The sequence below is a fragment of the Ranitomeya imitator genome, chromosome 8 (assembly GCF_032444005.1).
Source record: "Ranitomeya imitator isolate aRanImi1 chromosome 8, aRanImi1.pri, whole genome shotgun sequence".
Lineage (NCBI taxonomy): Eukaryota > Metazoa > Chordata > Amphibia > Anura > Dendrobatidae > Ranitomeya > Ranitomeya imitator.
This window is the reverse complement of record NC_091289.1, coordinates 136,194,495-136,771,210: the sequence shown is the minus strand read 5'-3', so window position 1 is coordinate 136,771,210 and position 576,716 is coordinate 136,194,495. Positions and strand designations below refer to the sequence as shown.

The 576,716-nt window shown below is 43.7% G+C and overlaps 2 protein-coding genes and 1 pseudogene across 4 annotated transcripts; all 3 read left to right on the top strand.

The window, feature by feature from the left end:
* Positions 1–5,725: 5,725 nt before the first annotated feature.
* Positions 5,726–14,804, top strand: S1PR1 (sphingosine-1-phosphate receptor 1). Its single transcript, XM_069737390.1, has 2 exons — positions 5,726–5,915; positions 10,235–14,804. The coding sequence occupies exon 2, from the start codon at positions 10,307–10,309 to the stop codon at positions 11,429–11,431; it is 1,125 nt and encodes a 374-aa protein (XP_069593491.1). The 5' UTR covers positions 5,726–5,915; positions 10,235–10,306; the 3' UTR covers positions 11,432–14,804.
* A 32,375-nt stretch (positions 14,805–47,179) lies between these two features.
* LOC138647972 (malate dehydrogenase, cytoplasmic pseudogene) lies at positions 47,180–48,087 on the top strand (annotated as a pseudogene).
* A 181,290-nt stretch (positions 48,088–229,377) lies between these two features.
* Positions 229,378–466,926, top strand: VAV3 (vav guanine nucleotide exchange factor 3). Of its 3 annotated transcripts, XM_069737387.1 has the most exons (28): positions 229,378–230,589; positions 315,465–315,581; positions 341,553–341,611; positions 345,061–345,126; positions 352,686–352,797; positions 356,123–356,215; positions 358,536–358,604; positions 360,414–360,517; positions 364,311–364,410; positions 366,308–366,403; positions 370,898–370,966; positions 376,287–376,373; positions 382,040–382,125; positions 382,401–382,533; positions 383,768–383,877; positions 393,307–393,408; positions 398,867–398,958; positions 401,311–401,333; positions 412,215–412,257; positions 432,726–432,862; positions 434,581–434,646; positions 439,389–439,426; positions 440,989–441,105; positions 442,937–443,024; positions 448,425–448,554; positions 455,656–455,739; positions 458,466–458,617; positions 462,956–463,129. In XM_069737387.1, exons 1-28 carry the CDS (start codon positions 230,386–230,388, stop codon positions 462,995–462,997), a joined length of 2,619 nt encoding a protein of 872 aa, XP_069593488.1. In that variant the 5' UTR covers positions 229,378–230,385; the 3' UTR covers positions 462,998–463,129. The 3 variants fall into 3 exon arrangements, with proteins under 3 accessions (XP_069593488.1, XP_069593489.1, XP_069593490.1); XM_069737388.1 differs by lacking the exon at positions 455,656–455,739 and having other exon boundaries at positions 462,956–466,926; XM_069737389.1 differs by lacking the exon at positions 455,656–455,739 and having other exon boundaries at positions 439,392–439,426.
* Positions 466,927–576,716: the final 109,790 nt, after the last annotated feature.

Here is a 576,716-nt window from a genome sequence, read left to right as displayed (position 1 = left end):
GATGTGCAGGAGCCATGCACATGGTCAGCTGGGCCCAGTACTGAGGCTTATTCTTGGCCAAAGGTGTAGCATCAATTCCTCTCAACGGAATAGGACACCGCAAAGGCTCCAAGAAAAATCCACAACGTTTAGCATAATCCAAATCCATCAGATTCAGGGCAGCGCCTGAATCCACAAACGCCATGACAGAATACGATGACAAAGAGCACATTAAGGTAATGGACAAAAGGAATTTGGACTGTACAGTACCAATAACGGCAGAGCTATCGAACCGCCTAGTGCGTTTAGGACAATTAGAAATAGCATGAGTAGAATCACCACAATAGAAACACAGTCTGTTCAGACGTCTGTGTTCTTGCCGTTCTACTTTAGTAATAGTCCTGTCGCACTGCATAGGCTCAGGTTTACTCTCAGGCAGTACCGCCAGATGGTGCACAGATTTACGCTCGCGCAAGCGACGACCGATCTGAATGGCCAAGGACATAGACTCATTCAAACCAGCAGGCATAGGAAATCCCACCATTACATTCTTAAGAGCTTCAGAGAGACCCTTTCTGAACAAAGCCGCTAGTGCAGATTCATTCCACAGAGTGAGTACTGACCATTTCCTAAATTTCTGACAATATACTTCTACATCATCCTGACCCTGGCATAAAGCCAGCAGATTTTTCTCAGCCTGATCCACTGAATTAGGCTCATCGTAAAGCAATCCGAGCGCCAGGAAAAATGCATCAACATTACTCAATGCAGAATCTCCTGGTGCAAGAGAAAACGCCCAGTCCTGTGGGTCGCCGCGCAAAAAAGAAATAATAATCAAAACCTGTTGAATAGGATTACCAGAAGAATGAGGTTTCAAGGCCAAAAATAGCTTACAATTATTTCTGAAGCTCAGGAACTTAGTTCTGTCACCAAAAAACAAATCAGGAATCGGAATTCTTGGTTCTAGCATCGATTTCTGATCAATAGTATCTTGAATCTTTTGTACATTTACAACGAGATTATCCATTGAGGAGCACAGAGCCTGAATATCCATGTCCACAGCTGTGTCCTGAAGCACTCTAATGTCTAGGGGAAAAAAAAGACTGAAGACAGAGCTAAGAAAAAAAAAATGATGTCAGGATTTCTTTTTTCCCTCTATTGGGAATCATTGGTCTGGCTCCTTGTACTGTTATGGCTGGCAATCAGGCAACACAGCGTGCAGTAATCAGCGCACATACAGAGATCTGGCAATAACCAAAAACAATAGGACGAGCTCTGAGACGTGGAATCTCTGTAGACTGCAGTACCTGATCTATCCTCACACAACTATAAGCAGCAGTGGATTGCGCCTAACAACTACCTATGCAACTCGGCACTGCCTGAGGAGCTGACTAGCCTGAAGATAGAAATACAAGCCTGACTTACCTCAGAGAAATACCCCAAAGGAATAGGCAGCCCCCCACATATAATGACTGTTAGCAAGATGAAAAGACAAACGTAGGAATGAAATAGATTCAGCAAAGTGAGGCCCGATATTCTAGACAGAGCGAGGATAGCAAAGAGAACTATGCAGTCTACAAAAAACCCTAAAACGAAAACCACGCAAAGGGGCAAAAAGACCCACCGTGCCGAACTAACAGCACGGCGGTGCACCCCTCTGCTTCTCAGAGCTTCCAGCAAAAGACAATAGCAAGCTGGACAGAAAAAAACAGAAAACAAACTAGAAGCACTTATCTAGCAGAGCAGCAGGCCCAAGGAAAGATGCAGTAGCTCAGATCCAACACTGGAACATTGACAAGGAGCAAGGAAGACAGACTCAGGTGGAGCTAAATAGCAAGGCAGCCAACGAGCTCACCAAAACACCTGAGGGAGGAAGCCCAGAGACTGCAATACCACTTGTGACCACAGAAGTGAACTCAGCCACAGAATTCACAACAGGGGACACAGTGTGAGAGGACAATGTGAAAAGGGGGGCTGGTATGGAAAGGAGAGGTCAGTGTGAAGAGCATGTACCATAAAAGGGACAGTGTGGGGGTCATAATTTGTGCAGACAATATAGTGAGGGGCAATTATTCATTCAGAGCATTATAATGACACTTGTATCTTTAAGGGCATCATGTGGAGATTTTCTGCAAAAGAGCGGAGAAGATGGAGGTCTGCAGAGACGGCTGTGGATGAGAAAACTCATCATGGGATCTGGACAAGATGAAGAAAAGGAGAACGACTCCAGAGGCAACGTCATCTATAAGGTACCTGGATGTAAATGTTATTTGTGATATTGACTAACTCATGTTTTTATTTATGTTAGGAGCATAGGGAATGCCCAGATTTGTGATGAGTCTGCAGTCATTCTTTGTGACTGCAGACTTCTGACTTCTCACAGTGCGCCCTGCATGCTGTCAGGATTGTCTCGTGCTGGCGATTATACATACGTACGGTCACGTGCTGACTAGATATGTGTGGCCCCAGTCAATGAAGGGCACGTCTAGTTGGAATATGGCCAGAGGTATACAAATCGCATGCTTGTGCTGACATGAGTGTCCACTGGCAAGAGAGAATCCTAAAAGTGTCCAGTACATGCGTTGTGAGGATTCAGAAGCTGCGATGCCAGGATTCAGCTCTGCAGGTTCCAGTAGTCGTCACATGGACACTTCACTCATATGCGACTTTCATACTTGTCCTGTGACATCGAGCTTCTCTTCTGCTTCTCTCAGTTTTCGCTGAATATTGAGAGCATTAGGGAGAGCGGCTCGTCGGTACATGACTAAGTGTGCAAATCACTTATGTCCTGGGGGGGGGGGGGGGCAAAATGAATTCTTTCCCCGGGTGCCAGAAACCCTAGATACGCCTCTGGGCAGGACTGTAGGCAGAGTCTTATCTTCCTGCTCTAAGCCACAGAAACCAAGGAAAGACCTGCCCACAGGCCGCCCCGAAGCACAAACATGTTCCCCATCATAGAGACTGAGAGAGAGACAGATTATTTGTGCTTCGGGTGGCCTGGGGGCAGGTCTTTCCTTGGTTTCTCTGGCTTAAGGCCCCGTCACACATAGCGAGATCGCTAGCGAGATCGCTGCTGAGTCACAAGTTTTGAGCCATTTTTTGATCGTTGAGGTCCCGCTGACATCGCTGAATCGGCGTGTGTGACGCCGATTCAGCGATATCTTCACTGGTAACCAGGGTAAACATCGGGTTACTAAGCAGGGCCGCGCTTAGTAACCCGATGTTTACCCTGGTTACCATCCTAAAAGTAAAAAAACAAACAGTACATACTTACCTACCGCTGTCTGTCCCCGGCGCTGTGCTCTGCTCTCCTCCTGTACTGGCTGTGAGCGTCGGTCAGCCGGAAAGCAGAGCGGTGACGTCAACGCTCTGCTTTCCGGCCGCTGTGCTCACACAGACAGTACAGGAGGAGTGCAGAGCACAGCGCCGGGGACAGACAGCGGTAGGTAAGTATGTACTGTTTGTTTTTTTACTTTTAGGATGGTAACCAGGGTAAACATCGGGTTACTAAGCGCGGCCCTGCGCTTAGTTACCCGATGTTTACCCTGGTTACCGGCATCGTTGGTCGCTGGAGAGCGGTCTGTGTGACAGCTCTCCAGCGACCAAACAGCGACACTGCAGCGATCCGGATCGTTGTCGGTATCGCTGCAGCGTCGCTATGTGTGACGGGGCCTTTAGACCAGGAAGATAAGACTCTGCCTACAGTCCCACCCCGCAACACTGGCATCTTATTAACTGAAAACTTCTAACACTGATTACACAAGAACAACAAGACTGATTTCTAGTTTCTAACAGGCTCGCTTTAAATTGGGTCTGTTAACCTTTGGGTAATTTGTTAGTACACACCAGTAAAATCACACTGAATCATGCAGATTTTGTTGTGGTAATGCGGTTTCTCCGCAACTCCACGTGCACACGTTCAATATTTGGTGAGTTTTTTACCTCAGTAATTGTAAGCCAAACCCAGGAGTGGGTGTTAAATTCAGAAGTGGTGACGTGTTTCTGTTAGGCCACCTTCACATGTTCAGTATTTGGTCAGTATTTTACATCAATATTTGTAGCCAAAACCAGGAGTAGCATACAAAAAATATGTAGTCAGCTTCCCAAGCCTTCAATCCGACTTCCCAAAGTCAGCCAACGCCTTGCACGGATCTGGTGGAGTAGCCAAATGATGCACAGCAGAAAGAAAAAGAAAAAAAATCCAGCAATGGGCGTGGGTGAACTAAAAAATAACTTTTATTCCTTATCGTTAAAAAATCATTCCAAGAATATCCTTTGTCGGGCACATAGCTTCATATGAACAGATCAACGCGATTCGACGTTAGTCTTTTTCAAGATCATGAAAAAGACTAACGTCGAAAAGTGTTGATCTGTTCATATGAAGCTATGTGCCCGACAAAGGATATTCTTGGAATGATTTTTTAACAATAAGGAATAAAAGTTATTTTTTCATTCACCTACACCCATTGCTGGATTCTGCTGTGCAAAACCAGGAATGGTTGAAAAATACAAAAGTGGTGACGTGTTTCTATTATACTTTTCATCTGATTGTTTCTCTCCTGGTTTTGGCTTAAGGCCCCTTCACATTAAGCGACGCTGCAGCGATACCGACAACGATCCGGATCACTGCAGCGTCGCTGTTTGGTCGCTGGAGAGCTGTCACACAGACAGCTCTCCAGCGACCAACGATGCCGGTAACCAGGGTAAACATCGGGTAACTAAGCGCAGGGCCGCGCTTAGTAACCCGATGTTTACCCTGGTTACCATCCTAAAAGTAAAAAAAAACAAACACTACATACTTACCTACAGCCGTCTGTCCTCCAGCGCTGTGCTCTGCTCTCCTCCTGTACTGTCTGTGAGCACAGCGGCCGGAAAGCAGAGCGTTGACGTCACCGCTCTGCTTTCCGGCTGACCGACGCTCACAGCCAGTGCAGGAGGAGTGCAGAGCACAGCGCTGGAGGACAGACGGCTGTAGGTAAGTATGTAGTGTTTGTTTTTTTTTACTTTTAGGATGGTAACCAGGGTAAACATCGGGTTACTAAGCGCGGCCCTGCGCTTAGTTACCCGATGTTTACCCTGGTTACCAGTGAAGACATCGCTGAATCGGTGTCACACACGCCGATCCAGCGATGTCAGCAGGAGTCCAGCGACGAAATAAAGTTCTGGACTTTATTCAGCGACCAACGATCTCCCAGCAGGGGCCTGATCGTTGGTCGCTGTCACACATAACGGTTTCATTAACGATATCGTTGCTACGTCACAAAAAGCAACGATATCGTTAACAATATCGTTATGTGTGAAGGTACCTTTACAGATACTGAGGTAAAATACTGAGCAAATACTGAACGTGTGAACATGGCCTTTATACCTTTGCTCTGATTGTTCTTCTCCTCATTTTGGGTTACAGATACAGAGGTAATAAACTCACCAAATACTGAACGTGTACATAAGGTAAATAATCTGCAGGAAGGGTCAGATTACATCTCAGATTTTCTCTGCAGTGTTGGTGAGATTATTTCAGGTTACATCCACATTGTTGGTTCTGTGATACCCAGTGGATTTTTCTATTCATGTGGGCAACCCTTTATAGGGCTTCACTTGTAACTCCACATCATAATCTCAGTAGATCTGCAGAACACTCTGCTTATGTAGTTTCCTTGGTAAGAGCTGTGATAGCATCCTGAGAGGAGGAGCTGGTGGGTGGAGAAGTGGAGAAGTCTACAGTGTAGAGATATACATAACCCTCACAGCTCTGAGGACACTTGTATGGGGACACCACTGAGCAGGAATGAATGCAGATATGAGGTTTCTTCGCGAAGTGAAGGATTTGTCATTTCTGGAATAATTTATCCACATGGGAAGATATTCAAAAAGTTTATTGTCCCGGAGAAGGGAAGTCTGCGGACTGCAAGCCAGAAGTTCACTCTCACACAAAGGTATGGTGTATGGCGGCGACTCTACATACCACTAATCCTAATGGTAGCAGCGCAGTGTATCGTAGCACAGTGATTAGATATGTGGTGGATACAATCAGATATTGCATGATGTACTGTATAATGCAGGCGCCACTTGATAGATTATGTTGGACACAGAACTGAAATGATGTGGCGTTTTTATGTGACGTTAATCACTTTTATGATAAAAGTAATATAGGAGTTATAAGTTTATTGGCTAACCAGAAAAAATGGATTTTCACGATGTGTCTATATTTTATGCTACCACTGACAGTTTTCCCATGGGAATAGCTAGCCTTGCACTGGGTCTTGCAGTATCTTCAATGACTACTGCCCTAGTATTAATAAAAAAATGCTCCGATCCATTACGTTGATTGCCATTTGTCACGAGCCATGATTTTGGAAACATGGAATGAGAATTCAAAGCATCAGAGGGGATATATGATATACGTGATCAGACATAAAATACAGCAATTAATTGATTTGATCAGACAGGTGATGTCTACAGAAATACACATTAATTTGCTTAGAAAGTGCTACCTCTCCTTCAGTCAGTCTCCAGACTTAGGGTACCGTCACACAGTGGCATTTTGATCGCTACGACGGCACGATTCATGACGCTCCAGCATCGTAACAATATCGCTCCAGCGTCGTAGACTGCTGTCACACATTGCAATGTACGACGCTGGAGCGATAATTTCATGACGTATGTGCGATGTAGAAGCCGTTGGTTACTATGCGCACATCGTATACAATATCGTGCACACCATTGTTACACCATGCGATCATGCCGCCACAGTGGGACATTAGACGACGAAAGAAAGTTTCAAACGATCTGCTACGACGTACGATTCTCAGCGGGGTCCCTGATCGCAGGAGCGTGTCAGACACAGCGAGATCGCTGGAACGTCACGGATATATCGCTGGAATGTCACAAATCGTGCCGTCGCGGTCGTAGCGATCAAAATGCCACTGTGTGACGGTACCCTTAGATCCAAAATAGCAATGACAATAAAATAATCATATTCAGGAGTTTTACACTAATCTGTCTGCTGGGGGGCACTGTACCCATACAGGGGTCTGCAGTGTATTTGGATCCCCTGAAGTCTTGCTGGATTATTTGGCATTTTGGGTGCACACTTGCTCTTATCTGCACCTATGTAAACGCATATAGCTGCAACTATTTGTACTTAAGCTAATGGCTCCTTTGATTAACAACAAAACTAATTACCTTCAGTGAATGAGGCTCCTAGACAGAAGGGAAAACTTATGTTAACTACTTTCAGAATCTCAAATACTGCCCTGTAATTAATTTATAAGTTTCGGGATGGCAAATCCTTGAAACTCATTGTGCTTATAGCCTTATTCATGATTTATAAGAACCTATTGCTTTGATCGTACACTATAAAGATCAATGTATTTGGTCCGTCATGTCCATACTGCATAGTCCTCGATGCTTCATTGCTAAAAGAAATGTCCAAAATTAATTAGTATAGCGTGTTATAATAAAAGGGATACCATTGACATTCAGCGTGTCAAAGGCTTCTGTATAGCACTAGCCTATAATACAGCGTTGTACACAGTGTTCTCACATCAGAACTGTCACTCTCCCATCATTATCCAGGTGAATATGGGGGAAGGGGTAACATACTCCCACCAGTCTAGTATTGAATCACTTACTATACTACCCAAACATATGTATTGTAATTTAGTTAAAACATTGATTTATTTCTAGTTTGTGCTTTGACTTTCTAGTTGTTTTTCCAATTTTACTGTAATCAGTCATAAGATTTTAAGTGTTTTAAACATAAAACATTATGGCTTTAATTTTTCTTTTTACTTTGTATATCTATCAATGTTATTGACCTAGCCTTATCCCTAGCTATAACCCTAACCCATAGATTGTCTCTAACCCCATCCTTAGCCAAAGCCCTAACCCTTAGATTATCTCTAACCCTCTAACCCCATCCTTAGCCAAAGCCCTAACCCTTAGATTATCTCTAACCCCATCCTTAGCCAAAGCCCTAACCCTTAGATTATCTCTAACCCCATCCTTAGCCAAAGCCCTAACCCTTAGATTATCTCTAACCCTATCCTGAGCCAAAGCCCTAACCCTTAGATTATCTCTAACCCTATCCTGAGCCAAAGCCCTAACCCTTAGATTATCTCTAACCCCATCCTTAGCCAAAGCCTTAACCCTTAGATTATCTCTAACCCTATCCTGAGCCAAAGCCCTAACCCTTAGATTATCTCTAACCCTATCCTGAGCCAAAGCCCTAACCCTTAGATTATCTCTAACCCTATCCTGAGCCAAAGCCCTAACCCCTTAGATTATCTGTAACCCTATCCCTAGCCATAGCCCTAACCCTTACATGATCTCTAACCCTATTCCTAGCTAAAGCCCTAACCCTTAGATTATCTCTAACCCTATCCCTATCCCTAACCCTTAGCTTACCTTTTAATCTTATCCCTAGCCATAACCCTAACCCTTAGATTATCTCTAATCCTGTCCCTAACCCAATCCTTAGCCCTTGAAAATTTTGTACCCCTTCCTGCCACATCACATCCTCTAATCAAGAATTCTTGTGCTTCTTTGTAAAGAAAAGTGGCATGAACTTGGGTTTGAAAAGGCATGTTACCCACATAAATATCCCTGACACATTTTCCCCATCAGCTCTTTAAGAAACTCCCCATGTTCTGTCACATCTGGTCACCGTACACAGCTTCCCCTGGATGCTGAACAACATGTACTTTTATCCGATTCCCTTCATTTCCTTTCTTCCAGCTCAATGTTAGCCAAGATTTATCATAAGTTCCGCAAAAAAGAGGAGCTTACCCCACAGAGAGCAGAAGCTTTCTTTAGAGCGGAGTGACATCATACAGATTTCTACTACTTCTGGACAGCTGCTATATAGAGGACAGTCCGCATCTAATGCAGGGTTTATTGCGTGCCCTGCGGAGCGGAGCTTATAATTTGGCACAAATGACTGGTGTACTGCATCGATATAGGTGTTTTTGCCATAAAAAAACCCCCAAAAACAAAAGAAATAGCTAAGACTAAGTTAACATCTGTGTTCAGGAATTCCCTTTATTTAAACAAATGTAATTAATGTCCATGATGGACTTGTTGTGTAACTGATGTAAATGGGAGCAGAGGGACCCCACTGATTATTTTGGGGTCGGTCTGGCTTCCGTTGGGTGCTTCTGGTTAGAATGGCAATAAAAATTCTGTATGATGCTTTTTATTCTTCAGATCTAATCTAACCTGGGACCTGTTAATTAATGGGACAATGGGGCTCCCTGCTTCTGTTTGCATCAGCTATGGCACAGATCTGCTTTGGACGTAAATCCCATTTGGCCCTGTTCACACTCCTTTATGTTGGGCGCCTATGACTCTACAGGGCTTCTGTCTGAATCCTGCCAAAAAACTTAATTCAGACACAACCTCTGATCAAGGCACAGAGTGCAATCACACAACCTGAGTTCAAGTGTACTCTGTGCTTTTTTTCCAGTGATGTTTGTCCTTTCAGACAAGCAAAAAAATGTAGTAGACTATACTCTGGTGCCTGTCTGAAAGCATGAGTACCATAGGAAAAAAGCACAAAGGGAGTAAATTTGTGTCCTCTTTGGCTCCTTCAGTCATTCCATCTGAATCCTGTTTTTCAGCGATACAGACAGAACTCCCGGTAGAGTCATAGGCGCACTGCAAAATCACAGTGTAAACAGGGCCATAGGAAAAAAAAACAGAATTCTTTACAGATCCATCATTTGACAGACCCAATTTGTGCCAGATTGACCCCTTAGACCTATAATGGGGTCGGTCAGGTTTCCAGTAGGTCAAATTTCCAGTAGGTCTGGTTTCCAGTAGGTATATGTCTTTTCACTAGAAAAAGAAGCAAATGTGAGTAGAGCCGATGAATAATGTCCTATCGATGGTCCGTAGGTACACCTGCATTAGCTTTCAGTAAGTACATCCAGCTCTGGTATATCGATATTACATATGGAAGCTGCATCTTTGTGGTTGAAAGTTGGGTTGGTTAAACCATAACGTGTCCCGGGTTCATCTGGAGAAACTGTCATTCTGTTTTCTAGCTTCATGCAACATATTTTTTCCTATGGGAATCTGCTTAATGTTCTGGTCATATATATTTAGGGGGAGAAATTATTCCAAATTTGTAGATCTCACTTTACCATTAGATGTTTATTAGATGACAATTTGGTAGCCGTAGGCATCATAGTAGTAAAAATCACCAGATAACCAAGAACATTGACCCTAACATGTTGTTATGATTTTTTTTCAGGAAAAGTTCAGAAGTGCCTAATTTAAGAAGCATTAGCGCCATCTAGTGTTGTATTGAACAATTCCAGCAGCCATGACTCCCACCGAGCATTCTCATAAGAAGAGCCTTTACTACAGCCATGAGACGATTGTAACCCATTACAATTATACAGGGAAGTATAAGACTAACTCCACCAATGATCTGAAGCCGACCTCCATCATCTTCATCATTATCTGCTGCTTCATTGTACTGGAGAATGTCCTGGTGCTTCTTACTATCTGGAGAACCAAGAAGTTTCATCGACCCATGTATTACTTCATTGGTAACCTGGCGCTCTCTGACTTACTAGCTGGGGCGGCGTACACGGCCAACATTCTCCTTTCTGGATCCAATACATACAGGTTAACACCAGTCCAATGGTTTATTCGGGAAGGGAGTATGTTTGTGGCTCTCTCTGCCTCAGTCTTCAGCCTCTTGGCGATTGCTATCGAGCGTTGTATTACCATGTTAAAAATGAAGCTCCACAATGGCAGCAAAAGCTCCAGGTCATTCCTTCTGATTAGTGGCTGCTGGTTGCTGTCGTTGTGTCTCGGAGGACTTCCGCTCATGGGATGGAACTGTATGGATAACATGAACCTTTGCTCCACCGTGCTCCCCTTATACCATAAACATTACATCCTATTTTGCACCAGCATTTTCAGCATTTTATTGTTATCCATTGTTGTTCTATATGCCAGGATTTACTTCTTGGTAAGAACGAGGAGCAGAAGTTTGACCTTCAGAAGAAACTGTGCAAGGACGAGCAGGAGTTCGGAAAAATCTATGGCCTTGCTTAAAACAGTCATCATTGTCCTAAGTGCGTTCATTGTATGCTGGTCGCCGCTCTTCATTTTTCTCCTACTGGATGTCGGCTGTGATGTCAGGGCCTGCCAGGTTCTGTTCAAGGCCGAGTACTTTCTGGCTCTCGCAGTTCTTAATTCAGCCACTAACCCCATCATCTACACCTTGACCAACAGGGAGATGAGGCGTGCCTTCCTTAAAATGGCATGTTGTTGCCACTGCCCCATTCTGAATCCAGAAATAAAAGTTAAGAGACCCATCATCACAGGGATGGAGTTCAGTAGGAGCAAGTCGGACAACTCTTCGCACCCTCAGAAAGATGAGATGGAATACCATGGGACCATCATGTCTTCAGGAAACGTGACGTCATCATCCTAGGACATGGGTCACAGACTGGGATTACATATGTTTTTATATGAAGGGAAATTCATCTGGATAATGCCGAGTGTGCACTGAGCCCAGCACGATAACATAGAACTGGGTGGAAAGGAGTGGACATTTCAATGGAAGGATGAGGAGCATGTAAGCTGCACAGACATTGGTAGGATGAGGTCTAACCTCACGTATCATGCGGATTCTTTGCTCCATGAACAGTGTGCATTTGGGATCTAACATCACTTACCCTCTTAATATAGAACCAGGCTCCACAAGAGAAAATGGGGCAGGAGGTTACCTGTCTCCTATGTAACTGTCCTCTATGGCGGAGTCCAATTGTTGTTCTTTGTAACAAAGTCTGTGAATGGTGCAGATGATCTATGAACTAGAGAAAGTCATTACACTACATGCATGCTCGGTCCGAACTCTGGGTCACGTGATGGTATACAGATAGAGCAGAGCTGAGTTTACCACTAATCTGAGGTTTTACATGAAGCCACTATTAGACATGCTGCATAGCCTTAAAAGATCATTCAGCGTTATCGAATGCACAAGCAATGCAACCCCAAAAAGTGTCAAATGACAGATTCAGCTCTGTTACATCAGTGTACAAAAATCAGCAGGGTCGGATGAGGCTGAGCTCTTACACTTTTTTTAGCCTTTTCTAATATTAAATGATTAAAATGTTGCAATCTCTAATTTTTCCTATTTTTTCTCCAGTTTTTCTTTTTCTTTTAGTCGCACTGCTCCACTGAATATTCAGATATTATTTGTTTTTGAATCCATCACAAGGATCCAGAGATATGGGCCTTTTTATTTAGTGCTGATCTTTATGGTCTTTGCAAAGGGGGCGTGGCTCATAGGATTCCATAGGGGCGTGGCTCGCAGGATTCCTTGGGGGCGTGGCTCATTGGATTCCATAGGGGCGTGGCTCGCAGGATTCCTTGGGGGCGTGGCTCATAGGATTCCATGGGGGCGTGGCTCGCAGGATTCCTTGGGGGCATGTCTTTAGGCTGCTCTGCATAATTACCCTGTGAGCCACGCCTTCCTGATAAAGATTATAAAAATTAGCACTAAATTAAAAAAACCATATCTCTGGAACCATATGGCAGATTTAGAAAAACTAAAAAAACAGCCTACTCAGGGGAGCAGACAGAATAAATTATAGAAAAAATGACCACTTTTGATCTGGGGACTGGTCCTCCTTAAAGGGAATAAGTCTTCTCCAACTGTGTCCTGGGTTAGTCCAGATGGTCCTATGTGCCTTGTAAAGCCGTAGTGCTGTCGTCTGCAGTTGTACAATAACATACAGGCTTCATGTCAGATTCATTAGGGCAGGTTAAAGGTTTTTAGACAATCCTTCACATACTAGATAAGATCACATTTCATTTAGTCTATATAAAGAGGACCTGTCACTTTCCAGAAATATATTTTCCTGGTGTAAATGCCGCTGTTCTCCTAAATCTAGTGTTATCTAAACTTGTTCCAGCATCTCTCGATTCCTGCAATATTGGCCCATCATCCCTGTGTATAAGCATAGATTTTTTTAGCCAACTGGGAATGGTCCTATAAGAGTTGAGTTCCCACCCACTTGGCTAAAAAAAAACTATATTTTCATATATGGAAGATAGAGCCATTTTCAGGAATGAAGAGGTACAGTAACTAAAGAAAAGTAATGCCAGATTCAGGAGAATAGCGGGATTTACACCAAGTAAAATAATATGAATTTATGGCAAGTGACAGGTCCTCTTTAACTCTTGATAAAATATATGGACTTGTCACCACCTTGTGAATGTACCTTAGGAACATGGAGGTTGTAAGACCCCCTGCACCACATGTCTGAGAAGTGGCGTCATGTAAACGGAGCCTTATTCCCCATAGTCAGTCGATGGGGGGCACGTGTCCTAGGGACCTTCATAGCTCCTAATGGATATTACATCTGTCCAGAAGTATATGTCTCAAGACATCTGGTACACGGCATGTTAAAGGTGCCATCGTCTGTCTTCTCTATTAAATCCATAACTTATTATAAATGCATTCAGAATTTTTTTATCCTAAAATACAATCAACAATCCATGATGATTCATTTAATCCTTTCATTGGGTTGTAGACCAGTAGAAGAAAGTGGCTGAGTTATTGCTTTAAATAGCGCCACTCTTGTCTACAGGCTGTGGTTGGTATTGCAATTTCATGATCTTAATTGTATGGGTCAGGACTTCAGTACTAGATGCAGACCCTGCGTAGGAATGGAGCTCTTTCTAGGAAAAACATATCCTTTTTTTTTCTAATTCCATGCAACCTCTTTAGCCGCCCGCTGGAGCTTCAGTGCATCAGATATTGGGGAGTTGTTGGGTTTCAGAAATGGAGCTACATAAAATGACTGAACTCCAAGCTGCTGATTATTTAAAACACAATTTCTTTAATATCTAGTGCAAAATGTTGCTTCCGAAATTTGAGCCATAGATCAAACAGATGAGAAAAGTAAGCACTTATTTCTTAGTAGCGTCACTTGTGAGCATCCTGGAGAGAAGGTGACAGATAGGGGTGCACTAATCTGTGACTATTGGGCTGCCCAACCTCTAAAAGACATGGCGCTTGTATCTCACCAGACTGGGTGACTCTTCTCCGACAAGCTGTAATACTGCAACATAAAATTGTTTTTCTAATGTAATGGTTAATAGGGTTGTCCGGGATTTAATGAAACGTCTTCTAGTAGGGAATGTGCTTAAATAAAAAAAATACAAAAATACCAATACTTACCTATTAAGACCTCTGCTGGCCTCACGTTGCCGGTTCGTAGGTCCCCCCTAGTCTTCGCTTACTTTGTGGCCGCGTCATACATGCACTTGATTACTGCTGACTGACCCCGGCAGAGATACCTGCATGAACGCCATGAGGCTTCTAAAGCCAGTGATTGGCTGCAGCGGTCACATGGATGTATGGGCATGCCATTGGTCAGGAAGGCAAGCAAAGACTCACAGGGATCCCTGAAGTTGCTGGAGTAGTGGGAATAAGGTTTTTTGGGTCATATTCTCTACTGTCAGCATTTTTTTAAATCCTTGACAAACCCTTTTAACGCAAAGTAGTTTTAATCTTTCCATTTGGGAAGCCTTCTTCTCAGATGATACAAAAAGCTGCGTTGTTCTAAATGCAAGTTATTCACAGGTGGTCTTAATGCGCCATTTGTAATACTTATTATTGTGTTCTTATTTAGTATTTTTTTACCGGTGCAATTACACAGACATTTTTGTTTGTTTTTGTGTTTTTTTTTTTTTTTTTTTTACATAGTATTTAAAAAACCTGACTCTTCTTGTTGGATTTGCACATAGAAATACTGTATTATAAACCTGTAATAAAACTGATAATTTTGTAATTACCTTTGCGTGATCCGTTCTAATTTGTGAATGATGTCGCAGGCAAAGTCATTCTGGCCGTTTCCAAATATGGTTGGAATGAAGGATCCGGGACATTGTGAGGATCCAGGAAATACCATCTGCGAAAGAATGGCCAGACAGGAAATCCCAAGAGAGCGGAGAGTGTATTCACAGAGTTCTCAGGCAGGGGCTGAAGTGCAGCACACATGTGATTTATAGGTCACACCAATGAATGCCTGGAAAAAAGATCATTGAAAAACATTGGCCTCTTCAGTAATTTTCCATAGTGACATCCTTACCAGGCCGGCAACCCAAGGAAAAACCGGAGCAGACGCCTTATAGTTCTACATAATATAACTCATTGAGGTACTTTGTACTCGGGGACATTTTTGGCGGCCATCATTTTCAAGCATTTTTTTTTAATTTTCTATTTTTTTAGCAACATATTTTCCCATGTGGAAAAATTCCATATCTATAGCATGCTCAAAAATACATTAGAAATTGCACCAACATTAAAAAGTCACCAAAAAGTTTGCGTTTTATAATTTGCCATAGGCTGCTAGCTAACATTGGGCCGCACTGCACAAAGGACTGCATTTTTCCTAAAGGCACCCAAAATGTTATGTTTACAAAGAGCTGGAATCATCTTTAAGATTTTGTATATAAAAATCCTCCAGAGGGTTTTGACCCTGGGATTGAAACACTTGTAGAAGTCAAATTAGTTCTCATGTGGGTGAGCAATAAAGGGGTTGTCCAGGTTTTTCACAAAAGTCAGCACACATCTACTTGGAATGTGGCTGTGAGTATAGATATAGCAAACTTATGGTCACATGTCCGCTTGCTTTTGCTGCTGGCACCGCAAAATCCTTACAGTGTACGCTGTGATAAAATTGGACAACTCTTTTTAGCTCTTAATGACATATTATAGCGCCATGGAATAAATGGAGCTATAATAATAAATAATAATATGATGATGTACTGGGTACGTATTATGATGGTTCCCTAACTTTGATGTGGACTCGCAAGCTAAGCCCACATCTTTGCCGGCAGATGATGGCTGTGATAATCAGCCATCATATGCCTCTAACAGCTGCAGATGGAACAGAGCTGAGCCCGCAGCTGTTAATCTGTATAATGCGCCCGCTATTCCATACGCCCATTGTTCCTCCTGTGATGTGATCGCAGAGCTCTAATGGGTGACAATGATGGCCAGGAGTCTGCTGAAGACACTTGTGCCTGTCATGATGGTACTCCTGTGCTGTGAAAGCCAGCCAATGTTGCGGCATTACTGTGTGTAGCACAAGCTATCGGATGATCACAGGTTCAAGCCCGCTCAAGGGACTAACAAATACAGTGAAAATTTGAAAAAATGTTTTGTTCTTTTTCTTTAAATATAAAAGGTGATATCATCCCACTATCCTCCATTAAAAATTAAGAAATAATAATAAAAAACACATAACATGAAGAAAAAAATCAAAACGCCAGAATTGGGGGGAGGGGGTTTAGTTGCAACTAGACAAAAAATATCATACAAGGCAATGAAAACATCATATCTACCCCAGAATGAATCAATAAAAAGATCACCTTGGGGTACAATAAAACACACAGCTCTATGTCCCGAAAAATGAAGTGTTACGACTTTCAGAAAATGGTGACACAAGCACATTTTTTTTCAAATTTTTTTTTTCACCACTTAAATAAAACAAAAACAATGTCACGTGAAAAGTGCAGTAGAATACACTAGTTATTTACCTGAATAAAAGGTTAACCGTTGGGGTGATCGCAGAATAAGGGTACGTTACCATCAGACCTATCCACTGCAGAGTTTAAACAGCAGAAAATAACACACGTCCGAATCTCCTCGCAAAATGTAATTCGGGCTTATGTGCTGACAGGGCCATAACTTATAATGGTGCTGAAAGAGTGAACGTACGCTCTGACGTGCATCATTTTCAGGCGTACACGCCTATTGGAGGCAGACATTCAAATGACTGTCAAATATTTGGCACCTAATGAGTTAACTTTCGTTAATCTAAGTGGGTGTTATTAGATATTTTTCATCGGGGGCGTGTACTTCTCTTCTCTGTATGTCCCTGACCAATCATAAGCAGACAACAACATAGAGGTGCACAAGAACCTGTCATTGGGGTCTCATGATCTGAGTTGACCACTGGTCATGCCAGCCGGAGTGTGCAGTCTAAATAAGCACTGAAAATAAGCATTGAAGAACTTTTGCTTGATTTGAGATCTTCAACCAGTTTTTGTAATGACTGGAGGATAACAATTTATAAGCTGAATCCATAGAAGAGGGGAAAGTTTAGCTACTTTAATGATGAATGCATTCTTTAGAAAATATAATAAAAGACTTTCACATTTGTATGAATGTCTTACACAGGGAAAACAAAATTCTGGAAAAAAGGTTTTTCTTTGTAAAGTTTTCTATAAGATTATTTATTCCCCTAAAACTCTGCAGTCAGATTTTTACATAATGTTTTTTTCTGGTGGTAAAAATTACAAATAGTTTTTTTTTGGGGGGGTTTCACATAGACTTTTTGTATAGGGCTCGAAGAACCCCTGAAATATGCAAGTTACATTTAACATCCTAAAAAAACTACAACAAACATTTGTACAAAGCAATCAAAATACTTTTAAAATAAATTGTTGTGTTTTATTAACGGGTATATCTGGGACTTTACAAAAAAAAAAAAAGTACCTAAGCACTAACAGGCAGGTAATTGGAACTTACTTGCCTGTGTACACAGACCGCTCCTGCACACCCCTGTTTGGGGTCTTCAGCTTACTGCACCATTGAATAAGCCAAGGACCCTCTGCCGATAGAGCTCAGTGAAATGCTGTATCCTGATCAATATGATGCTGAATAGAGTAAGATTATGATTTCTATAATGGTGTAAATATATCTATTACTAATAATGAACAGTAATCATAAAAAATCCTTCTGGCAACAAGATTTAAATGATTCCCTTTATTATTATTATTATTATTATTATTATTATAAGTGATGCACAATAAATACTGAGAATTTTTTTTGCTGTGGGAAAATGGTATCAGCAAAATGGAAAGAGGTCACAACCCGTTACTTCCTATAGGAAATTCCAAATATTCCTGTTAGACAAAGGTCTGGAAACGAGGAGGATGCTGAAGGGCAGTTTAAATCCTCAGGAAGAAATGACTTCATCTCACTTAGACATGCCCTGATAGGGTGTGAGACCATCAGTACTAATTAGTAATTGCCTCATGCCTGCTCCCATCTTACTGTAGGTTTCAGATATTCTTCCTATTATAGCATTTAATATAATGACTGGGTTTGAAGCCTGTGTGATTAGTGTTCCAGACTTCCATTGGTCAAAGCAATCCATTTGTAGCACCACAAACTTATAGATGTGACCAAACTTAAAGGGAACCTGTCACCGCCCACCCCCCATGCGTTTTTAACTAAAAGAGCCACCTTGTGCAGCACTAATGCTGCATTCTGCCAAGGTGGCTCTTTTAGTTGGGGTCCTTGCCAACACTGAACTATTCGTTTTTATAATTTGCCCCTCATACCTGTAGTTTGTCCGGGGGGGAAAAGACATACCCCCGGACACAAACGCCTCCCAGCCATCACTCAGGCCCTCCGTGCGCCGGGCACCGCCTCCACTTCCTTCATTAACGTCCCCGATGCCTGCATTGTAAGTTTTTTTTTCAGGCATGCGCAGTCTGTGCTGCCCTTCGACTCCTAACACATGATGGAAACTTTCCCCACCGGACAAACTACAGGTATGAGGGGCAAATTATAAAAACGAATAGTTTAGCGTTGGCAGCAGGGACCCCAACTAAAAGAGCCATCTTGGCAGAATGCAGCATTAGAGGTGCACAAGGTGGCTCTTTTATTTAAAAACAACTGCGGGAGGGGGGGGGTGACAGGTTCCTCTGAAAGGTTACCTGTCATTCCCCCAAACGGTATAAACCTACACATAAAGCGTTAATCATCAGTTTAATAGCATTACTATGCTGCCCGGCTGTCTTACTGAAAGACTGGCTACTGGGAGACAATAAACTTTTTTCCTCCAGGGAGCAGCCCTGCGTACACCATGTTAAAGATATGTACGCATGAAGATCTATGCGGAACATACGCTGCGCACAGATACGCTAATGTGAACTCGGCCTTACTGTCCTTTGTCATATAGGTGCATCATGGCGATCGTGCAGGGCACAGGAGCTGTAAATGCATGGTCACAACCAGGAGCACGGCTTAAGTGATAGACGAGCCCAGGCTGTCACAGCACGGAGCGATGCCCGCACCTCCCCAGGCTGTTTAACACCCTAAATTCCACAATCAATTGTGATTGCACCATTTAGGAGGCTGGGAGAGGGAAGGGGCTCCCCCTCCCGCACAATTGGCACCCCCGTTACAAGGGGCAGACACTGACAGCTTGGGGTCCCTGGGCAAGAAATATGTCCGGGCCCCCTCCCTGCCTAGCATGCTGTTTATGATGAGGACAATCTGGCCATGGGACCTCCCAAGCCTTGGGCTCTGAGCAACAGGCCAGATTGCCCTCATTATCACTGCCCTGCAAGCAGGGGCATACATAGAGTTCACAGGGCACCATAGCAAAACTTCTATTTGGGTCCCCACACCTCTAAAATATATATACAAATGCTTCTCACTAAATTAGAATATCATCAAAAAGTTAATTTATTCCAGTTCTTCAATACAAAAAGTGAAACTCATATTATATAGAGTAATTACAGAGTGATTTATGTAGTGTTTATTTCTGTTAATGTTGATGATTATGGCTTACAGACAATGAAAACCCAAAAGTTATTGACTCAACATCTGTCCTGTGTCCTTGTGTGTACCACATTGAGCATGGAGAAAAGAAAGAAGACCAAAGAACTGTCTGAGGACTTGAGAAACCAAATTGTGAGGAAGCATGAGCAATCTCAAGGCTACAAGTCCATCTCCAAAGACCTGAATGTTCCTGTGTCTACCGTGCGCAGTGTCATCAAGAAGTTTAAAGCCCATGGCACTGAGGCTAACCTCCCTAGATGTGGACGGAAAATAAAAATTGACAAGAGATTTCAACGCAAGATTGTGCAGATGTTGGATAAAGAACCTCGACTAACATCCAAACAAGTTCAAGCTGCCCTGCAGTCCGAGGGTACAAGAGTGTCAACCCGTACTATCCGTCGGCGTCTGAATGAAAAGGGACTGTATGGTAGGAGACCCAGGAGGACCCCACTTCTTACCCCGAGACATAAAAAAGCCAGGCTGGAGTTTGCCAAAACTTACCTGAAAAAGCCTAAAACGTTTTGGAAGAATATTCTCTGGTCAGATGAGACAAAAATAGGGCTTTTTGGGCAAAGTCATCAACATAGAGTTTACAAGAGAAAAAAAGAGGCATTCAAAGAAAAGAACATGGTCCCTACAGTCAAACATGGTGGAGGTTCCCTGATGTTTTGGGGTTGCTTTGCTGCCTCTGGCACTGGACTGCTTGACCGTGTGCATGGCATTATGAAGTCTGAAGACTACCAACAAATTTTGCAGCATAATGTAGGGCCCAGTGTGAGAAAGATGGGTCTCCCTCAGAGGTCATGGGTCTTCCAGCAGGACAATGACCCAAAACACACTTCAAAAAGCACTAGAAAATGGTTTGAGAGAAAGCACTGGAGACTTCTAAGGTGGCCAGCAATGAGTCCAGACCTGAATGCCATAGAACACCTGTGGAGTGTTCTAAAAATGGCAGTTTGGAGAAGGCACCCTTCAAATATCAGGGACCTGGAGCAGTTTGCCAAAGAAGAATGGTCTAAAATTCCAGAAGAGCATTGTAAGAAACTCATTTACTCGGTTACCGGAAGCGGTTGGTCGCAGTTAGTTTGGCTACAGGTTGTGCAACCAAGTATTAGGCTGAGGGTGCCAATACTTTTGTCTGGCCCATTTTTGGAGTTTTGTGTGAAATGATCAATGTTTTGCTTTTTCATTCTCTTTTGTGTTTTTTCATTTAATACAAATTAAATGAAGATAATAATACCAAAGAATTTGTGTTTGCAATCATTTTCAGGAAGAAACTGAGTATTATCTGACAGAATTGCAGGGGTGTCAATACTTTTGGCCATGACTGTAATTTTGCCACACAAAACTGGGAAAACGTATTGACTTGAGTATAAGCTGGGTATGCATTGTCCCCTTATCCCTATCCTTGTCTGCATGGCTCACCACCCCCATCCTTGTCTGCATGGCTCCCCATCACTATCCTTCTTTGCATGGCTCCCCATCTCTGTCCTTGTCTGCATGGCTCCCCATCCCTGTCTTTGTCTGCAGGTCTCCCCAACCTTCTCCTTGTATGCATGGCTCCCCATCCCTGTCCTTGTCTGCATGGCTCCCCATCCCTCTCCTTGTATGCATGCCTCCCCATCCCTGTCCTTGTATGCATGGTTCCTCATCCCTTTAAAAAAAAGCAACGACATCCTACTTACCTTCCCTGCGCGCCCTCGCTGAATCTTGTACCGGTGCCAACAGCTCTTCCGGACGAGCGATCACGTGTCCCCACTCATTAAGGTAATGAATATTCACCTCTCTATGGGAGTGGAGAGGTGAATATTCATTACCTTAATGAGCGGGCACCCGTGATAGCCCAGCTGCTGCTAGAAGTGGGCGGCTGCAGCTGTAACTGTGCGCGTTATAAGAGAAATTAATATTCACTGCCAATGCAGTGAATATTCATTTCTCTTTAGCAGTGGGCACAGGCTTTAGCCGCAGCTGCTGACTCCTGCCTCCTGTAACCCACTGCTCTGCCGCTTGTCCTCCCCCGCCTTCTACTGGGACAATGACTCATGTATAAGCTGAGGGTGGCCTTTTCAGCACAAAAAAAATCTGCTGAAAACTTGGCTTATACACGAGTATATATGGTAGATCACTCTGTTTGTAATGACTCTATATAATATACTAGCTGAAGAGCCCGGCGTTGCCTGGGCATAGTAAATATCTGTGGTTAGTTATAGCACCTCACTTCTCTTATTTTCCCATCACGCCTCTCATTTTCCCCCTCACATCTCTCATTTTCTCCCTTACACCTCTCATTTTCCCCCTCACTCCTCTCATTTTCCCCCTCACTCCTCTCATTCCCCCCTAGACACTTGTCATTTCAACCTCACATCTGTCATTTTCCGATCACTCCACTATTTTCCCTCACTCCTCTCATTTTGCACTCACACCTTTTCATTTTCACCTCACACCCCTCATTTTCACCTCACACCTCTCATTTTCCCCTCAGTATATACATGTTTGTCATCTCCCTTATATATAGTATACACCTGTATGTCATCTCCTGTATATAGTATATACCTGTATGTCATCTCCCCTGTAAATAGTATATACCTGCTGTATGTCATCTCCTCCTGTTTATTGTATATACCTGTGTCATCTCCTTCTGTATATAGTATATTCCTGTATGTCATCTCTTCTGTATATACTATAGACCTGTATGTCATCTCCTCCTATATATAGTATATACCTGTATGTCATCTCCTGTATATAGTATATATCTGTATGTCATCTTCCCTGTATATAGTATATACCTGCTGTATGTCATCTCCTCCTCTATATACCTATGTGTCATGTGTCATCTCCTCTTTTGTATAGTATATACATGTATGTCATCTCCTCCTGTATATAGTATATAGTATATACGTGTGTTATCTCCTGTATATAGTATATACCTGTAAGTCATCTCCTGTATATAGTATATACCTGTGTGTCATCTGCTCCTGTATATAGCATATAGCTGTGTGTCATCTCCTCCTGTATATAGTATGTACCTGTATGTCATCTCCTCCTGTATATAGTATATATCTGTGTCATCTCCTCCTGTATATAGTATATACCTGTGTGTCATCTGCTCCTGTATATAGTATATATCTGTGTGTCATCTCCTCCTGTATATAGTACATATATATGTGTCATCTCCCCTGTATATAGTATATACCTGTGTGTCATCTCCTCCTGTATACAGTATATACCTGTGTGTCATCTCCTACTGTATATAGTATATATCTGTGTGTCATCTCCCCTGTATATAGTATATACCTGTATGTCATCTCCTCCTGTATATAGTATGTACCTGTATGTCATCTCCTCCTGTATATAGTATATACCTGTGTGTCATCTCCCCTGTATATAGTATATACCTGTGTGTCATCTCCCCTGTATATAGTATATACCTGTGTGGCATCTCCCCTGTAAAGAGTATGTACCTGTATGTCATCTCCCCTGTATATAGTATATACCAGTGTGTCATCTCCTCCTGTATATAGTATATACCTGTGTGTCATCTCCCCTGTAAAGAGTATGTACCTGTATGTCATCTCCCCTGTATATAGTATATACCTGTGTGTCATCTCCCCTGTAAAGAGTATGTACCTGTATGTCATCTCCCCTGTATATAGTATATACCAGTGTGTCATCTCCTCCTGTATATAGTATATACCTGTGTGTCATCTCCCCTGTATATAGTATATACAGTGGGGCAAAAAAGTGTTTAGTCAGTCAGCAATAGTGCAAGTTCCACCACTTAAAAAGATGAGAGGCGTCTGTAATTTACATCATAGGTAGACCTCAACTATGGGAGACAAACTGAGAAAAAAAAAATCCAGAAAATCACATTGTCTGTTTTTTTAACAATTTATTTGCATATTATGGTGGAAAATAAGTATTTGGTCAGAAACAAAATTTCATCTCAATACTTTGTAATATATCCTTTGTTGGCAATGACAGAGGTCAAACGTTTTCTGTAAGTCTTCACAAGGTTGCCACACACTGTTGTTGGTATGTTGGCCCATTCCTCCATGCAGATCTCCTCTAGAGCAGTGATGTTTTTGGCTTTTCCCTTGGCAACACGGACTTTCAACTCCCTCCAAAGGTTTTCTATAGGGTTGAGATCTGGAGACTGGCTAGGCCACTCCAGGACCTTGAAATGCTTCTTACGAAGCCACTCCTTCGTTGCCCTGGCGGTGTGCTTTGGATCATTGTCATGTTGAAAGACCCAGCCACGTTTCATCTTCAATGTCCTTGCTGATGGAAGGAGGTTTGCACTCAAAATCTCACGATACATGGCCCCATTCATTCTTTCATGTACCCGGATCAGTCGTCCTGGCCCCTTTGCAGAGAAACAGCCCCAAAGCATGATGTTTCCACCACCATGCTTTACAGTAGGTATGGTGTTTGATGGATGCAACTCAGTATTCTTTTTCCTCCAAACACGACAAGTTGTGTTTCTACCAAACAGTTCCAGTTTGGTTTCATCAGACCATAGGACATTCTCCCAAAACTCCTCTGGATCATCCAAATGCTCTCTAGCAAACTTCAGACGGGCCCGGACATGTACTGGCTTAAGCAGTGGGACACGTCTGGCACTGCAGGATCTGAGTCCATGGTGGCGTAGTGTGTTACTTATGGTAGGCCTTGTTACATTGGTTCCAGCTCTCTGCAGTTCATTCACTAGGTCCCCCCGCGTGGTTCTGGGATTTTTGCTCACCGTTCTTGTGATCATTCTGACCCCACGGGGTGGGATTTTGCGTGGAGCCCCAGATCGAGGGAGATTATCAGTGGTCTTGTATGTCTTCCATTTTCTAATTATTGCTCCCACTGTTGATTTCTTCACTCCAAGCTGGTTGGCTATTGCAGATTCAGTCTTCCCAGCCTGGTGCAGGGCTACAATTTTGTTTCTGGTGTCCTTTGACAGCTCTTTGGTCTTCACCATAGTGGAGTTTGGAGTCAGACTGTTTGAGGGTGTGCACAGGTGTCTTTTTATACTGATAACAAGTTTAAACAGGTGCCATTCCTACAGGTAATGAGTGGAGGATAGAGGAGACTCTTAAAGAAGAAGTTACAGGTCTGTGAGAGCCAGAAATCTTGATTGTTTGTTTCTGACCAAATACTTATTTTCCACCATAATATGCAAATAAAATGTTAAAAAAACAGACAATGTGATTTTCTGGATTTTTTTTTCTCAGTTTGTCTCCCATAGTTGAGGTCTACCTATGATGTAAATTACAGACACCTCTCATCTTTTTAAGTGGTGGAACTTGCACTATTGCTGACTGACTAAATACTTTTTTGCCCCACTGTATGTGTGTGTCATCTCCTCCTGTATATAGTATATACCTGTATGTCATCTCGAGATAAGAGGAGAAATGATCCAGCTGAAGGCGGAGGTGGTAAGATTTCATAGTTGAAACACGTTGATCCTCCTTACTGGTGTGCCAGGTGTTTGCTATGCAAAGACTTTTTTAAAGAACGGTTTATCGCTTCAGTTGTCTAATAAAGTCTCACAAAGTTTGAACCACCTCCGCCTTCAGCTGGATCATTTCTCCTCTTATCTCCATTTGCTGTGGGCGCTCACCCCTATCCGTGCTGGGCGTTGGCAGGTCTGGGGATTCCTTCTAAGACCGGTAAGCTGACTACATTTTTTTTTCCTTTTGTATGTCATCTCCTCCTGTATATAGTATATACCTGTGTGTCATCTCCCCTGTATATAGTATATATCTGTATGCCATCTCATCCTGTATTACACCGCGTTCACACGTTATTTGCTCAATATTTTTGCCTCAGTATTTGTAAGCTAAATTGGCAGCCTGATAAATCCCCAGCCAACAGAAAGCCCTCCCCCTGGCAGTATATATTAGCTCACACATACACATAATAGACAGGTCATGTGACTGACAGCTGCCATATTTCCTATATGGTACATTTGTTGCTCTTGTAGTTTGTCTGCTTATTAATCAGATTTTTATTTTTGAAGGATAATACACAGTGTGTGTTTTAGGGCGAGTTTCATGTGTAAAGTTGTGTGTGTTGAGTTGCGTGTGGCGACATGCATGTAGCGACTTTTGTGAGATGAGTTTTGCGTGGCGATATGTATGTAGCAACTTTTTGTGTCGAGCTGCATGTGACAGGTTAGTGTAGCAAGTTGTGTGCAGCAAGTTTTGCGCATGGCGAGTTTTGCGCGTGGCGAGTTTTATGTGTGGTGCATTTTGAGTATGTGCAAGTTTTGTGTGAGGCAACTTTTGCATGTGTTGCAACTTTTGTGCATGTGGCAATTTTTCCGTGTATGCAAGTTTTGCGTGTGGCGAGGTTTCCATGAGGTGAGTTTTGCACGTGTGGCGAGTTTTGCGTGAGCCTAGTTTTGCATGTGGCGAGTTTTGCGCGTGGCGAGTTTTGAGCGGCGACTTTTGTGTTTCGACTTTTATGTGGCGAGGTTGGTGTATGTCTGGTGAAATGTGTGCTGAGGGTGATATGTGTTCAAGCATGTGGTAGTGTGTGGCGTATTTTGTGTGTGTTTTCATATCCCCGTGTGTGGTGAGTATCCCATGTCGGGGTCCCACATTAGCAACTGTACGGTATATACTCTTTGGCGCCATCGCTCTCACTCTTTAAGTCCCCCTTGTTCACATCTGGCAGCTGTCAATTTGCCTCCAACACTTTTCCTTTCACTTTTTCCCCATTATGTAGATAGGGTCAAAATTGTTTGGTGAATTGGAACGCACGGGATTAAAATTTCGCCTCACAATATAGCCTATGACGCTCTCGGGGTCCAGACGTGTGACTGTGCAAAATTTTGTGGCTGTAGCTGCGACGGTGAAGATACCAATCCCGGACATACATACACACATACACACACACACACACACACACACACACACACACACACACACACACACACACACACAGATACACATTCAGCTTTATATATTAAATGAGATTCACTTTTTGTATTGAAGAGCTGAAGTAAATTAACTTTTTGATGATATTCTAATTTAGAAAGAAGCTCTGGTATTTATATATTTTTTTTACCTGATTCTGCTGAGCCCAACCATGTATGCATTATATTAAGTTATATGTCTGTTATCTGATAGGGCTATTCCCCAAATACATAAAGTTATCCCCAATCATGATGATAAGGGATAATTTACTGACTTTTGAGGGACTGACCACTGGGACCCCCAGCAATCCTCAGAACAGGACTCTGCAGCTCAGTCATGAATGGATTGGAGGCACATGCTTGACTTCTGCTCTATTCATTATCTATCGAACTGATGGAAATAGCCGAGTGCAATGCTCAGCAGCTCTATAGATAATGAAGAGAGCAGAGGCCAAGCATGCACAACTCTGCTCTATTCAGGACAAGACTACAGAGCTCTGTTTTCAGTATCTCAGGAGGGGGGGTTGGGTGGCAGTAGTTGGATCCTATGGATTGATGATAACTTAATTATCTGGTGAATAATCCTTTAAAGAAACTGGTTGATTTCCTATTCTTAAATTACAGAATCATAAATGAGCCAAAAGCAAATATGTTCACATATACATTCAAACGCGCACACACACACACACACACGCACACGCACACGCACACGCACACGCACACGCACACACATATATACACACAGTACACATGCATTCTTACACACATAGTCACTAGATTAACCTGAGGCATAAAATGATAATGTTGCCAAAAAATGTTTTATTATAAATAAGACCAATCATACAAAACCGACGTTTTGGCCCTGTTGGCCTTTATCACGTTATCTACAACAGAAGAAGTTAACAATCAAAAACATAATCATAAATAATATACAATTGGTCATACATATAGCAGAAAAAAAGTAGAAATCGTATAATCCAGAGATCAATGATGATATAACATTCATAATTCAATCCAAATCTGATGGGAGTCTTCCATAAACAAATGGGAAATGATATATACTGCAGAAAATAAGTAAACAAAGAACATAATTATAGGCAGGTGATTAGCCGGTAACAAAACTAGATACAAAAATATAATATAATCCCTTGAGGACCAAAACATCATATCAAATATAGCTTCACGGTCACAAAGTAATGAAAAGGGTCAATGTCGACTCTAAGTCGTCCTCAGTATAAAGAGCAGATAATATAAGCTCAAAATCAACCTGATCACAGAGTGCTCAAAGTAACCCAAACGCAATAAAGGGTGATTACCTGTAAGATAGGCCGTACTTGCATGCTGTAAACAAGAAAGACAGATAAAAGTTACCATGTGTGATGGTAAAGGCTAATTGCTCCAGTGCATATATAAGGAGAAAGGGACATACCTGTGGAAAGATGAAGTATGCGTGCAGGAATAAACCGCTGTAATGGCGTGGTGCAGCTAAATCTATTTATATAGTCCGAGTCTACTCAGACCCGGAAGTGTTGCCACGTGGCTGAACTAACTAAGAGCGCATGCGCCACACCCTGTGAAGGAGAGTGCGCATTGTGTATATACACACACATACTACACATAGATAAACACACATTCATAAACAATTACATACACACAGACGCACACATACAAACAGATACACATGCATAAATACATACACACCCATGCATGAACACATACGCACACATACACACACACATACACACACCTGTATGAACACATACACACACACACACATACACACACACACGTTTAAACACACGCATACATACACAGACACACAGAGCCGGCTACATTTCCCGGGCAAATGCGTCTCAGTGGGCTCTTTTAATACATGTGTCATGTCGGACGCTATTCACACTAGGGCGCCTGACAGACAGCAGTAATTCAGCATTCATACACTATGCGCTCAGTGGCGCCGGCTAGATTTTATCTAGGTTGTTCGGGGTTAATCTAGCTGGTACTCGGATTGGAGGCTGGGTCACGCCCACGGCCTTTAAATAGTTCTTCTGAACTTTGGGCGTCGCCGATTATAGCTTGTGTCTTGTACCTGGTGATCTCGGTTCGGAGTGGTGGTCTTGGAGTAGAAATATCATATCTGGTGGTGTATGATCCTTTGTCATATTTCTCCTTCCTATTTGTGGTTTGTTTTGCCCTGTGCACATTATAGTGTTTTCCTCAGTGTGTTTGCGGCGTGGTGCGTTTTTGGTTTTCCCTGTCTGTGCTTTCTGTAGGGGTTGGTGTGAGGAATTATCACTGGGTAGAGGGTGGAGGTTTCAGATTAGTACTGAAACAGGAATCAGGGTCAGGCCTGGCGGCCCTGACAAGCACACCATCAGTGTAATCTCTGGGAGAGGCACAGACAGGGTTTCCCTAGTCTGAGGGATATCGCAGGGGCCCGGGTTATTACCTTTGCCTACCTAGGCTCCCCGTGACAACATGCCACGATTCTTGATGCACAGAATCGGCAGAGAAATATAGGTATAGTACAATGCCAAAGGTTTAACTTACTCCTTACATTACAAGAGTGATAACTATGGTAAATTCTACAATACCATACAGCAGAGGGGATTCAGGTGATTGTGAGTCCACAGGTAATCACAATCCATCAACAAGAAGAAAATAAAGTCGTCTAGTTGTGGTATAACATGAGAAACAGCATAATCAATAGAATGCTGTAGATTTGTTTATTCTGCCTCGCAAAGATCGCAGAAAGGCTTGGCTCACATTTATCCTGCGCTCTACGTTGAGAGCTTACACTTGAGCTTTCGTGTAATTCTCTGGAAAATATGATTCAGAAGAAACACCTAGCAGCACATTCTCCATAATGAGGCAGATGGAAAAACTTTGGATGCTGTCTGACCTATGAACCGTCTGTGTCCATCTTTTTAGGCATCTTTTTAGTGGTGCACATCAGCGCCATCGGTCACACTTTTGTGCTGGAAAAACTGGACACCGATAAACAGGGCCAAACGGAATCCGGAGTAACTCCGCTTGCCTCATTAGTGAATGTCTCCATCAGGAGTTTAATCTGCATCACTTGTTTAAGACATTTAGATGGAAACCCTGATTTATCCTGAAACCCTGATGAAATTCTGTGTTCAGCTCAGAGCACAGAATAAATGTGAATTAATCCAAAATATTCTGTACCCCCAAATGCCACCAATAAAACCTTCAATTCAGCCCACAAAAAACAAACTACCACTCGGGTCCATTACCTGTTAACAGAAATATGCGAGATGTCCAAGCTATTGGTAGCACAATGGCTCTGGAAAACTGACATGGCTCCCACCAAAAGGAATCTAACGAAATCTGTGCTCCTAAATCAAAATGCCCTCCTTCCTTCTGAGCCCCACAATGTGCCTGAACTGCAATTAGCATCCATAGGTTTGACATTGACGTAGTGAAGAGAGCCCACTTAAATTACGGGTACGTTGCCCCAGAAGCACAAGCTGGGCACAATGTATTAGGCACTACAATGTACTGGGCACAATAATGCATATTGGCAATCTTCACTCAGCAACTTCCACTGCTTGTTTGTTTCTGGAAAACACCCGTAAAAATTGTCACAACACCCATAGATGAATTCACATGTGTACATTCCAATAAGGGGTTACTTGAGGGGGGTCCACTGTTTAAACCATACATACCAAATGCCTAATCCACCAAAGCCAACATCTCCTGCAACAAAAATTAAATAAACCACAATATGCCTCACCTGTCATCCGAGAAGATAATCCATAATGTTCCACGACGATCCTGATCAGTGATGTGACTGATCTCAAAGACAGCCGGCGATACACTGACAGGAGGTAATCGCTCCCGCAGTGTATCACTGTGCTGCCATGAGAGAGTTCACCGGAGTTCATCAGCTGATCAGCTCCGGTGATCTCTCTTACGGCTCCACTGCTGCATGGGAAAGTTCTCACACAGCAGTGACGTGAGAGCACCGGAGCTGATGAACTCTGGAGAACTCTGAGGGAGTGTACTTCCCTGTCTGACAAATACCAGGAAGTGAGTCCATTTTCTAACTTCACTAACCTCCTCCCTCTGTGGGCTAGCCTCAAACATTAATTATATCTTATCCTATATTAGTATATACTAAGGCTGTTGTCCTTATCTTATATCCTATCCCGCTGCTAAGTCACATAACTATATTAACAGTACTCATACTATTCCATATTATAGTTACAACACAAGCTAAAACCACAGTACAGAGTTCACATTTCAAATGACACTATATCTATATAAACGCATGTGTGACGCCCCAGGGTCCTGGTTGTCACAGTGGCATTGCTTTCCTCACAGGGAGAGTGATGTCACGCTTGGAAGCAATGGAGGATTCTTTTTAACAGGTAATTAGCACATACAACACCATTCTGACTTCAGGCCAGAAGGGGGAGCTCTACACCCAACTTCAGGGGAGCTGCTCTCTGTGGTCAGGAGGAGGACTTAGTTGATAGGCAGTTGCTAAGCAGTTGGGAAGTTTTTAGACAGTTGGTGCCAGACAGCAGACTAGAGCAGTCTGAGGCAGAAGGACGTGTGAGGGGCCGTACAGCCTGAGGTGCTGTAGCTCCTAGATAGCGAGATACAGAAGGAAGAACAGCTTTTAGCTAATGTGCCGGAGAGCGAAGCACAGGAGGGTGACAACAGGGGAGAATACCTGTGACTGGGCTACATCCCTGATTGAGTGCAGACACTAGTAGCCGGAAGACCAAGGCTTTTGTGGGACTCTAAGACACATAGCAGAAACCAGCAGCACAGCTGGATTATACATCACCTGTTCGCCCTAACACCCAGGAGACACAGTGACACATAGAGCCCGGGTCATGATAGAGACCCTGTAAAAAGGCTTGAGTCACCTGTCATACGGGTTTGTGTCCCAGTTCAACAAAGGACAGAGATAACTGAGAGGACCTTGCTACAAAGCCATAGGCAGTAAGGGACTATAACAACACAGGGCTAGAAGGAAGGCTTTTAACTCCACCTGATAAAACTGGACTCTGAACTCGCTTCCAAGCCGGCTGGACCCTGCCTGTACCTGTGATCTGGTGCCCTGGACTGTGGCTACCTGCTACCATCAGTAAACCAGGTAAAAAGACTGCACAACTGTGTCCTTCGTTCTTTATTGCACCACTCACTATCCTCCATCTATTCATCGGGAGCCCTGGGGACCTACTTCACCTGTAGGAAGTTATACCATCCAGCTGCCATAACATCACCCCAGAGGACCCCTTTAAGCAGCGTCGGTCCAAACTGACCGAATACCACAGGTGGCCAATATGAACTTTATTCAATTTCCCCTTTTATATGGGCGCCCAGGGCCACGGACCGGGTCGCCGCCGTAACACATCCCTTTAAGTAATGGACCCGGTACCGGGTGCCCCGCTGCACTGGCGGGTGGCTCACATTACATTACTTACATTATGCAATTGTTGTCTTCAGGGACAGGAACAAGGCAATACAGTCCACACACTTATAGTGACACGTTGTCCTATCCAAGGACTCCATTATGGTGGAAGGACACTTTGCCTCTTCAGTCACTTCAAGGTCGCACTTTTTCCTTGTCCCTTAATCTCCTTTGCTGTAGTTTACCCAAATGGCAGCACTGCTCACAGACACTTCCTACTTTATCATGAACCTGTCCCTATCTGCCTAACTAGAGGAAGTGGTCTCTTTCCTTAACACTAAGCCCTTCCCACTATGGGCTAGTCCCAATCATTAACTCCTAACTTATCCTAATGTCATGATCTATCTACAGGCACTAACTTATCCCACCTATCTTATATTCGAAGCCCTAACTTATGACTTATCCTAGCTTGAGTTTTAGAACACACGCTGTGTTCGAAAAGCGTTCAGTAGTCACCACCACCCTTTCTTGAACTAGTCCAATATGTCCTTGCAGCATTTTGTTTTAAATATGGAACACAAATAAAGTTTTTCTTTGATTTTATTGGATGAAGCTGGATTTCCGTTTTCTTCACAAGTGATGACTTATCCTATGCTTACCCTACACTGCACTCTGCCCTACTAACATTAGTTACACACTATATAGGCAAACATATTACACTTCACATGTCACAATATATACAATGACACAAGACATAATAAACACTACAACGCGATTGGTGTCTTCAGGGGTAGAAATGGGACAGTCTAGTCCACACGCACTAAAGTCCCACCCCAGCTCTTCTCATTTTTGTGAAGCTGGGAGAAGCTGGTGTGAAAAAAAACCATCAAGTTTTTGTAAAACTCACTAAATTTTTGCATCTTTTTGTAGAACTTTTACACCAAAATTCTGGCAAAATTGCTTTGATGAATCGGGGCCCATATATTTTGGGTTTAGAGACAAGTACATATCTATAGTACTATAGACAGACCATCCTTTTTTCTGTGAGGATGGTCTAATCCTATAGTCACCACTACAATCAAACTACTGGGACCTATGTCATGCAGTGAGGAGGAATAGGGGACTAAGGACGCCTATTTTACTGATTAATGGGGTCCAAGCTGTGAGTTCCTCATCACTCATGTATTATTATCTTTGCTATGGATGGGTTAATGGTTTATTATCTTTACTTCTATGATTCACTTTATACTTACTTTTTTCCCGTAAATTGGGTTAAATAAGAGACAAGAATTGGGTTAAATAAGAGACAAGTGAGTCTTGTGGGCATACACTTACGTTGTCTCAGATCACAGGCTGAATATGACATTTCCTGCATGTGGCACAATGCGAATCATTACTTGTGATGGTGACACTGCCTCAGTCGGTAACTTCCTTCCCATTCTTTACACATTATGACATTGCAAAAGCTTCTACTGAGTCCCATAGATAGACAGGTTACCAGCCTTCTGATGTAGGGCATGGTAATAGGAGTAGTCTGCTGGCCTGATTAGCTGCAGGGTTGGTTATTTATACGACCACAAAGACCCACAGAGCCAGAGTCAAATGAGGACAAGCAAGCCAGCAATAAACGGAGAACACAGACTTTTGCACCTACACATAATTAAAAAAACAAACAAGAAAATGCATTTTTTAAATAAAATATCCACTAAACACAAGAAATTGGTTATAGTTGTCCAATTCCTGTTCAAGAAAGGATAATAGAAAATCCTAAATTCTTAAAGGGGTTGTCCACTACTGACCAACCTCAGCTTGATAATTCTGGACCCTAGTTAAAATACTCCCCTCCCAGATGGTGATGTGCTTGTAGTGTCACATGCAGGCTGCAGCCAGTGAATGGCCCCAAGTCAGCCCCTACCATTTCATCAGAGTGCTGGCATGAGGTGCAAATGCAGGAGGTGAGTATGCATTATTTTAATTATGATCCTGAATTGGCAAAGCAGCATTTGAACAGTTATGGACAACCCCCTTTAAGAAGGACACCTTTAGCAGTTTTCCCAAATACATGTGACTTTGGCTGCAAAATATTTCTACAATAGGTTTTCATTGAAAATGTTGGACTAGTTGACCAGTGAAATCCATATGAGAGCTCATCTGACAGCAACGCTTGTAACTGATCTCTCCACTCATAAACAATCATATAAACTGATTCATGACCCAAATGACAGCCTCCATTTGGGTATAAATCAGCTTAGAAAATAGTTCAGGTGAAGTGTGATAAGTGTTAAAGATCATGCAGCCTGAAACATATCAGACAGATTCACTGTTCCTCATTCTGCAGCCAGATATGTACAGTGATACACTAAGGCTGTAGAAACACTTCCTAATTTTTAAGAAAAACATTTTTAGTTAAACATTTCCTATTTATTAATCAAGTCATATGGTAAAATACCTACTAGTAAAAAACAATGCATTTATGCTGCAAAAAAACGCCCATAAAGATCCATCTTTAACCCATTCCTACCATAATATGAATAATGACTCTATAGAACACCTGTCCCCTTCTGTAGAGATCATTGAAAGCACGTTTCACCATTCAGTGGTGCAATTTGAATTTCTTGGGCCCCAATGCAAAATAGCCAACTTCTATTGGTAGTTAGTCCTGTTTTTCTCATATTCGCAATGGAACCTCCCCTCCCTCCCCTCTCATACTCAGCAATGGCACTTCCTCTACCTCCCCTCTCATATTCAGCAATGGGACCTCCCCACCCTCCCTTCTCATATTCGACAATGGGACCTCCCCTTCCTCCCTCCCCTCTCATACTCAGCAATGGCACTTCCTCTACCTCCCCTCTCATATTCAGCAATGGGACCTCCCCACCCTCCCTTCTCATATTCGACAATGGGACCTCCCCTTCCTCCCCTCTCATATTCAGCAATGGGACCTCCCCTCCCTCCCCTCTCATATTCAGCAATGGGACCTCCCCTCCCTCCCATCTCATATTCGACAATGGGACCTCCCCTCCCTCCCCTCTCATATTCGACAATGGGACCTCCCCTCCCTCCCCTCCGATATTCGACAATGGGACCTCCTCTCAATCCCATCTCATATTCGTCAATGGGACCTCCCCTCAATCCCATCTCATATTCAACAATGGGACCTCTCCTCCCTCCCTTCCGATATTCGACAATGGGACCTCCCCACCCTCCCTTCTCATATTCGACAATGGGACCTCCCCTCCCTCCCCTCTCATATTCAGCAATGGGACCTCCCCTCCCTCCCCTCTCATATTCAGCAATGGGACCTCCCCTCCCTCCCATTTCATATTCGACAATGGAACCTCCCCTCCCTCCCCTCTCATATTCGACAATGGGACCTTCCCTCCCTCCCCTCCGATATTTGACAATGGGACCTCCTCTCAATCCCATCTCATATTCGTCAATGGGACCTCCCCTCAATCCCATCTCATATTCAACAATGGGACCTCCCCTCCCTGCCCTCTCATATTCGACAATGGGAGCTCTCCTCCCTCCCTTCCGATATTCGACAATGGGACCTCCCCTCCCTCCCTTCTCATATTCGTCAATGGGACCTCCCTTCCCTCCCCTCCGATATTCGACAATGGGACATCCCCTCAATCCCATCTCATATTCAACAATGGGACCTCCCCTCCCCTCTCATATTCGACAATAGGACCTCCCCTCCCTCCCCTCTCATATTCGACAATGGGACCTCCCCTCCCTAACCTCTCATATTCGACAATGGGACCTCCCCTCCCTCCCCTCTCATATTCGACAATGGGACCTCCCCTCCCTCCACTCTCATATTCGGCAATGGGACCTCCCCTCCCTAACCTCTCATATTCAACAATGGGACCTCCCCTCCCCTCTCATATTCGACAATGGGACCTCCCCTCCCTCCCCTCTCATATTCGACAATGGGACCTCCCCTCCCTAACCTCTCATATTCAACAATGGGACCTCCCCTCCCTCCCCTCTCATATTCGACAATGGGACCTCCCCTCCCTCCCCTCTCATATTTGGCAATGGGACCTCCCCTCCCTCACCTCTCATATTCGACAATGGGACCTCCCCTCCCTCCCCACTCATATTCGACAATGGGACCTCCCCTCCCCTCTCATATTCGGCAATGGGACCTCGCCTCCCTCCCATCTCATATTCAGCAATGGGACCTCCCTCCTCCTTAGGTTCCCAGCCCAGATGCAACTACAGTCTCTGCACCTACTATAGGTACATCCCAGACACCACACCAGCTGACACCCGCATAGCACTTGGTGATCTTCCATGGAGCTTCTCACTTGTAGAAACCCCTTCAAGAGGATCCAGACACACTGTTCTTGTGCTCATGTCTCTTCCAGAGACAGTTTGGAACTCAGTACTGTTGGCACAGAAGTTAGGCAATTTTTTTCCAAACTTTTTTCAATTGAAAGGCATTGCAGACATTCACATTACACCATCAGCATCTAAAACCTCTCATTTCTCTATCCCTCAAGTTTTTTTTAATCTTTATAACTAATTTGTTAGACTATACAGGAAAAAATGAACTATTGATCTTATAACATATCTATTTATTCTAAAATTCACCAGTTTATATGTACACAACCAGCAATAAAAGAAAGGAATGTCCAGCTTCACCGAATCCGTAAAAAAGAGTTTTCTTTATTCACAAACTTTAAACGTGGAGGATACAGACTTCAGCACGAACCATATGGGTAAGAATCTCAACGCGTTTCTGGAGACTAAGCTCCCTTAATCATTTACGGATTTGGTGAAGCTGGACATTCCTTTCTTTTTTTGACTTTATACGCCTGGACACAGCGGGTCCGTGCTCCCGAAGATTGGTTTATGCATCACGGCTGAGCTGGCTTATTTTCTTCTTTCACAACCATCAATGCTTCATCGCTGTGCTGATCAGATTGCCTACAAATTCTCTTCATTCCTTTGCAATTCTCTTCATGATATTCAGTGTTATTTTGGAACTGAGCCTTAATTTCTGTAATCTGGTGTGCTGTGAGATCTGTTGTGATAAAATGTCTCCATTTTTTTTTTAACAAAAGTGATATTTAAAGGTACCTTCACACATAACAATATCGTTAAGGATATCGTTGCAACGTCACGCTTTTTTGTGACGTAGCAACGATCCCGCTAACGATATCTTTATGTGTGACAGCGACCAACGATCAGGCCCTTGCTGGGAGATCGTTGGTCGTTGGGGAATGATCAGGACCTTTTTTTGGTCGCTGATCACCCCGCTGTCATCGCTAGATCGGCGTGTGTGATGCCGATCTAGCGATGTGTTCACCTGTAACCAGGGTAAACATCGGGTTACTAAGCGCAGGGCCGCGCTTAGTAACCCGATATTTACCCTGGTTACCATTGTAAAAGTATGACGTCACCGCTGTGCTCTGCTTTACGGCCGGCACTGACAGTCAGTGGAGGGAAGCTCTTGGCAGCAGCGCGTGCATTAGCAGCGCTCCTGCCGAAAGCAGTTTTAACCCTGTGGACGCTGGGGGACGTGACAGACATCGGAATGTGAGTATGTACTGGTTTTTTTTTTACTTTTACAATGGTAACCAGGGTAAATATCGGGTTCCTAAGCGCGGCCCTGCACTTAGTAACCCGATGTTTACCCTGGTTACCCGGGGACTTCGGCATCGTTGAAGACAGTTTCAACGATGCCGAAATCTTTTCCCGGATCGTTGGTCGCTGGAGAGAGCTGTCTGTGTGACAGCTCCCCAGCGACCACACAACGACTTACCAACGATCACGGCCAGGTCGTATCGCTGGTTGTGATCGTTGGTAAATCGTTTAGTGTAACGGTACCTTTAGCCTCTTTATTGTCTTTCTGTTTCAAGCCTATCTACAAGCGTATGTGACTACCTACCTCACAGGGGAACAGCTACCTAATAGAGCCGACAGTGGTCATGCAGTCAGAATAGCACACACAAAACTCCTCGCCAGTATTCTAGGGGCTTATTTCAGTCAAACCCTGAATCCACATACACAAACTCCTCACCGGAGGTGCCGGTATTCTAGGGGCTTATATCAGCCGACCCTGACCACATGCAAGCATGACCACACTGGCGCTGAGCTCATAACTTAGGTTAATACTAGCACATGGCCGTGCGGCCATGCAAACCTTTTATAGCTGCAGCAACTTCAGGACCTTCCTAGGGGACAAATGGGCGCTGCTATATTACCTGAGCATGTGACCCTCGACCTCCAATGAGAGGTCTTACCCTGGGCATGCTCAGAAGGGGAAAAGCAGGACTTAGTCCCAGAGACATCTGCTCGCCGCTGACCAGTACTGGCTACAATGGCTGAACCTGGAAAGGCAGCAGTAACCATCCACACCGTATCAGGCTGAGGCAGACGCTGGCGCTGACATCTCTGCTGAGCAGGCTCCACTGCGGCTGGAGAACAATGGGAGACCGCAGCGGAGATGGTTTGAGATTCCCCCTGTGCAGAGGCGGGAACTCGACCCCTAACACAAACAGAGAAAAAAGGCAAATTAGACATCATTTTACACAAAACCCCGAAAATGAACTCGACAAAATTGTTGGCACCTTTCCATAATTGTGGGTAAACAACTTTGTTTAAAGCATGTGATGCTCAATCAAACTCACCTGTATCAAGTAACAAGTGTGGGCAATATGAAAATTACACCTGAAACCAGATAAAAGAGGAGAAGTTGACTCAATTTTTGCATTGTGTGTGTGTGCTACACTAAGCATGGAGAACAGAAAAAGTATAGGAGAAGAGAAGTATCTGAGCACTTAAAAACCAAAATCATTGAACAATATCAACAACCTCAAGGTTACAAGTCCATATCCAGAGAACTTGTTCGTTTGTTCATGGTGCACCACATAACCAAGAAATTTACAATCTATGACACTATAGCTAATCTCCCTGAATGTGGAGAGCAGAAAGGTTTCTAGTCCGGATAGTTTGGATGGTGAATAAGCAGTCCCAATCAAGTTCCCAACAATTTCAAGCTGTCCTGCAGGCTCAGTGTGCATCAGTGTCAGGGCAAACTGTCCGTCGTTATTTGAATGAAATGAGGAGGATCCCACTGCTGACACACAGACATAAAAAACTAGATTGCAGCTCACCAAGATGTACATGAGTAAGCCAAAATCATTCTGGGAAAGCGTCTTGGGAACAGATGAGATTAAAGTATAGCTTTTTTTGTAAAACACATCATTCTACTGTTTATCAAAAATGGAATGAGGCCTACAAGAACACAGTTCCTACAGTCAAATATGGCGGAGGTTCAAAGATGTTTTGGGTTGTTTTGATGACTTTGGCACTGGGAGTTGTGACTATGTGCAAGGCTTAGTAAAATCTGAATATTACCAAAGAATTTTGGGTCACAATGTAGTGCCCAGTTTCAGAAAGCTGAATTTGCATTCTAGGTCATGGGTCTTCCAACAGGACAATGACCCTAAACATACTTCAAGAAGCACCCAAAAATGGATGGAAACAAAGCGCTGGAGAGTTCTGAAGTGGCCATCAATGAATCCCGATATAAAACCAATTGAATACCTGTGGAGAAATCTTAAAATTGTTGTTGGGGGAAGGCTTCCTTTAAATATGAGAGACCTGAAGCACTTTGAAAAAGAAGAGGGGTCCAAAATTCCAGTTGAGAGGTGTAAGAAGCTGTTGATGGTTATAGGAAGCAATTGATTGCAGTTATTTATTCCAAAGGGTGTGGAACCAAATATTAAGTTGAGGGTGCCAACAAATTTGCCTGGCCCGTTTTTGCAAATTAGTGTTAAATTATGCCTAATTTGCTTTTCTTTTCTCAGTTTTTTTTATGTTGTTCCAATACACAGAAAGGAAATGGGTATAACAAAACATGTGTAATTGCAATATTTTTTCTGGGAGAAATACTTCATTTTCTGGAACAATGTCAATGTTGTAAACACTTTCGGCCATGACTGAATCAGTTAATAAAAGGCATAATTTATGGGCCCCAAACGCCACTTCAAAATCTACTGCACAAAAGGACCCCCATGTATGATGGGTCTTTAATTGTAGTGGTTATCTCACAGAGCCAAATGGAGCTTTTGGTCCCCTAAACTCCAGGACATGGGGGCTACTTCAACCCCTGCACATACTATAGAAAAGTCCTTGGTCTGACTCCCTGGTCTGACTCCATCTTCTACCAATAATGTACCTACCCACTGCTGCCCAATCTTCAAAACTAGCAGAAGTGGGCCTTGATGTGCACAATACACTTTCTCAGTATGGAGGATGTATAGGAGTGGGACTGCATTGGCCATCTGCCCCACCAGGTAGATTCCTGTTAGAATTCAGCATTACCTATAGTAGTTGTATGCCTGCATTGGTTTCATGGCTGCTGGTCCTTTAATTTCTCTTCATAGTCACTGTGTGCATTCGTTTTTGCATTCACTACACCATGGCCGTGTACACATAGCTGAACTAAGTGCCAGCATCAGGAAGATGTTCTTTGTGGGTCCTGTGTTACTTGAATAAGCTCATGCAAGAAACAGGCAGACTTCTTACTGCGATGCTTATCTCCAGGCTCTGGGTAAGTTACGAGGATGGGGCCATGTGATGCATATACACTAGCCTCTGTGTTTCCTATTTGATGTTTATAAAACAGCATTGATGTCTCCATTGTGATATACAGCTCTGGCAAAAATTAAGAGACCACTGCACAGTTTAATAAAAACCAGCTTCTCTACATGTCTGACAGCCATTCCATTCCAGTGTCAGTTGAATTCCAACCAGAGGACACCTCATTCTACTTAATGTGTTTCAGATTAGGTGATCACCTGAACTAAATCTTATTTAACAAAGGAAAGTATAAAAAAACCCTGCTGTGGTGTTCACAATCCTCTTGCAATAGGACAAGCTGGATGGCAAAACAAGTGCTAGTAATATCCCAAAAGTAATAGCAATGAAAAATAACTTTTAACCATGCCAAAGGAGTTAAAAAGAAAAGTTTTGATTGAGGAAAGGAAGGGCTCAATTCTGGCTTTACTAGCAGAGGGACACTGAGCGTCATGTTACCTCCATCCTTAAAAATTCTAAGTCTCCAGTCTATTACAACAAGGTCAAGCAGGACATTGGGGACAACAAAGCTACAGACCGGCAGATGGCGAAAACGACTCTCCACTGACCGGGATGACAGTCATCTAATTCGAATGTCACTCAGCAACCACAGGATGACACCAAGTGACCTTCAAAAAGAATGGCAGCTGGGGTGAAGTGCACGGCAAGAACAGTTAATAACAGACTCCTAGTGGCAGGACTCAAGTCATATAAAGCTAGAAAAAATCCTTTCATCAATGAGAAGCAAAGGAGAGCCAGGCTGAAGTTTGCCAAAGACCATAAGGATTGGACCATAGAGGTCTGGAGTAAGGTAATCTCTAATGAGTCTAATTTTCAGAAGAAGCTGCACGCGAAACGTGCGTCGGGGACCCACACTACCAGACTAGGTCGTATACCCTTTGCATACTCTTACTATTGTGAACTGATCTCCTACTTTCACTTGTGATGACCTTTACTAATGTTATATTAAGAGCTGCTTTTGCCCTATGAATTTGTTTTGACTGCGATTAATGTGCAATATATACAGATAGGTCCATATATATTTGGACAGAGACAACATTTTTCTAATTTTGGTTATAGACATTACCACAATGAATTTTAAACAAAACAATTCAGATGCAGTTGAAGTTCAGACTTTCAGCTTTCATTTGAGGGTATCCACATTAAAATTGGATGAAGGGTTTAGGAGTTTCAGCTCCTTACCATGTGCCACCCTGTTTTTAAAGGGACCAAAAGTAATTGGACAATTGACTCCAAGGCTATTTCATGGACAGGTGTGGGCAATCCCTTCGTTATGTCATTCACAATTTAGCAGATAAAAGGCCTGGAGTTGATTTGAGGTGTGGTGCATGCATTTGGAAGGTTTTGCTGTGAAGCAAACATGTGGTCAAAGGAGCTCTCCATGCAGGTGAAACAAGCCATCCTTAAGCTGCGAAAACAGAAAAAACCCATCAGAGAAATTGCTGCAATAATAGGAGTGGCAAAATCTACAGTTTGGTACATTCTGAGAAAGAAAGAAAGCTCTGGTGAACTCATCAATGCAAAAAGACCTGGGCGCCCACAGAAGACAACAGTGGTGGATGATCGCAGAATAATCTTCATGGTGAAGAGAAACCCCTTCACAACAGCCAACCAAGTGACCAACACTCTCCAGGAGGTCGGCGTATCAATATCCAAATCTACCATAAAGAGAAGACGGCATGAAAGTAAATACAGAGGGTTCACTGCACGGTGCAAGCAGTTCGTAAGCATCAAGAATAAGAAGGCTAGACTGGACTTTGCTCAAAAAACATCTAAAAAAGCCAGCACAGTTCTGGAAGAACATTCTTTGGACAGATGAAACCAACATGAACCTCTACCAGAATGATGGAAAGAGAAAAGTATGGCGAAGGCGTGGTACAGCTCATGATCCAAAGCATACCACATCATCTGTAGAACACGGTGGAGGCAGTGTGATGGCTTGGGCATGCATGGCTGCCAGTGGCACTGGGTCACTTGTGTTTATTGATGATGTGACACAGGACAGAAGCAGCCGAATGAATTCTGAGGTATTCAGAGCCATACTGTGTGTTCAGATCCAGCCAAATACAGCCAAACTGATTGGTCGTCATTTCATACTACAGATGGACAATGACCCAAAACATAAAGCCAAAGCAACCCAGGAGTTTATTAAAGCAAAGAAGTGGAATATTCTTGAATAGCCAAGTCAGTCACCTGATCTCAACCCAATTGAGCATGCATTTCACTTGTTAAAGACTAAACTTCAGACAGAAAGGCCCACGAACAAACAGCAACCGAAAACCACCGCAGTGAAGGCCTGGCAGAGCTTCAAAAAGGATGAAACACAGCATCTGGTGATGTCTATAAGTTCAAGACTTCAGGCAGTCATTGCCAAGAAAGGGTTTTCAATCCAAGTACTAAAAATGAACATTTTATTTAAAATTATTGAATCTGTCCAATTACTTTTGGTCCCTTTAAAAACAGGGTGGCACATGTTAAAGAGCTGAAACTCCTAAACCCTTCATCCAAATTTAATGTGGATACCCTCAAATGAAAGCTGAAAGTCTGAACTTCAACTGCATCTGAATTGTTTTGTTTAAAATTCATTGTGGTAATGTCTATAACCAAAATTAGAAAAATGTTGTCTCTGTCCAAATATATATGGACCTAACTGTATGTTGTGGTAGCCCCTGTATGAGCACCATACACTATGCACTATGCACTTTATTTGATCATTGTACTGTATAGAGCAATTATCATAGGCATGGGGATGCACTGTATTTCTCCCCACACTATTAGGTCTACACATGTAACTTACATACATAGTATTTGAGTGGTTATTTATGGAGACATTGATCTAATATTTTGGGGTATACAACCTGTTCTGGTGGTAGTACTTTGGCATTTGTATCTTCATTTTTTTTAAAAAAAGAAACCTTTTCATATTATTTGGTTAATGTTTAATAAAGTTGTTTGAAATTTTATTATAGGCATATGCTTCCTTTTTTCTGTTCGGATTCAATATTGGCTATGAACAGTCTGTAATCGATGATGAGCATAAGATAGAGTAAAGAAATATTAGATCGTTATACGGCACTGTGTACTTACAATAGCTCAATTTTCCTTCTGCCCTTCATTTTTCCCTTCTTCCCAGTTAATTATTTTCTTTTCTATTAGGTCTATGACATCACGTGAGTAAAAACAGACTAGCTGAATCCTTCTAAGCTCTATGTAGAAACAGGAAGCCTCTCTTCCCTGCATGAGTCACCATTAGAACTACAATTCTACATCACGTGATATAGAGCTAATGGCAAAAAGAAGAATTTGCTGGGTAGAAAATCAAAATGAGCAATTGTAAGTACACAGTGATATACAATATGATGAATGCAATATACTGTATTAACCTAGAATGCATTACGTTAAAAATTTACATATTAACGTATTGGGGGCCTTTTAGGCCCCCATGCACATAATGTAGAAAAACACACTTAAATAACTTTAACAAGTTTATTTCAAAATTGCTCAATAAAATATGAATAGTGGACAAAATTTTAATTATAATTTTTCACAGAAAACACCAAAAAATCTTTTTTTCCCAAATTTCACACAAAGACATGAAAACACACAAAAGTGCATAGAAATCTATAGCAAACTAGCTGCAGCTACATTTTTATTCTAACTTTATTTTCTATTATATTAGTCTTCCAAACAATTCTGACATGTTATTTTTTCAGAAGTTTTGTGCAATTTTTTGATAAATATGTTTCAGATATAACTGATAGGGGCTAATTTGTCTGTTTCAAACCTCGCTGCACGAGTTCGCTTATCATCAAAGCGAATGATTCTTCTAATTTCCTAATATCTGCCCACTGACATTGTCGAATTGTAGTGTGGATCAGAAAGTGGGTCCGGAAATAATTCTCATATTGGGACATCATACGATTTTTGACTCCCTGCCAGCAGTAAAAGTCCAATATATGCATAAAGTTCCTCTTTTGAGATATTTTTCCAGGACTTATTTTTTGCAGAAGCGATACGTCTTCATTCTAGGTTTGAACATAATATTGTCAGAAAAATAAGTACAGAATACATCTTTAGGGGTAAAGTAACTGGGACTTCCCACAGCTCCATGAGCCTGTCTCACAATATTGTGTGTTGGAGTATGTCCGACTAATGTAGGATTACTGTCCCAAAAAACATTCATTTTGGATGTTCTGCTTATCACTTCTTGAGGATCCACTAGATTCACTTCTTCATCATCAGAAGAATCACTGGATGAGGATGTTTGATTAGCTGGTGGCAGATATTCTTCATCAGACAAGATCTCTTGGTCAGTCAGACACTTGGAGGAAGAGTGTGCCATTGCTGACTAGATGTTAGCAAACTAAAAGAAGAAACAGTGAGCAGAATCAGGGTTGTCCACTCTTTGCTTGTGTGTGACACACTGTAAGTGTAATGTCCCCCCTTCTTCCTCTCACCCTCAGCAGCTCTTACCTTTTATACTTTTAGGTGGTGTACAATTCTCTGGATTTTTGTGGCTCACAAGCTCTAGCCTTTGCAAGCTTCTTAGAAACAGAAACTGAAAATGAATCAGATTTCCTCTCAACAGCTTATCTTATCACAGGTCCTTCAGCAATTAGCTCACAGTGTATACTGTCCTCAGTACTCTATACACAGCTCATTACTGTGTTCCGAAGGACCTGAGGTGATGTCATGGTCTTATCACTCCCTCCAAAAATCACATGACATCCTCACATGTTATTATCCACACCTTGGCCCCTCCACCAGCATTACTGAGTACAAATAAAGTAACTTGAGACCCAAACACTACTGAGAACATGATAAAAATAGCGGGGACCTAAAAGGCCCCCAATTCATACAGATGTAGTTTTCACCAAACAAGCATTGTTACACCATAATGCCTATGAAAAAAATTATATGAACAACTAGATATTATCAACAACCACATACTTGAGGAATACCTGGAGTTTCAAAATTATAACTAAAGTAATTTTGCAGATAATAGCAAAAATGTAAGCATGGGGGCCTAAAAGGCCAATATGCGTTCTAGGGCTAAGAGGAAAAAAAAATCAATAAAGTTTCCTGAATAAATGAGAATCCATGCTGTCAATGCGACACCCGCTAGGGCTGTGGGGTGCTTGGAACCGGGTCGGACGGTTCTTAAAAGGGTGATCACGGCAGCGGTGACTCAGTCTGTGACCCTGGGCGTGCAATAAAAGGGATGAGGGAAATGGGGAAAAAAGTTTAAGGGGAGATTGGGGAATTGTTCATGATGCCACCTGTGGTATTTGGCCAGGGACAGCCGACCCTGCTTAAAGAGACCGCTGGGACTGATGGTAATGCAGCTGAGATGGTTCTGCTCTCCTCGGGTAGAGCTAAGTCCCAGGCCACTTATGATGTGAAAGATGGTGATAATGGATTTAGTGCAGGGAGAATGGCGCAATAAAGGGAGAGGACAAAGCAATGTGCAGTCTTCATGTTTTACTCACAGTTCAGATGTTATTCCCCAGGGGTGCTGTGTCCTCAAGGTCAGTGGTCCAGCCAACTCTCCTGTAAATTGGGGCACTTGTCCAGAACCCCCATAGTATGCCTTTTCCTGTCTGACTCTCGCCTCTCCTGCCTTGCGCTTCACACCCAGTGTTCCAAGCCAGTGGTCGTGGGTCCTGTTGGGTGACATCCTCACTGTCCCCTGGGCTCTCTGTGTCTACCTTTTCGGCGAAATAGATGTGCATGTGGCCGTTGCACTTACAGTCACAACAGCCTTCGGGTTCCTAGCTGGGACCTGTAGTTCCTCTACTAGATCAGGAGCCCATGCCCCCACTGCGACCTGGTCCCTCCACCTTGCGATGGTCAGCGTGGATGCGGGCCCTACGGGTGGTTTCCACACTTCTTGTGCCTCTAGGACCCCTTCATTCCCTCTGGGAGCTTCTCTACTTTCTTTCTTCTGTTCTCTCTCTCTCCCGTCCTGAGACGTGCTCCTCCCAGCTCCAGTCCTCTGCTCCAACTTCCAACTTCTCACTCAGACTGTCAGGAGCTTCAGACCCACAAGTCTGCGCTGCTCCACTTCTCCTCACCAACTCACTGACTCCTCCCTCCTGTCTCCCATGCAGTGTCAGACTGGGGTGACAAGGGCCCACCAGTAACATAGACTTTGGGGGGCCCATTTTTCACCCACATGCAAATATTATAGCACCTATGTTCACAAATTTACCTATATCTCTATATAATAATAAACTTGGTAGCATGGTTAATGAATGATGAAATGCTGCTTTTTTTGTGTACAGAGTGAATCAAGTGAATTATGCAAAGTACTGCCCATACAGTGGAGTTGAGGGGTCCAGATCTACACAGGGGCACACCGGGGGATTCCCCTGTTACCCTGTGGTCCAGTCCGAGCCTGTATACGGCCACACGAGAATGTCTCTTCAGCAAGTTTCTACTTAGATCTTATGCGCTAACAGGGGTCATCAGTATTTCCCGCTAAGGCCGCAAGTCCTCCTGTAAAAGTCAAGTTATGCTCTCTGGACCCTTCTCACACTGGCCGGCACCCAACGTATCTGCTGCACAGCCGCATACCAAACCCTGTACTGTACATTTTCTTTAGAAGCAATGGCCCGGATCACTCGCACATTGGGATCATCACAATAGATGTCCACTTCCACTGAGTCTGTGTGACTGACAGAAGCTGCAGAGACCGGACACATCTCCCTCCGCCTGTCAAGCATCATGCCTGAAGCCATCAGAGTCCTGGTGACCGGAGCTGCTGGTCAGATCGCCTATTCCCTGCTGTAGGGCATTGCTAAAGGCGATGTCTTCGGAAAGGACCAGCCTCTTGTTCTTATTCTCCTGGATATTACCCCCATGATGGGAGTCCTGGATGGTGTAGTCATGGAGCTGCAGGACTGTGCCTTGCCTCTGCTGAAAGAGGTAATTGCTACAAACAATGAAGAAGTGGCTTTTAAGGACCTAGATGTTGCCATTCTTGTGGGCTCCATGCCAAGGAGGGAGGGCATGGAGAGGAAGGACTTGCTGAAAGCCAATGTAAAGATTTTCAAGTCTCAGGGTGCTGCACTGGATATATATGCAAAGAAGACTGTTAAAGTGATTGTTGTGGGAAATCCTGCAAACACCAACTGCCTCACTGCACTAAAGTCTGCTCCATCCATCCCCAAAGAGAACTTCAGTTGTCTCACCCGCTTGGACCACAACAGGGCGAAGGCTCAGATTGTGATTCGTCTTAATGTGACATCTGATGAGGTTAAGAACGTGATTATCTTGGGAAATCATTCCTCCACTCAGTATCCTGTTGTTAGTCATGCTGTTGTAAAGCTGCAGGGGAAGGATGTGTGCGCCTCTGAAGCTGTGAAGGATGACAGCTGGCTGAAGGGAAGCTTCATATCGACTGTGCAGCAGCACGGTGCAGCTGTGATTGCAGCACGGAAGTTATCCAGCGCCATGTCTGCTGCCAAAGCCATCTGCGATCATGTGCGGGACATCTGGTTTGGAACCCCAGAGGGAGAATTTGTTTTGATGGGTGTGATCTCTGATGGAAATGCGTATGGTGTACCCAAAGGATAACCCAACTCATGTTGTCTGTAAGATTTGTCAACAAAATCTCAGTAGAGGCCAAAAAATGACTAGCTTGAGTACTTCATGCATGAACCGTCACATGGATATGAGGCATAAGTTGCAGTGGGAAGCTCACTGTGCTACAATGCGGCCGGGTCAACCACCGTCTCTCCCATCAAGTGCATCCACGTCCTCTTCATCCTCTGTGACTGTGGGGGCCTCAGTCGCACATGGTTTTGGAAACAGACATTTCACCTTTTTACCCGCAACAGCCAGTGTGATTGGCAGGTCGTCAGGACATTGGCAAGTGGAAACACCTGCTGTTGTTGAGCACTCTCCGACATCGACACCACATTTTGATCAAGGCAACATAACATCTCCGCCTGCACCTTCCTCACAGACCAGCAGTTTGCCGGGGACACCCTACTCAACTCCGTCTAAGCACGGCAGCCAGCCCTCAGTCCCTCAGATGTGGACAAGTAAAAGACCATTTCCTCCTAGCCATGACAAAGCTAAGAGGTTGAATTTCTCCATCTGCAAGCTGTTGGCTACAGAAATGCTACCTTTCCGCCTGGTGGACACAGAGGATTTTTGAGACCTTATGTGTTATGATGCGGTGGTCTAGGAGCAACATGGAACGAGCTCTGAGGGAAGTGGTAACTGTACTGACCGCAGACCCTAAGCTCAACACAACTCTAGAAGCAGCCGTGGAATGCTCCTAACTCTCCCTAGGCATCTCGTCACAGCCTAAGAGCTAACTACCCCTGAAGACAGTAGCAGGAAAACTATCTTGCCTCAGAGAAAATCCCCAAAGGATAGATTAGCCCCCCACAAATAATGACTGTGAGTGGAGAGGAAAAAGACATACACAGAATGAAACCAGGATGAGCACAGGAGGCCAGTCTAGCTTGATAGATAGGACAGGATGGAATACTGTGCGGTCAGTATAAAACACTACAAAAATCCACGCAGAGTTTACAAAAAATCTCCACACCTGACTAAAGGTGTGGAGGGTAACTCTGCTTCCCAGAGCTTCCAGCAAGATAGAAAATACTTCAAACTGAAAATGCTGGACAAACAAAGAAAGCACAGAATGGATAAGACCACAAACTATGGACAGAAAAAGTAAGCAAAAACTTAGCTTTGCAGAACTGGTCAGGATAACAGGGAACTCCAAAGAGATGTGAATCCAACCAGGAACCATTTACAAGTGGCACTAGCTGAAGGAACAGCCAGGCTTAAATAGGCGAGAGAGGAGAAGATAAGTGGAGGCAGCTGACACAGCTAACTCCAAGGAGCAGCCATACCACTTGAAACCACAAGAGGGAGCCCAAGAGCAGAACTCACAAAAGTGCCACTTACAACCACCGGAGGGAGCCCAGGAGCAGAATTCACAACAGTACCCCCCCTTGAGGAGGGGTCACCGAACCCTCACCAGAGCCCCCAGGCCGATCAGGACGAGCCAAATGAAAAGCAGGAACCAAATCGGCGGCATGGACATCGGAGGCAACAACCCAAGAATTATCCTCCTGGCCATACCCCTTCCACTTGACAAGATACTGAAACCTCCGCCTCGAAAAACGAGAATCCAAAATCTTCTCAACCTCATATTCCAACTCCCCCTCAACCAACACCGGGGCAGGAGGGTCCACCGAGGGAACAACGGGCACCACATATCTCCGTAACAAAGATCTATGTAAAACATTATGAATGGCAAAAGAAGCTGGAAGAGCCAAACGAAAAGACACCGGATTAATAATTTCAGAAATTTTATAAGGACCAATAAACCGAGGCTTAAAATTAGGGGAGGAAACCTTCATAGGAACATGACGAGAAGACAACCAAACCAAATCCCCCACACGAAGCCGGGGACCAACACACCGACAGCGGTTAGCAAAACGTTGAGCCCTTTCCTGAGACAACGTCAAATTGTCCACCACATGAGTCCAAATCTGCTACAGTCTGTCCACCACAGAATCAACACCAGGACAATCAGAAGGCTCAACCTGCCCAGAAGAAAAACGAGGATGAAAACCAAAATTACAAAAGAAAGGTGAAACCAAAGTAGCCGAACTAGCCCGATTATTAAGGGCAAACTCGGCCAACGGCAAGAAAGCCACCCAGTCATCCTGATCAGCTCAGTTTGGCCATTAGTCTGAGGATGAAATGCCGAAGAAAAAGACAAATCAATGCCCATCCTAGCGCAAAAGGCCCGCCAAAATCTAGAGACAAACTGAGAACCTCTGTCAGAGACAATATTCTCCGGAATGCCATGCAAACGAACCACATGCTGAAAAAATAATGGAACCAGATCCGAGGAGGAAGGCAACTTAGGCAAAGGTACCAGATGGACCATTTTAGAGAACCGGTCACAAACAACCCAGATAACAGACATCTTCTGGGAAACAGGAAGATCCGAAATAAAATCCATGGAAATATGCGTCCAGGGCCTCTCAGGGACCGGCAAAGGCAAAAGCAACCCACTAGCGCGGGAACAGCAAGGTTTGGCCCGGGCGCAAGTCCCACAGGACTGCACAAAAGCACGCACATCGCGCGACAAGGAAGGCCACCAAAGGGACCTAGCAACCAAATCTCTGGTACCAAAAATCCCAGGATCACCAGCCAACACAGAACAATGAACCTTAGAAATAACCTTACTTGTCCATCTATCAGGAACGAACAGCTTCCCCACTGGACAGCGGTCAGGCCTATCAGCCTGAAATTCCTGAAGCACCCGCCGCAAATCAGGGGAGATAGCAGAAAGAATCACTCCCTCCTTAAGAATGCCAACCGGCTCAAGGACTCCAGGAGAATCAGGCGAAAAACTCCTAGAGAGGGCATCAGCCTTAACATTCTTAGATCCTGGAGGATACGAGACCACAAAATCAAAACGGGAGAAAAACAGGGACCATCGAGCCTGTCCAGGATTCAGCCGCTTGGCCGACTCGAGGTAAATCAGATTCTTATGATCGGTCAGGACCACAACGCGGTGTTTAGCACCCTCAAGCCAATGTCGCCACTCCTCAAACGCCCACTTCATAGCCAACAACTCCCGATTGCCGACATCATAATTGCGTTCCGCAGGCGAAAACTTTCTGGAAAAAAAAGCACACGGTTTCATCAAAGAACCATCAGATTCCCTCTGAGACAAAACAGCCCCTGCCCCAATCTCAGAAGCGTCGACCTCAACCTGAAAAGGAAGAGAAACATCCGGCTGATGCAACACAGGGGCAGAAGTAAATCGGCGTTTAAGCTCCTGAAAGGCCTCAACAGCCTCTGAGGACCAATTCGTTACATCAGCGCCTTTCTTCGTCAAATCAGTAAGGGGCTTAACCACACTGGAAAAATTGGCAATGAAACGGCGATAGAAATTAGCAAAACCCAAACATTTTTGAAGGCCCTTCACAGAAGTGGGTTTGATCCAGTCATGAATAGCTTGGACCTTAACAGGATCCATTTCTATAGACGAGGGAGAAAAAATAAAACCCAAAAAAGAGACCTTCTGAACTCCGAATAGGCACTTAGACCCCTTTACAAATAAAGCATTATCACGAAGGATCTGGAACACCATCCTGACCTGCTTCACATGAGACTGACAATCATCGGAAAAAATCAAAATATCATCTAAATATACGACCATGAATTTATCAAGATAATTGCGGAAAATATCATGCATGAAAGACTGAAACACAGATGGAGCATTAGAAAGCCCAAATGGCATCACAAGATATTCAAAATGGCCTTCGGGCGTATTAAATGCAGTTTTCCATTCGTCACCCTGTTTAATACGAACAAGATTATATGCCCCTCGGAGGTCAATCTTAGTAAACCACCTAGCCCCCTTAATCTGAGCAAACAAATCCGTAAGCAAGGGCAAGGGGTATTGGAATTTGACCGTGATTTTATTAAGAAGACGATAATCAATACAGGGTCTCAAGGAGCCATCCTTCTTAGCAACAAAAAAGAAACCCGCTCCCAAAGGTGACGAAGAGGGCCGAATATGCCCCTTCTCCAAAGACTCCTTAACATAACTCCGCATGGCGGCATGCTCTGGCACAGACAGATTGAAAAGTCGGCCCTTAGGGAACTTGCAATCAGAAATCAATTTAATAGCACAATCACAGTCCCTGTGCGGAGGAAGGGAACTGGACTTGGGCTCATCAAATACATCCTGGAAATCCGACAAAAACTCAGGGACCTCAGAAGAGGGGGAAGAGGAAATTGACATCAAAGGAACGTCACTATGTACCCCTTGACAAGCCCAACTAGTTACAGTCATAGTTTTCCAATCCAGCACCGGATTATGTTCCTGTAACCATGGAAAACCCAGTACAACAACATCATGCAGGTTATGCAACACCAGAAAACGGCAATCTTCCTGATGTGCTGGAGCCATGTACATAGTTATCTGTGTCCAGTACTGAGGTTTATTCTTGGCCAGGGGTGTAGCATCAATACCCCTCAAAGGAATAGGGCTTTGCAAAGGCTGTAAGGAAAAACCACAGCGCCTGGCGAATTCTAAGTCCATTAAGTTCAGGGCAGCGCCTGAATCCACAAATGCCATGACAGAAAAGGACGACAATGAGCAAATCAGGGTTACAGATAAGAGAAATTTAGGCTGTATGGTACTAATGGTAACAGACCTAGCGACTCTCTTAGTACGCTTAGGGCAATCAGAGATAATATGAGTAGAATCACCACAGTAGAAACACAGCCTATTCTGACGTCTGAATTCCTGCCGTTCTATTCTAGCCAAAATCCTATCACATTGCATAGGTTCAGGACTTTGCTCAGAGGATACTGACATATGGTGCACAGCTTTGCGCTCGCACAGACGCCGATCGATCTGAATGGCTAGAGACATAGATTCGCTCAAACCGGCAGGCGTAGGAAAGCCCACCATAACATCTTTGAGGGCTTCAGAAAGACCCTTTCTGAAAATAGCAGCCAGAGCCTCTTCATTCCATTTAGTGAGCACAGACCATTTTCTAAATTTCTGGCAGTATAACTCTGCCTCTTTCTGACCTTGACACAGGGCCAACAGGGTTTTTTCTGCATGATCCACAGAATTAGGTTCGTCGTACAATAATCCGAGCGCTTGAAAAAATGCATCAACATTCAATAATGCCGGATCCCCTGCTTCAAGAGAGAAAGCCCAGTCTTGAGGATCACCCCGCAGCAAGGATATGATGACTTTTACCTGTTGAATGGGATCACCAGAAGAACGGGGTTTCAAAGCAAAAAACAATTTGCAGTTATTTTTAAAGTTCAAAAACTTGGATCAGTCCCCAAAAAACAAATCAGGAGTAGGAATTCTAGGCTCTAAAGCCGGAGTCTGGACAACATAGTCCTGGATGCTCTGCAGCAAGTTGATCCACACGAGAAAACAAACCTTGAACATCCATGCCAAAGCATATATCCTGAACCACCCAGATATCAAGAGGAAAAAAAAAGACAAACTAGAACACAGAAAAAAAATGGTTCAGAACTTTTTTTTCCTTCTTTTGAGATGCAATTAATTCATTTTTGGCCACTTGTACTGTTATGATGCGGTGGTCTAGGAGCAACATGGAACGAGCTCTGAGGGAAGTGGTTACTGTACTGACCGCAGACCCTAAGCTCAACACAACACTAGAAGCAGCCGTGGAATGCTCCCAACTCTCCCTAGGCATCTCGTCACAGCCTAAGAGCTAACTACCCCTGAAGACAGTAGCAGGAAAACTATCTTGCTTCAGAGAAAATCCCCAAAGGATAGATTAGCCCCCCACAAATAATGACTGTGAGTGGAGAGGAAAAAGACATACACAGAATGAAACCAGGATGAGCACAGGAGGCCAGTCTAGCTTGATAGATAGGACAGGATGGAATACTGTGCGGTCAGTATAAAACACTACAAAAATCCACGCAGAGTTTACAAAAAATCTCCACACCTGACTAAAGGTGTGGAGGGTAACTCTGCTTCCCAGAGCTTCCAGCAAGACAGAAAATACTTCAAACTGAAAATGCTGGACAAACAAAGAAAGCACAGAATGGATAAGACCACAAACTATGGACAGAAAAAGTAAGCAAAAACTTAGCTTTGCAGAACTGGTCAGGATAACAGGGAACTCCAAAGAGATGTGAATCCAACCAGGAACCATTTACAAGTGGCACTAGCTGAAGGAACAGCCAGGCTTAAATAGGCGAGAGAGGAGAAGATAAGTGGAGGCAGCTGACACAGCTAACTCCAAGGAGCAGCCATACTACTTGAAACCACAAGAGGGAGCCCAAGAGCAGAACTCACAAAAGTGCCACTTACAACCACCAGAGGGAGCCCAAGAGCAGAAGTCACAACACTTATGTCCGTCGCAGTGCCCCAGTACCAGATGCCCAGTCGCCACTACTTCTCATAGAAAGCTGTGCCTGCGCTACACCAGCATGTCGCACACAACATCACCGCTTCCTTGAGAAACTCTGTGTGTGACAGGGTGCATTTCACCACAGACACTTGGACGAGTAGACATGGACAGGGGCGTTACATGTCGGTGACTGGGCACTGGGTAACTACGGCGACATGAGGAGAAGGGGCTGCTGTCCAAGTCTTGCCGTCCCCACAAGTTGCTCGTCGATCCTCTGTATCTAGAAGTTCCTCCACTGCTTCTGCCTCCTCAACCTCCTCTCGGTCCTCCACCTGCACCCAAAGCCTGTCTGGTAATGCCACCCGCGTTGTAACTGCGCAGAAGGAATCCTGCACACCTCCTCACTATGCTGTCACCAGGGCTCAACAGCATCAGGCAGTGTTTACATTGAAATGTCTGGGAAATGTGAGTCACACAACTGAGGAGTTGTGGTCAGCTCTGGAGACCGAGTTCCATCAATGGTTGTCTCCACTCAACCTGCAGCCAGGGAGGGCTGTGTGCGACAATGCTGCAAACCTGGGTGCGGCAATGTCACACACGTGCCTTGTATGGCTCACGTTTTGAACCTGGTTGTCCAGCAATTTTTATCCCACTATCCCGGACTAGATAGGCTTCTGCAGAGGGCACGGTCGCTCTGTGCTCACTTCCGCCGTTCGCATCCCGCAGCTCAACGACTTACATCTCTATAGAAGTCGTTGGGCCTGCCAGTTCACCGGCTGAAATGAGATGTGCCCACACGGTGCTGACGATGCCATTATCAGCATGACCATTCCGGTGATTTACATGCTGGAGCACACCTTAAACAGTGTTCAGAGTCAGGTGGTGAAACAAGAGGAGGAGGAGGAACAGGAGGAGTCGTAAGCGGAAGGGATAATATCTCCAAGGTCAAGAAGGTTGGCAGCACCAAGGCGGCTGACATTGGAGGCTGGGGGAGAGGGATTTACCGAGGGCGCATTGTAGCAGCCAAACTGTTGAGGAAGGTGCAGGAGGCGAGGAAGAAGTGGAGGACGAACTGGCGCTGGGCATGGAAGACTCATCAGATGAGGGAGACCTTGATCAAATTTCTGTTGTGCGAGGTTGGGGGGAGAGGGCAGATGAAGGAAGCATGATTCTCACCTTGCCACCACCAAGACAACAAGGACTTGGTCCTCCTGGATGCGCAAGACACATGAGTGCCTTCTTGCTGCACTACCTGCAACATGACCCTCGCATTGTCAGAATCCGAAGTAATGCCGATTACTGGGTTGCCACACTCTTAGATCCCCGGTACAAAAGTAAATTTGGTAAAATAATTCTTGCCATAGAAAGGGATTCACGCATGCAGGAGTATCAGCAGAGACTGTTACAGAATCTAACATCTGCTTTTCCACAAAACACCAGTGGTGCACGTAGTCAATCTCTGAGTTCTAACTTGCCAACAGTGGGACTGTAACAGTAACATCGTATCTGGTGGTAACAGCAATTTTTTCCAATCATTTCAAGACTTTATTAGACCATCCTTTGCAAGGCCACAGGAGACAAGAAGTCTGACGCACAGCCAACACCTAGAGAGGATGGTACAAGAGTATCTCCAAGTTAACATCGATGCCATGACTGTGGAATTGGACCGTTGCTCATTTTGGGCTTCCAATCTTGAAAAATGGCCTGAGCTCACCACTCACGCCTTGGAGATCTTGCCGTGCCCCGCAGCTAGTGTTCTCTCTGAACGTGTGTTCAGCGCTGCTGGTGTTGTGCTGACAGATAAGCGCACGCGGCTGTCCAGTGACAATGTAGACAGACTAACGTTTATCAAGATGAACAAATCCTGGATCCGCAAGGACTTTTCTACCCCTGTGTCATCTTGGGGAGCTAAAAGCTTGATGATTTTTGAAAATCACCTCACCCACCGTTTTAAAAAACTCTGGCGAAATTGATGCCACTTAAGTGGTGTCTGTGGCCGAATTTTTGGAAAAAATGAAGACTCTTTATTTAGTCCCATTGCTGAGTTTTACATGATGTTGCCATCGTCATTTCCAGGTGGCTGGGGTTGTCTGCAGAGTTGTTTACTCATACTATGGCCTGGGATTTTAAGGTCTGCTCCAAAGCTTCAGTGTCTGCTAGTCAGCAGAGTAGCCCAGCCACCCACCGCCTGTTTACCTAAGTACTATTTTTAACGGCATCTGGCCCAGGAAATCCTTTTGGGCCTAGTAGAATTTAGTGCTACTCAGCAGCGTACCCCACCCATGAAGCAAGCTACACCACCTGTTTACCTAACTACTATTTTGTAACGGCATCTAGCCCAGGAAATCCTTTTGGGCCTAGTAGAATTTGGTGCTACTCATCAGCGTCCTTCACCCGTGAAGCAAGCTACACCGCCTGTTTACCTAAGTACTATTTTTTAACGGCATCTGGCCCAGGAAATCCTTTTGGTCCTAGTAGCAATTTCTGCTACTCTGCAGAGTACCCCACCCATGAAGCTAGCTACACCGCCTTCTTTCTTTCTCAATCTAACCCCTCGGCTCTGGGGTGTCCACTCTCCCTCCAGCTCTCTCCTTCTCACAGGTGGACTACCACGTGTTTTCACACTGTGGAAAATCTTTTGGGCCCAGGCATAAGAAGTCGTCGAGGTAATGGATAATATGTGCCGCCTTACAAACGTCCATGACGACACAGCAGGATATGGAGCACCCCATGGGCAAACAGCAATCTATGTAGTATGCTCCTTCACAGAAGCAGCCCAATGGGAGGACACTATTCGGAGGCACAGGTAGTAACCAGAACGCCCCCTCAATGTCTGTTTTGGCCATTAGGGTGCCCCTTACCAACTTCTTGACCCGCCTGATTGCCTCGTCAAAGGAGGTACAGTACATAGTACTGGTTCCGCGTCGATGTTGTCGTTTACTGACCTGCCCCTTGGATATGACAAATGGTGAATTAGTCTGAATGTATTGGGTTCATTTTTTTGGCACAACTCCCAACGGGGGTACCACTACGTTTACTAAGGAAAGTTTTCTGAATTGACCCGCCGCCATTCTACCTAAAGATATTTCTTTTTTTTTTTTGTCAAGATGTCTGGGTTTTGGTAGAGTGATTTTAGATTTTTACTCCAGCCTTTCTTGATTTTAGAAGGGCATGACATGCCTATATCTGTGTCTCCTCCTTTTACTCCTCCACCTCTTTTCTTTTCGCATGACTATATGTAGTTGTGACTTTTCCATGTGTTTGTTGTGTCTTCTGAGCAGTTTGTCAGCTTTTGGACACCTTTTAAGGTGTTTTCTATGTGTTTTCTATGTGTTTGTATGTGTTTGTGTTTGCCTGTCATTGGTTTCAATGGGGATCGACGGTGTTCGTCGAACGTTCGACGAACATTCGTCGAACACGTCCCAGTTCGACGAAGCGAACCGAATCCGAACACTAGGGAGGTGGCTCAACACTGTTCAAGAGACGTAATAATGGAGCATCTTCACCCTTTGCACCCACTGATTCGTCTTTTTACAGACATGTGAACAAAACACCCCTCAGGAGAATTGTGCATGAAACAACTAGAGCCAGGTGCAACCAAAAAATGCATCTGTAGGATAGTTAGTAATTCTAAAATCAGCCTGTGTTCACTGTTCACTGATCTCTGATCACATAGGAGCCTTCTGAGAAAGGAAGTTGTGTACATAAGATACACTCTAAAAATAATGTACAAGTTGCGTCCACACGCAGCACTGCAATGCACTTTGCTTCCCCTGAATAGAGGAAGCATGTTACATATTAGTGCAGGAGACATGTAAAATTAATAGCTCGGTGCTTTTCAGAGTCTCTGACCAATTAGATAGATAGAAGGTCATAATAAGTGGAAAGAAGAGGGTAGGAGTACCAAATTTGGGCTATAATGGAGTCAAGTGACTTCACTTTGGTTAATAAAGGTTTTGGAATACTGTATGTATGTATTACTGACATTGTAATTAAAACAACCAAAGTTAATTAACCTAATTTTAAAACTATATTGGGCAGACATTCCGTGATTATCGTGATTACCATAGTGAGGTGGAGGGTTGTGGGAGGGAGGACAGGAAACAGAACAAAACAAAAAGATATAGACTGGATATATGTAGATAACAGAGGGGAAGATATACTGACGTCTTATGCTATAGACTGTCATCTAAGGGTCTAAATTAGTTTTGCATCACATACATGAGTCCGTAGCTGTGTCAGTAATCACACTGATATCTGTTGTGCTCAAGCAACTTGTACTTGTGCCATCAATTTATAGCAGGCTGTCATTACATCTCACACAAGAGTAGCCTAGAACAGACTATAAGTTGCTTGAGCAAAACAAAAGTAAGTGGGATTACATCTCACACACTCAGAAATCTTCTCTAAGCTATGGTGAGGGGTGTGTTCTTCTTTTTCTGCTGTGTTGCTGCCTGTTTTTGTTTGGTCAAAATCATACAGAGAAAAAAATACACGCCCCGAGTGAAAACTACCTGGTAACATCCACTTGGACTTAACAACTTAACCAATGACACCTCATTAGGTGTCAAATACATTGATTGCTAAAATCTCCACAAAGAAGAAGCAAAACAAAAAAAAACAATAAACTTTTATTCTACTCTGCAGCCACTATTAGGCCTTCGTCACACGTCTTTTTTTGTGTCCGTATGCAGTCCATTTTTTAACGGCCCAAATACGGACGCACATACACCCATTGTATTCACTGGTGGTGTGAACATGTCAGGTGTTTCACATGGACCACGTGTCTGTGTGATAAACCTGAGACATGTCAGTTTTTTATCAGCAGCACATGCAAAATGTGAGCTGCACACATGCACCCTGATGACACATGGATGACCTATGCCACCGTCCAGGCTGAAAACCAGGAGCCAATGAGCCTCTGTGAGTGCAGCTTCAGTGACGAGCAGTGACCATTCATTTTGAAAACCAGATGTTGCAGAGTTGGAATACGGTATGGGACAGTATGGATTATCTTCACGTCGAACAGGTGGGGGATATGGTTGTTTATTATTTTTGTTTTTTTACAGGGGACACGGGCTTCAATGGATTAGGCGTAAAGGTAAGTATAACTATTTTTATCTATATATATAATTGTGTAAGGGGTAATTCCATCTGTTTGTCTGTTTGTCTGTAATGGAAATCCCGCATCGCGACCAATCAGCGACAGGCACAGTCCGGCCGTGAATTGACTCCCCCTTCTCCCCTCCAGTCAGTGCCCCCTCCATACTCCCCTCCAGTCAGCGCCCACAGAGAGTTTTACCAGTCCGTTAAACAGACTGCGTTACACCGCGGCATAATGCGGTGTAACATAGTCCGTTAACGCTGCTTTAACCCTATAAGTGTGACCAACTTTTTACTATTGATGCTGCCTATGCAGAATCAATAGTAAAATCATATAATGTTAAAAATAATAATAAAAATAAAAAATCATTATATTCTCCCCTTCCGCCATCCGTGCCAGCCTTTCCCGCTCCTTGCGACGCTCCGTTCCCAATAATGCATTGCAGTAATGACCGGAGATGACCGCTACATGATCACTGGTTATTGCCGCGCCGCAAGGCATTACTGGGAACGGAGCATCGTGAGGAGCATCGCTAAAGGCTGGGCTGGATCTGGGGGCCGCCAGAAGGTGACTATATAACTATTTTTTATTTTAATTCCTTTTTTAACAGGGATATGGTACCCACATTGCTATATACTACGTGGGCTGTAACATAGTAACATAGTAACATAGTTAGTAAGGCCGAAAAAAGACATTTGTCCATCCAGTTCAGCCTATATTCCATCATAATAAATCCCCAGATCTACGTCCTTCTACAGAACCTAATAATTGTATGATACAATATTGTTCTGCTCCAGGAAGACATCCAGGCCTCTCTTGAACCCCTCGACTGAGTTCGCCATCACCACCTCCTCAGGCAAGCAATTCCAGATTCTCACTGCCCTAACAGTAAAGAATCCTCTTCTATGTTGGTGGAAAAACCTTCTCTCCTCCAGACGCAAAGAATGCCCCCTTGTGCCCGTCACCTTCCTTGGTATAAACAGATCCTCAGCGAGATATTTGTATTGTCCCCTTATATACTTATACATGGTTATTAGATCGCCCCTCAGTCGTCTTTTTTCTAGACTAAATAATCCTAATTTCGCTAATCTATCTGGGTATTGTAGTTCTCCCATCCCCTTTATTAATTTTGTTGCCCTCCTTTGTACTCTCTCTAGTTCCATTATATCCTTCCTGAGCACCGGTGCCCAAAACTGGACACAGTACTCCATGTGCGGTCTAACTAGGGATTTGTACAGAGGCAGTATAATGCTCTCATCATGTGTATCCAGACCTCTTTTAATGCACCCCATGATCCTGTTTGCCTTGGCAGCTGCTGCCTGGCACTGGCTGCTCCAGGTAAGTTTATCATTAACTAGGATCCCCAAGTCCTTCTCCCTGTCAGATTTACCCAGTGGTTTCCCGTTCAGTGTGTAATGGTGATATTGATTCCCTCTTCCCATGTGTATAACCTTACATTTATCATTGTTAAACCTCATCTGCCACCTTTCAGCCCAAGTTTCCAACTTATGTGTTATATACTACGTGGGCTGTGTTACATACTGCGTGGGCTGTGCTATATACTGATTGGGCTGTGTTATATGCTACGTCGCTGTGCTCTACACTATGCGGGCTGTGCTATATACTACGTGGGCTGTGTTATATACTGTGCGGGCTGTGTTATATACTACGTGGGCTGTGTTATATACTACAGAAATAGAGAAAAAAGGAGTATTAAGGGTATAAAAATATATAAATTTTATTTAAATATGCAGGATAATCATATACAATATCCAAAAGTACAGAACAAAAAAATACAAAAAAATATATGTTGAGTGCATAAGGGTGATTTCAGGAAACAGATATCCACTGGTGTGCAATGCCCTAAGTGTAAACCAGTGTGGCAAAAATCAGCTTACTGGTGGTAATGAAGCGATGGCCGGGGGACCACCACGGTGCAGGAAGACTACTGTACACAAGATGAGGTGCAAACAACAAAGGATAGATTTATTGGGAGACAGGGAATGGAAGGGACAAGGAAGGTGCAAACAGGGGTTTACAATAACAAAAGATAATGCACATGAGTTATCTTGTCTGTAAAATAGCACCATGCTTCAACAATTACAAACTCAGAGTCTGTCTAACAAGCAACTTTACACAACAAAACAAATATCAATGCTACTCTGCATATAACCTCCCTGGCCTTAATACGCAGGCCACACGGCTACCGTGCTCTAACTACTGAAGCCTGCACTAGGCCCTCACTGGTGCACCATACAGGAACAAACTCACGGTGATGTTGGGGACACAGGTTCAGTCCCAGGGGGCCCCTGAAGTCCAAAATGGTGGTGCGCACGGATTCCTGTCAGCTCTGCAAAGCGTGGTCTTCTCCTTGCTCCTGGAAACTGTAAGTCCCCTTCTCAGTATCTTCGTGGCTTCACAAACCAGCACAGAACATCCACCCTTTTCTGTAACCGGGAAAGTCTATTTAACAAACGCAGTTCGTCTCAAGCTGTGTAATCTTTCTTGCAGCCAAAGTTCCTTCTTGCGGCCAGAACAGCACAAAGTTCTCTCAGTCCTCTCTGGAAACTTCCTCTCTCCACGCTGCTTCAGCTCCACCCCCTGCACACAGCACCGTCCAGCTCATAAGAGTAGGGGAGAAAAACAGAACATACCATCACACCAGACAAGGGGATGCAGCCTCTTAAAGTGATAGCGTGCTTCTTATTGTCCATAACAGCACCATCCTCTTACATGCCTCCCTTCTTAATGATGGTCGTCCTCGCCCATCACAGCATCAGGGTAGAAGTGTAATGGAGGAGGCAACAAAGGTGTAAAAACAGACAGAGCACACTGTTCTACATATCGGACTGGTGGAACCCCTGCATTAGACCTCTGGGATCGCCAAAGCTCTTGGCTGTCAGGCAAGGCTTCACTATCTTCCAGAGGAACACTTGTTGCAGGGGACGTTGTGAGCTCTGGTCTGGTCTCATCCTCGCATGGCGGTACTGGTACATCCATGGGATTACCGTCTCTGGGTGGCTGAGGATCCCCTACTGTGTCAGGGACAGTCCACCACTCATCATCGATTTGGTCATCAGGCATGACAGATTCCGGAAGTGGAGTGGCGCCTTCAGGCGACAATGGCAAAGAACAGACCTCAGACCGGCAAGGCCGCAGCATATTTCTGTGAAGTACTCTAGGGGCAGATGCCTGTTATGAACTGGTGGTTTAGGAGCAACATGGAACGAGCTCTGAAGGAAGTGGTATCTGTACTGACCGCAGTCCCTAAGCTCAACACAACACTAGAAGTAGCCGTGGGATGCTCCTAACTCTCCCTATGCACCTCGTCACAGCCTAAGAGCTAACTACCCCTAAAGATAGAAGCAGGAAAACTATCTTGCCTCAGAGAAAATTCCCAAAGGATAGATTAGCCCCCCACAAATAATGACTGTGAGTGGAGAGGGAAAAGACATACACAGAATGAAACCAGGATGAGCACAGGAGGCCAGTCTAGCTAGATAGATAGGACAGGATGGAATACTGTGCGGTCAGTATAAAACACTACAAAAATCCACGCAGAGATTACAAAAATCTCCACACCTGACTAAAGGTGTGGAGGGTAAATCTGCTTCCCAGAGATTCCAGCAACACAGAGATAATTCATACTGATAAGCTGGACAAACATAGAAAGCACAGAACGGATAAGTCCACAATCTGTGGACAGAAAAGAGCAAGCAAGAACTTAGCTTTGCTGAACTGGTCAGGATAACAGGGAAATCCAAAGAGATGTGAATCCAACCAGGAACCATTTACAAGTGGCACTGGCTGAAGGAAAGAGCCAGGCATAAATAGCCGAGCAGAAAAGACAGTCAGTAGAAGCAGCTGCTGACAGCTAAATCAAAGGAGCAGCCATACCACTTGAAACCACAAGAGGGAGCCCAAGAGCAGAACTCACAAAAGTGCCACTTACAACCACCTGAGGGAGCCCAAGAGCGGAATTCACAACAGATGCCCCATCTTCAATCTGTACCATGTAGACAGGGCCGTTAGCATACATTCGCTCGATAACCTTGTACGGCTGTACTTCCCATCTCTCACTTAGTTTTCCCTTAGGGCGTTTCTCTCTGACCAATACTCGGTCTCCAGATTGGAGCGGTAACTCTTGAGTCGGTTTGCGGGCCATATGTTCTTTTTCTTGCAGTTGCTGACCCGCCAACCACCGTATCGTTTGCAAACGTTGCCGATGCTCTTTCACCCATGAGGTGACAGTTCGCTCCATCAGCTCCTCTGGCTGTTCCAAATCCAGCTCAATGATCTCTCGTCCAGCTCTTCCAAACAACAGTAGATAGGGGGTATAACCCGTGGTGGAGTGGACCCGATTGTTGTAGGTCCAGACCAATTCTGGCAGATAGTCTGGCCAACACACCTTCTTATCCTCCTCCAATGTTCTCAGCATCTGAAGCAGGGTTCTGTTGAAGCATTCGCAAGCTCCATTGCCTTGAGGATGGTAAGGGGTGGTCCGGGACCGCTCGATGCCATACATGCGATACAATTCTTCCATCAGCTTGCCTTGGAAACATGCGCCTTGGTCGGAGTGGATGCGCTTTGGACACCCATACACCCGGATGAAGTCTTGACAGATGGCTTGCGCCAATTCCGCAGTCTGGTCTCTAGTCGGAGTGACTACTGCGAACTTAGAGAAATGATCGGTCATCACCAAACAGTATTGCAGCCCCCGGGCCGAGTGTCCCACGAGGAGATAGTCGATCATCAAGACTTCCAATGGTTCCTTAGTTTGTATGGTCTGGATGGGTGCCCTCTGTTCAGTACTCTTAATGAGGTCACATACTCGACACTGCCGGCAAACCTCTTCCACCACAAGCTCCAACCGGGGGCAATACACATACCGCTGCAACCATTGGTAGGTCTTTGTAGGGCCAAAGTGCGCTCCGAATTCGTGGGCTTCTTTAGCTATTTCTTGAGCCATTCTTCCTGGGATGACCACTTGCCACCTTACTTCCATATCTTTTGGCTGTTGCCTCTTACGATATAGTACTGACTCTCGCACTTCCAGTCTATCCCACTGGTGCAACACACTCCTCATTTCAGAGTCCAGATTATCTCTCTCTTGTTTGCCAGGCTTCCGCTTTTGCGTTACCCACCATTTCATCTGTCTCAGCCCTTCGTCTTCATCCTGAACGTGTCCCCATTCCTCATTGGTTCTCCCCAGGGACCGGGGTAATGCGCAGGCCTCCCTTCTTGACTGGGCCACAACCATTGGGGGCTTGAACTTATTGAAGTCTGGGGTTTCCTCCTCTTCGAGTTGCTCATCAAGATCCCCCACTGGAGTCTTCACAGGCACTCTTGACAGCCCATCCGCATTTGCGTTTTCGGTAGCAGAGCGATAACGGATGGTAAAGTCGAACTTGGCCAGGCGAGCCATCCACCGTTGTTCTAAGGCCCCAAGTTTAGCATTCTCAAGGTGGGCCAGAGGATTATTGTCTGTTCAAACTTGAATTTTGGTACCTGTCAGGAAGCCTGCAAACTTTTCTGTCATGGCCCACACCAGGGCCAGGAGCTCTAACCGGAAGGAGCTGTAATTGTGAGGGTTTCTTTCGCTGTCTCGCAGGGACCTGCTAGCATACCCGATAACTCTCTCATGTCCATCCTGTATCTGAGAAAGTACTGCACTGAGTCCATGAAGGCTACCATCGGTGTACAACAGGAACGGTTGATCGAAGTCTGCGTAGGCCAAAATCGGGGCCGAAGTAAGGGCATTTTTATAGCCTGGAAGGCCTTGTGTTGTCCCTGTGCCCAGGGGATGCGCTGGGTCTTCGGCACTCCAGCGGTCCCCCTCAGCAACTCATTGAGAGGACCTGCCACCTTCGCGAAGTCTTTAACAAACCGGCGGTAGTACCCCGCGAGTCCCAGGAAGGCCTGGAGTTCTCTCACTGTTTGAGGGACTGGCCACTTCTGGATAGCAGCCACTTTTTCTGGCGAGGGTAGAACTCCATCTTGTGACACTATGTGGCCTAGGTACTCGATCTCCCTCTTGAAGAGGTGACTTTTTTTGGCTTCAACTTCAGGTTATGAGCCCGCAGTCTTCCGAGTACCTGTCCAAGCCGGGCAAGGTTGTCTTTGAATGAGGATGAAAACACAATGATGTCATCCAGATAGATCAGGGTAGCCTCGAAATTTAAATCTCCCAAACACTTTTCCATCAGCCGTTGAAAGGTGCCTGGAGCATTGGAGAGCCCGAAGGGCATCCGGTTAAACTCGAACAGTCCCATAGGGAGGATGAAGGCGGTTTTCTCTCTGTCTTTCTCTGCCACGGCTACTTGCCAGTATCCGCTTGCTAGGTCCAGGGTGGAGAAGTACTTGGCTTTCCCCAACGCTGTCAAGTATTCCTCGATGCGGGGCAATGGATACGAGTCTCGAACAGTGCAGGCATTGAGTTTCCTGTAATCTACACAGAACCGGATAGTCCCATCCTTTTTCTTGACGAGCACCACCGGGGCTGCCCAAGGGCTCTGACTACTCTGCACCACTCCTGAATCCAGCATCTGCCTCAGTAATGTTTTCACCTCTTGGTACATCTTGGGCGGGATCTGCCGGTATCGTCCTCGAATTGGACGAGCTTCCCCAGTCGGGATCTCATGTGTGAGGGCTTCAGTACAGCCGAAATCTTCGGCGTGACGGGCGAATGCGGCCTGATTTTCCCACAGCATAGTTTCTATTGCTTGCACACGCTCAGGGCCCATAGCCTTCACATCCACTTCCATTTGATCAAGGATGACCCGTCCACTCCACTCCGGGGATGGTGTCTCTTTGTCTCCCGCAGCAACTGCTAGGGTCCACCCCATGCCTTCTTTCGGTGATAAAGACATCTCCTTCTGACTCACCACTTCACCCTTATGTAGGTACACCAGGGCCAGATCTGTCCTTCGTGGCAAGGTGACCTCCCTGGGGCTCACATTCAAAGCTCTTATGGGGACATGTCCTCGCTGGACCACAGCTATCGTACGAGCTATCATGACTTCTTGATCCACTCCTCCGCCTACCACAGGCTGAACAACCACTTCCAACCCATCAAGGTTGCGGTGAGTCCCCACTGGGAGGTATACTATAGTTTCTCGCTCGGGAGGTAGGATTACAGGTTCTTTACCAGGAGCCTGGATGACCCCTACCATCTGATAAGATGGCACACTTCTGCGTCCCACAGACGCTGATCAGTCGTTGAAGAGCTTCTTGAGTAGGCTTATGCGGAGTAACCTTCTTCCAATATCCAGGTCCCCGTTTGGTAAACATAATCTGATCGAGTTCACGTAGGATATTCATTCCCAGTACTACAGGCACATCTTCCTTGACAGGCTCAGGGACTAGCAGGATCCCTTTTCTTCCAACTTCTTGCCCACAGATTCGAATATTCATCCACACGACCCCTGTGACCGGAACCGGTTGTTGGTTGGCAGCAAACAAGCGAATCAATGTCTCTTTTTCTGGCTTGGCCAGGTCCTGGAAATGCTGCTTGAAGTACGCTTCTGACATCATTGTCACTTGTGACCCGGTATCTACCAGGCAATCCACCAGAACTCCTTCAAATTCAGCATGTAGGATGGGGCTCCCAGCGATCAAGTGTTTGTTATGATATGGAGCGGCCTCTCTTCTCGCCTCCCCCGCAGAGTGCCGCACTACTGCGGGGGTTGGTAGTTTAACGGCGGCTTCCACTGGCCTTGAGTATAGTTCCGACAGTCTCTGGCAAGGTGCCCCCGTCCTCCACACTCCCAGCATTGAATGCCTCCTCCTCGCCGAGGGGTACTTCGAGCCTGTTTTCGTGCCGCCGATGCCTGACGGGAGGGGGCTTGTTCCCACTGATCCCTTGTCGATCGGGCTGAAGAATGGTTGCATGAGTATGGTGGGTCAGTCTCTTGTAGTTCCCCCACTCTTCGCTCCATCTGGATCAGTTTCTCTTGCACGTTAACAAGGGACCGCTGCAAGTCTTGCACTACCTGGACCAGCACCTCTTGATGGTTTGGGTCCCCTCTGGAATTGGCACCCTGGACACGCATCACTCCAGACGCATAGCTTTCTTCTTTACTTCGGGCCACTGTTTCCGCCAGAACTTGACGAAACGTAAGGGCTGGATCTGCCCGGACCCGTTCTGAGAGTGCTCGCCTCAAGGATGTGCTGTGTAGTCCCAGAATGAATTGCTCCCAGAGTATCCTGTCTTTAGAGCCAATGCCATCTGCCTCCTTTCTCTGCACCTCTCCGAACACTTCTTGCAGTGCTGTTGCATACTGAGAAATTCCTCCTTCTTCCCGCTGCAGCCTAGAGAAAAATTTGGCGCGAAGATGTCCCGCGCTAGGAGTCTCGCCGTAGACCTCTTCCAGGAACTTCACTAGCTCCTTCAGGGTACTGCGGGTGAGTTCTGGTTGTAGGCAGACGTTTCTGCGGGCTTCCCCCTCTAGGGCAGTTAAAGCAATGTCCGCTTCAAGGTCTGGGCTGATGTTATAAATCTTCAGGGTGCATTGCAGCCGGGACACCCAATTGGACAGTGGCATATTCTTGCCGTCAAACTTTGGGAGCACACTAAATATGGTGCCCACAGGGAGTGTCCTTGCAGGGGTTCCACCAATGCCTACAGCATCCCCATTAATGTTAGCATTCCCGCCATTGCTGTCTGCTGCCTCCATCTTGGTGACAGTACCCTGCTCGCAGCGCCACTTGAAGCAATGGCCGGGGGACCACCACGGTGCAGGAAGACTACTGTACACAAGATGAGGTGCAAACAACAAAGGATAGATTTATTGGGAGACAGGGAATGGAAGGGACAAGGAAGGTGCAAACAGGGGTTTACAATAACAAAAGATAATGCACATGAGTTATCTTGTCTGTAAAATAGCACCGTGCTTCAACAATTACAAACTCAGAGTCTGTCTAACAAGCAACTTTACACAACAAAACAAATATCAATGCTACTCTGCATATAACCTCCCTGGCCTTTACTACGCAGGCCACACGGCTACCGTGCTCTAACTACTGAAGCCTGCACTAGGCCCTCACTGGTGCCCCATACAGGAACAAACTCACGGTGATGTTGGGGACACAGGTCCAGTCCCAGGGGGCCCCTGAAGTCCAAAACGTTGGTGCGCACGGATTCCTGTCAGCTCTGCAAAGCGTGGTCTTCTCCTTGCTCCTGGAAACTGTAAGTCCCCTTCTCAGTATCTTCGTGGCTTCACAAACCAGCACAGAACATCCACCCTTTTCTGTAACCGGGAAAGTCTATTTAGCAAACGCAGTTCGTCTCAAGCTGTGTAATCTTTCTTGCAGCCAAAGTTCCTTCTTGCGGCCAGAACAGCACAAAGTTCTCTCAGTCCTCTCTAGAAACTTCCTCTCTCCACGCTGCTTCAGCTCCACCCCCTGCACACAGCACCGACCAGCTCATAACACCCATAAGAGTAGGGGAGAAAAGCAGAACATACCATCACACCAGACAAGGGGATGCAGCCTCTTGAAGTGATAGCGTGCTTCTTATTGTCCATAACAGCACCACCCTCTTACAGTAAGATAGCTGCAAGTCGCTGCTGTTAATAATAGTCTAATAGCTTGACACAAAGTCTGAAGTCATATGCACATAATGCGCAATGCTTACCGCTAGAATGGAGGGCAAAATGACACACCGGACTGGAACCGTGGTGAAAGAAGAGACCCCTGACGCGCGTTTCGCTTCTGGTATTACTGCTTTCTCAAGGGAAAGTGGTATGTGATGCCAGAAAGGACCTTCATATAAGCCGGTATGGAAACATGTGACCAGTCACATGCTATACATCAGCCAATGAAATGCGGAAATAGCGGCGCATGCGGCGGTCGATCGGCAGGTCCTGCACCAGAACAGGGCGTCAGGCATCCAAACACGCAGGTGGGGAAGGAACCCCGGTCACATGTAGGAGGCGGAGGAGACGCCGTTCGGGAACAGGAGACCGCGGACCAGGCACACGCATGCGCATTGCCACAGGTATAAGAAACAAAATAGCTCGATACTGCAAATAATGGTACAATGAGGGAAATATAACTAGAAGCCTAACCACAAAGGAGGACAGAAAAACGAGTCCGGAAGAACAATGTACCCAAAGATCAAAATGACAAGGGACACACCATAATATCAGAACATACATCAGATCATAACATAATCCCACAGTTAAAAATACCATAATTTAACAGGTGTAATATATCAGTTAATATTGGTGGGACATGCAATCTAGATCTTCCGTAGACTCCATAGCTGGTAATGTAAAGTATGCCAAGTCCTCCAATGTGCAAGACTGTAAGATACCTCCTCCCTGGCATGAAAAGTAATATAAGGAGAAAAGAAAAATAAGTGAGACATAAGAAACAGTAAACACTATATAATAACAATGTGTATAAAAGGATTAAAAAAATAATAAAAACCAGGAACCAGTAAATGGAAACCGGTTCCTATAAGAGGAGGACTGGATAAGGTAACAGGAGAAGGGAAGAGTAAGCCAATGCAAAAAAGATTTTTTCTTTCTTTTCCTTTAAATGAACGACAAAAATTAAAAAAAATGAGGAGAAACTAAGAGATTCGTTCAAACCGTTGGGCGCAACAGTGTCAAGCCGTACAATCCAACTGGCTTTGCGTTGTGCCAGTATTTTCTTGTAGTTACCCCCTCGTGTGCCTAAACGCACACAGTTGATGCCCCTGACCCGCAGTGACCCCACGTCACAGTCATGATATAACTTGAAGTGACGGGGGATCGTCTTTAAGCCAGAGGCATCGACTGCGGTCCTGGCTGCCCGGATGTCACGCACGTGTTCCCTAGTGCAGACACGAAGCTCCCTGGATGTTAAGCCAATGTAGATTAAAGAACATCCACATGTGGCATAATAAATTACATTTGTGGTGCCACATGATATATGATGTCTGATGGAAAATGTACTAGACCCATCAGATGATGAGAAGGATGCTGTCCGTAAAATATTGGCACAAGCCAAACAGTGGCCACATTGGAAACTTCTGAGCAGAGGGCCCCTAGTACCAAAGGGGTTACTGGCAGGAGGGACGTAATGGCTCCGAACAAGCATGTTATTCAAGTTTGGGGACCTTCTAGCCGTCATAGAAGGAAAGTCACCCAGGACGGGACCCAGGGATGGCTCTGTTCCTAAGATTGACCTATACCTGGTAAGGATGTCTCTCATATTAGACCATTCATGGTTATATGTTGTTATAAACCTTATCTTTTCATCCTTAAACCTGGCATTGGTTTTGTTCGCTGTTGTGTAGAGAAGATCCCTGTGATGTGTCCTCCTGGCCCTGTCATAGCCGTGTCTGATACACCTGTGTTATATACTACATAGGCTGTGCAATATACTATGTGGGCTGTGCTATATACTATGTGGGCTGTGTTATATACTGCGTGGGCTGTGCTATATACTACGTGGCCTGTGCTATATACTACATGGCTGTGCTATATACTATGTGGCTGTGTTATATACTACGTAGCTGTGCTATATACTATGTGCCTGTGCTATATACTACGGGGCTGTGCAATATAAAATGTGGCTGTGTTATATACTGCATGGACTGTGCTATATACTACTTAGCTGTGCTAAGTGGCTGCTATATACTACATGGCTGCTGTATACTATGTGGCTGTGCTATATACTATGTGGCTGTATTGTATACTATGTAGCTATGCTATATACTACGTGCCTGTGCTATATACTACATGGCTGTGCTATATACTACGTGGGCTGTGTTACATGCTACGTGGGCTGTGAGACTCTTTCACCTGGGGCCCTCAAAAACCTACAGCTGGCCCTGGCTTCAGTGATTGGTCGTGGCCGGCCGTGAACAATCAGCGACACTCACAGCCCGGCCTCGAATTGATGCGGGATTTGAACCATGCTTCGCTAATTGTTCGCGCCCGGCCGGCTGAATCCTGTGTATTCATTGCATTATTCTGAAATCTTCATAAATAAACTACATACATATTCTAGAATACCCGATGTGTCAGAATCGGGCCACCATCTCATCTATATGTATAATTGTCTAAGGGTTTTTCCGTCTGTCTGTCTTTCTGGCTGTCTGTCTGTCCTGGAAATCCCACGTCTCTGATTGGTCGAGGCCGACAGGCCTCGACCAATCAGCGACGGGCACAGCATCGACGTAGAAATCCCACGTCTCTGATTGGTCGAGGCCGCCAGGCCTCGACCAATCAGCGACGGGCACAGCGACGATGATGTCATAAAGGACGTAGACATCCCGCGTCTCTGATTCAGCGACGGGCACAGTATCGACGTAGATGTCATAATGGTTGCCATGGCGACGATGATGTCATAAAGGTTGCCTCGACCAATCAGCGACGGGCACAGTCTGCCGCGAATTCTGGAATCATCATTGTCCATATACTACGGGGACATGCATATTCTAGAATACCCGATGCGTTAGAATCGGGCCACAATCTAGTTTTTATATAAATGTGTAAAACTTACTATGGGGTTAGTAATGGGGGCATCTTATAGACGCCAGTTCATTACTAACTCTTGGGCTTGATGTCAGCTGACCATACAAAGCTGACATCAACCCCACAAATATTACCCCACTTACCACCGCCACAGGGCAAGTGGGAAGAGTAACTGAGGACTGATGTTGTTTGCTTGGGGGGGGGCAGTATCTCTGGCCCCTTCCCAGGCTATTAATATGAACCCACAGCTATATGTTTAGCCTTTGATGGTTTGAATTTAAAGGAGGACCCTACATAATTATTTTGTGGGGGGTCCTTCGTAAATTCATTAGTAAAGTCTAAGCAAACTGCTGTGAGCTGTTATTGATAGCCTGGGAACCTTTTGAGATATTGTCCCTTTTCTCAGATTGTTAATATCAGTCCCCAGCCATGGGCTTTCCCTCTTTTGGCTATGAAAATTATGAGAAAGCCCACAACATTTTCTTATATTTAATTATTTATTTTACACAGAATGTACACAGCGGGTGCTCAATACAACTCCCATCATTGACGCCTGGTCGCGCTGATCTCAAGGAGACCAAGCGACAATGATTAGAGTTGCCTTCAGCAGCCGGCACCTGGGAACAGCACGAACTGTACTGTTTTACCCAGGTGCCGGTAAGTGTCACACGGACTCATGGAGGGCACACAGACAGCACAAGGATGTGACACACGACAGCAAATGGATACATGGATGTCACATATGTACATACGGATGGCACATGGAAAATGGATCTCACCAGTACTGTTTTTTCCTGTGCAGGAATCACCAGGACGTGTGAAGGAAGCCTTATATTGTGTGTCCAGTTCAACATGAAAGTTTTGAACATGAAAAGTCCTCTTTAAAGAGACATAGACTATAAATATTTCAGAAAAATGTACAAAACAAAGTCAAAGATACAAATAGCCTCATATCTATGATGAAAAAGCAACGTATGGCTTACAAGTCTCCTGATGCTCATTTGGCACTCTCCAGAAGAAACTTTAAAGCTTACAAGTGAAGATAATAATGAAAATACAGAGACCTAAAGATGTGTTTTCACTATAAGTGTATGACAAAGGCATAACCTGAATATTCAAAAAATGTAGAGTAAATAATTTCTCCATTTGAGATTAGCAGGAAATGTTCTGTTTAGACCTCAAATCTGGATACTGAACAAGTGACATCTTCAATCACTGTCCAAAGAACAAAATGACCAGCTTTGCTCATGTGAGTTCAAGAAAAGGAATTGATGAGTTTTCCTATCTATGTATAATGAATGATCAACAGTTTAAATCATCTTCCTGGAGATACAGTCCATGTACTATTCATCATATTCAGCGCAATAAGCACCACTTATTAACATAGTAACATAGTAACATAGTTAGTAAGGCCGAAAAAAGACATTTGTCCATCCAGTTCAGCCTATATTCCATCATAATAAATACCCAGATCTACGTCCTTCTACAGAACCTAATAATTGTATGATACAATATTGTTCTGCTCCAGGAAGACATCCAGGCCTCTCTTGAACCCCTCGACTGCGTTCGCCATCACCACCTCCTCAGGCAAGCAATTCCAGATTCTCACTGCCCTAACAGTAAAGAATCCTCTTCTATGTTGGTGGAAAAACCTTCTCTCCTCCAGACGCAAAGAATGCCCCCTTGTGCCCGTCACCTTCCTTGGTATAAACAGATCCTCAGCGAGATATTTGTATTGTCCCCTTATATACTTATACATGGTTATTAGATCGCCCCTCAGTCGTCTTTTTTCTAGACTAAATAATCCTAATTTCGCTAATCTATCTGGGTATTGTAGTTCTTCCATCCCCTTTATTAATTTTGTTGCCCTCCTTTGTACTCTCTCTAGTTCCATTATATCCTTCCTGAGCACCGGTGCCCAAAACTGGACACAGTACTCCATGTGCGGTCTAACTAGGGATTTGTACAGAGGCAGTATAATGCTCTCATCATGTGTATCCAGACCTCTTTTAATGCACCCCATGATCCTGTTTGCCTTGGCAGCTGCTGCCTGGCACTGGCTGCTCCAGGTAAGTTTATCATTAACTAGGATTCCCAAGTCCTTCTCCCTGTCAGATTTACCCAGTGGTTTCCCGTTCAGTGTGTAATGGTGATATTGATTCCCTCTTCCCATGTGTATAACCTTACATTTATCATTGTTAAACCTCATCTGCCACCTTTCAGCCCAAGTTTCCAACTTATCCAGATCCATCTGTAGCAGAATACTATCTTCTCTTGTATTAACTGCTTTACATAGTTTTGTATCATCTGCAAATATCGATATTTTACTGTGTAAACCTTCTACCAGATCATTAATGAATATGTTGAAGAGAACAGGTCCCAATACTGACCCCTGCGGTACCCCACTGGTCACAGCGACCCAGTTAGAGACTATACCATTTATAACCACCCTCTGCTTTCTATCACTAAGCCAGTTACTAACCCATTTACACACATTTTCCCCCAGACCAAGCATTCTCATTTTGTGTACCAACCTCTTGTGCGGCACGGTATCAAACGCTTTGGAAAAATCGAGATATACCACGTCCAATGACTCACCGTGGTCCAGTCTATAGCTTACCTCTTCATAAAAACTGATTAGATTGGTTTGACAGGAGCGATTTCTCATAAACCCATGCTGATATGGAGTTAAACAGTTATTCTCATTGAGATAATCCAGAATAACATCCCTCAGAAACCCTTCAAATATTTTACCAACAATAGAGGTTAGACTTACTGGCCTATAATTTCCAGGTTCACTTTTAGAGCCCTTTTTGAATATTGGCACCACATTTGCTATGCGCCAATCCTGCGGAACAGACCCTGTCGCTATAGAGTCCCTAAAAATAAGAAATAATGGTTTATCTATTACATTACTTAGTTCTCTTAGTACTCGTGGGTGTATGCCATCCGGACCCGGAGATTTATCTATTTTAATCTTATTTAGCCGGTTTCGCACCTCTTCTTGGGTTAGATTGGTGACCCTTAATATAGGGTTTTCATTGTTTCTTGGGATTTCACCTAGCATTTCATTTTCCACCGTGAATACCGTGGAGAAGAAGGTGTTTAATATGTTAGCTTTTTCCTCGTCATCTACAACCATTCTTTCCTCACTATTTTTTAAGGGGCCTACATTTTCAGTTTTTATTCTTTTACTATTGATATAGTTGAAGAACAGTTTGGGATTAGTTTTACTCTCCTTAGCAATGTGCTTCTCTGTTTCCTTTTTGGCAGCTTTAATTAGTTTTTTAGATAATTTTTTAGATATTGCATCATTTAACTAGCAATTGATGTGTCTCCCCTTTTCCCCATAGTTTGTAAGCTTGCGAGCAGGGCCCTCACTCCTCCTGGTATCTGTTTTGAACTGTATTTCTGTTATGCTGTAATGTCTATTGTCTGTACAAGTCCCCTCTATAATTTGTAAAGCGCTGCGGAATATGTTGGCGCTATATAAATAAAAATTATTATTATCATAAATTATTATTATATCTTGGGGATGAATCTCCCAAAAGCCGAGTTGAACCTTTGCTTTCATTTTTGTGAAGCTCTGCATATAGTGAAAAAAGTCCCACAAAAAAACAGGAAACAGGAACACCATCTTGACTGGGTGATAGGACATTACATAGAGTTTTAACCCATTTTTTTGCTATATAACGCTATGTTTTTCCAGAATATATTTCATTTTTGTATCTGTGTAAAGAGTGGAAAGTTATTTTTTTAAATACTTCAAATAAAGAGAATTGATCAACATCAAGAATTTTCTTAGATAAGATTAAGAAAATTTATGGCCAACTGAGAAAATGAGCCTGCAACTGTGAGATATATTGTTTTATTATAATTATTTATGTATTGAAAACGTCCAGTTATGGAGGTCATGAAACGTATGATCTCCCCATGAAAGGATTACCGTATGTGAGTAGATGTAATTCTGCTCCTACCAGGGCATAAAAACATTAGCTAAAGAAGGTGAAGTTTTTGGACCCCTTGTTTTGTAGCAAAATTTTGTAAAGTAAAAAGTTTAAAAAAAAATAACCATAAGAGAACAATTATGGAGGTAGAAATAAAGTCATGCTTTTCCCTATATACTGCATTTCTTCAACACCAGGAGGGTCAAATTGTAGGTAATAGAGACCCATCACATCACATTATCCAACCATATAATTAGACTTCCATTTAAGCTGATGGTGGAACTTGAATACTTATTTAAAGGTAAATTAATATAACAAAGAATAAGACTTTAAAACATTTAAATTATTAATAATTTATTGTATTCTTTTAAATATTTTTTAAATAGCATAAAAAACATGGATCATTAAAAAACTTTTGATATTTTCAACTTTTAATCACTGGAAGGGAGCAGCTGCTTATATTTGCAATGAAGACCATTTATCCTGCTAGCTCGCATTCTGATTGCTGTAAATGTGGGCAGCAGCTGACACTTTTATTGATACCAATTTTGGGTACATACAATGCTTTGATCACTTTTTATCGCATTTTTTATGGAGATGAATGAAAAAGCACAATTCTGCCATTTTTATAGCGCTACTACAGTAGTTGATTACATTTATATTTTGATAGACTGGATTTTTATGGATAACAACTAGGTTTATATTTTTAGTTTTTTAATTTGTTTATTTTGTATTAAGAAGGGGTATGGATATAATCACTGGGGAACACAATTTTCGTTGAGTTAGATCTGACACTTGTTTTTGACTAACTTTTGGCTTTGAGTCCAAAAGTGACTCTAGTTATTTTTCTTTCACAACAACTTTTTAAGCTACAGAATACCCTCCATTTGTCTCGAAAACCATGCAAAATGTACATACAATGGAAAATAGTAAAAAAAATAGCCTGACTATAATGTTTATTTAAAGCTATTTTGTTCAAACAATGGACATATTGTTACTGTAAGTCAAATTGTGTTCAAGTAGCAAAGTTAGGTAGACGTTAAGGTAAAAATGGATATTTCTAGCGTTTCCTGGAGTTTTCAGTCTGTGGACCTTCTTGCCTGATGTTCCAGCAATAGTCAGCCATTATATGTACATCACATCTACCCTCATACCGTCCCTCCAATGTTCTGCACACGACGCTCAGTGCCTCTTGGATGCCAGGCTGAGTGGTCGCATTTTATGTCACCGCTCAGCAAAGCATTCGGATGTAGCTGAGTTGATCTTGTCGCGGGACAAACTGATTATTGGTGAACGGGTGAGGATTTCTTTGCTTTTATTTTTATTTGAATATTAATAAATGTCTAATGGATGCGGCATTTCTGGGTTGGCTGAGGGCTGATGTTCTTAGTCTAGGAGGGGGTCAATATCCATTGTCCTTTCCTAGGCTAGTAATATCAGCTCGCAGCAGTCTGCCTAGCCTTTGCTGGTTATTAATAGCAAGGGGGACCCCACATCATTTTTTGAGGAGGTCAACCATTGTTAATAACCAGTGAAGGCAAAGTAGACAGCTGTGAGCTGATATTAATAGCCTGGGAAGCTCCATGTTTATTACTCTGTTATGATCCGGTGACCTAGGAGCTGCATGAGAACTTTCACTGGAGTAAGTGACCACTGTACTGACCGCAATTCTGAACTTAACACCGCAACTAGAAGTAGCCGTGGAGTGTACCTAACACGCCTAGACACCTCGTCACAGCCGGAGGACTAAATACCCCTAAAGATGGAAATAGGAATACTATCTTGCCTCAGAGAAAATCCCCAAAGGATAGACAGCCCCCCACAAATATTGGCGGTAAGTCGGAGAGGAAAAAACATACACAGGCAGAAAAACAGGATTAGCATAGGAGGCCACTCTAGCTAGATAGGGCAGGATAGGACAGAGTTCTGTGCGGTCAGTATAAAAACCCTTCAAAACATCCACAGCAGAATATACAAAAACTTCCTACATCTTTACTAAAAGATGTAGGAGCGTAAATCTGCAACTCCAGTGAATCCTACAATCAGAGCAGGAATAAAACTGAAACAAGCACACTGGCAGTGTGCCACAGAAACAAAAACCAAACACTTATCTTTGCTGAAATAGGCAGCGAGCAGGAGAAGCCAGAAAGTGATCCAACACTTCACAAGGAACATTGACAACTGGCAAGGGCTAAAGGATCCTGCCCACTTAAATATCCCAGTCAGAATTGTAATCATCCGATACACCTGGCCAGGTCTGTGACTCAGAGACAACTGCATTCCCACCTACAACCACTGGAGGGAACCCAAGAGCAGAATTCACAACATTACTCCCTTCCCAGGCTATAAACATCAGCCACTAGCTGTCGGCTTTTGCTCAGCTGGTTGAGAAAAATATAGGGGACCTCACACCTTTTTTCTCTTTTACTTATTTATTAGCTAAATACATGTATAGTAAGGTACCCACTCACTGCACTGATTATATATCTCAATGACATCTATCAATATATCTATTATCTATCTATATCAGTATATAAGATTGTTTTATAAGTTAATCAACTGGCTTGAAATGACATTACTGTAATGAATTACTGCATGCAAAAGCTAATGTTAAAAACACATTGCATACAGATTGTATACTGATGTCATATGGATGCTAGATGAGAGAAAAATGCACACTCACATAGCACTGGAATGGCATATCGATGCAAGGTGAGACTGGGTGAGAAAAAAAAACACTTGACACTCTTCAACTTTTCTGGCTGAGAATCTCTGCTACTTTATGTATACAGATGTGAGTGAACCCTAAGGCCTCACTCCCACAAGTGTTTATTTAATCGCTCCAATATCGAGAGCCAGAAAAGTAGGATGAGGGTCATGCGAGTGTCTTGCGAGTACAATGCATTATTTCTCACCTAGCATCCGTATGACATCCGTATGACGTGTGTGCAATGCGTTTTTTTTTCTCTGCAACTATTGTTCTGCAATCATTTACTAGACCATTTACTGTGTTCTATGCTACCGAATGGTAATGTGTCAGTAAAAATCGGATGGCAATCGGATGGTCCATGTGTCATCCGTTTTTTTTCTCGCACCCATTGACTTACATTGGCGTGTCACATCCGATATATGCGGCCACTTGCAGCATGCTGAGATTTTTTACTTATCCAGATTCCAGCTGATGAAAAACTCACAGGATGAACACTGATTCATTCAATAACATTGGTGTGAGTGCAATGCGATTTTTTTCTCGCATTGCACTCTCCAATTTTATAAGCAAGTGTGAGCGAGGCCTATGGTCAGAGTCACACTAGCATATAGCATCGGATGCGATGTGCTAATGACTCTCAGCTACAGCTCTGCTGCGAGCATGATCTGAGTGTCAGTGCTCTGTGCTCCGATTCTCTCGCATGAGTGAATCGGAGCACAGGTGAGAAGGAGAAGGAAAAAGTAATTTCCAGTTCACCACCTGACAGCACACTGGAGGACGTCCTTCTTATCCTTGATGGGACAGGAACACGAGAGGTTAAAAGGACCCTCCCCCTACCACCCTTCAGTGTTTTTCCTGTCCCATCAGGGATAGGAACGGACGAGAGGATCTGCCGTTCTGTGCGGGGGGATGTGGATCGGGGGGCTCAGCCTCACCCTTCCCTCCATGAGACACCCGCTGGCTGACACCCGCCCGAGGGTCCCTCAGCCTACCAGTGTAGCGCTGCTCCTGGGTTGGGGATCGCTTCTCCCTGGCGGGGGCTCTCGATCTCTCCGTCTGTCCCCTGGTGTGCGCGGCCCAGCGGCGGCCTCTGCTGGCGTTGGCGTCTCCATGCGGCCGCTGGGGGAACCAGTTCATCGCCGCACCTTCCTCTCTTTCCGGCCGCACGTCACTTCCGGTTTGCGGCTGAGGGGGATGGACGGCGTCTCTGCTACAGGAAGTGCAGGGAAAAGAGCGGTGGAGAACGCTGGAGCATCATTTTGAAGTGAGGAACAGAATAAAAGGTATGGTGCAGGGGCAGTAGCGATCTCTAGAGCATCATGGAGGACGCAGCTAGAGCAGAGGGGCAGGAATCAGCAGCGCTAGTAAGTAGGGAAGCCCTGGGGAAAAAAAACAAACAAACAAAAAAAAAACGCTAGTGTTTGCTATATATATATATATTTCTTCATAGGCAGCCTCCCTATCTGAGAAATCGGTAAAGAAACCCAGTAGGAATAAGAAGTGTCCTATCTGTGCGGTTAAGCTAAAGGATTCCTGGCAGAAACCCCTATGTGAAGCATGCACCTGCAAAGTCATAGGAGAGGAACAGGCGTCTCTTATGTCTAATATGAGAGCCATGATAAGGGAGGAAGTTCAGGCTTCAGTCTCAAGTCTGGTACTCCCTCAAGTCTCACCTTCACCTTCGGAGAGGCCGAGGAAAAGACCGAGGGTCGAGTACTCTTCCATAGACTCATCATCCTGTGGGTCGGAGGTAGAGGAGGAAGATGAGAGTAGAGATCCCCCGGAGAAAGGGAGAAGATATCTGTTCTCCGCCACAGATACAGGAGAACTGTTGGAAGCAGTGCGGCATACCATGCAGATCGAGGAGCCGCAGCCATCTTGCTCCGTTCAAGATGAAATGTTTGGGGGCTTGCGCTCACAGACATCTAAAGTCTTCCCTGTAAACTCCCATATCAGATCTATGATTCTGGAGGAATGGGAGGAAGCCGAGAAAAGACTGGCTAAAGTCTCCAAAAGGACGGCGATTCCGTTTGAAGACTCGTCCAATTTGAAAGAGCCCATGGACAGGAAGGCAGATGGCCTTCTAAAAAGGACCTGGGAAAGTTCCTCGGCGATTATTGGAGCTAATATTGCAGCGACATCAGTAGCCCGCTCCATGGACCTCTGGCTAGATGATCTTCAAGATCAATTGATAGCTAAAACTCCCAGAGATACTATTCTAAAATCCCTACCTTTGCTAAAACTAGCAACTACCTTCTTGGCAGACGCATCTGCGGAATCGGTTAGGTTCGCAGCTAGAGGTCAATCTCTATCGAATGCAGCCCGTAGAGCTATCTGGCTTAAGAGCTGGTCGGGGGACATGCATTCTAAGAATAAATTGTGTTCTATACCCTTTTCCGGGGGCAAGGTCTTCGGCCCGGTCCTCGACGATATTTTAGAAAAAGCTGCAGATGTCAAGAAAGGTTTTCCGGAAGAGAAGCCTAAAAAATTCCAGCCCTTTCGGAGGCCCCGCTATAATCAAAAACCCGATTATAGGGGTAAGGGAAAGCAGGGTAGATGGAGCTACCAAAAAGGGGGGATAACAGGCCTAAAAATAAAGAAACAAGCTACTCTGGACCAGGGTCCAGTTACCACAGAAAATGACGCCATCAGAGTAGGGGGTCGTCTGACAGGATTTCTGGGAGGTTGGAGGTAGATCACAACAAGTCCATGGGTCTTACAGATAGTATCCCAGGGATACAAAATAGAATTCACATCCCTTCCTCCTGAAAGATTCCTGGTATCCAGCTCCCATCTAAAACTGTCATCCCCCATGTGGTCAGATATTCAAGACCTTTTAAAAATGGCGGCCATTGTTCCGGTACCCCCTCAGGAAGAGTGCAGGGGTCACTACTCCAATCTCTTCTCAGTAACAAAACCATCGGGAGAATCGAGAACCATTATAAATTTAAAACATCTGAACAATTGGGTCCTTTACAAAAGGTTCAAGATGGAGTCGATTCGGTCCACCATCCCCCTGTTGGGAAAAGACATGGTAATGTGCACTCTAGACTTAAAGAGTGCATATTACCATGTACCCATCTATCTAAGTCATCAGAGGTTCCTGCGGTTCGCGGTAATCTTGGAAGGAAAGATCTTCCATTTCCAATTCCGCTGTCTCCCCTTCAGCCTGGCTTCCGCTCCCAGGGTTTTTACAAAACTTATGGTAGAAGTAGTCGCTTTCCTGAGGAATCAGGATATAATGGTGGTCCCCTATTTAGACGACTTCCTAATAGCGGCAGACTCAGAAGTCCAGCTCAGGATCAACTGTCAGTCCCTCATCTCAACACTAGAGAATCTAGGATGGATTGTAAATTGGCAAAAATCAGATCTAATCCCAAAACCCAGAATAAAATTCTTGGGAGTCATGCTCGATTCGCAAGCAAGAATGTCCTTTCTTCCAGAGGACAGGCTGAAGGGCATAATACAGAAGATCCGTCACTTTTCCCGAGGTCGAAATACGATCAGAGACGGGATGAAGATACTAGGTCTGATGACGGCGTGTATTCCCTGCGTAAGATGGAGCCAGTTTCATTCTCGTCAGCTTCAGAGGGGAGTCCTGAGGAGCTGGAACAGAAGACAGAACTCACTGAACCGGACCCTGAGCCTTACTCCGCAGATCAAAAGATCTCTGGGGTGGTGGACTCTTCCCAGGAACCTCCGACTGGGGGTGGCATGGCTTCAAACACCAAGCGTTTCAGTTACAACAGACGCCAGTCAGTTCGGTTGGGGAGGTCATGTACTGGGAAGATATTTTCAAGGTCGCTGGGAAGAGGAAGACAGCAACCAGTCATCAAACCACAGAGAACTACAGGCAGTTTGGGAGGTCTTGACGGCGGCACAGCATCTGCTGCAGAACAAACACGTGAAGGTCTTCTCAGACAACACGACAACGGTAGCCTTCCTGCGGCATCAAGGGGGTCCAAGACATCCGGCGTTACAAGACCTGGCGGAATGGATATTCAGGTGGGCAGAAAGGTCGGTTCTGTCAATCACGGCGATCCACCTGGAGGGTTCCAAGAACCAGTTGGCAGATTTCCTCAGCAGGAAAAGCGTATCCCCCACGGAGTGGGAACTGAACAACGAGGTGTTCAAAGATTTGTGTCAACGTTGGGGGATGCCGACGGTGGACCTATTCGCTACAAAGGGAAACGCGAAGATCAAGGTCTTCTACTCCCTAAACCCTTGGGAGAGTCCAGCCGCGATCGATGCCTTCTCACAACCCTGGAATCGCGGTTTCCTGTATGCATTTCCTCCTCTAGCGATGATTCCGAGGACACTCAGAAAGATCTGCGAGGACGGGGCCAAGGTCATTCTCATAGCTCCTCACTGGCCGAAACACAGTTGGTTTCCATCATTGAGAAAACTGTCAGTGGAAGAACCCCTCCTGTTACCAGAAAGAGAGGATCTTCTTCTACAAGGGCCAGTTCTACACCAGAATCCAGGAGCACTCCAGCTGGCGGCCTGGATCCTGAACGGAAGGTCTTGAGAGCAAAAGGGCTTTCGGATGATGTCATTTCTACCCTTCAAGCCAGCAGGAAGCCGGTAAAATCGGCTATTTATTCGAAAATATGGAAGCGATTCTGTGGGTTTTGCGGAGAGACGACAGTTGATACTGACCATCCAAATATCCCCAAAATTCTTGACTTTTTGCAGTCAGGGTTTCAAAAAGGTCTTAGACCAAGTACATTAAGGGTCCAGATAGCGGCCCTAAGTGTATTCTTTGATTCTCCCCTTTCTGCTCATCCCTGGATTAGCCGTTTCTCTAGAGCTGTCCAGAGACTAAAACCACTGATTAGAAGGTCAGTCCCGCCGTGGGATCTGAACTTGGTTCTAAATTTCCTATGTGAGCCGGCGTGGGATGTATCAGGGGATATAGAAGTTGATAAACTCTCACTCAAAACCGCATTTTTAGTTGCAATCACGTCGGCAAAAAGATTGGGGGAACTACAGGCTCTGTCGGTGCAGAATCCATATTTGCAGATATTCGAGGATAAACTAGTGTTCAGACTCGATCCGGCGTTTCTCCCTAAAGTCGTGTCAGATTCTAATATGAATCAGGAAATTGTTTTACCATCATTTTGCCAGTTCCCTAAAAATCAGAAGGAAAGATTTTATCATAACTTAGACGTAAGAGACTCGGTGCTCAGGTACCTCGAAATTTCCAGACCCTGGAGACAGGACAACAATTTGTTTGTCCAGTTCAGGGGTCCAAATAAAGGTAGAAAAGCGTCTAAAGCGACTATCGCACGGTGGATAAAATCCACGATCAACTTAGCCTATAGAGCTAGCGGGCAAAATTCCCCGGTCAACATCAAAGCCCATTCATCTAGGGCCATGGCCACGTCATGGGCAGAGAAAGGGGGGGCGACGGCAGATCAGATCTGCAGAGCTGCGTCATGGTCTAGCCTTAGTACCTTTTCTAAACACTATAAGTTAGATGTAGTGTCACCTCAGTTGGCTTTCGGTAGAAAGCTACTGCAAGCAGTGGTCCCTCCCTAAATACCAGTCTCCTTTGGTATTTCTCCAGTGTGCTGTAAGGTGGTGAACTGGAAAACAGTAATTAGACCTACTGGTAATTGTATTTCCAGGAATCCATCCTGACAGCACTATTAGTTCCCTCCCTAATGTATGATCTTTATACTCATGTGATGTAACATTTGTATGATTGATTATTTTGTTGAAATAAACCTGTGTTTTTGCATCCATCCAGATGTGTTACTTTGGAAAAGCACTGAAGGGTGGTAGGGGGAGGGTCCTTTTAACCTCTCGTGTTCCTGTCCCATCAAGGATAAGAAGGACGTCCTCCAGTGTGCTGTCAGGATGGATTCCTGGAAATACAATTACCAGTAGGTCTAATTACTGTTTTCTCCATCTCCTCCATTGACGGCGTCCGCCGGAATCACATTACACTGAATGGTATCCGAATACGGTGCAATGTTTCACACACACCTATAGGCTTATATGGGTGCATGCGATACGATTCTTTGATGCAATCACAGCATGCTGCAATTATTTTCGCATGCCGAATTGGCAAATACCCAGGTGACTTTGGTTAAAGGTAACCTGTCACCTCGAAAAATGCTATTTACCTGCAAATATGGGGTTAATGTACAGGAAAATAGCATTCCAATGCTACCCGGCCACCTTACTAAAAATGTGCCTACCATGAACAAATGAGCCTATTTCATCCAGGGAGTCACTGGCTTTCAGTCATTGGAGTGTGCAGTTGAGCGATTACAGTCATCGCTTGCAGCATCAGTCATCATTCTGTGAACAATGGCTGCAAACTATCCCTTGCACTTTGATTGATAGTCAGCTCTGCAGCACATCTCTCAATCAAGGTGTTGGGGCAAGCTTACAACTGTCGCTTACAATGCTGTGAGTAGTAACTATAGCTGCTCCATAGCATGCTCCCATAACTGAAAGCTGGCAGCTCCCATAACTGAAAGCTGGCAGCTCCAAGGAGAAAAAAATCTAATTTTCTCCAGTTAGCTGCACTTTCAGTGAGATGGCCAGGCTGCATTGTAACGCTATTACCATGCAGAGTAACCATTTATCTGCGATAAATAATGTTTTCTGAGGTAACGGGTTTCCTTTAAAGAGCAAGCAGGCTTTAGTGCTATTCTTTGTACATTTAATAGCTTCTGTGCTGCATATTGCAGCATTGTCTTAATTCAAAAAGTAAATATTCTGAATTGAGTTGTTCCCATCATAGATTTTTTTTTCTTTCCTTCCTTCCTTATTTCTCTCAATATTTTTACATTATAATAGGTAAAAAAAAAAGTTTATTTAAAGCAAATATTAGGAAAGTCTTTTGTAACATTTCAAAATTGGGGAACAATTACAAAACTTAAAATATATTTCATAATTTCTCATGTTCTCATGTCAACCTTTCCAAATGCTTTTCCCAAAAATGAGCAATTAAAGTGACAATATTACTATTGACAGGTTTCAAGTAAATGTTCAATGTAATAATTCAGAATGACGATGGAAAGATGATCAGTAATGACTGAATGTCAGAAGATTAGTTTTTCTGTACACTTGAATGAAACTGTCATTTTTCATCTTCTGTTACACTTCGTCGCATATATTGTTTCAATGTTAATTTCAAACCTTTTTATTGCATTTTTACCAGCATTCTTGGTGACATTTTTCTTACGGTACACAGGTACCATTTTTAACAATATTTTTAAAATACAGATATATGCTCTCCATGCTGAGCTAAATCCTAAAAAGTATCGTTTGTAGTAGTACATTTTATATTACACCATGACATCTAGTCATAATGTATTCTGGTCTAGAAAAAAAGTGCAAGAAAAATCTACAAGGAAAATGGCTCAAAAACACTGCATTTTTCACAAATAAAAACTTTGAAAGAAATATTTTAGATGCACAAGTTAAGAATCCTAAAACCAAGCAATTTAATGAGTTGTCTGAAGCTATGCCAGCCTAAATAAAGCAAATAAACTGAGATTCTTACATTAATTGATTACTTCCATTGCTTAATTTTTTCACTTAATGTTTTTTGTCTTGCAGGAATCAAAAGTTTCCAGGGTAATTAAAACTCCTTATAATGCAGGTAAGTATAGAGGCTCTGAACAACAAGCTCCATCTAATGGTGAGAGTAGATAATTACATTCTAAAAAGAGCTAAAAAGGGAAGCATTGCGTGACCTATAAGACTCCTCACACCAGCATGTCACTCTAAATAACGAGAGATTCTACCACTTAGATCTCTATCAAATGTCTCTCACCTTGCCAAGTCAGACCTCTTTCTTTACACTGATAAGGGGCAAGCAGACCAAAACATGTCTGCAACTGGAGTCCATAGTTTAACTTTTCTCTTAAGTCATGTGGCAAGGGGCATTAAAGGATTGATACTGACTTTTAGAATTGTTACTTACAATAGGAGGCACAGGAGTTTTAAGTCCTATTCCTCTCTGAAGAAGCTATTTGCATATTTATTTTCCAAGACGAGAAATCCGTGGTCTGTAAGTCTCTTTACACCGGCACATCATTCTCTACAATGAAAGACATTACTCCTTAGATCTCCATCAGATGCCTCTCATCAAGCCAAATCAGACCTCTTGCTTTGCACTGATGAGGGGAAAACACCTTGAACAGGGCCGGCTCCAGGTTTTTGAGGGCCCCGGGCGAAAGAGTCTCAGTGGGCCCCCCCTTTAACACATACCCCGATTCATGATCGCATATAAACACAGCCATGTAGTATATAACACTGCCCACGTAGTATATAGCAGCCCATGTAGTATATAGCAGCCCACGTAGCATATAGCAGCCCATGTAGTATATAGCACAGCCCACGTAGTATATAGCAGCGCAGCCCATGTAGTATATAGCAGCGCAGCCCACGTAGTATATAGCAGCGCAGCCCACGTAGTATATAGCAGCGCAGCCCACGTAGTATATAGCAGCGCAGCCCACGTAGTATATAGCAGCGCAGCCCACGTAGTATATAGCAGCGCAGCCGAGCCCACGTAGTATATAGCAGCGCAGCCGAGCCCACGTAGTATATAGCAGCGCAGCCCACGTAGTATATAGCAGCGCAGCCCACGTAGTATATAGCAGCGCAGCCCACGTAGTATATAGCAGCGCCACTCACTCAGGCACTGGTAGGACTAGGAGCTCCTCCTGAATCTGCCTCATAACTTCAGCAGCAGGGCAGCCAGCCAGGGGCGGAGATCAGAGCAGAGAACGTGCTCTCTCCGCCCACAAACAATGTCACACTAGCTGCCTTCTCTTAACCCCCCTATGTGCCTGCCTGGCTGCACTCACTGAGTGAGAAGATGCTTGTGTCAGAGCTGGCACATAGGGGTTAAGAGAACGCAGCCAGCAGTGACTTTGTGGGCTCTGCTCTCCCAGCTGTATCTATGACAGCGTGAGTGGGCCCCCCTCTCTCCCCAAGGCCCCGGCATTTGCCCAGGTGCGCCGGGTGCTGACGCCGGCCCTGACCTTGAAACACCAGTCTTCCAATACAGTGTCTGGTTTGGATTTTATCCTAAGTCATGTGGCACAGGTCATTAAAGGATCGATATCTCCGGACTTCACCAGAGCTGGAATCATTACGCGGACTACTGGCAGCAGTCCCTCGGCCTGGTGTCCTCACCCTTAGGCAGCACATTAACTGAATCTAAGGGCTGCGATTACAGGCAGAGTTATGGCAGACGGGCAGAGCAGGCGCCGTACTCGACAGAATTTATGAAGGAAAACCTAAAAAGTACAGATATGACAAGTCATTCCTCCAGCTCCTCTAACAGTACTGCAAGTGTTAAACGTTCTTCTCCTAAACACACTATTACCCGCCGCCTCCAAACCTCCTCGCGCTTTCATAGTTTTTGTTCCAAATCAGAAATGGCTCCAGGACAAGAATCGCAGAACGTCTGTGAGCCAGGAAACAGTCCGAGCCAAAGCTGTTCAACGCTCTCCACGCAGATCCATCCCCAGACAGCCGAAACGCATCAGACCACGGAGGACATTTGGGAAGATTTCCCATTCTCCGAAAGCCTGAGCGAGTTTATAGCCAAGATGGAAGACGAGGGAGTAAGGCCTCTCATCAGCGCTAGCGAAATCAAAACGATAGATGACAATATTGTAGTCGCACGGAAAACCCTCAATGATACGGTAACGATCGAAGCGTCACACCGCCACTTTGATAAATCCATTACACGCACCTTCAGCTGTCGCCGTAGGGTTACCTCAACGGATGAAAGCGCGTTAGCTGATCAGATCTTTTCTTCTGCTGTTCGAAGTCATTTCCAAGAATCCTTCGAGAAGAGTGATCTTTTTGATCCTCTTTCGAGAGACTCAACTTGGAACCTGGATCGACGAAGTCCAACATGTCTGAAGATGCTTTCTAGTGGAACATTCATCGATAATGACTGTACTTACATGGACAATGTGCAGAAGTTCGGGATGTCATTAGACAAGGTCATTTCTAGAGAGAGTGTAGATAATCCAAAAAGTTATGACATGGTGAAGGTATTTAATGATGTCAGATCCACCAGGACCGGTGACATCTACGATGCTTCTGCAGACCTCTTTGAAGCCAGTAACAATCTAGAAGATGGTGGCACCTTCCTCAAAGCTCAGAATAGAAGACTCCAGCTGTGTACAACCAATTCCTCCTGCACAGAAGTCCTTCCATACCGGCATAAAGATTCCCGCATAAGTGTCTGCTCATTGTCGGAGCATTATAAAACATGGATTAACGTGACCACAGGAGACTTTATCCCAAATATGCAGTCCACCCCAATAGTAAGGCGGCTTTCAGAAACCGGTAGACTTACTGTTGACCCATGGCGCTTTGGTGTGGCATCCAGTTCCAAATCATCTACCTTTTCCGTAAGGACCAAATCTAGCAGCACGATTGGGCATATCTTACTAAATAACACTAAGCGACGGAAATCCGCCATGTTTTTGGGACTTTTGGAGAACAGTTCCATTCAGTCTCCTGATTTGTCTCCGTTTTCACATTTTGAGGGGTCAACAGTTCTGATCGCGAAGAATAGAAGGAGAATCGTGGCCCGTGAACCTCGAAAGAGTGCGACCTCTTCGGAAAGAGAAGAGAATTCTCACAACCAAAGACGAGGATGCGACGATGACCTAACGTGTACAGTAAAGAGAACCGACCGTAGGAAGGATCGAAGGGAAGAGTCGGTCAAAAATGGTGACGATACGCTGGATAATACGGAGAACCAGTCTCCAGTAAATCGTGAATTGCAGGAATGTGAAGATCTACTTCTTCCAAGTGATTGGTCCCCGGAACTTTTCTCCGCAAAGTCGAATATTTCTCATGACTGTCTTCAGAGGCGTTTATTTTAACGGAGAGTATCTGCCATTCTCTTTATTAACGCGACCAGGGGCCTGCTGAAGTCCCTCATGATTCCCCATGATTGTGCTTCATAGACCATAATTATTACTGTGATATTGCAGTATATAGTACAAGCGATCAGACGATTGCAGGTTCTAGTCCCCTAAAGGGACTAAAAAATAAATAACAAAACTTGAATCGCCCTCTTTTTTTCCCTTTGAAAATAATGAAAAAAATAAACATATTTTGTACCTGTAAAAGTCTGTCCTATCAAAATATAAAATGAATTTATATTCATTCAGAATCAATATCACCATTATACACTGAACGGGAAACCACTGGGTAAATCTGACAGGGAGAAGGACTTGGGGATCCTAGTTAATGATAAACTTACCTGGAGCAGCCAGTGCCAGGCAGCAGCTGCCAAGGCAAACAGGATCATGGGGTGCATTAAAAGAGGTCTGGATACACATGATGAGAGCATTATACTGCCTCTGTACAAATCCCTAGTTAGACCGCACATGGAGTACTGTGTCCAGTTTTGGGCACCGGTGCTCAGGAAGGATATAATGGAACTAGAGAGAGTACAAAGGAGGGCAACAAAATTAATAAAGGGGATGGGAGAACTACAATACCCAGATAGATTAGCGAAATTAGGATTATTTAGTCTAGAAAAAAGACGACTGAGGGGCGATCTAATAACCATGTATAAGTATATAAGGGGACAATACAAATATCTCGCTGAGGATCTGTTTATACCAAGGAAGGTGACGGGCACAAGGGGGCATTCTTTGCGTCTGGAGGAGAGAAGGTTTTTCCACCAACATAGAAGAGGATTCTTTACTGTTAGGGCAGTGAGAATCTGGAATTGCTTGCCTGAGGAGGTGGTGATGGCGAACTCAGTCGAGGGGTTCAAGAGAGGCCTGGATGTCTTCCTGGAGCAGAACAATATTGTATCATACATTTATTAGGTTCTGTAGAAGGACGTAGATCTGGGGATTTATTATGATGGAATATAGGCTGAACTGGATGGACAAATGTCTTTTTTCGGCCTTACTAACTATGTTACTATGTTACTATGTTACTATGATATTGACTTTTAGGAAATCTACTTCCAATAGATGGCACTAGAGTTCATGTCCTCTTCCTCTCATTTTGCATATAAATGTACAATTTGCACATAAAAACATTTAGTGGTAGTCTCTTAGCAAGCTAAAAGATCAACATAAATAAAAAAAAATCTATTGCGATAGCTAAAAAAGAAAAAGCCAAGCACAACGTTTGGCAGCCACTTAGGGAATGAATAGATAAGTGATCGAGTTGAACATGAACTTCATTCTAATGGGGATAAAAGTTCCACATTCTGACAATCGTCCAGGTCCCAGTAGTCGGACCTTCACCAAGCGAAGTTATCACTTATCTTTTGGTCACATTCCCTCATTCAGTATTTGGTCAGTATTTTACATCAGTATTTGTAAGTGAAAATGATGAGTGAAACATTCAGAGGAAATTTATGATATAAACACATCACCACTTCAGCATTTTTCACCCACTCCTGGTTTTGGATTACAAATACTGATGTAAAATATTAAACAAATACTGAACATGTGAATATGGCTATAGGATAGGTGATTACTTTTTTTCACCTGACAACTTCTGTTTAAGTACATATTTGCTTTTGTGTAATAGTCAATGAACAGGAAGGGGTTAATTGTCCAAGTATTTAATGTCTATTGGAAATAACCATGACCAGACCACAAATTACCACCACATAGCGACCAAATAATAATACAATAATGATCATCAATAAAAAACACAATGCTAATTACACTAACATTACCACTAGTAACATTATACACAGGAGCTCTGTATATAGTGTATAGTGAACAGGTAATATAGGGATCACCAGTGACATTATACACAGGAACTCTGTATATAGTGTCAGTGTACAGGTAATACAGTGATCACCAGTGACCTTATACACAGGAGCTCTGTATATAGTGTCAGTGTACAGGTAATACAGTGATCACTAGTGACATTATACACAGGAGTTCTGTATATAGTGGATAGTGAACAGGTAATACAGGGATCACCAGTGACATTATACACAGGAACTCTGTATATAGTGTCAGTGTACAGGTAATACAGGGATCACCAGTGACATTATACACAGGAGCTCTGTATATAGTGTCGGTGTCCAGGTAATACAGGGATCAGCGGTGACATTATACACAGGAGCTCTGTATACAGTGTCGGTGTACAGGTAATACAGGGATCACCAGTGACATTATACACAGGAGCTCTGTATATAATGTTAGTGTATAAGTAATACAGACATCACTGGTGACATTATACACAGGAGCTCTGTATACAGTGTCAGTGTACAGATAATGCAGGTATCACCGGTGACATTACACATGAGCTCTGTATATAGTGTTGGTGTACAGATAATACAGGGATCACCAGTGACATTATACACTAGAGCTCTGTATATAGTGTCAGTGTACAGGTAATAAAGGCATCACTGGTGACATTATACACAGTAGCTCTTTATATAGTGTCGGTGCACAGGTAATACAAGGATCACCGGTGACATTATACACAGGAGCTCTGTATACAGTGTTGGTGTACAGGTAATACAGGGATCACTAGTGACATTATACACAGGGGCTCTGTATAAAATGTTAGTGTACAGATAATACAGGCATCACTGGTGACATTATACACAGGAGCTCTGTATACAGTGTCAATGTACAGGTAATACAGGGGACACCAGTGACATTATACACAGGAGCTCTGTATATAGTGTTAGTGTACATATAATAGTGATCACCAGTGACATTATACACAGGAGCTCTGTATATTGTGTAGTGTACGTATAATAGTGATCACCAGTGACATTGTACACAGGAGCTCTGTATATAGTGTATCGTGAACAGGTAATACAAGGGTCACCAGTGACATTATACACAGGGGCTCTGTAAATACTGAATAGTCTACAGGTAATGAAGTGATCACCAGTAATATTGTACTATGTACACGCAGCGCCCCAGAGATCTGGTCGTTGCAGTATGACACTCTGCCGCTAAGGGGAGTGATAGTACGTCTGATGGCACTGAAGGAATTCTACTGACCAGGTATCACCAGCACACATTACACTTCACACTCCGGCCACTAGGGGGAGAAAAAGGCTTTATTTATTGGGCCACTCCTCACACTGGTAAAACTAGGGGTTGGATAGGAAGTTAGTCAGAATCTGACTGGGTTGGATTCAGGCAGCATCCCGTGGCAGGGGGTGTTGCAGGGAGAAGATTCAGGGGGGTGCCTGTCAGGCGTGGGAACCTGGCAGGTACCTAGCGAACAGAACAGAATGTTACGGAACCGCGCCTGCACTACCTTGCGGCGGTATCCTAAGAAAGAGACACGAAGCAAAGGATATTGTGGAACAGTGAGAAACGAGATCAAGCACAAAGGAGAGCCAGTAGGAGTCGTGCCCCGAAAATGGCAACATCCTACTGAGGCGCATAGCCGGTGGCCGGAACACCGAGGAAGTAACTGACTCTATGCCTTACTTCAAACTCCGCAGGACAGTTAATTATAGGTTGGCTGTCTACCTTAAATTTCCTACGAAGACATAGGTGGCAACGCGTGGAGAGGGGCGTCTCTAGGGTCCCGGAAGAGCTCCGAGCCTTCCCGTCATACGGGTGCGTCCTAGCCATAACATACCTGGGGGACGAGAAACTAGTACCATCTGGAACGAAATAGAAAGAAAAAGAAAGAACTAGAAAGAACGAACTAGAACAGAAGTTTTGAGGACTATACCGAATGCTCAGCAGGGTAGCACTACAACACACAGGCGCTATTGGTAGGCAACAATTTCCACCTGTAAAGGGAACTCTGGATGTGCCATCGGACTGGCCGGTCTCAGACAGCCCTGTTAACTGTGCTCTGGATTGCGGATCCTGAAGTCTTCAGTAAAGAGGTAAAGAGACTGCAACCTTGTGTCCTCGTTATTGTGTGCACCTCACACCATTGCCATCTACATCACTGGGAAGCCCTGGGGACATACTTCACCTGTGGGAAGGTATACCATCTAGCTGCCATTCCATCACCCCAGCAGACCCCAAGCAGCGTTGGTCATCCTGATCGAACACCACAGGTGGCGTCACGAAACCGTGACAGACTCCTATCACCTTTTATTGGACGCCCCTTAGCAGGGTCACGGACCGGGTCCAGCGACCGTGACAACCCCAGAACTGAGACAGAATGACCGGTACCGAGTAACCTGTGGCCCTGCGTCTGGGGGCTCCTGTGTATAATAACATAGTTATTAAGGTTGAAGGAAGACTTTAAGTCCATCTAGTTCAACCGATAGCCTAACCTAACATGCCTTAACATGTTAATCCAGAGGAAGGCAAAAAAAGCCATGTGGCAAAGAGTAAGCTCCACATTGGGGAAAAAAATTCCTTTCCGACTCCACGTACGGCAATCAGACTAGTTCCCTGGATCAACACCCTATCAAGGAATCTAATATATATAACCTGTAACATTATACTTTTCAAGAAAGGCATCCAGTCCCCTCTTAAATTTAAGTAATGAATCACTCATTACAACATCATATGGCAGAGAGTTCCATAGTCTCACTGCTCTTACTGTAAAGAATTCGCGTCTGTTATTATGCTTAAAACTTCTTTCCTCCAGACGTAGAGGATGCCCCCGTCTCTGGTCTATGATTAAAAAGATCATCAGAAAGGTCTTTGTACTGTCCCCTCATATATTTATACACTAAAATAAGATCACCCCTTAGCCTTCGTTTTTCCAAACTAAATAGCCCCAAGTGTAATAACCTATCTTGGTATTGCAGACCCCCCAGTCCTCTAATAACCTTGGTCGCTCTTTTCTGCACCCGCTCCAGTTCAGCTCTGTCTTTCTTATACACCAGAGACCAGAACTGTGCACAGTATTCTAAGTGTGGTCGAACTAGTGACTTGTATAGAGGTAAAATTATGTTCTCCTCATGAGCATCTATACCTCTTTTAATGCATCCCATTATTTTATTTGCCTTTGTAGCAGCTGCCTGACACTGACCACTAAATGTGAGTTTGTCATCCACCCATACACCCAGGTCTTTTTCATTAAAGGTTTTGCCCAGAGTTTTAGAATTAAGCACATAGTTATACATCTTATTACTTCCACCAAGTGCATGACCTTACATTTATCCCCATTAAAGCTCATTTGCCATTTGTCAGCCCAAGCTACATAAATCATCCTGTAATATAAAATTGTCCTCCTCTGGATTGATTACCCTGCAGAGTTTAGTGTCATCTGCAAATATTGAAATTCTGCTCTGTATGCCCCCTACAAGGTCATTAGTAAATATGTTAAAAAGAAGAGGGCCCAATACTGACCCCTGTGGTACCCCACTGTTACTGGTGATCACTGTGTAACCTGTACACTGACACTGGATACAGAGCTCCCATGTATATAGTACCCAGATAATACATTGATCACTGGTGACATTATACACAGAAGCTGTGCAGATAGTATAGAGTATATAGTGTACTGGTAATACACTGACTCACCAGAGACGTATCTAGTTGAAGTCCTTCATCTTTACTCTTCTTCATCTGGCACAGACCATTATCACTTCTTCCAGCCTGGACTCGTCTCTGCAGTAAATAACGCACAGACATCTACAGCTGATCGTGTGTAGAGCACATTCTCCACATTTTCTCATTACTTTTACACTGCGCCAAGTGAAGAAAAGACCCTTTTTTAATTATTTAATTTTAATAAAATTGCAGTATATCATTATAATAATATATTCATATATTTTTTTTACACTGTGTATTTTAGAAGTTTTACAGTTCCAACAAAGTTGATGGGATTTATAGAAATCTCAACTAACCTGTGATGCATTTTTAGGAGCCACAACATGTCAACGTATCTTGTGGGTAAGCGGAGTTTTATGTGTGGATTTTCCCCATAGACTTGTCTTAGATGTGGAAAATCAGAAGGTAAAAAAGACATACTATTTTAGTGTGTCTCTGCTGCAGAAATGTACTAAAAGCGTGTGTAATCCACAAATGACTGTATTAATATTTTTTGTCAAAGCCAAACAACAGGAAGTATAAAAAAAGGGGCTTTATGTAAAAACATCACGTACTAACAAGAGACAAAACTGCAATATCAAACGTTGTAAAAACTCAAGTAAAAAAATGCAAGGAACCTAATTTACATAACAGATGCAGAAATGCTGTAGAAAATCTGTAACATCAAAAACTTACCAAATACTCTTCCAGAAATGATCAGTTCCATGCAAACTCATGTAGTTTGAGATTCAATTCATGGTTCGCAAAAAAAACTTGCCCAGCACCATTACCACACTGCTGATGCATCAGAGAGCAGACTAATGTTATTTGCATCTCCATGTGAGCTTCCCCATAATGCACGGCAGCTATGACTTAGAGATGATCCCACCTAGTAGAGTGGTGGCCAGTACCGGGACCATCACAGATCAGCCATTCTCAGTAAAGCCCAGTTTGTACAGCAGAGTTGTTTTCCAGCTCCAGAGACATTGGGTATGTCTCCCTCTCCTGGAGGGTGTAAGCTCTTATGGTCTGCGATGTCTTATGGTTAGCAGGGTCCCCTCTCTCTCACTCCTGTAGAATGTAATCTCTTATTGTCAGTGGGGTCCTCTTTCTATCACCTGTAGAGTGTAAGCTCTTATGGTCAGCGGGGTCCTCTCTCTACTGTAGAGTGTAAGCTCTTATGGTCAGTGGGGTCCTCTCTCTACTGTAGAATGTAATCTCATATTGTCAGCGGGGTCCTCTCTCTCCTGTAGAGTGTAAGCTGTTATGGTCAGTGGGGTCCTCTCTCTACTGTAGAGTGTAAGCTCTTATGGTCAGTGGGGTCCTCTCTCTACTGTAGAGTGTAAGCTCTTATGGTCAGCGGGGTCCTCTCTCTACTGTAGAATGTAATCTCTTATTGTCAGCGGGGTCCTCTCTCTACTGTAGAGTGTAAGCTCTTATGGTCAGTGGGGTCCTCTCTCTACTGTAGAGTGTAAGCTCTTATGGTCAGTGGGGTCCTCTCTCTACTGTAGAATGTAATCTCTTATTGTCAGCAGGGTCCTCTCTCTCCTGTAAAGTGTAAGCTCTTATGGTCAGCGGGGTCCTCTCTCTACTGTAGAGTGTAAGCTCTTATGGTCAGCGGGGTCCTCTCTCTCTCCTGTAGAGTGTAAGCTCTTATGGTCAGCAGGGTTCTCTCTCTCTAGTGTAGAATGTAATCTCTTATTGTCAGCGGGGTCCTCTCTCTCCTGTAGAGTGTAAGCTCTTATGGTCAGCGGGGTCCTCTCTCTACTGTAGAATGTAATCTCTTATTGTCAGCGGGGTCCTCTCTCTACTGTAGAGTGTAAGCTCTTATGGTCAGCGGGGTCCTCTCTCTACTGTAGAATGTAATCTCTTATTGTCAGCGGGGTCCTCTCTCTCCTGTAGAGTGTAAGCTGTTATGGTCAGTGGGGTCCTCTCTCTACTGTAGAATGTAATCTCTTATTGTCAGCAGGGTCCTCTCTCTACTGTAGAGTGTAAGCTGTTATGGTCAGTGGGGTCCTCTCTCTCTCCTGTAGAGTGTAAGCTCTTATGGTCAGCGGGGTCCTCTCTCTCCTGTAGAGTGTAAGCTGTTATGGTCAGTGGGGTCCTCTCTCTACTGTAGAATGTAATCTCTTATTGTCAGCGGGGTCCTCTCTCTCCTGTAGAGTGTAAGCTCTTATGGTCAGCGGGGTCCTCTCTCTCTCCTGTAGAGTGTAAGCTCTTATGGTCAGCAGGGTTCTCTCTCTCTAGTGTAGAATGTAATCTCTTATTGTCAGCGGGGTCCTCTCTCTCCTGTAGAGTGTAAGCTCTTATGGTCAGCGGGGTCCTCTCTCTACTGTAGAATGTAATCTCTTATTGTCAGCGGGGTCCTCTCTCTCCTGTAGAGTGTAAGCTGTTATGGTCAGTGGGGTCCTCTCTCTACTGTAGAATGTAATCTCTTATTGTCAGCAGGGTCCTCTCTCTCCTGTAGAGTGTAAGCTCTTATGGTCAGCGGGGTCCTCTCTCTACTGTAGAATGTAATCTCTTATTGTCAGCAGGGTCCTCTCTCTACTGTAGAGTGTAAGCTGTTATGGTCAGTGGGGTCCTCTCTCTACTGTAGAGTGTAAGCTCTTATGGTCAGCAGGGTTCTCTCTCTCTCCTGTAGAGGGTAAGCTCTTATGGTCAGCGGGGTCCCCTCCTGTAAAGTGTAAGCTCTTATGGTCAGCAGGGTCCGCGCTCTCTCCACTTCCCACATGTATTTTCCCTGAAAATGCAAGGTTTTCAGTATTGGGATTCTTGTGAATTTATTGGCCGAGAGTTTGAATTTCAAAAGATCCACTCATCTCTATCCAGCATCCATAACTAAAAATCAACTCACTTTGTTTAGATTTTTTTTTTAAATTGAAGAAGCAAAACAAGACAGGAGAACTTTCCTATACATTTCAGGAGGTTTCAACCTCTGTGACAGTATGCTTTAATTTATATTTGGGTTTCAGATGTCGGGCCCACCCTTATTCACAGCATGCTGCGATTAAAGGTGGAATTCTATTTTGCTTCTTGAATTTCAAAGTATCAAAGTAAAGTGAGTCAATTTTTATTTATTGATGTGGACTGTTTTTCTCTCAACTGATCTCAAGTATGTAATAGAATGAAATTAAAATAGTGTAGGAAATTGCTACACTGAATAAAACCACTAGAGGGCACTCTATCACAAGCAGAAATAGAATTCACTTTTGTATAATGGGAAATTTTTATGGAAAAGTGTCTAAATTTGCACTCCTTAAAACTTAAACTTGTGGTCTTAATTTTTGACATATTTATGATTCTGGTGCAAGTAGTTAATAAATTTTATCCAAGAGTAATAAATGGTGTACTTTGGGACAATTTTTTTTTGGTTAAGATTTGCGCCAAAAATTATTATTTTGCGCTAAAATTGATTATTTCAATCTACCAAAAATTGTGGACAAAAAGAAAGTGAATAAGGTTCATAAAATGCATTTATGAGAACTAATTATAGTATTTTCCCGGACCAGGAAATTTGACCATATAAAATAAGTGGGGATAAATAGTGTAGTGCATATTATTATTATTATTATTATTATTATTATTATTATTTATTGTTATAGCGCCATTTATTCCATGGCACTTTACATGTGAGGAGGGGTATACATAATAAAAACAAGTACAATAGTCTTAAACAATACAAGTCATAATCATAACTGGTACAGGAGGAATGAGGACCCTGCCCGTGAAGGCTCACAATCTACAAGGGATGGGTGAGAATACAGTAGGCGAGGGTAGAGATGGTCATGCAGCGGTTTGGTCGATCGGTGGTTACTGCAGGTTGTAGGCTTGTCGGAAGAGGTGGGTCTTCAGGTTCTTTTTGAAGGTTTCGATGGTAGGCGAGAGTCTGATGTGTTGTGGTAGAGGGTTCCAGAGTAGGGGTGATACGCGAGAGAAATCTTGTATACGATTGTGGGAAGAGGAGATAAGAGGGGAGTAGAGTAGGAGATCTTGTGAGGATTGGAGGTTGCGGGTAGGTAAGTACCGGGAGACGAGGTCACAGATGTATGGAGGACACAGGTTGTGGATGGCTTTGTACGTCATGGTAAGGGTTTTGTAGTGGAGTCTCTGGGCAATGGGGAGCCAGTGAAGGGATTGACAGAGGGGAGAGGCCGGGGAATAGCGGGGGGACAGGTGGATTAGTCGGGCAGCAGAGTTTAGAATAGATTGGAGGGGTGCGAGAGTGTTAGAGGGAAGGCCACAGAGCAGGAGGTTGCAGTAGTCAAGGCGAGAGATGATGAGGGCATGGACTAGGGTTTTTGCAGATTCATGGTTGAGGAATGAACGGATTCGTGAAATATTTTTGAGTTGAAAGTGGCAGGAAGTGGAAAGGGCTTGGATATGTGGTTTGAAGGAGAGATCAGCGTCAAGGATTACCCCGAGGCAGCGAGCTTGTGGGACTGGGGAGAGTGGGCAGCCATTTACTGTAATGGATAGGTTCGTTGGGGGGGTCGCGTGAGATGGGGGAAAGATGATGAATTCTGTTTTGTCCATGTTAAGTTTTAGAAATCTAGTGGAGAAGAAGGATGAAATAGCAGACAGACATTGAGGGATTCTGGTTAGAAGGGAGGTGATATCTGGTCCAGAGATGTAGATCTGTGTGTCGTCAGCGTAGAGGTGATACTGAAAGCCATGAGATTCTATGAGCTGTCCCAGGCCAAAGGTGTAAATGGAGAAGAGCAAGGGCCCAAGGACTGAACCTTGTGGGACTCCGACAGATAGAGGGCGAGGTGAGGAGGTGGTGTGTGAGTGGGAGACACTGAATGTCCTGTCTGTTAGGTATGATGAGATCCAGGATAGGGCCAAGTCTGTGATGCCAAGGGATGAGAGGGTTTGTAATAATAGGGAATGGTCCACTGTGTCAAAGGCAGCCGACAGGTCGAGGAGGAGGAGGACAGAGTAGTGTCGCTTGCGCTTGGCGGTTAAGAGGTCATTGGTGACTTTAGTTAGGGCAGTTTTGGTGGAATGGTGTGACCGGAAGCCAGATTGTAGGCGGTCAAAGGGGGAGCAAGAAGAGAGATGGGAGGACAGTTCAAGGTAAATGGGTTGTTCCAGTAGTTTGGAGGCATAGGGGAGAAGTGATATAGGGCGATAGCTAGATACAGAGGATGGGTCAAGAGAGGGCTTTTTGAGGATAGGTGTGATGGAGGCATGTTTAAAGCTTGAGGGGAAAACACCAGTTGTTAGTGATAGGTTGAAGAGATGGGTTAGGGTTGGGATGAAGACTGTGGTAAGGTTTGGGATGAGGTGGGATGGGAGCGGGTCAAGTGCACAGGTGGTGAGATGCGATCTTGAGAGTAGAGTGGAGAGTCGATCTTCTGTAATGGTGGAGAAGTTGGATATGTCTAACACTCCTAAGCCGTGCCTACTTCGGAGCATTCTGGAGCGAAGTACGGAGCATGTTGAGAAATACTATTCTTTCTGGGGGAAATAGTTCATTAATATGTTGAATCTGAAACAAGGTCATTGAAATATACATCAAAATGTGTTTACAATCTTGCACAAAAGCTTCTGGATTTTATTTAATTCACTTATACAGTATAGCGCTATTAATTCCACAGCACTTTACAGACATTATCATCGCTGTCCCCGGTGGGGCTCACAATCTAAATTCCCTATCACTATGTCTTTGGAATGTGGGAGGAAACCGAAGAACCCAGAGGAAACCCACGCAAACACGGAGAGAACATACAAACTTCTTGCAGATGTTGTCCTTGGTGGGATTTGAACCAGGACCCCAGTGGTGCACTGCTACCCTCTGAGCCACCATGGTTATTGCAGTGTACCAAACTTAGTAAGTGTACAGGTCATTGTGTCTGACGATATCAGCTCTTTTCTTCAGAAATTCTGTGTTCTTTGTGGGGAACCTGCACAGTTTTCTAGGTAACGCTTTTTTCTGTGACTTCTACCAAGGATGTCCCACTCGTCTTCTGAATTCCTTGGTACTGCGGTAAATGCACACTGTTCTCCGTTGCCTTCTTCACGTTCCTCTGCAGCCTCAATAAGCGATTGTATCCAATAACTCTGTCAAGTATTTACTCAATAAAAAATATATTTTTATTAATCACAAAATATTAAGAACCATTAAAATATCAAGGGAAAGAGGTCCTCAAAATAGTGGATTCTTGTGGGGCTATTATAATGATGTATATAGAGTCATAAACAGAAATCACATACATTATTGCCACATTAATTAGCGCCTATTGATCACACATTTTTAGGTATTTTCCTGTGTTATTGTTATTTTGTGATTTATAAAAAAACATATTTTTATTGAGTTATTAGCTGTGTGTCATGTCTATAGGTTTCATAATTGAGGTGATACACAACTTCAAGCTACTGATTTGTCTGTGTTAACTCTGTGAAGTGAGAGGGGTAGTTTTGGGAGCATCTAAACTTATCAGAGTACCCTCTTTGAGGATGATTCAGCAAGTGAGGAGGCTTCAATGTTAAGAATGCATTGTGAACATTACTTCACGTGTAGCATAATGGTGACAACAGTGGTGGCGCTTAGCGTTTCAGAATCTTGTATACTCTAGAATATGACACCGCCTCTTGGTAGTTGCCGTCTATTGGCACAGATGGGGCTTTAGACCTAGATGGTAGATGCTCTTAGCATATGAAACATGTCATGAAAACTCAGGGCAAATACCGGTCTACTGCAGCTTTGGCAAAACTCTCAATCGTACTATGATAAGCAGAACAGTCCCGAATTTAGGGAGCTGTCAGGGCAAATACCGGTCTACTGCAGCTTTAGCAAAACTCTCAATCGTACTATGATAAGCAGAACAGTCCCGAATTTAGGGAGCTGTCAGGGATATGTCTCAAATTCAACAAACAACAGCACAATAGCAAAGCAGGTCAGATCTTTGTTGAGATTGAAGTACCTACAAGGACCTTCAAGACTTGTGACATTCTCAGATTCTAGTGACTTTCCGGCACAGAGCAGATCAGTCACAGATGAGTAGGGATGTGAAAGGACGTGTGGGGGCCCCTGTGAGGAACTCATACCATGGTTGAATTATACTGACTTGGAGCAGTGGTAGCATCATACCAATTGGAGAGGAACTGTTGAGACAGTAAACAATTTGGGTGGACTTTCAGTGCATTATACTGTGTGGGGGGCTGTGAGGTTATCATACCGTGTGTTGGGGGGACAATGTTGGAGCCTCATCAGTCCCGACCGTTTACTAATAGAAAATATTCTGTGCATTAAGTATAAAAAAACTTGCAAAGATCCAGGAGTGTTCAGCAGCTAGAATTACATCAGACAAGAATGGGACAACATTTGTCTCCCAAAACTATCCATTTCCTCACTTCCCAGATCTTTACAGACTGTTGTAAAAAGAAGAGAAGGATGTTACAAAATAGTAGACATGGTCCTGTCCCAACTTTTTTGAGATGTGTTGCTGCCATTAATTTCTTTTTCCGATAATCTTTATTAGTTTTATATATTTTATGAAGGGGATGGGTAAACGGTAAGGGAAAGCAGGATGGAGGGGAAAAAGGAAAGAATCCCCATATAATATGGGGAAGAAGAGGAAAAAGAAGACAGGCATTTCTGTAAGTTTGCACAAAACAACTGTCACTTAATATCAGCATCTGAAAATAAAAAATAGGTCTGTAAAACGCCAAAATCAAGTGTTACTTAAAGACAAAACCTAGATAGAAATTCAGTACATCACCAAATAAAGTTGTGTAATAGAGTGCAGGGTTGAGTATGTCACCACGGAACAGACAGACCAACTGTTGGGGGGGAATTATTAAAGGGAACCTGTCACCCCGTTTTTTGAGATTGAGCTATAAATACTGTTAAATAGGGCCTGCGCTGTGTGTTCCTATAGTGTATGTAGTGTACCCCGATTCCCCATGTATGCTGAGAAATAACTTACCAAAGTCGCCGTTTTCGCCTGTCAATCAGGCTGGTCAGGTCGGGAGGGCGTGGTGACATCGGTGGTTCTTCCTCAGCTTTACGTTGGTGGCGTAGTGGCGTAGTGGTGAACAAGCAGCGCGCGATCTGCGCTGTAATCCCTTGCATCGGTGGGGGCGGCCATCTTCCTGGGGCCGCGCGTGCGCAGATCGAGTGCTCTGCTGCACGGGGCTTCAGGAAAATGGCCGCGGGATGCCGCGCGTGCGCATTAGAGATCGCGGCGGCCATTTTCCCAAAGCCGAGATGCAAACTCGGCTTTGGGAAAATGGCCGCCGCGATCTCTAATGCGCACGCGCGGCATCCCGCGGCCATTTTCCTGAAGCCCCGTGCAGCAGAGCACTCGATCTGCGCACGCGCGGCCCCAGGAAGATAGCCGCCCCCACCGACGAAAGGGATGACAGCGCAGATCGCGCGCTGTGTCTTCACCACTACGCCACTACGCCACCAACGTAAAGCTGAGGAAGAACCAGCGATGTCACCACGCCCTCCCGACCTGACCAGCCTGATTGACAGGCGAAAACGGCGACTTTGGTAAGTTATTTCTCAGCATACATAGGGAATCGGGGTACACTACATACACTATAGGAACACACAGCGCAGGCCCTATTTAACAGTATTTATAGCTCAATCTCAAAAAACGGGGTGACAGGTTCCCTTTAACAGGAGTAAGATTCTCCTCGCAGGGAGAAAACAGGGGGTTAATAGAGAAAGAGCAAACAGTATAACAATACACAACAAGCTAACTGAAGCTATGAAACAGTTAAGCGGAATAGAAATGGTTAGCGAGTGTTCTTGTAACTTATCAGTCCAGCGTGGTCCTGACTGAAGGGTCCTTTTTCCAACGTGGGTGCCGTCACCAACAGCACTTGAAGATTCCGAAGTCTCTGCTCTGTCTCTTGGGAACTGGAGACTCCGGTGTTAAATCTTTGCAGCCTTTTCTCAGAGTGAAACTGGAAGCAGGAAGTAGAACAGCCACACTGCTGCACCAGTCTCTGTATGTTAAGCTGGCAGTCTCTCTGCAGTAGCGATGCTACACACACTGAGCAGTTTACTTGTCACACTCAGGGGTCTTGGCTTGTCACTGCAGTCGCCGGGGCTGTGCGCTCGGGTCACTGTCTCTACACTGTCAGGGGAAAATTCTCCTCTGATCATGGAGGCTTCCGAGTCCACACTCTCACATCCAGCCTTCACTACGGCTGGTATCTCAGCCTCAGTGCCCTCACGGGGAGCACTCTCTCTCTGGGAGCACTGTGCTGCAGCCTGCTTACTCTCTGGTGCGCTGTCCCCTCTGTCTCGCGCGCTCTGCTCTCCCGCTCTTTTCTGACCACACCCCTCTCTCCCTCTCTGCCCCCAGCAGTCACATGGTCCCCTCTGTCCAGGGCAGAAAGTCTTCCCCCAACAACCCAGCTGTACGACTAAGTGGTTCCAGGTAGGGAGCAGGGAAAGCAACCTCCTTTGGGCTCGTCTTCCTTTTCACCCCCTTACAGTTGCATAATATCAGCATCTGAGAATAAAAGGCAATAAGAATACAGACTAACATAAACAGTGCAAATCAAATAAACTGTATGGAACACTAAAATTAAAGTTGTTTAATAACATCACTTGAAAATAGGTCAGTTAGAATTAGCATATGAAGCATATGAAGGTCTGTCGTGTCCGTGATCACCTCCAGGTGACCCTAAGACTATGTGGGGGGGAAAGTTCGGTTCATTCACAGGCTATAATTGTGGAATATATGGAAAATAGTTTTTCTGGGCACTTAAATAATACTTTTCACTTGGGACAAAGGTTTGATTTAGACATGGAAATGAGTCCAAGCCCTTGGGGGATATTATACCAGCATGTTTCAGAAAGTCTGCTGCCTCCGCTGGAGAAGAAAAAACGATCAGTTTAGATGTGAACTTCACCTGTAGATTAGAGAACTGAGTCCAATTGTAGGGTATTCCGGCATGTTGGAGCCTACGAGTAGTATACTGAAGCAGTTTCCGCTTTTGCAAGGTATCTTTAGACAAATCCTTAAAAAAGGTTAAGTGACTGTATGGAGAAGAAAGGAATCTTGGATCTTTTGATATACCAAGCAGTGTGTTTCTTGCCCAGTTGGGGTAAAATGAGACAATAACATCTGTAGCTCCATCAGATGGAAGAAAAGATGGCCTGCATATTCTAAAGGCCTTTTCAACCAGATTTCCCGCTTGAGTGTTAGGTAATAGTTGAGAAATCATTGAGGAGATATAATCCCTTAACTGGAAGGTTTGGACAGTGATCCCTCTAAGGCTACTTTCACACGTCCATCGGCCCGACGTACCGACAGACGTTGTGCAAAATAGTGCACAACGTGGGCAGCGGATGCAGTTTTCAGACGCATCCGCTGCCCATTATGAGTTTCGGGGAGGAGGGGGCGGAGTTTCGGCCACGCATGCGCGGTCAAAACTGGCGGACGCGTCGCACAAAAAAACGTTACATTGAACTTTTTTTGTGACGACGGTCCGCCAATTACCGACACATCCAGTGCACGACGTATGGAACGTGTGTCCATACATCGCAATACATCGGTAAAGTCTATGTGCAAAAAACGCATCCTGCGGACAACTTTGCAGTATGTGTTTTTTGCACAGAACGACACATTGCAACGTCTTTATAAAGACGGAAGTGTGAAAGTAGCCTAATCTTCACGTTGTTCTTTCTTTTGAAGTCAAAATTAGCTAGACTGTTTCTGAAGGAAGCAATATCTTTTTGGATGTTTTCCAGTGAATCTGAAAGTGTGGAAAGGTTCTGTACGTCTTTAGAATGTGAAATTTGTGTGAGGAGTCAATTCTTTTTGGGACATAGGAAGATCTCTCAGAAGCCCCATCAAAGTTTGAAACTGTAGCATCAGCTATGCGCGAGAAAGTATCTTTCAAAAGCTTCTTGATGAAAGTCTTGGATGCTTTAACTTTATTTAAATGCATAGAATCAACCGGCTCTGTTTCGATTTCAGAAGATATTTTTGTGTTGTCATCCTTGCTAGGGTCATTTCTTAGAATATCCACCAATATTAAGAGGGCCTTGCAGATGCTGATCATAAATCTTTCTGATGGATAATTATCGGTGGCTAGTATATTGTCTATCAATGAATTATTAGAAGTACATTGCGCTTGTAGTTTTCTTTTAATCTAATTCACCAGTGTCATCACTTTGTGGAGATTTTCCTGTGATTTCAGAATTATCACAACTGGTTGCCTTTTCTGAGGAAGAATATGAATATTATGATGAAATTTCATCGGGATCCATGTCGTCGGAAGAATACCTACCTTTATAACCAAAAAAAATCCGTCTTTTCAAAAAACTCTTCAGAGTGAATACTCTCCAACTGTTCCAATGAGTTGAAGGACCTATCCGATTTATTTTCTAAGTCTTTATGAGATAAAATATACTTGTCTTTGGAGAATATTTGTTATTTCTTTAGCATATTCAGGAGAGCACAAAGTTATATTGGGAGGCATCCCTTTAATTTCCCCTAATTTGTAGTCCTTGGTGGTATAAAGAAAGGAATCAAAGTCTATATTCTTTATGTCCTCTTTGACATGGTTCATTAGTTCAGAAAGGGTACTCTCTCCAGGTGAATAACCCAGATGTAATTCTGAGTCATTCCCATTAGATAAATATTCCGCCCCATTCAACTGCAGTTTTGTCATGTGCCCCTTTCCTTTAGTGCATAGATAGTATTAAGGGTTTTAAAAGATCCATCCCCTGTAATTAGTTGGTTATTATTTAGTTGTTTTGTGTGCGCAGGGTTCATCTTTGTAGGCTCTTTGTTTTTTGGGCTTCTATGTGAAGAGTTAGAGGTGGCACAACTTATTTTAGTAAGAGGTGGCTGATGGCTTTTAGATTTGAGTAGCGGTATTTTGCTTACCGCATCAGATGATCGCCGAGTAGTGCCATTCCCCTGATCTTTTCTCTCCCTTTCTTTGTCCTGAGTAAGTAAGAGAGCTTTTCCCTCTGAGTCCTGGTGTATAGGATGAGCTTCTCAGGATTCTCCTCCTGCCCGGCCAGAGCAGAACTCCTCGGACAGACTCCACCGCTGTGCAGCACTCCCTCCCCCCGTCCCCCCTTCCAGAGACTGACCTCCCTCAACATCAGCCAACCTCGGGATGAACACCGGTGCATCACATCTGATACTCCCCCCTGAGTCACGGCAAGCTGATGAGATCCCGTTGAGTCCGTGCAGCGTCGAAATCCGTGAATTGTCCTCCACTCTTCTCCATTGTGTCACAGCACCAGGATTCCTCATGGTCCCCCGGAGTTTCTTCAGATCTTTGTTGTCTGGCACCTGCGGTAAGGGCAGTAATCCTTGTCGCGTCGTCATCCATTCCCCTCCGCTGCGCCACAGCTCCAGGATCTTCCACAGTCCTCCTCCTTTGCTTCTTCAGATCATTGTCGGCTGGCATCTTTATAGAAGGTGTCAGATGGGTCATCTGTGTTCCGTGAGCCCCCGACTTTATCGGGGTTTGGCGGGGATCCAAGTCCTGAGGTGCTGGCCTAGTCTTTTTTTTCTCCATAGGAAAGCAGGTCTCCATTGTGTCTCTCCACGGAACTTCTCTGTCCCGGCTAAGGGTATTTCTTCACTGTGTCAACTTTTTTCTTCTTATTTCCCAGTCCAGGCATGTTCCTATAGATTTTAGGACCAGATTTTCCACGTTTGAGTTAGCTAAAGTAGCTTAAAATAGGGAATTTTCAGGAGCTCTGCAGAAGCACTTCCACTCCTGTCCCCTGCAAACCACGGCCCCCCTGCCATTAATTTGTAAATGAATTCATCTTATCAAATAAAGGGGGAAAATGTCCAACTTTCATCTTCAGATCAGTGTTTTATATTTTGTTGTAAGTAAAATACGGTTATAAGAGATTTACAAATCATGGCATTTTTGTTTTCTTGCCATTTTACACAATGTCCTAACTTTTCTGGAATTGGAAATATACTTGTCAGAGGGCTCGTAATTCTTATATTTTAATGAATAAAGACCTGTCACAGTACTCTCCCACTAGTAATATTGTCTGACCGGTATACCACTTTTAAGTCCATTTTCTAATGTGTTTCACAAGCCATAAACTTGTGTGGCTGTATGGCATATATATAATTTTCCAATTAAAAAAGGAGACAGTAGGATTATCCCTCCTAAGCTGTCTATATGGGCATGTAGATCATAGGAAGCTGAATAAGATGATACCTTAATATCTGTGAACTGATGTCTTATTCCAGAGAAATCCACGTCTTTCTTATACGTAAATAAAATGTTCAGGATTATGGGCTGGACACATATTTCTCTAAGAATTTACCTCAGGAGCTTATTTTAAATGAAAAGAGGCCTTTATGAGTGTGAGACATGTAGATCAGGAGAGGAGACTGTCAGTCATTACATGTCTCACACTAGTAAGGCTTCCTTTCATTTTAAATAAGCTCTGGAGGCAGATTCTCAGGGAGATCTATGCCCGGCATATAGATCTTAACAGCTCATTCATATATTAAGAAAAATGTAGATTTCTCTGGAATAAAACATCGGATTGCAGATATCAAGGTATCATTTTATTCAACTTTCTATTACCTGCATGCCCATATAGATGGATTAGAATGATTGATCTGCTGACAGATTACCCTTAATCTGCAAAAATGGAAGAAAAAAAATATCATACTGGAAACAGTACATAAAATATTTGTCGTAACCTATGTGACCTGATGCCAGACATTTACCACAACCATTGTCAGTTGTCTTGCAACCTTCTTTTATTTTTTCCATATGTGATTTCAATTGTGCATACTATGCCACTCTTGGGGGGCTTTTCATTTTAATAAATGTACCCTTGTGTTTTTTTCACAGTCACATCTAAATACCACAGCCTGAGGACACTCTAAAGTCTAAGACAGGAATCTACAGTTGTCGTGTTTTTATATAATTGCATGATATCCATACTATATTCCATTTTACACATTACTGTGAATGCATATGTAAAAGAAAAAAGAAAATTGTACAATTAGTGTCTAGGAGAACATAGTGTAGCACATTTACCCAGCTCTTACGTCTCTGTGGATAGCATATCATACCATGACAGAACTCCAGCGATGGGACCCTTGGAGTTTAAAATATCACCTTCAGGATGTGGAAACGTAATCTTCTCCACACACACACAGCTCTTCCTCTGTGTTCTGTAATATCCAGCATTACAGTTCCAAAACCATCTAGTCCGGTACAGGAAGAAGCTGTGAATCACAAAAAAACACATGTTTTCTATGGATAAGATGGGTGATAAATGTGAGCGCTTCCTTAGTGGAAATTTTCACTACATAAACTGATGAGAATATATTGAGTTCTGTAAAATATAGACATTTTTCACAATACAGGTCAATATGTGCAGTATATATCTACCAATACATATTGGAGCACCCTAATTAAATTTCCATTAATATTCTAGGCACTGACTCCATATAATAAGGAGTTGCTCAAAAATGTGTTTACGGGGCATTTCTTGATGTTCAGTACCTACAATGAAAGCACCACCGTATCTGCTATTCCACTGTAAAGCAAATATTGCCTGTACATAGCTCATTAACTCACCACAAGGTATCATTTTTTGCTGTATGTCTTGGTATAGACTAATGAAGTCAATAATGATATACTTTACAGTTTAAAAAATAATTGGACCAGAAGATAAATGAATCGATTTGATACAAATCAGATTCAAGTGAAATTTTAGGAATTTGCTGAACCTGACAAATTCAAACAGTTTGCAGTTTGCTTTGCGTGCATGCCATCAATTTACAGAGTGCATCATCCAGAAAAGGCTCACATGACGTGAGCCACAGGAACCAGATTTGGGGGATGTCTATGGCTATGTCATCAGAGGAGCAGGATGTTGGCGCTGGCTAGGTATAAAGAATACAGCTGACTTCCTCGTGGTAGAGATGTTGTCATGATGGTGGTGAGTTCTATGTGTCATCATCGCCTTCTTCCTCCGCTAAGCCCCGACCACTGCCGTGCCTCTTCCTTCAGCTCCGCCTACATCTGCATATGTCCTGTGTACCCTATCTTTAACATTGGGAACGCAGGCCAATGTTAAAGACAGGGTACGCCATCCACAGTCCTGCCGAAAGCTAGTGTGAAACTAGCCTAACAAATTTGTTTCAGTGTGCAGGCTCTGCAGTACCAAAATACAAAAGAGGATGTTTTGGCAAAAATTGAGTAAGAACTACAGTTCTCCATTAGTGGGAAAAGCAATATAGCAAACTGCCCAGCAACATAAGAAATGCTCAAGCTGTCCTCCTCTTCCTCATTATGCTCGTCATTCTTGTAGCCAGGCCACATCCTTAAATGGGTATTCCTATCTTCAAGTTTCCTATCCCAATGCATAGTAGGTGTAGTAATACTAATAATATTAGGAAATACCTCCAAATATTGCCACTCCGATGAGCACTATCGTCAGGACCACTACCTGTACGGTAGCTACCACTACCACAGTGGTTGCCAAAGAATTGACTGCAGTGATGGTTTGCACACCAGCTGTGCCTAAACAGAGAACTGTGGGTACGCAGACCCCTGTATGGAGTGAGGGAGCCCCTTATGTGGCACCCGGTAGCCGCCAGTATCCGGCTGGGCTACCTCGACCTTTGTCACCGCCAGAACTCGAGTAAACCTTGAAACCATGAAGTTGTACATAGTTAACTGTTTGTTTCCTGCTTTTTGCTGCTTTAAACCCGTCCAGGGTTAATTCTTAATTCTTAAAGGGATCCCTTAGTTTACCCAGGATCCCTATTTTGTTCCTGTTTTGCACAAAGTCCATCATGGTTTTAAAGGAACATTGGAACAATGGACGGTGAATGGTTCCTGAACTGTCCTCTGTAAATAGTTTTCACCTTCTTAAAGGTGCCCTCTACTGGTTTTACAAGCAAGAAGACTTTGAGAAGAAACTGTTCCTGATGACGACATGAAAGTTTCTATGGTCTTAAAGTTTCTTACTGACTTGTTGATTGTTTGCACTACCTCAGAAAAGACTAGTTTTCCTCTTAAAGGGAATGTTCGGTTGTTGCACCTTAATAATGTTTACATAGCTAGTGATATGTATCTAGATAGTGATAGAAAGCTTGAAGAAAGATGCAGTAGGCCCGTGGGGGTAGACAGATAGTCCTGCATGTGAAGAAGAAAAATAAAGAAAATGTTAAATAGCACATTAAGGGTTAATGATAGTATACCCTTAGAGGGTAATTGCACTTAGTAGATAGAATACCTGTATGGGTAATTGTATGCCATAGTAAGTTAGTAATTGTTCCTTTTCTACTTGTGCCTTAAAGGGGTAAAACGCACAATGTAAATATGTTTTTGTTTGCAACGTTCAAGTGTTCTCACCTCCCATAAAGGGAAGCACTGTTAAATTTATTTGTTTAAAAGCATTTCAAAATTTTGCATGTCTTTTGCTAACCTGTAATTGTTGTGCTCTTTTCCCAGCCTGGGAGTGCTTGATTTACCGGGGGGGCTGGGGGGGGGTTAGAGAGGAGCAGACTGGGCTCGGCCCAGGAAAGGGAAAGAAGGACACGGAGCTGCGCCTGCAACCCATGCGGCAGCCTCCTAAGAACGGACAAGAAAGGAAGTGTGCCGTAGTGAGTGAGCACAGAAGTCATAGCAACAGGAGTGAAACATCAGTGGGAGACCAGCTAGAAGCAGGCTGCCTCCCTCTGAGTGCAGATCCTGTGGCCAGAACACCGAGGGAGTAATAGTCTCTACGCTTTACTTCAGAGACCGGCAGGTCAGTCGATTCCAAGTTGGCTGTCCGACCTAAACATCTAAGCAGACAAGGTGGCAACGCGGAGGAGGGGCGACGCTAGGGTCCCTATAAAATATCCTCAGGCCACCACCGTCATACGGTTTTTGTCCTATCCATCTGGGGACAGAGGGAGAGAAGTAACAAGAGTGAGGACCTTATTGGAGCTAATGCAAGTAGGGACCTACTACGTTACTGTGCGCAAGGGGAAGGCTACTGATTTCCACCTGGATAAGGGGACTCTGGAATTGCCATCAGACCTGCCAGACTCTGCCTACCCTATCATCGGGCACCCTGGACTGTGGATGCTGAAGCCTTCAGTAAAGGAAAAGAGACTGCACCCATTGTGTCCTCGTTATTTACCGCACCTTGCACCATCCACCATCACCATCTACACTTCTGGGAAGCCTTGGGGATATACTTCACCTGTGGGAAGGTATACCATCTAGCTGCCATTCCATCACCCCAGCGAACCCCTCAGCAGCGTCGGTCACCCTGACCGAATGCCACAGGTGGCGTCACGAACACTACCGTTGTCTACAAACTCTGCCTTTTTGTTGGGCGCCCTCATAGGACCACGGTCCGGGTCGGGCCACCGTGACATCCTCGCTGAAGGAACTGAAGGACCCGGTACCGAGTACCCCATTGCCCTTACCTGGGGGTGATCCACTAATTGTAGGTATTTGCTAATATTAGTATTACACCTACTACATACTGGGATGGGATGTTGGAGATGGGAATACACCTTTATTTAGCACCTGGTCTGTGTCATTATCATCATTTCTTTCTTGTAGTGTTCCCATTACTCCGTTTCCTCCATCGCATCATCAGATATCTATATCTGTTTGTGTGGCCAGTGAACAACTACAATACACATCCAGTTGTATGCTTGTATGTCATATCCTACTTAGTCAATTTTCTGTTAGTGCAGTTTCTGTTACCAGATACCTTTTTATGTTGTGCCTTCAGCCTCACTGGAAGATACACAGCCGCTGTTATTTCTTGCCAAAAGGTGTACTCCCTCTGTGCTCTGATGTGCAGGAGAACATTAGCCTTTTGCACAACTGCCATTAAGTTTCTGAGCATACTGCAACAGTGTTTTTTTCACAGCACATTGGGTCAATGTTTTGAGCAGTGGCAACATCAACCAGGACTGAAGGTAAAGTCTCCACTGTTGGGCGGTATGTCTGGTTCCAACACCAGGAAGTGATAACTCATCTACTCCTAGACCTCCTCCACATCCTCAAGGCCGAACGTTGCATCCAGTCCCTGCAGTCAGTTTTGTTCTGTAACCTTTAGGCCATGTTCACACTATGCGGTTTTTACTGCGGAACCGCGGCGATTTTGCCGCTGCGGGTCCGCAGCTGTTTTCCATGCAGGGTACAGTACAATGTTACCCTATGGAAAACAAAAACCGCAGTGCACATGATGCGGAAAAACCCGAAAAAAACCGCGCTGAATTGCTGCGGAAAAAAAAAGGACCATGTCACTTCTTTGTGCAGAATCGCAGCGATTCTGCACCCATAGAAATGCATTGATCCGCTTACTTCCCGCATGGGGCTGTGCCCACCATGCGGGAAGTAATGCGGATAATGTGCGGGTTATACCCGAGGTGGAGGAGAGGAGACTCTCCTCCAGGCCCCAGGAACCATATTTGTGTTAAAAAAAAAAGAATTAAAATAAAAAATAATGTTATACTCACCTCTGAAGTCTCAGCGCTGCACGCGGCCGTCCGGTCTCTGGTTTGCTATGCGACCAGGACCTGCGGTGATGTCGCGGTCACATGACCGTGACATCACCGAAGGTCCTGGTCGCACAGCATCTTTGGAACCGGACCGCCGCCTGCAGCGCCGAGGAGATCGGGACATCAGAGTGTGAGTATATCATCATGATTTTATTATTTTTAACACTACTATTGATGCTGCATATTGCTGCATATGCAGCATCAATAGTAGGGGTAAATCCCGCAGCGGAACCCGCAGCGGAACCCGCAGGACAAACCGCGATAAATCTGCAGGGATAACCGCAGCGGGTTTGCCCTGCAGATTTATCAAATCCGCTGCGGGAGAACCCGCAGGATAAAAAGGAACGTGTGAATTAGGCCTTAGGATTGAGTTACATGGTGACCTTGGCCATGACACAAGTTGCATGTCCTGAGAACGCTGTGTGTCCCTGCAATATCACAGCACAATACAAATACATTGCATCCCCTAGGGGTCCATGAAATTCAACTTCAAAAAATTCAACTGGATCCCATTTTTAACTTGCTTGTTGTGATAGCAATCCGATCCTATTCACTAGTATACTCTATAGACACCTTACAATTACATGCGAATACCTGAATTAGACGTTATCCACCATAGAGCGGAGGGTCGACACAGATTTCTCCTGCACATCTAGTGTGCCCACACCCTAACTGTGATTTTCAATTACAGTCAGTTGCTTTAAGGGGTTATTGTTCGGACCTGCACCGATAAGAAGATCGAGAAGATCGGATAAGTCTTAATTTGATGGGGCAATGTTTATTCCCATTTCAAAACGAAGCATTGGGTGCCTAACTTGTCCACTCCATTCAGCACTTGGCATCCCCATAGCGAATGTATGGAGAGGCGGTGGAACATCTGGAGCTGGAAGTCCTTAAAAATATGTAAATCAAACCTCAAATATACAACAAAACATGACACATTGCACAGTGTCAAAAGTGTCAAAATTTTGTACTTAATTTTTTACACATTTTTCTGCATTTTGACCTAATTTTTGAAAAATAAATGACACATTGCACAGTGTCATTATTTATTTTTCAAAAATTAGGTCAAAATGCAGAAAAATGTGTAAAAAATTAAGTACAAAATTTCTGCTTTTGTAGGAATTAAGAGGGTAAGTAGTAGCAAGGTGCTATTAATCAAAAGCCATCGCCAATTGTTAATTAAAGGGAATCTGTCACCCCCTGGGATGTTTTTAAGCAATTAATATGGGCAGACAGATGATAAAATTGTTCTAGTGTCATACCTGTATGCCTCATTGCTGTAGTCTTGTTGTTGAGAAATCATCTTGTAATCCTGTATGAGTTCTTCCAGGCGACAGGGCATGCAGTGCCTGGAAGAAAACTCGGCCTCCGGTGTCCATTTGTCTACCACCCCCCTCCCATCAGAGTCACACAGCCCTATGACATGTACAGGTGGCCCCAGAATCCCGCACCTATGCCCTGCAATAGCGAGATTATGTGTACCTTTTTCGCCCTTCTATGGGCATTGGCTTCATTTTTATTCTGTGCAGGCACCAGCGAGTCACTGCTAGTAGCCCAGCAGCAGGATGGGTGAACACCAAACAACATATCAGGACAAACACCTCACACCAATTGTCAATCACAGTGGTGGACGGTTGATGACCTGGGCATCTTGCAGTCATTCAGTTGACCATGAACTTCGCTTGATATTAGGGGTGCTCAACCTTTATTGGTCCAAGGGCCACATTGTCATACTGAACCAATCCAGAGGCCACACTAAAAATTAAAAGGGTATTACCTTCGGAGACATATGTAGCATATCAAAAGTATATACCATAAATCTCTTACCTTCAAAAATCATCACTCTAATGGTTCACAATAAGTTTCTTAACAAGGATTTAGAAATAGATTCTGCTCCTAAATCCACATCAAAACTGCCTCAAATTATCTTTGAATAAGTTTCTGACTGATCTGAATGGGAAAAGCTCCATTAGTATGCACCGTGCTGTTTTTTCCCGTTATTTTGAACAGTAAAACTTTTGCAGTATAACTAATAGGAACAATATCCAAAGAGTATTTGAAGCATTTTTAATGTGGATTTGCAGTAAAATCCACTTCTAATGGAGCAGGGAGAACATGATAAAATCTTTACTTTTCCATACAAGAGATCTATAAAATGTAACCATCTGCTGCAACATCACTGACACACTCAAAAACTATAATGGGCGACTTGCAAAAAGACAAATTCAAAGGACTAGAATCACTCTGATAGCAAATGGAGCAATGAAGACATTGAAGAAGTCCAAGATTCTCCTCTTCGTTATGAAGACTAGTGCTGAAATCCGACATCTCCACAGTTGTAAAAGCTATCTGATTACATTTTAATGTAAACTAATGGTTATGCATTAATTATGTATATGTCAATCAGAGGCCGTTTTGTTTCTTTCTATGCAATTCGGATAATTTCATGCACATTATTGTATCATCTGTTGTCGTTTTTTTAAGTTCATAAGGTACTTGGGAAGTTGGGAAGCACATTTCAATTTGTGATGAAGAAAGGAAAGGAATTTTCACATAGCGGTGAACTCTTCTTTCAGGGTAGGGAGAATATGCTAGGACTTGCAAAGTCGGGATCTTGCAAGCTGTCGGTTTCTTTACCAGAGGGCAAATAAATTTCAACTATCTAAATATCTCCTAATGTCCCTGATTTCATAAGGAAGCGTATAAAAGGTCTTATTACTAAAAAATATAAGGGGGGGGGGGGGGGGACGAACCTGTGATAGCCGATGCATATTAGTAATTAGTTAGCAATTTTCATAGACACATATTAGTAAATAAATGGCTATTTTATCACTGAAAAAATACACTTAAATCTTAAAGCTAATGCACCAATCCTCCACATTATCCCCCCCCCCCCAAATTCCACAGCCATAGGTTTGATTGACATTTGCTTAGTGACGCTACTGCTGCAATTTGATGTGCAGTTCTGAAGAGACATCAATCAAGCCAAAGGGGTGGAGAAAGGTGCAGGATAATGCAGAAGATTTATGCACTAGCTGGGAAATGGCACACCCTCATTTACATAAATAGTTCATGCTCTGCTATGGAATATCCATTTGGGGCCTGGAAACCAGACTAGTCTTGTCTCTAGATAACCAAATAACAAATGGATAGTCTAGCAGTATTGAAAAATTGTATATTCAAGTTTATAACATATATAAATAATACATAGAAAAGCAAAAAGCAAAGAAAAAGAGACATACCAAAAACTGGGGAACACCCTAAATACATCAAATATAATTATAGAAAAAGTTTATTCAAGTCCAAACAACACATACCACATGAGAATAGTTGCATAAAAACATGAGCATTAAAAACACTGACAGTAAAGACAACCCCATAAGAAAAAGGGGAAATGAAGACCCCCTAGGACCCCGTAACATAGGTCTAATATCGATGAATGAAAATATTGCGCTGTTTTTTTTAATAGCTACAATCAATGCCAAAAAATTGTAGGACATGGTAAGATGTAATAGTAATGCTGGTGTGGGCAATGGGTGTAATGTATATGGGGGAAGGGTGGATACATGACCTGTAAGAGCGTGGAGATGCAACATGAGGTAACTGATGACGGCTGCCAACCTAAATGGCCACACTGTACGTCCCATAAATCATGTCCAAAAATAGGTGTGCATAGCCCAAGGAGAGGTCCAGGGGGGTCAAGAACCCGACGCGTATCGCCACAGCCGTGGCTTCATCAGGGGAAAGAAATGGAATGACCAATTGAACTCAGATACGAACTTAAATACTTTACCCAATAGTACAAGATCCCGAACAGTTGTGAGGGAGTGCGCAACATGCGACCCGGAAATGACACCACACCGGAAATAAGCTGAGGTGTATACACATGGAGCCGGGTATAGCAAGATGGTGGATTAAAAGTCACATGGCGCATGCGCAAAGTGCGCTAGCACAGGAATATCTAAATAAAGAAAAGCCCACCCACTTACAATAAAGCGAGCGGTAGGAACGAAAAATCCCAGCGCTAGTACAATACAGGTTTTTGCACAGTATACCACACTCCGCGCTGAAAGCAGGCTATATTGGATGTGCAGAAAGCTGGGTGCAACATTATAATAGATTAGACTGGTGCTGCGCCTGCGCAGGTGACACTAGACAGAAGCTGCCGGGTTGTCATAGAGATAACTCGCCCCATGAGTCAGAGCAGAGGATGGACGCATGAATGCCTTAATATACATACTAAATTAGAATAAGTTTGAGATAGACAGCCCAGACAAACAGATAAGTATGCTTGCTAATATGGCATACATTTAGCACCAAAAAATGGGGCATGCTGTTAATAAAACCCAATGTAACAAAATAATAAATTAAGCTAGCACCGCACACACAAAATTAGCGCTGAGCAGAAGTACTGCTAAGTGGGTGAAAAAGATTACATCCACAAAAGCAGAGAAACCTGTACCTAAACATTAATTGTTAAAGATATTGTCCATACGTAAAAAATATATAAAATATATATATTTATGAGAGAATGGAGCAGAAAGCCAAGATGGAATCATTAAAGTACTTGTAGACATGCCCAAGTCACACCAAAGTGAAAGCAGGCGTGTAGACGGCAAATACAACTACAAAGACGGTAGGAAAGAGTGTATGTACGGCATATATAGAAATGAAGCTAGGCCAAAATTGGAAGGCACTTAAAGATTTAATATAGTCAAGACCAAAAAAGGACAACGCAGACACAAGGGGCTATATACATAACCGAAAAATATACCAATAGACAAAGGCACTGCAGAAACGATTAACAGAAAATGTAATTAATTAAACAAATACTCCAGTGAATTTGCCAGTGACGGCAATTCTGCTGGATAATGCAGACCCATAATGATGGTATTATCGGGCCAATAGAAATCATGCCCAGAGGAAAAATAGTAGAAACAAAAGTATGCGTAGTCACTAACGGTTTATAGAACAAATACCACCCCTGCGGGCACCCACAATATAGGGCACATGTATTTAGCCAGAAGTACATAAAAAATATATACCGGGACGCAGGTATGGAGAAAACCACACAGATAGGATCTATAAACCATAATAAGAAAATAAAAAATAATAATCAACCAGAGAGCAGTTTATACACATATATGCTGGTCAAAACCGAGGATGAGACTGCAAAGAAATATGCAGACTTAGCCCACTGAACAAAAGTTTGGCTGTATATATATATATATATATATATATATATATATAAAGAAGTATACATGTATATACCCACATTGGAGGGAAAAAAAATAAAATAAAATAATGAAATAATAATTATTAAATGACTCAGATACAGGGTAGTAACAAGATCACATAATGGCTATGCCGGGAGAAGATAATGGATGAAATAGCACGAAAGAATCTATAATTGTTTGTAGTATCCCGTAAACAATAGTTCTTCGTTAAGGCCTTTTAGTGAAAGGCTTTGAAGTTCATATATCCACTTGGTATCGCAACGAAGCAAGTGGTTGTGGATGTGGCCCCCTCTGATGTTCATTCTGACAGATTCAAGACCCATCACTTTAAAGCTGGAAGTTTTGCCCCGGTGTCTATCCAAAAAATGTGCTGCCACCGATGTTAGTGTCTTGTTCTTGTCCCGATCTCTCTGAGCCATGGAGATATTTGAAAGGTGTTGCTGCATCCTTCTCCTCAATTCCTGCGTCGTCTGTCCCACATACATTTTTGGACAATCGCAGAATATGGCATAGACCAGATTACATGATCTACATGTAAAAAATTCTCTTGGCTGGATCTGAAAAGACAAAGTAGAGACTGAAAAACCATCTTGTGCGATCATGAACTGGCATATGTTACAGTTACCGCACGGATAAGAGCCAAAAGTCCTCTTGCCACCCTTGAGTCTAGTTACTGGCCATTGATAATGGCTGTGACACAAATTATCTCTCAAATTTTTGGCTTTCCTAGCCACAAGGCAGGGGGAGGGAGAGATAAATGGAATAGTTTTTGTGTCGCTCATGAGTATGCCCCAATTCCATTTCAACACTTCCCGGATGTCAGCCCACTGGTTGTTAAATGTTGTGATCAACGAAAGTGGACGAGAAGAGTCACGTACCTTCTTTTGGAGTAGATTTTTTCTATCCTGTTGGGGTGCATATTGATATGCCTTAGAGATACTTTTCTGTGGGTATCCCCTTCTTTTGAACCGATCCGAGAGGTCCCTGGATTGCTGTGCGAATTCAGTCTCTTTGCTACAATTTCTCTTAAGTCGAAGGAATTGGCCTTTTGGTATGCCATTTTTAAGATGCTGTGGGTGGAAACTTGTGTAGTGGAGGAGACTGTTTATTGACGTTGCCTTACGATATAGAGTACAAACAATATCCGACTGTTCAGTGGAAAGTCTGATGTCCAAAAATTCAATTGTCAGATCTGAAATAGTAGATGTAAGCTTAATATTATGAGCATTACAATTAAGATCCGCAATGAACTCATTACATTTTTCCAGAGAACCTGTCCAAAACATCAGAATGTCGTCTATATATCTTTGCCAAATCAAAACATTTGAGTTCAAGGCCTGATGTTTATAAACCACGGTCTCCTCCCACCACCCGAGAAAAAGATTGGCATAGGAGGGTGCACAACGTGCACCCATGGCAGTGCCAGAGATCTGCCTGTAGAACCTCCTATCAAACGCAAAATAATTTTTGTCTAAGATAAAATAAAGTAGTTTCAAAATGAAACTATCAAGTTCCTGAGGTCGATTTGACAATTTTTCAAAAAAGTAGCTAGCCGCCTGCATACCTGATTGATGTGCAATACTTGTACACAGGGACTCGACGTCCATGGTCCCTTTATGCCCAAAATAGAGTATGTCATCAAAAAGCACTGGCAATTACTAACAAAAGCCTATCCAAAGATTACAAGCTTCTCAGCACCAGCCCTTATGTGCAATAGAAGAGCTCCCAACATCAAGGACAGACTGGTCAGGGCAGACATGGGCAGCTCACGCCCAACTACCAGTCAAAGCGTATTAACAACACGCCGCCATGGTACGTTCCCCTGCCTCAGTTGTGCCTCCTGCTCCAACATCATAAAGTCAGATAGTGTCACACACCCTAGAACGGGCAAAACATACCCCATTCGCGGCTATCATACCTGTGACTCCAACTTTGTGAGTTATATTATAAAATGTCCCTGCGGCCTCCTGTACATGGGGGAAACAACACAACATGTCAAGGATCGCATAGCGAGCCACCACAAATCTACTATCCATTGTGGCAAAACATGGTTACCCATTCCTGAGCATTTTATTAAAGGGAGCGCCCCCCGAGGAAGCAACTATTGCGAAACACGCATCGGGGCCTCCTCTTCCACGCACGATTACAGCAGGTCGGTATAGTATTAACCTTAGATCGGCTCAGCCCTCCCCTTTGTGTATGGGACTTCCCGGGACTATTTGTCATGCATAGCTTACTGAGCCATTAGGGACAACCAGATTAATACGCCAGGATCTATATGGTTATATATGTCATGTGGGGTCTATTCATATGCACTATGCTTTAATGGGACCCCCACATAGTTGTCCACATATGCACGTTATCTTCCTGCTGCTCGTTCAACATTTTGGAGCCTTATTTCTTATATAGCTACCATTTTTTGCTGATATTAGGTTCTATAACCATTAGTATGATTATTATGTTTTCACTTTGATTACATCTATATGCTACCGTATATGGCTTCCTTATAGCTACTATTTTGACTTGCCCTTGGTCGTATTTATATATCTGTGCGTGGCACTAGGCTTGCCTCTACTTTTATCTTTTGCATTTCTTTGTATCTTATATGCATGGTACTTTTTTAATGTATTCACTGTCATTAGCTTTTAGCTGTATTTAATAAAGCTGTTTATATTGTTATCTTCGAGCTCCTGTCTCCATTGTTTTTTGGTTTTCTTATATTGTATTATGGTGGAGCAATTAAATTAAAGTTTCTGCCCTCCCTGTAGGTTTACTACATACATTTTTTTAAAGGGAACCTGTCAACCCCAAAATCGATGGTGAGGTAAGCTCACCGTCATCAGGGGCTTATCTACAGCATTCTGTAATGCTGTAGATAAGCCGCCGATGTTACCTGAAAGAGGAGAAAAAGACGTTAGATTATAGTCACCCAGGGGCGGTCCCGCTGTTGGTCCAGTCAAATGGGTGTCTCAGATCCGCTCCGGCACCTCCCATCTTCATTCCATGACGTCCTCTTCTGGTCTTCACGCCGTGGCTCCGGCGCAGGCGTATTTTGTCTGCCCTGTTGAGGGCAGAGGAAAGTACTGCAGTGCGCAGGCGCCGGAAAGGTCAGAGAGGCCTGGCGCCTGCGCACTGCAGTACTTTGCTCTGCCCTCAACAGGGCAGACAAAGTAGGCCTGCGCCGGAGCCGCGGCGTGAAGACCAGAAGAGGACATCATGGAATGAAGATGGGAGGCGCCGGAGCAGACCTGAGACACCCATCGGAGCAGGACCGCCCCTGGGTGAGTATAATCTAACGTCTTTTTCTCCTCTTTCAGGTAACATCAGCAGCTTATGTACAGCATTACAGAATGCTGTAGATAAGCCCCTGATGACAGTGAGCTTACCTCACCATCGATTTTGGGGGTGACAGGTTCCCTTTAAATTTAGGCATACGGTAGCGCAATTAAAATACCAAATAATCGAACAGGTACCTAGACCAAGGAGGGGGGGGCAACCATATCAAGTTACTCAAATTGAGGGAGACATTCTGGATCCACAAACTGGAGACACTGTCTCCCAAGGGCCTCAACAGGGAAATAGACTGGCTGCTGTAATGCTCCACTAATTCTTTAACCCTTTTTTTCAGACACGTTGAGCCCATGGTCCACTAGGTGAGTTTCCCCTTATGCCCTTGTTCTCCCCCCCCCACTCCATCAGGATTTATTAGGATCTATCAGTTTAATAGGGTATATTCCCTCTGTACACATTTTTTGCCACGCTCTGTCGTTCTGGTCCTATCGCCCCACTTCTATAAGGGTCGCACTCGTACATGCCCAGTAACACCCCTGGCATCCCTGATTTATTTATACACACATACATCACGCCCTCGAGCGTGCGCATATATATATATATATATATATATATATATATATATATATATATATACAGTATATATACCGTATATACTTGAGTATAAGCCGACCCGAGTATAAGCCGACCCCCCTAATTTTGCCACAAAAAACTGGGAAAACTTATTGACTCGAGTATAAGCCTAGGGTGGAAAATGCAGCAGCTACCGGTGAATTTAAAAAATAAAAATAGATGCTCCATACCGTTCATTATGGCCCCATAGCTGTGCCATATAGTGCTCTGCACAGTTCATTATTGCCCCATAGCTGTGCCATATAGTGCTCTGCACCGTTCATTATTTCCCCATAGCTGTGCCATATAGTGCTCTGCACAGTTCATTATTGCCCCATAGCTGTGCCATATAGTGCTCTGCACCGTTCATTATTGCCCCATAGCTGTGCCATATAGTGCTCTGCACCGTTCATTATTGCCCCATAGCTGTGCCATATAGTGCTCTGCACCGTTTATTCTTGCCCCATAGCTGTGCCATATAGTGCTCTGCACCGTTCATTATTGCCCCATAGCTGTGCCATATAGTGCTCTGCACCGTTCATTATTGCCCCATAACTGTGCCATATAGTGCTCTGCACCGTTCATTCTTGCCCCATAGCTGTGCCATATAGTGCTCTGCACCGTTCATTCTTGCTCCATAACTGTGCCATATGGTGCTCTGCACCGTTCATTCTTGCCCCATAGCTGTGCCATATAGTGCTCTGCACCGTTCATTCTTGCCCCATAACTGTGCCATATAGTGCTCTGCACCGTTCATTCTTGCCCCATAGCTGTGCCATATAGTGCTCTGCACCGTTCATTCTTGCCCCATAGCTGTGCCATATAGTGCTCTGCACCGTTCACTCTTGCCCCATAACTGTGCCATACAGTGCTCTGCACGTTCTTTCTTGCCCCATAGCTGTGCCATATAGTGCTCCGCACCGTTCATTATTGCCCCATAGCTGTGCCATATAGTGCTCTGCACCGTTCATTTTTGCCCCATAGCTGTGCCATATAGTGCTCTGCACCGTTCATTTTTGCCCCATAGATGCTCCGTATAAAGCTGTGCCATTGCTGCTGCTGCAATAATAAAAAAAAAAAAATGCCATACTCACCTCTCTTGCTTGCAGCTCCCGGCGTCTCGCCCCGGCGTCTCTCCGCTCTGACTGATCAGGCAGAGAGCGGCGCGCACACTATATGCGTCATCGCGCCCTCTGACCTGCACAGTCAGTGCAAGAGGACTCGAAGACAGAGCTGCGCCCGGCGTGTGGAACGCGGACAGGTGAATATAAAATACTCACCTAGTCCCGGCGCTCCTGACGCTGCCCCTGCCTGTCACACTGTCTTCGGGTGCCGCAGCTCTTCCTGTCAGCGGTCACTGGCACCGCTCAGAGGAATGAATATGTGGCTCCACCCCTATGGGAGTGGAGTCCATATTCATTTCTCTAATGAGCGGTCCCACGTGACCACTGAACAGGGGAAGAGCTGCGGCACCCGGAGACAGTGTGACAGGCAGGGGCAGCGTCAGGAGCGCCAGGACTAGGTGAGTATGCCTCAGCGCCCTCTCCCCCTCACCCGCCGACCCTGCCGCCCACCGTGACTCGAGTATAAGCCGAGAGGGGCACTTTCAGCCCAAAAATTTGGGCTGAAAATCTCGGCTTATACTCGAGTATATACGGTATATATTTTTTTATATATACGTGCATACACTTATAGGCGCATACAGCACGTTCCCAGGCTCATATATGGAGGCTCATAACAAATATCCACAACGCTCCCATTGGTGCATGTGACCGCAGCCGAACACACCCATCTTCTAGCATCATGCCTTTACATACACACAGCGCTGAGTGCCCATGCGCGGTCGCTCTAGCATAGAGCGCCATATCACTTCCAGTTGGAGAGGCCGTACTTCCGGTATGGCAGTGCCCGCAGCAGCATTTAAACCGGCCACCTCCCCCATACTCATAGGCCACATCCAGCAGGGGCGCGGGAGCGCCGCTCACATGGGACAACCAAATATAACAGGTACCTACTCTCCACCCACCCTGCTGGGCCACCACTGTCTCTACAGACTATTCCTTACCACAAAATGTCTTCCACAGGCCCACCAAGGACGTGACAGTCCCTCACTGGGAATCTATGTGTCCCCGTCTCTATCCTTACCAAGGTAATGAGATCACCTTATTATGCTAACCCTCCAATTATCATAGCACCAGTGGGGACTAATAACCATGTAGTACTGTGGGATAACTATGTAATACCAACTGGACAAACCACCATAGCGTCAGTGGGGGTCAGTAGCACTGTAAAACATCACATCCCACCCTATATCCCATGCCTCTACCACTGTGCTTTTTTCCCCCAAATACTACCATCCGCACTTTGTATGCCAAGGGGACCCTACTTGCACACAACATCTAGATACCCTACGTATTTTGTTCGCACTTACCCCTATGTAACTTTGTTGTTCTATCATCCATCACAGTTGCAATTTATACGCCAAGGGATCTTTGCTCCTACTCTACATCTGCCACTCCTATATGTGTCTAATCGTAAAACAAGGTCACTAGCTTATATGACACCTTTTTCTTCACCATCCCCGGTTCAGGTTAATGTCACAAACAACTTTGAATCAAAAGTGTTGCTCTGCAATGGTAGTCTCTTACCATGTCTGGCTCCTCTCCCTTTGTAAATATACCTGTATATGTTTGTAAATATCATTTATGCTTGTCTAGTTATTTTTATCCATTGGTGTTTGTATATTATGATTTAGCTTATTCTCACGTTATATCTTCTTTGCTTCCGTCGATGTTAGCGGATTTAAAACTGACATTATCTCTCTGTTTTCCGTAGTAACCCTATGAATAAGACCCGGGAGGGTCGAAACGTTGGGTTTCTATCAGCACATTTTCTTTTCTTTTGTGGCAACATTGACTGTGAACTTGTGTAACAATTTTTTGCATCATACCGGTTCTGAGTGTGCGGTGATATCCAAGTACATGGATAGGAAGTTAGTCAGAAGCTGGCTGAGCTTCACTCAGTCAGTCCCTGTCAGGCAGACAGGGAAAGGAGGAACATCTAGCAGTTGCCGATAGGGTGGTCCCTGACAGGGGTGGGATCCTGTCAGAGGCCTAGACAGAAGGACACGGGCTGCGCCTTCCTACCGATGCGGCAGCATCCTAAGAAAGAGACACAAACAGCGAATTGTATTGTAGAGAGTGAGAAACTAAGTCATAGCAAAAGGAGAGGAAACCAGAAGGAGTTCTGCCCTACACAGGCTGCCTCCTTCTGAGGCGCAGGATCCGGTAGCTGGAACACCAAGGGAGCAATCATCTCCATGCCTTGCTCCAGAGACCGGCAGGACAGCTAATTGCACATTACTGATCCGCACCTATACCCAGGAGGTACGGTGGTAACTTGTGGAGGCCGCGGCATGCTAGAGTCCCTGTAGAGTCCTATCCATCTGGGGGACAGAGAGAGACATAACATCTAGAACACCAACATCAGTTGTGAGGACCTTATGAGAGGCTCAGCAGTAAGGTACTACAACACTCAGGCTCTAGAGGAAGGCTACTGATTTCCACCTGGATAAGGGAACTCTGGATTTGCCTTCAGACCGGCCGGACTCTGCCTGCCCTGTGATCTGGTGCTCTGGACTGTGGATGCTGAAGCATTCAGTAAAAGGTAAAAATACTGCAACTTTGTGTTCTCGTTCTTCACTGCGCCTTACACCATCCACCGTCTACACTCTGGGAAGTCCTGGGGATATACTTCACCTGTGGGAAAGTATACCATCTATCTGCCATAACATCACCCCAGCGGATCCCTAAGCAGCGTCGGTCACCCTAACTGAATACCACAGGTGACGTCACAAACATTTCCCTTTTAAAGACCTTTCCCTTTTATTATCGGACATTCCTAGGGCCACGGAGCGGGTCAGCCACCGTGACATCCCCCTTGAGAACCGAAGGACCCGGTACCGAGTACCCCACTGCTCTACGGGGGCAATCCAGAGACATGGAAAGTGCAGTGGGGTAGAGACATGGAAAGTGCAGTGGGGGAGAGATACGGAAAGTGCTGTGGGGAGAGACATGGAAAGTACTGTGGGAGGAGAGATACGGAAAGTGCTGTGTGAGAGATATATGGAAAGTGCTGTGGGGAGAGAGAGACATGGAAAGTGCTGTGGGAGGAGAGACATGGAAAGTACAGTACGGGGAGAGACATGGAAAGTACTGTGGAAGGAGAGACATGAAAAGTGCAGTGGGGAGAGAGAAATGGAAAGTGTTTTCCGTAGTAACCCCATGAATAAGACCCAGGAGGGTCGAAACGTTGGGTTTCTATCAGCACATTTTCTTTTCTTTTGTGGCAACATTGTGAACACAATAAACTTGTGTAACAATTTTTTGCATCATACCGGTTCTGAGTGTGTGGTGATTACATGAAGTACATGATTGTTGGGACCACACGGTCTGTTCTACCAGCACCTCCCTGTTCTTGACCTGAGTGCACACCATTATCTCTCCTATAGCTTCCTATCCAGACCACCAGTTTTACCTAATTGTGAAGAGCGCCCTAATAAATAGGAGCATAGCTCCCCCTGGTGGACTGGAGTATGAAGTGTGTTGCATGGTTTGTGATACCTGGTAAAGTGATCTCCTTTATTGCCTTCAAACGTAACATCACTCCCCCAGAGGAGAATGATATTACTGCAATGACCAGGACCCTGCGGCGCTGCATCTCTCTCACCACAGCACTTTCCATATCTCTCCCCCACTGCACTTTCTGTTGTGAATTCTGTTGTCGAACTTCCTCCTGTGGTCGTGAATGGTACTTCGGCGAGTTCTGTCTATGGGCTCCCTCTGGTGGCTATGAGTGAAGCTGCTGCTTCTGAGGTTCCTTACACAGGTGACGTAATTTATCCTTTGGTTGGCTGCTCTATTTAACTCCTCTCAGATCGTTACTCCATGCCAGCTGTCAATGTTTTTGCATTGGTTCAGTTCGCTCCTGGATCTCTCTGGTGACCTGCCTTCTCCTGCAGAAGCTAAGTTCCTGATAGTCATTATTTGTTCACTGTTTTCTTGTCCAGTTGGTTATCATGATTTTGTCTTGCTAGCTGGAAGCTCTGGGATGCAGAGTGGCCCCTCCGCACCGTGAGTCGGTGCGGAGGTCCTTTTTGCACACTCTGCGTGGTGTTTTGTAGGTTTTTGTGATGATCGCAATGTTACCTTTCCTATCCTCTGTCTATTTAGTAAGTTTGGCCTCCCTTTGCTGAAACCTGTTTCATTTCTGCGTTTCTGACTTTCATCTTTACTCACAGTCAATATATGTGGGGGGCTTCCTTTACCTTTGGGGAATTTCTCTGAGGTAAGGTAGGCTTTATTTTCTATCTCTAGGGCTAGATAGTTCTTAGGCTGTGACGAGGCGCCTAGGTCTGGTCAGGAGCGCTCCACGGCTATTTCTAGTGTGTGTGATAGGATTAGGGCTTGCGGTCAGCAGAGCTCCCACATCCCAGAGCTCGTCCTGTATGAGGTTTAACTATCTGGTCATTCTGGGTGCCCCTAACCACAAGGTCATAACAGTACAGCTGGCCCAAAGTATTAATGCATCTCAATAGAGGGATAAGAGAACTTCTGAGACCATTTTTTTTTCTTTGCACTGTGTTTTGTCTTTCTTTTCCCCTAGACCTTCGGGTGGTTCAGGACACAGGTGTAGATATGGACATTCAAGGTCTGTCCTCTTGTGTGGATCTTCTCACTGCAAGGGTACAAAACATTCAAGATTTTGTGGTTCAGAATCCTATGTTAGAGCCTAGAATTCCTATTCCTGACTTATTTTCTGGGGATAGATCTAGGTTCTTGAATTTCAAAAATAATTGTAAACTGTTTCTAGCTTTGAAACCCCGCTCCTCTGGTGACCCCGTTCAACAGGTAAAAATCATTATTTCTTTGTTGCGTGGTGACCCTCAAGACTGGGCATTTTCCCTTGCGCCAGGAGATCCTGCATTGCGTGATGTTGATGCGTTTTTTCTGGCGCTTGGATTGCTTTATGATGAACCAAATTCAGTGGATCAGGCAGAGAAAATCTTGCTGGCTTTGTGTCAGGTGTTGTGAATTCTGTTGTCGGGCTCCCTCCTGTGGTCATGAATGGTACTTCGGCTGGTTCTGTCCATGGACTTTCTCTGGTGGCTGTGGGTGTTTCTGAGTTTCCTTCCACAGGTGACGAGGTTAATTCGTTAGCTGGCTGCTCTATTTAACTCCACTTAGATCTTTGCTCCATGCCACCTGTCAATGTTCCAGTATTGGTCTAGTTCACTCCTGGATCGTTCTTGTGACCTGTCTTCCCAGCAGAAGCTAAGTGACTGCTTGTTTTTCTCTGGTTTGCTATTTTTCTGTCCAGCTTGCTATTTTGATTGTTGTCTTGCTTGCTGGAAGCTCTGGGACGCAGAGGGAGCGCCTCCGCACCGTGAGTCGGTGCGGAGGGTCTTTTTTGCGTCCTCTGCGTGGTTTTTTTTGTAGGTTTTTTTGCTGACCGCAAAGCTACCTTTCCTATGCTCTGTCTGTTCAGTAAGTCGGGCCTCACTTTGCTTAATCTATTTCATCTCTGTGTTTGTATTTTCATCTTTACTCACAGTCATTATATGTGGGGGGCTGCCTATTTCTTTGGGGAATTTCTCTGAGGCAAGGTAGGCTTTATTTTTCTATCTTTAGGGCTAGCTAGTCCTTAGGCTGTGCCGAGTTGCATAGGGAGCGTTAGGAGCAATCCACGGCTATTTCTAGTGTGGTTGATAGGATTAGGGATTGCGGTCAGCAGAGTTCCCACGTCCCAGAGCTCGTCCTATATTATCAGTAACTATCAGGTCATTCCGTGTGCTCTTAACCACCAGGTCCATTATTGTCCTGACCACCAGGTCATAACAGTACAGGTGGCCCAAAGTACTAATGCATCTCAATAGAGGGATAAGAGAAGTTCTGAGACCATTTTTTTTTCTTTGCAGTGTGTTTTGTCCCTCTTTTCCCCTTTACATCTGGGTGGTTCAGAACACAGGTGTAGACATGGACATTCAAGGTCTGTCCTCTTTGATGGATAACCTTACTATAAGTGTACAAAACATTCAAGATTTTGTGGTTCAGAATCCGATGTCAGAGCCTAGGATTCCAATTCCTGATTTGTTTTTTGGTGATAGATCTAAGTTCTTGAATTTCAAAAATAATTGTAAATTGTTTCTTGCCTTGAAACCTCGCTCCTCAGGTGACCCTGTTCAACAAGTAAAGATCATTATTTCTTTGTTACATGGTGACCCTCAAGACTGGGCATTTTCCCTTGCGCCAGGAGATCCGGCATTGCGTGGTGTTGATGCGTTTTTCCTGGTGCTTGGATTGCTTTATGACGAACCTAATTCAGTGGATCAGGCAGAGAAAATCTTGCTGGCTCTGTGTCAGGGTCAGGATGAAGCGGAGATATATTGTCAGAAGTTTAGAAAGTGGTCTGTGCTCACTCAGTGGAATGAATGTGCCCTGGCAGCAATCTTCAGAAAGGGTCTCTCTGAAGCCCTTAAGGATGTCATGGTGGGATTTCCCATGCCTGCTGGTCTGAATGAGTCTATGTCTTTGGCCATTCAGATCGATCGACGCTTGCGTGAGCGTAAAGCTGTGCACCATTTGGCGGTACTATCTGAGCATGGGCCTGAGCCTATGCAATGTGATAGGACTTTGACCAGAGCTGAACGGTAAGAACACAGACGTCGGAATGGGCTATGTTTTTACTGTGGTGATTCCACTCATGATATCTCCGATTGTCCTAAGCGCACTAAGCGGTTCGCTAGGTCTGACACCATTGGTACGGTACAGTCTAAATTTCTATTGTCCGTTACTCTGATTTGTTCATTTTGATTTGTCATCCTATTCTGTTATGGCATTTGTGGATTCAGGCGCTGCCCTGAATTTGATGGACTTGGAGTATGCTAGGCGCTGTGGTTTTTTCTTGGAGCCTTTGCAGTATCCTATTCCATTGAGAGGAATTGATGTTACGCCTTTGGCCAAGAATAAGCCTCAGTACTGGACCCAATTGACCATGTGCATGGCTCCTGCACATCAGGATATCCGCTTTCTGGTGTTGCATAATCTGCATGATGTGGTCGTTTTGGGGTTGCCATGGCTACAGGTTTATAATCCAGTATTGGACTGGAAATCTATGTCTGTGTCCAGCTGGGGTTGCCAGGGGGTACATGGTGATGTTCCATTTTTGTCTATTTCATCTTCCACTCCTTCTGAAGTTCCAGAGTTTTTGTCGGATTATCGGGATGTATTTGATGAGCCCAAAGCCAGTGCCCTACCTCCTCATAGGGATTGCGATTATGCAATTAATTTGATTCCTGGTAGTAAGTTTCCTAAGGGCCGATTGTTCAATTTATCTGTGCCAGAACACGCCGCTATGCGGAGTTATATAAAGGAATCCTTGGAGAAAGGTCATATTCGCCCCTCGTCATCACTGTTAGGAGCAGGGTTCTTTTTTGTGGCCAAGAAGGATGGTTCTTTGAGACCTTGTATTGATTACCGCCTTCTCAATAAAATTACAGTCAAATTTCAGTATCCTTTGCCGTTGCTGTCTGATTTGTTTGCTCGTATTAAAGGGGCTAGTTGGTTCACCAAGATAGATCTTCGAGGGGCGTATAATCTTGTGCGTATTAAACAAGGCGATGAATGGAAAACAGCATTTAATACGCCTGAGGGCCATTTTGAGTACCTGGTTATGCCATTCGGGCTTTCCAATGCTCCATCAGTATTTCAGTCCTTTATGCATGACATCTTCCGAGAGTACCTGGATAAATTCCTGATTGTGTATTTGGATGATATTTTGGTCTTTTCGGATGATTGGGAGTCTCATGTGAAGCAGGTCAGAATGGTGTTCCAGGTCCTTCGTGCGAATTCCTTGTTTGTGAAGGGGTCAAAGTGTCTCTTTGGAGTTCAGAAGGTTTCATTTTTGGGGTTCATTTTTTCCCCTTCTACTATCGAGATGGACCCTGTTAAAGTCCAAGCCATTTACGATTGGACTCAGCCGACATCTGTGAAGAGCCTGCAAAAGTTCCTGGGCTTTGCTAATTTTTATCGGCGCTTCATCACTAATTTTTCTACTGTTGCTAAACCGTTGACTGATTTGACCAAGAAGGGTGCTGATGTGGTCAATTGGTCTTCTGCAGCTGTAGAGGCTTTTCAGGAGTTGAAGCGTCGTTTTTTTTCTGCCCCTGTGTTGTGCCAGCCAGATGTTTCGCTCCCGTTTCAGGTTGAGGTTGATGCTTCTGAGATTGGAGCTGGGGCTGTTTTGTCGCAAAGAAGTTCTGATGGCTCGGTGATAAAGCCATGTGCTTTCTTTTCTAGAAAGTTTTCACCTGCTGAGCGCAATTATGATGTTGGGAATCGAGAGTTGTTGGCCATGAAGTGGGCATTCGAGGAGTGGCGTCATTGGCTTGAAGGAGCCAAGCATCGCGTGGTGGTCTTGACAGATCACAAGAATTTGACTTATCTTCAGTCTGCCAAACGGTTGAATCCGAGACAGGCTCGATGGTCGTTATTTTTCTCCCGTTTTGATTTTGTGGTTTCGTACCTTCCGGGCTCTAAGAATGTGAAGGCTGATGCCCTGTCAAGGAGTTTTGTGCCTGACTCTCCGGGTGTTCCTGAGCCGGCGGGTATTCTCAAAGAGGGGGTAATTTTGTCTGCCATCTCCCCTGATTTGCGGCGGGTGCTGCAAAAATTTCAGGCTGATAGACCTGACAGTTGCCCAGCAGAGAAACTGTTTGTCCCTGATAGATGGACTAGTAGAGTTATCTCTGAGATTCATTGTTCATTGTTGGCTGGGCATCCTGGAATCTTTGGTACCAGAGATTTGGTGGCTAGATCCTTTTGGTGGCCATCTTTGTCACGGGATGTGCGTTCTTTTGTGCAGTCCTGTGGGACTTGTGCTCGGGCTAAGCCCTGCTGTTCTCGTGCCAGTGGGTTGCTTTTGCCCTTGCCGGTCCCGAAGAGACCCTGGACGCATATTTCTATGGATTTTATTTCGGATCTCCCCGTCTCTCAAAAGATGTCGGTCATTTGGGTGGTTTGTGATCGCTTTTCTAAGATGGTCCATTTGGTACCTTTGTCTAAATTGCCTTCCTCCTCTGATTTGGTGCCATTATTTTTCCAGCATGTGGTTCGTTTACATGGTATCCCGGAGAACATCGTTTCTGACAGAGGTTCCCAGTTTGTTTCGAGGTTTTGGCGATCTTTTTGTGCTAGGATGGGCATTGATTTGTCTTTTTCCTCGGCTTTCCACCCTCAGACAAATGGCCAAACCGAACGAACTAATCAGACTTTGGAAACATATCTGAGATGCTTTGTTTCTGCTGATCAGGATAATTGGGTGTCCTTTTTGCCGTTGGCTGAGTTCGCCCTTAATAATCGGGCCAGCTCGGCTACTTTGGTTTCGCCGTTTTTCTGCAATTCTGGTTTCCATCCGCGTTTCTCTTCAGGGCAGGTTGAGTCTTCGGACTGTCCTGGTGTAGATACTGTGGTGGATGGGTTGCAGCAGATTTGGACTCGTGGTGGACAATTTGACATTGTCCCAGGAGAAGGCTCAATGTTTCGCTAACCGCCGGCGTTGTGTGGGTCCCCGACTTCGTGTTGGGGATTTGGTTTGGTTGTCGTCTCGTTATGTTCCTATGAAGGTTTCCTCTCCTAAGTTTAAGCCTTGTTTCATTGGTCCGTATAAGATTTCTGAGGTTACCAATCCTGTGTCATTTCGTTTGGCCCTTCCTGCTTCTTTTGCCATCCATAATGTGTTCCATAGGTCGTTGTTACGGAGATACGTGGCGCCTGTGGTTACATCCGTTGATCCTCCTGCCCCGGTGTTGGTTGAGGGGGAGTTGGAGTATGTGGTGGAGAAGATTTTGGATTCTCGTATTTCGAGACGGAAACTCCAGTACCTGGTCAAGTGGAAGGGTTATGGTCAGGAAGATAATTCCTGGGTTTTTGCCTCTGATGTTCATGCTGCCGATCTGGTTCGTGCCTTTCATTTGGCTCGTCCTGGTCGGCCTGGGGGCTCTGGTGAGGGTTTGGTGACCCCTCCTCAAGGGGGGGTACTGTTGTGAATTCTGTTGTCGGGCTCCCTCCTGTGGTCATGAATGGTACTTCGGCTGGTTCTGTCCATGGACTTTCTCTGGTGGCTGTGGGTGTTTCTGAGTTTCCTTCCACAGGTGACGAGGTTAATTCGTTAGCTGGCTGCTCTATTTAACTCCACTTAGATCTTTGCTCCTTGCCACCTGTCAATGTTCCAGTATTGGTCTAGTTCACTCCTGGATCGTTCTTGTGACCTGTCTTCCCAGCAGAAGCTAAGTGACTGCTTGTTTTTCTCTGGTTTGCTATTTTTCTGTCCAGCTTGCTATTTTGATTGTTGTCTTGCTTGCTGGAAGCTCTGGGACGCAGAGGGAGCGCCTCCGCACTGTGAGTCGGTGCGGAGGGTCTTTTTGCGTCCTCTGCGTGTTTTTTTTTTGTAGGTTTTTGTGCTGACCGCAAAGCTACCTTTCCTATCCTCTGTCTGTTCAGTAAGTCGGGCCTCACTTTGCTTAATCTATTTCATCTCTGTATTTGTATTTTCATCTTTACTCACAGTCATTATATGTGGGGGGCTGTGTTATGAACTGGTGATTTAGAACCACAATGGACCTGGTGGTTAAGAGCACAGAAAATGACCTGATAGTTACTAATAACATAGGATGAGCTCTGAGACGTGGGAACTCTGCTGACCGCAATCCCTAATCCTATCACACCACACTAGAAGTAGCCGTGGAGCGCTCCTGACCAGACCTAGGCGCCTCGGCACAGCCTAAGAAACTAGCTAGCCCTGAAGATAGAAAAATAAGCCTACCTTGCCTCAGAGAAATTCCCCAAAGGAAAAGGCAGCCCCCCACATATAATGACTGTGAGTAAAGATGAAAATACAAACACAGAGATGAAATAGATTTTAGCAAAGTGAGGCCCGACTTACTGAATAGACCGAGGATAGGAAAGATAGCACAAAAACCTACAAACAACCACGCAGAGGGCGCAAAAAGACCGTCCGCACCGACTAACGGTACAGAGGTGCTTCCTCTGCATCCCAGAGCTTCCAGCAAGCAAGACAAACCAAAATAGCAAGCTGGACAAAAAAAATAGCAAACAAGAAACACAAGCAGAACTTAGCTTATGCAGGGAAGACAGGCCACAAGAACGATCCAGGAGAGAGCAAGACCAATACTGGAACATTGACTGGAGGCAAGGAGCAAAGAACTAGGTGGAGTCAAATAGAGCAGCACCTAACGCAGTGTCGTAGGAAGGGGGTTGCGGGGGGGGGGGGGGGGCGGGCCGCCCCGGGCGGCACAATGGGGGGGGGGCGGGCATTTAGCCCTGCTGGCACAAGCATCTTTTCAGTCAGTGCAGGACCAGGCAGTGCAGGCACATCTGGGTTAAGAACGCAGCCAGCATGACATTGTTTTGTGGGCGGAGAGAGCACGTTCTCCTGCTCTGCTCTCCGCCCGCCCCTCGCTGGCTGCTGAACTTATCAGGACAGGCAGATTCTGGAGGAGCTCCTTGCCGCCCTGAGTGAGTGCGATGTATCGCTGTATTCTGACAGTCTGGGTGACCTGGGGCGGCCACAGCTGATATACTGTATATTATATACTTCAGCAGCCGCCCAGGCCCCCAGCACCTGTCCTGTATATGTATATACTGTATCTGTACAGCCTGTATGACAGTATATATAATATATATACAGGACAGGTGCTGGGGGCCTGGGCGGCTGCTGAAATATATACACTGCACAGTACCATCACTCCCCTGTATATATACACTGCACAGTACCACTACCCTGTATATATACACTGCACAGGACCACTGCCCTGTATATATACACTGCACAGGACCACTGCCCTGTATATATACACTGCACTGTACCACTGCCCTGTATATATACACTGCACAGTACCACTGCCCTGTATATATACACTGCACAGTACCACTGCCCTGTATATATACACTGCACAGTACCACTGCCCTGTATATATACACTGCACAGTACCACTGCCCTGTATATATACACTGCACAGTACCACTGCCCTGTATATATACACTGCACAGTACCACTGCCCTGTATATATACACTGCACAGTACCACTGCCCTGTATATATACACTGCACAGTACCACTGCCCTGTATATACACACTGCACAGTACCACTGCCCTGTATATATACACTGCACACTACCATCACTCCCCTGTATATATACACTGCACAGTACCTCTCCTCCTATCCTGTATATATACACTGCACAGTACCTCTCCTCCTATCCTGTATGTATACACTGCACAGTACCTCTCCTATCCTATATATATATATACACTGTAGAATTTGCAATAGCTGTCACTCATGTTAGAAGTGAAATCTGGCATTGTACTATACCTAGATTTCTCTGCCGTATCTGGGCATCATGAATCGTGGTATGTGTTAAAGGGGGGACCCACTGAGACTCTTTTGCCCGGGGCCCTCAAAAACCTGGAGCCAGCCCTGGGGGTGGGTCACCGGGCCGCGTCCGGCGCTGCAGCTGTTTAACGCTATTGACGTGCGGACCCGCGCCCGCACGTCAATAGTTAACAGCCGCCAGCCAATCTGAGGCTGGCAGCTGACGTCAGTCCCAGTGTGCATGTCGCCGGCGTCTGACATCATTGTCAGTCGCCGGCGAGTGCACGCTTCAGCTGCGTGGAGAGAGCAGGAGCGTGGTCAGGTAAGCAGAACTTGTTTTTTTTTTTTGCAGTCCCGATCATGTGATGGTAACATTACATAGTAACATAGTAACATAGTTAGTAAGGCCGAAAAAAGACATTTGTCCATCCAGTTCAGCCTATATTCCATCATAATAAATACCCAGATCTACGTCCTTCTACAGAACCTAATAATTGTATGATACAATATTGTTCTGCTCTAGGAAGACATCCAGGCCTCTCTTGAACCCCTCGACTGAGTTCGCCATCACCACCTCCTCAGGCAAGCAATTCCAGATTCTCACTGCCCTAACAGTAAAGAATCCTCTTCTATGTTGGTGGAAAAACCTTCTCTCCTCCAGACGCAAAGAATGCCCCCTTGTGCCCGTCACCTTCCTTGGTATAAACAGATCCTCAGCGAGATATTTGTATTGTCCCCTTATATACTTATACATGGTTATTAGATCGCCCCTCAGTCGTCTTTTTTCTAGACTAAATAATCCTAATTTCGCTAATCTATCTGGGTATTGTAGTTCTCCCATCCCCTTTATTAATTTTGTTGCCCTCCTTTGTACTCTCTCTAGTTCCATTATATCCTTCCTGAGCACCGGTGCCCAAAACTGGACACAGTACTCCATGTGCGGTCTAACTAGGGATTTGTACAGAGGCAGTATAATGCTCTCATCATGTGTATCCAGACCTCTTTTAATGCACCCCATGATCCTGTTTGCCTTGGCAGCTGCTGCCTGGCACTGGCTGCTCCAGGTAAGTTTATCATTAACTAGGATCCCCAAGTCCTTCTCCCTGTCAGATTTACCCAGTGGTTTCCCGTTCAGTGTGTAATGGTGATATTGATTCCCTCTTCCCATGTGTATAACCTTACATTTATCATTGTTAAACCTCATCTGCCACCTTTCAGCCCATTCAGCACATTCACCGGCGAAACAATTAAAGTTCTACATCTGAGGTCTTATTCCTGCTGGGGGGGGGGGCGCCAAGCTCGGGAGCAGCCCCGGGCGGCAAAAGCTCTAGCTACGCCTCTGACCTAACGACTTAACCTCGTCACCTGAGGAAGGAAACTCAGAAGCCGCAGCCCCACCCACATCCACCAGAGGAAGCCCATGGACAGAACCAGCTGAAGTACCACTCATGACCACAGGAGGGAGCTTGACCACAGAATTCACAACAGGGCTGCCTACTCCTTTGGGGAATTTCTCTGAGGCAAGGTAGGCTTTATTTTTCTATCTTTAGGGCTAGCTAGTTCCTTAGGCTGTGCCGAGTTGCATAGGGAGCGTTAGGAGCAATCCACGGCTATTTTTAGTGTGGTTGATAGGATTAGGGATTGCGGTCAGCAGAGTTCCCACGTCCCAGAGCTCGTCCTATATTATCAGTAACTATCAGGTCATTCCGTGTGCTTTTAACCACCAGGTCCATTATTGTCCTGACCATCAGGTCATAACAGTCAGGGTCAGGATGAAGCAGAGGTGTACTGTCAGAAGTTTAGAAAGTGGTCTGTGCTTACTCAGTGGAATGAATGTGCCCTGGCGGCAATTTTCAGAAAGGGTCTTTCTGAAGCCCTTAAGGATGTCATGGTGGGATTTCCCACGCCTGCTGGTCTGAATGAGTCTATGTCTTTGGCCATTCAGATCGATCGGCGCATGCGTGAGCGCAAAGCTGTGCACCATCTGGCGGTATTCTCTGAGCATAGGCCTGAGCCTATGCAGTGTGATAGGACTTTGACCAGAGCTGAACGGCAAGAACACAGACGTCGGAATGGGCTGTGTTTTTACTGTGGTGAATCCACTCATGCTATCTCCGATTGTCCTAAGCGCACTAACCGGTTCGCTAGGTCTGCCATCATTGGTACGGTACAGTCTAAATTTCTTTTGTCCGTTACTCTGATTTGCTCTCTGTCGTCCTATTCTGTAATGGCATTTGTGGATTCAGGTGCTGCCCTGAATTTGATGGACTTGGAGTTTGCCAGGCGCTGTGGTTTTTTCTTGGAGCCCTTGCAGTATCCTATTCCATTGAGAGGAATTGATGCTACGCCTTTGGCCAAGAATAAGCCTCAGTACTGGACTCAATTGACCATGTGCATGGCTCCTGCACATCAGGAGGATATTCGTTTTTTGGTGTTGCATAATCTGCATGATGTGGTCGTTTTGGGGTTGCCATGGCTACAGGTCCATAATCCAGTGTTGGATTGGAAATCTATGTCTGTGTCCAGCTGGGGTTGTCAGGGGGTACATGGTGATGTTCCATTGCTGTCAATTTCACCTTCCACTCCTTCTGAAGTCCCTGTTTCTCAAAAGATGTCGGTCATTTGGGTGGTTTGTGATCGCTTCTCTAAGATGGTCCATTTGGTACCCTTATCTAAATTGCCTTCCTCCTCTGATTTGGTGCCTTTGTTTTTCCAGCATGTGGTTCATTTGCATGGCATTCCAGAGAACATCGTCTCGGACAGAGGTTCCCAGTTTGTTTCGAGGTTTTGGCGGTCCTTTTGCGCTAAGATGGGCATTGATTTGTCTGTTTCTTCGGCTTTCCATCCTCAGACTAATGGCCAAACCGAACGAACTAATCAGACTTTGGAGACATATCTGAGATGCTTTGTTTCTGCTGATCAGGATGATTGGGTGTCCTTCTTGCCTTTGGCTGAGTTCGCCCTTAATAATCGGGCCAGCTCGGCTACTTTGGTTTCTCCTTTTTTCTGTAATTCTGGTTTCCATCCTCGTTTTTCTTCAGGGCAGGTTGAGCCTTCAGACTATCCTGGTGTGGATGCGGTGGTGGACAGGTTGCAGCAGATTTGGACTCATGTGGTGGACAATTTGACATTGTCCCAGGAGAAGGCTCAACGTTTCGCTAACCGCCAGCGTTGTGTTGGTCCCCGACTTCGTGTTGGGGATTTGGTTTGGTTGTCATCTCGTCACGTTCCTATGAAGGTTTCCTCTCCTAAGTTTAAGCCTCGTTTCGTTGGGCCATATAAGATTTCTGAAGTTCTTAATCCTGTGTCATTTTGTTTGGACCTTCCAGCTTCTTTTGCCATCCATAATGTGTTCCATAGGTCGTTGTTGCGGAGATACGTGGCGCATATGGTTCCCTCCGTTGATCCTCCTGCCCCGGTGTTGGTCGAGGGGGAGTTGGAGTATGTGGTGGAGAAGATTTTGGATTCTCGTGTTTCGAGACGGAAACTCCAGTACCTGGTCAAGTGGAAGGGTTATGGTCAGGAAGATAATTCCTGGGTTTTTGCCTCTGATGTTCATGCTGCCGATCTTGTTTGTGCCTTTCATTTGGCTCATCCTGATCGGCCTGGGGGCTCTGGTGAGGGTTCGGTGACCCCTCCTCAAGGGGGGGTACTGTTGTGAATTCTGTTGTTGAACTTCCTCCTGTGGTCGTAAATGGTACTTCGGCGAGTTCTTTCTATGGGCTCCCTCTGGTGGCTATGAGTGAAGCTGCTGCTTCTGAGGTTCCTTACACAGGTGACGTAATTTATCCTTTGGTTGGCTGCTCTATTTAACTCCTCTCAGTTCATTACTCCATGCCAGCTGTCAATGTTTTTGCATTGGTTCAGTTCGCTCCTGGATCTCTCTGTTGACCTGCCTTCTCCTGCAGAAGCTAAGTTCCTGATAGTCATTATTTGTTCACTGTTTTCTTGTCCAGTTGGTTATCATGATTTTGTCTTGCTAGCTGGAAGCTCTGGGATGCAGAGTGGCCCCTCCGCACCGTGAGTCGGTGCGGAGGTCCTTTTTGCACACTCTGCGTGGTCTTTTGTAGGTTTTTGTGCTGATCGCAATGTTACCTTTCTTATCCTCTGTCTATTTAGTAAGTTTGGCCTCCCTTTGCTGAAACCTGTTTCATTTCTGCGTTTGTGACTTTCATCTTTACTCACAGTCAATATATGTGGGGGGCTTCCTTTACCTTTGGGGAATTTCTCTGAGGCAAGGTAGGCTTTATTTTCTATCTCTACGGCTAGATAGTTCTTAGGCTGTGACGAGGCGCCTAGGTCTGGTCAGGAGCGCTCCACGGCTATTTCTAGTGTGTGTGATAGGATTAGGGCTTGCGGTCAGCAGAGCTCCCACATCCCAGAGCTCGTCCTGTATGAGGTTTAACTATCAGGTCATTCCGGGTGCTCCTAACCACCAGGTTATAACAACTTTCCATGTCTCTCCCCCACAGTACTTTCCATGTCTCTCTCCCACAGTACTTTCCATGTCTCTCCCCCTACTGTACTTTCCATGTCTCTCCTCCCACAGTATTTTCCATGTCTCTCCCCCTACTGCACTTTCCATGTCTCTCCTCCCACAGCACTTTCCATGTCTCTCCCCCTACTGTACTTTCCATGTCTCTCCTCCCACAGCACTTTCCATGTCTCTCCTCTAACAGCACTTTCCATGTCTCTCTCCCCACGGCACTTTCCATGTCTCTCTCCCCACTGCACTTTCCATGTCTCTCTCCCCACAGTACTTTCCATGTCTCTCCCCCACAGTACTTTCCATGTCTCTCCTCCCACAGCACTTTCCATGTCTCTCTCCCCACGGCACTTTCCATGTCTCTCTCCCCACTGCACTTTCCATGTCTCTCTCCCCACAGTACTTTCCATGTCTCTCCCCCACAGTACTTTCCATGTCTCTCCCCCACAGTACTTTCCATGTCTCTCTCCCACAGTACTTTCCATGTCTCTCCCCCACAGCACTTTCCATGTCTCTCCCCCTACTGTACTTTCCATGTCTCTCCTCCCACAGTATTTTCTATGTCTCTCCCCCTACTGTACTTTCCATGTCTCTCCTCCCACAGCACTTTCCATATCTCTCCCCACAGCACTTTCCATGTCTCTCTCCCCACTGCACTTTCCATGTCTCTCTCCCCACTGCACTTTCCATGTCTCTCCTCCCACAGCACTTTCCATGTCTCTCCTCCACAGTACTTTCCATGTCTCTCCCCCTACTATACTTTCCATGTCTCTCCTCCCACAGCATTTTCCATATCTCTCCCCACAGCACTTTCCATGTCTCTGTCCCCACGGCACTTTCCATGTCTCTCTCCCCACTGCACTTTCCATGTCTCTCTCCCCACTGCACTTTCCATGTCTCTCCTCCCACAGCACTTTCCATGTCTCTCCTCCCACAGCACTTTCCATGCCTCTCTCCCCACAGCACTTTCCATATCTCTCCCCCACTGCACTTTCCATGTCTCTCTCCCCACAGCACTTTCCATGTCTCTCTCCCCACAGCACTTTCCATGTTTCCCCTCCTTCATATTTTTGCCTCTGCACAAAAGCACCATGCCTGGCCCTTCACCTCCGCAGCTCTGATACTTACCAATGGATGAAGTTGTCTCTGCTCCTATGGTCCACGATCTTCACTTCTGTCTGCTGCTCCTCCGCTCTCCACAGCTCCTCTGGTCTCATTGCCACCCAGGACCTGTTATAGCGTAAGTGAACAGTACTGTGTCCTGTGAGAGGTGTTGGTGATATAGAGTAAGTGGAGCTCAGCAGATAGAGCTGGACCACAATACAGCTGTGAATAGGGCAGCCCACAGAGGCGTGACCAGTTCATTTCTGATGTGGCTATAATGTAAGAGACCTGCAAATAAAATGGCGACCCCCAGTAGATGCAATAAACATTTATTTAAAAAAACATAAATACAATTTGATACAGGACAGGTTAAAACAACATGTTACATAAAAAAATATTTTTGAAATAATAAAAAAGTGATGCCTTCCCTTTAATTATGTAAACCATACCATCAATACAAGTAAAAATATTAAAGTGGAAAAAAAACACTTAAACAACATATACCCAAGGACAGACATGGTGCTCTCTGAGAAACAAGCATACACAACCACTATATAAGCACCAATCTAACCAATAATACTCCATTTCCCTTGTCAGAGAACTGGGTCACTACAAAGCCTGACAGTGTCCAACCATCTACAACAGGAATACATCCCCCTCCCAAATTCTGGGGCGCAGATTATTCATGAAAACAACCTTATTTTACCCCATGACATCTTTGAATAGTTGGGTAAAAGTCAAACATGGAGAACTAAGGTCAGGTGCGATCATCAAGTATCTGACAGATTTTTAAATTAACTTTGTACAACAATAAAAAAAAGTTAAATGTGGAACTCACCATAAACCCAAAAAATGTATTTTATTAGTCCAAACGGGAGTAAACAGAGAGCTGGAGTGAGTTCCATTCTCCTGATATGGCACAATGACTATTTCATGCCACCGAAAGGAGCATCTTCAGCGACGCGGCCCGTATTAGGAGAAGGGAGTTCGCTCTGGTCCTTTAGTCTATATACTCCCATTTGGACTATGTTTGGCAGCAGCGGTGACTTGTTAAGAGCTCAGCACCTCTGCTGATGTACACAGAATGAGCTGCTGAGCCCAGTGATTGGTTCCAGCTCCATCGATTTGACATATCTACTGTAGCCAAACAACAGAGACCGGGGGAAGCGTCAGGGACACAGCGTTAAACACCAAGTGTTAGGAAAGTTTGCTTTGCATCCAACTGAGCCTGTGGGCAGATGTTGGATTAAATCAGACAACACCTTTAAACTACCACACCGGACAAATATCACGAGGCAGAAAGTTTACACTTTTCATTCGAGAATTCACTGAGCTCATAAAGCTAAGTGTCGAGTTTCACTTTTCTGCGTTGTTTATTCTAAGAAATGCTGCATCTGTAGATTTCGTTTTCTTTCTTTAGAACAGAGCAAATTTATCAAGGTTGGGTTTCCACCATGATCACCTGTTTTGTGACTCAGCTGATCACAACTGATATAAAACTGTTCTCATTTGGCTTTTTTACTAGATTCTTATGTTAAATCAAGGATGGAACTAGATAAAAAAAACACAACATACAGCATTTTCTAATCCATCTTCTTGAAGGGTCTGATGAAACAACCGATAAGCCAAACGAATGAGAAGAATCCCAATATCAGGAATCAGTTCCCACAGGGTCACAAAATAGGATCAGTTCCAACACTGGAGAAAAAAAGCAGAGCCCAAAAACTGGACGCCCAGCATACTAGTTGGCATATTTCTTGCACTTTGAGAATTTGGGGGAAGGGGCCAGTTCCCCTTGCTCTGTGCACCTTGTTTATTTAACCTTCCATAGACAAGTGTAAAACACAGTCAGGTCTCGGTCCTGCTCTGCCCCATCTGTTTTGATGCCTGCTGGCACACAGCGAGGTGAGCTACTAGAGTGAGGGACCATCCTAATTGGGGCACAGCGGGATGGCTTTTACACTTTTTTGGGCCAAAATAGTTTAAACTAAGTCCCCTATGTTTTTTTTTTTACATGTATTACTATTATTTATTCACTTACTGCAAGGTATTTATTGTTTTTATTCTAGATTTTGAAGAAAAAAAGGTCAGAATGCATTCATGCAATAATAGGAGGAATAATAGAGGAAAGTTGCAATACAGAGTTCTGCGGTAACTGGACATGCTGAATTGTTGTCTCATGGGTAACAGAAAGCTCCTCAATAATGGATATGTCAGGAAAGCCAACAACTCCTCTTTAAATAAAGGAATTCACAGATGACGTCTTCTGTGATTGGAGATGTTCTCTTTTCTTCCTCTATTCGACCCAAACCACCATTACCTCCCTATTATAACTGCAGATATTGCTACCGAGATATTTTTACGCCCCTTACTTATGCAGCCATCCCCAACTTCTAAAGCTAAACATATACATTCATACTCCTTTCTTACTTTTAAATTAATTCAGACCCCAGACTAGACCAGATGCTATATAAATTCAGTGTTCAGACCAAGCGCTGAATAATGGTTGCAGTTCTACGACGTTGAGTCCACTGCCTACACTACATTTTGATGCTGAAAAGTAGCCCGTGACAGAAGAGGGTACGCATGAGCTACTGCGATTTATTGAATGAATCCAATAAATAGCTGCCGATATAAAGAACAAAAATTTCCAAAACATTGCATTTATCTAAGGGGAAGGAATTTATGTGTGTGGGAGATAGCAAAATTAGATTATGATCTTGGTACAATGCTGCGGAAGATTGTGTAGCCTTTGATAAATCCTGTTGATTGGTGGGATAATGGAGCTTTAGACCTCCATCGATCGTTCAAACCAAGGAGCAAAAATGCTCCTCGGAACTTTATACAGACTTATAGAAACCCCATGTCCCCGTAAACCACTCTACATATGCTTCTTGGTTAGATCAATCGTTGGCAGTCATAGGACAAGAAAACCCACCGATGAACAGCACTTAAAAGGGGCTACAACATATTCAAACTTATGTAAAACTCTAGCTACACTTTAAGTTTATGTTTCAGGAATGAAACATTAAGAGAATCTGAAGTCTTTACTTCAATTGTTTATAGATGAAATCCTGGTTTATATGTTCTGCAACTTTTACAAGCTGCATAACAACCGGGGCCAAGACTATCCAAAAATAAATAAATGGTGCGGTATCTGGTATTTAAGTACGGTAATGTCAAAAATGAAACACTTCAGAAGTCAAGCAAGATCTTCCCGCTACTATAAAAGAAAAATTAGCCATGTATTATTCATTAATGTGAATATAAATAATACAATGTTCAGCATTTTATTGTTGCAGCTAGACTGCTGATCAGTTTATTGTGACAGACTGGAATTTACAAAAAAAAGTTGAAGGCGACAGCTTCTCTGCCCAATTTGAACTTTTTATTGACCAATTGCATAATTCATAGTCAAAAATATCTATGCATATTAACACAGCAGTGCTGTAAATTGAAGCTCTGGGGAATCAATACAAAATCCCAATCACTGACTATCATGGATCTTAGATGTATTGGACTTATTGCATGGGCCAAAGGGACGTTTTGGGCCCCCACAGAGCTCCAGGGCACAGGTGCCACTGCAACTCCGGAGGCATTTTCCCTAAAGTAAAACAAAGTCATGTATCTGTCCAGTATATTAAATTGAGAAAGGTACAATTAGTACTATTCAGCCACTTTTTACTTTTATTCAAGGTTTTGATTATGTGACAACAAATAAAAAAAAGAGATTCTTCTCCATAGGCTTCAGAATAGGGCAGGAAAGGCATAAAAAAGGCGAACGTGAATTTGACTAAAAAAGGTTGACAAAACGCATGGCATTCATGGCATTTTTACAAGCCAAAAAACAATAGAAGAATTACCGTATTTAACATTATTATGACTAATACAAGTGTAAGGCATTAAAAACTGAAATCATCAGCAGTATGCATTTTGATACAGATAAAGCAAGGTAAAAAAGGGGACAAGTTAAAAAGGAGACGAGTTATCAAAAACCTATGTAATAAGCCCTTTACCCCTGACTATGATATTTTTATATTAGGGAAGGATTCCATACAAGCCACAAATGGAGGGGAAAGCAAAATGCTCAATCGATAAGGAGGATAAAGGAACCAAAGGAACACTGAATGGCAGATATAGATCTCAAAAACATCTTTGGAGGGGGGGCACTAAACTAGTCATATGAATATTCAGCCATCAGTGACAGAAACCCTTGCAATTTGACTAACGTCCCTTTACTTTCCTCATCTCACTGTCTCCTTTGAGTCAGGGAGGAACAAGATCTTGTTCTCAACCCCTTACTGATAATGCCTAAAAGGGCCTTAATTAATGATTCACAATTTTTTTTTAGTTTTTGCCTCTTCACTTTTCAGTAGCCATACGTTTTTTATTTCACTGACATGATTTTATGAAGCTTTGTTTTTTTTTAGTTTTTTTAAACTATATAATTTTTTAGCACTATTTTGGGTACAAATAAATGACTGCATCATTTATATAATTTTAATATAGAAAACAATGATTTTTTATTTATTATTCTTTTGTGTGTGCTTTTATTGTCTACGTTTCACACCAAATAACATGTTGATTGCCTTGTCCAGGCTATGACAATAATGTAGATAGTTAGTAAATGTATGCATGAAAAAATAGTTTTGTTTTTTTCGGTGGGGACTTTTTATTTTTATTTAAATTGAAGATGTTTTATGAATGTATATATTTGTTTCCCTAGAGATAATAAAATACTTCTGGAAACTTACTTTTTCCTTTTATTGTTAATTTTCTCCACTGTACCTGAGGCATCCATAGGAGCTCCAGTTATCGGGGAAATAATGTTTGCTGCTGTGCTGAACACCGGCAGAGCTGATTTGGGTCTGTTAGGACCAAGCAGCTCTGCTTTGCCATCCTGATTCTCAGGGATCTTGTAATCATCAGGTCAGTTAAGGTACCTTCACACTGAACAACTTAACAATGATAACGATAGCGATCCGTGACGTTGCAGCATCCTGGATAGCGATATCGTTGTGTTTGACACGCAGCAGCGATCTGGATCCTGCTGTGACATCGCTGGTCAGAGCTAGAAGGCCAGAACTTTATTTTGTCGCTGGATCTCCCGCTGACATCACTGAATCGGCGTGTGTGACACCGATCCAGCGATGTCTTCACTGGTAACCAGGGTAAACATCGGGTTACTAAGCGCAGGGCCGCACTTAGTAACCCGATGTTTACCCTGGTTACCATTGTAAATGTAAAAAAAAAAAAACACTACATACTTACATTCCGGTGTCTCTCGCGTCCCCCGGCGTTCTGCTTCCCTGCACTGTGTCAGCGCCGGCCGGCCGTAAAGCAGATTACAGCGGTGACGTCACCGCTCTGCTTTACGGGCAGCGCTTACACAATGCAGGGAAGCAGAACGCCGGGGGACGCGACAGACACCAGAATGTAAGTATGTAGTGTTTTTTTTTTTACATTTACAATGGTAACCAGGGTAAACATCGGGTTACTAAGCGCGGCCCTGCGCTTAGTAACCCGATGTTTACCCTGGTTACCTGGGGACTTCGGCATCGTTGGTCGCTGGAGAGCTGTCTGTGTGACAGCTCTCCAGCGACCACACAGTGACGCTGCAGCGATCGGCATTGTTGTCTATATCACTGCAGCGTGGCTTAATGTGAAGGTACCTTTACTCTGTATTCTGCATAACCCACGCAAACATGGGGAGATCATACAAATTCATTGCAGAGGTTGTCCTTGGGATTTGAACACAGGACCCAAGTGCTGCAAAGCAACATTGAGCCACCGTGCTGCCAATAGCATCTCACAAAATTAGAATATCATGAAAAAGTTAATTTATTTCAGTTCTTCAATACAAAAAGTGAAACTTTATATATTCGATAGAGTCATTACAAACAGATTGATGTATTTCAAGTGTTTATTTCTGTTAATGTTGACGATTTTGGCTTACAGAAGCCCAGAAGTCATTATCTCAGTACATTAGAATACTTTATAACACCAGCCTGAAAAACCGTTGGCCTACTGAAATGTATGTTCAGTAAATGTACTCAATACTTGGTCGGGGTTCCTTTTGCATCAATTACTGCATCAATGCGGCGTGGCATGGAGGCGATCAACCTGTAGCACTGCTGAGGTGTTATGGAAGCCCAGGTTGCTTTGATAGCAGCCTTCAGCTCATCTGCATTGTTGTGTCTGGTGTCTCTCATCTTCCTCTTGACAATATCCCATAGATTCTCTATGGGGTTAAGGTCAGGCGAGTTTGCTGGCCAATCAAGCACAGTGATACTGTTGTTTGTAAACCAGGTATTGGCACTTTTGGCAGTGTGGACAGGTGCCAAGTCCTGCTGGACAATGAAATTTCCATCTCCATAAAGCTTGTCGGCAGAGGGAAGCATGAAGTGCTCTAAAATTTCCTTGTAAACGGCTGTGCTGACTTTGGTCTTGATAAAACACAGTCTGCAAAAGGTTTTAAAACTTGTACTGCAGAACTACAACTCTCAGTATGCTATACGAGATCATATATGCTTGTATGCTATACATTATCATATATGCTCGTATCCGGTTGGAATATCCTTACTTGAAGTGTCATAAAGTATTTTATGACCAGCTGATCTATAGGTAAACCAGTGGATTCACAATCTTTTTGCCTTGCTGCAGGATAAATGTGGAGCCAATCAGATGCCTCCCTGATGTGATGGTATTACATGCTGAATAACTATTTGCTTGTATTTCTCAGCATTGAGGACATCAATCTTCTTGACCAAATCCCTAACTCCATTAGATGAAAAGTAACACCAAACTTTCAGGAAATCCCTATCGTGTCTCACTATTTCTGCAGACACTCATAATTCTACTGCTCTACACGCCCTTGCAAACAAGCTGCCTTCTGTTAAAGACAAATATTTCATATTTTGAATCATCAGTCCAGAGCACCTGCTACCATATTCTGTACCCAAGTAACTTAGTTCCCATGTTTTTGTGCACTTGAGTCACTCGGCCTTTTTTCTATGTAGGAATTATTTTTGACCACAAATCTTGCATGAAGACCACTTCTGGTCAATCTTCTCCAAACAGTAGATGGGTGTAGCTTGGCCCCTCTGGATTCTGCCAGTTCTGAACTGATGGCACTGCTGGACATCTTCCAATTTCAAAGGGAATTTAGCATGATGTGTCTTTCGTCTGCTACACTAAGCTTCCTTGGCTGACCACTGGATCTACGAGCCTCAATGTTGCCCATTTCTTGGTGTCCTCAATGCTGACAAATACAGGCAGATACTTAGCCATTATGAAACACCATCATGGAGGCGTCTGATTGGCTCTAAATGTATTCTGCACCAAGACAATTACCTCAAACATACAGCTAATGTCATTAAGAATTATCTTCAGGAAGAAGAGCTAGGAGTCCTGAAAGCAATGATATGGTCACCACAGACAACTGATCTAACCATCTTTAAGTCTGTGTTGGATTATTTAAAGACACAGAAGAATTTGTGCAGGCCTACATGAACAGCAGATCTGTGGTTAGTTCTCCAAGATGTTTGGTACAACCTCCCTGGTGAGTTCGTTCAAAAGTTGGGTGTAAGTGTATCTAGAAGAATTGATGTTGTTTTGAAGGAAAAGGGCAGTCATACCAAATATAGATTTGAAGCTGAATTATCTTTGCATTTTGTTAAGTGATAAAAAATAAACTATAAACACTTCTATGTTTGAAAGCATTCTTACTTTGCAGTATTTTTTTCCCACCTGCCCAAAACTTTTGCACAATACTGTATATATTAACAGTAGATAATATTATAGTAAGGAATTAAAGCAATTCCATAATATTGTATTAACTGTTCACCAAAAGTTAAAATCACTGGAAGGTTTCAGTTATAAAGCAAGAACAGCTTTAACACATAGGCGCCACTTAGCTGGAATGTCCCTAACAGAATGGTGAGAATTCCCAATGTGTTTATGTCTCCACATAAAGAAGGCTGTGATTTTTGTAAATGTTTTTTTTTGTCCTGGCGTCTCTAAAATATAAAAGGCTTAAATAGGCATAGTTCAGAATAAAGCGAGATGACTGTAGACAGGTTACTTTGATGCAAATCAATGATATAAAAAAGAAACATACAGTCATGGCCAAAACTGTTGGCACTCTTGAAATTGTTCCACAAAATGAAGTTTTTCTCCCAGAACATTATTGAAATTACACATTTTTTGTTATGCACATGTTTATTTCCTTTGTGCGTACTGGAACACATAAAAAACCTGAGAAAAAAATGGAAATTGGACATAATTTAACACAAAATCCCAGAATTGGCTAGGACAAGATTGTTGGCACCCTCATCTTAATATTTGGTTGCTCACCCTTTGGAATACATAACTGCTATCAATCGCTTCCTATAATCATTAACAAGCTTCTTACATCTCTCAACTGGAATTGCGGACCATTCTTCTTGCTTCAGGTCTCTCATGTTTGAAGGGTGCCTTCTCCCAACCTTCTCTCCACAGGTGCTCAAAGGGATTTAGATCTGGACTCATCACTGGCCACTTCAGAACTCTCCGGTGCTTTGTTTCCAACCATTTCTAGGTGCTTCTTGAAGTATGTTTGGAGTAATTGTTCTGCTAGGAGACCCATGTCTTAAGACACAAAACCAGCTTTCTAACTCCTTCAAGACCTTGCCCTTTTCCATTTTTGCATTTTCGTTTTTTGCTCCCCTCCTTCCCAGAGCCATAACTTTTTATTTTTCTGTCAATATGGCCATGTGAGGGCTTGCTTTTTGCGGGACAAATTGTACTTTTGAGCAACATTATTGGTTTTAGCATGTTGTGTACTAGAAAATGGGAAAAAAAATTCAAGTGCGGTGAAATTGCAAAAAAGTGCAATCCCACACTTGTTTTTGTTTGGCTTTTATGCTAGGTTCACTAAATACTAAAACTAACATACCCTTTTGATTCTCCAGGTCATTACGAGTTCATAGACTCCAAACATGTCTCAGTTATATTTTATCTAAGTGGTAAAAAAAAAAAAAACTTTGCAAAAAAAAAAATTTGCGCAATTTTCCGATACCCGTAGTGTCTCAATTTTTCATGATCTGGGGTTGGTTGAGGGCTTATTTTTTGCGTGCTGAGCTGACATTTTTAATGATACCATTTGATGCAGATACGTTCTTTTGATCGCCCGTTATTGCATTTTAATGCAATGTCATGGCGACCAACAAAACTTGATTCTGGCATTTCAAATTTTTTTCTCACTTCGCCGTTTAGCGATCAGGTTAATCCTTATTTTTTATTGATAGATTGGGCGATTCTGAACGCGGCGATACCAAATATGTGTAGGTTTAATTTTTTTTATTGTTTTATTTTTTGGAGGCTAGAAGCTGGCACAACTCGATCGGCTCTGCTACATAGGAGCGAAGCTCAGATCGCTCCTATGTAGTAGATTTACTGCATTGCTATGAGCGCCAACTACAGGGTGGCGCTCATAGCAATCTGGCATCAACAACCATAGAGGTCTGCATGCGACCTCTGGTTGTTATGCCGACACATCTCTGACCCCCGATCACGTTACGGGTGTCAGCGATGCGCTCATTTCCATCCCGATGGCAGGAAGCGCTAGTTAAGTGCCGCTGTCAGCATTTGACAGCGGCATTTAACTATTTAATAGAGGCGGGTGGATTGCGATTCCACCCGCCTCTATTGCGGTCACATGTCAACTGTTCAAAACAGCTGACATGTCTCGGCTTTGATGCAGGCACACCACTGGAGCCCACATCAAAGAAAGAGATGTGACCGCTGCCAAACTAGAACAGCGGAGGTCGGTAAGGGGTCAGTCAATGAACCCAGTGCCAGAGGCAGCAAAGCAACCCCACAACATCTTTGAACCTCCACCATATTTGACTGTATATATTGCGATTTCTTTGTAGGCCTCATTCCACTTTTGGTAAACAGTAGAATAATGTGCATTACCAAAAAGCTCTATATTCATCTCACCTGTCCACAAGATTCTTTCCCAGAAGGATTTTGGCTTACTCAACTACATTTTGGCAAACAGCAGTTTAGCTTTTTCATGCCTCTCTGTCAGCAGTGGGGTTCTCCTGTGCCTCCTGTCATAGCGTTTCATTTCATTCAAATGTCGACAGATATTTCATGCTGACACTGATGCACCCTGAGCCTGCAGGACACCTTGAATTTCTTTGGAACTTGATTGGAGCTTCTTATCCACCATCCGGACTATCCTGCGTTGCAACCTTTCATCAGCTTTTCTGTGCCATCCACATCTAGGGAGATTAGCTACAGTGCTATGGGTTGTAAACTTCGTATTGCCACACCTGTTATTTGTTACAGGTGAGTTTGAATGAGCATCACATGCTTGAAACAAAGTTGTTTACACACAATTTTGGAAATGTTCCAACAATTTTGTCAGGCAATTTGATCTCTGTATAGACATCAGGGGACCCTTCAGATTTGTATCTGGGTAGAAGGGCAGACACTCATTACAGGGTATATCTAGGGACCCTAGGGAAAGCCATCGTTGAGCAGGGGTGCCACAATGCTCCCCCTATGGTGCCAACCCCCGCAGTAAGGTAGGAGTAAGGTAGGTAAGAGTTAAAATAAAACTTCCATTTTATGGGATAAGTGAGCTTGTAAGTGTGCATGATTGAGGTGTATGTGAGTCGTGGATTCTTTGCAGCAATGTCACCATGACAGCCTCATTCAGTCTCTTTGGAATATTCACACATAGGGACTAGTGAATTGTTAGGCAATCCCACATGTGTTGTGGCTGTCGAACAGCCAAGAGACATGCAGCCGTAGTAACATTTTTCGAGCACACCAAAGACAAGCGGTTAGCACTCACCTTATCAGAGCATGTTTGCTCATCATTAATAGGGACCTTTATTTAGCCTCTAATTCTAAAAAGCTGTTAAATAAACTCTATCAAATGTATTGTATATGTAAAAGCACAAGATACATTTGGTTCACCTTTTCAGTGTCCATTTTCCCTTGACCTTGGTTCATAGTTGAGCTTTATGGTTTTCTCTCTGTGAAGTAAAAAGAAATCAAACTTTTAAAGTTGGACAATTTGACCAAGTGTGTTTTCCTAGTCTCATGTTTTCTTAACATCACTTGAATATGAGAAAATATGAGAAAATATGTGATTCTTTCCTTTGATATTCCCTACTGCACTTGTTCTGATGATCCTGTGGTTCCTCACTAGTCATTGTTTACCGTCTTCATATAATCAATCACTATAGGGATGCTAAAATATTTTTTATGGAAACGGTATAAATCATAGAAAATATTATGACATTTAGCAGAAGTTATTCCATTTGCAAATGATAAAATTAATAATCACAAACATCTGAAATTCCTCTGCACTGTTTACCCAAAGTATGAGAGGAATTTGGCAGCATTTGCAAATATCAAAAAATTGCCCTAAATCACAAACTTAAAATCTATGCAACCTAATAAGAAATGGAAAATGATAGAGACTCAGCTGCCCGACTAATCCACCTGTCCCCCCGCTATTCCCCGGCCTCTCCCCTCAGTCAATCCCTTCACTGGCTCCCCTTTACCCAGAGACTCCAGTACAAAAGCCTAACCATGACATACAAAGCCATCCACAACCTGTGTCCTCCATACATCTGTGACCTCGTCTCCCGGTACTTTCCTGCACGCAACCTCCAATCCTCACAAGATCTCCTTCTCTACTCCCCTCTTATCTCCTCTTCCCACAATCGCATACAAGATTTCTCTCGCGCATCACCCCTTCTCTGGAACTCTCTCCTGTTGTGAATTCCGCTCTTGGGCTCCCTCCGGTGGTTGTAAGTGGCACTTTTGTGAGTTCTGCTCTTGGGCTCCCTCTTGTGGTTTCTAGTGGTATGGCTGCTCCTTGGAGTTAGCTGTCTTCAGCTGCCTAGACTTATCGTCTCTTCTGCTTCACTATTTAAGTCTGGCTCTTTCTTCAGCCTGTGCCACTTGTCAATGTTTCCTGGCTGGATTCACATCTCTGCTTGGATTCTCCTGGTTTCCTGACCAGTTCTGCAAAGATAAGTTCTGGCTTTGCTCATTTCAGTCCACATGTTGTGGACTTATTGTTCTGTGCATTCTATATTTGTTCAGCTTGTTAGTATGGATTTTTTCTGTTAGCTGGAAGCTCTGGGAAGCAGATTTACCCTCCACACCTTTAGTCAGGTGTGGAGATTTTGTAAACTCTGTGTGGATTGTTTTGTAGTTTTTATACTGACCGCACAGTATCCTTTCCTGTCCTATCTATCAAGCTAGACTGGCCTCCTATGCTAAAATCTGATTTAATTTCTGCGTATGTTATTTTCCCCTCCTCTCACCGTCAATATTTGTGGGGGGCTATCTTTCCTTTGGGGATTTTCTCTGAGGCAAGATAGGTTTCCTGTTTCCATCTTTAGGGGAAGTTAGATCTTAGGCTGTGCCGAGGGGTCTAGGGAGCGTCAGGTACCCCCCACGGCTATTTTTAGTTGCGCTGCTAGGTTCAGGGTTTGCGGTCAGTACAGATACCACCTCCTTCAGAGCTTGTCTCATGTTGTTCCTAAACCACCAGATCATAACACTCTCCCACAACATATCAGACTCTCACCTACCATCGAAACCTTTAAAAAGAACCTGAAGACCCACCTCTTCAGACAAGCCTACAACCTGCAGTAACCACCGATCGACCAAACCACTGCATGACCAGCTCTACCTTCGCCTACTGTATCCTCACCCATCCCTTGTAGATTGTGAGCCCTCGCGGGCAGGGTCCTCTCTCCTCCTGTACCAGTTGTGACTTGTATTGTTCAAGATTATTGTACCTGTTTTTATTATGTATACCCTTCCTCACATGTAGCGCCATGGAATAAATGGCACTATAATAATAAATAATAACAATAATAATAATAATAATAATAGAGACATGACATTCTAGATATGGTGATGAAATTCTCTTATATAGAAAATATCGGCTTAAAATAAATAGAAAGTTAATCTTTCACTGTATGTACTGCCTTTTTGTCCTTTAGTATGATTAAAATGTACGTATGTTTTTAAAGGGAATCTAGCAAATAGATTAATGGCTGCACTCAAAATTAATCTGTGCTAGAGCAAGGAAATGTGCGATACATGAAATGGGAATAGCATAATGGCTTGTGAAATATATGAAAAAACACATGAGATTCTTAGCACAAGATTTGGCCAAAAGTTGTGAGCCCATCCACCAATCGTCAAGGTAATCTCAGAACTAAACTAAACTTTGACTAAAACCCAAACCGCTAATGGAAGGAATAAAGTTCATTTCAGTGCCGGTACTGGGCAGGTTTAGAACATTATTAAAGAAGCAATCCTCTTATCAAAATGATCTTAATATATTGCACTCATCATATTATATAGCATTGTATACTTACGATTGCTCATTTTGCCTTTCTACCCAGCTAATTCTTCTCTTTTCCATTAGGTCTATGACATCACTTGATTATAAACTGATGACCTGAATCCTTCTAAGCTTTATGTAGAAACAGGAGGTCAATTTTCTCTGCACAAGTCATGAGTCACAGCAAAAATCTATGGTGAGAGGAGGAGAACAGCTGTCTCAGGAGTTGAAGAAGGGAATGATAAATGCATGGAAAGGAGACTTCCTGTTTTTACAGAGAGCAGAGAAAAGAGAAAAATTTACTGGGTAGAAAGGCAAAATGAGCAATTGTAAGTACACAGTAATATATAATATTATGCTGCAATATATTAAGAGGGTAAAAACTTTGATGGGAGGAGGAGGAGTGCTTCTTTAACTTGCAGATTAACCCCATACCTGCAGGTTAATAGTGATTCTTCACATTACAGGTTCTCTTAAAAGGGATATTCCATTTTTCTAGCAAATATTTATATTTTATATGATGAAAACTTTTACAATTTATCAATATTTTTTCTTTATCTTCCTCATGGTTTTGAAGATCTCTGCTTGGAATCGTAACCTACCTGCTGATAACACTATAGCAAAAACCACAAAAGGAGGAATATCGTAGTTACTCACCGATAACCGTATTTCTTGTTGTGAATTCTGCTCTTGGGTTCCCTCCAGTGGTTGTTGGGGGGAATGCAGTTGTCTCTGACTCGCAGTCCTGGCCAGGTGTATCGGATGATTACAATTCTGACTGGGATATTTAGGTGTGCAGGATCCTTTATCCCTTGCCAGTTGTCAATGTTACTTGTGAAGTGTTGGATCACTTTCTGGCTTCTCCTGTTGCTGCCAAATTCAGCAAAGATAAGTGTTTGGTTTTTGTATCTGTGGCACACTGCTGTGTGCTTGTTTCAGTTTTATTCCTGCTCTGATTGTAGGATTCACTGGAGTTGCAGATTTACGCTCCTACATCTTTTAGTAGATGTAGGAAGGTTTTTGTATATTCTGCTGTGTATGTTTTGAAGGGTTTTAATACTGACCGCACAGAACTCTGTCCTATCCGGTCCCATCTAGCTAGAGTGGCCTCCTGTGCTAAATCCTGTTTTTCTGCCTGTGTATGTTTTTTCCTCTCCGACTCACCGCCAATATTTGTGGGGGGCTGTCTATCTTTTGGGGATTTTCTCTGAGGCAAGATAGTATTCCAATTTCCATCTTTAGGGGTATTTAGTCCTCCGGCTGTGACGAGGTGTCTAGGTGTGTTAGGTACACTCCACGGCTACTTCTAGTTGCGGTGTTAAGTTCAGGATTGCGGTCAGTATAGTGGACACCTTCTCCAGTGAAAGTTCTCATGCAGCTCCTAGGTCACCGGATCATAACAGTACAACTGGCCAACAATGAGTTAAATGCATCTCAGAAGAAGGGAAGGAAGCTCTTGAGCCATTTTTTTTCTCCAGTCTGTTTTGTGTTCTCTTCCCTCTTAATATCTGGGTGGCTGAGGAGCCTGGTGCAAGCATGAATGTTCAGGAATTAGCTTCTCATGTAGACCAGCTTGCTGCTAGGGTGCAAGGTATTTCTGATTATATTGTTCAGACTCCTGCTTTAGAACCGAAGATTCCTACTCCTGATTTGTTTTCTGGTGACAGGTCTAAATTTTTGAGTTTTAAAAACAACTGTAAACTGTTTTTTTGACCTGAGACCTCGATCCTCTGGTGATTCCATTCAGCAGGTAGAGATCGTAATCTCCCTGCTGCGTGGCGACCCGCAGGATTGGGCGTTTTCCCTGGAATCTGGGAATCCGGCTTTGCTTAATATTGATTCCTTTTTTCAGGCTTTAGGACTATTATATGATGAACCTAATTCTGTGGATCAAGCTGAGAAGACCTTGTTGGCCCTGTCTCAGGGTCAAGAGGCGGCAGAATTGTATTGTCAGAAATTCAGAAAATGGTCTGTGTTGACTAAATGGAATAATGATGCTTTGGCGGCAATTTTCAGAAGGGGGCTTTCTGAATCCGTTAAAGATGTTATGTTGGGGTTTCCCACGCCTTCCGGTCTGAGTGATTCTATGTCTCTGGCCATTCAGATTGACCGACGCCTGCGGGAGCGCAAAACTGTGCGCGCTGTGGCGTTATCCTCAGAGCAAATTTCTGAGCCTATGCAATGTGATAGAATTCTGTCTAGAACAGAACGACAAGGTTTCAGACGTCAAAATAGGTTGTGTTATTATTGTGGCGACGCTTCTCATGTCATTTCTGTCTGCCCTAAGCGGACAAAGAAGATCGCCAGTTCAATTACCATCAGTACTGTACAACCTAAATTTCTGTTATCTGTGTCCTTGATCTGCTCATTGTCATCATTTTCTGTCATGGCGCTTGTGGATTCAGGCGCCGCCTTGAATTTAATGGACTTTGAGTTTGCCAAGCGTTGTGGTTTTCCCTTGCAGCCTTTGCAGAACCCTATTCCTTTAAGGGGCATTGATGCTACACCGTTGGCTAAAAATAAGCCCCAGTTTTGGACACAGGTGACCATGCGTATGGCGCCAGCTCATCAGGAAGATTGTCGATTTCTGGTGTTGCATAACTTGCATGATGTTATCGTGCTGAGTTTTCCATGGTTGCAGGTACATAATCCTGTGTTGGACTGGAAGTCCATGTCTGTGACTAGTTGGGGTTGTCAGGGGGTTCATAATGATGTTCCTTTGATGTCAATCTCCTCTTCTTCACCTTCTGAAATTCCTAGAGTTTTTGTCTGATTTTCAGGATGTATTCGAGGAGCCCAAGTCCAGTTTCCTTCCACCGCACAGGGACTGCGATTGTGCTATTGACTTGATTCCAGGCTGTAAGTTTCCTAAGGGTCGACTTTTTAATCTATCTGTGCCTGAACATACCGCCATGCGGAGCTATATTAAGGAGTCTTTGGAGAAAGGGCATATTCGGCCATCTTCTTCACCGTTGGGAGCGGGGTTCTTTTTTGTTGCTAAAAAAGATGGTTCCTTGAGACCCTGTATAGATTATCGCCTCTTGAATAAAATCATGGTCAAGTTTCAATACCCTTTACCTTTGCTTTCCGATTTGTTTGCTAGGATTAAGGGAGCTAGTTGGTTTACCAAGATTGACCTTCGAGGGGCATATAATCTTGTTCGTATTAAGCAGGGTGATGAATGGAAAACTGCGTTTAACACGCCCAAAGGCCATTTTGAATACCTTGTGATGCCATTCGGACTCTCTAATGCTCCATCTGTTTTTCAGTCCTTCATGCATGATATCTTCCGGACTTATCTTGATAAATTCTTGATTGTATATTTGGACGATATTTTGATTTTTTTCCGATGATTCGGAGTCTCATGTGCAACAGGTCAGGATGGTATTTCAGATCCTTCGTGACAATGCCCTGTTTGTGAAAGGGTCTAAGTGTCTCTTTGGGGTGCAGAAAGTCTCTTTTTTGGGCTTCATTTTTTCTCCTTCGTCTATAGAGATGGATCCGGTTAAGGTTCAGGCCATTCATGATTGGATTCAGCCCACATCCGTGAAGAGCCTTCAGAAATTTTTGGGTTTTGCAAATTTTTATCGCTGTTTCATTGCTAATTTTTCCAGCGTGGTTAAACCCTTGACCGATTTGACGAAGAAAGGCGCTGATGTGGCGAATTGGTCCTCTGCGGCTGTCTCTGCCTTTCAGGAGCTTAAACGTCGATTTACTTCTGCTCCAGTGTTGCGCCAACCGGATGTTTCTCTTCCGTTTCAGGTTGAGGTTGACGCTTCTGAGATTGGGGCAGGGGCCGTTTTGTCTCAGAGGGATCCTGTTGGTTCCTAAATGAAACCATTTTCCTTCTTTTCCCGTAAGTTTTCGCCTGCTGAACGCAATTATGATGTCGGCAATCGGGAGTTGTTGGCTATGAAGTGGGCGTTTGAGGAGTGGCGACATTGGCTTGAGGGAGCTAAGCACCGTACTATGACCGCAGCAGGGCCCCCCACTGCCTGAATTTGGCCAGATGGTCCCCGGTATCCCACGACTATAGGTATAGTATGTTCAACCTGTAGGTTCCCCGTCAGGGACAGGAAACCAAACTAAGGTGGAAGAGAGGTCCCGCTTTTTTGACCTGTGGGTTTCCTGTCCCTGAGGGCGGATCCCTCTCTCTCCGTGGTGCTGCCATGGGGGTAAGGGAAAAAGAGGAAAAAACCTCCACTATTCTAGCCCCTTCAAGACCCAGCCTATTTTGACCTTAAAGACCTTGCCGTTTTTTGCAATTCTGACCAGTGTCCCTTTATGAGGTAATAACTCAGGAACGCTTCAACGGATCCTAGCGGTTCTGAGATTGTTTTTTCGTGACATATTGGGCTTCATGTTAGTGGTAAATTTAGGTCAATAAATTCTGCATTTATTTGTGATAAACACGGAAATTTGGCGAAAATTTTGAAAATTTCGCAATTTTCACATTTTGAATTTTTATTCTGTTAAACCAGAGAGATATGTGACACAAAATAGTTAATAAATAACATTTCCCACATGTTTACTTTACATCAGCACAATTTTGGAAACAAAATTTTTTTTTGTTAGGAAGTTATAAGGGTTAAAATTTGACCAGCGATTTGTCATTTTTACAACGAAATTTACAAAACCATTTTTTTTAGGGACCACCTCACATTTGAAGTCAGTTTGAGGGGTCTATATGGCTGAAAATACCCAAAAGTGACACCATTCTAAAAACTGCACCCCTCAAGGTACTCAAAACCACATTCAAGAAGTTTATTAACCCTTCAGGTGCTTCACAGCAGCAGAAGCAACATGGAAGGAAAAAATGAACATTTAACTTTTTAGTCACAAAAATTATCTTTTAGCAACAATTTTTTTATTTTCCCAATGGTAAAAGGAGAAACTGAACCACGAAAGTTGTTGTCCAATTTGTCCTGAGTACGCTGATACCTCATATGTGGGGGTAAACCACTGTTTGGGCGCACGGCAGGGCTTGGAAGGGAAGGAGCGCCATTTGACTTTTTGAATCAAAAATTGGCTCCACTCTTTAGCGGACACCATGTCACGTTTGGAGAGCCCCCGTGTGCCTAAAAATTGGAGCTCCCCCACAAATGACCCCATTTTGGAAACTAGACGCCCCAAGGAACTTATCTAGATGCATAGTGAGCACTTTGAACCCCCAGGTGCTTCACAAATTGATCCGTAAAAATGAAAAAGTACTTTTTTTTCACAAAAAAATTCTTTTAGCCTCAATTTTTTCATTTTCACATGGGCAACAGGATAAAATGGATCCTAAAATGTGTTGGGCAATTTCTCCTGAGTACACCAATACCTCACATGTGGGGGTAAACCACTGTTTGGGCACGTGGTAAGGCTCGGAAGGGAAGGAGCGCCATTTGACTTTTTGAATGAAAAATTATTTCCATCGTTAGCGGACACCATGTCGCGTTTGGATAGCTCCTGTGTGCCTAAACATTGGCGCTCCCCCACAAGTGACCCCATTTTGGAAACTAGACCCCCCAAGGAACTTATTTAGATGCCTAGTGAGCACTTTAAACCCTCAGGTGCTTCACAAATTGATCTGTAAAAATGAAAAAGTACTTTTTTTTCACAAAAAAATTATTTTCGCCTCAATTTTTTCATTTTCACATGGGCAGTAGGATAAAATGGATCATAAAATTTGTTGGGCAATTTCTCCCGAGTACGCCGATACCTCATATGTGGGGGTAAACCACTGTTTGGGCACACGGCAGGGCTCGGAAGGGAAGGCGCGCCATTTGACTTTTTGAATGGAAAATTAGCTCCAATTGTTAGCGGACACCATGTCGCGTTTGGAGAGCCCCCTGTGTGCCTAAACATTGGAGCTCCCCCACAAGTGACCCCATTTTGGAAACTAGACCCCCCAAGGAACTTATCTAGATGCATATTGAGCACTTTAAACCCCCAGGTGCTTCACAGAAGTTTATAACGCAGAGCCATGAAAATAAAAAATAATTTTTCTTTCCTCAAAAATGATTTTTAGCCTGGAATTTCCTATTTTGCCAAGGATAATGGGAGAAATTGGACCCCAAATATTGTTGTCCAGTTTGTCCTGAGTACGCTGATACCCCATATGTGGGGGTAAACCACTGTTTGGGCGCACGGCAGGGCTCGGAAGGGATGGCACGCCATTTGGCTTTTTAAATGGAAAATTAGCTCCAATCATTAGCGGACACCATGTCACGTTTGGAGAGCCCCTGTGTGCTTAAACATTGGAGATCCCCCAGAAATGACACCATTTTGGAAACTAGACCCCCAAAGGAACTAATCTAGATGTGTGGTGAGGACTTTGAACCCCCAAGTGCTTCACAGAAGTTTATAACGCAGAGCCATGAAAATAAAAAAAAAAATTATTTTCTCAAAAATGATCTTTTAGCCTGCAATTTTTTATTTTCCCAAGGGTAACAGGAGAAATTTGACCCCAAAAGTTGTTTTCCAGTTTCTCCTGAGTACGCTGATACCCCATATGTGGGAGTAAATCACTGTTTGGGCACATGCCGGGGCTCGGAAGTGAAGTAGTGACGTTTTGAAATGCAGACTTTGATGGAATGCTCTGTGGGCGTCACGTTGCGTTTGCAGAGCCCCTGATGTGGCTTAACAGTAGAAACCCCCCACAAGTGACCCCATTTTGGAAACTAGACCCCCAAAGGAACTTATCTAGATGTGTGGTGAGCACTTTGAACCCCCAAGTGCTTCATAGAAGTTTATAATGCAGAGCCGTGAAAATAATAAATACGTTTTCTTTCCTCAAAAATAATTATTTAGCCCAGAATTTTTTAATTTTCCCAAGGGTAACAGGAGAAATTTGACCCCAAAAGTTGTTGTCCAGTTTCTCCTGAGTACGGTGATACCCCATATGTGGGGGTAAACTACTGTTTGGGCACATGCCGGGGCTTGGAATTGAAGTAGTGACGTTTTGAAATGCAGACTTTGATGGAATGCTCTGCGGGCGTCACGTTGCGTTTGCAGAGCCCCTGATGTGCCTAAACAGTAGAAACCCCCCACAAGTGACCCCATTTTGGAAACTAGACCCTGAAAGGAACTTATCTAGATGTGTGGTGAGCACTTTGAACCCCCAAGTGCTTCATAGAAGTTTATAATGCAGAGCCGTGAAAATAATAAATACGTTTTCTTTCCTCAAAAATAATTATTTAGCCCAGAATTTTTTATTTTCCCAAGGGTTACAGGAGAAATTGGACCCCAAAAGTTGTTGTCCAGTTTCTCCTGAGTACGCTGATACCCCATATGTGGGGGTAAACCACTGTTTGGGCACACGTCGGGCTCAGAAGGGAAGTAGTGACTTTTGAAATGCAGACTTTGATGGAATGGTCTGCGGGTGTCACGTTGCGTTTGCAGAGCCCCTGGTGTGCCTAAACAGTAGAGACCCCCCACAAGTGACCCCATTTTAGAAACTAGACTCCCCAAGGAACTTATCTAGATATGTGGTGAGCACTTTGAACCCCCAAGTGCTTCACAGACGTTTACAACGCAGAGCCGTGAAAATAAAAAATCATTTTTCTTTCCTCAAAAATTATGTTTTAGCAAGCATTTTTTTAGATTCACAAGGGTAACAGGAGAAATTGGACCCCAGTAATTGTTGCGCAGTTTGTCCTGAGTATGCTGGTACCCCATATGTGGGGGTAAACCACTGTTTGGGCACACGTCAGGGCTCGGAAGTGAGGGAGCACCATTTGACTTTTTGAATACGAGATTGGCTGGAATCAATGGTGGCGCCATGTTGCGTTTGGAGACCCCTGATGTGCCTAAACAGTGGTAACCCCTCAATTCTAACTCCAACACTAACCCCAACACACCCCTAACCCTAATCCCAACTGTAGCCATAATCCTAATCACAACCCTAACCCCAACACACCCCTAACCACAACACTAACCCCAACACACCCCTAACCCTAACCACAACCCTAATTCCAACCCTAACCCTAAGGCTATGTGCCCACGTTGCGGATTCGTGTGAGATATTTCCGCACCATTTTTGAAAAATCTGCGGGTAAAAGGCACTGTGTTTTACCTGCGGATTTTCCGCGGATTTCCAGTGTTTTTTGTGCGGATTTCACCTGCGGATTCCTATTGAGGAACAGGTGTAAAACGCTGCGGAATCCGCACAAAGAATTGAAATGCTGCGGAAAATACAACGCAGCGTTCCCGCGCGGTATTTTCCGCACCATGGGCACAGCGGATTTGGTTTTTCATATGTTTACATGGTACTGTAAACCTGATGGAACACTGCTGCGGATCCGCAGCCAAATCCGCACCGTGTGCACATAGCCTAATTCTAAAGGTATGTGCACACGCTGCGGATCCGCAGCAGTTTCCCATGAGTGTACAGTTCAATGTAAACCTATGGGAAACAAAAATCGCTGTACACATGCTGCGGAAAAACTGCACGGAAACGCAGCGGTTTACATTCCGCAGCATGTCACTTCTTTGTGCGGATTCCGCAGCGGTTTTACAACTGCTCCAATAGAAAATCGCAATTGTAAAACCGCAGTGAAATGCGCAGAAAAAAACGCGGTAAATCCGCCATAAATCCGCAGCGGTTTAGCACTGCGGATTTATCAAATCCGCAGCGGAAAAATCCGCAGAGGACCAGAATACGTGTGCACATTCCTAACCCTAACCCTAGCCCTAACCCTACCCCTAACCCTAACCCTACCCCTAACCCTACCCCTACCCCTAACCCTACCCCTAACCCTAACCCTAACCCTACCCCTACCCCTAGCCCTAACCCTAACCCTAACCCTAACCCTACCCCTAACCCTAACCCTATTCTAACATTAGTGGAAAAAAAAAATTTCTTTATTTTTTTATTGTCCCTACCTATGGGGGTGACAAAGGGGGGGGGGGTCATTTATTATTTTTTTTATTTTGATCACTGAGATAGATTATATCTCAGTGATCAAAATGCACTTTGGAACGAATCTGCCGGCCGGCAGATTCGGCGGGCGCACTGCGCATGCGCCCGCCATTTTGGAAGATGGCGGCGCCCGGGAGAAGACGGACGGGACCACGGCTGGATCGGTAAGTATGATAGGGTGGGGGGGGACCACGGGGGGGGGATCGGAGCACGGGGGGGGGAATCGGAGCGCGGGAGGGGTGGAACGGAGCGCGGGGGGCGTGGAACGGAGCACGGGGGGGCTGGAACGGAGCACGGGGGGGTGGAACGGAGCACGGGGGGGTGGATCGGAGTGCAGGGGGGGTGATTGGAGCACGGGGGGGTGATTGGAGCACGGGGGGAGCGGACACGAGCACGGGGGGGAGCGGAGCACTGGACGGAGGGGAGCCGGAGCAGTGTACCGGCCAGATCGGGGGGGTGGGGGGGCGATCGGAGGGGTGGGGTGGGGGCACACTAGTATTTCCAGCCATGGCCGATGATATTTCAGCATCGGCCATGGCTGGATTGTAATATTTCACCCGTTATAATGGGTGAAATATTACAAATCGCTCTGATTGGCAGTTTCACTTTCAACAGCCAATCAGAGCGATCGTAGCCACGAGGGGGTGAAGCCACCCCCCCTGGGCTAAACTACCACTCCCCCTGTCCCTGCAGATCGGGTGAAATGGGAGTTAACCCTTTCACCCGATCTGCAGGGACGCGATCTTTCCATGACGCCGCATAGGCGTCATGGGTCGGAATGGCACCGACTTTCATGACGCCTACGTGGCGTCAAAGGTCGGGAAGGGGCTAGAAAACACACGAAAAAACAGGCAAAGGTACTTACCTGTCTAGGCCTTGAATAAAATGCACTGTCATGATGCAGCGGGCCCAAGTAAAGATGGCAACTACACAGGTGCGGTAATACCAATGAGACAGCCAGCCTATAATCAGGGATTAGCCGTTTGGCACACCAGTGCAAACAAATAATCTGCAGCAGTGTTCACATAGAGAATGCAAAGCATCTGGATCATAGCCTATTAATAACGCCCAGTGGTAGGCTACCAGTGCTAACTGCAATGCGTCCCATGTGAACAGAGGCCACAACTTACAAAGCCATTAGGCTTGCACCTCAAAAAGTAAAAGTAAAAAAAGTGCACTAGAACATATCAAAATATGTAAGGTATTATATTATGGCCACAATACATAAGCTGGCAACCCACGTCAAGGGTCCTTACACTTGCCAGTCCTACTCTAACAGCAAACACACAAAAGGAGGAAAAAGAGGAAAAACCTCCACTGTTCTAGAAAGCACATGAAAAAACAGGCAAGGGTGCTTACCTGTCTAGGCCTTGAATCAAATGCACTGTCATGGTGCAGCGGGCCCAAGTAAAGATGGCAACTACACAAGTGTGGTAATACCAATGAGACAGCCAGCCTACAATCAGAGATTGGCCATTTGGCACACCAGTGCAAACAAATAATCTTGATGCTTTGCACTCTCTGTGTGAACAGTGCTGCAGATTATTTGTTTGCACTTTTGCCTGTTTTTTCGTGTGTTTTTTACAATAGTGGAGGTTTTTTCCTTGTTTTCCTCCTTTTGCGGTTTTTGCTATTAGAGTAGAACTGGCAAGTGTGGGGACCCTTGACGTGGGTTGCCAGCTTACGTATTGTGGCCATAATATTAACTAATACCTTACATATTTTGATATGTTTTTGTGCACTGAGTCTGAGTCTGGGTATTTTTGCATTGATCTCTGTCACACCTGTAGAGTGGAAGCTGTTATGATCTGGTGGCCTAGGAGCAGCATGTGACGTACTCTGGAGAAGGTGGTACCTGTACTGACCGCAGACCCTGAACTTAGCACCGCAACTAGAAGTAGCCATGCGATGTACCTAACACTCCCTAGACACCATGACACAGCCTAAGGACTAACTTCCCCTAAAGATAGAAACGGGAAAACTATCTTGCCTCAGAGAAAATCCCCAAAGGATAGACAGCCCCCCACAAATATTGACTGTGAGAGGAGAGGGAAATGACATACGCAGACTGAAAGCAGGATTTAGCAAAGGAGGCCTTTCTAGCTAAAAAGAAAGAATAGGACAGAGTACTATGCGGTCAATATTAAAACACTAGAAAATATCCACCACAGAAAATACAAATCTCCACATCTGACTAAAGACATGGAGGGTATATCTGCATCTCCAGAGATACAGCTAGGCTGCAAAAAATCCTTACACAGATAAAGCTGGACAAGACAAAAACATGAAAATGCACAGAACTATAAGGCCCACAGCATGTGGACAGCAAAAACAAAGCCAGAACTTATCTTTGTTGAAAAGAACAGCAAAACAGGAGAGACTAGTCAGGGATGTGAATCCTCCAAAAACAATGGACAACTGGCACTGACTAAAGGATCAAGCAAGACTAAATAGCCCAGTCCAAATTGCAATAAGTGGACACACCTGATAAATGCTGCGATCCAAAGACAGCAGCACTACCACTCATAACCACCGGAGGGAGCCCAAGAGCAGAATTCACAACAGTACCCCCCCTTGAGGAGGGGTCACCGAACCCTCGCCAGAGCCCCCAGGCTGATCAGAAAGGCACAAACCAAATCGTCAGCATGAACATCGGAGGCAACAACCCAAGAATTATCCTCCTGGCCATAACCCTTCCATTTGACAAGATACTGAAGCTTCCGCCTTGAAAAACGAGAATCCAAAATCTTCTCAACCACATACTCCAACTCCCCATCAATCAACACCGGGGCCGGAGGATCAACGGAAGGAACAAAGGGCACCACATACTTCCGCAACAAAGATCTATGGAAAACATTATGGATGGAAAAAGAGGTTGGAAGGGCCAAACGAAAAGACACTGGATTGATAATCTCAGAAATCCTATAAGGACCAATAAACCGAGGCTTGAACTTAGGGGAAGAAACCTTCTTAGGAACATGACGGGAAGACAACCAGACCAAATCCCCAAACCCGAAGCCGGGAACCAACACACCGACAACGGTTAGCAAAACGCTGAGCCTCCTCCTGAGACAACACCAAATTGTCCACCACCTGAGCCCAAATCTGCTGCAACCTGTCCACCACAGAATCCACACCAGGACAATCAGAAGGCTCAACCTGCCCTGAAGAAAAATGAGGATGAAAACCAAAATTACAAAAAAAAGGTGAAACCAAGGTAGCAGAACTAGCCCGATTATTAAGGGCAAACTCGGCCAATGGCAAGAAAGCCACCCAATCATCCTGATCAGCAGACACAAAGCATCTCAAATAAGTTTCCAAAGTCTGATTAGTTCGCTCGGTTTGGCCATTTGTCTGAGGATGGAATGCGGAAGAAAAGACAAATCAATGCCCAGCCTTGCACAAAAGGCCCGCCAAAACCTAGAAACAAACTGGGAACCTCTATCGGACACAATATTCTCCGGAATGCCATGCAAACGAACCACATGCTGAAAAAACAACGGAACCAAATCAGAAGAGGAAGGCAATTTAGGCAAAGGCACCAACTGAACCATCTTAGAAAACCGATCACAAACCACCCAGATAACCGACATCCTCTGGGAAACCGGAAGATCTGAAATAAAATCCATAGAAATATGCGTCCAAGGCCTCTCAGGGACCGGCAAAGGCAGAAGCAACCCACTAGCACGGGAACAACAAGGCTTGGCCCGCGCACAAGTCCCACAGGACTACACAAAAGAACGCACATCTCGCGACAAAGAAGGCCACCAAAAGGACCTACCAACCAAATCTATGGTACCAAAAATCCCAGGATGGCCAGCCAACACAGAACAATGAACCTCAGAAATCACTTTACTAGTCCATCTATCAGGAACAAACAGTTTCCCCACTGGACAGCGGTCAGGTTTATCAGCCTGAAATTCCTGAAGAACCCGTCGTAAATCAGGGGAGATGGCAGAAAGAATCACCCCTTACTTCAGAATGCCGATCGGCTCAAGGACCTCAGGAGAATCAGGCAAAAACCTCCTAGAGAAGGCATCAGCCTTAACATTCTTAGAACCCGGAAGATACGAGACCACAAAATCAAAACGGGAGAAAAACAGGGACCATCGAGCCTGTCTAGGGTTCAGTGGTTTGGCAGACTCAAGGTAAATCAGATTTTTATGATCGGTCAGGACCACAATACGGTGCTTGGCCCCCTCAAGCCAATGTCGCCACTCCTCAAATGCCCACTTCATAGCCAACAACTCCCGATTGCCGACATCACAATTGCATTCCGCAGGCGACAACTTCCGAGAAAAGAAGGCACACGGTTTCATCAAGGAACCATCAGAATTCCTCTGAGACAAAACGGCCCCTGCCCCAATCTCAGACGCGTCAACCTCAACCTGAAATGGAAGAGAAACATGCGGCTGACGCAACACAGGGGCAGAAGTAAATCGGCGTTTAAGCTCCTGAAAGGCAGAAACAGCCGCGGAGGACCAATTTGTCACATCAGCGCCTTTCTTCGTTAAATCGGTCAGAGGTTTAACCACACTGGAGAAGTTGGCAATGAATCGACGATAAAAATTAGCAAAGCCCAAGAAATTCTGAAGGCTCTTCACAGATGTGGGCTGAATCCAATCATGAATGGCCTGAACCTTAACCAGATCCATTTCTATAGATGAGGGAGAAAAAATGAAGCCCAAAAAATAAACCTTCTGCACTCCAAAGAGGCACTTAGACCCCTTCACAAATAAAGCATTATCACGGAGGATCTGAAATACCATCCTGACCTGTTTCACATGAGACCCCCAATCATCGGAAAAAATCAAAATATCATCCAAATATACAATCATGAATTTATCAAGATAATTCCGAAAGATATCATGCATGAAGTACTGGAACACAGATGGGGCATTAGAGAGTCCAAATGGCATCACTAGGTTTTCCATTCGTCACCCTGCTTAATACGAACAAGATTATATGCCCCTCGAAGGTCAATCTTAGTAAACCAACTAGCCCCCTTAATCCTAGCAAACAAATCAGTAAGCAAAGGCAAAGGGTATTGAAATTTGACCATGATCTTATTCAAGAGGCGATAATCAATACAGGGTCTCAAGGAGCCATCCTTCTTGGCAACAAAAAAAACCCTGCTCCCAATGGTGAAGAAGATGGCCGAATATACCCCCCCTCCAAAGACTCCTTAATATAGCTCCGCATGGCGGTATGTTCTGGCACAGACAGGTTGAAAAGTCGGCCCTTAGGGAATTTACAACCTGGAATCAAGTCAATAGCACAATCACAGTCCCTATGCGGTGGAAGGGAACTGGATTTGGGCTCATCGAATACATCCTGGAAATCTGACAAAAACTCAGGAATTTCAGAAGAGGGGGAAGAGGAAATTGACATCAAAGGAACGTGACCATGAACCCCCTGACAACCCCAACTAGTCACAGACATAGATTTCCAATCTAACACCGGATTATGTAACTGTAACCATGGAAAACCTAGCCCAAAGCATCATGCAAATTATGCAACACCAGAAAACGACAATCTTCAAGATGGGCTGGCGCCATGCACATGGTCAGCTGTGTCCAAAACTGAGGTATATTTTTAGCCAATGGTGTAGCATCAATGCCCCTTAAAGGAATAGGGTTCTGCAAAGGCTGCAAGGGAAAACCACAATGTCTGGCAAATTCTAAGTCCATTAAGTTCAGAGCGGCGCCTGAATCCACAAATGCCATGACAGAAAATGACGATAATGAGCAGATCAAGGTCACAGATAACAGAAATTTAGGTTGTACAGTACTGATGGTAACAGAACTAGCGATTCTCTTTGTACGCTTAGGGCAATCAGAAATAACATGAGCAGAATCGCCGCAGTAAAAACACAACCTATTCTGACGCCTGAATCTTTGTCATTCAGCTCTAGACAAAATCCTATCATACTGCATAGGTTCAGGGCTCCACTCGGAGGACAACGCCACAGTGTGCACAACTCTGCGCTCGCGCAAGCACCGATCAATCTGAATGGCCAGAGACATAGAATCACTCAGACCAGCAGGCGTGGGGAACCCCACCATAACATCAGTACCGGATTCAGAAAGCCCCTTTCTGAAAATTGCCGCCAAGGCATCCTCATTCCATTTATGTTGTGAATTCCGCTCTTAGGCTCCCTCCGGTGGTTGTAAGTGGCACTTTTGTGAGTTCTGCTCTTGTGCTCCCTCCGGTGGTTTTAAGTGGTATGGCTGCTCCTTGGATTTAGCTGTCTTCAGCTGCTTCCACTGATTGTCTATTCTGCTCGGCTATTTAGCCTGGCTCTTTCCTTCAGCTGGTTCCACTTTTCTATGGTTCCTGGTTGGATTCACATCTCTTTGGATTTCCCTGTTATCCTGACCAGTTCAGCAAAGCTAAGTCCTTGCTTGCTCTTTTCTGTCCACAGGTTGTGGACTTATCCGTTCTGTGCTTTCTATGTTTGTCCAGCTTGTCAGTATGAATTTTCAGTGATGCTGGAAGCTCTGGTAAGCAGATTTACCCTCCACACCTTTAGTCAGGTGTGGAGATTTTTGTAAACTCTGCGTGGATTTTTTGTAGTGTTTTATACTGACCGCACAGTATTCCATCCTGTCCTATCTATCAAGCTAGACTGGCCTCCTGTGCTCATCCTGGTTTCATTCTGTGTATGTCTTTTCCCTCTCCACTCACAGTCATTATTTGTTGGGGGCTATCTATCCTTTGGCGATTTTCTCTGAGGCAAGAGAGTATTCCTGTTTCTATCTTTAGGGGTAGTTAGTTCTCAGACTGTGACGAGGTGCCTAGGGAGTGTTAGGTAAGTAAATAAGGCAGCACACTGCAGCGTTAAAACATGCAAACTAGAAAACACGAAATTTGAACTGCATTACTGCACTAGAAATATGAAAAACGAGAGCTTTTAGCGCATAAAAATGGCCAATTTTATGTGTACCTGGTAGCCCCTTTACGGCATCTCTCTTATACCAAGTCCTAAGCTTGCCTTACCTCGCTGAGAATAAATGTCTCCATCTGAATGGGCACATGTGAAACCTCTTCTTAGACTAAAATTCTCTCTCTCTGTGGAGGGGTATTGGACCTGCTGTAATTAAAACACCTGAAGCTAGGAGGCGGAGTGCACGATCAGAAGGCTAGAGAATACATTTCAAAAACCTGACCTGCACATCCAAACATTGACTCAGTGTGAACAGGTGCTGAACCTAGAGTCGCCAACTCGTATATAGTTAAGTAAATAAGGCAGCACACTGCAGCGTTAAAACATGCAAACTAGAAAACACGAAATTTGAACTGCATTACTGCACTAGAAATATGAAAAATGAGAGCTTTTAGCGCATAAAAATGGCCAATTTTATGTGTACCTGGTAGCCCCTTTACGGCATCTCTCTTATACCAGGTCCTAAGCTTGCCTTACCTCGCTGAGAATAAATGTCTCCATCTGAATGGGCACATGTGAAACCTCTTCTTAGACTAAAATTCTCTCTCTCTGTGGAGGGGTATTGGACCTGCTGTAATTAAAACACCTGAAGCTAGGAGGCGGAGTGCACGATCAGAAGGCTAGAGAATACATTTCAAAAACCTGACCTGCACATCCAAACATAGACTCAGTGTGAACAGGTGCTGAACCTAGAGTCGCCAACTCGCATATAGTTAAGTAAATAAGGCAGCACACTGCAGCGTTAAAACATACAAACTAGAAAACACGAAATTTGAACTGCATTACTGCACTAGAAATATGAAAAATGAGAGCTTTTAGCGCATAAAAATGGCCAATTTTATGTGTACCTGGTAGCCCCTTTACGGCATCTCTCTTATACCAGGTCCTAAGCTTGCCTTACCTCGCTGAGAATAAATGTCTCCATCTGAATGGGCACATGTGAAACCTCTTCTTAGACTAAAATTCTCTCTCTCTGTGGAGGGGTATTGGACCTGCTGTAATTAAAACACCTGAAGCTAGGAGGCGGAGTGCACGATCAGAAGGCTAGAGAATACATTTCAAAAACCTGACCTGCACATCCAAACATAGACTCAGTGTGAACAGGTGCTGAACCTAGAGTCGCCAACTCGTATATAGTTAAGTAAATAAGGCAGCACACTGCAGCATTAAAACATGCAAACTAGAAAACACAAAATTTGAACTGCATTACTGCACTAGAAATATGAAAAATGAGAGCTTTTAGTGCATAAAAATGGCCAATTTTATGTGTACCTGGTAGCCCCTTTACGGCATCTCTCTTATACCAGGTCCTAAGCTTGCCTTACCTCGCTGAGAATAAATGTCTCCATCTGAATAGGCACATGTGAAACCTCTTCTTAGACTAAAATTCTCTCTCTCTGTGGAGGGGTATTGGACCTGCTGTAATTAAAACACCTGAAGCTAGGAGGCGGAGTGCACGATCAGAAGGCTAGAGAATACATTTCAAAAACCTGACCTGCACATCCAAACATAGACTCAGTGTGAACAGGTGCTGAACCTAGGGTCGCCAACTCGTATATAGTTAAGTAAATAAGGCAGCACACTGCAGCGTTAAAACATACAAACTAGAAAACACGAAATTTGAACTGCATTACTGCACTAGAAATATGAAAAATGAGAGCTTTTAGCGCATAAAAATGGCCAATTTTATGTGTACCTGGTAGCCCCTTTACGGCATCTCTCTTATACCAGGTCCTAAGCTTGCCTTACCTCGCTGAGAATAAATGTCTCCATCTGAATGGGCACATGTGAAACCTCTTCTTAGACTAAAATTCTCTCTCTCTGTGGAGGGGTATTGGACCTGCTGTAATTAAAACACCTGAAGCTAGGAAGCGGAGTGCACGATCAGAAGGCTAGAGAATACATTTCAAAAACCTGACCTGCACATCCAAACATAGACTCAGTGTGAACAGGTGCTGAACCTAGAGTCGCCAACTCGTATATAGTTAAGTAAATAAGGCAGCACACTGCATCATTAAAACATGCAAACTAGAAAACACAAAATTTGAACTGCATTACTGCACTAGAAATATGAAAAATGAGAGCTTTTAGTGCATAAAAATGGCCAATTTTATGTGTACCTGGTAGCCCCTTTACGGCATCTCTCTTATACCAGGTCCTAAGCTTGCCTTACCTCGCTGAGAATAAATGTCTCCATCTGAATAGGCACATGTGAAACCTCTTCTTAGACTAAAATTCTCTCTCTCTGTGGAGGGGTATTGGACCTGCTGTAATTAAAACACCTGAAGCTAGGAGGCGGAGTGCACGATCAGAAGGCTAGAGAATACATTTCAAAAACCTGACCTGCACATCCAAACATAGACTCAGTGTGAACAGGTGCTGAACCTAGGGTCGCCAACTCGTATATAGTTAAGTAAATAAGGCAGCACACTGCAGCGTTAAAACATGCAAACTAGAAAACACGAAATTTGAACTGCATTACTGCACTAGAAATATGAAAAATGAGAGCTTTTAGCGCATAAAAATGGCCAATTTTATGTGTACCTGGTAGCCCCTTTACGGCATCTCTCTTATACCAGGTCCTAAGCTTGCCTTACCTCGCTGAGAATAAATGTCTCCATCTGAATGGGCACATGTGAAACCTCTTCTTAGACTAAAATTCTCTCTCTCTGTGGAGGGGTATTGGACCTGCTGTAATTAAAACACCTGAAGCTAGGAGGCGGAGTGCACGATCAGAAGGCTAGAGAATACATTTCAAAAACCTGACCTGCACATCCAAACATAGACTCAGTGTGAACAGGTGCTGAACCTAGAGTCGCCAACTCGTATATAGTTAAGTAAATAAGGCAGCACACTGCAGCGTTAAAACATGCAAACTAGAAAACACGAAATTTGAACTGCATTACTGCACTAGAAATATGAAAAATGAGAGCTTTTAGCGCATAAAAATGGCCAATTTTATGTGTACCTGGTAGCCCCTTTACGGCATCTCTCTTATACCAGGTCCTAAGCTTGCCTTACCTCGCTGAGAATAAATGTCTCCATCTGAATGGGCACATGTGAAACCTCTTCTTAGACTAAAATTCTCTCTCTCTGTGGAGGGGTATTGGACCTGCTGTAATTAAAACACCTGAAGCTAGGAGGCGGAGTGCACGATCAGAAGGCTAGAGAATACATTTCAAAAACCTGACCTGCACATCCAAACATAGACTCAGTGTGAACAGGTGCTGAACCTAGAGTCGCCAACTCGTATATAGTTAAGTAAATAAAGCAGCACACTGCAGCGTTAAAACATGCAAACTAGAAAACACGAAATTTGAACTGCATTACTGCACTAGAAATATGAAAAATGAGAGCTTTTAGCGCATAAAAATGGCCAATTTTATGTGTACCTGGTAGCCCCTTTACGGCATCTCTCTTATACCAGGTCCTAAGCTTGCCTTACCTCGCTGAGAATAAATGTCTCCATCTGAATGAGCACATGTGAAACCTCTTCTTAGACTAAAATTCTCTCTCTCTGTGGAGGGGTATTGGACCTGCTGTAATTAAAACACCTGAAGCTAGGAGGCGGAGTGCACGATCAGAAGGCTAGAGAATACATTTCAAAAACCTGACCTGCACATCCAAACATAGACTCAGTGTGAACAGGTGCTGAACCTAGAGTCGCCAACTCGTATATAGTTAAGTAAATAAGGCAGCACACTGCAGCGTTAAAACATGCAAACTAGAAAACACGAAATTTGAACTGCATTACTGCACTAGAAATATGAAAAATGAGAGCTTTTAGCGCATAAAAATGGCCAATTTTATGTGTACCTGGTAGCCCCTTTACGGCATCTCTCTTATACCAGGTCCTAAGCTTGCCTTACCTCGCTGAGAATAAATGCCTCCATCTGAATGGGCACATGTGAAACCTCTTCTTAGACTAAAATTCTCTCTCTCTGTGGAGGGGTATTGGACCTGCTGTAATTAAAACACCTGAAGCTAGGAGGCGGAGTGCACCATCAGAAGGCTAGAGAATACATTTCAAAAACCTGACCTGCACATCCAAACATAGACTCAGTGTGAACAGGTGCTGAACCTAGAGTCGCCAACTCGTATATAGTTAAGTAAATAAGGCAGCACACTGCAGCGTTAAAACATGCAAACTAGAAAACATGAAATTTGAACTGCATTACTGCACTAGAAATATGAAAAATGAGAGCTTTTAGCGCATAAAAATGGCCAATTTTATGTATACCTGGTAGCCCCTTTACGGCATCTCTCTTATACCAGGTCCTAAGCTTGCCTTACCTCGCTGAGAATAAATGTCTCCATCTGAATGGGCACATGTGAAACCTCTTCTTAGACTAAAATTCTCTCTCTCTGTGGAGGGGTATTGGACCTGCTGTAATTAAAACACCTGAAGCTAGGAGGCGGAGTGCACGATCAGAAGGCTAGAGAATACATTTCAAAAACCTGACCTGCACATCCAAACATAGACTCAGTGTGAACAGGTGCTGAACCTAGAGTCGCCAACTCGTATATAGTTAAGTAAATAAGGCAGCACACTGCAGCGTTAAAACATGCAAACTAGAAAACACGAAATTTGAACTGCATTACTGCACTAGAAATATGAAAAATGAGAGCTTTTAGCGCATAAAAATGGCCAATTTTATGTGTACCTGGTAGCCCCTTTACGGCATCTCTCTTATACCAGGTCCTAAGCTTGCCTTACCTCGCTGAGAATAAATGTCTCCATCTGAATGGGCACATGTGAAACCTCTTCTTAGACTAAAATTCTCTCTCTCTGTGGAGGGGTATTGGACCTGCTGTAATTAAAACACCTGAAGCTAGGAGGCGGAGTGCACGATCAGAAGGCTAGAGAATACATTTCAAAAACCTGACCTGCACATCCAAACATAGACTCAGTGTGAACAGGTGCTGAACCTAGAGTCGCCAACTCGTATATAGTTAAGTAAATAAGGCAGCACACTGCAGCGTTAAAACATGCAAACTAGAAAACACGAAATTTGAACTGCATTACTGCACTAGAAATATGAAAAATGAGAGCTTTTAGCGCATAAAAATGGCCAATTTTATGTGTACCTGGTAGCCCCTTTACGGCATCTCTCTTATACCAGGTCCTAAGCTTGCCTTACCTCGCTGAGAATAAATGTCTCCATCTGAATGGGCACATGTGAAACAGGGAGTGTTAGGAGCATCCCACGGCTACTTCTAGTGTTGTGTTGAGCTTAGGGACTGCGGTCAGTACAGATACCACTTCCTTCAGAGCTCGTCCCATGTTGCTCCTAAACCACCAGATCATAACAATTTAGTCAATACAGACCATTTTCTAAATTTCTGGCAATACGATTCTGCCGCTTCTTGACCCTGACACAGGGCCAACAGGGTCTTCTCTGCATGATCCACTGAATTAGTTTCATCATACAATAACCCTAGCGCCTGAAAAAAGGTGTCTACATTAAGCAAAGCAGAATTCCCAGATTCCAGGGAAAATGCCCAATCCTGAGGATCACCACGCAGCATGAAATAACAATTTTAACCTGCTGAATGGAATCACCAGAAGAACGGGGTTTCAGAGCAAAAAACAGTTTACAGTTATTTTTAAAGCTCAAAAATTTGGACCTGTCCCCAAAAAACAAATCAGGAGTTGGAATTCTAGGCTCTAAAACCGGAGTCTGAATGATATAATCGGAAATACCCTGTACTCTAGCAGCAAGTTGGTCCACACGAGAAACCAATTCCTGAACCTCCATGCCAGCACCTAACTCCTGAGCCACCCAGAGGAAAAGAGGGAAGGAAAGACACAACAGACTACAGAAAAAAAATGTCTCAGCACTTTCCTTCCCTTCTTCTGAGATGCGTTTAACTCATTGTTGGCCAGTTGTACTGTTATGATCTGGTGGCCTAGGAGCAGCATGTGACGTACTCTGGAGAAGGTGGTACCTGTACTGACCGCAGACCCTGAACTTAGCACCGCAACTAGAAGTAGCCGTGGGGGGTACCTAACACTCCCTAGACACCTCGACACAGCCTAAGGACTAACTTCCCCTAAAGATAGAAACGGGAAAACTATCTTGCCTCAGAGAAAATCCCCAAAGGATAGACAGCCCCCCACAAATATTGACTGTGAGAGGAGAGGGAAATGACATACGCAGACTGAAATCAGGATTTAGCAAAGGAGGCCTTTCTAGCTAAAAAGAAAGAATAGGACAGAGTACTATGCGGTCAGTATTAAAACACTAGAAAATATCCACCACAGAAAATACAAATCTCCACATCTGACTAAAGACATGGAGGGTATATCTGCATCTCCAGAGATACAGCTAGGCTGCAAAAAATCCTTACACAGATAAAGCTGGACAAGACAAAGCATGAAAATGCACAGAACTATAAGGCCCACAGCATGTGGACAGCAAAAACAAAGCCAGAACTTATCTTTGTTGAAAAGAACAGCAAAACAGGAGAGACCAGTCAGGGATGTGAATCCTCCAAAAACAATGGACAACTGGCACTGACTAAAGGATCAAGCAAGACTAAATAGCCCAGTCCAAATTGCAATAAGTGGACACACCTGATAAATGCTGCGATCCAAAGACAGCAGCATTACCACTCATAACCACCGGAGGGAGCCCAAGAGCAGAATTCACAACAGGAATCTCTCATGGTCAGCGGGGTCCTCTCTATCTCCTGTCGAGTGTAAGCTCTTATGGCAGGGGTGGGGAATCTTTTTTTCTGCGAAGGGCCATTTAGATATTTATACCATCCTTCGGGGGCCATACAAACTCCGTCCATAAAGTACATCCAGACTCAGGCACTGGTTTCAGGACATAATCTTTTATTGTATGCCCTTCAATGTTCAGCAGTGAACACTGCATGTGTGTACTAACAGAGCAAAAATAAATTAATGAGCTTGTGGCAATCAAAATACAACTCCTTGCCCAAGAATGCGGTCCCTGAGAATCTGCTCGGGGGCCTGATAAAGGGTAATCGAGGGCTGTAAACGGCCCTGGTGCCTGAGGTTCCCCACCCTTGTCTTATGGTCAGTGGGGTCCTCTTTCACTCCTGTTGAGTGTAAGCTCTTATGGATAGTGGGGTCCTCGCTCTCTCCTGTACAGTGTAAGCTCTTATGGTCAGCAGGGTCCTCGCTCTCTCCTGTAGAGTGCAAGCTCTTATGGTCAGCAGGGTTCTCTCTCTCTCTCTCTCCTGTACAGTGTAAGCTCTAATGGTCAGTGGGTCCTCTTACTCCTGTAGAGTGCATGCTCTTATTGTCAGTGGGTCATTTCTCTCTCCTGTACAGTGTAAGCTCTTATGGTCAGCGGGGTTCTCTCTCTCTCCTGTACAGTGTAAGCTCTTATGGTTAGTGGGGCTCTCTCTTTCTCTCTCTCTCTCCTGTATGGTGTATGCTCTTATGGTCAGCAAGGTCCTCTTACACCTGTAAAAAAAAAAAAAGTGTAAGCTCTAATGGTCAGTGGGTCCTCTTACTCCTGTAGAGTGCATGCTCTTATTGTCAGTGGGTCATTTCTCTCTCCTGTACAGTGTAAGCTCTTATGGTTAGTGGGGTTCTCTCTTTCTCTCTCTCTCTCTCTCTCTCTCTCTATCTCTCTCTCCTGTATGGTGTATGCTCTTATGGTCAGCAGGGTCCTCTTACACCTGTAAAGTGTAAGCTCTTATGGTCAGGAAGTCCTTTCTCTCTCCTGTACAGTGTAAGCCCTTATGGGCAGCCCTGTAGAGTGTAAGCTCTTATGATCAGCATAGTCCCCTGTCTCCAGTAGAGCATAAGCCCTAATGGTCAGCTGTGTCCTTCCTCAGCTGTAAAGTGTAAGCTGCTGTGGTTGGCAGGTTCTCTCTCTCTGTCCTCTTCACCAAGTGTATATTCTGAGTAATTACAAGCTGTCTAGTACTGATATTAATGCAAATTTATTTTCCACAAATTAATTTTTTGGTAAAAAATAGTCTAAGTCTGTGAATTCAAATTTCAAAAGATTTGCTCATCTCTATTAATGAATAAGATCACTGATGATCTTGTGAGTCAATAATTATTGTTAAAATAAAAATGAACTTTGATGTCTTTATATTGGGTCCATAATATTAAAATTCATGGGGTCTAGTGGATCATATAATAGGATCCCTGGTGGTCCAGTTGGTTACGTTTCTTGGAGGTAGCTAAGAGGGTAATAAAATATATTCTCAGTGTGTTAGTTGATTAATTATATCTCCAGAGGTTGCACATATTACTGGTCTAGAGACCTAATAAATAATACTCCTGACATCTATTATTATGATAATAAGGACAATAGTTTAAACTTTATATTTTGTGCTTCAGCTAAAAAATTGAATTATTAAATGTATTAAAAGATTATTTCCATGAATACTTGACCCTGACAGATCTATAATATAAGTTAATATTTCCACCTAGCTTCCACTGTCTGCATCATTATTCTGTTATATTTCCTTTATGCCAAATTATTGCTGTAATAAATTATGCTAATTATAAATTATTGTTATCATGGACATCTCTGAATATATATGACATATAGTATAATATGTCCTGCTTTATAACCAGAGCTTAGAGGCTTTAATAAGCATTTGACTTCACTTAACATTAAGAACCGCTCCCTAATTACTTTCTCGTATGTATACAAGACTCTTGGGTTTTTCAACTGATGAAACAACATATTTGTGTCAGGAGAAGGAGACAATACATACATACAGTCTGACAGGTAAGAAAGGTAGCATTAGTAACACCATACTCCAAGTCTAAAATATGCCTAATGACACATACGGTATATGTACAGCAGGCACTGTGAGAAAACATCTGAATGGAAATAATGTTATAAATGAATGTAATTATGAATTTATAAATGTAAATTTGTTTTAGAAATATGAAAAAAGACTGATAGAAAAACACACCAGCTCTCCCAAAGCCTCGGCGCTAACTGAATCTCAATAGGCATGTTACATTAATGAAAGATGATGGGAAGCAAAATATATGTTTGATTTTATGCAAAAAATAAATTTTACAGCATCGGGGCTTGACTATATGTGGCCTGTTTCATGAAGGTGCTTTCACAGGTTTCCTAGGGAGAATAATGGTATGCACTCTGATCAAAACAATTCGAGGTACTGGTAAGACAGACCCGGAGGCCAGAAAAGTCATATATCCAAAAAATTACCGCACACTCAGACTCGATGTAATGCAAAAAAGTGTTCAAGAAATTTATTACAAAAGGGGTTGCCATAGGATAAGTAGAAGCAAAACGTATTCAAATTAGACCAAACCCCTGTTTTTTTACGGCAGCTCTACCAACTTTTTGAAGCGTGAGTGGACCTTAGAAGGGGTGAAGGGTGGGTGTGGTCCAGAATGGCCTGAAAAATTCATCATAAGTTACACCCCTGACTAGAGTACAAAGGTGCACCATATTCACTAATAGAAGCATGCCTTTTTATGATCTTGATGCGTTTTACTCCATTACATTAGCAATAAGAGCCCAATAAATCTCTTAAGGAGTTACTCCCAATATCAGAATCTATGTGAGAAATTGTGTTGGTAACAAGTTATTCCTGCTCCAAATTTTTTCTGTTCACGGCCTACTTTAGCCTCTGATGGCACACCAAAGTATACACATATTTTATTTTGTTTTGTACACCAGTCTTAATAAGGGATGCTTCAAATTAATTAACAGGCGCTCGCCACGTAATGTATTCAGTGCAGTTTATTAGTGAAATGCACTGTCATGGTCCAGTCCGGAGTTTATTTTCATCTTTCCTCTTTTGAGACTGGTCATGCGGGGGTTAATCTCCTGGTTCTGACTTTGGCTTGTACCCCGACTTTATCTTACGTTTCACGTCTTGGTTACCACGTTGCCGGTAGGCTCTGATTCCTTGCGTGTCCCTGACTATTCTCCTGACTGCCCCTGTGTACAGTGCTGATATCTCTGGGTATGACTTTGGCTTGTCTGACTTCTCTCATTACCTGTGACACCTGTGCCTGAGCTCTGTGTTACTTTGCTTAGTGTTTAACCTCTCTTCCCTCTCCAGCTCCCCCTGGTGGAGGTTTCATTACATGCACCTTGCCAGAAATGCTACTCCAGTCACAACCACGTTCAATGAATTTTATGGGTGGGCTTTACCAACCTCCGCCCACCCTGGCTCTCCACCTATTTTGGCAGAACTGCCTGAAACTGGCACAATCCCTGCAGCCAATCAATGCTGGCTTCACTCTCCATGTCTTCGGACATATCACATACATCCAAAGGAATAGCTGCTGCAGAATTAAACATGGGTATTCAGAAGGCGTTGTCGGAGTAGTGGACACCCCATTTAATAAAATCGTGTAAAAACAAAAATCTGCAACTTTCAACGTATTTATTTTTTTAAAAATTACTGTATATTACAAAATGTGTAGTCAACCTGTAACTTTAAATGAGTTTATGATACTCTGCCAAGACTGTATTTGTATAAAACACACAAGCCTGTTTTCATTTTGAACTGTGGTTAGACTTTTTTCTTATTTGTGACATGACAAACAGTATATAAAAAAAATTCATTTTAGAGAAGTGTGAGAATCAACCACGCACAGTAGCACAGCCACACAAGGCCTTTACTATACCTTTCATTTTTGCATTATTAATTAAGGGAAAGAGGGATCTGGAAAAGAAGAACTTACATTAATAAGATTTGTTTTTATATTTCAGTGAAAGACACTGGCACAAGGAAGCTGTGCACAGTAGGTGAAAAGTCAGACAATGCAGCCATCACATTTAAATTTTATTAATCATCATTAGTTTAGTAGTTAAAAAATAACATTTCCCATATGTCTACTTTACATCAGCACAATTTTGGAAACATGATTTTTTTTTTTAGGGACCACATCACATTTAAAGTGACTCTGAGGGGTCAATATAACAGAAAATACCCAAAAGTGACACCATTATACAATCTGCACCCCGCAAGATGCTCAAAACTACATTCAAGAAGTTTTGTAACCCTTCAGTTTATTCATGAGAACTGAAGCAACGGGGAAGGAAAAAATGAACATTTAACTTTCTCACAAAAAATTTTCTTTATAGTCAAAGTTTTTTATTTTCACAAGGGTAACAAGAGAAAATAGGCCACAAAATTTGTTGTGCAATTTTTCCTGAACACGCCAATACCCCACATGTGGGGAAAATCCACTGTTTGGGTGCACGGCAGGGCTCAGAAGGGAGGGAGCATCGCTTGACTTTTTTCAAAATAAGCTGGAATTGAGATTGGATGCCATGTTGTATTTGGAAAGTCCCTGATGTGCCTAAACAGTGGAAAACGCTAACAGTGCCCCTATTTTGGAAACTACACGCCTCAAGGATTCTATCCAAGTGTATAGTGAGTATTTTGAGCCCACAGGTATGACACACAATTTGATAACATATTGAATATGTCATCATTAGTGTTGAGCGCAAGTGGTCGCTACTCCAGTTTGCATCAGGTGCTCGGGTATGCACCGAGTATTGAGGGTGTTCGAGTGACAAGCTCGAGTCCCTGCACCAGTAGCAAAGCTACTGGGGGGGCAGAGGGGACCATCGCCCCGGGCCCTGTCACATGAAGGGGCCCACCGGGAGCCAGGGCAGGGCCACTTCTGTGACGAGGCAGAGCACAGCATAGAAGCAGCAAAGCAGTATAATGTCTGCTCCCGTCTGACAGAGATTCTGCATGCTGCTAGCACAGTGGCCGGCTGAAGTCTCCCCCCTGCAGTGAATGGTTTCGCCTGCCTGACCTGTTCCTGAAGCCTTTCCTGGCTGCAGTTTTTCTTCACTCTGTGCACGCTGGGATTGACTCAGGCACGCTGGGTCCTAGTGCCCACCTGCATTTCATTTACTTCCTGGTCCTGCCTGCAGTGCAAACTTTATCAGTAAGTGCTGGGGATGGAACTTATTAGATTTATTAAATTCAGTTATGTCACTGTGAGACCGTTGGGATATTGTTTGTGGGGGCTGAAAATGAGTGAGGGGGGACAGGGCACTGAGGGGTGGATGTGAGATGATGGGGGTATTGGGGCTGAAGTGGGGGAGGTCACTGGGGGCTGAATATTATAATGTTTTGTTATGATTATATGAACTCCATCACATGTAATATTTGCTGTCTGGGGAGGCTGGAGATGGGGGGGTAGGGTTTTTTTTATGCGTACCACCTGGGTCTTTTATGAGTATTAGTATAAGGAGCCCGCATACAGTAACCAAGAGCTGCATCACATTTACAGCACCACTCCAGCATTATTTTTTATTTCACTGCTGGAGCGGTGCTGAGAATCCACGTCCCCTGCCCTCTGTCTGATACTCATCTTCTGGTGTTTTCATCTGTTTTTTGTCTCCTGCAGTTTGTGACCTGTCCGTGGCTCCAGTGTTTTATGGAGCAGCGCAGAGGTCACTAATCAATGTGAGTCTATGGGAGCCTCGACCTCTGTCTCACTCTCAGGCTATGTGCACACGGTGCGGATGGGCCGCTGCGGATCCGCAGCAGTTTTCCATCTGGTTTACAGTGCCCTGTAAACCTATGGAAAACCCAATCCGCAGTGCACATGGTGCGGAAAATACCACGCGAAAACGCTGCATTGTATTTTCCGTACCATGTCAATTCTTTTTGCGGATTCCGCAGCGTTTTACACCTCCTCCACAATAGAAATCTGCAGGTGGTAAAACGCAGTTGAAATCTGCACAAAAAACACAGGAAATCCATGGTAATTCCGCACACGAATCCGCAACAAGTGCACATAGCCTCATAGTCTTACATTGAGCGCTTGTGACATAACTTCTAACTTCTGGCCAGTCAGAAGCTGCGCTCACAAGTTTGAGCCGCGGGACTGCAGCAGTGCCACAAAATAGTGAATACGCCGGAGGATGAGTAAATGACCGGGGCATCCAAATCATGACGGCGAGCTGTGAGTCCATCATACTGTGTATATGGGAGCTGTGGGCCCATCATACCGTGTATAAGGGAGCTGTGGGCCCATCACACTGTGTATAAGGGAGCTGTGAGTCCAACATACTATGTATAAGGAAGCTGCGGGCCCAACACACTGTGTATAAGGGAGCTGTGGGCCCATCATACTGTGTATACGGGAGCTGCGGGTCCATCACACTGTGTATACAGGAGCTGCGGGTCCATCATACTGTGTATACGGGAGCTGCGGGTCCATCATACTGTGTATACGGGAGCTGTGGGTCCATCATACTGTGTATAAAGGAGCTGTGGGCCCATCATACTGTGTATACGGGAGCTGCGGGTCCATCACACTGTGTATACAGGAGCTGCGGGTCCATCATACTGTGTATACGGGAGCTGCGGGTCCATCATACTGTGTATACGAGAGCTGTGGGTCCATCACACTGTGTATAAGGGAGCTGCGGGCCCATCATACTACATATAAGGGAGCTGCGGGTCCATCACACTGTAAAAGGGAGCTGTGGGCCAATCACACTGTATAAGGGAGCTGCGGGTCCATCACATTGTAAAAGGGAGCTGTGGGCCAATCACACTGTATAAGGGAGCTGCGGGCCCATCATACTGTGTATAAAAGAGCTGTGGGTCCATCATACTGTGTATAGGGAACTGTGGGGGACATCATACTGTTTGACAGGAGCTGCAGGCCCATTATACTGTGTATAGGGAACTGTGAAGGCATAGTGTGCATATGGGAGCTGTTGGCCCATTACACTGTATATAGGGGAGCTCTGGGGGACATTATACTTTCTATAGTGGAGTTCTGTCAGCATTATACTGTGTATAGGGGAGCATTGGGCTCATACTATCTATAGGGGAGCAGTGGGATCATACTGTGTAGAGGGGAGCAGTGGGAACATCATACGGTGTATCAGGGAGTTATAGAATCATCATTCTGTGTATAGGGGAGCTGTGGGGGCCTTAGACTGTGTATAGGGAAGCTTTGAGCTCACCATACTGTGTATAATGGAGCAGTACATGGGGGAACTTAGGGGACATTATTAAATGTTAAGTGGGCACTTAAGCATCATTGTTATAGGGGCACTCAGAGTATTGTGACCATCACAGTTGCATATGGTCACAATATGGCGGTAAAGTCAATGTTCGTTTTATAGATTTTTATAGATTTATTTTCAATAACAGCGCCGTCATATTCTGAGGTTCCCCTATATTCACAATTAGAGTGCGCAACCGTAACTGTAATCAGGGTTAGCTGGTTAGGGGCCCACTCAGATGTTCCCCCCCCTAAGTTGAAACCCTAGCTACGCCTCTGCCCTGCCCCTCATGCTTTGCGGCTGTTAGACACCTAAAAAAAACATGTGGGAATTTGTGATACTCCGTGCATACCCGAGCACCCAATGAAACTTGAGTAGCGCGCACTTGCGTTCTAGAACTAGCCATCATAGCGTCATTTCTTTTTACTTTTGAAAAAAAACCAAATCAAACTTCAACCCTAACACAACCTTTACCCCAACCCTAACCGTAACACAACACTAACCACAACCCTAACCCTAACACAACTATAACCACAACCCTAACCCCAACACAACTATAACCCCACCCTAACCCAAACACAACCCTTACCCCAACCCCAACCGTAACACAACACTAACCACAACCCTAACCCTAACACAACTATAACAACCACAACCCTAACCCCAAAACAACTATAACCCCAACCCTAGCACAACCCTAACCCCAACCCTTACGCAACCCTAACCCTAACACAACCTTAGCTCTAACCCTAATTCCGTAATTTCAAAGAATGGAAAAAAATGTTTTTGTTTATTTTATGATTTTTATTTAACAAAGGGGGATTTGATCCATACTATTTTTTTATTTTGATTACTGTAATAGGGTCTACTGTGATAGGATCAAAAGGAACCAATAGAAAAAATTCCCTATTGTTGCCGAGTACTGGCCAGCAGATCTCAGCGAGTGCACTACGCATGCCCCACCCCCCAATTTTTTTTTCAGGTATATGACACGGAGGGCCGGGGTACGGAGCTGAAGGGACCAGGGATGGCAGTGGTATTGGAGGGCAGGTTCGAGGGCCCCATTTCTCTCTTCTCTAGTATGCTAGATCAAATCAAAGGAGAAAGAAATTAATTATAAATCAGACTTTTTTTAGTTTGTGATTGCCGTTATTTGATGAATAATGGGAATCACGTAACAGGGGACCGTAAAAACCAGCCCTGATCCTGTCCTCCAAGGTCTCTTAAAAAGCAGCGCTGAGTAATAAGTACCCTTAACTGCTGGCATTAAAAGATGTATAGGTGGTTGTTAAGGGGTTTTCATCTAACAATGTTATGTGAATTCCTCAATACTGAAATTGCAAGACCACCGTAGCTATTACATCCACACAGATGTTTCTAAGAGAAAGAAGACGCCAGGGCACAATAGGTTAGAGGAAGTGGGGGTGTTTTAGTTAGATGGGGGTGGGCATGAATTTGGGAGATTTATAGGGGCAATAAGGTCATGCATTATCCCGCTCTGAGGGGTCAAGAACAGTCCTTCATGCCCTCCCTTAAATTCTAGCATTTCTGACTGTTGATAGTGAAGGACATTTTGGGTTATGGTGGCGATTTGGGGTTGGGGGTCCTTGAAGTTGGTCCTAAATTGGTCTGGGGGATCCATTAGGATTCCCCCAATTGGAAAAAGATGGTTTTAGATATGGTGAACTTTGGGTGGACTTACGTCAATGGAATGTCGAGTCCCTGGAAGTATAAATGTACAATTTAAGTCTTAGGGTTATGGTGCTCCCGAGCCAGTGGGTGAACGGCTGGGAGTAATTATGGTTTACTAGATGGCAGCCCGATTCTAAAGAATCGGGAGTCTAGAATCCATATATACTTTATTTATTCAAATGTAAGAATAATACAATTAATAAATAATAGTAAGAAAGAACAAAAAATGGCTGCACTCACCAGCTCTTGACAATTCTTGTTATTTAAGGTACAGTTACACAGGATCCATGAACATGCTTATGAGGGGAGGGATGAAAGACATCAGACGGCAACTTTGCGTGTTGTGGCAAATGCCACAACAACGGTTCTTTGCTTAAGAACAATAATGTAAATAATAAATAATATGTATCAATAACTATGTATATTGGTATGTTCTATGACATTTTAAAATATTTCATTATTATGTGGAAAGGCTCTTAGTACCCATACTGGCGCATACTTGTGTGCCCATCAGGTATTTTCACAGTAATTTTACATCTGATGGGTTGGTATGAAACGTTTTTAATCATCTCTTGGGCTTAGCTAAGCCTTCATTTTAAATAATTCTAATAGGTACAACAGAAATAAAAGCCTTTTTGTGTACCCAAATTTTTTGTGTTTATTTTTACAGAAGTGTAAAATTTAAGAAATCAACGTTCATAGTACACCGATGGGCTAATATAAGCATGCCCATCAACCACATCACGGTAGCCTTTGAACTGATGGGTCCTAACTAACGAATCTATGACTGAGGACGTGGAAATATTATGTTTGCAACGTTGAGAGCGTGCAGCAGCAGCTTTATTAATTGATTAGTTTTGTCCTCAAAAGACTCATTAGTAATGCGTTTATTGCAAGCAGCATTAACAGTGTCCAGGCGCTTATGTCTGTCCTCTGTAGTCTCGTTAGCACGCTGTTTGTGCTTACGTGCGGCATCGGCGGCTTTTCGCTCAGCGTCATTGGTATACTTATTATCAGACCTGATGTTACGTGCGCCATCAGCAGCTTTGGGCTCTGTGTCATTAGTATACTTAACAGTGTCCAGGCGCTTGCATCTCTCCTCTGTACTCTTGTTAGCACGCTGTTTGCGCTTACGTGCGGCATCGGCGGCTTTTCGCTCTGCATCATTACCATACTTTATATCAGACCTGATCTTACGTGCGCCATCAGCAGCTTTGGACTCTGTGTCATTAGTATACTTAACAGTATCCAGGCGCTTGCATCTATCCTCTGTACTCTTGTTAACACGCTGTTTGCGCTTACGTGCGGCATCGACGGCTTTTCGCTCTGCATCATTACCATACTTTATATCAGACCTGATCTTACGTGCGCCATCAGCAGCTTTGGGCTCTGTGTCATTAGTATACTTAACAGTATCCAGGCACTTGCATCTATCCTCTGTACTCTTGTTAACACGCTGTTTGCGCTTACGTCCGGCATCGGCGGCTTTTCGCTCTGCATCATTACCATACTTTATATCAGACCTGATCTTACGTGCGCCATCATAAGCTTTGGACTCTGTGTCATTAGTATACTTAACAGTGTCCATGCGCTTGCATCTATCCTCTGTACTCTTGTTAGCACGCTGTTTGTGCTTACGTGCGGCATCGGCATCTTTTTGCTCTGCATTATTAGTATACTTTCTATCAGACCTAATCTTACGTGCGCCATCAGCAGCTTTGGGCTCTGTGTCATTAGTATCCTTACTATTAGAGCTTATGTTGGCTAAGCTAAACAGCTTTAAGCGTGGTGGTGGCAAACAACAGGTTAATAAGAGGCAGTGTCAGGTAGTAGGAAAATAGCCAGTTAATAATAGGCAATAGTTCTTTGCAGGAATGCAGATATTAATAAATAGGCAGTTTATATTGCAGAGAAATTGCTGGGCAATAATGGACAATGTCCGTATGTGGCAAATAATAGAGCAATATACCCAATGTGGCAAAGAAGAGGTTAATAAACGGCAGTCTCTCAGTATAACAGTCAGTGAATAATAGGCAGTATATGGAGAAAACACCAAACAAAAGTTCAAAATTGGTGTGAAAATGTCACTGAACCACTTCACAACTAAATATATATAGTTTTGGTAAATGGTATTATCATTTTTTTGACGAAATTCGGCAGGAGCTTGAAGAGCAACGTCACTGGGCCCGCCTCCACGCAGTAGAAACTTGCTGTGAGGTAAAAATTCAAAAATCACACCAAAATGGCGGGCGGAGTGTGTCACAGTACGGCACGTTTCTGATTGGTCGCTCGCAGCAGGCGGCAACCAATCAGACACTGGACACTGTTGACGTCACTTATCTCCGGACATTAGCTCCGGACATTAGCTCCGGACATTAGCTCCGGACAAAGCCACGGAAGTTGGCACAAATTGCAGGAAGTAGTATTCTAGGCAATTATATATTAGATGGTTTCTGTTTTGGTAATTACCAGATTTTGGGAGCTTCAAGGACCCTACCATTATTATATAAAACTTGAATGCATTATATGTTTGTTTAAATAAAGATTGCTGTGGCCAAAATTATTCAAACTACAGTGTCATATTTTAAGTTGAAAATCACATTAGGGGAGGTTTTGCGTTAGTGGACATTAAGGGTTGGGTATGTGGTTATCTCACCAAAAGATCGACAATATCAGTGTCATGTCTTTTCTGGAGTATTTTATTTCAGTGAAAAGACCTGAACATTGGAGGAAAAGCTGTAAAATTGTGATAAGGGACATGTATCGGCTCTTGTGCTTATATATACATTTCATATTTGCATAATAAATGTTTTGTGATGTTAGTACACACCAGTTATATAGCGTGATGATGTACTGCTGTCTGACACAAAAGTGCTACTGGTTACTCTCATAACACTTCTTTCTGCATGGAGCATCTCCAAAAAAGATATGTCGATTAAACATGATAGATATGATCTCCCTTTTTTCATTTAGAAAGAGCAGCAGTTGAAGAATATCTTTATGGCGTATGTTTGACTAAAGATAGCTTATGGTCACATTAACATTTAGTGACATATAGAACATCTGAAAGCGCAGTTACTAGTCATACATGTAGAATCTATTGCTAAGTAAGAATATTACTGTGCTCACAATCCAATCGAGACTGACTTAACCATTGCTTAGCTATCTGATGAAACAGGTGTTACTATAGCTTTAATCTTCAATCAGCCACTCCATACATGTCTGTGAAATACATAGACCAGGAAACAAGCTCATGTAGAGGGCAGGAAGCAGGTGTCTCTTCCTGTATCTTCAGTTACTCTAATATTCTGTGATCTCTAACTTATGTGCATCTGGAACTCCTACATATTCTTTCCATTCTGCACATCCCGTTATGATACTATCAGTAATTACATATCAATATACACTTTATCCGCATGAGAAAAAATATAGAATGTGGCTTATGTTTCAGGGAATCTGTCTGAAACCCGCCTGGAAAAGCGCAACAAAACTGTAATAAAAAATAAACGTAATTCGGTTAAAAGTAGTCTATCCTCCCCTCACTAGTTAGGGTTTAAGTAAAAGAAAAGTGATATCTGAAAAATGATGACAAACCCGACACTGAACCTGCTTCAGAAAAAAAGATCACTGGCATTTTCCTAAAGTGACTATGCTTAGGATAACTTTTTAAAAAACCTGACCGGCACATCCAAACATAGACTCAGTGTGATATTTGCATGTTTCAGCGCTACAGTGTGCTGCCTTATTTACTTAACTATATACGAGTTGGCGACTCTAGGTTCAGCACCTGTTCACACTGTGTCTATGTTTGGATGTGACGGTCAGGTTTTTGAAATGTATTCTTTAGCCTTCTGATCGTGCACTCCGCCTTCTAGCCACAGGTGTTTTAATTACAGCAGGTCCAATACCCCTCCACAGAGAGAGAGAGAATTTTAGTCTAGGAAGAGGTTTCACATGTACCCATTCAGATGGAGACGTTTATTCTCAGCGAGGTAAGGCAAGCGTAGGACCTGGTATAAGAGAGATGCCGTAAAGGGGCTACCAGGTACACATAAAATTGGCCATTTTTATGCGCTAAACGCTCTCATTTTTCATATTTCTAGTGCAGCAATGCAGTTCAATTTTCGATTCATATTTGCATGTTTCAGCGCTACAGTGTGCTGCCTTATTTACTTAACTATGCTTAGGATAACCTCAGAGTGTGCGCCAGCGTCTTAAAGATGGCATGTGCTGCAGATCAGCAGCTCTCTGAATGTTGAGCTGTATATAATCCACTGATTGGCAGCTTTCTGTGTACACTGTGCACAAGCAGAAATCAGCCGGTCATTGGTGGGGAAGGGTCATACAGAGCTCATGAGTATGGAGGACTACATATCAGCAGGTTTACTAATTCTATAGTAATAATCTCCTGCTGATAAAACAGTGATTTCACTAAAACTGCAACAAGCTGCTGTAAGAAATCAGGATCCCTATCTCTACATTTTGCTGCTCTCAGATTAGGTAGTAAAAGCCTGCTGACAGATTCCCTTTAGGCTGCTAATACACCTTAGACAGCTGTTGGACCAACAGGCAACTCTGTCAACGCTCTTACACACATAAAAATTAATCTAGTCTAGCATTTATCTGTTTACAATAGAGGAGAGAGCTAATGCCAGAAAGCCACTGCCAAACAGCTCTGGCAGCAGCTTATCTTCTGCAGAATAATATGAAGTAAAGAGTAGGGCATATCAATTCAATTTGCTTAATCCTCACCTCCTCCAGCATCATCTGTGGTAAAATAGTTGGGAGGCCAATTCTTATGATTTTGAGCGCTTCAGGGAATTCAATGTGTATGAAGGCCTTAAAGGGAACCTGTCACCTGAAAAAACACTATTAACCTGTAGATATGGAGTTAAACTGCAGGTTAACAGCATTATTAACCTGCCCGACGCCTGCATGTAGCCAAATTCTGAGGGGGAAGTTAAAGGGGTTGTCCACTACTAGGACAACCCCTTCTTAAACTAAATGTTTGACCCCTATAAAATAACCAAACCTATACTCACCTCCCGTGCCGCCTCCGTTCCAGAGGTGTCGGCACTTACTCTCCCCGATGCTGTGATGCGGTGGAATGACAAGTGGTGCCCGGCGGCCAATCAGCGCTGGCGTCACTGTCGCCACCTCCTGTCGAAAAGAACATGAAGCAAATGTCAAAGATCAGTTGTAGCCTGGACATCTGCTTCATGTTCAGTTTGTCTGAATGCGGGGTCAATAACGAGGTGAGTATAGGTTTGTTTATTTTATCAGAGCCGAACATTTAGTTTAAATAGGGGTTGCCCTAGTAGTGGACAACCCCTTTAACTTTATTCTCCCCAGCAGTTTTCCCATTTCAGTTATGAAGGCGGCACCAGCGCGGGTTCATTCACCGCTCTATGTATACGGATGACAGCTGTAATCGTGCCCCTGGCCCTTACTGACACTGGCTCTGCATTGACACTGGCTGCCCGTCAGGGATGGTGGCACAGGTACAGCCGCCATTCTGTATACTTAGAGTGGTGACTGAACCCGTGGCGGCCCCACCTCCGTGACTCAAACTACGCCCCTAGCTTTGACTGACAGCCGTCCCAATGCAGCACCAGTGTCAGGGACGGTTACAGCTGCCGCTCTGTATACCTAGAGCAGTGACTAAACCTGCACCACCTACCGTGACATCTAAGAAGGGATTACACAATTGTCACCACGTTTCTTTTGTTAGCATGCCTAGAATAGGGGTCAAATTGGCTTATCCCTTTGGGCTAAAATGGGTGTATACAGTATTATTCTGTGCACTTGCACACTTGTAATTAAGGCAGGAATTGCTTCTATGCTGTTATTACTCTACAATAGACACGGTTGTCTAGGGCTGGATTTACCATGACGGAGCTATAGGAGCGCTAACTATGGTACATTGGTTAATTCACAGTTCTCGGATAGATGCCATCTTTCTGTGACTTTTACCCTATTACTGATGTTTTACCCCGACTCACATGACTTTTATTGTTTGCTGTTTCCTTAGCTATTTTCACTTTGCTAAGCCTTCATATCTCTTAGTGTTACTGGTATTTCCTAATCTTACCATCCCATATAACATATATTTTATTTGTATTACAGAACTCCAATAAAAATTTATTGATGTTAAAACACAACCTTTGACATGAATGCCGTACCGGAACCCGATGTCTATAAAGCAGCTGCTGGCTCAGACGGTCATACTCAATTTTTACCACCAATAGTAAATCTTGTAATGATTTTCATACAGGCAGATAAATGTTGTTATGTGGCAACATACGTATTAGTGTACACCCTGCATCAGATCTAATCAGCACATATCTAAGATTTATACATATAATGATCAGCTGTAACAGGGTAGGGGTAGCAGGCGTACAACAACTAGGATCCATCCAGCGTCGGACTGGTCTGCCGGGACATCGGATGATCCTCTATTAGGCCCTCGTGCCAGTTATAATAGGGGCTGGTAACCATGGTCGCATCAGAGGCTGTGCCTTTCAGCACGTGGCGCATACAGATAATGTAAAGATGGCCACTGGGAACGTCATTGCTATGCATCGTGCGCTTGTAAGAGGGTGGTGCTATTATGGACAATAAGGAACACTCTGTCACTTTAAGAGACTGCACCCCCTTGTCTGGTGTGATTTAATGGTCTGCTTCTCCCCTACATTAGACTGTGTGAATGAATTGGACTGTGCAGATGATGGGGGGGTGGGGGGGTCGAACCTGAACAGTGTGTGTGAGCTGAAGCTGCTGCAGAGAGAACTTTGTGCTGTTTTCTGCAAGAGAGGACCCACAGCCTGTAACGGAGTGAACTTGTGAAATTTGAAAGACTTTTCCGGGTGCAGCAAGAGTGGCTGTCCTGTGTGAGTTTGAGAAGCCACGAAGATACCGAGAAAGGGATTTACAGTTTCCAGGAGCACCTCCAGGACCCAGAAGCAAGGAGAAGACCGGGTTCCACGGAGCTGGCAGAAAGCCGTGCGCACCACCGTACTAGACTGTTGGGGCCCCCCGGACTGGATCTGAGTCCCCAACATCACCGTGAGTTTGTTCCTGTTTTGTGCACATGTCAGGACCTAGGGTAGGCTTCAATAGTGAGAACACGGCAGCCGTGAGGCCTGATTAGTAAAGGCCAGGGAAGTTATACGTAGAGTAGCATCATAATTTGTTTGTATTTACTTGTGTGAAGTATGTTGATTTTGTAACAGTTGGAGCACCGTTCTATTTTACGGACAAGCTAAAGAATATAACTCTTGTAAATTAAATTATGTTTTGCCATTGCATACCCCTGTTTGCATCTTCCTCATCCACTTCATTCCTTGCCTTCCAATAAATCTACCCTTTGTTGTTTGCACCTCATTTTGTGTACGGTAGTCTTCCTGTACCGTGGTGGTCCCCCGGCCATCGCTTCAAGTGGCGCTGTGAGCAGGGTACTGTCACCAAGATGGAGGCAGCAGACAGCAACGGCGGGAATGTTAACATTAATGGGGATGCTGTGGGCATTGGTGGAACCCCTGCAAGGACACTCCCTATGGGCACCATATTTAGTGTGCTCCCAAAGTTTAACGGCAAGAATATGCCACTGTCCGACTGGGTGTCCTGGCTGCAATGCACCCTGAAGATTTATAACATCAGCCCAGACCTTGAAGCGGACATTGCTTTAACTGCCCTAGAGGGAGAAGCCTGTAGAAACGTCTGCCTACAACAAGATCTTACCCGCAGTACCCTGAAGGAGCTAGTGAAGTTCCTGGAAGAGATCTACAGCGAGACTGCTAGCGCCACACACCTTTGCGCCAAATTTTTCTCTAGGCTGCAGCGGGAAGAAGAAGGAATTTCTCAGTATGCAACAGCACTGCAAGAAGTGTTAGCGGAGGTGCAGAGAAAGGAGGCGGATGGATTTGGAGGCATGGGCTCTAAAAACCGGATACTCTGGGAGCAATTCATTCTGGGACTGCACAGCACATCCTTGAGGCGAGCACTGTCAGAAAAGGTCCGGGCAGATCCGGCTCTTACGTTTTGTCAAATCCTGGCAGAAACGGTGGCCCGAAGTAAAGAAGAGAGCTAAGTGTCTGGGGTGATGCGTGTCCAGGGCGCCAATACCAGAGGGGACCCAAACTATCAGGCAGTGCTGGTCCAGGTGGTGCAAGACTTGCAGCGGTCCCTTGTCAATGTGCAAGAGAAGCTGACCCAGATGGAACGAAGAGTGGGGGAACTACAACAGTCTGACCCACTACTCATGCCACCATTCTTCGGCCCGACTGATAAGGGATCAGTGGGAGCAAGCCCTCTCCCATCAGGAATCGGAGGCATGAGGACAGGCTCGAGGTGCCCCCTGGCGAGGAGGAGGCATCCAATGCTGGGACTGTGGAGGACGGGGGCACCTTGCTAGAGACTGTCGGAAGTATACTCAAGGCCAGCGGAAGCCGCCGTTAAACTACCAACCCCCGCAGTAGTGCGGCACTCTGCGGGGAGGCGAGGAGAGAGGCCACTCCATATCATAACGAACACTTGATTGCTGGGTATCCCATCCTACGTGGTGAATTCGAGGGAGTTCTAGTGGATTGCCTGATAGATACCGGGTCACAAGTGACGACAATGCCAGAAACGTATTTCAAGCAGCATTTCCAGGCCCTGGCCAAGCCAGAAATAGACATTGATCCAGTTGTTTGCTGCCAACCAACAACTGATCCCGGTCACAGGGGTCGTGTGGATGAATATTCGAATCTGTGGGCAAGTAGTAGGGAGAAAGGGGATCCTGCTAGTCCCTGAGCCTGGGAATAATAATCTTTATATTTATATAGCGCTAACATATTCCACAGCGCTTTACAGTTTTGCACACATCATCATCACTGTCCCCGATGGGGCTCACAATCTAGAATCCCTATCAGTATGTCTTTGGAATGTGGGAGGAAACCGGAGTGCCCGGAGGAAACCCACGTAAACACGGAGAGAACATACAAACTCTTTGCAGATGTTGTCCTGGGTGGGATTAGAACCCAGGACTCCAGCGCTGCAAGGCTGTAGTGCTAACCACTGTGCCACCGTGCTGCCCAATGAATATCCTACGTGAACTTGATCAGATTATGTTTACCAAATGGAGACCTGGATATTGGAAGAAGGCTACTACAAACAAGCCTACTCAAGAAGCCCTTCAACGACTGATCCACGTCTATGGGACGCAGAAGAGTGTGCCATCCTATCAGACCGTAAGGGTCATCAGGGCTCCTGGTAAAGAACCTGTAGTTCTGCTTCCTGAGTGAGAAACTAGTATACCTTCCAGTGAGGACGCATCGCAACCTTGACAGGTTGGAAGTGATTGTTCAGCCTGTGGTAGGCGGAAGAGTGGACCAAGAAGTCATGATAGCTCGCACGACAGCTGTGGTCCAGCAAGGACATGTCCCCATAAGAGCTTTGAATGTGGGCCCCGGGGAGGTCACCTTGCCACTAGGGACAGATCTGGCCCTGTTGTACCTACATAAGGGTGAAGTGGTGAGTCAGAAAGAGATGCCTTTATCGCCGAAGGAAGGTGTGGGGTGGACCCTAGCAGTTGCTGCGGGGGCCGAAGAGATGGCATCCCCGGAGTGGAGTGGATGGGTCATCCTTCATCAAATGGAAGTGGATGTGAAGGCTCTGGGCCCTGAGCGTGTGCAAGCAATAGAAGCTATGCTGTGGGAAAATCAGGCTGCATTTGCCTGTCACACCAAGGATTTCGGCTGTACTGAAGCCATCACGCATGAGATACCGACCGGAGAAGCTCATCCAATTCGAGAACGATACAGGCCTATCCCGCCCAAGATGTATCAAGAGGTGAAAACATTACTCAGGCAGATGCTGGATTCAGGAGTGATGGAGAGTCATCAGAGCCCTTGGGCAGTCCCGTTCGTGCTGGTCAAGAAAAAGGATGGGACCATCCGGTTCTGTGTAGATTACAGGAAATTCAATGCCTGCACTGTTCGAGACTCGTATCCATTGCCCCGCATCGAGGAATCCTTGACAGCGTTGGGGAAAGCCAAGTACTTCTCCACCCTGGATCTAGCAAGTGGATACTGGCAAGTAGCAGTGGCAGAGAAAGACAAAGAAAAAACAGCCTTCATCCTCCCTATGGGGCTGTTCGAGTTTAACCGGATGCCCTTCGGGCTCTCCAATGCTCCAGGCACGTTTCAATGGCTGATGGAAAAGTGTTTGGGAGACTTAAATTTTGAGGCTACCCTGATCTATCTAGATGACATCATTGTGTTTTCGGCCTCATTCGAAGAACACCTTGTCCGGCTTGGATAGGTACTCTGAAGACCGCGGGCTCATAACCTGAAGGTGAAGCCAAAGAAGTGCCACTTTTCAAGAGAGAGATCGAGTACTTGGGCCACATAGTGTCACAAGATGGAGTTCTACCCTAACCAGAAAAAGTGGCTGCGATTCAGAAGTGGCCAGTCTCTCGAACAGTGAGAGAACTCCAGGCCTTTCTGGGGCTCGCCGGGCACTACCGCCGGTTTGTTAAAGACTTCACGAAGGTGTCGGGTCCTCTCAATGAGCTGCTGAAGGGGACCGCTGGAGTACCGAAGACCCAGTACATCCTTTGGGCCAGAGACAAGATGAGGCCTTCCAGGTTATAAAGAATGCCCTTAATTCAGCCCCGATTTTGGCCTATGCAGACTTCAATCAACCGTTCCTGTTGTACACAGATGGTAGCCTTCATGGACTCGGTGCAGTACTTTCTCAGTTACAGGATGGACATGGGAGAGTCATCGGGTATGCCAGCAGGTCCCTGCGAGACAGCGAAAGAAACCCTCACAATTACAGCTCCTTCCGGTTAGAGCTCCTGGCCCTGGTGTGGGCCATGACAGAGAAGTTTGCGGGCTTCCTGACAGGGACCAAGATTCAAGTTCGAACAGACAAGAATCCCCTGGCCCACCTTGAGAATGCTAAATTGGGGGCCTTAGAACAATGGTGGGTGGCTCGCCTAGCCAAGTTTGACTTTACAATCCGTTATTGCGCTGCTACCGAAAACGCAAATGCTGATGGGCTGTCAAGAGTGACTGTGGAGACTCCAATGGGGGATCTCGATGAGAAACTCGAAGAGGAGGAAATCCCAGACTTTTGTAAGTTTAAGCCCCCAGTGGTTGCGGCCCAGTCAAGAAGGGAGGCCTGTGCATTACCCCGGTCTCTGGGGAGAACCAATGAGGAATGGGGACATGTTCAGGATGAAGACGAAGAGCTGAGACAGATAAAATGGTGGGTAACTCAGAAGCGCAAGCCTGGCAAACAAGAAAGAGATGATCTGGACTCTGAAATGAAGAGTGTGTTACACCAGTGGGATAGACTGGAAGTGTGAGAGTCAGTGCTATATTGTAAGAGACAACAGCCAAAAGATATGGAGGTAAGGTGGCAGGTGGTCATCCCAGGAAGAATGGCTCAAGAAGTAGCTAAAGAAGCCCACAAATTTGGAGCTCACTTCGGGCCCACAAAGACCTACCAATGGTTACAGTGGTAAGTGTATTGCCCTCGGTTGGAGTCTGTGGTGGAAGAGGTTTGCCGGCAATGTTGAGTATGTGACCTCATTAAGAGTACCAAACAGAGGGCCCCCATCCAGACCATACAAACTAAGGAGCCGCTAGAAGTCTTGATGATCTACTATCTCCTCATGGGACACTCAGCCCAGGGGCTACAGTACTGTTTGGTGATGACCAATCATTTCTCTAAGTTTGCAGTAGTCACTCCGACTAGAGATCAGACTGCGGAATTGGCGGCACAAGCCATCTGTCTAGACTTCATCCAGGTGTATAGGTGCCCAAAGCACATCCACTCTGACCAAGGTGCATGTTTCCAAGGCAAGGTGATGGAAAAACTGTATCGTATGTATGGCATCAAGCGGTCCCGGACCACCCCTTACCATCCTCAGGGCAACGGAGCATGTGAACGCTTCAACCGAACCGAGTGCAGGGTATTGGACATAGGGACTTAGAATCGGGCCATATATAGGTGCCTAGGATGGGCGGGATACATAGAGGCCTAGGATGGAGGGTGTTGTGAATTCTGCTCTTGGGTTCCCTCCAGTGGTTGTAGGTGGGAATGCAGTTGTCTCTGAGTCACAGTCCTGGCCAGGTGTATCTGCTAATTGCTGTTCTGACTGGGATATTTAAGTGTGCAGGATTCATTAGCCTTGCCTGTTGTCAATGTTCCTTGTGAAGTGTTGAATCACTTTCTGGCTTCTCCTGCTGGCTGCCAAATTCAGCAAAGATAAGTGTTTTTTTTTTGTGTCTGTGGCACACTGCTGTGTGCTTGTTTTTGTTTGTATTCCTGCTCAGATTGTAGGATTCGCTGGAGTTGCAGATATACGCTACTACATCTTTAGTTAGATGTAGGAAGTTTTTGTATATTCTGCTGTGGATATTTTTGAAGGGTTTTAATACTGACCGCACAGAACTCTGTCCTATCCTGTCCTATTTAGCTAGAGTGGCCTCCTGTGCTAAATCCTGTTTTTCTGCCTGTGTATGTTTTTTCCTCTCCGACTCACCGCCAATATTTGTGGAGGGCTGTCTATCTTTTGGGGATCTGCTCTGAGGCAAGATAGTATTCCTATTTCCATCTTTAGGGGTATTTAGTCCTCCGGCTGTGACGAGGTGTCTAGGATTGTTAGGTACACTCCACGGCTACTTCTAGTTGCGGTGTTAAGTTTAGGATTGCGGTCAGTATAGTGACCACCTTCTCCAGTGAAAGTTCTCTTGCTGCTCCAAGGCCACCGGATCATAACAGGGGGGCATATATAGGGGCTCAGGATGCGGTTAATAGAGGCCCAGGATGGGGTGATACATAGGGGCCCAGGATGGGGCATACATAGGGGCAAAGGATTGAGGGATACATAGGGGCCCAGGATGGGGTGACACATAAGGGCCCCGGATGGGGGATATATAGGGGCCCAGGAATGGGTGATACATAGGGACCCAGGATGGAGGGGATACAAGAGGGCCCAGGATGAGGGATACATAGGGGCCCAGGATGAGGGGGATACAGAGGCCCAGGATAGGGGGGGATACATAAGGGCCCAGAATGGAGAGATACATAGGGGCCCAGAATGGGGGGATACATAGAAGCCCAGGACAGTGTGACATAAGGGCCCAAGATTGGCCCTTAGGGATCTAGGATGGAAGATATTATTAAATAAAGGGGCCAGGGATGGGGGATATTATAATTAAATAAAGGGTGCTAGGATGGGTGACAATTACTATAGGAGACCAGAATGAAGTACGTACATTATTAGTTTGTGGTGGCAAGTGGGGACATAATTACTGTAGGGGCCAATTCGGTGACATTACTGCTGCAATATAATTTACTTATGAGGATACTGTTTTCCATAGGGGAACGAAAGGGAGGTTCTGTTAGTGCTGGGGGCGACTCTATGCCACTTTTTTTCTTCATCAGAAATAGTGTAGAAATCAGGGAAAAAGTGGGGAATGTGCTGTAGAAGTGATCAGCTATAAGTACAGTCATACCTTGACTAAGAAGTGCATCTACTTACGAATTTTCCGAGATACGAGCAGTCGCTTGGTTGATTTGTTGCTTTATGATGTGAGCTCAGATCTGAGTTACTAGCGAGCGACCATGGGTCCTAAGAAAATGGGTTACTCTGTCAGTTTTTGGTCTTTTCTTGTGAATCACTTTCCTCTGGTGGCATTTGACATGGGGCTGTGCATGGGATAAGGGTTATTTTTTGGTTTATGCATCTGCTATTCTTTTTGTGGCAGTACGATACTCCACATGTGCAGCAAGCTACTGTATACTGCACTATTATGTGCACTCACTGACTCTTTGGAGTGATGGCCTTAGGGTTTAGTATTTGCTATATTTATATGTGGCCCTTTGCTTACTTGCTTTTGTTTATTTATAAGAACATTCTTTTCTGATTTATAGTGCTGACGCCATATGTAAATATCTTTGTACATATATAAAAGAGAGGAAAGTGTGGCGAAAAAAGCAAAAGTCAGTGAAGAAGATGATTAAGTGAAGTTACTATATTCGAAAAATATATACAAATAAAAAAAGAAAGAAAAAATGTTTTTAAATAAAAAAGTACAGTAGTATAGCTTACTACACGCTTAATAGTTGTTCAGTACATTACATTTTTTGTACATTACTGTATTTGTTAATAATAAAGTTCATTTTTCTTATTTAAAAACACTTGTTGTATTTGGTGGGCTGGAACGGATTAACCCCTTAGTGACCGAGCCAATTTTGACCTTAATGACCAAGCCAAATTAGAACTCTGGAACGCTTCAACGTATTCCACTGATTCTGAGATTGCTTTTTTCGTGACATATTGTACTTCATGATAGTGGTAAAATTTATTCTATATGATTTGCATTTATTTGTGAAAAAAAACCCTGAAATTTGGAGGAAAGTTTGAAATTTTTGCAATTTCCAAACTTGTCATTCTTATGCCCTTAAATCAGAGAGATACAGCACAGACCACAAATTTCTCATGTAAAGATTTTTCTGTATTTTCATGACTATGAAAATTGTACATTCACACTGAAGGCATCAAAACTATGAATTAACACATGTGGAATTATATACGGTACTTAACAAAAAAGTGTGAAACAACTGAAAATATGTCTTATGTTCTAGGTTCTTCAAAGTAGCCACCTTTTGCTTTGATGACTGCTTTGCACACTCTTGATACAGGAAAGATAAATATCTTGGTACCGTGTTAGCCAGTAGATAGAAAAATATTTAGAACTAGATGGTGGCCCGATTCTATTGCATCGGGTATTCTAGAATATGTATGTACAGTAGTTTATTTATGAAGTTTTCCGAATTATGCAATTTATACACAGGATTCGGCTGGCCGGCCGCAACCAATTAGCGAAGCGTGGTTCAAATTCCATGCCAATTCGCGGGCGGACTGCGCCTGTAGTAAATAGCACAGACAGGTAGTATATTGCCCAGCCACATAGTATATTGCCCATCCAGGTAGTATATTGCTTATACAGGTAGAATATAGCACAGACACGTAGTATATAGCACAGACACATAGTATATTGCCCAGCCACATGGATTATTGCCCAGTCAGGTAGTATATAGCACAGCCACGTAGTATATAGCACAGCCCACGTAGTATATAGCACAGCCACGTAGTATATAGCACAGCCCACGTAGTATATTGCACAGACACGTAGTATATAGCAGACACGTAGTATATAGCACAGACACGTAATATATTGCCCAGCCACGTAATATATTGCACAGCCACGTAGTATATTGCACAGCCACGTAGTATATAGCACAGCCCACATAGTATATAGCACAGAGATGTAGTATATTGCACAGCCACGTAGTATATAGCACAGCCCACGTAGTATATTGCCCAGCCACGTAGTATATAGCACAGTCACATAGTATATAGCACAGACACGTAGTATATTGAAAAGCCACGTAACATATTGCACAGCCACGTAGCATATTGCACAGCCACGCAGTATATAGCACAGCCACGTAGTATATAGCAGAGACTTAGTATATAGCACAGAGATGTATTATATAACACTGGCCATGCACTATATAACACAGGCCACGTAGTATAGAGCACAACAATGTAGTATATTGCTGAGCCACGTAGTATATAGCACAGCCCACATAGTATACAGCACAGAGATGTAGTATATAACACAGCCCATGCACTATCTAACAGCCCACGTAGTACATAGCAATGTGGGCACCATATCCCTGTTAAAAAAAAAATAAAATAAAAATTAGTTATATACTCACCCTCCGTCGGCCCACCGGATCCAGCCCAAACGTTTACCGATGCTCCTCGCGACGCTCCTGTCCCAAGAGTGCATTGCGGTCTCACGAAATGATGACGTAGCGGTCTTGTGAGACCGCTACGTCATCTTCTCGCGAGACCGCAATGCATGGACCGGTCACCGGAGCGTCGCGAGGAGCGGGAAAGGCGCCGGAAGGTGAGTATATCATGGTTTTTTATTTTTTTTATTATTTTTAACATTAGATCTTTTTACTATTGATGCTGCATAGGCAGCATCAATAGTAAAAGTTGGTCACACAGGGTTAATAGCAGCGTTAACAGATTGCGTTACACCGCGGCATAACGCGATCCGTTAACGCTGCCATTAACCCTGTGTGGCCGCTGACTGGAGGGGAGTATGGACTGCAGGCACTGACTGCGAGGAGTAAAGAGTGGCCATTTTGCCGCCGGACTGTGCCCGTTGCTGATTGGTCGTGGCTGTTTTGCCGCGACCAATCAGCGTCTTGGGATTTCCGCGACAGAAAGGAAGAAAGAAAGACAGACAGAAAGACGGAAGTGACCCTTAGACAATTACAGTTAGGGCCAGAAATATTTGGACAGTGACACAAGTTTGTTATTTTAGGTGTTTACAAAAACATGTTCAGAAATACAATTATATATATAATATGGGCTGAAAGTGCACACTCCCAGCTGCAATATGATAGTTTCCACATCCAAATCGGAGAAAGGGTTTAGGAATCATAGCTCTGTAATGCATAGCATCCTCTTTTTCAAGGGATCAAAAGTAATTGGACAATGGACTCTAAGGGCTGCAATTAACTCTGAAGGCGTCTCCCTCGTTAACCTGTAATCAATGAAGTAGTTAAAAGGTCAGGGGTGGATTCCAGGTGTGTGGTTTTGCATTTGGAAGCTGTTGCTGTGAGCAGACAACATGCGGTCAAAGGAACTCTCAATTGAGGTGAAGCAGAACATCCTGAGGCTGAAAAAAAAGAAAAAATCCATCAGAGAGATAGCAGACATGCTTGGAGTAGCAAAATCAACAGTTGGGTACATTCTGAGAAAAAAGGAATTGACTGGTGAGCTTGGGAACTCAAAAAGGCCTGGGCGTCCACGGATGACAACAGTGGTGGATGATCGCCGCATACTTAATTTGGTGAAGAAGAACCCGTTCACAACATCAACTGAAGTCCAGAACACTCTCAGTGAAGTAGGTGTATCTGTCTCTAAGTCAACAGTAAAGAGAAGACTCCATGACAGTAAATACAAAGGGTTCACATCTAGATGCAAACCATTCATCAATACCAAAAATAGACAGGCCAGAGTTAAATTTGCAGAAAAACACCTCAAGAAGCCAGCTCAGTTCTGGAAAAGTATTCTATGGACAGATGAGACAAAGATCAACCTGTACCAGAATGATGGGAAGAAAAAAGTTTGGAGAAGAAAGGGAACGGCACATGATCCAAGGCACACCACATCCTCTGTAAAACATGGTGGAGGCAACGTGATGGCATGGGCATGCATGGCTTTCAATGGCACTGGGTCACTTGTGTTTATTGATGACATAAGAGCAGACAAGAGTAGCCGGATGAATTCTGAAGTGTACCGGGATATACTTTCAGCCCAGATTCAGCCAAATGCTGCAAAGTTGATTGGACGGCGCTTCATAGTACAGATGGACAATGACCCCAAGCATACATCCAAAGCTACCCAGGAGTTCATGAGTGCCAAAAAGTGGAACATTCTGCAATGGCCAAGTCAATCTCCAGATCTAAACCCAATTGAGCATGCATTTCACTTGCTCAAATCCAGACTTAAGACGGAAAGACCCACAAACAAGCAAGACCTGAAGGCTGCGGCTGTAAAGGCCTGGCAAAGCATTAAGAAGGAGGAAACCCAGCGTTTGGTGATGTCCATGGGTTCCAGACTTAAGGCAGTGATTGCCTCCAAAGGATTTGCAACAAAATATTGAAAATAAAAATATTTTGTTTGGGTTATGTTTATTTGTCCAATTACTTTTGACCTCCTAAAATGTGGAGTGTTTGTAAAGAAATGTGTACAATTCCTACATTTTCTATCAGATATTTTTGTTCAACCCTTCAAATTAAACGTTACAATCTGCACTTGAATTCTGTTGTAGAGGTTTAATTTCAAATCCAATGTGGTGGCATGCAGAGCCCAACTCGCGAAAATTGTGTCACTGTCCAAATATTTCTGGCCCTAACTGTATATAGTAGATTGAGAGTCCTCAGTGGTTGATGCCTTTTAATGGCTAACTGAAAAGATGGTAACAAATTGCAAGCTTTCGAGACTACACAGGTCTCTTCATCAGGCATAGACTAAAACAAATTCTGAAGAATCACATATTTATACACAACACAGCACAGAACTGTCTTTATGGGAGAGAGTGATAAGTGATAAACAGTTGTGTCCATAAATATTGGAAAGTTCCTAGATTAGGAGTGAATGTTTTGTGGTCCTCTGATTGGGGTCTGGTTCTGTTATGATTTGACGTAAACGTAGGCACAACTGAAAGGGGTGGTGCTCAAGTAGGGGCCCAAGCCATCATGAATGTAGCGATAAACTTAGCACACACCAATATGTAGATGCAGTGAAAAGGGGGTTTATTAATGAGGTAGAGTACATACAGTGGTAGACATTTCGGTCTAATCAATAGACCTTCATCAATGTACTGCAACAACACAAAGGCCTTGTATCCTCTGCTATTGTGTTGCTGTAATAGTTTGATGTTTCCTAAATTTGCCTATGTGTTATAGTAAGAGAAATATTATTCTATACAAACGATTATGTAGAGACCCACTATTTTGTATATACCTTAGTTCTTATATTATATTTTGTTGTATTTTGTTGCAGTACATTGATGAAGGTCTATTGATTAGACCGAAACGTCTACCACTGTATGTACTCTACCTCATTAATAAACCCCCTTTTCACTGCATCTACGTATTGGTGTGTGCCAAGTTTATCGCTATGGTTCTGTTATGATGACCCCACATGGTCCGAAGTGCAAATTCCTTAATTGATGTAAAAAGACATAAATCCATTTCACAACGTAGAGTTGTGAAAATACAAAATCACATTTTACACACAAAAATGTATTTTAGCCCCAATTATTTTATTTTCACAAGGGTAACAGGAGAAAATGGACCCCAAATTTGTTGCGCAATCGTATCTGAGTACGCCGATACCCCACATGTGGAGGAAAACCACTGTTTGAGCGCACGGCTGGGCTTGGAAAGGAAGGATTGACGCTTTGGAATGGAGACTTTGATGCAATGATCTACGGGCGTCATGTCGCATTTGAAGAGCCCCTGATGTGCCTAAACAGTGAAAACCTTCACAAGTGACCCCATTTTGGAAACTACACACCTCAAGGATTTTATCCAGGAGTACAGTGAGCATTTTGAACCCACAGGTACTACACAGAATTTGATAACATTCGGTCATCATGTTGAAAATTTTTATTTTTTTCACGAAAATGTTGTTTTAACCCCAAACTTGTAATTTTCACAATGGATAATAGGAGAAAACAGACTCCATAATTTGTTTTGCAATTTGTCCCGAATGCAACTATACCCCATTTGTAGGTCGAAAACTTTTGCTTGGGCACATGGCAGAGCTAGGAAGAGAGGGCTATTTGCCTGGGATAGATTGAGGATGCCGTGTCGCATTTGGAGAGCCCTGACATGTGAAAACAGCAGAAACCCCCCCTCTCCCACAAGTGACCCTATTTTGGAAACTAGGCCCCCCCAAGGATTTCATCTAGGGTTATAGTGAGTATTTTGAACTCACAGGTGCCTCACAGAATTTTATAACATTGAGATGTGGAAATATGACATTTTAGTGGCAAAACTGTAATTTTTCCATTTGCTGCAAATTTGTCAGGTACAAGGGTAATAGGTAAAACTAGATCCGACAATTTCTTGCACAATTTCTCCCAAATGCGGTGCTGCCCCATATGTTGCAAGAAATTACCGTTTGGCCACACATCAGGGCTGAGAAGGAAGGAGCGCTATTTGGATTTGGGAGCACAGATTTTGCTAGAATAGTTTATGGACCACATTTACGGAGCTCCGAAGGTGCCAGAATAGCAGAAAACCCTCAAAGTGACTCCATAGTAGAAACTGCACCTCTCAATGAATTCATCTACGGCTGCAGAGACTATTTTGTAACATCCACGCCAGGCTTTTTTTTCTGAAGAATTGCAAATCTACCAGTCTAGCACCCATATATTGTGCCCCCATACAGTGAAGAGCCCCCACATATTGTAGTACCCATATACATTGTGCCCAGCTTGTGCTTCTGGTGATAAACACCTGTAAATTAAGTACCTTTTGGCCATGTTCACACAGTGCGTTTTTTACTGCGGAACCGCAGCGGTTTTGCCGCTGCGGTTCCGCAGCTGTTTTCCATGCAGGGTACATAACAATGTAACCCTATGGAAAACAGTCACTGCTGTGCACATGATCCGGAATTTCGTTTAAAAAGCCGCGCAGAATAGCTGCGGCAAAAAAGAAGGAGCATGTCACTTCTTTTTCCTGAACCGCAGCGGTTCTGCACCCATAGACCTCCATTGTGAGGTCAAAACTGCAGTAAAACCCGCAGATCAAAAATATATCTGCGGGTTTTACTGCGATTTGATGTGCAGAACCGCTGCAGCAGGAAGTGTGGGGGAGCGGGCGGAAGTGCGTGGGCGGAGTGTGGCTGCCCCCCCGTGCTCCGATCCCGCCCCCCGTGCTCCGATGCCCCCCCCCCCGTGCTCCGATGCCCACCCCCAGTGCTCTGATGCCCCCCCCGTGCCCTAATCTCCCCCCCTTATACTTACCCGGCTGTTATGTTTGCTAATGACAGGTGTTATGAAGGCAATCCAGAAACACAGTGTGCTTAGCGATCAGAGCGCACACAGTGATCTGACAAATACCCAAAAATACAAGAACGAGCTCTGAGACGTGGAAACTCTGTAGACTGCACACCTGATCCTATCCTAAACACAACTAAAAGCGGCTGTGGATTGCGCCTAACAACTACCTAGGCAACTCGGCACAGCCTAAGAAACTAGCTAGCCTGAAGATAGAAAAATAGGCCTGACTTGCCCCAGAGAAATTCCCCAAAGGAAAAGGCAGCCCCCCACATATAATGACTGTGAGTAAGATGAAAAGACAAAACGTAGGGATGAAATAGATTCAGCAAAGTGGGGCCCGATATTCTAGGACAGAGCGAGGACAGTAAAGCGAACTTTGCAGTCTACAAAAAACCCTAAAGCAAAACCACGCAAAGGGGGCAAAAAAAACCCACCGTGCCGAACTAACGGCACGGCGGTACACCCTTTGCGTCTCAGAGCTTCCAGCAAAACAAAAGACAAGCTGGACAGAAAAAAAGCAACAAAAAAGCAAAAAGCACTTAGCTATACAGAGCAGCAGGTCACAGGAACAATCAGGAGAAGCTCAGATCCAACACTGAAACATTGACAAGGAGCAAGGATAGCAGCATCAGGCGGAGTTAAGTAATGAAGCAGTTAACGAGCTCACCAGAACACCTGAGGGAGGAAGCTCAGAAGCTGCAGTACCACTTGTGACCACAGGAGTGAATTCAGCCACAGAATTCACAACAGTACCCCCCCCTTGAGGAGGGGTCACCGAACCCTCACCAGAGCCCCCAGGCCGACCAGGATGAGCCGCATGAAAGGCACGAACAAGATCGGAAGCATGAACATCAGAGGCAAAAACCCAGGAATTATCTTCCTGAGCATAACCCTTCCATTTAACCAGATACTGGAGTTTCCGTCTAGAAACACGAGAATCCAAAATCTTCTCCACAATATACTCCAATTCCCCCTCCACCAAAACCGGGGCAGGAGGCTCAACAGATGGAACCATAGGTGCCACGTATCTCCGCAACAACGACCTATGGAATACATTATGTATGGAAAAGGAGTCTGGGAGGGTCAAACGAAAAGACACAGGATTGAGAACCTCAGAAATCCTATACGGACCAATAAAACGAGGTTTAAATTTAGGAGAGGAAACCTTCATAGGAATATGACGAGAAGATAACCAAACCAGATCCCCAACACGAAGTCGGGGACCCACACGGCGTCTGCGATTAGCGAAAAGTTGAGCTTTCTCCTGGGACAAGATCAAATTGTCCACTACCTGAGTCCAGATCTGCTGCAACCTATCCACCACAGAATCCACACCAGGACAGTCCGAAGACTCAACCTGTCCTGAAGAGAAACGAGGATGGAACCCAGAATTGCAAAAAAATGGAGAAACCAAGGTAGCCGAGCTGGCCCGATTATTAAGGGCGAACTCAGCCAACGGCAAAAAGGACACCCAATCATCCTGGTCTGCAGAAACAAAACATCTCAGATATGTTTCCAAGGTCTGATTGGTTCGTTCGGTCTGGCCATTAGTCTGAGGATGGAAAGCCGAGGAAAAGGATAGGTCAATGCCCATCCTACCACAAAAGGCTCGCCAAAACCTTGAAACAAACTGGGAACCTCTGTCAGAAACAATATTCTCAGGAATGCCATGCAACCGAACCACATGCTGAAAGAACAAAGGTACCAAATCAGAGGAGGAAGGCAATTTAGCCAAGGGCACCAGATGGACCATTTTAGAAAAGCGATCACAGACCACCCAAATGACTGACATCTTTTGAGAAACGGGAAGGTCAGAAATGAAATCCATCGAAATATGTGTCCAAGGCCTCTTTGGGACCGGCAAGGGCAAAAGCAACCCACTGGCACGAGAACAGCAGGGCTTAGCCCTAGCACAAATCCCACAGGACTGCACAAAAGTACATACATCCCGTGACAGAGATGGCCACCAGAAGGATCTAGCCACTAACTCTCTGGTACCAAAGATTCCAGGATGACCAGCCAACACCGAACAATGAAGTTCAGAGATAAGTTTATTAGTCCACCTATCAGGGACGAACAGTTTCTCTGCTGGACAACGATCAGGTTTATTCGCCTGAAATTTTTGCAGCACCCGCCGCAAATCAGGGGAGATGGCAGACACAATGACTCCTTCCTTGAGGATACCCGCTGGCTCAGATAAACCCGGAGAGTCGGGCACAAAACTCCTAGACAGAGCATCCGCCTTCACATTTTTAGAGCCCGGAAGGTACGAAATCACAAAGTCGAAGCGGGCAAAAAATAACGACCAACGGGCCTGTCTAGGATTCAAGCACTTGGCAGACTCGAGATAAGTCAAGTTCTTATGATCAGTCAATACCACCACGCGATGCTTAGCTCCTTCAAGCCAATGACGCCACTCCTCGAATGCCCACTTCATGGCCAGCAACTCTCGATTGCCCACATCATAATTACGCTCAGCGGGCGAAAACTTCCTGGAAAAGAAAGCACATGGTTTCATCACTGAGCAATCAGAACCTCTCTGTGACAAAACCGCCCCTGCTCCAATCTCAGAAGCATCAACCTCGACCTGGAACGGAAGAGAAACATCTGGCTGACACAACACAGGGGCAGAACAAAAACGACGCTTCAACTCCTGAAAAGCTTCCACAGCAGCAGAAGACCAATTAACCAAATCAGCACCCTTCTTGGTCAAATCGGTCAATGGTTTGGCAATGCTAGAAAAATTACAGATGAAGCGACGATAAAAATTAGCAAAGCCCAGGAACTTTTGCAGACTTTTCAGAGATGTCGGCTGAATCCAATCCTGGATGGCTTGGACCTTAACTGGATCCATCTCGATAGTAGAAGGGGTAAAGATGAACCCCAAAAATGAAACTTTCTGCACACCGAAGAGACACTTTGATCCCTTCACAAACAAAGAGTTAGCACGCAGGACCTGAAAAACCATTCTGACCTGCTTCACATGAGACTCCCAATCATCTGAGAAGATCAAAATGTCATCCAAGTAAACAATCAGGAATTTATCCAGATACTCACGGAAGATGTCATGCATAAAAGACTGAAACACAGATGGAGCATTGGCAAGTCCGAACGGCATCACTAGATACTCAAAATGACCCTCGGGCGTATTGAATGCAGTTTTCCATTCATCTCCTTGCCTGATTCTCACCAGATTATACGCACCACGAAGATCTATCTTAGTGAACCAACTAGCCCCCTTAATCCGAGCAAACAAGTCAGATAACAATGGCAAGGGATACTGAAATTTAACAGTGATCTTATTAAGAAGGCGGTAATCAATACACGGTCTCAGCGAACCATCCTTCTTGGCTACAAAGAAGAACCCTGCTCCCAGTGGTGATGACGATGGGCGAATATGTCCCTTCTCCAGGGATTCCTTCACATAACTGCGCATAGCGGCGTGTTCGGGCACGGATAAATTAAATAATCGACCTTTAGGGAATTTACTACCAGGAATCAAATTGATAGCACAATCACAATCCCTATGCGGAGGTAGAGCATCGGACTTGGGCTCTTCAAATACATCCTGATAATCAGACAAGAACTCTGGGACCTCAGAAGGGGTGGATGACGAAATCGACAAAAATGGAACATCACCATGTACCCCCTGACAACCCCAGCTGGATACCGACATGGAATTCCAATCCAATACTGGATTATGGGTTTGTAGCCATGGCAACCCCAACACGACCACATCATGCAGATTATGCAACACCAGAAAGCGAATAACTTCCTGATGTGCAGGAGCCATGCACATGGTCAGCTGGGCCCAGTATTGAGGTTTATTCTTGGCCAAAGGTGTAGCATCAATTCCTCTCAATGGAATAGGACACCGCAAAGGCTCCAAGAAAAACCCACAACGTTTAGCATAATCCAAATCCATCAGATTCAGGGCAGCGCCCGAATCCACAAACGCCATGACAGAAAACGACGACAAAGAGCATATCAAGGTAATGGACAGAAGGAATTTGGACTGTACAGTACCAATGACGGCAGACCTAGCGGACCGCTTAGTGCGCTTAGGACAATCAGAAATAGCATGAGTGGAATCACCACAGTAGAAACACAGACCATTCAGACGTCTGTATTCCTGCCGTTCAACTCTAGTCATAGTCCTATCGCACTGCATAGGCTCAGGTTTAACCTCAGGCAGTACCGCCAAATGGTGCACAGATTTACGCTCGCGCAAGCGTCGACCGATCTGAATGGCCAAAGACAAAGACTCATTCAAACCAGCAGGCATAGGAAATCCCACCATGACATCCTTAAGAGCCTCAGAGAGACCCTTTCTGAACAAAGCTGCCAGCGCAGATTCATTCCACTGAGTGAGTACTGACCATTTCCTAAATTTCTGACAATATACTTCTATATCATCCTGACCCTGGCACAAAGCCAGCAAATTTTTCTCAGCCTGATCCACTGAATTAGGCTCATCGTACAGCAATCCGAGCGCCAGGAAAAACGCATCGACACTACTCAATGCAGGGTCTCCCGGCGCAAGAGAAAATGCCCAGTCTTGAGGGTCGCCGCGCAAAAAAGAAATAATAATCAAAACCTGTTGAATAGGATTACCAGAAGAATGAGGTTTCAAGGCCAGAAATAGCTTACAATTATTTTTGAAACTTAGAAACTTAGTTCTATCTCCAAAAAACAAATCAGGAATAGGAATTCTTGGTTCTAACATAGATTTCTGATCAATAGTATCTTGAATTTTTTGTACATTTATAACGAGATTATCCATTGAAGAGCACAGACCCTGAATATCCATGTCCACACCTGTGTCCAGAATCACCCAAATGTCTAGGGGAAAAAAAAAAAAAGTGAACACAGAGCAGAAAAAAAAAAAAAAATGATGTCAGAACTTTTTCTTTCCCTCTATTGAGAATCATTAGTTTGGCTCCTTGTACTGTTATGTTTGCTAATGACAGGTGTTATGAAGGCAATCCAGAAACACAGTGTGCTTAGCGATCAGAGCGCACACAGTGATCTGACAAATACCCAAAAATACAAGAACGAGCTCTGAGACGTGGAAACTCTGTAGACTGCACACCTGATCCTATCCTAAACACAACTAAAAGCGGCTGTGGATTGCGCCTAACAACTACCTAGGCAACTCGGCACAGCCTAAGAAACTAGCTAGCCTGAAGATAGAAAAATAGGCCTGACTTGCCCCAGAGAAATTCCCCAAAGGAAAAGGCAGCCCCCCACATATAATGACTGTGAGTAAGATGAAAAGACAAAACGTAGGGATGAAATAGATTCAGCAAAGTGGGGCCCGATATTCTAGGACAGAGCGAGGACAGTAAAGCGAACTTTGCAGTCTACAAAAAACCCTAAAGCAAAACCACGCAAAGGGGGCAAAAAAAACCCACCGTGCCGAACTAACGGCACGGCGGTACACCCTTTGCGTCTCAGAGCTTCCAGCAAAACAAAAGACAAGCTGGACAGAAAAAAAGCAACAAAAAAGCAAAAAGCACTTAGCTATACAGAGCAGCAGGTCACAGGAACAATCAGGAGAAGCTCAGATCCAACACTGAAACATTGACAAGGAGCAAGGATAGCAGCATCAGGCGGAGTTAAGTAATGAAGCAGTTAACGAGCTCACCAGAACACCTGAGGGAGGAAGCTCAGAAGCTGCAGTACCACTTGTGACCACAGGAGTGAATTCAGCCACAGAATTCACAACACCCGGCGTCCCGGTGTCCGTCCGGCCGTCTTCTCCCTGGGCGCCGCCATCTTGCAAAATGGCGGGCGCATGCGCAGTGCGCCCGCCGAATCTGCCGGCCGGCAGATTCGCTCCAAAGTGCATTTTGATCACTGAGATATAACCTATCTCAGTGATCAAAATAAAAAAATAGTAAATGACACCTCCCCCACTTTGTCACCCCCATTGGTAGGGACAATAAAAAAATTAAGAATTTTTTTTTTTTTTTCACTAAGGTTAGAATAGGGGTAGGGGTAGGGTTAGGGTTAGGGGTAGGGTTAGGGGTAGGGTTAGGGTTAGGGTTAAGGGTAGGGTTAGGGTTAGGGTTAGGGTTAGAAAACTGCATAAAAAAAAAGGATCAAAAAACGCATCAAAAAACGCATCAAAAAAGGACAAAAAAGGACCAAAAAAAGGACCTGCGTTTTCTGCCAAAAGCTGCAGTTTTTTAAAAAAACAGTCCTGAAAAAAAAAGGATGGAAATCCTGAACGTGTGAACATACCCTTTCTCCATTACACTAATGCTAAACATGTGGCCGCTTACTGTGGTTTAGGCACAGTGGGGCTCAGAATGTGGGGGACATTTGGGAGAGAAGAATTCATGGGACTTTATTTGAGGGGGCTGGAGCCATGTCACCTTTACAGAGTCTTTGTTCTAGCAGTAACATGGGAACCCCCAACAGTTCCACTGACAAATAACGGAACCCAGTAGGGGCTGGTTTTTGACTCGGATAAATTGGGGTTTTCATCTGTGACATTTTAGGGTGCATAATATTTTTCTATCGCTTCCAGAATAAGGCTGGATCACTCTCTTATTTTCTACACCTTTTATGTGATATTATTGGTTTTGGTATACAGGATGATGTTCTGTATGGATGTTACTTGTTCTCATCGATACCAATAAGGGAAAGATTCTTTATTTCCAATAGAGATTAATTACTTGGACGTTTAACCCCTCCCTGTCCTGTGACTATTACACAGTAGCAAATATGCACTTACAGGTGTTCTATGATGAAAACAAGTAATCACCTATCCTAAGGCCACGTTCACATGTTCAGTATTTGGTCAGTATTTTACATCTATTTGTAAGCTAAAACCAGGAGTGGGTGATAAATGCAGAAATGGTGTAGCGTTTCTATTATACTTTTAATCTGATTTTTCTGCTCATGATTTTGACTTACAAATGATGAAAAATACTGAACATGCAAACGTGACCTAAGGATAAGTGATAAGTTATTGATTGGTGAAGGCCCGACAGCAGGCTCCCGTCCGATCTACAGAATGTGCAACTTGAATCCTCATTAGCTCATTAGAATGGGCCTTATGTTCTACTTGACCACTGATCCATCCATTGCCTAAGTGGCTGCGCTTGGCTTCAAACATCTGACCTATCGCTGGTTTTTTCAAATGGGGATAAAAGTGCCCTGTCAGTGCCCTCGTTCTTTTGATCGGTGAAGTTTCCAATGGTCTGATTCCACAGATCAATAAATTATCACCTACCTAACCTGTGAATCAGTGATAACTTGTTTTCACCAAAGTACCCTTTAATGCAAACTTCTGTAATCGTACGTCTCAGTTATGGTGGCGCACAGTAGATGTGCATGAGCCGCCTGTGTTTTACAGTCGATGCTCCACTAAAACAGGGATAATGGTTCAGACCAGCGCATTATACGGACATGTGCTGCCCATGTTAAAATCAGACCACTAGGGCTGTCCAGATGAGAGTTTTGCCACTCGGACCAGGTGCAGCATGCAATATTCTCCTCCATATTTTGGATGAGACTTGAATAATCAAATCTAAGGAGTCACAAAGAAAAAAATTGTTTTCCATACGGATCATCCATTTTGCATCCGATTTTTACTGGTATATTGCAATTATTAACATACAAAACTGTTTCATATTGAACATTTTAAAATCTTGATGCATAAATTCGGATATCACAAGGATGCCGTACGAATGTAATGCGGATAACGATGCGGATGACAATCTTCCAAGTTTTCTAGATGAAAATGGGATGATTTTTCATACACTTGTTTGAGGCCGGCCTGATGTGCAGCGCCATTGTAGTGCTAATGAGCTCTGTATCCAAATCTAATATTAGAATTAATTAACAGGTAAGCCATACCTGGTAACTCTATCCTATCAAAATGGTTTATTTCCAAATCTACCAATGACTTTATAGCTGCTAGAGTTTACACTCTCCACACAAGTATTGTACTAGAAACTTGGCACCACTTGCAGTTAACATGCCTAGAATCGAATCACTGTGTCAATATCATATAAAAAGCAGCATTAATACTCTTTCCTTTGACAAGTAGAATATTACTGCTACTTCAGATGGTTGTACCACGCAGTCGCTTGGTTTATTTTTAACATTTATTTGATTTTTGCCTTGTAACTATATATAACATTCTTGTCACTGTGTCAAATATGGCTCTACATAACCTATTATGTTTGAAAGCAATTTGTGAGCTAAATAAAGTTCAGAGCTCTTTGTTCTAGAAAGCCCAAACTATTGAATCCCAATTATCAGCTTCTATAGCCATTAGTCACATGGGCAACTTCACAAATCATAAGTCACAAAAAAGTGCAAAGTGTAGGAAATCTGCTTCAAACTTCCTTCATTTTAAATTCAATAAGCCAGTACAAGTGTCAGAAAACCTGACATTATCTCTTCATTTTCATTATACGTGTCATAAAAATATATGAAAAAGGGAACATAAAATAATTTTTGACTATATTAGGAACTTGGGTAGGAATTCATCAAGCACTTTATAAAAGTTGCAAAAGTCATGCACATGTGGGCAAAAATGTAGTGACTTTTGCCATTTTATATTCCTCTTCTTAAAGGGAATCTGTCAGCAAGTCGTTGCTTCCTTATCTGAGAGCAGCGTAATGTAGTCAAAGAGAAGCTGAATCCAATGATGTATGACTTAGATTACTGGGTGCAGCTGTTCTCATACAATCAGAGCTTTTTGATTTAGAATGAAGCAGAGCTGAGGAAGTTAACCCCGCCCACACCACAGCTAACCCCGCCCACACCAGGCTCTCCATGCACAAAGTCCATACACAGTGAGCTGCTTAGTTGCCAAACTAGTCCGGCAACGTTAACCTCAGAGTTAGTAAATAGCAGCAGGCACTTTGACAAGTGACACATCCCTGAATTCTGTGTTTCAGCCTCTATCTCCTTCTGTCTTCAGATTACATAGCAAATACCTGCTGACAGATTCCCTTTAAAAAGTATGTGGGTCTTGACTCCAATGTTAAAAAAATATACAGCACAGATCAGTAAGGGAATAATGGACTAAAAAGTTGTGTTAGCACAATTTTTTTCCTAACAGATTTCTGCTGGATCTGTTCTAACAGATCATTACTGGACATGTGAACACATAAGAGTCGTCAGACAGAGACATTAGTTGGGTAAAGTGCTGGGTGCTACATTTAAATATACCCTTGTGCACATTTATTTGAGCACCTTATGTAAGTCATCCAATATCAATGCCTGGACAACCCCTTTAACGCACTTTGCATGGACCCTAATTACAGTTTTGAGGACTTTCTAGTCGGGTTGCCTTTTGTGAAATCTCTGTGCCAATCTGAACACGTTCTTGTTTTCACTACATTCTCGGCCAGATAACTGTTTGGTGCCTAAAGAAGTTGTTTTAGTTTTTTGTCTAATGACTTTATTGCACTTTCTGCTCTAAACATAACATGATTTACTTTTTCAATTCAGTTGTTACACAGTTGTTAGATATTTTAAAACATCAAATATAAATAGTAAAGTAGGTCTCGCAAGTGGAGCGCCCTGCCAGGGCCATGCGGTACTCGGTACCGGGTCTGGTCTTAAAGGGGATGTCACCGTGGCTGCGACCCGGTTCGTGGCCTTGGGCTTCCAATTAAAGGGGAAAGGTATTTTAAGGGGAATTGTGGTAAAGTCTGTCGTGATGCCACCTGTGGTTTTTGGTCAATAGTGGGACCGACGCTGCATTAAAGGGGTCCTCTGGGGGATGTTATCGCAGCAATGATGGTAACGCGTCCCACAGGTGAAGCGGGGTCCCCAGAGGTCCTGAAGTGTATGGCGATGATGGTGTAGTCAGGTAAAATGAGTAAAGGACACAAGTTGTAAAGTCTTTATCTGGTTTACTGAAGATGTAGTAGTCCACAGTCCAGGGTACCAGGCATAAGTGATGGTGGTCCGGCCGGCTCAGAGGCAATGGGAAAATCTCCTTCCCAGGTGAGGTCCGTGAGCCTTTCCAACTAGTGCTTGCTAAAGTGAAGTCCCTGCTGCCTAAAGCTTTCTGCAGAGTCCTCTATTCCCCCTGTCCTGAGACAGGTACCTGCATGACGGGCAGCTTGAGCCTTTTTACAGGGACTCTATCATGCCCCGGCTCCTCAGGTGCTGCTGCGTCTCAGGCGTGGTGTGGGCTAATTACATACAGTTCTCGGCCCTCCAGTTCTGCTCTGTGTCCTAGAGTCCCACAAAAGCCTCGCACTCCCGGTTCCCAGCACTGCGCTCGGGCTCTGAGGGTGTCCTCCCGCTGTTCCCCACTGAGCCCTTTCTCATCTGCTCCTTTCCTCTGTAGCTCCACCACATACAACAACCCTTCAGGTTCTCTCTCCTTCCAGAGGCTGCAGCTCCCTCGTGGCTGCCAGGCCTCTCTTTCTGCACTCAGTTCCTATCAGGATCCTGTCAGCATCGGCGCACTGCCACGGCTGAGCAGGGTGACTCACCCACCCTGCGGGAGACCCCGGGGTCAGATACCACAGGGAAATCTCAGGCAGACGGGACCTGAGCAGCGTGCTGACGATGGCAGAAAACAGAAGGACCTGCGATCGTGTGACTAGAGGGGGTGGGGCTTAGCGTCCTGCTGCTGGGATGAGTGCAGGATTCTACAGGGACCCTGGAGTAGAGGAGAGGGGAACTCAGGTCGCACAAGCAGGGGTCATACACGGAGAGGGCGGCGTGGTACAGGAGGGGCGAGCAGAACTCTTAACAGGTACAGAACCAGATCAGAATGAGACAAGCATAAAGTAGCACAGGCACAAAACACAGGCACAAAGCACAGACACAGGCACAACAGGGTCACACACACTCGGCCAAGGGTCAGAGTATAAGCGACTAGGAATGACCCCACAATGAGTCTATAAGAAGCCTCCTAGAATCCCATAGTGAGGCCATCCAGATTAACCTCTGAACTACCTAATCCCACAAACTAAGCAGATCATGACAGTTCCTTACTTCCTTCTTCTATCTCTCCCTCCTGGAAATTAACTAGCTCCTCCTCCAGGTCAGGATACATATAGCTTAGGGAAGCTCCCCTGAATCCGGGTCCTGAGCTCCCCCTCCTTGCCTGGATTTGGAATATGTTGTGTGTGTGTGCCTTACCTGGTGAAGAGAACTCCATTGCCTCTGAGCATGACATCACCTTCCCCGAAAGGAAAGCAACATCACTGCAGCAACCGGTCACTTGGGGTGCTGCACAAGTTATAATATTTTTTTTTCTAGGGTGACTTGTAAGATGTAAATATTGAACTTTATGGAAAACTAACAATTGGCTCTGAAGCCTCAAAATGTCATTGTAAAATTAAAATTAAGGACTTATGCAGATGTGCATGATCTCGATATGATCACAGACTGAAATGCACGGACTGGCTTGGGTCTCCTGACCAGAGCAGGACAGCTTGATATATTTCCCGTAGCCAGTCCATGCTTTGGGGTTCATGATCGGACTAAGATCCTGGGACATCTGCGTAAGCGCTAAGTGGGTTGACAACCCCCTATGAATGGCCCCAGGGTGCTGCAGAAGCAAAATCTACACAATCTACACTTACCTCCTGGACCGCTGCAGGTTCCTCTGCTCTCAGTCCTGTGTCCCCACCGATCTGCTGACATCACAATTTCATATGACCTCTGATCAGCTGCAGCCTTTATATTTTTGTTGGCCAAAAAAACTGTTGTTTGTACCATGCACCACATTTATTATATGTATTTATACTTTCTGCCCCTCACTTGATGAGTGACCATCACTTAAAAGAATTCTGTCACCATCAAAAAACTAATCAAACCACTTATACAGGTATTTAGGCGACTCCTATAAAAATGATACCTGTTGTATAAATTTTAGTGATTTAGCTGTCAGAAAAAAATATTTATTTTGAATGCAAATGAGAAGACTTTGGTTAGGGGCAGCACGGTGGCTCAGTGGTTAGCACTGCAGCCTTTCAGTGCTGGGGTCCTGGGTTCAAATCAAAGCAAGGACAACGTCTGCATGGAGTTTGTATGATTTCCCCGTGTTTGCGTGGGTTTTCTCCAACTTCTCTTGTTTCCTCCCACATTCCAAAGACATACTGATAGGGAATTTAGATTGTGAGCCCCATTGACAACAGTGATGATAATGTCTATAAAGTGCTGCTATATAAAGAGATTGTTAATATTATTTGGTGCACCCTTGTCATGGTCAAGGTCAAGGACAAGGGCTCAGTGCCTCAATATTCTCCCTAGATATGCTTACTGATATTTTTGGCATATCTTGATGGACAATGCTAAGCAAGCGATGCCTGAACTCAAGCAACAGCTCTGCACCTCTGCCGGAGCCGTTCTCAGCGTGCACGCTCATCGCTGGCTCCTGTCTGCAGTCCAGTACTGAGCGGCAGCCACAGAGAGTAGCCAGTGATGAGAGTGCACACTGACACTGCAAGAGTCCAGCACTGCTCACACAGCTTCACTGAGCTCTCTCATCACTAGCTACTGTCTGCAGCTGCCATTCGGTACTGTATGGCAGACAGGAGCCAGCAATGAGAGCACACACTGACACTGAGCACAGCTGGGTTCCTGCAGTATCACTCCAGATAGGACCAGCTGCTGTACGTTCAGCCAGTCCTCACTTGACTACTGCCAAACAAGATTTGACGAAGTTTTAAATATGCAGATAGATATATATATAACAGTCCTTGGACACAACAAGGGTGGACCTAAATAAATCCATTAAAGAGGTTTAATTACCAGACTCGCTTTAATGTGAAAAAGACTTTGCTCTAAAAATGTGCCAAAGGTTTTGTGCAAAAGGCACGGGTGCTGTTATGATAGTCAATTCAGTATCACTATGGACATGGAGGTCAGAGCACATACAGTGATCTGACAATAACCCAAAATAATAGAACGAGCTCTGAGACGTGGGAACTCTGCAGACCGCAATCCCTGATCCTCTCAAAACACAACTAGAGGCAGCCGTGGATTGTGCCTAACGCTCCCTATGCAACTCGGCACAGCCTGAGAAACTAACTAGCCTGAAGATAGAAAAAATAAGCCTACCTTGCCTCAGAGAGATACCCCAAAGGAAAAGGCAGCCCCCCACATATAATGACTGTGAGTAAGATGAAAAGACAAACGTAGGGATGAAATAGATTCAGCAAAGTGAGGCCCGATATTCTAGACAGAACGAGGATAGGAAAGATAACTTTGCGGTCTACACAAAACCCTAAAGAAAACCACGCAAAGGGGCAAAAAGACCCTCCGTACCGAACTAACGGCACGGAGGTGCACCCTTTGCGTCCCAGAGCTTCCAGCAAAACAAATAGACAAGCTGGACAGAAAAAATAGCAACAAATAGCAAAGAAGCACTTAGCTATGCAGAGCAGCAGGCCACAGGAATGATCCAGAGAAACACAAGTCCAACACTGGAACATTGACAGGAAGCATGAATCAAAGCATTAGGTGGGGTTAAGTAGAGAAGCACCTAACGACTTCACCAGATCACCTGAGGGAGGAAACTCAGAAGCAGCAGTACCAGTTTCCTCCACAAACGGAAGCTCCCAGAGAGAATCAGCCGAAGTACCACTTGTGACCACAGGAGGGAGCTCTGCCACAGAATTCACAACAGTACCCCCCCATTGAGGAGGGGTCACCGAACCCTCACCAGAGCCCCCAGGCCGACCAGGATGAGCCACATGAAAGGCACGAACAAGATCGGGAGCATGGACATCAGAGGCAAAAGCCCAGGAATTATCCTCCTGAGCATAACCCTTCCATTTAACCAGATACTGGAGTTTCCGTCTTGAAACACGAGAATCCAAAATCTTCTCCACAATATACTCCAATTCCCCCTCCACCAAAACCGGGGCAGGAGGGTCAACAGATGGAACCATAGGTGCCACTTATCTCCGCAACAATGACCTATGGAAGACGTTATGTATGAAAAAAGAATCTGGGAGGGTCAGACGAAAAGACACAGAATTAATAACCTCAGAAATCCTATAAGGACCAATGAAACGAGGTTTAAACTTCGGAGAGGAAACCTTCATAGGAATATGACGAGAAGATAACCAAACCAGATCCCCAACACGAAGTCGGGGACCCACACGGCGTCTGCGATTAGCGAAACGTTGAGCCTTCTCCTGGGACAAGGTCAAATTGTCCACTACATGAGTCCAAATCTGCTGCAACCTGTCCACCACAGTATCCACACCAGGACAGTCCGAAGACTCAACCTGTCCTGAAGAGAAACGAGGATGGAACCCAGAATTGCAGAAAAATGGCGAAACCAAGGTAGCCGAGCTGGCCCGATTATTAAGGGCGAACTCAGCCAAAGGCAAAAAGGACACCCAGTCATCCTGATCGGCAGAAACAAAGCATCTCAGATAGGTTTCCAAGGTCTGATTGGTTCGTTCGGTCTGGCCATTAGTCTGAGGATGAAAAGCCGAGGAAAAAGACAAGTCAATGCCCATCCTACCACAAAAGGCTCGCCAAAACCTCGAAACAAACTGGGAACCTCTGTCAGAAACGATATTCTCCGGAATGCCATGCAAACGAACCACATGCTGGAAGAACAATGGCACCAAATCAGAGGAGGAAGGCAACTTGGACAAGGGTACCAGATGGACCATCTTAGAAAAGCGATCACAGACCACCCAAATGACTGACATCTTTTGAGAGACGGGAAGATCTGAAATAAAATCCATAGAGATATGTGTCCAAGGTCTCTTCGGGACCGGCAAGGGCAAAAGCAACCCACTGGCACGAGAACAGCAGGGCTTAGCCCGAGCACAAATCCCACAGGACTGCACAAAAGAACGCACATCCCGCGACAGAGATGGCCACCAAAAGGATCTAGCCACTAACTCTCTGGTACCAAAGATTCCAGGATGACCAGCCAACACCGAACAATGAACCTCAGAGATCACTTTATTTGTCCACCTATCCGGGACAAACAGTTTCTCCGCTGGACAACGATCAGGTTTATTAGCCTGAAATTTTTGCAGCACCCGCCGCAAATCAGGGGAGATGGCAGACACAATTACTCCTTCCTTGAGGATACCCGCCGACTCAGATAAACCCGGAGAGTCGGGCACAAAACTCCTAGACAGAGCATCCGCCTTCACATTTTTAGAGCCCGGAAGGTACGAAATCACAAAGTCAAAACGGGCGAAAAACAGCGACCAACGAGCCTGTCTAGGATTCAAACGCTTAGCAGACTCGAGATAAGTCAGGTTCTTATGATCAGTCAATACCACCACGCGATGCTTAGCTCCTTCAAGCCAATGATGCCACTCCTCGAATGCCCACTTCATGGCCAGCAACTCTCGGTTGCCCACATCATAATTCCGCTCAGCAGGCGAAAACTTCCTGGAAAAAAAAGCGCATGGTTTCATCACTGAACAATCAGAACCTCTCTGCGACAAAACAGCCCCTGCTCCAATCTCAGAAGCATCAACCTCGACCTGGAACGGAAGAGAAACATCAGGTTGACACAACACAGGGGCAGAAGAAAAACGACGCTTCAACTCTTGAAAAGCTTCCACAGCAGCAGAAGACCAATTGACCAAATCAGCACCCTTCTTGGTCAAATCGGTCAATGGTTTGGCAATACTAGAAAAATTACAGATGAAGCGATGATAAAAATTAGCAAAGCCCAGGATCTTTTGCAGACTTTTCAGAGATGTCGGCTGAGTCCAATCATGGATGGCTTGGACCTTAACAGGATCCATCTCGATAGTAGAAGGGGAAAAGATGAACCCCAAAAATGAAACCTTCTGCACACCAAAGAGACACTTTGATACCTTCACAAACAAAGAATTAGCACGCAGGACCTGAAAAACCGTTCTGACCTGTTTCACATGAGACTCTCAATCATCCGAGAAGATCAAAATGTCATCCAAGTACACAATCAGGAATTTATCCAGGTACTCTCGGAAGATGTCATGCATAAAGGACTGAAACACTGATGGAGCATTGGCAAGTCCGAATGGCATCACTAGATACTCAAAATGACCCTCGGGCGTATTAAATGCAGTTTTCCATTCATCGCCACGCCTGATTCGCACCAGATTATACGCACCACGAAGATCAATCTTGGTGAACCAACTAGCCCCCTTAATCCGAGCAAACAAATCAGATAACAAAGGCAAGGGGTACTGAAATTTAACAGTGATCTTACTAAGAAGGCGATAATCTATACAAGGTCTCAGCGAACCATCCTTTTTGGCTACAAAAAAGAACCCTGCTCCTAATGGCGACGATGACGGGCGAATATGCCCCTTCTCCAGGGATTCCTTCACATAACTGCGCATAGCGGTGTGCTCAGGCACGGATAAATTAAACAGTCGACCTTTTGGGAATTTACCACCAGGAATCAAATTGATAGCACAATCACAATCCCTATGCGGAGGTAGGGCATCGGACTTGGGCTCATCAAATACATCCCGGTAATCAGACAAGAACTCTGGAACCTCAGAAGGGGTGGATGACGAAATTGACAGAAATGGAACATCACCATGTACCCCCTGACAACCCCAGCTGGACACCGACATGGATTTCCAATCCAATACTGGATTATGGGCTTGTAGCCATGGCAACCCCAACACGACCACATCATGCAGATTATGCAACACCAGAAAGCGAATATCCTCCTGATGTGCAGGAGCCATGCACATGGTCAGCTGGGTCCAGTATTGAGGCTTATTCTTGGCCAAAGGCGTAGCATCAATTCCTCTCAATGGAATAGGACACTGCAAGGGCTCCAAGAAAAACCCACAACGCTTAGCATATTCCAAGTCCATCAAATTCAGAGCAGCGCCTGAATCCACAAACGCCATGACAGAATATGATGACAAAGAGCAGATCAAGGTAACGGACAGAAGAAATTTTGACTGTACCGTACCAATGGTAGCAGACCTAGCGAACCGCTTAGTGCGCTTAGGACAATCAGAGATAGCATGAGTGGAATCACCACAGTAGAAACACAGCCCATTCAGACGTCTGTGTTCTTGCCGTTCAACTCTGGTCAAAGTCCTATCGCACTGCATAGGCTCAGGTTTAAGCACAGGTAATACCGCCAAATGGTGCACAGATTTACGCTCACGCAAGCGTCGACCGATCTGAATAGCCAAAGACATAGACTCATTCAAACCAGCAGGCATAGGAAATCCCACCATGACATCCTTAAGGGCTTCAGAGAGACCCTTTCTGAACATAGCTGCCAGCGCAGATTCATTCCATTGAGTGAGCACTGACCATTTTCTAAATTTCTGGCAATATACCTCTATCTCATCCTGACCCTGACAAAGAGCCAGCAAATTCTTTTCTGCCTGATCCACTGAATTAGGCTCATCGTACAGCAATCCGAGCGCCAGGAAAAACGCATTGATATTACTTAATGCAGGATCTCCTGGCGCAAGAGAAAATGCCCAGTCCTGAGGGTCGCCGCGCAAAAAAGAAATAATAATCAAAACCTGTTGAACTGGATCACCAGAGGAACGAGGTTTCAAGGCCAGAAATAACTTACAATTATTTTTGAAACTCAGAAACTTAGTTCTATCTCCAAAAAACAAATCAGGAATAGGAATTCTTGGTTCTATAACATAGATTTCTGATCAATAGTGTCTTGAATCTTTTGTACTCTTGCCGAGAGCTGATCCACAAATGAAGACAGACTTCTAATGTCCATCGCTACACCTGTGTACTGAACCACCCAAATGTCTAGGGGAAAAAAAAGACAAAACACAAAGCCAAGAAAAAAAAATGGTCTCAGAACTTCTTTTTTCCCTCTATTGAGAATCATTAGTACTTTTGGCTTCCTGTACTGTTATGATAGGCAATTCAGTATCACTATGGACATGGAGGTCAGAGCACATACAGTGATCTGACAATAACCCAAAATAATAGAACGAGCTCTGAGACGTGGGAACTCTGCAGACCGCAATCCCTGATCCTCTCCAAACACAACTAGAGGCAGCCGTGGATTGCGCCTAACGCTCCCTATGCAACTCGGCACAGCCTGAGAAACTAACTAGCCTGAAGATAGAAAAAATAAGCCTACCTTGCCTCAGAGAAATACCCCCCACATATAATGACTGTGAGTAAGATGAAAAGACAAACGTAGGGATGAAATAGATTCAGCAAAGTGAGGCCCGATATTCTAGACAGAACGAGGATAGGAAAGATAACTTTGCGGTCTACACAAAACCCTAAAGAAAACCACGCAAAGGGGCAAAAAGACCCTCCGTACCGAACTAACGGCACGGAGGTACACCCTTTGCGTCCCAGAGCTTCCAGCAAAACAAATAGACAAGCTGGACAGAAAAAATAGCAACAAATAGCAAAGAAGCACTTAGCTATGCAGAGCAGCAGGCCACAGGAATGATCCAGAGAAACACAAGTCCAACACTGGAACATTGACAGGAAGCATGAATCAAAGCATTAGGTGGGGTTAAGTAGAGAAGCACCTAACGACCTCACCAGATCACCTGAGGGAGGAAACTCAGAAGCAGCAGTACCAGTTTCCTCCACAAACGGAAGCTCCCAGAGAGAATCAGCCGAAGTACCACTTGTGACCACAGGAGGGAGCTCTGCCACAGAATTCACAACAGGGTGCACAACATTTTTTGGTCCAAGGCCGCATTGCCATACTCAACTAATCCAAAGGCCGCCAATTTTTTTTATTAAGGGGGTATTTACATGAATACATCACCAGAACTACAGTGCATTAATACATCACCAGAACCAACTTTTGTGTATTTAAGGAGGATTTGGAGAGTTTCTGCTTATTTTCTGTTCAAAAAAAAAAAAATCAGCGTGAACACACGCTAACTTAAACTGAGTTTTGGAGGAAAAACCCTCCAAATCCTCCTCCTCATCTCAAATATCTACATTTTGAGAATGTAAGTGTTTAGACAGCCATGAAGCATGTTATGGATTGCTACTTGTGTACAATATAAAATCCACCATCAGCACTTGTGTGCAGCATCAGAACCACCGTCAGCACATGACGGCAGAGCCAGAACCACTGTCAGCATATGAATACAGTACCAGAACAGTCAGCACAGGAATGCAGCACCAAAACCACAGTCAGCACATGAATGCAGCATGAGAACCACTGTCAGCACATGAAGGCAGCACCAGAACCACTGACAGCACATGAAGGCAGCACCAGAACCACTGTCAGCACATGAAGGCAGCACCAGAACCACTGTCAGCACATGAATGCAGCACCAGAACCACTGTCAGCACATGAAGGCAGAGCCAGAACCACTGACAGCATATGAATGAAGCGCCAGAACCACATCAGTACATGAATGGAGCTCCAGAACCACTGTCAGTACATCAATGCAGTGCCAATACCACCAATAATTGCAATGTCTGGTCAACCCTATATACAATTGCATTTCATGATACAACGTACAACTCCCAGTGTGATCTTAAAAATGGTAAAGAGATATTGGTAGTTGCTACCAGCTACCATCAGACTACAGACCATACAAGTACCACAGTACTAATGAGTAGTCAGTATCACATATAAATATTTGCATCTTCTCTGATCCCTTTTGTCTGCACGTAGTACAGAGGCCATGATGAGATTTTACATCCATTGTTCATCTCTCCAGATTTCTTTCTCCTTGTTTAGCAGCGCTTACTGACACAATTGCTCTTATAAAAGTATCATTATAAATAAAAATATCACCCATGCTGTTCCCCTGAATAAATCATTGCCTCTCACTGTGTTACCAGCACAAAATATCCCCCTAACCTGCCTCTCTCCAAATGTTCTAAATTGCCCCATAATGTGCCCCATGAGGTGACCTTGTAGTAACGCAACCCTCCCATTCCCTGGTCCCTTCATCTTAATATCACATTTATCTTCTGCTCCTCTGTGGAGCTCTTCCGATGCACACTGCCCCTGCTGTTCGTGCAGCGCCCCCATCATCAGCAGCGGTGTGATGAGGTCACACTGTGCTGACCTCAGCACGTCGGGCAGGGTCTGCTGAGCGCTCCTCTGCCCCAGTCCCGCCATCCTATTTTTCAAATGTATTTGCGTCTGAAAGACATGAATAGATCTGAATATAGGAAAAAGTGAGGTCGCCGTCACCCGCTTCTTGCGGGCTGCAGCAAACCCCCTAGGCTGGGCCATATGCTGTGCAGGCCTGGCATAAGGTGATGTAAAGTTAGATAAAAGTATCTAGAGATGCACCAAATTTTTCACCCAACATGAGTTATTGTCTCGTTTATGCTTCTAAACTAATAAATCTGCTCTAATGTATACTTAAAAATTGAAACGTTTTTGGAAGGAAAAGTCAGTTTTGCCCATGGCTGTGTTACTGGTATATGTACCAAATGTATTATTATTGTTATTTATTGTTATAGCGCCATTTATTCCATGGCGCTTTACATGTGAGGAGGGGTATACATAATAAAAACAAGCACAATAATCTTAAACAATACAAGTCATAACTGGTACAGGAGGAGAGAGAACCCTGCCCGCGAAGGCTCACAATCTACAATCAATTCATGTTTGATAAATCTTTAGAATAACATGACAGTCTAGAACCAATTTCCCAATTTTTGTGGCAACTCTCTGAATAGAGTAAAGTTTGCAACTTTTTGTGACTTTTAAAAAAAGTTACAATTCATAAATTTGGCTTAGATGACACCTACCGTATAAAAGTAGAAAACAAAATATAATAGCAAAAAGTTTTACGTAAAAAAATGCTGTAAAAATGCAACTTTTTTAACAAAAAAAGGCAATAACACATTAATATGCTGCCCCCTCATTCTTGTCATCCTGCTTAACACGAACCAATCACTTCTCATCTAGTCTCTGCTCGCAGTATTTCATGTACGCCCTGTACCCGGCCTGCCTGAATGAAGCGCTCTGCTGCCACCTTTCCTTTTATTTCATTCATAGTTTCATCTCTTAGCTAGTTTCTATATGGATTATTGGTTGTTGGTTGCCAATGCCTTGCAGATCTGAAGTGTGAGACTATATAGGGGTGTGAGCTGTACACTAGTCCCTGGCCTCATCTGTGAAACTGTCTCAGAGGAAGTAAGCGGCCGCCACTCTTCCCATTTCCTCTGCACACCAGCGATTGAGAAATTATATTTTGTTGCAAAACAACTTAAAGCAACTGAAGACAACAAGCAACGCTGCAATTCGTCTCTTATTAAACATTCTCAAGATCAAAGAGATTTTTAATTTAATTGTGCACATCTCGTTGCCAAGGTCGCCGGCCACCTCTGCCGTCTCAGAGTAGCCAGTTACCTAGGCAAGAATCATGCGCCACCACTCTTAAAGAGAACCTGACAGCTGATACGTGCGGCCCGATCCACGTATGTTTGACTCTGAAATGAGGTTTTAGAGAAAAAAATGAATAGTCTCCGGGGACCGAGCTGCTAGGGAGACTAATCAGATGGACTGTTCCCCGGAGGCTTCTCACCGCTGTCCTGGATTGGCAGGCTTCTCCCTACATACACAAAATAGGGAGAGACCTATCAATCCAGGACACTTTTTCACCCTCCGTCCTTTTAGATTGTCAGCTTCTGAGCAGGGCGCTCACTCTGTGGATTTCTGTATTTATCTGTGATGTCCCACATAACTTGTACATGTAGCCCCCTGATTTGTAAAGTGCTGCTTTACTATCGGTTAAAAATGATGCAACTTCAAAAAAGCCCCCCTAACGACAATCAATGATTGCAGCAAAAACGCAAAGTATGAATGCAGCCTAAAAGATGGGCTGACACGTTTTTTTATTTTTTTTTTCACAACAAACTCTTAGCTGATAGTCCATAGTGACATATAATATTTATTTGTTTTTCTTCTCTGCTTATTTGACAAGTACAGTCTTCTCTATAAAATTCTAGGGATGTCGGTATTTCCCAGGTGTACAGTTTAGGCTCAGACTCCAGCTCCTGGCACCACACAGCCGCCCTCCCATGCCACAAGCGTCTACTGTCAGCGCTCCCCTCCTCCTCCTCCTCCTGTGTAATGACAGCAGGTAGCAGTGTCACAGCCACATGCCCCGCACTGCGCATGCGCGACCGAGGAGCTGCAGCCCAAGGCAGAGCTGGAGAGAGGCGACGGGACTGGAGGCAGAGACGGCAGAGGCTGAGGATGGGCGCCGGGCGCTGAGGAGCCAGTGACCCGGAGGACGGAGAAGCGCTGAGTGACTCCTCCATCAGGTGCTGTGCAGTGAAGGATCTCATGTCCCCGCACCATGAAGAGGAGCCCAGATGAGGAGACACCTCCACCCAGCAGCCTGCACCCTGCACAGCACAGGAGGCAGCTGTGACCCTGCACTCAGGACCTGCACAGCACAGGAGGCAGCTGTGACCCTGCACAGCAAAGGAGGCTGCTGTGACCCTGCACTCAGGACCTGCACAGCACAGGAGGCTGCGTGACCCTGCACAGCAAAGGAGGCTGCTGTGACCCTGCACTCAAGACCTGCACAGCACAGGAGGCAGCTCTGACCCTGCATTCAAGACCTGCACCCTGCACAGCACAGGAGGCTGCTGTGACCCTGCACTCAGGACCTGCACAGCACAGGAGGCAGCTCTGACCCTGCATTCAAGACCTGCACCCTGCACAGCACAGGAGGCTGCTGTGACCCTGCACTCAGGACCTGCACAGCACAGGAGGCAGCTCTGACCCTGCATTCAAGACCTGCACCCTGCACAGCACAGGAGGCTGCTGTGACCCTGCACAGCACAGGAGGCTGCTGTGACCCTGCACAGCACAGGAGGCTGCGTGACCCTGCACAGCACAGGAGGCAACTCTGACCCTGCATTCACGACCTGCACCCTGCACAGCACAGGAGGCTGCGTGACCCTGCACAGCACAGGAGGCTGCTGTAACCCAGCACAGCACAGGAGGCTGTGACCCTGCCCTCAGGATCTGCACCCTGCATCTCTCCACACTCTTCAGAACTGAACTTCTGCTGCCCAGGATGAGACTGGCAAAGCTGTGATCAGTCCTCACCTGCCCCCCATTACTTTCCTCCTCTCCTAATATTGCACTTGCACTTTTTGTTTTTCCACCTGCACCAATGGAGCCTTGGAGACAGTGCGCCCAGTGGCTGATCAGGTGCAGGGTGCTGCCACCAAACCACCGGGTAACATGGGAAACTGCGCAGGTATTCGACCTGGCCCAGACCCTCCGGGATGGGGTCCTGCTGTGCCAGCTGCTGAAGAACCTGCAGCCCATCTGTATCAATCTGAAGGACATTAATCTTCGGCCACAGATGTCCCAGGTCAGTAAGTGCCCAGGTGTCATCACCCTCTACTGCTTATTCCTAGTGAAATATCTCCTAGGACGGGATTCGGCCAAAACTCTACTTTCTATAACACCAACATGTTCTGCGGACTGCGGCGCTGTACATAGAACAGTCTCACATCCATCCTAAGGGGCTCACAATGTAATATTGCATTCAATCTGGGGGCATATTTCATTAGTAACTTGGCTCAGGAAATGTCTACATGTAGAGAGACTCATGCACCGTTGACATTGCCATTAATGTCTTGAAGGGATATGACAAGTCGGTGTATACACTTCTTAATCTATAAATCCATATACTGAAGAGGAAAAATGGTGGCGCTCACCGTTTCTAAAATCCACTCTTTATTGTGACAAATTAAAACATCTTCAGCAGGGGGGGTAGAACGGGAAGGAAAAGTTGGACGATGGCCGTTTCGCGATTACTTGCGCTTCTACCGGTCCAACAGGGAGCGCGAAACGGCCGTCGTCTAACTTTTCCTTCCCGTTCTAACCCCCCCCGCTGAGTGCCACCCTTTTTTCTCTTCAGTATATGGATTTATGCAATTGTTTACATGGGTTGGCACCCGTGAATCTGAAAGGGCGGTGTATTTGACGTGGTAATTACACGCAGTGGATATTTGGGCTCAGGTGTTGCAGGACTTTTTCCTCTATAGTATTGACTTCTTAATCTATATTTGCTTCTGGAGTGTCAGTAAATCTTGCCTAGCTGCCAGTAACTCATGCAAACACAGGAAAAACCTGCAATTGTTGCTGAGATCTGACTCTGACGTGTGTCCTAACGGCCTCGTGGAGCCCCCATACTGCACATCCATGGGAGCTGTCCAACATTTGACCAATGAAATGCAATAGTATGTCACTCTGGTCTTGGACCAGTTATCACCACTGGTCCCTGTTGGTTGTGGCACCAAGTAATGCATGGCCATAGTGTTGCCCCACGTTGTCCAGTTGCTACCATTGGTGGTGCTACCATAGGTGGTTATTGTGTCGTGGTCAGCAATGTCTACTGCAGTAATTTAAGACTTTGGGCCCGATTCATTATTTGTTTTTTTTTTCTTGACTGTACTTCTCTTTTTTTGTCTCGTAGTATTCACTCGTCTTTTGTGTCCAACATTCTTCAAAATGGCGCACGTGGTTCATAAATTTTGGGCAAAATAAAAAACATGCTCCTTCTTTTTTTACTTTAACTTTGTTTGAAATGTTTTTTGAGCGAAAAGACGAATGTGCACTTAATGATGGAAAATATTGAGAAAAAATTCCAGAGGTATATAAAATCACTCCAGGGGTGGACTGGAGTACATGTGTGCAAAAACCGAGGGACTTTTTTTTTTAAATAGTTGCAATTGGTGAATCAGCCACAAACATCTGGAAACCCCAAAACCTGGCCCATTGTGTGACATAAAAATCAACAGGAGAAAATATATATATTTTAAAAAGGGACAAATTAAAGTTTATGTATGATAAAAGCTTTTTTAAGCATTTTGGTAGATCATGGGTCCCCAACCAGTAGCTCAAGAGGCTTGCGGGCCCGTGATTTGTGGCTCGCGGCTGTCTGCCGGCCTAGGGCATTAGCATCTCTGGATTGTGACTTGTGTGTAGCCCGGCATAGAAGAGCAGATCTAGAATGGGGTAAGGTAGGAGACCCTGGAGCTTGGCATACTGCCTTGGTGTGATTTCAGTGGAAAGGTTTTGGCTGTCATAATACCGGTAATAGGGGGCTCTGGGTGCATTACTGTGAGTGGGGCAGGAGCTGGATGTGGCTGGAGACCCTCTTTCAGAGCTGAATGTGGCTCCCAAGGTCAGAATGGTTGGAGAAGTCTGCTGTAGACCATGGCGACCTGTGAGGGTTCTGAGGCGCTTTGGGAGGTCGTGAGAGGCAAACTACACATTTGGCTACAAGAGATAGACTCGCTCTATGGGTTTACGTTAATGTAGACTTTGGGGAGACTGTGGGTATACTGTTGACACATTCTCCTTGGTCAAACAAGACTATGGTATATGCAGACTTCGAGAAAGCCCTATGTTTGTAGCATGGCTTGGGAAAGGCTCCTGGGGTATATTATAAACATATCTATACTTTTCCATTCACCTGACACCAAAGTGTGCCAGTTTTGTCTCCATCAAGGTGGTATTTGTCAGTATATTAGTTTTTCCAATGTACAGGATAGTGGAGTAAATGTGTCACACATTGTTACATATGAAGGTACTCACTGATACAACTCTGATGTAAGGGTCCAATGTAGGATGCAGAGACCCCTGCCCTCATCTGCATCGGGGTGTGGTGCTGTACATTGGATCCATTAACACTCACAGTCACATTGATTTTTCATAGGGTTGTTGGATTTTGCAGAGGTGTCTAAAGCCTTTGCGGGAAAATTATGAATATTAGTGTATTAATATTAGATACAGCACTATCTTTTCCACCAAACGTGACAGTCTGCAACGGAGGTCCTGTCGGAGTCTCAGACTTGTTTTTTTTCATTCAAAGGAGTTGTCCTAGGCTGAAAAGAAAAACCTGCAATCACTCTCACTGTAGTTGCCAGGTTGTGACAGTGTGCAATGTGCACGCTGTGAGGATTCCCCTGTATTCCCCTCACGCGGTCTAGTGCCAATTAGTTTCCAGCGTTTCCCTGATTTATCTTCTATTGAGAGAAGCCGGGTATGCAATTCACCCACCCGCACACAGGGAAATCGTGACAGTGTGGGTGTCGCACACATTCACAATTTAGCAGTCTGCAGTCATGTAGACTTTTCATTTCAGCCCAGGCAGTCACTTTAAACCATTGGGGATGAGTAACTGAAACCTTTTTCTGGTGAAAACGATCTAATACCTGTTTCTATTCATACATGAATCTTTTCTATATGACATTATGTAGTGATATAGATTCCGGCAATGTGACAAAACCTGCCACACTATGCCCCAATCCATCAGGAGAGTAAGGGTATGTGCACACGTCAGGATTTTTTCCTAACAAAATCCTGAGAATTCTGCCAGAAATCCGCGTGCTTTTTTCGCGCGGATTTCTCGCGGAATTTGCGCGTTTTTTGCGCGGATTTGTTGCGGATTTTTTGCGTTTTTTTTTTATTTTCCGGAATGTCCTTTTTGATAGGAAATCCGCAAAAAATCCGCAAAAAGATAGAGCATGTCCGGATTTTTTGCGGTATTCGTTTTTTTGGCGGAAAAAAACGCTAACATCTGCACAAAAAATGCGGAATGCATTCTAAATGATAGGATGCATAATGTTAGCGTTTTTTTAGCGGATTTATAGCGTTTTTATGGCGAAATTCCGCAAAAAAAAACGCTAAAAATCCGGACGTCTGCACATACCCTAACAGTACTGAGGCGGTCCTCCATAGTCACTGTTCTTCTGTCGGTTGCAAAGCAACATCCCAATCAGAGACAAGAATGGAGAAACTTTGTAGCAGAGTTTTCCTATGTGTACATCCTTAGTTCTATACTTTGCCTCTTATGTTTAGTGTTTTCTTTTGCCGATTGTAGTACAATGTTCCTTTGTGGCTACAACGTATCATTTGCATCTGTTTTGTAACTTGTAATAACAGTGTATACAACAGTGAATGCTGGAAGTGAGCGTCCGGCCGGCAATAATGAGCTAGTGTCAGAGATTACTGATGCCGAACATAATGAAGTCTCTGTAGTGAGCGGCAATGATGAGGATCCGTGTGGTCATAGCTGTCAGCTGAATACATAGATTTTATATGTAGGATTTTCATATAGGAATGTGCAGATTCTAGTAATTTGCACCTCGTTTTCACAGGTCGTAATATGACAGTGCTGATTAGGCCAAGTGTCTAATTATCGCATTTACAGTTATATGTGTCATAGGCATAAGTCATTGCTATGTTTTTATATAGGAACACTGTGTGGCTACTAATATGGCGGCGAGAATAGGTCATTTATATAGTGACCCCAAGGTTTCCTGCACAGTAAAGTGATGTGTAGATCATATAGCACTAATGGATATCAAGTAACCTGACTGTCCAGGAAACAGATCTAGCTAAGACTGAAGGTTAGCGGGAATTATCTGTAGCCATTGTTTATGATCGCACGTATAGATGATGATAGCACTGGCAGATGTAAGAAGCATCACCATGTGCAGCTGATCAGCTCTGCTTCCGTTCGGTGGGCGGTGGGTCATTCAGAGGCTGGAGGATGTCACAGATGAGTAGCTCACACTGCTGTCTGCTGCTCGCATGGCTGACGGGTGCCGTACAAGGAAAGACACAACCGCACATAATAGGGTTTATTAGCAATAGATATTTGGAAAACATTTAAAGAGAAATGAAAATAGGAAAATGGTATAAATGGTACATTCACACCGAGCTGACCTGCAGCAGAAATTCCATCCGGATTTTATGAGCGGAAAACGTGCCCCAAACTCCCATAGCCAGTACAGTGGATGAGATTTTCCAAAATCTTATCCACATTCTGCAGAATACAAAACCTGAAATTGACCACTATCTCACAGCATGTAAAATTATTCTGCACAATCATACCCACATTCTGGTTTTGTGTAGGTTACGGTTCACACTTATTGGAAGGATCCCAGCAACAGAATTATAACAAGAACTGGTTAATCACTGCTTCGCTGTCTCATATGGAATTGACTGTCCTCCTTCTTTCCTATAAGGTGAAACAAAGAAAAGTACCACGGGCCACAATCGTGAAGCACCGCCACGCCAGGATTAATCTGCACCCTGATTTTACTGTGCTCTCAAGACAGATAAGCAAAGTCAGCATATGATCAGTTATAGATAAATTCATGAGTTGCCTATTTTCCGACTTGACTTTCGCCATTCTGGCTTTGTCCGCCCCAATGGGAGGAGTGCTGTAATATCTAACACCAGGACATTGGCAGGATATCCTTTCTGTATCTTAGCATAGGACATCTTGGAACCATATCTATCTTACGAGGCACCTATGTAACTTTACCTGACCGACCAAATGATACAAACAAAAAAAAGGCACCACTATTCATAAGACCAGGCCACATTTGTCAGCTGTAGACAAGGATCAGAATGGGCACTCACTTGTCTGCAGCTACAAAACCACATAGGCAGTAATCTGTGATGCAATGTGTTCTGCCATCTATCTGCCATGACTACATCTTGGCACCACCTCGTGCTACAATTCTTCGTCTTTGGGATCAGACTAGACAGGCTAGTCTTCACGCTCCATGTGCATCAATGAAATGTGAGCAACCATAACTAGAGTTAGCATGGATTAATTTGCAGGACCAGGTCTAGCGGCCATGTTGGGAGACCTGAGAACCACCTCCTGCTTCCCAGTATCCACAACTCTTGCTTTGACTAGCAATTAGCCACTCTGTATAACTGAAGACAAGTGTGAATGGTGTATGCTAAGAGAGACACTGTATATTATTAACAAATATATTAGTTATGTATTGTGGCTGTCGATTCCACCTGTTCACACTTGTCTTTTTCTGTTTGGAAGTGCCGGTCATTTTTTTGATATTTGTAGTACACGCATTCTGACTGATCTCCTCTAGTGATGAGCGAGTGCACTCGTTGCTCGGGTTTTCCCAAGCACGCTCGGGTGACCTCCGAGTATATATTAGGCCTCTTTCACACGTCAGTGTCTCCGGTACGTGTACTGACAGTTTTCTCACGTACCGGAGACACTGACACACGTAGACCCATTCAAATGAATGGTCTATGCACATGTCTCCGTGTTTTCACGGACCGTGTGTCCGTGTGCAAAACACGGAGACATGTCCGCTTTTCTCCGGCAGCACGAACCGCAATACGTCCCGCACACGTGCACACGGAGAACAGCGTGCACTCTCCTCTGTGTGCACGTTCTGCCCGCAGGAGAGACAGCGCTACAGTAAGCGCTGTCCCCACTGCGTGTGGTGCCGAAGCCGGCATTCATTCCTTCTCCCCAGCAGTGTTCTCTGGAGAGAAGGAATGAAAAATCAAGGTTTTTTTTTTTGTGTTAAAAATAAAGTTTGGGGACACCTCCCGCCTCCCATCCCCTGTGCGCCCGCCCGCTTGCCGAGAAATACTCACCCAGCTCCTGCGATGTATGCTCTCAGCGCCGGCAGCCTGTCCTGTGTGAGTGGTCACGTGGTACTGCTCATTAGTGATGAATATGGGCATATTCATCACTGTAATGAGCGGTACCACGTGACCGCTCACACAGGACAGGCTGCTGGCGCTGAGGGCATACATCGCAGGTGCTGGGTGAGTATTTCTCGGCAAGCGGGCGGGCGCACAGGGGATGGGAGGCGGGAGGTGACCCCAAACTTTATTTTTAACACAAACAAAAAAAAAACCTTGATTTTTCATTCCTTCTCTCCAGCGAACGCTGCTGGGGAGAAGGAATGAATGCCGGCTTCAGCACCAAAAGCAGGGGACAGCGCTTAACTGTAACGCTGTCTCCTGCACGGTCCGTGTGGTCCTCAGTCGGCACACGGGTGGCACACGGCTGCCGCACGTGTGCCACACTGATGTGCTACGTGAGCAAATGGACACACGGACACGGATAACTCCGGTACCGATTTCTCTGGTACCGGAATTATTTGGACGTGTGAAACCGGCCTTACTGCTCGGAGATTAAGTTTTCATCGCGGCAGCTGAATGATTTACAGCTACTAGCAAGGCTGAGTACATGTGGGGGTTGCCTGGTTGCTAGAGATCCCCACATGTAATCAAGCTGGCTAGTAGCTGTAAATCATTCAGCTGCCGCGATGAAAACTAAATCTCTGAGCAGATATAAATACTCAGAGGTCACCAGAGCGTGCTCGGGAAAACCCGAGCATCGAGTACACTCGCTCATCACTAATCTCCTCCCATCAGCCTAAGGTGTTTTTAAATAAAGCTTGAGCTTACCTGCCTGTATAATTGTAGGCTTTTAGGCCAGGTTAGAGGCATCATGTTAGGGTTAGGGTGCCAACAAAGGGGTACGTCTTGTCGCTGGCAGTTGGGCTCACACGAATTGGCCAATTTCTGTGCTAAGTACCTCCGTTTTAACATATTTTCTATAGCAGTAATGTAGTTCCAATTTCATATATTCAATATTTACGTAGATAGTGCTTCAGAGTGCAGCTTCAATTTGTCATTCGTTTGATTATCAGGGCTGGCGTGACATCATATTTCTTTCTAATGTCGCATAAGGCTGGCTAATCACAAGAAGAGCCGCGAATGCCCGGAAGTAGGAGGCCTTTCTCAGGCCTCTGTCCAGCGGCCACAGTCTAGTAATCTGGTCCTGCGAATTGATTTGCATAAACTCTACCCTTGACTAGGGATGAGCGAACCCGTGGAAGTTTGGTTTCTAGTACACGACTCAAACTTTATTCAAAAGTTCGGTTTGGGTACCAGAACTGTACCCAAACTTGATCCAGAACCCAAACCCCGTTGAAAACAATGGGGATCCCAACTTTGGAAAATCTGTCCCTCTGCAACGGACTTTCCCCGGGCCACCAGACATTGCAATGAACTTCCGGGAGAAACCCGTGTTCGGCGTTTAGCACCAGACACTAAATGTCCGGTACGAACCCCGAACTTTTAAATTTGGGTTAATTCATCTCTACCATTAGCCCTTTAGCTGGTTCCTTCCTTGAAATACTTTTGTTTCGAACTAACCACTAAATACCAGGAACATCCCACAAGAAATGCCATTTTGGAGATTCTCTGACTCATTCGTTCTGCCATCACAATTTGATCCTTCCGCTTGCTGATTTTTCTTGCTTCCAGCACAAACTCTTTGGACTGTCATTTGCTGCCTGTTATCTCCCACCTATTGACAGGTGCCATTGTAAGAACCTGTCTGACTATGGGATCTGGTTCTGAGCCACGAGCCAGGTTTTGGTGGTCTGGTTCTCTGTCTGGTGTGGACTGTCTGACCGTGGTGCCAAGGTGTAATCGTGCTGTACCTGCAGGGTGTCAGTCTGTTTGTCTCGGCAACCAGGGCCATAACTACGGTACACATTATATAAGTAGCGCATTTATTTCACTTGTCTGATTTCTTTTAGAATATGACTCAAGCAAAAAAAAAGTCTGAGTCTTATTTGATCCGTCATGCAGCAATGAACGGAGCCATTATATTGCTATTAGGCCTGTAGGGTAAGAATGATAGCAGGAAGCCTCCCTGTACAGTAAATTGTAGGAAGTGGTTTGTGTGACTGAATTTAACCTTGTGTTTTGTCATAGATTTTGCAGAAAGCTAATAGAGGACGAGTCACTTTTTATTAATGTTCAGATTTGCAGTTCCACCATTTTGCTTTGTAATAAACGCTCGGCATGCTGCACTATGTTTTCTCGGCATGCTGCACTTTATTTTCTGGTAAAGACCTTAGGACAGATTAATCAAAATGGACTAAAAACCTTCTTTAGTTGCCCACAGCAACCAATCAGAGCTCAGCTTTCATTTCCCAAAACTGGTGCAACAAAATAAAAGTTGCCCTGTGATTGCTTGCTATGGGAAAAGAAGATATTTTTCCTTATAAATGGTTTTGAATCCCAGGTGGTTTCATACATTGGGGCACATTCATCACAATGGCGTTCCATGTGCCAGTCTAAAAAAAAGCATGGTGGAGTAAAGGCCCCCATACTCTGCGGGTACCTGTCCATGAAACGACTGTTTGGCTGACAACTATCTGCTGACTACCCCATACACAGGAGCGCTCGCTGTGCCCAGTGTTCCTGTGTTCTCTATGAGAGACACGCTGCTGGAGAGAGAGCTGATGGCGATATGTTTTACAGAACGACAGGATAGGCAGTCCGAAATCAGACTTGCATAACCCTTAGGCCACGTTCACACATTCAGCATTTTGTCAGTATTTTACCTCAGTATTTGTAAACCAAAGTCAGGAGTGGGACAATCAGAGGAAAAGTATAGTAGAACCATGTCACCACTTCTGTATTTATCACCCACTCCTGGTTTTAGCTTACAAATACTGAGGTAAAATACTGACCAAATACCGAACGTGTGAACGTGGCCTTAGAGTCAGGAGCCCTGTACACATTACACCAGTGTTCCCCAACTCTGGTCCTCAAAAGCCACCAACAGGTCATGTTTTGAGGATTTCCTTAGTATTGCATAGGTTATTGAATGTCCATGTGATGCAATTATCACCTGTGCAATACTAAGGAAATAAATCCTGAAAACATGACCTGTTGGTGGCTCTTGAGGACCGGAGTTGGGGAACACTGCATAAGGGTATGTGCACACGTAGAATGGTCCTCTGCGGATTTTTCCCAGCGGATTTGATAAATCTGCAGGGCAAAAACGCTGCGTTTTTGCTGCAGATTTATTACTGTGGTTTTTGTGCGGTTTTCACTGCGGTTTTACACCTGCGGTTTTCTATTGGAGCAGCTGTAAAACAGCCGCGGAATCCGCAGAAAGAAGTGACATGCTGCGGAATGTAAACCGCTGCGTTTCCGCTCGTTTTTTTTCCGCAGCATGGGCACAGCGTTTTCTGTTTCCCATAGGTTTACATTGTAATGTAAACTCATGGGAAACTGCTGCGGACCCGCAGCTGCGGAAACGCTGCGGATCTGCATTAAAATCCGCATCGTGTGCACATAGCCTTAGACGGTCTGCTGAGCCCAATATCAGCTGGATCGGCTGACGTTAGTCTAATGTGTATGGGGCCTTAGGCCGGGGTCACACGAGCCTATAACACGGCTGAGTGCTATGCGATAAAACATGGCATTGTCATCCCAGTGCAGTCCGGTATGCGCCGAGTCAGGCCTTGGAGGAGACGGAGAAATTACTTTCTCCGTCTCCTCCTCACCTGTGCTGCCATTCTAATGCGAAGAATCGGAGCACTGACACTCGGCTCAGGCTCGCAGCAGAATTTGAGACCGGTGTTATTAGCATATTGATGCTCTCACATAGGATGCCATACGCTCGTGTGATTCTAGCCTTAAGATGCACAAAATTCAAGAGACACACCAGCTTAGTGAATTGAGCACCAAAGTCCACTTCAGCTTTGGGGTGCAATAGGTTTGTACTACAATTTTCGGTCCACCATTGACCATGATTTATGAATAGTTGAATTTTTTATTTAGTTGATTGAATTATGGTACATAATTGCATGAACAGCAATTCCCTCATATATTATTGGTAACCAGAATGTTCCATTAGCATTGTATGTGAAGTCGCCCCACCTTTCTGAATATATTGTATACCTTGGAGAGCAGATCCTGGGAGCTCAGGCTACGTCTGAACCTATAGATTTACCACTTTGATTCGTTTCATGTCACCTGCACCGTTTCTGATTATTGCCGCATGTAACGTTTATTTCTACTTTGCAATAAGACATTCCTTTCTAAAGAAACCATCATTAATTAAAGGATGAGAGAGAACACACCCTGAGTTTATTGCATACCATGGATGCAGTCTGTCGTAAAATATAAGTGCAATCTAGTTGGTAATATACAGGAAGCAATTTTCTGCATTGTCAGAATTAGAGCGCGGTTTTATAAGTGTTAATTATAATTATTCTCAAATTATATTATTATGATGGACAAAGCAAAGCTCCATCCTGCTTGCTAGGATTTAAAGGATTTATGTTCGTGAACAGGTTGCTTTGTTTCCAGCCATTACAAAGGTTTTTCTGCTTCGCTGATGACTTGTCCTACTTCGACAGCTCAAACTCTGCCTGCCATGACCAAACACCACCATCCCAACCGTAAGGTTTCTTCTTGATCCAGAGCTAGATCTCAGAAGCTCATCCCGCTGTTGTTGTAGGAGGCATATTTTGACACTAAGGCCGGGTTCACATCATGTTTTTGCCACACGTTGGTGGCTCGGTCTACACTTCCATTTGAAGCCCTGAAATATGGGATTCAGGTGGATCTGTCAATGGGGCCTTTGACTTTAATGAAGCAGACAGAGTCACTTTGTCTCCTGTCTGACCTCATTTTTGGTAGTGTCCTCCTTTTTTAGATAAGCTTAAAATCGTGGTTGATTGCATTTTTTTGTCTGCCCCAAAAAAGCGACCACTGTCGAAAATGAGGTCAGATAGAGCACAAAGTTACTCTACCTGCTTCATTCATTTTAGTGGCACGAGTTGATATGCCTGAATCCTATTTTTCAGACCTAAAGGGCCATTGATATGTGGGAAACATGTGAGATGATCACAGACTTAGACTGATTCATCTTTCTTTTTGCATATTTTTGAGGGAGTAAAAGTTTGCATGTTGATATTTTATTTTTCTGTCAATGTTACTAGTTTTTTCAGTCCTAATTATTGTTAGTTTTGCTCGACATTGTTGGTGTGTTTTTTATTATTCAGTTTTTGACAAATTTATCATTTCTGACTTTTCAAAATGTCTCTGAATTTTTCCAGTAGTAGTTCCCTAGCCGAGTACATAGTCTGCTTAGTTTATTTTTGTGCCGGTAAAGACTGACATGCAACATTTTAAAGTTTATTGAGAGAGGGTCGGCATTTTACTTTAAATAAGCTGCAAAGAAAGCAAAAGAGCAAAAAGAAAAGCATCTTTGAATTTGCAAACATCATAAAGCATGCAGATGATTTTGCCCCAGAATCCCCCAATGGGAAATGTAAGATGATGCAAAAAAATGACTTAAAATTAAATGCAAATGATGAACTGGGGTATTAATTATCCATAATTCTGCAGTAAAAACTTTGTTAAACTTTTGAAATAATCTCATTAACTCCATATTTCATCTTGAGACCAACTTTTGAAAATGAAGAACACAATCTAAATTGTTTCTATGGTTCACTACTCTGTTGGTAATTCTCTCTGATGCTTAGATATATTGATCCAAACTGTCGGACTGGGGTTCCAAGTCTACAGTACCTTGTAGAGGCACACATGGCTACACAAAATATACAGCTCTGGAAAAAATTAAGAGACTACCACATCAAAACCCTGTCATGGCAGCCCAATCTCCAGACCTGAACCCCATTGAAAACCTCTGGAATGTAATCAGGAGGATGATGGATTGTCACAAGCCATCAAACAGAGAAGAACTGCTTACATTTTTGGGCCAGAAGCAGTGTGAAAGACAAGTGGAAAGCATGCCAAGACGCATGAAAGCTGTGATTAAAAACCATGGTTATTCCACAAAATATTGATTTCTAAACCCTTCCTGAGTTGAAACATTAGTATTGTTGCTTCTAAATGATTATGAACTTGTTTTCTTTGCATAATTTGAGGTCTGAAAGCACTGGGTTTTTTTAAAATTTGACCATTTTTCTTTGTCAGAAAAAAAATACAAAAACTATTGCATGGAAATTCGGAGACATGTTATCAGAAGTTTATAGAATAAAAGAACAATTTACATTTTACTAAAAAATATACCTATAAAGAGAAAAATCAGACAAACTGAACATTTTGCAGTGCTCTCTTAATTTTTTCCAGAGCTGTATATACTGTATATATTTCTGATTTCTGCTTTCCATCACCAGACTGTGCATTATGGAATCCTAGCTATAAAGCTTGGTCTCATGCCTGACACTGAGGTGGAGATAAACCATTGTCTCTTTCCAAAGACAACCAGGACACTTTTGAAAACAGATATGGACTTGGTAGCTGATGGCTAGCCATAGATCCCGATTCAAGGTGTTTACGCCAAAAAGGTGTGAAACACTTCTTACGCCTGAAGTGTTAGTCCCCCTACAAAACTCCAGTCGGGGCCATAGTGTGTTAAGGGGTCTTTTTGTCCCCACTCTTTTTCATATATGTGGCATAACGTGACTGTAAGAAATATTTTCGGGTTTTAACTGATATAGGCATGACAAGACTGTTGATCTCTATATTCTACTGTGTGACATCTCATTTTTGGGCTTTTTGTAGCTCGTTGAGAAAAAAATAATACAATGTAATGAACGACAACTCATAATGATCAATTCTTCACTTACAAACAATTTTCTCATGAATCTCTCCAGTAAACACTGGGGTGCCGGTCTGTTACTTTCCCTCTCGGTGTACATTGTGGGATCCTTACATTTAGTTTCCTCTCTACCTCCTGCTCATAGTGGATATATTCTTAGACTTACAGGAGGGGAAACTATTGTCTTTCCATTTCCTGTATTGTACTGAACGTGGGAACATATCACTTCCTACCATCTGCCGCCACAACTTATTTCTTTTAGAGTCATGAATTTGACACTTTTCTCTCTAGCCCAGGGGCATCTGTCGCTATGAAGATTCCTATAAGTTATAGCTTGATGGGTGTCTCTCCATTTACTAAATAGTCCTGTAGTTTGGTGATCATAGAGGGCGAAAAGATAACACTTAATAATGGTGTACCAACTCTAAAATGTAAAACGGGTTCATGTGAAATTGGCACTTCAAGAGGTTTCAACACTGAAAATCGTCCTTAGATATCCTGCCGAATATTAAAGTTATTCTGGCTGATATTACAGTTATACTGCCTGATATTACAGTTATTCTTCCGGATACTGAAGTTATACTGCCTGATATTACACTTATACTGCCTGATATTAGTTATACTGCCTGATATTACTGTCATTCCTGCCTGATATTACAGTTATCCTGCCTAATATTACAGTTATCCTGCCTAATATTAAAGTTATCGTGCCTGATATTACTGTCATCCTGCCTAATATTAAAGTTATCCTGCCTGATATTAAAGTTATCCTGCCTGATAATACAGTTATACTGCCTGATATTAATGTTATCCTGCCTGATATTACTGTCATCCTGTCTAATATTAAACTTATACTGCCTGTTATTACAGTTATCCTGCCAGATATTAGCATGAGCATTTATATGAACATCTGTGCAATCAGAAATGCTCAATTATATTTCAGGATTATACATCCATTGTGAAATGGATTTCAACTGTAAGAGCACCAGTGTCATCAGGTCTGAGATCTAATCAACCCCTTCATGATATGCGCCGTAATAGTACTGCGCATTTTGTGCCTCTCCCTTTGATGTTGCCTCCGGCGCTGAGCCCACATCTTTCCTGGCACATGTCAGCTGTCTTGAACAGCTGACATGTGCCCCTGACATGGCCATTTAATGTGATTGCGCCGGAAGCGTGTCACTAATCCTGCCCATCAGCGCCCTTGTCACATGACCGTGGTTTACCAATGGGTTGGCATGACAACTTAGGGTCTGCAGGAGATCTCTGTGGTTGTCATTGCTGGATTGCTATGAGCGCAGCCCAATGTCATCGCTCATAGCAAGTGAGCATTTCTGCTACACACAGGCGATCTGATCATCACCTGTATGTAGCAGAGCCGATCAAACAACCGCAGCTTCTAGTCTCCCAAACATGCAAAAAGTAAAAAAAAAGTTTTTAAAAGAATAAAAAAAATAAAAAAGTATAAAACGTCAAATCACCACCCATTTGCCCTATTCAAATATAAAACAATAAAAAAAAAAATTGCCTGATCTATCAAGCTCTAAAAAGAATTAATCAGATTGGTAAAACGGCGTAGCGAAAAAAATCAACAAGCCAGAATTAGTTTTTTGGTCACCACAACATTGTATTAAAATGCAAAAATGGGCGATCAAAAGATTGTATACACACCAAAATGGTATTAAAACGTCAGCTTGGCGCACAAAAAACAAGCCCTCACCCAGCCCCAGATAATGGAGATGCTACAGGTCTCGGAAAATGACGCAATTTTTTTTTTTAAACCAGCTTTGGATTTTGTTTTCTCCATTTAAATAAAAACAACCTAGACATGTTTGGTGTTAACGAACTCATAATGACCTGGAGAATCATAATGGCAGGTCAGTTTTAACATTTGGTGAACATGGTAAAAAAACAAAAAACAGTTGTGGAATGGCACTTATTTAGCACTTTTTATGGTAAAACCAATGATGTTGTTCAAAAGTACAACTCATTCCACAAAAAAACAAGCCCTCACATGGCCATAATGACGGAAAAATAAAAAAGTTATGGGAAGAAGGGGAACAAAAAACAGAAATGTAAAGATTAAAAAGTGCTACGTCGTGAAAGGATTAATAATATGCAGTAATTGTATTGTGAAACTTGACAGATTCATAAAAAGGGAATCTGTCACCAGGTTTTTGCAACATAATCTGAGCTGCTTAATATAGACAGAGACCCTGATTCCAGCGATGTATCACTTACTGGGCTGCTTTGTGTCATTTTGGTAATATGACAGCTTTTAAGATTATCATTAGAGGACTAGTAAACCTGTTGTCATGTAGTCCTCCATACCCATGAGCTCTGTATAACCCCGCTGTTAGGACTGGCGGAACGCACCAAGTTTAAGATGGAATAGTATCAGGTGCGTTTGCAGTCCGGGGTCCACCGTGCAGGTGAAAACCTGCTGCTAGTGATGACGGACGATATGGCGGTACAATGTGACTACACACACGGGTTTACTTCACCCTGTGTGAAGGAAGCGAACCCTGTTGCGTCACAGGGCCGCGGTACTGCACCAAGAGCGCAAGCAAGGAGTCTCAGAACTCAATCCCAAGACACAGGAATAGAGTTCATAAAAACCTCATGCGCTCGACACCGCTACTGGGGTGTCAGAGTGACAGAAATAAATGTATTAAAGATGCACGTGAGTGCGTGCGGTGCCGCACTGGCGGACGCCACTAACCACCCAGGCTTGGGTAAGGAAAGCGCTGAGAAAGTGCACGGCGCCGCACTGGCGGTCACAGCAACTAGACGCTGTAATGTGTGTTTCGTGCTGATGGTTTAGTCAGGCGCTAGATAGCTACCATCATTCGTGAACAGTCAACAACACTAGGAATGGGAATGATTTAGGAGCTTTCATCCATCGACATACATCCATCTACACACACACATTATATCAAGTCAATACTAGCGCATGGTCGTGCGGTCATGCGCAGCTTATATAGTTGCAGCACGTTCAGGACCTTCCAATAAAGGACCAATGGGAAGCTGCTACAGAAGTTTTGCACTTTGAGGACCTTCCTGTAGGACCAATGGGATGTGCTGCAGTACCTGAGCATGTGACCCTCGATCTCCAACGGGAGATCTTGCCCTGGGCATGCTCAGAAAGAGAAAAGCAGGACTTAGACCCAAAAGCATCTGCTCGCCGCTGCCCAACACTGACTTCAATGGCAGAAGCAGGAAAAGCAGCAGTAAATCTCCGTACAGAGTGGGACTGAGCAAGACGCCGGGACCGACGTCTCCGCTGAGCAGACTCCACCGCGGCAGGAGAAGAATGGGAGACTGCAGCGGAGACGGCCCGAGATTCCCCCTGTGCAGAGGCGGGAACTTGACCCCTAACACCCACCCCCACCACTGATTGGCAGCTTTCTGTGTACACTTACATGGGCACAAATCTGTCAATCAGTGGTGTGGGTGGGGTTATACAGAGCTCAGCATTCACAGCACTGCCAGATCTGCAGTAGAAAAACAATGATATTATCATAATGACAGTGAGCAGCCCAGTAAATGACACGTCACTGGAATCAGGGTCTCTGTCTCTACATCATGTTGCTCTCAGATGGGGCAGCAAAAATCTGGTGACAGATTCCCTTTAAGCATCTGGGTGTGTAAAAGTAATCTTACAAATTGGACATTTTATAGATACACTTGTCACAGAGTTGTAGAAGGTATTTATGTTTTTTGCCATTTCTTTGTATAAATCATATGGAAGGGTTTCACCATCAGAGTTTCTGCATTTTTCTTTGGGGCAACTGAATGGTCTTTCCCCTAAATTAGGAAATGGTCCCAACACAGGCACCTTGAGTCAGAGCAGAGGGGGAGGTCAGACAGAGCGATCTGGTTGAGGTTGTGGCTCTGCCGCTGTAGAAAGCGCTTTGTGTTTGTTTAACAATCATTTGATTTTGCAAAGGAACAAGTGTTTTACCTGCAAAGTTTGTCGCAGATTTTGCTGATAAAATCGCTGTTCTTTCGCAAAATCAAATAATCATATCAAGTAGAATTTGAAGATCGCGGCGGCTTTTCAAACTGTTGTTTCCTAAATAGTGATGAGCGAGTGTACTCGTTGCTCAGGTTTTCCCGAGCACGCTCGGGGGGTCTCCGAGTATTTGTTAGTGTTCGGAGATTTCGTTTTCATCACCGCACCTGAATGATTTACAGCTACTACCCAGGCTGAGTACATGTGGGGGTTGCCTGGTTGCTAGGAAATCCCCACATGTAATCCAGCTGGCTAGTAACCGCAAATCATGCTGCTGAGGCGATAAAAACTAAATCTCCGAGCACTTACAAATACTTGGAGGCCACCCGAGCGTGCTGGGGAAAACCCGAGCAACGAGTACACTCGCTCATCACTATTCCTAAACTATTCAGCCTACACTCATCTAAGGTCTCCTACAGACAATGTAGCCGGAACGTTATGTTTTTATTGTGTTAAATATTCCTAGTTAGAAGCCTCCTATGTTGCTGGGATTGTTATGGTTTAGCTACAATACGAGGTTGCGAGGTCATCCTCTTCCTCCGATGAGAGTGAACAGTTTGTTTCAATCTATGGGACGTACTGTAATGTCTGCTTGTGTGATAATAGTATCTGCACTATTGTGTGAGGGAGCCAATCCAACATCTATATTATGTCAAACCAATATGCTATAAACGTTTTTTATTTAAAGGGAACCTGTCAGGTCATTTTTGAGTACCATACTAATAGTATCCTGAAATAGGGTTTGGGCAACCCTTTCAGGATATGTAACTTTCATTGCTGTACGTTGCCCAGTTACGGTATGTTGCTGTACGCCAAGTCAAGCACATGTAAATGCAAAATGAATATTCACCGCTTCCCCGCCCATAATCCCACCCACCCCTCTGCACCAGCATCAGAGATTCAGTGAGAATGCCATGGTACTCCCCCGAGGATCACATCACTGAGTGTGACAGGTGCATTGGGGAGGGTGGGATTATGGGCGGGTCAGGGGTGAATAGACAATTCACATTTACATATACGTGACAATCCATAAATCTATAAATTTTCAGGAGCCTACAACAACACAAGGGGACAACAGACAGCAGTAAAAGTTAAATATCCTGAAAGCGCTGCCCAAGTCTGTTTGACGATACTATTAATATTGTACTCAAAAATGATCTGACAGATTCCCTTTAAAGGGAACCTGTCACCCCGTTTTTTCAGATTGAGATAAAAATACTGTTAAATAGGGCCTGTGCTGTGCGTTACAATAGTGTATGTAGTGTACCCTGATTCCCCACCTATGCTGCGAAATACATTACCAAAGTCGACGTTTTCGCCTGTCAATCAGGCTGGTCAGGTCGGGTGGGCGTGGTCACAGCGCTGTTTCTTCCTCAGCTTTACGTTGGTGGCGTAGTGGTGTGTGCATGTCCAAGTTCCGAATCCACTGCGCGCAGTTTGCATCTCGGCTTTGGGAAAATGGCCGCCGCGATCTCTTCTGCGCACGCGCGGCATCCCGCGGCCATTTTCCTGAAGCCCCGTGCAGCAGAGCACTCTATCTGCGCACGCGCGGCCCCAGGAAGATGGCCGCCCCCACAGATGACAGGGGTAATAGCGCAGATCGAGCGCTGTTTCTTCACGTGCGCGCAGTGGATTCGGAACTTGGACATGCGCACACCACTACGCCACCAACGTAAAGCTGAGGAAGAAACAGCGCTGTGACCACGCCCACCCGACCTGACCAGCCTGATTGACAGGCGAAAATGGCGACTTTGGTAATGTATTTCGCAGCATAGGTGGGGAATCAGGGTACACTACATACACTATTGTAACGCACAGCGCAGGCCCTGTTTAACAGTATTTTTATCTCAATCTGAAAAAACGGGGTGACAGGTTCCCTTTAAAACCCTGTACATGACCCATTGTTAAAACCCATTTGTAACCACAGGTCATCAGCTATTATGGTTTTACTTTGCTTTACAGCTTTTGGAAGGGTAATGTAGCATCTCTGGTATATACCAGTAACAGAATGGCTCATCATGTATGACAAGTATACAGTAGTTCAGGTTTATCAGAGCTCAGCCACTCCCTTCTAGGTCATACAGGGGTGTTCTGAGCAGGTTTAGTGAATCCTGCCTGAGATGATTTAGTGAATCCTGCATTGAGCAGGTGGTTGCACACGATGACCCTGAAGGTCCCTTCCAACTCTGACAGATTCTAAGGTAAGCCCCCACTATGACATCCACCTGCTGTAGAAGGAGAGAAGTCCTTTATTTTCCTCTAGAATCACATCAGCTGTTTGCACATCGCTATCAAAAATATTGTTTTTCAGAACAGACTGTAACATTTAAAAACCAATGACAAGGAAGCCTTTTATATGTGACATGAGTTTTTAGGTCCAGCCTCAAGCCTGAAAACATAAACTCCAGAGTTGTTGTAGCTGGTTGCACAACTGAACGTTTAGTTCAGGCCTGCATTTGCATTAATGTTATTTATAAAGAGACCCCAGACGAAGCTTATAACAAGGTGAAACCCTGGGTCAAGTTGATACCAGCATGAGTTGTTTTTTTTTTATATAAATATACAAAGCACTTTATTTAACATGTTCATAAGTATGCTGCATTTTCATTATTACTTAGCGTGTATGAGAAGCCTGAAGTCCCGTTCAGTAGAACTGCAGGAGGTCTAAGTATCATAACCATAATTTGAACGCTAAACAGCTGTAAGGTTCCATACACAGTAGACTAAGGTCGACCAAAACTGCCAATATTGACAGGATTGGCTGACAGTCTAATGCAGCGGTCCCCAACCTTTCGTACCTTCGGAGCCACATTCAACTCTAAGTGATGATGCAGCCACATCTATTGCACCCCCACACATTAGTGACCCTCTGCACCCATCATGACTACTGTGATGATAGCCAAAGCTTCCGCACAGAAAGTAAACTGAGAACTTGTGCCCCACTCGCATGTAGACAATATGCTTGCATGTAAGGGTTCCCACTTTACCCTTACTCAGTATTCCTGTATCAGGCACACTCACCAAACTTTCATGTCTGTCTTTAAGCACCCCTCCAACTATCAATGTCATCCTATCTCCAGCTTGCAATATTTATTTCTCTCCCCTGACCCTCTTGCTAGTATATGCACATCCAGACCTGCTTTTCTGTGTGTGGCTACTCACTAAAGCCTCTATCTGGAGATCTTCTCTTCATGACTGGTTGCCAGATCTGGTTCTAATGCACCAGATTGGCAAACAGTCGCGAGCCATACATCATGTCGTTGGGGATCCCTGGTCAATTGTGTATGGTGTTATGGTGGTAACCACCCTACTCACCGTGGTCATCACATGACTCGCTGAAATTTGCTTCGTGCGACACTGCTGCATCTTTGGGTGATTTCCATTTTAACTTAAAAGCAGTGGGCGGTCTCTGCAGGAATTTAACCCCGCTGTGTCCTGCACAGATAAAGTGCCTATCCCCTGCAAGAAGGCTCTATATCATGCAGCTCCACCCAACACTCTTTGCCCGAACATTGGTTTCTACCCTGTTTGTATTGCTTAGTGATTTTTTGACCTTCTGTGTTTCTGTTTGTCCCATTACTGACCTGCCTTGCCTACCCATATTGTATGACCTTTCCACTCCTGACCTCGGCTACGTTTCCTGAACGGGTGCTGCCTTCCCTGACCTCAGACCATCTGACCATGTGTTTGTCTTGCCCCCTGTACCTTATATCTGTGCCTCTGACCCTCCGGTCAGCTGCCCTGGAGTGGCACCTGGTGACTACCAGCAGCCCAGCGTATTGTCACCACTAGTGGCACTAGTGAAGACCCAGTAGGCTCCTAGTCAAGCTGCTCAAGGGTAATCTTGGCCCATGGTGCAGTAGGTCCACACTCACCAGCGTTAAATTTGGACGCCTACTGATTGTCCCCTGGTAGACGGGAGGATCTGGTATGTCTGATGTCAGACTGCCGATCTATCAGAAATGTCTGGGAGCAGTTCTCTTATAGAGAACACGGGAATGCTCGGCAGAGCGAGTGCTTCTATGCATGGGAGAGTCAGAGGAAAGAGCTGTTGGCCATACAATCGTTCCACCGAGAATAATCTAAAGTTGGGACTTTTAGCTTTAAAACCTCTTTAGATAGCGATCTCTACAAGGTTATTTTTCATTAACTTGAAAAAGCATGAACTTCTGTGCAGGATTTGCTTGGCATTTCCTATCTTACTGACTACAGATAATTCACATGAAGACGCTTCAGTAAAAATCATCTGATAGATCCTCTTCTCTTCTAGTATGTGCGCGGCTCCTTCTGCACGAGCCATGTTATCAGGTTATACAGTGAGGGGTAACAATGTAGGAGAGATGCATTTAGGGCAGTGATATAAAGTTCTAGTAATGAAATATACAGATATGGCAGAGCGGATTCACAAAGGAATCATACCAGCTATATGGTTTTATAGCATCGGCATACAGTATATGACGACCCCAAATCCCCCATAAAACATCAAGATTAGTATATCAGCTAATGGAAAGTAGCATTGATAGAGAGGTATCATGATTTAGGTACAACTCATTAAAGAAATTCCCTCCGTAGATTTTATTGCAGTGACATGAAGGCAAAGATGAACATAAATTCATTGTAGAGAGCCCAAGTGGACAGGGTCCGTCTCAGAGGTATCGATGACCCCTACAGTCATCACGAGGATGAAATGTACTCTGCTCCCAGTGGGACACTTTGGAGTGACAGTTTTAAAGGACATTTTAACGGATTTTTCTTCCAATTTTTTAGGAGTTATTCGTAGAAGCACATAACCGCTAACCATTATATAAGTGTCATAAAACGGGCACCTTAATAAAGGGCACTTTAAATTTGTGGCAAAAAAATTCAAGATCAATGTCTGGGAACAAAATAGATGTGCTTATCAGAATGTAGTTATACATCCACTGCTGTAATATTTAAAGGTGTAATAAAGTAGAAAAAAACTTATATGGATTGTTCATTACTGAGTAACCCATGTATCAGTGGCCCCAGGAAGCCAGATAAAGGAAACAAATATCTATACTTTCCTAGCAAACTGGCGCCTCTACTCTGAGACCGGTGTTCCCTGCTGGTCATATGACATAACCGCTAGTCACCTGACATGAACAGTGTCACATGACCACTGAAGCCTATCAGCAGGTGCAGTAGTGACTGTTTGTACGAACGAAAGAAACACTCTTTTTCTGCTTGGACATCACTGTGAAATCTGCCACCAATCAGTACTCTGGGCCATTGATAAGGGATCGTCCAGTAGTTGATAACCCCTTTAAAGAGTTTCAAGGACTTTGATGATCTTTTTTGGACCCCATCAATATCAGATTGGTTTGGGTCCGATTCTTCGTAACCTTTCTGATTACCTGAATGAAGAGGCCACTGGTGTCGCATCCATTTAGTAAAGCTCCCTCAGTGTGTAGTGGCTGAGCCCGGAGTTGCAGCTTACTGCTATTCAGTCCCATTATAGGGAAAGTGATAAAACTGGCAATATATAGGCACAGCTGCTGCAAGATTTATGGAACTCTTCCTGGTGAATATTGAAGAGCATTCTGCGCTTGTCAAAGTGCTGTTGTTCTATCAGTCAGCTATTTAGTGGGTGTCAGTTCACCCTCCCCCAATTCTGATCAGGGTTCTTAACCGGGGTTCATAACACAGGTCTACAAAAATATTTTTTGTAATCATCGCAGGTGACTTTGTACTTTTCTGAATCATCATTTTGTCCTGATTTAAAAAATGTACCGTATATAGTTTTTCTGTAGTTCGTGTAGTTTCCATGGAGCAGCATCTTTATTGTAAGGTATAGGAAATATACTGGCGACATTAAGAAAACAGTAATCTACATATCAGAAAAAAATGCTTCACCTTTTACAAAACAGTTTTTATTGAACCAAAATAATTTCACATGCAAAATAGAAACCAAAATATGAGCAGAAATTTAAAGTGCTTGACATTAGACTGTCGTTACGATTTTTCAAGGTTGTCCCCATATAACATCCAACAGTAATCTGCCATCATTGAGTCATTCCAAAAACCCTAGTAGCGGTGTTCCATTACTTTAATACATTAATTACTTTGTACATCGCTTAGGCTACGTTCACATTGGCGTTCCGCCAATGTGCGTCGCTGTTGCGCCGGCGACGCAGCGGCGACGCGCCCCTATGTTTAACATAGGGGACGCGTGCGTCGTTTTGGTGGCGTTTTTCGCCACGTGCGTCGTTTCCGACGCTAGCGTCGGACGCAAGAAAACGCTACATGTAGCATTTTCTGTGCGTCCGATTTTCGTCGGAAAACGACGCACGCGTCGCAAAACGCGCGCGTTTTTGTGCGCGTTTGCGCGCGTTTTAGCGTGCGTCGCGCGTTGCATCGCCGACGCACGGCGGCGCAACGCTAATGTGAACGTAGCCTTACATCCCCAAGATTTTGAGGGAAGAAATCTAAATGTAAATGCAAAAAGTGCATTTTCAGAGACATGCGAAATCCAAGACACTGGTGTGCATTTAGCAGTTCCTCAACACCTCAACACCTTCAACATATTCTGGAAAAAAAAGTTTTCACAGATCCACTTGAAGATTTTCCAAGATCTCAATTCCTAATCATTTAGAGTTCCTTCAAACACATCATCTCTCATAAGCTCAGTGATCTGAGGACCAACAAATACCCCTTCCTTCAGTTTTGCTGGCGAAATGCTAGATAATTTCTGTGAAATGTACTGGAACCTTTGTGAATTTGTCTTTGCCATGGCTTTCACAAAGTTTTTAATCAATCCCAACTTTATATGTAGTGGAGGAAGAAAGATTTTTGATGGAGCAACTAAAGGATTATGCTGAACATTGTCTCTACCTATAGCATAGATGTTTCTCTGTTGACAACCATGACAAGCATAATGCTCTACTGTATTCCTACTAGCCCATAAACACAAGAAGCACAAATATTTTGTGAAAGCTCCTTGCATTCCCATTAGCAAACCAATCACTGCCAAATCTCCACAGATATTCCATGGATGATGCTTATATTGTATAGCCTCCAACAACTGACAGATTTTCATAATTTTCCTTTAGATGACATGAGTGAGCAATAGGGATTGATGGTTTCATATTTCCATTGTGAAGCAACACTGCTTTCAAACTTCTCTGGGATGAGCCAATAAACAATCCCCAATCTGCAACAAAATACTCTTGATTCAGTTCTTCAAAGAGGCCATTCACATTGTTGCAGTACACCACTGGCCCATCAACTGTGAAAAATTGTGTTAAAGTGTTACTTCTGTTTTGGTAATAACACACTTTGACATCATCATGAAGAAGTTTCTTCTGTTTCAACCTAGATGCAAGAAGTTCAGCTTTATCTTTTGACAATTAAAGGTCTCTGATGAGATCATTTAATTCATGTTGAGTAAAGTGTTCTGGCTGCTCGGCTGCTCCATCAGGCACATACTCATCTTGACTTGATTCACCAAGACTGACAATTTTCACGCCAGTCTTGATTAAAGGGCATGGTAGAGCAAAACACACCTGATTGATTCAGAGGCGCAAACCTCTTAATGTATTGGGAGAGCCTGTCGAGTGTTGTGTGTCTCATTACATACATAGTCAGGGACTAGAGTAAGATTTCTGGCGTAGAATACGACACAGCTCGTCATGATATAGAGGCGCTACGGCATCATTCCCCATCCCACTCCAGTTCTGCCCATTTTGATGTAGCTAGGCGAAATTTTGCAAACATTTTACAACTTTTCAACGATTTTTACTACAGTTTTCTGGCATAAAAGCTTCTATTGAACAGGGGCTTTTATCTTATCTACTATTACAAACACGATATTTGACATGGTCGTAAAGCAAGTTCATAGTCAAGTGGCTTAAGCAATCCTTTGATGATGCTAATATTGTCCCTGTAAGAAAATTCACAAGTAAGACAAGCAAAGAAATTTGAATAACATAGGAAAAACCACATACATTGAAAATGCAGAAATAACGTAGTAACAAAAATACTTCTGTGACGCCCAGGAGACCGGGATACCAAGCACCGGACCAATGGAGTCTGTCTCTTGAGGGGGATGTCACGGGTGGCTTGACCCGGTGCTGTGGCCTCAGGCAATGCACAGTGTAACGGGTATTATGAGGGGACAGGCACTTACTTGATCAGCAGCAGGTTCTCCCAGCGGTGACGATCCTGATCCTGGATAGATGGCTATTGTCCAAATGAAAGACTGAGGCACTGAAACGTTTAACCAGTTTACTTTAACATAAAAGGATTTACAACCAGTCCTGTCACCGGAGTCTGTATGGGAACTCTGAGTTACTTTGACCCTGCCGGGGTCTTCGCCTCTTATTGTGCGCAATTTCTGTGTGGCCCTGCTGCTGTATGTGAACTGGCTGCCGGCCCAATCTGTCCCCTCCGGGTCCTGGTTCGACGGGCAACCCGAGTCCTTTTATCGGTTTACCCCCTCTGGGAGTACCGCTGAACTCTGTGTCTGTTGCTGCATCCGACCCTAGTGAAGCTGATATCACCTCACGTTTTTCCGGTTGCTGTATTATATATAATGAATACAGCCACGGATCCGGTATCCGTCTTTGCGCCTGTTCTGGGTAGTGATTAATGCTACCCGGTTCTCACAATGTCCTTTTTCTCTATCCCTCTTCTCCTCAGGCCGGTGATTTAGGCCTGGAAACCGTCACAGGGCTGTTAGAGATTCAACTGTATGACCTCTCACTATCAGCTCCTTGGCCCAACTGCCATTTCTTCTCTCAGACCAGAATGGATCAAGGGGAGTCTCTGGAGCTCCCCCTTCTGGCCGGAGGTGGTAGTGCAGTCTTGCTATTTTAGTATTTGTACTTACTGTCAGTAACTATTTTTGTGGCAAATACCCCTAGGGGTGCCACATTCCCCCTTAGTTAAGAACAGTACTCCGGGACTGTGGGACAATAACATTTTGAAATAACAATTAATATGTACAGAGTCTTAAAAATGAAAAGTTACAAAAACCACTCAAGGAAACAAAAATAGAGTTCTGTAAAAAGTCACTTCAAATAGCGTCCATTAATACAGTTCTATCCTTGAAGGTATTAGGAACGGCACTGTACTTAGTGTCCAGGAATTTAGTTCCATTTTTCCAACGGAGTTATCAATATAAAGTCTAAAGAAAGTTCAAAAAGAGCAAAAAGCAAAGTTCAAAAAGCAGTCTTTCCGGAGCTTTGATTTAGTGCCTCCGGGCTGATAAAAAGTTCAAGAATATGCAATAAGTTCATACAGACAAGTCTCTGTAGGCACTGGGCTTAAACGTTGCAGACTGATAGCAATGACTATACTACATTTTCTGTTTAACTATATACGGCATAACATATATACAATTCACATTATGAGCTTTATAGTTGGTAATCTGCATACCTGGCCGGTAATTGACCCTGGGTACTACGCTGTGATCTACGTAATAGCGGTGTCTCTTCATGTGGTGTACTACTGTCTACTGCGGATGTAGTATCTGCCCGCTCTGCTAAAGATAATTCCACGACTATGGAGTTGGCAAGTCCACCGTAAATGGGATTACTCTGACCAGGAATCTGTTCTTCCTGGCCTGGAACCTCCTGTAGTACGGGGTCAGCCTCTTCCTGTCTTGGGACTTCTGGTATTGGGTTCGGTGTTGGGTAAAAGGCCACCATGGGAACCACTACTGCACCATGGTATGTTAGTAGGGTTTTGGGAAAGTCTCCTATACAGGTGTGATACACTTCCTCTTCTTTTTCCTTTACTGGTTGAACCTGTATGGGTTGAATAACTTCTGGTTCTGGCTGGACAACATCTGGCTCTTTCAATGCTTCCGGACATAATTTAAGATTGTCTCTTGACACTAGTACAGATGTTAAGCCTCCGTTTTTGCTAATGAGACACATTTTAGGATTATCCACTCTTGTTGGTAAAACTGTGTAGGGTACGGCTTCCCACTGATTGTCCAGTTTATTGGTTCGACGATTTCTCTTGAGCACTTGGTCACCCGGTCTTAATGGGGTCGCTAGAGCATTCTGGTTGAAAGTTCGCTCTTGTCTTTCTCTAGTTTGCTGAAGGCTTCTTTCCACACTCTCTTGCACTTGGCGATACTGCTTTTGCCGTATGATATCCCAATTGGAGTCTTGAACTTCTGCGTCTGGTTTCAGAATTCCCATTTCTAGATCGATTGGTAATTGGCCGGGTCTTGCACGCATAAGGTAAGCTGGGGTGCAGTTGGTGGAGCTCACCGGGACATGATTATACAGATCCACCAAGTCAGGCAATTTCTCTGGCCATTGATTCCTTTCTGTCTCAGGTAAAGTCTTTAGTAGGTCTATTACAATATGGTTCATCTTCTCGCATAAGCCGTTTGTTTGTGGATGATAGGCCGTCGTCCGGATCTTTTTGCAACCATACATATTACAGAATTCTCTGAAGATCTCTGATTCAAAGGCTGTACCTTGGTCGGTGAGAACCTGTTCCGGATATCCATGGGGTCTACAAAAGTACGTTTGGAACGCTTTGGCTGCTGTTTTTGCTGTCAGATCTTTTACGGGCACTACTACCAAGAAACGTGAATAATGGTCCACGATGGTCAAGGCATAGACATAGCCGGACCGGCTTGGTGTCAACTTCACGTGGTCCATGGCTACAAGTTCAAGTGGTTGTTTGGTGATTATGGGCTGCAGTGGTGCTCTTTGGTTCTTTTGATCGTTTCTTCTGAGGTTGCACGGGCCACAATTTCTGCACCACTGTTCGATTGATTTTCTCATCCCGACCCAATAAAATCTTTCTCTTAGAAGTACTTCTAACTTTTTCCAACCGAAGTGACCAGCACCATTATGGTAAGCTTCGAGGACCATCTTCACATCTTGTTTAGGCACAATAATCTGCCAAACCAATTCATGTGTTTTCGGATTGGTGTATCTTCTACAGAGCTTCCCTTGATACAGGAACATTTTGCCTCTCTCTTTCCAGAGTTGATGCGTCTCTTCTGGGGCATCCTCATCGGGATATGCACTTTGCTCAGTCAACAGTTCCTTCACCAACTTCACAGCCGGATTGCTGTCTTGGGTGTCAGCCCATCTATGGTGTGCTAACGGATTAAAATTCACCTCTTGTTGTTTCTGATAGGTACTTGACTGATGATGTTTTGCCTTGGGACGATGGAAGGCTGGTAGTTCAATTTCTTCAAGCTCCCCCGTTTCCTCTTCTACATCTCTCAAGTGTGGCATCCGGGATAGGGCATCGGCATTTCCATTCTTGCGACCTGCTCGATACTTGATTATGAAGTTGTAATTAGATAACCGGGCTATCCATCGCTGTTCTAACGCACCTAATTTGGCTGTGTCCAGGTGGGTCAACGGATTGTTGTCAGTATAGACAATAAATTCTGCAGCGGCCAGATAGTGTTTGAAACGTTCCGTCACAGCCCAAACTACTGCCAGTAGTTCCAATTTGAAGGAGCTGTAATTTTCTGAATTTCTTTCAGTAGGCCGGAGCTTTCTACTTGCAAAGGCGATGACTTTCTCCCGACCTTCTTGCTTTTGTGACAGCACCGCTCCTAGTCCCACATTACTGGCATCGGTGTAGAGGATGAAAGGTTGATGGTAATCTGGGTATGCCAGAACCTCTTCTCCGGTTAGTACCTTCTTTAGTTGTTCAAAGGAGTCTTCCCTTTCGTCGTTCCACTGAAAAGGAGGGTTTCGGTTTGAAGGTTTCTTCGTCTGCCCTACCAAGGTGTCTTGCAAGGGTGCTGCCAACTTGGTAAATCCTTTTATAAATCTGCGATAGTAACCCACCAATCCCAGGAATTGTCTCACTTCTTTTGCGCTGGTAGGTCTTGGCCAATCCCTTATGGCGCTTATTTTCTCGGGATCTGGTGCTACTCCCTCCGAACTCACGATGTGTCCCAGGTACTGTACCTTTGGCTTGAGAAGGTGACATTTGGATGGCTTGACTTTCATGCCATACCTGGATAAGGCTTCGAACACTTCTGCCAGGTCTATTAAGTGTTGTTCGTAAGTCTTTGAGTAGACGATCACATCATCTAGGTACAGGAGGACGGTCTCGAAGTTCTTGTGTCCGAGGCAGCATTCCATCAGCCGCTGGAAGGTACCGGATGCGTTGCAGAGTCCGAACGGCATGCGATTAAATTCACATAGACCCATTGGTGTGGTGAATGCCGTCTTTTCCTTATCTCTCTCAGCCACAGGGACTTGCCAATACCCGCTTGTTAAGTCTAAGGTGGAAAAATAATTAGCAGATTTCAAAGCAGTTAAGGACTCTTCTATCCTAGGCAAGGGGTAGGCGTCTTTATGGGTGATGTTATTAATCTTCCGGTAGTCTACGCACATTCTCATGGTTCCGTCCTTTTTTTTGACAATCACTAGAGGGGCTGCCCAGGGGCTACAGCTGTCTCTTATTACCCCGGCCTGTTTCATTTCCCTCAGCATATCTTTTGCACATTGATAGTGAGCGGGCGGTATGGGTCTATATCTTTCTTTTATTGGGGGATGGTCACCTGTGGGGATTGTGTGTTCTACCCCTTCTATCCGTCCGAAGTCCAATGGGTGTTTACTGAAGACTTGTTCATATTCCGTCACTAGCCTATACACCCCTTGTTTTTGATGGGTAGGTGTTGAATTTATGCCCACGTGTAGCTGTTGGCACCAATCCTCCATTTCTCCATCTGAGCCATTGCCTTCCACCTGACAGGTTGGTTCTAAGGGCTCAATGGTTGTGATGGCATTGTTGTCAACAGTATATAGCTTTGCCATTGTAGCATACCTTGGCAAAGTGACCTCTTCCTCTCCACAGTTCAAAAGTCGTACCGGCACTCGTCCCCGGTGTACCTCGACTATCCCTCGTGCTGTGAGTATAGTGGGCCTGCTGTCGGTGTACACTGGTTCTATTAAGGCTTGATAATCTCGTCCCTTAGTACCAATGGCTGCTCTACACCATACCAGCATTTCTGTTTTTGGTGGGATTACAATAGACGTTGGATCACTTACCCTCACACTGCCGATTTCTCCACCTGCAACTTCTACCTGTTGCCTTAACATCAATACTTTTATTTCCCTCCGGAGAACTCTCTGCTGGCAGGATTGGGCAGTTTCAGCAATTTGCTGTAAGACAGAAATGACTTCGGAAAAGCAGTTCTCTAACACATTCATTCCTATCAATACAGTTGGTTCACAGTTCCGCCGGTCAACATCAACAACAATTATACCCTGTTTCTTCAATTCTACTTTACCAATCTTTATGGTCATCTCCCTGAATCCTAGTTTCGGTACCAACTTACCATTACTGGCCCATATATCTAGTTCAACATCAGAGGGCCCTTTATCAATATCTGCATCAGCCCAGTACCTCTTATAAAGGATATACGGTATAGATGAAATCTGGGAACCTGTGTCCAGCAAAGCGTTGAGGGGAATTCCGTCCAGCACGATAGGGATAATGGGTCGTCCTCCGATGTACCTGTCGTGCCAGGGTGTTGGGCCTTGAAAGTTCATTCCTGTGAAGCGGCCCGCATTCCCAGGGGATTCCCGTTTAAATCACAATCTCGTGCAAAGTGGCCCGGCTGCTGGCAACGGCGGCAAATGGGCTGTCCATCCGGTTGGTAGCGGTCGCGGGGTCGTCCTCTCCATGTCGGGTATCTCCGGGGTCTCATCCATGGAACATCCTCTCTACAGTTTGCCAACTCCATCTTGTGTCCTCTCATCTCCTGCATGGTTTTAGCCATTGAAGCAACAACATCAGCAAAAGAGTCAAGCTTTTGTTGAAGAGCCTCATTAGTACTGGGCCCCAGGGGCTTAGCAATGGCCCCAGACATAGCTGATGTCACTGGCACTCCCTGTTGTTGAGGTGCCTCTGCCATGGGTTGCGCAGGATCCTGATCCCGAGGTGCCTCTGCCAGCTGGAGACGTATAGCGCTCTCCTTTAATTGGGCAAATGTCAATTCAGGGTTCTTAAAAACAAGCATGCTCACATGCCCCCGGTGAGAAGGGGTGTAGAGTCCCTCAATAAATTGATCTCTTAGCAGTTTATCCGCTCCGGTGTTAAAAATGGGTTCAGCCAGTGTAAGTGATTTAAGGGCTTCCTGCAGGTTTAAGGCAAAGTCTCTCACGCCCTCATTAGCTTTTTGTTTGCAACTAAAGAATCGTATTTTAGCTTTGCTGCTGGCCGTGGTTTCAAATGTAGCTTTTAATCCAGCAAATATGCGTTCAACAGTGCCTTTTAGATCAGCTGCCCATGCTGTGACTTCTCGCTTAGCATGGCCACTTAACTGCATCATCAGGAGACTAACACGCTGAACTTCACCCACAGGGAACATGTCAAAATGGGCCAGCATCTTTTCTCTGAAATCGTCAAGGGTATTAGGCTCACCTTCATACATTGGAAGCCATGGGCCACCCGGGGTATATGGCATCAGCACCGGCATGATGGGCGCCACTCCTTGCACCGCTGCGCTGCCGGACTCTCTATTGACACTCTGTCTTTCAGCTGCATTAGCGTTGCCGAGTGCTGCGGCGTCTCCGTGCTGCGACATACTGTGCCCCCTTAGTTAATCCGGACCCTTCCGGTCCTCCGCTTCCGTCGGGATAGTGTAGATTCGTTCCGCTGTGCAGCAGGATCGATTTTCCCCTTGCTCTGATGTCAGAGCGCTCAGCTTGGTGCCGCCCACAATGACACGCCCCCTGCTGCTCCCACCCACCGCGCTCTGTAATGGCGGATTCTGAAGTTTTTCAGTTAGACTGGGGCTCAGGTGATGGCGTAGCTCAATTAACAGTCTCGTGCCTAACGTTTATGAAGTGATTACCTCAGGGGATGGCGGCCATCTTTACTCCATTATAACCAATGGGGAAAAGTCACTTTCAATAGTTTTCAATGGGGAATGGATTTTTCTTTAATAAAGTCAATTTTCAAGATTTTTCATCCCAGTTTTCACAGTTTTGGGCTCCAATCACGGCACACAATACCCAGTATACGGGCTGGCTAGATCCTGTTCGTGACGCCAATTGTGACGCCCAGGAGACTGGGATACCAAGCACCGGACCAATGGAGTCTGTCTCTTGAGGGGGATGTCACGGGTGGCTTGACCCGGTGCTGTGGCCTCAGGCAATGCACAGTGTAAGGGGTATCATGAGGGGACAGGCGCTTACTTGATCAGCAGCAGGTTCTCCCAGCGGTGACGATCTCGATCCTGGATAGATGGCTATTGTCCAAATGAAAGACTGAGGCACTGAAACGTTTAACCAGTTTACTTTAACATAAAAGGATTTACAACCAGTCCTGTCACCGGAGTCTGTATGGGAACTCTGAGTTACTTTGACCCTGCCGGGGTCTTCGCCTCTTATTGTGCGCAATTTCTGTGTGGCCCTGCTGCTGTATGTGAACTGGCTGCCGGCCCAATCTGTCCCCTCCGGGTCCTGGTTCGACGGGCAACCCGAGTCCTTTTATCGGTTTACCCCCTCTGGGAGTACCGCTGAACTCTGTGTCTGTTGCTGCATCCGACCCTAGTGAAGCTGATATCACCTCACGTTTTTCCGGTTGCTGTATTATATATAATGAATACAGCCACGGATCCGGTATCCGTCTTTGCGCCTGTTCTGGGTAGTGATTAATGCTACCCGGTTCTCACAATGTCCTTTTTCTCTATCCCTCTTCTCCTCAGGCCGGTGATTTAGGCCTGGTAACAGTCACAGGGCTGTTAGAGATTCAACTGTATGACCTCTCACTATCAGCTCCTTGGCCCAACTGCCATTTCTTCTCTCAGACCAGAATGGATCAAGGGGAGTCTCTGGAGCTCCCCCTTCTGGCCGGAGGTGGTAGTGCAGTCTTGCTATTTTAGTATTTGTACTTACTGTCAGTAACTATTTTTGTGGCAAATACCCCTAGGGGTGCCACATTTCTATCTCAGAAACTTTATGTTATAGAGTAAAACTAAGCATATTTTTTGGAATCAGCACGTCAAATTTCATAAAACAGACATATTATCTTTGCTGATGATTTTTTTGGGTTGACCAGTGTAATTAATCACCACTAGACTTTAGTTTATCTAGGGCAGTGGTTCAGTTTGGTGGCCTAGCCCTGAATTTAAATACCATGGTAACTGGGTGGCTTGTTAGTACCCAACTTGGCACTCGACACCCGGAGCATACAGTGATGTGTAAATGTTTGGGCACCCCTGGTCAAAATTACTGTTATTGTGAACAGTTAAGCAAGTTACAGATGAAATTATCTCTAAAAGGGCTAAAGGTAAAGATGACACATTTCCTGTTATGATCCAGCCCGGGTTTTTGGTCTTGTCTCTCCTTTCCCGGTCTGGTCATGCCAGGGGTTACCTTTTTCTGCCTTGTTCTGGTGTTGGGTCTGCTATTTCTCTGCTCTGCATCCTGCACGCAGTGCCAGTTATATTTCCTGCCTACAGCATGTGTAGCTGGCTCTGGTGAGACTCTGATTTGTCCTTCTGTGTTTAGCTGTCTTTGCCCATGTCTGTTCTTTCCTCTCTTCCCGCCCTGACTCTGCGTGTCCCTGTGTGTTTGGATTCCTGGATTCGACTCGGCTTTGGCTCTGACCTGATTCTGCCTCTCCCTTCTGGTACTTCTGTTGCGGACCGGTATTAACCTTTCGACGCACCTCTGACTCTGTGTATTTAGGATTCCCCTTGGTACTTCTCTACTCTCTGGTATCAATGGTATCAAACCGGCTTGTCTGACTATTCTGCTGCCACCTGGTGGTAGCCTTGCTGCAGTCCTGCTGGTCTGCTCTGAGCAGGATTTCATCCCTCTCTCCACTCTGCTGCCATCTAATGGAGTTTGCATTTTACTGCAGTACTGTAGTGTGACATTTCCTTTGTATTTTAGGCAAAAATACATATATATTCATCTATTACATTTTAAAAATTACAAATTGGAAAATGGGTTGATGCAAAAGTTTGGGCACCCTACGTGGTTAGTACATAGTAGCACCCCCTTTTGCAAGTATCACAGCTTGTAAACACTTTTTGAAGAGTCTTTCCATTCTTGTTTGAGGGATTTGCATCCATTCTTCGTTGGAAAATTCTTCCAGCTCTGTGAGATTCCTGGGTCCTCTTGAATGCACTGCTATTTTGATGTCTAGCCACAGATTTTCAATGATGTTCAGATCAGAGGACTGTGAGGGTCATTGTCAAACCTTCAGCTTGCGCCTTTTGAGATACAGCTTGCGCCTTTTGAGATAGTCTAGTGTGGATTTTGCCGTGTGTTTAGGATCATTATGCATTTGTAGAAGTCATCATCTTTTCAAGTTCAGCTTTTTTTTATAGATGATGTTATGTTTGCATCAAGAATTTGTTGACAATTCATTGAATCCATTCTTCCCTCTACCCATGAAATGTTCCCTGTGCCATTAGCTGCAAAACAACCCCAAAGTATGATTGATCCACCCCTATGCTTAATGGTTGCCGAGATGTTCTTTTCCTGAAATTATGTGCCTTTTCTCCTCACACATACCTTTTATCATTGTCAAAATGAATTATGTATATATTTTATGACGAAGTTTTCTTCTGATGACTCTTCCACCAAGGCCATATTTGTGCAGGTCTCTCTGAACAGTAGAAAAATGTTCCACAACCTCAGAGTCTACTAAATCTTTCTGAAAGTCTTTTGCAGTCAATCGGGGGTTCTGATTTTCTCTCTCTAGCAATCCTATGAGCGCTCACTAAATTTTGACTTGGTCTTCCAGAATTTATCGTGATCTCCACTGTTCCTGTTAACTGCCATTTCTTAATTACATTTGGAACTAAGGAAAAGGCAACTTGAAATCAATTTGATATCTTCTCATAGCCTTCTCCTGCTTTGTGGGCCTCCAGCATTTTCATTTTCAGAGTGCTAGGCAGCTGCTTAGAAGAACCCATGGCTGCTGTTTTTTGGCACAAGGTTAGAGGAGGCTGGGCTTTTATAAAGCTGGGAAATTTGCATCACCTGACCTTTCCTAATGATGATAGTAAACAAGCCATAACCCTACAAGGGTAACTTGGTCAAAATTATCTGAGCACTCAAATCTCCAAGGATGCCCAATCTTTTGCATTGGCCCATTTTCGTTTTTGCAATTTTTAAAATGAAAAAATACTTTTTTTTTACCTAAAATACAAAGGAAATGCGTCATCTTTAACTTTAGCCCTTTAAAGGGAACCTGTCACCCCCAAAATCGAAGATGAGCTAAGCCCACCAACATCAGGGGCTAATCTACAGCATTCTGGAATGCTGTAGATAAACCCCTGATGTATCCTGAAAGATGAGAAAAAGAGGTTAGATTATACTCACCCAGGGGCGGTCCAGGGGCCTCTTCTTGTAGTCACGCTGCGGCTACGTTGCAGGCGTACTATGTCTGCCCTGTTGAGGGCAGAGCAAAGTACTGCAGTGCGCAGGCGCTGGGAAAGGTCAGAGAGGCAAGGCGCCTGCGCGCTGCAGTACTTTGCTCTGCTGGTTGGACGCTGCGTACATCCGCAGCGTCCAGATGTTACAGCATAGTGGATGGGATTTGAAGAAATTCCATCTCTACTATGTGTGCTGAGACGCCTGTGGCTTCCTTTCAGAGACGGACATGCAGCGTGTCTTTCCAGACCGCAGCATGTATATTTGTTGTCTCCACAAGATAAATATCACCGTACAATGTACTGGGCGCAGTGATTCCGCACGGTTCAATGAACACGTATGGAATCAGCTTCTTTCAAAAGCCGGCAGCACTTTGGATGGAGCGGACATGTGCTGCATCCAAAGCGCTGCGGTTTACTGACCATGGGAACATACCCTTAGACTTCATTTCATCTTCAACTTGCTTAACTGTTCACAATAACAGTAATTTTGACCAGGGGTGCCTAAATTTTTACATGCCTCTGTATGTCATGTTTGTCTCTTACTAGGTTGTTGACTCAAAAATTGATGACACATTCTAAGGACAGGCTGTCTAATTATACTTACCTGCTCCTGGCACGATCCCTGCAGGTCCCAGGCTCCCTGGCGTCCCAGCTTCTTCCTGTACTGAGCGGTCACATGGTACCGCTCATTACAGTAATAAAAATGCGGCTCCACCTCTATGGGAGGTGGAGCCGCATATTCATTACTGTAATGAGCGGTAACGGTGACTGCTCAGTACAGGATGAAGCTGTGGCATCGGGGAAGCAGGGACTGCACAGTGCCAGGAGTAGGTGAGTATAACGGGGAGGGGAGCGCTGCGATGCGCGATATTCACCTGCTCCTCGTTCCGGCGCTGCTCCGTCTTCAGCGTCTTCTACAGTGATGCTCAGATCAGAGGGCGCGTGACGTGGTTAGTGCGCGCCCTCTGCCTGAACGTCAGTGCAGAAGACGCTGAAGATGGAGCTGCGGCCGGAAAGAGAAGCAGGTGAATATTGAAAGTGTCGGGGGCCTGAGCGACGAAGAGGTGAGTATGTGATTTTTTTTTTATCCCAGCAACAGCAAATGGGCAAGTGTTTGTTTGGAGCATCTATGGGGCCATAACGTTTGTGCAGCACTATATGGGGCAAGTGTCTGCATGGGGCCATAATTAATGTTTGTGGAGCACTATATTGGGCAAGTGTCTGTATGGGGTCATAACGTTTGTGCAGCACTATATGGGGCAAGTGTCTGTGTGGGGCCATAATGTTTGTGCAGCACTATATGGGGCAAGTGTCTGTATGGGGCCATAATTAACGTTTGTGGAGCACTATATGGGGCAAGTGTCTGTATGGAGAATCTAATGGGGCCATAATCAAGGTTTATGCAGCACTATATGGGGCAAATATCTTTATAGAGCATCTTATGGGGCCATAATCAACATTTGTGCAGCATTATATTGGGCAAATGTGTCTATGGAGCATCTTATGGGACCGTTATTAACCTTTATGCAGGATCATATGGGGCATATTTTAATATGGAGCATCTTATTAGGCCATCATAAACTTTATGGAGCATTATATGGGGCTCCTGATTCAATATGGATATTCAAAAACACTTAACCTACTGATGTCTCAATTAATTTTACTTTTATTGGTATCTATTTTTACTTTTGACATTTACCGGTAGCTGCTGCATTTCCCACACTAGGCTTATATTCGAGTCATTAAGTTTTCCCAGTTTTTTGTGGCAAAATTAGGGGGGTCGGCTTATACTCAGGTCGGCTTATACTCGAGTATATACGGGTATATGATGAGCTCTCTTGGTTTGTGACCCCAGACCTCTTGACTACCCAAGTCTCATGAGTTGTCCATGAGTAGTGACTAGCGTTACATTATGAAGCTAAATGCATGTAGACTGTACAGCAGTGCATGGAGACAGTGTGGCAACACAGGGAGCCTGCGATAGTGCATGGAGTCTGTACTGCATTTATGCACACTCATCCAATCACAGCATTGCATGGGAGTACATGAAGCCTGTATGGCAACACAGAGAGCCTTTGTGGGAATGTGTACGGCAATGCATGGAGCATGTATGGTAGTGCACAGAGACTGTACAGCAGTGTACAGAGTCTGTGTGGCAAAGCTGCGATTTTGTTCGTGTGTATGAAGCTGGAACGGTCAGAAATGGAGCCTCTGCATTAGGCAAGAAGCCTGTGCATGGCAACACAAGGAGCCTGTATTACAGTGCATGAAGCCTGCATGGCAGTGCAATCTGTATGGCAGTGCATGGAGCCAGTATGCCAATGCATGGATCTTGTGGGTGGAGTCTGTCCATCAGTTAAAAGAACCTAAATGGTAACTCAGGGTGTCTGTATAGTGGACTGAGCTTATATGGCAATGTATAAAGCCGTTACTGCAGTGCATGGAGCCTACATGGCAGTGTAAGGATTTCCACACATGTAGCCTGTATGGCAGAGTGTAGAGCCTTAATGGCAGTGTGTAGAACCTGTACGGTAGTGGATAAAGCCTGTATGATGGTGCACGGAGGCTTTATGGCAGTGTGTAGAGTCTGTATGGCAGAGTGCAGAGCCGGTACAGTAAAGGATAAAGCCTGCATGGTGATGCACAACGGCTGTATGGCAGTGTGTGCAGCCTGTACGGTAATGGATAAAGCCAGTATGGTTATGCAAGAAGGCTGTATAGCAATGTAAAGAGCCTGTCTGATAGTGGATAAAGCTTGTGTGATGGTGCACGAAGGCTGTGTGGCAGTGTGTAGAGCCTGTATGTCACTATAATGAGCCTGTATGTCAGTATAATGAGCCTGTATGTCAGTGTAATGAGCCTGTATGGCAGTGTAATGAGCCTGTATGGCAGTGTAATGAGCCTGCATGGCAGTGTAATAAGCCTGTATGTCAGTATAATGAGCCTGTATGGCAGTGTAATGAGCCTGTATGGCAGTGTAATGAGCCTGCATGGCAGTGTAATAAGCCTGTATGTCAGTATAATGAGCCTGTATGGCAGTGTAATGAGCCTGTATGGCAGTGTAATGAGCCTGTATGGCAGTGTAATGAGCCTGCATGGCAGTGTAATAAGCCTGTATGTCAGTATAATGAGCCTGTATGTCAGTATAATGAGCCTGTATGGCAGTGTAATGAGCCTGTATAGCAGTATGTAGAGCCTTTATGGCAGTGTGTTGAGCCAGTATGGCAGTATAATGAGCCTGTGTGGCAGTATGATGAGCCTGTATGGCAGTGTAATGAGCCTGTATGGCAGTGTGTAGAGCCTGTATGGCATTGTAATGAGCCTGTATGGCAGTGTGTACAGCCTGTATGGCAGTGTGTACAGCCTGTATGGCAGTGTGTACAGCCTGTATGGCAGTGTGTACAGCCTGTACAGTCTGGATAAAGCCTGTATGGTGATGCAAGAAGGCTGTATGACGGTGCAAAGAGCCTGTCTGGTAGTGGATGGAGCCTGTATGATGGTGCACGAAGGCTGTGTGGCAGTGTGTAGTGCCTGTATGGCAGTGTGTAGAACTGTATGGCAGTGTAATGAGCTTGTATGGCAGCGTGTAGAACCTATATGGCCATGTAATGAGCCTGTATGGCAGTGTAATGAGCCTGTGTGGCAGTATAATGAACCTGTATGGCAGTGTAATGAGCCATTTATAGCAGTATGTTGAGCCTGTATGGCAGTGTGTAGAGCCTGTATGTCAGTGTAATGAGCCTGTATGGCACTGTGTAGAGCCTGTATGGCAGTGTGTAGTACCTGTATGGCAGTGTAGTGAGCCTGTATGGCAGTGTAGTGAGCCTGTATAGCAGTGTGTGGAGCCTGTATGGCAGTGTGTAGAGACTGTATGGCAGTGTGTAGAGACTGTATGGCGGTGTGTAGTACCTGTATGGCAGTGTAGTGAGCCTGTATGGCAGTGTAGTGAGCCTGTATAGCAGTGTGTGGAGCCTGTATGGCAGTGTGTAGAGACTGTATGGCAGTGTGTAGAGACTGTATGGCAGTGTGTAGTACCTGTATGGCAGTGTAGTTAGCCTGTATGGAAGTGTAGTGAGCCTGTATAGCAGTGTGTGGAGCCTGTATGGCAGTGTGTAGAGCCTGTATGGCAGTGTGTAGAGACTGTATGGCAGTGTGTAGTACCTGTATGGCAATGTAGTGAGCCTGTATGGCAGTGTAATGAGCCTGTATAGCAGTGTGTAGAGCATGTATGGCAGTGTGTAGAGCCTGTATGGCAGTGTGTAGAGCCTGTATGGCAGTGTGTAGCATTTGTATGGCAGTGTGTAGAGTCTGTATGGCAGTGTAATGAGCCTGTATGGCAGTGTGTAGAGCCTTTATGGCAGTGTGTAGAGCCTGTATGGCAGTGTGTAGAGCCTGTATGGCAGTGTGAAGAGACTGTATAGCAGTGTGTAGTACCTGTATGGCAGTGTAATGAGCCTGTATGGCAGTGTAATGAGCCTGTATGGCAGTGTGTAGAGCCTGTATGGCATTGTGTAGAGACTGTATGGCAGTGTGTAGTGTGTAGTACCTGAATGGCGGTGTAATGAGCCTATATGGCAGTGTAATGAGCCTGTATAGCAGTGTGTAGAGCCTGTATGGCAGTGTGTAGAGCCTGTATGGCAGTGTGTAGAGCCTGTATGGCAGTGTGTAGAGACTGAATGGCAGTGTGTAGTACCTGTATGGCGGTGTAATGAGCCTGTATGGCAGTGTGTAGAGACTGTATGGCAGTGTGTAGAGACTGTATGGCAGTGTGTAGAGACTGAATGGCAGTGTGTAGTACCTGTATGGCAGTGTAATGAGCCTGTATGGCAGTGTGTAGAGCCTGTATGGCAGTGTGTAGAGACTGTATGGCAGTGTGTAGTACCTGTATGGCAGTGTAATGAGCCTGTATGGCAGTGTGTAGAGCCTGTATGGCAGTGTGTAGAGACTGAATGGCAGTGTGTAGTACCTGTATGGCGGTGTAATGAGCCTGTAAGGCAGTGTGTAGAGACTGTATGGCAGTGTGTAGTACCTGTATGGCAGTGTAATGAGCCTGTATAGCAGTGTGTAGAGCCTGTACAGTACTGGATAAAGCCTGTGTGATGGAACATGAAGGCTGTACGGGTTATGAGTATGAAGCATGCTCCATCAGGCTTGATATGTGTGTCGGTATTTTCCTCTAGAAGCAATGGTGTTATAATTGAAATTTCTCTGTTTATACAATGCCCTAATAGCTCTGGGAGAATAACCCACCCAGCTTCTCCATTGGAGGTGACTAGAAGTTTGCAGTGGATCATGCTCCGTCTGCTGACTTGCTAGAGCAATGATTTGATGAGGTCAGTGACAATCTGTGTTCTGACCTGACTTTCCTTCAGGGGTGATACTCTGATTAGACCAGATAAGTGATCTGTATGTGATGCATTTTCTCATACATATGTTGTATCGTACACCTAGGAAGTAGAACTTGCAGAATTAAGCTTCACCTAGACTGAAGTTGGGAAAACGCCATTGCTGTTGAAAACCAGCACTACGTTTACATCTTCATCGGGGAGACCATCGGCAAATAATCTCCTCTGCCAGGATATAGTCTGCAGGACATTGCTGCTTACCTCCTCGGATCTCGGGAAGAAGCCTAGAAAAGGCTGATTTGGTATTTTTCCGGGTTGAGCAACTGTTGAAGTACAGCGCAAAGCGCAGATTAGACACAATCCCTTTGATGGATTTAACTTACATATTAAATCCAATACCAATGTTGGAGGATGAAGGAGAAATAAAATCAGTGCTAAGCAAAACGAAATCTGCTCTGTGACATCCGTAATGGGCCTGTGTATAGCTGGATGACCCGTGCGGGCAGCACTCCTGAGGCTTGTAGTGACGTAAATGGAGGGTGCTGGATGAGCGGCGCTCCTGCGCCCTGCTGCACAGCCTCTATGTGCCACTATCGCTTTGCCTTACAAAACAGCATATTCCCAGCCTGTTCTAGGTTAAGCGACCGCTTCTATACCAAGGGACTTGCCCTCCTACTCTATGCCTGCCACCTACATATGTATCCTAGCGTGAATCAAGTAACCCCATGAATAAGGCCCGGGAGGGTCGAAACGTTGGGTTTCTATCTGCACTTTCTGTTTCCTTCTTGTGGCAACCTGTTTTGTGAACACAATAAACTTGTTATATATTTGATCATACCAGCTTCAAGTGTGCGGTAATTTTTGATATTGGATTGGCTGTGTGCAAGGCATCATGAAATCTGAAAATTACAAACAGATTTTGGATCACAATTTAGTACCCAGGGTCAGAAAGCTGGGTTTGCATCCTAGGTAATGGGTCTTGCAGCAGGACAATTACCCCAAACATACCGGTACTTCAAGAAGCACGGAGAAATTGATGGAAAGAAAGCACTGGAGAGTTGTGAAGTGGCAGCATTGAGTCCAGATCTAAATTCCATTGAACACCTGTGGTGAGATCTTAAAATTACTGTTGGGAGAAGGCACCCTTCAAATTCCAGTTGAGAGGTGTAAGGGTATGTTTCCACGTGCAGGAAACGCTGGGTGTCTGACGCTGCATAGAGCCGCAGCGTCAGACACGCAGCGTCCAGATGTTACAGCATAGTGGAGGGGATTTAATGAAATCCCGTCTCCACTATGCGTGGTAACATGCACGCGGCGGCCCTGCGACTCCGGACATGCTGCGCGTCTTTTCAGATCGCAGCATGTCCGTATATCTTGCGGCGACGCTGCGTCGCCGCAAGATATAGCACAGGACCCTATGCGATGGGTGCGATGATGCCGGATGTGTGCTGTGAACAAATCCGGCATCATCGCGTCCCAGAAGGGGGCGGGGCTTACCGCAGAGCGGCAAAGCCGCTCCGACGATACCGCCGGCCATCCTGAAAGTGGACACATACCCTAAGAAGTTTGTTGATGGTAATAGGAAGCGATTGATTACAGTTACAGTGGGGCAAAAAAGTATTTAGTCAGTCAGCAATAGTGCAAGTTCCACCACTTAAAAAGATGAGAGGCGTCTGTAATTTACATCATAGGTAGACCTCAACTATGGGAGACAAACTGAGAAAAAAAAATCCAGAAAATCACATTGTCTGTTTTTTTATCATTTTTTTGCATATTATGGTGGAAAATAAGTATTTGGTCAGAAACAAACAATCAAGATTTCTGGCTCTCACAGACCTGTAACTTCTTCTTTAAGAGTCTCCTCTTTCCTCCACTCATTACCTGTAGTAATGGCACCTGTTTAAACTTGTTATCAGTATAAAAAGACACCTGTGCACACCCTCAAACAGTCTGACTCCAAACTCCACTATGGTGAAGACCAAAGAGCTGTCAAAGGACACCAGAAACAAAATTGTAGCCCTGCACCAGGCTGGGAAGACTGAATCTGCAATAGCCAACCAGCTTGGAGTGAAGAAATCAATAGTGGGAGCAATAATTAGAAAATGGAAGACATACAAGACCACTGATAATCTTCCTCGATCTGGGGCTCCACGCAAAATCCTACCCCGTGCGGTCAGAATGATCACAAGAACGGTGAGCAAAAAACCCAGAACCACGCGGGGGGACCTAGTGAATGAACTGCAGAGAGCTGGGACCAATGTAACAAGGCCTACCATAAGTAACACACTACGCCAACATGGACTCAGATCCTGCAGTGCCAGACGTGTCCCACTGCTTAAGCCAGTACATGTGCGGGCCCGTCTGAAGTTTGCTAGAGAGCATTTGGATGATCCAGAGGAGTTTTGGGAGAATGTCCTATGGTCTGATGAAACCAAACTGGAACTGTTTGGTAGAAACACAACTTGTCGTGTTTGGAGGAAAAAGAATACTGAGTTGCATCCATCAAACACCATACCTACTGTAAAGCATGGTGGTGGAAACATCATGCTTTGGGGCTGTTTCTCTGCAAAGGGGCCAGGACGACTGATCGGGTACATGAAAGAATGAATGGGGCCATGTATCGTGAGATTTTGAGTGCAAACCTCCTTCCATCAGCAAGGGCATTGAAGATGAAATGTGGATGGGTCTTTCAACATGACAATGATCCAAAGCACACTGCCAGGGCAACGAAGGAGTGGCTTTGTAAGAAGCATTTCAAGGTCCTGGAGTGGCCTAGCCAGTCTCCAGATCTCAACCCTATAGAAAACCTTTGGAGGGAGTTGAAAGTCCGTGTTGCCAAGCAAAAAGCCAAAAACATCACTGCTCTAGAGGAGATCTGCATGGAGGAATGGGCCAACATACCAACAACAGTGTGTGGCAACCTTGTGAAGACTTACAGAAAACGTTTGACCTCTGTCATTGCCAACAAAGGATATATTACAAAGTATTGAGATGAAATTTTGTTTCTGACCAAATACTTATTTTCCACCATAATATGCAAATAAAATGTTAAAAAAACAGACAATGTGATTTTCTGGATTTTTTTTTCTCAGTTTGTCTCCCATAGTTGAGGTCTACCTATGATGTAAATTACAGACGCCTCTCATCTTTTTAAGTGGTGGAACTTGCACTATTGCTGACTGACTAAATACTTTTTTGCCCCACTGTATTTATTTCAAAGGGTGAGCAACCAAATATTAAAGTGAACCTGTCATTAAGATTTTGCAAAAAAACTACAGGCGCTGTTATACTGATTAAAATGATAGAATAAATCCGTCTTGTGGTTGATGTTTAATCTTTTCAGTTTTCAGTTAATGAGATTCTTCTGCTTTGGTGTGGACTTCAGGGCGAGGCTTTGTTTGGGGCCCCGGCCTCGTCGTAATCCTTGTGGCTTTAAATGACAAGTCACTAAACTATTTAGAATTGAGAGTCCTCAGTGGTTGAACCCTTTTAATGCTAACTGAAAAGATGGTAACAAATTGCAAGCTTTCGAGACTACTCAGTTCCCTTCATCAGGCATATACTCATAGAAATTCTGAAGAATCACATATTTGTACACAACACAGCACAGGAATAATGCCATAGATAAGACAGGTGACGTGAAGCAGAATTACCATTATGTGAGTGATAAACAGTTATGTCCATAAATATTGGAACAGTTTATAGATAAGGAGTGTAAATGTTTTATTGTCCTCCGATTGGGGTCTGGTTCTGTGTTATGATGCCCCCACATGGTCTGAGGAGCAAATTCCTTAATTGATGTAAAAAGACATAAATCCATGCGACACGTTTATTCCTGCACTGAGTGTATCAAAGGTCATCATCAGCTTATATTCCCAGACTCTTCTGTCTCTCTGAGATTTGAAGTTACCTTTTAATACAAGTAATTTCATGTCCATAATGCTGTGATCAGGGAGACAAAAATGTATTGCCACAGGTAGATCCATTATTTTTTCTCTTATTGTGTGACGATGAGAGTTCATTCTTGTTCTAAGCTTTTACCCGGTCTCCCCCACATACAGACCCCCAGTTGGACATTTAGTACATACATTATTATTAAGTACACCACAGTAAATGTGATGCAGCTGAAAGGACCTGGGATCTTGTAGTCCTCATGTGAGTTGGGGATCTTTATCTTGTCCGTGGTCATAATAAATGGACAGGTTTTACATTTTTTCTGGTTGCAAGGTAAGGTTCCTGCAGCTGTTGGAGAGGACAGGGAGCTTCTGACAATGATACTTTTTAGATTTGGGGGCTGCCTAAAACACAGTAGTGGGGGTCTGGAAAAATGGATTGTAATAGGGCATCTTTTTGTAGTAAAGGTTATAATTTCCGTGCTGCTCCCCTTAGCACCTCCAGATTTGGATTGTAGGTGACTACTAGAGGCACCCGGTTATTTTCTTCTTTAGCTTTGTAATGTAGCAGGTGATTCCTTGATATTCTAGTTGCTCTTGTAATTTGGTTTTGAATTGTTCTTGGATGGTAGCCCTGATTCAAAAAGGTCTTTCCAGACCCCCCACTACTGTGTTTTAGGCAGCCCCCAAATCTAATAAGTATCATTCTGAGAAGCTCCCTGTCCTCTCCAAAAGCTGCAGGAACCCTTCCTTGCAACTAGAAAAAATGTAAAACCTGTCCTTTTATAATGACCAAGGGCAAGATAAAGATCCCCAACTCACATCAGGACTACAAGATCCCAGGTATTTTCAGCTGCATCACACCTAATGTGGTGTACCTAATTATATATACTAAATGTCCAACTGGGGGTCTGTATGTGGGGGAGACAGGGCAAAAGCTTAGAACAAGAATGAACTCTCACCACACAATAAGAGAAAAACGAATGGATCTACCTGTGGCAATACATTTTTGTCTCCCTGATCACAGCATTATGGACATGAAATAACTTGTATTACAAGGTAACTTCAAATATCAGAGAGACAGAAGAGTCTGGGAATATAAGCTGATGATGACCTTTGACACATTCAGTGTAGCAATGAATGTGTCACATGGATTTATGTCTTTTTACTTCAATTACGGAATTTGGTCCTCAGACCATGTGGGGGCATCATAACATAGAACCAGACCCCAATCAGAGGACAATAAAACATTTACACTCCTTATCTATGAACTGTTCCAATATTTATGGACATAACTGTTTATCACTCACATAATGGTAATTCTGCTCACGTCACCTGTCTTATCTATGGTATTATTCCTGTGCTGTGTTGTGCATAAATATGAGATTCTTCAGAATTTCTATGAGTATATGCCTGATGAAGGGACCTGAGTAGTCTCGAAAGCTTTCAATTTGTTACCATCTTTTCAGTTAGCCATTAAAAGGTATCAGCCACTGAGGACTCTCAATTCTAAATATTTTTCTATCCACTGGCTAACACGGTACCAAGATATATATCTTTCCTAGGTCACTAAACTTTCATTGACCTGCCTTCTATTTTAAATACTGCACCTGCACAGTCTATATTGTGTTCTTTACAAAAATATATTAACTCCAGCAAAATGCCGGTGCCGCTGGCACCTGCGTAGTACTATCTACCACTTGCCGATAGATGCTACTGCACATAGGATGCCACCGCCGCCATCCACTCCTGGTTTTGGCTTACAAATACTGATGTAAAATACTGACCAAATACTGAACGTGTGACTGTGTCTTAACTCTGAAACGTTGCAGTGAAAATATGGTTTGAAAAGCCGGCTGTGGACTATACAGCTGGCCGGTGAGATCTGAAAGTCTGAGGCAGTAACTGGTCGGCCTCTCGTCACCTCACTCCAGTTGATTGACTGGTCTATTCTTATGTACACCCACGGGCAAGATTTGTCAATCTAATGGAGCAGCGCGGGGAGAACCCGACCAGCCTCAGACTAGTCAGATCTCTCACCCTATAGTCCAGTCTAGAGCGCTTCAGCGCTTATCATACATGGCTGCAATCTCACAGCCTGATTCATGCTGCCCGTGCCTTGGGCAGCATGAAACTAATGACAGGTTCCTTTTAATGGGTGACTTCAAGTATATTCCATGCTAGATACTGAGCTGATATAGGCAGGTCAGTTAAAAACCCAAGCAATGTATGTTCTCATACGGCATATTTGTTGCAGAAATTTCTGTGACTAAATATACTTTCCTTCTTATTTTGGTTGTTCTTTGGCATAGGAATGGATTTCTGCAAACCCCATTCAGATCAATTGAAAAGTTGCAGAAATTTTTGCAACAAACCTGCCATGTGTGAAAGTGTAAATCTGTCTTTTAATATGTATGTTTTCTTTCAATTTTTGGAGTACCCCTTTATCACCTATCCATAGAATAAGGGGTACAATGCGGATCAGTCTGATCCTGACCACTAGGACCTCTAGTAATTCTTAGAACAGTCTCTGGATTCTGAGAATAAAAGCTCTACACTGCCTTGAATTGACAAAGGTTTAAATTATAATTTATCCTATAGTTTAACTTGGCTTTATCAGAAATACAGTGGGGCAAAAAAGTATTTAGTAAGTCAGCAATAGTGCAAGTTCCACCACTTAAAAAGATGAGAGGCGTCTGTAATTTACATCATAGGTAGACCTCAACTATGGGAGACAAACTGAGAAAAAAAAATCCAGAAAATCACATTGTCTGTTTTTTTAACATTTTATTTGCATATTATGGTGGAAAATAAGTATTTGGTCAGAAACAAACAATCAAGATTTCTGGCTCTCACAGACCTGTAACTTCTTCTTTAAGAGTCTCCTCTTTCCTCCACTCATTACCTGTAGTAATGGCACCTGTTTAAACTTGTTATCAGTATAAAAAGACACCTGTGCACACCCTCAAACAGTCTGACTCCAAACTCCACTATGGTGAAGACCAAAGAGCTGTCAAAGGACACCAGAAACAAAATTGTAGCCCTGCACCAGGCTGGGAAGACTGAATCTGCAATAGCCAACCAGCTTGGAGTGAAGAAATCAACAGTGGGAGCAATAATTAGAAAATGGAAGACATACAAGACCACTGATAATCTCCCTCGATCTGGGGCTCCACGCAAAATCCTACCCCGTGGGGTCAGAATGATCACAAGAACGGTGAGCAAAAATCCCAGAACCACGCGGGGGGACCTAGTGAATGAACTGCAGAGAGCTGGGACCAGTGTAACAAGGCCTACCATAAGTAACACACTACGCCACCATGGACTCAGATCCTGCAGTGCCAGACGTCCCACTGCTTAAGCCAGTACATGTCCGGGCCCGTCTGAAGTTTGCTAGAGAGCATTTGGATGATCCAGAGGAGTTTTGGGAGAATGTCCTATGGTCTGATGAAACCAAACTGGAACTGTTTGGTAGAAACACAACTTGTCGTGTTTGGAGGAAAAAGAATACTGAGTTGCATCCATCAAACACCATACCTACTGTAAAGCATGGTGGTGGAAACATCATGCTTTGGGGCTGTTTCTCTGCAAAGGGGCCAGGGCGACTGATCCAGGTACATGAAAGAATGAATGGGGCCATGTATCGTGATATTTTGAGTGCAAACCTCCTTCCATCAGCAAGGGCATTGAAGATGAAACGTGGCTGGGTCTTTCAACATGGCAATGATCCAAAGCACACCACCAGGGCAACGAAGGAGTGGCTTCGTAAGAAGCATTTCAAGGTCCTTGAGTGGCCAAGCCAGTCTCCAGATCTCAACCCTATAGAAAACCTTTGGAGGGAGTTGAAAGTCCGTGTTGCCAAGCGAAAAGCCAAAAACATCACTGCTCTAGAGGAGATCTGCATGGAGGAATGGGCCAACATACCAACAACAGTGTGTGGCAACCTTGTGAAGACTTACAGAAAACGTTTGACCTCTGTCATTGCCAACAAAGGATATACTACAAAGTATTGAGATGAAATTTTGTTTCTGACCAAACACTTATTTTCCACCATAATATGCAAATAAAATGATAAAAAAACAGACAATGTGATTTTCTGGATTTTTTTTTCTCAGTTTGTCTCCCATAGTTGAGGTCTACCTATGATGTAAATTACAGACGCCTCTCATCTTTTTAAGTGGTGGAACTTGCACTATTGCTGACTGACTAAATACTTTTTTGCCCCACTGTATGTTTCTGGAGGCATGTACTTTTACGCCTGCATGATGTTGTCCAATCCTAAAGAGGCAACTGAATGCAGAAGAGAAAAGGACACACCCTCCTCTCTTAAGTGATCTGTGCATCTGCTGTGTAGAGATTCAGCTGAGCTAAGTTTTGTACCATTACAAGCACTTCCTGAACTCATCTGACAGCAGTCAGTGTGGGGGAGGGAATGAGCTGACAGTACAGTGAGATGAGATCTGGAAGTGTTTGTCATGATAAATAACTCAGCTCTGCTGAACTAGTAATAAATATGTCCAATCTGATCCTCTATGTGCTCAGCTCTCTATCCTTGTCACATTACTCTGCACTCTGAATTTGGGTTGGATCATACATTCCCATAGCTTATATAAGGTATCGGTCCCCTGGATAAAATTTGCTTTTCCTACCAATTAGATTGTAAAATTGTATAGGCAAAGACATCTTTCCTTTTATATCATTGTGCTGTATTTTGGCACAATATTACAAGTTTCTGCAGATTTTTTTCTTCTAAACTTCACCAATTACTAGAATGCAGACTGAGGTTCTCCATTTCTGCAAGCCATAATGAAGACTTCTGTGAGCGGTGATGACTTGGCCTCTGTTCTAGTGGCTGTTTCTTGGTATATGTCAATAATGCCAAATTTTAGCTAAATGGAGAAGTATCATTTAAGTGTTAGTAGATATTCAGTAGTTCCAAACATTGACACACCCGGTATTTATATAAACTAGTTCCCTTTTTTGCATTCGTTGACCCTGCTGTAAGTAATGTACAGCTGTAATACGTAACTCCGACACCAGTGCCAAGAAAATGTTTTTCAGTAACCGTACCGCTGCCTTGTACACAACTCTCACATGTTCTCGAAAAATATTCGAGTTGGCCGTTCAGGACAAAATAAAACGTCCATTTTTCCATAAAAATTTAACAGTGGCGTTTCAGTTTTTAGTATTTGTTCCTTATGAATTTCTTTTGAAGATGTGCCACTGTCCCCAAATTCCCCAGTTCCCAATTTGATTGAGCATCTGTGGGTTGTATTGGATCTGCTGCTTTGTCTTAGTGGCAGGTACCACAGATCACCATCAGAGATCTTATGGAGTCCATACCTCAAGGAGCTGTTTCAAGGAGTCTATCAGCACAGAATGACTGTTCAAACCAAGCACAGGCGCTTGGTGTCCCCTTGGTGTGGCCAAACATTTAAAGTGAATCTGTCGTGTATGACTTACTAATATGGGCATACAGGTAATAGAAATATTAAACTAGTCCTACCTGTATGCCTCATATTAATGGTCTTGCTGCTGAGAAATATTATATTTTGTCTTTATGTTAATGATTTCTTGCAGGCTCTGGGGCGTGCGGTGCATGGAAGAAATCTCTGCCTCCTGTCTTCTTTGCAATACTTACCTCCTCCCATGCATGTCAGTTATGGCCTTGGAATCCCGCGCCTGCACCCTGCACTCCCTCAGAAATACATACCTTGTCCTCCCTTCTGTGGGTGCTGCATTCAGGGATCTTCTGCTCAGGCGCCGACACGTTATCGTGACCTCCGGTGTGTGCGCCAGTAAGATGCTCTCCCCACTTCCTCTCTGCATAGTCATTGATAGGAGCCATGTGTACATTGCGATGACTATGCAGGGAGGACTTGGGGAAGGCACCTTATTGGCGCGCACACTGGAGGTCAATGGAGCGGAAGTTGTCAGTGCCTGCGCAGAAGATTCCTGCGTGCAGCCCCCACAAAAGGGAGGATGAGGTATGTATTTCTGAGGGAGTGCAGGGCACAGGCCCGGGATTTCGGGGGCCACAACTGACGCTGATGGGAGGGGGGTAGTATTACAATAGAAACAGGAGGCTGGGATTTATCCAGGCACCGTACGCCACACAGCCTGGAAGAAATCATTAGCATAAAGAAAGAATATAATATTTTTCCACAACAAGACCATTAATATGAGGCATACAGGTAGGACTAGTGTAACATTTCTGTTACCTGTATGCCCATGAAGCGATGGCTGGGGAACCACCACGATGCAGGGAGACTACTGTATACAAAATGAGGTGCAAACAACAAAGGGTAAATTTATTGGAAGGCAAGGAATGAAGTGGATGAGGAAGGTGCAAACAAGGGTATGCAATGGCAAAAGATAATTTACAAGAGTTGTATTCTTTAGCTGGGCTCTCAAATGGCACATTGTTCCAACTATTACAGAATCAATATACGTCACACAAGCAAATGCAAACAATAAACAAAGAATGATGCTACTCTACATATAGCCTCCCTGGCCTTTACTAAGCAGGCCACACGGCTGCCATGTTCTGTCTGTTGAAGCCTACACTAGGCCTTGACATGTGTACAAAACAGGAACAAACTCACGGTGATGTTGGGGACTCAGATCCAGTCCCGGGGGGCCCCCATCAGTCTAGTATGGTGGTGCGCACGGCTCTCTGTCAGCTCCATGAAGCGTGGTCTTCTTCTCGCTTCTGGATCCGGGAGGTGCTCCTGGAAACTGTAAATCTCTCTCTCAGTATCTTCGTGGCTTTTCAAACCACCACAGGACAGCCCCCCTTGCTACACCTAAAGAGTCTGTCCAATTTCACGAGTTCACTCTGTTCCAGGCTGTGGGTCCTCTTTACAGCTACAAGCACAAAGTTCTCTGCAGCCGCTTCAGCTCACACAAACAGTCCAGGCTCCACCCCTCCCCCCAGCACTGTGCAGTTCATTCTCACAGTCTATTGCAGGGGGGAAGCAGAACATTCCATCACACAAGACAAGGGGGTGCTGTCTCTTAAAGTGGCAACATGTTCCTTACTGTCTATAACAGCACCACCTCCCTACACCCTTATTAATAGGTCATATACGTCCTCGAGGATGACAGACTCCCTTTAAGTGCACCTTCCCATTTACTTGATTTCCATCTTTTTGTCTTTGACAGCAGCATAGAGTGTGGACCGAGGGTGCACTGTTCCAAGTTCCCATTGATTCCCCCGCAATGCGTCTGCGGAGCACTCATGGGTTGCATTGACAGATAAGGGCCTGCTGAAGACTCTGGTGCCTATTATGACAGTCCTCCATTCATAGGAGAACATGATTTTTACGAAATACTACAATATTGTGATATTACATTATATAGTATAATCTATTACACAATCACAGATTTAAGTTTCCTAAGAGGATTAACAAATAAAGTAGAAAAATTTTAAAAAATATATTCTGTATATTTAACCCCTTAATGACCGCCAATACGTCTTTTAACTGACCTGAGATATAAGAGAATATCCTCCCCATACAGGTAACAATCCAGCAGCTGTCGGCTGTACACTATAGCTGACAACTTTCTGCATCAGCCAAGATCAGTGTGTGCACCGTCCAACTCTGTTTAACCCCTTAGATGCTGCTGTCAATAGTGGCTACATCATTATAAATGGTTAACAGAGTGTGGGGGCTTCCTCTTTATCCAAACTGGTGCCCTCAGATCATGATTTTGTGGTCCTGATATTTGCCATGGCAATTCATGACCAAATAGCGGCCTTAGAGTCTGATGGCTGTAGTATTCTGTTCAGAAGTTAGAGACTTTTAGGCGGTAAAAATACACATTTTCATTCCTATAATGCCACTTTGCATTAATTCCTGTAAAGCACATGAATAGTTAATAAACTACCTGACAGCAGTTTTCAATATGTCTGGAGGTGCTGTTTTTAAAATGGTATCACATTTGGGGGTTTCCCAATATATGAGACCCCTAAAGTCACTTCAAACATGGATAAGTCCCTAAAAAGATAAATTTAGTCAATTTCCTTGAAAAAATGAAAAATTGCTGCTACATTTTTAATCCTCCTAAAATGCTAACAAAATAAAATAACATTTTACAAATGGTGCTGATGTAAAGGCGACATGTGGGAAATGTTATTTATTAATGGTTTGCTGTGGTATGACCATCTGGATTAAAGGGATAATCATTCAAAGTTTGAAAATTGCAAATTTTTTTACATTTTTCTCACATTTTTGATATTTTTTATAAATAAACACAAAACATATTGACCTAAATTTACCATTATCAGAAAGTATAATGTGTCACGAAAAAACATTCTCAAAATCACTGGGATTTGTTGAAGCGTTGCAGAGTTATTACCACATAAAGTGACACTGGTCAGATTTCAAAAATTTGGCTCCGTCACTAAGGGGTTAAAAACATACAGAAGTTTGGATTACACTCATTTTCTTAATTACAAATAAAGAAAAGAAAAAATAAATAAACATGTAGTAATATTCTAACTGTAAAAGTCCAATCTATCAAAACAGAAAATTAATTAGTGAAATTTGCAAATGCTGCAGTGAGAAAAAGAGATAAAACACCGGAATTGTCACCGCAACAAATACAATAAACAACAATCAAAACATCTTATCTACCTCAAAATGGTAGTAATAAAAATGTCAGCTAACCACACAAAAAACAAGCAACAAGCCGTCACATAGCTCCATTGACTGAAAAATTAGAACTTTATGGGTCTCGAAAAATTGGTGACTTAAGAATTTTTTTTTTTTTTTAGTTTTACGAATTTCTTAAATTTGTTTTGCCACTTAAAAAAGAAAAACTACACAAGTTTGGTGACGCTGTATTTGGATAATCATTTTCACAAGTCACTTTTTCCAATCAATGAATACTGTAAAAACAAAACAAAAAAATGCATCTTTTTGTGTGTTTTTTTACAGTTTCACTGTTTTTATCCAGTTTTCCACTGCACGCAATGGTAAAATGAATTGTGCTATTATACAGCTATGTTGGCAGAAATTAAATAGTTATTGCGCTTGTAAATGAGGGTTGAATAAAAGCACAAAAGCAGTAAATCGCCCGGTTGGTACCAATTTAAAGTTACGGTAATCTATCACCAGGATTTTACTATCCCATCTGAGACCAGCCTGATGTAGGTGCAGAGACCCTGATTCTAGGGATTTGTGTCACTTTTTTGAGTGCTGCAGTTTTGATTAAAAACTGTTTTCTCTCCAGCAGATCTAAGCAGTTCTCTGAATGCTGAGCTCTGTATAACCCCGTGCACACCACTTATTGGCAGCTTCCTGTCTGCACTGTGCATAAGCAGAAAGCTGCCAATCAGTGGTGGGGCAGGGTTATACAAAGCTTATGAATATGGAGGACTTCATGGCAGCAGATTTACTAGTCCTCTATTGAAAATCTCCTGCTGATAAAACTGTGATTTAATTAAAACTACACAAAGCAGCCAAGTAAGTAACACATCGCTGGAATCTGAGACTCAGCTCCTACATCATGCAGCACTCAGATTAGGTAGCAAAAACCTTGTGACAGATTCTTCATTAAGGAACAGCATTAAGACTTATGATCCCAACCATAAATGCCCTGGAAAAGTGGTAAATAATAAAATGCTGCATGTTGTCACCTTGGAAGTGAGTGCAGAGTAATGTATTGCTTATTTTTAATCACAGTGGTCAGCACCACATTGTTGGGGCACTCTGGCTTTCATCATGGGGCCATTAATGAGGGTGAATTTGACTACTATTATATGCGTGATGAAAACCATCAAGATATGGGAACAGAGACCATTAACACTGCAGATTTCCATCTATTCTCAGGTTGTCACTAGTGCGCCGACCAATTAGACAAAGATAAATTCTGAGAATGGTGCTCAGGATTTCCTCTCTTGGATTGTTGAGCATGTGTAAAGAGATGGACACATTGCCCACGTTCATCCCTGGGGGACAAGTGTGTTGTTGTGTAATGTGAGCTGTGATATGTGTTGGTGTTTTGTGTTGCCTGACGGTGAGGAGAGTTGGACTTGAAGATTGGTACTGGCCCGGAGTGGGAAGGGCTGGGCGGGGGGGGGGGGGGAGGGGGAGGGGCAGAGTCAGTTTTCTGTCAGAACCTCAGATGGGGCCCAGTTTCCGTAGAAAGCAGACCTAAGGTCTGAGATGTGAGCAGTGCCGCATGATGTGGGTGTCCATAATGTGAGAGGAGACTGAGACAGAGGATCGTGAGATCCTAGCGGAAAGGAGAAGAAAAGTGACCGAAAGATAGAGTGGTTAATTGAAGATGGGTTCCAGGAGAAAATGCACAGCAGTACGGCCCAGAGTTTATAACTCAGAGAGGTAAAGGGCCAAGACAGGACAGAGTACGTGAGACGAATAGAATGCAGGAGTTCCAGAGCATCTGAGATAGAGAACATAAGAACCGGCCAAACTGGCAATATAGTTCCCTACTGGGGAAAAGAGCCATGGAACGCTGCTTGAGTAAAGTACTCTTACTAACTGGACTGTAGTACTCAGCTGGGCTGTGGAGAAGTAGAGAGGAGCGGTGGAGATAGAGAACAAGCGAGTAAAGAGGAATTGGAAAACGCTAAATGTTGTGAAGGAAACATTCATCAAATTGTGTACCTGCTAGCTATTGTATATAATCCCTCAAGTTATCGTTTAGTAAAAAGTTTATTTTGACTGGTATAGTCTCTAACTGGGTCGCTGTGACCAGTGGGGTACCGCAGGGGTCGGTATTGGGACCTGTTCTCTTCAACATATTCATTAATGATCTGGTAGAAGGTTTACACAGTAAAATATCGATATTTGCAGATGATACAAAACTATGTAAAGCAGTTAATACAAGAGAAGATAGTATTCTGCTACAGATGGATCTGGATAAGTTGGAAACTTGGGCTGAAAGGTGGCAGATGAGGTTTAACAATGATAAATGTAAGGTTATACACATGGGAAGAAGGAATCAATATCACCATTACACACTGAACGGGAAACCACTGGGTAAATCTGACAGGGAGAAGGACTTGGGGATCCTAGTTAATGATAAACTTACCTGGAGCAGCCAGTGCCAGGCAGCAGCTGCCAAGGCAAATAGGATCGTGGGGTGCATTAAGAGAGGTCTGGATACACATGATGAGAGCATTATACTGCCTCTGTACAAATCCCTAGTTAGACCGCACATGGAGTACTGTGTCCAGTTTTGGGCACCGGTGCTCAGGAAGGATATAATGGAACTAGAGAGAGTACAAAGGAGGGCAACAAAATTAATAAGGGGGATGGGAGAACTACAATACCCAGATAGATTAGCGAAATTAGGATTATTTAGTCTAGAAAAAAGACGACTGAGGGGCGATCTAATAACCATGTATAAGTATATAAGGGGACAATACAACTATCTCGCTGAGGATCTGTTTATACCAAGGAAGGTGACGGGCACAAGGGGGCATTCTTTGCGTCTGGAGGATAGAAGGTTTTACCACCAACATAGAACAGGATTCTTTACTGTTAGGGCGGTGAGAATCTGAAATTGCTTGCCTGAGGAGGTGGTGATGGCGAACTCAGTCGAGGGGTTCAAGAGAGGCCTGGATGTCTTCCTGGAGCAGAACAATATTGTATCATACAATTATTAGGTTCTGTAGAAGGACGTAGATCTGGGGATTTATTATGATGGAATATAGGCTGAACTGGATGGACAAATGTCTTTTTTCGGCCTTACAAACTATGTTACTATGTTACTGGTGGTCTCCCTCATTGAACTGTCAAACATCTGGTCCTGGCCAATCAAAGTCATCAGTTACATACGACCTGCAAGGATGTAGAGCCCCCACAGCACACAGCTAGGACCCCCACCTTCATGTAACATGTCGGGGCGTAAGGGACGAGTACCTCACCCAGGGCTACCGCCCCACGCCACTTTACACATTCGCACCACAGCTTTAATTATCTATGTGACTGTTATGTTCCGTACCCAGTTTCGATCTCACAGATAATGAATGGAGCGGTGGTGCACATGCTAGACACATACGCGGGCAATGGTCACAGTTAAACCTGGAAGCCCAGTTCTGCTGCAAAACGTAGCATTCTGTCACTATTGTGGTATATTATTAATAGAGGCCTACTGCTGAAATGCTCCTTAGTATCATGAATGTTCCTGTGTGGCGGACAGGTGAGGGCACAGCACGGCGTCATGCCCTATATACCACGCTATGTGAGTTCAGCCCTATTATAGAGTCAAGGGACACTTGTGAGACCCCTTTAGTGTGGTAGATTTAGCAGCGGGGATCTAGATGGCTTCCACATTGGGAAATAGTGTAAAGTCCTCTTTAAGACTACAGCTTCACAATGAACTTTTACATAGAATGAGAAGTAAAATGGTGACGAACAGAAAATGACGGTATAAGAAGGGGATGAAGAGAGATTGAATGTAGAGGAGATTATACAAGAGTAAGACGGAGATAGAGTAGAATATAGAAAGATTAGCTGGCGGGTGGGGGTCAGAGTCATATACATGGAATTAGGAGGAAGAAATAGGACAGACACCTTCAGGCCAGATGTGCAACAATAGATCTTTGTACAGATGCAGCTGTCAGAGTAAATAAGAGACCCAGTATGTCGGAGGCGGGAGGCAGTGAGTCAGGCTGGAAACCTTCCTGTGTACACACAATCCAAGGGTCAGGAAATCCAAACGGGCTCCAACTATTTCACTGCCAGAGGGAAGCTTAATGCATGACACGGGGGAGCGGGAAGCCAAGTCAGTGCAAGTCTTGGAACAGTTAGGGAGAAACCTAGGCGGTCAGGTATCAAGCGTTGTCTAAATGCCATAAATTATGCAAAGGTAACTAAAAACAACCCCCGAAAAACAAATAATATTATGGTTTTTGATTTGCAGAGATCCTAATTCTATTGAAGAGCCATAGAAGGGTGTGAGCCTTCACTGCACCTCCGTCTGCCTATGATTTCTCCTGAGGGCCACAATAGTGTTTTTGGCATATTACTCCATGCCATGTTACATCTACACAGGATAGACTGGTACACGACTTTGCCTGGTTATGTGATTATTGCTGCGTAATTGGACTGTTTGGGCATGAGCTGGCGCAGAACCAATATATCCATCGTTATATCTTCACCGACCTGACACTGTCTGTAGGTTACTGTGCACAATCCTGCTGACAAGTTCCCTTTAAATTAATTTTCTCCTTGTTATTTTGGCGATCCAGTTAATTAATTTTATATTTTGATTGTTTTAACTTTTACGGATACAACGGTACCATGTCTGTATTTTTTCAATCTTTTCAATGTATTTTTAATAGGGAAAGAATGGAGTGTTTCAAACTTTTATGTTTTTAAAAACATTTTTTTTTTTGCTTTGATTTATCCTTAAGGGACTTGAACCTGCGTACGTCCGACACTTTTGCTACATACTGCTATACAACTGTATTGCAATAGAAAACCTAAGATAAGAACAAAATGAGCAAATACCCTGCAGTAAATAAATGAATAGCAATAGTGCAATAGAAAATAATATAGGGTACTTAGTTAACATAATTTTTATAAAAAAAAAACGTAAAAGACATCCCACCAGGTCACGGTGACCATATTCGGGATGGTCCTAACCTCTAGTATTAAAATTTTACCGTATGTCAAATTACGTAAATGTGAATAAAGGCAGAGAGGAACCAAGGCCCCAACTAATGGACACTCAGCCATGGGGAGCTAAGTAAAAGTAATGTCCAGCTCATTTGCTTTTGGTTTTTGTATTGCAATATAGTATAAATTACAGCGCCTTATGACTGCCAATCACAGGCTGAATTTTATATGAGCACCAACATGACAGGAATGGGGGCCTTCGGCAGACCCCTGGCCATCATAGCAATTCATTGGCATTGGCAGCTGAATCTATTTCACCTTGCAGTTGGGTAGAAGGGGCAATGGACGCATGTGAGCTTCTGTGTCACACTCTCTAAATGCTGGTGTCAGAGATTGACAGCAGCATTTAAAGGGAACCTGTCACCCCAAAAATCGAAGATGAGCTGTGGCCACCTGCATCAGGGGCTTATCTACAGCATTCTGTAATGCTGTAGATAAGCCCCCGATGTATCCTGAAAGATGAGAAAAAGATGTTAGATTATACTCACCCAGGGGCGGTCCCGCTGCGGTCCGGGTCCGATGGGCGTCGCGGTCCGGAGCCTCCTATCTTCTTACGATGACATCCTCTTGTCAAGACAAGATAGGAGGCCCCGGACCGCGACGCCCATCGGACCCGGATCGCCACGGGACCGCCCCTGGGTGAGTATAATCTAACCTAGTTTTCTCATCCTTCAGGATACATCGGGGCTTATCTACAGCATTACAGAATGCTGTAGATAAGCCCCTGATGCCTGTGGCCGCAGCTCATCTTTGATTTTTGGGGTGACAGGTTCCCTTTAAGAAGGTAACCGCACTGGGTGGAGCTAAGTCATCATTTGCTATCTAATCTGAGGACAGCATGAGACAGGGGTTAAAACACAAATTTCAAGGATGCCTCACTTATCAGGCTGTGTGCTGTTGTAAATGTAAACTTAAGATTTTATCACCTGGTGATTATCATTGTCTGGACTACATGGCACGTGTTTGCTAGTCTGACTCCGCCTTCTCCTGTGATGAGAAGCTGTCAATAGACAATGTAAATACAGGGCCTGGTGTGGGTGGGGTTAGCTGTGGAGTGGGTGAAGTTAGATTTCTGAGCTCTGCTGCATTTCAATTTCTAAGGATTGTGTTAGAACGGCTGCGCCCAGTAATCTAAGTGATACATGACACATCATTGGATTCAGGGCCTCTTTGCTTACATTATGCTGTTCTCAGATGAATTAGTAAAAACCTGCTGATGGATTCCCTTTAAAACTATGGAACTGTGAAACCCCTCTAAATGCTGCAGAAGCAGCTTTATTGGTTGTCAGCAAGGTTCCCCAGGTAATATTGATTCATATATTCCACGTAGTTACTTATTTAGTAAGGTTACTATAATATGATAGTTCATCTTGTGTCATTGTGTTGTAATTCCAAGAAAAAAAAAACGTTTTAGGGGCCAGTGTTCTTTTCGTTCACCATATGTATAGTAGCGGACCAGGGATCGCATGAAAGAAAGTAACATGTGCAAGCAGAATGTGATCACACGTCATCGGCATCGGCCATTAGCAGCCAGGCTGTGACCCCGGCCGGATACAGATACAATACATGCGATAGTTCTGCTTTTTCTTAATGTGGCCTCATCCAGACACACTGAAAGCAGGAGTGACTGACAATTCTGTAATATAGCAGATAATAATGGAATGTGTCAGCTTGTGGATGATGATTTCCTTTCATGAGACTCTAGGTGGAGATCTGTTTGCTTTCCTATCCATGGTTACTCCATAGCCATAGTTACATCATATGTTTTTAAGAGCAGTTTGATTTCCGTTCTAAGTAAAATACATATTATGTGCGTAAACTGTAAGATCGGTCAGGAAGCTGCGTAATACCCGGTGCCTATGTGCGGAAACTAGTGCAGACACCAGGGTAAAGCTGCTCACTAGTGACCAACCAGATGCCAGCTGGCTTGTTGTCCTGGGCTGGTTTCAAATAAAAAAGTCATTGATTATTATGGGGTTTCTCCCAGTAAAGCGTGATATTGTAGAATATATTCATCATCAGCGCATCCAATGACTTTTTAGGTCAATGAAAATACTTATGCAACTTCCATCTCCTAACTCAGTAATGGGAAAGTCTGAGAATTTTGATAATGTTTGATCAATTTTGGCAGAGAAAGAGGTTTCCCTGATAAGATATATTACAGAGTTGCTTATTTTCATATGTACTACTGATGTATGGAATTAAAATTAAAACGACGGTTACTCTTTAACCATCAGCCGGCCGTCATCTAATGTGTATATCCCCCTTTTACTCAAGCCCTTGTAGGAAAAGAGTTAAAGTGATGTGTGCAGCTATTATCTTTATATACTACTTCAATATACATTACAGACCCATACATTTTGATATGTTTAGATAATTCCAACAGGCCAGTGATAGGAGCAGTTAGATTGTATTGATTGTTCCGCCTGATTAGCATGGATAATAGGCCTGAATGCAGCCATCAATCAGGGGAGGGCAGTGTAAGTGGACCCATGATATTGGAAATGTGATAACGCTGACGCTGTTCTATCGAGCATTGTGTGATAACATTTATATCTGTAAGTAAAGCAGGACAGAGCTTACCATGGGAAATTAAATATAAAACATTCCAGACTTCTACCATAGAAAACACTTTCATGGCTAAAATCCATCAATCAGAGGCTTCCATCAATTTTTAAAATGTTGAATGTCTAAAATGAGGCCACGGAGTCTGATATACCACATAGGTTTTTGTAATAAACCACATTAAAGATGAAGTGTCATAACACTTTGTATTCCATTATCCATCCTAATTATCTAAGTAATGGTGTTTAAGTGTATTATAATAGTTACCGATCGGCGTCTTCCCTGGCTTCCAGTGCCACTCCAGTCTTCTTCTGGCCAACGTGACCTGAAAACAAACTAGCCAGCCCACACAGGTGTTTATGTGAGGAGCCGAAGTCACTTTATCAGTGCAAGTCTCTGGGGTCCCGACCTGAGTCTCACGGACTTACAATGGGAAAGCAGCGCCCCCATCCCCCGCACAGTGGTGCCCATCACCTGGGATCGGAGCGGCACTGGATACTAGAGATGGATATCACTCCACAAATTATATATATGCACATGTAGCTCTTTCAAAGACAAGTCCAGCAATACATTTACATGATCAGTCCGTTCATCCATCACTGAGAAATCAGCACTTTAATTGATATGCAAATAAGGATGAGTAACTATTTGTAGATCTGAAGCCTCTGTCACTCCAGCTCTATTCCTGTACAAAAAGCAAAAGGCTGACAGCACTCACAGTCCTGGGGCGCCCGTTCACATCCAGGGAACCGTCCCGGATATAGTAAACCAAGAGAAGTAGAATGCTTGACAAAGACCGTTTATCGGTCGAAATGTTGCTGTATTATGGCTCAATAAACCTCTTTTCAAAGATTTCTACACCCGGATGGAGCGCTGTTCATTCTACTTCTCCAGCTCAATTCCTTGCACAGCGCTGCCTTCTCCTGCTTGACTGGAGTCACACAGCATAAAGGCTGTCAGTCAGGCAGGAGTAGGCGCTGGGTGGGGAATAGATCTGGAGTGGCAGAGGCTTCAGAACTACAAAGCTCTTCATCCTCATTTGCATATCAATTAAAATGCATTAAGTATTTTACTATAGGCAGGGAAGAGATATGAGCGATACCACTCCAGGGTGAAATAAACCCAAAGCGGTGCTTTACATACAGTATAAGGTGTTTCTTTGGAGATCTTCAGACACAGTCCGCAATTACCGTAGTTTTTAGTTTTTCTTAATGTGCCAACAGTTTATTCAGAGACTTTGTAATATTAGAATACATTCTTACAAACAAGTGCATTGCTCTAAACATCTAAGCCGCCATATGGAACGTACAAGTGTAATTTCAGGAAATGCAATAACTACATCTGGAAGCTTCGGATGTGTATGACCTCTGTACGGTGCAAACAGCAAAAAAATCTACAAAATACAATTTTTATATCTTACACGAAGACGAGGCTCATGCCATGGTTTTGTGGTGTTCGGGACATACTCATTTCAGTCAGGAGAAACCGTATCCAAAGGCATAATGTCATTTCTGAGACAAGCGGCCTTTTCTCTTTCAGTCTGCATTACTATTTTCTTTCTAACCATCAGAATAGTTTAGTCTTTTGCGTTTTTTTGTTTCCTTTACAACAATGAGATATACCTATCTTTTCTTTATATATGAAAAATGTGTAAACATTTTGCTTTAAGTTAAAGTGTAAATGTTTTTTTCTTTTTTATCTTTTTTTTCGAAAAATAAAGTCACATGATCTGCTCACCCCTAAAAAAATAAAGGATCCAATGTTTTTTGTTTTTTTAAAATACCGTAGATGCAACATATATGTAAAAAAAATTCTGATTTGTTTACATTGTACAAATGAAAAGCTCTAGCAGGTTACAAAAACATGATGTGAATGAAGTCATACTATGATTGCTATCCATTCTAGAGCTATACGGGCATTTATTATCTGTTTTATGCCTTCAAAATAGTATAAAATAGTAATAAATCAGGGCACCTTCTAGATTTGCACTGTGTTTTGTGACTTTTTGCCCTTTTGTGCTTCTCATGGCCCTTTTCAAAATACACAGTTTAGAGTGACAGACTGAGCTTAACCGGCAGATTTACTATGTTTTACTATGTTTTATACCAGAAAAATACTGTGTGCTGCTGTAGATTTCATTTTCTGGTTCACGACATATAGAAGAAGAATATGCATTTCATAATATGATCCTTCCAAAAGTGTCGCTCTTAATCAACATTAATTGAATGTGTATGGAGACTTTCTGGGGTCAGCAGGTGCTCTAGTCCGCTAGCCGAAACTGCATGGACCAGGGCTCATCTCACCGAACGTCCCCTCTCCTTTTACGCTGGGCATAATACTACTCAGAAAACCAAGGTGAGGGTAAAACATTGTGGCAATACTTTATTGAACCACAAAACAGACATATCACATAGAACAGTCTCAACAAAATACCCAAGATGGTGCAAAATTACAGAGTCTCACTCCTTCTGCTGACTTGTCGGAATAAGAGCAGCGCTGACTTAAGAGCTCTCGGGGTCTACTATCCCCACCTGTGGCAAGCACAGCGAGGAGGTAATGAAAAGCTTAGGAAGCTGTCAGTCCATTGAGGTACAAGGCCAGGTGACCAAACAGTCACAACCAGGCTTCTCCAAACATCTCCATCGAGCCAGGTGACAGGTGGGTCCCAATCCTGACTCTCCCAAATGTATCCATGGGGCTCAGGTGACCATGACCAGTGCGTCCATGTCCTAACCTCCCCTAAAGTATCCATGGGTTCAGTGATGGTATGTGGAGCAGATCTGTATTCTTTCAGCCAGGACCATGGTCCCCTAAGCTGGTATCCTGTAGAATGTCGAATCTGTGTCCCTCCTGATGGAGGCATGATCTGGCAGCTATCATGTAATGTGTTCCTGGCTGTGGTTTTGTAAAGAGTCTCTGGTTCTTTGGATCTCTTGGATATCTGGTTACAGAGGCATGTCACCTTTTTTATAGTTCACAACTGTTTTTCAAACCACCAATCACAGGTGAAGGGTAAGGGGTGACGAGGTTAACCTGCATTGTTTGATAGTGTATCCTTCAGTGTTTGAAAGTCAACAATCTGGATGGCACGGTATTATGTGTAATCAACATATCTGCAAACATCATTGTTCAGTAACCCTGCATCCCTGTTTTGCAAAGATAACAGTACAATAAACTGTAGAAGCTGATATAAGAGGTAAACAACAACCATTCATAAATTTACAAATATCAATTCAACCTACAAGAAGAGTCAACATAAGGATAACAGTCTATGCCTCCTGGCTTACTGAAATTAGACGTCTGAATAATTAAGATTAAATGCTGTGTTGTCACAGAGATCTATAGTAAATTCCCCCTGACTTCTGTTGTATTTGCCAGTATTACAGTAACTGCAGCTTTCGGACACAGTCTTCACAAAATGTGGATTCTGTTATGGTTTTTGTCTTTCGCAGAACCATTCGACTGACATATGGAGAAAAAAAACACCTTTCTATATCTTTTTATGACTACAGACACATCATTCCAGATATTTGCTTCCTTTCATCTGCTTAGAATCACTTGTGATCTTTGGAGACGTTCTGTATAAACGGATGCATTCCATTACTGGGAATATCACGGAGTGAAATTCTCTGAATTTGGCCTGATGTGCTTTTATGTAGAAGAAGAAGGCGTAGAATTGCATCAGAATGGTATACAGGATGATATTAAAGGGGTTGTTCAGTGAAGATAAGCTATCATGTATACTCAGGTTATAGATTGGTGGTCTGAACAGTGGGACCCCACCAATAGGTAGGACAGGGCACTTTAATTCTCATTAAAGTGTAGCGGCAGTGGACATGTTCGACCCCGTCCATTCCCTATAGGGCTGATAAGTGTGGCACTCGGCTTTTCCTGCCAGTCTCAATGAGAATGAATCGAGTAGTGTTCAAGCATGCACACTGCTGCTCCAGTCTAACAGATATAAAAGTACCCCATTCTGCCAATTGGTGGGGGTCCCAATGGTCCGACCTTCACCAATCTATACATTGTTTCCTGCCCTGTGGACATTCCCTTTAAAGGTAATAGTTTGAGTATAATGGACTTTCTTTTTTTCCTTCTGAGGTTTTTAGCACAAGGCAGCACATAGAGTATGCAACATCATCACGTGTAGTATTGTGACATTTCTGAGAAACCCCACTTATAGATCTGGACTCTGGTTATGAGCGATGTATTTTACAGTGGACTTTTCACACATATAATTTTATAGCAACATTATAAATCAGAATCATGAATCCATGTGCAGCTAAGCCCAGTGTTCCTAATATTGATTCGGCAGTTTTAAGCAGGCAAAATGGTATTTTTGGCTCTTGCAGAAATGCTGTTTTGTTTGTAAGGGAAGGAAATCGCTGCTGACCACCTTTTTTTTTTCTTTACGCCACAGTTCTGCAGTATGAGGATGCCAAAAAAGTCTCATGTATTAACTTCCCCCGTGAGTTTGACATTGGAGGACACATTTTTAGAGGTTAAAGGGAATCTGTAAGCACAGATTGACTGTTCAAACCAAGTATAGGCGCTGGGTGCACCCATGGCTTCCCCAAACATTCAAAGGGAGACTGGCAGCAGGATTTCACTCCCCAAACTATGTATTTATGCATGGCCAGTCAGTTTCTTCGTTATTGAAAAATTAGTGTTTTAATTAATTCATAAATGAGGCTGTAGATCTGAAGCCTCTGTCATTCCAGCTCTATTCCCCACCCAATGCTACCTCCTCCTGCTTGACTGAAGTCCTCTATTCTGTGTGAATTCAGGCAAAGGAGACGTCAAACAGGAGGCGTTGCAGGGTGTTGAATAGAGCTGGAGCGACAGAGGCATCAGATCTACAAATAGTTCTGCACCTTCATTTGTAAATCAGTTCAAACACTGATTACATGGACTGACTATGTAAAGGTATTGCTGGACTTAACTTTGACATAGCTACATGTGCATTTAAATAATTGGGGGAGAGGACAATGAATCACGTTTCACTATCTGGTGTCCTGATGGATGAATCTCTTGAGATATTTTGTATTTGTGTGTCCAACAAGCTCTTCTAGATGTGATGGCCAGGCGCCCATGTACTTTCAGCTTTATAGTGTCTATCATATGTGTAAATTCTCATCATCGTTGCTTTGTATTGTTCCTTCAGTTGATTTCTGAAGATACTGAAAATAAAATCAGAAATAAATAAGTTCAATGAACCACAAATGATCATTTCCGTCCTTCCATGCATATAATTTCTTTGATAGTTTTTTTATTGCATTTTCTTGCTTGTAATAATGAATAATGGAGCTGGATCTATCCAACGAGTAAGAGATTTCCTGCTTTGCTGTGTGCAGAATGAGGAGAATCGGCTAATTTCTCTGCCTAATGTAGTAATAACTGGAATAATAAGCAGTAAATGTCTTTGACATTTACGAATAACATGTTCTTTGATGGATACAGTAGTACTGAAGTAGGAACGGATGGGTCGAATCCATTGAGTGATTCCTATGAGAATTTAAAGGTAGCATGTCATTAGGATTTTTATGTTCAAAACCAATGGCATGTATGAAGAGGTGCTTTAATGCCGATTAAACCCTTACCTTTCTTATAGAAATCCTTTTTGCTGTTTTAGAGAAATCCATAGTTGAAATCTTATGCAAATGAGTTGCAAGTGCAGCAGGGTGGGACAATGCACTTACCGCTCTACTGCCTCTCTCCTTATTCCTCGTTAGCTTCCTCTTGGTGGCGCATACGCATATTGGTGGTGCGGCCCTTACAACGTGACCACGACCTTACTGTGTGAGATCTCACTAGGGAAAGCTGGTCACTGAAAGATGAGGGACCTGTCGGTCAGAGTCAGGAATCAGCCAGCGGGCGGGAATTGTGAGAGGGGTATGCGAATTGTCCCACTCCGCTGCACTTGCGACTCATTTGCAGAAGATTTCAAATATGGATTTTACTAAAACACCAAAAAGGATTTCTACAGGTAAGGTAAAGAATGTCTCGGCAGCATAGTGCCTTTGCATACATGTTATCAGTTTAGGGTATAAAATCCTGATGACAGGTTCCCTTTAATGCCATAACATTTAATGCGTTTTTAATGTTAAGTATAGGGGAAATAAACGCATGCGTTTTTTTGCGCAAAAACGCAAAAAAAAAAAAACGCAAATGTGAAACCAGCCTAAAAGATGATGAGTGCCACATAAAGAGAAGATCACCGGGGGGGGTTCTCAGATCTTAAAGGGAGTTTATCAGCAGCATTTCACATCCAAAACTATTTATATGCGCATGTACTGTAGCTCTTTCAAAGACTAGTCCAGCAACACCTTTATTTAATACTAAATTGATATGTAAATGAGACTGAAGGACTATGGTAGATCTGAAGCATCTGTCACTCTAGCTCTAGTGCTGATTTCTTCTGCTTGACTGACCTTTTCCTGACGTCACACAGCATAGAGACTGCCAGTCAAGCAGGAAGAAGCATTGCTGGGTGGGGAATAGAGTTGGACGTCACAAACATCAACAACTTTTTCAGCAATTTGTAGCTCTTTTCTGTGATCAAACCAGATAGACTAACTTTTACTCACTATGCACTCCAATGAGCGTTGGACGTCCATGATCATAATTACAGTTATCCAGTTTTTCTTTCTTAGGCCTCTTTCACACTTCGTCTTTCTTTTTCCGTAACAGTGTGTCGTTTTGTGAAAAAAAACAGATCCACCAAATGTTTCTGCTGGATCCGTTTTTTTTTTCTCATAGACTTGTATTAGCGACGGATTGTAACGGATGGCCTTCCGTTTCATCCATCGTGCACTGGATCCGTCGTAAAATTGCTGTCCGTCAGGCAGAGACAACGCACAGGGGAACGTTTTTTCTGTACGTCGGAAAATCGCTCAGCGACGGATCCTGCGCTGTCCGTCGTTGGCTATAATGGACGCCTATGGGCACAGGACCCGTCGCTGACTATCAAAAGCAGGAATCCAGTGACGGATGCCGTCCTTTGAAACTTTTTGTAAAGATATAATGTTAAAAATAATGAAAAAAAAAATAAATTGTGATATTCTTACCTTCCGGCGTCACCCACTGCCTTCCCGTGGCCTTCCCGAATCTCGCGATGCTGCTGGCAGCTCCCGTTCCCAGTAATGCCTTGCAAAATGATCTGATGACGTAACGGTTTTGCGAGACCGCTACGTAATCACAGGTCATTGCTCGCAAGGCATTACTGGGAACGGGAACTGGGAACATTGTGAAGGAAAAAGAAAGTCGGAAGTGTGAAAGAGGCCTTAGACCACTTTTGGGTTAGGGACTAATCAGTGCACACTGGGAACACCCCACAAGACTTGTCATTTCAGGGATACAAACGTGTATGCACTGTATAAATGTATATGACCTTGTCAAGAAATCTACAAAATATCTTTTGCACACCAATGTCGCGTTGCAATGAATTCTGTTTGGTGGCACGACATCTTTAATTTATCTCTAAACAAGACTAATATAGGTAACTATTATGGCTTGTGCAAATCTAGTAGTAGGACTCAGTCCATGGGCCAGCTCAGTAATTTGTGGCCACTGGACAGGACCCCTGAGCCCTGTCTCTTACCTCCTGGCATATGTGTTTAAGGAGACCCTGTCAGTGTTCGCCTGTCAGCTCTGTAATGGCTACCTTGAAAAGGTTTGATGCATGAAACATCATTTCCCAGAGCCTTGGGGCTGACCTGGCCTTCACTCATTAACCCCAGATTCAGGTATCTGGACTCCACAGGGGTCCTTGGACAAGAGCCACAGAGTCAGCTGCTGTTCCATGGTGTAAGCTGGCAAGAAGGTTAGTCAGTTAGCCAGGTCAAGAGGCCAGTAATGGTAGCAAATTGTCAAGCAGGAGAAACATCAGTAAACAAGACGAAGGCAAAACAGGAAAGGGCAATTACTACACACGAGCAGAAACACAGACTTAAACCATGGAAGTACAAAGCTATATCTGGCAGTTTCCAGCAGTAAGCTGGAAGCTTAAGTAGGGTGCCGTGCTTTCCAATTGGCTGAAGCAGGGAGCTGATAATGTCAGCTGCACAACACACACACCCATACTGTCAGACTGGACAGCACTAAAGGACCCAGCCACTCTAACCTTAGTGGCTGGACAAAGCATGTGCCGTCCAGAGCATCCGGTTCCAACATCTCCTCTATCACCAGCGTCGCCTGGTGACAGAAGCAGATGTTGTAGGAGTTGGTCTGGTGGAGATGTGACCCTGTGGCTCTTCTTTTGATTAGCCGACCTGGTGCGATGTCATAGTTGTGGCATGACACATGTAATCTTGTGCCAAATGGGCTAATCAAACGTAGACCCACAGATGCCGAAATGTATGAGGAGGGTCTTAAGGCTCCTGTCTAGCAGCCATAGATTACCGATGTGGCCGATAGATCTGGTCCTCTACTCTAAGAACTACTAAAAAGTTTAGTATGCTGTTAAAAGAGAGTGGACACTTTCTCTGGTTAGTGCAGCTTTTCTCATAAACTGCACATCACTTCTGTCCATAAAATGGCTCCTGTTGGAGGAGCATGGGACCAGACCTGTCCATCAGCCTGTTTACATGGCAAAGTTGCTTTCCTATAGGAGGAGGCTGATGAATAGAATAAAAAAAAACTAGAAGAATATGTAGGAGTATGAGGTTTTAATTAGTAAAAAAGCAAATTTAAAACATACATCCCCTATAAAGCACTGAAATATCCGACAGCACACTTAATAAAGATGTTATGTAAAGATTAGTAGGACATTGGGGACAAGATGATCCTGAATGAGGTGGCCTTTCTACTGTAGTATGATGCTAAAGGCCTGGTAACCAAGGCAGACAGAAGAGACTGGCGAGGCTGGTGCATCCTGGAGGGAGACTATTAAGTGAACCTTTTATGTGACTAGATAGATAAACATCTTCCCATTAGAAGCATCACGAGCGGAGCCAGCAGCTTTCTTCTATATGTTGGGCTTTGTCGACCAGTGACTCATTTTGCTTCAGGGAACAATTTTCATTCAGGACACCTTTGTAAATCCCCAACTCTTGAAGTGGAAACTTTCACTTCCCAGGGCAACAATATCAGTGAATAAGAAAAAGATAAAAATTCCTAATCTGCTATGTAAATGTTCCTTATGTTATTATAGCCTGTTATGTAGAGTTTTACATGGGCTGTTTTCTGGTGTGTTTTATACCATTCTTTGTATACTGCCGTGTTCAAGCTTACCAGATATGTAGTGGATTTTTGGGACAGTTTTTTCACTTTCATTCTGCAATAAATTTCATAAATCTATGTAAGAATGTTCTAAAATATGCCAATGAACATTTATATTTTCCTTTTTTTTAATTTTTGTTCAGGGATAGAAAAATGACTGTGTTCTTTTTCCAGAAACAACAGCACATATGTCCGTGTCTGGTATTGCACCTTATCTCCAGCACAACATACCTCTAGTCCTGGACAACCTCTTCAAGAGGGTGTAATGACAGTCCACAAATGCTCAGATACATACAAAGACAGTAGCTTAGTGACCCCATTATCCAGTGGCTAAAGCAGAGTGTTATACCAGTGTTAGGCTGGGCCTACACGGCGACTTTGGCCGCAACACAGGTTGCGCCACCAATAATTGCATTACGCTGCTGCTATATTGTAGCATAATACTAGTGAATAGGGTTCTACCTGCAAAGTACTGCGATATTGGAAAAAGTCGGAACCATTTACATTGTTTGCGACTTGCTTGTTGCTGTCGCAGTTCCCATTCGCATGTATTGTGCTGCAATGTAGCAATGGTAAACAGCGATCTTTGGCCCCGCAACCCGTGTAGAAGTGAAAGTTTCCGTGTAGCAACAGCCTAAAGGAGTTGTGGTGTCACTATAGGCCAACAGTGGCCCCTGTAGTCACGCTCTGTACTGCCACCACCACTCGCCATAGCGTAATGATACCAGTAGGTCACAGGTTGGCAGCTTGAAAACAAAGACTGCATCACCACCCTAGTATCAGTGCCAGATGGCTAAAATTAAAAGCAATACTCTGAAAAGGACACCAGATAAAAGATGAAACATAAAAATCAGCGCCGCTTCACCGGTGGAAAGAAGAGGGAAGTAGTCTTTATTTTCAGATTTGCAGTTTTTTTATTTTACATTTTGTTTTGCACGTTGTGTAGTAGATGACCTATTTAAAGAGGACCACCTATTGGTGCTGCTCCATTGATTATGGAACAGTTTTCTTTATTTTTTCTGTTCCCCTCTGTTCCAATGTTATGACCCCCAATAATAAAGATGCAAATTTTCCCTTCAACAACTGGGAGCGTACCATAGAATTTCTGTATGGGCATTTTCTTTTTCTCCTCTAATGCTGGCCAATCAAAACACAGCACAAAGAAGTACTGTGGTACATGCCCAGTTGGTCGAAGGGAAGATTTGCCTCTTTATTACCAGGGGAAATAACTTTAGAATGGAGGGGCACGAAAAAATAAAGAAAAGCTATTCCAGAGGTAATGAAGCAGTGCCAATTGGAGAAGGCATGCAGTTTAAAGGTAACCTGTCATGTCACAAAATGCTATCAACCTGCATATATGGGGTTAACCTGCAGGTTAATAGCTTTCTGAAGCCATGCAGCCGAAGGCTGCTGGGAGGAAATTAACTTTATTCCTCCCAGCAGCCCCAGGTTTTCAGTCATTGAGGCGTGGCTACAGTCACAGCTCAGTGCATAGTGAGCGATGGCTGTAACTATGTCCTGGCACTGACTGACAGTCGGCTCAGTAGTGGATCTGTACAGAGCTGGCTCAGTCAGTGCCAACGCATGGTTACAGATGTCACTCTCAATGCACTGAGCGGTTACTAATGCCGGCCTCTATGACTGAAAGCCAGAGGCTCCCGGAGGAATCAAGTTCATTTCCTCTCCTCCAGTGTTGTGGCCACATGGCTTCAGAATGCTAATAACAGGCAAATTAACCTCATATCTGCAGGTTCATAGTGTTTTTTCAGATGAGCGGTTCCCTTAGAAATTAAAAAATCTTGTGAAAGGTCCGCTTTAAATTGATGCACATCTCTGGCACTCAGATTTCACGGGCCAAGCAAGGTTTGGAAACTATATTGCTAAATATCCTTTTAATGTGTTTTTTTTGCTATTTTTATAGCTATTTCCACAGTCTGCCAACCTCAGTGTGTATATAAAAGTATACTAAAACAACATCTTATTCACTGTGCTCAGACCATTCAGCCATGTTATGAAAGGCTGTCCAGTGCTTGATGTAGTGGTGAAAGATATCATAATATTTAACAGCCTCACTATTTATTACCGCTTGGGCGATTAGTCCTTTCCAATATGTTGACGTAGCTCTTAAGAAGGAGCAAACACACAAAGCTCCAAATAAACATGTTTTTTTTCTATAAACTTTTTTCCTTTAATGCTTTTTTCCTTGCTTCTCCATCCCCGGATTTGGTAAACATCAAACACCCAGAGAGAATATCCTGATCTGTAATCTGTGCGAGTGTTCCCAGAGGAGCCGAGAACCGAGCGAGCTAATGAGTCATTATTAATTAATATCCTGTCACTCCCAGGTAGAGTGCAAAGCAAAGGAAAGTAGTTAGATGGAGAAGATACAGTGCGCATAAAGGACCAGGGTAGAAAGTGGCATGATTCAGGCTTTAGACATTTCTCATATACAGAAAACTAATCCAAGCCATTTTTTCGTTTGTTACAATCCGGCTGAAGACTTTTTTGAAACAGGAAATAAATAATGCAGTATAAAAGAATGATATGTAATTTATTTATTTGTATTCATTGAGACATTTTTGTGCATCTGTTGTATGAAAATTTACCTTGACACATTTTATATGCGGTATATCTTCTCATGTTGCTGTAGCCAGGAGTCCACTATTTGCAACACTAGTTTTAGCCTTGATGGCTGGCTGAAGCTACATAGTGCAACGAGTGCGTAACCCAAGTTGTGCAATACTTTTTACAGTAATAGCAAATAGGGAAACCGTTACATATTCCTATGCATATGGGATGCAACTGCTCCCCTGCTAAGTTCATAGAGCGTCTTATGACGAAATCTATGCCTGTACTCTACGTGGAAAACTGTTAAATAAATACCGTACCCACTTTTTAAAGCTAGTTCTAGGAACGTTCCTGAAATAATCAGATACTCCATAATTCAAACCTTCCATGTTTGTTTCCAAGGGTAAGGCCAGACGGAGCTGCTGAGCCAAGTTTAAAAATGCTAGTTAAACATTTTCTTGATTGTGAAAACGCTATTTCACCCCCAAAAACTGTGCAGTTGATTGTAAAGTCCATATGGTTTTGCAGGTAAAACATCTGTTCATCCCTGAAAATCAAGTAATTGTTAAATCGGCAAACTGAAAACCACAGAAGCTACTGACTATGGCCACAACTTGGGAAACCCTGTGTGACCTTAACCCAAAATGTTTCTTACGCTGCACAAGTTCTCTGGAACGCAATACCTTGGGCAGAGAAATTCTCAGCATCAGCAGTAGTGTGACACCTAAAAACACATTTTATTAGATTTCTGTTTTGTGTAAATTGAATCATTTCCTTCTTCTTCTTTAGAACCTGATCCCATTATTTAGAAGTATCCCACACACTCTTTTCACCCCAACACACTTCAAATTGTCATAAGTTAAAGGGATTTTACCATGAAAAAGATCAGCAGCTATGGTGTGGCTCCTGGTTCCCGGCTCATGATAAACACAGATGTCCTTGACAAAGACCGCTCTCGGTCGAAACGTTGGACTGTATCTGTTTTGACTCCTTTAGTCTCAATTTCTTTTTGCGGTGCTGAGGTTTTCTGTTCAAATGTCTGATTGCTAGCGGCAACACCACTGAGATCCTTACCAATCATGAGAATGGGTGTCCCTATCCCCCATTTCTTTCTTCACTGGTAAGACTGCATCAGTGTCTATGGGAATTCTGCAGGTAGCACGTGGATATGTTCATCATTCGTACAGACATGAATGAAGCATCAGTGGTCAACATGACCATGCCACTCCATTCAAACTTGCTGACAAGAGGAACTGGAGGAATTGTCAATCTGGACCCCCAAATTCAAGATCTTGGGAACCCAGCTTTGGGAGTCCTTATGATGTGGTCTCCAGTGATCAGAAACTTGTCACCTCTCTTAACTACAACTTCTTTAATGATGGAGGCTTCATAGATTTTTGTTGTCGAGTAAATATATACAGAAGACAGCAGAGTAATGATTAATACATTGATATCGTCCCATAGGGTGTGGTTTATGATTGAGAGAGTGTAGGACACCATAGAGCTCATCTAAGAAAGCTAGCAATGTAGAACGAGAGGATTTCCCCCAGAACATTAGATGTTTCAGGTTTCACATGCCAACAATCACTGTATGCTGCTGCTACACAGTGCCAGGGATTGGGAAGTATCGCAACAAGCAAGTTGCAGAAAGTTCGTATATTTTAGATTTTTTGTGGCTGGCATGGCACAATTGTGGTATCATGTGGATCACAATGTATCACATTCAGTTGCACTATGTCTCAATGTCGCAGCGGTATACAGTGATCTTTAGTCATACAACCAGTGTAGGTCAGCCATAAAATTGTCACCTATCCAAAGAATAAGCGATGTCTTGCATATTAGCGGTGGCCCGTGACCCACCTGATCTAGAGAATGGAGCTCTAAGGCTATGTTGATATTGCTTTTTAGTCTGTGGTCAGTAGCTCTCTTGGGGCTTATGTCTGAAGCCCTTAAAAGTGATATTTGTCCTGATGGGGCCAATGAATGTAATAATGAAAGATGGCGTCACTGTGTGCTCTGTTGTACATCATTTTTCGTCGTATCTGCCTATTTGAAGTAGGCTCCAATAGGCATATACAGCCTAAAATGAAGTCCAACAAAGCACACTATGACTCTGTCTGCAATCATTAGCCTCATCAGTGCAAATGTCTGAACGACCCCAGCCTAAAATGATGCCCCAATGGAGATACTGAGTATAGGCTGGAACGCCATGTCAACCCAGCCTGAAATGATCTGTCCAAAATGCAGCCCATTGCTCCATGCGTTCTCTATGGGACTGCAGGTGATGGCCGGGGCAGCTCTTTAACTTCTCTGGCTGGCCCTTACACGATGAATGGATTGGTCGTGGTCATGCCATATTGAGCTGGGACATTTCAGAAGCTTGTTTTTGGGATTCATGTGGGAGTCTAGTGGTTGAACACGCAACAGTCTGCAAGTTATTTTGTGTAAATGTTGGCAATAACTCTTTAAGGATGGTTTCACACTTGCGTTTTAAAACGCATGCGTTTAAAAAAACGCATGGTGAAAAAACGCATGTAAATGCGTGCAAACGCCGCGTTTTTTCGACGCATGCGTTTTTGCATGTGGTAAAAAAACCGCTGCGTTTTAACGCGTTTACATGCGTTTTTTCATGCGTTTGCATTTTTAAACGCATGCAGATTAATGTGTGACAGCTGCCAATCATCAAAATAAAGTAAAAAACCCACTATAAACAGAAAGAGCTAGGGTTAGGGGTAGGGTTTTTAACCACATGCGTTTGCATGCGTTAAAAACGCATGCGTTTTTGATAAAAAAAAAACAACACACACTGATAAACCACCCCACACCATAAAGTTGATAAAGGGATCCTACCCCTAACCCTACCCCTAACCCTAACCCTACCCCTAACCCTACCCCTAACCCTAAACCTACCCTTAAAGGGATTAGGGTTAGGGGTAGGGTTAGGGGTAGGGTTAGGGGTAGGGTTAGGGGTAGGGTTAGGGGTAGGATCCCTTTATCAATTTTATGGTGTGGGGTGGTTTATCAGTGTGTGTTTTTTTTTATTTATAAAAACGCATGCGTTTTTAACGCATGCAAACGCATGTGGTTAAAAACGCATGCATTTACATAGACAGCAATGCATTTTTTTGCCGCAAAAAAAGCATGCGTTTTTTGCGGCAAAAAAACGGCGCTAAAATTACTACATGTTGCATTTCTGCAACTCAATGCATGCATAAAAAAGACGCATGCGGTGGCAAAACGCATGCGTTTTTAATGTTAAGTATAGGGAAAAAAACTGCATGCTTTTTTTTGCGTTTTTTACCGCAAAAACGCAAAAAAAAAAAAAAACGCAAATGTGAAACCAGCCTAAAGAGGAATGGAAATAGTCAACTGCTGTGTACGTTACTCTGCTTTATGTTATGGTTATATTTTATTCTTAAAGATGAAAAGTACTTTAGGACCTGTCCTGGTGCAGTTCATGAAATGGTGTGTGATAATACATTGTAATAATGACAGTAGCTGTGACTACGAAGCGTGGAAGTCTCTGGTCACAACATGTACAAGATATGAGTACAGGGGCAACCACATGGAGAGAAACCAATGTTGGTGCATTCATCGGGTGCAGCTTTCTTACTTTCCATTGTGCATCACTATCACTCCATCCTATACCGTAGGGTGACTAACTCCATTACCATTGAATAGAGAAGATCTTATTACACGCTGTGAAGGTTATCACCGCTGCTCTCTGGGACATAGTCTTCACCAGTCGCTGCAGCGACTCTTTTACTGGCTTTATTTGTTTTACGCAAACCAAATTTGCCATAAGTGATCACTAATTAGCAATTATATTGCACTAAGATATGAGACAATGGAGATTATTTTTTTCCCATTTTTTTTTTTGTACATACATGCAATTTTTTTGTGTGTCTCATTTAAATAATTTTGACCAGAAATATATAGGTAGAATTCACAGTATAAATGTCACTTTTACTTTTAACCACATGGATGGTAATGACTGGAAATAGCTCATGTAAATGTAACACAGATACTTGGGTTTTGATTTCTTCCAGGCTGGAAAAGGGTTAAACAATGATGTGATTAGAATTTACAGGGTATATTTAATGAAAAGACATTTCAGACTTCTGTGCATTATTAATGCAGGTCCTGAATTAGCAAAGGTCCACACGGCCTGGCTATACAAATCAATTCATCTGTCTGAGAGCTGGGGGTGGGGAGGAAAAACAGCGAGAAAAGGCAGTGAATGAGGAATGGGAGCAAAGATCGATAATGCAAGTATTCCTGCTGGACGGCAGACATCTCAGCTGACCTGCCTGGAGGAGAACCTAGAACCCACCATGTGTTATTCTGTAAACATGCATCTAGTGGAGAGTCATATGGGAAGGATGCAACTTAGGCTACTTTCACACTAGCGTTGTACGATGCACGTCGCAATGCGTCGTTTTGCTGAAAAAACGCATCCTGCAAAGTTGTTTGCAGGATGCGTTTTTTCTTCATAGGCTTGTATTAACGACGCATTGCCACACATCGCAACCGTCGTGCGACGGTTGCATCGTGTTGTGGCGGACCATCGGCACCAAAAAAATGTTGCTTGTAACGGTTTTTTGGTGCTTTGTCTCCGCCATTTCCGACCACGCATGCACGGCCGGAACTCCGCCCCTTCCTCCCCACAACTCACAATGGGGCAGCGGATGCGTTGTAATAATGCATCCGCTGCCACCGTTGTGCAGTGTTGAGACAGGATGCGTCGCGACGGGCCGACGCTAGTGTGAAAGTAGCCTTACCCGAGATGCCCTCACATGGAGCTGACTGATTCTGTTCTTTGAATTAAAGGAAAAGAAATGGAAAGAGATGAATTCATATTGTTTTCTCATGCTGATTCGGTATGCGAGTGCCTCCGTTGTCATCCAATGTCATCTGAGTGCAGTCCGATGTACGCTCACAGAGACAATGGGGAAGATGGAGAAATTAAGTTCTCCATCTTGTCCGCACCTGTGGTGTGATTCTCTCATGTGAGAGAAGCAGATCATGGTCAGATAACACACAAGATCAATCTCTGACAGAGTTTGAGACAAGTGTAATTAGCATAATTAGCCTGATTATCTCACATAGGAGAATCTACCCCAGTGTGAGTGAGCTACTGAAACTTTTAAAAATTGTACTAGGAGGCTGGTAAAGTGTTTCTACTAAGTCCTATGGGTAAAACCTTCTGTCAGGTTCTCCTTAGGAAGGTTTCTGATTTAAAGCCTGGAGGCTCCCACCCAACCCTAGTGGAGAGTTACTGCTTAAAGTCTTTTCTCTAGATAGATTTGTGTTAGATATTTCTTACGGTTCTTTCACTAGAACTTATTTTTCCTAGTCCTTATTCACACCTTTGTATCCTTTTTAAACATGCAAAAACCACCCAACCATTTTCTTCTTTGGACTGTTTTCGTGACAGCCTGTGTCTCCTGGGCCATTATGCCGGCCTCTCTAAAGTATAAGCTGTATTCAGTATAGCGCTTTATTGTCACGGATTGTAATATATATTACTAGTAAAAAATGAAAATTCCTCCTCTGTAAGAAATTATTATGAGCTGTATGTTAGTTATTAGGGAAGCCCTGGAGACAAAATGGCCACCATTATAGCACCCAACTGATGCGGTTATATTGATATGTCCATTCATTGTCACCAACTATGATGAGTATTGTCAGTGACCCTCTAAGGACACAATGTTGGCTTAGTACCTTCCTAGAGAGAAACCTGTACTATATCTCTGTGCTCTCAGGTCTCCAGTATCTTATTTTGTAAGGCCTGGATAGTGAAACTGTCTGTTTTGTGTCATGGTAACCTGCTCCGTATCGTAGCATCATCTACTTTGTGTAATTTTCTGTGTTTTCATTATGATTATGTAACTTCTGCTCAACGTCATGAGGCTCAATGCACGTGATAGGAAGGAGAGAGGAGTTCATGGTGGGATGGTATAAGTGTTACTGGAAATGGTTCAACCAGAAACAAGAGAAAAGCCGTGTCTGGAGCACATGATATGAACCTCACTTTAAGGGAAGAGTAACGCGGTCATATAACTCAGACGGGGATGGCAGTGCAATGCTCGGACTGGCCGGCGGCTCTCTATAAATAGATGCTGTCAGGCTCAGGTCGGGAGAGCCGATGACCAGTTCAAGCATTGTGTTTCTGTAAAGTGCCCAAGCGAGGTAATTGTTGGCAAGTTTCTCATCCCAACCTAACGTTAAATTCATCCATTGGTTGTATAAATTATTCTTTTGAAAGCTGAGACCCTCCGAAATGTGGTTTAGGTTAAGAAAATAAATTGGCATCAATGCAGAAATATTGATGAGTTAATGGACACAGAATGGTCAGATTTTGGCAAGACAAAAGTTTTGTCGCCCACAGAAAGTACTGTAATATTAAAACAAATAATTAACTTAAAATACAAATATATGAAACACAGGCTCCAGAGCAGAAAACATTTCCTAAATCATTTATTTCCCCTCTGATAACATAATAGGGGTGCTAAATTTAGCTCAGAACACTCTCAAATAACTATAAAACACAAGAGAACCAAAAGAGTACAAAAAATCCTGAATAAAAAACAAATAATTTATTTAACAAATACAGGTAAATCACATAAGATAGTCAACAAAGATAATCAAATATCGACAGGGTGGAAAAGCTGACTTCACAGGTATAATACCCAGGGACAGCGTAAATATGTGGATGGGAGGACACGAAAGCAGCAAACCTACAATTAATGAGTATCACTGTCACATTTCATGGCACAGCCACTAATGAAAAATATAAAAATACTAGATACAATAAATTCATACAATCTTTAAAGTGCCAATTTCATAAGGATTATATCCAAGTATAAAGTGCTACTAGTCCAAAAAGCAGCCAAGCCAGTCACAGTGACATTCAGCCAATAATTAAGTATATATCATTTTAAGGTGAAGTCACAATATTAAGGATATCCGCTAGTGTCCTTACCCATAATCTCCACAGCTGTGACCTGAGTAATGCAGCCCCAACGCGCGTTTCCTCGGGGGGCTGTGATACAAATACTAATATATGTTGCATAACATTGGTGAATGAAGTTGTGGTGCTATTAGAGTCATATTTAATATTTTGTGTGACTTCCATGAGCTTGAAGGACTGCATCCATGCGGTTCAACAATGATTCATACAATTTATTAATGAAGTCATCAGGAATAGCAAAGAATGCAGTCTTACATGCCTTCCAGAGGTCATCTAGATTCTTTGGTTTTGTCTTCCAAGCTTCCACTTTCATTCTACCCCAAACATGCTCAATGATGTTCATGTCTGGTGACTGGGCTGGCCAGTCCTTGAGCACCTTGATGTTTTTTGCCTGGAGGAACTTTGTTGTAGAGATGGATGTATGAGATGGAGTACCATCCTGCTGTAGAATTTGACCCCTTTTATGATTTGGAATATAAGAGGTAGCTAATACTTCTTGATATTTTAGGCTATTGATATTACCTTCCACCTTGCAAATGTTTCGCACACCCCCATACTGAATGTAACCCCAGACCATGATCTTTCCACCACCAACTTTAAGGCCATGTTCACACGATCCTTTTTTTCATGCGGAATTGCCGCGATTTTCCCGCTGCGGGTCCGCAGCTGTTTTCCATGCAGGGTACATTACATTGTACCCTATGGAAAACAGGAACTGCTGTGCCCACAATGCGGAAAATAAAAAAAAAAGCCGCGCTGAATAGCTGCGGGAAAAAAGAAGTACCATGTCACTTCTTTTTTCGGAGCCGCAGCGGTTCTGCACCCATTGACCTCCATTGTCAGGTCAAACCCGCAGTAAAACCCGCAGATGAAAAAAATATCTGCGGGTTTTACTGCGGTTTGTGGTGCAGAACCGCTGCAGCAGGAAGTGCGGGGAAGCGGGCGGAAGTGCGTGGGCGGAGTGTGGCTGCCCCCCGTGCTCCGATCCCGCCCCCCGTGCTCCAATCCCACCGCCCCGTGCTCCGATGCCCCCCCAGTGCTCCGATGCCCCCCCCCGTGCCCTAATCTCCCCCCCTTATACTTACCCGGCGTCCCGGTGTCCGTCCGGCCGTCTTCTCCCTGGGCGCCGCCATCTTGCAAAATGGCGGGCGCATGTGCAGTGCGCCCGCCGAATCTGCCGGCCGGCAGATTCGTTCCAAAGTGCATTTTGATCACTGAGGGTTAGGGGTAGGGTTAGGGTATTTTCAGCCATTTTAACCCTAAAAAACTTCCTAGAAAACACACAGACTCTGCATAGAAAACTGCATAAAAAAAGGATCAAAAAAAGGATCAAAAAACGCATCAAAAAAGGACAAAAAAAGGACCAAAAAAAGGACCTGCATTTTCTGCCAAGAGCTGCAGTTTTTTTAAAAAACAGTCCTGAAAAAAAAAGGATGGAAATCAGGAACGTGTGAACATACCCTAACTGTTTTCTGGGTGTATTTTGGATGCATACGGGCTCCAGTAGCACTCCTGTAATATTTGTGGCGGCTGTGGTATAATTCTACTGAAGATTCATCAGAGAAATCCACCTTCTGCCACTTTTCCAGCGTCCATCTGTTTAGCAGGCTGTGGGACTTTGCAAATGCCACATGGTTTTTTATTTGCCTTTTTGTTTAGTGCTGGATTCTGGGCACTGATTTGACCATGGAGAACATTTCGAGACAGAATCCTACAAACTGTCTAGTTAACACAGGGACTTGAGGTGACCAGGCCTGTTGGAGCTCTGCTGCAGTGGAAGAGGGGCTTGCTTTGGATTTTATAACCAACAAATGTTCCTCCTGAGCAGGTGTCTTGCGGGGCCTGCCGGACCTGGGCTTGTCAAACACATCTCCAGACTCTTCAAATCTTGTTTTAATTCTTTGTACTTGATGCTGAGACACAGTAAAGGTGCCAGGCCCCTCTGCAGTGGATCTGGTCTTCAGCCTCTTGATAATCCAGGCTTTGGTCGCAGGGTGGATTTTTGGCATGTTGTCAGAGCTCACGTTGCAGTTCAAGTGAAGGTCTGGGGTGCTGGGTTCCTTTTTATACATACACAAATTAACCGATCATTTACTGAGCACAGTTGAGGATGTAAACTAGGATTGGGTGCATTATATGACCAGGCGACAAAACTTTTGTCTTGCCAAAATCTGATCATTCTGTGTCCATTAACTGATCAATATTTCTGCATTGATGCCAATTTATTTTCTTAACCTAAACCACATCTCGGAGGGTTTCAGCTTTCAAAAGAATAATTTATGCAACCAATGGATGAATTTAACGTCAGATTAAAAGTTTTTATTTACATAACATGGATAAGCGACACAACTTCTGTCAGGGACTGTATAGGGCAGGAGGAGCTGAGCACATTCATATATAGATTTGTGAGAAAAGATTCAGGATAACCTGTGTTTTTATCATTTAATCCACTGCTCTTTCTGGGTTTTTCGGTCCAGTGAGTGATCCTACTTGTTGCAGATTGGTTCGCCTTCAGCAGAAGTAACAACAATCAGACATTTGTAGGAGAAACCATAGTTTACTTGTGACATACAGGAATTATACAAATCAACAGAGTGGAAAAACAAGGCTTATCCTAAGATGGTTGCTATACTAGAGAGTGACAATTTTAACAAGAGAAACAGATACACTACATATTAGTAAGCATCAACAGATACAACAGCGCCATCTGCTGACACTGCAATATAACTCCTCCAACATATAGTAAGTCTGTAGTTTGTTTCATGGATTTCAACACTGCCAGTAACTGACAATTATCTCTGTATTCACACAAAAAAGGCTGTCAGTCACTGATAGGACCGCCACCACTGCACACAAAATCCCAGAAAGAACATTTAATATAATGGTTATACTGGATCTTTTCTCACACATCTAGCTATCAATCTTCTCCACTCCCCACTCTATAACATGACGCCTGCAGATTGGACTGCATTTTCAGGGTGACACATTCCCATTAATGTAGCCTGTATAGTCTACAGTGTTTTGACCCCTGTGTACTTAGGATATACTATATTGGAAGAAGACCCCTAACTGCTCCTCAGAGTAGAATTTCCTTACATTCCCCACCTATGAAACTACGACTGATCCCTTTACTTGCTTGGCACAGCAGACACTGAACATACCTGTGGCCTACCAGAACTTACAGGTACCAGACTTGTCACCTGTGCTTGTCCCATTCACTGCCTGACTTTAGGTTCCAACAATATATGTAAAAACTAATTCACACTTCCCACAACATTGGGGTTGTATCTTCTCGTCTGGTTTCCGAAATTCCAGACTGACCTGTCTCGTGACCGTACTGACCTCATCATAGGCAGACATGTTTCTGTTAGATCAAGTCATGAAGGCCGCCGTCAGGCTGGACATTGCAACCATAATAACGCCATGGAAAAATGGCCCATGTACGATCTTGTGAACTGTCCTTTACAAAGCCTGCCATTTTTAGCATAGTCTCCTGCAACATTAAGATGAATGAACCCTATATCTTTTTTTACCGTGTCCTGTTAAGGTTCTGTTTTCGTGTCCAGTAGGTATTTTCAATTTTTAGATCTGTTTTGGTATAAAAGAACCCAGAAATAAAATGTTCCTTTCCAGAGCATTTTCATTTGGAAGGGTCACAAAATGTCCTCCTTTTTTCTCCTTTCCAGCTGCTATCCTTTTTCAACTGGATCGAAAAATTTAGTTTGCACAACTTTTTTTTTTTGTCTGGTCCCAAAAAATGGATTGCAAATGTTTAACATTAAAGTCTATGGGAAATGGATCATTACAGATGGTCATCTGTTATGTCATTGTTAACGGATTCATTTTTGAGCACTGCATATGCTAGAGGTGAGACATCGCTAGTAAAAATGGATCCATTACAAACACGTGCAAAATGAAATCCAAAGTGGCCGTTTTTAAGCAGATTATATTTTTTTTATAAAAGAACAGATCCAAGTAAAAACTTTAATTTCCATTTGGCATCCGCTTTTGCTCTATTTGTAACCGATCAGTGTTTTATTTTTAATACTGGATCTGTTATAAAACGTCTGACTATAAGGCCAGGTTCACACTGCGTTGCAGGCGTCTGTTATACGGACTACGTTACACCGCGGCATAACGTGGTGTAACGCAGTCCATTAATTCCTATGTCGGACGATGTCTAGCGATGTGCCGTCATTGAATGACGGACGCTGGGACGCGGGCTGCAGTGTTTCTGGGTCCGTCACTACTAGTTCAGATAGAGCATCTGCTAGCTCTATCTGCGCTAGCGCGCTGACATACTGGCATTTGCGTTAACAGCAGCCCGCTAACGCATTTGTTGAGCGGGCTGCTGTTAACGCAATGTGAACCTGAACATAGCCTTAATTCAATTAGAAGTACCTCCTATAAGTCATTGGCAATTCATCTTTATGGCAGAGTCAGACGGCCATATAAATCGGAGGGAGATCGGAACGCAGTGCTCAGACTGGCCGGCGGCTCTCCTTACCCGAGCGTGACAGCTGCATAGATATACATGAGGCTGTCAGGCTTGGGTTCGCAGAGCCATCGGCCAATCCATGCACTGCGTTCCGATCTCCCTCCGAATTGGAACACTTATAGAAAGTCTGTTCTCCTTACCCTTTTAAGCCTGGCCCAGCGCTTCATTGTCATTTCCATCCAGGATCTAACGAGGAACTGATCTCATTGATTGCAGTGAGATTGATCACACCTGTCCGGTGTTTCACTTGACAGGTCCGAGGGCCCAACAGGGTTGCCAACTTGATATTTTATTTTTTTAGACAGCTTGAAAAAAAATCACAGCCAGACAATATTTTTACAAACACATTGGAAATCCATTAGAAATCATTATGATTATAAGTGATACATTTCTACGGTCTATAAATATGATGACATGCTGTATTCACTGGAAACTATAAAATGACGATAATTTACAGTCAAAATATTCCATATAAATTTCTACAGCTTAAAAAAATAACAGACAACTTACCGTAATTTTTTTTTATGGGCAGGGCAAAAAAAGTGTCCTAATTTTACAGACTATCCTGGAATTTCGGGCCGGTTAACAACCACTGCGTCAGACGATCACAATGTTTCATGCAAATGGTATACTTCAACCCGAACTTATCACCTTCTGTTTTTTTTTTGTTATGCCCCTCCCAAGTTGGGACAATAGCACTTCACCGATTCTTCCAGGAACCCTGGCACCAAATGGTCACGAGTCAGGTCTTAGTTACCCCCTAGCACTAGTGTGAGCCTCCTCTCCATCTTCTTGTGCATCATACACTGTTCTGTTCCTGACTTATGTGACATATATACTGTTTATTGCTATATATACAATGTATAGATCTTTTTGCAGTTGATTTACTGAAACTTTCTGTTATTTTCCTTTATAGTTTCTGTGTCTAAAGAATATCCGGACATTCCTGTCTGTGTGTTGTGAAGCCTTCAACATGAAGAAAAGCGACCTGTTTGAAGCATTTGACTTATTTGACGTACGAGATTTTGCAAAGGTACGGTATGTTGTTTTCTAATAATTTGTCTAATAGATACCAGAAAACCTTTACCCCCTTTCTGATATATTCATCTCACACAGATCCCGCTTACCTGCCCTACCCTGATACCCCTGATGCATTCCCTGATGTCAAGGTCAATATCAGGGAAGCTGTATTGTTAGATTCTCTCCTTGATTATGCCAACTCACTAGTCTTTTCCTTTGGTAACACCAGTCACCAGCATCTAACACCAGAGCTATGGTCACTGAACTGATTTAATAGGTTGTTCCTCTAGCCCAGAAAACTTATGAAAGTGCCACTTAGGTTAAATGGGTGGTCATAAATGCAAATTTATTTTAATCCTAAATGCTTCTCAAATGTCATAATCTAATCTATTCTCTAATTTGCTTTAATTAAAAGTTCCCTACCCTTCCCCCAGTACACTATGCGGGGCGTCACTAGTCTCTCCACACCGGGTATTCTCCTTACAAAGCACACTGACAGTGCGCTCTCTTGCTAGTTCATTACTTTTGATCTGAGGCGGCAAGAGAATGCACTGTCACTATGCATATTGCGCATACGTTGTAATTGACAACTGACGCATGCTCGGTAGAGCGGGGACTAGTCTATCCCCTGAAACGAAGGTCTTCTTTTCAGGGAGGCTGCAGAGGCAAGAGACAGTGACCTCTGCTTGTGCCCTCTGTTGATGACACATTTGAGTATCCCAGCATGCACTCAGATGGTCAAACAAAACTTGCTCAAAGAGGAAGTAGTAAATAACTAAATAAAGCAGTTAGATAGTATAGTTAGGGAAGGATAGGGAAATTTTAATTAAACTGTATTAAAAAAAAATTAGATTATGACATTAAAGGGGTAGTCCGGTTTAAAATGGAAAGTCTAAAGTGACTCTGTGTAACCTCAGACTTGTGAATCCTCCCAGCGGACAAACTACCGTATGTACTGCGAGGATTCCCCGTTCTTTGCCCCAGGAACGGAGGTCAGGTATGGGATATGCCTGCTCCCGACCAGAGTCCGTATCGTTGGCACGCCCTCGCTCAATACACTAGACTGGTTATGCCTGGGAGCATGCATATCGCACCTGCTCTAGAGGAGCATGGGATTTTAGCACAAGGCTCTTTTTACAGTTATGCGTTATTATGACACTGTAGAATAAAATCGATTAATGACAAAATGTGAATTGGAGCATAAGTGGTTAAACAGCTACTTCACGCTAAGGACCTAACCATATCACACTTCAACTGGATTACTGGCAGGAAACCCACTGCCCTAATGATTACTACATTATCTCACGTATCTGAGGTGCTGAGAAACACCGGAAATACACAAGTGTCAAAGATATTAATATCTCCTACCATGTAGGCTGCAAAACCCATTCACATGCATTGGAGGTAATCAGGTTTGTCAGATTCTCAACTTGTAATTGGACCCTAACGTTAAAGGGAACCTGTCACCAGGAATAACGCTGTTGACCTGCAGATATGGGGTTAATCTGCTGGTTAACAGCGTTATGATGCTGTCCGTCTCAGACACTGGCTCTACATTGCGTCCTGTTGTCAGTCAAGGCCGGGGGCAAACAGCGGCCACTCTGATACCAAGCGGTGACTGAACCCACCTCCATGACTGAATACCGCATGCTGGCGGGGAGAATAAAGATCATTTTCTCCCCACTGAATTCAGCTACGTGCAGGCTCGGGACAGGATAATAACGCTGTTAACCTGCACAATAACCCCATATCTGTTATTCCTGGTGACAGGTTCCCTTTAAGTTCGCACAATTAGTTTTTGGTGAGATTTTGAAGCTGCGTATTCTCCTTTGCGAAAAATAAACGCAGGGTCTTACAGTTGCAGCAGAGTGGATGGGATTTATAGACTTCTCCTGCCCTCTGTGCTTCTATTTTACTCAGTGTACACTGACTTGGAGTGCGGTTTTGGAATTTGCACCATGTCATTTTGTCTTGCAGGGACACTTAAGTTTTATGTGCAGATTTTGCTCATAGAATTATATACAGATGGGAACGTCATTCCGACACGACAGGTTGGCTGAACAAAGGACATAGCTTCACATGTGACTTCCAACCTATCCTGTGGGATTGACGTTCCCATCTATAAGATGGCTGCAGATGCAGCCTTCTACAGCAAGCCAATCATAGCACTTGCTCACCAATATATACAGATGAGCTGTTGGTAAGGGGTGGGTTCAATTTGTCAGCAGGGGTAGGTTCAATTTGTCAGCAGGGGTGGGTTCAATTTGTCAGCAGGGGTATTTTAAATTTGTCAGCAGTGGTAGGTTCAATTTGTCAGCAGGGGTGGGTTAAATTCGTCAGCAGGGGTAGGTTCAATTTGTCAGCAGGGGTTTATTCAATTTGTCAGCAGGAGTGGATTCAATTTGTCAGCAGGGGTAGGTTTAATTTATCAGTAAGGGTGGGTTCAATTTGTCAGCAGGGGTGGGTTCAATTTATCAGCAGTGGTAGGTTCAATTTGTCAGCAGGGGTGGGTTAAATTCGTCAGCAGGGGTAGGTTCAATTTGTCAGCAGGGGTAGGTTCAATTTATCAGCAGGGGTGAGTTCAATTTGTCAGCAGGTTTAGGTTCAATTTGTCAGCAGGCGTGGGTTAAATTTGTCAGCAGGGGTAGGTTAAATTTGTCAGCAGTGGTAGGTTCAATTTGTCAGCAGGGGTGGGTTAAATTCGTCAGCAGGGGTAGGTTCAATTTGTCAGCAGGGGTGGGTTCAATTTGTCAGCAGGGGTATTTTAAATTTGTCAGCAGTGGTAGGTTCAATTTGTCAGCAGGGGTGGGTTAAATTCGTCAGCAGGGGTAGGTTCAATTTGTCAGCAGGGGTTTAATTCAATTTGTCAGCAGGAGTGGATTCAATTTGTCAGCAGGGGTAGGTTTAATTTATCAGTAAGGGTGGGTTCAATTTGTCAGCAGGGGTGGGTTCAATTTATCAGCAGTGGTAGGTTCAATTTGTCAGCAGGGGTGGGTTAAATTCGTCAGCAGGGGTAGGTTCAATTTGTCAGCAGGGGTAGGTTCAATTTATCAGCAGGGGTGAGTTCAATTTGTCAGCAGGTTTAGGTTCAATTTGTCAGCAGGAGTGGGTTAAATTTGTCAGCAGGGGTAGGTTAAATTTGTCAGCAGTGGTAGGTTCAATTTGTCAGCAGGGGTGGGTTAAATTCGTCAGCAGGGGTAGGTTCAATTTGTCAGCAGGGGTTTATTAAATTTGTCAGCAGGAGTGGATTCAATTTGTCAGCAGGGGTAGGTTTCATTTATCAGCAAGGGTGGGTTCAATTTGTCAGCAGGGGTGGGTTCAATTTGTCAGCAGGGGTAGGTTCAATTTATCAGCAGGGGTGAGTTCAATTTGTCAGCAGGTTTAGGTTGAATTTGTCAGCTGGGGTGGGTTCAATTTGTCAGCAGGGGTAGGTTGAATTTGTCAGCAGGGGTGGATTCAATTTGTCAGCAGGGGTAGGTTCAATTTGTCAGCAGGGGTAGTTCAATTTGTCAGCAGGGGTGGTTTCAATTTGTCAGCAGGGGTAGGTTCAATTTGTCAGCAGGGGTGGTTTCAATTTGTCAGCAGGGGTAGGTTCAATTTGTCAGCAGGGGTAGGTTCAATTTGTCAGCAGGGGTGTATTTCAATTTCAGTAGATTATGTATAGGATGTGATAGATAGATAATGGATGGATAGGTAGTTAGATAATATATAGATAGATTGAGAAATATATAGAGTAATAGATATATAGATATCCCCACCCCAAAAAATGGCGATATTGACAGTTGGTCCAGAGGTGAAGCAGGGGAAAATTTTTTTTTTTTTACTCATTTATGTTGGTGCTGCCCTCTGCAGCCTTCCGCCCTAGATACCCGGCCTCTGGTGATTAGTGGCAAATAAGGCCCTGCTTTCAGCAGGATTTCATCACCAAATTGTTTATTTGTGCATTTAGCTGTTAGACACACAAGTCCATCCATCACTGTAACTAGCCAGTCTGTTCCTCCGTAACCGAGAAGTCGCAGGTTGAATTAATATATCAATGAGTCTGAAGTGCTATCAGCGTGTGGAAGCACTTTCCAAGTCTCTGTTCTCCACAGGTCTATTCCCTGCCCAGCTTCCCCTTCTACTTCTTGAAATCACACTGCAAAGAAGCTGTCAGTTAAGGAGAAGGCAGCACTTGGTTGAGGACAGCGGAAGCTTGGGAAGAGCTTCCACATGCCGAAAGCACTTCAGTCTCATTTGCATATTGATTCAAACAGCGATTTCTCAGTAGAGGAGGAGCAGACTGGCTGGTAAAAGGTATGGATGGATTTGCTCTCCAATAGCTACTGTATATACACATATAAACAATTTGCGGGTGAATTTCCCATATGTGGAAATAAAAGAAGACGTAATGGACCCAAACCTGTGAAATTAGCCATATACTTTTATATATTTTGTTATATATTTGGTAGTTTTTCCAGAACTTTCTATCCACTTTACTTCTTTGGGTTCTTTTCTTATAATGGTTATTATGACCATCTGTACTGCTTGACTCGCTAATATCCTGTTTACTTAGGACTATAACACTAGACCCATACCTCCCAACTTTTGAAGCCGGGAAAGAGGGACAAAGTTTGCGGCGCGGCAAATTTTAGGCCACGCCTCTGACCACACCCATTCACTAGTCCCACCCATATCCACGTCTCAACCACACCCATTTAGCACTGCTGATCACACTGTTCAGAAAGAATAATTATAAACAAAAAAAATATGGCCACACAGTGCTCCATACTGTATAATAGCCCCACAATGCTCCATACTGTATAACGACCCCACATGATGCTCAATACTTTATAATGGCCACACATGATTCTCAATACTGTATAATGACCCCACATGATGCTCAACACTGTATAATGACCCCACATGATGCTCAATACTGTATAATGGCCACACATGATGCTCAATACTGTATAATGACCCCAAATGATGCTCAACACTGTATAATGACCCCACATGATGCTCAATACTGTATAATGACCCCACATGATGCTCAATACTGTATAATTGCCACATATGATGCTCCATACTGTATAATAGTCGCACATGATGCTCCATACTGTATAATGGCCCCACATGATGCTCCATACTGTATAATGGCCCCACATGATGCTCAATTCTGTATAATGGCCCCACATGATGCTCCATACTGTATAATGGCCACACATGATGCTCAATACTGTATAATGGCCCCACATGATGCTCAATACTGTATAATGGCCCCACATTATGCTCAATACTGTATAATGGCCACACATGATGCTCCATACTATATAATGGCCACACATGATGCTCCATACTGTATAATGGCCCCACATGATGCTCCATACTGTATAATGACCGCACATGATGCTCCATACTGTATAATGACCGCACATGATGCTCCATACTGTATAATGACCGCACATGATGCTCCATACTGTATAATAACCGCACATGATGCTCCATACTGTATATTGGCCGCACATGATACTTCGTACCGTATAATGGCCACACATAGCTACTCCTACACACGCGGCTGCGCTCCGTACACTTTGCACACACGGCTCCGCTCCGTTCACACGGCTCCACTCCATACATCTCATACACACACGGCTCCGCTCCGTACACCTCGTACACATTCAGCTCCGCTCCATACACCTCATACACGGCTACGCTCCATACACCTCATACACACACGGCTCCGCTCCATACATCTCGTACACACGGCACTACTCCGTACACCTCATACACACACCACTCCGCTCCATACACATTGCACAAGCTGCTCCGCTCCGTATACCTTGCACACACACGGCTCCACTGCGTACACCTCATACACATACGGCTCCTCTCCATACACCTCGTACACACACGGCTCCGCTTTATACAAATTGCACACTTCTCCGCTCCGTATACCTTGCACACACACAGCTCCGCTGTGTACACCTCATACACATACGGCTCCTCTCCATACATCTTGTACACACACGGCACTACTCCGTACACACTGTGCTCCGTACACCTCATACACATGCGGCTGTGCTCCGTACACCTCGTACACAAGCGGCTGTGCTCCGTACACCTCGTACACACGCGGCTGTGCTCCTTACACCTCGTACACACGCGGCTGTGCTCCGTACACCTCGTACACACGGCTCCGTACACCTCTTACACACGACTCCACTACGTACACCTCGTACACACGACTACGCTCCGTACACCTCGTACACATGCTGCTCCGCTCCGTACACCTCATACACATGCGGCTGTGCTCCGTACACCTCGTACACACGGCTCCGTACACCTCTTACACACGACTCTGCTCCGTACACCTTTCACATGCTGCTCTGCTCCGTACACCTCTTACACACGCGGCTGTGCTCCGTACACCTCGTACACACGCGGCTGTGCTCCGTACACCTCGTACACACGCGGCTGCGCTCCGTACACCTCATGCACACGGCTCCGTACACCTCGTACACCCGCGGCTGCGCTCCGTACACCTCGTACACAAGCGGCTGTGCTCCGTACACCTCGTACACACGCGGCTGTGCTCTGTACACCTCGTACACACGCGGCTGTGCTCCTTACACCTCGTACACACGCGGCTGTGCTCCGTACACCTCGTACACACGGCTCCGTACACCTCTTACACACGACTCTGCTCCGTACACCTTTCACATGCTGCTCTGCTCCGTACACCTCGTACACACGCGGCTGTGCTCCGTACACCTCGTACACACGCGGCTGTGCTCCGTACACCTCATACACCCGCGGCTGCGCTCCGTACACCTCATGCACACGGCTCCGTACACCTCGTACACCCGCGGCTGCGCTCCGTACACCTCATGCACACGGCTCCGTACACCTCGTACACCCGCGGCTGCGCTCCGTACACCTCATGCACACGGCTCCGTACACCTCGTACACACGCGGCTGCGCTCTGTACACCTCATGCACACGGCTCCGTACACCTCTTAGGCCGGAGTCACACATGCGAGAAACATGTCCGTGTGTCGCATGTGAACAACAAGCTCTGGCGCCGGCACTTCGGAGCGGAGGGTGCGGCCGCATAGGAACACATGGAGCCGCACGCTCCGCTCCGAAGTGCCGGTGCCAGAGCTTGCTGTTCACATGCGAGACACGGACGTGTTTCTCGCATGTGTGACTCCGGCCTTACACACACGACTCCGCTCCATACACCTTTCACACGCTGCCCTGATCCATACACCTCGTACACACACGGCTCCGCTACATCCACACTATAAACACCTTGGCTCCTGACCTCACACATACGCTGCCTTACCCTCCTCCGGCGCCATGGCAACCAGCAAAGTCCTGTACACGGAGGTCCTCCTCCCGATCATGTGACCCCTGACTCCTCCCATCCTGTGACCTCATCACAGGTCCTGTGCACAGAGCAGCCATTATGTGGCGTGCTGCTGTGCGGGCCGGGTGCAGGGACTCAGGGAGCTCTCAGTTGACCGGGTGATATACACACCTCCCAACCAGTGCGGGACAATTAATGTCCCGCCCGGGATCGCGGGGCTGACTGTCAAAATCAGGACAGTCCCGCTGGATCCGGGACGGTTGGGAGGTATGCTAGACCGCCAACACAAATATCACTTAGGATCCTAGGCCAGACCAAAAAACCAAAAACAACAAGGATCCCTAAAATATAACTTTTAATAAATAAAGCTAAAATCTATATGTTCCAAATTTGAAAACATTGGTGTATAGATACATAACAATATGAACACAAGGAAAGTACACGATGGGGACTATCAGACCCTGTCAGGTGCCTTAATACTGGTCCCTACCTGACAGCAGAGTTTGACACCCTAAGTTTCAGCGGTAGGCGCCCCCACTCCTCGACGGCTGGCCCTGATAGCCCTATACAGACCCTGCGATCCCTAGAAAAACGTCCCAGTGTATTAAATACCCAAAAATTGTAAAAAATATAAAAACAAAAAAATTAAGAAAAGAAAAAAGAAAAAAAAACTGAACACAGCAAAAAAACACAAAATTTGTTATTTGCCCCCAAAAAATCCCTAATAGGGAATAGTAGAAAAATGTAACAACTCATTGGGTAGACACACAATACCAATGCCTTGTTTATCCAAAATGTACAATAGCAAAAGGGCCACTCCAACTGATTCTGGTATAAGGATACTCCTAATGGAACGGTGGCCCAGAAAGTAAAAAATAACACAGCATCCCCAAAAAGGGGCCCCAGAGCATAATGTCAAATACAGCCGCATAAATACAACCCCATTTTAATAACTCAATCTCATAATATAATCAACACTTCTACTCATCTGCGTCCCGGTGATAGACCTCAGGTGCTGTGGGTATTCATTCAGTCATATAGCTCAAGGGGTCTCCAACGGGGATGTCCTCCTTACTTGGCCCGCACCCTCTTATCATCTGGCACAGTTCATATCCCCTGATGAACCCCCGGGACTCCCGCGGGGGGAAACGCGCCCAGCTAAGTAGGGAGGACATCCCCGAGATTGAGTTATTAAAATGGGGTGGTATTTATGCGGCTATATTTGACATTATACTCTGGGGCTCCTTTTTTTGGGATGCTGTGTTATTTTTTACTTTCTGGGCCACCTTCCATTAGGAGTATCCTTATACCAAGGGATCATTTGACCAATTGAAATGTTGGATATATGAAACTACAGGGCTGATTTGAATACTATGAGAATCAGTTGGAGTGGCCCTTTTGCTATTGTACATTTTGGATAAACAAGGCATTGGTATTGTGTGTCTACCCAATGAGTTTTTACATTTTTCTACTATTCCCTATTAGGGATTTTTTGGGGGCAAATAACAAATTTTGTATTTTTTTGATTTTTTTCTTTTTTCTTTTCTTCATTTTTTTGAGTTTTTATATTTTTTTCAATTTTTGGGTATTTAATACACTGGGACGTTTTTCTAGGGATCGCAGGGTCTGTATAGGGCTATCAGGGCCAGCCGTCGAGGAGTGGGGGCGCCTACCGCTGAAACTTAGGGTGCCAACCTCCGCTGTCAGGTAGGGACCAGTATTAGGGCACCTGACAGGGTCTGATAGTCCCCATCGTGTACTTTCCTTGTGTTCATATTGTTATGTATCTATACACCAATGTTTTCAAATTTGGAACAAATAGATTTTAGCTTTATTTATAAAAAGTTATATTTTAGGGATCCTTGTTTTTGGATTTTTGGTTTATTAGGACTATACTATGATCTCTAGATAAGAATAGATTATTTTTTTCCTGATTAAAATACAACAGGTCTTTAATAATAGCACAGGGGTGAATTTGAAAAAATATTTTTTTTCAGTAAAAGTAGATCTAATATTCTTATGGTCATGCATTTTCTTCAAGTCGTTTTTTTAATTTTCCTATACACACAAATACGGAGCATCGCCTGAAAAACTGCCATACCTGGAGCACTTTGAGAAATACACCTAAAATGCTAAAAATGCACAAAAGCATTAAAAAAACACACACAAAAAAGCAAGTATTGTATTACATAGTTTCCTATTGATTGCCAGCTAACACCTGTCTGCAGTGTTTCTTAGCTTAAGAAAAAACTTCATTGGCAGTATGTTTACATTCTGGAGGCAATATTTTTTTTAATTCACATTTATTTATTATTTTTAGTACATGAGTATTTTTTTCTAATATTACAAGTCATGTGAGTCCAAGATTCCTAAAAGGGATACAATATAGGACTAGATGTACCAATATTTCATATTACAAAGACATAGAGGTGAGCTACACACAATGCACGCCAGCCTATCGCCAGAGGCATGGGACGATGAACGACAATCCCCACAGGCAGGAGAGGTTAATTGATCTGTATTAAATTAAGGTGAGCTGGTTACCGGGTTCTGTATATGTGGCAGCCGTTTCTGACATCTGTCCTGCTTCATTACATTAAGTATAATTAATGTGATCATAGCTAAATGGCAAAAGGGATATATATATATATATATATATATATATATATATATATATATATATATACTAGATGGTGGCCCGATTCTAACGCATCGGGTATTCTAGAATATGCATGTCCATGTAGTATATAGCACAGCCACGTAGTATATAGCACAGCCACGTAGTATATAGCACAGCCACGTAGTATATTGCCCAGAGGCGTAGTATATTGCCCAGCCACGTAGTATATTGCCCAGCCACGTAGTATATTGCCCAGCCACGTAGTATATTGCCCAGTCACATAGTATATTGCCCAGTCACGTAGTATATTGCCCAGCCACGTATGTAACAGGTTAAAAAATAAAAAATAAACATACTCACCTTCTGAAGGGCCCCTTGTAGTCCTTTCGCCTGTGTGCGGTGCACTCGGCAGCTTCCGGTCCCAGGTTTGGTATGAGCACAGGACCTGTGATGACGTCGCGGTCACATGACTGTGACGTCATGGCAGATCCTTCTCGCATAGCATCCATAGCAGCCACGTAGTATATTGCCCAACCACGTAGTATATTGCCCAACCACGTAGTATATTGCCCAGTCACGTAGTATATTGCCCAACCACGTAGTATATTGCCCAGTCACGTAGTATATTGCCCAACCATGTAGTATATTGCCCAGCCATGTAGTATATTGCCCAGCCACGTAGTATATTGCCCAGCCACGCAGTATATTGCCCAGTTACGTAGTATATTGCCCAGTCACGTAGTATATTGCCCTGCCACGTAGTATATTGCCCAGTAACGTAGTATATTGCCCAGCCACATAGTATATTGCCCAGCCACATAGTATATTGTCCAGCCACGTTGTATATTGCACAGCCCATGTAGTATATTGCCCAGCCACGTAGTATATTGCCCAGTCACGTAGTATATTGCCCAACCATGTAGTATATTGCCCAGCCACGTAGTATATTGCCCAGCCACGTAGTATATTGCCCAGCCACGCAGTATATTGCCCAGTTACGTAGTATATTGCCCAACCATGTAGTATATTGCCCTGCCACGTAGTATATTGCCCAGTCACGTAGTATATTGCCCAGCCACGTAGTATATTGCCCAACCACGTAGTATATTGCCCAGTCACGTAGTATATTGCCCAACCATGTAGTATATTCCCAGCCACGTAGTATATTGCCCAGCCACGCAGTATATTGCCCAGTTGCGTAGTATATTGCCCAGTCACGTAGTATATTGCCCTGCCACGTAGTATATTGCCCAGTAACGTAGTATATTGCCCAGCCACATAGTATATTGCCCAGCCACATAGTATATTGTCCAGCCACGTTGTATATTGCACAGCCCATGTAGTATATTGCCCAGCCACGTAGTATATTGCCCAGTCACGTAGTATATTGCCCAACCATGTAGTATATTGCCCAGCCACGTAGTATATTGCCCAGCCACGTAGTATATTGCCCAGCCACGCAGTATATTGCCCAGTTACGTAGTATATTGCCCAGTCACGTAGTATATTGCCCTGCCACGTAGTATATTGCCCAGTAACGTAGTATATTGCCCAGCCACATAGTATATTGCCCAGCCACATAGTATATTGTCCAGCCACGTTGTATATTGCACAGCCCATGTAGTATATTGCCCAGCCCGCGTAGTATATTGCACAGCCCACGTAGTATATAGCAATGTGGGCATCATATCCCTGTTAAAAAAAAAAGAATTAAAATAAAAAATAGTTATATACTCACCTTCCGGAGAACCGGATCCAAGCAAAGCAGTTACCGACGCTGAGTCCTCGCGCGCTCCGGTCTGAAGAGTGCTTTGCGGTCTCGCGAGATGATGACGTAGCGGTCTCGTGAGACAAGTCCAGCAATACCTTTACATGGCCCGTCTGTTTCTCAGTTACTGTAAAATCATCATTTGAATTAATATGCTATTGAGGCTGAAGGACTATGGTAGATCTGACGCCTCTGTCACTCCAGCTCTGCTTCCCTCCCAGCACCGCCTCCTTCTGCTTGCATGACAGCCTCTATGTTGTGTGACTTCAGGCAAATTAGTGTTCTTTGAAAGAGCTAGTTGTGCATATAAAAAGTTTGAGGAGTGAAATGAATCATGAGTTTTATTTTTTTTTTAAATTCTGTGGATACATGGTTGAAAAGCAATGTCCGACTTTCATTTGTTCATTTTCATAGATTTTTTTATTTATTTTTAAATTTGGCAGATTCAAGTTATATCGGTGACCATTGTGGGTTTTTCTGTCATTAAACGAGGGGTACAAACAATTTTGACCGTGTACGTGTGTGTATATATATATATATATATATATATATACACTGCTCAAAAAAATAAAGGGAACACTTAAACAACATAATATAACTCCAAGTAAATCAAAGTTTTGTGAAATCAAACTGTCCACTTAGGAAGCAACACTGATTGACAATCAATTTCACATGCTGTTGTGCAGATGGAATAGAAAGCAGATGGAAATTATTGGCAATTATCAAGACACCCTCAATAAAGGAGTGGTTCTGCAGGTGGGGACCACAGACCACATCTCAGTACCAATGCTTTCTGGCTGATGTTTTGGTCACTTTTGAATGTTGGATGTGCTTTCGCACTCGTGGTAGCATGGGACGGACTCTACAACCCACATAAATGGCTCAGATAGTGGCACTCATCCAGGATGGCACATCAATGTGAGCTGTGGCAAGAAGGTTTGCTGTGTCTGTCACCGTAGTGTCTGGAGGCGCTACCAGGAGACAGGCCAGTACACCAGGAGACATGCAGGGGGCCGTGAGATGGCAACAACCCAGCAGCAGGACCGCTACCTCTGCTTTTGTGCAAGGAGGAACAGGAGGAGCACTGCCAGAGCCCTGCAAAATGACCTCCAGCAGGCCACAAATGTGCATGTGTCTGCACAAAGGGTTAGAAACCGACTCCATGAGGATGGTCTGAGTGCCCGACGTCCACAGATGGGGTTGTGCTCACAGCCCAACACCGTGCAGGACGCTTGGCATTTGCCACAGAACACCAGGATTGGAAAATTTGCCACTGGCACCCTGTGCTCTTCACAGATGAAAGCAGGTTCACACTGAGCACATGTGACAGACATGACAGAGTCTGGAGACGCCGTGGAGAGCGATCTGCTGCCTGCAACATCCTTCAGCATGACCGGTTTGGCAGTGGGTCAGTAATGGTGTGGGGTGGCATTTCTTTGGAGGGCCGAACAGCCCTCAATGTGCTCACCAGAGGTAGCCTGACTGCCATTAGGTACCGAGATGAGATCCTCAGACCCCTTGTGAGACCATATGCTGGTACAGTTGGCCCTGGGTTCCTCCTAATGCAGGACAATGCCAGACCTCATGTGGCTGGAGTGTGTCAGCAGTTCCTGCAAGATGAATGCATTGAAGCTATGGACTGGCCTGCCCGTTCCCTAGACCTGAATCCGATTGAACACATTTGGGACATCATGTCTCGCACCATCCACCAACGTCACGTTGCACCACAGACTGTCCAGGAGTTGGTGGATGCTTTAGTCCATGTCTGGGAGCAGATCCCTCAGGAGACCATCTGCCGCCTCATCAGGAGCATGCCCAGGCGTTGTAGGGAGGTCATACAGGCACGTGGAGGCCGCACACACTACTAAGCATCATTTCCTTATCTTGAGGCATTTCCACTGAAGTTGGATCAGCCTGTAACTTAATTTTCCACTTTGATTTTGAGCATCATGCCAACTCCAGACCTCTGTGGGATATTAGTTGTGATTTACGTTGATAATTTTTAGGTTTTATTGTTCTCAACACATTACACGATGAAATTAATAAAGATTTACAACTGGAATATTTCATTCAGTGATATCTAGGATGTGGGATTTTAGTGTTCCCTTTATTTTTTTAAGCAATGTATATATATTGGGCTGCTTTCTGCAGATTTGATAAAATCCCTGTTTTATCTGCTGCAGAACTAGCAATTCTCTGAAAGCTAAGCTCTGTATAAACCCACCCACAGCATTTATTGGCAGCTTTCTGTGTACACTGTAAATAGGCGCAGAAAGATGCCAATCAGTGGTGAGAGTGGGGTTATACAGAACTCTTGAATATGGAGGAGAAGACTACATGGTAGCAGGTTTATTATCTCTCTAATAATCTCCTGCTCATAAAACTGATTTTATCCAAACTACGGCAAGCAGCATAGTAAGTGACACATCAGGATTTCTGTCTCTAAACCATGTTGCTCTCAGATTAGGTGGCAAAAAAACTGTTGAAAGATTTCCATTAAATTGTATTTCTAGGAGCTGTACAGTAGGCACCAGGTTGTTAGCTAACAGAACAGTGCCTAAACTTCATGCCCTTGCCCTGTTCATGCTTTCCTGCAAAAAAAGCTAACAAAATTGTGTAAATCGATGAGGAAATGAAACACAAATTGTATTAGAAAGCTGCAAAACCTTTTATTTTAGTTAGATGAAGCTTTTTTGCATTAGTAGAGTCTATTCTAATAACATGAGCAGATAAAGATACTGCAGTTTTTGGATCACGTCACCAATCTGGATATTTCCCGTACTTTGATCACACGGCCTTTATATTTCCTGCACTTTGATCATCACCTATTTTTTATATTCTGTGGAAATCCTACAGCGCAGTTAGGATTTGAGACGTTTCTGATCTACAAGTATCACAATGGTGTTTGGGGTTATCATAACGTCAGTATTTGGGAAATCAGACAAGATTAGGGAATAGATAGGTAAGATATTAGAGAACAATGAGGGCTCCGTCAGACGCCGGTGAGTTTTCTCAGATGCAGGAACTGGCTGATTCTCGTCAGGGTTTCGTTCATGTGTCAGTACTTCTCGCCATCGGAATTTCATCATATTTTTATATAACTGATGGAGGTTTCTAAGGCTCCTCCTAGCACACAGTGACAAATGGGCAGCACACGGTTGGGACCCGAATGCTATCCAGTTTTTTCGCGGACCCTTACACTTGCATTAGTGAGTTTGATCTCTGATTTTGAATGCTTGAAAATTTGTGTGGATCACTTGAGCCGTAAAAATACACGGACATTTGAACAGCCACAAAGAGTATAGTAGGTACCATGAAAAAGAGGGATAAAACTCATGCGTGAAAAACTGATGTCTGAATCAGCCCGGGAATCTGTCAGCAGGATTTAACCCCCAAACTATTTCTACTCACATGAAGCTCTTTTAAAGACAAGCAATACCATCGCTTCCTCCATTACTGGGAATTCAGGTTTGGAATTGATATGCAAATAAGGCTAAAGAGCTATGGTAGATCTGAAGCCTCTGTCACTCCAGCTCTATTCTTCACCCAACACTGCCTCCTCCTGCTTTACTGATAGGCCTGTTCCATAGAGGCTGTCAGTCAAGCAGGAGGAGGCAGCGGTGGGTGGGAAATAGAGCTGGAGTGACAGAGGCTTCAGATCTACCATAGCCCAGCAGCCTCACTTGCATATCAATTCAAACACTGATTTCTCAGTAACGGATGAACGGACTGGCCATGTAAAGGTATCGCTGGACCTGTCTGTGACAGAGATGCATGCATATATGAATAGTTTTGTGGGTGAAATCCTGGTGACAGATTGCCTTTAAAGCGAAGAAGCGTCTATTAATAATACAATAAATATACTATAAAAACATATATAAGACACTGTGAGCGTTGTAAGATCGGGCTGTTTGCTCCCCCTAGTGGTTAATAATTAGTATAACACTACAAGCATATAAACTAGACTCCACTGCAGGCATTTCAGAGACAGAGATGACATAGTGAAGCACATAAATGTATTATATACGTACCCAAAGTGCTGGTGTATGGTGCTGTTGGTAAGGAGGACGGACAATATACAACGGCATAGATTTAGTCTACATGATATTCAGCAAAGGGCCAGATTCTCAATGCACAATTGTCCTAAAAGTGTTTCATTCTGAATATATGATTAGGTCACCTCCGCTAAGTCTTTGAAAAAGAACAAACCAGGATTTCATAAGAAATTTTACACTCAATGCAATGGGTAAAATGTGTAGCAAAATCCTCTGGGACACAAGACAGACAGGGCATGTTCTCGGAAGCTTCAGAATCCAATTACCGTACTTCTTGTATTTTGTAGATTTTCACTAGAAAAACCACAAGAACTACGACATGCGAGGATGTGACCTTGCACGATTCTGGACCTGCTCCAATGGGTCCAATATTGTCTTCTGCTTCCATTGTGTGGGGGGACGTAGAGGAGAGCGTCACTATTTGCTATCAGTCCCGGGTGTACTCTCTAATTATTTTATGGGACACAAAGTGGAGAGAAATGGATCTACTGTACAGTTCATCAGTAGGGCGTGAAGATCCACATCAACTGTTAATATCTATGGGCCGGACACACTGTAGATCTTTCTAAGAATCTGCTTACAGAGTTTATTGTAAGTAAAATGGGGCATTACCAGTGTGAGACATAGATCAGGAGAACAGACTGTCAGTCATTACATGTCTCACACTGGTTACGTCCCTTTCATTTAATATAAGCTCTGGAGGGAGATTCTCATGGAGATCTGTGTCCGGCCCATAGATCTTAACAGCTCATTTGCATATAAGAAAAAGTGGATTTTTCTGGAATAAGACATCGGATCACAGATATCAAGGTATCATATTATTCAGCTTGCTATGACCTGCGTGCCCATGTAGACGGCTTAGGAGGGTGGATCCTGCTGACAGATTCCCTTTAATTGTTGTACGATGTAATATTCTACAATTCTTTAATTTTTTATTTAATTGAACGTTTCTTGACTCCTGAATGTGTCGTGTGCCCAATTTTTTATTTGAAAAGTGCCCAAAAACATTGGATTTGACCCAGTATTGTGCTCTGATTGCTGTATGGAAATGTGATCGTGGCGCAGCACGTGCCCAAAATACCAGTTTTATTAAATTTACCCAATGTATTAATGTTGGCAGGATGCATCAACCTGGAGCTCACATTACCTATCGCACAGAGGACTGGTTCAGACGTATTAGTTTTGTGCAGGCTTTCGTCATGTTAATGCAAACGTTTCCATTCACTGACTGCAAGCACAGAGCTAGAAAATGATGTAAAATAAAAAAAAATGTATTAAATGCTCCAGATTATGAATATAGAGCAACAAATAGTGAAAACTCGAAGGGCCCAGAGACTCAGATATGAAAGCAAATATGAAAATTTCCTCTCCATAGATGAAGAGGACTAGAACTCTAGCGCCACCTATTGGAAGCAGCCATCCTAAAAGTCAATATGGACTCTTTATCGAGCCTTGCAATATGACTAGGGATAAAAGCAAAACCAGAATCTCAATTTGCAGACACTGTGCGCTATCCACAAGGAGAAACATTACCACAAGATCTGAAAGCACAAGCAGATGTACAATGGGGATATAAGGGGCTAATTATTTCTGTACACGTGCACACCATCTGGACGCGGTGAAAATGAGCTACCTCTGGGGCTGAGATGCAGATTGTTCCCGTGCACGTGCTGGCCGGCTGGCCCAGTGTCTGTGAGCTCGGCAGGCTTTGGCTGGAAAACAAGCTCTTCCCTTCAGACCAAGCTGATTTTGGATCTATAACAGCAGAGATGACCTTGAGGAGGTGTCTGACACTATTGGAGCGTGTGCTAGTGACCGTACCGGGCCGACGAGGCGGCTGTGGTGAATTGACCAGGATTTATTAGGCAATAAAATAGAAGTAGTTGTCAGAATTGGCTTCCAAGGTGCAGAGCTGTAGTTTCAGATTAGCTGCCATTGCTGTGTAAAGCCATAAAGGGACGACATATAACAGCTCAGGGTTCTCTGAGGTGGTATTGGGCCGGAGTCACAAGAGCGTATATTATCCTATGCGAGAGCATCTGATGCGGTATGCTAATGAAACCCGTCCCAAGCTCTGCTGCGAGCGTGAGCCGGGTGTCAGTGCTCTGTGCTGCCATCCCTCACAGGAGAGAATCACAGCACGACTGCAGAGGAGATGGAGAAAGTAATTTCTCCATCTCCTCCATTATCTGCCTTGGTGTATATCAGACTGCACTGGGATGACATCCGAATATTAATCTCTAATAAGTGCGTTAACATTCGGACCTGCCGCGGTTCATCAGGACCAGAGATGATGCACTGATTACAGATTAACATTCGGACCTGCCGCAGTTCATCAGAACCAGAGATGGTGCACTGATTAGAGATTAACATTCGGACCTGCAGCGGTTCATCAGGACCAGAGATGGTGCACTGATTAGAGATTAGCATTCGGACCTAACGCAGTTCATCAGAACCAGAGATGGTGCACTGATTAGAGATTAGCATTCGGACCTGCCACGGTTCATCAGGACCAGAGATGATGCACTGATTAGAGATTAATATTTGGACCTGACGTGGTTCATCAGGACCAGAGATGCTGCACTGATTAGAGATTAGCATTCGGACCTGACGCAGTTCATCAGAACCAGAGATGGTGCACTGATTAGAGATTAACATTCGGACCTGCAGCGGTTCATCAGGACCAGAGATGGTGCACTGATTAGAGATTAGCATTCGGACCTAACGCAGTTCATCAGAACCAGAGATGGTGCACTGATTAGAGATTAGCATTCGGACCTGCCACGGTTCATCAGGACCAGAGATGATGCACTGATTAGAGATTAATATTTGGACCTGACGTGGTTCATCAGGACCAGAGATGCTGCACTGATTAGAGATTAGCATTCGGACCTGACGCAGTTCATCAGAACCAGAGATGGTGCACTGATTAGAGATTAACATTCGGACCTGCCGCGGTTCATCAGGACCAGAGATGGTGCACTGATTAGAGATTAATATTCGGACCTGACGTGGTTCATCAGGACCAGAGATGGTGCACTGATTAGAGATTAACATTCGGACCTGCCGCAGTTCATCAGAACCAGAGATGGTGCACTGATTAGAGATTAACATTCGGACCTGCAGCGGTTCATCAGGACCAGAGATGGTGCACTGATTAGAGATTAGCATTCGGACCTGACGCAGTTCATCAGAACCAGAGATGGTGCACTGATTAGAGATTAGCATTCGGACCTGCCACGGTTCATCAGGACCAGAGATGATGCACTGATTAGAGATTAATATTTGGACCTGACGTGGTTCATCAGGACCAGAGATGCTGCACTGATTAGAGATTAACATTCGGACCTGCCGCAGTTCATCAGAACCAGAGATGGTGCACTGATTAGAGATTAACATTCGGACCTGCCGCGGTTCATCAGGACCAGAGATGGTGCACTGATTAGAGATTAACATTCGGACCTGCCACGGTTCATCAGGACCAGAGATGATGCACTGATTAGAGATTAATATTCGGACCTGCCGCGGTTCATCAGGACCAGAGATGATGCACTGATTAGAGATTAATATTCGGACCTGCCGCGGTTCATCAGGACCAGAGATGGTGCACTGATTAGAGATTAATATTCAGACCTGACGTGGTTCATCAGGACCAGAGATGCTGCACTGATTAGAGATTAACATTCGGACCTGACGCAGTCATCAGGACCAGAGATGGTGCACTGATTAGAGATTAATATTTGGACCTGACGCAGTTCATCAGGACCAGAGATGGTGCACTGATTAGAGATTAATATTCGGACCTGCCGCGGTTCATCAGAACCAGAGATGGTGCACTGATTAGAGATTAACATTCGGACCTGCCGCGGTTCATCAGAACCAGAGATGGTGCACTGATTAGAGATTAATATTCGGACCTGCCGCAGTTCATCAGAACCAGAGATGGTGCACTGATTAGAGATTAATATTCGGACCTGCCGCGGTTCATCAGGACCAGAGATGGTGCACTGATTAGAGATTAATATTCGGACCTGACGCAGTTCATCAGGACCAGAGATGGTGAACTGACTAGAGATTAATATTCGGTCCTGCCGCGGTTCATCAGGACCAGAGATGGTGCACTGATTAGAGATTAATATTCGGACCTGCCGCGGTTCATCAGAACCAGAGATGGTGCACTGATTAGAGATTAACATTCGGACCTGCCGCAGTTCATCAGGACCAGAGATGTTGCACTGATTAGAGATTAACATTTGGACCTGACGCAGTTCATCAGAACCAGAGATGGTGCACTGATTAGAGATTAATATTCGGTCCTGCCGCGGTTCATCAGGACCAGAGATGGTGAACTGACTAGAGATTAATATTTGGACCTGACGCAGTCCATCAGAACCAGAGATGGTGCACTGATTAGAGATTAATATTCGGTCCTGCCGCGGTTCATCAGGACCAGAGATGGTGAACTGACTAGAGATTAATATTTGGACCTGACGCAGTCCATCAGAACCAGAGATGCTGCACTGATTAGAGATTAACATTCGGATCTGCCACGGTTCATCAGGACCAGACATGACACACTGATTAGAGATTAACATTTGGACCTGACGCAGTTCATCAGAAACAGAGATGCTGCACTGATTAGAGATTAACATATGGACCTGACGCGGTTCATCAGAACCAGAGATGGTTCACTGATGAGAGATTAAATTCGGACCTGACGCAGTTCATCAGAACCAGAGATGGTGCACTGATTAGAGATTAAATTCGGACCTGACGCAGTTCATCAGAACCAGAGATGGTGCACTGATTAGAGATTAATATTCGGACCTGCCGCGGTTCATCAGGACCAGAGATGGTGCACTGAATAGAGATTAATATTCGGACCTGCCGCGGTTCATCAGGACCAGAGATGGTGCACTGATTAGAGATTAATATTCGGACCTGACGCAGTTCATCAGGACCAGAGATGGTGCACTGATTAGAGATTAATATTCGGACCTGCCGCAGTTCATCAGGACCAGAGATGGTGCACTGATTAGAGATTAATATTTGGACCTGACGTAGTCCATCAGAACCAGAGATGGTGCACTGATTAGAGATTAATATTCGGACCTGCCGCAGTTCATCAGGACCAGAGATGGTGCACTGATTAGAGATTAATATTTGGACCTGCCGCAGTTCATCAGGACCAGAGATGGTGCACTGATTAGAGATTAATATTTGGACCTGACGCAGTTCATCAGGACCAGAGATGGTGCACTGATTAGAGATTAATATTCGGACCTGCCGCAGTTCATCAGGACCAGAGATGACACACTGATTAGAGATTAATATTTGGACCTGCCGCGGTTCATCAGAACCAGAGATGGTGCACTGATTAGAGATTAATATTCGGACCTGACGCAGTTCATCAGAACCAGAGATGGTGCACTGATTAGAGATTAATATTCGGACCTGACGTGGTTCATCAGGACCAGAGATGCTGCACTGATTAGAGATTAACATTCGGACCTGAAGCAGTTCATCAGAACCAGAGATGATGCACTGATTAGAGATTAATATTCGGACCTGCCGCAGTTCATCAGGACCAGAGATGGTGCACTGATTAGAGATTAATATTTGGACCTGACGTAGTCCATCAGAACCAGAGATGGTGCACTGATTAGAGATTAATATTCGGACCTGCCGCAGTTCATCAGGACCAGAGATGGTGCACTGATTAGAGATTAATATTTGGACCTGCCGCAGTTCATCAGGACCAGAGATGGTGCACTGATTAGAGATTAATATTTGGACCTGACGCAGTTCATCAGGACCAGAGATGGTGCACTGATTAGAGATTAATATTCGGACCTGCCGCAGTTCATCAGGACCAGAGATGACACACTGATTAGAGATTAATATTTGGACCTGCCGCGGTTCATCAGAACCAGAGATGGTGCACTGATTAGAGATTAATATTCGGACCTGACGCAGTTCATCAGGACCAGAGATGGTGCACTGATTAGAGATTAATATTCGGACCTGCCGCAGTTCATCAGGACCAGAGATGGTGCACTGATTAGAGATTAATATTTGGACCTGACGTAGTCCATCAGAACCAGAGATGGTGCACTGATTAGAGATTAATATTTGGACCTGCCGTAGTTCATCAGGACCAGAGATGGTGCACTGATTAGAGATTAATATTTGGACCTGACGCAGTTCATCAGGACCAGAGATGGTGCACTGATTAGAGATTAATATTCGGACCTGCCGCAGTTCATCAGGACCAGAGATGGTGCACTGATTAGAGATTAATATTTGGACCTGACGTAGTCCATCAGAACCAGAGATGGTGCACTGATTAGAGATTAATATTTGGACCTGCCGTAGTTCATCAGGACCAGAGATGGTGCACTGATTAGAGATTAATATTTGGACCTGACGTAGTCCATCAGAACCAGAGATGGTGCACTGATTAGAGATTAATATTCGGACCTGCCGCAGTTCATCAGGACCAGAGATGGTGCACTGATTAGAGATTAATATTTGGACCTGCCGCAGTTCATCAGGACCAGAGATGGTGCACTGATTAGAGATTAATATTTGGACCTGACGCAGTTCATCAGGACCAGAGATGGTGCACTGATTAGAGATTAATATTCGGACCTGCCGCAGTTCATCAGGACCAGAGATGACACACTGATTAGAGATTAATATTTGGACCTGCCGCGGTTCATCAGAACCAGAGATGGTGCACTGATTAGAGATTAATATTCGGACCTGACGCAGTTCATCAGAACCAGAGATGGTGCACTGATTAGAGATTAATATTCGGACCTGACGTGGTTCATCAGGACCAGAGATGCTGCACTGATTAGAGATTAACATTCGGACCTGAAGCAGTTCATCAGAACCAGAGATGGTGCACTGATTAGAGATTAATATTTGGACCTGCCGTAGTTCATCAGGACCAGAGATGGTGCACTGATTAGAGATTAATATTCGGACCTGCCGCGGTTCATCAGGACCAGAGATGGTGCACTGACTAGAGATTAATATTCGGACCTGCCGCGGTTCATCAGAACCAGAGATGGTGCACTGATTAGAGATTAACATTCGGACCTGCCGCGGTTCATCAGGACCAGAGATGGTGCACTGACTAGAGATTAATATTCGGACCTGCCGCGGTTCATCAGGACCAGAGATGGTGCACTGACTAGAGATTAATATTCGGACCTGCCGCGGTTCATCAGGACCAGAGATGGTGCACTGACTAGAGATTAATATTCGGACCTGCCGCGGTTCATCAGGACCAGAGATGGTGCACTGATTAGAGATTAACATTTGGACCTGACGCAGTTCATCAGAACCAGAGATGGTGCGCTGATTAGAGATTAACATTCGGACCTGCCGCGGTTCATCAGGACCAGAGATGGTGCACTGATTAGAGATTAACATTCGGACCTGCCACGGTTCATCAGGACCAGAGATGATGCACTGATTAGAGATTAATATTCGGACCTGCCGCGGTTCATCAGGACCAGAGATGATGCACTGATTAGAGATTAATATTCGGACCTGCCGCGGTTCATCAGGACCAGAGATGGTGCACTGACTAGAGATTAATATTCGGACCTGCCGCGGTTCATCAGGACCAGAGATGGTGCACTGATTAGAGATTAACATTTGGACCTGACGCAGTTCATCAGAACCAGAGATGGTGCACTGATTAGAGATTAACATTTGGACCTGCCGCGGTTCATCAGGACCAGAGATGGTGCACTGATTAGAGATTAATATTCGGACCTGCCGCAGTTCATCAGGACCAGAGATGGTGCACTGATTAGAGATTAACATTTGGACCTGACGCAGTTCATCAGAACCAGAGATGGTGCACTGATTAGAGATTAATATTCGGACCTGCCGCGGTTCATCAGGACCAGAGATGGTGCACTGATTAGAGATTAATATTCGGACCTGCCGCGGTTCATCAGGACCAGAGATGGTGCACTGATTAGAGATTAATATTCGGACCTGCCGCGGTTCATCAGAACCAGAGATGGTGCACTGATTAGAGATTAACATTCGGATCTGCCACGGTTCATTAGGACCAGACATGACACACTGATTAGAGATTAACATTTGGACCTGACGCAGTTCATCAGAAACAGAGATGCTGCACTGATTAGAGATTAACATATGGACCTGACGCGGTTCATCAGAACCAGAGATGGTTCACTGATGAGAGATTAAATTCGGACCTGACGCAGTTCATCAGGATCAGAGATGATGCACTGATTAGAGATTAATATTCGGACCTGAGGCGGTTCATCAGGACCAGAGATGGTGCACTGATTAGAGATTAATATTCGGACCTGCCGCGGTTCATCAGGACCAGAGATGGTGCACTGATTAGAGATTAACATTTGGACCTGACGCAGTTCATCAGAACCAGAGATGGTGCACTGATTAGAGATTAACATTCGGACCTGCCGCGGTTCATCAGGACCAGAGATGGTGCAGTGATTAGAGATTAATATTCGGACCTGCCGCGGTTCATCAGGACCAGAGATGGTGCACTGATTAGAGATTAACATTTGGACCTGACGCAGTTCATCAGAACCAGAGATGGTGCACTGATTAGAGATTAATATTCGGACCTGCCGCGGTTCATCAGGACCAGAGATGGTGCACTGATTAGAGATTAATATTCGGACCTGACGCGGTTCATCAGGACCAGAGATGGTGCACTGATTAGAGATTAACATTTGGACCTGACGCAGTTCATCAGAACCAGAGATGGTGCGCTGATTAGAGATTAATATTCGGACCTGCCGCAGTTCATCAGGACCAGAGATGGTGCACTGATTAGAGATTAACATTTGGACCTGACGCAGTTCATCAGAACCAGAGATGGTGCACTGATTAGAGATTAACATTTGGACCTGCCGCGGTTCATCAGGACCAGAGATGGTGCACTGATTAGAGATTAATATTCGGACCTGATGCGGTTCATCAGAACCAGAGATGGTGCACTGATTAGAGATTAACATTCGGATCTGCCACGGTTCATTAGGACCAGACATGACACACTGATTAGAGATTAACATTTGGACCTGACGCAGTTCATCAGAAACAGAGATGCTGCACTGATTAGAGATTAACATATGGACCTGACGCGGTTCATCAGAACCAGAGATGGTTCACTGATGAGAGATTAAATTCGGACCTGACGCAGTTCATCAGGATCAGAGATGATGCACTGATTAGAGATTAATATTCGGACCTGAGGCGGTTCATCAGGACCAGAGATGGTGCACTGATTAGAGATTAATATTCGGACCTGCCGCGGTTCATCAGGACCAGAGATGGTGCACTGATTAGAGATTAATATTCGGACCTGACGCGGTTCATCAGGACCAGAGATGGTGCACTGATTAGAGATTAACATTTGGACCTGACGCAGTTCATCAGAACCAGAGATGGTGCGCTGATTAGAGATTAATATTCGGACCTGCCGCAGTTCATCAGGACCAGAGATGGTGCACTGATTAGAGATTAACATTTGGACCTGACGCAGTTCATCAGAACCAGAGATGGTGCACTGATTAGAGATTAACATTCGGACCTGCCGCGGTTCATCAGGACCAGAGATGGTGCACTGATTAGAGATTAACATTTGGACCTGCCGCTGTATCTGCTTGTCTTCTTTGTAGTCCCTACTCTTTCTATATACCGTACATCTCTCTGATCACCTGATTATTAGTGATGAGCGAGTATACTCGTTGCTCGGGTTTTGCCAAGCACGCTCGGGGGTCTCCGAGTATTTGTTAGTGTTCGGAGATTTCGTTTTCATCACCGCAGCTGAATGATGTACAGCTACTATCCAGCCTGAGTACATGTGGGGGTTGCCTGGTTGCTAGGGAATCCCCACATGTAATCAAGCTGGCTAGTAGCTGTAAATCATTCATCTGAAGCAAGGAAAACTAAATCTCTGGGCAGTTACAAATACTCGGAGGTCACGCGAGTGTGCTCTGGAAAACCCGAGCAACGAGTATACTCGCTCATCACTAGTCATTATATCATTATATCATCAGTTATTTGTCAGCACCTCTCAGGCTAAATTAATGTTGGATTAAAAATGTTTTTCTCAAATTCTGCAGTAAAAGCGCCATGCATGTAAACTGTCTGTGTTTCTTTTCCAGGTTATAGAAACTTTATCCAAACTGTCCCATACGCCCATCGCACTTTCCTGTGGAATAAGGTCAGCCATCTTTTGTTTCTTTTACTTTTTTTTCTGGAAAGTCCATGGCCTGTAATTACAGAAATGATACTTTCCAGAGTCCGGGCTATTGGCCTCTGTGGTCAGGATTAGTTTGGTGTAGTTGTGCATCACAAGAACACAGCGAGGACTGCACTGTCCCAGAAACATTTCATCATCCTGAATCTTAATGTCCCAATAGTCCAAATTTTTCAAGGGCTATTCCCATTATTAGGAGTTATCACTAGTGATGAGCGAGTGCACTCGTTACTCGAGATTTCCTGAGCACGCTCGGGTGGTCTCCAAGTATTTGTTAGTGTTCAGAGATTTAGTTTTCATCGCTGCAGCTGAATGATTTACAGCTACTAGCCAGGCTGAGTACATGTGGGGGTTGCCTGGTTGCTAGAGAACCTCCACATGTAATCAGGCTCGCTAGCAGCTGTAAATCATTCAGCTGCCGAGATGAAAACTAAATCTCTGAGCAGTCATGAATACTCGGAGACCACCCGAGCGTGCTCGGGAAAGCCCGAGCAACGACTATACTCGCTCATCACTAGTTATCACCCATCCACTGAAATGCCCTGTGTGGATGGAGCGGCAGCTGGGCATGCCACCTCTGCTACACGCATTCTCCATGGGACTGCCAGGGACGAACGAGCAGTGCCATAGAGAATGAATGAAACTATGGTGCACAAAGATAGGCGATAACTTGTAAAGATGGAAATAATACTTTAAAGGGAACCAGTCAGTAGATAATTGCACATAGAGCTTAGTAGGATTCAGCTAGTCAGTTTATAATCACACAATGTCACAGGGGAATGAAGTTAATTTCCTCCCGGCAGAGGGGCTCTGAGTGCGGGCACCGCACAGTGCCAGAACACTATTAGTCTGCAGATTAACCCCATATCTGCTGTTTAATAATGTTATTTTACATAACCGGTTCCCTTTTACATTGCTTTCTGGAATTCTGTGTGGACCGGTTCCCTTTAAAATATAAATATCATTGCTGGAAAGAGAGGCAATTGGGCCCAGATAAACTATGAACAGTATGGGATTGTATTCAGAGTCTTACTGGGCCCAAAGCCTGCATAACATGGCAACCCTAGGCTGCAAAAACACTTAAAGCTGTTGTCTTATCTTATGAAATGGGTGAAATGACAAAGTGCTTGTAACATGTAATAACTTTGCAATTTACCTGCTAATAAGGATGCTCCTCGAGAATGGAGGGATTTTTAATTCTATACTTTACAGTTCATTGTCACAGTTATCGGCCACCTCTGCAGTCTGTCAGAGGTGGTCGGTTTCTCAGGCAAGGAGCACGTGCTCGATAGCTTTCTGTAATACAGCTTGCAGTTGGTGCTTTGAAGCTGGTCAGATTCACTTTACTAGAAACATAGGAGAGCGCACAGTTCTGGCCAGTGTCACAGATATGGTACTGTCATTGTTCAGGAAACCAGTAGGCAGTGGAGTGGGAGCAGAATGCTTCTGGAAATGAGATGACCCCTTTAACAGGCAACTCAGAGCAGCACATCAGCCCCTTATTAGAATTATTTGAACACAGGATACAGCTTCCCGAATCTTCAGCAATTATCTATTACCAAAGCTGTGTTTTACCTTCAATGGCTACTGCAGAGGAGATGTAGCATTACATGCTAATACATGGCTGTGTTATGTAAGCCTGAGCGAGTTAGTGTTTCTGATGGGACAACCCCTTAAAGGGAATCTGTCACCAGGTTTTTACTACCCCATCTGAGTACAGCATAATATAGGGGCAGAGACCCTGATTCCAGCGATGTATCACTTACTGTGCTGCTTGCTGTAGTTTTGATAAGATCACTGCTTTATCTGCTGCAGATTCCCCAGTTGTCTGAATGCTGAGCTCTGTATAACCCCACCCACAACACTGATTGGCAGCTTTCTCTGTGCACGGTGCATAAGCAAAGAGCTGCCAATCAGTGTTGGGGGCGGAGTTATACAGAGCTCATGAATATGGCGGACTACATGGCAGCAGATTTACTAGTCCTCTAGTTATAATCTCCTGCTAATAAAACTACTGCAAGCAGCTAAGTAAGTGATGCATCACTGAAATCAGGGTCTCTACCCCTACATTATTCTGCTCTTAAATTATGTGGCAAAACCGTCTGACAGATTCCCTTTAAAGTCATTCATCGTATCTCCTGTGTTCACAGTTGTACCAGTGCTGCATGCCTACAATCTACTGCCCCCCGCACCCTACATCCAGTGCTGGGGTCTGCCTCTGTGGGTGGTAGACCCCCAACAAATATACACCAATATATGTAAGAAGATATGAAGCCTCTAAGAGCCGATATACGAGGCTACGGTAAATTGCACCACAGTCCGGACCTCCCATCCACGTCACTGGTAATTGTGGTTGCGGTGTCACTTTGTGCTGCTCACACCTTACATTACATCAACCCTCAGAACATCTGTGCTTAATATTACAGCATGAATATTTTATCAAGGTCTGATGTTTGCATCTATTATGCAGATCTGCGAGAAAATCTCAGAATATTAATTTTACAAGAAAATTCTTGTTATTGTAAGGTAGGACACGGGAGAAACATCCCCACGATCCATCCAGAGAAAATCCGTCACCAAGTCAAGTGGATATTCATCTAACCACTGATTTCAGTGATGAATTATTCACTGACCTCCGTTATGGCTGTTCTCACGGTAATGTCACACTGTGACGGCGAGAAGGGCGGTCCGGGAAGGGGGTCCGTAATGATGGCATCCAGTGATTATACACAAGAATAGGGGAATATATACACAGATCAGACCCCACCGATCAGCACCTCATCACTAATTTGTTGTATAAGATATACAGTAGCTGGTTTTCAGCAAACAACCCCTTTAAATGCTTATATTTTGGGCTAGAAAACATTTTTGTGATTGGGTTTGCACCATTTGACTTTTTGCTTCCCTTGTTGCTGGCTGCAGAAAGAGTTTGCTGAGAATCTGTCAGTGCGCTTGTGCTGAAAGGGTATATGTACTGTAAGCCTTTTATCTGTCTTTTACTGAGCTGATTTCTGACCACATCAAAGTTCAACTCAATTTTGATGTGATCTGTGGTCATAAATCAGCTCAGGTGAGTACAAATCCCCCGTCAGAATGATCCCAGTTAGCTCATTCTGCAGCCAGCAATATGCCGGTAAACAGAGAGTGGTTATTAGGTGGGCACAGAATCTTTTTGCTGATTTTTTTTTAATCCTCAAGTATTTTATTAGGAGAACTGCAATATACAGCCAGTGTAGAAGCCAAACCGTGCAAGCCTTTTTTTTTTTTTTTTTTTAAGGAAACCCTATTGCAAAATTATATTTATCCCCAAGAAATGAATTTAAATGGAAAAAAACAGATTTACAAATGATTTTGACTTTTATTGTGCTTGCTGTAGAGAATGTCTAACACTTTTCTTGTGTGCATTTACTTAGGCCGTTTCCAACAGAAGAGAGTGTACAAGATGAAGACATCTACAAAGCATTGCCTGACCTGATTGAGTAGGTGTTTCATGTGTTTATGGCCATGTTCACATGTTCAGTATTTGGTCAGTATTTTACCTCAGTATTCGTAAGTCAAAACTAGCTCCTGGTTTTGGCTACAAATACTGAGGTAAAATACTGACCAAATACTGAGAGTGTGACCGTGGCCTTTCAGTCAAGTATTGCTGGTATTGTGGGGTGGAAATGTCTCCGGTGACAGCAGCTCTGCCGTGAAGAAGCAGACCATACACAGTTATATATTGCTGGAGTACATGACACATACAAATGAGCTGTCCTCTGTTGTGTCAGTCACTACAGTGCCATGACACTGGGTATTCGTGATGCCGGTGAGTTTCACTTAAAATTGACCATTAACCCTAAACTCTTCTAATAACCCGTCTCCCACACTCTTTTAACCCATACCCCAATGACAACTCATCAAACATTTGTTTGGATAAATTGGCCACAGCAGCCTTTTATTAACATTCAATCATAACAGTTTACTTTCTTAACATTAACCCCTTAATCCCATATGACGTACTATCCCGTCCAGGTGACCTGGGACTTAATTCCCATGGACGGGATAGTACGTCATATGCGATCGGCCGCGCTCACGGGGGGAGCGCGGCCGATCGCGGCCGGGTGTCAGCTGCCTATCGCAGCTGACATCCGGCACTATGTGCCAGGAGCGGTCACGGACCGCTCCCGGCACATTAACCCCCGGCACACCGCGATCAAAGATGATCGCAGTGTGCCGGCGGTGCAGGGAAGCATCGCGCAGGGAGAGGGCTCCCTGCGGGCTTCCCTGAGACGATCGGTACACGGTGATGTGCTCACCGTGTACCGAGCGTCTTCTCCCTGCAGTCCCCGGATCCAAAATGGCCGCCGGGCTGCATCCGGGTCCTGCAGGGAGCACTTCCGGGTCAGGATCAGGCTGCAGCTGCAGCTCTAATCCTGCCCGGCTGTATGTTAGATCACCGATCTAACAGAGTGCTGTGCACACTGTCAGATCGGTGATCTGTGATGTCCCCCCCTGGGACAAAGTGAAAAAGTAAAAAAAAAAATTTCCACACTTGTAAAAAAAAATAAAAAAAAAATTCCTAAATAAAGCAGAAAAAAAAAAATATTATTCCCATAAATACATTTCTTTACATAAAAAAAAAACAAAAAAAACAATAAAAGTACACATATTTAGTATCGCCGCGTCCGTAACGACCCGACCTATAAAACTGGCCCACTAGTTAACCCCTTCAGTGAACACCGTAAGAAAAAAAAAAAAAAACGAGCCAAAAAACAACGCTTTATTATCATAACGCTGAACAAAAAGTGGAATAACACGCGATCAAAAAGACGGATATAAATAACCATGGTACCTCTGAAAACGTCATCTTGTCCCGCAAAAAACGAGCCGCCATATAGCATCATAACCAAAAAAATAAAAAAGTTATAGTCCTGAGAATAAAGCGATGCCAAAATAATTATTTTTTCTATAAAATAGCTTTTATCGTATAAAAGCGCCAAAACATAAAAAAAATGATATAAATGAGGTATCGCTGTAATCGTACTGACCCGAAGAATAAAACTGCTTCATCAATTTTACCAAACGCGGAACGGTATAAACGCCTCCCCCAAAAGAAATTCATGAATAGCTGGTTTTTGGTCATTCTGCCTCACAAAAAATCGGAATAAAAAGCGATCAAAAACTGTCACATGTCCGAAAATGTAACCGATAAAAACGTCAACTCGTCCCGCAAAAAACAAGACCTCACATGACTCTGTGGACCAAAATATGGAAAAATTATAGGTCTCAAAATGTGGAGACGCAAAAACTTTTTTGCTATAAAAAGCGTCTTTTAGTGTGTGACGGCTGCCAATCATAAAAATCCGATATAAAAAACTCGCTATAAAAGTAAATCAAACCCCCCTTCATCACCCCCTTAGTTAGGCTAGGTTCACATTGCGTTAATGGGTTAACGCTAACGGACAGCGTTGCACGGCGAAAATGTCACAATTAACGCCGTGCAACGGGTCCGTTAGCACAACCATTGACAGCAATGTGATTTTCGGGTGTAGCGCATCGCTAGAGCGTGCCATTTTCGGCTCGCGCTAGCAAGGTGCCGTTCTTTTGTGGCGCGCCTCAGACGCTGCTTGCAGCGTCCGCGGCGCGCCCGAGGTCCGATCCCCGATCTTCCAGAGCGGGGACGTTAACGCGACCACTAAACACGACACCTAAAAAGACATTGCGTTAGCGCAATCCGCTAGTGCTAAACGGATTTCCCTAATGCAATGTGAACCTAGCCTTAGGGAAAAATAATAAAATTAAAAAAAATGTATTTATTTCCATTTTCCCATTAGGGTTAGGGTTAGGGCTAGGGTTAGGGCTAGGGTTAGGGTTAGGGTTTGTATTACATTTACGGTTGGGATTAGGGTTGGGATTAGAATTAGGGGTGTGTCAGGGTTAGGTGTGTGGTTAGGGTTACAGTTGGGATTAGGGTTAGGGGTGCGTTTGGATTAGGGTTTCAGTTATAATTGGGGGTTTCCACTGTTTAGGCACATCAGGGGCTCTCCAAACGCGACATGGCGTCCGATCTCAATTCCAGCCAATTCTGCATTGAAAAAGTAAAACAGTGCTCCTTCACTTCCGAGCTCTCCCGTGCGCCCAAACAGGGGTTTACCCCAACATATGGGGTATCATCGTACTCGAGACAAATTGGACAACAACTTTTTGGGTCCAAGTTCTCTTGTTATCCTTGGGAAAATAAAAATTTGGGGGGCTAAAAATCATTTTTGTGGGAAAAAAAAGGATTTTTTATTTTCACGGCTCTGCGTTGTAAACTGTAGTGAAACACTTGGGGGTTCAAAGTTTTCACAACACATCTAGATAAGTTCCATGGGAGGTCTAGTTTCAATATGGGGTCACTTGTGGGTGGTTTCTACTGTTTGGGTACATCAGGGGCTCTGCAAATGCAACGTGACGCCTGCAGACCAATCCATCTAAGTCTGCATTCCAAATGGCGCTCCTTCCCTTCCGAGCTCTGCCATGCGCCCAAACAGTGGTTCCCCCCCACATACGGGGTATCAGCGTACTCAGGACAAATTGAACAACAACTTTTGGGGTCCAATTTATTCTGTTACCCTTGTAAAAATACAAAGCTGGGGGCTAAAAAATCATTTTTGTGAAAAAAAAAAAGAATTTTTATTTTCACGGCTCTGCGTTATAAACTGTAGTGAAACACTTAGGGGTTCAAAGTTCTCACAACACATCTAGATAAGTTCCTTGGGAGGTCTAGTTTCTAATATGGGGTCACTTGTGGGGGGTTTGTACTGTTTGGGTACATCAGGGGCTCTGCAAATGCAACGTGACTCCTGCAGACCAATCCATCTAAGTCTGCATTCCAAATGGCGCTCCTTCCCTTCCGAGCTCTGCCATGCGCCCAAACAGTGGTTCCCCCCCACATATGGGGTATCAGCGTACTCAGGACAAATTGGACAACAACTTTTGGGGTCCAATTTATTATGTTACCCTTGTGAAAATACAAAACTGGGGGCTAAAAAATAATTTTTGCGAAAAAAAAAAAAAATTATTTTAACGGCTCTGCGTTATAAACTGTAGTGAAACATTTGGGGGTTCAAAGCTCTCAAAACACATCTAGATAAGTTCCTTATGGGGTCTAGTTTCCAAAATGGTGTCACTTGTGGGGGGTTTTAATGTTTAGGCACATCAGGGGCTCTCCAAACCAACATGGCGTCCCAACTTAATTCCAGTCAATTTTGCATTGAAAAGTCAAATGGCGCTCCTTCCCTTCCGAGCTCTGCTATGCACCCAAAAAGTGGTTTACCCCCACATATGGGGTATCGTCGCACTCAGGACAAATTGCACAACAACTTTTGTGGTCTAATTTCTTCTCTTACCCTTGGGAAAATAAAAAATTGGGGGCGAAAAGATCATTTTTGTGAAAAAATAAGATTTTTTATTTTTACGGCTCTGCATTATAAACTTCTGTGAAGCACTTGTTGGGTCAAAGTGCTCACCACACATCTAGATAAGTTCCTTAAGGGGTCTACTTTTCAAAATGGTGTCACTTGTGAGGGGTTCCAATGTTTAGGCACATCAGGGGCTCTCCAAACGCAACATGGCGTCCCATCTCAATTCCAGTCAATTTTGCATTGAAAAGTCAAATGGCGCTCCTTCCCTTCCGAGCTCTGCCATACGCCCAAACAATGGTTTACACCCATATATGGGGTATCAGCGTACTCAGGACAAATTGGCCAACAATTTTTGAGGTCCAATTTCTTCTCTTACTCTTGGGAAAATAAAAAATTGGGGGCGAAAAGATCATTTTTGTGAAAAAATATGATTTTTTATTTTTACGGCTCTGCATTATAAACTTCTGTGAAGCAATTGGTGGGTCAAAGTGGTCACCACACATCTAGATAAGTTCCTTAGGGTGTCTACTTTCCAAAATGGTGTCACTTGTGGGGGGGTTTCAATGTTTAGGCACATCAGTGGCTCTCCAAACGCAACATGGTGTCCCATCTCAATTCCTGTCAATTTTGCATTTAAAAGTCAAATGGCGCTCCTTCCCTTCCGAGCTCTGCCATGCGCCCAAACAGTGGTTTACTCCCACATATGGGCTATCAGCGTACTCAGTACAGATTGTACAACAATGTTTGGCATCCATTTTATCCTGTTACCCTTGGTAAAATAAAACAAATTGGAGCTGAAATAAATTTTGTGTGAAAAAAAGTTAAATATTCATTCTTATTTAAACATTCCAAAAATTCCTGTGAAACCCCTGAAGGGTTAATAAACTTCTTGAATGTGGTTTTGAGCACCTTGAGGGGTGCAGTTTTTAGAATGGTCTCACACTTGGGTATTTTCTATCATATAGACCCCTCAAAATGACATCAAATGAGATGTGGTCCCTAAAAAAAAATGGTGTTGTAAAAATGAGAAATTGCTGGTCAACTTTTAACCCTTATAACTCCCTAACAAAAAAAAATTTTGGTTCCAAAATTGTGCTGATGTAAAGTAGACATGTGGGAAATGTTACTTATTAAGTATTTTGCGTGAGATATCTCTGTGATTTAAGGGCATAAAAATTTAAAGTTGGAAAATTGCGAAACTTTCTAAATTTTCGCCAAATTTCCGTTTTTTTCACAAATAAACGCAAGTTATATCGAATAAATGTTACTACTAAAATGAAGTACAATATGTCACGAGAAAACAATGTCAGAATCGCCAAGATCCGTTGAAGCGTTCCAGAGTTATAACCTCATAAAGGGACAGTGGTCAGAATTGTAAAAATTGGCCCGGTCATTAACGTGCAAACCACCCTCGGGGCTTAAGGGGTTAAACCCCAGGGAAGGCGGTCCTCGAAGCCCCAACAATTAACCAACTCATGTCCAATCTCCATAATTTGGCCTCCAGGTCGTGTCTTTGCCTCTAGCCGCTATGCACCAGCTCAGAGACGCTTAAAGGACTCGCCCGGCCAATATCCGCCAGAATCCCATGGCCCCCGTCATCTCGACTGTATAACCACCAATTTCCTTTCCATTTTCTAAATCACACCAGGGGGAGTCCAGGATCTTAAAAATCCCCCCCCCTCCAAGCCGCCATTTCTTAGCACCACCAACTTCGAGGACCTCTTTCCCCCCGCCTTGCTACCACGACGAAGCATACCTACAGAACCCTTAGTGCAACCAATCCAACCCTTACCAAGCATGCCCTAAACGCTCGACAAGAAGTCTCCAACTTTCGTAAAAGACCAGAAATTCTGCAAAGTTAAGGGAGGGTGGGTGGGAGCTTGTTCTATTGCTAAGAGGGCACCAAAATGGTTGCTCCTCTAAGATGGGTGCCCCCTTTTATAATCGTCCCCCCCGTCGCCTCCTAGCCAATCCGTGGGCCCCGATTCAAATCAAATCGCCTCTTCACTCTACACTATTACCCCCTCCCTTCTGTTCACTCCCTATAGGCCCACTCAACCCTGTCATGTTGTCCTCCCTTAAAGGCCTGCGGCCCAGTACGTCCTCACTGCTGCTACAGCACACACAAGCCTGACATCACCAAGCACAATGTCAGCCGTTGGTTGGAGTGGAGTATAGCACGCTGCCATTTGGTTCTAGAGCAGAGGAAGTATAGTTTATGGAGTGATGAACCACATTTCATTGTCTGACCATATGATGCATTAACCTGAGGTTGGCAGATACCTGAAGAACGACACCTGCCGGATCGTAGGAGGAGGCTGCTGTGGCTGAAACATCAGTTCCCTTTTCCTGCAACAGTAGAGTGGGCCAACCATGACGGTCCTACTAGTTCACCACCATCCACCTCTGCCTCGTGGGTCAGCGGCCACTATCATCTTGAATGGGCTCTCTCAGCCTCTTCTCCTCTTGTTTAGTGGACTCCTAGTATAGGAGCAGAGAGCCTGATTACAGGGATGAGTCACTTACTGGGCTGTGTTTCGCTGTTCCAATACAATCAATATTTTATCATCAGGAGATTATTATTACAGTACAACTGGCCTCGTTCCTCCTAGTCCAACCCAGCCCCCAGCACTGATTAGACGATCTTGGCCACTATACATTGCACACAGTAAGCTGTGGTGTGAGTGGTTACACAGGGCTCAACTATTGAGCTTTGCTAGATCTGCAGCAGAGAAAACTGATTCTAGCACAGCTACTGCACCCAGTAAACTAAGTGATGTATCGCTGGAATCAGTGTCTCTGTCTCTAAATCATATTGCTGTCAGTATGTAGCAAAAACCTGCTGGCAGATTCCCGTTAAGAAAGACACCCTGAGTTGGGCAGGAGACGCACATCTCTGTGCTGTATGGAATTGTTTTTTTATCAGGTGGAGGGAGAGGACCCACAAATCCAGGAGCCCCAGGTTAAATCTTCAGAAAGCGGTCCGTTGTGCTCTTTAACATCTTTCAGACATCATTAATGAAAGCAATCAGGTGAAAAATGGAGTATTTTCTTCTTATTATTCTATCAGCAGTAGTGATGAGCGAACATGCTCGGATAAGGTGTTATCTGAGCATGCTCATGTGCTAACGAGTGTCTTCGGTGTGCTCGAATAATATGTTCTAGTCCCTGTGCCTGCATGTCTTGTGGCTGTTCGACAGCTGCTACGCATGCAGGGATTGCAATCTACTGTCTAGTGCCGCAAAACCTGCAGCCGCAGGGACTCAAATATATTATTCAAGCACGTCGAAGACACTCGATAGCACATGACATCCTTTTTTTTTTAAATTATTTTATTTTGTTTTATTTATTTTTAGCACAGAAACAAACACACTGAAAAAAATGTGTCTTGTGCACTATAGGCATGCGTTCCCATTGCTATTAATGTTAAGCTTAATAATATTACGTTTATTTTAAGCATTTTTTGTGTTCTTTTTGGTGTGGATTTCGTGATAAATTCCACGTCCGCAGACTCATCATAATGCAGGCAGAAAATAAAAGATAAAGCAAAAGGAAAACAGTGCTATAAAATATCTCACAAATATATCGACTTTATTAAATATAAAACAGATCATCTGGGTGATATCAGTCTATTGCTTTTTCGTTTGCAGTGAATCTGGGATGGAAGAAGATGATGAGTTGTATTACGACTGCGTGTACAGGGAGGATGAAGCAGATGAAGTGTATGAAGACCTTATGAAGGCCGAGGTCGCCGTGCCCAGTGTACGGACGGTTCAGAGTAATGTGACTGTATTGTCAGCAGGACTATAAGGCCGCATTCAGACGCTGATTTTTCACGTACTTTTTCTGTCCATGATTTTCATGGGTAGAACATGTCCCCATTATAATCTATAATCTACAGATTATATATATAATCTATATATTTTGGGGAAAAAAATCACAGAGACTTGTCTGATTTTGATTCAAGTCGCAGATCAAAATGACCCCTTCAAGTCTACAGGTCCATGATTATCATTTCAATCAGTAGAAGAAGCTTTGCAATTTATTTGCTTTTTTAATACGAGAATACCTCGAAACTAACAGTAAATACCGACATCTGCCCAAATACCGACGAAAATCTGATCCAAAATACTGATGAAAATCGGACTGTTTTTTTTTTTTTTTGCCTTACCAGAAAAATCACTGTCATCTCAATGAGCCTTACAAGTCTTCTAGCACCCACTGAATGATTTTTCTCCTCCTATGCGTGCTGATTTAGAGCAATCACTACGGCCTCCATTGATCAGTTGCATTTTATTTTAAGGGCTCATTTCCACTTGCGAGAAAAACGGACGAGTGCAATCCGATAAAAAATCAGATTGCACTCGGACCAATGTTATTCAATGGTGACATCTCATCTGCGATTTTTTTCTCAGCTGAAATCGGACAGAGAAAAAAAATCGCAGCATGCTGCATATTGCTGCGATTCTCGGACGAGACTCGCCAATGTAAGTCAATGGGTGCGAGAAAAAAATCGCACAGCACTCGGACCATGCGAGTGCTGTCCGATTTTTACGCACCGGTGTCCTTTGAAAAGCCGGTAATTCAGTGCGATGTACAGTAAAATTACACTGACAGGTTAGAATAGAACAGATATATACACATAGAATAGGTATATATACATATATATATGTCAGTGAGACACCTATATATATATATTTATATTTAATGCAGCACTAGATAGCAGAAAAGCTGGTAATTCAATTGCCGGCTTTTGCTATCTCCTTCACAAACCCGACAGGATATGAGACATGGTTTACATACAGTAAACCATTTCATATCCCTTATTTTGTTACATATTCCTCACTACTAATGTAAGAAGTGTCTTTGTGTAAAATTTGGTGGCTCTAGCTGTTAAAATAAAGGAAAACACTAAAAAGCACAGTAAAACCAAAAACACTCTGTTGCAAAAAAAAAAAATCACAGTGGACAGCAAGTGCTAGTAAAAAGATTGAAAAAACAGGGTATTTGGTTGATACGTTTTTTTGCAAAAAATGTATATTAAGCCGCTCTACCAAACGTCAAGGTATACCCATATCAGAGCAGTCCTAACTAATGTATGTAATCCCTGTCTGATGTATTTAAAACCTGGTCATATGTACAATACTTGTATGAGCAGGATTCAGAAAAGGAATGTCCATGTGGACGCGCTGGACAGAACGGCTCCTGTGCGCACAGCTCAAAAAAGAGGGGTGGAGGCCTCCCCACTCTTGTGGACAGAAGATGTCATACGGATGTTGCGATAAAAAAAATCGCATGACACTCACATGACAATCGCATGATTTACCTCCGTTTTTTCGGTCCGTAAATCGGACCGTTTTTTTTCCTCTCAAGTGGAAGTGAGCCCTAAGTCACTTTTCTGGAGTACAGTTGCGCTAAATTTTACAATTTTGTAAAAAGTCGCAGTTGATGAATTATTTCCCCCCAAAACATCTGGAATCGCCAAGTAGCCCATATAAAATAGACTTAAAAAAAGGTGCAAATAGAAAAATAAACTGGGTGCAAATAAAAAGCGCAAAACACATAAAAAATAGGTGAAAAGGCAATGATGAATCTGGGCCTTTTGGTTGTTTGGTGTCATGTAGCGGTAACATAAACTTTTCTACCACTCAGTTGCCAATGCTTTAACCACTTGGTGACTTTTGACAGACCGAGTATAATGAATTTTAATATTAAAAGTATTGTTATCATTATAATTAGTAATATTTATAAAGCGGCTCCGTTGTAGTGATATTGACTTTCTATTTTAGTGTTGAGCCTAGTTATTTAGCATTCAATCATGTCTAATTAGCGGCTATTTATTGCTGTTGTCTGGGAGCCATATAGCCGACATTTGGCTGATCTGAGCCTTCTGGTTATTGAACTGTCTGTATTATTTGTCTGCAAAAAAAAGTCAGTCTGTTAAGTTATCTAAGATGCAAAACTGGCTTAATAGTATTTTCTGGGATCAGAATATTTATGGCCATCAATATTACATTAGTGCAAAACCCCTTTAAATAAACTTGGATAAGACTGTGTAAGGCCACGTTCCCACGACCGGAGACCGTATGTATTTCTATGCAGCCGCACGCTCCGGTAATATATTGCAGTCATCATACTATATAGCACTGTGTACTTACAATTGCTCATTTTGCCTTTCTACCCAGTACATTCTTCTCTTATCTCTGCTCTAAGCTAATTCTTCTCTATGAAGAAACATGAAGTCTCTTGTCCTTGGAAAAATCATCACCCTCTTCAACTTCTGAATGGCTCCTCTGCTCCTCCCTCCTACCAGAGACTTTTCAGTGACTTATGACTCATACAGGGAAAATTGACCTCCTGTTTCTACATAGAGCTTAGAAGGATTCCGCTAGTTAGTTTTTAATCATGTGATGTCATAGACCTAATGGAAAAGAGAAGAATTTACTGGGTAGAAAGGCAAAATAAGCAATTGTAAGTACACAGTGCTATATAATATGATTGCAATATATTAAGTGGATAAACATTCTGATGGGAGGAGGAAGAGTGCTTCTTTAAGTTTTCTAGTGGTTTTCTAATAGGATTGGGTAGTGGAGGAGTTTATTAAAAGGACTGTCAGCACAAAATGACTGTTCAAACCAAGCACATGCGCTAAATTGATTTTTCAGAGCACCTACTTGTTTTCCCTCTGTCTCCGCTCTCCTCTTCCTTGATTGATAGGTTTGGCATTACAGGAGTCAGAGGAGGGCGGAGGTAAGTGGGAAGGTGCACTGAATTGCTCGGCCAAACTATAGGTCTTCGGCGCATCGGTGCTTGGTTTGAACAGTCATTTTGTGCTGTCAGTCTCCATTTAAAGAAGTATTTTAGCCTTATGTAGTATTTTTAAAAGGCTGTATAAATAGCAGAACATGTCAAAAGGATTTGTATTTTCCTTTGTAATCCAGCGTTTGCCACACACCTCACTTCACTGCTGGTGCCCGGGGATTTATACCATATTCGGCCCTTGTTATGGGGTTGGAAAACCCTTTAAGATCATTGCTACTGTCATTTTTCTTTTGGTCCGGTAATTTGCCTATTTATTTCTTTGTAGAGGACTGCAGAGAGTGACATTCGGTGCTGTTGCCTCTTCGAAATAAAGCATACAGAGGAGAAATATTCAGAGACCTTGGAATCTATAGAAAAGGTATGTGGCAGGATCCAGGCTGGGTGACACATTCATTATGATCCGTCTTGTAGTGGATGCCATGGACTCGGGAGGGACCATCTGGGTATTACTGGGTACAATGGCCACTCCCTGCACTCAGGGCCGTGGTATGGCGAGAGCTTAGTGTCACCGTGGTGTTTGTATATTGTGCCACTCATTCAAAGTGAATGAGAACTGCGGTAATTCCGGAGATCATATTGCTCCAGGCATGTTACTCTGCTTAGATAGTGCGGCAGAGAACTTGTCGGTGGCTGCTACATCTATCAGCATTGAATTCTGCAAACAGCTTTTTCAGAGAAAGAGAGGGCAAGCTCTCTAGCGCCACCTATTGGATGTAGAAATCCTAAAAGTAAACATCGAGCATTGCCACATGGCTTAGGATACAAAGCCAAACTAGTCAGTCTGTTTGCAGACGTGTTTCAGGGTGTTTGCCCATCATCAGTGAAGAGGCTATTTGCAGGTTTAAGTTCCTAGGAAAGCATTGCATTGCCTATAAATTTACTTGCATAAACTTGGTGCTACCCACAATGAGAAACATTGCCCCTTAGATCACCTGTGAGAGGCTTCTCACCCAGCCAGACCAGTCCTCCTGCTTTGTACTGATCAGGGGCCAACACCCCGAAACACATGTCCGCAAATGGAGTATCTGGTTTTGCTTGTTTTGCTATATCGTATGACAAGACTCGTTATTGGGTCAATATTGAATTTTAGGATTGCTATCTCTAACCGGTGGCACCAGATTTCAAGTCTTCTTACTCTCAGAGATGGTTATTTGCATATTTCAGTTTCCAGGTGAGCATTGCATGGCCTATAAGTTGCCTTACGCTGACTTAGCACTCTCATCAAGGAGAAACTTTACCCTTTAGACCCCTTTGATTCGGAAGTCATGCTTTACTCCCTTTATAGCTCTTTTACTTTTCATTTTTGAGCTATAAAGGGGAGCATTTATCTGCCTTTTGGCTAACATCAAGTTTAGTGTCTACTGGTGGCGGTGTGTTTGGCCTCGCCCTTTGACGCAGAAGAAGATATATTATGGCACCCTAGTTGGAAATTTCAGGGTGTTCATCGGCTCCCAGTCAAGTAACCCCCCATTCATAGGATCGAAGGCATGAGCTGGGGTTAAGTTTGAAAACCCAAGTTGCAGAAGTGTCCCGGGGTGGTGATGGGGTGCCTGAACTCATTGGGTGTGGGACCCAAACTGAGTTTCACGGGTCACTGTATGCACTTCTTCTTTCTCATTTTTTAAACCCACCCTCTTATTTCGGGCCTTGTTTTTACACTTCCCGTCTGAACGTTCAGATAGTATTACACTGCATCAGTATTTATCTTATTAGTTTTTCACGGTGTGTCTACCTTGGCACGTGTGTCTATTGCTAGGATTTTTCAGGTTGTGGTTCCTATATGGTTTACCTCTTTTTTGACCGGTCTGGGGGACGGAGTGTGTGGTCATCAGGTTGCGCTCCCTCCGGCAAATACCAGGCTCTTTTCATCAGAAGGAGCACTGCCCTAAACTGGGCTCCTAGTTCCCCAGATGGGAGCATGACTGAGGCTACTTTCACACTGGTGTTTTTTGCAATACGTCGCAATGCGTCGTTTAGGGGAAAAAAAGTTCAAAGTTGTTTGCAGGATGCGTTTTTGCCCCATAGATTAACATTAGCGACGCATTGTGCGCCGTGTTGTGGCGGACCGCCGGGAGCAAAAGACGTTACATGTAACGTTTTTTGCTGCCGACGGACCACTTTTTCCGACCGTGCATGCACGGCCGGAACTCCGCCCCCACCTCCCCGCACCTTACAATGGGGCAGTGGATGCGCAGGAAAAATGCATCCGCTGCCTCTGTTGTGCCTCCGTTTCACTGCTAGCGTCGGAACCTCGGCCCGACGCATTGCAACGGGCCGAGTCCGACGCTAGTGTGAAAGTAGCCTGAGTCTCCCTAAGCTTCGGCAAGGGAAGACCACCAATCCTTGACTTTCACTGTGGCCATTTAGTCCAGAGAGTTGGGGAATGTTTATTGGGGGCCCTTCTTTTTGGGAGTGGGCTACGATAGACTGCATCCTTGTGCACCACCACATTTTTAGACACTTGCGTGGATACAAGAGGGTTAAACTGGAGAGAGTAACGTAGGATTCCGGATCATTTTACCAATAATTTATTTCTAGTCTGCGTCCATGGAAACTCATTGCTCTGCATTGGAGCTGTTCACTGTTACTTTTAGACTATTTTACAATTTGTTTCATTTTTTTAGGGGGGTGAAGTGGAGCAAAAACAAATGGTTTCATATTTGATTCTTCTTTTACAGTTCTTTATGGATCCACTGAAGAAATTCTTGCCTACAGCAGACTTGCAAAAAATATTTATTAATATTCCTGTAAGTCACATTCATTTACATATGTTGGTTTTACTATCATCCCTGTGCACCAATTATTCTATATAACATAAAACATGCTGGAGGCAAAGATGGGGTAGAAACCGTGTAATAGTATATTATCATCAAAGCCAGGACAATGGATGTGCGCCAAGGCTCTCTGTAGCCACAGACATCTAAGCTCGTACCTAAGGTTGTATTTTGGATACTTACAGTTTATCATTAATGTCCATCCATCTATAACAGTGTATGTGTCCATTTAAAGGGAGCGCGTCATAGGATAATTATCTACTGTTTAAGTCAAGCATTTATGTTAAACATATTTTTTAGAATTTCATAGTTTCTTTTAACGCTCTACGTTAAAGATAATTTATCACCAGGTTTTTTACTAACCCATTAAAGAGCAGCATGATTTAGGGACAGATATCCTGATTCCAGCGATGTGTCACTTACTGGGCTGCTTACTGCAGTTTTGATAAAATCACATTTTTCTCTGCTGCAGTTCTCTGAATGCTGAGCTCTGTATAACCCCGCCCACATCACTGATTGGCAGCTTTCTGTGTACAAAGCCAATCAGTGGTGGGGGTGTGGTTGGACTACAGTGTAACATGTTTACTAGTCCTCTATTGATAATCTCCTGCTGATAAAACAATGTTTTATAGAAAATACACTAATCAGACAGGAAGTAAAAGATCACTGGACTTATTTATGGTTTCTGCCCCTACATCATGCTGCTCTCAGATTAGGTAGCGAAAACCTGGTGATTCCCTTTAATATCTGCATTAAACAAGAAACTCTTAAAATAGTGTAGCTGTTCGGACACTACCTTTTGACCACTGAACCTAATAATAGCCAAACGCGTTCTGTTCATCTTATTATGATCACAGGCAGATTTCCTATCACATTTTATATATGCATAACACTATATGGCCAACAATACTGCTCCCCACCTCTTAATCATTGAATTCAGGCCTGTCATTCAGTCACATTACCTCTGGTACAATGTGTTATCAAATAGGAAAAATGAAGCAATCATTTAAAATCCACTTAATAAAGTGAAATGGGGGGTCTATAAGATTAACCTTGGGGTCTATAAGGCCAGCCCTGACATTGTGCAAAATACACATAGTAGAGATGACGTATTTTATTAGATCTGTTGTCTTCGTACATTTCCTCCCCGTAGTGATGGTCAATGTACACAGAACATATACCGTTATCTTGAGCTCCTCTGTAGAGTATATGCACACATCGATTTTTCCAGCTGGGGTTATTAAGAAGAAGACGCTTCAGGAAATGCCTCAGTTTTTTTTTTTTTGCTAAAGTGACTTTTTTAGGTTTTTTTTTGCTGTTTTTTGCACTTTTTCAATTTTTTTTGCGTTACTTTTGAGCGTTTTTCAAGCATTTTTGTTGCGTATTTTTTGCTGACGTTTTAACTCCATTTAACAATGAAGTAACTGCCTGAGTTTCCTCAAGAAAAACCGCTGTCAAAACACTCCAAAAATGGCACGGGCATCTTCTGAGTCTTCCCATTGACTCAAAATGTAAGTATAGAGGATCTTCAGAGCTGAGGCCTCAAGGAAAACGGCCTGCTTCACTCAATGCCTGAACATATATATAGCAAGTAGTTTTTACATAGAAATGCGTATGTTCATTCATTTGACCATTATGTAGCATTTTTTTAAGGTAGCTTTGCTTCAGAACCTGTCGGAGAAAAAAAATTGTGTGCACCACCGCAAGTGTGGGAATTGTGGTAATACAGATGCTAAATAACTGTGTGAACGCAGTCTTATCATATCTTTGTCTTGCTCGCAGGACCTAGTGAAAGTGCACAAGAGCCTAGTGCTAGAGGTCAACGACTCCATCACACATAAGAACAGCCAAAATTTATACCAGATCTTCTTGAAATACAAAGAGAGGTATGGTGTTTTACTTTGAGAATTTTACCAAAATTTTAAGACAGCCAGTCATGTTACAAGAAGAGAACGTGAACTTTATTACTGAGAGCGGCAGGCTTTGTCATGGGCCGGGTCACACTTGCATGTGCAATGAAAGAAACTCACACGAGTCTCTCACATAAGTACCCGGCACTGCCGCCGACGGTTCGGACCGGAGCATTCAGCTGTATAGAAATACATGCACCCGAGTCCTGGCGGCAGTGCCGGGTATTGATGTGAGAGACTCGTGCGAGTTTCTCGCATTGCACACGCAAGTGTGACCCCGGCCATAGTGGCGCACCAGCGCAGCTACAGTCACTAGGGTTGAGCGACCTTCACTTTTATAGGATCGGGTCGGGTTTCACGAAACCCGACTTTTGGAAAAGTCGGGTCGAGTGAAATCGGCCGATCCTATAAAAAAGTCGGGGTCGGGGTCGGCCGAAACTCGAAACCCAATGCAGTGCATTGGGTTTCCATGGTTCCCAGAGTCTGAAGGAGCGGAAACTCTCCTTCAGGCCCTGGGATCCATATTTAAGTGTAAAATATAGAATTAAAATAAAAAATATTGCAATACTTACCCTCTGACGCGCCCTGGTACTAACCGGCAGCCTTCCTCCTTCGAATCCGCGCTTCTAGGACCTTGCCGTGACGTCGCGGTGACGTCGCGGCTTGTGATTGGCCGCGCGGCCGCCCATGTGACCGCTCGCGCGGCCAATCACAAGCCGCGACGTCACCCGCGACGTCACCGAAGGTCCTGGAAGGGCTGATTCTTAGGAAGGAAGGCTGTCGGAAGGAAGCAGGGCGCTTCCGAGGGCGAGTATATTCCTATTAGGTATATACTCACCCTCGGAAGCGCCCTGCTTCCTTCCGACAGCCTTCCTTCCTAAGAATCAGCCCTTCCAGGACCTTCGGTGACGTCGCGGGTGACGTCGCGGCTTGTGATTGGCCGCGCGAGCGGTCACATGGGCGGCCGCGCGGCCAATCACAAGCCGCGACGTCACCGCGACGTCACGGCAAGGTCCTAGAAGCGCGGATTCGAAGGAGGAAGGCTGCCGGTTAGTACCAGGGCGCGTCAGAGGGTAAGTATTGCAATATTTTTTATTTTAATTCTATATTTTACACTTTAATCTGAATTCCGATACCAATTCCCGATATCTTAAACATATCGGGAATCGGGATCGGAATTCCGATTCCAGATTCAAAAGATCGCCGACTTCATGGCCGACCCCCCACTGGGGTCGGGTCGGGTTTCATGAAACCCGACCTTGCCAAAAGTCGGCGACTTTTGAACAATTTCGACCCGTTTCGCTCAACCCTAACAGTCACCTCTCAAAGTGCACACACACCGGCTCTGCAGTGCTCACAGCTGCCGCACGCTCTGACTGAGTGGTGACTGTAGCCCCCTCTGCAAAACAGGGGAGGAATAAAGGGAGGAACAAAGTACATTTTCTCAGGATGCCGGCTGGGCACCATACTAACGCTATTAACCTGCAGGTTAACCCCATGTCTTCAGGTTAATAGCATTATCCAGTGTGACAGGTTTCCTTTAAAATTAGCTGTATGTATGTTAAAAACTTTAAGTATTGTTCATTACATGAGTGAGACATCTAAGTGCCGTCCGATTTTTTTTTTACAGACCCACAGACTTGCATTGTCAATTTTGATTTGATCCTCGGATCAAAATTGGACTTTTTAAACGGACCAATCGGTCTGAGGAAAAAATTAGACATGTGCACAGCCCCATAGAATATCATGGGTATGACTGAGTGCTATCCCTGAAAACTAGCGATAACACTCGTATGAGAAAAATTGAAATGAATGAGCCCTTAATGTGAATATGCTGGAAGCAGGGTGGATAAAAATCAATGTGTTTTTTTTTTAAAAATAAAAAAAAATCGGATTTTTTTTATTTAAATCTGATTTTTTTTAATTTAAATCGGATTTTTTTCAATAAACTGCTTTTTGAGGAAAATATTTTACCATCCAAAGGTTCTTCCATCATGAGATAAAGCTGAGTTGTTTAACTCAGTAGAATAAAGGCTGTATATGTGTAACATTCACAATGCCATGTTCTGTAGGATTAGTGGGAAGTTTCTCTCCTATATTATCACAGACGCTCGCTTTACTTACGCAGTTCTCAAAACTGAATTTGACTCCGCAGAGGTCCCAGCCTCTTCTTCACGGCAAAAATGTTAGAACATGAACAGAGTTGAGAAAAAGACCTTAATCCTATTGTTCTACAAACCTATGAATACAGAATCAACCCCTTCAGTGCCAAGTCCAAGAAGTTAGACAATATGTTTCTGATTGTTTGGAGTGGAATAGATCTGCACAACACAAGAAGAATGTGAATCTAAGTGTGAGGAGGAGGAAGGGCAAGCAGACAAGAAAATGAAAGTGAAACTTTGAGCACAATACTGCAGCATAGCCACAGACAGACAAGTCTGGATCTGTTTGTGTGTACGATCTGAGGTTTATTACATTCTTTCCTTATAATGGCAGCAGGCCGTAAAAGAGACCTAGTTTGGGAATATTTTAATGAAGCTCCTTCGCCTATCGGTAAGGCAGGCATGCATGCAAAATGCAAACGATGCAACAAAGAGATGCAAGGCCTGGTGGCGCGAATGAGGCAACATCATGAGAAGTGCGGTGATGAAGATGAGTCACTTCTCATGATGTTGCCTCATTCGCGCCACCAGGCCTTGCATCTCTTTGTTGCATCGTTTGCATTTTGCACACATGCCTGCCTTACCGATAGGCGAAGGAGCTTCATTAAAATATTCCCAAACTGGGTCTCTTTTACGGCCTGCTGCCATTATAAGGAAAGAATGTAATAAACCTCAGATCGTACACACAAACAGATCCAGACTTGTCTGTCTGTGGCTATGCTGCAGTATTGTGCTCAAAGTTTCACTTTCATTTTCTTGTCTGCTTGCCCTTCCTCCTCCTCACACTTAGATTCACATTCTTCTTGTGTTGTGCAGATCTATTCCACTCCAAACAATCAGAAACATATTGTCTAACTTCTTGGACTTGGCACTGAAGGGGTTGATTCTGTATTCATAGGTTTGTAGAACAATAGGATTAAGGTCTTTTTCTCAACTCTGTTCACGTTCTAACATTTTTGCCGTGAAGAAGAGGCTGGGACCTCTGCGGAGTCAAATTCAGTTAGGTAGAAACTTTGATTTAAATCACTGATTTAAATCAAGCCTTACTGACTAGTGATTTAAATCGTGATTTAAATCGTGATTTAAATCAGTTAGATTTAAATCAAATCCACCCTGGCTGGAAGTATCCATATGCCGCCCATTCACTCCATATAAGGCTACGTTCACATTTGCGTTGTTGTGTGTTGCGTCGGCGACGCAACGCACAACGCATGCAAAATGCGTGCAAAAACACATGGTTTTGTGACGCATGCGTCCATTTTTGGCTTGCTTTTGGACGGAAAAAAAAAGCAACTTGCTGCGTCCTCTGTGCCCTGACGCTTGCGCCAAAATGACGCATGCATCACAAAACGCAAGACAATGCATGTCCATGCGCCCCCATGTTAAATATAGGGGAGCATGACGCATGCGTCGCCGCGGCTGCGCCCGACGCAACGCTAATGTGAACGTAGCCTAAGCAATACATTCATGAGGTCCTGCTGACATATAGATACTTCCGCCACATGACAGAAGCACAGTGTGAACAAAACCGTAGCAGTATCTTTGCTTTCTATATGTACTATGTCATCTCATCAACCGTGTACACAATTGTTTTCCTCCAAAATCAGACTTCTCATCTATGGAGAATACTGTAGTCTGGTGGAGTCCGCCATATCTATCCTGGATAGCATCTCCAAAACCAGAGAAGATGTCAGATTAAAGCTGGAGGTAAGACCGGGTTTCCAATTTATTAATCATATTATTTATTACCTATTCTGCCAGGCCATCTTGAGATTCTGGCCCCCATTGTAATCATTAATCCGGAGGGTCATGTGACTGCGAATTGAATATTTTACCCTGCACCTTCTTTGCTGGGCCACACTCAAAACATTTGGGCCACTGACTAGTAACAGAATGAAGAGGGTGAATGTCCGGTAGCCCTTACTCCTGACTGGCCTAGTGACATGGCCGCCTACCCAAGCGCAGATTGAGAGGACGACCGGGCCATAATTATGCTACACAGAGGACATTGGAGGTGCCGAGCAGCTGATTCTGTATTGATGCCGATTCTGCAGTGGTACTATGGGAAATGCCAGAACAAGAAAGGAATGTATAAAAGACAGGACACGATGAAGAAAGGGGTTAATTATTTATTTAAAGGGGCATTTCAATCTTGCAAACCTGTGGATGTCATAAATGTATAGTAGATGTGGATCCCACCGAATGATTGCATGTCTGTCTTAAGAATCAGACCCAAGTGTCAGCGGAGAGGAGGGCAGATTTCCAACTCATTTGTGAGGAAGTTCAGAAAAACTCTACTGGAAACAGCAAATGGCGAGACCGTATTCTTAAGATAGATGTGGGTCCTATTGCTGGGACCTGCACTAACTATACACTTGTGGCATGTCTGGTGGATATGCTATACAGGTACAAGATGGGCATACCCTTTAACGTGCAGACTGCCATTGGTTTTTTATTAAACAAACAAATAATACAAGGTTCTGCAGAGGGTATCTGAGGATGAGCCACTTTTTACAGTGGTCCCTAATGTTAGGTGGCCATATAGATAGGGGTTATCACTTTATTGCAATGTTCACAAATTTCATGTTAGCTATGTGGAAACAATATGCAGTAGGCAGAGCTATGTTTTGCATTAAAATGACGGTGCATCATGATATAAACTGGACTTCAGTACCATCAGTGGGATACATCAGACATCATTGGTGCTCGTCCAGGAGCCGATCTGCATTATTTACTTTTTTCCGTACTCATGAGGGACAGAAAATATGAACATGAGTGTAGATATGAATCTAGCCTGTCTTCTCAACACTAAAAGCACCACTCTGGTATTTCTTTGTATTTCACAGCCGGACAGGTATCACTAACAACTTTTCCCTTCCCCTAGTAATATACCTTCCAGTTGGCATTTTCTTATCTTCTCGACGCCGCTCCGGTTGTCTCCTGCTGGTTGTGACCAGCCAGATCCCTTCTCAATGTAAGTGTATGAGAGCCAGAGCAAGGCCAGAACGTGTCCAGAGCGAGACCAGAATGTGGCCAGAATGAGGCCAGAATGAGGCCAGAACGAGGCCAGAATGTGGCCAGAATGTGGCCAGAATGAGGCCAGAACGTGTCCAGAGCGAGACCAGAATGTGGCCAGAATGAGTCCAGAATGAGTCCAGAATGAGGCTAGAGCGAGGCCAGGGAGAGGCCAGAGAGTAGCCAGAGCGAAGCCAGGGAGAGGCCAGAGCAAGGGCAGAACATGGCCAGAGCGAGGCCAGAACAGGGCCAGAACAGGGCCAGAGCGAGGCCAGAACAAAGCCTCATAAACTTACATTGAGATCTTGTCATTGTTACCTCTGAGTTCTGGTCAGTCAGGAGGCTGGCAAAAATGGGACCAGAGCAGTGCCGTGAAGAACAGAAAACATCGACTGGTAGGTATTTACTACAGACAGGGATCAGACATTCGTGATCCCAATCCAGCAGTGACATGAAAAAACACAAAACTCTGGAGTGGGGCTTCGTTGTGAGTAGAGTTTGTGAAATAACATTTGACTGAAAACCGTTCTCATTCAGAATCCGCCAAGAAACCATTTTGATTGGAGAATTAATTGTTCTTTTACAACAGGAATGTTCAAAAAGGGCCAATAATGGGAAATTCACCCTGCGAGACCTTCTTGTTGTTCCCATGCAGAGGGTGCTGAAATATCACTTGCTGCTCCAGGTAAGTGAGATGTTTCCTATCCTGACCCATTGAATCATCTGTGGCTCCATTGCCTCCACCGGTGTTAGTTACAAAGGCTTAGTTCGCACATCCGTGTGAAGTGTTGGTGTGCCGCCTGATGAGTAATCGAACAGCACACAAACCCATTAAGTTTGTCCTATTCTTGTTCTCAGTATTGGATCGTAATGCGACAAGCTCTGAGTCTCACAGATCCCATATCTGGATCTGTGATTATCATGGAGGTGTGAATAGATCCGTGAAGTTCCATAGGTTCACGTGGCACCCAGACAGGTCACATGAATGTGTGAATGCAGCCTGCAGATGAGCACCCAAGTTGGTCGTTTTATATGTGGCAGATTCACTATAATTTAGACCATAAATTACACCATAAAATTATATTGGTAACCTGTGCCTACTGAATAAAGGAAAATATTACAATTTCTGGCGGGTAGACAGGTAAAGATGCATCACATTTGTTATGATGGGTGCGCCTTTTAACCCCTTCATGCTCCATCATGTATATATTTGCCATGAAGCGGGTTGGGGTGTATGGATCAGGTGAACTTGCTCCACAGATGGTAGGTATGGGCTGTGTTATACAATAAGTACCTGCCTCTGAAAGCAGCTATTGGAGCTAGCTCTGTTCACTTCTATTTAACGTCTTAGAACACACTGTCAGTCACTGAATGCAGCATTTAAGTCATTCCATTTGGGCAGCGCAACCTTTCAGATGCCCATGGGCTCCCCGCAATGTGCAGGTAGGTTGCCATAGCTTTGAGGCCTTCTGAAGGGCCCTGTCGCTACCATTCTGGTACTTATGTGTGAAGCTCAGCCACGGGATGAGCTTCATAGGAGATTTGCAGTGAAGCATTGCAGTATATAGTACAAGTACAGATGGTGTAAATTAATTTGCAAGATCCGGTCCAGCGACTGCATTGGTAATCTGGGGCAGCAGACAGGAGCCCTGGGAATCAGCTCCTAGCTGATGGCATCCCTGGCTCCTCTTTTGGTTAGCCGGATTGGCACAACGTCTTCGTTGCTGCCTGATACACATGTGATGTTGTCAGCTATTCAAAAGAAAAGCCAGGGATGCCAGGAGGTGGTGACGAATCCATTTGCATCATCTAAGTACAGTCATTCAAACGATTAAAGGCTTATTTTATTTATGGGGACTAAAAAATAAAGTGTAACATAGAAAAAGAAAAGAATCTATTAAAAATAATCATAAAAAAATAAAGCATGGGAATTTTACTCAACCTGTTTTTCCCAAATTAAAAATAAAGAAATAAAAAAATCAGCATATTTGGTATTTCCATGTCTGTAAAAGTACAAAATATGAAAATTACGAAAATTATTTAACCCATAAAATAAACACCGTAAAGGAAAAAATTGAAATGTTGATTTTTTTATCTCTTCATGTCATCCAAAAAATACAACATAAAGCAATCAAATCACTTGTATCCCAAAATGGTAATAATAGAAACTACAGCTCACTGCTAAAAAAAATGTGGAAAATGCAACTCAACTCGATTTTTTTGTGCAAACTGCACAATGAACGCTGTAATAACGAAACCCCACAAAACGTTGGCAGATTTTCACTATTTCACCACATGTTTTTCCGTATGATATTGTAAAGTAAATGGTGAAACTACGTCTCATCCTACAAAAAAAGAAGTCCTCAAGAAGTTACTTGGAAGAAAAAGAGGAAACAATTAAGGGTTGGTTCCTCTTACTCCGGCACAAATCAGTTTAGTACTGACGTGTTATGTGTCAGGCTTATTCATTTTCTGCCGTACTGTTTTCGCCTTGAGTTTTTTCTTTCTCTTTTTTTTTTGCTTTATATGACTTCAATATTTTGGTTATCATTACTTGGATTCAAGGCAGAAGATGTTTAAATTGAGGGATGAAGTTCTTGAAGCCGGGCTTAGCTTAAGAATGACATCTCCACTTGCCGCCTGTAAGGAGCGGGCAGCCTTCAGGTGAGCCTTTAATTAGGGCAGGAAGATATAGTGCGCGTTGCGTTTGATGGCTGTTTGGAGGCTGATTAGAAGCAGAAGAGATCTATAATTCTTGCCGTGCCTCTGACCCGCTGCTGATGCCGGAGAACTGTCACTTTGACAAACAAGTGCGGCTTTAGCCCACAGAACAAACTGCACTCGGAGGAGACCAAATTATTTATTTCTCTTTTTTTGCATTCTCAAATGATACCAGTTTCAATATTTGCAGAGTAGCCTGAGGACGAGAGTATTAATATATTCTCCAGGCTCCCTATGAATTTGCCTTCGAACTCCATTTATTGCTCCACTTTATTGTTTCAACCATGGAACCGTACAAATGTCTACAATCCTGTCTTTGCTTCCCATAAGTGCTGTCGATGGCTGCTGTTTTCCCTTATAGCTGCTTTTATCTGCTCTGGTCTACAGCCATTCAGAACCTCATTGTAACTAGTCCCTGATCCATAGTAAACTTCCCCCTCGTAACGTGAGAATTACTGCACTATAGTGTCACAAATTGCAGGCCATTTCATACTTTTTTTGTAGTAACTTGTGCTTTCGGAAGGGGAAGCTGAAATTCTGCAAATTGTGTTTTACTGGTGCCTGAGAACTGGTATGACTATTCTTCTAGACAGGCCGTTGTCAGTGTGACCGGAAAACACCATGTGCAATAAATATACTGCTGCTCTTACAAGTGAAATCATGTAGAGAGAAGAGGAACGTATGCACAGAATTAAAGGGACTGTCAGCAGGTGTTTGCTATGTAATCTAAGAACAGCATAATGTAAGGCCAAAGACCCTGATTCCAGTGTTGTGTCACTTACTGGGCTGCTTGCTGCAGTTTTGACAAAAATCCCTGTTTTCTTTGCTGTAGATATAGCAGTGGTCAGCATTCTGCGCTGTGTATAACCCCACCCACACCACTGATTGGCAGCTTCTTGTGTACACTGTCAGCAAGCGGCCAATCAGTGGAGGGGGCGGGGTTATGACAATTAGTTGGACTGCTTGCCACTTGACACCTAGTCCTCTAGTGATCATCTACTGCTGATAATACACTGATTGCTTTGAAACTAGAGCAAGCAGCCCAGTAAGTGACTCATCGCTGGAATCAGAGTCTCTGGCCCGACATTATGTTGTTCTCAGATTACAAAGCAAAAATCTGCTGACAGATTCATTTTCATGGGGTTGCTACTACTTTTACACTGGTGACTTATCCATAGGATAGGTCATGAGTATAAGATTGGTGGGGTCCAACACCTGATACCCCCATCAGTAAGCAGCTATTGATATAACCCTTTTAATGCCAAATGTTCCTATTTTTTGATAAATGAAATACAGCTCTGGCAAAAATGAAGAGACCACCATATCAAAACCCTGTCATGGGCAGCCCAATCTCCAGACCTGAACCCCATTGAAAACCTCTGGAATGTAAACAGGAGGATGATGGATAGTCACAAGCATCAAACAGAGAAGAACTGATTACATTTTTGTGCCAGGAGCAGTGTGAAAGACTGGTGGAAAGCATGCCAAGAGGCATGAAAGCTGTGATTAACAATCATGGTTATTCCACAAAATATTGATTTCTGAACTCTTCCTGAGTTGAAACATTAGTATTGTTGTTTCTAAATGACTATGAACTTGTTTTCTTTGCATTATTTGAGGTCTGAAAGCACTGGTTATATTTGTTTTATATTTCAGAGACATGTTGTCAGAACATTATAGAATAAATAAACAATTTACATTTTACTCAAACATATACCCATAAAGAGAAAAATCAGACAAACTGAACATTTTGCAGTGGTCTCTTAATTTTTGCCAGAGCTGTATATGTTTGAAGGAGCAAAAATGTCTGATGGTCAGACACAGATATGTACGCATGTGTGTGATGTTAATTCATAAAAAGCTTCTTGTTTGCTACTTGCTAAGCGCCAAAAATGTATTTATTAACACTGTATTATTATTATTATTACCTATTATTATTGGCAAATCCTGTGTGCGAAACAATCAGCGTGCAGAAATGAGTTTTTGATTTTCCAAACTTTTTGCAAAAAAAAAGGGAAAGCATTCTGCTTAACAGAATAGGCAAAATATCATACCTTATCATGTACAAATCTGCACAAGAAATTAAGGAGGTTATCCCCTTCTCCGACAATATCTTGTCAGTCATTATGTTTCCCTCATGTAAACTAGTAATGCTATACTCACCGCCGCTGCCTTTCCAGTGTTGTCGGCACCCGCTCTCCCGGGGCTCGCATGACGTTATGTCACACAAGCCCTGTAGCCAATCATTCTCACTTTCTTTGGGCTAAAAAGACACTTGGAAGAAGTGAGAGTCTGAGGTTGCTGCTCTCTGATTTCCCCCGGATGTCAGTTACGTGAGCCCCTAGAGAGCAGGGGCCGACTACAAAACTACATTTTCTTCTTCCTACCATCAATGACGATGCAATGCTTAGAAATATGTCTACAGCTTTTATATCCTTAACGTTTCTTTTTTTTTTAGGAGTTGGTAAAACACACTACTGATGAACAAGAGAAAAACAACCTGCGCCTGTCCCTGGATGCTATGAAGGTAAGGGGTCGACATTGCCCATTTTATGCTGCTAATTACTTCTCAAAGTGACTTTTCAACTTTCAATAATGATCAATTTATTGATAAGACTCTAAGGCGTAGAACAGCACGTTTTTGTATCTGCTGGCTACTTAGTATTAGGATACGTTCACACAAGCATACTGTATTGAAAAAAATCCCCCCAAAATGCATCATTTTTCATTAGTGATGAGAGAATGTGCTCGGATAATGCATTATCCAAGCATACTCATGTGCTAACCAAGTGTCTTTGGCATGCTCGAATAATATGTTCAAGTCCCTGTGGTCGCATGTCTCCTAGCCGCAACACGGGTTTTTACTAACAAACAGGCAGTGTTGCGGCTGTTGAACATCTGCGAGACGTGCAGCCGCGGGGACTCGAACATAGTGTACAAGAACGCCGAAGACACTCGGTTACCACCCGAGCATGGGGATAACACCTCATCCCAGCACATTTGCTCATCACTATTTTTCACCTGTTTTTGTCATCTGTGTGACATTTATTTTCATGCATGAGCTGTTAATAAAATTCCAAAGCCAAATACAGTTTCCTATGTTGAGAATTGCAATGTATCCATAAAAACCAGGCGCTATACGATTGATCCATACGAGATCCTATTTTTTATTTATTTTTTATACTTATCTATTACTAATACTATAGTTACATGGTAAAAAATGACATCCAGAATAAAGTGTTTTATTAGAAATAAAACAAAACACAGTTTTCCATTTTTATTTAAAAATAATAAGCACAGTTATACTCACCTAACGCCTATTCCACCGAAGCCCTCGTCTCCTGTAAGAAAATAAAAACAATAAACAACAATATCCCTCACCTCTCCGTTGTTATGTCCCACGCTGTAATCCATGTCTGCGGGATAAATAGTTTTTAACTTGTACTTTGCCAAGATGCGACCATCCAGGCTGAGAGCCATTGGTGAATGAGCTGCACATCATCATGACCAGCGGTGACATCATTGTGGTTACCGCCGGTCAGTGAAGCTGCATTCACAGCAGGGCTAAATTGCAGTGACCTCAGCACCTTGGGAAAAAGTCAGTCATGAGGTCACCACAGTTCAAGCTCAGTGTCTTCATAGCAGATCACCATGAAAAATTCTGAAATATATCCTGAAATAGTGTACAAAACAATTCTGGGGTGGGCATGGCCTTATCTTAGTTGTGGATCTTTACATGTAAAAAGAGTCGGACTTGGACTGTTGATTGCCAGACAATAGAATTCACAATTTTGGATTAGCGGCATCAGTTCCCACAGCTCTTGGTCTCTTGGACGGTCTAAACTTTACTTTATTTGGTCAGAGGTTGCATACTTTTAGAAAAGTGTTATAGGGAACCTGTCATTAAATTCATGCTGCACGAGCCACCAGCAGGATAAATCAGAGCCTAGCTGCGCGATTGCAAGCAGGTATGTCTTTTCCAGAAACGCTCCGGCGATTCATCATTTGCATTTTTTAAAGTAAATTTTCATTCCATTTTGCTATTACTTGAGTCAAATTCTTAAAAATGGTGCACACAGTTCATGAATGTTGCGCAAAGTAAAAAATGATCTTTATTTTTCTCTTTATCTTTTACAGTGCCTTGCGAAAGTATTCGGCTCCTTGGAACTTTTCAACCTTTTCCGACATATCATGTGTCAAACATAAAGATACCAAATGTAAATTTTTGGTGAAGAATCAACAACAAGTGGAACACAATTGTGAAGTTTAACGCAATTTATTGGTTATTTAAATTTTTTTTGGAAATTCAAAAACGGAAAAGTGGGACATTCAATATTATTCGGCCCCTTTAACGTAATACTTTGTTGCACCACCTTTTGCTGCGATTTCAGCTGCAAGTCGCTTGGGGTATGTCTCTATCAGTTTTGTGCATCGAGAGACTGAAATTCTTGCCCATTCTTCCTTGGCAAACAGCTCGAGCTCAGTGAGGTTTGATGGAGATCGTTTGTGAACAGCAGTTTTCAGCTCTTTCCACAGATTCTCGATTGGATTGAGGTCTGGACTCTGACTTGGCCATTCTAACACCTGGATACGTTTATTTTTGAACCATTCCACTGTAGATTTAGCTTTATGTTTGAGATCATTGTCTTGTGCGAAGACAAATCTCCGTCCCAGTCTGAGGTCTTTTGCAGACTCCAACAGGTTTTCTTCAAGAATGGTCCTATATTTGGCTCCATCCATCTTCCCATCAATTTTAACCATCTTCCCTGTCCTTGCTGAAGAAAAGCAGGCCCAAACCATGATGCTGCCACCACCATGTTTGACAGTGGGGATGGTGTGTTCAGGGTGATGAGCTGTGTTGCCTTTACGCCAGACATATCGTTCGGCATTGTTGCCAAAAAGTTTGATTTTGGTTTCATCTGACCAGAGCACCTTCTTCCACATGTTTGGTGTGTCTCCCAGGTGGCTTGTTGCAAACTTTAAACAACACTTTTCATGGATATCTTTGAGAAATGGCTTTCTTCTTGCCACGCTTCCACAAAGGCCAGATTTGTGCAGTGTACGACTGATTGTTGTCCTATGGACAGACTGTCCTCAGCTGTAGATCTCTGCAGTTCATCCAGAGTGATCATGGGCCTCTTGGCTGCATCTCTGATCAGTCTTCTCCTTGTTTGAGATGAAAGTTTAGAGGGACGTCTGGGTCTTGGTAGATCTGCAGTGGTATTATACTCCTTCCATTTCAATATGATCGCTTGCACAGTGCTACTTGGGATGTTTAAAGTTTTGGAAATCATTTTGTATCCAAATCCGGCTTTAAACTTCTCCACAACAGTATCACGGACCTGCCTGTTGTGTTCCTTGGTCTTCATGATGCTCTCTGTGCTTCAAACAGAATCCTGAGACTATCACAGAGCAGGTGCATTTATACGGAGACTTGATTACACACAGGTAGATTATATTTATCATCATTAAGCATTTAGGACAACATTGGATCATTCAGAGATCCACAATGAACTTCTGGAGTGAGTTTGCTGCGCTGAAAGTAAAGGGGCCGAATAATATTGCACGCCCCACTTTTCAGTTTTTGAATTTCCCAAAAAATTTAAAATAACCAATAAATTTCGTTCAACTTCACAATTGTGTTCCACTTGTTGCTGATTCTTCACCAAAAATTTACATTTGGTATCTATGTTTGAAGCATGGTATGTGGGAAAAGGTTGAAAAGTTCCAGGGGGCCGAATACTTTCGCAAGGCGCTGTATTTGGCTTTTTAAGCAAACTGTGGCACAATTTGTGCAGAATTTTTTTTTAAAAATAACAGTCCAGATGGTGACTGGAGCATATTTGTGCCAAAATTATAAATATTTTTGAATAGTCACATTTGATGAGTTGGTCAAAAACGTCTGGAAAAGCGACAGTGTCGTAAAACTGATAAAATGAACTAAACAACAACAGATAACTTAAAAAAAGACACAAATCCCTTGATGAATCCAAAATAATGTTCAAAATGCAATGAGAAATTTCATCCATAGTTTGAAAAGCCTGTCAGGGACCCTGTGAAGAGACATAACATCTGGTCGGCTTCTCCATATGATTGACGCCGGGGTCTCTTTCATGAGTGTACATGGGGGCCGCACTCAACTAGTTACATCTCTCTCTATAATCAATGGTCGGCTTTTCAAACTATGTTCTCTCTTACCCCCTTAATGACCGCCAATACGTCTTTTAACTGACCTGAGATATAAGAGAATAGCCTCCCCATACAGGTGACAATCCAGCAGCCGTCGGCTGTACACTATAGCTGACAACTTGCTGCATCGGCCACGATCAGTGTTTGCACCATCCAACTCTGTTTAACCCCTTAGATGCTGCTGTCAATAGTGACTACATCATTATAAATGGTTAACAGAGTGTGGGGGCTTCCTCTTTATACAAATTGGTGTCTTCAGATCATGATTGTGTGGTCCTGATGTTTGCCATGGCAATTCATGACCAAGTAGTGGCCTTAGAGTCTGACTGCTGTTGTAATGAGTTCAGAAGTTAGAGACATTTAGGTGGTAACAATACACATTTTCATTTCTGTCATGCCACTTTGCATTAATTCCTGAAAAGCATCCGAAGGGTTAATAAACTACCTGATGGCAGTTTTCAATATGTCAGGGGGTGCTGTTTTTAAAATGGTATAACTTTTGGGGGTTTCCCAATATATGGGACCCCTAAAGTCACTTCAAACAAGGACACGTCCCTAAGAAATTAAATTTACTCGAATAAATGAAAAACTACAGCTACATTTTTAAAACTCTTAAAATGCTAACAAAATAAAAGAACATTTTACAAATGGTGCTGATGTAAAGCAGACATGTGGGAAATGTTATTTATTAATGTTTTTAGGTGGTATGACTATCTGGATTAAAGAAATAATCATTTAAATTGTGAAAATTGCTAATTTTCTAACATTTTTCTGATATTTTTTATAAATAAACACAAAACATATAGACCTAAATTTACCATTGTCATAAAGTATAATGCGTCCCGAAAAAACGATCTCAAAATCACTGGGATTTGTTGAAGCGTTCCAAGAGTTAATACCACATAAAGTGACACTGGTCAGATTTCAAAAATTTGGCTGTCACTAAGGGGTTAAAATGCCTCAATGTTTTGGAGAAATACCTGGCTGCAATTCATGGTGTCCGTGGTTCGGACAATGTGAATCTAGTGGCAGGTTCCCTTTAAATGAAATCTGTCAGTAGGTTTTTTCAATGTAATCTGAAGACAGCATGAGGAAGAGGTTAAAACACAGATTTCAGCAATGCCTCTCTAATCAAGGTCCGTGCTTTTGTTCGCTTGCGTGATTGTTTTAACAAAATGAGCTCATCATTGCTGGGACACAGCAGCGCGCGTACATGCTAGTCTGACACGCCCCCTCCTGTGATAAGCTCCTCACTATCTATGGATGTTCAGAGCCTGTGTGGGCGGGGTTAGATGTGGTGTGGGCGGGGGCAGCTTCCTCAGCTCTGCTGTATCGCTAAATCTAAAACCTCTGTGTGAGAACGGCTGCACCCAATAATCTAAGTGATACATTGTTGGATTCAGCTCCTCTTTGCCTACATCACACTGCTCTCAGATGAGGTAGCAAAAAACTGCTGATAGATTCCCTTTAAGTAAGCTTATATACTGCTAGCAGAACCCTTTTAAGAAGATTGAAAGTAGCCGATCACTATCAGAGTCAGCCTCATACACTACAATGTGTAGTATACAATAGAATGGACTTGTTAGTACGGGAGCTTCTAAAACCGCACATGACAATTTTACCAGTTTGCAGCAGTAATGTGTCCCCTTTATTTACAGGATTTAGCTCAGTACGTGAATGAGGTTAAAAGGGACACAGAGACTATTCGGGAAATCGAGCAATACCAGCACTGCATAGAGAACCTGGTGAGTGATTCCTGCTGTGGGAACATTGGGAGCAGCTCTGGCAGTGCCAGGGCAGGACAGTGGGCACACCAGGACATGAACACTTGTCTAACACATGTCAGCCGAATGGTGGAACAACTATATTCAAGGGGACATCAAAATGTTCTAGACTAAAAATTATCTGGAAAATGTCTAGGAAGCATTGATATTCTACGGTCTCTGGGGTTTGTTACATTCGGAAGGGCTATGTAAAAGGAAGATCAGGCAGGTTGGGCGTTACCTGACTTATTATTTCCCCTGGAGATAACCTTCCTCGCTGGTATGATTCCCTATGTATCATCACACTACAGCTATCCTCCTTCCATGACTTTATTGGAAACGCACGATTACGACCACTTATCGTAAGGACCCTTGCACATGACAAGGCCGCCTGCATGGAGGCACATGATTATGTGCCAAAAACTTTCATGTGCCACTACTTGATGCCTCCATAAAGAGAAGCTCAACCTTTGTTATAATTTGTCATTTTTCATTCTCCTTGTAATTACAAGCGGGTCAATGATGGTCCAGGTCCTGAGACCCCCACCCAAGAGGTGTGCAGCTCAGAGGACAGGAGTGCTTAGCCTCCAAACCTACCATTCTATTGAATCCGTGCCCTGTTCAGTGCTGTGCTCCTGCCTCCTAAACTCAGGGGGAAGTGAGAGAGGTTGAGTGATCGGAGGGTTCTCAGTACCTGAACCTCCACCAATATGCTATAAGCCTCTTTAAGGCACCTTGTTCTCCACCAGTGCTATTTGTTTCGGCAAGATTACCCTCATGATATGGCATGCAAAAGAACATGACACAATTATTTTTCTCCCGTGAGTATGCACGGAATCTGGAAATGTCAGAACAAAATCTGAGAAAAGTAACCTCTGTGTGTCTCCATATACAAAGGGGCTTTCATTCTAGCCCCAAGGACAGGCAGCTCTACAGCTGATACCTCGGCACAGTGAGCGCTTGGAGGGTGTAGGCTTCAACTTTGGCTTTTCTCCGGCATGTTTGGAGCGGGCCAGCTCCTAGAAACACTGAAAACTGCACTCGCAAAATGCTCAAAAGAATCTTTTCAAAAAGCGACTTTCTGTTTTTTTTATGTCCAGTCTTTTATATGCTTCAGGCTTTCAAAAATGTCAAGCAGTTAAAAGAAGTGACAGGTCCATTCATCCGGTGTTTACTGCTAGGAAGATGTTCAAAGGGAAGGCCAAAACGCTCCCAGAAGATGCCAGAGTCAGTGAGCGATTCCTGAGGCATCTTCTGCTTCAAAAAAATCGCTGAAAAAAGAGTGTAGTGTGAACATAACTTTAGCCTATGTTTATACAGTTTTTTGGGGAGTTTTCTGGACAGGTGCTCTCCAAAAATCCTCCTCAAAAACTGCTTCAATATTGCTTGGAAATCTCTTCTACTCATTTGTATCGTAAATCGTTTTCACATTGCTGTGCACTGCGTCCATTTTTTGTGCCTTTTATTACAATTTTCAAGCAGATTCCGCCATCATATTGTGTGCACATTGCTTGAGGCTATGTCCACACATAGTCTTTTTGCTGAGATTTTGGAGGAGAAGAAGAGGAGAAACTCAAGATTTTGAAGAATTTTAAGATTTGGAGGAGGATTTGGAGAGTTTACGCTCAGTTTCTGCTCTGGAAACTCCTCAAAAAACTCTGCATTTGCATAGCCTTAGGGTGTGTTTACACTTAGTCTTTTTGCTGAGTTTTTGGAGCAGACATTTCATGTTTTTCAAGAGTTTTAAGAGGGATTTGTGGTTATGTGCACACGGCCTCTTTTTCAAGTGGATTCTGTCTGGAATATTTCTGGAAAAGTGCACAGCACTGTAAGGGTATGTGCACAAGTTGCGGATTTTGCTGCGGATCCGCAACAGATTTGCCATGAGTTTACAGTACCATGTAAACCTATGGAAAACAAAATCCACAGTGCCCATGCTGCAAAAAAAAAAACCACGCAGAAACGTAGCGTTGTTTATTCCGCAGCATGTCAATTCTTTATGCAAATTCCGCAGCTGATTACACCTGCTCCATAATAGGAATCTGCAGGTGTAAAACCGCAGGTGGAATCTGCACAAAAATCACGGTAAATCCGCAGTAATTCCGCAATGCGGATTACCTGCAGATTTATCAAAATCAGTCTGGAAAAATCCGCACCACTTTCCACAACGTGTGCACGTGGCCTAAAATCTAAAAACAAAAACGTGCATATGTTCAGTATTTAGTTACTTCTTGCAACGGTTTTAGGCTTAGCTTGGGAGAAGCCGGTGGCTACACTGGCGTCTATAAGGCGCTATGTGCACATAGACAATTTCTACTCCAAAAGCTCATAAAAAAAGCCTCTGTGTGCACATAGCCTTAGGTAGAAGATTGTCCGACTCGTCCAGGAGGTGTCCACTGTTTTATAGACATTCTCAGAACGCTGACCATTATATTCAGAGATGAGGTTTTAGCAATCTGAGATATGTTAAAATGATCTTAATCTAGGACACACAGGGATCTATCTACATCCCTCTCTACACAACATGTTTTCATGTAATTAAACCCTACCATAGTGTATATCAGACATGGGGTGTATGCATGTAACTCATTGCAGCTTATAGGGCACAAGTAGATAGCAGGGAATTTTGTATAGTAGCTGTAAATGCAGCACATTTTTCGCAGTTATTAGTTTTCATGTGCTGTCTGTTCTGATTTGTAGTGCAATATCAGGGATGACCACTAGAGGGCAGGAGAAGATAATGAACGCATCGCTGTAGCTTTACTTATCAGACAGTTCCAGTTGCGTAAAGCTTCGGCAGTGCGCTGTATGGAGGGACTGTATCATTGTAACAACCGTGTCAAATGTGCAATTCTGCATGAAAACACTGAACTAATCAAAATTGTACATTCAAGTTCACCAAAACCTTTTGCAATAGGTTTTGGTATTAACCTGTTAATGATAATTTAGTGAATATATAATATATGAAATGCTAGTAATTCACGCCCCTTAAACTATATGATGTAGTCTGCGAACAACTTACTAAACGCACTCTCATCCCATGTGCCCTGGACGTGGATGAACTGGGGCACCACAGTCATGTGGTCATGTCATCTTCATGTATTTCTATGCAATGGTCATGTGCGGGTTATAGAACCGCTGGCCAGTCCGAGGACTGCTTTCCGATCTCGGTCCGATTTATATAGCCGTCTGATTGTGCCCTAAAAGGTAACTATCGATTTATGCAATACTAGATTGTGGCCCGATTCTAACGCATCGGGTATTCTAGAATTTGCATGTCCCCGTAGTATATGGACAATGATGATTCCAGAATTCGCGTCAGACTGTGCCCGTCGCTGATTGGTCGAGGCAACCTTTATGACATCATCGTCGCCATGGCAACCATTATGACATCTACGTCGATACTGTGCCCGTCGCTGATTGGTCGAGGCGAATTCGCGGCAGACTGTGCCCGTCGCTGATTGGTCGAGGCAACCTTTATGACATCATCATCGCCATGCTGTGCCCGTCGCTGATTGGTCGAGGCCGCCAGTCCTCAACCAATCAGAGACGCGGGATTTCCAGGACAGACAGACAGAAAAACCCTTAGACAATTATATATATAGACTAGATGGTGGCCCGATTCTAACGCATCGGGTATTCTAGAATATGCATGTCCCCGTAGTATATGGCCAATGATGATTCCAGAATTCGCGGCAGACTGTGCCCGTCGCTAATTGGTCGAGGCAACCTTTATGACATCATCGTCGCCATGGCAACCATTATGACATCTACGTCGATACTGTGCACGTCGCTGAATCAGAAACGTGAGATGTCTACGTCCTTTATGACATCATCGTCGCTGTGCCCGTTGCTGATTGGTCGAGGCCTGACGACCTCGACCAATCAGAGACGCGGGATTTCCAGGACAGACAGACAGACAGAAAGACAGACAGACAGAAAGACAGACAGAAAGACAGACAGACGGAAAAACCCTTAGGCAATTATATATATAGATATCTACGGTATATATTTTAAACGAGTGTATGTATCGATGATGATGTCATAATGGTTGCCCTAGTGACGATGATATAAAGGTTGTCATGGCGAAGATGATGTCATAATGGTTGCCATGGCGACGATGATGTAATAATAGGTTGTAATGGTGACTGTTATGTCAGAATGGTTGCCATGGCGAAGATGATGTCATAATGGGTATATGGGCTCGGAACTATGGGATGCAGGATAGGTATATAGGCACGAGACTATGGGATGGAGGCTGTGTATGATGGGCATATGGGCATGGGACTAAGGAATGGAGGATGTGTAAGATGGGTATATGGGCATGCGACTATGGGATGGAGGATATGTATGATGGGTATATGGGCACGGGACTATAGGATGGATGATGAGTATATGGGCACGGGACTATGAGATGGAGGATGTGTATGATGGGTATATTGGCACGGGACTATGGGATGGAGGATATGTATGATGGGTATATGGGCACGGGACTATAGGATGGATGATGAGTATATGGGCACAGGACTATGGGATGGAGGATGTGTATGATGGGTATATTGGCATGGGACTATGGGATGGAGGATATGTATGATGGGTATATGGGCACGGGACTATAGGATGGATGATGAGTATATGGGCACGGGACTATGGGAAGGAGGATGTGTATGATGGGTATATTGGCATGGGACTATGGGATGGAGGATATGTATGATGGGTATATGGGCACGGGACTATAGGATGGATGATGAGTATATGGGCATGGGACTATGGGATGGAGGTTTTGTATGATTGTATATGGGCACGGGACTATGGGATGGTGGATATGTATGATGGGTATATGGGCACGGGACTATAGGATGGATGATGAGTATATGGGCACAGGACTATGGGATGGAGGATGTGTATGATGGGTATATTGGCATGGGACTATGGGATGGAGGTTTTGTATGATTGGCATATGGGCACGGGACTATGGGATGGAGGATATGTATGAAGGGTATATGGGCACGGGACTATGGGATGAAGGATAATCATTATAATTTGTTATAACTAACCACAGTTAGTTAGTTACTATGCCCGGGCAACACGCCGGGCTCTTCAGCTAGTGTGTATATATATATATATATATATATATATATATATATAGATTATATATATATATATATATATATATATATATATATCACAATCATATGGGCTGCTATGTGCTGCTTATTGGTGGTGGTCCGGGTCCTGAGACTTGTAACGTTTGGTCAGAATATCACTCTATCATTCTGAAATGCTCCTCTCCTGCATGAGAACAGTAGATGGGTTGAATAGTAAGTCTGCGGTTCCATACACCGCTCTATGATGAGAGTGAATGTATGGACCCATAGACTCACCACTAATGAACCTCTACACCGCTCTGTACGTGCCACTCATGCAGGAGCTGCGGACATCAGAGCAGTATTTTCACTGACAGCGGGGATCTCAGCACCCGAATCTCTGCCGATCAGCAGCACATAGCAGCCCCTCTAATATATTGAAAAATGTAGGAATTAATAGATATTATGTACATTTTAAATACTTATTACAATGTTTTGGCAGAATATTTATTGCCATTACATATAGAGCTCTGTGAAAAAAAAGTGTCTTCTTATTTCTAGAATCAGCCCTTGGTGTTGTTTGGAAGACCGAAAGTGGATTGTGAGATCAAATTTAGTACACTGGACAAGCGCGCGAGGCAGGACAGGTAAGGAGAGCGTCAGGACCGCGATCTATGACCTGCCTATCTGACTTATTGACCAGTCTATCCTCAGGAATAAGGACTAAGGGTAGCCACAGTGACATGTTTACTAAGCGACCCCCTGACAGGTAGACATTTATTGATCACACATGGGGACAGACTGACCTGTGGGGTCATTTCCAGCAAGAACCCAAGTGACTAAGTGAAATCAATGTAATTTTCCAAGTATTGAATACAGATAGTGCTGACCTGCACATTTCTTTCTGCACGGTCTTTCCTAGGTATATATTTCTCTTTGATCAGGCCGTCATTGTGTGTAAAAGAAGAGGGGACAATTATGAAATGAAAGAAGTGATAGATCTTCAAAAATACAAAATAACAAATAATCCAACTAACGACAAGGAGAATAAGAAGGTAAAGGGGAAAGTTACAGTTATAAATGTGTAATGGAAAGTGGAAAAGGGAGATTGATCAATAGCTGGAAAAGAAAAATATCTAAAAGAGTGTGAGATTGTGGGAAGGGGAAATACGCTAATGGTTATGCCTAAGGGTCTCCATTTATGTGTTTGATATGGTAACCTCGGCTCAGCCTTTTATGATCCAATAAATCAGGCTGCTATTGCTAAATTGATGATGCCCAGCGACCATAAAACACGGCCATACAATTATTAATTGGTCATTTTAAATCAACACTTAAAAAATAATTAATTGCTTGAACATTCAAAATGTAAAAGAAAAAATATTAATTGCTTGAACATTTAAGAGCTTAAAAATTATATGTAAGTCAGTACCTACCAGTAGGAATAGTTTTATTTGATTTTTCTCAGTTCTTGCTCCTTAGTTGCTTTTTAGCTTTGCTTTAGTTGGGCAGAGCTGTGATCTATGACAACAATTTAGATATACCAACTACAGGGAATTTCAGGTAGTCTGAGACACACCTCCTGTCCCATCATTGGTCCAGGCAGCAGCAGCCTGAACCAATGATGAGATAGTGGGCGTGTCCTAGACTACACTGCAGCTAAACTGTAATTGTAGATCACATCTCCGGAACAAAGGAAAACAAATAGTTGGCAATAATCCTTTATATGTACTGACTTAATCATTTTCGAATTCATCAAATTTGTTCTTCGAGTACTATTTATTTTGTATTGGCAACAACTTATGAGCTTCTCGGAACCCTAAGTAATCATGAATGATTTTGCTGCGATCAAGGGGTTGATTAAACACTAAACTTTACAGTGATACCCTTCTCCCTTCCATTGCTGGTTTTAGATCCATATTGTTTTTTTTCCATCAAGTGATATGTTAACAAAAAATTAAATAAATTACCTACTTTACTTCTGTCTGGAGGCATTTTGTAGAAGCAGTGCCCTTCTTACATCTCCAGGCTTCTACACCTTACGCTGATGTTGAGGCCTTTTCAGTTTCTCTCTTGCGTAAGATGGGAAAAAAAAGAAAAGAAAAAGCAAAGGACAGCAAAAAAACAAAGTTTAATAGACTTTTTTTTAGAAGGTGTAAATCAGCAATGAATTTATTAATATTCCTGATGGAAGTTTGTTTTTTTGCTCTACCAGGAACACTCCCCTGGCTCAGTGTCAGGGTTCATGGTCCCTTTACGTTAGTAATGTAACATCCATGTTTTTTATAGTGGTCGTATGGATTCTACCTTACACATGTGCAGGGGCAGAACGGATTTGAAATCTACTGCAAGACCAGAGATTTAAAGAAGAAATTGCTGGAACAGTTTGCAATGGCGTTGTAAGTTTGCTTTACATCTGCACAGTAGACCCGATGTCAGGTTTGATTGTAGGTTTCACATGTAAATGGAAAAGATGTATTTTGTGATTCAATATATACAGTAAAGTTATTCACTCATCAAATTTGGCAGGTCTGTCCTAGTATAAGAGTATACCCATACTAGAATAGTTAATAGTATGAAGACTGCTTTTTAATAAAAAAGAAACATGGCCGTCCACGAGAATGAACGTACAGGAGCAAGTTCAGACTCTTTATAAGAATCTTGATAAGGTATCGTTACCAGTCAAAAGTTTGCACATAACTGATCAAGTAATGTATTTTTTCTTTATTTTTATTAAAATGTGCACATTGCAGATCAGGCTGTAGGCATAAAAAACCACAAAGGAACACATATAGAATCAAGGAGTAAAGAAGCACGTGTGAAACATACTAGAAAGTGTTAAACCTTACATTTCCCTGTGTACCCCCCTTTTAGTGTGATGACAGCTTTACACCCCCTTTCCATTCTAGCGGAAGGTCTGATAAAACTGCTTTAGAGAATGCCTAGGGGTTGTAAAGTAAAAATAAAAGGGGGGAACCTTGGGGAATTTAAGATTTAATATAGTTTGTTTTCCATGTGTTTCTTTACTCTTGGCTTCCATACCCGTTCATTGGTGATTTTGCTGCCTTTAAGGTACCTTCACACATAACGATTTCGTTAACGATATCGTTGCTTTTTGTGACGTAGCAACGATATCGGTAACGAAATCGTTAAGCGTGACAGCGACCAACGATCAGGCCCCTGCTGGGAGATCGTTGGTCGCTGGGAATGATCAGAACCTTTTTTTGGTCGCTGATCACCCGCTGTCATCGCTGAATCGGCTGAATCACGTCCCCCGGCGTCAGCTTCCCGCACTGACTGTCAGCGCCGTCAGCTTCCCGCACTGACTGTGCTCCGCTTTACGGCCGGCCGGCACTGACACAATCAGTACGGGAAGGTGACGACGGGGGACGTGACAGACACTGGAATGTGAGTATGTTGTGTTTTTTTTTTTTTCATTTACAAAGATAACCAGGGTAAACATCGGGTTACTAAGCGCGGCCCTGCGCTTAGTAACCCGATGTTTACCCTGGTTACCCGGGGACTTCGGCATCGTTGGTCGCTGGAGAGCTGTCTGTGTGACAGCTCTCCAGCGACCACACAACGACTTACCAACGATCACGGCCAGGTCGTATCGCTGGTCGTGATCGTTGGTAAATCTTTTTTTAGTGTAACGGTACCTTTAGTCTGAATCTACATGGTTCACATTTCAATAAGAAAAAACTGTTGCATGAAGAGGTGTATCCCAACTTTTACTTCTTCTATATGTGTATATACACGATGTGTTCACAGCCCAACTTTTTGTGCCCTCGTATGAATGGATGACATGTTAGTTCTCATCTGTCTTCCGCAATCTATTTGTGTTTCTTTTTCTCACCATTTTATGATATCAGCTTGCTATTGGTGAATTCAAACATTATTGCTACATCAAGAAGATGAAAAACTCTTCCGATCACATTCAGATCACGCCGGAGCACGGATTGTCGCAGCCTGTTGAGCACAACCAGTTTTCAGCCTTCGCATGTAAATAGGAGGGATAATTACTGACAGCAACCACAATTGACAGATCAACAAATGATGTTGAACCAAGACAGATTACAATGTTTTTGTTTTTTTAATGCAAAATGATGAAAAAAAAATAGTATTATTCACTAACCGTACACTGAGTAGGCTTTGACTTCTGAGGTTCCGTCTCCAGTCCTGAGGATGGAGGTGCCCTGTGTCGCCAGCAAACATGCGGCTGTATATGTACCGTTACTAGAAAGTGCAAAAACATCCAAAAAAACAATCAGAATATTGTTCTCCAAGTCTTTCTATGGGATTATTTATCATTATAACATGATAAAAATTGTTCACACTGCAATTCCCATGTAGTGGTGAGAAGACGTTGCTTCAAAGTTAAGCACAAATTGCCTCTTTAGGTGGTCTCACGCATCGGGGGGCATTCATCAAAGCTTTTATGACAGGTATCAGTTACATAAGTCGCAGCCTGTACTGACTAGACTCTCTTCCGCTTCTCAATGTTCTGTCAGAAGAGAGTCTAGTAGGTATGTGATCACATGTATTCAAATGACATCCGTCCATCCACACAGAGAATACAAAGGAATCGTGACAGTGTGAGCAGCATATTAGGTCCGCTGTTCTAGCGGCATTTTTTTGCTGGCCGTATTGCCGGAATTTTCATGGTCTGCCGCAAAAACGGGCCTAAAAAATCTTGCGGATTGCCGTATTGAAAAAAAAAAATGCGTTCTGCAAATACGGTGTTAACAGTGCACCGCAAACAATGGGGGCTGTGTCCTTAAGCCGTGAAAAATATTGAGCAGGCCATACGGCGCTCCGACAAATTTACGCGGCCTGTTTTTGCGGCCCCATAAAAATGTATTTGGCCGCAAAAACGAGCCGAAAAATCACAGCACGTGTAAAGGTAGCCTAACAGTGCTGGCACCAGATGTAAGTTGTTGTTATTTTACTGATGAGAACAAGGGGATTCAGAAGGGGGTTGTCCGAGTATTGGACAACCCCTTTAACAAACACCACAGAAATATAATATTTTTAACTTCAAATTGCATTCCTGTATTAGTTGTTGGATAATCAGAAAGACCAGAATGTAAAATGTCTGCAATTATATTTGTTCCCATTGCTCCATGACTTGTATGGTGACCCTGAGAAGACTCAGCGCCTCTTCTCCAAATCGCTCTTACATTTTTCTTCTCCGATCCTTATACAGAGGATACAATATTCCTTTACAATAACACAAATATCCGCTATGTTTGCTCAGCTTAAATGTATTTTCCCGGCGTATCTTCAGCAATCCTTATCAGCTGAGTGGTAACTTAGATTCAGGCAGTTTTTTTAGGAACAGAATGAATGCATTTGGGTAGAGAAAAAACACATCTCATGAATAAAATAATGGTTCTTTAGGGGAAGACGCGGCGTGAATGTCAGACTTGTGCAGAAGGTTCTGCTTGTCTGTCAGGATCTGATAAATTCAAGCAGATTTGTAGTCAAAGAATCTGTTCAATCTCTCCAGGGTCATTTTATGTTTATATCTAGAGAAACCAGCTACCTGTTTAGTCATATGAAGTTGTCTACACAACAGCAGAAAGCCTCCATGTCTGGTCAATGTGGGAGCACGTGGGGTCTTACAGCTTAGAAAACATGGCTGCTCTCTCCCAGAACAGTGCAGCACCTTTCCACCGGCCACCTGAGGTAAATCTGTGTTGTAATATCATTCATTAGCTGTGGTGATGATTCTAGGAGAAAGGAGCCATGCTTTTTTTTAGCCCCGTAATGCCTCATTGCTAGTAATTATGAATTTATGAGTGACTAAATAGTCCTGATGTGTTATGAGGCTTTGATATGTCTGTCCCCGCTTAAGACCTCCTCATGTTAGTACAATTTACCAGAATAGAACACTGTTAATAGGGTCATTTTAAGGAGATTATCCAATGCAAGGTTTATGATTCCTCACTGTGTAAAAGGGTTAAAAGTTTATAAACAGCAATTTTTGTGTTTCGATTGTCCACCATTTTTAAGATATTTATTTGCTGTTAGTGAATGGGAACACTTGTTCACGCTCACAGACTGCAAACCTGTCGACAGTGGGTACAGTTGTGTTCGGTCTAGGCTATATTCTGGCAGCTTTAATGTGGGGTCCACTACCGGACAATCCCCACCTAATCAATTCAGCAATGCAGTGAATAAGGACTAACGTCTGAAACGCGTTTGCTGCTGTTCATTACCCTACAGGTTTTTATGGATTTGTAGATTTTTAAATAAACTTCAAGTTTTTATGGACCTCCTCATTTTGCTGGATTCTTTCTTCTTTTGATAAGAATTCAGGATCCCATATAAAAGAAAAACAATATATACTAATCCCCTGCAGCATCGCTGTTCCTGCCATCTCCATTTCTGCTGTCGCTTTTAGGCTGCGACTGACATGTGACAACACAAGTTACATCACTCTCCAGGAACAACGGTGTGGACATTGCTGGAAGGGTCTCGCTGCAGGAGATGAGTAACCATTGCACTTTTTTATATGGGGTCCTGATAGTGAACAACCCCTTTAACAGCCCTGGTAGGCAATGGCAGGGACGCAGTAAAGAGGCCATTGCAAGTTTTCAGTTCAAGCTCAGTGTTTCATTGCCACTGCCAGGAGACAAAAAAGTCCACAGTCTTACATCAGACAAAGCAAAAGTCCAGCTTGTTTCCACAATATAGGTTAGGACCCAGGCGTGCCAGTCTGAAGGGCTGGTTTTAGACAAATTGTCAAAAGTTTAAAGTGGGACCCCAAATGCTCATATATTGCACCATCACACAGAAACATTGTATTTACATGCACTGATTTCAGATCAACAATATTGAAGTCGTTCAATTCTTGTTTCCCGGCCTCTTTACACCTGCTGAAGAACGATCACTAGTAGATCAATCTGTACACATACAGTATCATCATATCTGCAGTTTTCTCTGAGCGATGTGCTGCTAAGAATAATGATCTCTGTTCCAACATAAACAATCCAATCACTTGATGAATAGGCAGCATTTTGCTTGTTTAGTGTAATGCACCCCATAGTCCTCCATATAGAATAATGCTCCCCATAGTCCTCCACATAGTATAAAGACTTCCCTGTAGCACTCCATACAGTATGATGTATTCCCCATAGTCCTCCATACAGTATAATGTATTCCCTATAGTCCTCCATACAGTATAATGCATTCCCCATAGTCCTCCATACAGTAAAATGCAGCCCTCATATAGTATAATGCACTCCCAATAGTCCTTGATAGATTATAACAGAGCCCCCATAGACTATAACCCAGCCCCCATAGTCCTTGATAGATTATAACGCAGCTCCCCTAGATTATAACACAGACCCCATAGAGTATAATGCAGCCCCCATAGAATATAATGCAGCCCCCATATAGTACACATAGTATAAAGCACTCCCCATATTCCTTGATGGAGTATCATGCAGCCCCCCATAGAGTATAATTCAGCCCCTATATTCCTCCAGTATTATGGCCACTGTGTTTAAAAATAAATACATACTCACCTCTCTTCTTTCCCCTGCTGCGCTGGTCTCTGCCACTCGCCTACTCAACAGCTCCACTGCTCGGCACAGCTTGGCGCGCAATGAAGTGACGTCATTGCGCCCGCTGCATTAAAAGCAGAGGGAAAATGATGGGGGAGGGAGAGTCACCTGATGCTCTCCCTCCCTTCCATCATTGATTTCAACTGTATTGGTATCTATGATGTTGATACAGTTGAATGCGGGGGTGAGGATGAGGATGGGGCGGCACTGGCACTGGGTCCCTCTGACTCACAGGCCCCATAGCAGCCTTGTAGCAAGCCACTGACTGGGGGCCTCTGGGGGAGTGGTGGCCCAGACAAATGCCTAGTTTGCCTGCGCTGAACGCCAGCCTCTAGGCCGTACAGGTCTGATGTTGCCACAAAACACTCCTCAGCTCTTTCCTACCCACCAACACACATTAGGAGCTCTGGCTGTGTATTTATGCTGTCTTAGTATCTGCAGCTGTGCAATCCGGGTGTTGCCTCTACAACCTGGAATAGCAGAGAAGGTCCAGGCCAGGTATTGACCTTTTACCTGCTGCTTACCAGTGCGAGAGGCACTTTCTGGGAGGAATTTATCTCCCATCCAGCACCATACTCCTCACTGCATCATAGTGGTCAGTGTACAGTAAAAAAAAAGGTACACCACAGATTAGTATACATACATTGCTGTTCCATACCACCATTTTCATGTGTTACATTTTTGTATCGTTTTTGGTGCGTTTTTTTTCGGGGGGAAAACAAGCTGCATTTTACAGTACCGGGCAATTCTTTCACAATTTTTCCAGCAAAATTGATGAGAAACTGGAAAAATGCTGGAAAAACATAGCAAAATGTGTGCTGCATTTTGTCCAGCATTTTTTGTTAATAAAAATACTTTATTATCATGCACTGTAGGCAAATCACATATGTAATCTGCCTGAACATCGCAGCTGCAGAAACAAAAACGCTGCAAAAATGCAACATGTGAACATACTGCTGTCATCTGCTACTACAGTGTATGAACTCTATAAATACTACATTGAAATGCCAGAGTAGCATAACCATGTTGAGCTAGAAGTCTTTGTTAATTCAACAATCTGACAAATATATGGAATAATATAGTAATGAGGGTTACAGAGTATAAAACACAAATGTTACAATATAGGAGAGATTTTTTTTGACAAAGAAATAAGTCAGTGTCAGCCAATATCCCAGTGTACCGGAGGCTGTGTAGAGATTATTAATAATACACAATGTATATATTGCTTTTTCAGAAAGCATATGTGCAAACTATATTGCTCAATGTTAACTAGGAGACTTTCAGCTGTGACCTCCAGATAATGATTCCTCTGAGTCCTGCATGTATTAGAGGGTAATTGTGGTACATATACATAGAAAATCGCAAGAGGAAGATGAGAGACACCAGACCGAACAATGCAGACGAGCTGAAGGCTGCCATCAAAGCAACCTGGGCTTCCATAACACCTCAGCAGTGCCACAGCCTCACCTCCATGCCACACCGCATTGATGCAGTTATTGATATAAAAGCACCAAGTATTAAATGCATTTACTGAACATACATTTCAGTAGGCCAACATTTCGGATTTTACAATCATTTTTAAAGCTGGTGTGATAAAATATTCTAATGTACTGAGATAATGACTTTTGGGTTTTCATTGGCTGTAACTTGTAAGCCATAATCATCAACATTAACAGAAATAAATCACTCTGTTTGTAATGACTCTATATAATATATGAGTTTCACTTTTTGTATTGAATAACTGAAATAAATTAACTTTTTGATGATATTCTAATGTTGTGAGAAACCCCTGTATTTATAATTAAAGCAGTCCACATGTTGGAGAACGGGATGCAGGGTAAATAAACTGAAACTTCCAATTACTTAGAGTTTAAGTAAAAATGTTGTCTTCTACAGCTTCTATGTATCAGAGTGCATGAGTCTTCTACATCTTCTGTGTATCACAGTACATGAGTCTTCTACAGCTTCTATGTATCACAGTGCATGAGTCTTCTACATCTTCTGTGTATCACAGTACACGAGTCTTCTACAGCTTCAATGTATCACAGTAAATGAGTCTTCTACAGCTTCTATGTATCACAGTTCATGAGTCTTCTACAACTTCTGTGTATCACAGTACATGAGTTAACAGTAAATCAGTGAGTGAGCTCCTGTTTACGTCAAAGTCTGTAACCCTTATCTCCCCTCCAATTGAGAAAGGAGAAAGAAGCAGATTTCTCTGATAAGATATATTACAAAGATGTTTTTCTTCATGCGTAATACTGATTTGTGAAACAGAAATTAAAATGATGGTTAAAAAAAGTAAGTAAAAAAATATATACAGCTCTGGCAAAAATTAAGAGACCACTGCAAAATGTTCAGTTTCTCTGATTTTTCTCTTTATAGGTATATTTTTGCGTAAAATGTAAATTGTTCTTTTATTCTATAAACCTCTGACTTCATGTCTCCGAAGTTCCAAGGAATAATTTTTGTATTTTTTTTCTGGCAAAGAAATAATCAGACTTCAAATAATACAAAGAAAACAAGTTCATAATCATTTAGAAACAACAATACTAATGTTGTAACTCAGGAAGGGTTTAGAAATCAATATTTTGTGGAATAACCATGGTTCTTAATCACAGCTTTCATGCGTCTTGGCATGCTTTCCACCAGTCTTTCACACTGCTTCAGGTGCAAAAATGTAAGTAGTTCTTCTTTGTTTGATGGCTTGTGACTATCCATCATCCTCCTGATTACATTCCAGAGGTTTTCATTAGGGTTCAGGTCTGGAGATTGGGCTGCCATGACTGGGTTTTGATATGGTGGTCTCTTCATTTTTGCCAGAGCTGTATGTGTTTTTTCCCCAATAGTGTCCATATCCTTTGTTACCATATTGAAAAGATAAAAGGTTTGTGCGCACATAGCTGTCCAGCAATGACATCATTGTTCCACTATGTGAAGATACAGGGGCCTGTCAGATCTGTTGTCTTTATTTACAGCCTTGCTTTAGCAGTCCCATGTAAACACAGTAAATTGCAGGAGGCATCTTAAATATATGTATATAGCAATGTATAATATAGCATAATTAATGCAATGCAGAGAGACCTAAAGCATCTGCACCTTAAATTTACCACTGTTCTATGACAGTGCATGTCAGAAGTTCCTATCCACCTCCATCCATGTGATGGTAAAGGCCAGAAATGTCTGTGCTGATAGTAAAAGATACAGATCAGGTGCTGAGATCAGGAGCGGCGCTCGTCTTCCATCTGAGAACTGACTTTTCCCTCATTACATTTGCAGCCTTCTCTCCTCATCTGGCCGTTCTGTCGTTGACAACACTCAGTGACAGCAAGACCGTGTGTCTAGTATCTGTCCATAAGTGGAGACAGAAACCCCTGTATATTGGTGGAAGCGGTTAAATGGCAATTGCTTTGCTGGTAGTAAAGACACTTCTTTACTAGGGCTCATTCAGACATCAGTATTTTCCACGTATGAGAAAAACAGACTGATTATTCTGATCACAGTGCAATCAGAGTGCCATCAGTTTTTCTTGTACGTGGAGTGAGAAAAAAAATGTCTCCACCTTCTGAAAGTCCGTGATTATCACACTGCACTCAGATGCCATCCAAGTGCAGTCCTATTTTTTCACGGGCCTATAGATTTGAATTGCCAATCTTGATCTGACACTCGGATCAAAATCAGACATATCTCTAAAATTTGATCCAAAGAAAAAAATCAGACATGTGAACAGTCCCATACCATAGGCACGAGTTCTAACTGTGAAAAACAGACAGCATTTGTACGAGAAAAACTACCGTGTGACTGAGGTGCTAGTCTGCACCTCCTGCTGTCCGGTCACGTTCTTGTCTTTGTTCTTTATCTCTGTATCTTCCACAGGGGCATGCTCATACTTACAAGGCTGGGGAAGACCCTTCCCATTTGGTTTCATATTATTCAGTCCGAGCACCAAATGATCATGTTGGTGCAGTTAGGTTATAGGAAGGATATATCACCCTGGATCACCGGACCGTGGAGCGCGTGCACGTGTCTGGTTATATCAGACGGATAGTACAGGATTATTGGACACATCCAGCATTGGTTGTGCGGTTCTTCTCCTGCTATTACGACGTATCTATTATGGCGTGATGTATGGTACCCGGCAAACAGTGGTTCATGGAACGAAAAGCTGCATAAAAACTACATGTGTGATTTAGTGCCTGGCTGACGACATGGAGATTTCTGCCTTGTTGTCCAATGTCTCACTGCACTTTCTTCCAGATCCAACATTCGTCCGGAGTACGCCACCTCCAATAATCATGAATTTAAGATGCACACGTTTGAGCGGGTTACGTCCTGCAGCGTTTGTCAGATGCTGCTCAGGTAAGTCCCCAGTACTGCTCTCCTAGCAGAAGTCGCCTTACTGTATATTTATCATGTCCTGATGTATGAAACGGTGCTGCCAAAATGCCTTCTGCCGACCCTGCTAAGGGATCCTGTCACCGGGTGTATGCATAATGGAGCCCTTATTATACCTCTGCACTACGTACTTTGGGGGGACTTCATCAATTCTGGAGATTTGTGCTCCAGTCTTGATCCACAGTCCACTTGATTATAAGGCGCCACGTTTAGGTGATATCTGCCTTAAATAAAAATAATATGTACCTAAGCACTAACAGGCAGGTAGTTGCTACCTACCTGCCTGTTGTGCCTGGCGCCATCCTCCGCCGACACAGAGTGGTTACATACTTCACTCACGTCACATGAACAGAGCAGCAGTTTCTCTCCCTGTTGACAGGATGGGACTACTGACGTCATGCTGATTGACAGGCTAATTAGGGGAAGCCGGCTGTCAATCAGCATGACACCAGTGGTCCTGCCAACTGCCGCTCTGTTGACGGAGCAGCTGAATCTCTGGCAGGAGCGGTCAGTGACCAACACCAGGTACAACAGGCTGGTAATTGCCTCTGTTACCAACTACATGCGTTTTTATTTAAAGTCCCAGCTATCCCCTTTAATTGGTGATCGCCTCTTAATTAATTTGCTGTATCTTTCAGCTGCCGGTGCATCACAGTCAGACATGTCATAGACCATTCACTGGAGATCATTTCTTCTATAAAACCAATTTTTGTGGGGTAAATTATAGTGAATTTGTGTAGGCCTTGCCCCTTCTTCTAAGCCAACCCTTACTTGAGTCCGTCCTCTTCTGTGCAGGCGGCACAAGCATTCAGCATATGTGAAATATGGGAGATTCTGATGCCTGTATCTGCCGATATGCTGAATGCTGTTAGCTCCTGTACAAAAGAGGAAAAAGCCAGGGACACAATCACATGATTGTCTACGGGACCGCCACCACCTCCAGTGCGCGGGACGAAGCAAAGAGGGTATTCATGTCTCTACACAACAATTAAGGACATTTTAGAGTTTTGACTAGAAAGCGGCCAACCCCTGCAAGGATGTAGCAATTTGTTTTACATTTTCTGTGCTCAAAAGCCATAACTTTGTTGACTTTCTATCAAATTAGCCGAATGAGGCTATAGCTGTGATTGGGCCTAATAGGCCCCCTGAGCCTTAGGGCTCATCTCCACTTGTGAGGAAAACGGACGAGTGCAATCCGATAAAAAATCGGATTGCACTCGGACCAATGTTAATCAATATGTGACACTCCATTTGCGATTTTTTTTCCCAGCCGAAATCGGACTGAGAAAAATCTGTGTCGGCTGAGAATAAAATCGCAGCATGCTGCGTATTGCTGAGATTCTCGGACGAGACTCGCCAATGCAAGTCAATGGGTGCGAGAAAAAAAACGCACAGCACTCGCACCATGCGAGTGCTGTCCGATTTTTACGCACCCGTGTCCTTAGAAAAGCCGGCAATTCAGTGCAGAGTACAGTAAAATCACACTGACAGGTTAGATGAGAGTAGATATATACACATAGAATAGGTATATATACATATATACAGTGGGGCAAAAAAGTATTTAGTCAGTCAGCAATAGTGCAAGTTCCACCACTTAAAAAGATGAGAGGCGTCTGTAATTTACATCATAGGTAGACCTCAACTATGGGAGACAAACTGAGAAAAAAAAATCCAGAAAATCACATTGTCTGTTTTTTTTAACATTTTATTTGCATATTATGGTGGAAAATAAGTATTTGGTCAGAAACAAAATTTCATCTCAATACTTTGCAATATATCCTTTGTTGGCAATGACAGAGGTCAAACGTTTTCTGTAAGTCTTCACAAGGTTGCCACACACTGTTGTTGGTATGTTGGCCCATTCCTCCATGCAGATCTCCTCTAGAGCAGTGATGTTTTTGGCTTTTTGCTTGGCAACACAGACTTTCAACTCCCTCCAAAGGTTTTCTATAGGGTTGAGATCTGGAGACTGGCTAGGCCACTCCAGGACCTTGAAATGCTTCTTACGAAGCCACTCCTTCGTTGCTCTGGCGGTGTGCTTTGGATCATTGTCATGTTGAAAGACCCAGCCATGTTTCATCTTCAATGCCCTTGCTGATGGAAGGAGGTTTGCACTCAAAATCTCACGATACATGGCCCCATTCATTCTTTCATGTACCCGGATCAGTCGTCCTGGCCCCTTTGCAGAGAAACAGCCCCAAAGCATGATGTTTCCACCACCATGCTTTACAGTAGGTATGGTGTTTGATGGATGCAACTCAGTATTCTTTTTCCTCCAAACACGACAAGTTGTGTTTCTACCAAACAGTTCCAGTTTGGTTTAATCAGACCATAGGACATTCTCCCAAAACTCCTCTGGATCATCCAAATGCTCTCTAGCAAACTTCAGACGGGCCCGGACATGTACTGGCTTAAGCAGTGGGACACGTCTGGCACTGCAGGATCTGAGTCCATGGTGGCGTAGTGTGTTACTTATGTTAGGCCTTGTTACATTGGTCCCAGCTCTCTGCAGTTCATTCACTAGGTCCCCCCGCATGGTTCTGGGATTTTTGCTCACCGTTCTTGTGATCATTCTGACCCCACGGGGTGGGATTTTGCGTGGAGCCCCAGATCGAGGGAGATTATCAGTGGTCTTGTATGTCTTCCATTTTCTAATTATTGCTCCCACTGTTGATTTCTTCACTCCAAGCTGGTTGGCTATTGCAGATTCAGTCTTCCCAGCCTGGTGCAGGGCTACAATTTTGTTTCTGGTGTCCTTTGACAGCTCTTTGGTCTTCACCATAGTGGAGTTTGGAGTCAGACTGTTTGAGGGTGTGCACAGGTGTCTTTTTATACTGATAACAAGTTTAAACAGGTGCCATTACTACAGGTAATGAGTGGAGGAAAGAGGAGACTCTTAAAGAAGAAGTTACAGGTCTGTGAGAGCCAGAAATCTTGATTGTTTGTTTCTGACCAAATACTTATTTTCCACCATAATATGCAAAAAAAATGATTAAAAAAACAGACAATGTGATTTTCTGGATTTTTTTTTCTCAGTTTGTCTCCCATAGTTGAGGTCTACCTATGATGTAAATTACAGACGCCTCATCTTTTTAAGTGGTGGAACTTGCACTATTGCTGACTGACTAAATACTTTTTTGCCCCACTGTATATGTCAGGGAGACACCTATATATATATATTTATATTTAATGCAGCGCTATACAGCTTTAAAGCTGGTAATTCAATTACCGGCTTTTGCTTTCTCCTTCACAAACCCGACATGATATGAGACCTGGTTTACATACAGTAAACCATCTCATATCACCATTTTTTTTGCATATTCCACACTACTAATGTTAGTAGTGTGTATATGCAAAATTTGGGCGTTCTAGCCATTATATTTAAGGGTTAAATGGCGGAAAAAATTGGCGTGGGCTCCCGCACAATTTTCTCCGCCAGAGTAGTAAAGCCAGTGACTGAGGGCAGATATTAATAGCCTGGAGAGGGTCCATGGTTATTGGCCCCCCCCCCTGGCTAAAAATATCTGCCCCCAGCCACCCCAGAAAAGGCACATCTGGAAGATGCGCCAATTCTGGCACTTGGCCACTCTCTTCCCATTCCCGTGTAGCGGTGGGATATGGGGTAATGCAGGGTTAATGCCACCTTGCTATTGTAAGGTGACATTAAGCCTAATTAATAATGGAGAGGCGTCAATTATGACACCTATCCATTATTAATCCAATTGAAAGAAAGGGTTAAAAAAATACACACACACATTATTAAAAATTATTTTAATGAAATAAAAACAAAGGTTGTTGTAATTTTTTATTTAACGCCCAATCCACTCAGTGAAGACCCTCGTTCTGTGACAAAAAAAAAATAATAAACCAACAATATACTTACCTTCCACAGATCTGTAAAGTCCAACGATGTAAATCCTTCTGAAGGGGTTAAAACATTTTGCAGCCAGGAGCTTTGCTAATGCAATGCTACTCCTCACTGCAAAACCCCGGGGAATGAGTCTAAATATAGATCAATGAGCTATATTTAGCTTCATTTGCGGTGAGGCGCCCTCTGCTGGATGTTCATAGATCGTGGGGACTGATGTTAATATTCTGGGAACAGACCAACTCACGGCTGTTTACTTAGACTTTACTGGTTATTATAGGGAAGACTAACATTTGACTTGGGGTCCCCCTATAATCAAATACCAGCAAAGCTTAAACAGACAGCTGCAGGATGATATTAATAGCTTGGAAAGGGGCCATAGATATTGGCCCCCTCCCAGACTGAAAAGATAAGATAGTCGCCCCAGAAATGGCACATCCATAAGATGTGCCAAATCTAGTGCTTAGCCTCAGCTTTTCCTAGTTGCCCTGTGGCAGTGGTAAGTGGGGTAATAAGTTTGGGGTTGTTGTTTTATGGCCGCTGCCATCAAGCCCATTGTAAAAAATACACAGCTAGAATAAAGCCCTGTAATTGAAAGAAAGACACAGACTCCTTTATTTGAAATAAACACTCCCCACCCACTTTTCTTTATTTATTAGGCCGGGATCACACTACAACGAGATACGGCCGAGCCTCGCAGGTTAAAAACAAGCTCTGGCACCGGCACTCCGGAGCGGAGCGTGCAGCTCCATGTATTGCTATGCGGTTGCACGCTCCGCTCCGGAGTGCTGGTGCCAGAGCTTGGTTATACCTGCGAGACTCGGCCGTATCTCGCTGTGTGTGATCCCGGCCTTAGTGTAAAATAAAAAATAAACAGACGCCATATTCCTCACCTGTCCGACGATAATCTATCTCTGCTTGATCTGTATGTCTTGTTGAGCGAGAGCAGTGGCGTGATGTGACTATTGAGCCTTGACATCCAGGAGACACTGAGCTGAGTGTCAGAGCGCAGCTTCAGTGACCTGTGGTGACGTCATTGAGGTTACCGCTGGTGACTTCCAGCGGTTCCAACGGGCAGCTCAGCCGATGAACTGCGGTGACCTCAATGAGATCACCGCTAACACCGTGAGAAATTCCTCAGAAAAATTTGTAGTTTTTCTACCAAATTCAAATAAGTTTTTAACATGTTCTCTGTCCTCTGGCAGCTGACAGCATAGCACCTGCTTAGTTTTCATGTAGATAGATAACATGGCATCCAGAATGTAGAAAATCTGACTTTGGGGAATGTGCGCATTTCATACACTATGGATAGACCCGGCTCTGAACATCAGGCGGGGCTGTATTATAACAGTGATGGTTATCACCCTTCCCTGTATCGCTTTTATGCCAGCATATACTGTAGAGGACAAACATGACTTCTGTACCAGGTGTATGACATGTACTAAACTGTTATATGTTGATTTTTATTAATATGTGAGCTGATTTTCTTCATATTAATAAATATCCATACTAAGCTGGATAACCATTAACCTGTATTGTGAATTTATTTTTCAGGGGGACATTCTTCCAAGGGTATTATTGTTCTAAATGTGGGACAGGGGCGCACAAAGAGTGCCTGGGCAGAGTGGATAACTGCGGGCGTGGAGGTAGGAAACCTTCCCACTGATTGCAATGTTTTAATGAGCTTGTAAACCAAGGCAGGAATAATTAAAGTTCATTCGGAGTGTGATGTGTTTTTATTGGAGCACATATACTCTTAAACCTGCCATTTATATGCACAATTAGAGTAGCATGTGAGATTCATGAGGACTCTGACCCTCCTTAATTATCATAGGAGTGCCTGGGGAAACAGTTGGGAATTGCTTGTTACTTTAACCACTAACGCACCAGTACAATGTCATCAACGCTTACAGTGAGTCCTGTATAGCACAATTTATTCTGGCGGCAGAACTGTTATTAGCCATTTTCATGTTCATGAAAATATTATATTATAGCGGTATAGAAATTCTGTAGTTCTATTGAACTTTCAGGCTGTGTTCATACATTACGTCCATCTCACTTTTTTTTCAGAAATAAAAACAATGTGGCTCCAGTATGTGAACGCAGCCTTAAAGAGCACCTTTCAGCATTATTTTACAATGTAAAGTAAAGACCTGGCTGTGATGGCGCTGTAATTATGATTACATTGATACCTTTGGATGAAGAAATAGGTTTTCTTGTACTTTAATCACCATTTGAAGTTGTCTGCTAATTCAATTTCGTAGGGGCCAGACTGTGCACAGGATCTTCTCTCTGTCTGTGATACCCCCACCCCACCGCCTGCCTCTTGTCTGTGAATTCCCTGCCTCTCCTCCGGCCTCTGATCTGTGATTCCTCCACCCCTCCATCTGCCTCTGGTCTGTAATTCCCTGGCCTCTATGCCTGCCTCCTGTCTGACGCCCATGCCTCTCCGCTGACCTCCTCTTTGTTATTCCACAGCCCCTCCACCGGCCTCCAGTATGCGATTCCCCCTCCCCTTTACCTGCCTCCAGTCTATGATTCCCATGCCTCTCCGTCAGCCTTCAATCTGTGATTTCCTGGCCTCTATGCCTGCCTCCGGTCTGTGACTACTATTCCCCTCCACCTGCCTCTGGTCTGTGAGTTACCGGCCTCTATGCCTGCCTCCGGTCTGTGACTACCATTCCTCTCCTCTGACCACCTCTTTGTGATCCTTTGGCCCCTCCACCGGCCTCCAATCTGTGATTCTCATGCCTCTCCGCCGGCGTCTGGTCTGTGGTTCCCCAACCCTTCCGTCTGCCTCTGGTCTGTGAATGCCCTGCCCCTTCGCTTTCCTCGGGTCTGTTAATCCCCTGCCCCTCCGCCTGCCTCTGGTCTGTGAATCCCCTGCCCCTCCGCCTGCCTCTGGTCTGTGAATCCCCTGCCCCTTCGCCTGCCTCTGGTCTGTTAATCCCCTGCCCCTCCGCTTTCCTCGGGTCTGTTAATCCCCTGCCCCTCCGCCTGCCTCTGGTCTGTGAATCCCTTGCCCCTCCGCCTGCCTCTGGTCTGTGAATCCCCTGCCCCTTCGCCTGCCTCTGGCCTGTTAATCCCCTGCCCCTCCGCTTTCCTCGGGTCTGTTAATCCCCTGCCCCTCCGCCTGCCTCTGGTCTGTGAATCCCCTGCCCCTCCGCCTGCCTCTGGCCTGTGAATCCCCTGCCTCTCCGCCTGCCTCTGGTCCGTGATTCCCCGGCCCCGCCACCTGCCTCTGGTCTGTGAATCTCCTGCCCCTCCACATGCCTCTTGTCTGTTAATCCCCTGCCCCTCCGCCTTCCTCTGGTCTATTAATCCCCTGCTCCTCCGCCTTCCTCTGATCTATTAATCCCCTGCCCCTCCACCTGCCTCTGGTCCGTGATTCCCCGGCCCCGCCGCCTGCCTCTGGTCTGTGAATCCCCTGCCCCTCCGCCTGCCTCTGGTCTGTGAATCCCCTGCCCCTCCACCTGCCTCTGGTCTGTGAATCCCCTGCCCCTCCACCTGCCTCTGGCCTGTGATTCCCATGCCTCTCTGCCGGCCTCTGGTCTGTGATTCCCCGGCCCCACCGTCTGCCTCTGGTCTGTGAATCCCCGACCCCTCCGCCTGCCTCTGGTCTCTGATTTCCACTCCCCTAATTATTTCCAGGATTTTGACCACAGATTTCACCTTTTGCAAGGCATCAGGTGCAATCTGCAGCAAATTAATTTGTCACAAAATTGATGTGTGAATACATGCTTATTGATCTCCTTATTGAGAATCCTAGTGTAGAGTGCAGCATGTGTCGTGCCAGGGTCCTGTCATCTGTCTGTTATTTGGACGACTACTGGTCCAGAACAAAATATGCCAGGCTTGTTGTTTCCTACAGAGCGGGTGACATGGGCAGAGGCAGAGCCGTGGTACATTACAGGTCTACACCCATTTCTAGTGCCATGTACAATCAGACTTTGTCCTGTGCTTCCCACTGGTAATGCTGTTTTCTAATTTCTTTCCAGAGTCCGGGACTTTGAAGCCTTGGGTAGGTTAGTTTTTTTTTTTATTTCTGTGATTCGGTAGATGTATATAACATTCTCCTGCCATATGCTACTGAAAAGAGCAGCGTCTATGTATATTTTCAGAATGAGAATGAGCATATGTCTTCTTATTGCTGCAAAACTGTGAGAAGTAAGACCATATTTCTCCAACGTGCTGGTTTAACCCTTTACGAGAAGAAACAGCCTTGGTAAATGCATACATTACACAGTCGTGCATTCTGCAGCCGATCATGGCACTGCATAGATCAATGTTTATGTGGTGGTTATGGAGATATACTCATTTTTAGTTATTAAGGGTTTAGGACAATGTAGCGGAGCTGAATCAATTTATTTTCCACGACTTAGATTGCAAAATATTGAGAAAACACATCCTAATACGAATTTGGCAAAAACCAACAATATCTCCGATCTGCTTTCTGTATACTAAGGTCTCATTCAGACGTCTGATTTTTAATTCACGGATGATAAAAACAATCCTGGTTTCATTTGAATTTGCTCCGAGTGTCATAGGTTTTTCTCTGATAAGAAAATTTTTTTTTTTTACCTTCTATCTTGCAGTCCGTAAGAAACAGACCGCACTCACATGGCATCCGAGTGTTGGCCGTTTTTTTTCGCGGACCCTTAGATCTGCATTAATTATTTTGATCTGACACTCGGCTCAATATTGGACATGTCTCTGCAATTGTCTCCCTTTGACGATAAAAAATCGGATATGTAAGCAAACTACTCGGTACATGTGCCATTTGTGAAAGACATTACTAGAATTGTTGTTTTTGCTTGTTTTATCTATGAATTAATTTTGTCCTTTTCTGTCTTTGTAACGATGCAAATAAAACCACGAGAGTATACGGTTATACTCTAAGGAAAATTACCTATTAGAGACCTCGATCAGAGTGTCCCCCTCCGAGGTGGGCTTAGCCAACAGTTGATCACCAATTATTTTAGTGCTCAGATTTGTACCAATCTGTTGATTTTAGAAGATGTTACCCAGCAGGGACAGCATCTTAGATTCTGCAGCATTATATATTAATAGGTAGCTATCACTTTAAAAAACATTTTTATTTTTATTCTAGGGGCTGCTGAGTGTTGCTGTTTCTGAATTCGGAAACAGTCATGGAGCTCAGTACAGCTCACAGTAAGGCCGGCTTCACACTTGCGAGTTTTACGGACGTAAGAGCGCAGAAACTACGTCCGTAAAACTCGCAAAAAATACGGCACAATTATTCTCTATGCCCCTGCTCCTATCTGCCGTATTTTACTGATCAGTATTATACGGCTTTCTACGGCCGTACAAAATCGCAGCATGCTGCGTTTGTCACCGTACTGCGCAAGAAATACGCCAATGAAAGTCTATGGAAGCGTGAAAAATACGGATTTCACACGGACAAGCAGTGTGACTTGCGAGAAATACGCAGCGCTGTTAGAGAGAAAAGCCGGTAATTCAGTGCGGTGTACAGTAAAATCACACTGACAGCTTACAGTCCAATAGGTAGAATAAATGTGTACACATAGAATAGGTATATATATATATATATATATATATATATATATGTCAGTGAGACACATATATGTATATATATTACTATTTATTCCAGCGCTATACAGCTTGAAAGCCGGTAATTCAATTACCGGCTTTTTCTTTCTCCTTCCTAAAACCTGACATGATTTGAGACATGGTTTACATACAGTAAACCATGTCTTCTCTCCATTTTTTTTGCAGATTCCACACTACTAATGTCAGTAGTGTGTATCTGCAAAATTTGGCCGTTCTAGCTCTTAAAATAAAGGGTTAAATGGCGGAAAAAATTGGCGTCGGCTCCCGCGCAATTTTCTCCGCCAGAGTAGTAAAGCCAGTGACTGAGGGCAGATATTAATAGCCTGGAGAGGGTCCATGGTTATTGGCCCCCCCCTGGCTAAAAATATCTGCCCCCAGCCACCCCAGAAAAGGCACATCTGGAAGATGCGCCTATTCTGGCACTTGGCCACTCTCTTCCCATTCCCGTGTAGCGGTGGGATATGGGGTAATGAAGGGTTAATGCCACCTTGCTATTGTAAGGTGACATTAAGCCTAATTAATAATGGAGAGGCGTCAATTATGACACCTATCCATTATTAATCCAATTGAATGAAAGGGTTAAATAAAACACAAACACATTATTTAAAATTATTTTAATGAAACAAAAACAATGGTTGTTGGAGTATTTTATTCTACGCCCAATCCAATCACTGAAGACCCTCGTTCTGTGAAAGAAAAAACATAATAAACCAACAATATACTTACCCTCCGCAGATCTGTAACGTCCAACGATGTAAATCCTTCTGAAGGGGTTAAAACATTTTGCAGCAAGGAGCTTTGCTAATGCAGGCTGCTCCTCGCTGCAAAACCCCGGGGAATGAGTCTAAATATAGATCAATGAGCTATATTTAGCTTCATTTGCGGTGAGGCGCCCTCTGCTGGATGTTCATAGATCGTGGGAAATTTCCTAGAAAGCTCCCAGGCGTAGAATAAAATACTCCAACAACCATTGTTTTTATTTCATTAAAATAATTTTAAATAATGTGTTTGTGTTTTATTTAACCCTTTCATTCAATTGGATTAATAATGGATAGGTGTCATAATTGACGCCTCTCCATTATTAATTAGGCTTAATGTCACCTTACAATAGCAAGGTGGCATTAACCCTTCATTACCCCATATCCCACCGCTACACGGGAATGGGAAGAGAGTGGCCAAGTGCCAGAATAGGCGCATCTTCCAGATGTGCCTTTTCTGGGGTGGCTGGGGGCAGATGTTTTTAGCCGGGGGGGGCCAATAACCATGGACCCTCTCCAGGCTATTAATATCTGCCCTCAGTCACTGGCTTTACTACTCTGGCGGAGAAAATTGCGCGGGAGCCCACGCCAATTTTTTCCGCCATTTAACCCTTTATTTTAAGAGCTAGAACGGCCAAATTTTGCAGATACACACTACTGACATTAGTAGTGTGGAATCTGCAAAAGAAATGGAGAGAAGACATGGTTTACTGTATGTAAACCATGTCTCAAATCATGTCGGCTTTTAAGAAGGAGAAAGAAAAAGCCGGTAATTGAATTACCGGCTTTCAAGCTGTATAGCGCTGGAATAAATATTAATATATATACATATATGTGTCTAATGACATATATATATATATATATATATATATATATATATATATAGACAGTATATATATATATATATTTTTTTCTTTTTGGGACACATGGATCATTTCTATAGCGGTATGTTGGTTTTGCAAGCCTGCGAGAAAACCACGCAGTACAGATGCCATACGGATTACTACGGAGGATGCCATGCGCAAAAAACGCTGACACACCCTGCCTACGGAGGAGCTACGGACCACTATTTTCGGGACATTTCAGCGTATTACGGCCGTAATATACGGACCGTATTTTCATACGCTGAGTGTGAAGCCGGCCTAAGTCCATGGGTCCTTACGCCACCATCTGTGAGAGCGATTTATAGACCCGTTGATTTACTATTGAAACCATACACCGATACAAGCGTGAGGCTCATCTAGGAGCTGTGCACTTCAGAGCGGTGTTTTGATCTTTCAGTGGTGATCTCAGAACCTGGACCTCCACCAATCAGTAAAATTATGCAGCCTCTATAATATATAAAAAGATTTTCAAAACAATAGTAATCACATTCATGCCAATGGCTTGTATTTGCCCTCCTTTGAAAGCTCTCAGAGAATGTCATTGAGAGATGAATGAGACCGAACCTGCATATGTGAATATTAGCCTAGGTTATCTGTGTGCTACAGTGATCAGTTGATTTTTATCTTTAAAAGGATCGGTCACTTGTTAAAAAAATTGACTTAATTACCTTGTAAAAAAAAAACTCTGAGCTCCCCTGATTTTGCCGCCTTTTTCAGTTTTGTGCCACTCCATTCAAGAGATATTTATATTTGTTGCTTTTGGAGCGCACTATGTGAAATCTCTGCTCATAGTGCAACTGGGCGTTTCTTCAGAGTACTATCTGAGAGCGTACACTTTCACACCTCCCTCTCAGAAGCTGCCAATCCAGCAGTATCAGACCCTGTGCGCCCCAAAGGAACAAATGTGAATATGTCTGTAATGGAGCTGTACAGCATAAAACGGAAAAGAGCACCAGAATCAGGAGTGCTCAGGAATTTTTACAAGATATTTAGCTAGTTTTTTGTGCAAGTGACAATTCCTCTTTAAAGAAGGAAACTAGTTGTGCCTTCAACCCCTGAGTTCACAGGTCTCAAAGTATCCACAGAAAAAATGGTATCTCCTGTGCCACAGTAGCCAAGATGTTTCAACACTAGTCACTACAAAGCCAAGAGCCCTCTAACACTGTTGTAAGTGACATTATCTGACAAATGTATTGTATAGCTATAGTGATCAAAATGCTCCTCTTTATGAATCCTGTTCAAGGCATAGATTGGAGCTTATTATCACAATTCCACTCTTCAGTGTGTCTGGTATGCAGTTACTGACAGCTCAGCCATCCAATCTTGTGCAGGGGCATGCTGAGCTGTCAGTACTTTGATTGACAGTGCCGTCATGCAGTCTATTGCAGGGGCGTGCTGAGCTGTCAGTGTTTTGATTGACAGCTCGGCCAGCCAATCAGAGATGGGAGGTGCTGGGCTGCCTTCAGGTGTTCCCTGTCCCAGGTGATTGCCAGACTACTCAGCTGGGCTGTCAGTCCCAGATCTCTGCCAGATGTAGATTCAGCTCTGTGTGGTTTGTCTCTCTTTGCCTTGTGCTTTACTTGTGGATATTTTTGCTGCTTGACCTTGGACTTCGTTCTATCTGTTTTGCCTAGCACCATTGCTCTGATCCGCTATCTCCTGGTATTCTGACCTTGAACCCTTACCTGACTACACCTTTGTCTCTTCCCAATGTTTATGATGTACCCTCCCGACTCTTGACCTCGGACTCCTGGACTATCCCGACTCACAGCTTGTCCGTGAGAAGTGGCTCAGCTTCCCACTTATAACCATATAATAATGCATTACATTCACAAACATTTTGCATTTTAACTCAAAGTTGGGTCATTTAGACCTAAAAATATTGCATATTTCTATTATCTTATTTAAAGCATATTTTTTATTACCGTGCATCATGAAAACTACTAAAATATTGTGTCGTAGCAGAGCCTCTCCACTGTAATTTACTGCAGAACATGTTTTACACCCTGGAGAGCGTTTTTTCGTTTGTGGCAGGCAGCTTTACATCTTGAAAGATTTTCCATCTCCCTATACATTTATGGAAGATTTAATACTTGGGACAAAGTCACTGCAATGACGGTTATTCCTCTGCTTCGTAGGATACTGACTTTATTATAGAATAGGTTTCAGCGGTTTTGATGAATACTGACAGCTGTCACTCATTCTCATCAGTCATCATTTTCCATTGTTATCATGATTAATTCAATATTCCACCGTTTCTTGATGTCCCCTGACTCAGATGAGAGCGGAATATGACTGTCCTCCACCGTTTCAGTCTTGTAAGGAGAGACCAGCCTTCTCAGTAAGGTATTCTAAATTCAGTGCATACCTGTGACACCAGCGCCCTGACTGCTATCAATCTCTGGAAGGAAAGCCGTGGGCTACTGAGCCTAGAACAGCACACTCACTGCTAGAATTATACATGGGCACAGACTGTCACATAGACAGTGCGGAAAGCGCCACAAGTGACAAGTCTGCTGGAACTTCTCTGGATAGATAGCATCCTAACACATTAAAGAGAACCTCTCATTTGCTTCTACATCTTATATAAGGCAACAGGCTAATAATTTGTTATGTTGTAATATGTCTTTTTAGGATTAATTTGTATATATCACATTATTTTATTTTATGTTTTTAATATAATCATTCAAAGTTCCATTTTTGTTGCTTTAATGCTCCATTTTTATTTATTTTCTCTCTATATGGGTTTATGATATGCTCATTAAAGTGAATCTGTCAAGGCCAGCGTAGGCTAGAGGGGGAGGCTAAGTTTTGCAGTATATATTTTTCTTTAATCTCATTAAAGGGGTTTTCTCAGAATTAATCTTCATGAGTGCGTTGCTCATCCGCCTCCCTGGTTGCTGAGGGCATTGCGCTCCGGTTTGGATCGGCAGTGTGATCTTTCCGCTAGTCCAAACTGAGAGCTCTTCCCAAGTTTGACTTTGCAGAATTGGAAAAGCCCAGGCGGGGGGGTATGAGGCTGGCCAGGAGATGTGATATGATCAGACCATGTCCCTGTACGGTCAGACACAGCCATTACACAGTACACAGCATTTATAAGATTATCTCAGCACAGGAACATTTTTTTTAATCACATCCAATTGTGGAACTTATTATTCCAAGATCTATAGATTAAAATGAACTTTATTCATAGGGTAAACCCCTTTAAGTAATTTCACGTGTAAGGTTATGAAGATTGAGTCCGTGAGTCTTGCTTTCCCCTGCAAATGCAATGTTGATTGGATCCTTTCTTCTGCCCTTACAGCATGAAAATTATTATATAACGGAAAACTATTTAATAGAGCCCTCAGCATTTCCCCCTATCAAATGCTGCAATGTACGGGAACATGGGGAACTTGGTGGATCCATTTCAGCTGTTTTCCTAATAGTGTTGTGAATATACATTGCAGTTGGGTACCAGATTCCCCTCTTCGATTCTAAGGCCGGTGTTACACTTGCAACTGCAATTCGAGAAACTCGCACGAGTCTCTCACATCAATACCTGGCACTGCCGCTGGCGGTTTGAACTGGAGCATTCAGCTGCATAGAAATACATGCAACTGCACACTCCAGTCCCGAGTGCCAGCGGCAGTGCCGGGTATGGAGGCGAGAGACTCGCGCGAGTTTCTCGAATTGGAGTTGCAAGTGTGACCCCGGCCTTATTGTCATCACGTTGGTCTCACAGGCGCTGTCAGTTCACCCTCAGCTGCAGTGGGGCTGCTTTTGTCCAAATTGACAGTTATATCCAATCCCGACAGTTTAACCCCTTAGATGCTGCAGTAAATGACTTCTGCGACATATAGGGTGTTTGATAAAAAGAAGAGCTGCATCTTTCACACCACTGAGATATTCCGTGGTGCCTATAGTTTGTTATGTTAACTGGGGACTTACAATGCCCCCCATAGTCGCCATATTAGCACAGGCTCTTACTCAGCTCTTAATAGGATGCTTTTCAGCATTCCGCAAAGTATTTCCCTGCAATATGTAAGTAATCAAAATATTTCATGGTATAGATCAGAGGTCCCCAACTTTTCTGACCTTGAGAACCACACTCAGCTCTGAGAGAGGGTCTCCAGCCACATCCAGCTTTTGCCCCACTCACAGTAGTGACACCCATAACCCTCATTACCAGTATGACAGCCAAAACTTTTCCACTGAAATCACACCAAGGCAGCTCCAGGGTCTCCTATCTTACCTTCATTCAGATCTGCTCTTCTGTGCATGTCTACACACAAGTAACCATCAAAAGATCTACTGTTAATAGCTGTTTGCTACACCAGGAGCTAATTCACCAAGCTGGCAGACAGTCGCGAGCCACAAATCATGGGCTCGCGAGCCACAAATCATGGGCTCGCGAGCCACATCTGGCTCTCGAGCTAAAGGTTGGGTACCCCTGGTGTAGACCCTTAGTGGGATTAAATATAAAGTGTAAAAAGTTCTTTTAAAATAATTAAACAGATATAAAAAATAAAGACACAAAAAATTATGCTATTACAAAAAAATATAAAGAAGTACACAATATTAGTATCACTACATTTTTAATGATGTAAGCTGTAAAGTTTTTACGTAAATTAACTCACACTGTAAACCTTATAAATTAAAAAAAAAATGTATATATATATACAATCCTGGAATGGCTGTTTTTGATCATTCCAATTTCAAACAAAGGGAGTGAAAATGGAAAAATTCTTCTTGGCCTAAAAAAAATTGTGAAATTACTGTTATTTTTCATTCTCCACTCTTAAACAAATAAAAAAAAAGTTTTTCAGTTAATTAAATCTTATTCCAAAATGGTATCATTAAAATATAGAACTTGTCCTTATGTGGCATAAAGCAAAAAAAAATGTTGCTTTTGAAATGACTAGAAGAAAAAAAAACTTAATCCATTAAGGCTCAAAATAGTCCGGTCGTTAAAGGGAATCTGTCAGCAGGTTTTTACTACTTCATCTGAGAGCAGCGTGATGTAGGCAAAGAGAGGCTGAATCCAGTGTTGTATCACTTAGATTACTGGGTGCAGCCATACTGACACTATCAGTATTTTTAGATTGAGCATGAAGCAGAGCTGAGGAAGCTAACCCCGCCCACGCCAGGCTCTCTATATACAATTTTGCATAGATAGATAATGAGCTGCCTATCACAGGAAGGGGTTATGTCGGACTAAGGCTCATAGAACCATCTAGACACAGCAATGATCAGCTCCAGACACTAAAACAATCCATGGAAGCAACTAATTCTTGGGGCTTGATAAGAGAGGCATCACTGAAATCTTTGTTTTAACCCAGGGGTGGGCAATTAATTTTGCCATGGGGCCGCATGAGAAATTTGGATGGTTTTAGAGGGCCGGACTAATATAATTAACTCCTTTTTACCCAATACTGTAGTATACATATATATAATAAGGCCATCTGCATGGGGCATTACAGCTGGCGGGTTCCATGATACATATGATGGGCAATGCCCCATACAGACACTTGCACCATATAGTGCTGCACAAACATTATGGCCCCATATACTGCAGCACAAACATTATGGCCCCATATACTGCAGCACAAACATTATGGGCCCCATATACTGCAGCACAAACAGTATGGGCCCCATATACTACAGCACAAACATTATGGCCCCATATACTGCAGCACAAACAGTATGGGCCCCATATACTGCAGCACAAACAGTATGGGCCCCATATACTGCAGCACAAACAGTATGGGCCCCATATACTGCAGCACAAACAGTATGGGCCCCATATACTGCAGCACAAACATTATGGCCCCATATACTGCAGCACAAACATTATGGCCCCATATACTGCAGCACAAACATTATGGCCCCATATACTGCAGCACAAACATTATGGCCCCATATACAGCAGCACAAACAGTTTGGCCCCATAGACAGCAGCACAAACAGTATGGCCCCATATAGTGCTGCACCAAACAGTATGGCCCCCATATACAGCAGCACAAACAGTATGGCCCCCATATACAGCAGCACAAACAGTATGGGCCCCATATACAGCAGCACAAACAGTATGGCCCCATATAGTGCTGCACAAACAGTATGGGCCCCATATACAGCAGCACAAACAGTATGGGCCCCATATACAGCAGCACAAACAGTATGGCCCCATATAGTGCTGCACAAACAGTATGGGCCCCATATACAGCAGCACAAACAGTATGGCCCCCATATACAGCAGCACAAACAGTATGGGCCCCATATACAGCAGCACAAACAGTATGGCCCCATATAGTGCTGCACAAACAGTATGGGCCCCATATACAGCAGCACAAACAGTATGGGCCCCATATACAGCAGCACAAACAGTATGGCCCCCATATACAGCAGCACAAACAGTATGGGCCCCATATACAGCAGCACAAACAGTATGGCCCCATATACAGCAGCACAAACAGTATGGGCCCCATATACAGCAGCCCAAACAGTATGGGCCCCATATACATCAGCACAAACAGTATGGGCCCCATATACAGCAGCACAAACAGTATGGCCCCCATATACAGCAGCACAAACAGTATGGGCCCCATATACAGCAGTACAAATGTTATGGCCCCATATACAGCAGCACAAACAGTTTGGCCCCCATATAGTGCTGCACAAATGTTATGGCCCCCATATAGTGCTGCACTGTCGGCTGCGCCCGGGGGCCCCCTGGATACGCCACTGCTGAGACCACCGCTGATACTCACCCGAAGGATGGAGACCATCAGCCAGCAACTTTCTTCACCGCAGCATCCCGCACGGCCGTGGAGTGACGTACGCAGGTGACGTACGCACGTGACGTACAGGGCCGATGCGAAGCGCAGCCTCTTGTGACCGGTGGCATAATGCTGCCTCCGGAAACAAGAATGATTGACACAGCCAGGAGCCAATGGCTCCTGATGCTGTGTCAATCACATCCTGACCCTGGAGGACTCCCGTATGGAGGAACTGTATGCGCTGCAATGCGCAGCGTGTGGATGACCTCGGGGCCTTCACTCCAGCCGCCAGCCCTCATAAGCATCTGGCGGCTGGCCGAGCGGTGCCGGCGGCGGCTGTCAGAACTGACAGCTAGCTGGCGGGCCGTTAAAAATCATCAGGCGGGCCTGATGCGGCCCGCGGGCCGCATCTTGCCCAGGTCTGTTTTAACCCCTACCGCATTCTGTCTTCAGACTACATAGCAAAAACCTGCTGACAGATTCCCTTTAAGGTGTTAAATATATATATATATATATATATATATATATATATATAAAAGCTGTATTGTAAATGTCATTTCATGTAAAATTTCACTAATGGATTTGGCTGTTGGGTAAGGCTCTGTTGATGCTTCCATTCAGACATTCCGTTTGTTCCATTTTATAGGAGCAGACACATGGAATTAATAAATACGAGCCTGTTGAACTTGTGATGCAAAGGGAAGCAGAGGGTCCTCATTGATTGGGGTCTGTCTAGGTTATGTTAGATGTCCTCTCCTTTCTCTTTTTTCACTTTTGTCTTTTAAAAATTTACCCAAAACAGAACCTAGACTGACCCAAAAAATTCATCGGGGCCGCCCTTCTTCTTTTCTTTAGATCAGAATGATTTGAATATTCTCAATTATTTAATTTATTTTTTTCTATTTTCTAGAGAGAAAATGGTCCTTCAAAGTCTGTAAGACACACAGATTCAGGTAGGTCCTATAAAGTTCTATCTATCGTGACATCACCCATATTACATTGATTTTTCTGCTCCTTCTCTAGAGGCAAACAATAAATAAAATGAGAAATCTTTTTTTGTACGACCGATAATAGTTTTAGAGCTACAATAATATAACTCTGGATATAAAGCCTTCCAGGGTGACTATCTAATTATGGGTTATTTTCTGCTCTACGTATTCATATATTGTGCTCTCCATTACTTGTAATTGTGTGCAATAGATAGTTATGAGCTGCGCTAACACAACGCTCAGCAGGAACCATTCTCCGTGTTCACCAGTATAAACCATGCTGGAAGCTTTTGGAATTAATTAGTTGCAATGAATAGAATTATCTCTTTATTAGAAAGAAAATCAAAAATACGTCTACTAGGATGGTCTCTACAGAAGCTTTATAAAAAATTCAATGGCTGCAAGTTTTCCCTGCCGCTAGACAACGGGTTGCATTTTTATGACCTTCTGTAAGTTGGATAATAGGAGAAGGACATGAAAATACACAGTTACTGGAAATAAAAATTCTACAAATGCAAGAACGTTTCGAGGACTGCTGGACATTATACTTTAGTGCACTTTAAATTTCATGCAGATCGGTGTGTCGCTCAGGAGGCAAAGGAGCGCACAGCTCTTGCCTGAGAACACACACAGACTATGTGACGGGTTGAGTGGAAAGCATAGACTACGATGTCTATGCTTTTGTTGACTCCTAACCCAGCTCTGTGTGCGTTCTCAGACAAAACTGTGTGCTCTTCTCCCTGAGTTGAGCTTTACTCAGCAGGTTTTTGAGTCATCAGTTAGGGTGTCAGGACCAGGATCCCCACTAATCTGCTTAGAATTAAAAATAAATGTACAATTTTAAAAGCTTAGTTGCTTTTTATGAAGTTTTTTCAAGCTCGAGCCATAAAATTGTGATCTGCAAGTAGAATGGGTTTATCAATGGGATTCCTACTAGTCTAGAATATGGAGTACTGTGGAATAAAGAGGACTACCATGTACCCTTTGCATTTTGTGCAGACAGAGCGCTACTCTTGTCCTAAATATAAACCTTACAAGTCTCTGCGGCTTTGTTAAAGGGAACCTGTCACCCCCAAAATTCTGTAATGCTGTAGATAAGCCCCCAATGTATCCTGAAAGATGAGAAAAAGAGGTTAGATTATACTCACCTGGGGGGGGCGGTCCGATCCGATGGGCGTCGCGGTCCGGTCCGGGGCCTCCCATTCTCTTACAATGACATCCTCTTCTTGTCTTTACGCTGCGGCTCTGGCGCAGGCGTACTTTGTCTGCCCTGTTGAGGCCAGAGCAAAGTACTGCAGTGCGCAGGCGCCGGGAAAGGTCAGAGAGGCCCGTCGCCTGCCCTCTGCAGTACTTCGCTCTGCCCTCAACAGGGCAGACAAAGTACGCCTGCACCGGAGCCGCAGCGTGAAGACAAGAAGAGGACGTTATCCTACGAAGATAGGAGGCCCTGAACCGTGACGCCCATCGGACCAGACCGCAGCAGGAACGCCCCTGGGTGAGTATAATCTAACCTCTTTTTCTCATCTTTCAGGATACATCGGGGGCTTATCTACAGCATTACAGAATGGGGGGCTTAGCTCATCTTCGATTTTGGGGGTGACAGGTTCCCTTTAATATTTGTTAATACTCATCTGGAACGCGTGGGAGGCTCCGAGATGAGGGTGAGGCTTCCTACAAGCCCCAAAAATTAGCAAATATTCTGGGAGCCACGATAGTTTAGCAGGAACTCTTGTAAAGCTGCAATGTGCAGGATGACGGGGTGCTTTATCTTTAGAAGAAGAGAAGAAATGAAAAGAAAAGTCGACCATAAAGTCCAAAATGTAATGCAATAAAAAAATCAGTAATTTTTATTATTGGTAAACAGGTAAAAATAACAGTACAACAAATCAATGTACGGTAATAAAAAATGTTTACAATCAATGGAACCAATCCAAGCTGAAATGATGAGTGCCATTCAATATGCAACAAATATGTTGATAGCTAAGTGAAAAATATATTAATAAAAGTTATATTAATACAAAGGTATCCTCCAGTAGTAACTTGCATATACGGAGTTGTATAGATTATATATCAGGTAATAAAGTGCAAGTGCAAAACAGCTCCAAAAGAGTGTCACCGTAAATGCATAATGTAGGTGTATGTATTCCTACACAAGGTTATAAGAGCACAATAGAAATAACAATAGCTATAGATATGAAATAGAGACCATAGGTAATTGTATAAAATAAATCCAACGATAGAGAAGGTAATACTCACTAGAATAGTAGATGTCTCCCTTTCCTGGATGACGTCCTCCCCAACGCACGTTTCATCACACTGCCTTCTTCAGAAGTGGACCCGCCATTAAGATGCACATTCAGTGGCAGGAAGTGGGATGTGGCCTGCAAAAGGTGCTGCGGTTGTGCAAAAAATCTCCTGTACTACAACCTCCAAAAGTTGGCTATTATGTCCTCAACTCTGCGAAATGTGCATAACAATGTTATTCAAACAGCAAAGAAGAATCGCAAATGCACTCACCAACTGCAGTTAAAGGTGTTTATTCAAACACAAAGCAGGACATCTTCACGGCACGGGGGAGAGGGAAATGACCAGAGGGAGTGCGGCAAACGAGACGACGGCCGTTTCGCGCTACACAAGAGCGCTTCTACGGGACCCGTAGAAGCGCTCTTGTGTAGCGCGAAACGGCCGTCGTCTCGTTTGCCGCACTCCCTCTGGTCATTTCCCTCTCCCCCGTGCCGTGAAGATGTCCTGCTTTGTGTTTGAATAAACACCTTTAACTGCAGTTGGTGAGTGCATTTGCGATTCTTCTTTGCTGTTTGGATTCATATGGACTTTTTTTCATGCAAATAGCACCTCCTTCTCTTTCTCGGACTGCCATATCGGACCTGAATGTGTTAATTTGGATTTCCTCTACGTTGGTGTGGGGGGTTGTGCTGCTCCTTTCTTCTTTTGTTGTATAACAATGTTATTATTTAGATCAATTTATAATAGTCAGCCTATATCTAGATTAATTTTGTATTTCTACAGATAAATCACATTAAACTTCCAGCTACCTTCTTCTGTTTCAAATCTCTTGTTTTTTTTTTTTAAATTAGGTTAAATATTATTACTGATTATTGTACAGTTCAGAGAATTTTTTATAAGCTGACAAGTGACACTAATGTGACCAACTTGTGATTGAATGCGTTAATAAGAGTTGATTTTCTAAAGCCTTCCTAGTTTACTGCTGTGCCATGCTATACTGCTCACTGGCCAAAGTTTGCTAATTTGGCTCAGGAAATATTTGAATAGATTGCCAATCGCCTTGTCCCTTGTTACATGGCCAACAAAATTGACTACTGTTTTAAATTGTCTCTTGATAATAAGCTGATCACAAGGCCTAACATAAACTATTTTTCTTACATCAACCTTCTTGACCCCTGTGGCTATAAGATAAAAAAAAATTAATGTCTGGGGTTAAGTAATGCCAGGGGCTGGCTGGCAAATTTTGGCCTAGGGGGCAAGCACATATCAGTGGCCCATGAGCAGCGGCCCATCTTTTTTGTATTTACCTATGGCTACTTCATAACGGGAGTAAAAAGATAAAGCCAAAATAATGATGGGCTAGTTGTGGTCGAATGCTGATTAGATTCTCATTCACTTCTCCCGGGGTGCCACTGAGAGAGGTGTCCATAACTATGCAAATTCTTACTTTGCTGACAGCGTGTGCACAGTGCTCTATCACGATTCAGCAATCTGCAGTGATAGAGGAACTACATAAAATTAACCTCGGGAAACAAACAGTATGCGCCTGGCAAATTACATGTTGTCTTCCGAATTGATTAAAGGGATCCTGTCACCAGTTTTGTCATATATCAGCTAAAGCTATCACCTTATTCAGCGCCTGTGCTGCATTCCATAAATGCTTATATAACCCTTTGACTTCCCCTGTACACCCCCAAAATCGTTTTTAAGTTCTCCCGCTCTGTACGGTAGTCGGGTTGGACCGGTACAATAGGAGTGGTTTCAGGCCTCTCCATCCCTCCCCCAGCTGTGCTTGCCGTTCTTTAATTGACGTGGATGACGCCTCGCATCATCCACATTGCTGGGAGGAATCTTGCAGTTTTTTTTGGGGGGGGGTATACAGGGGCAGTTAGGGGGTTATATAACCATTCATGGAATGCAGCTGAATAAGGTGATGGTTTTAGTTGATATGTGATAAAACTGGTACAGGTTCCCTTTAATGTATTCTTGATCTACTGTAAAATAGACAAAACAGTTCACCTAAAGAAGCCTTATATTGACTTTTTCTCTCTAAGGCCGAAGTCACATTAGCGTGTCACATCCGGTGTGATAGAGTGCTCTGTGCTCCGATCCTCTCACATCAGAGAGTCGTAGCACAGTTGCGGAGGAGATGGAGAAATTATTTTTCTCCATCTCCTCCATTGCCGATGTTGGGTGTAGTCGCATTGCACTCGGGTGATATCTGAGTGCAGGTCGATGTTTCATTTGCATCCATAGACTTATATAGGTGCATGCGATCCGATTCTCTGATGCAGTCGCGGTATGCTGCAAATTGTTTTTGCATGTCAAATTGGCATGGGAAAATAATCGCAGATGTGGGCTGCCTCATAGTTTAACATTCGTCCAAGTGCAATCCGATTTTTTTTATCAAATTGCACTCGTCCGATTACAATGCAAGTGGGAGTGAGCCCTGAACCAGAGTGAATGTTAGTGTAGTGTATGTCATCTGATTAATATACTCACCTACTGCCACCATCTGTTGGACCAGCGCCGTTTTACTCCTCTTCTCGTCACCTGGAAGTGACTTTTACAATATAAGACTATGGAGCGTAAGAATGAGGCTCATAACAAGGGTCCATAGGCTTACATTGTAAAAGAGACTTCCACGTCGCATAACGTGAGCCGTAGAGTCTGAGGAGTGATGGCGTCTATCTGGGGAGGGGCAGAATGGCGCTGGACACCGGAGAAGTGTGACTGCTATATGATATATTGGTGACCTATCCTGTATAAGATCTGATGTCTGTGCACATTATATATTACATACAGTATATAGGAGACTATGTAACTGGTATATGATATGCCAGTGGTGGCGAACCTGTGGCACACGTTCCATAGGAGGCATGCAGTGGGCCGGGGCCGACAGATGAGGAGCCCGATGACAGGAGCCCCTACGTCAGCTGGATGTGCTGTTATAATATTTTGTTATACAGCCCACAAGGCAGGGAGCTGGCGATCAATTTTAAAGAACTGGAAAACTCCTTTACACATAGAGTAAGCAGAATTCCAATACTTCATACTAAATATTTTTAATAACGAATGTATTATATGAATGAAGGGGAATTTTCCATTATGAAGTTTTCATGGCGAAGCCTTCAACTTAGCGCCTTATACTCTGACTTTGTGTTACTGAAAGATTGTTTAGTTGTTAATTATTAATTGAACTAGGGACCGTGTGCCTTCCTATCGTGTATGGTCCAAGTTAAATTGCTAACCAAATAAAGAGTATCCAGCTTCTCTGAAATTTCCAATAATTGAACAATAATGATTGAACTTGTAATAAATCAGAACAACTATAATTAATAGTTTTACTCTCTTATTTATGAGAAACCTTTGAAATGTTCTAATTAAGGTCTTGTAATATAGATTTGTGTGGTGCGGCTTGGTATTGCAGTGCCTATAGCCTGTGAGACTTTACCAAAAACATTGCTTCACGGGCATTTGTCTGCCTTATTAGAGAGGTACTCATTCTAGAAGAATTAATTACCACCATTATTTAGCACAAAGTTTGGAAACACCCTGCTATATTATCTATAACTCTCTGAAAATCCATGTAGATGTGGGCCTCAGTGTAAGCAAAATATGTAAAATTATTATAAACCTTCCATTTAAGCACCGTAATCATAATAACTGCATAAGGAGCCTTAAAAAATATTCCCAATATCACAGTTTGGTGTTATAATATATATATATATATATATATATATATATATTGATTTGTGTCAATATAACTTGTTGCTAATACACACATCATTGACATCACTCCATGTAGATGGGCTTCCAAGCTCTGTTTACCCTCCAGTTGCTATCAGGTCCACCTTGATGTAGCTCTGCTTCTCCTAGTTGACCATGTGCGGTGAGGGCGGTCTCTCACTGGCTTCCAGCACAGCTCTTCTACGCTTATATCACTGACATAGGATATTTTCTACGATTAGAATACACTCTATTCTTCTATGCATTGTATGATCCTGTTTAGTAGTCTGCCAACCTGATTTTATCTTCTGCCATCTGCATCAACATCACCGCATGTGTGTTCTTACATTATTGTTCTGTTAGCTGGTTTCCAGCAAAGAACAACAGTTCTGCACTCCACTGTTCGTAGCCTGCACAATGAAGCACTAAACTGTGACAGGTGCACTGACGGTGCGGTATTTTGTAGTTTCACACCACTGAGCTGTTAGAAGCAGCCATCAACCCTACTTGTGTGAGCTCTGCGGTGCTCCGTTGTGCAGGCAGAGAGAGCTGAGGGAAGGACTGTTGATTTCTAATTAAAGCTAGCTAACAAAGCAATGATGTAAAAACACTTCTAAAGCTATGTTGATGTGGATGACAGTAGATAAAAATCTTTCAGGCAGAGTTGTATACATGGCCATAAATTACACAGAACAACAGCTTAGCATGATAATGTGTGAAATATTTGTGTTAGATGCAGCCAAGCCGGGGGGGCAGACACTGACAGAAGTGGGCCTCCATTCAAAAACCTATGGGACCTTTGTCATCCAATACCTCATGATACTGCACTTATTTAAGTGTTTTTAAGTGTGCTCTCACATTATGTTTTATACGTACTCCGCGGCCCTTTCGGGGCATATGTCCCAATCCACCTCACAAAGCGGGATTCAGACGTATGCACCGACATGGTCAAAGGCTATAATAGTGAAAGCAGAACGAACATGCACTCTGCCATGCATCATTTTCGAATGTGTACGCCTACTGGAAATGGACACTTGACGTATAGACTGTGGCCCTGAATCCCGTTTTGCAAGGGGGCAGGGTTTTGGACATATGCCCCAACAGGGCCACCTAGCGTGTACTAAAGGCAATGTAAAAGCAACCTTACAGAAACTGCTTGCTGCTTTGGTGTTGAAAGTGGGGCTCCTTACTTCTTAGGCTCCTGTGTGGCTGTACACATTTGCACTAATGCTATTGTTTAGCAGAGCTGTTTTGGAAAACCTGTGCTGTTTTACACATTTATCAGTCAGCCATAGGATAGGGCTAGTCTGAAGCACACAGGATAGGGAGGGAGGGGTGTGCAGCACTACATGGAGCAGGGTGCTGCTGGGAAATGTAGTTATAGCAATGTAGGAATAGGGGCACTCTTTCAGCTATGTGACGATGGAACCACAAATGGGTATATGGAGAAAAAAAGACAAAATAGTGCAAAAAATAATCTTTGTTGATCTTTTACTGTGCTTTGTGAAAAATAATGTGATTCAGGCAATAACCCTTTGAGGGTTGGGTAAGCCAAAAATTACTTTACACTGTGGTGAGTGAAAAATCTGACCTAATATGCATAGCCTAAATGTACTAATGTGAGTCAATCTACATAAATTATGACAATCAAAAGTGTAAAGAGAAATGAGTATAAACGAATCTAAAGCAGAAGGTTATCAATGAATAATGGAAGCCATGAGAATTTACTTCCACATAACCCGGGTCTCTAGAGCAGCTGCAATGTGCTTATATGAGTAGCAGGAACCTTCTAAAAAATCAGTACTGGAATGTAACATGAAATGCTTTATGTCACATTCTGCCAAAAGACAAAAGCATAGTAATATGAGGTGAAGAGAATGGAGGCTTCAGTCAATAAGAAAACAGTTCACAGGGAAGCACAGGTTGGAAACAACTGATCACTTTTATTAAAAATCCTAAAGATGTGGATATATTTACTGTTTTTATATAAAAAAGGTATGTGTGTATATAAAATTATGGGTTTGAATGGTGCAGCTGGAGAGTTCCAGCAGAATTTTAAGTGCAGCTCTTGGGTATATTCTATGGTCAACATTATTGACATTCCTGAATAATAAGTACGCCATTTAAAATACCTCTTGAAATAAATTGTTTAGGAACTTACATGTTTGGTGCAGAAAAAAACAAGGATAACAAAATAAAGATTGGGCACATGTAAAAAAGGATACAACATTTAAAACAATGCTAGGGCATAACATGACTAAAGGGAACCTATCACCCCCAAAATCAAAGGTGAGCTAAGCCCACCAGCATCAGGGCTTATCTACAGCATTCTGTAATGCTGTAGATAAGCCCCCGATGTATCCTGAAAGATGAGAAAAAGAGGTTAGATTATACTCACCTGGGGGCGGTCCCAGTCCGGTTCTGGTCCGATGGGCGTCGCGGTCCGGTCCGGGGCCTCCCATCTTCTTACGATGATGTCCTCTTCTTGACTTCACGCTGCGGCTCAGGCGTAGGCGTACTTTGTCTGCCCTGTTGAGGGCAGAGCAAAGTACTGCAGTGCGCAGGCGCCGGGAAAGGTCACAGAGGCCCGATGCCTGCAGTACTTTGCTCTGCCCTCAACAGGGCAGACAAAGTACGCCTGTGCCAGAGCTTCTCGTGAAGACCAGAAGAGGGCGTCATCGTAAGAAGATGGGAGGCCCCGGACCAGACTGCGACACCCATCGGACCGGGACCGCCCCTGGGTGAGTATAAGCTAACCTCTTTTTCTCATCTTTCAGGATACATCGGGGGCTTATCTACAGCATTACTGAATGCTGTAGATAAGCCCCTGATGCTAGTGGGCTTAGCACACCTTCTATTTTGGGGTTCCCTTTAATGGCTCCATTTGTTCAATTGAAAGCAAAGGAGATAATCAGAATAACCTGTGACTAATTAGAAATTAGACTTCATTTGTCCGAAACTTGTAAATGTTCACATGATATTATGAAGCCTATAAGTGGTGACTTTAATGCTTAAAAAGATCAGTTTTATTCTCTGTTCACTGCTCACAAAGACAAGAGAGAACATAAATGCTATGATCACTAAGCACAAGCAGTCTAAAGAGTCCAAAATTGTCTTCAAAGACCTTGGCATCTCAGTTTCAACAATTTGAAATTTTACCAAGAAATTTACTCTTGAAAAAATTATTAACCTTATGGAACATGGTGGAAATAGGGAAATTAAAGCAGTATTTTCAAGTTTTCTCTGGAGCATCTCAAAACAATGTAATGTTGGATTCCTTACTTCTTGGATTCTAGCAGAGCGGGATCTCATCCTTGAGTGACAACTCTGGCGAATAGTAGAACTGTTGTATTAGTAGAACTATAAAGCTCAGCACAAGTTCCGCTGCAACACATTTATCTTTCAGTAGATTGCGTTAGAGTCTACACTGTTATCACTATATTTGCAGGTAAGGCTACTTTCACACTAGCGTCGTTTGGCCTCCGTCACAATGCCTCGTTTTGGATAAAAAACGCATCCTGCAAAGTTACCCGCAGGATGCATTTTTTTCTCCATAGACTTTCATTAGCGACGCATTGCGACAGATTACCACACGTCGCATCCGTCGTGCGATGGATGCGTCGTGTTTTGGCGGACCGGCGGCACAAAAAACCGCTACATGTAACGTTTTTTGTATGTCGTGTCCGCCATTTCCGACCACGCATGCGCTGCTGGAACTCCGCCCCCTCCTCCCCGGACCTTACAATGGGGCAGCGGATGCGTTGAAAAACTGCATCCGCTGCCCCCGTTGTGCTTTTACTTCACAGCATGCGTCGGTACGTCGGCCCGACGCACTGCGACGGGCCCGTACCGACGCTAGCGTGAAAGTAGCCTAGCAGGGCATTTGCACAAACACACAAATCTGAACAGGGAGAGCAGAAAGCCCTGATTTGCAGACCTGCTCTGAAAACCACAGGCTGGTGATTTTACAAGATTTTAAAGATGTTGTCCACTAATTTTTCATTGATGACCTATCCTCAGGATAGCTCATTAATGTCTGATCAGTCAGGGTCCGACACACTTGGCACCCCCGCCGATCAGCTGTTATCTGTGTCGTAGTCGGCGGCAATGGGCTTGAGTGAACTGACTGTGATGTTAAGAGTTAACTCATCCTGAAATGTAACTATTTTTCACTCTAGGCCAGGGTCTGGTGGTTGAGGTTCATGGTTAATGGAAATTAGCTGTACACTATAAAAGATAACGCCTGTCATTACAGGAGAATGACAACAGATTGAAAAAGCAAAATCAATTGCAAACTAATGAAAGCAATTTATTAATTTGACAGCACCCCTTTAATGACAGAACGCAATGAAAGTTGGTTGAAAATGTAGAACATACTGTATAACATAAGGGCTGAGCTGAAATAAAAAACTAAGGAGGACCCTATTATAAAGGCATAAATTAGTGACTTATATAGAAAAACAACAATCCCTGTATGAATGTGTACAATAGACAGATGAAGCCGCACTAGATCTCTTTCAGTGCTTAACTGCATTATGTTTATAGGCTATAAGTTGAAGCTTATAAAGAAGAGTGCATTCTTCTTACAGTTTTGTTTGGCTGCTTTGTTGCCTCTGGGACTTGAATGTGTTACAAGAACAATGAAATCAAAGGATTACTAGTGCATTTTACAGTGAAATGTGTTCCCAAGTGTAAGGAAACCCGCTTTTAGTCAAGCTTATTGGGCTCTATAGCTGGATAATAACCCAACTCACACATCCAGAAATTCACAAGAGTCAAAAAGGGAGAAAATAGGACTGTTGTGATCAGTGAGTCTTGATCTAACTCCAGTTGAAAATCTTTGGAGTAAGCTGAAGTCTGTTGGAAAAAGGAAACTTGCAAGCATACAAGAGAATTGCAGTAAGGCTACGTTCACATTTGCGTTGTTGTGTGCTGCGTCGGCGATGCAACGCACAACGCACGCAAAAACGCATGCAAAACGCTGCGTTTTGTGACGTATGCGTTCATTTTTATAGCACAGAAAAAATGCAACAAGCAGCGTCCTCTGCGCCCTGACGCTTGCGCCCAAAAAACGCATGCGTCACAAAACGCAACACAACGCATGTCCATGCGCCCCCCATGTTAAATATAGGGGCGCATGGCGCATGCGTCCCCGCGGTTGCGCCCGACGCACCGCAAATGTGAACGTAGCCTAAGGGCTCGCTCACACTGGCGAGTAGCCAGTGTATAACTTGAACATGTGATGTCTCATCGGATAACTCTTGCACCGATGTTAAACTATGGAGCAGTGTCAACTAGTGTATATTTTCTCGTGTCGAGTCGGCATGAGAAAGAAATCAATGCAATTGGCAGCGTATATCAGACGGCGTGCACCCATACAAGTCTATGGGTGCGTGCACAACATCAAATTGCATTCGGATGTCATCCCAGTGTAGTCCGATATATGTCAACTCACAGAATGGAGAAGTTGGAGTAATTAAGTTCTCCATCTTCAGAAAACCATCAATAGGTAAGTACCTTTGCTTTGCGCTAATGAGGAAAGACAACAGCGGTACTGAAATACACAGATCTTATATACACAATATAAAGTGATGGTAACAATCCTTAACAGGTTTGAACCAGAAAAAGGAAAATGAATGAAAAATTCCCACAATACAACAAAATATGCAAAAAAAAAGGAACGTTAAAGTAGTAAACAATACAGGTAAAAGCAATAAGTATAAGCACAACATTGAAAAAGCTATATAAATCACAGTGAACAACAGTTATAAAAGGTATAATACATTGCAACACGCGGGGTAGAGGTCAAATCAAGCTGCAAATAGTAAATAAAAAAATGAAAGTCAAAAATGGATACCAGCTTGATTCCATTCAATTTTGTGCATACACTTATTGCTAAGCTTAAAATAATTCTGGGCCTCATGGATTGATGGTGCGGGTCTTGCACCGAGAGGGCTACATAGGCACCGCATGGGTCTTTTATAACCGTCAGAACTAGTCGCCCGCATCTAGGTTTTAAACACCAAGAGCTGTGCTAGTTTATCTGTTATCGTACGAATCGGCAACGAGAAGGATATTTAGATGTTTCTGTACTGTGACATCTGCTATTGTACTTAATCTACTGTACTTTATTGGTGGAAGACGTTTGGGATGGTAAGTGTAAGAGACACCTTGTTTGCATTGTTTCTACTTTTGGAAAACTTTAATTAAAACATTTGATTTAAGAAAAAAAATTGTGGACAACACCTTTAAAAATGCAGATACCGGTAGTTATATAGATCAGAGCAACAAAATAACCGATCTAGATCATGACAGAAACTCCCAACATCATATATAATTAGAAAAATGGAGTAACTCCAAAAGTGAAGGATACAAGTGACACCTCCACAAATCCACACTAGTAGTAAAACATCCGGACCCGAGGTATCAGATTCACAAAGTATATAGGCCATATAACAACAAGCACTATATGTCCCAACAGACATCTAGTCACACACAAATGTACAGGACTGATCCTCACCCATCCTGGTCGTAGTGTGGAAGTGGAACGCCAGCCCCTACGCGCGTTTCGTGTTGGCTTTTCCGGGGGGGCCGAAGTTTTACTACTAGTGTGGATTTGTGGAGGTGTTACTTGTATCCTTCGCTTTCGGAGTTACTTCTAAATGACTATGTGTTTTTTACAATTTTGTATATGGTGACTTTAATACTTTGATTCTATTTTGCTATTGAATAAATGTTACAATCTATTATCAAAAAGACAGTATTTTTTACTACATTTTTCTAATTATATACCTTGCAGCATCAAATAAATGAGTAAGAGGTGAAAGGTATAGCCGACATTTTAACTATTATCAGCTTCCACGGATCAGTTACATAGTGCAAAATGTAAGAGTTCAGGGCTTTACTTTATCTCTGTGTCTTGATCTTGGATTTCACAAAGAAGCACATAGAGGACCCCAATACCTACAGATACCGACAGAACAAATCCTGGCACGGTGTACTGGGCTCCGTATGTATGGAGGTATTCTCCCCTATAAGCAATGCTATACGGCTCCATAACCTTGGACAGATTTTCATTGTTTGCCCACAGATGCACCATCATATAATAGCTTTTAGTTTGATGTTATTTGGAAATTAGGATTGTGTGGACATTTGCCGTCATTATAAGAACAAATAGTTTAGTTAATGGAATTATAAACACTATCAGATTGTGTCAGGTAGAAGGTAAAACAGATGCAAAACTGTAAGATAGATAAGCTAAATATCTTATAATTATGGGTCTCATGTATCTGTCTTTATACGCCAGAAAAGTGCTACAATTCTGTTTGAGAGTCTGATGTATATCAGCCTAGATATTCTAACACTGCTGCGATTGCTTTCATTGTTTTATGACTTTTAGAATTTGCATGTTGCATGTACATTTGATGCAATCCGCCAGGCGGACTATACCGTCACCTTATGGCAGCTATGGATCATCGCCTATATTTTTGGAGAGCATCTTTAGTAAATTTGGTGTATCTTCCAACTTCTATCTGGTTAATTAAAAAAATCATTTTACAGGGAATATGTCGCCAAGTTTTCGCCAACTAATCTAAGTGCAGTAATGTGCCACTTTCTGGGCTGCTGATGTAGTTTTGGTAAAAAATATTTTATCAGTAGGAGATTATCACTAGAGGACTAGTAAACTTGCAGCCATGTAGCCCTCCATATTCATATGAGCTCTGTATAACCCCGCCAGATTTCTACCAATGCGCTGTGCACTCAAAAGCGGCTCCATTTTAACAACAACATTTTTACACATTTTTCATATTTTTGTGCAGATGTTACTTTAAAATCTATATTGTATTCTACATTATTTTCATTTTGTTGCACTATTGTAGTTTTATTGCTAACAGGTAGTACCAGGTCAGAGAGGGAGCTCATTTCTTCCTCATAGCAGCAGAAGGAACACAACTAGGGATGGGCAGAACGGTGGAAGTTTGCCATCTGGTACCTGACCCAAACTTTCTATAGACTTCTGTTTGGGTACCAGAACAAACCTGAACTTCCACCAGAACCCGAACCCCATTGGAAATAATGAATGCCCGAACAGCTAAGAAAAGAAAAAAAAATTATCTTTCTTTTTCGCCCCACCACGGACTTACCCCAAACACTACATCGCACTTAAGCAGAAAGTCCGTGCTCAGCGTTCAGGCCTCAACAGTGACTGTCCGGTACGAATGACCAACATTTCTCTTCTGGTTCCCCCTTATCTAAACACAACATGGCATTACACTGCATGTTAACAATAACTAACCATAGCTATATTCTTACATTAAGATACCTAGTAATTACACAGAAGCACGTTGACTTAGTGGAAAATGCTTTGGCCACAGCCTTTATTAAAAATTAATTAATACATAGATAACCAACAATAATTCATATAATAAACTACTTACAACCAAAACCGCTGCTTAGCCAAAGCTCAAGCCCGTTTACCTTTTATAATACCTGCTGTCCGTTCAGCTTTGTGACCGACGAACCCATAAACACTGCACTCACCAAGGCCTGTGTGCAGAGAATGATTCCTTTAATATTCCTCTCCTGGAGACCACTATAGCCCTCTGCTTCCCTGATACTGTGGAGCTTCGGAACCCCTGGAATACCATGATCGCACCGCTAAAACAGTGTTCCTTACATTATGAGTTTAACTCATAATTGAGTTATTTTCAGACATACATATGTTTTAGAGTGTCCCCTAGCCATAATGTTTTGTAGCAGCCACACTGCAGGAGAATCTTAGCCCATGGTCACACAGAAGGAGCTGCAGAAAGTCACAGCTCAAGTAGGAGAATCTTGTCATCTGGACAATTATTAGGTGTGTACTCCACAAATCTGACCTTTATGGTAGAGTGGAAAGAAGAAAGCCGTTTCTGAAAGCAGGCCATAAGAAGTCCCATTTACAGTTTGCAAAAAGCTATTAAGGGGACGTAGCAAGCAGGTGGAAGAAGGTGCACTGGCCCGATGATACCAAAGTAGAACTTTTGGGGCTCAAAGCAAAACGCTAAACTAACACTGCACATCACCCTGAAAACACCATCCCCATCATCAAACATTGTAGTGGCAGCATCATGCTGTGGGGAGACTTTTCTTCAGCAGGGACATGGAAGCTGGCCAGAGTTGATAGGAAGAAGGATGGAGCTATATACAGGGCAATCCTGGAAGAATACTTGTTAGAGGCTGCAAAAGACGAGACTGGAGCGTTGGTTCACCAAGCCTAAACATACTGCCAGAGCTACAATTGATGGTTAAGATCAAAGTATTTTCATGTGTGTGAATGGCCCAGTCACAGTCCAGACCTAAATCCCATTGAGACCCTGTGGCAAGACTTGACAATTGCCTTTTACAGACACCTCCATCCAATCTCAGTGAGTGAAAGCGAGTGTTCAAAGAAGAATGGGCAAAAGTTTCAGCCTCTAGATTTATAAAGATGGTAGAGACAGACCCCAAATGAACCGCAGCAGTAATCACAGGGAAAGGCGTTCATATGAAGTATTGACTCGGGGGGGCTGAATACAAATGCACGTCACAATTTTCAGATTTGTATATTTAAAGTCTTTAGAAAGCCATGTATCATTTCCTTTACACTTCACAAATACTTGCTGCTTTGTGTTGGCTATTGGCTATTTAATATCTAATACATAGGTTTTGGATGAGCTAATGCTGTAGGTTTACATACGTGTAATGGGGCAGGCGTATGAGGTTATCCCTATAGAACATATGCCACATGTGTTTACAGGGTTTCTTATGAAGCTGTATTGCAGATGCCTGCTCAGATTGTATACGACCCTTTCGCTCTATAGGACGGCGGGTTGTCATCATCTGTTATTAGTTTTTTATTGCCAGCTTTCAGCTTATATTTTCTGTATGATACAGTTACTGTACATTAGAACCACATGGGAAACACCTCAGCCGCATTTGCATTGATAATTTGGATACATGAATGCACATCAGTCGGAGATCTAATGTAATGTGCTAAATGCTTACTAATTTTAACATAAATTCATTTACAGCATCTGGGTTTCCCGCCAGTGCCAATTAGTGACTTTGTCTGCAGATCATTATCTTGCTAATATGAGCATATTCTGCCGGTTGTGATGTTTAGAAATTAATCCTGGCATTTTTATAATAATGGAAGTTTCTTAGCTAAAGTAAGGTCTACCCACCTAGTTAAGAACACAAATACACTGCGGCATTATGTGGGATGCAGAAATATCATATTTCTAGTAGATTACATTTAGCTAGGTCATTATTTTTATTTCTCAGTCCTACCGTACTAAGAAGGATCTCTTATTAAATAATGTCTGTAAACTGGGTTGCTTGATATGGGTGTCTGGCATCTATTAGGCAACAATGGCAGTGAAACCCTGTCATACTGCCTGATCTTAATATATTGCATTGATCATATTATATAGCACTGTGCACCTACAATTGATAATTTTGCCTTTCTACCCAATTAATTATTCTCCTTTTTCTGCTCTATGTAGCAACATCAAGTCTATTATCCCTGCATCTATCGTCCCCCTCTTCAACTCTGGGTCCTAGCTTCTCCTCTCCCTGTCTTAGAGTTTTACAGTGATTCGTGGCTTGTGCAAAGAAAATTGACCTCCTATTTCTACATAGAGCTTAGAAGGATTCAGCTAGTCAGTTCTTAATCACGTGATGTCATAAACCTAATGGAAAAGAGATGAATTAGCTGGGTAGAAAGGCAAAATGAGCAATTGTGAGTACACAGCACTATATAATATGATGGCTGCAATATATTAAGAGAATAAGAACTTTGATGGGAGGAGTGCTTCTTTAATATCACTATGTTGCTCTTTAAAGAATAAGCTAGTTGATCCCTTTATGACTTCTAAGCACTTATTCATCAGCGAGAAATCACGTTTTGAGGTTGTGTCTGGAAGTGCATTGGGTCGGGAAGATGCACTTCTAAATTCTCAGGCTCATGCTGTATTCCCAGCCTAGCAGCACCCACACTTTGTTAATTGACAGCAGGTCAGTGGCTGTGTAACAGAGCAAACAACATAGTAGGGAATAGCTGGAAGTGCATCATAACTTCCCATTGCACTTCTAGGCACAAGTTCAGAATGCAATGTTTTGAATCTGGAGCAGTGCTTTGGGTCATAAAGGGATCAACTGGCTTATCTTTTAAAGGGTAACACAACTATATTAATGGTTTGGGAGGGGGGAGTAAAAGTTTCTGATAAGTTCCAGTTAAGATTCTAGAGTCCCTTAATAAATTAGTCTAATTTTTGTCCAGTGCTCTTTACCCTAACACCAGAATATTAAATGCCAGTCTGAAGGGGGTTGTCCACTGCTAGGACAACCCCTTCTAAAACCAAATGTTCGGCCCCGATGAAAAAATAAAGCCTATACTCACTTCCCGTGCCAATGCCATTCTCGAGATCTCGGACTTCCTCTTCACGTTCAGTTTGTCCAGAGGCTGAGACAGTCATGCCAGTGCTGATTGGGGGTCGGGCATCATGTGTCACAACACCGCATCATAGCCCCGGAGAGAGCGAGTGTCGGCACGGGAGGTGAGTATAGACTTTATTATTTTATCAGGGCCGAACATTTGGTTTAAGAAGCGGTTCCAGTATTCTGTAGACCTGATATTTACGGACTTGTCAAGATGAACAGACCATTGTGTGACAACTTATTTTCTGTCTCTTAGTGGTGGCCATATATGTTGTCAGTCCATAGTAAATAAATATAGGTGAATATTGAGGAGTACAAGAAATCTTCAGAATATGGAAGCATCTGTGTATTATCTGCATATAATTTGCATTGCATCAGTATATCATCATCATGGCATTAAGTTTTTAAAGGGACTACCTTATGTAATTCAATGTTTCTCTAAAATATAGACCACCATTATTAATGATCTGTAATATGAATGTATTATTGATAACTTGCTACAATATCACATATACAGTGGGGCAAAAAAGTATTTAGTCAGTCAGCAATAGTGCAAGTTCCACCACTTAAAAAGATGAGAGGCATCTGTAATTTACATCATAGGTAGACCTCAACTATGGGAGACAAACTGAGAAAAAAAAATCCAGAAAATCACATTGTCTGTTTTTTTAACATTTTATTTGCATATTATGGTGGAAAATAAGTATTTGGTCAGAAACAAACAATCAAGATTTCTGGCTCTCACAGACCTGTAACTTCTTCTTTAAGAGTCTCCTCTTTCCTCCACTCATTACCTGTAGTAATGGCACCTGTTTAAACTTGTTATCAGTATAAAAAGACACCTGTGCACACCCTCAAACAGTCTGACTCCAAACTCCACTATGGTGAAGACCAAAGAGCTGTCAAAGGACACCAGAAACAAAATTGTAGCCCTGCACCAGGCTGGGAAGACTGAATCTGCAATAGCCAACCAGCTTGGAGTGAAGAAATCAACAGTGGGAGCAATAATTAGAAAATGGAAGACATACATGACCACTGATAATCTCCCTCGATCTGGGGCTCCACGCAAAATCCCACCCCGTGGAGTCAGAATGATCACAAGAACGGTGAGCAAAAATCCCAGAACCACGCAGGGGGACCTAGTGAATGAACTGCAGAGAGCTGGGACCAATGTAACAAGGCCTACCATAAGTAACACACTACACCACCATGGACTCAGATCCCGCAGTGCCAGATGTGTCCCACTGCTTAAGCCAGTACATGTCCGGGCCCGTCTAAAGTTTGCTAGAGAGCATTTGGATGATCCAGAGGAGTTTTGGGAGAATGTCCTATGGTCTGATGAAACCAAACTGGAACTGTTTGGTAGAAACACAACTTGTCGTGTTTGGAGGAAAAAGAATACTGAGTTGCATCCATCAAACACCATACCTACTGTAAAGCATGGTGGTGGAAACATCATGCTTTGGGGCTGTTTCTCTGCAAAGGGGCCAGGATGACTGATCCGGGTACATGAAAGAATGAATGGGGCCATGTATCGTGAGATTTTGAGTGCAAACCTCCTTCCATCAGCAAGGGCATTGAAGATGAAACGTGGCTGGGTCTTTCAATATGACAATGATCCAAAGCACACCGCCAGAGCAACGAAGGAGTGGCTTTGTAAGAAGCATTTCAAGGTCCTGGAGTGGCCTAGCCAGTCTCCAGATCTCAACCCTATAGAAAACCTTTGGAGGGAGTTGAAAGTCTGTGTTGCCAAGCGAAAAGCCAAAAACATCACTGCTCTAGAGGAGATCTGCATGGAGGAATGGGCCAACATACCAACAACAGTGTGTGGCAACCTTGTGAAGACTTACAGAAAACGTTTGACCTCTGTCATTGCCAACAAAGGATATATTACAAAGTATTGAGATGAAATTTTGTTTCTGACCAAATACTTATTTTCCACCATAATATGCAAATAAAATGTTAAAAAAACAGACAATGTGATTTTCTGGATTTTTTTTCTCAGTTTGTCTCCCATAGTTGAGGTCTACCTATGATGTAAATTACAGACGCCTCTCATCTTTTTAAGTGGTGGAACTTGCACTATTGCTGACTGACTAAATACTTTTTTGCCCCACTGTAATACTGATGAATACATATTGCAATTTCTTAAAATATGCTTATGTACATCTAGCCTTACATATCTTCAGGACTACCGGCATAGACTGTTTCTGAATATGTCCAGGATACTATGTATATGGCTATAATTTCCACACAAGGTGCCTGTTATTACTAATAGGGCTGCATCACCAACACGTGGCCTGAGATCAACATTAAAGCTACAGGTCCAAACAATGAAACATAGGAGGTTTGGAGTACTCCATAATATATACTTACTATGGAAAACAAAATTTCCGTTAGAGTTTATTTTTAAAGAAAAGCTTCAGAAACTTTAACCACCCTCCAAATCCTTTATATGACAGTGGCTCTTTAAAAGATAAGCAAGCTAATCTCTTTATGACCCCAAAGTGCTGATCCAGCAGTCAGAAATTGTGTTTTTGTGTCTCAAAGTGCATTGGGGCATGATGATGCACTCTCTATCTGTATTTCCCTACTTAGCAGCACCCTGTCCTGCCGATTGCTCTGATACAATGGCCACTAGCCTATTAGACGACCTGTCAATCAGCAGGGGAGGATGCAACTAGTTAATAAATACAGCCTGCAGCTCAGGAGATTTAAGTGCATCATTCCAATGCACTCCCAGACCCAACTACAAAATGTGATTTCTGGATCAGTGCTTTAAGGTCATTAAATAATTGCCTGGCTCATATTTTAAAGGGCAAAACAATCTTATGTATGGTTTGGAGATGGGTGTACATTTTTGACTGGGTGTCTTTAAACTGACTTTGGAATTTAGTTCTGCTGGTATATGAATGATAAATCTAGCTTCTTCACATCTCTAAGTGTTTTTGAGAATATTCCATTTCTAATCTTTCATTTTTGTTGCATTTAACTTACAGGTTTACCAAAGTTGCAGGTTATTCGACCTTACAACGGTTACCCCGCACCTCCAGTAAACAATGGCCCTTCGCTCACCATACAGGTTGGAGACACCATTGAGTTAATCAGGGCAGATCCCCTCAGCCTGTTTTGGCAGGTAGGTTTTTGGTCATATTGTTGTATAAGAGATTATTCCAGGGAAGATGCTTGACAATTCACCCATGAGATGCAGCAATCATTACTGATTGTGGCATTTATGCAATATAAAATGATAGAATTCACTTTGCTCCATCCGCTTCAACCCCAGAATTCTGATCATGTTGGAGAACACAATTGTCACGACTCAGCTGTCGGTTGACCCGGGACCAGGGGCTCCTTCCCTGTCACTAACATTAGGAGGTTCCCTAGCTCGCGCTACTTCCCAGGATACTTCTGAAGGTGAAGATGCCGGGGCCTCCACCCTTGCTTTATCTCCTGTCCTGCATCTGTTCTCTTCACCCTCCGAGGGAAGAGGTGCACTACTGTGCACCGCAGTACACCAACTTGACAAACAAGGCTACAGAAACAAGGGTAACGCCTCCAAAACTCCTTCTCATATGAACACCTCTCCTCCTAAGCCATGCAGCAAAAGCTAGCTCTGACAAAGGTTTGAATCAGGACCCAGATTATAAAGGGGATGGGGGTGGCTAACTGAGCTCAGCTGAGAGCTCAGAGTTTTCAACATTACTGATTAACCCTTCTTCTGCCAAAATAACAACATTAAAAAGAAGTGCTACTTCTTAGCATAGGAATAGGAACAATCAGATGCTGCAGTCTTCTGGCTCCTCTCTGTTGTGGTAACCCCGTGACAGCCATCCATATTTTGTCTCCCTCGCACATAATGTTCGATCCTCTAAAAACCTGCTTCTTTTCTCTGCTCTTGTATGTTCCTCACCAAAACTCCTCCAAGACTTCTACTGGGTGTCCCCATCCTCTGAGATTCAATGCCTCAGCACATTCAATTATCTCCCACTTTTGGAACCTTCAAACGGAATCTGAAAACTCATCTGTTCAAAAACGCCTATAGCCGACAATGACCCTGTTGCCACCTCACCACCCGCTGCAACCCCCGACCAGCTGTCTCCTGCCCCACCAACCAGCAGATTGTAAGCCCATAAGGGCAGGGTCCCCTCCCCTCTCAATATCTGTCTAACAGTCTCTTTATTTACTTAAATATATATAAAAATAATTTTATATAACCCCTTTTTTAGATGTAGATCACCCTGAAATTAAGGGTGCTTTAAATAATAATATGAGCCATTTCATGCAAAGAAATGGTGTAAACTGTAGCTATTTATATGCAAATAACACTCTTTAATTATCAATTACACCAAGTGATTGATGCTTAGTGTTATCAAGGGGTGTTACTTTGGGAATATATAGCTATACTTTACACCATTGTGTTAATAAAGAAGGATATTCTTCTCCTCCAAGTGCTCCAGGTCGTCTGATCGCACTGCACCCATCCACGTGTGAACAGAATTATAGGACTGTGCTGCTGGTTTTAGACATTAATATAAAGAACTGCTTCTTGTCAAAAGTCCTTCTGGATTGGTGCCTTGGATACTTTTGATTGTGTCGTTGTGATTGCCATGGCCGACATCTCCATAATAATAGCCCTGGGAGTAATTGAAGCCCAATTGCTGATCTGTTGTATTGCCGGTTAGGGCACATGTCTTATCGGATACCCATGCATATTATGATTTTTATGAATATTTTGCTTATGGACTTGTAGGATAACAGGAGGGATGCCTGATGTATTATCAAAACCATTCCATTGTGTATATTTTTACATTTTTGGACAAAAAAAAACCTAGTTTTGTTATTCTGTTTCAGGGAAAAAATATTGCCACGGGAGAGCTTGGCTTTTTTCCAAGTGATGCAGTAAAACCAAGCCCATGTGTAAGTATGAATTTACCTTCCCGATAAAATCCAGATAGGTGTTGGCAGAAATGTGGCGTGGGACTTAATATACTGTATATACACCACTCCGCCTTTTATATCTGAGTGCTGTGCGTGAAAACCCCGGCCTCACATGGACAGCACTCGGCCCGATGTTATTTCATTTGGCTGTTCAGAAGACAATTTTTTTGCGTGGATCTAATGGGTGCAAAAAAATATTGGATTTTATACTGATCATCCATATAGCATCCAATTTTTACGAATACATTGCAGTTCTTAACATAAAAAACTGTATTTGGTCTTGCAAAATGTTATTAACTTTTGATGTAAAAAAAAAGATGGAATGTGAAAAAGTTTGCACACAGTTTACAATACAGATGAAAAATCATCCGTGTTTTTCTGGATCAAAATCAGACATTTTTTTGTTTTTTGTTATGCACTTAGCCTAAGCACCAGAATTTTCAGTCAAACTATCATACCCAATTTACTTTGCAGTCGGTCCAAAGCATTGATGAAAGTAATGGAGTTCTGCAGCCATTATGTCTCGTGGCTATTAGTGATGAGCGATACAGTGTTATCCCAGCATGTTCGGGTGCTAACCCAGTGTCTTCAACATGCTTGACAAATATGTTCAAGTCCCAGCACCTGCATCTCTCGTGGTTGTTCGACGTCCGCCCAACATGCAGGAATTTACCAACAAACAGGTAATCCCTGCATGTGTTGCGACTGACGAACATCTACAAGACATGCAGGTGCGGGGACTCGAACATATTTTTCAAGCACGTCGAAGACACTCAGTTAGCACCCGAGTATGCTAGGATAATACCTTATCCGAGCACGTTTGCTCATCACTAGTGGCTATGCACCCAGTATTTAGTAGACTGCATATACAGCAGTAAATGGATAAAGTTGGGTACATTGACCTACTGGATGAACATCGTCATCTTTACTGTAGTATGCGCTAATTGACTCTTATTCTTCTGTCCTCCAAATGTCACTTGTTGCACAGAAGTTTAATTAACCGTAGTAATAATTGATTAATATATGAGCGTGTTTGGAGACGGCTTACTAATTAGAGGTGGCATGATAGAATCCTACTCTAGAACTTATGTTCGACACTTTCTAAAAAGGTTAGGATATACCGTATTTTTCTGACCATAAGACGCACTTTTTTTCCTCCAAATTTGGGAGGAAAGTGTTGGTGCGTCTTATGGTATGGATGTAGCATGTGGGGAGGGGGGCAGCAGTGAGTGGGATCGCACTGTTATCCCACTTCAGGATGTCCCTGCTGCCTGGAATCAGTGCTGGGGAAACCATGTGGTCCCGATGATTAAGTGCAGTGAATATTCAGTAGCTACTCCCCGCCCACCTATCAGCTGATCAGTGAGCTGGGAGAGGCAAATGAATACTGCACTTAAGCAGGGACACAGATGGCTTACCCAGTGCTGATTCCTGCAGCAGCTGGGGAGATCTGTGTGTCCGGGGGAGGAGGAGGCAGCAGCAGGGTCCGGGGGAGAGGAGATCGCTGTACCTTCTTGGGCTGGAGCTGAGTGCTGTGCAGTGTGCACAAGGAGGACCTGTGATGATGTCAGAAGTGGGCGGGCTGGAGCATCACATGGCAGCACAGAGCCCTCCCTCTTCTTGACATCATCACAGGTCGTTCAGAGTCCAACACTAGAATCTGCTGACTTCCATTACCTGTGCTGTGGAAAGGCAACAAGAGGGAGGGCTCTGTGTGTGCAGTCATGGGATGCTTTTACCTCACCACAGTGTGGCTGGCTGCCACAATTAAGAGGTTAGTCTTTCCAAAACACAATAAAGCACTCTGCCACTTCTTTAGTGAACTATAACTCCCAGCATGTCATAGGATCTGCAGGACATGCTGGGAGTTATAGTTCTCCCATTGGATTTTAAAGCAGCACTCCAGTGTTATTTTGCAGTGCTGGAGTGGTGCTTTAAATATAAGCCCTGTGCCCCCATTCTTATACTCACCCTCCAGCATCTTCATGTAGTACTGTACAGACACCACACTGGTCCCGCAGCTTCCAACATAATAACATACTATTATATGTGGTGTTATTATATATAATAGTATGTTATTAAATATTTCACCACATTTTTTTGCTTCAAATATTTTTTTCTCTATTTTCCACCTCTAAAACCTGGGTGCGCCTTATAGTCCGAAAAATACGGTAGTTTCTTACCGGGTTCACACTGACTGTAAAACATCGTAAGGCTGCAGTCACACTATTAGTATTCGGTCAGTATTTTACATCAGTATTTGGAAGCCAAAACCAGGATTGGAACAATCAGAGGAAAAGTATAATAGAAACATATCACCACTTCTGCATTTATCACCCACTCCTGGTTTTGGCTTACAAATACTGATGTAAAATACTGACCACATACTGATAGTGTGACTACAGCCTAAAAGTACCTTCACACTCAGCGACACTGCAGCGATACCGACAACGATGTCGATCGCTGCAGCGTCGCTGTTTGGTCGCTGGAGAGCTGTCACATAGACAGCTCTCCAGCGACCAACGATGCCGGTAACCAGGGTAAACATCGGGTTACTAAGCGCAGGGCCGCGCTTAGTAACCCGATGTTTACCCTGGTTACTATTGTAAAAGAAAAAAAACAAACACTACATACTTACCTTCCGCTGTCTGTCCCCGGCGCTGTGCTTCTCTGCACTGGCTGTGAGCGCCGGCCAGCCGGAAAGCAGAGCGGTGACGTCACCGCTCTGCTTTCCGGCCGCTGTGCTCACAGTCAGTGCAGGAAAGCACAGCGCCGGGGACAGACAGCGGAAGGTAAGTATGTAGTGTTTGTTTTTTTTAACTTTTACGCTGGTAACCAGGGTAAACATCGGGTTACTAAGCGCGGCCCTGCTTAGTAACACGCCGATTCAGCGATGTCAGCAGGGAGTCCAGCGACGAAATAAAGTGCTGGACTTTCTGCAGCGACCAACGACATCACAGCAGGATCCTGATTGCTGCAGCGTGTCAAACTGAACGATATCGCTATCCAGGACGCTGCAACGTCACGGATCGCTAGCGATATCTTTCAGTGTGACGGTACCTTAAGAGATTCATCTGGAAAATTCTGACTATTTTTTTCCCCACTTGTCATCCGTGTGCAGTCCGTATACAATCCGTTTTTGGTGCAGCAGCAACTTCAGTATTAATAATTTACAGGCCCATTTACAATTTCCTTTGTTACAGAACTGAAATGTATCCATAATAAATGGATGCTATAATGTGATTCTGATTTTTTTGCATTCCCATAGACTTGAACGGACACTCGGAAGAAACTAGCGCATACTGTGATTTTTTTTTTCACATGCAGATTCCGTCATTCTGTCAATGAAAAAAATCTCTCATCTGCATGGTCCCATTGAATAACATCGGTCCTAGTGTTGTCTGTCTGTTGTCCGTTGTTTTACCGTTTTACAGAACGAAAATAGGGTCGTGTGAACGAGTCATCAGGGTTTGTGCCCACATTGCATTTCCTGTGCAAAAATGGCGTGGTTGAGTTGCTTATTTGACAATTTGCATCGCAAAGAGTGAAGTGAGCTCCGGTGTCTGCTCTGTAAATTGACATGCTGCGTATTCCAAATCCACAGTTCTGGTCAATTAATGCTGCTGATATTTTTTGTAGTGGGTGGATGAGATATCTTAAAAATAAAAATACAGATGGGAAATCCGCTAAGTTTTTTTGAAAGCATATCCATTGGCAGTAAATTTAGGAAAATGTTGTAGATATTAAAGGGAACCTGTCACCCCCAAAATCGAAGGTGAGCTAAGCCCACCAGCATCAGGGGCTCATCTACAGCATTTTATAATGCTGTAGATAAGCCCCCGATGTATCCTGGAAGATGAGAAAAAGAGGTTAGATTATACTCACCCAGGGGCGGTCCTGTTGTGGTCCCGTCTGATGGGCGTTGCTGTCCGGGGCCTCCCATCTTCTTACAATGAGGTCCTCTTCTTGTCTTCACGCTGTGGCTCTGGCGCAGGCGTACTTTGTCTGTCCTGTTGAGGGCAGAGCAAAGTATTGCAGTGCGCAGGCACCGGGCCTCTCTGACCTTTCCCGGTGCCTGCGCACTGCAGTACTTTGCTCTGCCCTCAACAGGGCAGACAAAGTACGCCAGAGCCGCAGCGTAAAGACAAGAAAAGGACGTCATCGTAAGAAGATGAGAGGCCCCGGACTGGACCACGACGCCCATCGGACCGGACTGCAGCGGGACTGCCCCTGGGTGAGTATAATCTATCCTCTTTTTCTCATCTTTCAGGATACATCGGGGGCTTATCTACAGCATTCCAGAATGCTGTAGATAAGCCCCTGATGCTGGTGGACTTAGCTCACCTTCGATTTTGGGGGGTGACAGGTTCCCTTTAACATGTTTTTGTCCTGAGCTATGGCTTAATCACAGGAGGAGTGCTGAAATTGTACATCTATAGCAAGAAGGCTTCAGTATCAACAAGGAGATCCTTTACTGTGCTGAAGTGTCAATTCACTAAAAGGTTATGCTTTTTAGGGTTCTGGTCATGGATTGTTGATCCAGGAATTTATTCTAATGGCCTTACTGAGAGTCAGAAAAAAAATTGGCTTTTGCCTTATGGGGTTTATTCTTTCTCAGGACCAACATTGGAAGAGAATAGACTGGATTGATGTATGAATTTTTGAGTTGTTAGCCTTACAGAATGTGGTTCTAGATATTTTACTCATCTCTTTTCCCATAGCAGATGCCAAAGCCAGTAGATTACTCCGGGCAGCCATGGTGAGTACATGAAGTTCAGTCTTTAAACTTCTTTCATTGAAATTACTAAAATAACTAGTCACCTAGTGATTTAGAAGAGAGTTCATATGAAATCACATTCTCTGGTGTACTTTTATATATTTATCCTAATAAGATTCTATGCTATAAACGGACAAAACCCTGCGGACAGAAGCAGCCAATCAGCCATACCACTATAGAACCAATCTAATTTCTAATAAGCACAATCCAAAAAGTTAGGCAATAGTAGAAAATACTCTCCTAAACACAATGGCATACTGGGTTCCTGGGATTTACCCATTCCTGATGCAGGATGTGATTAGTAGAATAAATTTGTATTATGTTTATCCTATTTTTGTGACACGGTGACTTCAAATTGCCTTCTTGATCCCATAATTAGTACATACTGTAACTTACAGTCTTCTTGTTCCCATGGTTAGTACATACTGTAGCTTACAGTCTTCCTTGTTCCCATGGTTAGTACATACTGTAACTTACAGTATTCTTGTTCCCATGGTTAGTACATACTGTAGCTTACAGTCTTCCTTGTTCCCATGGTTAGTACGTACTGTAACTTACAGTCTTCTTGTTCCCATGGTTAGTACATACTGTAGCTTACAGTCTTCCTTGTTCCTATGCTTGGTACATACTGTAGCTTACAGTCTTCCTTGTTCCCATGGTTGGTACATACTGTAGCTTACAGTCTTCCTTGTTCCCATGGTTAGTACATACTGTAGCTTACAGTCTTCCTTGTTACTATGGTTAGTATATGATGTAGCTTACAGTCCTCCTTGTTCCCATGGTTAGAATATACTGTAGCTTACAGTCTTCCTTGTTACTGTGGTTAGTACATACTGTATTATGTACTTCCTTGTTCTTATGGTTTGTACATACTGTAACTTTACGTCATCCTTGTTCTCATGGTTGGTACATACTGTAGCTTACAGTCTTCCTTGTTACTGTGGTTGGTACATACTGTAGCTTACAGTCTTCCTTGTTCTCATGGTTGGTACATACTGTAGCTTCTCATGGTTGGTACATACTGTAGCTTACAGTCATCCTTGCTCTCATGATTGGTACATACTGTAGCTTACAGTCTTCCTTGTTCTCATGGTTAGTACATACTGTAGCTTACAGTCTTCCTTGTTACTGTGGTTGGTACATACTGTAGCTTACAGTCTTCCTTGTTCTCATGGTTGGTGCATGCTGTAGCTTAGTCTTCCTTGTTCCCATGGTTTATACATACTGTAGATTACAGTCTTGCTTGTTCCCATTGTTGGTACATACTATAGCTTACAGTCTTCCTTGTTCCCATGGTTGGTACATATTATAGCTTACAGTCTTCATTGTTCCCATGGTTGGCACATACTATAGCTTACAGTCTTCATTGTTCCCATGGTTGTTACATCCTGTAGCTTACAGTCTAAATTGATCCTAATTTTAATAATTAAACTATGTCTATAAAATGACTGCAGTAAAATTGGGTTGGAGTAATTTGTATGTTTTTTGGTTTGTATGACACTGTTATCACGTTAACATGTAAAATGTCTTTTTTCCTTTTCTAGGTATGCAGGGGCCATGGAAAGGGTTCAGGCAGAGGTGGAGCTGATGAACAGAGAAAACAGTACCTACCTCATCCGACACCGAACGAAGGAGATCAGGGAATATGCAATCAGTATTAAGTAAGTCTGTATGAGAACTCACAATTTATTGTTTGCCAGACATCTTTGTACTTGTGTTAGTAGCCCTTAGAGTTGAACAAAAAGAGTTGTAGGACCCTGGTCCAGCATTCAAGTTGATGCTCAATGGCAGCCAGACCAGGGCAGTGCATACTTACTTAGCGGGCACTCTAATGCCAGTATCATGGGCTCCTCTGTAATTACTGGGCCACCGCAAAGTGATGGAATTGCAGCACACAGCACATCTAGATTGTGCCTGACATCCATTGACTAGGCTTCAGGCATCCAACAAAATAAAGAGTGGGCACCACAGATGAATATTGAGAAGTATCAAAATATGCAGGCAATACCGAAAAACGAAAATATATATTCTGTTACATACAAAGAAGCTGCCCTCCAAGCTAGAGAAAATTATATATTATAATTATATATTATAGCTATATTTACGGAAAAAAGAACAAATCAACAATTAAAAATATTCAAAACAGCACGAAAAATGTGACAGAACCTCAATCCAGAGCCCAAAATAAGGCTCAAGGGATAATGCCCCTATGATCCACACATAGATAAGAGAAGTCTATGATGTAAAGTATATAGAGATAGTAAATATGTAAAAGGTAAGCCTAGCACTGGTGATGATGTACAGCAGTAATCAGCATGGGAATCCTACCTATATTAATTGTGTGCACAGTAAACCAATGACATCAGCTCCAGAGTCATCATCTGGGCGGAAGAGTAATCCCCACGGATATCATCACTGATAGTGAGTTCCTCAGGGGACTATCTTAATATTTGTGCATTGTTTTTTTTACTGTATTTCTTGGTATTTATCAGGGGCTTATGTACAGCTTTCTGTAATGCTGTAGATAAGCCCCCGATGTATCCTGAAAGATGAGAAAAAGAGGTTAGATTATACTCACCCAGGGGTGGTCCCATCTGATGGGCGTTGCTGTCCAGGGCCTCCCATCTTCTTACAATGAGGTCCTCTTCTTGTCTTCACGCTGCGGCTCCGGCACAGGCGTACCTTGTCTGCCCTGTTGAGGGCAGAGCAAAGTACTGCAATGCGCAGGCGCCGGGAAAGGTCAGAGAGGCCCCGCACCTGCGCACTCCAGTACTTTGCTCTGCCCTCAAGAGGGCAGACAAGGTACGCCTGCGGCGGCGCCGCAGTCTTAAAACAAGAAGAGGACGTCATCTGATGAAGATGGGAGGCCCCGGACCGGAACGCAACACCCATCGAACGAGATCGGGACCACCGCTGGGTGAGTACAATGTAACCTGTTTTTCTCATCTTTCAGGATACATCGAGGGCTTATCTACAGCATTACAGAATTCTATAGATAAGCCCCTGATGCCGGTGGGCTTAGCTCACCTTCCATTTTGGGGGTGACAGGTTCCCTTTAATACGTGGCGTATGAAATAACTATATGACATTCGACATTTGTGAGAAATCTTTGTAAATATACATTACTGTACCTTCTTTATAGCCATCCTTGAAGTTTTTAATATCTTGACACAAATTTCATATAGCCATATACCTTCTAAAGTAGCCCATGGCCACAAATAATATGCATTAAATTACACTGTACATAAAGGAGCTAATTGGATATAAATACGATCCGGTTAACCAATCTTTTAAAAAGCAAAACTGCATCTTTTTCTTCACCTGGCTAAATATATTCTGTTAATGAGTTGTCAGACCTGTGTTGGATGGAATATACTCTCAGCCTCTGCAATGAATCTGTTTACTCTTATTTTGGGCCCTGCCCGCAGGTAATTATTGATCCTTGGCTGATTAAAAGCAAATTTATATTCAGAAGTTATGCCTTGCCCGCAGGTACAACAATGAAGTGAAGCACATCAAGATATTAACGAGAGATGGCTTTTTTCGCATTGCAGAAAATAGGAAATTTAAAAGTTTAATGGTAAGCATTGATTCCGCTCCTTCGCGGAAAAAAAATGTCACACTGATCTATTGTTTGTTAAACTCCTTCTGCCCAAGAGCATCTTTCCTCAACTTGAAAGTCATATGACTTGTTAGCTAAAGAGATCCTCAAGATTTCGCTGTATCACACAGTGGGCATTAGTTATTTTATTCATAGATTATTGACTTTTCTCCTGGTTTTGTAATTGTTGGTTAATATGTCTGTGGGCACATTGTCCTCATTAGCCTGTGTAGCATATCCAGGTAGGCTAAGGTTAAATCCTAGAATTTCTTTTAGGGAACCAGATTAGACTCTCTAGATGTTCTGTAGTCCATGAGAAATCATCTAACATATGAAGGCAGTAGCTCGAGTTGTTTACTCCACAGTCCATGGCTATATTGTTTTAAATTAAAATATCCATTTTAAATTAAAATATCCCAATGTTAATAAGATAGGCACATCTAAAATATTGCTTAATCTGTGTCCAGTCAAATCCCTAAAGGGGTTATCAAGTTAAAAAATATTGTGTTCCGTTGTGCTGCCAGCCTCTTGAGGAGGCCCATACGAAACGCGATTCTGCTAGGGGCTGCTAGGCTTTCATTTTGACACCGAGAAATGGGTAAGCATCCATTGGGTATATATGTGATATGCATTGTTGCGTTTATTAACACTTACAGTGGTGCTCAAAAGTTTACATACCCTGGCAGAATTGTTGCTTTCTTGGCCTTTTTTCAGAGAATATAAATGATAACACCAAACCTTTTTCTCCACTCATGGTTAGTGGTTGGGTGAAGCCATTTATTGTCAAACTACTGTGTTTTCTCTTTTAAAATCATAATGACAACCCAAAACATCCAAATGACCCTGATTAAAAGTTCACTTACCCTGGTGATTTTGGCCTGATAACATGCACAGGCCAAGAAAGCAAAAATTCTGCTGGGGTATGTAAACTTTTGTGTAGATGTATAAATACATGGTATGACACTTACCGTATGTGCTATGTGTATCGTATAGATTTCACACTCTTTTGCAGCCGTTAGCATTCACAAAGGCAATGCAGTTTAGTCCAAACATGTGACATTTTATTGACTTATAAAAACTTCAGTTTGTAAAAAAATAAAACAGCCTCTTCTGGGCATAAATCTATAACTTAAAGTAAACAGTTCATATGCCAGTAGGCAACAAATAGCAGGATGGGTTCACCCATCCAGATCACAGTCCTCTCTCTGTTTTCAGCTTCTGACTAAAAGAATGCCAGCACTATAGGTCTTTTTCACCTTCCATTTACACACAGACTACATCTGAGACAGATCAGTTACCATTTAGTTGAGGTGCAAAGCCTTGATTGGAGATATGGGAACAGTCGGTCCCACACAACTCTTCTAGGTGCTCCTATAGCCCGGACCCACAATCTGGGCACATTAAAAGACTCTCTCAACACTAAGGCCATGTTCACACAGTGCGGTTTTTACTGCGGAACCGCCGCGATTTTGCCGCTGCGGGTCCGCAGCTGTTTTCCATGCAGGGTACAGTACAATGTACCCTATGGAAAACAGGAACCGCTGTGCACATGATGCGGAAATTCCCTAAAAAAGCCGCGCTGAATAGCTGCGGTAAAAAAGAAGGACCATGTCACTTCTTTGTGCGGAACTGCAGCGGTTCTGCACCCATTGACCTCCATTGTGAGGTCAAACCCGCAGTAAAACCCGCAGACGAAAAAAATATCTGCGGGTTTTCTGCGGTTTGTGGTGCAGAACCGCTGCAGCAGGAAGTGCGTGGGCGGAGTGTGGCTGTCCCCCCGTGCCCCAATCCCACCCCCCCATGCTCCGATGCCACCCCCCGTGCTCCGACGCCCCCCCCCCCCCGTGCCCTCACCTCCCCCCTTATACTTACCGGGCCTCCCGGTGTCCGTCCGTCCGTCTTCTCCCTGGGCGCCGCCATCTTCCAAAATGGCGGGCGCATGCGCAGTGCGCCCGCCGAATCTGCCGGCCGGCAGATTCGTTCCAGGCACATTTTGATCACTGTGATAACCTCACAGTGATCAAAAGAAAAAAAAAGTAAATGACCCCCCCCCTTTATCACCCCCATAGGTAGTAACAATAATAAAATAAAGAATTTTTTTTTTCCCCCACTACAGTTAGGGTTAGGGGTAGGGTTAGGGGTAGGGTTAGGGCTAGGGCTAGGGGTAGGGTTAGGGGTAGGGGTAGGGTTAGGGGTAGGGTTAGGGGTAGGGTTAGGGGTAGGGTATTTTCAGCCATTTTAACCCTAAAAAAGCTTCCTAGAAAACACACAGACTTTGCAGAGAAAACTGCATAAAAAACGCACTAAAAACCGCATCAAAAAACGCATCAAAAAACGCACCAAAAAACGCACCTGCATTTTCTGCCAAGAGCTGCGGTTTTTAGTGCAGAAAAAACAGCAGGGAAATCAGGAACGTGTGAACATGGCCTAATGGTGTGGCCTGCTGGAGTTCACATCACTGAGGCCAACCACCTAGGTGACACCATATCTCCCATCGAGCACCTGCCCAGCTGCATCCTTACAGTAAATATACATCTAGGGTAAAAAATTGCTATTTTAGTATGGGAGTTATACAAAGGAACGATTGACCATTTGGCTGCACAGAATGATGTGTGTTAGATGTTATGTGTCCAGCTTATGTTTTGCAGTGAGTCAATACCGTCATATTATTGGAAAGACTTTATGGCTATCTGCAGTTATACTATACATTATCGCAACTTTTATTTTCATGTGCATGGATTCAGTTGTTGACTTAGAAGTTGCACAGTTTCCTGAATTATAAGAATGCCCAGTGTGATATAATACATTTGTTTTATGGTCTGCAAAAAATTGTCATGCTTTTCCTGCTATTTACTTTTTTTTTTAGATAAAATGAATGAAAGAGAACTGACGTTTAGGAGACATAATAATGAAAGAGATTTAATTTTCCACATAAACCTTCCAGATTGTGCCTCATTGTAATGGCTTTTTATAGAGTTTTACAACCCCGGAACACAGCAATTAAAGTAGAACAATATATTCGTATAATTGGAATAGGGAGAATAAATTAGTTCACTTACAGTTTAAATATACTGCTTGTATATCACTAGATATATATATATATCGGCTTCAGTATGTATGGAGCCTTTTAGGATAAACAGGGGATATAAAAAGTTTAGCACACCCTCGGTGAGATTGTTTTTGGGAAGACTGAAACCAGGGTAAATCATGGCAGATAGTTTCCATCTTAATGTGACCTTGTGGCTTTGCAATTCAAAGAAAAGCTAAATCATAATTGCAGAGAATTTTAGGATTAAAAAAAACAAGCAAGAAAACCTCTGGTTGAAAAAGTATCACATTTACTTTTAGAATAGGAGCGGTTGATCAGTTGATCAGTTTGTATTTACTGCTTCATTTCTTATGGTAAAGAAAGAAATGGGAGAAATGGGACATTATGCCATACTTCACTTTTCAATAATTTTCCAGGATATGGGGATTTTTATTTGCATTTCTATGCTCACTTTTCAAGAGGCCATAGTTTATCTACTACCCGTACCTCTTGAGGCTCCCTCCGGCTGGGTAATGGCGTGGGTACTGCCAATCTGTTAGTGCAGTGCCCACCCAAGCTGTTAAGGCATTGTGCATATTGCCTTTGAGCCTTTCATTAATAGTTGGGAAATCTTTTTGATCTAACCTGTGACATAAGACTCCCCCTTATGCCATTATCAAAGCAAATAGTGCCATAGTTGCCCATAAGGTCCTATTGTAAATACGGGATGCATTTTTTATATAGGAGAGTTCAGTCAGCAGTAAAGCAATGTTTTTCCATCTCTCTCAATACTCCTTAATATTAAGCTGTCAGTCCAGCCAATATATTAACCAGTATTTTCAGTCCACAATCCAAGAGTTCGTGGAGGAGCACTGTTCGAGGTCATTTGACAGTTGTAAAGAGGGCTACCATGAACAGGCTTGGCTCTGGCTACTCCGTTTTCCAGGTGCCAAGGGTTGCCCTGGGCCTCACCCTATAAAGGGATCTGGACTGAACATGGACCCCTAGGCTGGGGCCACGGAGTTAGCTGCCTTGCAGTGGTGCAAGCTGGCAAGAAGAATGGCCTAGTGGAATCAGAATAGTCAGGAGGTCACTACAGAGACAAAATCACAAGGCAGGAGAGTAGTCAAAAAACAAGCCGCAGTCAAATTCAGGAAAGTCTATAGGGAGACAAAACAGTATTCTGAGAAGTTTTATTGGAAAAGTAAAATTATAACTGGCAGTGGACAGCAGGCTTTCAGGAGCTTAAATAACCTACACAGAAGAAAGCAAACACTGAAAGTTAACTCCCAATCTCCCAGTATGGATAGAACTACAAATACCAGATGGACACTGAACTAGAGTTGTCGCCTCGCTTCACACGCAGTAAGAGCGTCATAGGTTGTGTATCTCCCTTTGATGCGGGCTCCGGTGCTGAGCCCACATCTTTTCCTGCACATGACAGTTGATTTGATCAGGTGTCATGTGCCCATAACAGCTGCGAGTGGAATCACGATCCACCCGCTGCTGTTAACATGTTAAATTCTTGTGTCAATCTCTGACAGCGGCATGTAACATGATCGTGCTGGAAGAGCATCACAAACTTTGCTCATCAGCACCTGTGTCACATGATGGTGGTGCGCCGATGGGTTGGCATGACAACTGCTGGTGTAACAAACGACCCCAGTGCTTGTTATTGCTGATCTGCTATGAACGCCAGCCTGCAGCCAGCGTTCATAGCAAATAATGATTTTTGCTACACACAGAATGGCTGAAGCCCTGCTATGTGTAGGACAAGCAATCAGAAGATCGCAGCTTCAAGTTCCTAAGAAAACTATTAAAAAAGATTAAAAAAATAAAAAATCCTCCTATTTGGTATCACTGTGTTCAGAATTGTCCGATCTATCAAAATATAAAAATAATTAATTCGATCGGTAAACTGCGTAATGAGAAAAAAAAATCAAAGCTCCAGAATTACATTTTTTTTTGGTCGCAGCTACATTGCAATAAAATGCAATAATGGGTGATCAATACATCATACCTAGCCCAAAAATGGTATTAAAAAAAAAAATGGCAGCTCGACTTGCAAAAAATATACCCTCACCCAGCCCCAGATCATGAAAATTGGAGATGCTCCAGGTCTTGGAAAATGCCAACATATATATATTTTTTTACAAACTCTGGAATTTTTTTTACACTATATCGTAAAATCTATGGTATTGTTCAAAAGTATAACTCGTCCCACAAAAAAATGGACGAAACCCGTACGCATGCATTGTAGGTTACTATTTGGGGAATATTTGGTGTTGAATTTGGTAGCACAGATACTGATTATTCCGCACGTAATGGGTTCATATGTTTGCTCCGTACAGGAACTTGTAGAATATTATAAGCACCAATCCCTCCGAGAAGGTTTCAGAAGTTTGGACACAACTCTTCTATTCCCTTACAATTCTCCCGAAAATCAGGCTGGACATGCAAGTAACCGGTCATTGGGAATGTGTAAGTACTTGTTTGTCTGCCAGTGTGACTTGGCTTGAGATCAATTTCTTTTCTCTCAAGAGTTGTAGCCCTATGGCTGCGGTCACACACCAGCAGTTGTAATGTTTTGTTACTACTTGTTAATTGTTAAACCAGGATTAGAGTCAACAGGAATAAGCCGTTATTCTCCTTAACTTGTTTCCATCAGGTAAACTCTATATGAGGTACAGTTAGGGCCAGAAATATTTGGACAGTGACACAATTTTCGCGAGTTGGGCTCTGCATGCCACCACATTGGATTTGAAATGAAACCTCTACAACAGAATTCAAGTGCAGATTGTAACGTTTAACTTGAAGGGTTGAACAAAAATATCTGATAGAAAATGTAGGAATTGTACACATTTCTTTACAAACACTCCACATTTTAGGAGGTCAAAAGTAATTGGACAAATAAACATAACCCAAACAAAATATTTTTATTTTCAATATTTTGTTGCAAATCCTTTGGAGGCAATCACTGCCTTAAGTCTGGAACCCATGGACATCACCAAACGCTGGGTTTCCTCCTTCTTAATGCTTTGCCAGGCCTTTACAGCCGCAGCCTTCAGGTCTTGCTTGTTTGTGGGTCTTTCCGTCTTAAGTCTGGATTTGAGCAAGTGAAATGCATGCTCAATTGGGTTTAGATCTGGAGATTGACTTGGCCATTGCAGAATGTTCCACTTTTTGGCACTCATGAACTCCTGGGTAGCTTTGGCTGTATGCTTGGGGTCATTGTCCATCTGTACTATGAAGCGCCGTCCAATCAACTTTGCAGCATTTGGCTGAATCTGGGCTGAAAGTATATCCCGGTACACTTCAGAATTCATCCGGCTACTCTTGTCTGCTCTTATGTCATCAATAAACACAAGTGACCCAGTGCCATTGAAAGCCATGCATGCCCATGCCATCACGTTGCCTCCACCATGTTTTACAGAGGATGTGGTGTGCCTTGGATCATGTGCCGTTCCCTTTCTTCTCCAAACTTTTTTCTTCCCATCATTCTGGTACAGGTTGATCTTTGTCTCATCTGTCCATAGAATACTTTTCCAGAACTGAGCTGGCTTCTTGAGGTGTTTTTCTGCAAATTTAACTCTGGCCTGTCTATTTTTGGTATTGATGAATGGTTTGCATCTAGATGTGAACCCTTTGTATTTACTGTCATGGAGTCTTCTCTTTACTGTTGACTTAGAGACAGATACACCTACTTCACTGAGAGTGTTCTGGACTTCAGTTGATGTTGTGAACGGGTTCTTCTTCACCAAATTAATTATGCGGCGATCATCCACCACTGTTGTCATCCGTGGACGCCCAGGCCTTTTTGAGTTCCCAAGCTCACCAGTCAATTCCTTTTTTCTCACAATGTACCCAACTGTTGATTTTGCTACTCCAAGCATGTCTGCTATCTCTCTGATGGATTTTTTCTTTTTTTTCAGCCTCAGGATGTTCTGCTTCACCTCAATTGAGAGTTCCTTTGACTGCATGTTGTCTGCTCACAGCAACAGCTTCCAAATGCAAAACCACACACCTGGAATCCACCCCTGACCTTTTAACTACTTCATTGATTACAGGTTAACGAGGGAGACGCCTTCAGAGTTAATTGCAGCCCTTAGAGTCCATTGTCCAATTACTTTTGGTCCCTTGAAAAAGAGGACGCTATGCATTACAGAGCTATGATTCCTAAACCCTTTCTCCGATTTGGATGTGGAAACTATCATATTGCAGCTGGGAGTGTGCACTTTCAGCCCATATTACATATATAATTTTATTTCTGAACATATTTTTGTAAACAGCTAAAATAACAAAACTTGTGTCACTGTCCAAATATTTCTGGCCCTAACTGTATGTGACACTGTTCAATGCCATCAGTAAGGGTCAATTCACACTGTTCTTGTTTCTATACCATATACGTAGGGAGGACAAAACATAAGCCAAGCTGCAGCTCTTGAGTGGGCGACGTTCTCCTTTGGCTTCAACGTTAAAATATAAACAGTATATTTATGTAATGTGCGGGATGGTTTTGTAGGATGCCTCTGGATGGTCCAGCAACACTCCACTATACCATCCAGCTGGAAAATACATATATTGTTCTACGCTTTTCTGATGGAGGTTCAAAGGACACTTTTTTGTTGCCACCATTGGGTAAATAGGGTCCTGTGGTACATTCAACTATACAGCAAACAAACGTTGCAAATACAGTGTGAGTTCAACCTAATGATCTATACAAAGGTTACCTAATAGAAAATCTGTATCAGAGGCCTCTACAAACCATTTGTCATTTAGACTGGTGTCTTCTTATGATTGTCCCCTTTTGACCCCAAGGTCCTATAAGTGGCTGCGAACTGTGCTCCTTATAGCTGCCCTCCTGCAACCACAGCATTTTTACTGTTCGGATATCAGACACGCATGATAAGTTGTTAGATCTAGAGCCCTTTTTTTAGATCTCAGGCAGATGATTTTGTTACAGCTCTATCTCTCGACATAAGCCATGTATTTAGCTCCAAGAACGGGATCAGATTCCATCTTGTCATATCAGAAAAGCTGTTCCCACAGTAAGGCTTCGTAAAAGTGTATCTAATATTCAATGACAAGATCCAATCCTGATTCTTCCACTAAATATAACTTTTCATGCATAGTGCCTTTAAGGGGATGTCCATTTAAAGCAAGTTATCACCTATCCACAGGATAGCTGATAACATTGATTGGTGGGTGTCTGACCACTAGGATTTCCTTCTATCAGCAAGACGGGGATGCTTTTATTCCCATTCCAAAATGGTGTGGCAGGTTGGTTGCCTGAATAACGCTGCATTCATTATTTTTGGGGCTGCTGGAATAAGCTACAGTGCTCGGCAACATCCTACGGAGTGAATGGAGAGCCAGTTGAGTAGGTGCAATGCTGCTCCATTCTAACCTGTTGTTCCAGGTCCCAGCAGTTGGACACCCACTGATCATTACATAATCACCTATCCACTGGACAAGTGATTGCTTGTTTTTACCGGACAACCCCTTTTAATCTCATCAGGTTCTGGTAGTGATATAATGGAGTGTCACCCCTCCTGATCACAGAGCACGCATGCTGTACTCAGTGTAGAAATTACTTGCAGCTCATGTACGATACACAGCATGCTCTACTTTTTTCCATCCATGATTCCTGATTATTAGTGATGAGTGAACATGCTTGGATATGGTGTTATCTGAGAACCCGAGTGTCTTCAACGTGGTCGAATAACATGTTCGAGTACCCGCGGCTGCATGTCTCGTGGATGTTTGACATCCGCAACACATACAGGGATTTCTTGTTTGAAGGGCAATCCCTGCATGTGTTGCAGCTGTCAAACATCCACGAGACATGCAGCCGCGGGGACTCAAACATATTTTTCGAGCACCTCAAAGTTACTTGTTTAGCACACGAGCATGCTCTCACCTTATCCGAGAATCTTCATTCACCACTACTGATTAACAAAAAAATTTTATGTTTTTTGTGTAAGGATCTGGAGGACAAAACAATGCTTCTAGTGCAAGGCCTGTGTTACTGCATGTTGGATGCTATAGCTGGACATTGTCGGATAGAGCATGCTTACAGCTGGTAGTGGATCAGCAAAACCATCAGAGCCAATGAAAAGATGTTATTTTTCTAAGGTGCCCTTATACTTTATATTTAAGTAGTGAGCTCCATGATTAGCAGCTCTGCGCTGTTTGAATATCGCTCCTTCCCTAGGAGTAACATGTGCCACACGAATATTGTAGAGCACCACATGTTCAGCCTTAAGTCCATAAGTGTAGCACGCTGAACGTTCCTACAGTCATGGCCAAAAGTTTTGAGAATGAGACAAATATTAATTTTTCCAAAGTCTACTGCTTCATTTTTTCTAATGGCAATTTGCATATACTCCCGAATGTCAGAGTGATCAGCTTAACAGCAATTACTGTACTTACAAAGTCAATATTTGCCCAGAAAATGACCATTAAACCCCCAAAACACATTTCAACATCATTGTAGTCCTGCCTTAAAAGGAGCAGCTAACATCGTTTTAGTGATTGATCCATTAACACAGGTGTGGGTGTTGATGAGGACAGGGCTGGCGATCAATCAGTCATGATTAAGTAAGAATGACATCACTTGACACTTTAAAAGGAGGCTGGTGCTTGGTATCATTGTTTCTCTTCAGTTAACCATGGTTATCTCTAAAGAAACATGTGCAGCCATCATTGCACTGCACAAAAATGGCCTAACAGGGAAGAGTATCGCAGCTACAAAGATTGCACCTCAGTCAACAATCTATCGCATCATCAAGAACTTCAAGGAGAGAGCTTCCATTGTTGTCAAAAAGGCTCCAGGGTGCCCAAGAAAGACCAGCAAGCGCCAGGACCGTATCTTAAAACTATTTCAGCTGCGGGATCGGACTACCAGCAGTGCCGAGCTTGCTCAGGAATGGCAGCAGGCTGGTGTGAGTGCTTCTGCACGCACTGTGAGGCGGAGACTCTTTGAGCAAGGCCTGGTTTCAAGGAGGGCAGCAAAGAAGCCACTTCTCTCCAGAAAAAAACATCAGGTACCGACTGATATTCTGCAAAAGGTACAGGGAGTGGACTGCTGAGGACTGGGGCAAAGTCATTTTCTCTGATGAATCCCCTTTTCGATTGTTTGGGACATCTGGAAAACAGCTTATTTGGAGAAGAAGAGGTGAGCGCTACCACCAGTCTTGTCTCATGCCAACTGTAAAGCATCCTGAAACCATTCATGTGTGGGGTTGCTTCTCAGCCAAGGGAATCGGCTCACTGACAGTCTTGCCTAAAAACACAGCCATGAATAAAGAATGGTACCAGAATGTCCTCCAAGAGCAACTTCTCCCAACCGTCCGAGAGCAGTTTGGCGCCCAACAATGCCTTTTCCAGCATGATGGAGCACCTTGCCATAAAGCAAAGGTGATAACTAAATGGCTCATGGAACAAAACATAGAGATTTTGGGTCCATAGCCTGGAAACTCCCCAGATCTTAATCCCATTGAGAACTTGTGGTCAATCATCAAGAGACGGGTGGACAAACAAAAACCAACAAATTCTGGCAAAATGCAAGCATTGATTACGCAAGAATGGACTGCTATCAGTCAGGATTTGGTCCAGAAGTTGATTGAGAGCATGCCAGGAAGAATTGCAGAGGTCTTGAAGAAGAAGGGTCAACACTGCAAATATTGACTTGCTGCATTAACTCATTCTAACTGTCAATATAACCTATTGGTACTCATAATATGATAGCAATTATATTTCTGTATGTGATATAAACATCAGACAAACACTAATAAAAACCAGAGGGCAGCAGATCATGTGAAAATATAATTTTGGTGTCATTCTCAAAACTTCTGGCCATGACTGTATGTTGGCATTCTCTTGCTACATCTGTTTTATCTGTGGAAACTAAAGATCACACACATAGAATTCCAATTTACCTGATCCTTCTTCTCCCTGACATCTGTCATCGGGGGAAAAGTCAGGACACCTCTGTCCATATTATATAGTTAGCCAGTCAACAGAGATTGGTAGGAATGACCTCTGTCTACAATGTATGAGTACCGTAAGCAGGTATTCCCAGCTCATACACTTATGCCATAGCCACCGGGTGTACCATAAATGTCTAACAGATGCTCATTCACTATCATTTGGGGACAGGTCCCCATAGTAGGCCATCCAGTGGCCTTTACGGCTTGCGCCTTACTTTCTTGGAAACACGAATAACAGATGAGTAGATCCGACGACATCTCAGGGCTTTATATTCACAGTCATTTTTTTAATTTTAAAGTGAATCTCCACCTTCATTTTTTTTCCATTTCAATTTTGAATTGAACTCCATTTTTGTGGTTCTTGGCTCCAAATTTCCTGGATATTGTTTTATTATTGAGGTTATGGTGATGGTTGCATTATTATCACATATTGGGTTTTGGATGCAGTTTTTGAAGCCAAAAGTAAGAAGTGGATTTTAGAGAAGGAGAAGTCTCGGGTGCCTATTCATCAAACGTTTTACTACATAAAAGTGCTGAAAAAAGCTTTGAAAATCTGCAAAATTTTTGCTCAACGCCGAGTTTCGCGAAACTCCTGAGTTTTGTCTGTGACTGGAGTAGCATTTCTGGCGTGGCGCACGGAGGTGCACAACACTGAGAAGATGCACCATATTCATTAAGCTGCATGTGCCTCTTAATGAATTCGGCTGCTTGTACCCAGTGGCTTAGGGCAAGCAATGAATCGGCACCTTTGTCTCTTCTTTACAGGTGTCTTCCATTTATGATCCATTCTTGATTTTGACTTCAAAGAGTGCGTACACTTGATGTCTGTTAGGCATGTGCAAACCTGCAGAGTTTTTCAGAAGGAAAACACTTCAGTACACGCTGGCATCTTTTTGATTTGAAGCATTTTTTGCTAAGTTTGTTGCCATTAACTTGTATTGCGTAAACTAGCGAGTGGCTTCCAATAAGAAGCCGCCTGAAGAATGGTCTGCTCACTTCTTTTAACATCTTAGCATCTTCGGAAACTTGCAGTGTGTGAAACAATCCCCAAAACTAAATGTATGCCCAGCAAGTCGTTTTTGCAGTGGATATGGATATGTTCCTTCTTTTTAGCGTTTTTTTAGTCCTTTTTCAGGTGGGTAACAGAGCATACCCCCTTGAAAAAGGCGTTGTGTGCACATACCCAAAAACTGCATCAAAAAGTGAACTTGGACTTGGAAACCTAACTTAAAACTTTACAGATTTGGAACTTTGAATCACAAAAATGGCTCACTGGCCACTATATAGATATAATTAAGAAATAATCCACTCAGAATTTCAGCCTGGCATACAGCCATGCTACATTAATGCATTCTCACAGTTGTAGATAATAACCCCAGGTTTGTAGGTCTGTTATCAATGGTGCTTCCCTCCACACCAGAGCACCCACTGCTTATGAAGACACCGACGCGCGTCCCTGCACTGTGCTGCGCGTGGCTTTGGCACTTGTTCCACCAGTTGTGCTGCTCAATGATGCTGTGGTTTTATGTCTTAGTGACTTTGTGACGTAGTAGTGACTCTCTGGTCTTTGCTTGTCTGTCTTCTCTCCAAGCTACGTCTGTGCTGTGTGGGTTTGCTTTTGTTACCGCGCCTGAGTACAGCTTTGTGCCCCCCTCCACTGCTCCCTTCTGGTCAGGTAGCTATGGCACTGCTTTCTTTTCCTCCTGCATGTCCCTCACTCTCACCACAAAGCTGCCAGTTATCAAATTAGGAAACAATCAGTAAATGACTTATTATTATTATCAGTCATGATGTAATAGGCAAGTAAGGGAATAGATCAGGGTCACACACATTATACTGAACATTATGAGACCGGCCATACTGCTTAACCATCACCATGACCCCGGGATCAAAACTAATCACCTTGGGCTACATATGTATGATCCAGGTAGTCATTGGTCCTGCCCTGTCTAGTCTCACAATTCGGCTCTGTAGGAAATATTTTAGATTCAGTTAAAGGGAATGTGCTCATTGTGAGCACTGTGCAATATAATAGCGCTATTTATGTAAAATAAATATTTTACCCAAAGTCTGACCTGCAAGTATAATATACAGTAGAAGGAACTGAGTGGATTGGTATATAGTTTTTGTGCAAAAGAAACTCAATATAATTTGTATTTTATTATTTAATTTCCCTCTCATCTTGTGCTTTGGAGTCCAGTAGGCGGTACTAATCACTGATTGACAGCTATCTCTATGCATGCACCTATATTGAAAGCGGTCAGTCTTTGAGTGAGACCTTCCACAGGACTCCTAAGCTGAGAATCAGGTGGGATTTCTTTCACTTAAAGGGGGCTGGCCACTACTTTTTTTTTATAATGGGCATCAATATCTGATTGGTAGGGGTGTGATACCCTTGACCCCTGCTGATTAGCTGTTACCTACTCTGGCCGGATGTCGGCAGAATATAGCAGCTCATTTCTATAGTGGCTTTTAACGGTTCCCTTTCCCTATTCAAGTGAACACAGGCTGGATTTGTAGCACCCGGCCGCGGGAACGATAGTTTTGATGGAGCGGATCCAGCAGCATCTGAGAACCTCCGAACGACGCATTCGCCGGTACCAGCTGATCAGCGGCAGTGCCAAGTGTCGAACCCCCACCGATCAGACAAAAAAGTAGTTGCCAACCTTTTTAATTACAATCCAAACTACTAATTTTCTATCTTTCAAAGTTGACTCCATTCTGCATTATATCAATTAGTAGGGGGCCTTCCTTTGGTAGAACTCTAGTTGTATGTTGTATCGGTACTGAAATAAATAACTACTAATATACATTTAGCCAGGAAACTTCAAATTTCTATCACTAAGTGTCAGCCACTAATCAATAAATGGGACTGATAAACATTACAGAATGCAAGGGAAACATTGGGGAATCCCACAGTTGCCGTAATCAATCATTTATACTCCTCATCTACTGTGAGTATCACCTTGTACTCCTCTTCTAGTGGCGGAGATTCTCTAACGACACTCGTTAGGAAATTGCTATTGAAGACTTATATGTTGGCTCAGTGATCTCCAGATGTGGGATCTGTGTCAGGCTGTGATAAGAGCCAGTGAGCAATGAAGCGTTGAAAAGATCATCGATCAGATCATCAATACACATTGGCAACTCTGAAAATCCCATTCCTTCGCATGCTTTATACCGTATGTGACCGTATACTGTACGTCTACCCGGCAGCTGTCCTGGCTGTCAGAGATCTGGACACTCGGAATGACACTTCTTATCCAAGAGCGCTTTGTGAAGGAGTACATTTAATGGTTAAAGGGATTGTCCACATCTGAGGACATTTTTTTATTTCTTTCTTTAAATGGATCAAAATGATTTTTACAATTTCATTAAACATTTTGCACATTCCACTTTTATGTGTGTGGTCTGCGGTCATAAATCAACTGAAAAAAGACAGTTAAAAGAGATAGAAATTCTCCAAGTGGATAGCTAGAATGAACTCACTGACAGATTCCCAGTTAACTAATTCTGCAGCCACATAGACAATGCAACACCGAGCCTATAAAAAACAAATCGGTGCAACATTTTTATGAAGCCCAATTACAAACATTTTTTTTTCCCACCAAAAAATGAATGCAGTTAAGAATAAAAATGTTTCCCCAAAATTGGATAACCCCTTTAAATAGTTATAACTTTATCACGTTATTACAGAGTAGGGTGAAATAAGGATATTATAGACTAATGTTATTTTGTAGAATTTTGCCACTTGCTTACTTTACCTCTATCCGACATTTCTTGTCGGACTTGTACTGCCAATGAGAAGTGCTCAGAGAATCAATGAAAGGAACAGTCCGGGCAATCCTGATACCCTGTGTTATGCCTTGTGTGGACCTCCAGGGTCATCATGTCCAACCCCCTGATCAATGCAGGATTCACTAAACCATCTCAGACAGATGTCTGTCCAGCCTCTGTGTGAAGACTTCCATTGAAGGAGAACTCACCACCTCTCGTGGCAGCCTGTTCCTCTCATTGATCCCACTCACTGTCACATAGTTTTTTCTAATATCTAATCTGTGTCTCCTTCCCAGAACCTAGATCTCTGACTTGCCATCATAATATCCACGCAAACGCTACGCATTGTCTGATATCACAACATTCTTCAGTCCTCCGTATATTAATCTGACGATTAACTGTCTAATAGTTCTAGTGTTGGGACTAGTCCAGTCGAATATGGTGTTTTTACCGAAGCTTCATATAGAGAATCTACATACGCAGTAATAACCACTTGTTCCACTGTCCATCACGTCACAGATTAATACAATACTTTCTAACCATTTTTTCTCCACCATACCATTAATTTTATATGAGGTTGCTTTTTTATATACCTGTTATGACTTTTTTCCATTGTTCTTTCAGTCCTGAGTCCCAAAGTTCTAGGTATCGCGATTGCACGGTATGATTTCTGTGCGAGAGACATGAGGGAGCTGTCCTTATTCAAAGGCGATGTGGTAAAGATCTATACCAAGTCGGGGACCAATGGCTGGTGGAGAGGAGAAACGAATGGAAAGGTACATAATGGTGGAAGAGGGGATATAATATAATAAATTAATATAACAAAAGCCACTGCTTAAGGTTAAGCTTAACTGGTAATGACGTAAAAGTAAAGGCACGCTAAGACTACAAAAATCCAGCAGAAAATAACCTGATTAGGAGTTTAGGGTGTAACTAATAAAGATTATGATGCCCATATTTTGTGTAAATAGTGGGTCTAAGATCACAGATAGACGGCTGTATAACTTGTGCGAGGATCGCATTGCATTCCTCGGACTGGCTGTCTGCTCTCCTAACCTGAGCTTGACAGCTGCAGAGACATACCTGCGGTCATGCTTGGGTCAGGAGAGCAGACAGCCAGTCCGAGAATTGCGATGCTATCTTCGCATGAATTATACGGCTGTCTGTCTGCACCCTAAGGCTTCCAGTTTCCCTGTATGGAGAATTCAAAGAAAATGTTAGGAGACTTATAGGCCATGCAATGCTCCCCTGGTAATTTAAATATGCAAATAACCACTTCCTAGCGTAAAAGGATTGGCACTTTAGTACCACCTATTAGAAGTAGTAATCCTTAAAGTCAATATCGACTCTTGAAAGGGCCTTGCCTCACCACTTAGGATATGAAAACAAACCAGACACTCCATTTGCAGACACATGTTTTGGGGTAATTTACCTCATTAGTGCAAAGCCAAAGAACTGGTTTGACTGGTTGAGAGGCCTCTGACATAGTTTAAGGTGTACAGTTTCTCATTGTGGAGACTTCCTAGTCACCGTAAGGAGACTTACCCCGCCGATCGAGCTCTCGTGCTTTGCACTGATGAGGGACATACAACCCTGAAACACTTGTATGCAAATTGAGTTTGTGTTGGTTCTTTATCCTACATTATGTGGCAAGGCCCTTCAAAGAGGATCTTTCACCAAATTTTTCATGTTGAACTGGAAACACAGTGTAATTACATCTTTCTGTTTTGGAGATATTAGTCGATGAAAGTATTTGACACTTAAACAGTTATTTTTAAGTCTGCGTGGGTATTACCAGAGAGATTTCACTAGAGGCATGTACTTATTCCTCTTTGTGAACTGACCAATCATAAGAAGGCAGTAACACACTGGAGAAAGAAGAACACGCCCCCACAATAGCTTAGATCAGGGGTCCCCAACCCGTAGCTCGCGAGCCACATGTGGCTCGCCTGCTCCAGGCATGTGGCTCGCCGACGGTCACTGAAAAAAGTCCCCAAGGAGCTGCCCTGCCCCGCCCCGCTGCCTGTAATACCCGCCCGCCACATGCTCCTGCTATGTGGGAAAGGAGCCGCCCCGCCGGCTGTATTACCCGCCCCCTGCCTGTAATACCCGCCCACCACCTGCTCCTGCTATGTGTGAAAGGAGCCGCCCCGCCGGCTGTATTACCCGCCCCCCTGCCTGTAATACCCACCCACCACCTGCTCCTGCTATGTGTGAAAGGAGCCGCCCCGCCGGCTGTATTACCCGCCCCCCTGCCTGTAATACCCACCCGCCACCTGCTCCTGCTATGTGTGAAAGGAGCCGCCCCGCCGGCTGTATTACCCGCCCCCCTGCCTGTAATACCTGCCCACCACCTGCTCCTGCTATGTGTGAAAGGAGCCGCCCCGCCGGCTGTATTGCCCGCCCCCCTGCCTGTAATACCTGCCCACCACCTGCTCCTGCTATGTGTGAAAGGAGCCGCCCCGCCGGCTGTATTACCCGCCCCCCTGCCTGTAATACCCACCCACCACCTGCTCCTGCTATGTGTGAAAGGAGCCGCCCCACCGGCTGTATTACCCGCCCCCCTGCCTGTAATACCCACCCACCACCTGCTCCTGCTATGTGTGAAAGGAGCCGCCCCGCCGGCTGTATTACCCGCCCCCCTGCCTGTAATACCTGCCCACCACCTGCTCCTGCTATATGTGAAAGGAGCCGCCCCGCCGGCTGTATTACCCGCCCCCCTGCCTGTAATACCCACCCGCCACCTGCTCCTGCTCTGTGTGAAAGGAGCCGCCCCGCTGGCTGTATTACCCGCCCCCCTGCCTGTAATACCCACCCGCCACCTGCTCCTGCTCTGTGTGAAAGGAGCCGCCCCGCCGGCTGTATTACCAGCCCCCCTGCCTGTAATACCCACCCGCCACCTGCTCCTGCTATGTGTGAAAGGAGCCGCCCCGCCGGCTGTATTACCCGCCCCCCTGCCTGTAATACCCACCCGCCACCTGCTCCTGCTATGTGTGAAAGGAGCCGCCCCGCCGGCTGTATTACCCGCCCCCCTGCCTGTAATACCCACCCGCCACCTGCTCCTGCTCTGTGTGAAAGGAGCCGCCCCGCCGCTTGCAATACCTGCCCCGTAATTTGCCGCTCCTCCAGCGTCAGCGACCGCATTCACTCCTGCGCAGTGGAGCGGGTCACTGTGATCTGTTAAAGTCGCACAAAGTCTCGCAAGACTTCACAAATCTCGCAAGACTTTGGTTACTGCGGCTTCTATAGAGCACAGTGAGCCGCGCCTCTGCGCAGGAGTGAATGCGGTCGCTGATTGCGGAATCCGGATAGAAGGGCAGGCTAGTCCAAGTAAAGCACTTAGCATAAGTATATATAAGCGTCCTAACAAGCATTTTAAAGCTAACCTGTCACCCCCCATTACCTATTGGTAAAAGAGCCACCTTCAGCAGCACTAAGGCTGCATTCTCTGAAGGTGGCTCTTATGTTTTTTTTTTATCACAAGTAATGCAGAAATAGGGCTGTTTTCCACTTGCGAGATACACATCCGTGTCTCGCATGTGGAAACGAAGCTCTGGCGCCGGCACTCCAGAGGGGAGCGTGCGGCCGCATAGCAACACATGGAGCCGCACGCTCCGCTCTGGAGTGCCAGCGCCAGAGCTTCGTTTCCACATGCGAGACACGGACGTGTATCTCGCAAGTGGAAAACAGCCCATACAAATATAATTGCGTGCCATACCTGTATTGAGTCAGGGAGGTATGTTTTCTCCCCCTGACTCAAGCGCCTCGCTGCCATCCATCATCCCCCTCATTCCCCCGGGCGCCGCCTTTATCTGCATTGTGGCTCTCGACCAACTTTCATAGCAGAATGTGGCTCTCAAGGTAAGAAAGGTTGGGGACCCCTGGCTTAGATAATGCTCATTGTGAGACATCTATTGACTAACAGTCTGCTCTCCTCTTCCAAGTGATGACATTTGCTGGAGCAAAGCAGATCTGAGTGTGATTAGCAGATTAAGGCTACTTTCACACTAGTGTCGTTTTGGATACGTCGCAATGCGTCGTTTTGGCGAAAAAAACGTATCCTGTAAAGTTGTCTGCAGGATGCGTTTTTTCCCCATACACTAACATTAGCGGCGCATTACCACACGTCGCAACCGTCGTGCGACGGTTGCGTCGTGTTGTGGCAGACCATCCGAACAAAAAAACGTTGCTTGCAACGGTTTTTTGAGCATCGTGTCCGCCATTTCCGACCGCGCATGCGCAGTCGGAACTTCGCCCCCACCTCCCCACAACTCACAATGGGGCAGCGGATGCATTTTTCCAACGCGGACACGACGCTCAAAAAACCGATGTGCGGCGCTTCAACAGTATGCGTCGGTGCGACGGGCCGAGTACACGCTAGTGTGAAAGTAGCCTTAATTGTCAGTGCTCAATGTGGGGTATGGGCCGTACTGCAGAAGTTGTGTCTCATTACAAACACTTCTGTTAGCTTTCTTCTCAAATTCAAATTAGCCTTGTTGGCAGAACAAAATACACATTAACAATACCAAAGCAAGTGTAGTGCTGCCATCTCTACTGTACTGCTTCTTTAAAGAACCAGTGTTGACTTGTCATGATGAGCTTCTGGTGAGTTTTTGATGCTGCAGAATTTCTATACCTATTATTTAAATTACGGTAGATTTCTTGTGTTTTTTTCATTGCTTTTCTTTAACTTGCGGTTTTCACCCTGTGTTTTATGCCTTTTTTGGTGTGTCATGCTTTTTAATAAATCTGTTTTGTTTTTGATACTTCCTGGTACTTGGCTTTTGAAAACTATATTGATATACTTAGGTGCGGATTACATGTGTACTGACACGTTTCAGGCATGGAAATGTGTTAAAACCTCGTGCATTTTTACATTTGGATTTTCCACATCTAAAGCAAGTCTATGGGGAAAATTTGCAAAGAAAACTCAGGGTACCTGCAAGAGAGATTGAGATGTTGCAGACCCATTCCATCATTGCCCAGTTGTTTCCCAACACTTAGCGGTGACATTTAATCCCTGAATAAAAGGGCAATAACCTGCAATCCTCTGTGTGTTGGTGCTGTAAAGAGTGAAGTGGTCTTACTTTGGTTTCTTTCCTTTCCACCCACAGGTTGGTTGGTTTCCATCCACATATGTAGAAGAAGATGAATGATGTTAACGATCTTCACTGTAACACTGGAAATATTTCTGAAGTTTGCAAACATCGGCTTAACCACATCTGTAGCATGGAGTAATTGCTGAATTCTCCACTGTCTCAATACTGTTCATGTATCTAAGGAGCATGCTCTGAATTGGGGACTCGTACGCTTTTGGGATGTACCATGGCATTGCAGGCCTGATGGTGCACAGATTGAAATGGACCTGAACCTGTTCTTGTGTGAGAAGAGCTGAAAAATTGTATTCAGAACAACTAAGCCATATCTAACTATGCCAAACCGAAGTAGCTCACACACACAGTGCCTATACAGTGTAACTACCCCACTGGAGTTTTTCATGTTTTATATTGTTACAGCATTGAATGGGTTTGTTTTTGGCTTTATTTAGATCATTTAAGGTCAATGTTACAAGTCCTATAATAAATGTAAATGTCACCTGTCACCCCTAAAATTCTTCACCGAGACATATAACGTCACGTCCACCCATCAAAACACTGCATGTCATGACTTTCCGAAATTCCTCAAGCTCGTAGAGTTCATGTGAAATGAGCCATCAGCCCCAGGTTCTCAGTTGGGTTTTAGGTCTGGACTTCTATCACAGGAACAATGGGGCAGATGTACTTCTGTTCAAGAAATCCGGAATTGGAGGCACCGACTTCTTGGAACAAATAATTTTCGAAAAATATATAGCGCCCAAAGGAATAGACGTCTGCTCGTCTAAAGTGTCTAGGAAAGCGGGCTTGGGTTTGTCAAGTCGCAAAACACTCCAAATTTCTGATGTGCGCCAATTTGGCGGCAGGGCGGACTACTGATACTACCAAAGAAGAGACTTGAACGAGGACATAGCGTGCGCCATTGTAAAGCCAGGCAAACGCTCCAGTACACTGCATAAGCCAATAGTACCAGCATATATTTTACAAGACAAATATGCTTCTCCACTTAGAAGAAAATTAATTTCCTTTCTGATCTGATTTTTCACTCAGAAATAGAACTAAAATCTGTCTTAGTTGTGTGAGGAGGCGGGAGGAGCAGAGTAAGGGAGTAAACAGAGAAATGGTGCTGCTGTTTTCTTCTGAACAAGTTTTACATAGACACAGGAGAGCAGGAATCCATCACCCTCGTATCTGCGTGTGCTGCGCTTGGGAGACATCATACCAGCTTGTCTGCCCCTCTGGCTCAGTGACAACTGTAATTTAGGCCAAGTTCCCATGTGGGTTCGGCAGCCCTGCGTAGGGCTGCGTACGTTTTCCCTTCATATCCGCACAGCTGCGCATGCGTCCTGCGTACCTATCTTTAACATTGGGCATGCAGGGACATGCGTTTGTCTGCGGATGCGTCCGCATGCATCATTTTGATGTGCCGCTAAACGCAACATGTTGTGTTGCCGTGCGGTCGGCAGGTACGTCAAAATGACTCATGCGGAGGCATCCGCAGACAAACGCATGTCCCTGTGTACCCAGTGTTAAAGATAGGTACGCAGGACGCATGCGCAGCTGTGCGGATATGAAGGGAAAAAGTATGCAGGGCTGCCGAACGCAAATGTGAACTTAGCCTTAGAAACACAACCTGCATCCAGCTGTTGAAAAATGTGTATTAAAAAGCCATTTAATGACCAGAAAGAGTATTATACCAAATCTGCACTTACATGACAACTTATTCCTTACAATCACCGGAAAAGACAGGTGTGCTGCGCATTTCTGAGTAAAAGTTGCGCTAATTTATAATCCTTTATTGATAAACATGACATAAATCTCCATTTCTTTTATTTTTGTTGCAAGAAAAATATTTAATATTTGCAATGGATGTAAATGAAACATGAAAAATGAACATGTGGTGAGTGATTTCTATATATTGTAGGTGCTGATATACATCCACACATGTTGCAGGGCTGAATGTGTCGTTAGTCAGTATACTCCACGTCCCTTTATTGGTGACTGCTTCGGCGCCATCTAGGTACTGCCGCTCAGTCCCACTCACAAAGCACAGCCATACTTATAAGTGTGCGAGGACCCATTTAGACAGCTGATTGGTAGGGATGCCAAGGCTCAGACTGCCAAAAATCCAACATTAATAGTTACCCTAAGGTTACCCCCTTTGAGACTGTGCATTTACAGATGTAGTGTTTTTCAACTAACACACAATGCATTAAACTATACCGCGTCACTAAAGAATATCGTGAGGCAGAAAGCTGTAACTGGACACTTAGCGCTCGCTCACATCACCATATTAATCGGATGAGTGCTGTCCGAGTATTTATCGGAGAGCCGTTGGACCAATGATGTGTAATGGGGCAATGGGGTTTTTTTTTTCATATCAATTTGGCATGAGAAAAAAATTGCAGCATTCATGCGTTTCATTGTGTCATTAGCAAAATCAACCCGATTCTCTGAGAATCTATGGACATGTGACCCAAGTCTTAAAGGGAACCTGTCACCCTTGCATTCTGTCAAGGTGGCTCTTTTATTTGGCGTCCCTTCAAACGCTGAAATATTCGTTTTTTTTAATTTGCCCGCCATGCCTGTAGTCTGTCTGGGGGGGGAAGGGGGCATGTCTTTTCCCCCCGGTCGCAAACGCCTCCCAGCCATCACTCGGCTCTTCCGGGCGCTGCCTAATCTGCCTTCCTGATCGTCCCTGGCGCCTGCGCTGTAAGTTCCCATCATGTGATGTGAGTCAAAGGGCAGCGCAAACTGCGCATGCCCGAAAAAGGAACTTACAGCGCAGGCGTCGGGGACGCCCGGAGGGGCCGAGTGATGGCTGGGAGGTGTTTGTGTCCAGCGGAAAAGATATGCCACCCGGACAGACTACAGGTATGGCAGGCAAATTAAAAAAACGAATATTCCAGCGTTGGAAGGGACCCCAAATAAAAGAGCCACCAGCAGGATTTTACCCCGCAAACTGTTTATATGCGCATGTAGCTCTTGCCACCACAGGTCCACCAATACCTTTACATAGCCAGTCCGTTCCTTCGTTACTGAGAAAACAGTGTTTAAATTAATATGCAAATGAGGCATATGTCAGCTATTCCCTGACCATCGCCACCTTCTTCTTCTCCTTTCCTATGCAACTTCAAGCAAAGGAACCATCAAGTCAGCAGCGTAAGGCAGCGCCGGGCAGAGAAAGCTGGGGAGAACACAGGCTTGGGAAGTGCTTCCAGCCACTAAAAGCACTTTAGCCTCATTTGCATAATGAGTCAAAAAACGATTTCTCTGAAACAGAAGAACGGAATGGCTAGTTAAAGGTAATGCAGGACTTGTCTATTCAAGACATACATGCTCTTGTAAACAGTTATAGGGCTGAAATCCTGCTAAAAAATCCCTTTAACACAGCACAAGCCATTAAAAATGTTAAGGTAGGTGTCAAGTTATGTGATATCTTCTTGTATGATTGTATATATGTAATGTTAGGAAACGCTTTTACACCTGCAGCTAAACTTGGGACAAATGAATTACCAAATGACGCCATTCAGCTCTGCTACATCTATGAAATCCTGCATTTGTCCATCCGATGGGACACATATTTATATATTGTGTGTACATAGTGGGCCTGCCATGCTTTATGTCATTCTCTACTAGTAAGTGTCATTTAATGGGATATCTACAGAAAACATTGAAGGCCGGAGCAGCTGGAAATAGATGGTAACATGTATTGCGGCATGCTCTATTATTTATGAATTTCCCAATTTTTCTGTATTATTTCTTTCTACCTGTAATGTGAATGCACAGAAACTTTGTTCTATATTTTGTACTCTGAGATTCAGATTATTATTTATTGCAAGATGTAGGATTAACAGTATTAATTTCTCTTATCTTTTCTACCACCTAAGAAAATGTTTAGATGCCACTTTTTTTCATTATGCATCTTCACTTTAAACAAGCTTCTGAATTTTATTGGTTTTTTTACTTGACAATAATTTACTGAATAAACCAAAAATACAGACAAAGCGTGTGTAGTTATTAATTCCACATAAAGATAAAAGCGCCGCCATCATGTAAGGCTGGTTTCACATTTGCGTTTTTTGCCACTGCGTTTTAGCGCAAAAAATACTTAATATTAAAAACGCATGCGTTTTTTTGCATGTGTTTTGCCGCGTTTTGCCGCCGCATGCATCTTTTGTATGCATGCGTTGTGTTGCAGAAATGCAACATGTAGTAACTTTTAGCGGCGTTTTTTGCCGCAAAAAAACGCATGTTTTTTGCCGCAAAAAAACGCATGCGTTTTTTTTGCGGCAAAAAAACGTATTGCTGTCTATGTAAACGCATGCGTTTTTAAGCACATGCGTTTGGTTGCGTTAAAAACGCATGCGTTTTTATTAAAAAAAACAAGAAAAAACACTGATAAGCCACCCCACACCATAAAATTGATAAAGGGATCCTAACCCTACCCCTAACCCTTGGGATCCTAACCCTAACCCTAAGGGTTAGGGTTAGGATCCCAAGGGGTAGGGTTAGGGGTAGGGTTAGGGTTAGGATCCCTTAGGGTTAGGATCCCTAGGGTTACTAGGGATCATAACCCTAGCTATTTCTGTTTATAGTGGGTTTCCTTGTTGATTTTGATGATTGGCAGCTGTCACACACTTCTCATCATGCGTTTAAAAAACGCAAACGCATGAAAAAAGGCACGTAAACGCGTCAAAACGCCGCATTTGTAATAAAACATGCAAAAACGCATGCCTCTAAAAACGCGGCGTTTTACCGCGTTTACATGCGTTTTTTTCACCACATGCGTTTGCGTTTAAAACGCTGCGTTTTTAAACGCAAATGTGAAACCAGCCTTAATGCATACCCAACATCGGTGCAATCTAACAATGTCTAAGGGTTTTACAAGCATGGAAAAAGGCCCCCGTCATACAAGGCCAAACCTACAGATATATGTTCCCTCCATTGGGTTCCAGGAGCAGAAACAACAAGGGAAATGGAAATGACCCTGTTTGAATTTAAAGTGGTCCAGAAGGCTGAACTTTGCCCTATACTGTCGGTACATATGCCAGGCAAATCTTCCCAAGTAAAGGACTTGTCCACTCTCGTTGCCCCGCTGACAGTGCTAGACTGTGTAGGGTCACACTCGTGACAAATGAAATGGTAATATCCAGTCGTCAACTAGGCTATTTTTACATTGAGTGCTGCAGTGCCATTTCAGAGTTTCCATGTGGGATCATTTCCCAATGGGAATTTTGGCTGTGGCGTTCGTGAGTTCGCACGTTAAAAAAATGTTATTCTGTACAGTGCACTTTTCTTACCGAATTCTTCTGTATATAACTGTGTAGTCTGCTGAACTATTCTATACTGCTGAAAACCCCCAGTAACACATTTAACTGGAGCTGCGTATAATATCTTAGTAAGGACACCAGCATCATCAGGTCTAGGAGATTTATATAAAGAAGCGCACATAGTTTGTTTTCCTCTTAACTGCATCTGTCAAATCTTATACTTCACTTTATGCATAGTATACTTATTTCCATGTAATTCAGCCTCACGTTTTTTTCCTTCAGCGTTCATCTTGATTTTTGTATGTTATTTCTCTATGCTCTGCTATCAATCCCGTTATGAATTTGTACAGCATTACATGGCCAACTAGACCCATCTCTATCTGCTGGCAGGATACTGTGGTTATTCTTTCCTCTAAATAAACAGATAGATCCTAAGTATACAGTGAGAGAGGGGGAACTGATGTCTCCTACATTCTATCTTGGTGGAAGGCACTGCGCAGTCATCATCATTATTTGTGATATAAGCTCCTGTCCTCTTCCCCTATAAAGAACTTCAGATGTATAGTCCATGTAGTTACTTAATGCAGGCAGTTCTGGTAACCACCTTCAGAAAACATAATACCAAGTGATCCAAAAGGTGTCACCATATGATCGCATGACCTAACTGACACATGACATGAACTTCCTGATAGAAAGGAACAACTACGTAAGGTAAATCTAGCTGAATTCTATGCATTGGGGAGTTAGTGACAAGAATAATAAAAAAAAAATTACGTTTTTATTGTGAAATCTCATGACAGATATGTTTTTGGCAAGCTCCTGTAAAATGTTTTATGGCATTTTTTTGTACATGGTATGTTTTTCCTACTTCTTTTACTTCATTTGGGCACATTTGGAGATTTTTTTTCAAGCAGAACCTTCTCAAAAAATAAACCTGTTACTTTTTTTCCCCAAAAACCTGGAAAAAAAGCAGCATGTGTAATCAATAAGATGCCTATTCAAAACGTATTTAATTAAACAAGCCACTCCAAAAGGCACAAAAAAAAACTGTGTGAAAACCATAAGGGTATGTGCACATTGAGGTTGTTTTAGGAGTTTTTGGAGCAGAAACTGAGCAAAAACTCTCTAAATGCTCCTCCCCTAAGGGTGGGTGCACATGGCGTTTTCCTATGCAAAGCTCTTTCAGTAAAAAGCTGGTGGTCTTTTCCTGAAGCAGTTTGGCCTTAGTTTTTGCAGCAGCTCCACTACCCACATCTTTTTGGTTATAAATTAAATCCGTGATCCTCATCCTTTTTTATCGTGAAAGTCACATTCAACTTAAGAGGTACTCACAAGCCAATCCAGTCCCCCACCTCACCCCATCCCAAACCCACCACAGTAGTGAAATACAGAACCCACCATGACCAATGTGATAATAGCCGAGGTTTCCGCGCAGAAAGCAAACTGAGACCTTGTACCTCACTCCCATAGAGGCAGTATATTTACATCCAACGGATCCCATTTTACTGCAATTCGGTATTCCCGTATCATGTATACTCTGCACACTATTGCCATAGAGAGCATCTATGAGTGAGGGCTTACCTTTTGCGTGCCGAGCTGACATTTTTGTTGATACCACTTTGGGGTAGATACGATGTTTTGATCTTTTGTTATGTCATTTTATTGCAATGTTAAGGCAACGAAAAAAAACAATTCTGGCGCTTTGATTTTTTTTTCTTGTTACACCATTTACCGATTGGACTACGGTAATTCTTTTTACGCATCGATAGATCGAGCAATTCTGAACCCAGCAATACCAGATATGTGTGTTTTTGATTTTTTTTATTGATTTATTTTGAACGGGGCAAAAAGGAGGTGATTTGAATTTTTATATAATATTTTTAAAAACCTTTTTTTCAAATTTTTACTTGCTTCAATAGTTTTCCTAGGAGACATGAAGCTGTGATCTTCTAATCACTTGTGCTTCTGCTGCACACAGCAGGGCTTCAGGCAGGGCCGGCTCCAGGTTTTCATGGGCCCTGGGTGAAAGAGTCCCAATGGGCCCCTTTAACACATACCACAATTCATAATGTACGGATACGGCAGAGAAATATAGGTATAGTACAATGCCAAAGATTTCACTTACATCTTACATTACATGAGTGATATCTATTTTGCATTCTACATTAGCTCTGAAACCGGACAGTATAGTCCTCTATACAGAATAATGAGCCCCATATATTCCTCCAAAGAGAATAATGAGCCCCATATATTGCTCCATACAGTATAACTGGCACCACATAGTCCTCTGTACAGAATAATGAGCCCCATATATTGCTCCAAACAGAATAATGAGCCCAATATTATGTTCCATACAGAATAATGAGCCTCATATAATGCTCCATACATTATAATGGGCACCACAGAGTACTCCATACAGAATGAGCCGTATATATTGCTCCATACGGAATTGACCCCATATAATGCTCCATACAGTATAGTGAGCCACATATAATTCTCCATACAGTATATGATGGGCCCCATCTATTGCTCCATATATAATGAGTATCGCAAGTGCCAGGGCCCGGAGCAGGCGGGGGGTCCACTCGTGGGGGTCAGCACTATAGCGCGCCAGTGTCCCCTACAGTGAATGGGCCCCCCTGCCTGCTCAGGGCCCCGGCACTTGCCAGGGTGCGTCCAGTGCTGACGCCGACCCTGGCTTCAGGTAAATTTTCAGGTTACCAGAGTTCAAAGCCACCTGGTCTCCCGGCAGCTGCCGGGCCTGAAAACCTCATATGAAACTTTGAGGGACATTTTAAGGTTACTGAAGCTTCCTGCTGCTGGAACAATTAAAGGCTGTAAGCTATGGATAAGGGTGTGTATTTTACTGTACTTGTTAATAAATAGAAAAATAAATGATTGATCCAAAAAAATTCTACCAATCCCAAGAAAATAATAATATGCAGCAGGGTAGAAAAGGTACTAAATTAAATAAAATGTAACTTTTAATATTAGTATTTAAAATCGTAAAAGACAAGAGCAACTAACACACAAAATGACATCTGCCACAAAATGGTAATAAATGGAACGGTCTCACCCAGGTATGTTCCTCCTGGTCTCTCTGGCAGTTCCAAAGGGAATACTTCAGGTTGATCCCAGAAGTATTCCCTTTGGAACTCCCAGAGAGACCAGGAGGAACATGAAGTACGATCTACCTGGGTGAGACCGTTCCATTTATTACCATTTTGTGGCAGATGTCATTTCTTATGCGAGTGTAACCATATGGTTTATTATGTTGATATGGTATAGCTGGACTCTCTACTTTTGAGTATGCTGACATTACCCAGGGACACTGCTATATTGCGATTTTTGCTCGGCCCTATTAGATGTTATTGACCGGGACTTATACTTATTTATCCACCTGAGTAGCTTATCTATTATACACTCAGAGGTTGTTTTTTGCTACTTTGGGTGGCTTGCGGTATGTGTATTTTGTGTGTTAGTTGCTCTTGTCTTTTACGATTTTAAATACTAATATTAAAAGTTAAATTTTATTTAATTTAGTACCTTTTCTACCCTGCTGCATATTATTAGAAATATAAATGAAAAAAATGGAGTGGGGTCCCCCGTAATTTTCATAAACAGCTGAGGAAAAGCTGACGGCGGGTACTGATGTTAATATTCTGGGAAAGAGACAATACTCATAAAGGTTCCCAGGCTATTGCTATCAGCTCACAGCTGTATACTTAGCCTTTCGTGGTTATTAAAATGGGGGACCTGCCTCAAAGAATAATGTGGGGTCTGCCTGTATTTTCGATAAATAGCCAGTCAAAATTGACAGCTGGGGGCTGCAACCTTTAGCTGTCAGCTTCAGCAAGGCTGGTTATCAAAGATAGAGGGGCCACCACGCTGTATTTTTAATTATTTAAATATTTTTAAAAAAAACATGGGGTTCTCCCCCATTTTTCACAACCAGCCAAGATAAAACAGACAGCTGGGGGTAGGTATCAGACTGGTAAGGGGCCATGAATAATGGCCCCCCTCAGCCTAAAAATAGCCCGCAGCCGCCCCAGAAAAGGTGCATCTATTAGATTGACAATTCTGGCTCTTTGCCCGGCTTTTCCCACTTGCCCAAGTGTGGTTCATATTTGTGAGTTTTATGTCACCTATGTATCGTCCGATAACATCCAGCCCACACCTTAGTAATGGAGAGGCATCTATAAGACACCTATCCATTACTAATCCCACGTGTATATATATATAGATATATATACACATATACAGTTGTGCTCAAAAGTACATACTCAAGCAGAATTTTTGCTTTCTTGGACTTTTTTCATAGAAAATGAATGATAGCACCAAAACTTTTTCTCCACTCATGGTTAGTGGTTGGGTGATGCCATTTATTATCAAACTACTTATCAAAACATCCAAATAACCCTGATCAAAAGTTCACATACCCCAGTGATTTTGGCCTGATAACATGCACAGAAGTTGACACAAATGGGTTTGAATGGCTACTAAAGGTAACATCCTCACCTGTGACTTGTTTGCTTGTAATCAGTGTGTGTGCATAAAAGCTGAGTGAGTTTCTAGGATCCAGACAGACTCTTTCATCTTTCATCCAGCCACTGACGTTTCTGGATTGTGAGTGATGGGAAAGCAAAAGAATTGTCAACGGGAAAAGGTAGTTGAACTGTATAAAACAGCAATAGGACACAAAAATATATCCAATGAATTGATAATGCCAGTCAGCAGCATTCAAACTGTGATTAACAAATGGAAAAATAGGCTCTGCAAAAACAAAACCACGGTCAGGTAGACCAACAAAAATGTCATCCACAACTGCCAGGAAAATTGTTTGGGATGCAAAGAAAAACCCACAAATAACATGAGCTGAAATACTGGACTCTCTGAAAACTAGCGGAGTGGCTGTTTCAAGATGCATAATAAGGAGGAAAAAAGAAAAATGGGCTGCATGGTCGAGTTGCCAGAAGAAAGACATTACTGTGCAAATGCCACAAAGTATCTCATCTACAATACACAAAACAGCACAGAGACAAGCCTCAAAACTTTTGGAACAAGGTAGTTTGGAGTGATGAGGCTAAAATTGAACTTTATGGCCACAACCATAAATGTTACATTTGGAGAAAGGTCAACAAGGCCTATAATGAAAGTAATACCATTCCTACTGTAAAGCACGGAGGTGGATCACTGATGTTTTGGGGATGTGTGAGCTACAAAGGCACAGGAAACAGTCAAAGTTGAAGGAAAAATGAATGCATAGTAACATAGTAACATAGTTAGTAAGGCCGAAAAAAGACATTTGTCCATCCAGTTCAGCCTATATTCCATCATAATAAATCCCCAGATCTACGTCCTTCTACAGAACCTAATTGTATGATACAATATTGTTCTGCTCCAGGAAGACATCCAGGCCTCTCTTGAACCCCTCGACTGAGTTCGCCATCACCACCTCCTCAGGCAAGCAATTCCAGATTCTCACTGCCCTAACAGTAAAGAATCCTCTTCTATGTTGGTGGAAAAACCTTCTCTCCTCCAGACGCAAAGAATGCCCCCTTGTGCCCGTCACCTTCCTTGGTATAAACAGATCCTCAGCGAGATATTTGTATTGTCCCCTTATATACTTATACATGGTTATTAGATCGCCCCTCAGTCGTCTTTTTTCTAGACTAAATAATCCTAATTTCGCTAATCTATCTGGGTATTGTAGTTCTCCCATCCCCTTTATTAATTTTGTTGCCCTCCTTTGTACTCTCTCTAGTTCCATTATATCCTTCCTGAGCACCGGTGCCCAAAACTGGACACAGTACTCCATGTGCGGTCTAACTAGGGATTTGTACAGAGGCAGTATAATGCTCTCATCATGTGTATCCAGACCTCTTTTAATGCACCCCATGATCCTGTTTGCCTTGGCAGCTGCTGCCTGGCACTGGCTGCTCCAGGTAAGTTTATCATTAACTAGGATCCCCAAGTCCTTCTCCCTGTCAGATTTACCCAGTGGTTTCCCGTTCAGTGTGTAATGGTGATATTGATTCCTTCTTCCCATGTGTATAACCTTACATTTATCATTGTTAAACCTCATCTGCCACCTTTCAGCCCAAGTTTCCAACTTATCCAGATCCATCTGTAGCAGAATACTATCTTCTCTTGTATTAACTGCTTTACATAGTTTTGTATCATCTGCAAATATCGATATTTTACTGTGTAAACCTTCTACCAGATCATTAATGAATATGTTGAAGAGAACAGGTCCCAATACCGACCCCTGCGGTACCCCACTGGTCACAGCGACCCAGTTAGAGACTATACCATTTATAACCACCCTCTGCTTTCTATCACTAAGCCAGTTACTAACCCATTTACACACATTTTCCCCCAGACCAAGCATTCTCATTTTGTGTACCAACCTCTTGTGCGGCACGGTATCAAACGCTTTGGAAAAATCGAGATATACCACGTCCAATGACTCACCGTGGTCCAGCCTATAGCTTACCTCTTCATAAAAACTGATTAGATTGGTTTGACAGGAGCGATTTCTCATAAACCCATGCTGATATGGAGTTAAACAGTTATTCTCATTGAGATAATCCAGAATAACATCCCTCAGAAACCCTTCAAATATTTTACCAACAATAGAGGTTAGACTTACTGGCCTATAATTTCCAGGTTCACTTTTAGAGCCCTTTTTGAATATTGGCACCACATTTGCCATGCGCCAGTCCTGCGGAACAGACCCTGTCGCTATAGAGTCCCTAAAAATAAGAAATAATGGTTTATCTATTACATTACTTAGTTCTCTTAGTACTCGTGGGTGTATGCCATCCGGACCCGGAGATTTATCTATTTTAATCTTATTTAGCCGGTTTCGCACCTCTTCTTGGGTTAGATTGGTGACCCTTAATATAGGGTTTTCATTGTTTCTTGGGATTTCACCTAGCATTTCATTTTCCACCGTGAATACCGTGGAGAAGAAGGTGTTTAATATGTTAGCTTTTTCCTCGTCATCTACAACCATTCTTTCCTCACTATTTTTTAAGGGGCCTACATTTTCAGTTTTTATTCTTTTACTATTGATATAGTTGAAGAACAGTTTGGGATTAGTTTTACTCTCCTTAGCAATGTGCTTCTCTGTTTCCTTTTTGGCAGCTTTAATTAGTTTTTTAGATAAAGTATTTTTCTCCCTATAGTTTTTTAGAGCTTCAATGGTGCCATCCTGCTTTAGTAGTGCAAATGCTTTCTTTTTACTGTTAATTGCCTGTCTTACTTCTTTGTTTAGCCAAATTGGGTTTTTCCTATTTCTAGTCCTTTTATTCCCACAAGGTATAAACCGCTTACACTGCCTATTTAGGATGTTCTTAAACATTTCCCATTTATTATCTGTATTCTCATTTCTGAGGATATTGTCCCAGTCTACCAGATTAAGGGCATCTCTAAGCTGTTCAAACTTTGCCTTCCTAAAGTTCAGTGTTTTTGTGACTCCCTGGCAAGTCCCCCTAGTGAAAGACAGGTGAAACTGTACAATATTGTGGTCGCTATTTCCTAGATGCCCAACCACCTGCAGATTTGTTATTCTGTCAGGTCTATTAGATAGTATTAGGTCTAAAAGTGCTGCTCCTCTGGTTGGATTCTGCACCAATTGTGAAAGATAATTTTTCTTGGTTATTAGCAGAAACCTGTTGCCTTTATGGGTTTCACAGGTTTCTGTTTCCCAGTTAATATCCGGGTAGTTAAAGTCCCCCATAACCAGGACCTCATTATGGGTTGCAGCTTCATCTATCTGCTTTAGAAGTAGACTTTCCATGGTTTCTGTTATATTTGGGGGTTTGTAACAGACCCCAATGAGAATTTTGTTACCATTTTTCCCTCCATGAATTTCGACCCATATGGACTCGACATCCTCATTCCCTTCGCTAATATCCTCCCTTAAAGTGGACTTTAGACAAGACTTTACATAGAGACAAACCCCTCCTCCTCTCCGATTTTTACGATCCTTTCTAAACAGACTGTAACCCTGTAAGTTAACTGCCCAGTCATAGCTTTCATCTAACCATGTCTCGGTTATTCCCACTATGTCAAAGTTACCTGTAGATATTTCTGCTTCTAGTTCTTCCATCTTGTTTGTCAGGCTTCTGGCGTTTGCGAGCATGCAGTTTAGAGGATTTTGTTTTGTTCCAATCTCCTCACTGTGGATTGTTTTAGAAATGTTCTTACCTCCCTTCTGAGTATGTTTTCCTGGGTCGTCTTTGTTCGAGTCTAATGTTTTTCTTCCCGTCCCCTCTTCTTCTAGTTTAACGCCCTCCTGATGAGTGTAGCGAGTCTTCTGGCGAATGTGTGTTTCCCAGGTTTGTTGAGGTGTAGTCCGTCTCTGGCGAGGAGTCCATCATACCAGTAATTCACACCGTGGTCCAGGAATCCAAATCCTTGTTGTCTGCACCATCGTCTTAGCCAGTTGTTTGCATCAAGGATCCTGTTCCATCTCCTGGTGCCATGCCCGTCTACTGGAAGGATAGAAGAAAAAACTACCTGTGCATCCAGTTCCTTTACTTTCTTCCCCAACTCTTCAAAGTCTTTGCAGATTGTCGGTAGGTCCTTCCTTGCCGTGTCATTGGTGCCAACATGTATCAGAAGAAATGGGTGGACGTCCTTGGAGCTGAAGAGCTTTGGTATCCTATCGGTCACATCCTTGATCATCGCACCTGGAAGGCAGCATACTTCTCTTGCAGTTATGTCCGGTCTGCAGATGGCTGCGTCTGTGCCTCTCAGTAGTGAGTCTCCCACCACCACCACTCTTCGTTGCTTCTTGGCTGTACTTTTTGCTGTCACTTGTTGCTGTGTGCCCTTTTCTTTTTTGCTTGCTGGTATTGCTTCATTCTTAGGTGTGCCATCTTCATCCTCTACAAAGATTTGATATCGGTTCTTCAGTTGTGTGGTTGGTGATTTCTCCATGGTCTTCTTGCTTCTTTTGGTCACATGCTTCCACTCATCTGCTTTTGGAGGTTCTCTGACACTTTTTGCACCTTCTGTGACCAGTAGAGATGCTTCTGTTCTGTCTAGAAAGTCTTCATTCTCTTTGATGAGTTTCAAAGTTGCTATTCTTTCTTCCAGACCCCGCACCTTTTCTTCTAAAAGGGCCACTAGTCTACACTTCTGACAGGTGAAATTGGATTCTTCTTCTGGTCGATCTGTGAACATGTAGCACATGCTGCAGCTCACCATGTAGGTTGTCACATCTGCCATGTTGCTCCTAGATCCTGCTGACTTGCTGTGTGTTTTCCTTCTTGTGTAATCTACTCAGCCAAGCTCTCTTGCAATAATGTCCTACAGGCAAAAATTACGGCGCGCGATTAGGTGATGCTTTCGAAGCAGCTGGTCCCGGCTGTACCCAACGATCTTCTAGCTTAGGGAGACTCTTCGCTTTCCCAGAAGGCACCTGGAATATGCAAATTAGCCTCCTGAAGCTTGAATCCCTGGTTTGGTGATGCTTTCGAAGCAGCTGTTCCCGGCTGTACCCAACGATCTTCTAGCTTAGGGAGACTTCGCTTCTCCCAGAAGGCACCTGGAATATGCAAATTAGCCTCCTGAAGCTTGAATCCCTGGTTTGGTGATGCTTTCGAAGCAGCTGGTCCCGGCTGTACCCAACGATCTTCTAGCTTAGGGAGACTTCGCTTCTCCCAGAAGGCACCTGGAATATGCAAATTAGCCTCCTGAAGCTTGAATCCCTGGTTTGGTGATGCTTTCGAAGCAGCTGGTCCCGGCTGTACCCAACGATCTTCTAGCTTAGGGAGACTTCGCTTCTCCCAGAAGGCACCTGGAATATGCAAATTAGCCTCCTGAAGCTTGAATCCCTAATGCAGCATGTTATTAATAAATACTGGAGGCAAATTTCCAATCATCAGCCCGGAAGCTCTGCATGGGACGTACGTGGACCTTCCAACATGACAACGATCCAAAACACAAGGCCAAGCAGACCTGTCATTGGCTACAGCAGAACAAAGTGAAGGTTCTGGAGTGGCTATCTTGGTCTCCTGACCTCAATATCATTGAGCCACTCTGGGGAGATTTCAAGCACGCAGTTCATGGTAGACAGCCCAGGAATTTACAGGAACTGGAGGCTTTTTGCCAAGAAGGGTGGGCAGCTTTACCATCTGAGAAAATAAAGAACCTCATCCACAACTACCACACAAGACTTCAAGCTGTCATTGATGTTAGAGGGAGCAATACACGGTATTAAGAAATGGGGTATGTAAACTTGTGATCAGGGTCATTTGTATGTTTTGGGTTGTCATTATGATTTAAAAAGATAAAACACAGTAGTTTGACAATAAACGGCTTCACCCAACCACTATGAGTGGAGAAAAAGTTTTGGTGTTATCATTGATTATTATTATAATACATTTATCAGCGCCATTTATTCCATGGCGCTTTACATGTGAAAAGGGGGCAAATATAGACAAATACAGTAAATATGAGCAAAAAACAAGGCACTAACAGTTACAGAAGGAGAGAGGACCCTGCCCGCGAGGACTCACAGTCTACAGGGGAAGGGCGAGGATACACTAGGAGAGGGTAGGGTTGGTTTTGCAGCAGTTCAGTGGGATGAGGATCACTGCAGGCTTGTCGGAAGAGGTGAGCCTTCAGGTACTTTTTGAAGGTTTCCATGGTAGGCGAGGGTCTGATATGTTGGGATAGAGAGTTCTCAAAAAAGGCCAAGAAAGCAAAAATTCTGCCGGGGTATGTAAACTTTTGAGCACAACTGTATATATATATATATATATATATATATATATATATATATATAAACACACAGCCAGAATAAAGTCTTTTAATTGAAAGAATGATACAGACTCCTTTAATAAATCTAAATTAAACCATACTCACATATCATCATGCATAACACTGAAGCCATGGTCTCCTGTATTAAAACAAAAATAAAAAACAAACAATATTCCTCACCTGGCTGTCGTTCTGTACCACGCCATAATCCATGTCAGAGGATAAACAGTTTTCAACCTGGACGGTGCCAAGATGTGGCCGTCCATGCTGATAACCACTGAGGAATGAGCTGCTGTGAGCGCAGCATCAGTGACTAGCGGTGATGTCAACAAAGTTTTTGCCGGGTCACTGAGGCTGCATTCCCAGCCGGGCCGCTGAACTGAGGTGACTTTGGTGAGATCACCTCTAGAACAGTGAGAAAAAGTCTCATGGTGCAGCGCTGATCTCAAGGAGGTCACCGCAGTTCAGAGGCCCAGCTGTGAACCCAGCCTCAGTGCCTGCGGTAACCTTGATGATGTCACTGCTAGTCACTGAGCCTGCACTCGCAGCACCTCATTGCTCGGTGGTTCATCCATCCTGATGTGACCGTCCAGGCTGAAAACTTTATCCCCAAACATGGATTACGGCGTGGGACAGAACGATGGACAGGTGACAGATATGGTTATTTTTTATTTTTGTTCTGTTACAGGATACCATAACTACAGTGGAATGGACGATGAAAAGAGTATGGTTTAATTTAGATTCATTAAAGGAGTTTGTGTGATTCTTTTATTTTAAGGACTTTATTCTGGCTGTGTGTTTATTTACAATATACGGTAACTATAGGATTAGTAATGGGTAAGTATCTTATTGACGCTTCTCCGTTACGAAGCCGTGGGTTTGATGTCACTGGATGATACAAAGGTGACATCAACCCCACTAATATGATCGCCTCTTGCCACCGCCACAGGGCAAGTGGGAAAAGCTGGGCAAATCACCAGTATTGGTGCATCTAATAGATTTCTGGGTGGCTGCGGGTTGCTATTTTTAGGCTGGAGGGGGACAATAGCCATGGCTCCTTACCAGCCTGAGAATACCAGCACCCATATATCAGCTTTAGCTTGGCTAGTTGTCAAAAATGGGAGGGACCCCACGTGAATGCTGTATGTGTTAGGGCTAGCGGAACGCACCAAATAATAAGGATGGTATAAGGTGCTTTCGCAGCCCGGGGTCCACCGTGCAGAGATGGAACCTGCTGCTGAGTACTGACGGACTATATGATGGTATAATGTGGATACACGCATGCATTAGCTTCACCCAGTATGAAGGAAGTGAACCCTGCTGCGTCACAGGGCCACGGTACCGCACAAAGAGCGCAAGCAAAGAGTCACAGAACTCTATCCCAAGACTCAGGCAAAGAGCTCCTCTAGACCTCTTGAACTCGAACCGCTACAGGGGTGTCAGATATTAACAGAAATAATAATTTAATGCACAAGAGTGCGTGCAGTGCCACTCTGGCGGACGCCACTAATCGCCCAGACTTGTGCCAGGAAAGTGCTCTATTAGCGCTCGGCGCCGCACTGGCGGTCACTGCTATCAGACGCTGTATCGTGTGCTAGCTGTGCAGGATAGCACTGTCAGGCGCTAGGTAGCTTCCACCATTCACGAACAGTCAACAACACTAGGGATGGGAATGATTCGGAGCTTTCATCCATCGACAGGCATACATCCACACACACACACGTTAATAAGTTTATACTAGCGCATGGCTGTGCGGCCATGCAAACCTTTTATAGCGGAAGCTCTCCAGGACCTTCCTAGTGGTCCAATAGGAGCTGCTACAGGGCCTGAGCATGTGACCCCTGACCTCCAATGAAAGGTCGTTCTTTGGGCATGCTCAGAAGAAGAAAAGCAGGACTTCGTCCCAGGGACGCCTGCCCACTGCTGATCAGTACTGGTTACAATGGCTGATCCTGGAAGGACAGCAGTAACCAGCCGCACAGTATCAGCATGTGCCAGACCCTGGGACCAACGTCTCTGCTGAGCAGGCGCCCCTGTGGCTGGAGGAGAATGGGAGACCGCAGTAGAGATGGTTCAAGATTTCACCTGTGCAGTGGTGGGAACTCGACACCTAACAGTATGCACACCAACTTATACTCCAGTTCATCTCTAGGTATTGTATTGTTATTACACAGGTTTTAAAAGTGAATTGTTAGAACACAGGAGTTTACATTTCTCTAAAGTCTTATATCCTATCAACATAAATAAGGATTATTTATTTTAAGAGAAAACAATATTTTTCTTGCTTCCTTTACATGTGGATTTGTGCTTTGCATTCTGCAGGAAAGTAAGCGTGACGCTGATAAGAAATTCATATTCCCCAGAACACAAGTCGATGAGTTAAAAATTACTGTTATGAAGCTTTTGCTGCCTCATGGTAGAAATATATTAATATATTAAAGCTCTTCTAATGTATTCACTCTTGAGCTGGAAATTTCACCTAATGTGTGTCAAGTGTATTGTAAAACCCTGGCCATATTCTAATATCCTAAGTTTCAGTCTTCTAAAATATCAATGATTCATAGTATAAGAAAGCAAAAGTCATTTTTATTTTCAAACATTGCAGATTTGTTGCAGAAATACCTCTCCATATTTCTATTCTGCAACCCCTATGTAACCCTTCCTATCCACAGCCAGTTTTTTTCTAGTATGTTCATTTTTTATCATTAAAGGGGTTTTCCCATGAACAAAATACATTTTAATCAATAGATCTTGGAATAAAAATAATTTCCACAATTGCATGTGTATATAAAAAATGTTCCTGTGCTGAGCTAATCTTATAAATGTGCCCCTGCTGTGTACTGTGTAATGGCTGTGTCTGACCGTACAGCTCCTGGGCAGGGGAGGAATCAAAAGAGAATATAGAGACAGGACAACACAGGATCATAGCTTTTTCTTTCTCTGAGTTAAAATAAGCAAATGTTTTTCCCTACAGAAAGAATCTGCTGTGATCCGGTGCTGTCCTGTCTGTAAACTCTTCGACATTCTGTATTTAACAGAAAAACAAAATCAGTTGTGCAAAGTATTTAAATTTTTTTGCAAATGAAGAAGGGGTAATTCAATCAGTGCAGAGGTGGGGTATAATCCAGAATCACCAAAAGTTGTGAAATAGTTTTTTATTTTTTCAAAAGTAGAAAGTGTAACACAATCCATGCTTTATGGGTCCAGAACTGTGTCTTCCTCAGGATTAAAATACACCAATAATCTAATGAAGTACAACAAAAAAAAATATATTGTGGCATCATGTTAGCCAGAAAAGGCCATGTAAATACTTTTATACCCCAAAATGATAAAAGCGCCCACCTGAAAAAGTGCTAAAAAACACAAGAAAAAAAATGAACATACTGTATGCAATGTCAAAATGGCTTGACATGTACATGTTCCAAGTTTTGTAATTTCGTTCAACTGCTTCAAGAAACTAAAAAAAGTGACCAATCCATTCTTCAGGTGGCTTCTACTTGAAATATGCCTCTGTCTTACATATGCTATTGAAAAAAAAGAACACCATCAGCAAAGCAGCTGCAAAAACCAGTAGTTAGACACTAAAAAAGATGCTTCCGGAAAAACAATGCCAATATTTTCCCTGATGTGTCTTCTGTAAGATGTCGTGTGCACATACCCTTACTTGTAATACCAGGCACTACAAAAAGTGTGATGCTATCCTAATAAACTATAAAGGGGTTGAGGGGCTTGTTGGAGCATCGTGACTTCTCCAAATGAACATTGGTGACCTATGCTAAGGATAGTCCATCAGTTTTGTATCCTATATAACATTTCTAACCAGGGTTGTGGAGTCGGTAAGCCAAACCTCCGACTCCGACTATTTCCCTGACTCCGACTCCCTCATGAATGCTTCACTACTGAGCATGTACATAAAGTGCAGCACTGGCTCACTACTGAGCATGTACATAAAGTCCAGCACTGGCTCACTACTGAGCATGTACATAAAGTGCAGCACTGGCTCACTACTGAGCATGTACATAAAGTCCAGCACTGGCTCACTACTGAGCATGTACATAAAGTGCAGCACTGGCTCACTACTGAACATGTACATAAAGTGCAGCACTGGCTCACTACCGAGCATGTACATAAAGTGCAGCACTGGTTCATTACTGAGCATGTAACTAAAGTGCAGCACTGGCTCACTACTGAGCATGTACCTAAAGTGCAGCACTGGCTCACTAATGACCATGTACCTAAAGTGCAGCACTGGCTCACTACTGAGCATGTACATAAAGTGCAGCACTGGCTCACTGCTGAGCATGTACATAAAGTGCAGCACTGGCTCACTACTGAGCATGTACATAAAGTGCAGCACTGGCTCACTACTGAGCATGTTCATAAAGTGCAGCACTGGCTCACTGCTGAGCATGTACATAAAGTGCAGCACTGGCTCACTACTGAGCATGTACATAAAGTGCAGCACTGGCTCACTACTGAGCATGTACATAAAGTGCAGCACTGGCTCACTACTGAGCATGTACCTAAAATGCAGCACTGGCTCACTAATGACCATGTACCTAAAGTGCAGCACTGGCTCACTACTGAGCATGTACATAAAGTGCAGCACAGATTCATCTCAACCAAAAGCAGACACCTTTAGATCAGGAATAGAACAGACATTATTAGGACATTTCATAACTTTCCCAAATTTTGGTGAAAAAATATTCAACACATCCTGAACTACGTAACCAATTTATTATATATTTTAGGAGTTGGAGTCGGTCTATTTTATTCTGACTCAACCAAAATTGCCACCGACTCTGACTTCACGACACCACTACCCTGTTTTTAACATTAAAACTGCATCAACGAATGAAGGAAATTTGTAGATCTGTAACAGAAAAATGCTGCTCTGATTCTTCTAAAGATAAATTATAAAATTAACCAGCACAGAATTTTGGATCTTTAGAAGAAATGAAACAATAGACGCACATTAAACAATGCAGTGTATGAGCCTGATGCTCTGACTGAGCATAGTCTCTACTTGGATGACCTACTGTAAAATATGCTGTTTACAAGGCACTTTCACAGGATGTGTATGAACTGTGGCAAAATCAGAAAATAAACCGTCGGATGTGAATCAAAGCTGCTGGCAATGGAATGAATTCAGAGAGAAAATAGCAAAAACAAAAGCATACAATCATTGAATATGCAGGAGTAGAGCAAACATTGTGATTTCTTCCAAGTCCTTATGGCTGCTTTATCAATTATAGACGCCAGCAGGACAAAGCGTCAGCATCAAGGATGGGATGTCAGCAAGCGTGAAATGATATGAAAGCAAAATGAACGGTATTTAGTGAGCAGAACAGCCAATCTAAAATGAAACCTCTTTTGACAGACTGACACTAATATATGCTCCCTTTGCAATTTTACATAATATGAAAATGGCATGCAGTTATTACAGGGTGCCCTGAGCCTCCACGCATAATGACTGTCGCTTCTTCAATACGATGTCTGTCCAAGAAGAGTAATTTTCCTGTTAACAAAACAAAAAACGTGTAAACGCTCTCTAGTGTCCTGTAGAGAGCAGCGATAATCTCGGGTGACGGGGCGTACAGGAAAATTATAGGGCTCTGCGCGGAGGAGGACAAGTGTGCTATGGAGGGAGTTCCTGAGTGTTATACACTCCAATGACAATTTCACCAGACCACAAGCGCATACATCAGAAATAGATGTAATGGCTATCAAGTGTTTATTAACTATTTCATTGCAGGTATGTCTCAAGGATGTCTCAGTGTTATGAGTAGGTTATGGTTCTGCATGTGTCTTTGTGTCACTGTGTTGGAAATGTATTTAGTTAGAAAACAATTTCAATGAATAAAGATAAAACGTGCTAAGAAGTTATTTATATTTGCTGTAATTTTATTCTTTTAATTACATTAAGCTCATTGTTAGTCTAGACTGGCTTATGTTAGAAGAATCAATCATAATGGCTCCAGTATGAGGCTATGGTCACACATCTTAGTAATAACAAATGTAAGTAAAATCATACTTGTCGCTTCTATCCAGTGATATCAATGGTATCAGCATAGAATCATAGCGTTGGAAGGGAGCTCCAGGCTTATCGTGTCCAACCCCCTGCTCAATGGAGGATTCACTAAACCATCTCAGACAGATGTCTGTCCAGCCCCTGTTTGAAGACTTCCATTGTAGGAGAATTCACCACCTCTCGCGGCAGCCTGTCCCACTCATTGATCATCCTCACTGTCAAAAAGTTTTTTCTAATATTTAATCTGTATCTTCTCCCTTTCAGTTTCATCCCGATGAAGATATAGTTGACAACAATGATGAATCAGGGCTTCTTTATTCCACTATTCAGCTTATTTGATCCTGGTTGTGAGGACCATCATACTCTGTGCGGGACCTTAATATTGTGTGGGGGGCTGTTTGGGAAAATATACTATGTGATGAGCTGTGATACTGTGATACATGATACTGTGTGACAGGCTTTGGAGCCTACCGTACTGTGTGTGTGGGAGCTATGAGGCTATCATACTATGTGTGTATGGCTGTGGAGACCATCACATTGCATGTGGGTGCCATCCTATTGTGTGTGTGAAAGGCCTCCTCATACTGTGTGGTGGGCTATGGGAGCCATCATGTTGTGAGACAGGTTTTCTTGGCTATCATATTGTGTGGAGGCCATCATATTGTGTTGAGGATGTGGGAGTCATCATACTCTTTATGAGGGTTGTGGTGCCCACCATACTGTGTGTGGGGATCACCATACTGTGTATGGGGGCTAAATTCCCATCATGCTATGTGTGGGTGGCTATCACATTGCACGTTGGACCATCATACTGTGCGTGGAAGTCTTCATACTGTGTGTGAGAGGCCCCTATCATTCTGTGTGTGGCAGACTGTGGGGGTATCATATTGTGTGGGAGCTATTACAGCGCCCCAGAGATCTGGTCGTTGCAGTATGACACTCTGCCGCTAAAAGGAGTGATGGTACGTCTGATGGCACTAAAGGAGTTCTACTGACCAGGTATCACAGCACACATTACACTTCACACTCCGGCCACTAGGGGGAGAAAAAGGCTTTATTTATTGGGCCACTCCTCACACTGGTAAAACTAGGGGTTGGATAGGAAGTTAGTCAGAAGCTGACTGGGTTGGATTCAGGCAACATCCCGTGGCAGGAGGTGTTGCAGGGAGAAGACACAGGGGGGTCCCTGTCGGGCGTGGGAACCTGGCAGGAACCTAGCGAACAGAGCAGATTGTTACGAAACTGCACCTGCACTACCTTGTGGCGGTATCCTAAGGAAGAGATACGAAGCGAAGGATATTGTGGAACAGTGAGAAACGAGATCAAGCACAAAGGAGAGCCAGTAGGAGTTGTTCCATGAGACCGAGGCAACATCCTACTGAGGCGCGTAGCCGGTGGCCGGAACACCGCGGAAGTAACTGACTCTAGGCCTTACTTCGAACTCCGCAGGACAGTTAATTATAGGTTGGCTGTCTACCTTAAATTTCCTACGAAGACATAGGGGGCAACGCGTGGAGAGGGGCGTCTCTAGGGTCCCGGAAGAGCTCCGAGCCTTCCCATCATACGGGTGCGTCCTAGCCATAACATATCTGGGGGACGAGAAACTAGTAACATCTGGAACAAGAGAGAGAGAAAGAATTAGAGAGAACTAGAAAGAATGAATGAACGAGAACAGAAGTTGTGAGGACTATTCCGAATGCTCAGCAGGGTAGCACTACAACACACAGGCGCTAGCGGTAGGCAACGATTTCCACCTGCAAAGGGAACTCCGGATGTGCCATCAGACCGGCCAGTCTCCGACAGCCCTGTTAATCATGCTCTGGATTGAGGATCCTGAAATCTTCAGTAAAGAGGTAAAGAGACTGCAACCTGGTGTCCTCGTTATTGTCTGCACCTCACACCATCGTCATCTACCTTACTGGGAAGCCCTGGGGACATACTTCACATGTGGGAAGGTATACCATCTAGCTGCCATTCCATCACCCCAGCGGGCCCCAAGCGGCGTCGGTCATCCTGACCGAACACCACAGGTGGCGTCACGAAACCCTGACAGACTCCTATCACCTTTTATTGGACGTCCCTTAGCAGGGTCACGAACCGGGTCCAGCCACCGTGACAACCCCAGAACTGAGACAGAAAGGACCGGTACCGAGTAACCTGTGGCCCTGTGTCTGGGGGCGCTCCACTATCACGCTCTGACAGACAGGCTGTTGGTCTATCATAATTTGTGTGGCCCATCATACTGTTTGGAGACCATCATATTCTGGGTGGAGGGGCACTGGGACCAGATCAGACTTGTCTACTCAAGTGCATTAATCCATAAAAAAAATCATATGGCACAAATGTGCCAATTCAGTTGTATCCATGTGCTGTACATTTTTTCACAAACTGGTTGCTATGAGTAGGGAAACCGCCATCATTTTGTCTTTACTCATGAGAAAAATTGATGATACATGGATTCTGGACAGTAAAAACAGACACATGAACCAAAATCAGATTAAATAGATTCAGAAGACCGATAAGTGGACTGTTTTTTTTTTTAGGCCGTTATGGTATCTCACCCAAGAGAACAGGATGTTATTTACTATTAGAGCTAGTCTGGTTTTGAGAATTCCATCTGTTTTTTTTTTCAATTGCAAACACTGTATTAAGAAATTCCTATTAAATCAAGTGGGTAACTTGTACTAAACACTCATCTACTTTATGAAGTGGAGAGTGATCATAAAGAAAAACCCAATGCTTTATATAGGAAATATGTCATGCTTCATTGTTCTGGGTAGAGGGATGTGGTGGCCATCATGCTGTTTGTGGGTGGCTCTTGGAGAATCATACTGTGTGTGGGCCATCATACTGTGGGTGGTTGTGGGGCCATGATACTGTATGTGAGGGCAATTATACTGGGTGTGGGTCATGGTGAGGGCATCTTTCTGTATGGGGGGTGTGTGGGCCATCATACTGTGTGGAAAGTACCATACTGTGTGTCGTGGGTTTTGTGGGCTATCATACTATACGTGGCAGCCATCATACTGTGTGCAGGGGGTTGTGGCTATTATACTGTGTTTGGGTGGGCATTTATACTACTGTATATGTGAGGACCTTGGGACAATGATATTATGTGGGGTGGCTATGGGGTCATCATACTGTATGTGGGGCTCATACTGTGAGTGGGATGACTGTAGGGGCATCATACTGTGTGTGAGGGCACTTTAGAGGAATCATACTGTGCTGTGGGGATGTGGGAGGAAATTATACTATGTTGGGTTCACTATGGGAAGTACATTATTGGGGATACTGTGACAGCTTCAAATTTGAGAGGGTGCACTGTGGCAGCATCATAGCTTGTTGCAGGAACTGTGGGGGCATCATACTGTGCGATTAGAGGCAAATTGTGTATGGACATCCAACTGTGTTTGTGGGGGGACAATTTGGAGGAATCAGAATCCGTTTGTAAAAGCATTATTTTTAGGCTATGTGCACCCGTTCAGGTTTTTTCACGTTTTTTTGCGTTTTTTCACGATAAAAACGCTATAAAAACTCATTAAAAACGCATACATTATGCATCCTATCATTTAGAATGCATTCTGCATGTTTTGTGCACATGATGCGTTTTTTTTCCGCGAAAAAAACTCATCATCGTAAAAAAGCAGCATGTTCATTAATTTTGCGGATTTTCTGCGTTTTTCCCGCTATTCTATGCATTTGGGCAAAAAATGCACCAAAAACGCATGAAAAAACGAGAAAAAAACGCATGCGGATTTCAGGCAGAAATGTCCGTTTTTTGTCAGGAAAATTTCTGCAAGAAATCCTGATGTGTGCACATACCCTAAAAGGGAGAAAAGAAGGTGTGTGACGCTGGTCACTACTCATGGCCAAGCCAAGAGGCTGGGTAGTCAAGAGATCCTGGGTCAGATAGCAAAAGGGCTTATCATAAACAAAGGGGTAAGGGTACCGTCACACTATAACATTTCGATCGCTACGACGGTACGATTCGTGACGTTCCAGCGATATCGTTACGATATCGCTGTGTCTGACACGCAGCAGCGATCAGGGATCCTGCTGAGAATCGTACGTCGTAGCAGATCGTTTAGAACTTTCTTTCATCGCTGGATCTCCCGCTGTCATCGCTAGATCGGTGTGTGTGACACCGATCTAGCGATCTAGCGATGCGATCCAGCGATGCGTTCGCTTGTAACCAGGGTAAACATCGGGTAACTAAGCGCAGGACCGCGCTTAGTTACCCGATGTTTACCCTGGTTACAAGCGTTAAACTAAAAAAAAAAACAAACAGCACATACTTACATTCTGGTGTCCGTCAGGTCCCCTGCCGTCTGCTTCCCGCACTGTGACTGCCGGCCGTAAAGTGAAAGCAGAGCACAGCGGCTGTGCTTTCACTTTCACTTTACGGCCGGCAGTCACTGAGTGCGGGAAGCAGACTGCAAGGGACGTGACGGACACCAGATGTAAGTATGTGCTGTTTGTTTTTTTTTAGTTTAACGCTTGTAACCAGGGTAAACATCGGGTAACTAAGCTCGGTCCTGCGCTTAGTTACCCGATGTTTACCCTGGTTACCCAGGGACCTCGGCATCGTTGGTCACTGGAGAGCTGTCTGTGTGACAGCTCCCCAGCGACCACACTACGATTTACCTACGATCACGGCCAGGTCATATCGCTGGTCGTGATCGTAGGTAAATCGTATAGTGTGACGGTACCCTAAGGCAAAGGCGTAGTCAGGTCACAGTCTGAGTTCAGAATTCTTTGAAGATAGTGGATCAAGACAAAATGGCAAAGCAAACGGATTGTCAAAGATAAGGTCCAAGGAAACAAAGATCAATTACAGGAACATAGTGAGTGCACACCATTTGAGCTAAAGGTACCGTTACACTAAGCGACGCTGCAGCGATATAGAGAACGATCCAACCTAAACTAGATCGCTGGAGCGTCGCTGTTTATGTCGCTGTAGAGACGTCAAACGCAGCAACTCCAGAATGATGCAGGAGCGATCCAGTGACGTAACGGCGACTCACTTATCGTTCTCGCTCCATGTAAAAACGCTGCTGGCGTCGTTGCTTTTGATGTCAAACATGACGATACACGCTGATCTAATGACCAAATAAAGTTCTGGACTTCTAGCTCTGACCAGCGATGGCACAGCGGGATCCAGATCGCTGCTGCGTGTCAAACACAACGAGATCGCTATCCAGGACGCTGCAACGTCACAGATTGTTGTAATTCTCGTTGCAAAGTTGCTGAGTGTGACGGTACCTTAAGCTACAATTGTCACTAATTTGGAGGCAGAGAGCCAGCTAAATAGCTAGGTAATCACTGGAATAGCAGACACATGGAGGAAGTCCAGGCACGCCCTGGGCAGCATTGGATGGGTGAACTGTCACTCAACACACTGACAGCTCAACACGCTCCTGCCTCTGGCAGGACGGCTGAGCTAACCATCACAATGCTGACAATTCAGCATGCCAATGTACTAGAATGGACATCTGAATTGTCATTCAATGCTTCCAGACACACTAATAGGTGAAATCGTGACAGGGTGGTTTTGATTTTTTTATTATTTAATTTTTGCTTTGCTTTTTTTTTTTATTACTCACATGCTGGTGGCGCAGTGGTTAGCACTGTAGCCTTGCAGCGCTGGGGTCTTGGGTTCTAATCCCACCCAGGACAACATCTGCAAAGAGTTTGTATGTTCTCTCCGTGTTTGCGTGGGTTTCCTCCGGGCACTCCGGTTTCCTCCCACATTCCAAAGACATACTGATAGGGATTCTAGATTGTGAGCCCCATCGGGGACAGTGATGATAATGTGTGCAAAACTGTAAAGCGCTGCGGAATATGTTAGCGCTATATAAAAATAAAGATTATTATTATTATGCTGGGTTTCCATGAAGCACCATAATGACAGGCATGGGAGTTTCCAGCAACAACTGACTGCTATACAGTAGCACAAGATAAATGTCTTTTATTTATACAGTATAGTGCCAACATATTCCACAGCTCTTTACAAATCAGAGGATAAGTGTTTAACCAACATCAAACTTTGTAGAGTTACAGAACAACACAAAGTTCACCGATTCATACAATTGGAGTGAGGGCTCTGACCGCAAGAGTGTACAATCTAAGAAAGTAGCAATGGCACAAAAGGTAAAACTGCCTGTAATGTATGGTAGATCCATCTATATAATAAATAAGATAAATAATTAAAATTTGCCAAAATTTGTATATTTCTAGATACAAAGTGCAGATTCTGAGGAAAGTGTAGGAAGTGAGAACTGAGGATAGTTAGATTAGAGAGTTGATGAGATGGACCAGCCTAAAGAGATGTGTTTTTGGGGTATGATTAAAATTGTGGAATTGGGAAGTAACCAGATTGTCTGAGGAAGTGCATTTCAGAGAACTGGTGCAGCACAAAGCAAATCAGTCAAAAAATCATGACAAGGACATATTGCTGGGCAAAAATTATAGAGCACTTATACCGTACACCAAGCTTTTTTGTGAATTCAAGTATCTAAAAAAAGTCAGCAGTAATAAGGTTATGATTTATGAGTCATTAGCCTAGATCATTATGAAGTGTAGTGAATCATGGACACAATGGATCAACTCCCTAACATAATTGTTATTTTCTTATATAACCATATCAGACATGCAATCTTTCACATTGGGTATCTAGCTAAGAAAGTGTCTTTATAAATTTATAATACATCAGACGGTGACAGGTGTTGTAGGACCAAAGTATTGGGAGAAGAAACCTCTCCATTTACTGGGACTAAGGTCGGGGTCACACTTGCGAGTTCAATGCGAGAAACTCGCGCGAGTCTCTCTCATCAATTCCCGGCACTGCCGCCAGCGGTTCGGAGCGGGGCATGCGGCTGCATAGAAATGCATGCAGCCGCACACTCCAATCCCGAGTGACGATGGCAGTTCCGGGAATTGATGAGAGAGACTAGCGCGAGTTTATTGCATTGAACTCACAAGTGTGACCACGGCCTAAAGCCAATTTTGGCCTTCATTATGTGACTGCAGACTTATCGCTTGTGACTGGACAAGTCCATTAACACTAGGACTACTGGTATAGTTATTTTGACTACTTACTTGCAGTAGTTCTAGTCAGGGTTCACGAGTCCAGTAGTCCTAGTGTTAAGTGGTGATCAGTCACATGGCTGCAGACAACATATGGCAGCGATCTTTGATTTTTTTAGTGATTCAATAACAAATCACAAGAATGGCAGCTAGAGAGTTAAGAAGAAAATATCAGTTGACATCTCCCACACAATCCACAGAGATGGACATAATTATCTGCCCAGCTCTGCACATCAAGGAAATAATCTTCCAAGAGGTCCACAACTTGCTCTCTTCAAAACCTCTTTCTAAAGAGATTTGTGGTTCCCGCGATCAGTGTGTGTTATTTGGAGAAGGAATGTCTGCAGATTTTTGCTGAAAAAAAAAAGAAAACACCATTTCTGATTCTCAAATAAAAAAAAAATAAAAACCTTAAAACAAAACTCATTTCCAAGCAGAATGATAAATGGCCCTTAAAAAAAATAACATTTTCTAAACTATTTCTGTTGGAGGAACTGGGCCAAATATGTGATGACCTTGTAATGATATTTTGCAGTAAAGTACAAAATTCATTATCTTAAAATAGATCTAGCATTGTACAAGTTTTAGGGATGAGGGAACTGGGGAAGTAGTTTTGCTTACTAAAGTTCAATCACAGTTCATGAAAATAATACAAAAAATATATTTGCTTCAGTTTCAAAGTGATTGTGTTTGAAATACACACGTTGGTCACAATGGCGGAATGTCGATAGATAAATAGAATATTTGTTATTGTAAAGGGGCTTTTCTTAAAAACTTCTGGGAGACGCGTTAGTATGGAGCCGCAAAATTGCAGCAATACCTTTTAATAAAACTTCCTCTTTTTTAATAAAACTCTCTCCAGTGCCCTCTACTGACCTCTACTTACCATCAAGGGTCACAATACCAGAGAAATAGCAGATAAGCAAAGGGGCAATAACAAATGGATAGTCAGAACACGGTCCAAAGGTCTGCAGCACTATCAGAACTCAAGGCACAGGGATCAGGCAAACACACACCAGAGAGCATAAGCTCTGACTGGCAGTGATCTGGGCCAGACAGCTTACCTAAATAACAGGGAAATTACTAAGAACAGGGACCACCTGGAGAAATCTCTGCACCTCCCAGTCTCAGATAGGTCAACTGAGCTGTCAATCAAAGCACCGACTGTTCAGCACACCCCAGCACAGGATAGGATGATAGAGCTGTCCATCACTGAGTCCCAGACACTGTGTAGAGGAATCGTGACAGTGAGATAACATAAGGGATTTTGTGAAATTGTTTAAAAACATTTAAAACATTTAATTTATTGAATATTGTAATTTTAAAGCGTCAAGACTTAGAGCTGTGACTTCTTTTGTCTTGAATCAATTGTTTAATTTCATCTCCTGACAGTCTACCGATGTAATAGAAAGTTCCCGGTCATCACTCCCTTGGCTCTTGCAGCAACTCACCACCACATTGCCAATAAATCCAGCAAGAGGTATCCAAAGAAAAAGAGATATTCCTCTATTTGCTTCTTTATCATTCAAAAAATATACTGTAAAAAAAGGTTATGTTTTGGACACAAATTGTATTTTCTAATTTATGGCTTGACAAAGGCTGTTTGTGACCGAAACATCACTTCTTTTTGTCTTTATGTTTCGAAAGATAAAGGAGACAATTGAAAAATATCTCTGGTACATTGGATTCTTCTTGTTGGATAATACTATATTAGTCATGCAAACCTTTAAATGTATTTAAATACCTTGCGGTTTAACCACTATCCTACATGTTGCAATCTGATGAGCTTGAACTGTCCAGTAAACTTCTGTTTGTTAAAATGAACTTGGTGTCTCTTAAGTTGTGTGCGGCAGCTCCATAAAATGGAGACCTGGAGACCACGAAGGCCTGCAGCTTACAAGTGAGTATTGTGATGGACCCCACACTTGACAGCACATTGGGACTGGGACACGATTTCCCTGTAAAGTGCAGCGGCGTTGTGAAGCAGCAGCTTGGTTATGGCTACCGGCCGCGGTCACTTTACAGTGGCATTTTGTGCTTTGTGAACTAGATTTTTACAGATCCTATTAATTACAATGGAATATCTGTCAGCCAGCTTGATTACATGTGGGGATTCCCTAGCAACTAGGCAACCCCCACATGTACTTATGCTGGCTAAGAGATGTAAATCATTCAGCTGTGGCACTGAAAACTGAATCTCTTACAAATACTCGGAGGTCACCCGAGCGTGCTCGGAAAATCTCGAGTACCGAGTATATTCACTCACACTAATAATTATGTCTCTGCTCTCCCTACCAAAGCAGATATTTAAGTTCTAATAGCAAAGGTGCACAAGATGTGCAGAAACGATATATCAGAAATTAGCAAGGATCTTTGTTATATTGCAGAGAGGTTACAGACTGAAAATACATCTCTGTACAAAGACCAGACCTGATTGTACTGCCATACAGTGACCATATAGTGGTAGATACCAGTGCTGCAGACAATACAAGTGATTTCAGTAAAGTTACATAGATTGAAAAAGGTCCATCAAGTTCAACCTTTCTCCACCATTTACACATTTTTTCACTAAATTATCTGTACTCACAATGTTATGTGTACTAAGGAAATCTACCAGCCCTTTTTTAAAAGCTGTTATAGTGTCTGCCATTACTACCTCTTGTGGTCAGCATTCCACAGTCTGACTGCTCTAACTGTAAAGAACCCTTTCCTATTTATCCGCCGGAGTCACCTTTCTTCCACCCATAATGAGTGCCCCTGGTCGTTAGTATGGTCTTTGGAAGGAATAAGTCATGTGCCAGTGTTTTGTCCTGGCCACACATACAGCTCTGGCAAAAATTAAGAGACCACTGCAAAATATTCAGTTTGTCTGATTTTTCTCTTTATAGGTATATTTGTGAGTAAATTGTTCTTTTAGTCTATAAACTTCTGACAAGATGTCTCTGAATTTCCAAGCAATACATTTTGTATTTTTTTTCTGACATAGAAAAAAGGTCAAAATTTAAAAAAACAACAACAGTGCTTTCAGACCTCAAATAATGCAAAGAAAACAAGTTCATAATCATTTAGAAACAACAATACTAATGTTTTAACTTAGGAAGAGTTCAGAAATCAATATTTTGTGGAATAACCATGATTGTTAATCACAGCTTTCATGCCTCTTGGCATGTTTTCCACCAGTCTTTCACACTGCTTCTGGCACAAAAATGTGAGCAGTTCTTCTTTGTTTGATGGCTTGTGACAATCCATCATCCTCCTGATTACATTCCAGAGGTTTTCAATGGGGTTCAGGTCTGGAGATTGGGCTGCCATGACAGGGTTTTGAAGTGATGGTCTCTTAAATTTTTCCAGAGCTGTATATTTATACATATAAATGAGATCTCCTTGGAGACATTTTTTTTAGGCCAAACAAGTCCAATGTTTCCAATCTCTCATCATATGAGAGGCCTTCCCTCTCTTGGAATAATCTAGTTGCCGCCGTTGAACTGACTCTAAATTCTGAATATCCTTTTTGAAATGTGGATCCCATATTATAGATGTGGCCTCACCAGTGATTTATAAAGGGGTAACAATACATTGGGATAGCAGGATTTTATCTCTGTTTTTATACATCCTAAAATCTTATTTCCTTTTGCGGCTGCTGCTTGACATTGAATACTGCTGCTCAGCTTACTTGTAACAAGAATACCCAAAATGCGGTTTTATCGCATCTAATGATAGTCAATGGGAAATTTATGCTGCGGGGATGGAGCGTTTCCGCATCGTAAATAGACATGCTGCGGTCTATAAAGACACGCCATCTGCCGCCTGCATCTTTGTATGCATAGTGGAGATGGGATTTCATGAAATCTCATCCACTATGCTGTAACATCTCGACGCTGTGGGTTTGACGCTACAGCTGTATGCAGCGTCAAACCTGCAGCATTTCAGACTGTAGAAGCATACCCTAGTAGTCCCTGCTTATGGAGCTTCAGTATTAGGCTGTCGTCACACTATCAGTATTTGGTCAGTATTTTACATCAGTATTTGTAAGCCAAAACCAGGAGTGGGTGATAAATACAGAAGTGGTGCAGATGTTTCTATTATACTTTTCCTCTGATTGTTCCACTACTGGTTTTGGCTACAAATACTGATGTAAAATACTGACCAAATACTGCTAGTGTGACGGCAGCCTAAGGCTGTTATGTGGAACAGTATCAAAGGCCTTTGCAAAGTCCAGATAAATGACGCCACTCACTTTCTCATGGAAACCCAACATGTTAGACACAAATTATTCTTCATGAATCCATGCTGGTTGTTAGTTATTATATTATTCTCTGCAATATCAACATCAACATGTTAGGGCATGTTAGGTTAGGCTATGGGTTGAACTAGATGGACTTATAGTCTTCCTTCAACCTTAATAACTATGTAACTATGTATCTATGTAACTATATATTTACGCAGGTCATTTCTTATAATGCCCTCAAAAATTTTGCACAATACTGATGTCAGGCTTACCAGACGGTAGTTGCCTTGATCTACCTTCTTACCTTTCTTAACAATTAGTATCACGTGATCCACCCTCCAATCCCGTGGCGCCACCTCTGTTACCAGAGAGAGTCTAAGAATATGAGATACAGCGGTCTGTCAGTTACTGAGCTCAATTCCCTCAGTATCTGTGGATGAATGCCATCTGGGCCGGGGGATTTGTCAATGTTTAATTTTCCCAGATGTAGGCATACTTCTTCTTGTATTAAATCAAAAATAGAAAATTGGTCCTCCTTATCTCATTGGTTGCCACAATATTAATATAAATCAAGAGTGTAACATATGGACAGATGTACTCTTTTAGGGGCCAATACCCTCTGTTTTATCTTTTTGGCATTGATGTATACAATTTGGGGGGATTTATGTTAACATAAAGCGGAAATCGCCAGAGCCTGAGCGGTAAAATATTTCTATTACCTGTATGAACATATTAGTAGGTCATATACGTCCTAGGGTGACAGATTCCCTTTAAGCTGTCTTTCAATATAGCGCCCCCCAAGGCTCTAAGTCAAAAGAGCAGGGTCCACTAATTTAATATCTCACAGTTGCCCACTCATTGTGACTATAGAGCTTGCTTTATTATCATAGGGAGCATAAATGGTAATTTACTAATCTATAAAGCCTAAAATACTTCAAACAACTTTCCATTTGGACATTCTTCAAAGATTAGAACTATCAATATTTGGCTTAAGGTACCGTCACATTTAGTGACGCTGCAGCGATCTAGACAACGATCCCGATCGCTGCAGCGTCGCTGTGTGGTCGCTGGAGAGCTGTCACACAGACAGCTCTCCAGCGACCAACTATGCGAAGTCTCCTGGCAACCAGGGTAAACATCGGGTTACTAAGCGCAGGGCCGCGCTTAGTAACCTGATGTTTACCCTGGTTACAAACGTAAAAAAAAAAAAAACACTACATACTTACATTCCAGTGTCTGTCCTCCGGCGCTCTGCTTCTCTGCACTGTGTAAGCGCCGTGACGTCACCGCTGTGCTCTGCTTTACGGCCGGCGCTAGTGCAGAGAAGCAGAGCGCCGGAGGACAGACACCGGAATGTAAGTATGTAGTGTTTGGTTTTTTTTACGTTTACGCTGGTAACCAGGGAAAACATCGGGTTACTAAGCGCGGCCCTGCGCTTAGTAACCCGATATTTACCCTGGATACCAGTGAAGACATCGCTGAATCGGCATCACACACGCCGATTCAGCGATGTCTGTGGGAGATCCAGCGACGAAATAAAGTTCTGGACTTTCTGCTCCGACCAACGATGGCACAGCAGGATCCAGATAGTTGCTGCATGTCAAACACAACGATATCGCTATCCAGGACGCTGTAACGTCACGGATAGCTAGCGATATCATTGTTAAGTTGGCCAGTGTGAAGGTACCTTTAGTGGGTGTAGTGGGAGTTTTCTGAGTAATCTTTCTGATATACTTTCCACTTTATGAGTATAAATTGTTATAATTATATTTTCCAGATCATAAGGAGACTGCCACTTCACTATATATATATTAATTAGTTGTTGTCCATTCTTGTGGCAAAAATCCTTCGTTGATAGGGATCTGCCAGCCCTTTGATGTAATGTGACTTGCTACTGAACATTTCTTTATTGTTTATTAACCCCTTAGTGACAGAGCCAATTTGGTACTTAATGACGGAGCCAATTTTTACAATTCTGACCACTGTCACTTTATGAGGTTATAACTCTGGAACGCTTTAACGCTGATTCTGAGATTATTTTTTCGTGACGTATTGCACTTCATGTTAGTGGTAACATTTCTTCGATATTACTTGCAATTATTTATGAAAAAAACAGAAATTTTGCAATTTTCAAACTTTGAATTTTTATGCCCTTAAATCAGAGAGATATGTCACACAAAATAATTAATAAATAACATTTCCCACATATCTACTTTACATCAGCACAATTTTGGAAACAAAATTTTTTTTTTGCTAGGAAGTTATAAGGGTTAAAAGTTGACCAGCAATTTCTAATTTTTACAACAAAATTTACAAAATCATTTTTTTAGGGAACATCTCACATTTAAAGTCACTTTGAGGGGTGTACATGACAGAAAATACCCAAACTTGACACTATTCTAAAAACTACACCCCTCAAGGTGCTCAAAACCACATTCAAGAAGTTTATTAGCCCTTGACGTGCTTCACAGCAGTTGAAACAATGTTGAAGGAAAAAATGAACATTTAACTTTTTTTTGCAAACATTTTAATTCAGAACCAATTTTTTTTATTTTCACAAGGGTAAAAAGAGAAAATGAACCACAAAATCTGTTGTGCAATTTCTCCTGAATAGGCCGATACCACATATGTGGGGGTAAACAATTGTTTGGGCGCACGGCAGGGCTTGGAAGAGAAGGAGCACCGTTTGACTTTTTCATTGCAGAAATGGCTGGAATTGAGATCAGACGCCATGTCGCGTTTGCAGAGCCCCTGATGTGACTAAACAGTGGAACCCCCCACACGTGACCCCATTTTGGAAACTAAACCCATTAAGGAACTTATCTAGATGTGTGGTGACTGCACTTTGAATCCCCAAGTGCTTCACAGAAATTTCTAACGTTGAGCCGTGAAAATAAAAAATCCTTTTTTTCCTCAAAAATGATTTATTAGCTTGCATTTTTTTATTTTCTCAAGGGTAACAGGAGAAATTGGACCTCAAAATTTGTTGTCCAGTTTGTCCTGAGTATGCTGACACCCCACATGTGGGGGACCACTGTTTGGGCACACATCGGGGCTCGGAAGGGAAGTAGTGACGTTTTAAAATGCAGACTTTGATGGAATGGTCTGCACGCGTCATGTTGCATTTGCAGAGCCCTTGATGTGCCTAAACAGAAGAAACCCCCCACAAGTGACCCCATTTTGGAACCTAGACCCCCCAAGGAACTTATCTAGATATGTGGTGAGCACTTTGAACACCCAAGTGCTTCACCAAACTTTATAATGCAGAGCCATGAAAATAAAAAAAACATATTTTTTTCCACAAAAATGATCTTTTCACCCCCAGATTTTTACTTTCACAAGGGTAACAGGAGAAATTGAACCCCCAAATTTATTGTGCAATTTATCCTGAGTACGCTGATACCTCATATGTGGGGGGGACCACTGTTTGGGCGCATGGCAGAGCTCGGAAGGGAAGGCGCGCCGTTTTGGAATGCAGACTTTGCTAGGATGGGCTGTGGGCGTTATGTTACATAGTAACATAGTAACATAGTAACATAGTTAGTGTTTGCAGAGCCCCTGATGTACCTAAACAGTAGTAACCCCCCCACAAGTGACCCCATTTTGGAAACTAGACCCCCCATTGAACTTATCTAGATATGTGGTGACAATTTTGAACATCCAAGTGCTTCACAGAAGTTTGACACAGAGCATTGAAAATAAAAAATCTTTTTTTTCCCCACAAAAATGATTTTTTAGCCCCCAATTTTTTTTTATTTTTGCAAGGGTAACAGGAGAAACTGGACCCCAAAAGTTGTTGTCAAATCAGTCATGAGTACGCTAATACCCCATATTTGGGGTAAATCACTGTTTGGGTGCATGGCAGAGCTCAGAGGGGAGGGAGCACCATTTGACTTTTTGAACGCAAAATTGGCTGTCGCATTTGGAGACCCCCTGATGTACCTAAACAGTGGAAACCTCCCAATTCTAACTCCAACCAATACCCCAACACACCCCTAACGCTAATCCCAACCCAATCCATAACCCTAATCAAAACCCTAACCCCAAAACACCCCTAACCCTAATCCCAAACCCTAACCATAACAGTTATGGTTAGGGTTGGGATCAGGGTTAGGGGTGTTATGGCGTTAGGGTTGTGATTAGGGTTATAGCATAACCCTAATCACAACCCTAACGCCAAAACTCCCCTAACCCTAATCCCAACCCTAACCCTAATCCAAAGCCTAATCCCAACCCTAACCCTAATCCCAACTCTAACCCTATCTTTAGCCCCAACCCTAACCCTAACTTTAGCACCAACCCTAGCTCTAACCCTAACTTTAGCACCAACCCAAACCCTAGCCCTAACCCTAACTTTAGCCCCAACCCTAACCCTAACTTTAGCCCCAACCCTAACCCTAACTTTAGCCCCCACCCTAACCTAACTTTAGCCCCATCCGTAACCCTAGCCCTAACCCTAACTTTAGCACCAGCCATAGCCCTAACTTTAGCCCCAACCCTAACCCTAACTTTAGCCCCAACCCTAACCCTAGCCCTAAACCTAACCCTAGCCCTAACCCTAACTCTAATTGAAAAATAGAAATACATACTTTTTTTTATTTTATCATTTTTTCCTAATTAAGGGGGTGATAAAGGTAGGGTTATTTACAATTTTTTTTATTTTGATTACTGTGTTATAGGATCTTACAGTGACCAAAATAAAACAAGAGGAAGAATCTTCCTCTGCCAGCCTGCACATCACGGCGGGCACACTGTGCATGTGCCCCCAAATTTTCTTCCCTGAGGGAGATGTCGGCAGCCAGGAGGGGACGCAGGAGGACCCAGGGACACCGGTAAGTATGATAGGGTCCCCGAATCTCCCTATTTCTCTGTCCTCTGATGTGCGATCACATCAGAGGACAGAGAATGACACGCCGCTTTTTTTTGCGTTTGCCGGTAAATGGCTAATTACCGACTCCGATCATGTTCTTGGGGGTCTCGGCTACCCCCGGCAGCTGAGATCCCAAAGATCTGCTGGGTGCCGGCCGGAGTGCACACTGCGCATGCGCCCGCCATTTTTTCCCCGGAAAAAGATGGCGGCGCCCATTGGGAGCCACGAGGAGCATCAGGGGAGACGGGTGAGTATCGGAGGGCTATCGGGGACCCCATTTCTTTGTCCTCTGATGTGCAATCACATCGGAAGGCAGAGAAATTAAATGGGAAACAGCGTTTTTTAATTTTTTTTTGCGGACGCTGGTAAACGGTTAATTACCGGCGGTCGCAACCCGGGGGTCGGTAGAAACCCCCCGAATCATGCTCTCGGTTGCCGATTGTGACCGAGACCCCAGAGAAAATCCGACTCTGGGAGGTGCTATTCACTTTTTCCTCAGCGACGTTAATTAACGGTGCTGTGGTTTAAGTACCCTTAACTGCCGCCGTTAAAAGGCGTATCGGCGGTCGTTAAGGGGTTAAATTTTCAATAAAAATAACATTAAAAAGTTTACAGTGTAAATTTGAGGCATAAGTAATGTGCTGATCAGGCAAACAGTGGCACTTTCACAAAATATGTAAAAGTTCCCTAACCGGCATTTGTCTCTCCTCTTGTAGTTAGCAATGTGGAGTCTGTGCCAATGCTTGTAATTAATTAATAATGTCTTGATGAGATTTATTTTCCTAAATGTATCAAAATTCCTTCCCAATCGGTAAAACTAAGAAATCAATGGCTGCATTTGACCAGGTGCTTAATCCCAATATTGATCCTGTCTTCTGGGAGTTCACCAAGTCTGTGTCTGCTTTTCATCAGTCTCAATGAGAATAGAACAGCTGAATTAAGAACAAAATAATTAACCACTTATGTTCCAATTTTTGTTGCAGAATATATGAAAGCCTCGTTCACAAACTGCATCAAAAGAAAAAAAAATTCCATTGCAGATTTACTAGGCAAGATTTAGATGGCCATTTTTTTTTAATATATGAGAAGAACGGATTGAGTTTTATTAATGATTTTCATCAGCATTTCCTCAGATTTTCAACAGTTTTTAATAAGTTTCTCTGCCATCTCCTATCTATCATGACACATAAAACATACCGCACATGGATAGCTTGTAAAGTCACATATTTATACATAAGAGGACACAGGAATAGTGCAGTACATAGTCAGAGACTGACCACTTGTCTACTCAGAAGAGCATGTACAGGACAGGGGGTCACATCAGAGATCACACGACACAGCTTCCTATAAGGAAAAGTTCGAAATGTATGAAAATCAGCATATGCTTCTCACAGTTCAGAGAAGACAAATCAACTTGGCGAGGAGCATGCACCATCCTTTAGGACCTAAAGTTTAGGTGAACGACATTAGCAGAATTAGGCAGATGATGCAAATTTCCCAGCTTTATAAAAACAAAGCCTCCTTTAACTTTATGCCAAAAAACACCAGCCATTGGTTCTTCTAAACAGCTGCCTAGCCCTCTGAAAATGAAAATGGTGGAGGCCCACAAAGCAGGAGGAGGCTATGAGAAGATAGCAGATCGTTTTCAAGTTGTCCTTTCCTCGGTTTGAAATGTAATAAAGAAATGACAGTTAACAAGAACAGTGAAGGTCAAGATAAGGTCTAGAAGATCAAGCAAAATTTCAGTGAGAGCTGCTCATAGGATTGCTAGAGGCAAATTAGAACCCCCGCATGACTGCAAAAGACCTTCAGAAAGATTTAGCAGACTCTGTAGTTGTGGTACATTGTTATACTGTACAGAGACACCTGCACAAATATGGCCTTCATGGAAGAGTCATCAGAAAAAAATGCTCCTGCACCTCACCATAAAATTCAGCATCAGAAGTATGCAAAAGATCTAAAAAAGCCAGATTCATTTTGGAAACAAGTCCTGTGAACCGATGAACTTAAAATAGAACTCTTTGGCCACAGTGATCAAAGCTATGTGTGGGAAAAAAAGGAGCACAGAATTTCAGGAAAAGAACATCTCACCAACCATTAAGCATGGGGGTGGATCAATCATGCTTTGGGGTTGTGTTGCAGCCAATGGAACTGGGAACATTACACCGGTAGAAGAAAGAATGGATTCAATGAAATTTCAACAAATTCTTGATGCAAACATAACACCATCTGTAAAAAATCTGAAATTGAAAAGAGGATGGCTTCTACAAATGCATAATGATCCTAAACACACGTCAGAATCCATAATAGACAATCTCAAAAGGCGCAAGCTGAAGGTTTTACAATGACCCTCACAGTACCCTGATCTGAACATCATTGGAAATCTGTAGCTAGATCTCAAAATAGCAGTGCATGCAAGATGACCCAGGAATCTCATGGAACTGGAAGAATTTTCCAAAGAAGAATGGACGAAAATTCTTCAAACAAGAATTGAAAGACTCTTGGCTGGCTATAAAAAGCATTTACAAGCTGTGATACTTGCAAAAGGGGGAGCTACAAGATACTAACCATAGATATCAACAAAAATATCTCAACCAAAATTATTGGTTGGATATATAGAGTGAAAACTGCATTTAATGATAAAATATATTTTTTTATGGAAATATATTAAGAAAGCGCCCTGAGAAAGTGACATGAAATGCGCGTCACGGTGAGGGACACAGGACAGGACCATATGATCTTCCCTGCGATTCACATCTTGGGAAATACATATATAATATGGGCTAACTCTTTTCTCTCAAATGCATATCTATGATAGCTACTGATTAATTAGGAGATACTAGCCTGTTTCTGTGTTACTGATTTTTATATTTGCATTTAGGTATTTGTTGACCTTGTCCTGCGTCCCTTGTGATTGAGGAACCTCATTTTATTATGTAATTTTTCTTAAAGGGCCACTGTCACCCCCCTCCAGCCGTTATAAACTAAAAGAGCCACCTTGTGCAGCAGTAATGCTGCATTCTAACAAGGTGGCTCTTTTAGTTTTGTGTTCAGGTATTACTAAAATAAAGCGCTTTGAAACTTTGCAAAAAGACCTATCTTTGACCACGGAGGCGGGTCCTCAATCCCCAGCTTGAACGGTACTCTGCCATCACTCACATCTTCAGGGGCTTTCGGCGCCGCCCCCTCCACGCTGTTTTCTCTTCAAATCCGGCGCCTGCGCTGTGTAAATCTTTGTGGGGCAGGCGCAGTAAGCTCTGGTGGTCTGACGTCCCAGCCAGGCTTGGAGACTGCGCCTGTGCTGGCAGTGCGGCCACCCACCTCGGTAATCCCTGCCCCGCACTGTGTTATGCATTATGCACAGTGCGGGGCTAGGATTCCTGGGCATGTGCACTGCGTGTGTCAAACTGTCACCCAGGTTCCCCGCCTTACAGCCTCTGTCTTTTCAGCTGATCGTGCCTCCTCCTCCTCATAGCAATCGCCGGGACGATCAGCTGAATAGACAGAGGCTGTAAGGCGGGGGACCTGGGTGACAGTCTGACACACGCAGTGCGCATGCCCAAGAATCCTAGCCCCGCACTGTGCATAATGCATAATGCATAACAGTCTCCATGCCTGGCTGGGACGTCAGATGGCCAGAGCTTACTGCGCCTGCCCCACAAAGATTTACACAGCGCAGGCGCCGGATTTGAAGAGAAAACAGCGTGGAGGGGGCGGCGCCGAAAGCCCCTGAAGATGTGAGTGACGGCAGAGTACCGTTCAAGCTGGGGATTGAGGACCCGCCTCCGTGGACAAAGATAGGTCTTTTTGCAAAGTTTCAAAGCGCTTTATTTTAGTAATACCTGAACACAAAACTAAAAGAGCCACCTTGTTAGAATGCAGCATTACTGCTGCACAAGGTGGCTCTTTTAGTTCATAACGGCTGGAGGGGGGTGACAGTGGCCCTTTAATACATTTTAATAAAAAGCTATATTTTATCATTAAATGAGGTTTTCACTTACATCCAATCAATAATTTTGGGTTGATATATTTTTGTTGATCTATGTACTTTATGGGTGACCCTATGACATACTGGTCTAAACAATTATTGGGACTTTTTATATTTCATAGGTGCTAGTCATGAAGTTTGCCCAAACTTTTGCATTGACTCCTTTTCCTTGTTGTAAATTGTGAAATGTAAAAAATTACAACATACAGTATATATTTTTTGCCTAAAATACAAAGGAAATGTGTCATCTGTAACTATAGCCCTTTTAAAATCATTACATCTTTAACTTACTTAACTGTTCACAATAATATTAATTTTGACCAGGGGTGCCCAAACTTTTACATGACACTGTCCATAATCAGAGGTGTATCTAGGGTTTCTGGCACCCGGGGCAAGAACTCAGTTTGGCCCCCTCCCCCCCAGAACGTATGCGATTTGCACACTAAGGGTACCGTCACACTAAAACGACGCTGCAGCGATACGACAACGATGTCGATCGCTGCAGCGTCGCTGTTTGGTCGCTGGAGAGCTGTCACACAGACAGCTCTCCAGCGACCAACGATCCCGAAGTCCCCGGTAACCAGGGTAAACATCGGGTTACTAAGCGCAGGGCCGCGCTTAGTAACCCGATGTTTACCCTGGTTACCAGCGTAAACGTAAAAAAAAACAAACACTACATACTTACATTCCTGTCGCGTCCCTCGGCGCTGTGCTTCTCTGCACTGACAGTGAGCGCCGGACAGCCGGAAAGCAGAGCAGTGACGTCACCGCTGTACTTTACGGCCGGCCGGCGCTCACCAGTCAGTGCGGGAAGCTGAAGGCGAGGGACATGACCAGACACCGGGAATGTAAGTATGTAGTGTTTGTTTTTTTTACATTTACACTGGTAACCAGGGTAAATATCGGGTTACTAAGCACGGCCCTGCGCTTAGTAACCCGATATTTACCCTGGATACCAGTGAAGACATCGCTGAATCGGCATCACACACGCCGATTCAGCGATGTCAGCGGGAGTCCAGCGACGAAATAAAGTTTCAAACGATCTGCTACTATGTACGATTCTCAGCGGGGTCCCTGATCGCAGTAACGTGTCAGACACAGCGAGATTGTAAGGCTATCGCTGGAACGTCACGGATCGTGCCGTCCTAGCGACCAAAGTGCCACTGTGTGATGGTACCCTTAGTCATGTACCCATGAACTCCTCCCTAATGCTCTCAATGTTCAGTGAAAAACTGAGAGAAGCAGAAGCGAAGCTCGATGTCACAGGACCACAAGTATGAAAATCGCATATGAGTGAAGTGTCCATGTGACGACTACTGGAACCTGCAGTGCTGAATCCTGGCATCGCAGCTACTGAAATCTCACAACGCATGCACTGCACACTACTAGGATTCTCCCTTGCTGGTGGACAGTCATGTCAGCACAAGCATGTGATTTGTATACTTCTGACCACATTCTGACTAGACGTGCCCGGCCTCGCTCAGTTCATTTTCATTGAGTGAGGCCACACATGTCTAGTCGGCATGTGACCGCATGTATGTAAATCGCCAGCACGAGAGAATCCTGACAGTGTGCAGTGCGCACTGTGAGAAGTCAGAAGTCTACAGTCACAAAGAGTGACTGCAGACTCATCACAAACATGGACATCCCCTTTAATGGAGACAAGAGGAGGAATGATCCAGCTGAGGGCGGAGGCGATTCAAGCTTTGTGAAACTTTATTGGACAACTAAAACAATATAGCGTTCTTCAAAAAAATCAATACATAGCAATCACCTAGGCACACCAGTGAGGATGATCAGCGCGTTTCAACTATAGAGTCTTACTCATGACTTTAGTTGTCCAATAAAGTTTCACAAAGCTTGAATCGCCTCCGCCCTCAGCTGGATCATTTCTCCTCTTGTCTCCATTTGGCCTGGGTGCTCACCCCCATCCGTGCTGGGCGTTGGCAGGTCTGGGGATTTCTCTGAAGATTGGTAAGCTGACTACATACTTTTTCTATCCCCTTTAATGCTCCTAACATAAATAAAAACATGAGAGTTAGGCTGCCGTCACACTATCAGTATTTGGTCAGTATTTTACATCAGTATTTGTAGCCAAAACCAGGAGTGGAACAAATAGATGAAAAGTATAATAGAAACATATGCACCACTTCTGTATTTATCACCCACTCCTGGTTTTGGCTTACAAATACTGATGTAAAATACTGACCAAATACTGCTAGTGTGACGGCAGCCTTAGTCAGTATCACAAATAACATTTACATCCAGGTACCTTATAGATGACGTCGTCTCTCGAGCCGTTCTCCCTTTCTTCATCTTGTCCAGATCCCATGATGAGTTTTCTCATCCACAGCCGTCTCTGCAGACTTCCATCTTCTCCGCTCTTTTGCAGAAAATCTCCACATGATGCCCTTAAAGATACATATGTCATTATAATGTTCCTGAATGAAAAATTGCCCCTCACTATATTGTCTGCATAAAATATGACCCCCACATTGTCCCTCTTATGGTACATGCTCTTTACACGGACCTCCCCTTTCCATACCGGCCCCCATTTTCACACTGTCCTCTCACACTGTGTCCCCCCTATAGGGCCCAGTATTTATACTGTACTCTTTCATCACACTCCCCCTCCTTGGTATACTGTCCCCTCCTAGCTGTACCCTTACACTCTCCATGCTACGCATGCACACATCCCATCACCCTCACTCCCCATGCTCTGTCCACATCGCTACTCATACTGTGTCTGCATACATTCCCCCGTTTGCTCCCCAAACTCTCTGCACCCATCCCCCCATACTGTTTCCTCATATATGCCCCCCCTTCCCTGGTATTGTTTCCTCATACACGCCCCCATCTCCCCCTTTGCTTTTCATTTTGTGTCCTCAAATTTCCCCCACACATTAAATCCCCCCATCTCCACTCCAAATATCACCCCACACATTAAACACCCCCATCCCCATGACAAATCTCCCCCACACATTAAATCCCCCCATCCCCACTCCATATATCATCCCACACATTAAACACCCCCATCCCCATGATAAATCCCCCCCACACATTAAATCCCCACTCCAAATATCACCCCACACATTAAATCCCCCATCCTCATGACAAATCTCCCCCCACACACATTCAATCCCACATCTCCACTCCAATTCTCCGCACACACAATAAATCCCCCCATCCCCACTCACAATAAATCCCCCTCACAACAAATCCCCCCATCCCCACTCACAATAAATCCCCCTCACAATAAATCCCCCCATCTCCACTCACATTAAATCCCTTTCCCACAATAAATCCCCCCATCTCCACTCATATTAAATCTCCCCCATCCAATAATAAATCCCCCCATCCACACTCACATTAAATCCCCCCACAATATATCCCCCCCATTCCCACTCACATTAAATCCCCCCCTGCACCTTCGGTGTGTTCAGCTCCACTGGAGCACTTACCACCGATCTGCGTCTCCGTGCCTCTGCTCTGCCTCTGCTCTGCAGCGCGGGCAAGTGACGTCAGCAGCGTGATCACATGACCTGATCATGCTGCTGGCGTCGCTCTGACCCGGCAGTCAGAGCTTCAATTGTACTCGCATCTCAGATGCAGTACAATTGAACACTGGGAGCCGGCGCGCTGCAGCTTCTCTGTGCCAGCTGTCAGCTTGACAGTCGGCACAGAGAACAGCTGACTCCCAGTGCAGGGGGCGGCAGAATGCAGCCCCTGGGGGAGACACTGCGAACTGCCGCTTTAGGAGGCCCGACTGCGCCCCCCTGCCGGCTGCGCCCGGGGTCACATGCCCCGGCTGCCCCCCTAGATACGCCACTGTCCATAATTCTTCTTTTAATTTATGCCTATTTTAAACTCTATTTTATATATCATTTGTTTTTTTAATGATCATCAATGTGGGTATTGGCTGGATGAAACATTTTTGACTTTTCAAAAAGTCACAAAATTTGTCGCCCCTGCGGTCTCGTCCCCCTCAGGAGTGATTTTATATACATCAGGCATTTATCTTTAATTTTTGCGCCATTGTATTAAACGTGCAACTTTTTCACTATGTAATTGCAAAAAGTGTTAAAGACAAAAATAAAGACCATGGGATTCGTATAAGGATAAATTCATATGTAGAGGGTTTTCTTACATCTGCATTGTCCATTAATGTTTTAGGATTACCGAAATGCAGGACTGGTTTTAGCCAAAGTGGGGTCCTGGGCAAAAGTTAAGAATGGGGCCTCAAATGCTAACATATTGCAGCATTACATAGATAAATTTAGGTTGCATTTTCATGAACTGAGTTTATGCCATTAAACAAGCACAATCGACAATATTCAAGTCGTTCGTCGCTGATTTACCGGCCCCTTTACACATGCTGACATAGATAGATGGACATAGAAAGATCACTAATAGATAAATCTGTCCCGGTACAGCATCATGTTATCAGCAGCATATTTCCTAGTAATACCGGGAGATGTGCTGCTGAGAACAATGATTTTTATTCCGGTATAAAGAATCCAATCACACAGAGAATGAGCATAATTTTTCTTGTTCATTGGGCGATTGTCATCATGTTTACAACTATGAACTCCCATCTGCGCTACCAAGCACATACACGCATGTACATACAGAGCACATACATACACACACATGTACACACAGAGCACATACATGCACACACATGTACACACAGAGCACATACATGCACACACATGTAAACACAGAGCACATACATACAGACATATTGTATAGATTGCATAGTTCATGCACACACTTATAAAAAGGCAGATATCGAGGGCCCTACAAGGATAACATAGTAGACATCCATTCAGTCCCTTACCTATCTATTCTCTTCTTATCTCCATGTATGAATACTTTATGAATATGTAGGGAGGTGTACCGAGTCAGCGATCCCTCTTGGGTGTCTGGGCCGGAACTGTTGGGACTGTCGCCAATATTCCAGGGGAAAAAGGTTCCTGACTGCCACTGTTCTGAACACCTGACTGGGGGGGGCAGGTCCGATATAAATAGCGGCGTGAGCGGGAAGATGGGACACTTGGCGGGGAACGAGCTTGTGAGTAGTGAGACGGTTGGCTCCCTCTCGACGGACCCACGCCAGCTAGCTGTGCCTGTATTCCCGGCTAGCGATAATGTCGACACATACCACCCTCAGCCCAGAGAGACATCCGCACTGGGTAGTGACCAGGATAGAGTGCATACCTTGGTTCCGCTCACCACCCTGGAGGCACCGTTTAGTCCCATCCTTGTGGTGCCTGCTAAGGACCGGCCCGTGCCTGTGGCTGGACTGTGTGCTTCTGCTGCGGCCTTGTCTACTGAACTTTCTGCTTCTTCCACTGTGCCGCCAAACTTCATCTCTACCCCACCATGTGCCCGTATCAGGAGATCATGTGCCGAAGGATGCGGAGGATTCATCTTCGCAAGGAGACAGTGCTTCGCCCTTCTGCGAGACCGGATCGGAGCATGCGGCGCCGCTGTGGGATCTTCCAGCCACCTTCCTCCACTGCACAGAGACTGATAAGTTAACCTGTTATTATCATCTGCATTTCACTTTCCCCATCCGCAAGTTCACATCCTTTACCCCCCTGCTTGTACTATCACTGTTTGATATAAAGAATCTGTCAACCCTTGCTCTGCCTCCTGTGTGTCACTGCATCCTACGCACCTGCTAGCATTCTACAAATATATATATATATATATATATACGGTATTTTCTGGTGTATAAGATGACTGGGCGTATAAAATGACCCCCAACTTTTCCATATAAAATATGGAGTTTGGGATATACTCGCCGTATAAGACGGGGGTCATCTTATACGCCCAGTCATCTTATACGGCGTGTGCGGTGCGGATGTTTCCCAGGGTCTGGAGGAGAGGAGACTCTCCTTCAGTCCCTGTGATCCATATTCATTCAAAAAAAAGAATAAAAATAAAAAATATGGGATATACTTACCCTCTGACGGCCCGCGGTTCTCAGCAGTGCAAGCGGCGGCCTCCGTTCCTAAGGATGCTTTGAGCGAAGGACTTTCGATGATGTCGCGGTCGCGTGACCGTGAAGTCATCGCAGGTCCTATTCTCAATGCATCCTTAGGAACAGAGGCCGCCGCTTGCACCGCTGAGAGCCGCGGGCCGTCAGAGGGTAAGTATATCCCATATTTTTTATTTTTATTCTTTTTTTTTACATGAATATGGATCCCAGGGCCTGAAAGAGAGTCTCCTCTACTCCAGATCCTGGGAACCATACAGGACCGCTCCCTGCACGCGCCGTACCTGGCGTATAAGACGACCCCCGACTTTTGAGAAGATTTTCAGGGGTTAAAAAGTCGTCTAATACGCCGGAAAATATGGTACTTATTTGATTTTTCTAGTTCTTTTATGCATATCCAATAAAGTATTAACGATTTTAAATTACTTTTTTTCTCCAAATATCATGAAATACTCAGATAAAAACTGACTGTTGGGTCACTGATGTAGCCAGTGAGCGATTCTTGACATTTCCAGTATTTCAAAACAGGCCCAAAAAGTAGAGACCAGTGTGGACTGAACAGTGCCATTATTTCACAGCACCCTACAGACATTATCACTATCATCACTCTCCCCATAGGGACTCACAATCTAAATTCCCTGTCAGTATGTCGTTGGAGTCTGTGAGGAAACAGTAGTCCCTGGAGGAAAACCATGCAAACTCGGGGAGAACATATAAACTCCTGCTTCTCTTGGTAGATATGAACCCAGGACCCCAGCGCTGAAAACAACAGTGCTAGCCTCTGAGCTTTAACCACTGGACAAGCGCTTTCATTTTCCGCCTCCTTGATATGGACATTACAAATATTTGTTATGAATAATATTTTACATATATATTTTTTGGTGTAATAAAAGTAAAATATAAAATTCTTTCTGCGAGGGCAGAACAGTATGAAGAGATACAACATATAAAGTAGATTTATTTAAGTCCTTATGTTGATACATTAAACTTCAATTTTTATTTAATTACCAAAAAAGTAATTCACTGAAATAGTTGACGTCTCCCCCATAGTAATGTAGTTTCCAATACAATAACATCTGTATTCTGCAATCATAAAGTGGTGCAGGAGGTCTTACAGGTGGGGGATCGCCAATTGTCGTAAAATCCACCAGTGGATTGGATGCTATATACAACCTCTCCAAACTTGCCAAAATGAAAGCCCACCATGTTTGCCACATTTGCCATTTTCAGCTGGTATGGTAAGGAAACCTGCGCACAAACACAGGAATTCAGTACGGCCTTTCATATGTGACCTATGTCAGTAGAGAGCACATGTTGCACGGTTGGGTTAAACAAGGATAAGGCCAGAAGCCCTTACAGGGACAGCCAGACCAATGATTCATTTTTCACACAGGTAAATGTAGGAACAGCTCAGCAAATCTTAGCCCCATCCACTGAATTCTATCCCTGGGGTAATCTACACTGAGAGCGGACATTGATTTATGAACTAATTAATTGTAAGAAGAAAGAAAAAAATACTTCTAACAAATGTTGGCACATGACCCCCTAGAATAGACCCCCAACAGCAGGAGAAAAATAAGTGCTGGGTGTCAGAAAATAAAATTCAATATATATTTATGAGGCTGTTTAGAACATATACTCGTTAATGGCAGGGCTTGAGGTGGGAGAAAGATAACCATGTATCATAATGCCAGCGGGAATATATCAAGGAAGGAATTCTGGAGCAAATATGATGGATTGTGGATTCAAGTGGAAACATTAGTAATTGTTGAGACATAAAAAGTTGAAGTAGCGTATGCTAGAAGTATACTCACGTACAAATCCTATGCCTGTGTATATATATATATTGTGTTTTATATCAGGCTGGAAAATCAAGGAATAATTACATGCTATGTACCTGGCACAAGTTCAGGGAACATATTGCATTATTCAGAATAGGATTGCCTGGGGCCAGGACTAAGGCTAGGCTCAGATAGGCAACTCCCTATGGCACTACCTCACACCACCTTGGGGGGCGCAATAACACAATAATATCATAATTAATGTCCGTCACTGACACTACTTATTGGTCTGCCTACATCCGGCCATCATTGGTATTCAGCAGCAGCCCCCAGGGGGATGTAACCTGCTTCCAGTTTTTTGTGCCGCCCCAATTATTAAATTACACACATTAGTGTTACATTAGCTTTTTGCAACACTCTTTATACATTTCATTGCATCCACGTCCTTCCTTAGATGCAGTTGACCATGTCAGTGGGGTGTCCTAAAAAAGTCCTTGCCAATGTGTCTGCCTCCCCACTCAGCCGTCAGCTTCTTTTACATGCTAATGATGAGGAATGTTGTGGTTGACAATCTGCGCTGCATTTCGTCAACGCATTTCTAGGTGTTCAAACTTCTTTTCTTGGTGGTTTTGTCCTGATCAAGAGGTTTGAACACCTTGAAACACTTTGACGAAATAAGCCGCATTCATACGTCATTTAGTCTCTGATCGTGTTTTGGACATTTGGCAGTGCGGCTTTTCAACCACCACGTTCCTCATCATCTGCATCTCATCCTTTTGGTGATTCTGTAGTAACCTTTGTGTGCTTTTTAAAGGAGGTGTGACTGTCACAACCCTGCCAGGTGATTGCACATTGCTCTCTAAATACCTTATGATTTACCAGATAAGACCTTATTGTGCTTTTTCCAGTTATTCCACTTGGCCTTCTTTTATATGACACAGGCGGTTCAATGATGTCATTGTGCCACCAGATCCATTCAGTAGGTCCCCGGCCAGTAGAGAGAGACTGAGGCTGTCAGAAGACAAAGCAGCACGAGACGGTCCGATGGATAATTCTAGTGCACATTAGCTAAATTATCTTATGGGGAGGGACCTCAGTGGCTAAATGAATATTAAAAGAGGGGCAGAGGCTAATTTAATTTCATACTAAGAAGGGGGGGGTACAGTGGCTAATTTAATATTAGTGAGGGCACAGTGGCTAATATAATATTAAGCAAATAAATTGAGGGAATCTACTGACTGTAAATGTGTGCTCTACAAGCAAATACTTATTTCCACACATGGAAAAATAAATATTAGATTGATCTTCTATGCATGTTTAGTGGTTGAAAATCTGTACATGAGCTTGCTGTCACCAAGTATTACGACTGGAAAGCTGGATTTGAATTTTTAGAGGCTCCATTAGTGGTCAGAGAGCTTACTAATGGACTAGTAGAACCATGGAAAACATTTTTCTGGAGCTAAAAATTGGGACAGGTGTTGGAACATTACCGCTACCAACAGTAGTATCTTTGTCTTTGAAAATATAGGGGATTTCCACATTACTGGTAGCACAAAGTTTCAGGAAAAGCAATATAGATTTCAAAATCCTGCAAAATCTATGCTCCCAAAAACAAATGACTCCCCCCCCCCCCCATATTCTGAGTCGTGCAGTGTGCCCAAGCCACAGTTATTATCCACATGTATGGCACTGATACAGAACCAGGGTTTGGCCTCCCTCTCTTGAGCTGTAAATTACATTTATAAGCTTCCCCAGATTGGTGTCCACAGGTCGAGACCAAGTCCTTTGTCTGCCCTTATTCACACTGAGGTCAACTCTGACACATGGTAAGGTTTTTAATATTAGATAGCGTAGGACCATCCTGATCAGAGTCACCTTGTCGACGGTGGGATGGCTTTTATGCTATTTTTGATAAAAAACAGTATTACTAAGAACCTTGTGTTATTTAAATGCACTTTTGCATTTTACTTATATAGTTACAGCAGGGTTTATGTTTATTTTGCTTCTTGTAGGTTTCGTATGCTTTATGGCCAAAGTAAACATGCGTTTATGTGCTGCATGTATACCAACTTAATCCCAGCCCAATGTTTGTGTTTTTTCTATGTATGACATTGATGTAGTGAGGAGAGCCTACAGTACTTAACAATCTATGTACCAGACACTACAATGGCATTTTAACAATTTTGACGCTGCAATATCCACTGAGTGCTAATTTCTAAAAAAAAAATCTGTTGGATCAAAATAGTAACTACACCCACTTTAACGATGACATGACATCAATGACGTTATTAATCGTTATCTGAGGAATGTTCTGCCATGCTGAATGCACTTGGGAGTGTAAATTATCAAGATCCACTGCTGGCAGTTCCCTTTGCAATTGCCGAGAAATGACATCCAAGATATGCATGTTGGGGGACAAATCAGGAGATGCTGCAGGCCATGATAACATATTTAGACGACGCAGGATTCATCACAGTAGCAAAATCAACATGCAGCCTAGTGTTGTCATGTTGAAAAATGACTCTTTGGACTTTTTAGAGTTTTAGCTGTACCACTGGTTCTACAACCAAACCAATGTAAGTTAGCATAGCTAAGCTGTTAGTATAGTTGGAATGAAGACTAGAGGGGTCTGTCTACCATACATTGCGTCACCCCACACCATAATCCCAGGAGTAGGAACCATGTGGCATTCTCTCATGAAGATCTCTTCATGCCGTTGCCCACGTTGTCTCCAGACCATACTCAGACTATCATTGCATTCAAGACAAAAGCAGGATTTACTGTGGAAGAAAATAGGCCTCAGTTATAACCTCCTTTGCCGTCTTACTTTGCACCATTATAGCCTTTCCCTTTGACAGCAGTGGTGTGGGGGCAATGGAACACCTGTAGCAGTATTTCTGTCTCGTGACCCAATGTTGGGAAAACAGCTTATAAAGGCTTGTAAAGTACCTTCTTTATACTGTTAATTGTCCTATAGCAATATTGCAGTTCCAATTTTCCAAAATTTTGATATGTACATAATATAGCACTTACCTATTTTTTATGCCAGTAATGCAGTTCCAATTTTCTAAAATTTCAATATGTACATAATATAGCACTTACCGTTTTTCTATGGCAGTAGTGCAGTTCCAATTTTCTAGATTTACCATTCTAAACAATCCAGAGTGCAGATTTGTTTTTTCTTAGAATCCTTGTGTTAGGTCACACCTATTCACACTAGTTGGGATGTGCTGGTCAGGTTTTCCATTTTTTATCATTCTGGAGGTTATACTGGAAAGTGAAGTTTCACACGGTTAAATCTTATACAGTGGGTCTGTGCCCACCCTGGTTTGGCTGCTCAGATGTGTTTCTCACTCAAGCTTTTCTCTGTTGTACCTTATTACATACCTCCTGTATATTATATTATATACAGTGTGGTACATTATTATATACAGTGTCCTCCCTTAGGGGGAATATATTTGTCTGTGTGACTTTATTTGAGCTCATGTAATACATGTGTCATTGGGGATGCATTATACTGTACAAGGAAGCACTAAAACTGCACAAAAATACATAACTATCTACTTGCTAGACACTGCATTGCCCCCATATAAGAGCTCATTAATAACAAAGCCTTGCACAGTTTGACTCATTCATGCTGTGTACAACAGTACTCACCAAAGTTTACAGTACTCACCAATATGATGGAATTGGTGAAAACAGGATATATTTAGGAAAATTCTCTTTTGAAAAGGTGCATCTATTAGATGCACCAATTCTGGCGCTTTACCCTGCTCTTCCCACTTGCCCTGATGCGGTGGAAAGTAGGGTAATATTTCTGGGGTTGATGTCAGCTGTTTTATGGTCGCTGACATCAAACCCACAGATTAGTAATGCAGAGCCTTCCATAAGATGTCTATCCATTACCAACCCCATAGTTAGATTGTAGAAAAGACTTAGCCAGAATAAAATCCTTTATTTGACAGAAACACACAGACTTCTTTATTTGAAATAAAAATAAAAAAGCACAGTTACACTCACCTACAGTGGGGCAAAAAAGTATTTAGTCAGTCAGCAATAGTGCAAGTTCCACCACTTAAAAAGATGAGAGGCGTCTGTAATTTACATCATAGGTAGACCTCAACTATGGGAGACAAACTGAGAAAAAAAAATCCAGAAAATCACATTGTCTGTTTTTTTAACAATTTATTTGCATATTATGGTGGAAAATAAGTATTTGGTCAGAAACAAAATTTCATCTCAATACTTTGTAATATATCCTTTGTTGGCAATGACAGAGGTCAAACGTTTTCTGTAAGTCTTCACAAGGTTGCCACACACTGTTGTTGGTATGTTGGCCCATTCCTCCATGCAGATCTCCTCTAGAGCAGTGATGTTTTTGGCTTTTCGCTTGGCAACACAGACTTTCAACTCCCTCCAAAGGTTTTCTATAGGGTTGAGATCTGGAGACTCCAGGACCTTGAAATGCTTCTTACGAAGCCACTCCTTCGTTGCCCTGGTGGTGTGCTTTGGATCATTGTCATGTTGAAAGACCCAGCCACGTTTCATCTTCAATGCCCTTGCTGATGGAAGGAGGTTTGCACTCAAAATCTCACGATACATGGCCCCATTCATTCTTTCATGTACCCGGATCAGTCGTCCAGAACCCTTTGCAGAGAAACAGCCCCAAAGCATGATGTTTCCACCATCATGCTTTACAGTAGGTATGGTGTTTGATGGATGCAACTCAGTATTCTTTTTCCTCCAAACACGACAAGTTGTGTTTCTACCAAACAGTTCCAGTTTGGTTTCATCAGACCATAGGACATTCTCCCAAAACTCCTCTGGATCATCCAAATGCTCTCTAGCAAACTTCAGACGGGCCCGGACATGTACTGGCTTAATCAGTGGGACATGTCTGGCACTGCAGGATCTGAGCCAATGGTAGCGTAGTGTGTTACTTATGGTAGGCCTTGTTACATTGGTCCCAGCTCTCTGCAGTTCATTCACTAGGTCCCCCCGCGTGCTTCTGGGATTTTTGCTCACCGTTCTTGTGATCATTCTGACCCCACGGGGTGGTATTTTGCGTGGAGCCCCAGATCGAGGGAGATTATCAGTGGTCTTGTATGTCTTCCATTTTCTAATTATTGCTCCCACTGTTGATTTCTTCACTCCAAGCTGGTTGGCTATTGCAGATTCAGTCTTCCCAGCCTGGTGCAGGGCTACAATTTTGTTTCTGGTGTCCTTTGACAGCTCTTTGGTCTTCACCATAGTGGAGTTTGGAGTCAGACTGTTTGAGGGTGTGCACAGGTGTCTTTTTATACTGATAACAAGTTTAAACAGGTGCCATTACTACAGGTAATGAGTGGAGGAAAGAGGAGACTATTAAAGAAAAAGTTACAGGTCTGTGAGAGCCAGAAATCTTGATGGTTTGTTTCTGACCAAATACTTATTTTCCACCATAATATGCAAATAAATTGTTAAAAAAACAGACAATGTGATTTTCTGGATTTTTTTTTCTCAGTTTGTCTCCCATAGTTGAGGTCTACCTATGATGTAAATTACAGACGCCTCTCATCTTTTTAAGTGGTGGAACTTACACTATTGGTGACTGACTAAATACTTTTTTGCCCCACTGTAAATAAAATGGCATGGGCCTCCTTTATTCTTGATAACCAGCCACGATAAAGCTGACAGCTACCAGTTCTGGTATCCAAACTGAACTTGTTTTAGATGTCTGGCCAAACCCGCCGGACCAGAACATCCACGGGTTCACCCATCTCAGTCGCAGCATCACACTTCACCTGGCAGCATAAACCTCCTTCTTCTTGTCAGGACATCCATTGTAAATTGTAGTGATGATTGCATGCATACTAGTGCACCATGTAAAATGTGGAAGATCAAACACTTTAGAAGGCAAAAATCAATGTCTGCAGTCCTGTATAACTTAGTTATGGACATCTGCATTTGTAATGTTATCTGCTAAGTTTCATTTTTTTATATTTAATATAATTGATCCTATGTAACCCGCTTTCTACGCATGCCTTGTGGGATTTATGCTCGTAACTTATTTTTAGCTTAATACATTCACAACAGACAACAAGACTCAAAGCCAGAACAGAAATTCCAATAAGACAAGGATTCTGGCTAATTGATTCTGAATAAATGCAAACAGAATTCTCGGAGCAATTCTGCGTAATCCTCCCCCGGATTAATCACAAATCAGAAAAGTAATTGCTTTTGCAATTGCAGAAATCTGAGAGAGGCTTATTAATAATTTTACATTTTAAATTATTAAATGAGAATCTGAAAATCTGAGCAGTGGATGAAAAATATTACTTAAAGGGGTGGTGTCGTGTTTGTTCTTCAGAAGCTCACCGCTTCTCAGCCTCTTCATTTTCTACTTGCTGGGGACTTCAGTGGCCAATAGGCAGCATCGGCGCACAACAATTTCAACAGTATCATCATTTACATGAGAGTGATAACGTTGATGACTGTAGAAGAGCAGAGAGCATTTGACTCTCTGCACCACCACTCACCCAGGTAGGTTGCAGACTTTGCAGAAACAAAGTAGAAATCCAGCTCACCTAATTGAAATGCAGTTTGTGAACGTTGTCTTAGGGCGGTGCAGGGATGGCAGCTTTGTCAGCAGCAGGTGAAGATGCAAGTGTTGGGTGTATCCAGCATCATGTCCACAGGTAATGATTAAAATCAAAATCGTTTATTATTCGATGTTAAAATTAAAGATCAAAAACATCCTTGAAAAATATTGCAAAAAATATTCTTGATGACCTTGTGTTTCAAACAATTCAGTTCTTATTCATAGTACAATCCCAATATGTATAGAATCCATTTTATATCTGAAGAAAGAGGAAGTGACATTTGTGTATTGAAAAAAAAGCCACTAGGCCGAACTGGGAAAGGGACTGTCTTCTCAACAAACCATGCAAAATTGTCCCTATTATTTTAGGATCAGCAAAAGATTTACTGTTTGCAAAATGGAAAAATAATGGCTGTCCAAAAATTATCACTATTTTTGGTTCGGAAAAAGGTTTTCTGCTTTGAAATTGAAAATGAAGAACCAGTGCCTCTTATAAAGCAGTGGAAAAGTTCGTTTTGTCTACCTTAAGCAGGAAATGCTTCACAACAACAGTACATTGTACAGTGAATATAAGAAGTCTACTCACACCTGCTAAACAGCCATTTTTTTTGTCATGCATTAAAATCATAACAAGAATAATCATTTCAGAACTTTTTCCACTTTTAATGTCACCCATAAGCTGTTCAATTTAATTAAAAAAGCTGACGTTTTTGGCTGGAAAAATAAAAATAAAAAGGTAAAATAATGTATTTGCATAAATATACACTGCCTTAAACTAACACTTTGTTGAATTACCCTTTGAATTTATGACAATATTCAGTATTTTTGGCTAAGAGTCTATCAGCATGTCACATCTAGAATTGGCAATCTTTACCCACTCTTCTATGCAAGAGCATTACAAATCTGTCAGATTGCAAAGTCATCTCCTATGTACAGCTTTCTTCATGCCACCCAACAGGTTTTCAATTTTACTCAGGTTTGAACTCTGACTTGGCCATTCCAAAACTTATTTTGGATAAGCCATTCTTTTGTTGAGTTGGAGGTATGCTTAGGGTCGCTGTCGTAATGACAGGTGAAATTAGTTTTTGTTTTCAGCTTTTTTTATAGATGCCTGAAGGTTTTGATGCAAAAGTGATTGATATTCTAAACTGTCCATAATTTCCTCCACCTTGACTAAAACCCCCAAATACAGCTGCCAAGATACAGCTGTAAACCATGATGCTGTATCCACCTAGCTTCATTGTAGGCATGGTGTTCTTTTGTTGATGGGAAGTGTTGACTTTGCACCAAACATACTTTTTGCAGCTATGACCAAAAAGTTCAACCTTTGTTTCGTAACACCATAACACATTTAAAAGCCATCTGCATGTAAGGTTTGGCAAAATATAGGCAGGCTTAGATGTTTTTCTTCATAAGAAAAGTCTTCCATTTTGCCACCTGACTACAAAGGCCACACCCCTACCATGCATCCGAATGTGCATTTCACAAGTTGCTTCCTTAGGGTAGTGGGAGGTCACCATCTAACATAAGCACAGGTCTGAATCAATGATTTTGATTCATCTTCACAGGTCTCCTTGTCTATATTGTGTACCCAGGAGATTAGACCTATACTATTTATGAAATCAGCATTTTGGCTTTTGCACTTGCACTTTAGTTTTGTCCTGAATCAAATATATTATATTGCAATATACTATTTATCTATACTCATATTTATGTGTATTATGGTCTACATTATGGACTAATGGGATTAGACTTATGAAAATACAATTGTGATTTTCCACTTTAATTTTTGCCCTGAAGCATATGGGCTACTCTGCGCTACCATGTAAAGAAAATGAAGGATGCCAATTCAATTGTAGGTGGTTTTATTTGTCAACGTGTTTCGAAGTATATAACTTCTTCATCAGGACAAACCATGATAAATATACAGTCAGCATAGGTAGATATAAATGGACAAAGCATTCAAAACATAAAAGGTAAAAAAGGATCATAATAACAAGGTGTGAATAGTAATATTATTGCTCGAAATAAACACTTGGGGTGCTAAAAAAATGAAAAATATGTTTTGGGAATGCCCAGAAATAAGATGAAATCAAACTTAGCTTTAAAGGTGTATTCTTAAGTGGTGAGAGATAGTGTAACCTATCAATTTACACTGACAAGTAAAAGAGTAATAATGTTTTGAACTTTTGACTTTCAGGCTCCATGCCTCACCATCCACTACTGCTTTGAACTTGAGACTGACATCAGTTTATAGACACTCATCTTGGATATCTTATACATAAATTTAACTTGCAACTATTTAGCATATGATTAATTATGCAGATTCTTGAAATGTCACTGCATTGCTCCTGTTTTGCTCCTAAAAATCTACATTTTTATTTTTATTACTTTGATAGTATTTTACAAATTCATCTTTATCTTTCAACACTGCCTGAATCATTCTCTCCATCAGATTGAAGAATGTATCAACTGAAATCTGATGCCAGGTCTCTTCTACACGTTCCCAAAGTTGGTTCATACTGATCGACTCACTTGGGTATGTATACAACTTCATCTTCAACTCTACACACAAGTGTTCGACTGGGTTGTGGTCTGGGGACTATGGAGGCCATTTCAGCACCTCTACGTCATTGTTATTGAACCATTTCTTCGCCAATCTCGAAGTATGCTTTGGGTTGTTGTCCTGCTGGAACACTATGTCGTCCTTTTCATATCCATAGTACTCGAGTGTATCTTGTAGGATAATCACATATAGCTCAGCATTGAGACTACTCTTGATTCTGCAATGTCTATAAACATGATACACAGCCAATATGTCAAAAAAGTAGTACAATCTTTTGTTGGTTACATGATTAAAAAATCAACATAGAAACAAATAGAAATTAAAAGGAAAAGGGAAAATTCCTCATGAGATGCAATTACAGATATATGATATGTTGGTAAAGACCTTTACATTTATACAACGTGATACCATATATTTGGTTTATATAAAGTAAAGTGACATGTGCAGAGCTAATGACTACTAGTGGGACGTAAAATGGTAGTACATGGACCAGCTGTTCTAAGGGTACCGTCACACTATACGATTTACCTACGATCACGACCAGCGATATGACCTGGCCGTGATCGTAGGTAAATCGTAGTGTGGTCGCTGGGGAGCTGTCACACAGACAGCTCTCCAGCGACCAACGATGCCGAGGTCCCTGGGTAACCAGGGTAAACATCGGGTAACTAAGCGCAGGACCGCGCTTAGTTACCCGATGTTTACCCTGGTTACAAGCATTAAACTAAAAAAAAACAAACAGCACATACTTACATTCTGGTGTCCGTCAGGTCCCTTGCAGTCTGCTTCCCTCTGCTTCCCGCACTCACAGACTGCCGGCCGTAAAGTGAAAGTGAAAGCACAGCCGCTGTGCTCTGCTTTCACTTTACGGCTGGCAGTCACAGTGCGGGAAGCAGACGGCAAGGGACCTGACGGACACCAGAATGTAAGTATGTGCTGTTTGTTTTTTTTTTAGTTTAACGCTTGTAACCAGGGTAAACATCGGGTAACTAAGCGCGGTCCTGCGCTTAGTTACCCGATGTTTACCCTGGTTACAAGCGAACGCATCGCTGGATCGCATCGCTAGATCGCTAGATCGGTGTCACACACACCGATCTAGCGATGACAGCGGGAGATCCAGCGATGAAAGAAAGTTCCATACGATCTGCTACGACGTACGATTTTCAGCAGGATCCCTGATCGCTGCTGCGTGTCAGACACAGCGATATCGTAACGATATCGCTGGAACGTCACGAATCGTACCGTCGTAGCGATCGAAATGTTATAGTCTGACGGTACCTTAAGAGACCTAGTAATCTAGTAATCTAGGATGTGAGTACAGACAGAACTGCATAAGCTATGACTGTATAGATAGCCGTCACCACATGTGGCAAGGGAATACCTCATGTGACAAACAAATATACTATTGGTATAGCAAGATAGGATCACCAAAGATAATAAAATGCAGACAGATGGTAAGTAATAGTGACAAAATATTACTAACCCACTATGTAAGCGTCGTGATACCGCAGTTAAGGTACCGTCACACTAGACGATATCGCTAGCGATCCGTGACGTTGCAGCGTCCTGGCTAGCGATATCGTCCAGTGTGACAGGCAGCAGCGATCAGGCCCCTGCTGTGATATCGCTGGTCGGGGAAGAAAGTCCAGAACTTTATTTCGTCGCTGGACTCCCCGTAGACATCGCTGAATCGGCGTGTGTGACACCGATTCAGCGATGTCTTCACTGGTAACCAGGGTAAACATCGGGTTACTAAGCGCAGGGCCGCGCTTAGTAACCCGATGTTTACCCTGGTTACCATCGTTAAAGTAAAAAAAAAAAACGCTACATACTTACCTACCGCTGTCTGTCCTCGGCGCTCTGCTTCTCTGCTCTGGCTGTGAGCACAGCGGCCGGAAAGCAGAGCGGTGACGTCACCGCTCTGCTTTCCGGCTGCCCGGCGCTCACAGCCAGACCAGAGAAGCAGAGCGCCGGGCAGCCGTGATGGAGGGGGGATCGGGCAATCCACATTCACCGCCCGATCCCCCCTCCATCACGACTCATATACATCAGCTCCTCTCTCCTTCCCTCTCCCATGTACAGCTCCCATGCACTTCTCACCTTCCTGAAAAACCTCAGTCCATCTTACCCAAACAGACTGCATAAAAAAAACTTCATACAATCCCAAAAGCTACTTGCTTTTTATCTTCCTACTCCTGCTGATATCAGGAGACATCTCCCAAAACCCCGGTCCACCATCCACCAACCTCAACCCCTACCCTACCTCACATCGAAACCTTAATAATCTTACTAAGATTATTTGCACTCCTTCATCTCCTCCTTCTTTTAATTGTGCCCTTTGGAATCCACGGTCTGTATGTAACAAGCTTCCTTTCCTACACAATTACTTTCTGAAAAACTCTCTGAATCTGCTGGCCCTCACGGAAACCTGGATTCAGGATTCTGACACTGTCTCTCCTGCTGCCATTACCCATGGTGGCTTACAATTCTCCCATTCCCCGAGACCAACAAACAGACCTGGTGGTGGAGTTGGCATACTCCTGTCCCCACAATGCACTTTCCAGGTCATCCCCTCAGTTCCATCACTCTCATTCCCTTCTTTTGAGGTCCACACAATCAGGCTCTTTCGTCCCCTCTCCCTCAGAGTAGCGGTCATATACCGGCCCCCAGGCTCACCCACCCGCTTCCTGGACCATTTCTCAGCCTGGCTGCCGCACTTCATGTCCTCAGAACTACCAACCCATATCCTGGGAGACTTCAACATCCCCATTAACAGCCCCACTTCCACATCTGCATCCCAGCTTCTGTCACTAACCACTTCTCTCGGCCTCTCACACCTCTCAACCTCTGAAACACACAAAGACGGTAACACCCTGGACCTGGTTTTTGCCCGGCTCTGCTCAATCTCCTACCTAGATAACTCACCGCTTCCACCACAACATTCTCTACTTCACACTCACATATCCTCGCTCACCCCAGCACCCTCCTACCTACCATTCAGTCAGAAATCTACAAGCCATTAACCCTCTTACACTTTCAGACTCCCTACGCTCATCATTGTCCCCAATCTCTTCCTTTTCCTGTCCTGATCTGGCAGTACATCACTTCAATGACACTCTTAGAAGCACCCTTGACCAAGTAGCTCCCCTCACCCTCAGAACCTCCAAACACAGAATAAAACAGCCCTGGCTCACATCGCAAACCCGATTTCTCCAGCGATGCTCTAGGTGTGCTGAACGCTTATGGAGGAAAACACGCACACCAGATGACTTCATACACTTCAAATTTATGTTAAGGACCTATAACTTTGCCCTTCACTTCGCTAAACAGACCTACTTTACCACTCTGATCTCCTCACTATCCAACAACCCCAAGAAACTTTTTGACACCTTTCACTCCCTCCTCAGGCCAAAAGCACAAGCCCCTATCACAGATATTTGTGCTGGTGACCTGGCCTCCCACTTTATAGAGAAAATAGACAATATCCGTCAGGAAATCCGCTCCCAACAACTAAGTTCAGTGACTCCCATCCCTCTCCTCATTGCCCCTGGCTCACTCTCCACATTCGATCCCATCACAGAAGAAGAAGTCTCCAAGCTCCTCTCCTCTTCTCGTCCGACTACATGCACTACCGACCCCATTCCCTCACATCTCCTCCAGTCTCTCTCTCCAGTTGTCACAAGTCACCTAACTACAATCTTTAATCTCTCCCTCTCCTCTGGCATTTTCCCCTCCTCCTTCAAACACTCTATCATTACTCCATTACTAAAGAAACCCACCCTCGACCCATCCTGCACAAACAACTACAGACCGGTCTCCAATCTCCCCTTCATCTCTAAACTCTTGGAGCGCCTGATATACTCCCGCCTTACCCGTTACCTCTCCACTCACTCCCTCCTAGACCCTTCACAGTCCGGTTTCCGCCCCCTACATTCGACAGAAACTGCACTCATCAAAGTGACCAATGAGCTTCTGACAGCAAAACGTAATGGTGACCACTCTCTGCTCATTCTTCTCGACCTTTCTGCAGCTTTTGACACTGTTGACCACCCTCTCCTTCTCTCTAGGCTCCAGTCACTAGGCATTAATGACACTGCTCTCTCCTGGTTCTCCTCCTATCTTTCTGACCGCTCCTTCAGTGTTCTGTTCTCTGGCTCCACTTCCTCTCTTCTTTCTCTCACTGTTGGGGTACCTCAGGGCTCAGTCCTTGGCCCCCTTCTGTTCTCTCTCTACACGGCCCCAATTGGACAGACCATCAGCAGATTTGGCTTTCAGTACCATCTTTATGCCGACGACACACAACTATATACGTCATTCCCTGACCTTACCCCGGCTGTACTACAGAACGCCACTGACTGTCTGTCCGCAGTCTCCAACATCATGTCCGTTCTCTATCTGAAACTCAACCTCTCCAAAACTGAACTTCTTCTGCTCCCACCATCTACTAACCTCCCTAAATCTGACATTTCCCTTTCTGTGGGTGGCACCATAATAACACCCCGGCAGCAGGCGCGCTGTCTGGGTGTTATGTTTGACTCCGATCTCTCCTTCACCTCCCATATACAATCTCTTGCCCGCTCGTGCCACTTACACCTAAAGAACATCTCTAGAATCCGCCCTTTTCTCACCATGGAGACAGCTAAAACCCTCACTGTCGCCCTGATCCACTCCCGCCTGGACTACTGTAACGCTCTATTAATTGGCCTCCCCCTCACTCGACTTTCCCCTCTCCAGTCCATCCTTAATGCAGCAGCCAGGGTCGTCCATCTGGCTAATCGTTACTCGGACGCGTCCGCTCTTCGCCAGTCGTTACACTGGCTACCCATTCATTACAGGATACAATTCAAAGTACTTGTTCTCACCCACAAAGCTCTCCACAGTGCGGCACCCCCTTACATCTCCTCCCTCATTTCTGTCTATCAGCCTGACAGACCACTGCGCTCTGCAAATGACTTTCGATTAACCTCTGCACTAATCCGTACCTCCCACTCCCGACTCCAAGACTTCTCCCGTGCTGCGCCAATCCTCTGGAATGCTCTACCCCAAGATATTAGGACCATCCATAATTTGCATAGTTTTAGGCGCTCGCTCAAAACACATTTGTTCAGAGCGGCCTATCACGTTCACTAATCAAAGTTATGTTATGTTTGTGTGTGTGTAGCCCATTCACTATCCCCATCTATTCCCCAACCCCTAAAGATGGCTGGACCATGATTGTAAATACATCATTGTAAATACACACCTGTACTTTGTATCTCCCCCACCTCATTGTAGATTGTAAGCTCTCACGAGCAGGGTCGTCTTATTTTGCTTTACTTATTGTATTGTTAATGTTGTTACTTATGACTTTTGTGTTTGAAACTGTTAAACTGTAAAGCGCTGCGGAATATGTTGGCGCTATAAAAATAAAGATTATTATTATTGTTATATTATTATGATTGCACTTGCCCAACGCCTGTTTTGCCTGTGGCTTCAACAGGGACAACGAAGACTCCACTGGGAGCCATTAACTCTGCACAGGTCACTTTAATTTATATAATGGTATAATTTTACATAAATTTAATGGTCTTTACCAACATATTATATTTCTTCACATTTTATGCAAGTTGATTATCTTTGTTTTATCTAGCCCCTGTAATTGCATTTCTTGAGGACTTTTCCCTTGTTCTTTTCTATTTTTTTCATGTTGATTTTTTAATCATGTAACCAATAAAATATTGTACTACTTTTTTTTTTAGATATTGACTGTGTATCACGTTTATAGGCATTGCACATCTTTAATGGATGCACAGTATTCAGTTACTCTGTTTAGGTTTAGTCATACTATTGATTCTGGTCAAGTATCCAACACCTTTAGCTGCAAAAAAATCCCCATATCATCAGGTTTCCTCCACTGAACTTGACAGTTGTTTCAATTTCTCGACCCATAAGCCCCTTTTTCCCTAGTTTTTTCCAGACTCATTTGCACTCATCAGAGACTAGTTTTCACATTCATCTAATCATTCCAAATCATCCATTTCCAGTCTTTTACTGTTTTTTTGCAAACTCGAGCCAATGCTTCTTATGACGATATTGAAGTCTCACCTTCTAAGCAGTATTGGGGGATGAGATATGGAGCCTGAAAACCAAAAGATCAAAATATTGTTACTGTAACCCTTTTGCTCATCAGTGTAAGCCACACTGTCAGTAGAAGTAAGATAGTGTGGCTTATATGCAGAATCAGAACCATCACCAATACATAAATGCAGCATCAGAATCACCATCAATCTATGAATTCAGGTACTCAATTCAAGTACTCCACCACTGGCCTCTTCTGTGCACAAAGCTGTGCCAGCGTGTGCAATGTGGAGTGCCAGTGAGTGGTGACGTTGCACCCCAGTCAGTGGTGAGCTGGCACTTGCATATTGTGCTGCAGCACTGCCAGAGCGATGACAGCTATAGCCGACTTGCGGAAATGGATACTGATGCAGCGCACCTTGAAAAGAAGCTCTGGCAAATCTGGGTTTGTTTTCAGAAACTGTTGAACTATCAAGTTGATAACATGTGCCTAGCATGGGTCACGTGTGAGCTCAGAACTCTTTTTAAAAAACTTCCAAACTGGGGAACACTTTACTCTTTGACGCAGAAATGCACAAATGTCTGTATTCCCACCTTGTCCCTCAGGTCACCCCACTGCCTCTACCTGTATGTTTAAGTGGTGCCGATCTCTCCCCCTCAGCACTGCTGGTTTGCTTTGCATATCAGCTTCTCAGGTTTGGTTGTGACTTTGTCATCCGCCACCTCATCTTCAACCTTGGAACCCTAGTCCGCCTGACTTTGTGACTTAGCAACAACAAGGCTTAGAGACAACTGTGTCTCATTATCATCTTCCTACTTATCCTAAATTTGTTGTTCCCCACCGTCATGTTCTTGTGGTCATGGCTGCTCTAAATTTTGTACATCACTAAACAGCATGTCCTCCTGTCCCTCTTGGAGCACACAGGTTAAGAGGCCACAATCAAGAAATTATGTTGTAAAGAGCTTCTCAGAGTGTCCTTGCTTGGGATCAATATGGCGGGAAGAAGGAGGATCAGGGTGAGGATTAAGTGATCCCGACTTTAGGCTGTTGAGACTGGATCGTGTGGAAGACTGGGTGGTGCTGGAAAGCCTGTTGGAAGCATTATTTGCTATCCAACCGACCATCTGTTCACACTGCTCTGGTTTCAGAAGTGGTGTACCGGGCCTCCATGCAAAGTGGGGCAGGAACCTATGTATCGCCTATGGACGTGTTTCTTGTGGTCCAGCAATAGATGTAGTTACACCTTTCCCACATCCTCAGCAACTCCAGAACGATGCAGGAGCGATCCAGTGACGTAACGGCGACTCACTTCTCGTTCTTGCTGGTTGTTAGCTCCATGTCAAACAGCCGGAGTGTACTGATCTGACACACATCTATGGGCCCTATGCTCGTTGCTGGCGTCGTTGCTTTTGATGTTAAACATGACGATACACGCCGACCTGGCGACGAAATAAAGTTCTGGACTTCTAGCTCCGACCAGCGATGGCACAGCGGGATCCAGATCGCTGCTGCGTGTCAAACACAACGAGATCGCTATCCAGGACGCTGCAACGTCACAGATTGTTGTCGTTCTCTTTGCAAAGTTGCTGAGTGTGACGGTACCTTTACTCCCTAGGCTAAATGCAGATTGCATGTCATGCAAACAGCAAAGCAAACGATTAGCCCTTAGAAGTGCTGTTAGTATAATGGCTCAGCTTCAGCCCAGTATCAACACTACAGGCCTCTGATTTGAAATACTGTGCACACAGACCTAGACAAGCACGTTCTCCTTCCAAAAAGAAGTGTCACAGAGCAGTGCAATGACGTCACTGTGCTGAGCTGGGTGACTCCGGTCCTTTTATAATCCATGATGATATCAGATGGCCAGCCAATCCCAGTAATACTACAACATAGATGGCTACAGCATTACAGTGACTCACAGGCAATCCCCGCATGCTTATTGGCTTGGTAACAGGCGCTAAAGATATGGGATGGGGGTTGAAGTTTTATATCCAGCACCGCCCATTGCTCGTCGAGTAACAAGCAAATCCGAGGACTGTGATACTCGAGTCATATCCGAATATCACTGAGCACGTTTGCTCATCCCTACTGCAGACCACTCCTTCTTAATAATGTATTGATCCCTAGATTAACTGCAGCATTGAGAGGGTTAACTAGCCAGGATCATTGCTTTTTCAAAAAACTTTCAGCACTGCCACTTTAAAAAAAAAAAAAAAACTGTGGGACTTGCCAGAAGGTGGTGCAAATTATAACAGAAATCTAATCCAACTAAAGGGAGTAGATTACTAATTCCAGTGCATTGTATCCTAAAAAGATGCTCCAAAATCATAAAGGTTAGTGCATCTCTTCATGAAGTCAGCCTATTTTGCTCCAGACGATTAGCATAGGATTAGTATGCATTCAGTTGACGTTGCTTTGCTTTTTCGCAGGGACAGAAAAGCAGCTTCATGCACTGCTTGCTGCAGTTCAGTACTGCAAGATTGCAGACACAGGATAAGAAAAGGGTTGATGAAGAAAAATACAAAAAATGATTAAAAAAATCATTTAAAAAAAGAAAAAAAAAAAAAAGGATTGATGACTAACCGACCTACGGTAATTAAAAGAGCCTGGGAGTTTGTTTAGTTAGTTTTCAACCTGCAATTCCCTGGGATCAGTTGGCCTTACCCCAGGAACATATAATCCCCTGCTGAACATGCTGTTAAATGTATTTTCTTTGCAGGAAATAAGTGCAGCAGACTGAATAGCCATGTGTGTGACATCAATAGTTTGTGCATATTTGCTGTACCCCAGACCTTTGAACTTCATAAAAGTAATGACCCTTTTAGGTAAAAATAAATTGTCTACATATCCATTCAACTGTTTTTACAATCACTTTTTATAACATAAAACCTGAAAGCATCGATTGCATGCAGCAACTGCCAGACTTGTCCTTCATGATGGTCCTTCTGGAACACAAAAGCTGCAGACCACAATTACTAGACATATGGATAGAATGTCTTGAAGGCAGATAAAAAATGAAAAGATGTTCTTTGTGAATTGAAAGTAAAGAATGCTGAGAAGTGCTATGTTGCTAATTAAAGAGGTATTCCCATCCCAGGATAGAGGAAAACTTCTTGATCACTGAGGCTCGAACCACTGGGACCCACCCTGATCCCGAGAATTGGGGCCCTGAAGAGTCACATGTGAATGGAGAGGTGATCGGTTATGCACATTGCGGCTCCATTCATCTTTATGGGAGTGCTGGAGACCAGCCAAGTGCAGCGCTTCCCTGTCTCTAGCGGATCCATTAAGAATGAATAGAGCAACAGTGTGCATGATCAACCAATGTTTAGAGCCCTGGTTCTTGGGATGTACTACAGTAGTTGCCTGACCTGCAGTGATTGAAAATACCCTTTTAAAGCAATTTTACACAGTGGAAAAATTCTTAGTGTAAAGGCAAAGAATGATTTAAAATAAAAATAAACTACGGTATCTCTGCTTTTTTTAAAATAGACATCTGGATAATTATGATTAAATGCTGTGTCGTCACAACCTGTCTGTGGTGTAGGAAATAAAAATGTGATTGGTGTGTGACCAACACTTGGGAAGTAGCGTAGATACCGGGGGGGGGGGGGGGGCAGAGGGGGCCATCGCCCGGGCCTAGTGCTCAGAGGGGGCCCACCTGAAGCTACGCTACGGTAACTGTATCGGCGTGCTGTGCACAGCGCGCCGATACAGTTACCTTCTGCGGCAGAGCAAGGAGAATCGATCTTCCTGCTCTGCCGCCCACCGCTATGGGGCCCCTGAGCAGCAGGTGGGCCCCAGTGCCAGCAGTGGGCCCCCCATCTGTCATCGCAAGGTCAGCTGTACCGGCATTTAGCCGATACAGCTGACCGCAATGATGAGGGAAGGAGCGCTGCACTCCTTCCCCATCATTCCCCTGTCAGTGTCTGATGTTGGCGACGCTGACAGTGGGCGCGATGACGTCACTGCCCAGTGCATGCTGTCAGGAGATCAGCGGGTGCTCAGAGCAGCGCAGGAACCAGGAAAAAGAGAGGCGAGTATTTATTTCTTTTTTTTTATGGGGGGCTGCCTAATACTACAGGGTCTGCCTATGAGGGGTCTGCCTTGTACTACAGGATCTGCCTGTGTGGCGGGTCTGCCATATACTACAGGGTCTGCCTATGGGGGAGTCTGTCTTATACTACAGGGTCTGCCTATGGGGGTCTGCCTTATACTACAGGGTCTGCCTATGGGGGGTCTGCCTAATACTACAGGGTCTGCCTATGGGGAGTGTGCCTAATACTCCAGGGTCTGCCTATGGCTGTCTGCCTAATACTATAGGGTCTGCCTATGGGGGTCTGCCTTATACTACAGGGTCTGCCTATGGGGGGGTCTGCCTTATACTACAGGGTCTGCCTATGGGGGGTGCTGTCTTATACTACAGGATCTGCCTATGGGGGTACTCTCTTATACTACAGGGCCTGCCTATAGGGGTACTGTCTTATACTACAGGGTCTGTCTATAGGGGTGCTGCCTTATAGTGCTGGGTCTGCCTATGGGGGTGCTGCTTTATAGTACAGGGACTGCCTATAGGGGTGCTGCCTTATAGTACAGGGTCTGCCTATGGGGGTGCTGCCTTATACTGCAGGGTCTGCCTATGGGGGTGCTGCCTTATAGTACAGGGTCTGCCTATAGGGGTGCTACCTTATACTACAGGGTCTGCCTATAGGGGTGCTGCCTTATGCTACAGGGTCTGCCTATGGGGTGCTGCCTTATACTGCAGAGTCTGCCTATGGGTGCTGCCTTGTGCTACAGAGTCTGCCTATGGGGGGTGCATTATACAATATAGAGTAGGCCTATGGGGAGTGCATTATACTATATTGAGGACTATCTGGTGCATTATACTATATTAAGGACTATCTGGTGCATTATACTATATTGAGGACTATCTGGTGCATTATACTATATTGAGGATGATCTGGTGCGTTATACTATATGGAGGGCGATCTGGTGCATTATACTATATGGAGGCTGTCTAGAGGGGCATTATACACTGTGGAGATTACAGTGAAAGGGCCATAATACAGCGTTGGAGCCATCAAACAGTTTGGAGGCTACTAAGGGGTCAGTATACTATGTATAAGAGAGCATCATGCTGTGTATAGGGGAGCTGTACAGGGGAGACTTGGGACATTATTAAATGTAAAGTGGGCACTTATTGTTATAGGAGAACTCAGGTTACTGTGACTATCAAAGGGGCACACATGGCAATATTACTTTCTAGGGGGCAGAATATGGGCACTGTTTTCTAGGACACTTGCACCCGGCATTACTATATTATAGAGGGGTGCTTTAGAATTTAGAAGGCACAGTGAACCACACAGCAGGTGCAGTAATAGGGACACATAGGGCAGCAGCGGCTCAGTATTGGGGTATCAGGTGCAGTAATAGGGACACATACGGCAGCAGCAGCTCAGTATTGGGATATCAGGGGCAGTAATAGGGACACATACGGCATACGGCAGCAGCGGCTCAGTATTGGGATATCAGGGGCAGTAATAGGGACATATATGGCAGCAGCGGCTCAGTATTGGGGTATCAGGGGCAGTAATAGGGAGTTTGTGCAGGTTGTGAGAAGTGAAATGTGTCTTTGTTGTAATCTCTGTAGCCGAGTCGTGGCTGGAAGAAGTTGTCATGTCGGTCTGGGCCAGATGGAAAAGACGGGAAAAATGAACGATTCCATCATAAAGAGCATGAGCAATAAGTTATAATCTGTAACTGTGCTGTGATCTCTTATATGTTCTGTAGGACTGGTATTTACCACTGACCATATGGTGGTAATATCTATGTTGGCCTTCATATAGAGATTATCTTCAGTAACAGCGCGGTCATCTGCTGAGGTTCTCCTCCACTATTAAGGTGCATCATTGAGTTGTAATCAAGGTTACCTGGTTAGGGGCCTACTCAGAAGCTTGGCCCCCCCCGAACCAAAACTCTAGCTACCCCTCTGTTGGGAATCCTCCCAATAAGCTGTTACTTGCTCCTGTGATTGATGAATGTACCGTATATACTCGAGTATAAGCCGAGATTTTCAGCCCAAATTTTTGGGCTGAAAGTGCCCCCCTCGGCTTATACTCGAGTCACGGTAGCGGTGGGGTCGGCGGGTGAGGGGGTGAGGGCGCTGGGGTATACTTACCTAGTCCCAGCGATCCTCGCGCTGTCCCTGCCGTCCCACGGGCTTCGGCGCTGCAGTTTCTTCCTCTCTTCAGCGGTCACGTGGGACCGCTCATTACAGAAATGAATAAGCGGCTCCACCTCCCATAGGGGCGGAGCCGCTTATTCATTTCTCTAATCAGCGGTGCCGGTGACCGCTGATAGAGAAAGAAGCTGCGGCACCGAAGACAGGAGGGGACAGCGCGAGGATCGCCAGGACTAGGTGAGTATGTTATATTCACCTGTCCTCGTTCCAGCCGCCGGGCGCCGATCCATCTTCCCGGCCGGCGCCTCCATCTTCCCGGCGTCTCTGCTCTCTGACTGTTCAGGCAGAGGGCGCGATGACGCATACAGTGTGCGCGGCGCCCTCTGCCTGATCAGTCAGAGCAGAGACGCCGGGAAGATGGAGGCGCCGGAACGAGACGCCGGGAGCTGCAATCAAGGGAGGTGAGTATGTGTTTTTTTTTCTTTATTGCGGCAGCGGCGGCACAAATTTATGTGGAACATCTATGGGGCACAGTGAACGGTGCAGAGCACCGTATATGGCACAGCACAGCTATGGGGCACAGTGAACGGTGCAGAGCACTGTATATGGCACATCTATGGGGCACAGTGAACGGTGCAGAGCACCGTATATGGCACAGCACAGCTATGGGGCACAGTGAACGGTGCAGAGCACCGTATATGGCACAGCACAGCTATGGGGCACAGTGAACGGTGCAGAGCACTGTATATGGCACATCTATGGGGCACAGTGAACGGTGCAGAGCACCGTATATGGCACAGCACAGCTATGGGGCACAGTGAACGGTGCAGAGCACCGTATATGGCACAGCACAGCTATGGGGCACAGTGAACGGTGCAGAGCACCGTATATGGCACAGCACAGCTATGGGGCACAATGAACGGTGCAGAGCACCGTATATGGCACAGCACAGCTATGGGGCACAGTGAACGGTGCAGAGCACCGTATATGGCACAGCACAGCTATGGGGCACAGTGAACGGTGCAGAGCACCGTATATGGCACAGCACAGCTATGGGGCACAGTGAACGGTGCAGAGCACCGTATATGGCACAGCACAGCTATGGGGCACAGTGAACGGTGCAGAGCACCGTATATGGCACAGCACAACTATGGGGCACAGTGAACGGTGCAGAGCACCGTATATGGCACAGCACAGCTATGGGGCACAGTGAACGGTGCAGAGCACCGTATATGGCACAGCTATGGGGCACAGTGAACGGTGCAGAGCACCGTATATGGCACAGCACAGCTATGGGGCACAGTGAACGGTGCAGAGCACCGTATATGGCACAGCTATGGGGCACAGTGAACGGTGCAGAGCACCGTATATGGCACATCTATGGGGCACAATGAACGGTGCAGAGCACCGTATATGGCACAGCTAGGGGGCACAATGAACGGTGCAGAGCACTATATGGTTCACACCTATGGGGAAATATGAACGGTGCAGAGCACTATATGGCACAGCTATGGGGAAATAATGATCTATTTTTATTTTTGAAATTCACCGGTAAATGCTGCATTTCCACCCTAGGCTTATACTCGAGTCAATAAGTTTTCCCAGTTTTTTGTGGCAAAGTTAGGGGGGTCGGCTTATACTCGGGTCGGCTTATACTCGAGTATATACGGTAAATACTTTGAATGGTTCTGCAAAATACAGCTCCATTCAAAGTGTAGCAGTCGTTGTTGAGTACGTGTGAAAAAAAATAGCGTGCTGCAGAACAGCTCCTATTAAAAATATGGTACTGCAGAACAGGACATTTGGAGAGAACAGTTCTGCAGTACCCAGCAGAGGCTTCTACACATTGAATGGAGCTGCGCTTTCTAGCTCTGCTTAAAGTGTATACTTCCGGTGGCTGTTGGAGCAAATAATTGGGGATAGGTAATGAATAGGTCATCAATATAATGTGATAGGACAACTCCTTTAATATAACAGATTGCACAAATGCTTGATTCAGTCAGAAGAAATACCCCAGACACAGTTAGGAGAGAGGGAAGAGAGGGCGGTGTGGAGCCCGCTTGGTTTGCAACAAAATGTGGCTGCTGTAGCCACATGACATACGGACCATCTCAATTAACAGTAATCAGCTGTCTTTTCAAATGCTGGAGGTGCTTTGTGTGTCAGGCGGCTGCAGCAGTAATCAGTTGTAGCAGCCAGCGATCCTTCCCTGCTCCTCACAGTCATGTCTAGAACGGAGCTACTCCTGTGAAGGACATAGTCATGAGAAGGTTTGGAGCTTCCTACATGCTCATACCAGAAAGCAGCATTAGTACATGTTTATTCTGGTATCTAAGAGGAGTGATGTACTGCAGGATGGGGCTGTATGTATGAGTCGCCCACCAGTGCAATGGGGATACTCGGTACCGGGTACGCTCGCTTTTAAAGGGGATGTCATGGTGGCTGCGACCCGGTCCGTGGCCCTGGGCACTCACTTAAAAGGGGAAAAGTCTTTAAAGGGAATTTGGTAATAAAGTTTATTCGTGACGCCACCTGTGGTTGTCGGTCAGAGGGGACCAACACAGCTTAAAGGGGTCCTCTGGAGCTATGTTGTTGCAGCAAGATGGTAACGCTTCCCACAGGTGAAGCGTGGTCCCCAGGGCTCCCAAGGTGTATGGCAAGTATGGTGGGTTGCCGGTAAATCTCGGGTGAACACAGGGTTGCAGTCTTTACCTGGTCTACCGATGGTAACAGGCCTCAGTCCAGGGTACCAGCAACAGGTGCAGAAGGAGTCCAGGCAGCCTGAAAAAAAGTAGTAATCTCCCTTGGCAGGTCAGGTTGAGAGCCTTCCTCTATGTGCTGGTTTTCTGGTCCCTTGCTACCTGTAGTTCACTGGCAAGGTGCCCTTTCTTTCTCCTGTCCTGGGACAGAACCTGCGCGGCAGGCAGCTTGAGCTGTACTCTTGGGGGTCTCTGACAGGGTGACTCCAGGCGCTAACGGCTGCTGTACCTCAGCTTTAGTATGGGAAATTAACATATAGTCTTATGCCCTCCGGTTCTACTGTGGACCTTGCAGATATCCACAATCTATGGCTCACAGGAGGCCCAATAGCAGCCTCCCTGAGCTCCTAATCACTCCACTCTCTTCACAATCTGCTCCAGACTGAACTGACTCCTCTGCCAGACCAGGATGGATATCAGGGAAGTTCCCCCAAAACAGGGTTTTGAGCTCCCCCTTCTGGCCTGGAGTTAGAATATATTGTGTGAAAGAGTTACCTGCCAAAGGGATCCCACTTGCTCCAGGCATGGCACTACCCTCCCCAAGAGGAAGGCCACATCACTGTGGTACCTGAACTCCTGGGGTGCCACATATACAGGGGCTGAAAGTTTCTACACATAGATTCGCAAGCTGTAACAAACAAGTGGCAATAATGGCAGTATTGAGATTTAGTTGTATTATCTGCAATGAATAGTTTCAAGGGAACCTATCAGGTTGACTAACGCTATTAACCTGCAGATGTGTAGTTAATCTACGAGTTAACAGGGTTATGAAGGTGCCCGCCGCTGTACTAAACATGTGCAATCAGGAGAGCGTGTACAATGGTGCAGAATAAAAATAGGAGTAATACTGACCTTAATGATTTTAATTGCTCCTGCACTGACAGTACGTCTAGATCCCTGCTAGTCTCTGTTCACAAGGCTCCTTGGAGAATGAGTGTCAACATGTGATAACTGCGGCCAACCACTGACACCACTGTTGACACTGCTGCGATCAGTGACCAGATGCAGCGGTCATATGTCATCATGATGTCATTGGAGCCATGTGAACAGAGACAAACAAGGGACCAGGAAAGTGTCAGTGGGGCAGCAGGGTGAATATCACAAATTTGAACTGATATCTTAGGCATCTCCCCATGTTTCTTTTATTGTTGTACTTTCAGGACAACCCATCCCCTGGGGCAAGTATGCACTTTTTGGCACATTTTTAATGTCCATTGATTATACCGTTTTAATGCATCACCATAGAAGTCCAACTTGCTTCTTTGGGTCCTCAAGAGAGAACGTGCTTAATCCAGCTTTTTGACTACCCTATTTCAATGAGCAGTGAGAACCTCCACCGTCCTCCATGGGATCCCCAGGATACTGGAAATGAGATGGTGGCAAACAAGAACCAAGTCCTACTGTCCCATTTTTACTTTAGAACCCCATGATGTCTATGTTTGTCCATGTCATTGTGGGACTTGTGTAAGGGTACCGTCACACTATACGATTTACCTACGATCACGACCAGCGATATGACCTGGCCGTGATCGTAGGTAAATCGTAGTGTGGTCGCTGGGGAGCTGTCACACAGACAGCTCTCCAGCGACCAAGATGCCGAGGTCCCTGGGTAACCAGGGTAAACATCGGGTAACTAAGCGCAGGACCGCGCTTAGTTACCCGATGTTTACCCTGGTTACAAGCGTTAAACTAAAAAAAAACAAACAGCACATACTTACATTCTGGTGTCCGTCAGGTCCCTTGCAGTCTGCTTCCCACACTCAGTGACTGCCGGCCGTAAAGTGAAAGTGAAAGCACAGCCGCTGTGCTCTGCTTTCACTTTACGGCCTGCAGTCACAGTGCTGGAAGCAGACTGCAAGGGACCTGACGGACACCAGAATGTAAGTATGTGCTGTTTTTTTTTTTTTTAGTTTAACGCTTGTAACCAGGGTAAACATCGGGTAACTAAGCGCGGTCCTGCGCTTAGTTATCCGATGTTTACCCTGGTTACAAGCGAACGCATCGCTGGATCGCATCGCTAGATCGCTAGATCGGTGTCACACACACCGATCTAGCGATGACAGCGGGAGATCCAGCGATGAAAGAAAGTTCTAAACGATCTGCTACGACGTACGATTCTCAGCAGGATCCCTGATCGCTGCTGCGTGTCAGACACAGCGATATCGTAAAGATATCGCTGGAACGTCACGAATCGTACCGTCGTAGCGATCGAAATGTTATAGTGTGACGGTACCCTTAGGCAGATTTGTTAATGAGCTTTGTTACTATGAGGAACATTTCATTAAGCAAATGTGATTTTCATGATAACATGATATATCAGATATAATCTTTCCTACAACATAGAAAATCAGGGCTACATCTCCATACGTATCATCCAAAGAGATCTCCATACTTATGCAGAAGACACTGTGCGCTTCTATGGTGCACTTTTCATTTTGTTGAATAATTACACAGCCAATAAAATGTAAGGCTCTGCTAATTCTGATTTTAATAAAAGGAATCACCTTTAATTATAAATAATCTCCGGCTCATTGTCTGATTTGCTCATCTCTATCCGCCAGATAAATTCATTAGCATTTTATCTCCGAGAATATTTCCAGCTAAATATACGTTTTGGTAAAAATAATTTGTGGCTGAGTGAATCCATTGCAGAAAGCTTACCTCTGCAAAAATGTGTAAGAAGCTGCAGTACAGTGCTGGGCTTCTCATTACACGCAGTGTTCTACGCTTTACATTGTCATCAGATCCATCAACTCATTCAACAATGCAAAATGCAGTCTGGGGATCAAGGAATATTTTTATTAAAGCATTGTGATGACATTTCTTTGAGCTGGGTCATAAAAAGTCTTGAAATCCAGGAACTTAGGGGTTATTACTGTTGGCAGACATGCAACAGATACCGACTTAAGTAATGGCCGGAGCTGGAGCTGCCCCTCCCCCCGCGGCGTAAGGGTAGGCCCATCATGACCATGGGATGGAGGGAGGGGTTAATGTTCAAGAGGTGGGAACAGAGGGAACTGTAAGTTTAACCAGGCAGTGGGGGGTGTTGCCTGGTCAGTTCCAGCTCTCTGGGCAACAAGTGAACACCTACCATGGCCACTGTGGACGGAATCCTGGAGAGCCTGAGGGTCGCGGCAGCAGCGCACCCTCCGGGCTGGCTGGAGCAGCAGGTGGCAGGAATTATCAGGAGCGGAGGGTCGGCGGCGACAGCAGCAGTGACGGCGGCGGCGTCTCCGGTGAGGCGCGCGCGTCGGACCAGGCCTCCGGATCGCCTGTCACCCGACTCAGCTCCCCGGGCCCCTCGTCGGCGCAGGAGCCCCTCCAGGGACCCTCCAGGCCGGGCGCCTTTAAATAGCTGCGCCAGCAGGCCCCGGCCTGGGAGGAATCCTACTGCCAGGCGAGGTCCAGCGGCGGCTGCAAGGCCTTCACCTCGCGGCAGTGTGGGGGCGGAGCCAACGCGAGCTGGTCAGCGTCTGAGGCCTAATACATCGGGGGGCTGCGGCGGTGATGCTCCTGCCGCGCGGCCTGCCTCTGCCTCACCTGCAGCAGGACGAGGGAGATGAGCGGTGGCGGGTGGCCCTGCAGGTCCGGGTGCGGGGCTGGCCCCGGTCGCCACAGCAGGGTTTCCCCCTGCAGCTGGATCGATGGACACAGCGGCGGCCTCACCCAGTGGGGATGGGGGCTCGGCCGTTTGGGTGGCAGATCAGCGCCAGCCAGCAGGGACAATACAGGCAGCGCTTCCTTCACCTCGGGCCGCGTCATCACAGCAAGATGCGACGCAGACCCCCCTGTGGCAGTTGCCTCTGGATGCGCTAGATCTCCACAGACAGCGGCGGCTGGATCCTGGGACCCCAGCTGGGGGGATCACAGCTCCCTCACAGCCTGGTGAGTGTTTGTCTATGTCTTTGCTACCTGTACAGTGTTTGCCTTCCCCTGTGCGTGTGGGGGCACAGGTGGGTTCAGTGATGGGTTTTGGGGTTAGTGGCGTTGACGCGTCTGATGTGGGGGGTGTCGGGGCGGTGTAAGGCTACGTTCACATTAGCGTCATGCGACGCTGCATCGTCGACGCACGACAATGCATGCTTCATGCGCCCCTATCTTTATCATTGGGGACACATGCGTTGCGTTGTCGTGCGTTTTCGGTAAAACGCACGACGCATGCGTCGTTTCACTGCACCTGGGTGGCGTCGGAGACGCTACCATGTTGCATTTTTGTAGTGTCCAAAAAACGCATGCGTCGCACTTGCGTCGCTCGTGCGTCGCCATTGCGTTACAATCTCCATTGAAACACATTGACAACGCACTTGCGTCGCGTGTGCGTCGTGCGTGCGTTGTACGACGCATGCGTCGTTACATAAAATTGAACGAAAAGGTGTCTAGACAGTGTCTAGACAGTGCAAACAGTGAGAAAAACATCCCCCATATATAAAGAAAATGTTTGGATTGTTTGTCACTTCTGCAGCAGGCTACACAACAGTCTACATCAGACCAGACACACCAGAGCAACTGTCTTCTCATCCGCTGTTCAGAGATGTAAGTATAGAATGATTCTGTGCATTTTCTACATGTGTTTTAAAATTATTTTTGCAAGTTGTGTATTATATTCTGCACTGTGGTTAAAGATATTGTGGTATTTTTAGTCTGGTTGTGATGTATGGCGTGGTATAGGATGGCGTTTCATTGTCTGAGGCCTTGATGATTGTTGTTATGTTTGCTAATGACAGGTGTTATGAAGGCAATCCAGAAACACAGTGTGCTTAGCGATCAGAGCGCACACAGTGATCTGACAAATACCCAAAAATACAAGAACGAGCTCTGAGACGTGGAAACTCTGTAGACTGCACACCTGATCCTATCCTAAACACAACTAAAAGCGGCTGTGGATTGCGCCTAACAACTACCTAGGCAACTCGGCACAGCCTAAGAAACTAGCTAGCCTGAAGATAGAAAAATAGGCCTGACTTGCCCCAGAGAAATTCCCCAAAGGAAAAGGCAGCCCCCCACATATAATGACTGTGAGTAAGATGAAAAGACAAAACGTAGGGATGAAATAGATTCAGCAAAGTGGGGCCCGATATTCTAGGACAGAGCGAGGACAGTAAAGCGAACTTTGCAGTCTACAAAAAACCCTAAAGCAAAACCACGCAAAGGGGGCAAAAAAAACCCACCGTGCCGAACTAACGGCACGGCGGTACACCCTTTGCGTCTCAGAGCTTCCAGCAAAACAAAAGACAAGCTGGACAGAAAAAAAGCAACAAAAAAGCAAAAAGCACTTAGCTATACAGAGCAGCAGGTCACAGGAACAATCAGGAGAAGCTCAGATCCAACACTGAAACATTGACAAGGAGCAAGGATAGCAGCATCAGGCGGAGTTAAGTAATGAAGCAGTTAACGAGCTCATTAGAACACCTGAGGGAGGAAGCTCAGAAGCTGCAGTACCACTTGTGACCACAGGAGTGAATTCAGCCACAGAATTCACAACAGTACCCCCACCTTGAGGAGGGGTCACCGAACCCTCACCAGAGCCCCCAGGCCGACCAGGATGAGCCGCATGAAAGGCACGAACAAGATCGGAAGCATGAACATCAGAGGCAAAAACCCAGGAATTATCTTCCTGAGCATAACCCTTCCATTTAACCAGATACTGGAGTTTCCGTCTAGAAACACGAGAATCCAAAATCTTCTCCACAATATACTCCAATTCCCCCTCCACCAAAACCGGGGCAGGAGGCTCAACAGATGGAACCATAGGTGCCACGTATCTCCGCAACAACGACCTATGGAATACATTATGTATGGAAAAGGAGTCTGGGAGGGTCAAACGAAAAGACACAGGATTGAGAACCTCAGAAATCCTATACGGACCAATAAAACTAGGTTTAAATTTAGGAGAGGAAACCTTCATAGGAATATGACGAGAAGATAACCAAACCAGATCCCCAACACGAAGTCGGGGACCCACACGGCGTCTGCGATTAGCGAAAAGTTGAGCTTTCTCCTGGGACAAGATCAAATTGTCCACTACCTGAGTCCAGATCTGCTGCAACCTATCCACCACAGAATCCACACCAGGACAGTCCGAAGACTCAACCTGTCCTGAAGAGAAACGAGGATGGAACCCAGAATTGCAAAAAAATGGAGAAACCAAGGTAGCCGAGCTGGCCCGATTATTAAGGGCGAACTCAGCCAACGGCAAAAAGGACACCCAATCATCCTGGTCTGCAGAAACAAAACATCTCAGATATGTTTCCAAGGTCTGATTGGTTCGTTCGGTCTGGCCATTAGTCTGAGGATGGAAAGCCGAGGAAAAGGATAGGTCAATGCCCATCCTACCACAAAAGGCTCGCCAAAACCTTGAAACAAACTGGGAGCCCCTGTCAGAAACAATATTCTCAGGAATGCCATGCAACCGAACCACATGCTGAAAGAACAAAGGTACCAAATCAGAGGAGGAAGGCAATTTAGCCAAGGGCACCAGATGGACCATTTTAGAAAAGCGATCACAGACCACCCAAATGACTGACATCTTTTGAGAAACGGGAAGGTCAGAAATGAAATCCATCGAAATATGTGTCCAAGGCCTCTTTGGGACCGGCAAGGGCAAAAGCAACCCACTGGCACGAGAACAGCAGGGCTTAGCCCTAGCACAAATCCCACAGGACTGCACAAAAGTACATACATCCCGTGACAGAGATGGCCACCAGAAGGATCTAGCCACTAACTCTCTGGTACCAAAGATTCCAGGATGACCAGCCAACAACGAACAATGAAGTTCAGAGATAAGTTTATTAGTCCACCTATCAGGGACGAACAGTTTCTCTGCTGGACAACGATCAGGTTTATTCGCCTGAAATTTTTGCAGCACCCGCCGCAAATCAGGGGAGATGGCAGACACAATGACTCCTTCCTTGAGGATACCCGCTGGGTCAGATAAACCCGGAGAGTCGGGCACAAAACTCCTAGACAGAGCATCCGCCTTCACATTTTTAGAGCCCGGAAGGTACGAAATCACAAAGTCGAAGCGGGCAAAAAATAACGACCAACGGGCCTGTCTAGGATTCAAGCGCTTGGCAGACTCGAGATAAGTCAAGTTCTTATGATCAGTCAATACCACCATGCGATGCTTAGCTCCTTCAAGCCAATGACGCCACTCCTCGAATGCCCACTTCATGGCCAGCAACTCTCGATTGCCCACATCATAATTACGCTCAGCGGGCGAAAACTTCCTGGAAAAGAAAGCACATGGTTTCATCACTGAGCAATCAGAACCTCTCTGTGACAAAACCGCCCCTGCTCCAATCTCAGAAGCATCAACCTCGACCTGGAACGGAAGAGAAACATCTGGCTGACACAACACAGGGGCAGAACAAAAACGACGCTTCAACTCCTGAAAAGCCTCCACAGCAGCAGAAGACCAATTAACCAAATCAGCACCCTTCTTGGTCAAATCGGTCAATGGTTTGGCAATGCTAGAAAAATTACAGATGAAGCGACGATAAAAATTAGCAAAGCCCAGGAACTTTTGCAGACTTTTCAGAGATGTCGGCTGAATCCAATCCTGGATGGCTTGGACCTTAACTGGATCCATCTCGATAGTAGAAGGGGTAAAGATGAACCCCAAAAATGAAACTTTCTGCACACCGAAGAGACACTTTGATCCCTTCACAAACAAAGAATTAGCACGCAGGACCTGAAAAACCATTCTGACCTGCTTCACATGAGACTCCCAATCATCTGAGAAGATCAAAATGTCATCGAAGTAAACAATCAGGAATTTATCCAGATACTCACGGAAGATGTCATGCATAAAAGACTGAAACACAGATGGAGCATTGGCAAGTCCAAACGGCATCACTAGATACTCAAAATGACCCTCGGGCGTATTGAATGCAGTTTTCCATTCATCTCCTTGCCTGATTCTCACCAGATTATACGCACCACGAAGATCTATCTTAGTGAACCAACTAGCCCCCTTAATCCGAGCAAACAAGTCAGATAACAATGGCAAGGGATACTGAAATTTAACATTGATCTTATTAAGAAGGCGGTAATCAATACACGGTCTCAGTGAACCATCCTTCTTGGCTACAAAGAAGAACCCTGCTCCCAGTGGTGATGATGACGATGGGCGAATATGTCCCTTCTCCAGGGATTCCTTCACATAACTGCGCATAGCGGCGTGTTCGGGCACGGATAAATTAAATAATCGACCTTTAGGGAATTTACTACCAGGAATCAAATTGATAGCACAATCACAATCCCTATGCGGAGGTAGAGCATCGGACTTGGGCTCTTCAAATACATCCTTAAGAGCCTCAGAGAGACCCTTTCTGAACAAAGCTGCCAGCGCAGATTCATTCCACTGAGTGAGTACTGACCATTTCCTAAATTTCTGACAATATACTTCTATATCATCCTGACCCTGGCACAAAGCCAGCAAATTTTTCTCAGCCTGATCCACTGAATTAGGCTCATCGTACAGCAATCCGAGCGCCAGGAAAAACGCATCGACACTACTCAATGCAGGGTCTCCTGGCGCAAGAGAAAATGCCCAGTCTTGAGGGTCGCCGCGCAAAAAAGAAATAATAATCAAAACCTGTTGAATAGGATTACCAGAAGAATGAGGTTTCAAGGCCAGAAATAGCTTACAATTATTTTTGAAACTTAGAAACTTAGTTCTATCTCCAAAAAACAAATCAGGAATAGGAATTCTTGGTTCTAACATAGATTTCTGATCAATAGTATCTTGAATTTTTTGTACATTTATAACGAGATTATCCATTGAAGAGCACAGACCCTGAATATCCATGTCCACACCTGTGTCCAGAATCACCCAAATGTCTAGGGGAAAAAAAAAAAGTGAACACAGAGCAGAAAAAAAAAAAAATGATGTCAGAACTTTTTCTTTCCCTCTATTGAGAATCATTAGTGTGGCTCCTTGTACTGTTATGTTTGCTAATGACAGGTGTTATGAAGGCAATCCAGAAACACAGTGTGCTTAGCGATCAGAGCGCACACAGTGATCTGACAAATACCCAAAAATACAAGAACGAGCTCTGAGACGTGGAAACTCTGTAGACTGCACACCTGATCCTATCCTAAACACAACTAAAAGCGGCTGTGGATTGCGCCTAACAACTACCTAGGCAACTCGGCACAGCCTAAGAAACTAGCTAGCCTGAAGATAGAAAAATAGGCCTGACTTGCCCCAGAGAAATTCCCCAAAGGAAAAGGCAGCCCCCCACATATAATGACTGTGAGTAAGATGAAAAGACAAAACGTAGGGATGAAATAGATTCAGCAAAGTGGGGCCCGATATTCTAGGACAGAGCGAGGACAGTAAAGCGAACTTTGCAGTCTACAAAAAACCCTAAAGCAAAACCACGCAAAGGGGGCAAAAAAAACCCACCGTGCCGAACTAACGGCACGGCGGTACACCCTTTGCGTCTCAGAGCTTCCAGCAAAACAAAAGACAAGCTGGACAGAAAAAAAGCAACAAAAAAGCAAAAAGCACTTAGCTATACAGAGCAGCAGGTCACAGGAACAATCAGGAGAAGCTCAGATCCAACACTGAAACATTGACAAGGAGCAAGGATAGCAGCATCAGGCGGAGTTAAGTAATGAAGCAGTTAACGAGCTCACCAGAACACCTGAGGGAGGAAGCTCAGAAGCTGCAGTACCACTTGTGACCACAGGAGTGAATTCAGCCACAGAATTCACAACAGATTGTTCTTTCCAGGATAGAATTTTATTTTCCATTTATTGGTTTGGTGGTGTTTTTTGTATTCAGTTGTGATGTTTTATTCTTGCGTTATATGATGGCGTTTAATTGTCTCCGGCCCTGACGGTTTTATTGTAAAGTATGGTAGTGTATACAATGATTCTGCGCCCTTTTATTACATTTAATAATTTTTTATTGCAAGTTGTGTATTATGTTCAGCACTGTGGTTGTGTAAAGACATTGTTGTATGTTTCTGGTTGTGATGTATGGCGTTGTATGTCCTTTTATTGTCTCCGGCCCTGTCGGTTTTATTGTAAAGTATGGTGTGTTATTTGTTAATTTTTTCCTTTCAAAAATCTATTGTGTTTTTTTGGGTTGCTTGCTCCGTGCATTACTGTACTTTTTAAAAAAAACAAAACACTCTTTTGGTATTACTACATTGGGTCTGTTGTAGATTAGTTTTCTTATCTTTAGGCTTTTGTTTACTCTGGCATTGGGTTGTCTCATTGGGTTGTCTCAGCCATTGTTTCTTTAATTTAATCAATGTGGCAGTGTTGTTTGTTCAGCGTTAGTTCAGTTGGAGTGCAATGTTCTTTGTGGTTTAAATGAAAAGGTTTTTTTTTTTTTTTTCTATTGCTGGATTGTGCATAGGAGCATAGGATCAATTATTTTGTTCTTTATTTCAGAATTGCATTTGTCATGGCCAGCGGCAGCGATTCCAGCCACACCCCACCGCTGAGGAGTACGGTGAGTACATGATCTACTATTACTATATTCGCTGTCATTTGTAGATGGGTCACTCAACTTTTTGGTAAACTATTTTGCAGGCTTCTTCAAGTGAGGAGGAGGACCAGGAGGAAGAGAGGGAGCAGGAGCAGGGACCACGGGGCCAAGCTGTGGTTGCAGGACGGAGAGTAAGTTTTTATTTCAAACCTATTTATTGTTTTGGTTTTTTTTTTTGTTTTTGCGGGTATGGGGGGTGGTGGGATGGGGTGGTGTTGTGTGTGGTAGGTGGCGGTGGAGGAGGTAGGGACAACTTTTATTTATCTTGCAAACATTAATATTTTCCATTTATTCTAGGTTTCACAACGGGCCCTGGATGAACCACTGGACATAGACCTCATGGTGGCATCCATTGAAGCACGGAGCCCGTTGTGGGACAGCCGTGACCCCCGGCACGCGGACCAGGGCATATTGCGGCGTCTGTGGAAAGAGGTGGCACAATTGCTGTGGGATGGCTTCGACAGCGCTTCCTCCACGGTCCAAGCTAGTTTTCGTAAGTATTTCCAAAATGCTGCTGTGACCCATCATGCCAGGATTACACAACCGTCTGTGATGTCTTCTATTGGTATTGCACACGGTTGCGTAATCGTTTTCAATATATTCTCTAAATTTTTTATTTTTTTTAATTTATACACAGTTAGAAAACTGAGGACCAGATGGCGCTCCATGAAGGACCGTTTCAAGAGGGGCCAGAAAAAGGAGGGACAGACCCGTAGTGGTGCTGCAGCTTCAAGGACCTCGGTGTACAAGTACAACCGTATACTGCAGTTCTTGCGACCGGTCCTTGAAAGCAGAGAGTAAGTATAGTACCTATGCACACACCTAGTTTTTACAACATGCATATTCACATACTACATTCCAGCCACGTAGCTTATTGCCCAGCCATTTATTTTGGCAAGTACAAAGTATAGAAATGAAGAAAAATAGGCAAGTTCACCGAGGCGTGAAAAGTAAAAAAACACATACTTTTATCCTCTTCAATCATAAGCAGAGGATGAAACATCAGCACAATACAATAGACACTATCTACGCGTTTCAGGTGACAGGGAACATCCGACCTGAAACGCGTAGATAGTGTTTTTATTGTATTGTGCAAATGTTTCATCCTCTGCTTCTGATTGAAGTGAATAAAGTATTTTGTTTTTACTTTTCACGCCTCGTTGACCTCGAATTTTTTATTCATTTCTGGTCTTCTCACACTTGACACAGCGGCTCCCTTCTGGGATTACTACAATGGTGAGCTTTACTTACTAGTAATTTCCCTGAAATCAGAAGTATACAGAACACAGAAAGATAGTAGATTGGCCATGCCCAGCCAATATTTCATAGTGGAGTAGTATAGTGCCTATCCAGGTGTATCCCAGATTTTTTATACACAAAAAAGTAAAATATAATAGATACGGCATACATTCTACTGCAAGGCAGGTTATGTTCCCATGGTTGCTCAGCTCGCAGGACCTGTGATGACGTCTTGGTCACATGACCGTGACGTCATGGCAGTTCCAACGTAAGCATAATTGTCTGGCGTTACAAACCGCAACCATGGGTGACTATTTCGAATTAAATAAATGCATTTTTTTTAATATTGATGGTGCATATGCAGTGTCAATATTAAATATAGGTTAATATTAATGGCGGCAATGGATACCTGGCGGTAAAGTTATGACGCATGTGAAATGTGATATTTAGTATACTAATGCTTTCCTTATGTTTTCACAGAACACACAGCAGCACCCGCGAGACTGTCCGACCCTCTGGAGCGGTCCTTCGTGAAGCGCCATCTGAAGCGTCGCAGCCATCCCACAGCGAGAGCAGGTCTGCACCACCACAATCTGGCGAACCGGCAGCCGGTCCATCAGATGTTCCCCTGGCCGAGGCCTCTGTCGCTCCTTCCTTCGGGTCTTCCCGACAGCGTCAGCGGGCCTCGGACAGGGCGGTCATGCCCGAATTTTTACATTTGAGCACCGTATTTCAGAATGGTTTCAAGGCGCTGTGCGATAAAATGTCCAATATCGAACGGCGTCTTGAAAACATCGAAACGGATCTCGCGAGGCTGGCCAAACATTTTTTTAATGCCATTCACAACGGGATGGTTGAACATCTTACGCCGGAACTCCAGATTTCGGTCATGCAGGGCTGCAACAATGTATATGTTACTGCTCTGCAGCAGGCTCGGGTCATGCAGTCAGCGACAAATGTGCCCGCAGTACCATCGCTGGCTGCCATGACTCCGACTCCTGCTGCAGAGCACCACCACAGAGCTCCGCGTGCCGAGGGCCACCGCCACCGCCACCACAGAACAGAGCCCCAAAGTTCAGAGCATGACAGGCCTTCAAGGGCACACGGGCACAGACGGGAAGCCGACCCACACCCAGAGGGAGAGAGGAGGAAAAAAAAGAAGAAGACAACGACGACGACAAGCACTACGACCTTGGCTATGGCTGCTCCCACAACTACCACCAGAACACAGCCTGGGTCGACCCGGAGCACACCAAGTACCCAGGCTGGGTCTACACGGAGCACACCCAGTACCCAGCCTGGGTCTACAAGGAGTACACCATCAACACAGCCTGGGTCGACCCGGAGCCGGAGTAGCCAGCCAAGGACACAGGTCGTCCCTCCTCCTCCCTCACCTCCTGCTTTGTCATTCTCGCCACCATCCACTGCCTGGATTGATGTCGGCATCCCGTCTAGTGTCATAGACTATGCTGCTGCTTCCTCCCCCTCGTCCTCCTCCTCGGTCTCCTCCACACCCACCAGAAGTGAGGGATATCAATCCCCTTTGGTTGCCGATGTTGATACCCCCTAATTACATTTCCCAAATTTTTTTTGTGTCCCTAAATAAAAATGTTATTTTTTTACAAAAAAATTAGTTTTTATTGTCTCAAATAAAGTTTGCATCAAATCACACCTTGCGCCGTATACACAAATATAGTCTTTGTAACACCTGATGTGCAATGTCTGACAATATTTTTTAATTTTTTTTTAATTAATTGTTTTATAGGGCTGGCGCTCATTGTACTATCAGCTGTTACAAACACAACCAGCATTGCTCAATATGTCAAGTTTAAAATGTACCATCACACAACGATTTCAGTATAGATAAAGTTGGTTTTTTTGTGTAACCAACGTTATCTTTTCTGGAATCGGAAAACGATTGAGCCCCTGCTGTGAGATTTTTGGTGTCAGCGAATGATTTTGTTTTTTTTTTGGTACCCACGCTGTCATTGTTGGATAGGCGAGTTAGACACCGATCCAGCAATGTCTTTATTTTAAACAAGGGAATATTGGGTTACTAGCGCAGTGTTTTAAACACTCACATAAAAAGTGAACAATACCCCACAAATATAAAAAGGTGTCTACCACGTCCCTCGCCGTCATCTTTCCGCAATGACTGACACTGTGATTCCCGCCCGTAAAGCTGAGCACACCGTTGACTAATTAATAATAAACGCTGTGCTGTGGTTTAGGGCTGGCACAGTATGGGAAGCTGACGGCGATGGACGTGTCACACACCGAAATATAATGGTTTTTTGTATTTTTAAAAACTACATTTACAATGGTAAACATCGTGAGTGCGGCCATGCGCTTCATAACATTACCCAGATTACACGGGACTTGCTCTTTTTTGGTCGCTGGAGAGCTGTCTGGGTGACAGCTCTCCAGCAACCACGCGACAACTAAACAACGATCTCGGTCCAGTCGTATCACTGGTCGGTATCGTTGGATAATAGTTTTATTAATGTACCTTAAGAATATTGGTCAGGTGAGGTGGAAGCAATGTTCACAGTGTCGCCACTATTTGACTCTGGACAAATTCTAGCATCCTGAGTACAATAGTGTTAACTCTGTAGAGTTTTGCAAACATGATCGTCTCCCTCCTTGTCAAGCCAGGTTCCATATGAAAATAGTCTTCAGTATTAAAAATGGTTAACAAGGTGGGAGCCGATCATGTTATACGTCAAAACTATGGTACACACGGCTGAAAATTTTTTTGTTTTGTCACAGTCCATTTGGGTACTGGTGCTCACATAAATTTTGTGGGACAAACATTACTTTCAATAAAATTGGATTTTACAATTACTATGGAAAAACGGATGGGAGATTTGTTTTGTGAAAACGGAAAGGCACAAGAACTTTATTTCAAAACACAACGCATTAGACAATCGGGTGACATTATAACAATAACCTTACATAGGATGGTTACATGACATGGACTCCACAGTGTTTACATGACATCATAACAACAAGTTGAATTAAACCATTTGATCTTGCCATGAAACACGCCCAACATCGGAAACAAAGTATGCAGCAAATTGGTCCCTCATATGAGCAATCTCCAAAGTTGTCCGCAGAGGATGAGCTTGATAATCAGGCAATGGATTTGTTATGGGTTCATCGAGTTCCACGTTGACTCTCTCTTTATCAATAATAAAATTGTGTAGAACCACACACGCCTTCACCACCTCATCCACTGTCTCAATTTTCAAATTTATAGCGGATCCTAAGATACGCCATTTGGAGACCAGGATGCCAAAGGCGCACTCCACAGTTCTTCTGGCCCTGGACAGTCTATAATTAAAAATAGTTTTGGTGCGGTCCAACCCCCGACTGGAGTACGGTTTAAGTAGGTTGCCACTCATTTGAAAAGCCTCATCCCCAACCACAACAAATGGCAGGGCCGGTCCTTCGGTGTTGGGAAGAGGTCGTGGCTGGGGGAAATTAAAATTGTTATCGTACAATCTTCGGCCCATGTCAGACTCCTTAAATGTCCGTGAATCATTTGCACGGCCAAACGCTCCAATGTCCACAGCGAGAAACCTGCAGTCCGCACCTGCAATTGCCATTAGCACGGTGGAAAAGTATTTTTTATAATTAAAAAAAAGAGAACCACTTCTTGAAGGCTTGGTAATCCTAATGTGCTTCCCATCCACGGCTCCAATACAGTTAGGGAAAGAACACACTTGTTCGAATTTTTGGGCGTTGGCCTGCCATATTGCTGTTGTAGGGATGGGTAAAAATTCCTCCCGGAGGTTGTCCCACAATGCGCGGCATGTGTCAGCAATAATTCCAGACAGTGTGGAGACTCCAATCCGAAACTGGAAATGCAGTGATCTCAAGGTCTCTCCGGTAGCCAGGAAACTGACAAGAAAAATAAATAAATGTAATTAATTAAATTGATTTGAAAAAAATTTTCATTCTTAATTACAATCCCCCACCCCACAATAGCAAAACACATTACTTTAAAAAATAGCAAGAACATATAAATCCTTCACATTGCATTACGTACCGTAGAGTCACCAGCAGACGTTCCTCGGGGGAAATCGATTTACGGAGCTGCGTGTCCTGCCTGGAAATGCTTCCTTCCACCAGACGCAGCAGATATCGGAAGCTGTTTTGTGACATCCTGGTGTATTCGAAGTATTTTTCCTGGTTCTCATTTAATTCACCAAACAGACAATGGTAGGCTCCACGACTCTCTCGGACTTCCACTATAGGGTGTAGCCAAAAACGCCGACGACTCCTTCTCCGTAGTTTGTCTCTTTTCCTCTGTTCATGACAGGCAATAGCATAAGCAACAGCAAGGGCTAATTCCAGCTCAAAATTGAGGTAGATACTCTCCATGGAACGATCCATCTTGATGCTCTATGGTTGGAAATAATCTATGCCGGGGTATATATACCACTATTACATTAATACCCACCCTCAACTACCCATTGGTGGCATTATCGATTGTCTAGACACTAGACCCACCCTCTTCTATTCATTAGTGGTGTTATCTAGTGTCTAGACACTAAATTGTGTGTAAAGATATAATCATTGTTTGACAACGCATGCGTCGTAAAACGCTGCGTTTTTGTATAAACGCACCAAAAACGCACCAAAAACGCTGCGTTTTACGACGCATGCGTCAGACGCTTGCGTCAAAAGAGGTGCGTTTTTGCGCGCGTTTCCGATCCGTCGTGCGTTGCGTCGGCGACGCAGCGTCGCATGACGCTAATGTGAACGTAGCCTAAGCGAATGTGAGGGGTTTGTTGGTGCGGTTGGAGAGGGGAATGAGTGATCAACGGCATTTGGCGGCGTGGATGGGGTCGCAGAGGGTCACAGGTTTGAATGAAGTGGCGTCGGGCCCCTGGGCGCCGGTTTCGGTTTCGGTACAAACAGAAAAAGAGAAGGAGTGTCGGGTCCATTTAGATGATAGGGCTCATGGGGAGGTCTATGTATGTTTTGAGGGCCCTTTGGGGGCGCATCTTAAGAAGGAGGTAAAAGAAAAAATCATGAAGGATGAGTATGTGGAAATTTTTTCGCTGCTCCTGTTAGAGAAATTTAACTTGGACAAAGGGAAGAAGGAGGATAGCAAGAAGGAGGAGGAGGAGAAACGGAGGTGGCGTTTGATTCCTCAGACTTTCATAAATTGGCTGCAGGCGTTTGCTATTTTGGCGAGTGTAATTGGGGAAAAGGCGCCAGAGAATTGTTCGGGCCTGTTTTGCTACATGGACTCTATTGGAGAAGCGCATAGGGTTTATGGTGGGCAGTCTTGGTTGAGGTACGACGAGCAATTCCGGCAGAGGAAGGCTATATGTCCAACTCTTCGCTGGGATCAGAAGGATATCGGGCTTTGGCTGCATGTGATGGCGCAGTACAAGTTTGGCCATTCCTTTCAGGGGGGGGGGCGGTAGTTCCGGTCAGAGTAGTCAATCCAGTTCGGCGGGAGCGGCAGGACAGTCCAGTCAGGCGGGGGGTCACAAAGCGGGCTTGTGCTGGCAGTTCAACGACGGGCAATGTAAGTTCGGGGTTAACTGCAAATTCAAGCACTTGTGTTCACACTGCAGTGGCTCTTCCCATGGGGCCTCAAAATGCTTTAAAAAAGCTAAGTCCAAGTCAGGGTCTGGGAATTCTCAAGGGGGTGACGCCAGTGAGGCTGGAAAAGATGGCCCCCTTTCTAAATAGATACCCCCGGAAGGAGGCAGCGGGGGTGCTACATCAAGGCTTTCGGGATGGTTTTGTTATTCCGGCCCCTACGTTTGTGGTTCCTCGGACGCTTAAAAATTTGAGGTCGGCGGTGTTACATGGGGAGGTTGTGTCAGAGAAGTTGAAGAAGGAGGTCGCGTTGTGAAGGATGGCGGGCCCCTTTTTGTCTCCTCCGTTTGAGGATCTGGTGGTTTCACCTCTAGGTGTGGTTCCTAAGAAGGAAGCAGGTAAATTCCGTCTGATACACCACTTGTCTTACCCGCGTGGGTTGTCTGTTAACGACGGTATTGCGCCTGAGCTTTGCTCGGTGGTTTACGCGTCATTCTATGAAGCTGTTGCTTGGGTTTGCAAGTTCGGTCGTGGGGCCCTGTTGGCCAAAACGGATATTGAAGCGGCGTTCAGGCTGTTGCCGGTTCATCCTGATAGTGTTAAGCTTTTGGGTTGTTTTTGGGAGGGTTTTTTTTTCGTAGATAGGTGTCTACCTATGGGTTGTTCCCTATCATGCGCTTTGTTTGAGATGTTTAGTTCGTTTTTGGAGTGGGCGGTCAAGGATGTTTCCGATTGTGATTCGGTGATACACTATCTGGACGATTTTCTATGTGTGGGTCCTGCTGGGTCAGATCGTTGTTCTCGCCTCTTACGGGCTGTTGAATGGGTGTGTGAACATTTTGGGGTTCCCTTGGCCCCCGGGAAGATGGAAGGGCCGTGTACGTGCTTGAGTTTTTTGGGGATTGTCATTGATACGGTCGGATGGGAGTTCAGGCTTCCCGCCGACAAGATTGAAGGGTTGAGGGAAGATTTGGCCCGGGCGCGGCGTGTAAAGAAATTGACTTTGCGAGAATTGCAGTCGTTGCTGGGAAAACTCAACTTCGCGTGTCATGTGATGCCGATGGGGAGAGTTTTTTTCCAGGAGGTTGGCAAGTGCTACGGCCGGAGTCTGTGCACCGCACCACTTCATTCGTTTGTCAGCGGAGCTGAAAGAAGATTTGGCGGTTTGGAGTTCCTTTTTGGGATCCTACAATTGTCGTTCCTTGTTTATGGAGGAGGCGGTCGACAATGATTCTTTGGATTTGTTTACGGACGCGGCGGGGGGCAGTGGCTTCGGGGCTTACTTCAAGGGGCAATGGTGTGCTGCATCCTGGCCGGCGGAGTGGGTTTCATCAGGGCTGGTCCGTAACATTGCGCTATTGGAAATTTTTCCGATCCTGGTGGCGGTTCATTTGTGGAAGCAGCAATTTCGCATCAGGCGCATTCGCTTTAACTGTGACAACATGGGGGTGGTGTGTGCGGTGAATGGACTTACTGCTTCATCCCCGCCTGCGGTTTGGGTTCTCAGGCGATTGGTCCTATCTTGTTTGGAGTTGAATTCGCAGGTCACTGCGACGCATGTGCCTGGGGCGAGGAATTCAATAGCTGATTCTCTTTCTCGTTTCCAGTTCGAGCGTTTCCGGTCTTTGGCTCCGGAGGCAGAAACCATCGGTTTGGATTGCCCAGCGGACCTTTGGCTCGGGGACGCTGAAGATCTGATAAGGTCGTCGTTGGCTCCTAAAACATGGGAGGCTTATCAGATGGTTTGGCCTTCTTGGGAAGGGGTCTTGGCATCCTGCCCGGGTGGAGTTAATGCTGATGATCAGGTGGGGATTTTGTTGTCCTGGATTAGCCGTGGTTTTGATGAGGGTTGGTCGTGGGCGAAGGTATCACGCTTGCTGGCTGCTTTGGCGTTTGGTTTCAAATTGAGGGGGCAGTGTGATTTGTCTAAAGCTTTCCTGGTGAGGCAAGCGGTAAAAGGTTTCCGGAGACAATATGGTAGGTTGGATTCCCGGCGTCCCGTGTCTTTTGCGATGTTGGAGCGATTGGGTGAGATTTTAGGGGACTGTTGTGGGTCACTGTTTGAACAACGTCTTTTCAGTTTGGCTTTCTCGTTGGCATATTTTGGTGCAATGAGAATTAGTGAACTGGTGTCTCCTAATAAGTATACAGCTGGGGGAGTTTTGGCAAGGGATGTTCTCTTGTCCGAAGGGCGTGTGGAGTTTTAGTTGCGTCGATCCAAGACGGATCAGGTGTGGAGCAGTAGGAAAATTGAGCTGGGTGCGGTAGTTGGTTCACTGATGTGCCCGGTAAGTTGTTTGAAAGGTTTTTGGGGGCTAGGGCCTCGCAGGGAGGGATCTTTACTTTGTCATGAGGACGGTTCTGCTTTGTCAAGATATCAGTTTCAGACGATTTTCAAGAGAGCGCTTGATGTATTGGGGTTGGATGATTCGCGTTTTACTCCTCATTCCTTTCGGATTGGGGCAGCTATGGATGCGGCTGCGGGAGGTTTGGATGCGGAGGCTATCAAGCGTATTGGGAGATGGAAGTCGAATAGATATCGCAGTTATGTTAAGGTGTTAAGTGGAGGTGTGTGTTTTCGTCCTGGAGAGGTTCGTTTTGATAAATGGCGGTTTTTAGGTGGTGGATTGACCTTTGTGTTTGTATTTTTTAGGTTCCTTACCGTTTTTGGTGTGGATTTTCGGCCATTCCTATGTGCATTGGGGAGCCCGGCGCGCTGACGTACGGTTGGAGGGCAGACAACTCGGTTTCGATCGGTCGGTAGCAGTGGTCCGGTGGATTGGTTTTAGAGGTTTGGCCTGGAACAGGGTGCTGAAGGAGATCAATGCTGCGGTAGTTTTGGACAGGTCACCGGATATTTTGGTGCTACACGTGGGAGGTAATGATATGGGTATGCGCCCATTTAGAGAACTAATTAAGGACATCAAGCAGGACTTGTTGCAGTTGTGGCAGTTATATCCGGGGATATCGGTGGTCTGGTCGGAGATTGTACCGCGAAAACGGTGGAGGAATATGCGGTCCTTGGAAAAACTTAATAAGGCCAGGATCAAGGTCAACAGAGCGGTGTCCGCGTTTGTAGCCAGGAATGGTGGAGTAGCCGTAAGGCATTTTGAGTTGGAAAAAGGTGACGGGGCGTTCTGGCTGGCAGACGGTGTGCATCTGAATGCCATGGGGATTGATTTTTGGGCACTTGGGCTGCAGGAAGTTGTGGAGAAGGCCATAGCGTTTCGGAGTGGTGGGGTCTCGGTTCTTTAAGGTTTCAAAGTCCCTCGTTGTGGTGGCTGGGGGGAGTCCTTGGAGTTGATGGAAATTGGGTTGGGGGGATTAATTGGCTTATGGCTCCCCGGTATTTTGTGTTAAAACTGGTTTTGGATCTGGTGACTTGGGGGGTTTCGGCGGGGGTGGTCGGTTCCCCGGGAATTGCAACGTGAACAGGGAACCCGCTGGGGTTTTGGTGCTCCTGAGCCAGGCGGTATCGGCTGGGAGTAATTTGGTTTTGGTAACGTTCACGTTGTGCTGTGTGTTTGATCACCAGATCCATGGGAGCTCCAAGGACCCCTCCTAGTTTAAAAGTTATTGGATGTTATAATTTATTATGTTTGTTTGTATTTAAATAAAAAGGCTGCTGTGGCCGACATTATTCCAAAAGAATATGTAGTTTGAGTCTTTATTTAGGGGTAAGAGGGCATGGGTTATGGGGGGGGGGTTATTAAAAGGGAAGGGTTGTGCTGTTTATTTACTCCAACTGCTCGACATTACCAGGGTCATGTGTGTGCAGGAGGAGTTTACACTTTTCTGACAGTAGATGGCAATGTTGTTACTGTTATATGCTTAGTTTAATGTAATGCATATACTTGTTGTACTTTGGTTTCACTTTCTCTCTTGTAAAAGGTCCTTTAGACTTCCTGTTATGCTGTATTAAGAAGCTGAAGCATGTACCTCGTGTTCTGTGTAGATAAAAGTTTAATTACTCAATATAATCTGCTCTCACAAGTTTCTTCTGTGACCAAGCTATGCAACAATTACTTCAAAGGCCAATATGGTGAAAACCAGCATATTTCAAAAGTGCAGTTATAGTGGTTGCAGAGGTAATAGTTACACTTGGGGCAAAAGCACCTTAGCCACCCAGTAACACCAAGATAGGTTGGGAAACCCAAACATGAGATATCTCTGAATACTGTCATTGCCAAAGGTTCTGAGACTGACACAAATGTTTGTTTTCACAGAGTTTGCTGCTTTATTCTTCTTATATTAATTGATTATATAGCTACATTAATTTTACATTTTTATTAATGTTAGTCTCAAAACTTTTAGCCATGACTGTATGTAACTGGCAGAAAAGATCATGCCATTCTGAAAGAACTGGAAGAACCAAGAGTGGTGTTGAGCAGGAGAGGAAATCGTGATATTAACACCTTAAGGACCTGGGGTATTTCCGTTTTTGCATTTCCATTTTTTGCTCCCCTTCTTCCCACAGCCATAATTTTTCTATTTTTCCATCAATATGGACATGTGAGGGCTTGTTTTTTGCAGGACGAGTTGTACTTTTCAACAACACCATTCGTGCAAAGTGCAATTCCACAATAGGTTGTGGGATTTTTTTCTACCATGTTCACTAAATGATAAAACTGACCTGCCATTATGATTCTACAGGTCATTATGAGTTCGTAGATACCAAACATGTCTAGATTCTTATTTAAGTGGTGAAAAAAAATCCAATGTTTGTAAAAAAAAAAAAAAAAAAGAAGTCACCATTTTCCAAGAGCCATAGCGTCTCCATGTTTCTGGATTTGGGGCCGGGTAAGGGCTTATTTTTTGCATGCCGATCTGATGTTTTTATTGACACCATTTCAATGTGTATACGATCTTTTGATCGCCCGTTATTGCATTTTATTACAACGTTGCAAAGACCAAAAAAACGTAATTCTGGCATTTTTATTTTTTTTATTGCTATGCCGCTTACTGATCAGATTTATTCTTTTTATATATTGATAAATCAGGGGATTCTGAATGCAGCAATACAAAATATGTGTATGTTTGATTTTTTTTTATTGTTTTAGTTTGAATGGGGCGAATGAGGGGTGATTTTTATATATTTTTTAAGATTTTTAAAAACTTTTTTTCACTTTTGACTTGATTCAATAGTCTCCATGGAAGACTAGAAGCTGCGATCAGTGATCGCTTGTTCTACATAGAGCAGGGTTGCAGCTCTGTTCTATGTAGCAGAAATGCTCACATGCTGTGAGCGCCAACCTCTGGGCGACGCTCATAGCTATCCAGCTAAGAAAACCACAGGGGTCTCCTGCAGACCCCGTTTTGTCATGCCAACGCATCGGTGACCCGCGGTCATGAGACATGGGCACCGATGGCCAGGTTAATGACACGTTTCCTGCACGTGCATGTTAAATGCCACTGTCAGAGTTTGACAGTGGCATTTAACGTGTTAACATGCACAGGTGGATCACGATTCCACCCGCGGTTGTTAGGGGCACATGACAGCTGATCAGCTGTCATGTGCTGGAAAAGGTGCCCGCACCAAACAGGGGGTGGTGTCCAATGTTGGATATATCCGTCATTGGATGTTAAGGGGTTAAGGAAGCTAAGGCAGCCCAAGAAGAAGTTGAGGCAGCCTAATAGTTACTGCTAAGTATGTTCGAAGATGCCTACAATTAGGGACTTTCTACAGCGCCTCTCACTGTAGAGTTGTGTACCCAACCAAAAGCATCAGAGTCCTTGAGCGCTACACAAGAATTAACGCCATAGCTTAGAGATACATAGCAGATGAGTAAGAAGGGCATTTCTGTGCAAAACAAGTGACCCAATGTCCAGAAATAGCTGTAGCCACACTAGCACCAAGTTATTTGTGGGAGATGTGCCAATAAAATAGTATCATAGTAACATAGTTATTAAGGTTGAAGGAAGACTTTAAGTCCAACTAGTTCAACCCATAGCCTAACCTAACATGCCCTAACATGATACACCACTTGTCTAGTTCATTTGACTGTTGGAGACAAAGGCCAACCTAAGAAATGTGAAACATTTATGTGTTGTTAATGGGGTTATCCATTACTATTTTTTTTACTATGGGTCCAAGAACCAACAGGCATTAGTTGCTAACAAAAAATCCTCTCAAAAATTTGTGCAAAAGGACAATATTCTCATAAAATAAATATTTTATTGAAAAAATGATAATAGTAAAATATATTTAAAAACAATTAACAGCTGATAGAAGCACAAATGATCATTTATGTGTCACAAATTATGCATTTTAGTGTGGACTTTTTTAGTTTTAATTTTTGTAATAGGATACACTTATTATTTATATATATATATATATATATATATATATATATATATATATTAGCACTATAGCACATTGTGTTTTTCACACTTTGTGGCATTGTGGCAATAATATTATTTAAGTTTGTGCTTCTGCACATATTGTCATAATTTAAACATTTTAGTGTATGATTTTTTTAGTTTTTTTTATGTTGTTTTCTATTTATATTTATTAATTTTGCATTACCTAGCATGGTATATTATATTATGAATTATTCTATTTTTCCTATACCTGTATCATATGTGCTTCTATCAGCTGTTAATTATTTTTAAATATATTTTACTATTATCATTTTTTCAATAAAATATTTATTTTATGAGAATATTGTCCTTTTGCACAAATTTTTGGGAGGATTTTTTTTTCAATTAGTGCAAGACATAATTTAATTGTACATACAATTGGTTTCTCATCTGATTGATTAGTTGCTAACTACTTGCTTGTTACAATCTGCGCCGATTTCTGCCAGCACAGAGCTGTCACAGATCGCTCTTGTTGGCGATTTAGTGACTTCTACTGACATCACATCAACAAAGCTTCTGTTCCACTCTAATCTGTTGATGGGGTGTGACTGCCTACATCACGCTGATTGACAGGTGACTTCCTAATTCCTAACTGCAGAGCACCAGATGTCAATCAGCATGACTTCTGAAGTCACCCTCATTCAACAGAGGAGCCTGGATGAGCTGACACTTTGAAATGGAGCAGCTGACTCACTAGCAGGAGCTCTGAGCTGGCACCGAGTAGAACAAGCAGGTACAGTTGCTTGCGAAAGTATTTACCCCCTTGACATTTTTTGTGTTTTGCTACCTCTCAACCTAGAATTTCACTGTTTTCTTTGATGGTTTTCATCAGTTCAAGTAAAGAACACTCCTCCAACTGTGAACATTTAGTATTCTTTTTATTGTGAAGCAAACAACAAATAGAAAAAAATAACTGAAAACTTCAGTGTGCATAACTATTCACCCCTCCAAAGTCATTACTTTGTAGAACCTCCTTTTGTGGCATTACAACTGCAAGTCACTTTGGATAAGTCTCTACGAGCTTTCCACATCTTGCCATTGGGATTTTTGCCTATTCCTCAAGGCAAAACTGCTTCAGTTCCTTCAAGTTAGCTTGTCTCCTCTGGCGAACATCAATCTTCTAGTCTGACCACAGATTCTCAGTAGGATTAAGGTCTGGGCTTTGACTAGGCCACTTCAAAACATTTACATGTTTCCCCTTAAAGGACTCGAGTATTTCTTTAGCAGTATGCTTTGGATCATTGTCTTGTTGAAAGACGAACCTCCGTATCAGTCTCAAATCATTGACAGACTGAAACAGGTTTTGCTCAAGAATGTCACTGTATTTGCACCTTCCATCTTCCCCTCAACTTGGACCATTTTCCCTGTACTTGCTGCTGAAAAAATTACTACAACATGATGTTGCCACCACCATGTTTCACTGTGGGGATGGCGTTCTTGGAATGATGAGCTGTGTTGGTTTGGCGCCAGAAATAGCGTTGACCTTGATAGCCAAAAAGTTATATTTTTCTCTCTTCTGACCACAACACCTTCCTCCATACATTTGGGGAGTCTCTCACATGTCTTTTGGCAAACTCAAAATTTTTGTACGCAGCTCCTTCAAGGTTACCTTTGGTCTCTGTGCTGCATCTCTGATTAATGCTCTCCTTGCCAAGGCTGAGAGGTTTGGTAGGCGGCCCTCTCAGGTTTGTTGTAGTACCATGTGCTTTCCATTTGATGATAATGGATTTGATTGTTTTCTGGGGGATCAATTGGGATATTTTTTTATAACCCATCGTTGACTTGTAGTTCTCAGCAACTTTGTTCCTGACTTGTTTGGAGATCTCCTTGGTCGTCAAGGTGTTGTTTGGTTAGTGGTGCCTCTTGCTTAATGGTGTTGCAGCCTCTGTGGCCTTTCAGAAAAGGTGTGTATATACAGACAGACCATGTGAAGCTTAGATTGCAGACAGGAGGACTTCCTGTCACTAAGCATGTGAATTATGAAGAATGGCTTCCACCAGAAATGTTTAAGAGCTTTATAGCAAAAGGGGTGAATACATATGCACATGCCAATTTTTTGTTATTTGAGGCTATAAATTTAATTTATGCCTATATTTTTTCACTTCACCAACTTAGACTTCTTAGTGCTGATGCATCACACAAAAATCATATTACAAAAGAGTTTAAATACATATTGCAATGTAACAAAATATGTGAAAAGCCAAGACAGTGAATGCTTCTGCAAAACACTCTAGTTGCTATGTTATCAACTACACGCCTGGTAGTTTTCAGGCCCATAGTATAAAACTAATATAATCCTGGACAACCCCTTTAAAGATCGACTTTTTGATGATTCATGATAGTGGTCGAAATAGACCAATGTTTGTGGAATATGTAAGAATCAGTATCTGTGATTCTTATACATATCCAGCTAAGCTTCCATTTTGTCTGCAAGCGTCTATTTTGGATATCTTCAAATCAAATACATATCCTTAAAGGGAACCTGTCACCCCCAAAATCGAGGGTTAGATCACCCATCAGCATCAGGGGCTTATCTACAGCATTCTGGAATGCTGTAGATAAGCCCCCGATGTATCCTAAAAGATAAGAAAAAGAGGTTAGATTATACTCACCCAGGGGCGGTCCTGGTCCAGTCCGATGGGTGTCGCGGTCCGGTCCGGCGCTTCCCATCTTCATCAGATGACGTCCTCTTGTAATCTTCACGCTGCAGCTCCGGCGCAGGCATACTTTGTCTGCCCTGTTGAGGGCAGAGCAAAGTACTTCAGTGCGCAGGCGCTGGGCCTCTCTGACCTTTCCCGACGCCTGCGCACTGCAGTACTTTGCTCTGCCCTCAACAAGGCAGACAAAGTACGCCTGCGCCGGAGCCGCAGCGTAAAGACCAGAAGAGGACGTCTTCCTATGAAGATGGGAGGCTCCGGACCGGACCGTGACACCCACCGGATCGGACCGCCCGCCCAGGTGAGTATAATATAACCTCTTTTTCTTCTCTTTCAGGTGACATCGGGGGCTTATCTGCAGCATTACAGAAAGCTGTAGATAAGCCCCTGATGCCGGTGGGCTTAGCTCACCCTCGATTTTGGGGGTGACAGGTTCCCTTTAACACCACCAGTCTTACACATTGATTATTTTTACTTTTTTTATAATCAATTATATACAATTCACTCATATGTAGAATGGCAACCTCTTCTTACTGCAGAGTCAGTCAAGATTAATTAAAGTCTGTAATTATCATCAAATGGCTATCCAAGACAATAGGACACTATATTTTTTAAATCCACTATCCTTGGAAAGTACCGTATGTGAAATTGCAGATACTCAGGGGGCAGCAGAGCTCTCTACCTTCTTTCTATGCACTAGATAGTACACTGTTTAGTGAAGCAAGTAAAAAAAAAGTCAGAGACCTGCTAACAGGCCTGGGAAATCAAAAAGCTGCAAATACTGTATAATTGTAATAAATTGCAAATCACCTTATTATCAGCTGTGGACAGGAATGTTTAGTACAGATTTTGCAAGGAGCTACCTTTTAATGCTCATTAAAGTTAAATGTGCTGAGAACTATTCACAGACAGAAGAGAGACTGTCATATGGATCAGTGATCACCAGGTTTTTTTTTAGCAGTGAACAGACAGAAGGCAACTAACTATATGAGTGCATGCATTTTATGAGACGTCTTTTCCCACAATAAAGAATGCTTTTCTTTTCAATATACTATATGGGCAATAAATTAATATATATATATATATATATATATATATATATATATATATATATATATATATATATATATGTTGAAATGGAGCACTACGGCACTCGTAATGTGTGGGATAGGTGCTCAAGTAGGGTATCCAACCCAAAACAGTCCAAAACCAGAAAAGACTTGGCACTCTGAAGAAAATTTTGGCGTGCAATGAAAACGTTTATTGATGTGCATCCATAAAGGCAAGTTGAACGTTTTCGGTCCACATCCGGATTTTCATCAGAACAAATATACTGGTATTGAGAGAATCATGTATCCTGTCTCTATCAGTTCCAAATGACGTTTTGGGGTAGCCTGGATGCAGTCGGGAATCCTGTATGAGTCAGCGCATTGGGAGAGTGACTCCTAAAGTGACTTCAGTCGCTCTCACCAACCAAAAACGTTCAACTTGCCTTTATGGATGCACATCAATAAACATTTTCATTGCACACCAAAATTTCCTTCAGAGTGCCAAGTCTTTTCTGGTTTTGTGTATAAATATATATATATATATATATATATATATATATATATATATATATATATATATATTATACAGTCATGGCTGAAAGTGTTGGCACCTTTGAAATTGTTCAAGAAAATAAAGTATATCTCCCAGAAAATTATTGCAATTACACTTGTTTTGCTATACACGTTTATTTTCTTTGTGTATATTAGAGCAACTAAAAAAACAGAGAAAAGGAAAGCAAATTGGACATATTATCACATAAACCCCCCAAAATGGGCAGGACAAAATTGTGCATAAACAACTTTCTTTCACGCATGTGATGCTTGTTTAAACTCACTTGTGGAAAGTAACAGGTGTGGGCAATATTAAAATCACACCTGAAACCAGACAAAAAGGGGAGACTTTGACTCAATCTTCGCTTTGTGTGTCTATATGTGTCACACTAAGCATGAAGAACATAAAGAGAACTCTCTGAGGACTTGGGAACAAAAATTCTTGAACAACATCAACAATCTCAAGGTTACAAGTCCATTTCCAGAGATCTTGATGCTCCTTTTGTGGCGACCCAGGGTCCTGGTCGTCACAGTAGCATTGCTTTCCTCACAGGGAGAGTGATGATACGTTTGGAAGTGATGAAGGATATCTTTTATCAGGTAACCACCATACACACAACATGTGCACACTCCAGGACCCAAGGGGGATCTTTTGATCTTATTTACTAGGTGACTCCCCTATATATATTGTGGTTTGGAGGGAAAGAGAAGGCAGTTTCAGTCAGATGGTCAGAGAGACAGAAGGGAGCAGACCGACCTAGAGGGTCAGAAGGTCTGAAGGGGCCGTGTATTCCGAAGCACTACAGCTCCTGGAAAGAGACATACAGAAAGCTGAACATTGTTCAGTGAGCGTGAAGGAGAGCGAAGCACAGGAGAGTAACATCAGGGGAGACCAGCTAAGAGCAGGCTTCCTCCCTCTGAGGCGCAGATAACCGGTAGCCGGACCACCGAGGTTGTAAAGACTCTACGACTCAGAGACCAGCAGAACAGCTGAACTGCAAGTTACCTGTCCGCCTTAATACCCAGGAGGCACGGTGATACCTAAAGAGCCCGGGGCGTGCTAGAGTCCCTTTAAAAAGGCTCAAGTCACCAGTCATACGGGTTATGTCCTATCCTATATGGGGGACAGAGAGAAGAACAGTGAGGACCTTATCTGAAGTCACAGGCAGTAAGGGACTACAACACCACCGTGCTAGAGGAAGGCTTTTAACTCCATCTGCTTAAGGGGACTCTAGATTCGCTTCCAAGCCGGACAGACCCTGCCTGCCCTGTGATCTGGTACCCTAGACTGTGGCTGCCTGAAATCTTCAGTAAACCAGGTAAAGAGACTGCAAATCTGTGTCCTCGTTCTTTACTGCGCCATTCACCATCTTCCATCTACACACCGGGAGCCCTGGGGACACACTTCACCTGTGGGAAGTTGTACTATCTAGCTGCCATAACGTCACCCCAGACGACCCCTTAAAGCAGCGTCGGTCCACACTGACCAATGACCGAATACCACAGGTGGCGTCACAAACATAAACTTTATTCATTAAATTCCTTTAAAGACTTTCCCCTTTTACATGGGTGCCCAGGGCCACGGACTGGGACGCCACCATGACACGTCCCCTTAGGTACTGGACCCGGTACCGAGTACCCCATGGCCCTGGTGGGTGACTCCTCTTGGCGTCACAAACAGGATGTTCATGTGTGCCTTAGAGACTGTGTTGTGCCTAACTGTGATTTATTGAGAGACTGTGCACTGTAAAATACCACCAAAATTGACGCCAAAACTGCCGCCATTATAACGCCACAAGGAGCGCTGGAAAAGACAAGTGCGCCATCGAGGGCGGGAACTAACTGTGTGGTGCAAAAATAATGGCTGCCCAATCCAAGTATTACTGTACCATGCAGACATGTCCACCAGCTACAGAGATCTGCCACCTGATCCTGAATGGCTGAAGGAAGAGGAAGAAGAAGGAGAGATCGGGAAAGAGAACCGGACCCGGAGAGCAGCATGGAGGACACCATGGCCAGCAGCCTGGAACCAGAGCATGGTGTGGAAGCGGAGAACTCCCCCTGCAACCTGGAAGGAAGCCACGGCGAGCCAGGACCTGACATACCTGAACTCCTGCCGACCGGAGTGGAGGATTTAATCGACCAGCTCCTGCTGATGCAGCTGGATGCCGGGACCACGTGCCAGTGAAAGAACCACAGGAACCATGTCCTGTCCAACAGCCCTTGACACCAGCAGAGGAGACCAGCACCGGAGACACCACAGCGGCAGGTAGGAACAACAACCCTGCCCCGGTACCAAGGGACTTTTAGTGGGCCCAGTCGCTGCACCGCCCCACCATGGATCCGCACGACTCCAGATCCTGGGGGAATGGGACCAGGCCACGGGGATGGAGCTCCTTATGAAGGCCCCAATCCAGCCCACCAGCCAGCCTGCCGGGTGAAATCTTCGCCAAACGAACAGTGTACCACTGGGTGAACCCTGGGACAGACCTTATGGGGTTCCCCGGGGCGGAGAAGCAGGAAGGGGAGACCTTAAAGGTCTTGAGCTGGGAGGAATATCAGCAGCAACTCGCTCGCAAATGGGAGGCTAAGGAGGAGGAGTACCAGGCCCGGTGCAAGGCCTTTGACCAGATGGACTTATGTGCCAAGGCCCAGGCCCACAAGCACCGTCATACCAACCAGACCCTGCTGAAGCAGGGCACAGTGGCAGCCTTCAGATTGAAGAATGGCTGGGGATTCATTAAGGAGCCAGGTCTATACGCAGAGATCTTTGTCAATAGGAGGGACGTGGAGTCCCACCTCTGGGAAGGACTCTCGGATAGGGATCCTTACCCCAGTGACCGCGTGACTTACACCAGGCATCAAGGTGGTACGCCTTGAATGTGCACAAGCACAGATATGCTGCTCCAACGCTGGCTAAACTAAAGACGCAAACAGCGCCACCTAGCGCCAAAATAGCTACCACCACTTCCACTGTAACCCCAGCTTGCACCACCAAGACGACAGTGTGTACCATCACCACCACTGAGACAGCAGTGGCCACCATGCCAACCATCACGTGTACTCAGACTATGCAGACCCCCATTGCAGGACATGACCTGACAGTGCATGAGTACAAAACCCATGACGTTTATTTGTTACCAGGAGTAATTTTGGTTCAAGACCTCCCCAGGCCAGGAAGTATCCAGCGCCAAGTATTGCCTTGGAGACAACCAAAGAAAAATTAAAGAGAGAAAAACCTGACTGTGAATAGTTAAAATTCCATAGTTTGTTTTACCTGGCCAAGGTTTTGCACTAAAAAGTTTATTTGCACAAAGAGTTTAAATTCTTAAAGGGAACCTGTCACCCCGTTTTTTGAGATTGAGCTATAAATACTGTTAAATAGGGCCTGCGCTGTGTGTTCCTATAGTGTATGTAGTGTACCCCGATTCCCCACCTATGCTGAGAAATAACTTACCAAAGTCGCCGTTTTCGCCTGTCAATCAGGCTGGTCAGGTCGGGAGGGCGTGGTGACATCGGTGGTTCTTCCTCAGCTTTACGTTGGTGGCGTAGTGGTGTAGTGGTGAAGACACAGCGCGCGATCTGCGCTGTAATCCCTTGCATCGGTGGGGGCGGCCATCTTCCTGGGGCCGCGCGTGCGCAGATCGAGTGCTCTGCTGCACGGGGCTTCAGGAAAATGGCCGCGGGATGCCGCGCGTGCGCATTAGAGATCGCGGCGGCCATTTTCCCAAAGCCGAGTTTGCATCTCGGCTTTGGGAAAATGGCCGCCGCGATCTCTAATGCGCACGCGCGGCATCCCGCGGCCATTTTCCTGAAGCCCCGTGCAGCAGAGCACTCGATCTGCACACGCGCGGCCCCAGGAAGATGGCCGCCCCCACCGATGCAAGGGATTACAGCGCAGATCGCGCGCTGTGTCTTCACCACTACACCACTACGCCACCAACGTAAAGCTGAGGAAGAACCACCGATGTCACCACGCCCTCCCGACCTGACCAGCCTGATTGACAGGCGAAAACGGCGACTTTGGTAAGTTATTTCTCAGCATACATAGGGAATCGGGGTACACTACATACACTATAGGAACACACAGCGCAGGCCCTATTTAACAGTATTTATAGCTCAATCTCAAAAAACGGGGGTGACAGGTTCCCTTTAAATAACATTCGAATCATGGACAGTGAATGATTCACAAACTTTATTGTACATAGTTGGCACCTATTTAGGTGCTTCCTACTGGTTTTACAAAGAAGTTTTTAAGAGACTGTTTGTAATATTACTGTGAAAGTTGCTTTGTTTTACAGAGACCTGAAGAAAAACCTGTTTGGCACTGCAGGATTCCAGGACTGAATGTACGCCTTGTAGCCTGCCCAACCCCTACGTTGGGGGTTTTTATGGGTCCCTCACGTCATAGCTTCTGTTATAAAGTATTAACTGACTTTAGTATTAATTGCACTACCTCTGTATTGAAAAATTTAAAAAATGTTTGCACCCTTATAGGGAATGTGACTTGTTGCACTTTGTTAAAGTGATATTTGAAGTTAGTCAGAACTGTACTTTACATGCCAGATAGCTAATATATTAGTGAGTTAATATAATGAATAAAACAAACTTGAATCCAGATAGTGTTATGTGCAGAAGTATTGAAGATGTCTAATGTTGCACTTGTGAATTAAACGGACCTTATGCAGTATACCTGCAGGGAAGATATACCATCTAGCTGCCAAAACATCACCCCAGAGGACCCCTTAAAGCAGCTTCGGTCCACACTGACCGAATACCACAAGTAGCATCACGAACATAAACTTTATTCATCAAATCCCTTTAAAGACTTTCCTCTTTTACATGGGCACCCAGGGCCATGGACCGGGTCGCCGCCATGACATGTCCCCTTAAGTACTGGACCCGGTACCGAGTACCCCACAGCCCTGGCGGGCGACTCACTTTGTCCACTGTGCACAACATAATCAAGAAGTTTCCAACCCATGGCACTGTAAATTGACGAAAGGCTACAATGCAGAATAGTGAATAATCAGCCCCATTCAAGTTTCAAAGAAATTCAATCTGTCCTGCAGGCTCAAGGGGTATCATTGTCAGCCAAAACTATTTGTCTACATTTAAATTAAATAAAATACTATGGCAGAAGACCCAGGAGGACCCAACTGCTGACACAGATACATAAAAAAGCTAGACAGCAGTTTGCCAAATTATACACGAGCAAACCAAAACCCTCCTGGGAAAGCATCCTGTGAAGAGATGAGACCAAGCTAGAGCTTTTTGGTGAATCACATCATTCTACTGCTTAATGAAAATGGAATGAGGCCTACAAAGAAAAGAACACAGTACCTACAGTAAAATATGGAGGAGGTTCAAAGATGTTTTGGGGTTGTTTTCTTGCCTGTGGCACAGGGTGTCTTCATTATGTGCAAGGCATCGTGAAATCTGAAGATTACCATAGAATCCTAGAATTTTGGGTCTCAATGTAGTGCCCAGTGTCAGAAATCTGGGTTTGCATCCTAGGTCATGGGTCTTCCAGCAGAACAATGACCCCAAACATACTTCAAGAAACACCCAGAAATGAATGGAAATAAAGCACTGGATAGTTTTGAAGTGGCAGCATTGAGTCCGGATCTAAATTCCATTTAACACCCGTTGCAAGATTTTAAAATTGCTGTTGGGAGAAGGCACCTTTCAAATTTGAGAGACCTGGAGAAGTTTGCAAAAGAAGAGTGGTCAAAAATTCCAGTTGAGAGGTGTAAGAAGCTTGTTGATGGTTAAAGGATGTGCCTGATTGCAGTTATTTATTCCAAAGGGTGTGTAACAAAATATTAAGTTGAGGGTTCCATCAAATTTGTCCGGGCCATTTTTAGGGTTTGGTGTGAAATTATATCCATTTTGCCTTTTTTGTGTGTTGTTCCAATGCACACAAAGAAAATAAACAGGTGTATAACAAAGGATGTGTGATTGCAATAATGTTTCAGGACTATTACTTAATTTTCTGGAACAATTTCAAGGGTGTCAATACTTTCAGCCATGACTATATGTATCTATATGCACCCTTACAACTTCCTGTATGAAAATATATTAGTTTCAAAACAGATAGAACAGGAATTCCTAAATATTATGTGAGCATATAATCCCTTAAAAACTTTACCTTTATTATTCAAAAATTCTAAAAAACACCAACACAGTACTTTAAGTGGTTAGATACCAAAAATAGAAAAAATTACCAAAAGATGCCTAACACGACCCTACACTAGGCCTAATACTCAAACCTGCCTGGCTGTGGAGGTTGGCACCCTAAGAGAATGATTTTTTTGCACCCCCACTCACCATGGACTATCCCTCAGTTCCCTACAGCTGCCATATCAATATAGGTGGGAAAACAATATAGCAAAGAGCAGGAATGAAAAAAGATAAATAAATTCACATATATTCCCCGTGGGGACCTTGTGAGGCACCCATAATTAATATAATATCAAATCTTATCCAACAACATGTATATATTCATCAAAATATATACCGTATATACTCGAGTATAAGCCGAGATTTTCAGCCCATTTTTTTGGGCTGAAAGTCCCCCTCTCGGCTTATACTCGAGTCATATACCCGGGGGTCGGCAGGTGAGGGGGAGCGGGGGCTGTGTAATTATACTTACCTGCTGCGGCGCGGTCCCTGCAGTTCCTGCTTCTTCCCCGTCGCTGCAGATTCTTCCTGTACTGAGTGGTCACATGGCACCGCTCATTACAGAAATGAATATGCGGCTCCACCTCCCATAGGGGTGGAGCCGCATATTCATTGCTGTAAATGAGCGGTAACTGTGACCGCTCAATACAGGAAGAAGATGCAGCGCCGGGGAAGCCAAGGACTGCAGGGACGTCGCCGGGAGCAGGTAAGTATACGGGGAGCACAGCGCTGCGCGATATTTACCTGCTCCTCGCTCCAGTGCGGCTCCGTCTCCAGCGTCCTCTGGCTCTGACGCTCAGGTTAGAGGGCGCGGTGACGTAGTCAGTGCGCGCCCTCTGCTGAGCGTCAGTGCTGGAGACGGAGCCGCACGAGGAGGAGGTAAATATTGAAAGCATTGGCACCCTGAGCGAAGAGAGGTGAGTATGTTATTTTTTTTTTTTATTGCAGCAGCAGCAGCATTCTATATGGCACAGCTTTATAAGGAGCATCTATGGGGCCATAATCAACGGTGCAGAGCAATATATATGGGGCACAGCTTTATAAGGAGCATCTATGGGGCCATAATCAACGGTGCAGAGCAATATATATGGGGCACAGCTTTATAAGGAGCATCTATGGGGCCATAATCAACGGTGCAGAGCAATATATATGGAGCGCAGGTTTCAATGGAACATCCATGGGGCAATAATGAACAGTGCAGAGCATTCTATATGGGGCACAGCTTTCTATGGAGCATCTATGGGGCCATAATGAACGGTGCAGAGCATTCTATATGGGGCACAGCTTTCTATGGAGCAATAATGAACGGTGCATAGCATTCTATATGGGGCACAGGTTTCTATGGAGCATCTATGGGGCCATAATGAACGGTGCAGAGCATTAAATGTGGCACAGCTCTATATGGAGCATCTATGGGGCCATAATGAACGGTGCAGAGCATTATATGTGGCACAGCTTTATATGGAGCATCTATGGGGCCATAATGAACGGTGCAGAGCATTATATGTGGCACAGCTTTATGTGGAGCATCTATGGGGCCATAATGAACGGTGCACTGCAGTGCATTATATGTGGCACAGCTTTATGTGGAGCATCTATGGGGCCATAATGAACGGTGCAGAGCATTAAATGTGGCACAGCTCTATATGAGCATCTATGGGGCCATAATGAACGGTGCAGAGCATTATATGTGGCACATCTTTATATGGAGCATCTATGGGGCCATAATGAACGGTGCAGAGCATTATATATGGCACAGCTTTATATGGAGCATCTATGGGGCCATAATGAACGGTGCAGAGCATTATATGTGGCACATCTTTATATGGAGCATCTATGGGGCCATAATGAACGGTGCAGAGCATTATATGTGGCACATCTTTATATGGAGCATCTATGGGGCCATAATGAACGGTGCAGAGCATTAAATGTGGCACAGCTCTATATGGAGCATCTATGGGGCCATAATGAACGGTGCAGAGCATTATATGTGGCACAGCTTTATATGGAGCATCTATGGGGCCATAATGAACGGTGCAGAGCATTATATGTGGCACAGCTTTATGTGGAGCATCTATGGGGCCATAATGAACGGTGCAGAGCATTATATGTGGCACAGCTTTATGTGGAGCATCTATGGGGCAACAATGAACGATATGGAGAATTATATGGGGCACAGCTTTATATGGAGCATTTTATGGGGCAATAATGAACGGTATGGAGCATCTATTTTTATTTTTGAAATTCACCGGTAGCTGCTGCATTTCCTACCCTAGGCTTATACTCAAGTCAATAAGTTTTCCCAGTTTTTTGTGGCAAAATTAGGGGGGTCGGCTTATACTCGGGTCGGCTTATACTCGAGTATATACGGTACATCAAAAATATAGCAGCATTGCCAATCAAATAGTTGTTTGGCCCATTATCAACTAGATACATACATTAATTACCCAAAACATGCGCTGAGACATCCTACAGGGATGACAACAATTTCCAATGCCACAGCACATTAAAAAACTTTCAAAGTGCATATCAAGAGAATGCTTGTTAGGTCATAACCCGGCCAAACCATACTATGAACACATATACATAAATCAAAAAATGACTTAGCATGAAAGGTAGGAGAGAAAACAAGGGGATCTGCTACCTTGGATCTAATCCTTATGAACAGGGAAGAAATGGTTGAGGAGGTAAGAGTGGCTGGGACCCTAGGAGGTAGCGACCATGCTGTTTTAGAGTTTTGGATAACTAGAGGAGGAAAACCTGTGAAGATTCAGACGTCAAGGTTAGATTTCAGAAAGGCAGATTTTAAGAGACTCAGAAAGAGAATTGGAGGGATCCAATGGCTGGATATTCTTAAGGACAAAAATGTCCAGGAAGGATGGGAAATCTTGAAAAATTAGATTCTCAAAGCACAATCGTTAACAATTCCGAAAAGAGGGATGAATAGGAAGCATTTACAGAAACCAGGATGGATGAACACAGAACTTAAACACATGCTAAAAAGGAAGAAAAAAATGTTTATCAAATGGAAAGAGGGAGGCATTTCTAAAGAAGAATATAATGCTGTCTGCAGAACCTGCAGGGCACAAATCAGATTAGCTAAATCTGAATGAATTAAGACTTGCAAGAGACGTCAAAAGCAATAAAAAAGGATTTTGGGGATATGTCAAAAGCAAAAGAAAAGTCAAAGATGCTATAGGATTTTTACAGGATGAAAATGATAAAATGGTAAGAAAGGATGTTGAGAAGGCCGAACTTTTAAATTCCTATTTTGCATCTGTTTTCTCTCAGAAAGAAAATGTAACATCAACTGATTTTCACTGTCCTATTAAGGGAATAGAAGAATCCAGGATATCTATAAACAGAGAGATAGCGAGGAAACACTTAGCTAACATAAATTAATTCAAGTCTCCAGCTCCAGATGAATTACACCACAGAGTACTGAAGGAGATAGCAGAAAAAAATTTTGAACCACTCTCCATAATCTTAGAAAGTTCTTGGAGAACTGGAGAAGTCCCAGAAGACTGGAGAAGAGCAAATGTGGTTCCTATTTTCAAAAAGGGAAAGAAGAAGATGAACCCAGGGAGCTATAAGCCAGTGAGTCTGACATCTATACCAGGAAAGATCTTTGAACAAATTATTAAACAACATGTATGTAAGTACCTGGATAAGAATTAAGTGATTAAACAGAGTCAGCATGGGTTTGTAACCAATAAGTCATGTCAGACTAACTTAATTTCCTTCAATGACAGAATCACTGACTGGGTGGATCAGGGAAATGCTGTAGATATTGTATATCTTGACTTCAACAAAGCATTTGACAAAGTATCTCACACAATCCGTACTGAAAAAATGATTAGTTATGGAATGGACAAGGCAACTGCTAGGTGGATTCATAACTGGCTAAGGGTGGTTTCACACTTGCGTTTTTGTCTGCAGCGTTTTTTTTCAAAAAAAGCATGCGTTTTTTTCCCCTATATTTAACATTGAAAACGCATGCGTTTTTGTTTTTACGCGTTTGGTCGCGTTTTGTAACGCATGCGTTTTTTTACTGCATGCGTTCATTTTCAGAAATGCAACTTGTATTTTTGAGAGGCGTTTTTTGGACCAAAAAAACGCATGCGTTTTCATGCGTTTTTTTTGGGTCAAAAAATACATTGGAGTCAATGGGGACGCATGCGTTTTTTTGTGCATGCGTTTTTTTGCGTTAAAAACGCATGCGTTTTTATATTAAAAAAAAACAGAAAACACAATGATATGCCACCCCCCAACATAAAGGTGATAAAGGGATCCTAACCCTAACCCTAACCCTACCCCTAACCCTAACCCTACCCCTAACCCTAACCCTACCCCTAACCCTAAGGGATCCTAACCCTAACCCTACCCATAACCCTAACCCTACCCCTAACCCTAAGGGATCCTAACCATAACCCTACCCCTAACCCTAACCCTACCCCTAACCCTACCCCTAACCCTAAGGGATCCTAACCCTAACCCTACCCCTAACCCTAACCCTAACCCTATAGGGTTAGGGTTAGGGGTAGGGTTAGGGGTAGGGTTAGGGTTAGGATCCCTTAGGGTTAGAGGTAGGGTTAGGGTTAGGGGTAGGGTTAGGGTTAGGATCCCTTTAGGGTTAGGGTTAGCGGTAGGGTTAGGGTTAGGATCCCTTTAGGGTTAGGGTTAGGGTTATGATCCCTACCCCTAACCCTACCCCTAACCCTAACTATTTCTGTTTATAGTGGGTTTTTTACTTTATTTTGATGATTGGCAGCTGTCACACATTTCTCAGCATGCGTTTAAAAAACGCAAACGCATGAAAAAACGCATGTAAACGCGTCAAAACGCTGCGTTTTTTTCACAACATGCAAAAACGCATGCGTCAAAAAAACGCAGCGTTTGCACGCGTTTACATGCGTTTTTTCCCCATGCGTTTTTTTTTGTGTTTTTTACCGCAAAAACACACCCAAAAAAACGCAAATGTGAAACCAGCCTTAGTGATTGGATCCAAAGAGTGGTCGTAAATGGCTGCACATCCAGTTGGAAGAATGTCTCAAGTGGGGTACTACAGGGCTCTGTCCTGGGCCCTGTACTGTTCAACATCTTTATCAATGATTTAGATGAAGGAATTGAGGGTAAACTGATTAAATTTACTGATGACACAAAGCTAGGAGGGATAGCTAATGCTAGAGAAGAGAGAGAGGATTCAAAAAGATATAAATAAACTGGAGTGGGCAGCAACTAACAGAATGATTTTTAACAGGGAAAAATGCAAAGTACTACATCTGGGCAATATAAATGAAAAAAGCATATACAGAATGGGAGGAATAGGGCTAAGCAACAGCACATGTGAAAAAGACTTGGGTATATTAATAGATCACAGACTGAATATGAGTCAACAGTGTGATGCAGCAGCAAAATGGGCAAATACAATTCTGGGATGTATTAACAGAAGCATACAGTCCAGATAATGTGAAGTCATTATTGCCCTTTACTCT

What these genes read in the sequence shown, in the direction of transcription:
- S1PR1 (XM_069737390.1), top strand. Translation starts at nt 10,307, where the DNA reads ATGACTCCCACCGAGCATTCTCATAAGAAGAGCCTTTACTACAGCCAT.
- VAV3 (XM_069737387.1), top strand. Translation starts at nt 230,386, where the DNA reads ATGGAGCCTTGGAGACAGTGCGCCCAGTGGCTGATCAGGTGCAGGGTG. An exon ending in ACGTACGAGATTTTGCAAAG is followed by an intron (nt 315,582 to 341,552) that starts GTACGGTATGTT and finishes TTTCTTTTCCAG; the next exon opens with GTTATAGAAACTTTATCCAA. An exon ending in GAATATGCAATCAGTATTAA is followed by an intron (nt 441,106 to 442,936) that starts GTAAGTCTGTAT and finishes CCTTGCCCGCAG; the next exon opens with GTACAACAATGAAGTGAAGC.